Genomic DNA, 576,716 nt, shown 5'->3' with positions numbered 1-576,716 from the left:
TTGGTATAGAAAATCAGGAGGATTTCCAAACTGCTCTTGCAAATCCTGCCTCAGAAAACATGTGTATGTGTCTATTAAATCTATGTGTTTCAGAGTCTATGAAAGAAAGTAAAAATACTTAGTATCTATGTTTCCATGGGATTTCGTTAAACTAAAGCTTCAAAAACGAAAGTATACAATTCTTTTTGTGGAAACGTAGTAACTTTGTTAAGTAATGTTATTATCATTGATGCTGAGAAAATTTCTGGGTGATTAAAATTAAATGCCATATCCTAACTTGCTCTATGACAACACAAGAGAGACAATCATGGGTGAGAAAACGATATACATCTTTGTATTCCTTTAACGCTTGTTTCTTTTATATGACCCACTCCTAGTATTTGTTTCTTTATGCTTAGCTAAAAGAAATGGATCCATGAAAGTAGATTGTGTAGGTTGAAGGGGTGGGAGTCAGGAGCATATTTTGCATATTTTGCTGATACACTCATTTGTGTGTTCCACTCTCAAAGGCAGATATCACCATGCTTCAGAGGAGGGTCCTTGGTCATTTGTCAAATTGACCATCTCAGCAGATCAGTTTTGCATCTAGCTCTGTATTTCATTTTTGTTTTTTTCTTTTGGTGAGCAAGTATATCCAACTGTAAGCCTACACATCAAAATATGTATCGAGATTTTGCTGAAGAAATGTATCAGCAGAATGTATAAAGAAGATAGATCCTTAGAAATACATCCTCACAAATATTTAATAATTGCCAGCTTACATTTAGAGTAAAAAATAAAAATATTTTAATGTTATGATCCTACCATTGATACTGGGAACACTACAGAAAAATCTAAGCCCAACTTGCCTGTGTGCCTTTATCTTCTTGGTGCTATATGAAAGCACAGTACAACATATGGTTATCTTATCCAACTACCCTCTAAACCCAGAAACCCTGGTGATGTTACCCACCCCCAGGTGGCATTTAGAAGTGTTAATAATGCTGCAGCACAATTGGAGGCCAGATATTCTCATCTGTCCATAAATGTTGGCTGCTTTAGTGAATTAAAAATGTGTCCCCAGGAGTGTATAGTTTCACTCAATGTTGTGAGTCCCCAACAGGAGCATTTTAATGGTTTCACAACTGTGCCTTCCAGACTTGCATTTCAATTATTTTGCCATTGTAATTTCACTCATAATTGCATTCTTACAGAGTCTTTTTAGACAAGCATTTAAATTGTTTTGCCATTTTCATTTCATCAAATAATAGCTTTGTAATATAATTACCACACTAAGTCATAGCGATAGGATCAAAATGCAAGAAAGCAGGATGCATGAACCATGTTTGGTGGCATTTTGAGGATATAGATTTGCAAAATAACTTCACATTTGCTACCAAGCATTGTGTCATTTTCCTCAAGGAAGACCAGGAACAAAAATATGACCCAATTTATGTTTTAATTATTTGGGAGATTGAGTCCCTCTTTGTGTTTGCTAAAAGATTGACTTAAAGGTAGCTAAGGGCATACAGTGTGTGCATGTGTCTGTGTGTATGGTCTGTGTGTATATATAACATTGTTAATTGGGCCAGAAGAAGTTAGAGTAAATATTTAATTATCTAATGATGTGCTCTTTGGAAGAACAAGGGAAGTCACTTTAAGATAATCTGTTCTCTATTGCTAATGTCTATATATTAAGCACTTATTATGTGTAAAGCACAGTATTTTCACAGGATTAATAGGACAAAAAAAAAAGAGAGAGAGAGAGAGAGAGACAAGGTTTCTCTATCCAAGGAAGTTATAGTCTAATATGGAGAAATCACAAATGGGTAGATTGCCAGTGTAGACACCCAGTATCAGTGGCCGTAAGACAAGTGTAAATACAGAGACTTCGAGCAGGGAGAACGCGTTACAGGGTAAGGCCCTGCCTAAAGCGGTGGAGAGAAGGAATGGATTTCAGAGCTGCTCCAGAGGTAGAGTCAGCAAAGATTTGCTCACTGATCAGCTTGGAGTGGGGAGGATGGGACCAATCAATGAAATAATGGCAGTTCATTAAATTAAGGCAGAGTATAGATTTTAGCAGGAGAGAGAAAGATGAAAATGTCTGGTTTGACACCCTCTCATTCTGAGGTCCTTGGGGACAATCCTAGTGGAGTGCCAATGGGCTAGTCCCCACGTGAGCTGAAATGCCCAGAGATTTGGAAGCCATCTTGTTTAAGACAACACTGCCAATGACCTTAACCAGGGAGAGAGTGGTTTCCTGCTGAATACTATTTATGGAGCTGGGGGTGGAGGAGGAATCATTAGGAGGCAAAGGAGCAGCCAGAGAAAGAGGAGCAGTCAGAATAAAGGGAGGTCTGGAAGTTGCTGGAAGTAGGAAGGGATGTATAGCTTTCAGGTGCCGCAGTCTCGAAGTAGAGGCTGAAACCTCTCAGCCTCTCAGTCTCAGACCTGACAATTAAGAGTTATTGGCTGCTGCAAACAGCTCTTGAGATGAACGCAGTGAGCACAATAAACGCAATGAGCCAGACTAGGAAGGTTGTAAGCCTTTGTATTAAGTGAAGTGAAAATGTGTCCTCAGGATTCCCAGCCCCTGGTCACCAGGCAGGGTTTTCCAGGACATCAGGCATTCTTCCCTCCCATTTGCTGTGGCTTAGAGTGCATGCTGTGGAAGTGAGCCCTTTCTGGCCACAACTGACCTAGCTTTTTGTCCAACGGTTGTTGAGGGGGGCAGGGTTGGTTCTAAGATTACCCATAGGCAGGAAGGATGTCCAACCATTTTCAGCTCAGCCCTACTCTGACTCTAGCCTGTTAAAGCAGATCAAACAGCGTGCTGGCGTCTCTTCTCAAGGGTTGGCCTCTTGCTCACTGGCTTATTTCCTTCTAAGGCCCACCCAGTGAAGCCGAGAAATTAATAATTATTGGTTCAACTGCTTTATTGCTAAGGGTTGCAAAGATGAGTGATATTTAGGAACTAAAATATTATCACAGCTAGGTATTGACTAATACAAAATAGGTGAAAAGCAACATATACTAACCCAAAATGTACTTTAATAACTAAACCTGAACTAATTAATAGTGAAGTATCCCGTTTTTCTTTTATCCTTTTCAGAGCAAATATCAGCTGCTACCCCTAATTCCCATATGTGTTGGTAGTTTTCAGGACAGGAGTTTAAGTAGCATAAGCGAGACAGGGCCAGATTGCTTGGGAAGAAACGTGAATATTGAGAAAAGTGGAGATAGCAAGAACGTTTCATTCGCTAAGCGTTAATTGAGTACCAACTCTGAGGCAGGCATACAACAAGGTACATTAAGAGGATATTCTAATTAGTATGTTGTGATCTTTGTCAGGAACTTTTTTTTCTTTTTTTTTTTTTTACAATGTGACAAATACACTTGTGATAAATGTTAGTGCTTTATGTGGTTTTTTTTTTTTCCTATGACAGAGATATTGAATAAAATGCTGTAGGATTGCCAAGGAGGGAACGACTAAGTTTGCCTTTGGGAACTGATGAAAACCCATCTAGAAAGTGACATTTAAACAGGGCTTGAACCGTGGTACATGTATATCTATGTAACAAACCTGCACGTTCTGCACATGTATCTCAGAGCTTAAAGTTTAAAAATAAATAGTATAAACAGGGTTTTGAGAGCTGAATAAGAGTTTACCAGGCAGATTAGAGGAAGAATGGCACTTCAGGAAGCTGTTATAATTGCCCAGTAGCCTGGCTTGTTAGGCAATTATGCGAACTTATGTGTGGCAGAGGTAGAAGTGTTGGAGCTGACAAGTCACACTGTGGAAATATTGTGAAAGACCTTAATGCCAAGAGGGGGGTTGGATTTTTTCATTAAATCATTAGACCTGTGTTTTAGAAAACTACCTGTGGCAGCAGTATGGAGAGAGAATTAGGTGGGAGAGAGACTTAAAATGTCAAATGGACATGGACTTTAAGCCACTCATTTGTGTGACCATTTGCAAGGAATTTAAATTTCTCTGTGCCTCAGTTTTCATATCGGTACATTGGCAATAAGAATACCCAATTAGATTGGGAGGATTAAATGAGATAATGTATGTATAGTTCTTAGCAAAGCATTGACTATATAGAAAACACTAATAAGCGATAGCTGTTATAATAATTAATAGAAACGTAAATATCAGGAGGCCCAGGCAAAACATGACAAAATTCCGAACTGTATCAGTTAATAGGGTGAGAGGGGCATCAGAATTGGAAGCATTTCTGGAAGAGAAATGGAAACATTTTATGAATGAGAAAGATAAGTAGGTAGTTGAGGATGATAGCCACAGGATTAGGCAGGTACATGGGAGGCAGAGCAGATGGAGAGGCTAATGAAGTCTGTTTTGGAGGGTGTTCGTCTGCTAGGTAGACTGAAAAGGGAGGTTTAACCAGAGAACACAGCTAAGCAGGAGGCAGACAATGACTAATGAAGATATCAGGTAGCTTAGCAAGGGGTTAGAGGGTCTTCTGGCCCCAAAATAACTAACAACCAGAAGTAAATTCCTCTGTATGACACTTAGATTTTGTAATTTTAAAAAAAATATATTCTTAATACAGTCCTCTTTAAAGCTCCCCTTTCTCTGCGGAACCAGTGGACATATTTACAATTTGGTCTATATGCTCCTCCAGACATGCTAATTAGAGACGCTAGTTCTACAGAGTCCTCTTTGGAGCTGCAGTGGGAGTGGGGAGGAGGGGTGACGGACCCCTTCTGGCATCCCTTCCCTCTGCTTCATCAGAGCAGGCTCAGATTCACCATTTACGTGCGTAAAGGATTCCATAGCTAAACAACAAAATATTTTAACATCTTATCTGGAATATCAGCGACTTCAGCTGTCACACTGGTATTACAGGGTCAGTGTTTGATGAAGTAATGCTATGAAGTAGCCAGGATGTGTGGGGGCATGGCCCAAGGCGCCAAAAGAAAGCTTGAGCTGAAAAATGTTTGGATTCTATTACCAGGGGGAAACATGATATTTCCCAGCTGTTGATTCCTTAGTGACTCAGGCAAACCCTGTCATTTTAAAGATGAAGGTAGGAGACCTAGAGAGTTCAGTTGACTTGCTCAATCTGTAGCTGGGTATTAGCTGAGGCAGACTCTGGAACACATATACCAACTCTTAATCCTATGTTCCTTTCCAGTTCCATAACATTTTCAATTAAAGCCCTTTTAATGGGGATAACCCCGGGAAGAACAAGGCTCTCCATTCCTGGTGAAAATGTACCACCCTGGTATGTCAAGCAAGATAAAGGTGATCTGGAAATTCACTTTTTGCTTGTGAAGTCTGACTGAGTAGTCACCTGTTGAACTTGTACATTTTTCTCTGCTTTTTAAAAACCTTAACAGAAGATATCACCTGGTTTTTTTTTTTTTTTGTAATTATAAACTGTACATAATGGCAAATATATGGTCACAAATGAGAAATTTGGTTGCCTTGGAGAATTCACCTAAAAAATTAGCCCATAGTGCAAAGTCATCTTAAAGAGGCAGAGTAGCAGAAAAAATAAAGAAAGAGAATGTAAGCCTCACGGGAAGCAGGGATTTTGTCTGTTGTTCCCTACTGTATCCTCCTGCCCAGACCGGTGGGTGATACATAATAGGATCTCCACAAATGTTTGTTGAATGAATGAATAACAAGTCTCTGAGACATTTAACACTTTGAAAACTACCTGAAGATGTGAACGTATCTAAAGTAAGAATGTATTATTTTGAATTGAAACTCAGTAGAGGAAGAATACCAAAGAGAAAGTCATACGTGCAGATGTCAGCAGTGCCCTTCCAAATAATGCTCAGGGTTGAGGTGCCCTGACCTAAAGCTTTAGCCTATCTATTTTGGGGCCACATATATCCCTATTGTAGGGAAAGATGCATTAGGCATCCTTGGCCTGGAATTAGTGAAGAGATGGCTCCTGCAGCAAAGACCTCTCATTCTCATTCCGTGTTCCAAAGCAACTTGAGGATTTCAAATTCAGCTTTCTCTCGAGCTTGCCCGTCAGAAATATGCTGGCCAAGAATGCCAGTTTTCTCGGGAGTTCTGTTTTTTATTTTAATTGGCCAACTGGCATTCTGTTTTTTTCTATCAGTCGTGGTGAGGTTGGCCATTAGGAGTCTGCTTCTAAGAGAGATCTGTCCTTAGTGTGATGACATATTGGGTTTCTGAACATACAAGACCAGATCCAAACCAGTCTTGCATCCTGGGAGGCCTGCTTGGGTGTTCACCTAGGTTTCCTGGAAAAATATTCCATCTTCATAGATGCTATGAAGTTTATTTTTTCTGCTACTCTGCTTTTTTAAGATCACTTTGCACTATAGACTAATTTTATAGGTTAAAATAGATAGAGCATGTTTTCAACCTCTCTATAGTTTTTTGTTTGTTTGTTTTGAGATGGAGTCTCACTCTGTCACCCAGGCTGGAGTGCAGAGGCACAATCTTGGCCCACTGCAACCTCTGCCTCTTTGTTTCAAGTGATTCTCCTGCCTCAGCCTCCCAAGTAGCTGAGGCTACAGGCACACACCATCACACCTGGCTAATTTATTTATTTTTAGTAGAGATGGGGTTTCACTATGTTGGCCAGGCTGGTCTTGAACTCCTGACCTGAGGTGATCCACTCATCTTGGCCTCCCAAAGTGCTGGGATTACAGGTGTGAGCCACCGTACCTGGCCTCTAAAGTTTTTACGTGGATGCTAGAATTCCTTGAAATATACAGAATTAATTCCCCCATGCCCCTTTGCTTTGTTTGCCACTTCTAGAAAGGGTAGTTTCTTTGAGAGAAGACCTGGATAGTTATGACCTGCACCCTTATTCCTTTAGGGTTTAACAAAAGAAGAAATATTCTGTTGGGATTTCCTTTAAAACAACTGCAGTATTAGCTAGAGTTGGTTGGTATATTGAGTGAAAACAGAGATGGACCAATAACATCAAAGGATTAAAAAGACAATACTTTTACATACAACTGGAATTTTATTTTTTTCCATTTTTATAAACTCGTGAAAGTTTTAAAAATATTTCTAAATCATTCTAGAATAAATATAGATATTTACAAATTTGGGATATATTTCTGGATAGAAATGGAGTAGTGGTTTTTGTTTTACTTTGTTTTGCTATCAGCTGTACCAAATCAGACTACTTGGCATTCCTGTATCTTCTATTGGTAGCTGGAATGTCCACTCAGCCAAAATTTATTGAGTGTCTACTATGTGACAAGCACTGTTTAGACTCTAGAAATATAATAGTAAATAAAACAAAATATCTCTAGCAGACCTTGAGCATGTTTTCAACCTCTCTTTCTACAGTTTTTACTTGTATGCCAGAATTCCTTGAAATATACATAATTCATTCCCCCCATACTCCTTAGCTTTGTTTGACACTTCTGGAAAGGGTAGTTTCTTGAGAGAAGACCTGGATAGATAATGACCTGAACCCTTATTCCTTTAGGGATTAACAAAAGAAGAAATATTCTGTTAGGCTTTTTAGCCGCTTTATTGAGATATATCTGGGTCTGAAAACAACCAGCTTCAAGCTTCTGAGACTTCCCTTTGTTAGTTTCATCGACTGTTGTTTTCCACAAGACTGCAGGCAGAGTGCAGTGACTGGCTCACCGTGCATTGAACCCGTCTTTAGACTGTGTCTAAACCCTGCTTAGTGCTGCTGGGTAGACCAGCATATCCAAGCTGATGACAAAGAGTGACACAGAGTTTTTCCTCTTTTAACTTTATTCCAAATTTTTGGATGATGTGGCATCTGAATGTGGCCTAAATTTTAAGATGCATTAAGCTTTTTTCCCTAAAAGTGTACACTGCAGACTTCAGGATTGGCAGCTCTGTACCCTGCCCAGTCTCTTTGTCCTCAGCATCCATGTCCGTATTTCTCATGGAACTTTATTCTTTGTTGTGTACGCACCCTCTGGCTCTGTTTAGCCTCTCAGGCATCACAGTGATCCTAATTGGAATTAAAAAGTTATTGGCTCATGGAGCACATCCTGTCTACCAACACTAGCAAAATCTTATTTGGATTCATTACTGCAAAATTGGAAAAGAAGATTCAATAATTTATCGCCATTACGGTTCTGGATCTTATTTCCTCTTGCCTTTCAAATTCTCCTGGGAGGAGAGAGGCTTCTGACATCAAAGCAGAGTTGGACCAAGCAGCCTGAAAAGACTCCTTCATCCAAAGAGTCAGATTCACTTTCACAGGACAGGAAATGAACAAAAACGCCCTGTCTCATTCCTGAAACTTGCCAATAAGTAGCATTCTAGGACAGTGAGAGTTGGATAGGAAAATATCCTTCTGCCACCCTGAGGGTCATAGAGGGTTTTTCATAACACAGCTCTGAACCTGCAGGCAGATTTCTCTATTCCTGCACTCTGAATTTCTGTATCCCTACATCCTAGAACACTCTAGGATGAGGATTCTGATAGGAATCCTCACTAACACTGACACTGGCCTTACATGTATTTATCCAGTCTGGGATTCTACCTAAAGTCACTAGAGAACTTGCTGATGTATTTTCAGGTTGGAGAATTTGTTCATGTGGACTTCACTTTAAATAAGGCGATTGAAGCCTAGTATGGGGGCTCACACCTATAATCTCAGCACTTTGTGAGGCCAAGGCAGTCAGATCACTTGAGGTCAGGATTTCGAGACCAGCCTGGCCAACATAATGAAACCCCATCGCTACTAAAAATACAAAAATTATCCAGGCAAGGTGGTGTGTGCCTGTAGTCCCAGCTCCTCAGGAGGCTAAGGCAAGAGAATCACTTGAACCTGAGAGGTGGTGGTTGCAGTGAGCCAAGATTGTGCCACTGCACTCTAGCCTCGGTGACAATGTAAGAGTCCATCTCAGAAAAAAAAATATATACATATATATATATATGTATATATATATATATAACTAAAAAATAAATAAGGCAATTGAATTATTAAATCATCTAATAATTGGATCAAGTCAAATACAAATAATACAGACTCGTAGCTTTGATTTCAGATTATCAATATGCAATTCTACCCTTTCATGTGAAATCTAAGTATCCTCACATAAACAAGAGCAAGGGCCTTTAAATGGTCTGAGCTTCCTGCTGAACACTTGTGTGAGAAACTGTTCATCACACTCATCTCAGTGGATTTGTCTGATAAATAACTGATTAAGTTCTTCTAACAAACGTATTTGCAAACCAACATTTTTACCATAAATTTAGAAATTTGTTTTTGGCCTGTAAGATTGTGAGAGAAAAAGTAAAAGAAGTAAATGGGCGTAGTTCTTACCTTTAATTTCAAAATTGAGGTCTCTAATCAAATTGAAAACAATGAGGAAACAATGAGTTTTTCCAGTTAAAAATTTTTTTACTCTGAGGAATTTGCTTAAAAATAGAATTTAATGATCTCTAAATTATTTTCACATCTCTCTGTTTTGATCTTATTTAATGTACTTATAATCATAACTGCAATTATGTAAATACAGTTTAGTTCATCTTTACTCCATGTTATTTCACATAAAGATTTTGGAGAATCAATACAGTTAATTGTGGGCATTAGTGAGTGTATGGCCATTCATAATTCACTGTTACAGCACCTCGCTTATCCATCCTGTTACTCAGCATTTGGATGTATCCAGTTCTTTGCTTATTCTACGAAAATAATGCTCCAATTGATGTCATCATTAAAATTACTCTTCTGTTTGGGACATTTGGTTGGCATGTTTTTCCCAAAGCAGAAATGAAAGTTACTACGGAGTATATGATATTTTAATTTCTTTTTCGAAAACATTAACATAAGTAATAAAGAAGAAAATAATATGACAAATATTAAATGAAGTTGGAAATGCCAGACAGCACAGGCCCAAGGAATAGCCAAGGCTGAGTAGGAAGTCTTTTGCATATTCTCCAAATATGGTAACCCTTCAGCTTCTTCTTAAGGAAATTGGTTGCAGGGATGATAATGCAAAGACATTAGTGTGCCCTGGGGAAAACATTAGTGGTCAGATGAGGAGACACAGACAGAGGATAGAGGGTATCCCATCTTAGGTGCTTACCCTCCAAACAATGTAGTCCCTAATCCATTGCCCCAGAAATGAGCTCATTCTCCCATGTCCAACTCTAGGCCAGCATTTCTCAACAGCAGCCCTAGTGACCAGGACAGGTCTGTACTGTGTGACACTGTCCCACACATTGCAGGATGTTTACCAGCTGTGGCCTCTGGCCACCAAATGTGAGCAAAGCTTCCCAGGCATCGCTTAAAACATGTGCCTCACCACACTCCAGACAAGGCCTCTCTAATACAATTTCTACATGACCCCCAGGAAGCAATAGGGTCCAGGGCTCAGGATCTGGTGGTGACATTACCACAGCAGCAGTGGAGACTGGAGTTCAGTGTTGGGGAAACAGAAGAATTGTCTCTTGTGCTGGCTTTCTGCCCTCCCAGGAGTGATTCTGTATCTTTTAGGATTGCAGTTTTAATATCAAGGATCTTCTACCGATCTTGACAATGGTCTTGAATCTTTTCCTAACTAATGTGTACTGTATGGGAAAACCAAGGTGGTCATCAACTGAGCCGTTCTTGGAGTTGTAGAGCTTAGAGAGGAAAGGTGATTTAGTGCTCACAGAATCAAACACCCTGAATTTGAAGAAGAGAAAAACTGAAGTCAAGTAAGAAGGAAATAACTCACATAGAGGCACATGCCATTACCAGGGAAGTAGGAATGAAACCTTGGTGTGCCTGATTTTCAGACTGGGGTTTTCTTCATCCAAAAAGTGCACAATCTCAGATGATGGTGGTAGTTACACAACAATGTGAATGTACTTCACATCACATCACAGTAAGATGATAAATGTTGTATTCTGTATATTTTATACAATAGAAAATGCAGTGTTCCTATGCATTTGGGAATGAAGAGCTATTTCTCAATATTAAAATATTGCTTATTTCTGACATTAAATTTATTTTTTCACTGTCAAGACTGAGCCGGGAAACAGTGAAGCTGACAGCTGAGAAACTGCTGAAACCCTAATGAGAGCACTTTCCAGAGCCAACTTACACTGTGGGGCTGCCATGTACAATTGTGCTTGTGGAAGGGGTGTGTTTGGAATCCAGCCCTTTCACTCACCAAGCCATTCATCTTGGTTTAGGGCTGCTTCTACTTATCTTGAGGAAAGGGTGATCTTCACTAATTCCTCTCCCTTGAGGGAGCTCCTTTTCATAATTCATCCACCCAGATGAATCTGCCTTTTCCCAATCCACGTAGAAGTGTCTTCTGTCCCAGGAGGCTGTTACTTGATGATCAACTTTAGACAGTGGGGAACCTGAGGAGATATAAAAGGAGAAGGGAGATAAGAATCCATGACCTTACCCTTCCAAGAACTGATGGCAGATGCAGAATATTCAGAAGATGAGAACTGTTTAAAGGGAAGACGTGAATAAAGTGCAAATATAATTTGGTAAACATTCATATAAGCAATTACAGTTGTGGATATAAATACAGTCAGATTAATCTCAGGTTTTTATTTTTAGCAAATCATGGGTTTAATTTTCTTAAAATATTTGGGAAATGCTGAGAAATGAGAGAAATCTGAGTTTATAAGTGCCCTGCATGTTAATGACCCAGCATGATAGAATTGGAGAGAATGGACTGTCTTCTCTAGCTGAGCCCCAGGCCCATGAGAAGAGCTCACGCAGAGCAGAACTAAGCTACAGCCACCAGGGATTTTGTGGGGAAGATTACCTCCATGCTGGAAGGGGCCCATGCAGTTTGCCTCACCATAGCTCCCCTCTTCATGAGTACCTGGGAGAGCCATTCTGTTTAGGTACACAGCAGAGGAGCAAGCTCCTAGAACAAAAGTTAAAGGGGATACTTAATGTTCAGTGTGCACTTTGTGAGGTTAGGCAGGTAAGATGTTAAAGTCGGAAGCTGCTCTACTTAGTATGGGATGTCAATAAGATACTTCAAAGTAGGTACTAGAGCATATCTTTCTTCTAAGAGATCAAGATTTTGTTGTCGTTCAGAGAAACAAGCACATATGGAATATTTTTGTAGTATTTGAATGGCCAAAGATCAATACACAGAATAAATTACAGTCCTGATGGCTTTTAGTATTTACATTTAGATAATTATGATGTCCAAAGAGAAGAGAAAGAGATGCTTTAAGTCATTACCAAAAATATCTTAGTCCTTGAGAGGGATTTGCTGAACCAAAGCGAGAATGAAGTCTGTGTGTCCCCTTTTCTGCAAAGAAGCTGACACCACATGATGCAAAGGCCTGCCCTTAACCCAGTTAATATGAACATGGCATGGCACCAAGGAGGGGAGGGAATCGACAGGGAGAGTTCAAGTTTTCAGCTCCCAAGCAAGATCTTTGAGTGGAGGTGGGAGAGGTCCTTTTACCCTTTCCTAATGACTACATGAAACCAAATCTACCCAAGAGGCCCCTCCTCTCCTCCTGGGAGACGGTGGTGCCATTGTCCAGATAGGTGTGACACATTTGGGAGAGATTTTGAGAACACAGTTTCCCCTTCACATTTAAGAATCCAGTTTACTCCTGCGGCCTTGTTTGAACTCTCAACATCTAATAATAATAATTGTATGTTGCCATCCTTGCCTTCTGTAAGCTCATTTCAGTTGGTGTAGGAAAGATATTTCTACCACAAACACAACAATTCTTCTCTTAGGGGGTTCATGTGGAAATGAAAACACAATGTGTTCCACTCCACGTGAAAAGCAAGGCTGCTATTTCTGCAGCACAATGCTTCCTGACAAGGACGAAGCTGAAGTGTCATGAAGCTACTCACCTGGAGGTGGCATCGGCATCTCCTGCCTCTTAAGTCAAACAGGGCAAGAGCAGTCATGTGGGTGTTACAGGAAAGGTCCTGATCCAGACCCCTAGGGAGGGTTCTTGGATCTCACCCAAGTAAGAATTCAGGGCAACTCCACAGTCAAAGCAAGTTTATAAAGAAAGTGAAGGAATAAAAGAATAGCTACTCCATAGAGCAGCCCCGAGGGCTTCTGGTTGCCTATTTTTATGGTTATTTCTTGATGATATGCTAAACAAGGGGTGGATTATTCATGCCTACCCTTTCTAGACCATGTAGAGTAACTTCCTGACATTGCCATGGCGTTTGTAAACTGTCATGGCGCTGGTGGGAGTGTAGCAGCGAGGATGGCCAGAGGTCACTCTTGTCGCCATCTTGGTTTTGGTGAGTTTGGGCCAGTTTCTTTATTTACTACAACCTGTTTTATCAGCAAGGTCTTTATGACCTGTGTTTTGTGCCAACCTCCTATCTCATTCTGTGTCTTAAAATGCCTTATCCATCTGGGAATGCAGCCCAGTAGATCTCAGCCTCATTTTACCCAGCTCCTATTCGAGACTGAGTTGCTCTGGTTCAAACACCTCTGACATGGTGGCTAATGACATCAGAATTGGAAAGAAGGATAAAAAAGGAACCAGATAAAAGAAACAAAAGTGAAACAAAACAAAAATACCAAATGAAAAATAAACAAAAAAAAAACGTTTTAAAAAGGAAAAAATTAAGTGCTGACTAATGCCAAAATATGGATGAAAGTGGAAACATGGTATTAAGCTAAATGCGCCAGACACAAAGGGACAAACATTGTCTATGAATTATCTAGAATAGGTAACTCATGGAGGTGGAGAGTGGATTTGAATTAGCAGGGACTCTTATAGAATTACGCAGGGCTCCACCTAAGGGGAGGGGAATGGAAAGGTACAATGAGAACAGCTATAGGTTTAGGGTGATGAGAAAGTTTTGGACATAGATAATGGTGATGATTGACAACAGCGTGACTGCCACCAATACCATTGAATTGTACACTAAATATAATTAGAATGGAAAATTTTATATGCTACATAAATTTTAACACAATACAAAAAGAAAAACTTAGAAGTCCTTTTGGAGGTGAGTGGGTCCTCCTAGTCACACTCAGAGATAGGCAGGGCTCACTCTTTTCCTGTGTTTGAGGAGGTCCTGGGGCCGGCGGTGCATCCTGTGTGGATATGTAGAGGTACTTATGTCCTAACAGGGCAGCCTTCTCTACTCTGCGTCTTGAAGTTTCACAGGAGTCAGGATGTGTATGTGGCCCCAATTCTGTGTCCATGGCAGCTGTTCCTGTAGCTTTCTTCCTGACGGGTCCAGAGCATTTCAGCATGGAGTTTGCCATAACAGCCTCTCCCTTGTCTGGACTGCTGAATTTCTTTTGAGCTTCCTGGGGAATCTGAGAGTAGAGGTTGGGGCTTGGCTGTGGCTGAATTAGGCTACTTGGAAATGAGAGGGGAACAAGTATGCAACCTAAAACATTCTGTAGGTCATTTGTAGTTCACCTGCAGTCAGATAAAACAAACATTAGATTTAAAAATGGGACTTCATTTATGTACCTTTTTTGACAAGATATTTAGTTTAGGTAAATAAATTTACCTCTACAAGAGTCGCAGCTCTTTTTGCTTAAGCTTATTTTTTAAATGGAAATCAAACACATTGTGTATATTCTTTTTGAAATGTGTCATACATAATTTAAATGCATCCTGATGATTTGGGGTATCTATTTTTATTTTTCATGTAATACATTTTTTTTTCTATACACCTTTCTGTCATGCTGTTATTGCTGCCATTTTAACTGCCCCTAAGTCATTCCTTGATATTTCTGTGCTGTGGTTTAGGATGCTAAAGAGACTAGTTAATAATTATATATTAAATAAGAGCAAATAGCTATAAAGTCAGTGCTTGGCTTTACAACTGAACTTTGGGCCAGATACTCAGGGTGTCCAGTAGCCAAGTTCAAAGTTCTGGAAGAGTGGGCTAAGTACACTGGAAGTTTGGCTTTTGATATGTAACTATCATCTTTTTTTTTTTTTTTTTTCAAATTGCAAATAGCTCTCTGCAAATAAGGCCAGTGCACAAGTGTGCACCAGTTAGAAATGTCAAGTGGCTGGCTTAAATTATTTTTGTGTGTGTCTGGCCAGGGTATAAATAGTTTTAGAGTTTAGTAGTAATACAAAACAGATTTAAGATTTTAAAATTTTAACTCCCTTATTCTTTGTGACATGGTCACCAGCCATGACTATTCCTTTCATCCTCTGGGCTTTCCTTTTTTTTTTTTTTTTTTTTTTTCTTTTTTCTCTTTTTCTCTTTAGACACAGAATTTCACTCTGTTGCCCAGGCTGGAGTACAGTGTTGCAATCACTGCTCACTGGAGCCTCGACCTCCTGGGCTCTGCCTCCTGAGTAGCTGGGACAATAGGTGCACACCACCATGCCTGGCTAATTTCTTTTTACATTTTTTGTAGAGTCAGAGTCTCGTTCTGTTGCCCAGGCTGGTCTTGAACTCCTGGCCTCAAACGATCCTCCTACCTTGGCTTCCCAAAGTGTTGAGATTATAGGCATGAGGCACCGCGCCCAGGCCCTAACCTCCGTTTCTAATGGGTCTTGTCATAGAGACTTTTGGGCCCACTGCCAACTTGCAATTGTTGTTCTGACCATTCCTGGAAGAAAGAGGGTGGAGGATTTGGGTCACACCTAGTCTTGGCTAGTTAGTATATAGATTGATTTAAATGTCTTTGAATGACATTCAAAACTCTGCACAATTTGAGCCTATTTTTCCAGTCTTAATCTCACTCACTCTCCTCCCCAAGATGTTGCAATCTCAGGGGTAGTTAGGGTTGCTAGATGCTTATATTAAAAAATTATTTGTTGTTGATCTGAAATTCAAATGTAACTGGGCAACCCTACCACTAGCGTTGATGGCCATAGGAGGGAGGAGAGACGAGAGTTTGGTTCTTGCCTTCTGTATACCAGGCATGGTCATATCAGTCATATTAATTTCATTATCTCATTTAATCAGAATCACATCCAATCTCAGACCTTCTGAATCAGTGCTAGGCGTGGAACCTCAGAAACTATGTGTATGTCTTATGAGCACTCCAAGTGATTCCTATTCAAAGGGAGTTTCCGAAACACCGTGACCTAGACCAGTGCCCCTCAGGCATCAGTGTGCATGCAGGTCACCTGAGGTTAGAGTTGAAGTGTTGGTTTTGATAGTGCAGACCCGGAGTGGGGCCTCGGGTTCTGCATGCCGACCACCTCCCGTGAGACGCTGAGGCTGCTGGTTGCAAACCCCACTTGGAGTGGTGCCGTCCTGAGCCTCCCAGCCAAGAAGCAGCAGCTCCCCCAGCAGTTGTGATAATGAAGATTATAAATGATGTTATGTTTTTAAATAATCAGAAGCGGGATATATATGGAAGTATTTGTCTTATTCACCAAAATACAGTAACATCTATGTATGAAGGGTGAAGTTTTGTGTACCATTTTTGAGGAAACTTTTTTAAAAAGTAAATGTCTTATCCACAGCTGAAGGATGCACATTTTTTCTCTACTAGTGGATATTGGCTTATTTTTGCTGGTCTGTCTTTCTTATACACAGTGGGGGGACATCTGTCCCTAATCGCATTTACAGCTTCAAATTCCAGAATGGACTCCAGATGTGCAGGGCACAATGTGATTCCGCTTTGTGGAAATAGTTTCTTGGTGCCAGAGTCGTGGTGATAAAGTTATAATGTGACTCCTTCATTTTTCTTCCCCTCCTAGCTGCATGAAATTAAATGGTTTTACTGAGAGTAGTTTAGTTTACTCAGCAGAATCTAGTTAGATCAGAAATATGAAAGGTACAACTGTGTCAAAGAACTGATGGAAAATCGGAAGAGTTAACCAAACTGCTCACAGAAGCAAAAGGAAGTCCTGCTGCAGAATCACTTTAGCTGCAGAATCACTTTAGCCATAAACATGCACACCCAAATGGAGGCAGGTTATGTGGGTGACAGGTGGTCAGCTTCTCGGTGCCCTTTATCTGTTGACTTAATATCTATTTATTTTTCTAACCTCTAATGAGTAGAGGTTAGATTGGAGATGTCTTTGTGGAGTATCACCTTTCAAAATTCAACAGTTCTCACATAGAAAGCACACCAGCGGCAGCCCATCTGTTCATCTGTTAATTCATCCAATTTTTTTTTTTTTTGAGACCAGGTGTCACTCTGTTGCATAGGCTGGTATGCAGTGGCATAATCACAGCTCACTGCAGTTTTGACCTCCCAGGCTCAAGTGATCCTCCCACCTTAGCCTCCTGAGTAGCTGGGACTACAGACATGCGGCACTGCACCTGGCTAATTTTTTTATTTTTTGTGGAGATGGCAGCCTCCCTTTATTGCCCACATTGGTCTCAAACTCCTGGCCTCAGGCAATCCTCCCACCTCAGCCTCAAAAAGTAGTAGAATTACAGGCTTGGAACATGGTGCTCAGCCCATTCATCAAATTCTTACCAAGTCAGTGCAAGCTGCTGCAATCTGTTGTGTGGTAAATACAAAGATGAACCAGATATAAACTGTCTGCACAAGACACTTGTCATCAGAATCATACTGAAAGCAGAGGACTGAGACATTCATTCGGTTTGAGGGAGGAGTGGATTTTTAAAAAGGCTTTCAGGAGTCTGTGGTATTTGAGACAGGCTTCAAGTTACAGGTAGAATTTGGACTTGCAGAGATGGAGCTGGGGAAGTGATGTTTCTGAAAGACAGAACAAACTGAGCAAAGGCACAAAGGCATGGGAATCGTGGATGGAGCATTGTGACTAGATTACAGTTCCAGTTTGTTGAAGTGGAACATGCTTACAGGAAAGAAATTGGAAACATGGCTGGGACCTACCTGTTGTTGGAGAGCTTGAAATGAATTTATTTTGGTGCCAGTGGGGAGTGGTTGATGGGTGAGCAGCAGAAGAATGACATGGTGAAATGTCATTTGGAAGACTGCTGTGTGTGGAATGGATTGGACAGGTGCAAACTTGAGATGGAAATTAGCTGAGGCACATCTGAAATAGTCTGGCCTTCAGGTGAGAGGGCCTGGCTATGGGTAATGGAGAGGAGAAGGTGTTTGTGGGCAAATTCCTGAACCTAGACAGCCATGAGCTATTGGTGGAGTAGGGAGGACCATGTCATATGGTACTGGGACCTCCAGCCCAGACGTTATGCCTTAAGACAAGATTGGAGTTCGGAGGTTGGCAGGGAGGTCGGAGAGCCCACATGTATGAAGGAAGATGTGTTTGGTTATCCTGAACTGTAAGAGCAAGAATTGAGTGTGTCTTCTTCACACAGTGCCCTTAGCGGAGCCTGGGTGGCAAGTGGTGTCCAGTGAATTTTTGTTGAGGTTGAGATGCCAGCCAGGCTGCTAAGGAAGCTATCCAGGAAAGCAGTTGGAAGTGGCTCCTGGGACTTCATGGGGAACCTAGCCCTAGAGATGAACATTTGGGCGAACTTGGAATAGAGGTGCAACAGAGCCCTCAGGAAAGAGACGGAGCTACAGATGGATCTTTAGTGATGCCTTAGGGGGTGAGAGAAGTCCTAAAATAAATGGTTTGAATGGAGGGAAAGTCTTAGTTGCCTGGAGGCCAAGAGCAAAAAGGATTTCAGACAGGAGTAAGTAGGCATGACAGATGAGTGCTTCTGAGGGCTAGAGTGGGAGAAGGGCACGGTGGGGGTGTGGCAGTGGCCGTGAGTGCTTCTGAGGGGACGGGACTGAGAGAAGGACACAGGCAGTGGCAGTGAGAAGGCTGTTCTGGAGGTGGCAGCCACAGACGTCAGATGAATCACTGGATTTGGTTTAAATGTAGAATTTTAAAGGAAAGGAAGCAAATCAGTGTTTAAACATTGGCTACAAGGTACTTTGATATATTTTTTAGATAATACTTCCCATAACACAAGGGTACTATAAACTAGAGCAGCTGAAAAAAATATTAGTCATCTTCTGCAAGGGAAAATTTCCATCTTGGTAGCCATTTGGGTCATTAAGCGTCAGTAATCGCATCCAGGGTTTGTATCCGTAAGAGCTACGTTGGCGAGATAGGAGAGGACTATGTCAGCTGCTGCTATCTCATTTCATTTATTTTTCCAAATTGAAAACTGTGTCAGTTACAAGTACCTCTGGATTTAACAATAAAATGAACTTTGCTGAAATATTAACAGGCAGGTAGTCAAACAGCAATTATAAAGTGGTACAGAATCACCCAGGGCAGGGGTGTGTTGGGAAGGCAGCTACCAGCTGATCACTCCTTCTTTGGGTTTGAGCTGACCGAAGTCAGAGGATCCTCTAACACTGCACACTACAACTTTGCTATGTAGGTTTCTGCTGGATCAGTAAAGAATTCTCCTGTGCCCCAGCCCCTCCCAACACTGGACACACTAGCCTCGTAAGGTAGGGATGTAGGCAGTTTGTGGCTGATATGAATGTGGTGTTTACCCCTGTAGACTGGTAGTGCACATCACATGGCATGTGGGATCACAGATCATATTTTCTCCACCGAAAGGCAGTGAATTATTTCCCCAGAGATGCCATTATTTCCTCCTCAAAGAGAAATAAATTATATAGCTACTATATGGGAAAAATATACCCTGGATGGATCCCTCTGAGGCCTGAAGCCTGGGGAGAACCCAGGAAAGGCCAAATTCTCCCCAGCCTGGGAAGGTTGCTTCCTTCAAACTCTCCGGGGCGTCCTGAGCTACTCCTATTTGGTAGGGACCCCCAGCTCTTTCCCCAGCTAAGAGGCTGCAAGTAGTTCTTAGAAATGGCCTCTCTCCCTGAGCTTCCTCTCATCATACAGGACTGACTTGAGTCTACCGGGAGCTAAGTTGGTAGGCTGAGCGCAGTAAAACATTGACCACCCACCCTTCCTGACATTGTACCTACCTTGGCAGCTCAGCGTCATTTTGATGTCTCTCAGCATTCCTAATGTTCCTCCTGCAGTTTTCTCTCTGCCTCCTAAAGAGGGACTTCCCGAGTTGGCCCTTGGTGCTTTGTTGTCTCTCTGGGTTTTGTGACTCCAGTTGCCTTTCTTTACTTAGTCATCCAGCAAGCACTTATTTCATGTTTACCTCTGTACAGGTTTCAGACTAGGTGACGGAGTTGCAAAGCCATGATCCCTGCTCCTGAGAGCTTACAGGCCAAAGAGGGACACAGATGTTTAGCAAAGTAGGGCACCTAATTTCTACAGATGCTATACCGAGGAGATTCAAAAGAAGGGATGGCTAGTGCTCTCAGAGGGCAAAGGCAGGACTGGAAAGATTAGGTAGAGGCAACCTTAGAGTTTTCTGATGATTTCTAAGCTGGTGGCTTCAAATGTTTTGTGAGATATTTCCATTAGGTTGTGCAGAAAAGAAGCACAGAATGGACAAAGGCTTGGAGGCAGAGCTGGACTTGAATCCTAAATCTATCGGTTAAGAGTTTACAACTCTGGAACAAGGAAATAGATAGTATTCTTTATCTTGCAGAATAAAAAGTACTGTTATCATCATTTTTCCAGAGCATCTCATCCTTAGTCCCCAATCTAGGGGTGTCAGCATGCAGACAAGAAGCAAGGTAAAGATTGTGAGAGACCCCATCAGTGACCTGTTAGTAGTCGTGGACTACAAAGTAAAGGAAGGGTGAACTACAAAAATGGCCACCTTAGAGAGGTGCTGTCAGGGTTGGTGACAATGTATGGAAAACATCTAGTACTGGAACGGTACTAATCAGTACATCTCCCACTCATTGTCAACCTGCTTCCAGAGAGCCAAGTAACTCATCTTCCAAAACTGCACTGTTTCCTCCTTTTTCCTTCCATAGCTGTCAGTACTAACGGTGTCCTCAAGGATCACTCAGATTTAGTGTCTGGCTTCTCTGTTTTTTGCTCCCTTCATATTCCCTTGCCTTCTCTTTCTGTTAGTGTATGAAACCAGTGACGGCCTGATTTAATATAAGGGAATATGATGACCATGGGGGGCCACTGGGAGCCACAGATTTAAGAGCTCTTAGACATTCATTGTTTGAAATAGGATTTCCCTAGAGGAAATTTGTGCATTTTTTCAATGAGGATGGAATCACTAGGTAGTATCCAGCATCTGTCTCAAAGCTCATCATCCCGAGTGCTACCCTTCATCATACTCCAGACCACACAGAGCTGGAACCCTTAAGATTAGATGTGAATGTTAGGTGGACATTTTTGTAGTTCACCCTTCCTTTACTTTGTAGTCCACGACTACTAACGGGTCACTGATGGGGTCTCTCACAGTCTACCTTGCTTCCAGACACCTGGAACCCTTAAGATTAGATGTGAATGTTTCACTTTCACCATGATAGCATGAGTTCTGTGGACCTGCTCCACAGAAAAACTGAAAATTGATAAAGAACATGAAACTAACCACTTAAAGTATCTGGAAGTGGCCTGTAAACCAAAAAGTATCTAAGACAGGTCCTAGGACCAGGTGCGGTGGCTCAAGCCTGTAATCCCAGCACTTTGGGAGGCCAAGGCGGGTGGATGATGAGGTCAAGAGATCGAGACCATCCTGGTCAACATGGTGAAACCCCGTCTCTACTAAAAATACAAAACATTAGCTGGGCGTGGTGGCGTGTGCCTGTAATCCCAGCTACTCGGGAGGCTGAGGCAGGAGAATTGCTTGAACCCAGGAGGCGGAGGTTGTGGTGAGCCGAGATCGCGCCATTGCACTCCAGCCTGGGTAACAAGAGCAAAACTCCGTCTCCAAAAAAAAAAAAAAAAAAAAAAAAAAGACAGGTCCTAATCAATTTCGAGGTGTATTTGTCAAGGTTAAGGATGCACCCAGGAAAAAGGAACACAAAACCCCGGGAACAATCTGTGATCCATGCTTTTTTCCAAAGAGGGGTTTGGGACTTCTATATTTAAAGGGGAAAAGAGCAGGTAGTAGGGGAAAGAAGAAAGAGAAAAGTAAAAGAGGAGGGTAGATAAAAGAGGAGAGCTGTTGCACTCCTTTGAGTCTTTGATCAGCATTCACTGAATTCACATGTCACCTGTGAAAAGAAAGGGTACAAAAATAGTCATTATGCATTCATCTCACACACAGTACATCAGGACTCTACCTAAGATATAGTAAACATAGAGTGGCTATTTGTGGAGACATCTGGCCTTCTATCTAGCCTTCTGTCTTCTGAGTTATTTGCTTAGGAACAAAAGGGAAGGCAGCTTCTTACTTGACTCAGCTTCCAGCTTAACTTTTCCCTTGGCATAGTGAATTTGGGATGCCGAGATTTTATTTTCCTCTCACCAGCATATGGACATTCAGCAAATAAAGAAATATTTATTCAGGAAAATCTACTAAAACTGTAGTATTTGAAGCAAGACCTCTACTTTTCTTCCCCCACTCCAAACTCAGAGAGATGGAAATTTCACTCCAAACTGGTGCAACCAACAGCACAGAGCTCCTTCTACCCCAGCTCCTAATTGGACACCTGTTCTCTTGAGAGGGACAGTATGTCAGCCTTTCTCTTCTTGCCCTCAGCAACCTGTTTCTGAGATTAAGTTCCAGGTAAGTGCAGCTCAGAGTTGTGGGGTTCTTTCTTTCATCCAGCCTCCACTCATGGGACAGAGGCTCTTCCTTGAATGCGGCATACTGAGAATACTGAGACTTTCATTACCCTTCCCCTTGCCTTAAAGCTGTGGTTTCTCACAGGAAGACGCAAACAGAGAAGACCTAAGGTTACTGCCCCACTACCACTGAGAACTCAGCTACAAGAGTAGGAGTGTCACTTGGAGAGAAGCATACCATTGCAGCTCCAGAGCCCAAGCTCAGAGATTTGCCTGGTGGAGAAGTAGGTTGTAAAACAAAGACCTTTTAGTGTCTTACCAATGAACTGACTTTGTCTGCAACAAAGTGTGGAGAAGTTTATGCCCAAGGGTGCTCTCAAAAAAAAATGTTGGAGGTTGTAGTGAAAGGCAATTGGGAAGAGATTGGTAGATTCATTGGAGATATAAGCTAAATTGTAGATTGGCTAGTTTGCTGGGAACTAGGAAAGAGACAGCTGAGAGGAGCATTCCTAGAGTCAGAATGAATCTTAAACACCGACCTTGGAAACTATCTTTTGAAAGGAGCACAAATTTGATTGGCTCAATCTATGAAGCAACGTATACCCATAGCAATCAACCTGCAGTTAATTCAACGGCTAGGAATGGTCGGGGAAAGAGACAGTATAAGAGAACCTTGCCAAAACCTCTATTATCTCAGGGTAGCTGTGGACATACCCAAGGATACATCCCACTATTTTCTCTTGGGAAAAGGAAATAGACTTCAGTAAAATTATCCAACTAATCCCTAAAGAAATAAATCACAGTAGCAATCCCTGGAGATAGGGAGGAACTACCATCCTGATAGCTATAATATATTATGTAAAATGTCCAGTTTCCAACAACAACAAAAAAAAAACATGAAATATGCCAAAAAACAGAAAAGATATGACCTATACCAGGCATCTCCAAACTACGGCCTGTGGGCCGCATGCAGCCCCCTCAGGCCATTTATCCAGCCCCCCGCCGCACTTCAGGAAGGGGCACCTCTTTCATTGGTGGTCAGTGAGAAGAGCACAGTATGTGGTGGCCCTCCAACGGTCTGAGGGACAGTGAACTGGCCCCCTGTGTAAAATGTTTGGGGACGCCTGACCTATACACTAGGGGTGGGAGTCAGGGAAAATTAGGCAATAGATGCTGCCTGTGAGAGCAAACAGGTGTTGGATTTAAAAGAAAAAGATTTCAAAGTATCCATATTAAGTACATTCAAAGAACTAAAGGAAAACGCATGATTAAATACATAAAAGGAGGTATTATGGTAATGTCATATCAGGCGGAGAATATAAATGAGATACAAATTTTTAAAAAAAGAACCAAATGAACATTTTGGAATTGTAAAGTATAATAACTGAAATGAAAAATGAACCAAAGAGGATCAAGAGCAGATTTGAACTAATGAAAGAATTAATGAACTAGAAGAAAGATTGACAGAGATGATAGAAGCTGAAGAAAAGAGAGAAAAAAAATGAAAAGAAATGAACAGAGCCTTAGAGAATTGCAAGACACCACTGAGTGTGCCAACATATATGTAATGGGAATACTGGAAGTAGAGAAAAAAGAGAAAGGGGCAGAAAAAAATATTTGAAGAAATAATGGCTTTTTATTATTTCCAGACTTAACAAATTTATTGGTAAACTATTAATGTACATATCTAGAAAGCTCCACAAACTCCACGGAAGACTAGCAAACACAAAAAGGTAAAGGACATTATAGTACAAATGCTAAGAATCCAAAGGCAAGGAGAAAATCTTGAAAGCAGCAAGAGAAAAGTGACTTGCTGCTTATGTGGGAACCCAAAGAATGACCTGACTTCTCCTCAGAAGTAGTGGAGGCCAGAAAATAGTGACGCCCAGGTTCAAAATACATAAATACGTGTTAACTAAAACTCTTATGTCCAGCAAAGCTGTCTTTCATAATAAAAGCAAAATAATGATATCCCCAAGTGAACAGAAATAATTTGTTTCTAACAGATCTGTCATATAAGAAATGCTAAAGAAAGTTATTTAGTCTAAAAGCAAGTAACTTCCCACAATAATCTGAATCCTCAAGAAAATAACAATAAGCATATATATGTATAAAAGACAGTGTAAATGCATATATCATCTCCCGTTTTATACTCTGGTTTCTCTTCAGATCGTATAAATCTTTCACCTTTTAAACTGATTTTAAAAGCAATTGCATTAAACTATACACAAATAGACACACATACCCATATATATTATTGTTGAGCCTTTTTCACTTATTATTGCTAATAACAGCACAAAGGAGGTAGGCGAAGGCAATATTATACTGCGCTAAAAAACTGACTCTAGTGGTAACTTGAATTCACAAAAACAAATGAAGAGATTCACAAATGATAAAATTAACATAACAAAAGTTATGAATATATATATATATTTGTTCTCCCCTTTTAGTGTCCTTAAAAGACATAAAATTATATAATGTAATATTAATAAGAATGTAGTATTGGGCTTATAACATTTTAAATGTAATAGTATAGTTACATCACAAAAGTGGAGAAAAGGGAATAAAGCTATATAGGAGTAACATTTTTATATCCCACTGGAATAAAATTGGTGTAAATCTGAAGCTGATTCTGATAAGATGTATCTGATAAGGCTTAGAGCAACCACTAAGGAAAGATTTTTTTAAGTAGTAAAAAAATCCTGAAAGAAATTTAAATGCTGTATTAGAAAATATTCACTCAATTCAGAATAAAGCAATAAAGGTGGAATAGAAGACATGAGAAGCATAGAAAACAAAATGTAGAATGGTAGATGTAAATTTACTATATCAGTAATAACATTAAATACTTTTGAATTAAACAGTCCAACCAAAAGGCAGAGATTATAAACAATCTTTAGTTAAAAACAAAAAGAAAGACTGAACGATATATACTGTCTACAGAGCCACGGTTCATATTCAAAGATACAATAGACTGAAAGTAAAAAGAAAGGAAAAGATATACCATGTAAACAGCAACCTTATAAGACAACTAGAGTGACTATGTTAATATAAGACAAAATAGATGTTAAAACAAACAAAAAAAAAGTTACCAAATGTAAAGAGGGACATTTTATACTGATAAAAAAGACAGTCTATTAGGGCAATATAACAATTATAAACATATTTTCAGTAAACAAGAGAGTGCCAAAACGTGTGAAGTAAAAACTGACAACAATGAAGGAAGAAATAGATGGCCCAACAATGGTAGTTGAAGACTTTAATACCCAGTTTTCCAGAAGGATATAACAACTAGGCAGAAAACAATAAGAAAATAGAAGGCACGAACGACACTAAAAGCTAACAATACCTAGCAGACATTCACAGAACACTGTGAATAATTAATACCAACTCTTTACAAATTCTTCAAAAAATAAAAGATGAAGGGACACTTGCTATCTCCGTCTTTGAGGCCGGTATTACCCTAATACCAAAAGTGGTGAAAAACATCACATGGAAGGAAAACTACAAACCAATTTTTTTTTATTATGCATGGAAAAATGTTCTAACAAAATCCTAGCAAGCTAAATCCAGAAACGTATGAACAGGATTATACACTAGGGTGGGATTTATCTCAAGAATGCACTGTTGATGTAACATCCAAAAATCAATTAATGTAATATGTCATATCAATAGAATAAAAAACAAAACCTCATGATCATCTCGATACAGAGAAAAAATCATTTGATAAATATAACACCTTTTCATGGTAAAAACATTCAAAAAACTAGTAATAGGAAAATTGTCCAGTCTGATAAGACATGTACAAAAAACTCACAGGTAACATCATACTTGATTGGAACAGAGTGGATACTTTTCCTCTAAGATTAGGAACAAGACAAAGATGCCCACTCTTTCCATTTCTAGTCAACTCTTTCCATTTCTGTACTGGAGGGTCTAGCCAGGGCAATTAAGAGAGAAAAAGAAATAAAAGACATCCTGAGCGAAAGTAACTCTATTTGTAAATGACATAATGTTTTATATGGAAAATCCCAAGGACTCCACTAAAAAACCATTAAAACTAATAAACAAGTCCAGCAAGTACATTAGATTGCCGGGGTTGCCATAGCAAGGTGCCATGAACTAAGTAGCTTAACGCAACAGAAATCTGTTTTTCACAGTTACAGGGCTCGAAGTCCAAAATCAAGGTGTTGGGAGTCCCTTTGAGACTCTAAGTAGAATCCTTCCTTTGCTTTTCTTGTGTCTGGTATTTGTTTTCCTTTTCTAGTTTGTAAATGCATCACTCCAGGTTCTGCCGCCAACATCATTTGACTGTCTTCGTCCTTTATGTCTCTGTTCTCTTCTTGTAATTGCACCAGTCATATTAGCTTAAGGGGCCACCCTACTCTAGCATGACCTCACCCTAACTAATTACATCTGCAGTGACCTTACTTATAAGGTCACATTCTGAGGTAGTGGGAGTTAGAACTGCAATGTATCTTTTTGGGGGGGACACAATCCAAACCATACTAGCAGGGCTAAAAGAGACAAAATTAATTACTAAAATTAATTGTATATATACTAGTTTTGAACAATCTGAAAATGATATTAAGGAAATAATTCCATTTATAATAATATTAAACAATAAAATACTTAGGAATAATTTTAATAAATAAGTATAAAACTTATACTTTGAAAACTTAAAAAAAAACCATTGCTGAAAGAAATTTTAAGAACTAAATAAATGGAAAGATATTCATGTTCCTGGATTGAAAGACAAGGCTAAGTTGGAAATACTTCCCAACCTAATTTATAGATTTAATGCAATCACTATCAAAATCCCAGCTGGATTCTTTAGAGAAATTTATAGGCTATCATAGAACTTCAAAACTAACATGGGATTTCAACACATATGGAATTCAAAGGGACCCAAAATAGCCAAACAATCTCAAAAAAGAAGGACAAACTAGGAGGCACTTAACACTTCTCAATTCTAAAACTTACTACCAAGTAACTAATAAAGATTGTGTGGTACTGGCACAAAGTTAGACATACAGATCTGTGAAATGGAATTGAGAATCCAGAAATAAACCTCTGTGGTTAACTGATTTTCAATAGGAATACCAAGACCTTCCAATGCAGGACAACTAGTATCAGCAAATGAATCTTAGATGTAACACCAAAATGCAGCAAGTAAAGAAAAGTATAAATAAATTGGGCTTTAACAAAACTGAAACGTTTTGTGCTTCAGAGTACACTATCAAGAAACTGAAAAAGCCCACAGAATGGGAGAAAGTATTTCTAAATTATATATCTGATAAAAGGATTGTATCCAGAATATATAAAGAGCTCTTATAATTTAATAAAAAGACAAATAACACACTTAAAATGGCAAATAACTTGAATAGACATTTCTCTAAGAAATATTTTCAAATGGCAATAAGCGCATGAGAAGATTCTTGACATCATTAATCATCAAGAAATGCAAATTGAAACCAGATAAGATACCCCTTTATGACCCTAGGATCATGAAGTCAGATAATTATAAGTGTTGACAAGGATTTGGAGAAATTGAAACACTCACGCACTGCTGGTAGGAATGTAAAATGGTGTGACCACTTTGGAAAAAAGTCTGGCAGTTTCTCACAGGTAATCACAGAGTCATCATATGACCCAGCAATTCCACTTTTTAGGTGCATACACAAGAATAATGAAAACAAAAGCCATAGAAAAACAAAAATGTTTATAGCAATGTTATTCATAGTAACTAAAAGGTAAAAACAACCCGAATGTCCATAAACTAATGATTAGATAAATAAAATTTGGAATATGTACACAGATAGGCCATAGAAAGGAATGAAGTACAGATACATGCTACAACTTGGATGAACCTTGAAAATGTTATGCTAGGGGAAGGAAGCCAGCCACAAAAGACCACATACTATATCATTCCATTTATACAAAATGTGCAGGATATGTAAAGCTATACAGACAGAAAGTCGATTATTTGTTGCTTAGGGATGAGGGAGATGAGAGGATGGGGTGGGGCTGGGGGTGAGGTGGCAGCTACAAGGTACAGGGTTTCTTTTTTCTTCTCCCTCTGTCGCATAGGCTGGAGTGAAGTGTAGCTGGGACTACAGACATGCCACCTTGCCCAGCTAATTTTGTTGTTGTTATTGTTGAAATGGGGTTTCGTCATGTTTCCCAGGCTGGTCTTAAATTCCTGGGCTTTAGCGCTCCATCTGCTTCAGCTTCCCAAAATGATAGGATTACAGGTGTAAGCCACCACACTCAGCCTAAGTACAAGATTTATTCTGAGCTGATAAATGTTTTCCAAAATGGATTGTTGTAGCACTCACACATATCTGTGAATATACTAAAAACTCCTGAATTTTACCCTTTAAATAGATGAATTAGATTGTACATGAATTACATCTCAATAAAGCTGTTTTTTAAAAGAGAGAGTAGAATTATAAGGCTGCTTGGGAAATTGACTGCTTGTTTTATAAAGTTAGGCCAAGTATAACTGTATATGTTCCTTGTGAACAGTGCTATTTTAATGATATATAAAATCCAGGACAGAAAAAATAAAGTGGTGGGATCTTATCACCTAGTTCTCCACTTTGAAATTAAACCTGTTACTCAGTTCTATTAGCTTTAGCCTACATTTTCATGTCACTGATCATTACACGGGCTATTTATAGTCTTTAGACTGATGCTCTTGAATAAGTTTGGCTTAGAAGAAAAAAAAAAGCTATTTTCAGAGTAATAAGCTCTATGAGACAGTAGGTTAATAAGATTATAGCAACACCAAAGGTATATTTTTAAAAATCTCAGTGACATGGTGATGGGAGGGGATCCTGTCAGATAATGATATTCTTGAGGTTGAAGCAATGTTAACTCTTTAGCCCTAGCACACTTTTTTTCCCCTGAAATGTTCAATGAATGCTCCCAAAGAAATGGCAGAATGTTTTGTTATTGTTCTGACCTTTATGTTGTGATGTTACAAATATTATAACTTAATTTAGTGACTTAGTAATTGTTATGACACCCACAGAACACTGAAATGCTGTGTGGAGCATACAGAAGACAGGTATTTATTCATCCGGGCTATGCTCTGAGAATTGGGAGCCCAGGTTTCTTAAGAATTGAGTTACTGATTAGCTTCGTCCAAACTCGTCTGTTGAGTAGGAGAATTGTACCAGAAGCTTCCTAACAGTCTTATCAGCTCCAGCGTCTGTGATGCTGAATGCCTGTGAAAGATGAACTGTCTCTTTGTATTTTAGGCAGAAGAAAGTTAGTAAAAATACTACATACATTTCACACAAAATCCTTTCAGATAATTTGGTGGCAGTGACATTTCTGGCTTACACGAATTGGGCCCTGGAATGTTTCACGGGACATGAAAAACGACTTGCTTGATCCTGTCTTTGCACTACAGATATGCTCCCCTGCACTTCTTTTTCCACTTTGTAGTCCTGAGAGCAGGACTTTCCAAACGGGATCTTGTAAGGTAATAACGTTTTCTGGATGTCTTCAGTGCAGGACTTCTCAGTTATTAATATGCTCACTTGAGACAATCAATACAGCATTTCCAAAATGAATAGACTGTGATGAAGCCCTTTATGTAATGGAGCACATATTAATACTTCACTGAACCTGAGTCAGAGGAACCCAGTGTAGAGGCCTGCCTTGGACACCTCCAAATAGGTGTCAAAATTCACTGCCCCCAGAAAACCTGGGCCTGACCCCACCCCAGCTCTGCCTTGGTGTTCCATTAGCCCTACAGTCCCAGCCTCACTGGCGGATCCCCTTCTCCTTCAGGTCTTTTTCTTTTTCTCACAAAGATTAAACATTTTAAGAATTTTCGTAATAAAAACCAAATTAGACCTGTTCTGTGCTTGCACTGTGTTGATTCATCCTTGGGTCACCAGTGCCTGGCACACAGTTATGACTCAACAAATGTTTGTGGAATAATGATTGAATGAACAAATGAATGTGTACATGGGGGATGAAAGCCGGCTAATCTCTCTTCTAATCAATATTTGCACATTAAGCTTGCATAGTATAAATTATCTCTGCTTGTTAATGATTTTTCCCGTGAACCAGAGGTTCAGGTTTGAGGTCTGAAGGATATTGTCACACCAGCTAGTTTATAACCCTCTGTACTGGTGCCCTGTCCTTCACTAGTGGCGTTGGCCTGACCCTGCCCCAGCCCCACCTTGGTGTTCCGTTAGCCCTGCAGTTCCAGCCTCACTGACAGACCCCCTTCTCCTCTTTGAGGTCTTTTTCTTTTTGTCACACAGATTAAACATTTTAAGAATTTTCATAATGAAAACCAAATAAGACCTGTGATGCCCCATTATTATAAACATTCTACTCAAAGGCCAACATCTTCTTTGCACCCTTGAACTGGATACTTTCCTCCTGGTCCTCAGAAGGAGAAACTTTGATGTATTCTTTTTGAGTTTCTGTAAACTGATGCTCCGTGCAGATGGAAGGAACCTCTGCAAATGCAAAGATAAATGTCTCCTGAGCGCTTGGGTTAGGGACAGTAGGGCAACGCTGATGTTGGAGGTTCCTGGCTGGCATTTATGCCTCCTACCATCCTCAATAGATATGCCGTAAATACTTCCACCCTACTGTCTTCTGAAAATTGGAAGGATAGGTATTCACCCATATATGCTCTTCTTTCAACAGAAAAAGATAGGGATTGTTTATGCCTTAAGTCAATTGTCAAGTCCAAGCAAAAAACATCAACTACCTCATTTCTTAAAGTTCTTAAAACACTTAAGTCATATAAGAACAATTTTCTTAAGATGCCATGTTTCTTTTAAATAACCTTATTTAGAAGTATTAAAGGTTATTTTGATACCTCTGGCTCTTTTGATACCTTTCAGAAGCTTATAAATTGTTAGAGAATTATATTGTTCCTTTTCCAGATAGTCTCAAGATCATTTTTCATACAACAGTCATATATGTTAGGGACTGCTATTTGTGTCAGAAGGAAATTTACAGTCTATACAATAGGATAAGAACTATGTGGTAGAAAACAATTGCCAAAGGAAATGTCAGCTAGAATTGAGTGATGTGGCACGTTTAACTTCTGTTGTCTCCATTTTATATGCCCACAGTTTGAGTTCTGCCAGCTGAGGCTAAATTATGTGACTAAGCTGGTTTTTGGACTTTTGGTTTTCTTAATGCCAAGGCTTTTTCAGCTTGACACTAAATTCCATATAATGCTTTCACTAAGAATGCCATGCATTGGACTCTGCTTGTCACTTTTGTCCTTTCTTGTTACGTGCTACTGTTGGGGATGGGACTCAGGACCTTACGGGGCGTGTGTGTGTGTGTGTAATCCCTCAGTATCTGTGGGGGATTGGGGCACTGGTTCCAGGACCTTTGCAGGTAACAAAATCCACAGATCCTCAAGTCCTTTGTGTAAAATGGTATAATATTTGCAAGTAACCCACCTATATCTTCCTGCATGCTTTAAATCATCTCTAGATTACTTATAATATCTAATAAAATGTAAACGCTTTGCAAATAGTTGTTATACTGTATTGTTTGGGGAATAATGACAAGAAAAAAATCTGTACATATTGAGTACAAATGCAATAATCCTTTTTCAAAAATATATTTTTGATCTCCAGTTGGTTGAGTCCACAGATATGGAACTCACAGATATGCAAGGCTTGACTGTGTTTGTGTCTGTGTGTTTATGTGTGTGTATTTTTTTGAAACAATTTAGGACTCATAAGAAGTTGCAGCAATAATACAGCATTCCTGTCACCCTTTACCCAGCTTCCCCCAGTGATAATATCTTACATAACCTTAGTACATTGTCAACATCAGGAAATTGACATTGGTACAATACTGTTAACTCAAATATAGCCCTTACTTGAATTTCACCTTTTTTTTTTTTTTTACATCCACTGTTGTTTCTGTTTGTGTGTGTGTGGAGCAATGGTGTCATTCTAGGAAGTTTCATCACATGTATAGATTTATATAACCTCACCAGTACAATCAGGGTCCAGACTATTCCATCACCATAAAGAAACTCCCTCATGTTAATCCTTCACAGCCATACCCTGTCCTCAACCCTAATCCTTAGCAATGATTAATCTGTTCTCTATCTCTGTAATTTTTTTATTTTAAGAATGTTAGACATGGAATCATGTTATATGAAACCTTTCGAGACTGCTAAGTTAAAAAAAAAAATTTTTTTAACTTAGCATAATATCCTTGACATTCATCGGTTGTTATGTACATTAATTGTTTGTTCCTATTTACTGCTGAATAGTATGAGTAATATATACTGAGCTTGGATTTGTTTGTGTATTTGTTGTTAGGTTAAGACCAGATTTAGAAAGATCAAGTTAGTAGCTGAGTAGATTCAGGAACTGGAATCAAACGAGGCGAGGTTGGGGCCGGGAGAGAGGCAGCAATAGAGCAGAGTGGAAAGCGGGAACTGAATTGAGATTGAGAGTGAGACAGGTGAGGCCATGCTCTAAACCAGACCAGGAGAGTGAGAGCTCCAGCAGAGGCATGCCCAGAATCAGTTCCAGCCTGGAATGAGGGGTGCCCAGAAAGAAAGTTGAGAGAGGAGGTTAGAGAATAATAACCTAGTGTTCTCTCCACCTGTCCCTGGCTTACCCAGGCCTTGGGGGTCACTGTTCTCTTGTGATTTCCTGGTATTGTTTCTGCCCTGTAGTATCTTATGTTAATATTATGCCCAGAATAGAAATAAAGATACCCCCATGATCAAAAGTTTTATGCATTTTTTCAAAGTAAAGGAAATTCCTATGCATTGACCTAGCACATAATGACACAGTAGCTTCCACAACCCTGCAGTGTACAATCTGTGATCTAGCTCAAATTCCAAAGCTTTTTAATGGTGGGGAAGAAGGAAAGAGAAGTAGAAACTGGGTTTCTTAATTCCAAGTTTATAATTAGAACCATCAAACACCTATTTGGTAGCTAAATGTCTTTGCTTAGCCCAGATCCAATTGTAAAGGGATAGAAGGAATGGAACTTGCAACCAATTAAAATAAAAGCTACCTTTGTAGATGTCATCATTTGATATTATGGTGAGCAGTCCCACAAATATCTAGGAGCTAGGGATTAAAATAAAAGCTACCTTTGTAGAAGTCATAATTTGATATGGGGAGCAGTCCCACAAATATCTGGTAGTTAAGATCAAACTAGTAGACAGCGGCATCTATTAAGTGCTGCCTCAGAAAGCATTTTATTGAGAAATCTTCCCCTCCCCTTCCAGTTTCTGAATGCAGCTATGTGTAACCCATCATTTTTACTCCTTCCACAAAGCTTTACAGAAATAATTTGGATTACTTAGCCTAATACCAGAACACTTCTTTAAGCATCCACAAACCTCATTCAACACCACAGGCCAAGGTCTCAACAGCAGACATGTTTTTCCATTGATAGAATCCAGTGTTCAGGATCAAGTTTGCCAATGTAAAGTGTTCTTCTCTTCAGAAAGGATGCTTGGATGTGGGGTTTCATGAGGCAAGAGGTCTCCTCTCCACTTGACATGAGTGAAGAAGAATTAGAGCACTTGAAGTCAGGCCGTGCCAATTTTTATATATTGTGGTTTGCATCATGGTTGTGCCTCACTCTTAGCCAACCCTCACATAATTGTATAGTGATCTGCAGAGTTCAAGACATTTTCACATTCTGTCAGGCTGCTGGAAAGGAAAATAGACCAGGCTGATAATGAATAATGGTAGCACTGACCTAGCAGGCACCTGATTTTAATATGTGAATTACACCTTCAGACACTGGGAAATTCACTTTACTAAATTCTATTTCTTGTTCTATTAACAGATTAACTTTGGGATATAGCAAGTTTAAGTTTTAGTTTTCTCATCTGTAAAATGAGTAGTGTGACTCAGTTTCTCACATCCCTTCCAGCTCTGTATCTTCCTTGTTTTTGTGTCTCGATAGCCTTGAACATGATTGATTAGTATGAGGGGGAGAGCCCCAACCTGCCATGACTCAGCGTTGAGTGTGTGCATTCCTGTTATTTTTGTGACCTAGCAGTGGACAGCATTAGCTTGTCTGTACAAATGTGGAAAGCTGGAATAATAATAGTGGCAAATACTTATCTGGGTTTTACTGTGTACCAGATACAGTTCTAAGCACTTTATAAGAGTTAATTCATTTCATTTTCGTAAGAACCCTAGGAAGAAGGGACTGTTATTATCTTGATTTTACAAATGATTAAAATGATGTTCAGAGAGGTGAGTTGGTTCATCCAAGGTCTTATGGCCAGTAAGTGTCAGAGGCTGGATAGGAAGCCATGCAGTGTGGTTCCATTGAGTCTTCAGACCCAAGAACCTGAATCCAGATCTTTATCAGCTGAGTTATACTGAGGCTTCTTGTTTTTAATCCCAATCTAGAAGAGGCACATCTTACCCTTTTTAGTCCTAAAATAATACAAGAAAGTCAGGAGCTCAGTATGTGGGGCAGAGAAACAGCTTCTAATCTAGAAACAAAATCCATGGAATCCACATTCATCATTCATCGATGTAGCTTCTAATTGCTTTCTTCTTCCTTGCAATGAAATGCAATCGTTTGTAAATCCTGGTTAGGACATCTTGATAGAATGGTCCTTGAGTTTCCTGTATAAATACACACCCTCCAAACACCCTCAGGCTTCTTGACCCTCAACACAGGCTACTGACTTCTTGTTGATAGAGTCAAAGTCCGTGGCCCCGAGGTACCTACTCCAGCTCTGTCATATCTCCTCCCCAGTCCTGCATGGGGAGGGCGGGACTGTCTTTCGCTGCATGGTTCCTTCTGCCAGTGCAGCCCTCGCTGGCCTTCCCTGACCTCTGGGACTGCATCCTGTGCCCCATCTGATGCTCCCTACTTTAGATGACTCAACCCCGTGCTTGCCCAACTACAGTAGCTGCCTCCGCCCCTGCCCACCAGGATGACTCACCCTGGACCCTTCCTTACCTTGGATCCGGTCAGATAATAATATGTGGAACTCCTTTACCACCTTTAATCATGTTGGCCAAAAACAGAAGCAGAAAATGTACTCATAAAATTCTGAATCTCCTTTTGGAGATGATATCATGAAGGAGGGATGGTGATCTTTGGCCAAATGCCCCAAGACGTTGACTTCAGGCCTCACTGCATTTCTTATGTGACTTTGCTCTCTCTCCATTCATTTTGCTTTCACGATGCCCTGGGGTGAATATATCTTCCCTTTTTAGTCAGCCCTTATTTCTCTCTCTTAAATTACATTCTACTGTGTTCTCACCCGCTTTTCTCATAAAATAGAAAACCACCTCCCTTTTGAGAAAATATGTAGGCTGTGGAAGTTTCAGTAGTTCTGACATCCTGTTCCGAGGCAGTGCCAGCGACACTTTTAATCCCGAAGAGAAAATTCCTGCCCTGCCCTTGAGTTGCTCTCAAAGCCTGCCCTGTAGACGCCATTGCTTACTGATTCTTCTGGCATGACATGCATCCTGGGGAACTCATTTGGTGGTAAGGCAGCTGAAGTCAGTGTTCTAGTGGGCCTCCCTTGTTTTTCTTTTTTTTTTTTCAAATTAGAAGAAGAAATTTACACTCAGTGACATAGCTGTAAATTTCGTTTAAAGAAAATGACTGTATTTTTGTGATACTTACATGTTTCGGGTCTAAACATGTGATATTGGTATCATGGGTCCAAATAGTAGAGCATCTAGGCATCGGTGTTTGCTCAGGGAAGGGAGCAGGTAATGGGAAGAGGATAAGATTATAGAGAAGCAAGAGAACATTTGAGGGGATAAAGGATATACTCATGTTTGTGGTGATGGTTTCACATGCCTAATCTTCTTAAATTTTACATTTTAAGTATCTGTAGTTTATTGTCAATTTTAACCTCAGTACAACTTTTTAAAATTTCTTTTTATTTTTTATGTCAATAGGTCTTTGAGGAACAGGTAGTGTTAGGTTACATGGATAAGTCCCCCTGGGTGGTTTCCGATGTTTTGATGCACCTATAATCCAAGCAGTGGCACTACATCCAGGGTGTAGTCTTTTTTCCCTCACCCTGATCCAACCCATTCCCTTAAGTCCCCAGAGTCCGTCATATAATTCTAATGCCATTGCATCCTCATAGCTTAGCTCCCATTTACGAGTGAGAACATATGACGTTTGGTTTTCCATTCCTGAATTCTTTTTTTTCTTAAAGGAAAAAGAGAAAGAAAAGAAAAAAAAAAAGAATTAAAAAAATAGAATGAAGGAGAGGAAGAAAGAGGAAGAGGAAGAGGGAGAGAGAACAGGAGTGTTGCTTTATTGCCCAGGCTAGAATGAAATCTAAAAATGGGTGTTGAAAACCTCTTAATAATGGAGACAGGAAAAAAAATGAGGAAAGAAAATAACAAACAAGCAGCCAACCAATATTTCATTTAAACCTGTGAGTAGGTGTGATGTGGTGCTGATAAGAGTGTGTATTTTGTGTATTTGAAGTGGAGAGTTCTATAACTGTTTATTAAGTTTACTTGTTCCGGATCTGAGTTCAAATCCTGGATATCCTTGTTAATTTTCTATCTCGTTTATCTGTCTAATATTCATGTTAAAGACTCCCACTATTATTGTGTGGGAGTCTAAGTCTGTTTATAAGTCTTATGTATCTGGGTGCTCCTGTATTGGGTGGGTATATATTTAGGATCATTAGCTCTTCTTGTTGCATTGATCCTTTTACCATTATATAATGTCCTTCTTTGCCTCTTTTGATCTTTGTTGCTTTAAACTCTCTTTTATCAGAGGCGAGAATTGCAACTCCTGCTTTTTATTTATTTATTTATTTATTTATTTACTTTTGCTCTCCATTTGGTTGGAAAATGTTTCTCCATCCCTTTGTTTTGAGTCTTTGTGTATCCTTGCATGTGAGATGGGTCTGGATGCAGCATACCAATGGGTTTTGGCTGTGTCTTTTAATTGGGGGATTTAGTCGATTTAAATTTAGGATTAATAGTAATATATGTGAGTTTAATACTGCCATTCGATGTTAGCTGGCTGTTTGCCCATTAGTTGATTTAAATTCTTCATTATGTTGATGCTCGTTACTTTTTGGTATATTTTTGGAAAGGCTGATGCTGGTTGTTCCTTTCTATGTGCAGTGGTTCTTTCAGAAGCTCTTGTAAAGCAGGCCTGCTGGTGATGAAATCTCTGAGTACTTGCTTGTTCACAAAAGATTTTATTTTTCCTTCACTTGTGAAGCTTAGTTTGGCTGGATATGAAATTCTGGGTTGAAAGTTCTTTTCTTGAAGGATGTTGAATATTGGCCCCCATGTAGGGCATGTAGGGTTTCTGGCATGTAGGGTTTCTGCTGAGAGATCTGCTGTGAGTCTGATAGGCTTCCCTTTGTGGGTAACCTGACCTTTCTCTCTGGCTGCCCTTAGTATTTTCTCCTTCATTTCAATCCTGGTGAATCTGGCGATTATGTGCCTTGAGGTTGGTCTTCTTGAGGAATATCTTTGTGGTGTTCTCTGTATTACCTGGAATTGAATATTGTCCTGGCTTGCTAGGTTGGGAAAGCTTTCCTGAATAATATCCCGAAGAGTATTTTCCAGCTTGGATTCATTCTCTTCGTCACATTCAGGTACACCTATCAAACATAGATTACGTCTTTTTACATAGTCCCATATTTCTTGGAGACTTTACTCATTCCTTTTTATCCTTTTTTCTCTAATCTTGTCTTCTCATTTTATTTCATTAAGTTGGTCTTCACTATTAGTTAATGATTTTTTAATTAATTGTTTTTCACTTAAAAATTAATTAATTTTTGTTTTTAATGATTAATGTTTTTCACTATTAATTAATGAACTGTTATTTAAAGTATTGCTGACTTCTCTGGGCTCCTGAGTCAGGCAGTTCTACTGCTCTGGGCATGAAAGAAAAATAAAATGAAACAAAAGCGTAAAATACATTTTATTGAACAAAGTAGAAAAATGAACAACTGTCCCCTTAAGCACTTTGGAGGAAAGTTCTGAACATGTGCTGGAAATGAATAAATCCAGGAACGCAGGATGGTTAGCCGATAGAGCCGTTGGACACTCCATTTAGAAGCACTCCAATTTCCAGAATCACTGTGGCAATATGATGCCTGTCATTCCCATTTACTGATGTGACGAGATGGGCTCAGATCTGTATGACTAGTGTGTGCATAGTATCTAGACATGATGTAATATTCATAGGAACCCTCTTAGTTGTAGGGAGCAGGGTGGTGAAAAACTAGGAATTAAGCATATTACAAAGGCATAAGTAGGTATATTTTATCTCAGACTTGTCAGTTAGGATTTTGTTCTAAAGCCGATGGAACTACTGGATCAAAGAAGATAGCATAAAACTAATATGTGTCTCAGTAGCACCAGGGGAATCCACCAACTGCATCAAACCTTCCCCGATTAACAAAGGCTGGGGTAAATCCTGCGTCAGCCAAAGGCTGGCAGTCATAATGCCCTTAAGTAGTTTCTTCACATTGAATCCATTAAAGAAGCTCGCAGACAATGCTGATGGCTGCCTGGAAACCAGTCCCAGCAACACTAGCACATGGAATTTGAGGGACTTGAGAAAGGCAGCCCTCAAGGAATCAGCTTGCTAGGTAGCCAGATCATTTGGTTGGCTGTGGAAACGATGTTAGTGGAATACTGGTGTCAATTTGTGGAAAAAGATTGCATCTGGTAGTAGAAAAGTGGTTTCCTCAAAGAGGGTCAGAGATGTCTTCTAGAGGGCTGGGTGGCAGCTATTAGAAATCAAACTACACAAGAAAGACATTGGTCAAAAAAACCCTTTGTCCACAAAAATGTTGACAACCAGTCATCACCTCAACCCTATTTTATGAAATCCACCTAGCTCTGGTGTTTATGTTGGAGTGGGGCTTAATAATGAAAGAGCAAGATAATCTCGTAATGTACTTGTTCTCAACGGGCCTGCAATTTGTGTGTCTGATGGAGCAAGAGAGAAAGAGATCCTGAATCTTCTTTGCCATGGCATGCTCACTCCCCACTCAGGCCTTAAGCACAGAGGATGCTGTAGCCCAGGAATCACCAAGCTTGTCTATGAAGGCCCAGAGAGTGAATTCTTCAAACTTTTCAAGCCACCTGTGGTCTCTGTGACATTTTCTTCTTTGCTGTAGCCCTTTTTAAAACTGTGAAAAAGAATGCTTAGCTCATATGCTGCACGAAAGCAACATTTGTGGGCCCCTATATAGACCCTAGACCTGCACACTCTTTGTTAGTAGCTAAGAATATGTCTCCAAGTGTGGACGTAGTCTCCTATCCTGATAAGTGAGGGTCCTCTTGGTCAGCCCAGCACCGATGCTGGGGGCAGGCTTTGGCTCCTGCTTCATGCCCTCTTGGTCAGCACAAGTGCTAATACCCTTGTTACTGCTGTTGCTGTCAGTGTTAAAGTCTCAGAGCCAAGAATCTTCTGGCGCCTGCAAACCTGGTGGGCAAACTTACTAAATTTCAAGTAAGGTAAGATCTCAGACCCCTCACAGTTCTTGAGAGTGGCAGGAGAAGGAGGAGGGAAGGAAAGAGGGCATGGTGAGAGATGCCAAAGAAAACACTACATGGAAAAGAGATGACCCAAATGAAGAGGTCATTTCCCCACCCCTAAAGTTGGCCTGGTGTTTAAGTCTCCAGCTTCTAGTTGGCCTTCCCAGAATCAGAGCTCTTCTTAGTGCTGGGTGAAATGTGGGGGAGTCTTTGGCTCCCCCTGGAGGCTAGAGTTTGCCAAGACAGGTAGAACCTGAAACGATGTGAATTGCTCTTTACTCTAAAAGAAAAGGAAAACTGACCATGACTAGATTTTACTCAAATGACCCAGGGACTAGGTATAATTCAATTAAAAAGGGAATTTATCCTTTAAAGTAGGGAGATATATATAGTTTTAGCTAAAAGGGAAAACAGACACAGAATCTAACAGTGAATATTTAGATTTTAGTGACAGTCATCATTGTTGAAGTGCGGAGAGAAAACTGGATCTAACACAGAAGAGTGACATGGTGCTAAAATTTCCCCCATATCCTAGACAACTTCCTGTTTGCAGCCCAATGTGCTGATGAGATACTCTTAACACGAATCCTGACGGCACTGGACCTTAGAAAAATTATCATTTACAACTGTATGTTAAATTGCTAAGCAGTTAAGATGTAAGATCTAGAAAATCACATGCAGTTTATTTCCAACAACTGAAATGGGAACTTTCAAAACAAAAACTAAACATACAACCCAAGGGCTTAACGAGTCAGAGTCTGTTCAGGAAAGTGAGCATGTGCGTCCCCGAGAGCTGGATTGGAATCAGTAATCAAGGCAGGAGTCAAGCCCTGTCAGAGCTGTCTGACAGCCCCACTGCACCCTGTCAGCATCTCTCTGTGAGGAAGGGTCAGGTTGCAGATGGCGACAGCATCATCCCAACGTCTATGAGAAAGTGAAGGGAGCACAAAGCCCTGCGATCCCTACCCTCCGCACTGCTCTGCTTATCTGCACACACAGCTGTGAGGTTCCAGCTAGGCCCCCAGGAGCAATTCGTTATTTGTGACAACCTTGTGTGCATGGTGCTCTCCCTCATCCCCAACCCCAGCGCACACACAGGGAGCCAAAGTTCAGTCTGAGTTGGGCTTTGAGAGTTAAGTGTTCAGTATTTAAGTGATTACTGATGGGAAAAAATAGGAAGGGGCCTGGAGGTTCTCAGTTTGGGGGAGAATGGTTGTGCAAATAGAAATCCATGGTAGTGAATCTGCTACCCAGTTTTCTAAGAAGAGCTGCAGTTTTGTTTCATCCTGTCTCAGAGCGTTATTAATCAGCCACATTGTAGGTGACATGCTCCAGAACACACAGAATTTATATCCTTGTGATCTTCCCTCTAGGAGCTAATTAGTGTATTTTTATTGGGGAGAAAGTGTTCTCTACATATTTCTTCTCCTTGCATGATGATCAAGTTTCCCATCTTAAAACCAAACCACCCACTACCACCATGCATAAACACCCTCTGCCTCGATCCTGGTCCCCATTTACTTAATTCCTATTTTTCTCCTACTTTTAAAATCTATTCATTAAAACAAAACAAAAGGGAAAAACATCTTTCCTGGGATTGCCTGGAGAAGACTTGACAGGAGCAGGAGGGAAAACTTTCTAACCCCCACTCACTGTTTAGTTGATGGCTGGAATTATAGGGAAAAAGTGGAATGAGATGGCTTTTGATGATCTTTTGAAATGATTTGCAGTATTGAAAGAAACAGTGGCAATTAAACCATTTTGATCTTTAAAATTCAAAGTAGAGAAGGATATATAAATATATATATATATTTACACATGTATGCATATATGTGTGTAAATATATGATTCTTAATGCCGTATGTTCTATTTCTTATAGTCTGGGCATCCCAGTGAATGACATGTTTTCTGAAGTGTTTTGGGAAGCACAGTGGCCTATGCTTATATGTTCCAGGACCCCCTAGTGATGCCCAGAATCACAGATAGTACCAACCCCTATATGTAACATGTTTTTTCAGTATCTATATACCCATGATAAAGTTCAACTTACAAATTCAGCATAGTAGGATATCAGTAACAATAAGAGATAAAAAATAATAAACTAGAACAATTATAACATTATACTGTAATAAAAGTTATTTAAATGTGGTCTTTCTCTCTCTCAGAATATCTTAATATTTTTAGACCGGGTTGGCTATGAATAACTGAAACTATTGAAAGTGAAACCAAAGGTAATGGGGAACTACTGCATGCTATTCCAGATATGTGTTATTGTGCGCCAAACTACCCAAAATCTTAGCAGCTTTAAACAATAGCCATTTTATTGTATCTCACACTCCTGTGTGAATTTGGAACTTAGACAAGGCTTGACTAGGTGATTCTTCTGTTCTTAGTGGTTTAGTGGTGTTTTGCTGGAGGTTCTAAGATGACTGACAGCTGGGAAGGGATGACTGAAAGATTGTTTTCTTGTGCTGTTCCTCTAACGTAGCGGTTCCTCTTAGATTTTTATGCTTTGTTTGTTCATTGTGCTGATATAAAGGAGATTTCTCTGAAAAAAGAAAAAACCCTTTCATTGTTAGTAGTTATGATTAAACTTAAGAAGATTAATACATTTCTCATAAGTCTGTTTTTCATGCATTTTGGGCCCAGCTGGGACAGTCAGGGGGCCCACCTGTGACCTCTTCAGCATGTCAGTGTCAGGGTAGTCAGATGTACAGATGAGGGCTCCGGGCTCCGAAAGCAAGTGCTTTGGTAGACAAGGAGGAAGTTGTGTGGTCTCTTATTACCTAATCTTGGAAGTCACATAGCATCACTTCTGTCACACTATTCATTCAAGCAGTTACCCAGAATCAAGGAAAGGCGACATAGATTTCACCTTTTCATGGGAAATAGCTGTGTTGTATGGTCATCAAACATGCACACAGGAGACTTCTCCATGCTATGTTAGAATAAATTTTTTTCGTTCTCAGAATGTAGTATTTCCAAAATATTGTTCCCACCAGTCCCACCATTTGGAATTTTATAGCAGTGGCTCCCAGTCTTTTGAATTTTTAATTTTAACTTTAAAACAAAGAATGAGGTTGGGAGGCTGAGGTGGGTGGATCACCTGAGGTCAGGAGTTTGAGATCAGCCTGGCCAACCTGGAGAAACCCCGTCTCTACTAAAAATACAAAAATAAAATTAGCGGGGCGTGGTGGAGGGCACCTGTAATCACAGCTACTCGGGAGGCTGAGGCAGGAGAATCACTTGAACCCGGGAGGCAGAAGTTGCAGTGAACCAAGATGGTACCATTGCACTCTAGCCTGGGCAACAGAGCAAGACTCTATCTCAAAGAAAAATAAAAAGAAGAAGATTGGCAGAGGGAAGCCAATCTTTTATTTTACTAAGGAAGAACATTTAAAAATAATGATTACAATAACATGCACACTCTTTGTACTCACTATCATTTTATAAAACAGAAGGCATGTTCACATGAAAACAATAGGAAAGACATGTTCTTAAAGGACCTTTTTTAAATTGAATAAATTTATCTTTATGAAAAATACATATCAATTTCCTTGTTTTTCTCATTTAACTGTAGGCTGGTGGAAAGTTTCTCAGAGAGCCTGCCTGTTCTGTAGGTTACATTTGGGAATTATTCTTCTAGACAAAAGGTCTGAAGTATGCCACTTAACCTTTTTTGAGACACTCAAGACTTTATGGTCAGAATTTCATTTTTTAGTTAGTTCTGTCAATGTCCTAGCTTTATGTGAGGAGGACTGCAGTTTAAGTTCAACCTCCTGTATTACCGAGGTTTTACTGATTTGTAAAATGTGCCTAGAACAGTGTAGTCTCATGGAGTTTCAGAACAGGACTCCATAATACATAGTTCCTGCCAGGAGTCAAACTGAAAATTAATTATAGAGATAAGACTGATGTTTATGAAATGCTGACAAATAATGCAAGTTAGAATGTGGGTGAGAGTATATAGGAGTTACCCATGCCAGCTAGAGTAGTCAGGGTATCTTCACCAAGAATGTAAAGGTGAAGATTCAAGGTACAGGATTTGGATGAAAGGCAAGAGGAGCATGTCACTTGTATGATTAATTGAATAAGGGTTCATGGGTAAGAATGAATGAATGAATGTGATGTGCTTTGGGGCCATTTAGGGGTTCTGGGATGCATTGGTTTTTAACATGCCTTATCTTAGGTTTCAGAGCAGAAAACAAAATGGATTTAGCGTTGTTTTTTGCTTGTTTTTGAGCCACAGTATAATAATGAATTAAAATTCCTACTTTTTCCTTACTTTCAAAGTGCCCACATATTTCTCTAAGAAGCAGATGGCTGACTGCTCATTCTAGACATAAATCATTAATAGCCATAATAAAAAGAATCAGCTACTGAGTAACAGCTTCAGTACTCTGGGTCAGCACCTGAATATCTGGGTGACCTTTCCTAAAATGCCTAAGTGTGCTTCTGACAGTTTGGGATTGAGGAGCCCTCATGTAATGCCTCATCACTAATGACAAAATAAATCTCAAGTGTCAGGAAGTGCTGCCCTGAACTCACCTCGACTTTGCCAGCAGTAATGGATTAGGAGCAACATCCATTAGCGCAAGGTAGATCCCGGTATTTATTCACTCCCTGCTCTGGGCTGACAACTTAGGTGTCTGCTTGCTTTGGGAAACACAAGGTCACATAGGAGTATCAGTAATGGCCTGCTGGATTTTCTCTTTAGACATTTACTGCAATCTATTATGATCCAGTCTGATTGTTTTAATATCTGCCATCTGAACTTTAAAAACAACAACAGAAAAAAAAAAAAAAAACAAAAAAAAAACAAAAACAAAAACAAAAAACCCTTACTTTTTTTTTGAGATGAAGTTTTGCTCTGTCTCTCAGGCTGTTGTGCAATGGCGCAATCTCAGCTCACTGCAACCTCCACCTTCTAGATTCAAGTGATTCTCCTGCCTTAGCCTCCTGAGTAGCTGGGATTACAGGCATCTGCCACCATGCCCAGCTAATTTTTGTATTTTTTAGTAGAGATGGGGTTTGGATAAGAGAGGGATCTTGGAGGCCTTGTGTGATTATTTTCCTACTAATGTTGATCAAGCACTGTGTGATCTTTGAGTTCATTTTCAGACTTGTTTTCCTGCCATACGCAATCATGTTCCTGGCAACTGGAACTGCCCGGACTGAAGCAGCGAGTGTCCTAGCCCCTCTAGGCCTTTCTGTTGCTGTAAAATATCAGAAGATCTAATATGAACATAGATCAAAGATTGTTTTCTTGTTCTGTTCCTCTAAAATACCAGTTCCTTTTAGATTTTTATGCTTTGTTTATTCGCTGTGCTGATATTAATATAAAGGAGACTCTTCTGAAAAAAAAATCCTTTTATTGTAGTTATGCTTAAACTTGAGAAGATTAATATATTTCACATAAGTCTGTTTTTCATGCATTCTCTGACAAGACACATGATAGCACTTCTCTTCCAAAATAGCCCACTCTTCCAATAGCATAAGCCCTTTGCCATGGTCTGTTATGTCTGTGGCCCTGGTTGCAATCATGTCTGTATTAATATGCTTGATGCTTTTCTTCTGTCTTCACTGATATCCTGTGCTGAATCATTTGTTCCAGTTCCTTTCAGTCCAGTGACGTGGTGCCCTCTTGCTCCTCTGAGTTGCAGTCGTACTTTAGCTACGTCCCTGGCGTCTCTTCTCTCACTGCCCCCTCTACTGTCATCTCCTGTTCTCTGCCTTCGTCATTCCTCCTGGCCTGAGACTGCCCCTTCAACCCAGCCAGTGGCCTCTTCCAGGACGAGTCCAAAGGTCTTTCTTTCCCGAACTCCCATGCTGTGGTCACTGTTGAGCAGCCTTTCCTCTTCGGTTTTTCTTCTGAGGTCTTCTCTGCTCTATCGAGACCATTCTTATTTCCTTGTCCACACTTCCTGATATCTGACTTCTTTTCCTTCTTGCCCTCTAAATGTCACTATCCTCAAGGGTTGACTCTTTCACTTATTCTTAGTCATATCCTTTGAGCCTGGGTCATATCCTTTCACTTATTCTCACAGGGAAATCACGTTTCACAAGGCTCTCCACTGCCCTGCTGTGCTGCCACCTCCCAAGTATGTTTCTTCCCTTCCTCACCCCAGCCTGGGTGTGACGCTTTCCATTCCCTCTTAGCCATCCACACTACCTTTCGATTAAACCCATCCACCCTCAGGCAAATGCTTCCTCTAAAGCAGGGGCTCACAAACGACAGCCCACAGCCCAGGATGCCACCCTCTGCCTGATTTTGTAGATAAATGTTGGTATGAACACAGCCACACCCATCTGTTTCCATGTTGTCTGGAGCTGGTTCCATGCTGCAACAGTAGAGCTGACTCACTGCAGTGAGTCTGTGTGACCCACAGAGTCTGAGATATTTACTCCCTGGCCTTTTACAGAAGGTCTGCCAGTCCTGCTCTACCATGCCTTCGTCTTTTAACACTCAGGCTTTCTATTAGTCTGTTTTCACACTGCTATAAAGGACTACTGGAGACTGGGTAGTTTATGAAGAAAAGACGTTTAACTGACTCATAGTTTCGGGAAATTTACAGTCTTGGCGGAAGGTGAAGGGGAAGCATGTCTTACCATGGTGAGCCGGAGAGAGAGGGAAGGGGGGATTTTCCGCACCTTTAAACTATCAGATCCCGTGAGAACTCGATCAGGAGACCACACTAGGCGGATAGAGCTAAACCATTAGAAACCACCCCTGTGATCCAACCACTTCCCACCAGGCCCCACCTTCAAAATGTGGGGATTACAATTCAACATGAGATTTGGGTGGGGACACAGAGCCAAACCGTATCAGGCTTTGATTGCTTTCCTTCCTTACCCGGGAACCCATAAATGACTCCCCATTGTCTGTATAAGTAATTTAAATGGTTTTGCTTCTGTATTTAGGAGTCTTCTCTTATTCATCCAGCCTAATTCTACTTCTGCACACATGAAACCCAGTCACGCCCACCAGACACTTACCCTCCTGACCTTTCCAGCCTTCCCATGCCTTCTATTCATGCCTCCTACCTTAGACCTTCTCCAGGACTGTTGTGTAGTCCTAAAAGGAAGCAAAAATGCCATTCTGCTTATCCTCTCATTGTTCATATTCTCCTTGGTTTTTATTTTTTGAAGCTCGTGAAGCATTTCCTGATGGTCAGCTGTACTGATCGCTGCTTTTATTGATTTGCATGTGTTGCCTGCTCTGCCCTATCCTGCCTTGTTTGCCTAGAGCAGAATAGGGTTTCCAATGTGAACATCTTCCCCACTTATTTAAGACATGCCCCCGAGGCCTACCCTCCTCTTATATTTCCTTTCTTTATCAATTTTGTTATAACCTATCCCAAACTGGAATCCTTAATGTCGACTTCAGCTCTTCCTTGCCTCACCTGTCAGTTTACAACAGCTATGAACTCTGATAACTTAAAATACTTGCCGCCTTTTCTCTCTTCTCCAAGCCTGCTCTCTTTTCCCAGCCTTACCAGGTGGCCATCGTTTCTTCCCTGGCCTACTGGAATTATCTGCTCAGGGATGTTCCTTCAGCTGGTCTTTTTTCCAGGGTCAGGACTAGAGGAGCGCAAGGTGCCTGGGGTGCCAGATGAAAGAAAGCACTCACTCTCAGAGTTGTGCACATTCAGGGCCAGCACCTGAGAGTGAAGCCTCCTGAAATTCTGTGCTCCAGGCACTTCAGGAGACTCAGTGACCTCCCCTAGTTCTGCTAGCCCTTCTCCCTCCTTGTGCGAGGTTATTCTTGCCTTGCTGTATAGAAATACCCAAGAGCGAGTAATTTATGAAGAAAGGGTCAATTGCCTCTTGATGCTGCGGGCTGTGGAGAAAGCAGAATGGCATCTGTTTCTGAGGAGGCCTCAGGAAGCTTCTAATCTTGGTAGAAGGTGAGGTGGGGAGCAGGCATATCACATGGTGAAAACACGAGAGAGAGTGTAGGGGAAGGTGCCACATAAATGACCAGATCTCATGAGAACCTACAATCTTTTTTTTTTTTTTTTCCTGTCAAGACAGATTCTTGTTCTTGTTGCCCAGGTTGGAGTGCAGTGGTGTGATCTTGGCTCCCTGCAACCTTTGCCTCCCAGGTTTAATGGAGCCTCCTGAGTAGCTGGAATTACAGGGATCTGCCACCATGTCTGGCTAATTTTTTTTTTTTTTTGTATTTTTAGTAGAGATGGGGTTTCACCATGTAGGCCAGGCTGGTCTCAAACTCCTGACCTCAGGTGATCTGCCTGCCTCGGCCTCCCAAAGTGCTGGGATTACAGGTGTGAGCCACTGCACCCAGCAAGACAGCATCAAGCCATGAAGGATCCACCCCCATGATCCATACACCTCCCACCAGGCCCCACCTCCAGCACTGGGGTTTGTGTTCTCAAGGCCACCCAAATCTAGTATTAAATTGCAAGTAGCATGAGATTTGGGCAGGACAAATATCCAAAGCATATCACCCCCTCTACCCTCCCCATCTCTCCATCTTTCCTCCTTGCAGTTTATCCGCTACACCAGGCGTCCCCAAACTTTTTTTTTTTTTTTTTTTTTTTTTTTTTTTTTTTTTTATGAGAGGGAGTTTCGCTCTTGTTACCCAGGCTGGAATACAATGGCGCGATCTCGGCTCACCACAACCTCCGCCTCCTGGGTTCAGGCAATTCTCCTGTCTCAGCCTCCTGAGTAGCTGGGATTACAGGCACGCGCTACCATGCCCAGCTCATTTTTTGTATTTTTGGTAGAGACGGGGTTTCACCATGTTGACCAGGATGGTCTCGATCTCTTGACCTCGTGATCCACCCGCCTCGGCCTCCCAAAGTGCTGGGATTACAGGCTTGAGCCACCGCGCCCGGCCCCCAAACTTTTTACACAGGGGGCCCGTTCACTGTCCCTCAGACCGTTGGAGGGCCGCCACATACTGTGCTCCTCTCACTGACCACCAATGAAAGAGGTGCCCCTTCCTGAAGTGTGGCGGGGGGCCGGATAAATGGCCTCAGGGGGTCGCATGCGGCCCGCGGGCCATAGTTTGGGGACACCTGCCCTACACAGTTGCTAAAATGATATTTTCAGGTACAGATAATATCTGGTCTGTTTTTCAGTTGCCCAAAGGATAAATCCCAATTCCTCGGGTTGACTCCAATTTCTCCTCCAGGCTTCTCTCTTGCCACTCTCCCCACACCCATGAATTCCACATTTTGTCTATCCTGAACTACCTAGAGTCTTAGTGTGCTGTGCTCTGACACACCTCCAAACCTTTGAAGATGATATTCTTCCCTCCTTTGGAACTTTCTTCAGAGAGTGCCTTTTACTTGGAGGCCTCTTATTCATTATTCAAAACCCAGTACAACCATCACCCTCTATGTGAGGCTTTTCAGAATTCTCTAGAACTAATTAAGTAGTCTTTTCGTTTTTCCCCTTAAGCATAATGTACTGACCTTAATTATAGCACGTGTTTCATTTTGTGGTAATTACTTTTTGCATGTTTTTAATCTTCCAGGAAACCAAAGATTCAGAGCCCCAGCTTCATATTAGAATTGCTTGGAAAGCTTTTAAAAAATATTTTCATCTGAACCCTATGCCAGAACCTTGGTGTTAAGCTTCACATTGCCTCTTGGAGAGAGAAGAAATGGCAAATAATACATAAGGAACCTCTGGGTGTGGCCTGGCATCAGTGTTTTGTTTTTTCTAAAGCTCTTCAGATGGTTCTAATGAGCAGCCAGAATCTGAAACCTCGCTGCACTAAGCTGTGATCTGCTGGAGAGTGAAAGCCATGTCCTGTTTATGTTTATGGACCTCTCCTCCCTCCCTCCACTCATACCTTTCAAGATGCCTGGTTTATAGCAGGAGCTCAAGCAAAAGCTATGGAATTAATGATCACCTGCTTCATTTGCTGGGTCAGTGATTGGGATTATTGAAGATTGGGTTTAGTCTATTACAACTTGTATTAATCCCTTCTCACACTGCTATAAAGAAATACCTAACACTGAGTAATTTATAAAGAAAAGAGGTTTAATTGATTTATGGTTCTGCATAGCTGGGGAGGTCTCAAGAAACTTACAATCATGTCAGAAGGCACCTCTTCACAGGGCAGCAGGAGAGAAAATGAATGCTGAGCAAAGTGAGGAAGCTCCTCGTAAAACCATGAGATCTCATGAGAACTCACTCACCATTATGAGAACAGCATGAAGGAAACCACCCCCTTGATTGAGTTATTGCCACCTACTCCCACCTTTGACATGTGGGGACTATTACTATTTAAGGTGAGATTTGGGTGGTGACACAGAGCCAAAGTGTGTCATCCCATCCCAAGCCCCTCCCAAATCTCATGTCATCACATTTCAAAACACAATCATACCCTTCCAACAGTCCCCCCAAAGTCTTAACTCATTCCATCATTAACCCAAAGGTCCAAGTCCAAAGTCTCATCTGAGACAAGGCAAATCCCTTCTGTCTGTGAGCCTGTAAAATCAAAAACAAGTTAGTTACTTCCTGGATACAATGGAGGTATAGGCATTCGGTAAATACACACATTCCAAATGGGAGAAATTAGCCAAAACAAAGGGGCTACAGGCCCTATGTGAGTCCAAAATGCAATAAGGCAGTAGTTAAACTTTAATGCTCCAAAATGATTTTCTTTGATTCCATGTCTCACATCCAGGTCACACTGATACAAGAGGTGGGCTCCCATGGCCTTAGGCAGCTCTGTCTCTGTGGCTTCGCAGGTTCCAGCCCTCCTCCTGGCTGCTTTCATGGGCTGGCATTGAGTGTCTGCAGCTTTTCCCGGCACCTGGTGTAAGCTGTTGGTGGATCTACCATTCTGGGGGCTGGAGGATGGTGGTCCTCTTCTCACAGCTCTATTAGGCAGTACCACAGTGGAGACTCTGTGTGGGGGCTTGTATCCCACATTTCCCTTCCTCACTGCCCTAGCAGAGGTTCTCCATGAGAGCTTTGCTCCTGCAGCAAACTTCTGCCTGGACATTCAGGAGTTTCCATACATCCTCTGAAATCTAGGCAACCTCAATTCTTGACTTTTGTGCATCCCTAGGCCCAACACCACATGTAAGCCACCAAGGCTTAGGACTTGTGCCCTCTGAAGCAATAGCCTGATCTATATTCTGGCCTTTTTTAACGACAGCTGGAGCTGAAGCAGCTGGGATTCAGAGCATCATGTCCCCATCCTGCAGAGAGCAGGGGGGCCCTGGGCCCCCACACATGAAACAATTTTTCCCTCCTAGGCCTCCAGGCCTGTGATGGGAGGGGCTGCCATGAGGTTCTTTGACATGCCCTGGAGACATTTTCCCCATTGCCTTGGTGATTAACATTCAGCTCCTTGTTACTGAGGCAAATTTCTGCACTAGGCTTGAATTTCTCCCCAGAAAATGGGTTTTTCTTTTCTATCACATCATTAGGCTGCAAGTTTTTCAAACTTTTATACTCTGCTTCCTCTCAAACACTTTGTGGTGTAGAAACCTCTTCTACCAGATACCCTAAGTCATCTCTCTCAAGTTCAAAGCTGCACAGATCTCTAGGGAAGGGGGCAAAATGCCACCAGTCTCTTTGCATAGCAAGAGTGACCTTTACTCCAGTTCCCAAGAAGTTCTTCATCTTCATCTGAGACCACCTCAGCCTGGACTTCATTGTCCATATCACTATCAGCATTTTGATCAAAGCCATTTAACAAGCTCTAGGAAGTTCCAAACCTTCCTACATCTTCCTGTCTTCTTCTAAGCCTTCCAAACTGTTCCAGCCCCTGGCTGGTACCCAGTTCCAAAGTAGCTTCCACATTTTTTAGTATCTTTAGAGCTGTGCTTCATTGCCTAGTACCAATTTACTGTATTAGTCCATTCTTACATTGCTATGAAGAAATACCTGAGACTGAGTAATTTATAAGGAAAAGAGAGTGGCTGGGCTCAGTGGCTCATGCCTGTAATCCCAGCACTTTGGGAGGCTGAGGTGGGCCGATCACCTGAGGTCAGAAGTTTGAGACCAGCATGGCCAACATAGTGAAACCCCATCACTAAGGATACAAAAAGTAGCCGGGCATGGTGGCATATACCTGTGATCCCAGCTACTCAGGAAGCTGAGGCAAGAGAATGGCTTGAACCTGGGAGGTGGAGGTTGCAGTGAACCAAGGTTGTGCCACTGCACTCCAGCCTGGGCAACAAAGCAAGACCTTGTCTCAAAAAAAAAAAAAAAAAAAAAATCCTTTAATTGACTCACAGTTCCACAGGGCTGGGGAGGTCTCAGGAAACTAATAATCATGGTGGAAGGCACCTCTTCACAGGACAGGAGGAGAGAGAACAAGTGCTTAGTGAAGCAGGAAGCGCCTTATAAAACCATCAGATCTTGTGAGAACTCACTCACTATCACAAGAACAGGGATTCCGTTATCTCCACCTAACCCTGCTCTTGACACATGGGGATTATTACAATTCAAGGTAAGATTTGGGTTGAGACACAGAGCCAAAGCATATCACCACCATTCTCCCTCTGCAAAGAACTTGGAGTGGGAGAACATTGCAAGAGATGGGGATCCCATTGGTGTTGAACTGATACATGATGTCTATGGTACACCACAAAGTGACTCGCTTTAATGTTCTTGATCTCTAAGACTTTTTAAAAATAGTTTCAAATACCATGGGTGGAGGTGCTGCAGAGCCATACATGCACAAAACACTGTACTGTCTCTTCCCTTGTCCAATGGGCATGTTGTACAGCAGCCATTTGAGGAACGACATTAGAGAATGGATATTAGGACTCTTCTACAGTTTGCTCATTGGATTCAGGAAAAGTGCTGGAGTGAGCCCTCCAAACTGTTCCTGCCTGTGCTTTTTATTACTCAGGTGAACTTAGGTAACAAGGAGCACTATTGCTTGACATGGCATTATCTGTCCATGTTCAGTCTCTGCCTGGACCGGCAAACTTAAATGTCAGACTCTGAATGTAAAAGTCAGAGATGTCCTATAGACTGCATCTGATATTTACAGTTCTTTCTAGCTAAGATGAGCTGACTTCTGTTGTAAATATTCTCTCATGCAAATTAGAAAGGTTTTCCCCCACTTTGTACATATGCCTTTGACATTATTACTTTCTTTGCTTTTATTTGATTTTGTGAAAGCCCATAGATGCTTTTGAACACATAATGGCCCCTACCTCTGACTACTGAAAATAGTAATTGAACAAAGTGAGGGACCAGTTCTAGAAACCTATTAATTATGTATTTAAAGAGTTTCAAATTGCAAAAAAAAAAATGTCTTTGGGATTTAGAAAATTAGATTACTCTTTCAGTGCTGTTTCAGGTGTCTTCTTTTCAGAACTTAAGGAAGATCAAAAGTTGTCATTTCACTTTTTCTATCATTCCAGAGCCATCTTCTTTTTTTCCTGCTTTTTCTTTTCCATCGCTATTTTATTTCTTCACTTTCCTCTTTACCTGATGCCAATAGTAATATTAATAATTGTTGGTCAGGTGCAGTGACTCAGGTTTGTAATCCCAGCACTTTGGGAGCTAAGGGCAGGTGGATTGCTTGAACTAAGGAGTTAGAGACCAGGCCTGGACAACATAGTGAAACGCCATCTCTACCAAAAATACAAAAACAATTAGCTGGATGTGGTGGCACGCACCTGTAGTCCCAACTATTTGGGAGGCTGAGGTGGAAGGATCACTTGAGCCTGGGAGACAGAGGTTGCAGTGAGCCAAGATCACTGCACTCTAACCTAGGTGACAGAGTAAGACTCTGTCTCAAAAATAATGATAGTATTGCTTATTGAACAACTGTATATTTTACACAGTGCTAAGCACTATATCTCATTTAATCTCTCAAAAGCATGTAAAGTAGGTACTGTTATTAGCCCCACTATACGAGGAGAAAACTGAGACAGCACAAGGAAATTAAGTAACTCTAGATCACACAGCCAGGAACTGGTAGAGCAAGGGTTCAGATCTAAGCCATCTGTTTTAAGAGCCCAAGCTCTTGACTATTTGCTATCTGACCCAATGTTTACAGTGGTAAATGGTAGTAGAATGAAGATTAAGGATACTGCATTTGATTTACAAAAATAACGCCCCATCTCAACCCCCATTGCTTTAATAATGGGTTCACTTCTCAGCACTTTTAATGGAAGAATTTAATAGAACAAGTACTGAAGATTTCATGCTGTCATTTGTAATTCAGACACAGAATTTGCAACCAGTTATGATAAGAAATAGCAAATTGTGGATAACAAGGAGATGTTACAGCCTACTTAGCATCTTGGGTGGGGGCAGGGACAGCTGGAGAAAAACAGTGGCCCCTGGAGTCAGCCTTCTATGGACTCTGATGGAGTCTGGCCAAGGGAAGATCACACTCAGCCAACCATTTTGGGGTTCCAGGAGCAGGGACAACAGGGCAGCAGCTGTGAAAGCTTACACATCAGTAGGTGGATGAGGAGTGTCCATAAGAAGCCAACGAGGGAGAGAGACACCCCACTCCTACCCCCATGCAGACAGAAAGAAAAGACTGGGCCAGTTTTGCAGGACTAAGTGACCCAACATCTAACCTAAAGCAAGCATTTGACACAGGAGGAAGCTAGAAGACTGGCCTGAGATCTTAAGTCTAGTTAGAGGGAGATTAGAACTAGTCCAGGGCTCCTTGACCCTCACTCCAGGGATTTTTCTAATATAAAATGAAAAAAAAAAGACTCTTTCTTAGAGGAAATAGGAGAGAGGGGGACTGTGAGTGCTAGAATTGACTTTAAGAAGGTATCATTTTTAGTGTTGCCTTTAGTAATCAGAAAAACCAATTTTCAGTGACTATTCCAGTGGCTTATACAAACCTGATTTCTTTAAGCACAAAGCATATCTTTAGGGGTCTTCAGAGGCATGGTAGAAACCCCTTACCTGACTAAATTAGGTCTGGTAATTAGTTGGTTAGTAGAAAAGTTGGCAAAAACAGGAAAACATGCAAAATATAAATATGTATGTAAACGTGGGGGTTTAAATATAAGCGTACATTTGTTTGACCATCTTTGGATGCAGAGTTAGAAACTTTTCCTTTGAGATGGGCTCTTCAAATGAGTTCCCCGTTGTTTTCTTTGCATTACTAGTTATTCTGTGGCTTTGATTTTTAGTCTTAAGTTTCTTTAAAGTGGAATGAGACCTTAAAGACACCTGTGCCACAATCTGAGCATAAGATCCTCATCTTAATGATTTTTCTCAATCTTTTACAGTTGTATTGCTCAAATTGCAGTGATTTTCTTTTGCAAGTCATCTTCCCTAAGTCTTTCTTACATTCACTTTCATAGAAATAGCCCCATTTCCTTTCACACTCATTTTATTTTTATGTGATTTGTATTAAATTAAATACATAATTAATAACAAACAGAATTGGCATAAACAAGCTGAGTGCAAACATAGCCAACTCTTGCAAAGCATGAAGTGCTGCTCATGGAAGCAGAAGGAAGATGGGTGAGAGAAGGGAAAACACTTCAAGTGATGGTTCTTGATGTGGTTGTGGGAGGGTTGGTTACTTTACTGAGTTGATAAAATGAAAACTGGCCAAGGAATATTAGAGGGAAAATTATTGGTAATGGTTGTTAAAGCACAGTAAGGCAGACTTTATTCAGAACCATCACAACAGATGTAGGGACCACTGCAATAGGTTCTGCAGTAGAGAAGAGAGATCAGGCTCAACTCCTAATATGAAAAGGAAAGGTGTGAATTTAGAGTCAAGGATCAGGATGGGAGAGTTAATGGATAGAAAATTACCAAGAGGGGGTCTACAGCCAAACCACCCTGAACGTGCCCAATCTCATCAGCAAATGACCAAGAGGAAACATGGGGGTAAAGGAGATTTTGGGTAAACTGACCTAACTGGATTCTTGCTGAAGACAGACCAGGGTGATCAGACCTTGTCTCGGGGATGGGGGAGAATGGGGAATCTGGTCAGATGTTGAAGACAACCAGCTATCTAGAGTCAGGGGTTCAGGCTAAACTGACTTGGCAGGATTCTTGCTAAAATTGGGCAATGTAGAAATGAACATAAAAGTCCACACATCATAATCTAGTTCAGAAGAGAAGTCCAAAGACTAGAGTTTGGTCAAGGAGAGATTGTATATTAGTGGGCCTCTACTGTGGACGTACCTCAGATCTGTGGAAGAAATACTACCTTTGGGAAAATAAATGCACCTGCTTCTTGTGAAAGGAATAATAACGTCTAAAAAGATATAAAGCATAATTTGGGTAATAAAGCCTTATTTAATGTGACAGTCCATATTATTCTTTTCAGTGATTTCCAGAAATGTTCTTGTCATTCAACAAAAATCAATTTTTATTTTTCTTTGACTCAAAAATTTTGTTTTAGCCTAAGAAGGTCCCCATATAAAAAGTGATTGTGATTGTCACCTCATGGATATTACCAATTGTATGAGTCAATTCTTACGCTGCTGTAAAGAAATACCCTGGACAGACTAAATTATGAAGAAAGGAGGTTTACTTAGCTCACAGTTCTGCAGGCTATACAGGAAGCATGGCTGGGGAGGCCTCAGGAAACTTACAATCATGGTGCAAGGCAAAGGAGAAGTAGGCATGTCTTATATGTCTGGAACAGAAGGAATAGAGAGAACAGGGAGGTGCTACACAGTTTTAAACACCCAGGTCTCAAAAGAACTCACTGACTATCACAAGAACAGCAAAGGAGAAATCTTCCATGATCCAGTCACCTCCTACCAGGCCCCATCTGCAACATTAGTGATTATGATTTGACATGAGATCTGGGCAGGGACACAGACTCAAACCTTATTATTCTGCCTCTGGCACCTTTCAAATCCCATGTCCTTCTCACATTTCAAAATACAATTATGCCTTCTCGACAGTCTCCCAAAGTCTTAACTCATTCCAGCATTAACTCAAAAGTACAAAGTCTCATCTGAGACCAGGCTAATGCCTTCCACCTATGAGCCTATAAAACCAAAAACAAGTTAGTTACCTCCAAGATACATTGGGGGCAAAGACATTGGATAAACACTGTCATTCCAAAACCAAAAAAACCAACCAAAAGAAATGAGCTACATACCCCTGCAATTCCAAAACCCAGCAGGAGAGTCATTAAATTTTAAAGCTCCAAAATAATCTCCTTTGACTCCATGTTTCACATCCAGGTCACACTGATACAAGTGATGAGCTCCAAAGGCCTTGGGCAGCTCCACCCCTGTGGTTCTGCGGGGCTCAGCCCCCATAGCTGCTCTCAAGGGCTGGCATTGAGTGCCCATGGCTTTTCCAGGCACACAGTGCAAGCTGTCAGTGGATCTACCATTCTGGGGTCTGGAGAATGGTAGGTTTCTTCTCACAGCTCCACTAGGCAGTGGCCCAGTGGGGACTCTGTGTGGGGTCTCCAACCCCACATTTCCCCTTTGCACTGCCCTAGTAGAGGTTCTCAATGATGGTTCCACTTCTGCAGCAGACTTCTACCTGGACATCCAGGCTTTTCCACACATCTTCTGAAATCTAGGCAGAGGTTGCCAAGCCTCAACTCTTGCACTCTGCACACCCACAGGCTTAATAGCACATGGAAACTGCCAAGCCTTACAGCTTGCACCCTCTGAAGCACAGCCTGAGTACCTAGGACCCTTTGAGCCACAGATGGATGTGGCGCACCTAGGATGCAGGGAGCAGTGTCCTGAGGCTGCGCAGGGCAGCAAAGCCCTGGGCCTGGCACAGGCCCACAGAACCATTCTTCCCTCCTAGGCCTCCAGATCTCTGGTGGAAGGGGCCACCATGGAGATCCCTGAAATGCCTTTGAAGCCTTTTCCCCCATTGTCTTGGCTATTAGCAATCAACTCGTCTTATGTAAATTTCTGCAGCTTGCTTTAATTCCCACCCCTGAAAATGAGTTTTTCTTTGCTACAGTATAGCCAGGCTGCAAATTTTCTAAACTTTTATACTCTGCTTCCCTTTTAAATATAAATCCCAGTTTGGAGTCATTACTTTGCTCATTCATATAAATATAAGTGTGGTATATATATATTTGATGGAATACTACTCAGCCATAAAAAGGTACAATGGACTCTGGGGACTTATGGGGAAGAGTGAGAGCGGGGCGAGGGATAAAAGACTGTAAATGTGGTGCAGTGTATACTGCTCCAGTAATGGGTGCACCAAAAACTCAGGAATCACCACTAAAGCACTTACTCATGTAACAAAATACTCATGTACCCCAATAACCTGTGGGAAAATAAAAATTAAAAAAAAAAAAGCTGCCAGGCCACATCTTGAATGCTTTACGGCTTAGAAATTTCTTCCACCAGATATCCAAAATCATCTCTCTCAAGTTCAAAGTTCCACATATCCCTAGAGCAGAGGCATAATGCCACCAGTCTCTTTTCTAAAGCATAGCAAGAGTGACCCTTACTCCAGTTCCCAATAAGTTCCTCATTTCCATCTGAGACCCTCCTCAGCCCGGAACTCACTGTCCTTATTGCTATCAGACTTTTGGTCACAACCATTTGTAAAGCCTCTAGGAAGTTCCACACTTTCCCTCATCTCATCTTCTTCTGAGCCCTCCAAACTGTTCGAACCTCTGCCCATATCCAGTTCCAACACTGCTTCCCCATTTTCAGATGTCCTTATAGCAATCCTCCACTTTTTCGTACCAATTTTCTGTCCTAGTCCATTCTTGCGCTGCCATAAAGAAATGCCTGAGAATGAGTAATTTATAAAGAAAAGAGATTTAATTGGCTCACAGTTCTGCAGGCTGTACAGAAAGCATGGCTGAGGAGGCTTCAGGAAACTTACAGTCCTAATGGAAGACAGAGGGGAACCAGGCATGTCTTACATGTCTGGAACAGAAGGAGGAGAAAGAAGGGGAAGCAGGCTGTCTTACATGCCTGGAACAGAAAGAAGAGAGAGAAGAGGAAGGTGCTACACACTTATAAACAACCAGATCTTGTGAGAACTCATTCACTATCACAAGAAAAGCAAAAGGGAACTCTACACTCACGACATAATCACCTCCTGGGCCCCATCTCCAACACTGGGAATTACAGTTTGACATGAGATTTGGGCAGGAACACAGACCCAAGCTTTATCATCAATCAATTCAGAATACCAATATAGAATGTTTTTCATTGAAAATCAGTTTATAAATAAATGGTGCAAAGAATTCTAAAGTAATGCATTAGCCATGGATAACTGAAGTGCTTAAAACAATTTTTAAAAACCGATGGGCTAAAAGTTGCTATGAGAAAAACACTACATAGCATTTCCTAAAACTGTTCTGTTTTATTAGAATATGGTTTAAATGGTGTTAGTGGGGAAAGACGTGTCCCCTTAGGGACTGTCAGAAAGAATCAAAAGCAGCTTAGCAAAGAGACAGAAATGTAAATGTGATCTTTATCAGGGGAAATGAGGGTATGATTAAATAAAATGAAACCAGCCTTTATGTCAGAAAATAACTTAATGAGGAAGTCATCCGTGAGGTCTTTCTGTCATCTTCTGAAAGATTAAGAGGCTGGACTGGCCAGGAATGGCCTTCACCAAAACTGAGGTAGGAAGAGTAGGTTGAGTTTATTTCTCAGGTCAGGTTCAACCTCCTGAAAGTCCAGCTGAATTAAAGTCTTCATTAAATTCATGAAAGCATACAGGAATCACAGCCTGGCCTCTTTTAACATCGCTGTCCTGGAATTGAGTGCAAGGTCTGTCTCTAGTTCTAAGGAAGGCAGGTCCCGAGGAGGTGACAGCTTCTAAGTCCACAGCTCCTGCTTGCCCTTTTGAGAGCTCCAGCTTATCTAGCAGGTCTTACCTGTTTCACATCTTTGGAGATAAAATATTCTGTAGCCTTCGTCTCCTCCCCTCAAACATGCACTAAATAAATACAAACTTTAAGTTAAAAATGTATTAGAAAGACTGTCTGTTTTATTGGAAAGCACTCTCAGATTCTAAGATGGATACCGATCGCTTGGGGGTCTTGTTCAAATGCAGACTTTGAGTCAGTGAGTTTGGAGTGGAGCCTGAGAGTCTACGTTTCCAGTAAACTCCCTGGGGCAGGGGATGGGTGACTGGTGTCACTGGTTGAGGGGTCATACTTTGAGAAGTGAGGATCTAAAAGTTCTGGCTTCTGACAACCTTGGTTTTCTCACTTGTAAAATGAAAGGCTTTGGATGAAGATGCCTTTTAAGTCAACCCATCTGCAGCATCTCAAGGCGCAGACAGCAGAGAAGGCTGGCGATGGTCCACAACGTGATCTCTGCTCTGAGTTTTCAAGGACTCCCCGTTTTATAACACTGCGAAGCTAAATAGGAAAAGTGAATGCAAACAGGGAAGGAAATACAGTTTATATTCTGACAATCCCAGAGTGATTACAATTACTCACCTGATGCCTTTGCCAACATTCAAAGGTTTGGCTTTAATTAGATCACACAATCCACAATTGAAGATTCTAATTGTGCAGTGTTTGTCTCAAGCTATTGGGTTGGATTAATTCTTTCCATAGTATGCCCAATGGAACAGTTCAATTTTCAATACAAATTAAGTGTAGTCACAAAAGATTACTACCTTTAGATCTTAAAAATATTTTTAAACAGAGTGCAATTAAATATACAGTTTGACGTGACATTTTTTATGCTAACCATGTCAGTCTGGGAGGAATTTAATACCACCTTGAAATCTTTCTTACCCTTCGGATTCTCCACTGATGTTTTCTTGTTAGTGAAATCTTCCCAGAAACCACGAGTGGCCAACTCCCGCCCCTTGGCTCCCATTTACATTGCTGTTGGGGTACACACAACATAGCTAGGCTTGAGCTCATTTTGTTTTGTGTCTCTCTGTGCCCTTCTCTGACTTATGAACTCCTTAAGCCATCCTGACAGAGTAGGAAGCAATGACTTGGAGCACAGGTACATGAGTTTACATTTCTGCGTGGTTCTGTCCTGATCATATGATCCCAGGAGGCCATGAATGTTTCACTGCCTTAGTTTTTGATAAGCCACTTTCCCCAGACTATAAATCCTACCCTCTCATGAGTCTGAAAGTTCAAATGCCTTCAGGGACAGGGTGGTAGGAGGAATGCAGAAAGCAGTGGATGGTGATAGTCTAGGGAGCAGTAGGGATCTTGGTTAACCTGCATTGCCCCAGGATCTCAGATCTTTAAACACAGCAGGGTTGAGCTCAAGCAGAAACTAACACCCAGCTACAGACCTTGCTGCACAAGCCGGGTGCGGTGGCTCACGCCTGTAATCCTAGCACTTTGGGAGGCTGAGGTGGGTGGATCACCTGAGGTCAGGAGTTCAAGACCAGCCTGGCCATCATGGTGAAACCCCCATCTTAAAAAAAAAAAATGACCTTGCTTCACATCACCTGGTTCCTGGTTTGCACATAACAGGGGTTCCCAAGTTGAGCTTGGTAGAAAGAACAGTGGCAATATTCAAAATAATTAATAACAAGGATAGCCAGGATAGCCAGGGGATCAAAATAACATGTTTATAGCTCTAAGCATTACCCTGTATCATCAGGTTTTAACTCTTCAGTTGCTGGATCAAGTCCAGGATTTCCCATTGAATGGGACCAGGGCAGTTGAGCCTGGTGCAATGGAATATCAGCCCTGAGAAACACCTCCAAGTCAGAGAAACATCATTTCACAACCCTGGCTAGCCACTCAGTATCTGTTAGATCAAGTTGAATAATCTCTCTGAGCCTCAGTTTCCTCATCTGTAAAATGGATTAATAATAGTCACTTTTCAGGACTGTGATGAGGATTAAGTGAACCAACATATGGAATGCTCCTCAAAGAGTGCCTGGCACAAACAGATGCTCACTCAGTGAAAGTAGTAGCAGGGGCTGTTTACTATTACCATTAAAAGATCATACGTGGTTATTGATTGAATGCAGACAGCTTGTCTCCGTGTTGCCCATGCTTTCTGTAGTCAGATAATTCAGGTGGACCACATGAGGTCTTAGTTTACTGTTGCCATCATGGTGGCTTACCACAGGGCTCTGGGGCTAAGGGGACGGGGGGCGGAGCAGTTCTGAAGGATGTAAGAAGGGGATGGGGGAAGCTTTGTTCCCAGGGCTGGAGCTTTAAGAAAGGCTCCCAAGTCTTTAGATCACAGCAGCCACAGGCCACTCCTGATCTATAAAAGCTCACTTTCTGATTTGTAGGCATTTTGAAGTACATAGATATTCTTATAAAGAAGCTTAGCTAGTGGTTATCTTCTGAGAGGCATGAGTGACAAACTTGAGCCTCTGATGCTATAAATAAGAGATCTGCTACATAGGCATTTCCCTGGGTGAATCCTTCTGCTTTTGGAATCCCTCATGCCGCACCGATACATTCTCTAAATTGTCTCCTGGACACGCACTGGCTCTCATGATATGAGTAATCTCTATTGAGAAGGATGATCTGTGCATAGTCAGCACCATAGTAAAGAGAAAAATATACCCTCCACACCCAAGCAAAGGTTGACCACCCCATTCTCTGTAGTACCCCAGTCTAAATAAAGACAGCTTTTATTTTGTCTTCTTTTACAATTGCTCACAACATTCACCATTCACTGTAGCTGAGTGTACTCAGCTATCTGCAAAACAGCATCCCTGCATTATTGATGTGAGGGTCATGAAACCTTGCCAAGAGTTTTTTTTCCATATTGCTTCATTAACTGTGTGTTTACCAAACTAGTTTTAGGGTAAATGTTTAAGATAGTTCCCAAACTAATCTAAAGCAAAAAACAAACTAGTGGTTTTTTTACATTTTTACTTAAATGCTGCAGAGTATCTTGAATGTGCCTTTGAAAATGATTCTTGGGTAAAGCATCAGAAAAAGTAGAAATAGAAACAGACGAAGTAGCAGTTTCCTTAGTGCCACTTCCAGATACAAAAAAACCTTCGTTTGATGGCCGGGCACGATGGCTCAAGCCTGTAATCCCAGCACTTTGGGAGGCCAAGGTGGGTGGATCACGAGGTCAAGAGATTGAGACCATCCTGGCCAACATGGCGAAACCCCGTCTCTACTAAAAATACAAAAAATTAGCTGGGCATGGTGGCACGTGCCTGTAATCCCAGCTACTCAGGAGGCTGAGGCAGGAGAATTGCCTGAACCCAGGAGGTGGAGGTTGCGGTGAGCCGAGATCGCGCCGTTGCACTCCAACCTGGGTAACAAGAGTGCAACTCTGTCTCAAAAAAAAAAAACCTTAGTTTGTTATTTACACCATCTCCCCTAGACATTTTGCACCCTGGTACAAACCCTCTTGAACTAACATTTGCCACATGGAATATTATTCCATCCTGAGAAAGATTCTGGCAGGGCCTACGGCAGGTCTGCTTTTCTATTTTTTTGTTTTTATTCTTTTCACTTTTCCTTTTCCTCAGATAAAATGTGACCACATGGTTAATTCAGGTGAAAATTCTTAACCATCATTGGCGAAGGTCTGTTTTCTTTAGAAGAAAGTATATTAGAAAATTCAAGTATGTAATATATCAAGACAAGAGCAATATCTATCTGACTCTGGATTTTCCATTTGTTGCCCTTAGGGACCAAAGCCAACCATGATAAATTTATTATTTCCCATCATACTAAAGTCCTTTTCTTTCTTTCACCCCCTGACTCCAAGAAAGAGTCTTCTCTTACGGGCAAAGTTAGAAACTATTTTAAAATTAACTCGTGTAATCTCTAAATTCACCTTTCCTAACTCCCACAAAAGCAAGGGCTTCTAGGAGGGACCACGGAGTAAGAACCCATGGAGTCCTCTAGAGGGTTCTTGAGAGTCTGGCATTGGCCCAGGTCATTAGCTATAGGCACAGATTTGAAGCAGTCTGGAGGATCCACTGTGGCCTGGGAGCCCTTCACTTGGTCTCCCATCTTGGCCCTGTCATGGTGCTAGGCTGGTCATTTGGACCAAAGGTAACTTGACTGTGGGTCACATGCAAGGATGGCTCTGTATGGTGATTTCTCTTACCTGTCTGCTGTGTACCCATCCCCACAATAATGGACTGGAACGTGACCATTTGGTCTTCTTGTACATGCAATGGTAAAGGAAATGACTTCTCATCAGCCCATACAATTGGTCATGGCTGACGGTAGCCCACAGAGCTTACTCTTCAACTTGAAAGCAGATTACTGTGTCCTGAAGGTGATATTTTTAAAGGAAATTTTTCCCATGCAAAATGCTGAGTGTATTTTGTTCCTTGTTCTCTTGCTGTTACATGTGTCATTGACTCCCAATCTCTGATGTGTTTCTTTGTTTTCTGTGTGTTGCAGGCAGCATAGTGTACCTCGGGATGATGGTGGGGGCATTCTTCTGGGGAGGACTGGCAGACAAAGCGGGAAGGAAACAGTCTCTTCTGATTTGCATGTCTGTCAACGGATTCTTTGCCTTCCTTTCTTCATTTGTCCAAGGTTATGGCTTCTTTCTCTTCTGTCGCTTACTTTCTGGATTCGGGTAAGGTTTTCTCCTTCATATTTTATAGTAATGTGTTTATTCTTTGTAACTGAACACATTCTCCACTCTAGAGAACCTCATTAGCAGGAAATTATCCCTTCACATATCTCCTTCCATATCCTCATGTCAGCCCTAGAAGCCACAATGCCGGTTCTTAGAAATATAATTATCAACCTTTAAATCCAGGAGAGAAGGGAACGCACACCTGTATTTTCATAGCTGATTGTTTTAGTGTTTTCCTTCTAGAAGATGGGTATTGTTTTCAATGGAATGCCGTTTCTATGGTAGAACATATCCATACATATATGCTTCTGAAAATTTAACTTAAGCAGGAAATCGCTCTGGTCCTACCTGTTATGAATGAATTAAGGGTTTGAACCATTTGAGTGTGCTCTTACATTCAGGATTAGAGTGTCTCAAATAAATGCTGTTTTTTTATCTATGTTAAATTGGCATATTTAACTAGACAGAAAGCCTCCTTGAGACATAACTTTTAGTAAGTTCCTGACTTCTGTTGAATTAACAAAAGTTGTGCCATTACCCAGATGCAGTGGTATAGTGTAGCTGACGGTATAGTCATTTTCTTTAAAGCGCTTAAAACACTTATTACTATACTAATTGAATCCATAAGCATAGAAGAACCTAATAGCTCAATAAGGAATATATGAGAAACTTTGTTTCAATAAGAAAAACATTAGTAAAAATATAAGATTTTTGTAACAAATGGGTACTAGGCTTAATACCTGAGTGACAAAATAATCTGTACAACAAACCCCCATGACCCAAGTTTACCTATCTAACAAACCTGCACATGTACCCCTGAACTGAAAAGTTAAAAAAAAGAAAAAAATATATATGTATATATATATATATATAATTTTTGATTCATGATTGAGAACTTAGAGACATTTTTTGAAGATATCTAACATAAAATGAATCTGTACGAAAATATACAATTTTTAGAAATTAATGAAGAAAATGAGGAGAGCAGAGCTAGTTTATAAACTTTAAAAGCTATCAGCTGTGGTTGTTGGTGATACACCACCACAACCTACAAGGGAGAACACAGTTCTGTGAAAAGAGGTCAGAGGACTATAGCATGTCTTTCTTAATTATGTATAGTAGCATTTCCCATAGATCCTCATAGCTACATTCAGCACACAGTGAGCACTTAGCAATTACTGGACTAACTTGCACAAATTTTAGGAACTTTCCTTAGAGTGAAGACAGTGTATTTCAGTAAACCAAGATGGCTGGAGAGTTTGGAAAAGTATAAAGTATTTTGTTCTTGGAAAAAAATGTTCAGAATCAGTCATTTGCTTTGTAGCAACGGAGAAAGGGGAGAGGGGTTTTTTCTCCACAGGGAAGCCCCTTGGTGCTCAGTTCTTGTAAGACTGGATACATGAGCCACTGACTTGGATTTTGGATCATGTACTCACAGGGTTTCAGCAGACCTAAATGTTGAATGATTGAATGAATGAAGGAAGGAAGGACCAGATGTTATTTGGAGCTATTTGTTAAAGGACCTTCTCAGTGGGTAGGTTCATAGGATAAGACATTCTTGCTACCAAGAAAGGCCAGGCTTCCTTCTCCCTTTTATTATCGATGTAATACCACTAGCCTGTCAAGAGAAGACTAACAGCAGAGGTGCTGAATTTTCCAGTCCTTTCAGTTTGCAATCTTTTTTGGGAAATTTAAGCAATATCTAAAGACCCAAAAGTACCTGACTTTTGTCACATTATTGTGGCAATTTTAGTCACCAATCTGGGTTGTGACATGGTCATCCCAGCAGTCTGTAGAGAAAAGGTCCATTGTGGTGGCTTCAAAATATGCCAAACTAATGGACTGTCCAGAAGCGAATTTAAGGGCAACATAAAAGCAGAGACAACTTAGATATATTCTTGATACCCTCCTTATTCCTGCTGCAGACAAATCATTCTTCAACCAGCAGGTCAGGACTGCTGGGGGCTGGGAATCAAGAAGTCCAGGTGTGCCCTGCTCCTGCCCTTTATCATGGCATCTTGGGAAAGTCATGCAGGCTCTTCTGCCTGATTTTTCTTTTGTGAAAGATATTAGGACTTTGCATTCTTACCTTGGGGTGTGAAGGTCAAATGAGATGATGTTTTAAAAATACAAGGTAACAAAAGCCAAAATAGTCAAATGGGATCTAATTAAACTTAAGAACTTCGGCACAGCAAAAGAAACCATCATTAGAGTGAATTGGCAATCAACAGAATGGGAAAAAGTTTTTGCAATCTACCCATCTGACAAAGGGCTAATATCCAAAATCTACAAAGAACTAAAACAGATTTACAAGAAAAAAACCAACAAACCCATTCAAAAGTGGGCGAAGGATATGAACAGATACTTTTCAAAGGAAGACATATATGAGGCCAGCAAACATATGAAAAAATGCTCACCATCACTGGTCATTAGAGAAATGCAAATCAAAACTACATTAAGATACCATCTCACACCAGTTAGAATGGTAACCATTAAAAATTCTGGAGACAACAGATGCTGGAGAGGATGTGGAGAAATAGGAGCACTCTTACACTGTTGGTGGGAGTGTAAATTAGTTCAACTATTGTGGAAGATAGTGTGGTGATTCCTCAAGGACCTAGAAATAGAAATTCCATTTGATCCAGGAATTCCATTATTGGGTATATATCCAAAGGATTATAAATCATTCTGTTATAAAGACACATGCACACGTATGTTCATTGTAGCACTGTTTACAATAGCAAAGACCTGGAACCAACCCAGATGCCCATCGAGGATAGACTGGACAAGGAAAATGTGGCACATATACATCATGGAATACTATGCAGCCATAAAATGATGAGTTCGTGTCCTTTGTAGGGACATGGATGAATCTGGAAACCATCATTCTCAGCAAACTGACACAAGAGCAGAAAATCAAACACCACATGTTCTCATTCATAGGTGGGTGTTGAACAGTGAGAACACATGAACACAGGGAGGTGAACATCACACACTGGGGTCTGTTGTGGGGGACTAGGGGAGGGACAATGGGAGGTAAGGAGTTGGGGAGGGATAACATGGGGAGAAATGACAGTTATAGGTGATGGGGATGGAGGCAGCAAACCACATTGGCATGTATGTACCTATGCAACAATCCTGCATGTTCTGCATATGTGCCCCAGAACCTAAAGTGCAATTATATATATATGTATTTTTTTAAAAAAGGAAAAAAGTACAAGGTAGAGACGATAAATTAGGATAATGTTTAGAAACACTCACTCATAGTTTGGCATTTCTTATTTCCTTTATTTCTCCTCCTATATATTTAGCTAAGCTGTCCTGTGCTGACTGCCTCAGAGTGACAGCAGGGGAGGAGACAGAAAGGGACCCTGTTCTGGCTTTTAAATTTCAAATCTTGCCCATGCAAGAAACAGAAAGGCCTAAACAGGGACAAAAGATTTGGGAGAAAATATGGCAAGTAAAATGAAGCATAAGTCAAGTTAATCTCTGTAATAAGTGGTGAGTACCTGGGCTGGGGGCAGGGCTGAGAGGGAAGTCATGTGAGCTTAGTTACCTTAGTCCAGGTGGCAAAACCTCTACAGAGATTTGTGGGATCCAGTGGCTGAGAGGACTTGAGAAATGAAGTTATTAAGGAAAATGAGGGAAGAAATCTGTATTGGTCCGCATTCTCTAGAAAGACAGAACCAATGGGAAAGAATGGATAGATTAGATAGATAGGTAGATAGATAGGTAGGTAGATAGGAGAGGAGAGTAATTAAGGCAATGGCTCACACAATTATGGAGGCTGAAGAGTCCCATGGCAGGCTTTCCTGCAAGTTAGAAATGCTGAGATGCCAGTAGCATGGCTCAGTACAAGTTTGAAGGCCCCAGAACCAGAGAAGCTGATGATATAACTCTCATTCCAAGACTGAAGGCCTGAGAACTCAGGAGGCTGCCAGTGCAAGTCCCACAGTCCAAAGGCCAGAGACCCTGGAGATCTGTTGTCCAAGGACAGGAGAGGAAGGATGTCCCAGCTCCGAGAGAGAGAGAATTCGAATTTCCTCTGCCTTTTGTTCTCTGCAGGTTCCCAGCTGATTGGATGGTGCCCACCCACACTGAGGGCACACCTTCCCCACTCAGTTTACCAAATAGCATGCCAATCTCCTCTGGAAACACCCTCACACACACCCAAAAATAATGCTTTACTAGCTGCTAGACTTTGGGCGTTTGACCTTTCCAAATCTCAGGTTGATAGTTGATCCTTGGTGTTGGAGGTGGGGCCTGGTGGGAGGTTTTTAGTCATGGAGGTGGATCTATCATGAATAGATTAGTTCCCTGAGAACTGGTTGTTTAAAAGCAATCCTGGCACCTCCCAGCCCTGTCTTTTGCTTCCTCTCTCACTGCGTAATCTCTATACATGCCAGCTCCCCTTTGCCCTCTGCCCTGAGTGGAAGCCTCCTGAGGCCCTCACCAGATGCCCAATCTTCCAGCCAGCAGAACCATGGCAAAATAAACCGCTTTTCTTTATAAATTGCCCCACCTCAGGTATTCCTTTATAGTAACAAAATGGAGTAAGACACCAGCATCTAGGTATCCCTTAATCCAGCCAAGAACACATGAAATTGACCATTGCAGTTTCTCTTCACCAAAGTATACAGGCTATTTTACTGTTGCTTGCTTTGTGAAGTGCTACCTCCACAACCCAGGGTGTTTCTCAACAGCTCTAGAGTTTATCTGGGTACTCTGTCTCTGAATCTCTGAGGGGTCTCATCAAGTCTTTTTTCCTCCAATCCCATTTAACTCAAAAAACATTGTAATACTTACTCTGCCCACTGGAACCATGCAAGGCCTTTCATTCATATAGTGAAGTCCCACCTCAAGCTGCTTACAGTCTGTACAGACAGGTAGCTTCCAGTCCCCACCTTCCAAGAATTAGAGCCTGAAGTGAGGTCACAAGGGCTTGGGAATCTCACAGAGGAAGGAAAAAATAATAAAATTATGAATAAGAAAATTTCCATTTAAATCGTCTTGTTTTCAAAGGCATGTCATATTTAAACCCTTCGTTCCTATTACTTCTGAACTCAGCACAGAAGCAGCTGAAGTTTTAGATTTTCACTTTTTATTTAAACTTTCTTTATTAAAACTTAAGCCAGAGAATTAAGATTCTTATCCCGCAGACCTTAAATAAAACACCATGTTGTATCTACTTAGTTAAACAGTTCTCTCCAACCCTATCTGATCCAGTTTTTAAATTGAGAAAAACTAGATGAAATAACGTTCCAAAATGTTGGGAATGTTTCTTTTGTGGGCCACTGGTGCACGGAGCACCCCCACCCCCACCCCACAGACACACACAGTCCACGCGTTTCCTAGGAGTGCAGTACTTCCCATCCTTTCTGCTTTGAAGGTTCTTTCCACCAGGGTCCTCCCACTCACAGCTTCCCAGAGGCATTTCCTGAGACCACACACCCAGTGAGTCTGCCATAGTTTCCTGTTTGGTCTCCTTGGCAGCACTTACGATAGATGCCTGAAAATATTTACTTTTTAATGTGCTGCTTTCTCTCCTCAACCAGCATGTAAAATCCAAAGGGCTAGAAGGGTCCTGTTCCTCTACATGGCTTAATTGCCCATGGCAGGGTAGGCGTGGTTATTGTTAAAGACAGTGGAGTTCAAGCAGCTGCCAGCATAGTCTGACTTGCAGCCATTTGTGGCATTGGCTAGTTAATCATGAAGTGAAATAGATAGGAAGCTTTCTCAATTCTTAGCAGATTTGTGTAAGTAGAAAAGTTCTATGACAAGTGGATGAAAATCTAACTTGAGTCAAAAAGACAGAGTCATGGTCCTTCCATCATTCCCAGACTAGAGCTGGTTTACAGACCCAGAACCAACCGAATGAAGGGGAGGCTGGGCCTCCTTGGGGAAGGGTCTTGGTACACAGCTGTTTATATTGTTAGTCTTTCTCCCAGCTCCCCCAGAGGGACTGAAGGCCTTTACCAGAATGAGTGCACATGGAGAAAAGGAAATAATCAGACTTCTCAGGGCTTGTGGACACTGGCTCTAAACTGACACTAATTCCAAGAGACATAAAATGTCACTGTGGTCAAGCAGTCAAAGCAGGGGCTTATGGAGGGCAGGTAATCAATGGTGATTTAGCTCAGGTCTGTTTCACAGTGGGCCCAGTGAGTCAGGCACTCAATCCATCCCGTGCCTAATTCCACAGTTCTGGACTGCGTAATTCATACAGACCTCAGCAGCCGGCAGAATCCCCACATTGGTACAGGAACTGCCCATCAGCTCCATTTACTAGGAATTTTAGAACAAAGAGAAGTTCTAGGTCAGAGAGTATAGACCTTTCATTTTGCAGATTGAAGTGCAGTGGTGGAACCAGGAATAGCTCAGCTAGGACTTAAATTGCAACTAAAGTCATTTTAAACTTGTAACTCTATAAAGAAATAAACTGAACATTCTAAATCCAAGGTTTACCTGTCTTTGTGTTGATTTTATCAAAAATGCCACAGATTTCCAGTTACTGTGTCTTATTTCATTGCTGAAGCATCATTAGCAGCACTGTTTCTGCATTTAAAGGAGACTTTATTTTATTTTTTGTTTTATTTCATTTTTTGAGATGGGATCTTGCTCCATCACCCAGGCTGGAATGCAGTGATGTTATCGTGGCTCACTGCTGCCTTGACCTCTTGGGCTCCTGCCTCAGCATCTTGAGTAGCTGAGACCACAGATGCATGCCATGCCACCATACCCAGCTAATTTTTAAATTTTTCTTGTAGAAATGAGGTCTCCCTATATTGTACAGGTTGGTTTCAAACTCCTGGACTCCAGTGATCCTCCTGGTCTTGGCTTCCCAAAGTGTGGGGATTACAGGCATGAGCTGCTGCACCTGGCCAAGTTCTTGTTTTAAACTGAGATCTACTTGGGTTTATATTTTATTGTCTCCAAATGTGCTTTCCCCTTAATTCATCAAACCAAGTCACGAGTATATCTTTTTAGAAACACAAATATGTCCAGCTGACATATTATGTGTGACTTTAAATGTTTATTCAGTACAATGAAAAATTTTCCTGCCTGGGGACAATAGTATTTTGTGGGAAGGAGGATTAAGACATCACCAATTATTCATCTGTCCATCACTTTCCTAACTGAATCTCACACCAAGAAACAGATACTTTCCTCCCCTGTTTCGTTAGAGAAAATTAGAAAGAGAGGAAATGGAGTTGGCACCATTGATTCATTTTCATTTGACCCAGAATTAAATTATTTGTATCCAGTCACTGTTAATTATGGGAATGATAGTACTTTGGATGCCAGGCAATATGAGAGTCGGGAGCTTCTCACTGAGGGCCTGGCACTGCTAAGCAGGAAGGTCAGGAGAAAAATATAACAGCAACAGAAATTAAAATGAAATTTCAACGTGTCTGTATATTGTAAGTGAAAGCATAGTCATTTCTCCCTGTGAATAGAGCCTACCAAATGTGTACTTCGTAGCCATTTGCAATATCCATTCATTAACTATATTAAGTTATAGTAAGAATACCTTGGCTTTGTAGGAATGGTCACCATTAACCAGAATTCTTCAGAGTATTTTATGTGTAGCATCCCATTCATTTCCACTATTTATTTAAATTATTAGTCATGTAAACATAGTGTGCCTTTATTAGAAAATTGAGACACAGATTGTTACTTCCAAACATTCAGCAGACACCCAAGTCTTCTGAATTTTAGTCTGATTCTGAGCTATGAGGTTTTCCCTTCAAAGTAGTCATTCTCTTAAAAAACAATGTTGGAAAAATATAGTCATTTATAATTGTTTAAGATTTTTAAAATGTATTTTATCAGACACCTCTATTGTGCTTGCCCCATAAGAAATGCTGTGTTCAGCACTTTATATTAGTAAATATTGACTCATTTGAACTTTTTAGTGACCTGATGAGGAAGATGCTATTTATTATACATGTGTCTTAACTATATGTCATAAATGAGGAAGTTGAAGCACAGAGAGGTTAAGTTCCTATCCTGAGGTCACACAGTAAGTGATGTAATCAGGTTACATACCTAGGCAATCTGGCTCCAGAGCCTATACTCATAACCATCAGGCTGTGCTGTGCTTCAGACTCAACCAGAAATGTCTCTGATTTCTTATCGTACAATGTATACATCATAAGTGCTCATACATGTTTGAACAGATGAATCCCAAAATATCTGTGGCCGCAGAGCATCAAAATGAAAAGACCTTTCCCAAAATGTAAAATAAGGTAACAGTCAAGATTATCTTTAATCCAAAAATAATCTCAAACCCAAATTGTAAACAGTGGGTCAGTGTTTTCAAAGAGCTGTGTTGTCCGACACAGTAACTACTAGCTTCATGTAGCTACCAAGCATTTGAAATGTGACCAGTCCAAGTTGAGATGTAAGTGTAAAATACATAGCAGTGCATTTCAAAGACCTAGAACATATGAAAGAATGCAAAATATCGCAATAGTTTTATATTCATCACATGTTAACATAACATTTTGCGTATATTGGGTTAAATGAATATATTAACTTCATGTGATTTTTTTTGCCTTGTTTTAATATCTCTTCTAGAAAAAATTTAAACTATGTCTGTGGCTCAGCTCACATTTTCTACTGGAAAACACTGTCTTAGGCAATGCTTTTGACTTTCCAACAAAAAGGCTGACCTTTTGGACATGCTTGGTTTCCCAGTACACCCTTTGGCAAAGGTACCATTGATCACAAAGGAGAAGGACCAGAGCAAAAGATCTTCCAGACTCACAGTGTGTAATTGTGAAAAATTAGCCATATGTACCTTTAGAATTCACTCTGTGGAGCCCACAGCAGGAATCTGTGTGCTTCATGCCTGTGCCTCCAACAACTGGTGACGTGCCTGGTCCAGAGTTTGACTGGGTGAGGGGGTGGATAGAGGGATAAAGGGTCAATACTGGATAAATGAAGGGTGGGTGGGAGGATGAGTGCAGGAATGGATGAGTAAATATATACAGCAAGAGACTAGATGCATCTGCATGTTTTTATCATTTATTATAGAACATCATAATGGTCACTGTCGTCTTTATTCATGGCACCTTTAGATGCTATGGGAAGGCATTCTTCCAACTCTCTCAATAGCTAATTTTTTTCAGGACAGTATTAAAATCCTGATCCATGACTACACCACTTCCCTCAGTGGTACTAGGTCTGCTCCTGTGGATGCATACACCTCCACAGTTTTGGGCAGTTAGGCCACCAATCTGATAGCAAACCAGGAATTAGGGAATTGAATTGAAGCTGTTTGCTTAGCAATGCAGGTTTCCCCACAAATTATATACTTAAACATCAATATTTTTTAAATAACCAAATTTTCTTTTTTTCTTTTCTTTTTTTTTTTTTTTTTTTTTTTTTTTGAGACGGAGTTTCACTCTTGTTACCCAGGCTGGGGTGCAATGGCGCGATCTTGGCTCACCGCAACCTCCACTTCCTGGGTTCCGGCAATTCTCCTGCCTCAGCCTCCTGAGTAGCTGGGATTACAGGCATGCACCACCATGCCCAGCTGATTTTTTGTATTTTTAGTAGAGACGGGGTTTCACCATGTTGACCAGGATGGTCTCGATCTCTTGACCTTGTGATCCACCCACCTCGGCCTCCCAGAGTGCTGGGATTACAGGCGTGAGCCACCGTGCCCGGCAAATAACCAAATTTTCTAATTATTCTATTCATAGTTTACATAGTATTTAGAAAATGACAACTTCATATATCAAATAATAATTGAAGAATATTATTTTTCAAATTGTGGCTTTGGAGATTGAAGGACTAAAGCTACTCAGATCATCCATCCTTTGGCATTACCACTGGGCACAGGAAATTCTTGTTCTAGATTTGATGATGAGTTCAGTTAGCAGTATGTGTTTTTCTCCCATTTCTATCTTTATCGTTGATAGCAAACATGTGCCTTCTGATCTATACAGCAACCTTATTTTCTGTGCCAACCTAGCCTATTCAGAGAGTGTTGGGTGTGTGTTCTTTCAACTGAGCCTCTGAACAATCTCCCTAAGGTCTGTCATACTCTATTTACTTTCATAAAGTGGAAGAGACTGAAAGGTTCATCTATGGACTGCTGCTCTAATCCCTTATTTCTGGGTCCAATTTATAACATAATAAATTGGTTCTGAATTGCTTTGCAACTTGCCTGACAGTTCAGTGTCTTCTCTCCTTTTTGTTGATTCTGAGTAAGAATTAAAAGAATATTTTTCATGCAAGTTATTTGTAATCATGATTCCTGACAGAGGCCAGACCATTCACTATTCTTTATTTTATTTTATTTTTTTTTGAGATGGAGTTTCTCTCTTGTTACCCAGGCTGGAGTGCAATGGCGTGATCTCGGCTCACTGCAACCTCCGCCTCCTGGGTTCAGGCAATTCTCCTGCCTCAGCCTCCTGAGTAGCTGGGATTACAGGCACACGCCACCATGCCCAGCTAATGTTTTGTATTTTTAGTAGAGACGGGGTTTCACCATGTTGACCAGGATGGTCTGGATCTCTTGACCTCGTGATCCACCCGCCTCAGCTTCCCGAAGTGCTGGGATTACAGGCTTGAGCCACTGCGCCTGGCTTCACTATTCTTTTTATAATCCTATGATACTTGTCTTATAAAAGCTGCCTGAGTCAATTTTTCGTAGACTCTGCCCTCTGTTTATTATTGGTATTGAACATGTGACTTTGCAATGATTATTCAGCTTTCTCCTTAATTGTGTTCTTGCAGAATGCCCCATTTTCCAATGGCAATGGGAAATGGAAGATTGAGGTAAAGGACTGCTTGACAATTATATGGTGAAATAAGAGAATGAAATTATTCTTTGTTACATGCCAGCTAGAAAATTAAAGCAGAACGGAATTACTCAGTAGAATATTTTCTTAAGACAAAGATTCATCAAATATTCCATAATCTCTCCCCTAAAATGCCATACTTTAAGTCATTTTAAGTACAATTATTCTTTCTGTCTGTAACCTCCCTCTTTCATTGCAGAAAGCTGAACTCCTCCCATCTTTGCCTGAAACAGCCAGCATACATCAATGTGATGAAGCAGGGGAACAAACATAATCCCCACCGGGTTGCCATCTGAACTGGAGTAATGTGAGGCGTGGCTGTGAAATTCACAGGGTTAAGACAGTCAGGCTTCCCTGTTTCCCGGTGAGGTTTGTGCAGACAGGAAGGCTTGGCATATTCTGTCCTCCTGCTGTGCTAAACCAATTTAACTTGTGTGCCTCACATTTCCCAAGAGAGGAGAAATTTTGTCTGTAATGCTAACACATTCTTTGCCTTACACAATATACCACTTGTGAATTTGCCTTAGATTTTTTTGAGGAAAATAAATGAACATGTTTCATGATATTTACCAGAGACCTAGTATTGAGTGATATGCAGGGGTGTTATGTGATATTGCGGTTATATTGAGGTGTTACACATGTGTGTGTGAGTGTGTCTGTGTCTGTTTGCCTGTGCACTGGGGAGGTCCTGATTCATTCTAGGAATTGTTTGATACAGAATGTTTTAGTTTCTTTATATTTCTATAATTAAAGTTGCAAAAACCTGAAATTGATATTACTTAAGGAATAACCCCAACTCTGAAATTCTAAATATTAACATTCTATTTCATTTGTTTAGATTAAATTATTTTGAATCTGGCTAATCTCACACCTATATAGAGTGTGAATTTCAATTATTATTTTTTCGGTGCCTCCTATTACCAAGGATAATTAAGATTTTACATTTTTGATGCTACTAAAATAGACTTAATATCCAATACTGAGAAAAATTCTTCGTAAGCCACTCTGATCTCATTGCTTCATTTATGTCAACATTCCATTAAATATAACTTGAAAAAAAATGAACTTGAGCAGATTTCAACAGTAGCTAACTGATCATCGTATAACAAATGATAAGTCTCCATGTTAACTGGATTTAAGGATGTGTTACCCATCAGGTTATGTAAAAGATATTTCTGTGTCTTATATCTTGGATTTTTACATAAAACCAATTCTGTTTTCTACATTAGGCCCCCATAACAAAAGTCTCTCAATCCTAGCACTATTAATATTTTGGACTAGGTAGCTCTTTTTTGTAGGGAGATGTTCTGTGCATTGCAGGATGTTTAGCAGCATCCCTGACCTCTACCCACTAGATGCTAGCAGCACCCCCCAAGGTATGACAACTTAAAGGTCTCCAGACATTGCCACATATCTGCAGGGAACATAGAGGGGCAAACCCATCTTTACTTAAGACCCACTGATACATGGGAATTTAAGGGCTTTCATTTAAATTTTTTATTTCTTCATGTAGTCTCAGAAATTGTGTCTTAGTGTAATAAACAAAAAACAAACCAAGGAAATTTTTAACCCTTCACATATGATATTAAGATAGAATCATAATGGGAAACTTCTTTTTAATTTATAAGATTTGGGGGCTAGGAAGTGGCAGTTTTTTCTTATCTTCAAAACTTATCAGAGGAACCAAATTATGTTGTAAGACCTGAAAGCTCTTGCTTTATCTCTTGCCTAAATATTTTTATTGATGATAATTATAGCATCTGCAACCTCTTTCTGAAATGCTTCCAGGTGTTATAGAAGCTCCTGGGATGCCCATTGGGATTGTCCCGTGTCCTCTGAGCAGTTCCAGGAGCTCTCTCCATGACAAGGACCATCAGGTCATTGGATCAAGGAGTGACCATAGTAACTGAGAGATAGAGCAACTCATGAACTTTTTGGGGGCTCCATTGCTGTCAAAACTTTCAGTTCAGCACCCTCAACATCTGTTATGGTCATATTGGTTCAGAAAGTGAGGTGTATGTTTCTATTCACTGGAGATGTTTAAATCATCAGAACAAATTACTCCAGGAGACTTGGTATGCCAGCTACAACACTGAAGAGTCTGTGAATTCAGTTCTTCTGTGTGAACACTTAACACACATCCACTGGGCCTGGTAATGGGGACTCAAGAATGAATATGATACAGTTCCCACCTTCAAGGGATTTATGGGGTGTGAAACACTAATAATAGTAATAGTTTTTCTCTGCTTAAAGGATATCACAGTAGGACAAGGAGCAATATGTTCCCCAAAATAGATTATCAACCCACAACAAGAAATGTGAATGCTTAGATTGTTTTATATATCGCTGAGTCTAAGTAACTTTGCAAAGGATTTAAATAAAAACCTTCTCTAATTCTTCAGACTTATTTGTCCCTTAGTATTAGAGTTCCTTGCAGCCTGCTTTACAAACAAATATTGAGAGACACCCAGCCAAAATAACCACGTGAAAAAGAGGCATTGAATACAAACCAGCTAGATTGCCTAGAAGCCCCTATTTTCTTAGGTAACAATGATTTGTTTAAAACCAACAGGCAAATCTACAGTCTTCCACTTGAAATTATAGCCACACTGCAAAGAAAGAAACAGAGAGAGAAAGAAAGAAAGGAAGGAGGGAAGGAGGGAAGGAAGAAAGGGAGGGATGGAAAAGGAAGGAAGGAAGGAAGGAAGGAGGGAGGGAGGAAGGGAAGGGAGGAAGGGAAGGAAGGAAGGAAGGAAGGAAGGAAGGAAGGAAGGAAGGAAGGAAGGAAGGAAGGAAGGAAGGAAGGAAGGAAGGAAGGAGAAAAAAAGAAAAGAGAAGAAAGAGAAATTATAGCCGTACTGGAGTACATTTATCTTGGTCCAGAGGGGGCTGACATATCCTGACATATGACTGTGCCGTCACGAAGTGTGAGTTATAGCTATTAACAGAATGTCCAGAGTCCTGATGAAACATTAATCAGGATGTGAGAAGTCAGTAAAAACTAGGACTATTTTTATGCATTGAGAAGTGAAGCCACAGAGTAGGGAACTGAGATTTTATGGTGCAGAGAAATGGATTCTTCACATTAAATGAAAAAAAAAAAGGAGGAGCATTAAATGATTTGTGACACAGACATTTTATTTCACACTAGAATTGTGTGTTATAATGAAACCACTTAAAATCTGTTCACAATATTGTTGAGTTTTAAAATTCAAGTAGCCTACTGTACTAACAAGCATCACACATTTGGTTTTTTGTCATGATTAATATATTATCTTTGCTTTCAGGGCTTTTAATGATCACAGATAGCAAGCAAGCATGCAGCTTACCCCTTGAAAGGGTCTCACTCTTGTCACCCAGACTGGAGTGCAGTGACCCTCTAAGGCTCACTATAGCCTCAAACTGCTGGGCTCAATCTCCAGCCTCCCATTGCTCTTATGGACATCCTGATGGAGTCTCATGGCACAAAAGATTAATTAAATGATGTCTTCCAATTTTAATACATTTCTGCAATCCATCAAAAAATAAAAATAAAATTCAACTAGATATCCGTTGGATGAACTCCTCAAGAAGCCCAGGCAAGAGATGTGTATGAGTCTGATATGGTGCAATGTAGAGCCAGCTCTGAGCACCCACCACATGGATTTGTGTCTTGTTTGAGGGTTTGCTTATGGACTTGGACTTGGTTGGCTGCTTCTGTGTGTGATGGTGCTAAATCTGAACAGGCTGAGCCACATCTCTAGGGGTTTTAGGTAGAACCACCTCTGTCATAGCCCGGAGAAACAGATATAGATGCCTAAAGTTTGGGAATTTTAAACTCTTTGAAAAGGAACTCCCACTAAGAAACACACTGCAACCCATTTTACATTTTATACATGTATATTACACATTACAAATATAACACAAATGTCATAAAATGATACTTATGCTTATCCTTATTGCTTAGGTTGTACTTAAATATTTTTTAAATATTTTTTTAAATATTTTTATCACTATCTCATTTTTTTAAATGCTGTTTGCTGTTTATAGCTACTAAACTAAATTTTACAACTCATAGATTAAAAAGCACTGGCCTAAGTGGTCTTCCTGTGTCTGCTGATGGATAACTATGGCATCACTTTAAACGGAGGCAAATGCATGAAATGGTGCCATATTTTCACTTACCAGTTGATGCGGGACGGCATTCTAAATCCTGTGGTTTATTTGGTACATCTAGTTTGCTGCCAAAATGACCTTTCCCTAAATTGCATTTGTTTCCAATGCAATTTAGGGAAACTTCTTTATCATATCAAAGGCTCTAAGAAAATCAGTTATTGCTAAATAAATAATCATGCTTTACTCCTTAACATCAAATTTGCATGAAATGTCAATAGCAATTTACACAAATCTGAACATAAATGAATCAGTGTATACGTCTTAACTCTATTAGATTATGTGTTATCTCAACAATATACTTATGCTGTGTGTCTTTTTAAAAATACTTTCAAAATTTACATATTGCTTAGAGTGATAATAATATGTTTCTTTACTCCCTTACTTTTTGAGGCAGTGATTCCTGAGGTTTTAGGGCCAAGACCTATTTGAAATTCTGATGAAATCTATGGCCCATCTCCTTGAAATGAGCACTATTGTGATTCCATAGACCCACATTTGAGCCCCCTTACCCTGAGTAGAGGTCACTGTTTCTGTCATCTCCCCAGAGCTCAGCCAGCAGCTCATATAACTAGCCCCCACTGAAAGGAAGCATTATACTCCATTCTATTGATATCTAAACCACCAGCTCCTTATTTTATTCTACAGCTGTCCCTTTCATGTTTACTTATTTAGCATTAATATCTGCTGGATTGGGACCAGAGCTAACCTTGGAATTGACCCCATTGTTCCTGTGTTTGTCAATACATTAACCTAATTTAGTGCTGCTGTGGGGTAGCATTGGGTAAATACAGATTGCAGACAGCACCCTAGAGGTATTTGAAGCTGTTTCCAAAGTCCCCACATCATGAGTGGGACATAGCATAGCATCTCTTTTTAAAAACATGTTAATTAAAATATTCCCTTGACTATAGGAAATCATTGTAAGTTTTGATAAATACTACATAAAACATTCAACCGTGAGCTGAAAGCCTAAGGGAATCTCAAGTTAAGCTCAGCAAACCACCTGAGACAGGCACCACTGCCACCTTTTGGTAACATAGCTTAATTGCAGGTTCAAGTTTTTGGAGGGATAATAAAACTATATTTAAAAAAGACTATAATTTTTACATTGTAAAATGATAGAGAATATATGTCTGTTGATATGCTGGAATAGGGAGTAAGCATGTGTTGCTGGAGTTTGTGTTGACTCTGCCCTTTGCATCTCACATTAGCTGTCTTCACCCTGATTTCCTGTATTCTCTGTATTCGGCAGGATTGGAGGAGCCATACCCACTGTGTTCTCATACTTTGCTGAAGTCCTGGCTCGGGAGAAGCGGGGCGAACACCTGAGCTGGCTCTGCATGTTCTGGATGATCGGTGGCATCTACGCCTCTGCCATGGCCTGGGCCATCATCCCGCACTATGGTAAGAGGCTGGCCTTGCACCAGCTGGGCAGTCACTTCATTTTGCTTCAGGCTCCATTCCCATCTTCCTCTCTTCTAAGTTCCACTTTGAGAAAAACTACTCATCATCATGTTTCTTTTTTTTCATAGTGTCCAGGAGATACAGATCGCTCTGTAGAGATCTCTGTATAGAGATCTGTATAAAGTAAGACTGTGTCAAATGGCCTTCTGGTTATGTGAATGTAATGGGGGGCTGAAACTATTTTCCTCTATTATGCTCTCACAACACTTCTGGTCGCCAAAATGTGTGGGGTGTTTTCTCCCACCAACCAATTCTCCTCTGATAGCTGGATGTCCTACAATTTAACTCAAATCTGACACTATGTTACTTGGGGTTAGAGTCAAATGGCACAGATTAAGGGCTTAGTATCACAAGACTGCCCCTCACTTCAGAGGCCAATTATAAGTCCAGGCCTCTGAAACTTCTGACTAACCAGCTATAATCTGGTTATATAAATAGGGGGGTTCCCACACCTCCCACCCTCAGGTTTGATCATTTGCTAGAATGGCTCCCAGAACTCAGGGAAACAACTTTCATTCATCAGTTTATTATAAAGGATATGGCAAAGGATATAGATGTACAGCCAGGTGAAGAGAAACTCAGAGCAAGGTATGTGGGAAGAGGTGAGGGTCTTCCATGACTTCTCTGCCTCACCACCCTCCCAGTACCTCCACGTGTTCAATGGCCCAAAAGCTCTTGAAACCCCATAGTTCAGGAATTTTTATAGAGGTTTCTATAGGCATGATTGATTAGGTATGATTGATTATTAACTCAATCCCCAGCCCCTCTCCTCTTTCTGGAGGATGGGGGTGGGGCTGAAAGCTCCAAGCTTATGATCATGGCTTGGTCTTTCTGGTGACCCAGTCCTACCCAGGAGCCTACCAACAGTTGTCTCATTAGAACAAAAGATGCTCATATCACCCAGGAAATTCCCAGGAATTAGAAGCTCTGTGTCAGGAACCATGGACAATGACCAACACTTTGTTTCTTATTATACTCACAGCCTCATAGTGTACTATTGCATTTTACTGTTTTCAAAGTAATCTCTTTCATTGGTTTCCTCTGTGCTATCAACCCTGGGTATTCCTCTCCCTTCTGCTTCTCCTACCCTAAGTGGAAGTGGGAGGATACACAGATCATCAGCAGCATATAAGACAACATGATTTACAGTTGTTCTTGGGACTGCCATGCATATCAGACACATAGAAGTGCCTTTACTCAACTCCTGTGAGCTCAGTCCAAAGCTCAGCTCCACTTCAGCCCACCTCTTCTGGCAACTCAGAACTGCAATGGGAGCAGGAAAACTCTTGGTGTATGGTCTGTCGACCTGCAGACCTTTAGAGGCAACTCCACCTGTCCATGCTCCCAGATCCCCTCCTAAGTTTCTCCTAAGCTCTAACTGCTCCTGCTGCCTCAGAACACTTGCACAGGTTGCATGTTTCTGAGCAATACTCCCCCTCAGAAGCCAAAAGCTTCAAGTTGCTTCATCTACAAACAGTGAAATGCAGGGAAAGGTCAGTTGAATCCAGAAATCAAATTCAGTATATCAGGAAAGGGGAGAGAAGTGTTCTGGTTGTGTGTGTGTGTGCGTGTGTGTGTGCACGTGTATGTGTGTGCACGTGCGTGTGTGTACACACATGTACACATGTACATGTGCCCAAACAGGCTAAAATTTGCAAAATAGGAATATTGTATAAATTAATACCACATATGACTTCAGAAACTCACCCTCTGCTCTAATCTAAAAAAATAGATTTCAAAAACTCATTGTTCATTTTTTATTTCTCTGCTTTTGTTTTAGAACAGGGTAGTATTTCATTATAAAACACAGTTCTGTTAGGGAACAGCCTTGGTGAAGTTGACTCATTGCTAACATCAGACATAGATTTTAGTTTTTAGGTATATTATCATTTGTTTTTTAACTGAGTTTTAACATGCTGAGTTATAAAATCATGTCACATGCTTTCTTTTGATGAACCTGAAAAGTTACGTGAAAATTATATTTAACAACAACAAAAGCAAGGTATAAGGAATTGGTTACTTCACCTGAAGAGAACTTCTCTTTGCTGAACACAAGTAGGTTGAGTTTAGGGTGCCAAGCTCAAGTGATGGGTTTTTCATTATTCTTTTTTTAAAGCAAGTTTATTAAGGAAGGAAAGGAATAAAGAATGGCTACTCCATAGGCAGAGCAGCGGGTTTTTCATTTTTAAACTCTTTGGTCATTTCTGGGCCAGAGATGCCCTCATACAGGCAGGTCCCCATATCCACCATGAGGCTTGACTTCTGCCACCATCCAAGGAATTCAAGGAGATTTTTCTTTTTGATTTGAAATCTCAGGACCTCGGCCACCCTCAGAACCTTCCTCGGTAGAGCAGTGTCTAACTCATGCCCCACTCAGCTCACTGGTTCAAGTGGGAAAGCCACTCAGGAATTGTTTATAGGAACTATGTTTAAGGAGGTGAACAGCAAATGCAGAGCTTATGCAGAGTCCAGATTTACTCATCATGGCTCCAGACCCACTGCTAGTCTATCCATTCAAATAAGGGCTGCTCCAGGTAGGTAGCCAGAATTGCTGCCCCACTTAGCATCTCTGCCAGCTACTCCTGCAGGGCTCAACCTGGCAAATTTACACAGCAGCTGAAGTACTTCTTCTCTATCTTTCTGTTTGCCTTTCTTCTTTCGGATGCCTTCTTAGCCAGCCTTCGGGCCTGCTTCTTCTCTTTTCAGCCTTTGATGAGAGTATTGCTCCTTGGGTCTGGCCAAGCTTGCTCTCTAGAGCTCCCTGTCTCCCTGGTTTATGGCTGCCCCCTTTCTGGTCCTCCCTTTCCATCATATAGCTCAGAATTTCACCTGCTGGCCTTCTTAAACTCGTAACTCACACTGGCCTCTGCAGTCTGCCTGTGTCCACCAAGCCCAGGCATGACTGCTTTTATTTTTAGTTATTTTCTCACTAGGGATTCAGTTCCTCCAACTCTGCTTTTCACACATCCCTGCCCTTGAACTCTGGATGGTTCCAGGTTTTCTCTCCTGCCTTGCCACTGTCAATCAGTGACCAACCACAAAGAATAAGCATGATTTCCACCTTCCTTTTTCCAAAGTACACTTAAGATATTACTTATTTATAGCTACAAGGGCTAATTAATTCATGTATAACTGGAATGAGGGAAAGTTGGGAATCATAAACAATGCATGAAAAGTTACAAAAAACAATGCTGACACAACAAAATTAAATGTCAGAGGCTGACATCATCTTTTATGTTGACAACACCTTGAGAAATAACGACCTTGTTAGGAAATCAGTAATGTAAATATTAAAACCTTATTCCCATGCTTTACTAAAGGCTTTCCATGACCAGAAGTGTGGCCAAAAAAAAAAAAAATTCAATCAATTCTGTCTGCAAATTAAAATTAACAATGGAAAGCCTTAAAAATATCTTTGCTGAGGTCATGTTTATACTCTTGCAATTTGAAGAGTTTTAATTTTTGTTTTCAAGTTTAATTTTTAAAATCCTGGGCTGAGACTTCTGGAGTGCTAATAACATTCTATATCTTGAGCTGGGTGGAGTTTTTCAATGAATTTTTCAATTGTAAACTTAATTAAACTGGCTGCTTCAGATTTGTGCATGTTGCTATATGAATGATACACTTTCTCATAAACACTTTTTAGTAAGTTTACTACTTCCCTGATACCCTGAAAATACTCATGCTTAGATTTTACCCAAGAATGAGTATTTTATTTTGATTTTACATCAGTCAAATCAGATTCTCTGGACAAGGGACTCAGCATCGAGAGTTTTTATTCTTATTTTTTTCAGCTTTATTGAGGTATGATTGACAAAAATTGTATATATTTAATGTGAATAACTTGAAGTTTTGATATATGTGTATATTGTGAAATGATTGCCACAATCGAGCTAATTAACATCTTGTGTGTGTGTGTGTGTGTGTGTGTGTGTGTGTATGTGTGAATGAGAACACTTAATCTCAGCAAGTTTCAAGTATATAATACAGTACAATATTATTAACTATAGTTACCATGCTGAATAATATCTCCAGAATTTATTATCTTATAACCAAAAGTTCGTACTATTTGACCAACATCTCCCCCCATTCCCCAGCTCCTGGTAACCACTCTTAATTACTCTCTACTTCTATGAGTTCAACTTTTCAGATTTCACATATCAGTGAGATTGTGCAATATTTGTCTTTCTATGCCTGGCTTCTTTCACTTAACATAATGCCTTCCAAGTTTATTCATGTTGTTGCAAAGGGAAGGATTTCCTTCTTTTTTAAGGCTGAACAATATTTCAATATGTGTGTATATGTGTGTATGTATATATATGTGTATATGTACACACACACACACACATACATAGTTTTAAAGATTTTCTATTTTTACAGTTTTATAGTTCTAAAGTTACATTTAAGTCTTTAATCCATTTTAAGTTGATTTTTATCTATGGTGGAAGAGGAGGTTCCAATTTCATTCTTCTGCATATGGATAGACAGCTTTCCTAATACCATTTAGTGAAGAGACTATCCTTTCCTTAGGGGGTATTCTTGCTGCCTTATCAAAGATCAGTATATGCATGGGTTTATTTCTGGGCTCTCTATTCTTTTCCGTTGGTCTATGTATCTGTTTATGCCAATACTACACTATTTCAATTACTGTAGTTTTTAAATATAATTTGAAATCAGGAAGTCTCCAGGTTTGTTCTTCTTGCTCAAAATTGCTTTAGCTCTTCAGGGTCTTTTGTGGTTCCATACATATTTTAGGATTGTTTCTTTCATTTCTGTAAAAAATGGCATTGGAACTTTGATAGGGATTACGTTGACTCTATAGATCTGTTAGAGTAGCATTGACATTTTAGCAATATAATTCTTTCAATCCATGAACACAATATATCTGGCCATTTATTTGCCATCTTCAATTTCTTTCATCAGAGTTTCCTAGTTTTCAGCATACAGATCTTTTTCCACCTTTGCTAAATTTATTCCTATTTTATTATTTTTGATGCTATTGGAAGTGGGATTATTTTAATAATTTCTTTTTCAAATAGTTCATTATTAGTGTATAGAAACACAACTAATTTTTGTCTATTGATTTTATATGCTGTCACATTGCTGAACTCATGTATTCTAACAGTTTTTTGGTGGCATCTTTAGAATTTTCTATATATAAGATCATGTAATCTGCAGAGACATGCTCTTGTTTTACTTCTTTCTTTCTGATTTTGATTCTCTTTATTTCTTTTCTTGCCTAATTGCTCTGGCTAGGACTTCCAGTACTATCCTGAACAGAAATGACAAGAGTCTTCCTGGTCTTAGAGAGAATGCTTTTAGCTTTTTACCATTGAGTATGTTAGCTGGGAACTTGTCATGGATGGCCTTGATTATGTTGAGGTACATCGATGGTTTTTAAAGTCTCTGGGTGGTTCTAATGTGCAGCCAGGTTTGAGATTCTTCAGCTTCTGGTCCCTCCCAGTGGGTGATCTCAGAAGTCTGTTTTTCTGCTGGGCCCCTAGAACTTGATGGTATGTATTGGGTGGGAGTCGGGGGATGCTAATGGGAAGAAGGAGAACAGTGAGCCTGACCTGTTCAGTGTCTGAGTTTCCATACTGTTGGTTTCATCCACACAAAAACACTTTCCTGTCCACCTGGTTTAGAATCACACTTAAAAAGTAACTTGCACATCTAGCTATCTCTTCTTTTCAGTGATATGTCTTTTTAACTTTACCTAAAATAGACAAGGGGCTAAAAGTCTATCCACTTTCCCTGCAGCCTCTGAAAAAAACTAAAGGCTTCTATCTTCGCTCTGAAATCTGCATTGTATAAATGATGCCACGGTCCACAGAAACAAGAGCAAGTCTGCCCCTGCTGCTCTGACCTCTTTCACTGAGGAGGCCTTTGAGGGCACACTACTCCCTGTGCACTGAGTTTGCACCCTGCAGGGAAGGGACACAGGAGCATAATAAAGTGACTCAGAGCCAGGACCTCAGCCTTCTCATATTGGTAACAGGCTTTGCTTTGGAGAGGAGGAATGGATAATTGGCATCCACATTGCAAGCATACTTCAAATGATAAATAACACACAGGCTCGTGGACAGAGGTGTTCTTTGTTTCTGGGTGTCACCTTTTGGTAATTAGGGCAGAGCAGTCAGTGCCCAAAGCCTGAGGCTGATGCTGTAAGACTGGAATTCTGGCTCCTGAAAAGCCTCTAATGCAAAGTAGACTTTGAATGGGTCAGAGAGGATTCAAAGGAAATCTGGAAGGATTCTTATGAATTTAGACACTGGAATAGGGGATTGCATTTCTCTAAAACTAGTGAGTTAAGACATGGGCTGTGGCCAGGAGTTTTTGGAGGACAGTGGAGTCCACTCGGCCTGCTGAGACCTAGCTTTTGAACCTATGTGGAATAATGATGGTGTTTCTCTTCATATCACTGCTCCCAGAATTGAAATTTTCTCCAGAGACAGGCGGTTGCTAACATCTGAAGGTTCCCAACATGAATGGACCTCACCCAGCGCTGACAAGACCTTAGGAGGCAGAGCTCTTGGCTGCGGTCACACCAGCACCTTCCCTGCTGCCACCCTACTCAGGAATTTCTGAGCTGTCTGTGTCTCCCCGGTGGCAAAGAGCAGTCCACTAGAGCAAAGGAGGAGGAAGAGCAGCAAACCCAGAAGGAAATGCCTTTGCATCAAAAGTCAGGTGCCTGTCACAGCTGAAAGTAGGTTTTTAGAGTTGGCTTGGCCAGGTGCAATGCCCAAACCCAGTGCTTTGGGAGGCCGAGGTGGGAGGATTGCCCGAAGCCAGCAGTTTGAGAAAATTTGGCTCTGGTTGACCCGAAACCCATTCTCGAGCCTAGGCCTTCTGACCCATGGTGGGAACTGGGTACTGGTTCAGAAATGAATAAGCAGTATCTTCAAGAACAGGTAGGTCAGGTGTCAAGGGTCTCTCTCAGCCTTCCTGCCCATCCTTTCTCTCTCCACGCTCTGTAGTAATCAGGACACATCAGCGTTTAATGGAAGCCCCAGTGTCTCGGGGGAAATGGGAACAGAGAGCTGAATCACAGGCACTTTCCACGGTGGCTGAGAGCTTTCCTTAGGCCCAGGCTTTGGAGTTGCGTCCGGACTGCGGCACTGTCTGCTCCATTAAACCCTCTGTCATCATTTTCCCTTTTAAATTCGTGTGTGCATCAGATGAGGTGTTCTTCCCTGCTGTGTCCATTACAGTGTGTAGCAAAGACGTTCAATTAGCTAAATGGGAAAGTTCTCATTTTAGCATGAAAGGCCACAGCTCTGAAAGCCCACAGCACATCAGGTCTCATCTAGCCCCCAGAATAGCCCCATGGCCTCTATCTGGCTAGCCCTTCACTGCAGATGTTATAGGGCTGAGCTAGGGGCTCCCATAAGCTCCAGACTTACCCCTCCCTACCTCTCCAGCCATAATGAGATGTCCAGGCTTAAAAATACATGTATTCCCAAGGTTGTCCACATGACCAAAATGTCCCTACTTTCTTTGGAAAGGCAATAGCTGTCTAATTGAGGAAGGAAGCAGGGAAGGATTCCTGATTCCTCAACCAGACAGATATTCAACAGAAAGGAAGAAGAAAGACAGCTTCCTTCTTGTTCACAAGAAGGAACGCCCTGTGGCCAAGGGAAAGAGGTATAAAGTGAGAGGTATTCTGAGCCTCAGAACCGCTACTTCTGTGAGCTCTGTCAAAGCTTTTCAGTCTGACCCAGCCCACTCCTGGTCAGCACTGTGGAAGAATTAAGCAAAATAATCTTGTTAGAGCACCCAGTGCATATATGGTGCTCACAAATGGTAGCTACTGTTGCTGCCAGGTCATTCTGCACGAGGTACCCAGATTGTCAGAGCAGCCGGGATACGAGCTCAGAAGCTACATGAAAAAAAGAGGGAGACAGAACGAAAAAGCATAAACTCTGCCTAAAGTTTGAGATAGAGAAGTCAGAGGAAAGAAAAAAAAAAAAGGATAGAAGCTAAGATAAGGAGAGAGAACCAAGGTATTGAAACAACACTTAAAGTCTTGACGACTTTGTGCCCAATAACTCAGAATCCCCCATTTGTTTGATGGGTAATTCAATATTCAAAGGGCATGTACTCTATAAAGACCCATTTTCAAAGTCATGGTGTTACCATTCCCAGGTAGAAATAACAGGAGTCTGACAACCCTAACCTGCCAGCATCAACTACCTACCAGTTCTGTGGGTTACATGGGCAGCACCAGAGCCAAGCTCTATTGCAGCACCAAGATGTCAGAGATCCTGAAAACAGACAGTTGGCACAGTCATTAACAGCATGGGCTTAGAGGGAAGACCCTGCTTCCAAGCCACCTCTGCCCTCTCTAGCATTGCCATCTTTAGGACAGTTACAGATCTGAGGAACAATTTTCAACATTCTCATGTTGACCTTCAAGGTTTGTATCATGAACTGAGAGGAGCTGCCTCCCCTACTGTGAATTAAACCAATTATTGTGCTATGGAAGTCTGAACTCTTCCATTCAAGCTTACCAGAAAAGGAAAGGAAGTCAGGCATTTGCTGAGAGCTTTCTGTGTCTTAGGCATTGTACCAGATATGTTATCTTATGCACATGATTTTAAAGTAGAGAAATGGGCTTTAAAATATGGCAGTTTCCTGCTCTGGTGCTCATGTGAAAAACTGTATGTTCCTATGCTGATAGCACTGCAGGTGACTTTGTCAAGCTGGGGTTTGTGACCATCCGTTCCTCCGGTAAGTGGGTGAAGCCACAGACCTCTTCCCAAACTAATGTTTTTGTAGACATAAAGTGAAATCAATATGATATAAATGAAAACAATTGTTTCAAAATAGTATTATCAAAATATATTAGCATGTTAAGTAACCACATCTAGTGACAGAGCTAGTAGCTACCACAATTTTGAGGTAGATACAAGTATCGAAGCTGGAAATTAACCAGTGCCTTCTTCTGAACCCTAGGAAACCACTGGACCCCAGATTATCGCCAGAATCCATTTCTTCACTTTAGTTAGAATTGACAGCCGGATGTGGTAGCTCACGCCTGTAATCCCAGCACTTTGGGAAGCCAAGGTGGGTGGATCACTTGACCTCAGGAGTTTGAGGCCAGCCTGGGCAACATAGCAAAAACCCATCTCTACTAAAAATACAAAAATCAGCCAGGTGTGGTGTCAGGTGCCTATAATCCCAGCTGCTTGGGAGACAGAGGCATGAGAATTGCTTGAACCAGGAAGGCAGAGGTTGCAGTAAGCCGAGATTGCACCACTGCACTCCAGTCTGGGTGACAGAGTGCAACTCTGTCTCAAAAAAAAAAAAAAAAAAAAATTGACTAGATAGAAAGAAAAAGCCAAATTAACAAAGGCATACACTAGATATAAGTTTGTTTTATATCCCATGAAAGATGTCTGGATAGAGGCAGTCCAGGGCTGGTGTAGCAGCTCAGTGGTCATCATCAAAGGCCCCAGGTCCTTTTATCTCACTGCTCCTCCATTCTTAGCACATTCCAACTGTAAGGTTACATTCTAGGCAGCACAAAGTGGGAAGGATGCATAAGGATATGTGTGTACTCCCAGAAAGAATCTGCTTGGAAGTCCCACACAAATCCACTTGAATCTCATTGGCCAGAATTTCAAGACAAAGAACGTTTTGGAAATGTAGAGTGCCTGTTTATTCCCAGCAGCAAAGAGAATACAAATCAGGGTAGAGGGGATACAGGGAAGCAACTGGCCCTCTCTGCTGCACCGTTTCATTCTTACTCTGGAAAATCTTTTAGGAATGTTCCTGCATTTCATAATCCAATGTTTAAGTGTGGCCCTTCCATCCATTTTTGGATGCCCAGAACAGAAAGAAACTCTGGCTAGCTCAACAGGAATTTCTTGGAAGGATATTGGGTAGCTCAGAGAGTGGTCAGGAAGGCTGGAGACCCAGGCTCAGAAAACAGCAGAAGACAAGGAAATCCTTCCTTAGATGGCTTATGTGGCCTTTCAGAAAACTCAGAATTTCAGCACTCAGACCCAAAGAAAACACTAACAGTTTAACAAAAATTAGCCCAATTGATACAACTTCAGTTTTAGTGCACCAAAGGGCTTTTAATATTGTTAGATTTTCTTCCAAAGTCATGGGGAGTTGCTGTCTTTGCAAGATGCAATCTTTAGGAACACTGCCTGCTGTTAGTAAATCATAATTATCCAAGCATGATATTGTGGGCAAGTCACCCCAGTGCCCTCCTTCAGGTAAGTGCTGAGCACAAACTGATGTGTGTTGGGAGGAGAATCTGGGCCCACTTGAAGGTTCGGGCTACTGTGGCCTTTCTACTTAGTTTCAGGGAGTGTAGATGCAGGGCTCTCAAGACACTCAAGCCAGTGGGACTCCTCTGCAGTGTTTCAGGGTAGATCAGACTTTCCTGGTCCTCAGATCACAGTTGACACGACCCTGGGTCTTCCCCAAAGCAAATGTGAATCCGAGTCTGACCAGCAGACTAGATACCCCTCATATCCTGGATACTTTCTCCTACAGAAGAGACAAAGGCATCCATACCTATGGTGAATAAAAGTAGAAACGTTGGTTTTATTTACTGTAGATATAGGTGCCGACTCCAGGAGCTGTTGATGTTGGGGTTTGCCCTGAAAACAAATTGTGAATAAATTTTGAATATATTTTATAGTATTAAAAATTAGTTTAAAAAATTAATGGCAATACCAAATGCTGGAAAGGATACAGAGAAACAGCATCTCTCACACATTGCTGGTAGAAACGAAAAATAGTGATATAGACACTCTGGAAAGCAGTTTGACAGTTTCTTAAAAAGCCGAACACATACCACCTAACATAAAACCAAGTAATTGCACTCCTGGGCATTTATCCCAGAGAAATAAAAACTTGTATCCACACAAACGCTTGTGCATGATTATCCACACAACTTTATTTGTAATACCCCAAAGCTGAAAACAACCAAAATGTCCTGCAATACTACAAAGTGCTACTCAGCAATGAAAAGAAACAAGTGATTGCTATAACAGCATTAATGGACCTCAGGGGCATTTTGCTGAGTGGAAAAGCCAATCTCAAAAGGCATTTATGTAATATTCTAGAAATGAGAAACATAGAGGTGGGAGAACACATGAATTATTGACAGAGGTTTGGGATGGTCAGAAGAGGGATGCGAGTGTGACTATAAAGGAGTTGCATCTGGAAGAACTTTCCATTGATGTAATAGTGGGTGTCTTGGTTTCCAGTATGGTTATGTGAATCTTCACATGTGATAAAATCACGTAGAACTATATACACACATTGTACTAGCATCAGGTCCATGCTTTCGATATTGTCTCTAGTTATGTAAGATTAGCCATTGAGGGAAACTGGAGGAAGGGTATATGGGATCTCTCTGTACTGTCTTTGCAATTTTCTGTGAATCTGAGTAATACCTTTCAAAAGGACAGTCTTACATATATTATCTATTTGTTCTGATAATATTGAGGGGGCCCGACAGTAACTATTACTACCCTTTTTTGACTAGAGAACCTGTTGCATAGAAAGTTTCTCATTTCCCAAATTGACGCAGATAATGGAAGGTTAGACATTAGAAGCAATCATCTGATCCTTATTTCTTCAAAATGTTCTCTATACATGACAAAGCTAAGAAACTTCTCTAAAGAGTAACACAGAACTGGAATGACGTCCAGGACATTTTAACTGTCTCTACGGTGTGCATGTGTGGCCCAGATGCCAACCACCCCTTGTCTGTCCAGGTGATGCTCTCATAGCCCCTTGCGAAACATTCAGAGACCCAAGCCTTCATCACTTGCCATGACAAAAACCAGTCACATGCAGAATTCTTTGTTGTTTTTTAAATTATCTTAGGCTGAGGTGAGAGGATCACTTGAGATCAGGAGTTGGAGATGAGCCTGGTCAACATATATTCTATAAAAACAACATATTCTTAAAAAATTTTTAAATTAACTTAACATGGTATCACACACCTGTACTCCTAGCTACTTGGGAGGCTGAGGCAGAAGGATTGCTTGAACCTAGGAGTTTGAGGTTACAGTGGTCACGCCACTGCACTCCAGCCTAGGTGACAGAATAGACCCTGTCTCTTAAAAAATACATATCTCACTGTCTCTGCGAGGCTCCTGCCTCCCCATCCCCCTTCCCAGGGCTCCTAAAAAAAAATACATCTCTTACTGAAGATCTCATAAGAGACTGAAGAGATTTTTTACATCATGTGCTTTATAACCCACAATTGATAAATCCTGACTGGATACTTGTGTTTCCCTCAAAGACGACCCTACTTCTCCTCCCAACACAGCATGCAATTTCTCAAGCTCCTCTCTTCCTCCAGGAATTGACTCCACTGTCACCCCCAACTCATTATTATTCAGAGAAAGCAAGTTCTTCCAGCTTCTGGCTCCAAACTTGCACACCTATCTTAATCTGCTCAGGCTGACATCACAAGATACCACAGACTAGGTGGCTGAAACAGCAGAAATGTATTTCTCACAGTTCTGGATGCTCGAAGTTCAAGATGAACACGCTGGCTGAGTTGGCTTCTGCCACCTTCTTGTTGTGTCTGTACATGGTGGGAAGGGAAAAGTAGTTGGGGGGACAGGCATCTCCCTCTTCTCTTTTCATAAGGCCACGGTCCTGTCAGACTAGGGCCCCATCCTTATGAGCTCATTTAACCTTAATTACCACCCAAGGACCCTAACACTTTCAGGCATATCGGGGGTTAGAGCTTCCACAATGAATCTGAGAGACACAATTGAGTCCACAAAACCACCCATTGTGATCTTAGCAAGCAAAGGGCCCTCCAGCTACCAGAAGGGTCCTAACTTTCGAAGGCACTTGTTTTTTTGTTTTGTTTTGTTTTGTTCCTACTGTTGTATTGTTTTTATTGTTAGCTACCTACTGCAAGCCTAACTTGAAACACTGATACCTTTTCTCTCCAAAATAAGGTCTTATGATATCATTATGGTTCCCTAAGAACTCTCCATCTCATTTTTCTGCACATTTCTATGTTCTACACTAGACAAAATGTATATGTGTGTGTATTTCTCTGAAAATAACTGTTCTGAAAATACCTTGCTGGACTGAATTTATCATTAACCTAATTAGATCCTTTATAAAAGGCTTAGAATTAACACCATTACCAAGTCTTAGTAACTCACCGCTGTGTTTCCAAATTAACTTTCACCTGGAGGGACATAAAAATCACCATCATTTTCTAAAATGTTCCTTGTTTGAGTGTCATGATCATTCCCCAGATTTCTGTGAATAACGTTTAGGTGACTTTCTGGGCAAGAGATACTTCCAGTTTTGTGGAAAGGTAAGGAATGCTTCCCTCACATCGTCAAATAACCTCAAAATCCTTTTTCTATACTGTAATATGCAGAGTGGGGTCCCCAGAAGGAGTGCTCCCTTAATTTGCCCAGATTGTTAAAGTAAAAGATTGTAGAGCTACCCATCTGTTCTTCACAAGCATAGCATTCTTTCATTTGCAAGGACTAAGTAAGCCAAACTTTATTTTTTTTAAAATAACCTACTGTCAGAGGCATTGATGTTAAATTACCTACCAGTTCCCTATTCTCTTATGGGCTGATTTTGTGTTTCTATTTTATGCAGCTATCTCTGTCAAAATCAAGTTTAGATTTGGCCTGAGTTGTTTTGAGAAGGTTTCAAGGGAATCCAAGAGGACACCGGGTATGGCATCTTAGCCAGTGTGGCCATTCAGCACCACTGGGCCACACTGATGTTTCCTATGTGACTAATTTCCTGAGATGTACAATCAACTGCCTAGAGTGGAGCATTAGAAAAATAGATTGCTAAATGGGACAGAGTGTGAGGTTGAAAGCATGACAGGAAATCTAATTATGCAGTAAAGTAATTCCTAGGGATCCTTCTCAACCATGGAAGAGGCTTCTTCTTTAGGAGTTCCTGATCTTTTATAGAACACTGGGGCATGCTTCCAGTTGAGGATAGATTAAATTGCATGATCCACTTCTGCCTCATTCCCACGCTCAGCCCTCAAGGAGCTCTTCAGCTCTGCTGCCTGTCACAGCATGGAATGCACAAGACAGAAGGGAGTTACTTGGGGGCTTGGACAGAACACTTGCAAAAATGTTAGAAAACAATGAGCCTGAGAACTGGGTGGTGGGAGAGGGCAGTAGTCAGCCTTGAGATCTGGTAAAATCAAAGGAGGCAGAGTGTGACAAAAGGAAACAACATGGTTTAGAACAGAGTGACGTGGTTAGTGTAGACCTTAATCAAACAACAAAAAAAGTTCTATGTAATCTAGTGGTAGCAGAAGAGATGAGCCGTTTAAGCCATTTATGTATTCCATGCCCAGTCTTTTCAATGATTAGTAGCACATGTTAATGAGATGACCAGCATGGGTTAGGCAAGTAGTTGAGGGCCATGGAACAAATATATTTTCTCTGTCTAAATTATCCAACAAAGAAGTGGATTCAATGGCTTTGCCTCTATGACAGCTGAACAAACTGGGATTGAGCCTTCATTTACATTACTCGATGAGAGTCTAACACTACACTTTGGGTTTGGCAAACACTCATTGGATATCCTTGCATGCCTGGCCCATGCTGGAAGCCAGAGCTGCTTCTAGGCTAAGGTTGGACTGAGAAGAAATATCTTGTCTGGGTTAACAGCAAAGAGTTCCGAAGATGAAAAGCCTTGCTTCTCATTTGAACATACCCCTCCCTCAAATACTGTAATGGATCTGGGAGTTCAGCATTGCTAGAGCCACTTTGAACTCCACTCTGTTCTTTAATCTGCACTGGTCTTCCTAGTTAGATGGAAGGTACACATTAGCCTGAGGGGTGAGGTGGAGGGCTGAGGAGCAGTGGGGCAGAAGGAAAGATGAGTTGGGAAGAATCCCAGGAGTCTTGGCTTGACAATTTAAGACTAAGATGGACAACTTAAATATCCCAGGAACCAAGTAGGTGGCATGAATAAATGAAGCTGGTAGAAAAGGGAACAGAAGCAAATGAGAAAGCCCACGCCCTCTCTAGAGGATCAACAGCTACTGAGCTGCAGCAGATTCCAGCCATACAGATATTAAAGCCAAGTTTGGCCAAATCTGATTTCCAAAAAAAGGGCAAAATTCTGGATATTTATATGAAGTCTCTCCAATTTTTAATGCTCTAATTCTTATGTATTCTTATGGAGATACAATTTACATATATGGGAAGTAGAATAATGGCCTCCCAAAGATGTCCATTTGGTAAGTACATGTTTAGTTTGATGAGAAACTACTAAACTGTTTCTAAAGTTGCTCTCCCATAATCCTCCAATGTTTAAGAGTCAGCAGCTAATTCGCAAAGTTTCAAAGCAATGTATGGGCCTAACAGAACACACATGCAGGTCAGACGCCAGATGTGTCCCAGTGTTAACACAGGGAGGGCTATACTGGCATGGAGAGGAACACATGGGTAATGGGCCTGTGCTGTTGGAGAAAGATGTGTCTCTGGGAGCCTGAACAGGGGAAGATTCTCAGAATAAGGAGAAAGGCAGATGGGACTCCCATGATCATTGGCTGTACCTGGCAAGCAGTTGTGCCCTTAACCCAAAGGAAATTGAGCTGGGCCCCACAAGAAAAGAGTTCCAGGAACCAGAAAGAGAATGAGCTTGGTTGCAGACAGAGATTGGAAGTGACGACAGAAGGGGTCTGTTCAAGGAAAAGAAGGACCGCAGGGGCCTTCTGGAAGGGATAGCAAGACACCAAACATCTGATTGGCAGGTGATGACATCTTACACGAGAAGTACCCTTGGTGTTTTACAAAGATTTTCAGAAACATCATCTGATGTTGCAGATAAAAGCCAAATTGCATGACAGCCCGTACTGCACAGGGGCTGGCCAGGCAGAAGACCCCATAGTGAGCAAGCAGCTGGGCCAGCTCCATGGAGGAACGCCTTCCCTCTGCCGTGGGTGGTCTGTGCTCCAGAATGCTCTGGGTCAGGGTATGGTTTCTGTCTTGTGGTGGACAGAGGGTGGGGTTCCACAAAAGTGGAGAAAGAAAGGCTGTGGAAGGGGCATTTCCCCGTCTGGCTCAAAGGTGGTTTGATTCTGGAGGAATCATTAACTCAGGGCCTTCCTAGGGCGTCCCCCTACTACAACTTGTGTCTGATACACACCTCTATTTTACAGAATTTTTTAATAATTTCAGTAAAAGAATCAATAAGTTTCTTTAGAACTCTAGGCAATTTCTGGACTCTTTGAGACCAGAGATGAAGTCTTAGTCATCTTTATACCCTCCTTGGCAGTGAATACAATGCGTGAGCCGGGCGAGCCCACAGTGAGTGTTTTGCTGAACTGAGTCACAGAGCCCTGTAATCAATGGGCTACTCAGGGGTGTCAGTCCCCTCCACACACCTGGTTGAAACAGTTGTGCCCAGTTCTGATCAGTTTTATTAAATAAGTTTGTGCTGTTGGGGCTATCTTTGCCTTTGAGAATTGGCATGTCCAGAATGCATTACCACCCTGGCGATGGCCCTAACTGATGGGCTTGAAGGGGAGGCACTCATCTCATTCCATTGCTGCTCACTTAGCTGAGACCAGAGCTTACACACAGACCAGCAGAATCACAAGCAGTTCTCCCATCACCCGAGGTTTCATCAGTGCTAAAGCTACTGCAAGATTATTGTAATTGAAATGGTTCTCAGGCTTCTGGTGGTCTCTCTCTCTCTCTCTCTCTCTCTCTCTCTCTCTCTCTCTCTCTCTCCCCCTCCCTCCCTCTGTCATTTCTTTTTTTCTAGCCTGTGACTCACATTTTGATCCTAAAGCATTGTATCAGTGGCCTTTGCAAATTGCTCAAGAGATCAGATCCAGACTTTTGCATTTATCACGCATCAGGCATCCATTAATTACTGCACATCAGGGAGAATTTCCCTGCTATTAAGCACTGATGCCCGACAAATCAGATATAGCTGGGCGTTTCTCAAAGAGCAGCCTGTCAGCATGGTAATGGTTTGAACAGGGCTGAGCCACATGGTTGAAGTGTGATGGGGCAGAAGATGGGCTGCGGTGACCCCAGCGTTGGTCTGTGACTCACAGAGGAATCGCATAGTAGCAAGGCTTCAGAAAATCAGAAATCTGACTGTCATGGTTAGCAGTGTGAGCTGCCTGATGCTGTACTCTGGGAAGGCTCAGCAGGAGAGTGGGGAAGTTGGAAAAAAACAGAACTGAGTGGCTAGAAAATTAATGCAAGGAAACCGTAAGTCTGCCCTCCAGACTGCCGTGGTTTTATGTTTGAGACTCTCTCAGGGAAAATGAGAGGAACTGCGAGGTGAGAGGGGAGGAGGAGAAACACCCCTCACTCGCCCCTTGAATAAAAAAATGTGATGTCAGTACCATCCTGTACTAATGTTTATTGAGCATCTGTTATGCTCCATACTCCATTCCAAGCAGTGAAGATATATTCTTTAATTTTTACAACTATTCCATGAAGCAGGCACTAATATTATCTATGTTTTATAGGTGAGGAAACTGAGGCCAGGAAGTTAAATGGCTTGCCCAAGATCACCCAGTTAGTACGGAGGAGGAGCTAGGATTCAGGGCCATGCCACGCCTCCAGACACCACACCCTTAGTGGCTCCACTGTGTGGTTTTCCATTCTATTGGGCTGACACCCAAGAAGCCACGTGTACTCACCATGGCCCATGCTCAGCTTTCTGTCAAACACTCCTCAAGTTCAGGGCCAATACCGTTTTCCCTCCTCTGCTACCCGCAAAATGGGTTCTCCAAATGGCCCAGCCAAGAAAACAGGGAAGTTTCTAGAAATACTTGCATAAAGTTTGGCTGAAAGTAGAAACCCCACTGACACCCAGCCTCCCCACTCTGCTGCCTATGTCTGCCAGGCTGAGGATCCTCACCCTGCTGAGGGGCAGCCGTGTGGCCATTCAGAGCTCTTCCCACCCCCAGCCAATTTTGCAGTGCTGTTTTTTGTTGCTTCAGAGCCTGAGCCTCTCTGGACAGACAGGATTTGCTCTCAGCTTTCACATTCCTTCCGTCCTTCAGGCTGGACAATTAGAAATGGGTTGGAGGGTAGTAAAATGGACAAAATGAACTACTCCTTTTAGGCAGGCGGCCCAAGCTGTTGGCCCTCTCATTTCCATTTGGACTTGGAGCAAGTCCTTCAGTGGGGTTAGTTACCAGGAGCCAGGTCAGCTGACCCTCACTCCTTTAAGACTTTCCCACCTTCAACTGGGCACAGTGGGTCATGCCTGTAATCCCAGCACTTTGAGAGGCTGAGATGGGCAAATCACAAGGTCAGGAGATGGAGACCATCCTGGCTAACACAGTGAAACCCCATCTCTACTAAAAATAAAAAATAAAAATCAGCCTGGCTTGGTGGCATGCGCTTGTAGTCCCAGCTACTCGGGAGGCTGAGGCAGGAGAGTTGCTTGAACCCAGGAGGTGGAGGTTGCATGAGCCGAGATTGTGCCACTGCACTCCAGCCTGGAAACAGCAAGACTCAGTCTAAAAACAAAACAAACAAACAAAAAAACAAAAAACGACTATCCCACCTTCACATTCACCTGCACATGTCCTTTGTCACTTCCTGATGAAGTCTGAGCCTCCAAATTCCAAATCTAGTGTGTAGTTAGCCCCTACCTTTTGCTGTTTAGACAGGGCATCTTAGATGGCACCCAGCAGAGGAGAGAGAGGGGATATTTGGAGACAGTGCCCTTATCCCCTGGGGGTGGATAACAAGGACCAAAGCCCTCCCTCTTTCTCATAGTCAGGCTGAGACTGGGCATCAGTGACTGAGAATGAAAAGTGATGAGAAGTTTGAGGAGGTTGGGGAGAGGAGGCTTGAACTAAAATTCTTCTAAAGTACGTGGGATATTGTATGCTGAGGCAGTCATTCTGGAGAGGAATCCAATGATGCTTGTCAAAATATGTAAATATATACACACCAATCAAGCATACCCCCGTCTCTAGTATATACCCAGAGAAATTCACATGTAAGTCATGAGTAAGGATGTTGACAACATATTGTTTGTGAAAGGAGATAGTTAGAGAATCCGTCTGTCCCTCACTGGGGAATGGGTATGCCCAAGGCGGTGCAGTACTTTGCATCAATTAGAAACAATCATAGTAACTCAATACATCATAAAAGCAGCTGAGCGTAAAGTAAGAAAAATGTGAGGAGTGTATCATGTTGCCGTTATCATGTAAATGAACAGACACAAATTTATCTTGCAAGGATTTACTCAAATTCAAATCCACAATTAAAACACATTGGCTATGGTGGCAGTCATGGAAGAGAATGAAAGTAAAGAGTGTTCATAAAAGGGATAAACAACAATGTACATTATTTGCACAATGCTATATCAACAGCATCAGTGATGTGGTACCATGGTGCAGTTGTGGGGAGGGTAATGAACTCGATCCTCTGTACCCAAGGTTGAAAAGAAAATAAGATGTCAAAGATTTCATTGGAGTTCATTTTAATTATTCATGTATGAAATATTGCCTGAGCAAAAGATTTGTACAGAACAGAAATAGCATAGCATGGCTAGGTGTGGTAATTCCAGCACTTTGGAAGGCGGGGACAGGTGGATCACTTGAGGCCAGGAGTTGGAGACAAGCCTGGCCAACAGGGTGAAACCCCGTCTCTACTAAAAATACAAAAATTAGCTGGATGCGATGGCAGGCACCTGTAATCCCAGCTATTCGGGAGGCTGAGACAGGAGAATCACTTGAATCAAGGAGGCAGAGGTTGCAGTGAGTCGAGACTGCATCACTGTATTCCAGCCTGGGCAAGACTCTGTCTCAGAAAAAAAGAAAGGAAAGACAGACAGATGGATGGAATGAAGGAAGGAAGGAGGAAAGAAAAAAAAGAAAAGAAAAGAAAGAAAAGAAACGGCATAGTCCTGGACTAAGAAGGCTAAATTTTCTAACTTACACCTTTGCACCCTTGGGTTCTCGAAGCCTCAGTCCGAACACACAGTAACTAGAAAATGTTTATTTAATTCTAACATAACACTCCGAGTCCCTGTGTAAGAAATTTGCAAAAGCCAAGGAATGGATTAGGAACTCTCTGAATGAAACTTCTCTACCCACTGGAGGAACATGTAGGGTTAATTGATGCCTGTGAATACAGTATAGCCTCAGTCATTTTCAAGGCTGCAAAACACCCCCATCAGTTCAGTTGTTTTTCTTTGGCCTTCAAAGAAACTGTTATAGTCACCATTCTGTGCAATAGATCACTGAAGTTTATTCACGTCTTACTAAAATTTTTTACCTTTTAATAAATATGTGAGATGATGGATTTGTTAATTAGCTTGATTTAATCATTTTACAATGTAAACATTTGTTACAATATCCCATTGTACCCCATAAATATATAATATAGACAGTCATTATTTGTCAATTTACAAAAAGATCCAGAAATTAATGTACTGAGGCTTGCCGCAGCTCACGGCTGATTTTGTTTCTTCTGGTCTTGCGAAGTCATTTATTGAAATTGTTTTTTGTGTCACAGCAAGGAAACTGCACTAACTCACAACATGGAGGGACAAGCACTTTTCAGGAGACTTCTATGTACATAATTATTTTAAACAAATCTTATTCTATTTGTTTAAAGTGTCACACATTGTTATAAGCCAGGATGCATTTGACCATATCAGTTTAATTTATATAGTATATGATGTGGCATGTTGTTCAATAAATATTTAAATGTGAAGGAACTAGTGATTTAGAAGCACCAATGACATGTTCCTAGAACTGACTCACACAGCAATTTAATATTTCCTCTTTTTGCTCCAACAAAATTAACTGTATCAATTCACACTGAGCAATACAGTCACTATAATACCAGTCCCTGCATGTTTCTGAAGAAAATTATGACTCAAATGCTGAAGCACAATTTCTAAGTAACATGTCCTTTTTATCAAACTCAGCATGACATATTCCAGGTGTTCTTTCAATGATCTTATACAAAAGACCTGGCAAATTCTCAGAGGAAAGTTTTCTGGAGTTTCTACTCAGTAAGAATCAAAGGCCAACGTCTTTGGTACTGTGATTCCAGAATTGGAGGAATCCAAAGAGATGACCTTTTATTCTGATATGTTATTCCACTTCCTCATAACAACCTAATTTCAGGCTTCTGTTTCTACTGGTTGCCCACAGAATCACTGCCACCGTCCTGAAAAACAAGCATCTTGGCCCTCTGTAAGAGCGTTATAAATCATGGTTTCATTTTAGAGAAAAGGTTATTGATTTGCTTATTTCCCCCCACCTCCCTCTGGTGCAGACTTTAGTGGGAAATTGAAGTTTCCTTTATGAAGTATATCATAGCCAACCAAAAGGATGGCTTGTGCTTACCTGATTTATAATGAAAGGTGACGTGGGTGAGTGATTTCACCCTGCTCATCCTGCAGTGACTGTAATCAAGAGATAAAAGCTAGAGCAACTACACATGCTGGCCAGACTTCATCAGAATTATTGACTGCATTTGCTAAGACAGGGACATTTGATCGGTTTAGATGGAACAACTAACATAGTTAAAGGAGATGCATTTGTGTTTCATTTTGCTTTCAAAGCCAGCTAACATTCAGATTTTCCTATCGTAATTAATTTGACCTTTTAAGATTGTACCCCATTGTGATTTGCTTTAAGTGGTATTTTTTTTTTCACAAAAGGATCAGAAAAGAACACAAAGCGAGAGTTATCCGTGGAGAAAGGGCAAAAAAAAAAAAAGCAGTTAAAGTGGTGATGAGACATTTAACGATATTTTTGAAAAACACAAAGTCAAGGAATAAGTGAATATGCTTAGTAAAATGTAGAAATGCCATGAAATGTCTTGGCAACAAGGTAAATGAGGCCCCATTCAATTTTCTTTCTGGTTATGTTACAGATTTTTCAAAGGCATGATATACATTGGTTGGTAGTGCAAAACACAACAAAGCTTTCTTTATCAGTGCTGGAAGAAAACATGTCTGAAGCTGGGACATTTGCAGCATGATTTTAAGTATATTTATGGAGAGAGATTGAAATTACAAATAAAAATAATAAAAATCATATTAAAGTAAACTTTTACATGGAAAGAATACTGTAATGCAACTAAATGTTTGTAGTGTGGCCGAAGCTCAGAACGCAGAATCTTGTCATAGAGGTGTATTGTGAATGCTTATATTGAAAATCCCAGGCTATAAATTTCACAAGGCCTTTGCTTAGTGCAAACAAAGGAATTAAGGGTTTTTTTTTTAAGCATAATAAAATGTCTGTTGACCTATTTTCAGATCTAAAGAAAAACATCATGATTTCAAGAATTCATATTCTTTTATTTTCCATTTAGCTCACACTTAGTACATTTCATTAATTGTGTCTCCTGCAGCTGAGCATGACTCCTTTTGCATCTAAACTGATTAAAATAGAGAAGAAACAGTTGGTGATATGAGTTGTCTTCCCCCCACCAGTCCTATATGAAATTGAATAATGTATATATTTTAGAAGCCAGAGTGATCTTAACATAGAAATTTTATTCTACAGAGTTCAGTAGAGGCTCCCATGTTTTCTTACAAAGAAACTAATGTCTTGCCTTAGCTGAGCTGTTTCTTCTCTGAGATAAAATGAGATAACTTTTTTGGTAGCACATGTTCCACACACCCTGTTGGCTGCATGTCCAAAGACTTCTAAGACAACTCTTCAGTTATCAAACAAAACTGGCTCTGTGGCACAATGGATAGCACATAAAAGTTACTTCATAGCTTCAGAATACATTTTATCTTTTATAGTTAATATTGAAAATCAAAGTAACATGTCCATAACCCTATAAATCAAATACACTAGGCCGGGCGTGGTGGCTCCGGCCTTTAATCACAGCACTTTGCGAGGAAGGGAAATGGATCACCTGAGGTCAGGAGTTGGAGACCAGCCTGGACAACATGGTGAAACCCCATTTCTTCTAAAAATACAAAAATTAGCCAGGCATGATGGGGGTGCCTATAATCCCAGCTACTCGGGAGCTGAGGCAGGAGAATTGCTTGAACTCGGGAGACAGAGGTGTTGCAGTGAGCCAAGATGGTTCCAAGGCACGTCAGGCTGGGTGACAAAGTGAGATTCTGTATCCAAAAAAAAAAAAAAAAAAAAAAAAAATCAAATACGCTAACAGATTATAATGAAAAATAGCACTTCTCTGCCCTTCCCTTCCACCTCCAATTCTTTCTCAAGGGGCACAACTTTCAACTCTTAGAGTTGTTTCCTCTGTACTTGCCTTGTTTTTTCTAGATAATATAGATATATTGTTATTACCTTGATGTATCTATGTTAAACATTATCTGTTGTCTAGCATAGAAGTTGAGAATTAGTGCTCTTGTACCCCCTCACCACCCCAAAGTTCTCCTTATTCTGTCCTCTCAATACAGTTACATCACGATGTTGGGTTACATCAGTGTCTTAGTCCGTTTATGTTGCTGTACAGGAATACCTAAGGCTGGGCAATTTATAAAGAAAAGAGGTTTCTTTGGCGGTGCCTCTGCAAGCTGTGCTTGGCATCTGATTCTGATGAGGACCTCAGACTGCTTCCACTCATGGCAGAAAACAAAGCAAAGCTGGTGCGTATAGAGATTACTTGGGGAGAAAAGCAAGAGAGAGAGGAGGTAGCTGGGCATGGTGGCTCATGCCTGTAATCCCAGCTACTCAGGAGGCTTAGATGGGAGAATCACTTGCACCCAGGAGGCAGAGGTTGCAGTGAGCCAAGATCACACCACTGCAATCCAGCCTGGGCAACAGAGTAAGACCCTATCTCAAAACAAAAGAGAGAGAGAGAGAGAGAGAGAGAGAGAGAGAGAGAGAGAGGGAGAGAGAGAGAGAGGAGGAGGAGGATGCCAGGTTCTTTTTAACAGCCAGCTGTTGTGGGAACAGATAAAGTGAGAATTCGCTCATTTCCACTACTGCAGGGAAAGCATTAATCTATTCATGAGAGATCTACTCCCATGACCCAAACACTTCCCATTAGGCCCCACCTCCAACACTGGGGTCACATTTCAACATGAAACCGATTGATATGGTTTGACTCTGTGTCTCCACCCATATCTCACCTCAAATTGTAATCCCCATAATCCCCACATGGGACCAGGTGGAGGTAGTTGGATCATGGGGGTGGTTTCCCCATGCTGTTCTCATGAAAGTGAGATCTGACGGTTTTATAAGCATCTGGCATTTGCCCTGCTTGCACTCCCTCCATCCTGATGCCCTGTGAAGAAGGTGTCTCCTTCTCCTTTGCCTTCTGCCATGATTGTAAGTTTCCTGAGGCTTTCCCAGCAATGTGGAACTGTGAATCAATCAAACCTCTTTCCTTTATAAATTCCCCAGTCTTGAGTATTTCTTCATAGCAATGTGAGAACCGACTAACACATCAATCTATATTAATCAGTCATCAGAATTTACATTATTCTAACTTTTGCTGAGCCAAGTAGTATTTTGAGTATGATTACTTTCTCATATAACTTTTGTCTTTCCTGGAGTTAACAATTACATATGTTATAATATATAATTATATTATAACAGTATAATATATTGTGCTTTTATTTGCCTGGTTTTCTATTTGTGTTTCACAAATTCTTCCCATATCTACACCCTCATAAGGTAGGTTTTCAACAAAATGAAATGTATTGGGTGAACTATATCCCACAATTTTTTTACTGAAGACATTTCTGCTGGAGTTCTTGGTCCTTCTGTTTCTGAGGTCTGCTGCATATCTGTCATCCGGGACTTCTCTCCACTGCTCTCCTGAGTTGATCTCCTATTTCTAGAACCTCTAGACCTTTGGACTTATACCCTCTTTGGTGAAACAGAATCTCTGGCAATTTCTGTAGAAAAGTTAAACAGAAGTGGGTTGTTGTGGTGGTGGTGGTTGTTGTTGTTGTTGCTGTTGCTGCTGTTGTGTTTTGGTCCTTGCACAACTGACAGTGTCTTAATCATACCGTGTACTATATTGACAGTATGGCTGGACATAGAATTTTCGGTTGGAAATCATTCTGCCTCAGAATGTTTGAAGATATTGCCCACTATCATCTAGCATTCAGCATTGTTGATAAATCTGATGCCTTTATGATTCCCTTGGCCTTATACATGACCTGTATTTTCTGTGAGTTCTTATCTACTCTTTATCTGTGGTATTATCATCATAATCTTCACATGTGTCTGTTTCTTCTCTACACTTTATTGAGCCATTTTAATGTGAAGGCTTATGGCCCTAGTCCAGGGGACCATACACACACACACACACACACACACACACACACATGCACACACACAATCACACACACATGCCTCATCACCATTTTTTTTTGTTCTCACTTTCTGGAAAGTTAATCTAACAGGTGCTGAACTACCTGGACTGATTCTCCAATATTTTGATCTCCTCATTCCTACTGTCCATCTCTTTGTCTTTTTGTTCTACTTTCTAGGAGCTTCTTTAATTCTTCCAACCATTGTATGGAGTTTTTCCTTCTGTTATTACTATGTTTTTTATTTCTAAGGAGATATCTCTCTCTCTCTCTCTCTCTCTCTCTCTCTCTGTCTCTCTCTGTGTCTCTGTGTGTGTGTGTGTGTGTGTGTGTGTGTGTGTGTGTGTGTTTCTTTGCCCTTTTAATGCAACCTTTCATTGTTTCATGGCTGTATTATGTTCTCTTACATTGCTAAGGGATTGACTATGAGATTTTTGGGATGGGAGTAGCCTGCATTTTGTTCCCTGTTGTATCTGTCCTTCAGAGTTTCTTTTTTTCTGTCGTTTTGGTCTCTCTTTCACATTGGACACTCTGTTAGGTACCTGAAAATCTTCAGTTATCTATTCATATTTAAGAGTAAAGCATCAGAAATCTGACTGAAATCCAAATAAGAGGAGCTTGTCAGAGTCAGGTGTTCTGGCAGCAAGCAGCCTTTTCATCAAAAGATTCTCTAAGTGTTGGAATTCGTCTCTTTTTTTAAAGATTCTGTTTTCTGTGAAAATGAACAATTCATTTCCAGATTGGGGGAAGAAGCCTGACTTCTGGGGTTCTGAGAAGGATGTGGAGGGGAATGCCACACTATTTACACTGGTGGAAACTTTTACTTAAATCCTCTACTTTTAATCTCACACTTAATTCATTTTCTGATTGATTTACCCGAATCCAAACTATTGCAACGTGAGGGAAGGATTGTCCCCCTGATTGCTTGGCTGGGGAGAGGTCTGAAGGTCTGCCCACTCCATTCACAGAGTTTCAATGAATTTCATTATTTTCAGCTTCTGTCTTACTCCTACTCTCCTAGGTCTCTGGTGCCTTCAGCATCTGACCCTTCTGGGGTCCCAGGGAATACACAGTCTTCATCCCGCTTCTATATGTCCTGAAGCCAGTTTCCTTGGCTCCACTAAGCCAGTTACTCCTCCTCTCTCTGCTTGCTGTCTTCCAAAATCTTGTCAGGATCTCATCCCACATTATCTCCTCTCCAGTTTTCTTTGTTCTTGTGCTTCATTTCTTTACCCTCATTTAGTGGTATTTGAAAAGGCAGAATGCTATTTAGCCTGCTATGTTCATTGAGCAGCCAAGAATAAGTTCCCAAAGTGGAATCAAAGCAGATATTGGAGGAAATAAATGCTGTATTTGTTCTCTATTACTACATAACAAATCACTCCAAAACTCCGTGGCCTAAAACAATAACTATTTATTATTTCATAGCTTCTGTGGGCCAGGAATTTAGACAGCGTGCAAAGGAGATGGCTCGTCTTTGCTGCATGTTGCCTAGGGTCTTTGCTGGCAGTATTAGAGGATGGGGGCCTAGTATTATGTGAAGACTTGTCTAAGGCTGAAGGATCCACTTGCAAGGTGGCTCACTCACATGGCTACCAAGTTGGTCCTGGCAAGTTGGCTCACCTCCATATAAGCCTCTCCCCAAATGGGTCTCTCCACCCTGCTTGAGTGTCCTCACTATCAAAGGTTAGCAACCCCTAGCCCCAAACTAGTGATCAAAGAGTGACCAAGGCAAAAGTTGCAATGCCTTTCCTGACCTAGCCTGGGAAGTCACACACTGTCACTTCTGCAGCATTCTGTTGGTCACCCATGCCAGCCACAATTCATTAATTTATGAATCCCAGGTGATGAGGATTGCTGGGGGCATCTTGGAGGCTAACTGTCACAAATGCCCAACTCCCAGGAGGGATATCTGCTTCCCTTCTTTGCAACATGATTTTGTTTTGGATGGAAATTAGAAACAATATTTTCTTCCCTGTCTTAAGCTGAAATGTTGGCGTTTCTGTTCCTTTTTCCTTTCTTATGCCTTTTTTTCTGCACCATCCATCAAATATTGTGTCCTTTTTCTTCCACATCTTGGAAGATGAAGAATGTGAAAGCACAAGAGAGAAATCTACTGCCTACTATTTGTTTTGGTGGCACCCCTACAGCATAAAATTGTGGCATGTGTGAGGGAGAAAATACTGTGGGTTCAGTGCCAGCCAAGGGAGACTGCATTCCCACACCACCACCCTAAATGCAGCAAGTAATAATTAAGCAGCAATTGTGTGATGAATTCTGCTTGAAGCAGATGCTTTTTGTTCCCTGGGCCACATCACCTGTCCCCTGATACCAGTGCAGCTGTGTAAACAGTAGCATATACGTTACCAACTTTTTACCCCAATCATCCCCTTAGGGTCTCTGATTTTATGCCTCAGGGCTCTCTCTGAAGACCTCTCATCCCTACACAGATTCAGCCTTGAAGTGCAGGAGAAGTAACTACCTAGGAAGCAACCGTCAACTAAAAGACAACAGGAGGCAGTGGATAATTGTCCTCTGGAGGGACCATCTGTGACATATTCTACATGATTCTTTAGAGGGTCCCCAAGTGGGATTGAGTCCCTCTTGCCCCTGTCAGTAAGCAGTTTCATTATACACTCTTTACATGCTTTCCTCCTTCCTTCTCTCACTCTCTCTGGTCCTTCCCACCTGTGCTCTGGGCTCACCTCTCAAGTAAACCACCTGCATACAAGTTTCTGCCTCAGGCTCCATTTGGAGGAAACCAGATGGGGACACCACCACAAACATAGGATTTCACAAGGCTCCAAAGGCCTCAGAAAAGTAATGTAAATACAAAATGACCAATTTTTTTAAAGTATATTAATCCTAGTTATGACACTACAGGCAGATGCCAAATAAATATTTATCATTGATTATATCCACTGTTATTAAAAATACAAACTCCCAGATCCCACCCCAGTTTGTACTTCTGTTTTTTCTGAGATAGAGTCTCCCTCTGTCACCAGGTTGGAGTACAGTGGTATGATCTCGGCTCACTGCAACCTCTGCCTCCCGACTTCAAGCAATTCTCCTGCCTCAGCCTCCTGAGTAGCCAGGACTACAGATGCACACCACCACACCCAGCTAATTTTTGTATTTTTAGTAGAGACAAGGTTTCACCAAAACCATGTTGGCCGGGATGGTCTCAATCTCCTGACCTTGTGATTCACCCACCTCGGCCTCCCAAATTGCCAGGATTACAAGTGTGGGCCACTGCACCTGGCCCAGTTTGCACTTTTAATAAGAAACCCTGCTGATTCTTATGTAGGTGGTCTATGAACCACACTTCAAAAAACACTGGCCTCATGGCTTCAAGTAAGACATGTTTCATTTTATTGGTGCAGAAACAACATGCTCCAAAGTCACACAGATAGTGGGTACAGGCCAGAGTTAAAATCCAGGTGTGTCTGACTTGAAGCCGTTCTCTGCACTGACCATCTGTATAACCTTGGAGCATTTTGTTTCTTCATCAAGAAAATGAAGATGATGCCATGTGTGGTAGTTCATGCCTATAATCCCAGCACTTTGGGAGCCTGAGGTGGGAGGATTGATTGAGGCTAGGAGTTCAAGACTAGCCTGGGCAATATAGCAAGATGCCATCTCTACAAAACATCTTAAAAATTAGTAGTAGTCCCAGCCACTTGGAAGGCTGAGGTGAAAGGATCCCTTGAGCCTGGGAGTTCAAGGCTGCAGTGAGCTATGATCACACCACTGCACTCTAGCCTGTGCAACAGAACAAGACCCCATCTCAAAAAAAAAAAAAAGAAAAGAAACCGAAGGAAGAAAATGAAGATGGTGACATCTACTTGTTAGGTCATTGCTAGGATTAAACGAGATGAGTCATGTAAAAAGGTTGGTGCAGGGCAAGACACCATAGCAAGTACTAAGTAAATGGCTGCTATGCACACATAGAGCTATAATACCCTTGCACTACAGAAATGCATAGAATCAAAAAAAAAAATGCATGTTTTCTAAAAATAGAATTAGTCTGCCAGGGACTTACAAACCTTAAGTAAAGGATTCCACAAGAACCCTCTCAGATCAGTTCTACAGTCAATAAATGCTTATTGAAGGGACTTTATTTCCTAGTGTAGCTCAAAGACTTCCTCTGAGGATTTTTCAGCTGAGTCCAGGACAAGGGCTGGGAGCACAGAGACAGTCCTGCGTGAGCATCTTCTGGGCTTGCCGTAATGCTTTTGACTGGAAAGAATGTTTTTTTAAAAGATGGCTTTTCCTGGATCTTTTTCAATTTGTAGTAAAATACACAGCAGGATTCTGAACACATCTCATTTTATTTTCCTGCTCCATACACCCTTGGATGCTCAGTAAGTCACTGCTGACTTGTACTAAAGCCTCCCACCTGCTCTCTCTGATCCTGCTTCTGTTCCCTGCTGTCTATTCTCAACAAGACAGCCAGTGTGGTCCTTTAGAAATCTAGATCTCTTCTGCTGTCTTCTATTCTTGACTTCCTGTGTCTCCTCGTCACTCTTGAAAGTAAACCTCAAGGTCTGGTTAGGCCCTCCTTGGCCCTGCCTGATCAGGTCCCTTGCTTACCTCACATTTTCCTACCATAACTCACATGTGACTGTGACTCTGCAGCCACAGTGGCTTTTATCTGCTCTGAATATGCCAGAAACATTTCCCTCTCAGTGCATTTGAACATGTAGTCTGCCCTGTTTGAAATGTTCTTCTCTCTGACATCCACGGGGACTGCCCTCTCCCCGTGTTCAGTTCTCTGAGGTTTGGAGAAGCCATCCCTGCCTACCCTACCTAAAATAGCACACCCATTCTCAGCCCAAGCCCCTAGCTCCTTACACTGATTTATAACACACATTCAATATGGCGTCTCCAGTTAGAATGAAACTCCACATGGGCAGGACTTTGTCTCACTTACTGCCCATCCCCCAGGCCTGGAATAGAACCAAACATGGTAAGCTCTCGAAAAGTAGAATGAGATGTCAAATGAAATATTTCAGGTGTGGATTGGGGCTTGCCACATGTAAGATATCTTACTTAATTGACAAATAATTTATAGAGCCCCTGTTACACACAAAAGATGGTGCCAAGGTAAAAGATGAGTAAGACCACGTTCCTGCCTTCACAGAGTTTTGGTCTTGCCCACTGCTGTCCAATAGAAATGTAACATGAGCCACAAATGTAATTTAATTTTCTAGTAACCATATCAAACATTAAAAAGAAATATGTATCATTAGTTCTTATACATTATTTTAACCCAATAAATATCCAAAATATCATTTCAACATGTAATCAATATAAAAAATGAAATGTTTTATATCCTTTTTTGGTATTATTCAAATCTGGTATGTAGTTTACATTTGCAATGCATTTCAACTCAGATGGAAGTTTTTATTGGAAATATTTGCTCTATATTTAGACTCCATAAAGTTTGCAAAATGTCAGTTCACATTCAAGTTGATTCAGATATACTTAATGGTTTTTTAATAACTGAATCAAGTTAAATTCATAAAAATTAAAACAAGTCCTAATTCTGTTTCTCAGTCACACTAGCCATGTTTCAAGGGCTCAACACCACTAGCTAGCGGCTGCCATATTGGACTAGGCAGTCCAGGCCTAACGGATGAGGTGTATAAATGTGAGGAAGTGAATACATTCATGAAAAGATCGTAAAAAGAAGAGAGTCAAGTTCAGAACACTGCCTTTGTACACATCCTCTTCCTGACAGGAATTATGTCTTTCTTTAGGACTCAATTTATATATCTGCTTTTCCAAGAAATCTTCCATGATACCCCCAAATTGGGTTAATTCTCCTTAAGTGTAAGATCCCAGGGTACCCTGTATGTCTACCATCTTCAGTTTGCCCTGCTGCATTTCAATTGCTCTCTCCATATTTATATTTGTATTTCCCAGGGGTTTGTAAACTCCATGTGGCCAGGAGCTGTCACTGTTAATTCCTCAATGCCAGATTCTCAATAAATATTTGTGCAATGAATGAATGAATGAATTGAATGGCCAAGACTTGGAGGAAGAGGAAGAGGAAGGACTAGCCCTGCTAGAATGGAGAAGCAGGTTGTGAAAGGGGTTTCAGGATGGTGCAAGGACCAGAGACAAAGATAGAAGCTCGGTTCATGCAAAAGTCATCAGTGGCAAATGCTTCCAAAGACTCCAAGGAGATGTAAGCTAAGAGAATGCAATCAGACTTAATAAGCAGGAAGCCACTTTTATGAGAGCCTACAGGAGACAATCAGACCAATCTAAGTTCAATACTTTTTTTATAAGTTCAAAAATATATTGACATCCTTGGTTTAAGAGTTTTAGATATTTTAAATATTGTGAGTAGATTGGATTCTAAGGCCATGGCCCAGTTTTAATGTCTGGTCAGTTACTGCTGTCTCCACTAATGACAGCTGTTAAATCTGTATGGCAATTGAAATTGGGAGTGAATTGTAACTGGCTTGGGGCATTTTGTGTGATTTATGGGCATCTGATCTAAAGATACTTAAAGGATGGAATTATTGGAGCCAGGAGGAGAGATGTGATTAATCAAAGAAGACAATTTACTGAATGGTCCACTAAAACACTGCAGTAGAAACTAAAACAGGAACTCTAGTTCCATCTATTGAGGCAGGGGAGAGTGGGGTGTGTGTGTGTGTGTGTGTGTGTGTGTGTGTGTGTGTGTGATAAAAGGTATAAACAGGATATAAAAGGATTTTTTTTAGTATATGGAGATAGTGGTTGGGGGATTCTCAAGGACATATATTTATCTTTTAAGTTTGCTTACAATGTTACTCATCACCATCAGGTAATGTCAAGTTCCTAGCTCTATGATTTCATCCTGAGGACTCCTAGGAGTTAGGGAAATCACCATGTGGGAAAAAAAAGACAATACCTTTTATTCAAATTTTTAAGGTCCAGTGTGAGTTTTAGTCTTTCTACATTCCTGAGTACTCATTCACTTTTATCATAATGCCCATGGGTCTGGGGTTACCTTTGTCAAAATTACTGGCACTAGGAAGCCAGGATGCAAGTCAAAAATTCCCAGTATTTATCTAAATAGAAAAATAAGTGGCCACCAGTAACATATAAATGATTGTCTTGAATAACTGATGATTTGTGCCTTCAGAATTAATGTATACTTACATTTCTCCTGCCCAGTGGACTGTCTTATTTATTGCTGAAGACCTAACTCTGACAGGCACCTAGACATTTTTCAGTAGCTATGGACTATTAAAACAATTGGTCTGTTAAATTCTTTCAAGAGGAAAAGCTCTGACTTGTTCGTAACTGTGTGAATAGGCACCTTCTGGGTGCACACAGCGTAAATCCTAAACAGCAACACATACACACACAGACACACACTCACACATACACATACACACAGCAGAATAGAAATTCTTCTTAGAAAATCAGGTTAGAAAGGGAAGAAGGAAAAATTATAACCAGCAAAACAAGACGTATTGGTGCTGCTTTCCTCCTCATACACAATAAGACTCAGTAGCCCCACCTCTGTCACATTCCCCTAACCTACATATACACATACACCCATTAACATGCATACATGCTTGCATTTTCCACACTAATGCCCCCTTCCTGTGCCAACTCTATGGGGAAAAAAAATCTGGGGCTGAAGTTAATAGAGTACCCACAGAAATGGAAGCCATGGATGGATGGTACGGGTGGAAGCTACGAAGAGAGTCAAGTGGCATCTTTGTTTTTCCTCTGAAACTGTCAAAGAAATGATTAGGAAAGATATATGTGCTGCGAGATGTATTGATGACCTTTACAGAATGGAAATTGAAGAACCAGAGATTAAAGATTAGAAACTCAAAATGTTTATCCCTAGAGTGTCCTAGTTCCCTAACTAGTAAGACAGGGGCCAGTGAGGCTGACACATCTTGAAGAAGGATTAAGTAAGGATCACAGTGCTGTAGTGACCTTAGCAAATGCTAATGAGGAGAGGAAATAACAGAGCCAGAACAGTGATTGTGTCTTATGACCTGCCGTGTGCAACAGATGGGATGCTAAACACTTGCAGGTACTTTTAATTGAACAATGCTTTCCCATGGCCATATGCTGTGATTATGTGTATGTTTCCTGTTCATGCTTTATTCATCTGTAGTTGTCAGTTACTTAAAACCAACTTTCCCTTTCCACATCTAGAGATTGAAGTGGATACTGTGAAGTGTAAATGAGAAATAGAAAAAAAAAAATCGTTTACTGAGTACAGCTCATTTTCTTCTGTGATGTGATTATTTATTATCTGTGTGCTTATTTCAGATTATGAGTTATTATTGCTGGTAATGCCTGTTCTTTTTTCCAATTGTTGTGCATTGGCGCACAGAAGCTGGGAGGCAATACAACATCGGGGAACTAGGGCGAGTCTAATAATCTATTGGGAAGAAAGTCTGTGCACTTGAATTTTGAATTTAAGTCAAAATTTTTAAAAATTATGGAACAAAAAAAGTACTCTCTCTTTTTGTGTTAAAACAGAAAATAGTTGAATCGGCCAATGCCTCCACAATGCCGTATCATTAGCTTCTAAGATTAAATTTGACAATAGAAGACTACATGCATGCTGATATTTTATAAATAAATAGATAATAAGGCATGCAAAAGGCAGCTCTTGGCTATCCCTTCCTCACCTGGTAAGGTATTTGATGAAAGTGATTATTAGGTGCCTGAAAGAGAAGAAGCAAAGCCATAATGAAGGAAATAAATTAATTGCCCAAAACCTAGAGAGTTTTTGGTTCGGAGCTACAAATGATCACCTTATATACGTGTCCTATTTGCCCTTAAAATGCTGTGAACTGGAAATATTCTTAAGGGAAGACACATTATTGTGTACTTTGGCCTACCACACCCATCTTTTATCAAAAGATTGTTTAGAGCCCCTCAAATGCATAGCACACGTGTTCATAGGCAGCTGTGTTAGTTTGCTAGAGCTGCCGTAACAAAGTACCACAGACTGGGTAACTTCAACAGCAGAAATTAATTTTCTCTCAAGTATGGAAGCCAGAAATCTGAGATCAAGGGGTTGGCAGGTTTGGTTTCTCCTGAGGCCTCTTTCCTTGGCTTGCTAATGGTTGCCTTCTTGCTGTGTTCCCACATGGTCGTTTCTGGGTTTTCTGTGTCCTAATCTCCTCTTCTTGTAAGGACACCAGTCAGAATGTATTCAGACCCACCTTAATGAACCCATTTTAACTTAATCGCCTCTTTAAAAAGCCCTGTATCTCAATATAGATCTAAAGTACTGGGAGTTAGGGCTTCAATATATAAATTTGGAGAGGACAAAGTTCAGCCCATAATAGCAGCCATCTTTCCAACCCAGCGCTCTGCACATAGTAGGTGTTCAGTGATTGTTGTTTTTTTTGTTTTTTTGTTTTTTTTTTTTTGAGACAGTCTCTGTCGCCCATCCTGGGTGCAGTGGTGCAATCTTGGCTCACTACAACCTCCACCTCCCAGGTCCAAGCCATCCTCCCACCTCAGCCTCCAAAGTAGCTGGGATTACAAGTGTGCACCACCACACCCAGCTAATTTTTGTATTTTTAGTAGAGAGAGTGTTTCACCATGTTGGCCAGGCTGGTCTCGAACTCGTAACCTCAAGTGATCCTCCCACTTCGGTCTCCCAAAGTGCTGAGATTACACATGTGAGCCACGGTGCTTGGCCTCAGTGAATAATTTTTGAATAACTGAATGGAAAGAATTAGCAAGAAGTTCCTGTGCTGAGAGAAAAGAGTGAGTATTGTTAAAGAAGAGTGTGGTGATGCTGTGCTTCCAACTGGACCACTTGCAGAAAACAGCAATCAGTTTTTAAAAAGTGATTATATCATTAATAAACCTAGAAGAAAAGTAAAATTCTAGATTCCCTGTAAAAAGACAAGGAGAAAGGACTTGGATAGTCTCTTTGAGGGACAGAGTTGAAAGTATACACACAGGAGTTCTCCAAGGGCTGCTCCTATCACATCTTATGATTCAAAGCTGATTGCAAGCAATTAGCAGCTCTTCTGAGTTTATGAAAATGTTAAATGGTGGTTCTATAGTAGATTTTGTTTACTCTAGAGCCCATTGTTTATTTTAATGCATTCAAACAAGAAATGTCTGATGCTAGATGTAAAATGTTTATCAATTTTACATCTCCCCATAGTCACAAAGTTAAAAAAAAAAAAAGAAAAAAAGAAAAAGACCATAGGAAGTAAATTGGAAAGATGCATGATGCAGTCCCATTATCCATTAAATATTCAACATTGGCTTTGAAAAATATTGTAGCACTGTAATATAAAGCCAGTTTGGGTAGCATTTTAATAAGATTTGCGGCTTTTGAATAATTGTGTCAATACCAGCAGCTGCTTTTATTTGGTTAGTAAGATGACTAATTTTGTAATTAATATCTTTAACAAAAACATACTGAAAATATATTCATCTTCTCATTAAGATGTCCATTTGCACAGATTTCTCTTTAACATGAAAAGATAGTGTAAGGATATCTCTGCCTCCCTCTGCTATCATAAAAATGATAGCAGATAGGTGTGTGTGCTGATGTGCCTGGCTGTGCTTTTGTGCGGTGTCAGTGGTAGCACTGAGCGAGACACAATTGAAGACTCTGCAGAGCCGTGGGGTATATAAATCTTCAGAGTCTCCGAGTCAGTCAACCATACAGCAGCTCAATTTTGTGCCATAATCCTGGTAATGAGATTTTTCACTGGTATTGGCTTAATATTCACCCTCAATGGGAACATTTTATTCTGAACACTTGGTTTATGGAATTATCTTTCACTTCTCTCTCAGAGCCACTCCTCCACAACATAGAAATCAGGTGTGAAATTCAAATAATTGATTACTTTAATTCTTCATTGTGTACCCAAGTTTCGAGGGTTACTGCCTTGGTAGAGAAATGTTGGCAGATGCTCCATCTTTGCCTCACTCTCTTCTCTGTGTCATTATGGAAGTTCTTTCATTGCGGGACCTGCCTTTTGAAAAATGTGACAAAGAGAAGTTCACACATAACTGATAAATTAAATAAAATACCTAACATGCTATTATTTAAGTTGATTTTGGTTTCTTACATGAACTTTCAACACCAACAACAAAAATACTTTGTATTTTTTAAGATAGGGCATTAGGGCTCTCAGCAGTGCCCTGACCGGAATCTTGCTCCTCTCTTCTTGCACTGTGGTTTATTGTTATTGCTATCATTTCACATTGCTGTTGCGATCTCATTTGTACGAAATAAGCGTTCTATGGAAACAGCATCTGAATCAGCCCTTTCCACCTCTGTTCTAGATGCATTCAATGGGTTGAACTAGAGGAAAGGTGCTATATGTCCACTTGGAAAAACTGCTGCAGACATCCTTTCTCTATGAGGGGTAATGGATTGGGGTTCACCCTTGCACCACTGAGAGCAGCCCATTCTGCACTCGATTGAGGTTGTCTGAGAAAGGTCTCAGCACAGACTTGACCTCCTTGGTCAGCATTAGGAGTGTGGAGTAAAGGAGAAACAGGCTGCGCTGGCTACGCTGGCTCAGTACTGAGCAGAAAACAGTTATCATCGAGAGCAAAACCCAATTTGTTGTAGCCAGATGGGCATAGCGTAATTTTTCTTGAAATCTCAATAGATGTTTTTCTTTCTTGTGATTCTTTTCTTATAAAAAGAGAAGATTAAAAGGACTTCTTGCCCTTGCCTACAAGAAGAGCAGTCATCAGCTGGGTATTATGAGAGCTCTTAGTGACTTACGATCTGGAAACTCCCAGGTAGACCCCCTCCCTCCATTCCTGAGGTCCCGTTATTTCCCCCGACCCACTGCAGTTACTGCAGCATACACATCAGGAGCATTTTCCACATCTGGGGAAATGTAGTAGCATGTTGATTCAGAACTGATTGGCTTAAATGCTTCCTCTTATTTCTCCTGGCAGTCGCTATTCTGGGAAACATTGTTGGGTCCCCCACACATAAAATGAAGCATCACAACAGCCGTGTTTTCGGCCTTTGGCATGCAACAGAGTCACCTGTAGGTCTCATTAAAGCACAGGTTGTGGCCAGGCTTGGTGGCTCATGTCTATAATCCCAGCACTTTGGGAGACTGAGGCAGGAGGATCACTTGAGTCCAGGAGTTCAAGACCAGTCTGGGCAACATGGTAAGACCCCATCTCTAAAAACAAAGAAACAAACAAAGGCCAGGCACGGTGGCTCAAGCCTGTAATCTCAGCACTTTGGGAGGCCAAGGTGGGTGGATCACGAGGTCAAGAGATGGAGACCATCCTGTCAACATGGTGAAACCCTACCTCTACTGAAAATACAAATATGAGCCAGGTGTAGTGGCACATGCCTGTAGTCCCAGCTACTCGGGAGGCTGAGGCAGAAGAATCACTTGAACCTGGGAGGCAGAGGTTGCAGTGAACAGAGATTGTGCCACTGCGCTCCAGCCTGGCAACAGAGCAAGATTCCATCTCCAAAAAAAGAAAGAAGGAAAGAAATACTCAGTTACCTATAGTCCTAGCTTGAGTCTTGGAGTTTGAGGCTACAGTGAACTATGATTATGTCACTGCATCCAGCCTGGGCAACAGTATGAGACCCTGTCTCAAAAAAATAAAACAAAAAATTTAAACACACACAGAGGTTGCCAGATCTCATGCCACCATTTCTGATTCCAGTGGTCTGGATGGAGCCAGAGAATTTACATCTCTAACACAATCCTAGGTGATACTTACTCTGCTGATATAAGCGCCACACTTTAAGAACCAGGGCTATCCAGCGTCAGAGCTATTCATTCACCTATTCTTTATTTTATTGTTTGAAGTTCAGGAGACCAAGGTTTTGAGCTTGCTAACAAGGCCTCTTTAATCCAGGGACTGGCATGTACATGACCTCTTAATCATTAATTTAATCATTAAACTAGGATTGTTAGTATGAAAACTAGTAACGAAAACAACAGTACATAACCTGATACAGAATTTTAGTTTACAAAACACTTTTATTCCATTACCTCATTCAAGCCTCCAGGCAAGCCCAAATATTATTATTATTTCTATTCTGCAGATGAAAAAACTGAGGTTCAGAATTAGGAGCATTAACCAGACTAACTCCAAAGCTTTTTGGTCTTCAAACTAGGGTATACAAACTCACAATCCAAGGAGTATATATGCAGTGATACTTTTTTTTTTTTTTTTTTTTTTTTTGAAACAGAGTCTCACTCTGTTGCCCAGACTAGAGTGCAATGGCATGATCTCGGCTCACTGCAACCACTGCCTCCTAAGCTTAAGTGATTCTTCTGCCTCAATCTCCCAAGTAGCTGGGACTACAGGTGCCTGCCACCATGCCCACCTAATTGTTTGTATTTTTAGTAGAGATAGGGTTTTGCCATGTTGGCCAGGCTGGTCTCAAACTTCTGCCCTCAGGTGATTCTACTTGCTTTGACCTCCCAAAGTACTGAGATTACAGGCATGAACCATCACACCTGGCCGCAGTGATACATTTAAGAAAGTCGATTTTAAGAAACTCCACATCCATAAGCACTCTTTCCTTAAATTGATCTCCCTGAGAACACAACCTTCTACTACTCTATGAGAGAAAAAGTATAATTTTCACTAGCATCAGGCTAGTAACCTCTAGTCTCTGAACAAAGGGGCGATTCAAAATAGTAGTATAGGTAGTGAGAACATGAATTACTCTAAATAGGCAAGTAAATTCTTTTGCAGCTGGTGGTTTTGAGATTTTTTTCTTTTAACAACATTGAAAAAAATCAAATAAGCTGGTAGGTCATTAACAATTTTGATGATGGATAACTAAGTGAACTCAGAGTTTACAGAATTGAGTGATGTAGTAATTTAAGTGAAACTCCTTTCATTTATATTTATTTATATGAATAAGAATTAATGATAAACTCTGTCTCATTTTATCAATAAGTAATATTCACCCATGGATACATGAGCCAATTGGAGAAAAAAAAACCCTTCCATTTCATGTTATTAAAAGATACATATCCAATAAAACTTTATTTTTTAGTTCAAAAATTGTATAATACATGTTGTTACACTGATCAATTGTGTAATAATAATTGCAATAATGGCTCAATCAATACAATTTTATCACTTAAAAGACCTTGTGGTCACAGGACTGTCTTACATTTTAAATTTAGATACATGTGTTTGTTGCGGAGAAGTATAATAGGTTGATCAATAAAATCAGAAAAGCATGGTTCATGAATAAAAATATGTTGCATTAGGTTAGAATTCTGTACAGATAGTGGAATGGAAATTCAAGGTCAAAGAGAAAGAGGAAACATGTAAAATCTCCTTTTGTGAGTTGTTGAAGTTGTTTTGTTTTGTTTGAAGCAGAGTCTCACTCTGTCTCCCAGGCTGGAGTGCAGTGGCAAGATCTCGGCTCACTATGGCCTCAGTCTCCTGGGCACAAGCAAAAATCTCCTTCTGATCAAGAGCTTGTCTGTGGGGTTTTCAAGTGGCCAGTGACAGGTTCAAAATTGCTGTGGTACTTAGATTCCGTTGGCTACATTTTAAAGATTCATGTCACAGTTTTATGTAAAGATGTTGTTATTTGTAATATGCCAGAAATTTTACCCTACGGGATGAAAGGGAAATGGTTTCTCAAAATTATTTGGGATTATATGGGCGTAAAGTGTGGTTCCATATTACTCACCTCTAATTCCCTGACACCAAGTCAGGTGCAGGCATCACTCCCCAGGGAGTTAGGCATTTCTGGTACAGTTCTTTTTTTTTTTTTTTTTTTTTTTTTTTTAAGACTAATTCTCACTGTCATGCAGGTTGGAGGACAGTGGCACCATCTCAGCTCACTGCAGCCTCTGCCTCCCAGGTTCAATGCCTGCCTCAGCCTCCTGAGTAACTGGGATTACAGGCATGAGCCAACACACCCAGCTAATTTTTATGTTTTTAGTAGAAATGGGGTTTCACCGTCCCGGCAAGGCTGGTCTTGAACTCCCGACCTCAGGTAATCCACCCACCTCAGCCTCCCAAAGTGCTGGGATTACAGGCATGAACCACCACACCTGGCCATTTCTGCAACAGTTCCCCACCACCTCTCCTCCCTAACCCTTTTTTTTTTTTTTTTTTTTTTTTTTTTTTTTTTGAGGCACAGTCTCACTCTGTCGCCAAGCTGGAATGCAGTGGCACGATCTTGGCTCACTGCAGCCACTGCCTCGCGGGGAACAAGCAATTCTTCTGCCTTAGCCTCCCAAGTAGCTGGAACTACAGGCATGCGCCACCACGCCTAGCTAACTTTTTGTGTTTTTAGTAGAAACAGGGTTTCACCATGTTGGCCAGGATGGTCTCAATCTCTTGACCTTGTGATCCGCCCCCCTCGGCCTTCCAAAGTACTGGAATTACAGGTGCTGTGCCCAGCCACCTTCTGTGAAGATTTTATCTTTGTGAAATCAATGTTTCTTATTTAATATCACCAAGTCAGAAGCTTTTAGCTTTACCTATAGGTATAATTTAATTTAGAAACAATTATCTCCATGTATTACAAGAAGAAAAACTAATTCAACTTTCTCCCTATCAAAAGTTTTTTTAAAGTCTGCTTCAGACTATTCTCACTGATTTTTAAAAACTTGAACTGCTTCCCTCATTAGACTTGGCAGGAGGTAGAAATGTAATGCATCAGCTGGGCCAGGAGCTCACACCTGTAATCCCAGCACTTTCTGCCAAGGCAGAATCATTGCTTGAGGGCAGGAGTTTGAGACCAGCCTGGGCAACTTAAGGAGAAACCACCGCCCTGTCTCTATTATTAAATATATATCTTATATATAGGGAGAGAGAGATTAAAAAATAAAAAATAAATGTAATGCATCTACACATCTGGGCAGCCAACATGGTGCAGTAACAGCGTTCATTCGTGTCCCTCGTTTTTCATCTGTGCCTTGAGAGTGTCAGTGGAAGCAGTTCTGAAGGCCCCAGCCTGAGTAACGTGATCATTACTCAAACCTCCGTATTTAGCTTTATGATTGTCTCGCTCTCTTGATCTCAGTCTTTGGGACCTTATAAACTGCCTGTTTTCCGTGAAAATTTCCAGGCATGGAAGGTAACATCTGATGCAGATATGCCCAAACATTCAGTGTGAAATACACAGATTGCCTCTGATGTGAACCATAATTCAGATTTCAAAAATCTTAATGAATGAAGCTTCTACTTTCCCCAAGATTCTCACTAAATCTTCTGATGGCTTCATTAAATACTAATAATTGTACTAAATCCAAATCCAAAATGTTAATTATGTTTATCTCTGGATGATAAAGTGATTTTCTTTTTTCTTTCTTTCTTTCTTTTTTTTTTTTTTTTTTCGAGTTAGAGTCTCTCTTTGTCACCCAGGCTGGAGTGCAATGGCATGATCTTCAGTTCACTACGGCCTCCACCTCCTGGGTTAAAGCAATTCTCCTGCCTCAAACTCCTAAATAGCTGGGATTACATGTGCGCACCACCACGTCCAGCTAATTTTTGTATTTTTAGTAGAGACGGGGTTTCACCATATTGGCCAGGCTGGTCTTGAACTCCTGATCTCATGATCCACCTGCCTTGGCCTCCCAAAGTGCTGGGATTACAGGTGTGAGCCACCACATCCAGCCAATTTGCTTCTTTTAAGTTATTTTCTGTATTGCTTGCCACATACACATCTATTATTCTTGTAACCAAGAAACAATCACACTGCTATTTGAATGTAGAGGAAAATGATCAAAAGCATCTGAGACCAGCATATTGGCTAAAGTCCACCCCTCTTCTTGGTACAAATGAGACTCTAAGTGTTGATTTATATTTATTTTTTATAAATCCTCTCTCCACTCCAGCCCCAAATGGGTTTTACTTTGTCTGCATTTTTAAAAACTCACTGTCGGGAAATATTCTGTTAACCTAAGATTTTGAGCTTTTCCCTGTTATTCTGTCCTCTGGAAAGAAGAACAGCAATTCATGTAATACTAATGATCACTCTTAATATCATTAATAAGTTCTGTGGATCTCTCCAGTAATTTCTAATACATCAAGGTAGCCAAAGCTTGTTTTTCAGATAAAAGAAGGGTTCTTTCCTGCCAGGGATTTTTAAAACTAAAGCGTTATCAAAATCATAAAGCATATGTTCCTAGCTCACTCTTTTGAATCTGTTTTCCCAGACTGGGTTTCACACATGCACCTGGTTATAACGATAGCAAGTGCTTTGGAGACAGATCAGCTGGTCTGGAGACCTTCTTCCCATGTCACGCAGTCCTCCCATGCACAGGCCCTGTCCTCCTCCACCCCGGAATGACCATGGTTGTCCCTTTCCCTCATCCTTGGTTCCAGATTCCTTTTCTCACTAGTCCTTTAAGAATGTGGTCGTTTGGGCTCACCATCCTAGCTTGGATCTGTGTCTGTCTAGCCAGGCATCCCTTTCCTCTATTAGATTTTTCCTACCAAATCCCAGTCTGTGGGTTGGTGTCAAATAACCCTTGCATGTCAGCACCATGCCTGTTAAAGCCAAGTCCCTCACGTGGTGAAATTTTTACCAGAGTGGTCACGCCTGGCCACCTTATGCGCCCCCCTCACCCCTCAGATTCAGCTGAACCACTGGGCCACTGCAGGAGGGACTCCCTCACCTGAAACCCTCATTTCTGCCGCCACCTCCCACCAAATGCCCGTTTCTTCCTGCCTCTTCCTTCAACGTGGCTCCCATCTCAGCCCTTCTGGAGGAAGAGGGCTCAGATTCTCCTTAGAACCTCCACAGAAAGGAAATACAGTGTCAGGCCAGTTTGCCTGATGCCTTTTTAAAAATTGATAAAAGGGAGAGAGTGCAAAATATGTGCTAGGTTGTTTTTATGAAATGCTAGGCAAAAATTTCCTCATTAAAAATGTCTTTATCTGCAGTCCCTGCTCCCAAGGGCACATGCTTGACCCTTGGGTTCTTTTGACTTTCACCAGAGCCTCTTTGTGCTTTGCCTGCTCGGCCTGAGTCTCTGGCCCTCAGAGCTAGAGAGTGGAGGTGACCTTCCAGTGTGTATCTGTACCCTGGGAGAGTACCTTTCCAGGCTGAATTTAAGAATGGAGACTCATTGAGTGAATGTGAGCCCTGGAGGAAAGAAAAATGACAATCACTTCTGTGGCCCCCAGATTTGACACTTTCAGGGCAACCCCAGAGTCTGAATTGCTGGGAACATCCCCTCACACCTGCAAATGAAAGTCGTCAGGGAAGAGGCTTTTAATAGTGTGGCATCCATGTGTCTCTTGTGAACTCAGGGTGCCCTCAAGTGTTGGCTAGGGTTAATCACAGGCCACCATTTCTGAGAACACCCTAGAATGAAGCCACCCTTAAATGTTTTAGCTTTGTGACTCCTGTCCATCACTCTTAATTTTCTGCAGAAGCTTTTTCCTGCCTTTGTTACTTCTGGAAATTCACTCTATCACAGGGCTTCTGTGGTTGTTTTTAAAACTCATTTTGACTTGCCTTTGTGCAAATTGAACTCTGAAAGAGAGCAGTTTCCAGGGAAATTCATTTCCCAGCAAGAATCCTGCCTGCTACCAAATCATCTTTTAATCTACCTCTCCCTTTAAAATGTCATTGTATTTTTCTTTCGGAGAACTTCATAAAACTTACAAACGCTGTCTAGTTCACGTCTTCATTTTGCTCTTGCAAGACCAAAAAAAAAAAAAAAAACGCATAAAATAGACTTAACGAAGAAGTTCCTCTTCATGGGGCTTTAAGTTTCTAAAATTGCATTTGAACTTCTACCTGCCTCTAGCTGAATGAAAATTACCTCTAGATATCTGAAGGCTTTTTCTTTCTTTCGTTTTGCTTAATCTCTCTCTATATCAAAGCACGTTTCCATTTTGTTTAGGCCAGTTGTCAGACGCTAGGCGTTTTGCAGATTTGGGAAAGCTGCACAGGTGTTCTGATGAGTCCTAAACTTCCAGAGCCACTGAATTAAGCAAAGAAATTCCTTGATGTTCCTACTTACTAATCTTATTAATTAACATATGTCTTATATATTAATCTTTATACCTCTTGTCGTCACTGGGACTAAATAGTCTCTATAGCTCATGGTGGAGGGCTGTAGTGTGTGTGTGTGTGTGTGTGTGTGTGTGTGTGTGTGTGTAATGTGTGGTATGTTTGTATGCGGTGTGGTGGAGTGTAGGGTAGTGTGGTATGGTATGCATGTGGGTAATGTGCAGTATACAGGTGTGTGTAGTATGAGGGGATAGTGGTGTGTGCAGGTGTGTGTGTGTGTTGTGTGTGGGTGGGTGATATGTGGTGTGGTATATGAGTGTGTGGTGTGTGTGCTGTGTGTATGTGTGGTAGGATGTGGGTATGTGTGGTATGGAGTGTCTGTAGCATCAGCGGATGGTAATGTGTGTGGAAATAGTGTATGTGAAAGTGTGGTGTGTGTGTGGTGTCATGTGTGTGGTATGTGTAGGTGTGTGGGTAGGTGTATCTATACGTGTATGAATGTGTAGCGTGTTGGGTGTGGACACGTAGTGTGTGGTATATCTGTATATGCAGGATAGATGGTGTGTGAATGGTGTGTGATATATGGGTATATGTAGTATGGATGGTGTGTGTGGTATGTGTATGTGGTGTGTGTAGTGTGTGAGGTTTGAACATGTGTGGTGTGTGATATATGGGTGTGTGTGTGATGTGTATGTGTGTGGTGTGTGTGTAGTGTGTGAGGTTTGAACATGTGTGGTGTGTGATATATGGGTGTGTGTGTGATGTGTATGTGTGTGGTGTGTGTGTAGTGTGTGGGGTATAGACGTGTGGTGTGTGATATATAGCTGTATGTAGTATGGGGTGTAAGGTGTGTGTAGTGTGTGAGGTGTGGATTGTGTGGTGTATGGTATATGTGTTTATGTAGTACGGGGGTTGTGGTATGTGTTGTGTGGGTAGTGGGGTTGTGTAGTGTGTGTTTGTGTGTATGTGTGTGTAAGGAGTTTGTTGGAGGTGAAGTACTCTTTCAATCAGAAAGGTCAGAGCCTCCAGCACAGCAGCTTGAATGCTTAGAAACAGTAACTGCTGCCCCGCCTTTTGGTGGAGGAGGATGTTGTTTGTATTTGAGCCGCCCAGCTGGTCAACTACACAAGATTCTAAACAGAAGGACATTGCCTCAGGACATCTCCTTTGGGCCAGGAGAAATAACCCGAGTGTGTTAGTCCTCCAGGGCTGCAAATGTCCTACTTCAGGAGCTATCTTGGTGAGAGCTTGCTGATGGCCAGAGATGGCCAGAAGGGGCTTAACCTTTGGTCACCTCTACTGTAAACAGCAAGAGACTGTTCAGATGCAAACGAATCCTTACAACCAGTTGAAATAATGTGAAATCCACAGCAATGCCATTTTGAATGATTCCAAAGCAGATTAGTTTATGTCCATGTCTGGAGCTTTGGTATTTTTGGAGAACGTCATCTTGCTGCTGCTGCTGCTGCTGCTGCTGCTGCTGCTGCTGCTGCTGCTGCTGCTGCTGCTGCTGTTGTTGTTGTTGTTGTTGTTGTTGTTATCTCACCTCTCTTTAAGACTGAGGTTATTATTTACATTCAAAAAATGCAAGAATTTTAAGTGTACAAGTCAATAGATTTTGACAGTCGTATACATGCATGTAACCACCACCCAAATCAGGATACAGAACATTTCCATCACCTTTCTATCCAGCTTTTCAGTCACTATCTCTATTCCCCAGAGGCAACCACTGTTTAATTGTTGTAACAAAAAATTAGTTCTGCCCATTCTTGAACTTCATTTAAATAAAGTATGGAGCCTTCTGTCTTTTTTCACTCGGCATGTTTTTAAAATTCATCCTGGTGGTTGCATCTGCGGCTCCGTAGTTTGTTATGTTTGATATATAGACAGCATCCCACTGTAAAAAACATACCACAACTCATTCCTCTCTTCTCCTGTTGGGGGACATTTGGGTTGTTTCCAGTTTTTTGCAGGTTTTTTGTGGGGTTAGGGGAATGATTAATTTTTTTAAGGCTGCTCTCTGAACATTCTCCTATCTGTCTTTCGAGCAGCCTCACTTGTGCTTATGTTTTCATGTCTCTTGGATAAATACTCAGTATGGGGATTGCTGGGTCATAGAGTTGATGTATGTTTAACTTTATAAAAACCTGTCAGTTCTCCTGAGTTGTACCATTTTACACTTCCACCAGTAATATATGAAAATCCCATTTGCCCTTGCCAACCTTAGGCAGGCCTGGGAATGTGTTCTTGCCAACCTTAGGCAGGCCTGGGAAAACATCTCACTGTGGTTTTAATTTGCATTTCTCTGAAAACAAATGGTGTTGATCAATGATTATTCAATAATAAAACTGATTATTTTTTTTTTTACTTTAAGTTCTGGATTGCATGTGTTGAACGTGCAGGTTTATTGCATATGTATACATGTCCTAGGGTGGTTTGCTGCACCTATCAACTGGTCATCTGGGTTTTAAGCCCTGCATGCATTAGCTATTTGTCCCAATGTTCTCCCTCCCCTCACTCCCCACTCACAACAGACCCCGGTTGTGATGTCCCCCTCCCTGTGTTCATGTGTTCTCATTGTTCAGCTCCCACTTATGAGTGAGAACATGTGGTGTTTGGTTTTCTGTTCTTCTGTTAGTTTGCTGAAGACGATGGTTTCTAGCTTTTTCATGTCCCTCAGGGACATGAACTCATTTGTTATGGCTGCATAGTATTCCATGGTGTATATGTGCCACATTTTCTTTATCCAGTCTATCATAGATGGACATTTGGGTTGGTTCCAAGTCTTTGCTATTGTAAATAGTCTGCAATAAACATAGGTGTGCATGTATCTTTATAGTAGAAGGATTTATAATCCTTTGAATATATACCCAGTAATGGGATTGCTGGGTCAAATGGTATTTCTGGTTCTAGATCCTTGAGGAATCACTGTACTGTCTTACACAATGGTTGAACTAATTTACACCCCCAACAACAGTGTCAAAATTTTCCTGTTTCTTCACATCCTCACCAGCATCTGTTGTTTCCAGACTTTTTAATGATCACAATTCTAACTGGTATGAGATGGTATCTCAATGTGGTTTTTATTTCCATTTCTCAAATGACCAAGGATGATGAGCTTTTTTTCCCTATATTTGTTGGCCGCATAAATGTCTTCTTTTAAGAAGTGCCTGTTCATATCCTTCTCCCACTTTTTGATGGGGTTGTTTTTTGCTTAAAATTTGTTTAAGTTTCTTGTAGATTCTGGTTGTTAAACCTTTGTCAGATGGATAGTTGCAAAAGTTTTCTCCCATTCTGTAGGTTGCCTGTTCACTCTGATGATAATTTATTTTGCTGAGCAGACGCTCTTTAGTTTAATTGGATCCCACTGTCCCTTTTGTCTTTCAGTGCAGTTGCTTTGGTGCTTTAGTCATGAAGTCTTTGCCCATGCCTGTGTCCTGAATGGTATTGTGTAGGTTTTCTTCTAGGGATTTTAGGGTGTTAGGATGAGTTAATTTTTGTATAAGGTGTAAAGAAGAGGTCTCAGTTTTCTGTATATGGCTATCCAGTTTTCCCAGCACCATTTATTAAATAGGGAATCCTTTCCCCATTGCTTGTTTTTCTCAGGTTGGTCGAAGATCAGATGGTTGTAGTTGTGGGGTGTTATTTCTGAGGCCTCTGTTCTGTTCCACTGGTTTATGTATCTGTTTTCGTTACTGTAGCCTTGCAGTATAGTTTGAAGTCAGGTAGCATGATGCCTTCAGCTTTGTTCTTTTTGCTTAGGATTGTCTCGGTTATATGGGCTCTTTTTTGGTTCCATATGAAATTTAAAGACGTTTTTTTCTGGTTCTCTAAGAAACTCAATGGTAGCTTGATGGGAATAGCATTGAATCTATAAGTTTCTTTGTCCAGTATAGCCATTTCATGATATTGATTCTTTCTATCCATGAGCATGGAATTTTTTTTCCATTCGTTTGTGTCCTCTCTTACTTCCTTGAGCAGTAGTCTGTAATTCTCCTTGAAGAGGTCCTTCACATCCCTTGTTAGTTGTAGTTCTAGGTTTTTATTTTCTTTGTAGCAATTGTGAATGGGAGTTTACTCATGATTTGGCTCTCTGTCTGTCTATTACTGGTGTATGGAAATGCTTGTGATTTTTGCACATTGACTTTGTATTCTGAGACTTTGCTGAAGTTGTTTATCAGCTTAAGGAGTTCCGGAGCTGAGATGATGGGGTTTTCTAAATATACAGTCATGTTATCTGCAAACAGACGATTAGACTTTCTCCTTTTCTATTTGAACACCCTTTATTTCTTTCTCTTGCCTGATTGCTCTGGCCAGAACTTCCAATACTGTGTTGAAAGAGAGAGGGCATCCTTATCTTGTGCCAGTTTTCAAAGGGAGTGCTTCTAGCTTTTGCCCATTCAGTATAATACTCACTATGGGTTTGTCACAAATAGTTCTTATTATTTTAAGGTATGTTCCATCAATACCTAGTTTATTAAGAGTTTTTAGCATGAAGTGGTGTTGAATTTTGTCAAAGGCCTTCTCTGCATCTATTGAGATAATCATGTAGTTTTTGTCTTTGGTTCTGTTTATGTAATGGATTATGTTTATTGATTTGCATATGTTGAACCAGCCTTGCATCCCAGGAATGAAGCTGACTTGATCATGGTGAATAAGCTTTTTGATGTGCTGCTGGATTTGTTTTGCTGGATCTGCAAAAGAATGGAAATCATAACAAACAGCCTCTCAGACCACAGTGCAATCAGATTAGAACTCAGGATTAAGAAACTCACTCAAAAGTGAGTTTAATTACTGCTTCAATTTCAGAACTTGTCATTGATCTATTCAGGGATTTGTTTTCTTCCTGGTTTAGTCTTGGTAGGATGTATGTATCCAGGAATTTATCCCTTTCTTCCGGATTTTCTAGTTTATTTGCATAGAGGTGTTAATATTAACAGTGAGGTGTTAAAGTCTCCCACTATTATTATGTGGGAATCTAAGTCTTTATGTAGGTCTCTAAGAACTTGTTTTATGAATCTGGGTGTTCCTGTACTGGGCGTATATATATTTAGGATAGTTAGCTTTTCTTGTTGCTTTGATCCCATTACAGTTATGTAAATTTTGCCAGTATTTTATTGAGGATTTTCATATTGATGTTCATCAGGGATATTGGCCTGAAATTTTCTCTTATTGTTGTGTCTCTTCCAGGTTTTGGAATCAGGTTGATGCTGATCTCATAAAATGAGTTAGGGAGGAGTCCCTTTTTTTCTATTGTTTGGAAGAGTTTCAGAAGGAATGGTACCAGCTCCTCATTGTAACTCAGGTAGAATTTAGCTATAAATCCATCTACTCCTGGGCTTTTTTTGGTTGGTAAGCTATTAATTACTGCCTCAATTTCAGAACTTGTTTTTGGTCTATTCAGGGATTCAATTTCTTCCTGGTTTAGTCTTGGTAGGCTGTATGTGTCCAGGAATTTATCCATTTCTTCTGGATTTTCTAGTTTATTTGCATAGAGATGTTTATGATAGTCTCTGATGGTAGTTTGTATTTTTGTGGGATCGGTGGTGATATCCCCTTTATCATTTTTTATTGTATCTATTTGATTCTTCCCTCTTTCTTCTTAATTAGTCTGGCTAGCAGTCTATTTCGTTAATCTTTTCAGAAAACAAGTTCCTGGATTCATTGATTTTTTAAGGATTTTTTGTGTCTCTATCTTCTTCAGTTCTGCTCTGATCTTAGTTATTTCTTGTCTTCTGCAATCTCTACTTCTTTTAATTGTGATGTTAGGGTGTAGATTTTAGATCTTTCCTGCTTTCTCCTTTGGGCATTTAGTGCTATGAATTTCCCTGTAAACACTGCTTTAGCTGTGTTCCAGAGATTCTGGTAAATTGTCCCTTTGTTCTCACTAGTTTTAAAGGACTTTGTTATTTCTGCCATAATTTCGTTATTTACTCAATAGTCATAGGGAACAGGTTGTTCAGTTTCCATGTTTTTGTATGGTTTTGAGTGAGTTTCTTAATCCTGAGTTCTAATTTGATTGCATCGTGGTCTGAGAGGCTGTTTGTTATGATTTCCATTCTTTTTCATTTGCTAAGGAGTGTTTTACTTCCAGTTATGTGGTCGATTTTAGAATAAGTACAATGTGGTACTGAGAAGAATGTATACTCTTTTGATTTGGGATGGAGAGTTCTGTAGTTATCTATTAGTTCAGCTTGGTCCAGAGCTGAGTTCAAGTCCTGCACATCCTTGTTAATTTACTATCTCATTGATCTGTCTAATATTAACAGTGGGGTGTTAAAGTCTCCCACTATTATTGTGTGGGAATCTAAATCTCTATGTAGGTCTCTAAGAACTTGTTTTATGAATCTGGGTGCTCCCGTATTGGATGCATGTATATTTAGGATAGTTAGCTCTTCTTGTTGCATTGATCCTTTACCATTATGTAATGCCCTTCTTTGTCTTTTTTGATCATTGTTGGTTTAAAATCGGTTTTATCAGAGACTAGGATTGCAAACCCTGCATTTTTGTGTGTTTGTTTTCCATTTGGCAAATATTCCTCAATCCCTTTATTCTGAGCCTATGTGTATCTTTGCATCTGAGATGGGTCTCCTGAATACAGCACACTGATGGGTCTTGACTCTTTAACCAATTTGCCAGGCTGTGTCTTTTGGGACATTTAATCCATTTACATTTAAGGTTAATATTTTTCTGTGTGAATTTGACCCTGTAATTATGATGCTAGCTGGTTATTTTGCACATTAGTTGATGCAGTTTCTTCATAGTGTCATTGGTCTTCATATTTTGGTGTTTTTGCAGTGGCTAGTACCAGTTTGCTCTTTCCATATTTAGTGCTTCCTTCAGGAGCTCTTGTCAGGCAGGCTTGGTGGTGATGAAATCCCTCAGCATTTGCTTGTCTGTAAAGGATTTTATTTCTCTTTCACTTATGAAACTTAGCTTGGCTGGATACAAAATTCTGGGCTAAAAAAAAATTTTCTTTATGAATGTTGAATATTGGCCCCACTCTCTTCTGGCTGTTAGAGTTTCTGCAGAAAGATCCAATGTTAGTTTGATGGGCTTCCCTTTGTAGGTGACCTGACCTTTCTCTGTGGCTGCCCTTAACATTTTTTTCTTCGTTTGAACCTTGGAGAATCTGATGATTATGTGTCTTGGGATTGCTTTTCTCACAGAGTATCTTAGTGGTGTTCTCTGTATTTCCTGAATTTGAATGCTGCAGGTCTGCCGGAGTTTGCTGGAAGTCCACTCCAGCTCCTGTTTGCCTGGGTATCACGAGCAGAGGCTGCAGAACAGCAAAGATTACTGCCCAGAGGGGCTACTGGCCTGATGCCAGGGGGAGTTCTTGTGTATGAGGTGTCTGTCAACCCCTGTTGTGAGGTCTCTCCCAGTCAGGAGACATGGGAGTCAGGGACCCACTTGAGGAGGCAGTCAGTCCCTCAGTAGAGCTCAAGTGCTGTGCTAGGAGAACCCTCCTTGTCAGGATCCACTGCTGTCTTCAGAGCCAGCAGGCAGGAACGTTTAAGTCTGCTGAAGCTGCACCCACAGCCGTCCCTTCCCCTAGGTGCTCTGTCCCAGGGAGATGGGAGTTTTATCTATAAGCCCCTGACTCATGCTGCTGCCTTTCTTTCAGAGATGCCCCACCAGAGAGGAGGAATCTGGAGAGGCAGTCTGGCCACCGCCTCTTTGCCATGCTATGTTGAGTTCCGCCTAGTCCAAACTTCCAGGCCTGCTTAGTGCTGACAGAGGAAAACCACCTACTTAAGCCTCAATAATGGTAGACACTTCTTCCCTGACCAAGCTTGAGCGTCCCAGATCAGCTTCAGACTGCTGTGCTGGCAGTGAGAATTTCAAGCCAGTGGTTCTTAGCTTGCTGGGCTCCATGGGAACGGGACCTGCTGGGCAAGATGGCATGGCTCCCTGGCTTCAGCCCCCCTTCTAGGGGAGTGAGCGGTTCTGTCTCACTGGGGTTCCAGGTGCTACTGGGATATATATTTTTAAAAAACTCCTACAGGTAGCTTGCTGTCTGCCTGAACAGCTGCCCATCTTTGTGCTTGAAACCCAGGGCCCTGGTGGTATAGGCATCCGAGGGAGTCTCCTGGTCTGTGGATTGCAAAAACCACAGAAAAGCATAGTATCCAGGCTGAATAGTACAGTCCCTCATGGCTTCCCTTGGCTGGGAAAGGGAGCAGCCCCACCCTACTCCTTGCACTTCCTGGGTGAGACAACACTCCACCCTGCTTCCACTTGCCCTCCGTGGGCTGCACCCACTGCACAACCAGTCCCAGTGAGATGAGCAGGGTAACTCCGTTGGAAATGCAGAAATCACCTGCCTTCTGCATTGGTCTCACTGGGAGCTGCCGATTGGAGCTCTTCCTATTCAGCCATCCTGCCAGATGCCCTCAAGATTGATTTTTTAAATCATCACTTTTAAAATCTACAAAACGAGATATGGCAGGGGAGCCTGAACTGAGTGTGTTATCTGAGCATATCTGAAAGGCAGGTGGGGTGTACCCAGAAGGACTCTATCTGCAGAGGGTGGGAGAAGCCATTGGGAAGAGAAAGATCCTGAGAAAAGAAAGCCAAAGAGACAAACATGGCCAGTGGTCCAGTCAAAGAGAGGGACCACTGGAGATAGTGAAGTTTCTTTGCCAACAGATTTTAGTTTATCCTTTTTTATTTTATTTTTTTGAGGTGGAGTCTCTGTCACCCAGGCTGGAGTGCAGTGGAGTGATCTCACTCACTGCAGTCTCTACCTCCTGAGTTCAAGTGATTCTCCTGCCTCAGCCTCCCAAGTAGCTGGGATTACAGGTGTGTGCGACCACCATGCAAAGCTAATTTTTGTATTCCAAATTGGGCAGCGGCACCAGCTAGCAGGCATCTGTTGATCCTTGCTGGACATCAAAGGCATAAATATGTGGCAGAAGATTCCCCAAAAATAGAAACAAATGGCAACCACATGGTGATTGGGAGGGTGACATTCCTGCACACACAACATGTTTCTTGGTCATCTTCAGAAATAATATAATAGCAGAAGAGGCTAAACAGCTCATAGTAACAGGTAGGAATGAGTGACTAATGTGGTTATTCTAACTCAGTTTTTAAAATGAGCCTAGTATAGCCAGAGGCATAATAGTTACAAGAACAAGACTTTACAGATGTGTAGGTACCTGAAAAATTTTTTTTTTTAATTTACAATTAATGCATATATATGAGAGAATCTCTGAACGTATTCTGGTTCAGGAGGCTGCCTAAAAAGAAAGAAAATTTGTTTGTTTGTTTGTTTGTTTGTTTGTTTGTTTGTTTGTTGAGATGGAGTTTTGCTCTTGTTGCCCAGGCTGGAGTACAGTAGCGTGATCTCTGCTCACCGCCTCCTCTGCCTCCTGGGTTCAAGTGATTCTCCTGCCTCAGCCTTCCCAGAAGATGTGATTATAGACATGTGCTACCACGCCCAGCTAATTTTGTATTTTTAGTAGAGACAGGGTTTCTCCACGCTGGTCAGGCTGGTCTCGAACTCCCAACCTCAGGTGATCCACCCACCTTGGCCTCCCAAAGTGCTGGAATTACAGGCGTCAGCCACTGTGCCTGGCCAACAAAAGAAAATTTAATATTAAAAAAATACATATATATGAAGTCCAAGTACAATATGATGGTTTGTTTCATTACTTTATGGCCTGTACCTTTCATGCCTTTTTAACTGTGGAGGATACACCAAAATGTAAAGTTATTCTTTTGTTTATTCCATTCTACTTAAGATGATTCAACAGGTTAAATTTTCAGTCTCTGGAATGTAGTGAGATTTAGCAGAGTATGTATTTTAAACGAATATGTAGAATAGTTGATACGTGCTGGGAGAGTGGTTGTATACTGTAAATATACCAAATAGAAAGGCATTGATTTTGAGCATGGCTGTTGCAAGACACAAGTCAGGAGAAGCTCTAAAAGTGACATTTGATGTGACTTGCAGTCTATAGGAATTTTCCTGGCAGACAACAGGGGTGAGGAGGGGACATTTTAAGCAAAAGAAAGAGCCTGAGTTGAGACACAAGAGATGTCACATTGACAGCGGTTGCCAGCAAGAGAAAGGATGGCGTGGGACTCAAAGCTGTGTTTCTCAGTGTGCAGACCTGTGTAAGAACCACCTAGGGTGCTTGTTTGGATCCCAGACAAACAGATCCCTGGGTCCCAGCCCAGCCCTCCTAAGTGGGACATTTCTGGTAACAGAGGTGGAGAATGTGCATTTTCAAAAATATCCCCCTCGTGATTCTTTGCACACAAAAGTGCAGTGGAGAGGATCACTGAGCTGGACTGGGGAGCCCGTGGTTGGAAATGAGTGTGGAGAAGGAGGCTGGGGTGAGGTTGCAAAGGGTCTTGTCCCCTAGGCAGCTATATTTGGAAGGTAGACAGAAAGGAGGTAACCTGACAGTGGGCAGATTCTGAGAAAGGTGGGAGGGGAGAGGAAAATACAGCTGCAGTAAAGCAAGTTTTATTATTGAGAGGTGAGTTGTGATGGTGGATGTGTCCTGAGAGATGATGAACGCTGGTGATACTGGATTCACGGGGCTCCCTGAGGGATGAGAACTAAGTGGAGTCCAGGAGGCAGTTGCTGCGAGAGACCTGAAGAGAACACGGATTCCCAGCATTCTCACTGCGGGTCTTGTGGGACCCAGTGTAGACCCTTCCCGCTGCCTGACTGCAGCTTTATTGCGGTAAACTTACAGGGACATGTGGTGAGTGCCAGGGGACTTTTACTAAAGATGCTGTTTCCCTATTCCTGAGGGCTTACAGGAATTTGGAGAACCAACCTCTCCCATTTTTATGACACAGGAATACAAATGCTTTAGGAAATACATGGTTATTACTTTTTCGTGGTAATAACCATGTATAAGCTGTGGGTGTTCTCAGAAAGTATTTGATGGAGATTGCTGCACTCTCACCAAAGCCCCAGGGGGAATATCACTTCGTTACTGTTTTTGCTCTTTTATTGTGTGCCACCTTTACTTGTCAACTTCAGGGTGCATAAAGCTGCTTCCAGGTGCATAGAAAGTATGGGAAACCCCTATAGATTAATTTTATAGCAAAAAATATATTCAAAAGAGCTTATAATTGCATAGCAAAACTAACATAAACTTTCTCCTCCTAGGCACTGTTGACAGTTTGGGCAGGATACTTCTTGTTTGAAGGTGGTGGGGCTGTCCTGTGGATTATAAGATGTTTAGTAGCATCCGTGGCCTCCACCTACCAAATGCCAGTAGTGACCCTTTGTCCCAAGGTCATAACAATCAAAAATGCCTCCAGACATTACCAAATATCTCCTGGGATATAGTTCTCAGATTTAGCAAATAAAAGTACAAAACCCTTAGTTACATTTGAAGTCCAAATAATTGACAAACTTTTAGTTTTGTCAGTATTCCAGATATTGACAAAGTATGTCCCAAATATTGCATGGGGCATATTTCTACTAAGAACGAATTTCTATCAGATATAACTGCTGGCCTGTATTTTATCTGATTGCCCTACCTAGGCTGTCAACAAGATTGTTGATGTATGAAACAGGATGTGTGTGAGGTGGCTGGCACATGGTGGTGCATTATAAATATTCTAGGAATCTGCTGCATGCCTTTGAATCTACTCCACCTGTGTCCCTGCTGGAGTCTGCAGGTGGTACTCAAGCCTGCCTATCCTTTGCCAAAACTGTCATCAGAGTGGGTGTGCTCTTGTGAGGAGACAGGGAGCCCACATGTGAATCTGCAAGTTCTGGGAACGAGCGTTCTGGTCAAAGCTGGTTTTACATCCACCTCTGCTGGAGGGAGCATCAATCTGACTGTGCTCCAGCGCTGTGTCACTGTGGGCTCCCAGAGTTATTAGATCATTTCTGGTAAGTAGCATTCAGAGAAGTGATAGTGAATGAAAAACTGATGCATTAGTCCCAGACTGAGTCACTCTGCATTTGATTTTTCTGGCACCATAGCCCTAAAAAAAAATAAAATAAAATAAAAATACGTTCACCAGGATGCAGCAGGATGAACCATTTCCACATTCGGTTGCAGCTAGGAACTTAATGTCTGAGCCAAGATGAACGACCCAAGTAGTCAGCCTTTCCAGAGAGCAGAGGTGAAATTTAACTCTGGGTAGATGCCTGACATTTTGAGACAAAGGAGAAAGAGGTAAGGAATTAAGAGAAATAGTATTTGAATGTCTCCTGCAGGGTCATAAATCTGAATGGGCAAAAGTGAATTGCATCTCTGCCAACAATTTAATTAATTTGGGTTTCTTTTAACCTCTGATTCATACAATCTGAAAGAAGCATGCTTTAAAGCTGTGTTGTAGGAAGAGTCTCCTTTGAGTTACATATCAGTGTATTAACTCTTGAATGTTTTATTTTTCCAGAAGGAAGTCTAATTTGGGGCGGCGGGACGGAGCACTGGGTTTGTCATAAGAAAATGCATTCAATGCTCTAGGGCAAAGCCCCTTTCCTGTCTGACTGCAGTGAGATGAGTTATTAGAAATGGAATCACAGCCCAGGGGAGGAAAAACAAGAATAAAGGATTCTGACAGTTCCCAGCAGTGCCTGAGAGCGGGCTGGAGATGTGCTTTTGTTTATTCTTGTTGGTGAGCCTTTTTCGATCATCTCCAACTTATAAAAAGTTGCAAGTCTATGGGAAACTGTTTTGAAACAAGGTAATTAAAAAATGCCCGCTATGACACTACAGAATAGTTTGGGGAGTATCTCGCTGGGATGTGTATTGTGTTGGAGCTTAAATGAGCGAATATGAAGCATTTTATGGCTTTGTGCTACTCAACAGAAAGGTGTCTCATTTTTTAATCTCTGTAATTTGTTGAGACAGAGTCTCACTCTGTCACCCAGGCTAGAGTGCAGTGGCGCAATCTCAACTCACTGCAGTCTCCACCTCCCAGGTTCAAGCAATTCTCCTGCCTCAGCCTTCCTAATAGCTTACAGGTGACTGCCACTGCACCCAGCTAATTTTTGTATTTTTAGTAGGAACGAGGTTTCACCATGTTGGCCACGCTGGTCTCAAACTCCCAACCATGATTCACCCTCCTTGCCTGCCAAAGTGCTGGGATTACAGGTGTGAGCCATCACGCCTGGCCTAATCCCTATGATTTTTTAAAGTTAAATCATCAGGCAAGAAGAGATGTCAAAAGGGAAAAAAATAAAAAATGGAACAATTCCATTTTGTGTCTTCAGTGGTAATTCAAGTAATCATGGTTTTCTATGTTTCTTCCTCCTCAACCCACAGTGAGGGGCTCACCAACTCCTTAACAGAAGCTCTGCCAGACATTAGGGTGCCAAGAAGTATATTGGCAAAGGAATATAGATGTGTCTTGATTTTATAACAGGTATATTGTTCCATTTCCAGTAACATGATGGGCTGTTATTGGCACTAACTTCTCACCAAAAACAACAACAACTAAAAAGAATTTAACATGACAAATAGGAGGAAAAAATCAGGGAGTATATAGATGATTTGAACAACACAGTCAATAAACTTGGCCTAATAGATGTGTGTAGACACTGCACCCAGTGCCTGTAGCGTGTCCATTTGTTTGGAGCACACATGGAATATTTATAAAAATAGACCACATACTATGCTATAAAGCAAGTTCCAGTGTATTTCAAGAAAACTGCCAAGGATGTGCTCTTATTACAGTAAAGTTAAGCTAAGAAATCAGCATTTTGAAAATTAGGGAATATAAATATGTTTCTAAAAAGTCACTTTTGTATATAATAAGTAAACTCTTTGATGCTATAGGAATCCAAATAATTACTTACTTAATTATTGAGTAATTAAATAAATATTTGTTGAGTGACTACTCTTTGCCGAGTATTGTGCTAAAGAGAAATAAGAAATGGCCCCTGCCCTCAAGGAACCAACTTGCAGATACACACTTTCTCATGTGGTTTTTCTTTATGTCAGGCACCATGCTAAGTGCTGCAGAAAATTATAGGATACCAAGATAGCTCAGTAGGAAGAATGAACATCTTTTAATGTGTCTGGAAGAATATACAGAGAGATTTCTCTCATACTAAGTTAACAGAAGGCTGACGTTTAGGAGTTCTCTAAGTTGACAAGAGAGCAGGGGAAATATCAAAGATGTTACAAAGCAGATAACTTGACAATGAGCTCTGCCAGCCACTAGGACGGCAGAAAGTGTGCTGGCTGCCAAGCACAGTGGCTCACGCCTGTAATTCCAACACTTTGGGAGGCTGAGGTGGGTAGATCACAAGGTCAGGAGTTCAAGACCAGCATGGCCAATATGGTGAAACCCTGTCTCTACTAAAAATACGAAAATTAGCCAGGCATGGTGACACACTCCTGTAGTCCCAGCTGCTCAGGAGGCTGAGGCAGGAGAATCGGTCAAACCCAGGAGGTGGAGGGTGCAGTTAGCCAAGATCATACCACTGTGATGATCATACCTGGGCAATAGAGCGAGACTCTGTCTCAAAAAAAGGAGAAAAAGAAAGTGTCTTGGCAAAGGAATATAGCAAAGGTAGAAGTAGAGATGTGCGAGGGAGGAGGCTGGAGAAATTCGAAGGAGTCCAGTCTTAGAGGGCCTTGTGGCCCCATGAAAGAATTTGAACTCCACCGTGAAGGGCCAGTGGAGAAACACTGAAAGGTTTTATGCTAGAGAGTGATATAATCCATTTTTATTGTAGAAATATCTCTTGAAGTTACATGAAAGACGGAACAGACAGATTGGAATCTGGGGGTTCTACTAAAGAGAAATGAATCAAGTATGGGGGCTCATGCCTATAACCCCAGCACTTTGGGAGACTGAAGCAGGGGGATCTCTTGAGGCAAGAAGTTGGAGACCAGCCTGAGCAACATAATAAGACCCCATCCCTACAGAAAATAAAAGAATTAGCCAGGCATGATGGTGCATGCCTGTGGGCCCAGCTGCTAAGGAGGCTGAAACAGGAGGATCACTTGAACCCAAGAGTTCCAGGCCGCAGTATACACTAGGGAGGCACCACTGCACTACAGTCTGGGCAATAGAGTGAGACCTTGTCTCAAAAAAAGAAGAGAGGCATCGTATTAAAATTATTTAACAAAAGGGCATTGGCGAGTCAGAAGAAATAAAAGCTGAATCACTGGGGCCCTAAGGCCCCCTGCCAGGCCAGGTGTTATCCCTTCAGTTGCTGGATCACTGAGAGAGCTGTGACTCAGGGGACCAGGGCAATAACCACAGTGCGCATACTTCATTTTTCAGCAGTGGGCACAGCCATACAGATCCATGCCAACTGCGTACCAGCCCCATTAGGGCGACCCAGGCAAGGCATAAATAACAAGGGCCTCAACCAGAAGGGTGGAGAGAAAGGAACGGGGTTGGGAGAAACACTCAGAATGGAGTTGCATTTCTCAGTGATTGACTAGACAAAGGGAGGGAGCAGAGAAGAAGCTGACTCCACATGTCTGGTTGGAACGCTATGAGGACTGTCACCACTTGAGCAGGGGTCTTTGGGAAGGACCTGATGGCAGTAAACTTTAGGAACTTGAGATGATCTGAAGGACATTTTCTTGAGGGGATGGAGATAAATTGGATCCAAGTAAGTAATACCTAGCTGCAGAGCTAATGGTCCAGTCTTCTCCAGAATCACATTTTCATCCACTGTACTTGGAGGGAAGAGTATGAAGTCTTCTTGCTTGAGGAAGAATTTGAACTCCACCCTGAAGGGCAATGAGCTCTGCCAAGCACCAAGACATCAGAAAGTGTGTTGGCACCAGAAATGAGAGCTCCCAGGTCATTGCAGTTGCAGGCATTTCCCTACCCATTAGAAAGGAATTTCTTTGACATAAATAACAAAACTCTAAGGGTCATTTTGGGCCTGAGCCATGAGCTAAGCAGCTGTTTCAATTGTCAAGTGTTAAATGATTTGTTCTGGATCTGAGACTATAAGGCCAGAAATGGGGCTAGAAAAAAGAAACCGGTTAGAGAGGTCAACAGTTAGCAGAGGTATACAAGTGTGCCCTTCGGGCATCAGTAACAAAGAGCACCTGGGCTGACCTCTGCTGTCTTAACACTGGAGATATTATAGGCCCCTCTGTATCCTGCTCCCCTTCTCCCAGGAGAAAAATCTTTCACCTAATGGATTCCACTAGAATTTTTGTATTGTTATCACAAAAATCTTCTATGAATGAACAAAGAGCTTCTGTTGACAGTGAGCAAGGTCTTCCTGGGGCCATGTGCAAAGAGCAAAAAGAAAACTTGATCTGGAAGGGAATGAGAACCAGGCAGTTATTTAAAATAATGTTGTTGGGTTTTGGGGGTGTTTAATGGACAGCTACTTTGAAAAGCAGATAGACTAAGGTGCTAATATATGGAATAAGCACCATTATTTTGCTACAAGTCCTCTACCAACTTTTGGACACTTGTCTCAGAACTAATTGCATTTTATAAGGTGTTTTGTTTTTTGTTTTGAATGTATTCAGTTTCTTGCTGTAGATCTATACTTGAGGGAGACCTTCTTGTGGCCTTATCTGGTCAAGACACAAGGTCTTAGAATCAGAGAAAACTTTAGTTCTGGAATGAGTTTTAGAGGCTAGTATTCCAACTTTCTACCCAGTGTAAGAATTGCCAATATTGACTTCTGTTTGTTTTTCGGTCTCCTAAGACTGTATGTGTTCATAAAATCAGTATAATGGATTTGTTATTATTCATCCACAGACATCGGCTAATATAATAGTTTATATATAAATACAAAACTATACATTTCATTTTAAATAAACATATATGTGAGTAAAATAGAGAAGGAAACTTAATGTGTGCCTGTATGTGCTGTAAGATAATAACATGAATATACACAACGTGTATTATAGACTAATGAGCTAACTTAACATACATTTATGATATAAGCTTCAGTTGTAATTGATCAAAATTTGACTACAGGCTCTTGTAGTATAAATTTGCATTAAAATATTTTATAAAATATATATATTTGCATAAAAATATTTTACAAAAAGAATATATATATATACTTTTTTTTTTTTTTTTTTGCTAATCTCAAACCCTGGCTTCAAGGGATCTCCCCACCTCAACCTCCTGCATAGCTAGGACTTTAGGCTGATTGATCTGTACTACAATAACATTAATACTATATTGTTATCTATATACAAAAGAAAATTTCAAAGGACCTTTGCTTAAAATATGGACACACCTATATATACACATGCACATTTCATGCTGTCAGCTTTTGTCAAACTCTCAGACTTGTCATTTATCTCACTGTAGTTTGGGAAGCACCATGCTTGAGTGAGTCTTACACGCTGGCCCTAGGCACCCTTTCTGAAAAGATCCCCTCATTCACTCTGCATATGTGGAGAACTCACAGAAGATATTCCAGAAGAAAAAAAAAAAACCCTAAAAAAATAAGCTTACGAATTTGTGAGTTTCATAAGCCACCAGAAAATCTGCTTCTTTGAAAGCACGGTTAGGGTCGTAAGTCAAATTCAGGAAGTAGAGGCATAATGTGACTTCCTTCCTCTGCTGGCTGCTTTCTCTGTGCATTCCAAAGGGCAGGACCAGAGCTTGGAGACAGAAATAGAGAAGCTTGCAGGAAAGGCCGCTTGTTGCTTGGGTCTGCTCTTAAAGACAGATGATTATGGGAGTTAGTTGGAATTTAACCCCTGGACTCTCCCTGGGATGTATAATTGGCTCTCACTTCCTGAAGGCATGATTACGTGCTGCAGGCAGATCCCTGCCAATTATTTTGATTGTGATTGCTTTGTGCATCTCTGTTGGCAATAGTGTTCACAGGATTGCAGCTCAAGGAGAATGGTCGTAGCTTCAGGAATCCAAGATCAGAATATGACTTGGTTATAGGTCAAAAGATTAAAGGTCTGTGAATATTGTTCTGTTTTTCGCCCAGAGATACCAGGATAGTTTCTGGCACTTTTTCCTCGGTATCCATAAGTGTGAACTGTATTGTCATTGTTTAGATTTGTCACAACTAGAATTAACATTCATTTATTCAGAAAAATAAGTATTTAATAGTGGCACAATTATAATTTCTTTCTCCTCTTTCTTTTCCCATCAGGGCCTGTGTCTCAGAAAATGTAAAGGCTTGCAACTCTTTGAAAAGCCTTCTTTTTTCCTTTTTGGGCAAACAGTAATGCAAGATGCTCCAAAATTCAAATATTAAAGAAATGTCAAAAGTAAAAAATCTCCAGAATGGAGGACTGTAATTTTTTTCAAAAAGTAAAAGTCCTCATGAACTTCTATCCCCTACCCTAAGTACAACTTTAAATAGTTTAGCGCATTTTCCTCCTACTCATTTTCTAGATGTACTGATATGTTTTATGTATATATATAAATGAAATCACTATTATTTACAGTTTTTATGAAAGCTTTTTTTCACTGAGCAATGTCACTTGGATATTTTCCATGTCTGTTTAGAAAAATCAACCTCATTCTTTTCCAATAGTTACATGGTGTTCCATTGTAAGGCTATACCACAGTTTATTTAACTATCTCCCCTCCATGTGCCCCCCTTCTCCCACCACTTGGCCTTTTTCTTTTCTTTCTCTCTTTTTTTTTTCTTCTGTTTACAAATTAAGAAGGAGATGAAAAATCTCTGCCGTTATTAACAACAGGAACCATCCAGCTGCCTCTGGTTAAATCTTGCGGAGTCCCAGATGCATGACAACCTGAGTTTCCAGCCAACGATTAATGTTTCATGCAGATCACATAGTATTTATATTTTAAACCTGTGACATGTTGAGGGGATAAAATTTTACATCTGTAGGAGCAAAATCAGAAATTCATCTGATCATTGTCTCCTCGTAAGCTTGTTAGCCGCTTGAAAAAATGGATTTGGGGCCACTTTTCTAAAGAAAATTTTAGTTGGCCAGGTATCTTGTGAGTGAAGAAGACCATAGACAAATCAATACGGGTGATTTACTTCTTAGATTAAAAGTTCATCTTACATACGATATTTAATGTTTTCTTTTAGAACCTTGTATCTGTGTCTTGTACCTAAAATCTGCATTCCTACCAAAAACTATTTCAGTAATAGTATCACATAACTGTCAATCAAATATAGATCAGCAAAGTAGGTTTCAAGTCCCCAGGCAATCGGGGACAGAGCCCAGACAGGAACATGAAAGCCAGCATTCTTGTATGCGTGTCTCACACTTCTGCCTTGTCACCTTGAAAGGTTTCAAACAGTCAGGCATCTGGGGAGGCAGCTGTTTTCTGAGTCACAAAGCACACCAGCTTAAGACTGGTAAAAAGCTTCGATTATTATGCATGACATATAATATCTTTATTAACACCACACCGATTAGTGCCGTGCTGGAACTGCTTTCTGTAATACTCTAATCAAGGTCCTTCCTTGCATGGAACTTATAAAATTCCTCAGTATGACATTTGAATGAGTATTTTAACAAAGTCCAAAGGACAATTAGAAACATCACTCATAAGAAATATTTTTTTTAGACAAAAGGTGTGGTGCCAAAATAAAAGGTTCATTTAGAAGAATCCATTTTACTAACTGCAGGTAAGTATCCAAAAGCAACGACTCACTTTCCCGGGTGAATGTGGCTTGTTTTCCCATTCCTGTTCTTTATTCCACGTTGCTGTCTCTCCACTTTTTGATTTTGTAGTATAGGCTTTGTGTGGCACTCAAATTCAAACGTAAACCATCTTAAAAATGGAGCTCAGAAGTGGGTCCTAAGAATTCATGGCCGAGAAGTGATGGTGGTCGGTGTTTTACCCCTTCATTCTTGTATCTGTTTTTTAATTATTTTATTTTGTTTTACTTTTTGAGACGGAATCTCACTCTGTCAGCCAGGCTAGAGTGCAGTGGCACGATCTTGGCTCACTGCAACCTCTGATTCCCAGGTTCAAGCGATTCTCCTGCCTCAGCCTCCCGAGTAGCTGGGGTTACAGGCATGCACCACCATGCCCAGCTAATTTTTGTATTTTTAGTAAAGATGGGATTTCACCGTGTTGGCCAGGCTGATCTCAAACCCCTGACCTTGTAATCTGCCCACCTCTGCCTCCCAGAGTGCTGGGATTACAAGCATGAGCCACCATGCCTGGCTTCTTGTATCTATTTTTAATCCAGAGAATGGTATTGTAGTTTTACAAAGCACATGCAGGTTCATTTCTCAAGACCCTCATGGTGTCTATCTCTCATTCAAACCACAGGTTATCATCCATCAGCGTTTGACCCCGCCCCCCACCATGGGACATGCAACAAGGCAGGAGGAGCACCCAACACCCTTTCCAGAATTCCCTCTCAGGGCTCAAGTGATCTTCTGGCCTCCCAAGCAGCTGGAACTGTGGGCATGCACCACCATGCCCAGCTAACTTCCGTAATTTTTGTAGAGGCTGGATTTTGCCATGTTGCGCAGGCTGGTCTTGAACTCCTGAGCTCAAGTGATCCGCCTACTTCAGCCTCCCAAAGTTGCTGGAATTACAAGCATGAGCTACAGCACCTGGCCTTTTTTTTTTTTTTTTTTTTTTTTTGAGACAGCATCTCGCTCTGTCACCTAGTAGCTAGGACCACAGGTATGCACCACCACGTCGGGCACTGCAGGTGTGAGGCAACACATATGGCCTTGTCGGTTAACATATCTGCCTTTTTCAATGGACTCTAACCTCCTTCAGAGCAGGGAATCAGTCTCCATATCACAGCATTATGACGGGCACTTATAGGCACTAAAGTAGGAATGAATGAACAAAAATAAAATGAAGATATTACAAGGCATTAGGGAAACAAAAATTGAAATTGTGAGGAGATCCCACTAGATATCTATAAGCCTGTAATCCCAGCACTTTGGGAGGCCGAGGCAGGTGGATCACGAGGTCAAGAGATCGAGACCATCCTGGTCAACATGGTGAAACCCCATCTCTACTAAAAATGCAAAAAATTAGCTGGGCATGGTGGCGCGTGCCTGTAATCCCAGCTACTCAGGAGGCTGAGGCAGGAAAATTGCCTGAACCCAGGAGGCAGAGGTTGCGGTGAGCCGAGATTGTGCCATTGCACTCCAGCCTGGGTAACAAGAGCGAAACTCTGTCCCCCCCAAAAAAAAAAAAAAAAAAAAGAAGGGCTAAAATTTAAGAAAAGGAACCTAACAAGTGGAGGGAAAGATGTAAAGCAGCTAGAACTCTCATACACAACTGGTGGGAATTCAAAATGGTACAGCCAGTGTGCAGAATATTTTGGCAGTCTGTTATAAAGCTAAACATGAATCTATTATGTGATTCAACCATCCCACTCCTACATATTTACCCAAGAAGAATTGGGGAGTACCCAGAACCCTATATGAAATGTATATAGCAGCTTTATTCATAATCACCCCAATCTGGAAACAATCTAAGTGTCCTTCAGCTGGTGAGTGTATAAACTAACTGTGATATATTCACACCATGGAATACTACATCACAATGAAAAATAACAATTTTCAATTGTTTGTGCAATGATTTGCATAAATTTCGACTGTATAATGCAAAGTATAAGAACCAGATCAAGGCTGGGCATAGTGGCTCATGCCTGTAACCTCAGGATTTTGAGAGGCCGAGGCAAAAGGGTGGCTTGAGCCCTTGAGTTGGAGACCAGTCTGGGCAACATGGTGAAACTCTGTCTCTATAAAAAGTTAGCCAGGCATGGTGGCACTTGTCCATGATCCCAGCTGTTTGGGAGGCTGAGGCAGGAGAATCACCTGCGCTTGGGAAGCCAAGGCTGCAATGCTGAGATCCACCACTGTACTCCAGTCTGGGTGACAGAGGAGACTCTGTCTCAAAATAAAAAACCAGATTCAAAAAGCTATGTACAGTATGATTCCATTTACATGATATGATATTCTGGAAAAGACAATGCTTTAGGGACAGACAAGAGATCAGTAATCGCCAGGGGTTAGGGCTGGAGGAAGGGTGACTCTAAAGGGGCAGCAGGAGGGAATGTTTTGAGGTGATGCAACTGTTCTGTGTTCTGATAATGATGGTGGTTACATGACTCTGCTTTTGTCAAGCTCATAGAACTTAACATAAATAAAATTTTACTCTATGAAGATACAAACTTAATTTGAAAAAAATGAATCAAGCTTGTTTTTATTGTGGATTGAGAAAGAAAATAATCCAAAGAAAATCTGATGTAGTATTGTAGCCTGCATGATTTTGCCCATGATCGTGTACACATAGTGTGTGTGTGTGTGTGTGTGTGTCCACGAATGTGTGTGTGTGTTCATTCAACAAACATTAAAAGAACACTTCCTATGGACTAGCACTTGCTTAGGAGGTCTTAATGAGTAGGAAAAGCAGGGTTCCTTCTCTCTTGGTGGGAATGGGATGGATAATAAATATGTAAACAATGCATGAATATGACCACTTGAGATAGTGATAAGTGCTGTCAAGACAATAAAACAGGCCTACATGATAGAGAGTGGGATTTGGTGTGTGGGCCTCTCTGAGGAGACAACCTTAAGCTGAATCCTGGAAGGTACGAAGCAGGCAGCCATGCATGCAAATATTCAGGTAGAGCTGTCCAGACCAGGAAAACGTCCCATTCAGAGACTCTTAGGGAACAACATTGAAAACCCTCTCACCTCCAAACTCAGAAAGGCAGGCTAAGATGCAACAAACATCCTTTCTCAAGTATGACTGGGCTTCCAGGAAAAAAGGCTTAGCCCTACAATGGGATTAAGCTCTATGTTCAGAGAACTGAAAGCAGGTAGATGGGACTGGCTCAAGCCAGTTAATGGCCCAGCAGAAGATGAGCTCAAATACATGAAAAGGAAGCAGTTTACATAGGCCTTAGGGGCCATGGTAAGACATTTGAGTTTCATTCCAAATGTACTGGGAGCAGTGGGAGGCTCTCAAGTGACAAAGTGACCTTATTGACATTTTAAAAAGATAACTCTAGCTGCTCTAGGAAGAGTGTACTCTGGAGGACCAAGAGTGACAGGGAGACCAAACAGGAGGCTGTGCTGAAAGTCAGGGGAAGGTCCACATTGGCCGGAACCTGCACAGTGCCATGGAGATAGGGAGAAGTGAGTGGCTTTGAGATATATTTTAGAGCTGGATCTTGCTGATGGATTGAACATTGGGGGTTGTGAGGGAAAAGGAAGATGAGGATGAGGTCTCAATTTTTGACGTGTGTATCTGGTGTCTGGCAGTGCTGAAATAGGGAAGGTTGAGAGAGAAACAAGTTTTCCTTGGTAGCATGGCAGGAAATCCCAAGTTCTGTTTTAGACATGGTAACTTTGAGATACCCACTGGGCATCTCTGTGAAGATGTAAGTAGGCAGGTCGAGGTATGTTTCTGGAGCTCTTGGAAGGGAAAAGAATGTATTTGAGAGACAGTGGCATGCAGGTGGCACCTAGAGTTGTGGAGATAGATTAGTCCACCTAGAAAGGGCCTGTGGAGAGCGGAGATGACTAATGAGCAAGATTTGGAGTGTGCCAACCTTTGGGAGCCAGTCAGAGGAACCAGCTAAGGAAACGGAAGGAAAGCCAGTGAGGTGGGAATGAAACTAGCACATAGTGATGAGGAAGCCAAGGGAAACAAGTTTGACAAAAAACAGTGGAGTGGTCAGCTGTACAGAATGATTTAGATAGAGAGTTCGCTTAGAATGAAAACAGAGAAGCAACTGCTAACTATGACCGAGACTGGTGACCTTGGTTAGCGCCATTTCTGTGGAATTTGGGGACAGAGCCTGTTTGGGGTGAGAATACTGGGGGAAAATATGGAGACTGGCTACAGACCATTCATTCGAGATTTTACTGTAGAGGGGAACAGAGGGTTAGCAGTGCCGCTGGAGAAGCCCGTGGGAGTAGAGGAAGGGCCTCCTTCTCAGATGTCGCATAGAGATGTGCTGCTGGAGTGACCCATCACATAAAGTGAGAGAACATGCTGATGAGGGCTGGAGAGGAGTTCTGTCCTTGAGAGAGAGAGAGATGAGCTCCACTGTCCACGTGAGCAGGGTGACCTTAGCTAGGTACATGGACGGCTCATCTATTGTAACCAAAGGGAAGACAGAGAGACAGAAGAGGGGCAGGTGGATGAAGAAATTGAGGGATGAGAAGACAAAATGTATGTAGTTCTCTCTGTTTATTTCCTCTAAGAAATAGGAAGTAAGGTCAAGTGCTAGGAGTGGAGTTGGCTGCTGGAGATTTGAAGAGAAATGGAAAAAGGTATAAAATGGTTTTGGAGACTAGGAAAAAAAAAGCATATCACAAATAAATGGAGAGAGAAATGAGTGGGTAACACACCCTTTAGAGAGAGACACCGCCAGCATGTGTGTGTTCATATGTGTGTGTCACGTGTGCATGCGCGCGCACACACACACACACACACAGCAATGAGGGAGAGAAGGAGCTGAACAGCGGCAAGTAGGCTAAACTTCAGCTGTTGGATGGAAGATTCCACCTCTGAAGAAATGATTCTAAGCTGAGCAGGGCTAGACTCTGCATCAGTTAGTTCTCTTCCGGGTTTTGATTGTAGTTTAATTCCTTGAGAGGCTGAAAACCGCCCAACAGGAATCATGTTGCAATCAGTCTGTCCACCTGCTGATATGACATTCCAGAGCAGTAAGAGTAAACAGCAACGTTCCCAAGACCAGCTGTCAAGACGGAGCCTGGCGTCCTTGGAGAGGCTTCTGGAGAAGTGCGAGCAAAAGCAGGGTGCCTGCACAGCACTGCCCCGGTGACCTCGTGGCCGGTTCCGAGGCGGCCTTGCCGCTTTCCCCATCATGAGGGACACAGGAGGCCAGTGGTGGGGGGGCCACCACGAGAGGGACCTGCCCAGGAGTAGGAGTATGGGGTCCCCTGGCCCGGAGTGGCTCTTCCTGCCAGGCCTGGACCAAGCACAGCCTCAGCTTTTGGTGCCAGCAGTTGCAGCCAGGCCTAATTCAGTTTTTCTGGAATTCAGTTGTTCGGACCCAAGTTCAGCCGACAGGTCTCAAGGGCACAGCAGGGGTCGGAGGAGCACTGGCCCCGCCAGGAACAGGAGATCCTGGCAGTGTGGCCCAACAGGAAGCAAAGCACAGGGAAGCAGAGACGAGAAACAGCATCTTAGCCCAAGTTCTGGGTCAGTCGGCCCAGGCCAGGTGAAGTAACTTAGCACTTTTAAAGCCCAAAAAACTAAAGCAGTAGAGAATTATCTTACACAGATGGCAAGATACGGACAGCTAAATAAGAAGGCATCAGAACAAGGTCGAATAGAAATGCTTTAAAAGAGTAAGCCAACAAACAGAAAAACAACAGTGAAATTTAATAGAAGAAAAGTAATGGACTCTGATGAAGATGACGCTTATTGAATGAACTAAAAGTGTTCATAGACTAAGAACTTAATGGAGCAATTCTAGGACAGAAGTTAAGATCTGATTAAAAATTTACTTTGTTTATTGTCTATATACCTTTTTTTTTTTTTTTTTTTTTTGAGACGGATTTTCGCTCTTGTTACCCAGGCTGGAGTGCAATGGCGCGATCTCGGCTCACCGCAACCTCCGCCTCCTGGGTTCAGGCAATTCTCCTGCCTCAGCCTCCTGAGTAGCTGGGATTACAGGCACGCGCCACCACGCCCAGCTAATTTTTTTGTATTTTTAGTAGAGACGGGGTTTCACCATGTTGACCAGGATGGTCTCGATCTCTTGACCTCGTGATCCACCCACCTCGGCCTCCCAAAGTGCTGGGATTACAGGCTTGAGCCACCGCGCCCGGCCGTCTATATACCTTTTAAAAAGTAAACTTGTTATGGCAAAGTAAAAATAAAAAAAGGCAAGGAGCCTGAAGTTTTATAGAGAATGCTACAGTTCTTCAACCTAACGTCTGTAACCCGCGTTAGCAGTAGAGCCGTAACCGTAAGAAGGATATTGGTCTCTGTTGCTGCTATAACATATCACTGTGAGCATATTGGCTTTAAACAACACAAATTTGTTATCTGACGGTTCTGGAGATCAAAAGTTTGAATGGGTGTCTCCTTGTGGAGACCCTAGGGGAGATCATGTGTTCTTGTATTTTCCGGCTTCCAGCAGCCATGCGCATCCGCTAGTTTCTCACCCACTCCCCCATCTTCAAAGCCAGCAGTGAAGCATCTTCAAATCTCCCTCCAAACTGACCTCTGCTTCCTTCAACCCGTCTCCCTTTCTCAATCTGACTCTCTGACCTGCCTCTTTTCCTTCCAGGGACATTTGTACTTACATGGCGCCTAACCATATAATACAAGATAATCTCTTTATCTCAAGATCCTTAACCTAATAACACTTGCAAAGCCGCTTTGCATGTAAGGTAACATATTCAGATTAGGATGAGGACATCTTTAGGGGTGAGAGAATATTATTCTACCATAAGAAGCTTCCTGCTCTATCCGTTGGAATGATTTCTCTTTGGTTAAATAACTTTATCCTATTTGCCTTTGAAAACTTTACCTTCTGAACTAATTGATGTTTTGTGTGAGAAATTCTCGAGGGGAGAAGAAAAGGCACACACACAATACCTTTAAGGGTAAGCAAGCTTTATCCCACATAAATGGCAATCCAGATATAATAGGCAAATAATATAATAAGCAAATTGATATAATAACCAACTGATAAAATAAGCAAATTAATATAATAAGCAGATTGATATAAACAAATCGCAATGGGGAGGGGAGAAGGGAAAAGAGATTTGCATTCACCAGACGGTAGAGGATTCACCACCAGACTAGGAAGCTAGAGCCTGAGTTCCAGAGTCGGACACTGCACTCACCAGACTACGGAGGATTCACCAGCAGACCGGGAAGCAACAGCCTGGGTTCCATAGTTGGCCACTCGTCCGTGCACAGGCGAGGAGAGGTCTCGTGAAGCTTCGGTGTGGTCTGGGACCCTAGCTCCTTTTGTCACTCGTTGTTTGGCATGAGGCACAGTCACAAGGGCCCTTTGCGACTGGGCTCAAGGAACACAAAAGGTCAACTTGTTTTTGTGATTATCTGTTGTTTTTCAATGACCAACATATAGGAATAAATTGAAATTGAGATTTCTCCAAAACAGTGCTGGATGAATGCCTCAGGGGGCTCACACAACCTGTTCCGGGACTTGGTGACTGTTGTTTGTGTCCATGTTTAACTGAGTTCAAATTTAGTATTTAACTTTTCCTCCACAATTGATTAGAACAGTGGCATCAGAGGCTAGGCACAGTGGCTCATGCCTGTAATCCCAGCACTTTGGGAGGCTGAGGTGGATGGATCACTTGAGATCAGGAGTTCAAGACCAGTCTGATCAACATGGTAAAACCCTGTCTCTACTAAAAATACAAAAAACTAGCCAGGCATGGTGGCAGGCACCTGTGTTCTCAGCTACTCAGGAGGCTAAGTCATGAGAACCACTTGAACGCAGTAGGCAAAGGTTACAGCAGTGAACTGAGATCATGCCACTGCACTCCAGCCTGAGCGATAGAGTGAGAATGAGACTCCATCTCAAAACAAACAAACAAACAAAAAGGACAATGGTGCCAGAGACTTTCCCTCTTCTTGCCCTCCCTGTTTCCCCCTCTACATTATAAAATGTGCTGTGGCCTGAAATTTAAAACATTGCATTTGCTTAACTCAGCCACCGAAAGCTTTTATTTTTCTTTCAGCCACCTTAAAATAATAAGATTTAGAGCTTTTAAAAAGAAGTTCTTGGCTGAGTGTGGTGGCTCACGCATGCAATCCTGGCACTTTGGGAGGCTGAGGCAGGAGGATCATGAAGTCAGGAGTTCCAGACCATCCTGGCCAACATGGTGAAACCCCATCTCTACTAAAAATACAAAAATTAGCCAGGCATGGTGGTGCATGCCTGTAGACCCCGCTACTGGGGAGGCTGAGGCAGGAGAATTGCTTGAACCCAGGAGGTGGAGGTTGCAATGAGCTGAGACTGTGCCATTGCACTCCGGCCTGGGCAACAGAGCAAGATTCCATCTCAAAAAAAAAAAAAAAAAAAAAAAAAAAGATCTTTATATGAATCTCTGAGATCAAATGTGAATTGAGCAAATTGTTCTCTCTGTTCCATCGTAGGGTTTTTTCTGCATTTTGGATATGTGAGAGTTTTGAACTTCTGCTACCTAAAACATCATAGCAATCATACACCCTACAGCTTATGAAATAATTAATATGGTAATTCATGTAATCTTCATATATTAAATTATCAGAAAGATTCTATTAATCTAAGATTAGTATAGCATGTCATTGATGTTTACGTCATTCGTCAACAAATTCAGTGTTCAAGAATGAGGGAGCGTGCACACACATGAGGCTGTGTGCAGCTCTAAGATTCCGTCTCAAATCCTAGCAGGAAAGACTAATATGTAACTTTGGCTCTTAGCGTTGAGGAAGTTACATCACCTTCAGAATCTCCCTTGGCTCCCCAGTAAAGAGAGTAATTATACAGCTCTCCTGGAAATAGGATGTTTACTATCTGATTTTTGTTCACAAAAAGGCATATAAATACCAGCATTGCTATAAATTAAAATTTCACCTTACATGATTCATCTATGCCTTTATAAATCTCCTCTCTGTTTTCATTTAGATTTGGTATGCCTCATTACTTCTCATTTAGAACCAGCCATTTGAATGAATTTTATATTCATTTGAATGAATATAAAATGGTTTGCTTTCAACCATTTTATATTCATTCAAATATTAGCTTTCTTTTAGTTCTTAAAAGAATTTGTTTGTGCTTAATTTTATCATATAAGCATCTCATTATGCTTAATTTTATAATGTATAGAAGTTAAAATGTTCTATTTAGAAATGTAAATTTTCATGAGGTGTATGAGGAGACAGGCAACAACCATCAATTCCTAATAATCATCCTGGTCAGGGTACTGGCAGGAAGCCAATGACACCCTCAAAGCGGCCATGGAAAGGAGTTTAATGAAGGGACTCTCTGTGAAGATGTGGGAAGAGTTAAGAGAAAGCAGTAAGAAATAATAAAGCACTCTGGAGCCACCTATGCCTCAAAGAGCAACAGGAGGGAGTGGTGGCCAGACCCTGACAAGAGCTGTGGCTGCTGTGGGAGAAGGCCCAGGAAATGAGAGCACCCCCTACTGCCAGACCTGCAGCCATTCAGGGGGAGGGAGAAGGGAAGCAAGGGAAATAAATATCTCAGCCCTCCTCCACTCTCTGTTCTCTTGCCTTGCTTCCTTTATTGAGACTCAGCTACAAGCCAGTGGGGAAGGGAGCCGGTTGATGCAGTCCATAGAGGGCCATTCCCTAGCACGTAGCAGAGTGGGAAAGAGTGGAGAGTGATCTGGAAGAGCAAACAAAAGATAACTAGCACAGTAGTCTTTCAGAAAAAGCATCCCAAATTAATGTTGGCCTTTGGGGTTTGGTACATGCATACCTGCACCCCCATACTTACACCTTGACCCCTTTGGTTCCAAGCATCTTTCTTCTCAACTCTGTCATTGGGAGTCTTAAAGTTGAACTGGTCGCTATGGCTGATGCCCAGATCGGCTCACTGCTCTGTGGATAGTAAGACTTGACTAGTAAGTCCGTGGCGCGGGCATCCCGGGTGACTTTCCCAGGAGGCTGTCTGGGAGGAGCGCTCCCTCACTCTCCCTGTCTTCCTTTTCCAGGGTGGAGCTTCAGCATGGGATCAGCCTACCAGTTTCACAGCTGGCGTGTGTTTGTCATCGTCTGTGCACTCCCCTGTGTCTCCTCCGTGGTGGCCCTCACATTCATGCCTGAAAGCCCACGATTCTTGTTGGAGGTAACACTTATTATTGCAGTAACTCAGGTAGCCCACATCTACTGAAAAAAGTTCCTTGTTAATTAAAGTACATTTGCCTCTTTGGGAGGTACGTTTTCCCTTTGGAACGAAGGAGGGTTTGGTTTCATGGAGACATGCTTTCAACAACCAGCATGTAAAAAAGATGCCTCATAGCCAAAAAGCACTCATGTTCCTCCTTAAGCAAATAACTTGGCTCAATGAAGAAAACATTTTTACTGATTTATAACGAAATTTTACCATCCAGAGATACTATTGCTAGTTACACCCACATTATTTGAACTGCTCATGTATTCAGTGATATCCAAATAGTCTGTATGTTCCAATGGGATGTACCTAGATACATTTGCACAATACTCCATCTGGTCTGACAATGCAAGACGGCTACTGGAAAATCAGGGAGGGTAAGTGTGTCACTCCTAGAGCTCTGCTGTCCACTCTCATTTCTTAGGTTGGAAAACATGATGAAGCTTGGATGATTCTGAAGTTAATTCATGACACCAACATGAGAGCCCGGGGTCAGCCTGAGAAGGTCTTCACGGTGAGTCTGCTCCTCAGAGAATCCTCAACACCAGGGATTGGGACGTGTTTTCTGTCAAGGGCAAAACTATAAATATTTTAGACTTTGCAAGTCATATAGTCTTTGACACTAGTCTTTGACACAGCTACTCAACTCTGCCGTTGTAGTGCAAAAGCAGCCATAGGCAACGTTAAAACAAATGGGATGACTGTGTGTCAATAAAACTTTATTTACAGAGATAGGCAGAGGGCTGTTTTGGGCCCATAGGTTGCCAATCCTGCTTATGCCTATCTAGGAACTCGAGGGCTCTGTGGTTGGTTAGATGATAACACCAACCCAAGAGATGGGGTTAAGGTTGAAAGACTGCATTTTCATCACAGACTTACTCTCTGACTTCCAGGCTCGGTACCTGAGGATAAGAGATCCTTGGTGTAGGGACTGCCAGCAGATTCTCCTTGACCTGCTACAGGAGGAGAGCCAGCCTCTGTGGGGCCCTTTTCTCCACTCAGCCTTCTCTTTTTCTTTTCTTTTCTTTTTTTTTTTTTTCTTTGAGATGGAGACTTGCTCTGTTGTCAGTCTGGAGTGCAGTGGCACAATCTCTGCTTACTGCAATCTCCACCTCCCAGGTTTAAGGGATTCTCCTTCCTCAGCCTCCTGAATAGCTGGGATTACAGGCACACACCACCACATCCAGCTAATTTTTGTATTTTTAGTAGAGATGGGGTTTCACCATGTTGGCTAGGCTGGTCTCAAACTCCCAACCTCAGGTGATCCACCTGCCTTGGCCTCCCAAAGTGCTGGGATTACAGGTGTGAGCCACCTCGCCCAGCCAGGTCACACCTTTTCAAGTGACATTCAGCCCCCACAAAGGTGTACACCCACAGCAGCCCCATAACCTTTTCTCTAAGATGTCAGAGAGACATCTTAGAGATGTCCCCCTCTGTTAAGGCCACCTTGAGGCCTTTAACCTTGGAATACATAGTAAATTGTAAAATTATTTATTAAAAGCAAAAAAAAAAAAACCAGGATCTAGTAAGTGAGAAAACAATTACACTAAGGGCCAAAGCAGTATAAGTGAACATAAAACTAACCTCTGGGTTTCCTGATGTATTAGTCCATTTTCACCCTGCTAATAAAGACACACCCGAGACTGGGTAATTTATAAAGGAAAAAGGTTTAATTGACTCACAGTTCAGCATGGCTGGGGAGGCCTCAGGAAACTTCTGATCATGGCAGAAGGGGAAGCAAACACGTCCTTCTTCAAATGACAGCAACAGGAGAAACGCCGAGCAAAAGGGAGAAAAACCCCCTGTAAAACCATCAGATCTCGCCGGAACTCACTATCACGAGAACAGCAGCGTGGGGATGACTGTCCCCATGATTTAGTTACCTCCCACTGGGTCCCTCCCACAACACCTGGGAATTATAGGAACTACAATTCAAGCTGAGTTCTGGGTGGGGACACAGTCAAACCATATCACCTGACAACCAAAGCAAAGGATAAATGAAATGAATTACATCATTTATTATATCAAGTAAATGGTATTGTATTTGCTTTTCAGGAAAGGTCAATTTTATCTTGTTCTAATTTGTAAAAAGTTTATTCATAGGCCTTATTATAAGGGATATTTAACAATATAATGGACATTATTTTCAATAACACTTTTACATAAAGGCAGACATTTCACACATGGCCATTTCTTAGGTTAATAATTAATCAGAATTTAGTAAAAGAAGATAGCTATGTAGGAAGACAGAGAAAGGTAATCCAAGAATGTGGCTTTAGCTTGATATGGCTTGACATGAACATAAAGGTATAAAAGAATCAGAGATACAATTACAAAACTATATATATCATTTTATTATACATGCATGCACATGGGCACACACATACATAACACATGCCCCAGTTTCACATTGTAGAAGCTTCCCATTGCTCTCAGGATAAAGACAAAAACTCTCCCTCTGAACACTAAGGGCCTCCCAGACTCTTCCCTGCTTTCTAGTTCCTGTCTCTGCAGCTACACTCATCCCTCAGTGCCTCATACTCGCCATTTGACTTACTATGCAGCACTGCCACGCTGCTGCTCTTCGCTCCGCAAGGAACATTCCTTTATCTTTAGTTACAAAGCTGATTCCCCAAGGGGAAAGCCAGTCTAAATTAATTTAAATTGGTTGCATGAAATGTTTTGGAAGGAACAATGGTTTTAAATCTTTCAATATATACAATCATATCATGTTGGAAATGGATGCTCAGTGCCACAAAGAAAAATTAGCACTGGGACAAAGGATCTTTCAGCAATGTAATTTTTTATTTCCTGGACTGCAGGAAGGATATTCTGACTAGCCATCTTGCCACAAGAGTACAATGAATAAAGGAAAACAGACAAATTTATTCCTTACGCATTTGGGGTTGTCCTTACTGCTGTGTCTGATCTCCGTTGGCTGGAGCCAGACCCCATAATCTAAACTAAAACCCAACTGGCTAAAACTTAAAACTTTTCTAAACAGGTAAAAGCAACAGAGAGCTGGGGCATGCCTGTGAGCATGTCCAGCACAGATATCTTGGTTAAAGTACAAGGACATAGAATGTACTACGTGCCTGTAAGCATGGCATGTCTAACAGCTACCTAGGATAGGGCTTAACAAAGTTCTTAGCACACTTATTCTTTAACAAGAAAGGCAACTTTAAAAAGGAACTTTTCTACTTCCCACATATAATTAGACTAAAAATGTTTTGTCTACAATCGGTTGGAGGGACATACAGTAAGGTGTAAGTGGGAACCTACATAAAATCTTCAGTGGCTTATGCATAGTATCAATTACAGTTCTTAAAACACATGAAATCACTTCTGATTAAATAGTCACCCGCTATCTTATTTATTAATTTCATTTTATTTAGGAAATGAATTTTTCATAATGTAAAGATAGACGGCAATTTCGCCTCTACCCAAATTATCACAGATTCTTAATTAGCAGAATTTTCTCTGCAGTGTAATGGAGAAATGAAGATAAATAACAGATATCCTCAATTAAGGCCTGGAAGGCTTTGCTCTCTTCTTTTGAATAGATGTCCAATAGAAGGAAAAAATTTTAACTTAAAGGATCATAAGGCTGGAAGAATCTTGAGACATTATCTGGATATACAGTATCATTTAATTCTTCTTCTCAGCCAGATGAAGATAAACCCTCTGTTTACCAAAGAGCTTCTGAAAAGGTGTCTCTGTAGGGCTTCACTGCCCTACGTTACCTGCCTTTTCTTCCAAAAGGGTTGAGTTATCAAGTCCGTGAATGGTGATCTGTGTTCATTTGTTATATGAAGGTTAGAAGAGAATAAGATGGGTACACTCCAAAAGTGACTGATAATTTCCAAGTCGTTTATTTGTGACTTTCAAAGTTGTTACATGATTCTGCCATGAAAAATGTATCTTTTTATATTTTAAATCGATAGTACAGCAAAGTTGCATGCATTTTCCTAGGTCTCCTTTTTTATTTTTGAGACAGGGTCTCATTCTATTGTCCAGGCTGGAGTGCAATAGTGCAATCACAGCCCACTGCAGCTTCAGCCTCCCTGGTTCAGGTGATCCTCCTGCCTCAGCCTCCCTAGTAGCTGAGAATACAGGCATTAGCCACCATACCTGGCTAATTATTTGTAGATAATTAACAACGAGGGTCTCCCCTATGTTGTCCAGGCTGGTCTCAAACTCCTAGGTTTAAGTGATCCTTCAGCCTCAGCCTCCCAAAGGACTGAAATTACAGGTAGGAGTCACAGTGCCTGGCCCTCCTAAGGTCTCCTCTGAAGCTCTCCTTAGTGTGCCCTTGCCTTAAATATTGTTTTCCAATACTTCATTTTCAGCTAACTTCCATTTTAACTGTATACACTTAACTGATCTCAGCTATTTCCTGCATGTCTCGTAATGCACAAATCTCCTAAGATCCAGGCCTACAGGTTGAAGGGCTTGTGGACATCCTTCTAGATTGCATAGGCCCTTCAAAAATGGCATCTTTGGGCAGCAAGGTGTGGGGGGAAATGACATATTTAAATCTGAATTTATCACCTAACAAGTCCTCAAGCCTCATCATTGCCCTAAATTTCATCAGCAGTTGCCACCAACACCACCTAAACCCGAAAACTATCCAATTTCTTTCTTTCATCTTCAGTATAAGAAACCACTATGTTGTATTATTCCACCTCCTAAATATCACCACACCGCTGCTGATTTGGTGCAGTCCTCCTTATTCACTGCCCTCTGACCTCCTACTATCCTTCAGGAATCTTAAACTCTGCAGTTGCCCAGCACGCTATTTTCCCTCCTATCTCTGGATGTTTGTTTGCACATGGTATTTCTCTCACTTGGAATATCCTCCAAGCAGTTTACAGCATGGCAGATAGCATATTTCTCTATAAGCCTACAGTTCGTGAAGGCTTCTCTCTCACTTCCAGGTTAAATAGGTTGTCCTGAACGGTATTTCCCTCCCATCTTCTATAGATCTCCATTAGAATGCTTTTTTGTTTTGTATGGTAACTATTTGGAGCCACATGACGGCCTATGTTTGCATCCTGCTTGGGTGTCAATGAATAAATAAATAAACATCAATGACTGAAAAAGAGGAAGCCTCCCAAAAGTAGTATGTTGGATTAAGATTATCCCGTGATGTAAAATAAATAAATAAATAATTCCTACATGGATTATCTTGAGCTGACTGCAGTTGACTTGGAATTCCATAGTTAACTCAGAGATTGTTTTTGCTAAGTACAGACATCTTTGTTTACCTAGCCGGAAAGAAGCTACTGCCTACTTGGTATAATTTGAAAGATGCTGATGGTCTCCGAGCCACTTCTGTCCAAAACTGGCCTAGGTACCTACCTGCATTCTGCCAATAGAGTTGCCACTTTCGATGTTGGCAGGATGTCCAGAAAAACCTGTTCAAATCTCTGGCAAGGGTAATGTGTTTACATTTCCATGTCCTCTCAGATTTATCCAAAATAGGTAAATCTCGATTCGCAGGAGAAGGCAGGCCAGGTCCACAAAGCACCCATTCTTCCTTTTTTTCTGTTTTCACGATTCATTCTCTGTGCTTCTCCTCTTTTGTGGTTCTCTTCCTTAGCAAAAAAGAGGCTAACTTGAATTTTAGATGCAGCTTTTCGTGCTGAACCTCTATCGTTTATTTCCCTTACATGGCTGAGAAATTCACGTTGATGCTTGCAATCAAAACTCCTTGAATCATGACTCCCTGTGGGCATCTGCTGACTAGCCACTGTGAGTTAGGCTGTGGGAGAAGGAAGAAAGGACTGGCAGTGCTGCTCTGAGAATAAAAGTCTGATGGGACGCTTTACAGTTAGGGATCAAATTCATCAAATAAGTAGGTTTCAGAGAAAAATGCATACACTCATTTTAGTCCACACTAAATAATTCTTAATCCAAAATCTAACTTACCTTGATGTTTTGTCTGCTAATGTGTGTCTTTGTAGTAATGATTCAGGGAGGGCATTTTGATTGCATATTATTCTATTACTACTTGCTGTTCCCCCGCTTCTCTGTGGCTTTCCCGCTCACTCATTCCTTCTTCAGTTCTTCTAGGTACTGTTTGGATCTGTAATTTATGCCAATGGTCTCATGTATGTATGAAGTGATTACCAAATACTGCCTACTTCTTACTGGAGTCGGTTTTTGCTCCCATAAAAACAAATTGTGAGCCTACACTCAGCAACTTCGGAGACGGTAACTCAGCACTTTGCTCGGTTTCTCCCTACAGGTAAACAAAATAAAAACTCCGAAACAAATAGACGAGCTGATTGAAATTGAAAGTGACACAGGAACATGGTATAGGCGGTGTTTTGTTCGGATCCGCACCGAGCTGTACGGAGTAAGTAACAAGTCCCATGATGACCTGCGTGTCAGAGATTGCATTTGAGGTCAGTCAGAAGAGGGGTTTCCTGAATCTGTCCTGTGAGTGAGGTTCTTTCCTGTTGGTAATTGGATCCCTCTCTACCAGCATTTAGCCAAGACATTCCATCTGTGGGAAGGGAAAGCGTTAGGCCAGGAGTCTTGGCAGTGGCCAAGTGCCTTCAGGTCTTGAGTTACTTTACCCACTGGCCTCCGGGAAGCCAAAGAATGAAAATTCCAATTGCCTTTAGCTTTTACATTTTAAGGTGGAATGAATTCAACCCAGTGACAAGTCAGCTTTTTTTTATAATTTGGTGGAAGGGGTCAGGGAGTGGGGTTGACTAAGTAACTGCATGAGAAAACTAACTCTTTAATATTTCACAGATTTGGTTGACATTTATGAGATGTTTCAACTACCCCGTCAGGGATAATACAATAAAGCTGACGATTGTCTGGTTCACGCTGTCCTTTGGGTAAGTGATATTTAAATTCTTGGCGAGCAAAATCATTCAACGTCTGCATTGTAACTCCCAGCCATGCTGCTTTCTTTTCTTATACTGCTTGATGCTGTTAACCTGCTGAAAAAAAATTTTTTCAGCTTAGATTTGCTGAGAGTTACGGTTTTCATAAACCAGTTATTTTATTTGTTTTGTCATAAAGCCAAGGTAGCAAAACCAATTAATTGTATTTGCAGAATCCAGAAAGAGCCTGGATAATTTGCCCATGACTTCTCCTCTGTCCTCTCCTCCTTGACCCACCCCCAGCCATACCAGCCTCTCTGCTCTTCCTTGAACATTCTAGAACAGTTAGTTCCCATCTCAGGCCTTTGCAATGGTCCTCTGTCTGAGTTGCTCTTTCCAGACGTCTGTCCGGTTCATTCATTTCTTTACCCTCTTCAAGTCTTCCCGCAGGTATCACCTTCTCGGTGATGTCGTTCTCTCTTTTAAAACATTGCAGCCCTTTCACACTCCATATCCCCTTCTCAGCTCTGCTTTAACCCCACAGCACTTTCTGCCTTCTAATATGTAAAACACTCCTTTATTCTGAATAAAGAATAAAGCTCTGGCTTCCCTCTCTGGAAGCTCCATGAGGACAGGGGTTTTTAACTGCCTTGTTCAAAGCTGAGGGTGGTGCCATCCATCTGTATTCCACGCTACTCTGGAAGCTGAGATGGAGGATTGCTTGACTCCGGAAGTTAGAGGCTGCCGGGTCCTATAATCACACCTGTGAATAGCCACTGCCCTAGAGCCTGGACAACATATCAAGACCCCATCTCCAAAAAAATAAAGAGTTTTCTTATGTCTTGTTCACTGATGTATATTCCTGGCACACAATAGCAGCTCAATAAATAGTTGTTGCCAAAATGAATAAAACTGCCAATATGTGTTCTAGGATAAGAGGAATTATGGAGAAAATATCAAGATTTTATTTGCTAATCACTGACATAGTCACTTTAGAATGTGTGTATACAACTCTATTGTTGCCTAACTTGCTGTTTAGAAAAGAAACATTAGACAATACCCTACACTTTCAGGTCAGCAGAATCTCAGCACCTTATGGAGCCTAGCATTTATGTTGCAAGTTTCATCTCTTAGCATACCTAAATCAAACCAGGCAAAGATGACCGTTCTTTCTCAGTGCCAGAGGAGGTGGCATATGGAGAAAGAAGGAAGCTAGGGGTCAGGAGACCTAGCAGCCCATTCTGCTGGGTGACTTGGTTAGCTTGTGACTTGGGGACATTACTTCATCTCAGTTCCTCATTTCTAAAGAAAGAAGGTTGACTTAAAATACATAAAGTCAGTCCCACCCAAGTTCTAGAAAATCTATTAATCTCTGAAGGAAGGGAAGACTGAAAATTAACCTATATTAAGTGCTCACTCTGTACCTAAGCACAGTGTTAGGGACAGAGAAGACAAAGATAAGCAAGAAGGAAGTTCTGCTGTCATGGTGTAAAGAGGAATAATCATTATCTGGTTTATTTTGTTTACTAATTCGTTATTGATCAGTTTTTAAGCTTGATGATTTGTTTTACTGCTATGTCCCTGGAACCTCAGTAGTGCCTTGTATTTAGTGCCTGTTCAGTAAATGTTTGCTAAATAAATGAAAACTTAGCCAAAGTCCTCCACATCACTGTTGATGGACATTTCAGGGTAATGTGCCCCCTCATTATTGCCATTTTAAGGTCTGCGCCCCATGCGTGTGACTAGAGAACAATGCCATAGACGTTGTACCCCTAAGTCATTTCTTCCTCAGTAACCACCCTCACACCCCCACAGTTAATTCATGATCTATGAAGAAAAGGGGTGGGAATTCTAAGGCACAGATGTTTCTGGAATTCTAATTACAATGATGATAAGAACAACTTGGCTGGGCGCAATGGCTCATGCCTATAATCCCAGCACTTTGGAAGGCCGAGGTGAGCGGATCACCTGAGGTCAGGAGTTCAAGACCAGCCTGACCAACATGGAGAACTTATCTCTACTGATAGAAAAATTAGCCAGGTGTGGTGACACATGCCTGTAGCGAACCTCCAACTTGAAAATTAAAAAGACTCATACTGTCTTCTGAGCACTTTCCATGTGCTAAGTATTTAACATCCCGTTTAAACTGAGCAACCACCCAAGAAGGTAGACACTCCCATAATTCTGATAGTAGAGATGGGTGACTGAGGCTTAATTAAGTGGCCCAAATTTATGCAGGTACTAAGTGACAAGACCAGGATTCAGACCCAGCCTATCCTCCTGCAAAGGCTATGCCCAGACCCACTTGTTTTCCTGTGTAGCTAAGTATTACTAGGGATAGACCAGAGAAGTGGTTCTCAAACTTGAAAGTGCATCGGAAGAATCCCTGGAAGACTCCACCGCCAGACTTTTTAATCCATCAGATCCCACTGGAACCTGGGTTTGTGGGGGATGATGATCCTGCTGGTCCAGAAACCTTACCTTGTGAGGTACTACTTTAGAACAGCACTGTCCAATAGAGATATCATGTGAACCACAGATGTCGTTTCAGATTCTCTAGTAGCCGTATACACACACACGCAAAGTAAAAGGAAACAGATGAAATTAATTTTAATGCATTCTGTTTAATTCATTCTCTCTAAAATATAGTATCATTTCAACATATGAGCAGCATAAAAATTATTAGCAACTAATTTTACATTCTTTTTTTTTGTAAGTCTTCAAAATCCTGTGGTATTTTATATTTATAGTATATCTCAGTTTAAACTAGCCACATCTCAACTGCACATTATAGGCACATGTGGTTAGTAGCTTCTGTATTGAACATCACAGCAGCATGACACAGCTGTTAGAATAACACATCAGCAGTCAAGAGGCAGAAAGGGGAAATAACTTGGAATTTCTGAGAATAACATGAATGTCCTTTTCACAGCCTTGAACTGCCTTGGGAACTGGCACCCCACCCCCAGGTTAGCAGCATCACAGTGGTGTAGGAACCAAGAAAGATTCCCATTAGCAAAAGAAGTCATCCTTTAAGGGATCTCACCGTGCATGGATCCAGGAGCTTGCACCACCAGACTAGGACAGAGAGTTTCTCAGAGCAGCCTAGAATGATGAGAAAGATATTGGGGCCAGGATGCCAGGTGTCTTACTCCATTTCTGCCACTATAGCAAAATACCACACTGGGTAATTTGTAAACAATAGAAATTTTATTTTTCACAGTCCTGAAGGCTGAAAGTTCAAGATCAAGCTGCTGGCAGATTCATTGTACGGTAATGGCACAGTCTCTGCTTCCAAGATGGCAGCTTGTCGCTGAGTCCTCCAGAGGAGACAAATAGTGTGTCCTCATGTGGTAGAAGGGATGGAAGGGAAAAAGTGAGGGAAGCAGCACCCTCACACCTCTTTTTATGAGGTCATTAATCTCATTTATTGAGGTCTCTGCCCTCATAACTTAATCACCTCCTAAAGCCTCCACCTCTAATACTATTGTATTGGGCTTTAAGTTCCAACACATGAGTTTTGGGAGGACATGTTCAGACCAGGCACCATGTATAGGCATAGGATGGGTTGCTTTCTGCATGTCTCTTTCCAAAGGAGAAGCTTAAGCATTACATACCTGGGGTTCTTCAGCTGGATTCTCCAGCTAACTCTAGGCCGCCTCTCAAGCTTGATTTTCGCAGATTAATGGTGAGGGAGAGGGACACATGAATTGCTGTATGGTAATTTACTCATAATGTTCTAGGGACTCAGCCAACTATTACCACTCTGAAAACATCAGGGAGGTGCTCATTGCCTCTGGCATGCTAGCGCCTTTACAAACTCACATTTCTTTGTCTTTGCAGGTACTATGGATTATCTGTTTGGTTCCCTGATGTCATTAAACATCTGCAATCCGATGAATATGCATTGCTAACCAGAAATGTGCAGAGAGATAAATATGCAAATTTCAGTATTAACTTTACAATGGAAAATCAGATTCATACTGGAATGGAATACGACAATGGAAGGTCTAGAAACTTGAAATAATTTACTTTGCTGCCTATTCACAAAATCTAATTTCTTCTTAGCCTTCCCTGCATGGAAACATGCATAGTTTTTGTTTGTTTTAGTTTGTACATTTAGTCACTTTTATGGTGAATTTCAATACTTCCAAATGGTTTTTAAATAGAAGGTACAAGTATAATTGTTACTTAAAACTGTTTTTGCAACTGAGTTGCTTCAAATTTATTAAGTAGTGGTGTGGAAAGAAGATTTAGAGCAATGTTGGAGAGCAAAACAATAATTTAAGGAAGAGAAGAGTAAAGTGTATGGGAAAGTAAGACAGGCTGCGGGATTATTTAATTCACAGAAGAAATCTGAAATGTGATTATATGAGTCTTCTATTCCTGAGAAACAGAACCACTTTTCAGAATTCACCCTTCCCCACTATGTTGAATCCAGAATTGGGGTTAAATTGTATCAGGAAGAGTTTCATTAGAGAACAGGAATCATTTCCCAAAGTAAAGGACTTTGAAAATGAAAGGGTCTCCTTTACGGGATCTGAAATACTTCTTGGTGACAAGAGAGAACTGACTCAGGGAGGTGGTTCTGGGTCATTCTTTTAGAAAGGTAAAAGAATAGACCAAGTATTTATTTACATCCAAGCATTTGTGTTGCCAGAACAAATAATTGCCTGTATAAGTCCATGATGGTTTACATCATTCTTAGGAAATTAGCCCAATTTCAAAAGTGATAAAAGTAAAACTCTAAAATAATCAAAGTTGCCCAGGGCAAAAACCAGTTTAGAAAGATGAAAAAGAATTAAGTGAGATTCTTATGATCTGTGTAATGGAAAAGAGGGTTACTAACTAGGAGGTAATTGTTCAAATTAGCAATTCAGTGAAGGAACTAATCATAATCCATGCCAAATAGGATCACCTTCAGTCTCCCACGTAAAACACTGACTTGAATCTGCACTTACATTTCACAGAAAGCTTAGTGTCAAGTGCTCTGTGATGCCAGGGCGAAAATTGACTTTGAAAAGTATTGTTACTCCATTAGAAATTTCTAACATATGTTTGTGTCTCTGACAGTGATATTTTTAGTAATATTTGTTAAAGTTCTAAACTGGATATTCAGTCACTGCTTAGAACTTTTTTACATTAGCAACATAATGATTACTAATTTTAATAGTATTAAAATTTTTGTGAACCATATATGTTACACATTTATTTTAAAAGATGATAGAAACAATTTTTTGTCCTTTAGAAAAATTTGAAATACCATTAACAGACTCATTTTTTAAAAATACTTTTCCTATTCCCCATCAGAAAAATGGCAACTGTTTATGCACTGACATGGACTAACCTCCAAGGTAGACCAGAAGGAGATAAAGCAGGTCTACTTTATGCACAGAATGCTCCTGGAAGAGCACACAAGAAACTGACAGCAGTGGTTATTCAGGACAGAGGAACCTGTAGCCTGGGGATTGATGGGAGAAGACTCACTTTTTCCATCTTCAGCCTTTCAAATTGTGCACCATGTGTACTCTGTGTATATATTATCCATTCAAAAAATAAAACTGATTCCCTTTTCCAAATTCAGTTCCTTGAAAGAAAAACTGATAACTTTTTAAAGATGTGCCATTATTGGCCTCTTTTGGTGCATTTAGATGTTTTTACTCTGGGTCCCTGGGGTGGGGATTGGAACAAGATTATTATTATTATTTCCAGGTAATATAACATGAGAGTGATTTTTTTAAAGCTGATTGGTCTGTGAGGCCACAGTGCATTTTGAACGAACACATGTAATTGGGTATTAGGGAGAAAATAAATTTGAAGTACTCAATAGTTAGGAAATTACTTTTAAATCAGCCCATTTACTTAGAAGGATAAATCCTCTTCTGCCCCTATTAAGAGTGGTATTGACATAATAACTCCTTCCCCAAGAGAACAAACATTTTCCTCTCAGTGACCGGCTAAGTGTACATCATAGTCTCTTAATAAAATACCAAGATGCATTAATGAATATCTGTGTCTGCTGGGAGTCCTCATCAGTGCTGATAAGGTCTGAATCATGGATTCTTCTAAGATGTTATGATTATTATGACTATTATCATCTCTACCACATAGAATTCCCATTATAACACCCAAAAATGTACCTGAACAGATACCATGTTTCTAAAAATAAGCAGGGCTTTCATAATTCTATTTGGTTTGAGGACTATCTGTTGGCTGTAAGAAGAAAAATTATCCTGGAAATGAGTATCACCCGTGAGTTTCTTCAACCCCAAGTCAGTTATGCTTCACATAAATGAAACAGAATTCTCATGTCCTCTCTTCAGGATAACTGGAGGTCCCCACACTAGCATCAAGAAGAACTGGATTTTCAGCTAGGGAAAAATAATTTGATTAAAAGATCAGGTGCAAGGACAACCTTAAATTAGAGGTATTAACCCCAAATAGAGAATATTCAAATAAAGATATATGTGAAGAGACAAGACAATAGGATTAAAAAATGAAGAACAGCCCCAGGTAATCCCCAAACTATCTTCAGTTGCATATCCCACACAATTGTTACCAACATTGCAAAAAGCTGAGGGAGGTTAGGAGTGTCATCCCTTTTTCTGGTGAAAAATAATATTGGTAAGCAACAAAGAGCCAAAGGACAGCCTGGATGAGGAAAAAGGGAAAGAGCCGAAGGCTAAGAAAATCTAGAAGTCTGTGTTCTGTATAATTAAAACAGTCCACAGTGGAGCATTCCATCTCTAAAACTGTTTGACTTAGCTTTGAACTTTGATGGACCCAGTCATTGATTGATATGAATTTTTCTGTGTGTTGGACAGATTTGTAGGGGTCAAATTCAAATCTGTAACTTTCAAAGACTCCGTTTTTAAGTCCTGCACCTTTGAGGATGTGACTTCACTCAACACCTACTTCAAGAACTGCACATTTATTGATACTGTTTTTGACAACACAGGTAGGTGTTCTGCTTAGCACTGCCTCTACCTGAGGCCTCTTCAAAGGACCCACTGTGATGACCGTGTGATAGTGTGGGCAGAGGCTTGTCCAGGAAGTGGATATTAAAGAATAAATGGAACAAGTTCCTTAAATCAGGTCGGATCAAACATTGGCTTGTATCATTTGTCTTTGTCAGATTTAATGCAAATGGAGCTTGCCAAAGTTAAAAAGTTGACAACAACAACAACAAATCCTTTGATAAATACATTTTTTTTTTTTTTGAGATGGAGTTTTGGTCTTGTTGCCCAGGCTGGAGAGCAATGGCATGATCTCCGGTCACCACAACCTCCACCTTCTGGGTTCAAGGGATTCTCCTGCCTCAGCCTCCCAAATAGTTGGGATTACAGGCATGCGCCACTGCGCCTGGCTAATTTCTTTTATTTTTAGTAGAGACGGGGTTTCTCCATGTTGGTCAGGCTGATCTCAAACTCCTGAACTCAGGTGATCTACCCGCCTTGGCCTCCCAAAGTGCTGGGATTACAGGTGTGAGCCACAGTGCCCAGCCTTGATGAATACATTTTTAAAGCAAAGAGGTAACCTGTAGTTTATTTGTTTTGATAATCCTGAGTTCAAAATCTGGTGTTTGTTTAAGTGCCTCAACTCTATAGCCAACAGAGATAGACAACATGTGGCTATACTCAATCCATATAATGGGGTTTTTTTAATTCCCCAGGGGGCGGTGGGGAAGGAAGAGAAACAAGCATTGATTGAATACCTGTATACTGTTTTCTATTCCAGGTTATTAGACATTCATTATCTCATTTAGTTTTCACAGTAGCTGAGGCTTAGGAAGATTAAGTAATTTGTCCACAATTATAGAACTAGGAATAGCAGATGTTTGAACTCAGGTTTATCTGATATCAAAGCCTGTGCTTTCTGCTTTCCCACTCCCAAACATTGGTCTCTGTGCCCTGTAAAATTAACCTAGCATAAGGGCCTGGCATTGGCAGGAGCATTAACATTTGCCCTGTTGCCAAACCTGTCTTCTTGGTGCTCAGACAGGAGCCAGCTCTACCTGGCTCCAAAGGAGAAAGGGGTCAGGTGTCTTTCTGTTTCTTGTTTTTTAAGCAGTGCTATCTACCTGTCTTCTAACCCATTAAACCTCAGAAGACTAACATTTTGTCAGATCTTGATCAGCAAGGAAGATAGTTCTGATTCTCACAACATTTTAGCAAAAACCATCACCATCTGCAACTTTTTTTGGATGGTTTCAAATTCAAGAAAGATTAGCAATGAGTGCTGGTGATCTTCAGATGAGGCTGACTCTTGTTTCTCAGTAGATTCACACAATAGACTTTAAATTATAAATTCAGCCTCAGGAAAGACTTTTTCCTTCTCTGTGTCCTAGAGTCTCATAAAATGGCAATGGTAACGCTGACTCTTGCACTTTTTCTTCCTTTAGAGACCTGGTCTTGCTCTGTCATTCAGGCTGGAGTACAGTGGCGCAATCACAGCTCACTGCAGCCTCAAATAAAAAATTATTGTGTGCGTGCATGTGTGTGTGTGTGTGTGTGTGTGTGTGTGTGTGGAGATGGTGTCTCATTTTGTTGTCCAAGTTAGTCTTGAACTCCTGTTCAAGCAGCCCTCCCACCTCAGCCTCACAAAGCACTGGGATTACAGGTGTGAGCCACCACACCCAGCCCATGCACATTTTGCAACAAATTGCTTTTATAATTGTAGTATGGACACTATTAGTAGTATAATGATAGTCTTTATGTAACATGATAATTACAACGAAGTAATACTGTAAAGGAGTAAGCAAGTAATATAATTAGCAATGGCCAACCATAGGAAATCAGAAGATAACTGTACCCCTTAATTTAATTTATTCCTTTATTCAATAAAGGTATCTCATCATTCAGCTACTTTATAATGTGAAGACCCAGATTAGATCTTATGCTTCGGCCAAAAGACACAAAAAGTCAAGCCAGCACAGGCCTGAAAGCCCTCAAGGAATTTACAATACTGTGAATTCTCAGTCGGCTTTCTTACATTGGTGTATGCCTGGTAAGAGTTTGATGAATTGTCTTTGTTGTCGTTTCTACAGATTTTGAGCCATATAAATTCATTGACAGTGAATTTACAAACTGCTCATTTTTTCACAACAAGACGGGATGTCAGATTACCTTTGATGATGACTACAGTGCCTACTGGATTTATTTTGTCAACTTTCTGGGGACATTGGCAGTATTGCCAGGGAACATTGTGTCAGCTCTCCTGATGGACAGAATTGGGCGCTTAACAATGCTAGGTATATACCCAGTTTCATGTCAAATAAAATCCAGAGGGACCCTGTTTCTCACTGTACTCCCAGCCATTAGGGATTCGCATCCAGTGAAGAGAAATCCCTTAGATCTTACATTAAGACTAAATTATAGTGAAAATTATGTCTAATTACATTTCATTTGAGTGGTTTTCATGAGTTAACAGCTGAAAAACTAATTAGGTGAAACTAATGTGTATTTTCGCATTTACGTAGCTGAGTAATAGATGATATGCATTTCGTACTTTCTGTGTTCAGAGGCAGTTAGAGCCTTTCATTCAGGTGAATGCACCAGTTCTTCAGCTTTATGGAGCCCATTCTAAGCTTCCACTTAGAATTCAGCTTTCTCGAGTAACTCCAAGGACCCAAGGGTTCTTGCTTTACGAAGATGACGGGAAACATTCCAGCCTTTTGTCTGTATTGTTGGCAGGTGGCTCTATGGTGCTTTCGGGGATCAGCTGTTTCTTCCTTTGGTTCGGCACCAGTGAATCCATGATGATAGGCATGCTGTGTCTGTACAATGGATTGACCATCTCGGCCTGGAACTCTCTTGATGTGGTCACCGTGGAACTGTACCCCACAGATCGGAGGTATGTTGAAATGAGCTTCTAGTAAGAGGTGCTGCAAGCCCCATGGGACCACTGAAAAATTATTTTAAAATAAGCCAAACTGACTGGGTGCAGTGGCTCACACCTGTAATCCCAGCACTTTAGGAGGCCGAGGCAGATGGATCATCTGAGGTCGGGAGTTCAACACCAGCCTGGTCAACATGATGAAACCTCTTCTCTACTAAAAATATAAAAATTAGCCAGGTGTAGTGGCAGGCATCTGTAATCCCAGCTACTTGGGAGGCTGAGGCAGGAGAATCACTTAAAACCAGGAAGCAGAGGTTGTGGTGAGTGGAGATCATGGCACTGGGTGACAGCATGGGTGACAGAATGAGACTCCGTCTCAAACCAAAACAAAAAGCTAAACTCTCACTTCCTCAGGAAGGCAAAAATCCAAAAATATCTGAATTCACAAAGTTGCAGCTTCCACTCATATATTTTTAAAAGAAAATATAGGGGAATATAGGTGCCATCAGGAATTAATAGGGCAATGAAGCCAGTGAAGGAACTTCATTGTGTTCTTAACTGTTTGTAGGCTAATAATATGAGGAAGCTGTAATAAAGCAGTGAGGATTAGAATTTAATAGCCTATCTTGGCCCACATTTTAAATGGCTAACCAGTCCTTAGAGGGTCATTTCCTTAGATTTGCAGGTGTGTCTACATGAGCGCTGCATTAAGCAACCACAAAGAGGTCTCTAGAACAAATTTCCTGACCTTCCTGGTTTGTTGGAGAAAAGCTCAACACATTTCTAGTTATAAAAAACAATTGTGCCAGGTGCAGTGTCTCACACCTGTAATCCCAGCACTTTAGGAGGCTGAGGCAGGCAGATCACCTGAAGTCAGGAGTTCAAGACCAGCCTGGCCAATATGGTGAAACCCCGTCTCTACTAAAAATAGAAAAATATTAGCCAGATGTGGTGGCGGGAATTAAAAAAAATTAAACCCCGTCTCTACTAAAAATAGAAAAAAATTAACCAGATGTGGTGGTGGGAATTAAAAATTAAACCCCGTCTCTACTAAAAAAAAAAAAATTAAACCCCATCACTGCTAAAAATAGAAAAAAGTTAACCAGGTGTGGTGGTGGGAATTAAAAATTAGCCAGGTGTGGTGTCCAAGAATTGCTTGGACATGGGAGGTGGAGGTTGCAGTGAGATCATGCCACTGTACTCTAGCCTGGGTGACAAGAACAAAACTCCATTTCAAAACAACAACAACAATTGATTCCAATTTGGAAACACAGAGATTCTGTGTCTCATATCAGAGAAAGGGCTAGGGCTTTTGGGTAGAGCTTCAGCAGCTTGAATAGCTGACTTAAAGAAGCTCTGCTTTACCATAGGACATGAGCTAAGACAAATGACCTTTGCCTTCATGTACAACTCCTATGCTTTGTTGCTATAGAATTCCTTTGTGCTAGAGGATGGAGTCAGTATTACTTGGACTTTGAAATTTAGGAGGAAGGTTTTTTCCTAGAACTATGCCAGAACATTTGGGATATCAATTTGCAACTAATCTTGAGTCCTTCCTCTGGGCTCATTCCCTTTTTTTATTGGCCCCAAAGAGGCACATTCTCTGTGTGTCCTGACTCTAACTTACAGTTCTTCTTGAACAACATCTATTACTGAGCTTGCAGAACCCTATAGGTGCCCGTCCATCATCTCCGTGCAGAACATCTGACACTCAACTCTGAATGTCTGCTTATCAAATATTCTAGTTCAGACCTTCAGTGTCTCATATATTAAATATTTAGGCTCTGAAGGGAGCCATGCAATCTTCACATGGTGTCTCCATTCATTCAGCAAATGTTAATTCTCTGTCTTTGCAGGCGAGGCCCTGAGGTGGATGCCAGGGCTGGTGCTGCCAAAAGCAAGATTAAGACTCCACAGCTTTCATTGAGTTTTCCTTCATCAACTTCTCATTTTGCAAACAGGACTTAGATGTGGATTACACCATACATTTAAAATAAGCCCCTCAATTGCTTGAGCCCGGGAGGTAGAGGCTGTAGTGAGCTGTGATTGTGCCACTGTACTCCACCCTGGTCAACGGAGAGAACCTGTCTCAAAAAATAAATAAAATAATAAAATAAAATAACCCCCTCAATGTTAAAGCAAGGCTAGGTCATATCCTTCTTCCTTTTTCTTTTATAGTGTAAGAGTGTAATCAGCTGCTTATCCCTCTGCCATAAGGAATAGAATGATGAGCATTCACCTAGGGCAAAAGTCTGGCTAAAAAAACAACCCATCTAGGTGTAGTGGCTCACACCCGTAATCCCAGCACTTTGGGAGGCTGAGGTGGGCAGATCAACTGACTTTGGGAGTTTGAAACCAGCCTGACCAACATGGAGAAACCCCATCTCTACTAAAAGTATATTAGGCAGGCATGGTGGTGAATGCCTGTAAGCCCAGCTACTTGGGAGGCTGAGGCAGGAGAATCACTTAAACCCAGGAGGTGGAGGTTGCAGTGAGCCAAGATCATGCCATTGCACTCCAGCCTGGGCAACAAGATCGAAACTCTGTCTAAAAAAAAAAACCTGTCATAAATTGAAATAGATCAGATCCTTCCTATGAGAAGCAAGGACCTACAGTGTTTATATTGTCAGAAAGGTTAAATATCAATTGAAATAACAACAAAAGTTGTGTTTTTGTATTAGTTCAGGTCCTCCATGAAGCAGATTTCAGGATGGGATTAAACATGCAAAAATGTTATTAGAGGAAATGACTGTGTGAGAGGAGGTGGAGAGGGGGTGAAGTGTGGGAAAGCTGCAATGCAAGTCTAAGCACTGAATTTTGGAGGTGTGCAAATATTCAAACCACAGCACACTATAATTTTCATCAGAGAACGTAAGCACAGCCAACTTCCTGCCTACTTTCTAGAATCTGGCCTTAATGATCAGAGCGGGGCAATGAGTCCAGGCCCCTCTTGAGCCACTGAACAGCCAACTCCTACCAAAATCCCAGTCAAAATTCTTTGGGCAACATAATTTAAGGTATATTCAAAGTGCTATGAAAGTTATAACACTTGTAAGCCACATTTATCCACCAGACTTACACCTTTCATATTATACCTTTGATTTTACTAGAGATTTGTATTCGTTTTTGCATTGCTTTAAAGAAATACCCAAGACTGGGTAATTTATAAGACAAGAGGTTTAATTGGCTCATGGTTCTGCAGACCCTGCAGAAAGCATAGTGGCATCTGCTTCTGGGGAGGTTCCAGGAAGCTTCCAGTCATGGCAGAAGGCAAAGTGGGGGCAGGCACGTCACATGTAGAGAGCAGAAGCAAGAGAGTGCAAGGGGAGGTGCCGCACACTTCCAAATGACCAGATCTCATGAGAACTCACTCGCTATTGCGAGGACAGTACCAAAGGCACAGTGCTAAACCATTCCTGAGAAATCCACCCCCATGATGCAATCGTCTCCCACCAGGCCCCACCTCTGACATTGGGGATTACGTGTCAACATGAGATTTGGGTGGGGCACATATCCAATCTCTATCAGGATTACAACTGCAATGACTGTGAAAACACTGAGGAGGGCATTATTCATTATAGGACACATCTTCTTTTACTCAGAGTCCACCATGAAGACTGAACGTCTTGGGGCTGGGTCCTAGGAATCATACAAAAAATAATAATCTCATCACCCCCCTTACTATAGCCATACTAACACTAATAAACTTATATTTTTATATGCGCCTAACATACTCCATTTCAATAACAATATTCCCCACATCTAATAATACAAAAATTAATTGACAACTCAAATACAGAAAGTATTCCTCCATCCATGAGAAACTGTTATGTGTCCTCAATTCATATGATAAAAATTGTGTAATTCTTCACATTTCCTTCTGTGTTGTGCAATCAGGAACCAGAGAGCCTGTGCCTCTGCTAAACCTTCGTGGTCCAGATATTTGTTTTGCTCTTCCTTATCTTGCTTTGCCCTCTTGTATGCCCATTTTATTAATTTTGTGTCTTTTATAAGTCCTCCTACCTAGATCGTTTGGTAAAGAGGCAGGAAGTTTTGGAATTAAACCTAGATGTACTTATTGAATAGCACTCTTCGCTGCTGAAAAAAATATAACCACCATTTTTCCATTCTGCAAATGCCATCAACATCCTCCTTTCTTCAAAACTTCACTATCAAAAATGAGCACAACAATTGTAGTCTTAAAACAGATGCATGGTGACATCCTAGCTTTTTCTCCAAATTAGAGAGAACCTGCACAATGATTGGGACGTGACGATTTAAGGGGCACAAAAAAGGTTGGAAGGGGGACTGAAAATGCCATCCCTCTGGACGTATGGTTTGTTTTTCTGGAGACCTGCCCAATCCAGAAGCTATCTAAGATCCCCTCAGCCAAGAGTCATCTCATTTGCCTACAAAAGACACTCTTTTTTGGGGGTGAGGAGGGGAAAGGATGGGGTCTCCCTCTGTTGCCCAGAGGTACAATCTGCCCCCAGAGCTGAAATGCAGTAACTCAATCATAGCTCACTACAGCCTCGAATTCCTGGGTTCAAGTGATCTTCCCCATCAGCTTCCAAAGTAGCTGGGACTATAGATGTGTACCACCATGCCAGGCTATATATATATATATATATATATATATATATATATATATATATACACACAAAGAGATGGGGTCTCACTGTGTTTCCCAGGCTGGTCTCAAACTCCTGGCCTCAAGCAATCCTGCTGCCTCAGCCTCTGGGGTAACTGGTATTACAGGTGTGAGCCATTGTGCCAGGCTCCAAAAGACACTCTTATCCAAGGGTGCTCTATGCTGGGAACTGGGGAGGAAGACCAAATATTCATTCTTTATTTACATCATATATTTAATGCTGGAGATTATTACTGAAGTGTGATTTGTTATTCAATGGATTTAGCTATGCAAAACGTGGGAAATTGTACCCCTGGACAGCAAATCAAAAACAAATTTACATTCCCTAAAACCTTAGTTACTAGTTATAAGCATGACCTCAAAACCAGAAGCCATCAGGAAAAAGGTTAAAGAATTCTCTGGGTAAAACAAAATTTAAATTCTATACAGCAAGAAATACCATACGCACATTTAAATGATAAATTGAGGGCAAGGAGAGGGTTGAAACAGAAAGGAATTAATAACCTGAATATAACAATTGGAAATTCATAAATAAGCCAACATTTAAAAGATAGATAAGATATAGTGTGATCTGGGGCAAGTGAGGGGTTACTGCTCAGAGTCTGTTGTGGCAATTCTAAAAACAGGTACCACAATTGTAGAGGGGGATCTATAATCTAAGCGTTTTTTTCTCAATAGGTATAAACTATTGACTCCTCTGGTTGCTTTCCAGATATTTTTTCTTTGCCAAGCATGGATTTCTTTGGGTTTACTATGTTTGGGGTTTGCTCAGCTTCTCGAATCTGTAGGTTTACAGCTTTTGCCAAATTTGTGAGGTTTTCAGACATTATTTATTTGATCAAAAGACAAAATTACAACAAATATAGTGTAAAGATCTAGTTGACTTTTATTTGCTATTCTAGAAGCAGGCAACACCTCACTCTATAAAATAGGATGAGTGCTCTAATGAGCTGAGCAGAGGAAGCTGGCTTCATAGGCAGAAAAGGCTGAAGAGAGCAGATACAGAGAACAAAAAGCAGACAGTCCTTTCAAAGTCCCTTTCTGTAAAGGGTTAAAACAGAAGGGACTTTCCTATTATGCTCATTCCAGTTGACTAGAATCACCTGTTTTTTGGAAAACTGGCTCTTTTCAAAGTTCAATTTGATAAGGTGGCACTTAGCGCAAGTGACTGCATTCTGGTTAGGTCTGGTCTACTGTGGCCTCCAGCAGGAGACTAGGGCACAACAATGGCTTCCCGTAAACTTTCGCTATTTGAATACTTTTTCAGCCCCACCCTTTTTCTCTTCTGCCTGAACTCCAGCAACATAAATATTAGATCTTTTGTTGCAGTTCCACAGGTCCCTGATTTTCTGCTGTTTTTCAGTCGTTTCCTCTGTTCTTCACTTCAGTTTCCATTGTTCTGTCTCCCAGTTCACTGATTCTTTCCTTTGTCTTCATTCTGCTGTTGAACCCAACCAGTAAGCTTTTTATTTTGGTTATTATATTTTTCAGTTCTAAAATGTTCATTTAGTTCTTCTTTATCTCTTCTACTTCTTTGCTAGGGCTTTCTATATTTCTATTTTTTTCATGAGGCTTTCTAAATTTCATGTGTTTCAATTGTGTTCATAGTTGCTCACTGAAGCCTTATTATGACGGCTTTAAAATATTCATCAGATAATTCTGACATCTCTGTCATATCACTGTTGCCATCTATTGATTGTCTTTTTTCATTCTGTTGAAATCTTCCTGGTTATTTGTATGACAAGTGGGTTCTCATTGAAAGCAGTCATTTACATATTATTTTATGAGAATTTGGATTTTAAGCTTTTTGCTTGGGTTGATGGCAGGAGGGGGTTGAAACATAAAGAAATTAATAACCTGAATGTAACAACTGGAAATTCAAAAAGAAATGTCCGCAAACACTAAGCATACAAAAATGCTCAGCTTCACTAATAGTAAAAATTAATTATAAATTATAGCAACGATGACATTTAATTTTCTCCTATTATTCAGAGAAGCCAATTTTTAAAAGATAAATAAGATCCAGCGTTATCTGGGTCAAGTGAGGGATTACTGCTCTATTGTGGGAATTCTAAAACCAGGTACCACATTTGTAGATTGTAGATTGTAGAGTAGATTGTAGATCCTCCTCTACAAATAGAGAAGATTCTCTGTTTGTAGAGAAGAGTCTCTTCTCTGGCAAGAAAATGGGAGGCATTGCCTTATTATTACCAGATATAGGTAGAAGTCCAGGTACTCCACCTAACCTCCATTGACACCCAAGAGTGGGCATTCTCTTTACTGCTGGGAAGATTGGGAGCCCACACTCCCATCTTTATCATGGATACCATGGGAGAGAGGAAAGAAGGAGCTCATTACCAACCAGCAGGAATGAAAGTCCTAGCTCTTTTCTTACCCTTCTCTGACACCACCCCAATGGTGGTGTTGAGAGGGCCTTATAAGTTTCACAAGGGTGGAAGTCTAGGCTCCCACCATACTTTGCTGATGTAGCTGGCATTTGAGCTACAATTTTTTTCCTGGTGTTTGGTCTGAGGAGAGAGGTTATTATCCAAAAGGTTTCTATCTTGCTAGGCTGCCCTTTCCCTGGTCCTTGGGCTAGAGAGAGCAGGCTTTGGTTGGTGCTTTTCTTTGTCTGTGCCTATTGGCTTGGCATTTCTGGGTTGCCAGCTTGTTCAGTTCGAAGTCTGAGTTCTACGGAGTAGAAAGCAAACACAGCAAACTCATCCTCAAGCTCCCTAGAGGTTCTGCCTTTTATCTCTTATCTTTCAGAGTCTTCTTCTGTTTGTTTTATATATAATGTCCAAGGTATTTTGTTGTCAAGAAGAAAAAAGAAAAGTATATCTATTCCATGTCGATGTGAATTTTAATACTGTTCGTTTATTTACTCAACAACTATTTTTTTGAGCACCTCTGATACAACCATGAGTAAATCAGTGTGGTGTTTATCCTCTTAAGCACAAGTAAACTTCAGCTGCAATATAGTGTGGTCAGGGTTATTATGCGGAAAGTGCATGATGATCAGAGCATCAGAGGGTTTCTTGGAAGAAGTAACATTTAATTGAGACCTGGTAGGTGACAGCCAGTCAAAGAGATGGAAAGAACATTTCCATTGGGCAAATACCACCTAACAAGCTCTGGAAGGAAAAGAGTTACTCAAAGAACAAGTCATGAAGACTCTTTCACATTGCCTTCTTGTGTGGGAATGAGAGACTTTGAGGTGTCTTAGAGAGAAGGACAAGATCATTCTTGGCCATTGGAGAGCTCCCTCTAATGGACAGAAAGAAGGCAGGGAGGCTGGTGAAGACACTTAACGATGGTGATGTGGACTAGAAAAACGTAGGTGGGCAAGGGGAGAAGTCAACATTCAGCAGGTTCTCAGATATTTAGGGATAATAAAGTCAACAAAGCTTGGTGCTTGATTAGATGTTAGTGGGAAGAAAAGAAGTTGTCAAAGATGATTCCAGTTTCTGCGTGTGCAGGTGAGTGAATGGAAATGGCGGTTTTGTGTTTTTTAATTTTAAAACCACCTGCAGAAGCACGATGGGAATTTGAGGCTGGGACACAGGAGGGACAGTGGGTCTGGGCTGTGGTCAAGAAAGTAATAATATTTTGGACATGTTGAGTTTTCACGTCAAGTTGAGGCTGTCTGATCGGCATTTGAATATTTTTGTTTGGATGCCAAAAAGATGCCGGAGCTGAGGGTAGAGAGGTCATTCACTAGTTCATTTAAAAAAAAGATTATGGAATGCATATCATGTGGCAGGAACTATTCTAATTATTGGGAGACAGCATTGAACAAAACAGAAAGTTTTGCCTTGATAGAGCTTATATTCTTTAATAGTTTGGGAAAGCGTAAATAGATAAGTAGATGTATACTGGATGGTGCTAAGTGCTGTAGAGAAAAATAAAGCTACATGGGTCATAGAGAAGGCTGGAGTAAAGAGAGTTACAACTGTAAGTAGGATGGTCTAAGGGGATATGACTGTAAAGGTGACATTTGAGCAAAGACCCAGACAGATATTTGGAGAGAGTGCATTCACAGCAGAGGCAATAGCAGGTGCAAAGGCCTTGAGGTAGGAGTACAGGGGACAGCTGGAAGAGAGGCAAAGCTTGCCTGGCTGGAACAGAATGACCAAGGTGGAGGGTAAGAAGACATGGGGTCAGAGTGGACACTGAAAGGGCTTTGATCTCCTTGCTAAGTAAAATGAAATCCATTGGAGGGTTTGGGCCAGATGAGTGACATGAACTGACTTATGAAGGCCACTGCAAGAATTGTAGAAAGAGATAATGGTGCCAGTGGAGGTGGTGAAAAAGTGGTTAGGTTCTGAAAATATAAGAGAGAGGCCTGGAATAGTTCAAGTCAAAGGAAACAGAAAACAAAAGCCTCCTTAGAAATAACACATCTGAGAGGCAAGAGTTCAGGTACGGGAGTAAATCCATGAAGGTAAGAAAATCCAGAGTTACCACAGATCTGGACTAAGAAATAACAGACACCAGAGTTAGGATACCAGGCCAGGACAAGGGTTCATTGAGCTAGAAACTCAGGCTGGCAGAGTGGAATACAGAAAACTAGCCTGGAAGCAAGTGGTCAAAGTAATAAGATTTTGATCTTCAAAAATGGTGCATGATGCTGAGAGAAGGCTTTGCAAGTTGGAGTTTCCTGTAAACTCTGTGCTTAGGACAGTAGGGCAGTAATAGTTTGCAGCTGGTTCTCAATAACATTCATTGGACTGACTTGCCCAGGGCTAGAACTGGCTTCAGGTAGAGAGGCAAGGTGTCAGAACTGTCTGCAGTGGAAGTTGAAGGCACCTCTCTGCTTATGCATTCACCTAGGCCAATCACCTCTATCTTGATACCAACTCTATAGCAATAGCTTGAGATTCTTACCAAGGCCAACTTCCTGCCACGGTGCATCTGCCACAGTGATTAAGATGCAGTGGTCAGTGCTACTTCTCCCCAAGACTTTTAATTCTTAGGCATGGCCTTGAAGGAGCAAGGAATACTGGTACTTCCACAGGGATGAATGAGATGAAGTAGGAAGACAGAAAATGTAAATATTGCAGTCAGGAATGTGTCCTTGATTGTGAGGCTGGGAAGACAAGATGGTTTTGAGAAGCATGATGAGGACAGAAATGAAGAGCAGAGCAAAATGATAGACCTCTGAAGTTTGGGCCATTATTGAATCACACGTCATCGTATAGTCTTTTGACAATTTCTACATCAGCCCTTTCCTGTGTCAAAGATGTTATATGGAATGTAGATCACAGGCAACTGACATGTCATGAGATTCTTCTAGTACACATGAAATATGACTGTGGCATGAGCCAGAGATAGAGCGGATTTTCCAGCTTGCTGGAAATCCGAAAGGGAGCCCCAACCGTCTAACATATTGGTGCTGGGGAGTTTACCTTTTCCTTCATTTCTCTGTCCCCAGTCCCTGCCATCAGCAAAATTGCTTTCCACCCTCTTTGAGGTAGAATTGAGAACACCGACAGAAGATGCATCCATTTTTGGGTTTAGTCTGTGCTAGTCAGCTCCCACTAATACCCTAACTGGGAAAAATAAGTCCGTCTTCTCTTATCGCTTGAGATCCTCAAAAGGAAAGTAAATGTAATGACAGGTTAAAATGGATTTTTTTTCCACCCATCATGGTCCGTATTTTTCTCTCCCTCCTTTGTCAAAGTTGTAAACCTCTCAAAAGTCACAAATGTAGCTCACTCAGTGTGGGCCTTGTTCCAGCTTATTCCGGTTCTGTGTTGTCTTTTGTCTTTTTCTGTGTCCAGGTGTTAACTTTCTGCTGCCACCATGTGGCTATGGCCAAGCCCCTGCTCACACTTCCTGTGTGCTTATGGTTCAGAGGCCACTTTTTTTTTTTTTTTTTTTTTGAGACAGGGTCTCACTCTGTCTCCCAGGCTGGAGTACAGTGGTGCAATCTCAACTCACTGCAGTCTCTGCCTCCCAGATTCAAGTGATTCTCGTTCCTTAGCCTCCCGGGTCACTGGGATTGCAGGTGCCTGCCACCACACCCAGCTAATTTTTCTATTTTTAGTAGAGACAGGATTTTACCATATTGGCCAGGCTGGTCTCAAACTCCTGACCTCAAGTGATCTGCCTGCCTCAGCCTCCCAAAGTACCAGGATTACAGGCATGAGCCACTGTGTCCAGCCATCGGGGGCCATTTTTACGCCTCCTCCACAGAGCTCAGGGACAGGAGCACACACCTTGTGAGATGCAGCCCACACTCTCAGGGCCATCCTCCAACTCTGCACAGACTCCTGGAGCTGGGCAGGCCTGTCTCATGGTGTCCTTTGGCCGCATGTTCCTGCCTTTCTCTGCTTATCTTCCTCCCTCTTCTTATGAGTGCCCAGTTTCAGACAAGACCTCAGAAAGGATTGAAGGATCTGATTGTTCACACCTGCCATTCCCTGAGAGTCCTGGGAAGTTGCTGCTGTCACCCAGTGCAGTGGGATTGGTCTCTTCCTTGATGAGCTAAAATCAAAACATCTTCCCGGAATTAACTGACCCAAGCCCTCCCCTTAGGAGTGTCCTTGTTTTGACAGAGTTCTTTTGTTTCCTCCCCATGCTTCAGTCCCGAAGGTCTGCCATCTTGGATCTCTTACTGACCAGCTGTGTGACCTCAGGGAGACCACTCAGCATAACTGGGCCTGGATTGTTTGAGTTAAATGAGGAGAATGAAATAAACAGTATCTCAGGGCACTTCTAGCTCGAGAAGTCTCTTTACCATCATCATCTGGTATTCTATAATGGCAATTTCATTCATTCTATTTTGAATACATTCTACATCTGCTATAAAGATAAATATATCACTTATTTGTGAAGATTTTGGTACAGAGGAATCTTTCAACCATTGCAACTAACCAACCTATGTAATCCGCTCCACCTGTGGCCCTTTGCTCGGTTTGATTTTTCTTTGCATGCCTTATCATTATATATGTTTATACTTTGGCTATCCAGCAAATGTCAGATTCTTTTTGTCTCTGGCAGCTAGAAGTGGATGGTGAGGGGGTGGGAAATATATGATTACTGCTCCTGCAACCTTGCTGCCAGGCAATATATTACAATGGAAGAAAATCCTGCCAAATGTACAGGCACAAAAACAGTCATAAAGTCTGTTCTTGAGCTTCAAGGAAGTCCATCTCACTGTCCTTGGGTACTGAGCAAGCCCTTGCATGAAAAGGCCATGTGCTGATATGCTAACAGCAGGGTTACTAGGCTTGCGGGCCAGCCAGGGAATCCCTTTAATTGTGGGGTGCAGCACAAGGGGGCTCTAGAATCTGGAGTCTAGACCAGGTGTACCATTTCACCAATTTGAGGCTGTGGGGCTTGGAAGACACTGATATGTTCATTAGGCTAAGGGCAGACCACTCTTTCCAATCCATTGCTTATCCAGAACGACACTCACATCACTAGAGAAAAAGTCATCTCCCTGGTCATTAACAAACCTTTTCATGCAGATTTCTAAAATGATCTTTAAAGCCCTAAGTAACCATCCTGCTGATTCTTGATTCATGTGCTTTAAATTCTGTGGGTATACTTTAGAGACAATCTCTCTGTCATATTGTTTATACTGAAGTACTTAAAGTAAATTATCACCCAGATCTTATGATGATAAGATGTTACTTTGCATGTTTACTTGTTTAGCTCAGTAGAATGTTAGCTCCTTGAGGGCAGGACATTGTGTTCCTTATATTGCCATGAATCTAGGTGAATGAACGAATGAATGAAATATGCATTTGAAAATTAATTTGGCCATGGATGGTAGTTTTCCTCCCCGTATGGGGTCCAGCTTCCCCAATCTCCAGAGTGAGCATTTGGGCCAGTGTAAGGGAGGGAGTATTGGTCTTCAGTCCTCTCTCTGCTGCCCTTTAGATCCCTCTCCACTTCTTCCATTACAGCCTGAGACCTCCTGATCTTTCAGCTGTCAGCTCCCGCTTCTTCATAAAGCATTGCCTATTAGAGACTCACCTCCTCCTCTCCCTCTACTGCATCAACAGAGTGTAAGAAAAAGCACTAATCTGGGAAGTCACTGAATTCAGGTGCAGTCACTGCCAGAAAAATAGCTGGATAATTTGGAAAAGCCCTTTCACCCTTCTGAGCCTTGGTTTCCTTATCTGTGCCATGGAGGGTAGGTCAGGCACTATGCTGGGTATTTTAAATGATCTCAACTTAGTTCATTCTCATCCCAGCCCTGTAAGAGTAGGTATTCTTACCCCATTTTCAGGTGAGGAAAATGAGGCACAGAGAGGAGAAGTAACTTGTCCTGGATCATTTAGCCTCAAACCCAGATGTCTGAATCGAGGGTTAGACACAAACCCAGCACAGACATCTCTACCTCCCCTCCCGGTAGGTGTGGGAATTTATTTTTAAGCAGCTCACCTGTCTGTTGGGATGCACAGCCATGTTCATGACCTTGGTCATAGGTGAACTCCAAGGGGTGCTCAGTCTATCTGATAAGTTGTATCATTATTTACCCTGGCCTGGGCCCTCACTCCCTAGCTAGGTTAATCAGATAAACAAGACAAAAAGGCTCTTGTTATTACCTTCCCAGAATATTTGAGTTCCACAGGAATAAGCAGTCAAAAGCCCCTTGATGGTGGTGGAGATGGGAGGGAGATAAAGAGCCACTTGGGGTCCAAGGGTTTCTCTCAGCCCACGACTTGTATGTGAGTCCTTCTCTACTTGGGTGTAAGGAAGGCCCTGCTCGCAGGAGTGCAGGATGCCATCTGGCCCTTACGAAGGGGCATAACCAAGCCCACATACACAATACATACTTGGGTAAGACAGATTTTTCTTTCTTTGAAGATTAGAAAACAATTGAATTCAGTCTTTTCTAGCTTGAGTATAAAATTCATTTTTTTCTCTGAAAAAAAAAAAATGAGTCTGACACTAAGAAAACAAATATGACCCAACTAATTTCCACTAAAAAGTCTATTATAGGCCGGGTGCAGTGGCTTGCGCCTGTAATCCCAGCACTTTGGGAGGCCGAGGTGAGCGGATCACCTGAGGTCAGGAGTTCAAGACCAAACGGACTAAAATGGTGAAACCCCGTCTCTACAAAAAACAAAAAAAGTCTATTACAAAAATCTACTTCCAACATATTTGGAAGAGCTCAGGAAATTTCTTAGTTCAGCCTTTCATTTAGTAAGTATCATAGGCATCTGTTCCATTCCTGAGAAGAGATCATGTTGAGTAACTGCAAAGGCTACCTGGCTCCACTCCCCCAGAGTTGATCTGGACCTAAACAAGGCTAATTCTGGACAAGCAGATGCACAAGATTGGTATAAACCAGCCCTTGGAGGGGAGTGGGAAGGGTAGTGTGGAGGGAATCAAGTTGAGGCAACTGAGTGAGAGTTGGAAGAAGAGGTAATGATTCAGATCAGGTGAGAAGCTGCCTCTGGTGAAATGAATTAAGCTGTATGATGTGAGAAGCAGAGTAAACAAGGGAGCTTAACAACAGCCTAAGCAGGAAGGGAGAAGAAAAAAGGGATGGGAAGCCTTTGGGTTGGATCCCTCTCTCTCTCCTCTTTAGTGGGCAGAGCATACTTTGCTGGCCTCAGTGTCCTCTGCACCACGTTGCAAACACTTTCCCTTGGATGTTTTATCCCACCTGATATGCCCTAAGGAACACATACAAACGAAGCAGGTCACATATGTGAAGGTTAACACCTTAATTGCAGTATCATTTATGTACCCCAAATTTGGAAAGCTCCCATTAGCCAATGGTATGGTTACAGGAATAATGGTTCCATGCTAAATAAATCATTTCATTTTAAACAAAACATCAACATGAGAAAACAGTAATATGAATGAAAAAGAAGCAGAAAGCAAAATTTTCTAAATCGTCTGATATCCTATGATTTATATGATTGGAAGCACGCTAAAGGGAATCCAGAAATGAAAACCATTTGTCAGAAAGGTGGAGTGAATATTGCGCTTTCATAATTACCTTTGTATATGCAACCCACATCAATTGAAAGAACACAGACATCTCTGGGAAGACAGCAGCATTCTCAGCCTTGGATACACCTTCTTGTCACATGAAGCTTCTAAAAACTACCAATGCTTGGGCCCCAGTAGAGAAATAAATTGAGAATCTCTGTGCATGTGGCCCTAGGCATCTGTATTGAACACATCACTATGGTTTGAAAGCTCCTTGGGGTGATTCTGATGCCCCCAGGCATAAGCACCATTAGGTAAGGGCATGGTTGTATGTGTCCATGCACCTGGGTTCAGCCAGATTGCTGTCCTAATCCTAGATTGAAAACATCTGCTTGGGAGTAGGAAATTTGCTTAGGGACTGGAGGGAGGGGAGGTAAGCCATTTAGCCTTCAAGAAGCCATTAGGGATGTGTCTAAGGCAAACCCAAGTGGGCACCATGAGGGAAGTTAGGGAGATGTGGGAGTACTGGGAGAGGCAGAGAACACCCCCATCCAATGCCATCCTTCTCCCCTCAAGTTCCTACTATTCCTTTAAGCCCAAGCCTATTCTTATCCACCCACTCTGAGAAGCTTTCCTTCAACTGCCATTACCCCCATTATCACTTTCTATCCTCCTGCCCCCATGATACTTTGTGGGTATCTTCAACATTGCACTTAGCATGTATGTTACGATGATCTTGTCTTATCCATCTTAGTGCAAACAGAGGTTTCATCTTATTAATTCTGGGGTCTCTGGAGCTTAGTACAGTGCTTAACACTTAGCAGATATTTAATGAATTGGTATATGAATATGAAAAAATGCATAGAATATGTAAATTAGGAGTGTAATAGGGACAAATGTGCTTGTTAGCAACTATTTAAGAGTTTCTTGCACTCAGCATTGTAGTGCGATAGCTTAGATGGGTTCAGGGTTCCAAAAGTTCTTTTAGGCTAACCTGATGACTTAGCCATCATTTTTAAGGTTATTTCTCTGAGATAAATGAAATTCATTGTGTATTTCAAATAACCAGCTTCCAGATGAATCTTTAGTTCACAATGTCCTTTTGATTTAAGGACTGCCTGTACTTTTCAGCCCATGCTGAGTCTTACGTGTTCTTCTTGTAACTTCTACCAATTATTTGAGTGGTCCAGAAAAAGTTTCTTTCCAAAAATTTAGACTAGACAAAAAGAATACCCCGCATACACTTTTACCCTTTAGCAGGTAAATTCTATAAGCTAAGTCTGGATCTATACCATTTCAGGCATTTTCAAAATGTGGCACTTAAACCAGGCGCTATGGTTTACGCCTGTAATCGCACCACTTTGGGAGGCTGAGATGGGAGCTCTAGCTCAGGAGTTCAAAACCAGCCTGGGAAACATAGTGAGTACCCCACCTCTGCAAAAAATTAAAAAATTAGCTGAGCTTGGTGGCACATACCTGTGCTCTTAGCTACTCAGGAGGCTGAGAAGGAAGGATCACTTGAGCCTGGAGGGTCGAGGCTGCAGTGAGCTATGATTGCCCCACTGCACTCCAGCCTGGGCAACAGAGCAAGGCCCTTTCTCAGAAAAGTGGCACTTAATTGTTCTTTTCTAATAGTCTCATCAGTGGATGGGGTAGATATTCAGCCAGGGTTTAAACAATGGCTAATATTCACACAGTGCCTACCACATGCCAGGCACTGCCCTAAGTGCCACCATTTTTCAGTGTCCTTTTCTTCTTCCAAGGAGCCTCAAAAAAACCCATATCTGGCCCTGCACTAAAGACAGAAAAATCCACAAAGAGGCTGGATGTGAGGACAAAATTATCCTCATTTTATCCAGAATGAAGCCAGTAGTTTTCTCTTTTCCTCCACCAATTAAAACATAAAATGGGCCAGGCATGGTGGTACATGCCTATAATCCCAGCACTTTGGGAGGCCAAGGCAGGCAGATCACTTGAGATCAGGAGTTCGAGACCAGCCTGGCCAACATGGTGATACCCCATCTCTACTAAAACTACAAAAATTAGCTGGGCATGGTAGTGCGTGCCTGCAATCCCAGCTACTCAGGAAGCTGAGACAGGAGAATCACTTGAACCTGGGAGGCAGAGATTGCAGTGAGCCAAGATTGTGCCACTGCGCTCTAGCCTGGGCAATAGGGTGAGACTCCGTCTCAAAAAAAACAAAAACAAAAAAACAGCATAAAGCAATATAAATAAACTAGAACCCAATAAATTGTGAAGACCCCAGAGAAGGAGCCACCGTCCAGCTGCAGAGGTGGCCACATCCCCGTCAGCTGAGTCTAAGTGCTGCTGCAAACCAGCCCCGTATACCCACACATGTGTCTCAGATCAGGGGAGTTTATGATGCAGGGAGGAGAGCCGTCTTAATGGAATGAGCAACAGGGCAGCTGCAGTCACAGGGTACATTTTGGGGAAAGAATTTGCATTTTAAATTTTTAAATAAGTAGATTGAGTACAAATTGAGAAAGGCTTCTGACTGAAGAGATAAGGAGCAAAGGATGGAGCAGTCGAATGACACAAACTCATTTCATTCTTTCCCTTCAGTGCTTGTTGGTTAAGAGAAGGCAGGAAAACGTATTTGGTCTGAAAAATAGTGCATTCGTTCATTCTGCAGCTGACAGTCAGGGCTCTGCAACCTCTGAGCTCCACACCCTTAAAGGACTTTATGAGCACAGGATACCTCGTACTTTGTGTGTCTGCAGAAGCAATACCCTTTCCTTTAAGTAAGAACAGAGAGTAAATGAACTAAAAGCCTACTTATAAACAACCCAAAGGGAGAGTCACTTTGTGACTGGTTTTTCTAATACACCTGTGTATTCTAATTTTCTAGTACATGGTTATATTAGATGCATTGAAAAATCACACCCAGCGGGGCCTGGTGGCTCATGGCTGTAATCCCAGCCCTTTGGGAGGCTGAAGCGGGTGGATTGCTTGAGCCCAGAAGTTCGAAACTAGCTTGGGCAACGTGGTGAAACCCCCATCTCTACAAAAAATACAAAATAATTGCCCAGGTGTGGCCGTGCGAACTTTTAGCCCCAGCTACTCAAGAGGCTAAGGTGGGAAAATCACCTGAGCCCAGGAAGTCGAGGCTGCAGTGAGCCATGATCACACCACTGCACTCCAGCCTGGGTAACAGGAGTGAAACTTGTCTCAAAAAATAAAAAACAGCCAGGCACGGTGGTGCGTGCCTGTAGTTCCAGCTACTCAGGAGGCTGAGGTAGGTGGATTGCTTGAGCCCAGGAGTTCTGGGCTGTAGTGCACTATGCTGATCAGGTGTCTGCACTGTTTGGCATCAATATGGTGACCTCCCGGGAGCGGGTGAACCGCCCAGGTCAGAAACAGAGCAGGTCAAAACTCCTGTGCTGATCTGTAGTGGGATCACACCTGTGAATAGCCACTGCACTCCAGCCTGGGCTACATAGCAATACCCCATCTCTTAAAAAATAATAATAAAGGGCCGGGCGTGGTGGCTCACACCTGTAATCCAAGCACTTTGGAGGCCAAGGCGGGCAGATCACCTGAGGTCAAGAGATCGAGACCATCCTGGTCAACATGGTGAAACCCTGTCTCTACTAAAAATACAAAAAATTAGCTGGGCATGGTGGCGCGTGCCTGTAATCCCAGCTACTCAGGAGGCTGAGGCAGGAGAATTGCCTGAACCCAGGAGGCGGAGGTTGCGGTGAGCCAAGATCGCGCCATTGCACTCCAGCCTGAGTAACAAGAGCGAAACTCCGTCTCAAAATAATAATAATAATAATAATAATAATAATAATAAATAGGCCGGGCGCGGTGGCTCAAGCCTGTAATCCCAGCACTTTTGGAGGCCAAGGTAGGTGGATCACGAGGTCAAGAGATCGAGACCATCCTGGTCAACATGGTGAAACCCCGTCTCTACTAAAAATACAAAACATTAGCTGGGCATGGTGGCGCATGCCTGTAATCCCAGCTACTCAGGAGGTCGAGGCAGGAGAATTGCCTGAACCCAGGAGGCGGAGGTTGCGGTGAGCCGAGATCGCGCTATTGCACTCCAGCCTGGGTAACAAGAGTGAAACTCTGTCTCAAAATAATAATAATAATAAAAAACAAAAGAGAAATTACACCTGCAGCTGCACATATTTAAAAGAAAAATTTACTTATCCAAGGAAAGGGTAGTCATGTTTTCTTTAATGCCAACACTAATTTTTTTCCTCTTTTTATTTTCTTTCTTTATTTATTTTAGCGACAGGGGTTCACTATGTTGGCCAGGATGGTCTCAAACTCCTAACCTCATGATCCGCCTGCCTCAGCCTAAAGTGCTGGGATTACAGGTGTGAGCCACCGCACCCAGCCACCAACACTAATTTAAGGAGGCTGTGTGCCTTGCATCCATGCCAGATTTTCATCTAAAGAACTGCCTTTGTTTGGTAAATGAAAATGGAGATTCTTAAGAAAAAATGATTTGATTGTCTTTTTAAAAACCCTCAGGTACCAGATGCTCCTAACCCATCTGCCTTTAGTCTGCCCAGGAATCTCAGGAAGTCATCCATTCCCCAAGTAGAGTTTCAATGATACAAGGAGATAGCTGCCCACATTTTATACCCTACTCTGAGTTATACCAGAGGTTTGTTACTTGGGAAAATGCGGTTATTTTAACCTAGAGGTAAATCTTATCTGGGTCACTCTGCAGTTTCAGCACTGAAAGACTTCTTCATGACAGAATGTTTTCCTTATCAGCAACATACCCACAGGCCATTTCCCCCATAAGAATACAGCTTCTCTTACTACTATAAAATGTATCTGGTCATTTATGACTCTAGAATCTAGAAACTAAAATGTTAGTTTAACAAAATGAAAAGTTGGGCTTGGCGGCTCATGCCTATAATCCCAGCACTTTGGGAGGCTGAGGTGGGAGGATTGCTTGAGCCCAGGTGTTTGACACCAGCCTGGGCAACGTAGCAAGAGCCTTGTCTTCATTTTGTTTTTAAGTGAAAGAAGTCAGCCTTTAAAAAGCTGCATACTGGCTGGGTGCAGTCACGGTGGCTCACACCTATAATCCTAGCACTTTGGGAGGCCGAGGCAGGTGGATCACAAGGTCAAGAGATCGAGACCATCCTGGCCAACATGGTGAAACCGCGTCTCTCCTAAAAATTAAAAAAAAATATCGCTAGGCATGGTGGCAGGCGCCTGTAGTCCCAGCTACCCAGGAGGCTGAGGCTGGAGCATTGCTTGAACCCAGGAGGTGGAGGTTGCAGCGAGCTGAGATTGTGCCACTGCACTCCAGCCTGACAACAGAGCAAGACTCCATCACAATATATATACACATATATATACATACTGTAAGATATCAACTCTGTGACATTCTGGAAAAGGCAAAACTGTGGAAACAGTAAAAAGATCAGTGGTTGTTCAGGGTTGAGGGGAGAAAGGAATGAATAGATGGAACACAGGGGACTTTTAGGGCAGTAAAACTATTCTACATGATACCGTAATTACAGATACATGTCATCAAAATGTGTCAAAACCCACAGATTGTACAGCACCAAGAGTGAGCCCTAATGTAAATCGAACGTTAGATAATAACAATGTATCAATATTGGCTCATAGGTTGTAACAAATGTACCACACCAATGCAAGAAGTTAACAGGGAAACTGAGGGTATAAGAAAACTCTAGTTTTTGTTCACTTTTCTCTTGTAAACCTAAAGCTGCTCTAAAAACATCTATCCATTTTTCTAAAGAACAGCACAAAAGACAGTTTAGCCTCACGGCATATCCATGGAGGTGGGGGAGGTGGTGGTGGGGTCACTCTAGTATCCTTAAGTCTTCTTTGATATCCAACATGTAGGCTCAAGCAATTTCATTTGAAAGTAGTTATCAGTATATTAAATCTCCTTATCTTTTTAGTGGTTGTTGCCATTACTAGTCTCTTGCTTTAAAAAAGAAGAGGAAGAATACGAAATTAGTTTACCCTCTACTCAGGAAGTTTGTTTCTTTCAGTCAGAGATTCTGTCACACTCTTCCTACATTGCAAACAGTTGGCAACTTTGCCTCACTTCAGGAGCCTGTGTACTCTACTTTCTAGGTGTCAGCCAAAAACAAAATCAGTGCTTATTGCAATTTATTAGGTGTGATCTAACCCGCAAAATCACTGGCCATGCACTAACTCACAGACTAGATTTGTGCAGCTCAGGGAGGAGTGTTTATTCGTTTCCCATGGTGCAGAAAGGAGAATGGTTGCATAATAACCACAATAAATATCTCAGTTATGAGGAGTACACACATTGTGGGAACTATTATTAGGTACAGTACAAGTAGTGATGAGTAGTTATGGCTTGCCAAATAAAACCCACACTTATAAATTTACAAATCAATCAAAGAAAGATGTGCACTAAGTGCTACACTTTGCAGCTTATAAGATGCATTTCCCTCTTAAGAAAAAAAAAGGTATCTACAAATTGCCCTGTATTCAATCGGCCTTTAACTCAGTGATGGCCAAAAAACATTAAACTGGCATAAAGTCAGAAGGAAATGCATGTTTTCTCATGATGTCAGTGATATATGGAGGCTCATGAAGAAAATTAAGTTTCCTCTGGGCCTGGTGGCTCACACCTGTAATCCCAGCACTTTGGGAGGCCAAGGCAGGAGGATCACTTGAGTCCAGGAGTTTGAGACCATCCTGGGCAAATGGCAAAACCCCATCTCTACAAAATATACAAAAATTAGCTGGGCATGGTGGTGCAAGCCTGTAGTCCCAACTATTCCAGGGGCTGAGGTGGAAGGATCACCTGAGCCCAGTAGGTCGAAGCTGCAGTGAGCTGAGATCACACCACTGCACTCCAGACTGGGTGACAGAGCGAAACCCTCTCTCAAAAAAAAATTAAGTTTTATGCCCAGAAGATCACTTGTTACATGTGTACTAAAGATAATAAAATTTTTCTCTTTTAAAAAATGTCTTAAGAAGTGGGATGTTTTTTACATATACACCTACATATCTTAAAAGCCAGCAAAGAGCGTGAACAAGATCTTCCTAAGCCCACAATTTGATTCTCTTCTGTCATATTTTCTTGGACTTGATTTCCCAAATGTTACATTGGTTCATTGGTGTGCCTTCCATAGTACCTGAAAAATGAGGGATATAACTTCATCTTCCCTAATTTTCTTAGAAAATTCCATGGGCTCTTCTTATTTAAGACCTAGCATGTTAATTGAACTAATAAAAGAAAATAGGAACCTGATCAGCAACTTCGGCAAAGTCTCAGGATACAAAATCAACATGCAAAAATCACCAACATTCCTTTACACCAACAATAAACAAGTGAATGCCAAATCATGAGCGAACTCCCATTTAAAATTGCTACAGGGAGAATAAAATGCTTAGGAATACAACTTACAAGAGATGTGAAGGACCTCTTCAGGGAGAACTACAAACCACTGCTCAAGGAAATAAGAGAGGATGCGAACAAATGGGAAAAAAAATCCATCTTCATGGATAGGAAGAATCAATATCATGAAAATGACCATACTGCCCAAAGTAATTTATAGATTCAATGCAGTTCCCGTCAAACTGCTATTGACATTCTTCACAGAATTAGAAAAAGCTACTTTATATTTCATATGGAATCAAAGAAGACCCCATATGATAACCAAGACAATCCTAAGTAAAAAGCTGGCGGCATCACATTACCTGACTTCAAACTATACCACAAGGCTACAGTAACCAAAACAGCATGACACTGGTACCAAAACAGACATATAGACCAATGGAACAGAACAGGGACCTCAGAAATAACACCACACATCTACAACCATCTGATCTTTGACAAACCTTACAAAAACAAGCAATGGGGAAAAGCTCTCCTATTCAATAAATGGTGCTGCAAAAACTGGCTAGCCATATGCAGAAAACTGACACCGGACCCCTTCCTTATACTTTATGCAAAAATTAACTCAGAATGTATTAAATGTAAAACCCCAAACCATAAAAGCCCTAGAAGAAAACCTAGGCAATACCATTCAGGACAAAAGCATGGGCAAAGAGTTCATGCCAAAAATGTCAAAAGCAATTGCAACAAAAGCCAAAATTGACAAATGGGATCTAATTAAACTAAAGAGCTTCCGCACAGCAAGAGAAACTATCATCAGAGTGAACAGGCAGGTGTCCCAGCTTCCCCCACACTGAGCAGAGGGAACCTACAGAATGGAGGAAAAAATTTGCAATCTATTCATCTGACAAAGGTCTCATATCCAGAATTTACAAGGAACTTAAGCAAATTTACAAGAAAAAAGCAAACAACTTCATCAAAAAGTATACAAAGGATATGAACACATACTTCTCAAAAGAAGACATTTACATGGCCAACAAACATGAAAAAAAGCTCAACATCACTGATCATTAGAGAAATGCAAATCAAAACTACAGTGAGATACTATCTCATGCCAGTCAGAATGGCGATTATTAACAAGTCAAGAAACAATAGATGCTGGCGAGGCTGTGGAGAAATAGGAACGCTTCTACACTGTTGGTGGGAATGTAAATTAGTTCAACCATTGTGGAAGACAGTACGGCGATTCCTCAAGGATCTAGAACCAGAGATACCATTGGACCCATCAATCATATTACTGGCTATGTACCCAAAGGAATATAAATCATTCTGCCACAAAGACACATGCACATGTATGTTTGTTGCAGCACTATTTACAATACCAAAGACTTGCAACCAACCCAAATGTCCATCAGTGATAGACTGGATAAAGAAAATATGGTATATATACACCATGGAATGCTATGCAGCCGTAGAAAGGAATGAGATTATGTCCTTTGCAGGAACAGAAAACCAAACACCACATATTCTCACTCGTAAATGGGAGTTGAACAATGACAACACATGGACACAGGGAGGGGAACAACACACACCAGGACCTACTGGGGGTTGGGGTGTAAAGGGAGGGAACTTAGAGGATCGGTTAATAGGTGCGGTAAACCACCATGGCACACATATACCTGTGTAACAAACCTGCGTGTTCTGCACATGTATCCCAGAACCGAAAGTCAAATAGAAAATAAATCAATAAGAACACACTTAGCAGGAAAATAAATACAATAAAATAGGGAGTAAAACATGTAAATAAATATATTGTTGTACTTACAACAGTTTTTTCTTCTTTATTTTTTTTTTTAAGAGAGACAGGGTCTTGCTATGTTGCCCAGGCTGGTCACAAACTCCTGGGTTCAAGAAATCCTCCAAGCTCAGCCTGCCATACATTTTAACTTTGCAATGAAATTTAACTTTCCGTTTAAACATAGATGTTTCTGAAATGATGGGAATTTATGAAACAAAATAATAAGTCACTCTCATAAAGAGATGAGAAACTGGTCAATTTTTCTGTATCACCCTTGCCACCCTTTGCCTGGGATGAAAGGAGGTGTCCCAGCTTCTCCTGCACTGAGCAGAGGTGACCTGCCTCTCTCTAATGAACTGTGCTTTATGCCTGTTTCGTTTCTGAGAGAAGAGTTTGGATAGAGTAGGATTAAAGTTTGATTTAAGAGACCTATCCTGCAGGGCGCATTAGCTTATGTCTGTAATCCCAGCACTTTGGGAGGCTAAGTCAAGAGGACTGCTTAAGCCCAGGAGTTCGAGTCCAGCCAGGGTAATGTAGGGGGACCCTCCATCTCTACAAAAAAAATTAAAAATTAGTTGAACATGTCAGTGCACACTTGTAGTCCCAGGTAGCTACTCAGGAGGCTGAGGTAGGAGGATTGCTTGCACCTAGGAGGTGGAGGCTGCAGTGAGCTATCATTGTACCACCGTGCTCACCTGGGCAACATAGCAAGACCCTATGGCTACAAAAATAAAAATAACAATTAGCTGTGTATGGTGGCATGCACCTGTAGTCCTAGCTACTCAGGAGGCTGAGGTGGAAAGATTGCTTGAGCCCAGGAGTTCAAGGCTGCAATCAGCTACTGCTATGCCACTGCACTCCAGCCTGGGCAACAGAGCAAGACCTAGTCTCTAAAAAAATGAGAAAGAAAAAGACCCTTCCTTCCACCAGCATTAAACCACTAGAGATGTTTCATACTCCCTGCAATTTTCTCTCCCTTTCTGTTCACAATACACTTGGACTTACAGGCAGAGTAAGAGTCAATGGAAGCTATGATAAGAAAGTTAACGGGGCTAGAGGAACAATACGAGAACTCCAGATTTGCTAACAAGCATTGATTTGCTCCACTGATGTACAACCCAGTCTGAGTGAAGAGTATTGAAAATCTAGGAACTTTTTGTCTAAAGTTGGAATCATGGAAGACATTTTCTCAAACTTGTTCATGTCTCTTTCCTTTGCAGGGCAACAGGCTTCGGCTTCTTGAATGCGCTATGCAAGGCAGCAGCCGTCCTGGGAAACTTAATATTTGGCTCTCTGGTCAGCATCACCAAAGCAATCCCCATCCTGCTGGCTTCTACTGTGCTCGTGTGTGGAGGACTCGTGGGGCTACGCCTGCCTGACACACGAACCCAGGTTCTGATGTAATGGGGAAAAAAGCCATCCTTCCTGCGTTTCTTCCTCCCGCGCTGGGTCAATTCTGCTTCCTGACTCAAGGCTTCAGAGTTTTCCTATATAGAAAGGTGATCAAGTATCATAACATAAACACGTGCCGTGACTTAAAATTTAGAAGCATATCATCTTGTCCCTTTGTGATTTTGCACACTTTTTTTGGTTTTGTTTTTTTAACGCATTGTTATCTTTCTGACCTGTGATGCTACTGCCTCCCCCAGATCAGTGGAAGCATTTCTAGAATGCCATAGGCAGCCAGGCTTCCCTGGGGTTCTGTTCATAGAAAGCTTAGAAGCCAGAAGACTGGGCTGGTGTAAGGAATAGATCCTGCTCCTAATTTAACATTAACAGGAAATATAAGCCGGCACATTATTGCATTTGTGCTGAGGAGAGGGATTCTTTTTTTTTTTTTTTTTCCTAACAGAGTGATATTTCCTGTTTACTTAGAAAAGGATACCCAGTAATTCTTGCTGTTATAGCAGAGCCTTTCAAAGAAAACCACGTGGGACCAAACAGGGCTGGGTGGGGCCCTTTGGGGCAAGACAGTTAAGGTGACTCTGCTGACAAGAAAAATAAAAGCTCTGCAATTAGCAGCAAAAATCAGAGTGAGCTGCATAAGTAAGATCTCTGTCAGAAAGCCCAATTAAACCTCTGGAGAGGAAAAAGGACCATGACGGTGTCTGTGATTGCGGCAGTGGTTCAAAATGGTTGAAAATCAGAGATGAGAGCGAGAGCGTCTGCCTCCACTGACCACTCCCACCCCTCAGCCTGCCCTCGGTCTTGCCAGACCCCAGATTCAAAGAAAGAAAGCTGCTTCTTAAAAACTGTCTGCCTACTTGATTCTGCCACTTACCCACACTGTCTCTAGTCTAGAGATTGCCAGTGGATAGCTAAATTGTAAACTGCAAATTAGGAAGAAATTCACACCTAGAGCCATTTGGAAATACAAAATGGTACCTCTTTCTGGTAACTCTTTCCTGTGGGACTGGTCCCGCAGGACCCCCATCCCACCTGCCCCGCACTTGGCACTCAGCTTCCCAGCTGGCATCACCAAAGAGGGTCTGTCCCTCTAGCTTCCCCAGGGCTGACCCACTGCTCAGTGCACTCCTGGCTCCCTGTAAAATCACAGCCCGCCTGTACTCCTGAGGGGCCTCTCACAGACAGACCATCTCCCTGTGGTTGTTTGGCTGCTCATTTTACCTCTGGAATCTGCCTGGGCTTGGGAAAAGAGGTCAGTCAGGACATTCTCACGGGCCAGCTGTCAGCTACACGACCTTCTCGCCTCTCGGGCTCCCCTTCCCCCAGGCTTGTCCTTTTTACACATCTTCTTTGAAATCTGAAGCCTCCTTGTAGACTTGCAGCCAATGACCAGAAGCCAGGAATAAATCCCATATTTAAACAATATTCCTTTTTTAACTGCCTTGTTAGATGGGTATATCCTTGTTACTTATTATAGGCATTTTCAGAGGAGCCACAGCTGGGGTTGGGGGCAGCCTCCAGGAAGGGAAAGCTTTTGTTTCCACTAATCATTATATTCAGAGATGTCCTCACTCCCCTGAGGGCCCCCTGCCTCCCCCTCCCCTTCCTAATGATCCCTGTAGAGCTCAGACTAAGTGAAAAGCTTCTTTCATTAACATAAGCCATTAATCTACTTCCCCGTGAAGTAATTCAGGTCTGCAGAGGGGAACAGACTGGTGTTGGGGACAGTGGGAAGAGGGTGCTTCCCTGGGGACCTGTGATCAGGGCTAGAGCATCAGGAAAACCCAAACCCAAAAACTTCAAAGGTGGCAGGAAGAAGAAAAATCACTGAAGACTAGACAAGATGCATTTGAAAGATACCAGCAGTGCAGGGAAAGAAAAACCTTCTCTCACTTCTGCCTCCAGTCATTTTATTGGAGACCAAAGACAGCAGTCAAACAACCCAAGAAAGCACCCTGTATGTTTTCCTTCTGCCATATGTACTCATGTTCCCACCTATCTATCCCTGATTTGTCTTCTTAAAAAAGACATCTAGCATGCACCACCATGCCTGGCTAATTTTGCATTTTTAGTAGAGACGGGGTTTCTCTATGTTGGTCAGGCTGGTCTCGAACTCCCAACCTCAGAAGGCTGAGGCAGGGGAATCACTTGAACCCAGGAGGCGGAGGTTGCAGTGAGCCGAGATCATGCCATTGCACTTCAGCCTGGGCAACAAGAGCAAAACTCCGTCTCAAAAAAAGAAAAAAAAAAAAGATATTTGGGGACCTGGGCAGACCTTTTAGTTGAATGCAGCATGTGCAGAAATAACTGCAATACCAAGGAGTGCATCTCCATCAGCCCATCAAAAGATAATTAGAAATGTGTGTGAGTATCGCTGTCTCTAGTCCTCTGTGATCATTAACTTTGCTTACTAGACTACCTTTACTTTTTAAAATATCTCTAATGTCTGCTCTAGGGTCTAAATGCATAAAACATCTCCCAAGTTGCAAAGCACAGTTATTCAGAATTTTATTGGAACTCTGGGTTGGATCAGCATGGGATAAACCAGCAAAACCTTACTTCATCAGACCTGCCATCCGGTGTCCCCCACTCTAGGACCATTCTTGGCCTACTTGTTACCTAATCCAAGCATCCTTGGTGGCCTAAGAGGAATCTTTCCTAATCTCTTGGGCAGTCTGGTCACAAACCTTCTTGGTCACCACCTCTCCCACCTTTTGTGCACTCCTCCCTGCCTCCTTGAGATTGTTCATCACCTTGATTTTCAAAGAGAGCTCAAGTCATTTCCAAAGTATGTGGTGTGGCCTGTCTAGCTTGCTTTGGATTTAGCTAAAGATTAAGAAACAGCCAGGGCTTTAAATAGATAAACACTCAGCTGTATCAGTGTAGCAGGCCGCTGGCACCCAAATATGCAACTGGTATCTCATTTCATCTACAATAGAAGGAAAATGAAAATTTGTGCAAAAATGAAAACCTAGGAAATAGTCCACTTATTTCTACCTCCTTTTCTAACTAAAACTTTCCCTATTACTCTGGAATCAATCCAGAACACTCCTAAGTTCCATTATTATCACAGAATCTTCTCAGTAGGGAAAAACAACTGCTTCAGACTGTAAATTCTGTATGTACCACATTCTGTCCCATGTATTGGGTCTTAAGGCACCCAACTCACATTCAGTCCTTGCTGTCTGAATCATCTCACACCAGAGTACAGACCTGGGAGACATGATAGATGGGTCCTAGCCTGACCTTCACCGCTAAGCAGTACAGAGACGCAGATCTTGCTGGGGAGACTGAAAGTCATGGAACATCTCTGGTTCTCACTTTCTCCATGCACAAAGTAAAACATTGGGATTAGTCTGCTCTCCAGCATTCTAGAACACAGTAATGAAAATAGCTTCATCTTTTTTTTTTTTTTTTTTTTTTGATGGAGTTTTGCTCTGTCACCCAGGCTGGAGTGCAGTGGTACGATCTTGGCTTACTGCAACCTCCACCTCCTGGGTTCAAACAGTTCTCCCACCTCAGCTTCTCAAGTAGCTGGAACTACACTCACATGCCACCATGCCCAGCTAATTTATATATGTTTTAATAAAGATAGGGTTTCACCATGTTGGTCAGGCTGGTCTTGAACTCCTGACCTCAAGTGATCAGCCCGCCTCAGCCTCCCAAAGTGTTGGGATTACAGGCATGAGCCACTGGCAGCCTCAACTCATTTTTACAAGCACTAAATAGGTTTAATTTATAAACTGAAAAAATAGGAAATAAACAAGCATAAAAAGAGGTAGGAGGTTGTTTGGGAAGCCTGCATGGACCAGGCCAGAAAGCACAGTCCCTGCATTGTCTGTCCTGCCAGTATCTCAGCATCTTGTGTAATATCTCTGTTCACTGCAGGTTTGACAGTTACTATTGCCCATCCAGGAAAAGGCCACACCCTGACCAATAAACACACTTAGGTTAGAAGACTCTCTGATCGCAGTATTACCCTATAGCTCTCCTGACTGTTTATTCCATTATTTTCTTGAAACATGGCCTTAAGTATTATATGTAGGTTTTCAGAAACGATTTTTCAGTGATTTTACTTATATTGGCAAATAGACAAATCTCACCAAATCAGAGTTCATGTTTTCACCAAAAACTGCTTAGTTGTCTTTTCAAGATACCTTAAGAGATCAAAGGGGAGGTGGGAAAAGAAATGTAGTGACAGAAGGGAGAGTCCAAGATGCCATTGATAAGCTTCCAGCAAAGAGATGAGGGCACAGCTTTCTAAATGCTGGGATCACTTCCAAAGCAGTCCGGAGGAGTACTTTCTGATTGCCTCTGCCAATCAAAATAGAATATGATATTCTCCACTTTTGTTTCTGTTTGATGTCAAAATGGCCTTTACCTATTTCTTCAGTAAGACACCTTATCTGTTCATGTATTAAAGGCTCTGAAGCCAGGAATGTCTGAATTTGGCCTTCACCTGGTATCACAGAAAGGCAACTGGCATATTGTTGTTTGCATATGGCTGCATATTAGGTTTTCTTTAATCTCCACATCGTGCCAAACTGAGTCCGGTTACTAAACCTAAAAACACCAGTCATGTTGCAACAAGAGAAAGAAATCTGCACAGTGGGAAACTCTGAAGTGGACTATACGTTTCTTACAGTTTTTGTTTCTGCTCAGTAAAATATGTGTTTTAAGTAAAGCTTTTCTTGTAATCTGTAATGTAGACACACACAAAAAAGAAAACCTGTTACTATCTCCGGTATGTATGGTGTGTCCCTTCATTGTTTCAGGTATGGAATAACAGTTCATGTGACGTTCTTTTGCTCTAAATGTTGACCATTCCTCTTGTCACCTGTTTGTCGCCAACAGTCACAGGACCATTGCCAGGGCTCCCTTCAGTTTTTCTCAAACAATATCTAAATGCAGTTTAGTAATCCCAGGATTCTGAGTTAAAAGGATACAGCTCATGGGTCTGCTTCAGCTCTTACCTGAGGCTAGCAGGGTTGGGCAGGGAAAGAGCTGGGCAGAGCCTTCACTGATCTCTTGTCATTTCATATGATTATCCAGTAAATACTTATTGAGCACCTCCCATGTGTTAGGTAGTGAGGCACTGTGCTGTGTGCCATAATTAAGCCTTTGCAGGATTTAAATGAGAGCAAGGGAAACAGAATGAGAGAAAACACCCTCACACTGATTCCCACTACATATGAACCCTCCTCCCCGCCACAACCCCATAAATACAAAGTGTTATTTTTCCACGTTTAAAACAAATAACAGCCTTTAGCAGGCAGTGTAGGAACTACTCAGTCATTGGGATTACCTTTGATGAGAGGAGAAAGCTCCTTGATTACCTGGTTTTTGTTGGAGAGACTACTGACTAGTATTTGGAAAATGAGAAAAATGAAAGCATGCATAAGCTGTTTCCTTAAATGATCTCAGCAGGATGTTGCACTAGGATATTATTCAAAGAAAAGAGTCAGAGCAGAGATGGCCCCATCTTTCTAGAGCTTTTTTTTGTGGGGGGTGGGGTGCAGAGTCTTACTCTGTCACCCAGGCTGGAGTGCAGTGGTGCAATCTTGGCTCACTGCAACCTCCGCCTCCCAGATTCAAGCAATTCTGCCTCAGCCTCCCAAGTAGCTGGGATTACAGGTGCACACCACTATGTCTGGCTAATTATTTTGTATTTTTAGTAGAGACGGGGTTTCACTATGTTGGCCAGGCTGGTCTCAAACTCCAGACCTCAGGTGATCCACCCTCCTTGGTCTCCCAAAGTGCTGGGATTACAGGCGTGAGCCACTGTGCCCAGCCTAAAGTCTCGCTTTCTTCTGAGGTATTCTTTTCATGGCGTGAAACCAGCAACAGGAGCTGGGGAGTCTTTTCCCCAGCGACTAGCGCTGGAGTTTCCTCTTCAGAGCCAAGTCAGCAAAGCCTGCAGCTGCTGCCACTGCCCTGGCCTGTGCCTCCCAGGGTGTTTCCTTTCTGATTTTGAAGATTTATGAGTGAGTCAACTATCTTGACAGACATCCTAAAACACTTTCCCTCCTCTCTACCCTCAGGAGATAAGCCATCCAGAAAACAGGTTCTGTCAGCCAGTAACAGGGACATTTTGGGGTTTCAGTTTAAAACTGGTGCATGTTGTTGCAAGTGTCTTGAAGTTGCAAAGGACGTTTGGTGTTCTGGGGCCTGCAGGGGGGCAGAGCAGAAAGAGACTAGTTGTCAGTGACCCTGTACCCTCCTCTGAGAGCCCCATTGCTATTTTTCCCCTCCTGTTCTCGCCTCCTTACCTCCTCAGGGCAGTGGCCACTCATTTCCTTTCTTTCCCTTTTTTTTTTTTTTTTTCTTTCCTCCTCTGGTCGACAACCTCTTAATTCTAGCCGTGTACAAAAGCAAGGTCAAGCTTTCCTGGGGCACTGGGGATGAAAGGCCCATCCCTGTCTGTTGTGGAGGCACAGAGGATGGAGAACACGGAGAACAGGAGTGGGTGCAGAGGGAGTGTAAATGCAAGCCTGCTGGCTTTGGCACAGCTCCCTGCGGAGGGCTAGATTTCCAACTGCTTCTCAGTGCCTGTGCCCTGATAGGATGGACACAGCTGGCATGGAATCAGAGCAGCCCATCTCTGGAGCAAAAGGCTGAGGGCTCAGCATTTGACTCCTGAAAGACCAGGATGTTCCCACCTGGATTCTCGAGATTCATTGACTAGCAGAGGTCGATGATACTCTCCATGTCTGCAGAAAGTCCCACATGGTGTGGAAGGGAAGGTGCCTTCTGGTTAGGTCTGAATGCTAAAATTGCAGAGGTTGTCCACTCTGTGGCCACTCTACCACATCCATGCTGCCCTTAGATCCAAGAGCGCCCAGGACTAGGAACAGAAAGCAGCTTTCAACCCTTTGTTCAGACTCAGATGGGGTTTAACTCAAACTGGTAACCTACCCCAGCAGCAGAGATGCAAAGTCCAAAACAGTTTTGCGGTGCCTGGGGAGTGCCTAGGCAGCCTGCTCACAGGGGCTGGGGTCGTTTAGAGCTAGTGATGAGCTGGAACAGCTTTAAACCAGTCCATCAAAACTGATTGTTAACGTTTCAGGAATTTTGAGAGTCAGTTGAGAAACACAGCTATTACTAAAAATTAAGATTAGATCAATTATAGCTAAAAATGAAGGCAATATATTCAAAGCTCATCACTTTCTACTTATTTTACTACCTCTTACCATTATCTATGCCCATTATGTCTGTATAGTAGAAATACTATATAAGGGTATACGACTACACATATCTTCCCAAATGATAGTATATTTGTAGCTTGAAATCAGCTATGGTGGGAATATTTATACCATGGAAAGCAAAAAGCTATACAAATCAGACTCCTCCTAATCCCCAAGATAGTTGTTAAACATTAACCAGCATATCACTATCTAAAGCCCTAAAGAAGACTTGGCCTCCCAGTGCATAGACCCAAGCCACACCACCTTGAGTTTCATGTGTTTATGGGTCAGCATTGCCCTTAAGTCCAAGGAAGGGGAAAGACTTAGCAAACTCAACCTCATATAATTCACAAAGGGCTTCTTTCTGTATTTGCGTTGACTCAGACTAGGACCCAGTACAGAGAATCCACCATTTTCTATGGGTGTCATTCCTTCAGGGAGAATGTATGGTAAAATCAGCTATTTCACGCTATGCAAACAAAATGAAACTAGTTTGAAATTGTAAAGTGTCTCCCCTCTGGCTCCCATGTAGTCATCCAAGAAGGAAACTCCTTCCTTGCCTTGACATTTACCAGGCCTGCCTAGATAGAACCTGACAAATTGGCCTAATTTCATTTCCGCTGCAATTGTTATATATTTACTTTACTGAATCTATGTCCTGAGTCAGTCAGAAGAAAAAAGAAACGTCCTTTCTTGATACACACTTTCTTAGCATCCACGCAGTTATGTATCCTCACCCTGATCCAGGAACACACTGACTTTTGTTAATACCTAGATACACTAAATAACATCCTAGAAGAGTTTTCTCTTTCAGGTGAACTTCCATTTTGAACATGTGCTAAACGTACTATCCACTGTCTTTTTTAATGAGTTCTTGGCAATGATCCTGTCAGTTTTGGTGTTTGGGTTGTTTGGCTTTGTTTAATTTTTTTTTCTTTGTATTTTAATGCTGTTTAAGATCTCTTGCTATGAATGTCCCAGTTACCCCTATTGTACTGTATATATGTGTGCTGCATGTGTGAACCCCAGTAAATTCTGTTTCAGGTTTTGGAGTTTTCATCTTAAGTACAGCTGGTCCTCTTGTGAACTCATCTTTCTGGTATGCTCCTCTGTGTCTGATTTCCAATTGCCAAAATGTTTGACCAAGTGTGTTCTGACAAATATCCTGAGACAGCCATACGTATCCTTGTGAAAGGGCATGCTCCATGTGGGATGGCTCCTGTACAGCATAAATCTATCAAATGTGGAATTGTGTATACATGTATATGCCAGATAACTAACATTCATGTAACAGCTACAAAGATATTTAATGTATAGCAGATTAATAAAAGAGCATTTTTTTGCTCCGTTATATTCAAATAACGATTGCTGTGTGACTGACTTCCCTTCTAATTGAACCTTCAAAAAATAAGCACTTTTTTAATGTCCTGGGGTATAGAGAAAGCCTGTTTCTTAGATTTGGGCTTATTTGGATTGTTTCTGTGGGCTGGTTTCATAGATATTAATGTGTTGTTGATCTTACAAGAACACTTTCTAGTTATTAGCCAGGACCAGTGGGAAGAAAATGTCTGTGGGGGAGTTTGTGGCAAAGCAGATGCTTGTGTTCTTTTGCCCTAGAGCAGGAATAGCAAACAGATTTTTATTTAGCATATTAACTCCAGTTGATTGGTAGTCGCTGCTTGGAATAATGGTTTAAGAACAATGAGAAAAAGTGCTATACTTTATGGAATTCACATTGGAGGCAGAAACACAGTCAATGCCACCTATTAAGAGTCCCCATGACTGCATTTAACAGAAGACACAAGTGCCTTTACTAACAAAGGGGATGGGGCCATCCCAAGGTTGGTTCTGATGTGGCTTGGTAACATCACTGGAGACCCTGATTCTTTCCATCTTTTAGATCATCCTCAGCATGCTGGCTTTTGTCCTTCTGTGGGCATGAGATGGTGGCTGCGACTCTAAGCATCACATCTTCATACATCCAAGATCCAGAAGGAGGACTAGTCCCTCTTTTTAATCCCTTTTTAAGACAACATTCTTAGAATCCTCCAGCAGACTCCCCCTGTGTCTCATTGGCTGGATTTGCATCGTCTGCCTACTCCTAAACCAATCACGAGCAAGAGAAAAATAATTACCCTAACGGGCTTAGACTAATGAAGATTCGCCTCTCCTGTATCACTCTAAGGGGCCCGGTCTCTCCTGAAGTACATGGCTCCTGACTGCCTGAACAAAATGGGGGCGAGGGGTGGTGTGTAAGCAAAGAAAGAGGCAGGTAGCTGCTGGGGAGGCAAGCGACAGTGTGCTGTGTCTGAACTCTAGAACCATGCTGTCTAATATGATAGCCACATGTAGCTATTTCTATTTAAATTTAACTAAAACCAAGGATTCAGCTCCTTAGTCACACTTAGCCACATTTCAGGTGCTTGATTGCCACATGTGACCAGAGGCTACCATATCGGACATTGAAAATACAGAATATCCCATCATCACCCAAAGTGCTATTGACAAGTTGTGCATTCACTCCCCTCTGCCGGCTGTTCCTTCTCTTAGGACCAGCTCTCACTTCTTCCAGGTTCTTTTCCCCAGGCTAGATCCTCCTTCTTTGCTGTAGCAACTTCTTTCCCCCTTTTCGAATGCCCAGCCCATCACCCTATGTCCAGCTTCCCACTCCTCTAGATGTAGGCCCTATTCCTTATTTAAGAAAAGCTAGGCCGGGCGCGGTGGCTCAAGCCTGTAATGCCAGCACTTTGGGAGGCCGAGGCGGGTGGATCACAAGGTCGAGAGATTGAGACCATCCTGGTCAATATGGTGAAACCCCGTCTCTACTAAAAATACAAAAAATTAGCTGGGCATGGTGGCTCGTGCCTGTAATCCCAGCTACTCAGGAGGCTGAGGCAGGAGAATTGCCTGAACCCAGGAGGCGGAGGTTGCGGTGAGCCGAGATCGCGCCATTGCACTCCAGCCTGGGTAACAAGAGCGAAACTCCGTCTCAAAAAAAAAAAAAAAAGAAAGAAAAGAAAAGCTACAGTCACATATTTTCTTTCCTACTTCATGATCAGGCTCTTAAATGAGGGAGAAAAGAAACATCCACAGGCTTCCAAACTCCTAGCATATCAGGGATGATGGCAGGTACAGGAATTCACCGGAGGGTGCTGGGGTGCAGATAACTTTGGCAAAAGTCGTTTTAAGTTCTGAAGGAAACAACAAGGCCTGGCCTGGACCATTGGCTCCAAAGCCCCAAATGTGAAATGCCTAGCAATCAGTGTGTTAAAACAAGGCAACACAGGTTTTGAAGACCTGCCTTTTCCTGGCTATTGATATCGGATATAATGAAGTGACTATCATTATCTATATTGTTTTCTAGGGCTTCCGTAACAAAATAGCACAGACTGGATGGCTTAAGCAACCAGATTTCTTTTCTTACAGATCTGGAGACCAGAAGTCCGAGATCCAAGTGTCAGGCAGGGTTGGGTTCTTCTGAGGCCTCTCTCCTTGGCTGGTCCATGGTCATCTGCTCTCTGTGTCCTCAGATAGCCTTCCGTCTTTACATATCTGTGTCCTAGTTTCCTTTTCTTATAAGGACACCAGTCATGCCAGATGAAGAGGTAGTCCAACCCAATCCAGCTCCTATGCTAATGACCTCTTCAACTCAACTACCCCCTTGATGACCCTGTCCCCAAACTCAATCACATTCTGAGGCACTGGGGGTTAGGACTTCAACAGATGAATTTGGGGAGGAGACAATTCAGCCCATAGCATTATCCCAAATGCTACCTATTTGATGTGTATGTATCCTGTATACTGTGTATAGGATTTTGTTGTGTGTGTGTATTGTGTATAGGAGGTGATAGAAGGTGTCTGTCATCTGATGGGGGGTTAGCATGGGCTGTGTGTGTGCTGTTCATTCTGAGGGCATGATAAAGACAGAGGTTGAGGAACAAGGGTCGGGCACTCACAAGCCAGAAACGGATAATCCTGCAGGAGACGCCAGGGCAGACTGCCTAGGCTACTCTGAGAACTGTGATTATTTGCCTCCTTTTGTCTCTCTGTTGTTAGAATTCCAGATGAGAATGTGCTCTCTCTGTACAGTAATTTAAAAAAAAAAAAAAAAATCCTGGAGTCAATAGGCATGTCACTCCTCTCCCTACACCTCAGCCTCTGAACAAAGCAGTCTCCTCTGTGAGCCTGTTCCCAGGGGAAGCTTCCTTCAGGACAGGGATCAGCTTGAGCCCTGATGGCTTCAAGGGGAGCCAGGGGCAGCAGCATTCCTGGAGCTTGGATAAGACCATGCCACCTACTACTACTGCAATCCTTTTGTTCGGTGGGGAGAACAAATGCATCATCCTTTCCTGTAATTTGCAGTCCAGACACCAGGTGGAGAAATGAAAACCAAAAAGGAGACACATTCTCAAGGAAAGCCAGGCTCCTGCCCTGCAGCCACTGGAACTCCCTGGGGCCAGAATGAAGTATCTTGTGTAGTCTGGGTAACAGAGGACAGGGGAAGCTCCAACCTTGACTCCAAGTACACCAGCAGCCACCTGCCTTCAGCCATATTTCTGCCTCCTCTATTCAAGAGCCCTCAGGGAGGCTGAACAGACAGCATGTGAGGCAGCTCCACTTACTAGTACCTGCTTCCTCACTCCCAAAGTGGCACCAAAAATGCCCTTTGGACTGAGATTTCCAAGGAAACTGCATCAGCAAATTCAGGTTTGGGTGGGGCTGTAAGGAAAACCACCATACATTACAAAAGGCTGAGTGATCTATAAGTTGCCCCACTCCTCTTTTGCCCTTTGCAAACATTGGACATATCCCACCCCCGCTGCAGGCTGCTGCTAACCCTCTCTCAGGAGCTTTGCTGTGCCATTGCCCCCTCTTCAGCCTCCCACATTCAGCAGAGGATACCCACAGTACTTTCTTTTCTTTTTGTTTTTTGTTTGTTTGTTTGTTTTGAGACAGAATCTGACTCTGTTACCCAGGCTAGAGTGCAAAGGCATGATCTTGGCTCACTGCAACCTCCGCCTCCTGGGTTCAAGCGATTCTTCCACCGCAGCCTCTCAAGTATCTAGGATTATAGGCACCTGCCATTATGCCTGGCTCATTTTTGTATTTTTAGTACAGATGGGGTTTCACCATGTTGGCCAGGCTGGTCTTGAACTCCTGACCTCTGGTGATCCGACCGCTTCAGCCTCCCAAATTGCTGAGATTACAGGTGTGAGTCACCGTGCCCAGCTTACAGTAGTTTCTAAAGCACACTACAGCTTCTGCACACCTCACAGCCCCATTTCTCTTTCCAAACTGACTGGAAACTTCAGAGGCAGACACGGTCTCACCATTGCTAAGAGCATGAATTTGAGCAGGGTCACCTCCAGGTTTGGGAGGAGGAGTCCTCTTTAAGAAAAATAATACAAAATTGCAAACACAAAATTAATGTAAAAGTAACTAGAATGAGAAAAGAGAGGTCCTCACAACACATTTTTAAAAACTGATAAATTCACAAATTATAACAAAATCCAGAAAAGTAACAATCATTTTTATTAACTGCCTGATACATTTCTATAAATTATTTTTCTCTATTGTTTGAGTACATATGCTTCGATTGCCTCTTCAGATGGCAACAGTTTTGTGATATCGTTGCCTAAAGAGAGAATAGACAGATAAAAACCGGTTGTGATCAGTAATAGTTGTTTTTTGTTGTTGTTGTTTTTAAGATTTCTTATTTCTCCTCCACTTGCCACATACTGTCTATGCTGAAGACACAGACCACATTCAGTTTTGCAGTCCAGCATCTGGCTCCGTCAGAGGCGTTTGAACCAGAGCAACTCCACCTTGAATAGGGGTTGGATAAATGAGGCTGAGACCTACGGGGCTGCATTCTCAGGAGATTAGGCTTTCTGAGTCACAGGATGAGATAGGAGGTCAGCACAAGATACAGGTCATAAAGACCTTGCTGATAAAACAGCTTGCAGTAAAGAAGCCGGCCAAAACCCACCAAAACCAAGATGGCGATGAAAGTGACCTCTGATCATCCTCACTGCTCATTATACAACTAATTATAATTCATTAGCATGCTGAAAGACACTTTCTCCAGCGCCATGACAATTTACAAATACCATGTCAATATCAAGAAGTTACCCTATATGGTCTAAAAGGGGGAGGAACCTTCCGTTACAGGAATTGTCTACCCCTTTCCCAGAAAACTCATGATTAATCTACCACCTGTTTAGCATGTAATCAAGAAGTAACTGTAAGTGTCCTTTGTCCAGCAGCCCAAGCTGCTGCTCTTCCTGTGGAGGAGTCATTCTTTTATTCCTTTACTTTCCTAATAAATTTGCTTTCACTTTACTGCATGGACTCGCCCCACATTCTTTCTTGTGTGAGATCCAAGAACCCTCTCTCTCTCAGGGTCTGATTGGAACCTCTTTCTGGTAACAGTTCTGGACATCAAGTCAGGACACAGGCGTGTGGGCACAGTGGGCAGCAGAATGTTCCTGGAAGCCATCCTCCAGTCAGACAGCTAACAATAACTTAACAGTCTCAGAAGAGACTACAAACCACACTAACATATCCCACCATCAAACCGAAGATATACCAACTCAGATCCCTCTTAGCCCATCCCCGAAATGCCCAGCTGCACCCAACACTGGAGGAAAACAAGGCAGAGTAGAAAGCAACAGTAGTTTTAACTGAGTAAGGAAACAATCTACTAAGTTTGCAAATTTTTCTAGTTTTGCAAATTTTAAACAATTTTTACTTTATTATTATTTTTCATAGAGACGAGGTCTTGCTATGTTGCCCAGGCTGATCTCAAACTCCTAGGCTCCAACTATCCTCCTGCCTCAGCCTTCCAAAGTACTGGGATTACAATCATGAATCACCGCACCAGCCCAAGTTCACAAATTTTTTGAGAGGGAGTTTCGCTCTTGTTGCCTAGGCTGGAATGCAGTGGTGCAATCTCGGCTCACTGTAACCTCTGCCCACTGTAACCTCCACCTCCCGGGTGGAATCTCCTGCCTTAGCCTCCCAAGTAGCTGAGATTAGAAGCACCCGCCACTATGCCCGGCTAATTTTTCGTAGAGATAGGGTTTCGCCGTGTTGGCCAGACTGGTCTCAAACTCCTGACCTCAGGTGATCCACCCACCTCAGCCTCCCAAAGTGCCAGGATTACAGACATGAGACACCATGCTCGGCCACATATTTTTACAAAGCATATGACCTGCCACACATGGTGTCTCACACCTGTAATCCTAACACTTCAGGGGCCCAAAGGCAAGAGAATTGCTTGGACCCAGGGGTTCAAGACCAGTCTGGGCAGCATCCATCTCTACAAGAAATATGAAACAAAACAGCAACAAAAATGCATATGACCATCTGAACACATTGCTAGGATCCACTTAGCACCTGGGAAGGGAGTCATGTGAATGGGGGTCCCAGGGCTTAAGCCTCATTAGCTTCATGGTATCTGAGCTTTAGAGTCAGGCAATACGGGTTTGAATCCTGACTCAACCACTTAGCAGTGATGTGATGCATTGAGAAAGCAAAAATTCATTTTTCAAGCATTTATTTCTGCGACTGTGAATCAGAAATGATAGTTTGTATTTCACTGGGGTTTATAAGGATTGATAAAATGTATATAAAAGCTTTAGCAATGTGCCTAAAGCACAAATTCTCACTAAGTAATAGCCAAAGTGATTAGCGCTACTGGCTCAAGTCTGCTCCTGCAGGCAGGTCTGTCTCCTTTCACTATGAGGATGTTGAGATGCGGTGATCATGGGAGCCAGATCCCCTTGAGGTGCTGAAATGGGATGGTGTGGAGGGGGTGGAATCCTGGCTTTGCCTAACTCTCACAAGACTTCTTTCAGGACTGAATAATTCCTAGCTTCTATTATCATAGGCATGCATAGCAGGTACCTGGGCCCCTGGTGACCCTGGCAGCAACTCCAAGTGACTTACCCACATCCCCCAAACCCTGCTGTGATTCTGCTTCCCACAAAAGCAGCCTTGCACAGGGCCCTTCTGAGTGCACAGATGTCCAGCTCCACGGGAGGGCCTCTGGCAGCCAGAAAGAGGAGGAAGGAGATGAAGAAGGGGAAGTGGTCGGGCGCATGCTGGGGCCTTACCAACTCCCACAGGCCATGAGTACACAGTGCAGAGCCTGGCAGACCTGGCGCACCTCCTCAAGGCTGCCTTTTCCCTGCTACCCAAGGCTCTGCCATTCATCTTGCCAGATCAGAGAAGCTACAGACACGGAATGTTTGTCCAAGGCTCTGAGTCTTTTCCAGGTGCAGCCTCAGCAAATCACACCAGGAAAAGGAACCTGCTTCCTCAGGACTAAAAAGAGGACCAAAGAGCAACTGTTCACAGCAAGCCAAATTTACAAAACAGTGGTGGAGAAAATGAATAATTTATGAGGATGAACGCAGAGCCATATGAAGTGATCTCTTTACACACAAGAAGGTACAGCAGGAAGCCAATAGTGGCATGTCTGGAGCCCAGCACTGTGCCAGCCCCCTAGGGGCCACTCTGGATGTGGGAATGACAGAGCAGCACTGCCAGGAGTTGGGAGCTCAGTCTCTAGAGTCATGCAGACCTGAACTTACAGCTAAGTTCTCCGCTTTTAAGCTGTGTGCCTCAGGACAAGTTCGTTACCCTCTCTGGGCCTCAATGACTCATCTGTAAAACAAAGATGCTTATATTCTTCCTTGAAAGGATGGAATAATACAATCCAAGTGCTTAAAACACACACTAAGTCTTCTGTTGCATATATTTAATGTGTACAACATGGTGTGTTGGTATACATAGAACACATGAACACATTCTCTCTCTCTTTCTCTCTCTTCCGGTAGAGAAGGGGATCATGCTGTTTCCCAGGCTGGTCTTGAACTCCTGGCCCCAAGCGATCCTCCTGCCTCAGCCTCCCAAAATGCTGGGATTATAGGAGTGAGCCACCACATCCTACCCACATTCTCTTAATGATGTATTTTGATGCACAGAAGTTCCTGATTGTAATGTAGTCTGTTATCAACCTCCCCATTTAGGTCAGTGCTTTGATTTCTGTCTGCTTCAGGGCTAGGAAGACATTCTCCTCAACTAGCACCTTCATTGTTTTTCGTTTCACATTTAGATCTACATTCAGCTGAAATTCATTTTTGTATATCTTTAGTAGTCATCAGAAGATCAAAAGACATCATTAAAAGAGAAAAAGTCAAGCCTCAGAGTTAGAAAAGATATTGACAATTGGAATCACCAAGAAAAGTATTCTATTCAGACTAGATGAAGAATTCCTACAAATCAATACAAAAAAGGCATGCAACCAAATAGTAAAAGAGCAAAAACTTAAACAGAAACTTCACCAAAAAAACATCCAGAAGATTATGGCCATTTAACATATGAAAAGGTGCTCAATTTCATTAGTCATTAGGGAAATGCAAATAAAACTATGGTACAATACTACTAGAGACTCCGCCAAATGGCTAAAATTTAAAAGACTGATAATACCATGTGCTGGTAAGGAGCACTCTCCAAGGAACTCCCACCGCTGAGGAGGGGGACAGATTGGTCTGACCACATTGGAAACATGTTTGGAAATAGCTGCTAACTCTGCATAATTCATTTCCTTGGTATATACTCAGTAGAAAGGTTTGCATATCTGAACCAAAGACGTACAATAAGGTTTGCAGCAGCCAGTGCCAAATACAGGACGTCACAGAATAATGCCTTTCAGGTAGATTGCTTGAGCTCGGGAGTGCAAGGCCAGCGTAGGCAACATGGTGAAATCCCATCTCTACAAAAAATATGAAAATTAACTCCGTGTAGTGGCACATTCCTGTAATCCCAGCTACTCGAGATGCTGAGGTGGAAAGATTGATTGAGCCCTGGAGATTGAGGCTGCATTGAGCCATGATAATGTCACTGCACTCTAGCCTGCGTGACAAAGCAAGACCATCTCAAACAACATGCTGCCTTTATCAGATTACCCTAGACTCACCCGTTGTCATCCAAACCCTGCCCCCTGCCCATCTTCTGCCTGGCATTCACATATCTGCCTGGATTATGTATTCTTACTTCACCCTGTTACTACTCCTTTTAAAGTGTATTTTACTTCAGCTTCCTAAATAAGTATGATTTTAACTGCCAAGATTACTAAAGAAAATTCAGAAAAGGCAGCTTGCCCTTGGTTTGTTACAAAAGAAATACATCTCTATGGGAAAAAGACATTCTCTTTTTCCAGACTTCCTTATAATATAATGGTTACCATTGATTAAGCTCCATCTATGAGACTTGGTGTTTACAGACATTATTTGTATTAATTTATTTAAAAAAATTTTATAATATAGTTGTATTTTTAATAATTAAATTAAATTTAAAATAAACTATTTGCCTTTTTTTTTTTTGGAGACGGAGTTTCACCGTTGTTGCTCAGGCTGAAGTGCAGTGGCACAATCTCAGCTCACTGCAACCTCTACCTCCCAGGTTCAAGAGATTCTCCTGCCTCAGCCTCCTGAGTAGCTGGGATTACAGGCATGTGCCACCATGCCCAGTTAATTTTGTATTTTTAGGAGAGACAGGGTTTCTCCATGCTGATCAGGCTTGTCTCAAACTCCCCATCTCAGGTGATCCGCCCACCTCAGCCTCCCAAAGTGCTGGGATTACAGGCGTGAGCCACTGCACCCAGCCTTATTTGTTTCTTAAGTAATTTAGAATAAACTATTTTGTTATAGTTATTTTACAGCCATGTGGGTATATTATTATCCCCATTGCATAGATGAGGAAACTGAGACTCAGAGAAGTTAAGTGACTTGTCCCAAAATGCACAGCTAGTCAGTGACAAGCTCAATCAACCCTACGTTGTTCAATCTTATTCTAAGGTGCACAGTCTTAACTACCCACCTACAGTACTTCCATATTCAGGACTAACCCAGTGTGGATGTTACTTCCTCAATATTCTCTCTTTTGCCTTTTTAGGCAATAAGAAAAGGCAAGCTCTAAAAGCAGAAAGGAGAGTGTCAGCATTCTGGCATTTAGAATGAATTCATTCAAGGAATGAACAAGCTTACCACGTGCCAGTTCTCAGAACAGGCACCCACAAACAATGACTTAGAAAAACAGATCTAGTCCCTGCCCTCACTGAACTTCCCCCTAGAAGACTCTCCAAACTGGCAAATAGCATTCATTTAGGACACATATTCAATAATATTACTGATCAGTTGCCATGTGTCTGGCACTGTGCTGGGTGCTGGGGACAGGCAGGATGGAAAAGACAGACCCAGCTCCTCCTCTACCAGCTTACAGTCTAGCTGGAGAGACAGACAAGTAAACAGGCGAGGACAATATGACCTGTATTATTATGGCAGAAGTTCTGTCATTATCAGGGCTCCTCGAAGTAAGCCTCCGCAGGAGGGTTAGGGAAGGCTCCCTGGAGGAGGAACACCACCCTTCTCTGCTCATATTTGGACTGAGGCTGAGAGACTGCTGAGCTTTCTTGACTTGTCCAGGCTGCCAGGGTGATGTCCAAAGTACTCTTTCGTCTACTGGCCAGCTCAAAAGTAACAGCTAACAATTACGGAGTGTTTAATGTGAGCCAGGCACTATTCTATTGCTTTTCACATTTCTCATTTCATCCTCCCAGGAACCCTAGCTGGGAGCATTTCTGTTTACAGAAGAACCTGAAGAACAGTGAGAGTAAGTCACCTACCCTACATCACATAGCTAGTCAAGGAAAGAGCCTAGTTTGGCACCCAGGCAGAAGGCTCCGGCATCTGCACCCCTCCATCACCCTCAACTGCCTCTCTGTGTAGAAAGTCCCAAAATATGAAATGCATGAAACCACTGCTCAGAGCTATAGTTGCCCAAGGGTCATTTTTGTTCACAATAAGCAAAGGGATATAGCCAGACCTATGCTGATTAGTATTTAACAACCATCTCTCCAGATTTGTAGCATTTGCAGATTTCCTTGGCATAATTACTCCCACCATAGTTGATTTCAAGCTACCAGTGTGATGTCTCCGAATGTGGAGTTGGGAGGAGCAGTGCAATCCTATCATTCTGTGTTGTTTCCACCATACAGGTGCAGTAGCCTGAAGAGCACACATAATGGTATATGTAGGAAAATAATCAGGAAGCGATACGTTCTGAGGATCTGTTACCTTTGTTTTTAATATAATTTAATTTTAAGTTTATATAACTTAGCTTTTGACAACGGCTGTGTTTAACTAATTTGCAGCAAGAATTCCTGAAAATTTAGCAATCAGCTCCTGTGAGTCAGGACGACACCCTCCAGCATTTCACTGGATATAGTCCTAGATTCTCTGGCTTGATTCTTTAGGTGCCCTACAAAGTCACCACCAGGGAGAGAAGGGAGAAGGGAGAGGTCTTAGCAAGTACTTAGCACCTGCTGTGTGGCTGTCACTGTGGTCAATACTTCATGTTATTTCATTTTACACTCACTTTAATCTCATAGGAAAGAGATTAATACATGTATGTATTTTGTTTGCACTTTTTGCCATTATATTCCCAGGGGGTTGGACTATGCCTTACACATAGCAGACACACAATTCATGTTTGCCAAATGAATAAATGAATAAAAGAGGTGAGGATGAAACCTGACTCTTCAGCCTGCACACAAGGCCCTCTATGATCTGGCCCCTGCCTCCCGCTCCAGCGTCCCTTCCCACCTTGCCCAAGTGAATCCATCTCACCTGCACACAGCTTGCTGCTAGACACTGCCAAGACTACTTGGCTGGTGCTGTCCCCACTACCTAGAAGACCCTTCCACCATGCATCTTTCTTGGGCCAGATTTCCCCAGAAACAGACTCTGGGGAATCTGGAGAGAGATTTAAACACAGGAAGTATATTGATAGGAGCTCTTGGTAAGAACCCTCATAAGTAATTGAGAGAGAAAAACAAGAGGAGGGGAACAGAAGGGAGGAAAGCGGGATTGGGCAGGAGAAAGTTGAGCTGTGAGGCCTCAGCCAAATCCATGGGAGGCTCAGCATATGGGATGGATTGCAGAGTTGTGCCACACTGAAGCAAGGGGCAGGGCCTTTTTATCACATTTGTACCTCATCATTGAATGAGGGCCATCTGTGGATGGGGGATAACTTTGAGTGAAGCAGCTCCCTTTGCCAAAGGCATAGTCTGGAGAGGGACTAGGCTATGAGCCACCAGCAAACAAAACTCTGGGAAGCTGGGGAAAGAGCATCTCAATCCTAAAGGTGGACCTGGGCTGCACATTCCAGCATGTACCTTCTTATTTCTTACCTATGCCCAGCCATGTTTTGTTTTCTTGTTGTTGTTTTGTTTTGAGACAGAGTCTCTCTCTGTTGCCCAGGCTACAGTGCAGTGGTACAATCTGTACTCACTGCAACCTCCACCTCCCAGGTTTAAACAATTCTGGTGCCTCAGCCTCCAGAGCTGGGACTACAAGCATGCACCACAACACTGGCTAATTTTTGTATTTTTAGTAGAGGCAGGGTTTCACCATGTTGACCAGCCTGGTCTCGAACTCTTGACCTCAGGTGATCTGCCCACCTCAGCCTCCCAAAGTGCTGGGATTACAAGCATTAGCCACCATGCCTGACCCCAGCCATGTTATTTAATTGACTCTACAGTTTAGAATAGTTTTAGTTTCATAGTGAAATTGAGCAGAGGGTACAGAGAATTCCCAAATACCCCTGCCCTGACACACACACATCCTTTCCCATTATCAACACCCCTTACTAGAGTGGTAATTTATTACAATTGATGACTCTACTTTGACACATCATTTTCACCCAAAGTCCATAGTTTACTTTCGGGTTCTTTCTTGGTGTTGCACAGTCTATGGGTTTGGACAAAAGTATAATGACATCTATCTAGCATTGTAGAATCATACAGAATAGTTTCGCTGCCTTAAAGATCCTCTGTGCCCCACTGTTAGATCTGACATAAAGAAGAAAAACAAAACAAAACAAAAAAATCCTCTGTGCTCCACCTGTTCAGCCCTCCTTCAGCACCCCGGACCCCTGGCAACCACTGATCATTTACTGTCTTCATATTTTGCCTTTTCCAGAATATCATATAGTTAAAATCATGCAGTACGTAGCCTTCTCAGGTTGGCTTTTTTCAGTTAGTAATATGCATATAAGATTCCTCCATGCATATTACTCCATGTATATTCATGGCTTGATAGCACATTTCTTTTTAGCCCTGAATAGCTTTCCACTGTCGGGTTGTACAACAGTGCATCCGTTTATCTACTGACCTACTAAGAGACATCTTGGTTGCCTCCAAAGTTTGGCAGTTATAAGTAAAGCTGCTATAAACACCCATAGGCAGGTTTCTATATGGACATAAAAGTTTTCCTGGCCGGGTGCGGTGGCTTAAGCCTGTAATCCCAGCACTTTGGGAGGCCGAGGCGGGCGGATCACGGGGTCAAGAGATTGAGATCGTCCTGGTCAACATGGTGAAACCCCGTCTCTACTAAAAATACAAAAATTAGCTGGGTGTGGTGGCATGAATCTGAAGTCCCAGCTACTCGGGAGGCTGAGGCAGGAGAATTGCTTGAATCTGGGAGGCGGAGGTTACAGTGAGCTGAGATTGTGCCACTGCACTCCAGCCTGCAACAGAGTGGGACTCTGTCTCCAAAAAAAAAAAAAAAAAAAAGTTTTCCTTTGGGTAAATACCAAGGTACATGATTGCTGGATTATTCATAAGGATATGTTTTGCTTGCAAGAAACCACCAATCTGCCTTCCAAAGCGGTACCATTTTGCATTCTCACCAACAATGAATGAGTTCTGTTGCTCCACATCCATGTCAGCATTTGGTTTCACTGCTCAGTCACTTAATTCAGCAGCTAGCTGTAGCAGAGCAGGTCATACATGAGCAATGTGACTCTATATAATAAAGCTAAATATTTAGGGGCCACCAGTTCTAATTTAGGCAGTAGAGCAATAATGGTTAAGAACATGGATGCTAGAGCCACATTTTCTGGGTCCATTTCTGTGCTCTATCATGTCTAACTGATTGACCTTGGAAAGTTGCTTAACTGCTCTGTCCCTCGCTTGTTTCATCAATAAAATAGAAGAACAGTAGGCCGAGCACAGTGGCTCACACCTGTAATCCCAGCAATTTGGGAGGCCGAGTCAGGCAGATCACCTAAGTTCGGGAGTTTGAGACCAGCCTGACCAACACGGAGAAACCCCGTCTCTACTGAAAATACAAAATTAGCCAGGCATGGTGACACGTGCCTGTAATCCCAGCTACTCAGGAGGCTGAGGCAGAGGAATCACTTTAACCTGGGAGGCGGAGGTTGTGGTGAGCTGAGACCACACCATTAAACTCCAGCGTGGGCAACGAGAGAAAAACGCTGTCTCAAAAAAAAAAGAAGACGACAATTAGTACCTACCTCTTGTGGTTGTTGAGTTAATGTAAAACACTTGGAACAGTGTCAGGCACAGAGTAAGCCCTCAATAAATTTCAGTGATTAGGCCGAGCACAGTGGCGCACTCCTGTAATCCCAGCAATGTGGAAGGCTGGGGCAGAGAGATCACCTGAGGTCAGAAGTTCGAGACCAGCCTGGCCTACATGGCAAAATCCCTGTCTCTACTAAAAATACAAAAATTAGCCAGGCATCATGGCACACACCTATAATCCCAGCTACGTGGGAGGTTCAGGCAGGAGAATCGCTTGAACCCAGGAGGAAGATGTTGCAGTGAGTTGAGACGGCACCACTGCACTCCAGCCTGGGCACTACAGATGGAGCAAGACTCCATCTCAAAAAAAAAAAAAAAAAAAAAATTCAGTGATTATCACCAAAGACATGTATATTTTAAACAATTCAGTTTAGATTGTCAGAAAATGACTTACTAGAATAAATCCTTGAAAGTCTTGGCTCTCCACAAGAACACATAAAAAGAAATGGATTTTTATTCTTCATTTCAATGGCTACATTTCTTTTTTTCTTTTAGGCAAGGTCTCACTTTATCACCAGGCTGGAGTGCAGTGGCACAGTCATAGCTCACTGCAGCCTCAAACTCCTGACCTCAAGCAATCCTCCCACCGTGGCCTCCCAAAGTACTTGGAATTATAGGCAGGAGCCACCATGCTGGGCCATCAATGGCTACATTTTTAAAATCCTCACACAGTGAAGCAGTGTATCAGACATTCCAGAGTAATAACCCCAGGTATTCAGTTGAAGACTTGCTATAGCAAGTACAAGTGAGACAGTTCTTCCATGTCCACCCAACAGAAACCAACTTCATGTTGATAATGGCATTTCAAGAGCCTTAAGATGCTGTTCAGATGCTAGGTTCTGGTTTTCTGGACTCAGGGAGGCATGTTACATCCTTCATCTTGAGCTATTTTGTCCACTGTGTGTTTAAAATGACGCAAGAATTAAACAATCGCAAATCTGCATGTCCTAAGTGACCATTTCCTCCATCCCACCCTCCATACCTGTGATTTTCCTCTCTAGGGGCCTTATAGCTGCTAGAGAAAAATACAGGAGGTTTCCTGTCTGTCTGCTATGACTTACTTACCTTCTATCCCTCATTCCGCAGAGAAGCAAGGGCCAGGAAGAGAAAAGGAAGAAGTGGGGATATGGGAATATGGGGAACTCTCCAAAGAGAAGCAAGGCAGTGGCAGTCATCCTCTTTCTCCCGAGCATTTACCTGGGGCCCCAGGAAATGTGATGCTCCTGTTGAGATTCTAATGAGTGTAGCAGCCAGGTTTTTTTTGGTCTCATTTTTCAGTGGGAAATCCTTTGTACAGGGTGGCTTTAGCCATAACACCACAGAGGTCCAGAGACCTCAGATTGCTGATTGGTGCAAGTTTGTTTATTCAGTCACTAAAAATATATATACTAAGGAACTAAAATGAACCAGAAACATTCCTAGGCACCAGGGGGAATAATGTAGACGCGGTTCCTTCCCTCAAGGAGCCTACCTCAGAATGGGGAAAGACAGACAATAAACAAGTAAACAAATAGACCAATGAAATCTGTAAGATGGAAAGCAGGGTATGCAGAGCACAAAACAGGATGATGCATCCTGCATCACTGGGTTGCTGCAACTTCAGATTGGATGGCCAGCGAAGGCAGCTTTCTGAAGGTGGTCATTGACCTGAATGACAACCATATGTCTTAGGCCAGGTGAGATAGCTGACCCTGTAATCCCAGCACTTAGGGAGGCCGAGGTGGGAGAATCACTTGAGCTTAGGAGTTTGAGACCAGATTGGGCAACATAGTGAGACCTCATCTCTACAAAAGCAATCAAAAAATTAGCTGGCATCATGGTGCACACCTGTAGACTTAGCTACTCAGAAGGTTGAGGTGGGAGGATAGCTTGAGCCCAGAAGGTTAAAGCTGCAGTGAGCTGTGATCACACCACTGCACTCCAGCCTGAGTGACAGAGTGAGATCTAGTCTCAAAAAAAGTCTCAATGTTCAGTCTGGGCTAAATAGTGTTTTGCTTTGGAACCTTCTATGAGCTGGGGCATTCCTCTTCCCACAAAGAGACAAGCATGATATGGATGCCAGGCTACATCTAGAAGAGTATGGAAACTGTCTCAGCAGGGAATTGCCTCAGCTCTTCTACACCCTGCCACAATGGAAATGTGAGCTTCAGAGCTAGCTGCCTCCACTCGAGCTGCTGTTGGTCTTCTGTCCCAGTCAGCGTATCTGTTCTCTAGTGCTGATACTAAAACTACAGCAAAAGCACTTTGCTGTCCAATAGCTCCAGCTATAGCGCTAGCCAGATGGTGTCTCCTGTGGACCTGGTTTGCGAATTTCTCACCCTTGCACGGCAAGCTCAGTGCCTGCAAACAGCTCTGTCATTTACAGCATCATCATCATCAAGGGGTTGTACTTTATAGGAAATAAAACCTCACTTTTAAAAAATCTGCCATGTAATCCAACAAGAGGGAAAAAAAGTAAAGATTCATTATGAATGTAAGCAACTCCATCCAAAATGGAAGCTGTTTTGGTTTGAGTATGTCCCCCAAATTCATGTGTCGGAAACATAAGCCCCCAATGCAACAGTGTTAAGAAGTGGGGCCTTTAAGAGGTAATTAGGTCATGAGAGCACTGTCCTAATGAATGGAGGAATGTTATTTCAAGAGTGGGTTCATTATTGAGAGAATAGGTTTGTCATAAAAGCCAGTTCAGCCTCCTCTTGCTCTCTCTTGGGCTTTCTTGCTTTTCCTCTTTCCACCTTGAAATGATGAAGCAAGAAGGCCCTCACCAGATGCTGGTCCCTCCAACCTCTCAGTCTCCAGAACTGTAAGAAAAAAATATGTTCTTTATAAATGATCCAGTCTGTGGTATTCTGTTACAGTAACACAAAACAGACTAAGACAAAAGCTGGCTAGACAATAGATACTTCATATCCCTCCAAATTCTCTTTTGGTCTCTTTAATATGCATTGGTATGTTCCACAATTTTAATCAGCATAAATACACAGGTCTGTATCTTAGTTTTTTCTACTTTACATTTTTCATATAATACATTTCCATGTATTAGTATTGCTCCTATGTGTCATTTAAACTGCCTTATAGAATCTAAGCAAATTGAAAATCATGTTTTATTTTTATTTTATTTTATTTTATTTTGAGATGGAGTTACGCTCTGTTACCCATGCTGGAGTGCAATGGCACGATCTCAGCTCACCGCAACCTCCGCCTCCTGGGTAGGCAATTCTCCTGCCTCAGCCTCCTGAGTAGCTGGGATTACAGGCACGCGCCACCATGCCCAGCTAATCTTTTGTATTTTTAGTAGAGACGGGGTTTCACCATGTTGACCAGGATGGTCTCGATCTCTTGATCTCATGATCCACCTGCCTCGGCCTCCCAAAGTGCTGGGATTACAGGCATGAGCCACCGCGCCCGGCCCATGTTTTATTTTTACTTATTTCCTTTTTTTTTTTTTTTTTTTTCCTAAGATAAGGTCTTGCTCTGTTCCCCGGGCTAGAGTGCAATAGTGACATGATCATACCTCACCATAACCTTGAACTGAGCTCAAGTGATCCCCTTGTCTCCACCGCCCCAGAAGCCAGGACTACACGTGTGAGCCACCATGCCTAGCTAATTTTTTTATTTTTTGTAGACACAGAGTCTTGCCATGTTTCCCAGGCTGGTCTTGAACTCCTGGCCTCAAGTTATTCTCCTGCCTCAGATTCCCAAAGTGCTGGGATGACAGTCTTGAGCCACTGCACCTGGCTTTGTTTCCATTTTTGAGGGTTAAAATTGCTTGAAATTTTCCAAATGTAGTATACAAGTTCTTGCTAAGGACTTAGTAGATATCTTTATTGCTGTCTTTTTTCTCTCTTTTGCCTTGTAGAAATATCCCACAAAGTGAAGTAGCCAAATCAACAAGTGTGAACAATTGTATAGCTCTTGTTAAATTTACTAGACAGCTCTCAGGAAAGACAGAGCCAGTTTACAGCATGAGCCATTAGTGGGTGTGAACCTCTTTTCTAAGATCTTCTTCTAAACTTGGCTTTATCATTTAAAGAGATACAATTATTGCAAACAATTTGAAGGAATTCTTTGTCTTATAAAAAAAAAAACTCAGAACACCTCCCTGTGATCCCCGAGTAGGTATAGTTGACTTTGAACTCCACCAACAGACCACTTTACACATCTGCTTGGGGACCTTTGCTTTTGCTCTGAAATGCTCCCTCCTGGTGATTAAGTGGCTTGCTCCTTTACTTAGGTATCTGCTCAGGTAAAATCTTAACCAAGAGGCCTTTACTCTTCACCCTACCTCTGCCCCACCCTGAGACTCTTAACTTCCATGGTCCTCATCATCCACCTGACATAATATGTACTTCTTTGCTTTTATAGATATTATCTGTGTCCCACCACTAGAATGTTATTTGATGAGAATAGAAACTTTGCCTCGGCCAGGAGCAGTGGCTCAGGCCTGTAATCCCAGCACTTTGGGAGGCTGAGGTGGGCGAATCACCTGAGGTCGGGAGTTTGAGACCAACCTGACCAACATGGAGAAACCCCATTTCTACTAAAAATACAAGATTAGCCAGGCGTGCTGGTACATGCCTGTAATCCCAGCTACTTGGGAGGCTGAGGCAGGAGAATCACTTGAATCCTGGAGGCAGAGGTTGAGGTGAGCCAAGATTGCACCATTGCACTCCAGCCTGGGCAACAAGAGGGAAACTCTATCTCAAAATATATATATATATATTTTAAAAAATATTTTGTCTCTTTCATTTGTTTCTACATTCCCAGTGCCTCAAACATGCCTCATACATAGTACATGCTGACTAACTGTTATGGAATAAGCGAGTGAATGAACCAAGTGTCTGATTACATCATAATTAATTGCTTGGCTTTCTGGAGTTAGTGCTGAAAACCTGTGCAAGGCTAATTGATGGGGCTAAAAAGTTTGCTGATTGTGAGTTCCTTAAAACACTAATGGGGCCTGGCATGGTGGCTCACACTTGTAACCCAGCACTTTGGGAGATCGAGGCAGGCGTATCACATGAAGTCAGGAGTTTGAGACCAGCCAGACCAATGTGGTAAAACCCCTTCTCTACTAAAAACACAAAAATTAGCCAGGCATGGTGGCAGATGCCTGTAATCCCAGCTACTTGGGAGACTGAGGCAGGAGAATCGCTTGAACCTGGGAGGGGGAGGTTGTAGTGAGCCGAGATTGTGCAACTGCACTGCAGCCTGAGCCACAGAGCAAGACTCAGTCTAAAAAAAAAAAAAAAAAAAGATACTAATGGAACTTAGGAATGGTCTCTTCTCAAAAATGCATACTCACAAAGCTTAGCAGGTGATTTCAAGAGGCTGGGCCTGCTGAAGTTCTCAATGAGTCCAGAAATGTGTTTTAGAAGCATTGCTCTAGTAACTTTGTGGTTACTAGCAATTTTTTTTTTTTTTTTTTTTTTGAGACGGAGTTTCGCTCTTGTTACCCAGGCTGGAGTGCAATGGCGCGATCTCGGCTCACCGCAACCTCCGCCTCCTGGGCTCAGGCAATTCTCCTGCCTCAGCCTCCTAAGTAGCTGGGATTACAAGCACGCACCACCATGCCCAGCTAGTTTTTTTGTATTTTTAGTAGAGACAGGGTTTCACCATGTTGACCAGGATGGTCTCGATCTCTCGACCTCGTGATCCACCCGCCTCGGCCTCCCAAAGTGCTGGGACTACAGGCTGAGCCACCGCGCCCGGCCGGTTACTAGCAATCTTAAACAGTGGCCTGACAAACCACACTTGTTTTAGTTTGGCCCCTGCAGGAGTGCAAGGCACAGAGATTGTTTTTTAAGTTTTGAATTAGTTGCCCAAAATTTACACTTCAGAAGATTTCACATCGGAAAAGCAATCCATATTTCTAAATTCTGTTGAGAACTCAGAGGGTGTAGGAGCATTTGGCCCACCGTCCTAGCTACAGATAAGCTATGGCAGCCCCACCTGGAAGGTGTCCTCTTCCCTTTAGTCCCCACTGCTCTTTGTGACTCCCATGGATTTGAAGCAGAGCATTGGTGACCGTTTATTATTGGACTTGCACTGTTGTTTTTCTTCTCTTCTTCTTCTTCTTTTTTTTTTTTTTTTTTTTTTTTTTTTTGGAGATGGAGTTTCACTCTGCTATCCAAGCTAGAACGCAGTGGTGTGATCCTGGCTCACTGCAGCCTGCACCTCCTGGGTTCAAAAGATTATCCTGCCTCAGCCTCCCAAGCATCTGAGACTACAGGCACCCATCACCACACCTGGCTAAATTTTTGTGTTTTTAATAGAGATGGGGTTTCACCACATTGACCAGACTGGTCTTGAACTCCTGACATCAGGTCATCTGCCCACCTCAGCCTCCCAAAGTGCTGGGATTACAGATGTGAGACACAGCACCAAGCCACACGCTGTGGTCTTCTTAAGCCTGAGTTAGGGGGAAAGCAGAACAGACTCTGCCTCCTTTTTTCTGAAGTCAAGATCATTTCATTTATGTCACATGTCTGGCCACTGCAGACATTCGGCTTTAGACCCCTTGCCTAACTCAACTGTAAATCATAAGGCTGAGGAAACTAGGACCCAAAAGATTGAGACGCTCGTCCAGGTTTACACAGAGGCTGACTTGAACTCTGGTTTTCCTAACTGTGGTATGTATATTTGATCTTTGTCTCTGGTTCCTGGCACAAGGCTCCTAAAACCTCCTGGCATTTCCTTAGCCTGAGGTGGTGACTCTTGTCTGCAATCCTAGTATCTTGGGAGGTCGAGGCGGGTAGGATCATCTGAGGTCAAGAGTTCAAGACCATCCTGGCCAACATTGTGAAATCCCATCTCTACTAAAAATACAAAAAAATGGGCATGGTGGTAGGCTCCTGTAATCCCAGCTACTTGGGAGGCTGAGGCAGGAGAATCACTTCAACCTGGGAGGCAGAGGTTGTGGTGAGCCAAGAACGTGTCACTGCACTCCAGCCTGGGCAAAAAGAACAAAACTCCTTCTCAAAAAAAAAAAAAAAAAAAAAAAAAAAAAAAATTAGCCAGGCATGGAGGTGCATACCTGTAATCCCAGCTACTCAAGGGTTGAGGCTTGAATCAGGGAGGCGGAAGTTGCAATAAGCCGAGATCACACCACTGCATGCCAGCCTGGGCCATGAAGTGAGACTGCATCTTAAAAAAACAAACAAAAAACTCCTGGCATTTCCTAAGTATTAGGAGTGTCTTATTATTTGTGAGGAGTCACTTTTGATCACATCTGAGCTTATACTAATGAGTGACTGAGGGCAGAGCCCCTAGGTAGCCTCAGGATGGGGCTGGTCATCAAAAAGACCAAATGATTAGAGGGTTGAAACTATTAGCCTCACTTACTGACCTCCAGGAAGGGAAGGGCAGTGCTGGAGAGTAAACTCTATTTAAAAAAAACATAGGCCGGTGCGGTGGCTCACCCCAGTAATCCCAGCACTTTGGGAGGCCAAGGCAGGCAGGTCACTTGAGGTCAGGAGTTCGAGACCAGCCTGGCCAACATGGAGAAGCCCCATCTCCACTAAAAATACAAAATTAGCTGGGCATGGTGGCACATGCCTATAACCTCAGCTACTCAGGAGGCTGAGACAGGAGAATCACTTGAACCCAGGAGGCAGAGGTTGTGGTGAGCCAAGATCGCACCATTGCACTCCAGCCTGGGTAACAAGAGTGAAACTCCGTCTTAGAAAAAAAACAATAACTCTTGAGCAATGAGATCTGATGCTCTTCTGGGCTGGTGAATACACTGAGGTGCTAGGAGGGGGGTGTGTCTGGAGAGGGCATGGAAGCTTTCCCTGATCCCCATACCTCGTGCTATGCATCTCTTCCATTTGACTTCCTGAGTTGCAGCCTTTACAATAAACTGATAAACATAAGTAAGGTGTTCCCCTGAGTTCTGTGAGCCATTATATTAAATTATCGAACAGGAGGAGGAGATCATAGTAGCTCTTGATTTTACAGCAAGGACAGTCAGAAGTGCCGGAACCTGAGACTTGCAATTGATATGTGAAGTGGGAGAAGTCTTGTGGGTCTGAGTCCTTAACCTGTGGTGTCTATGCTCGTAACAGCTTTGAACAGCGAGAAATAAAAATAAAATCTTAAACTGCCCAATGGGTGAAACAGACCCTATCTTGGTGAAAGAGATCCCAGATTAACTTTGAAAACTGAGTTCTCTGTCATGGTGGGATAGGAGGTTAGACACACCTCATTATACCTTCTCCCTAGCTAACCACGATAAGGCTTTCTTTCCTAAGGGTTTAACAGAAACCAGCCCTTCCAAAAGGCTCTGATATCAACCAACCACCTGGGGCTTCCCCCATGATAAGAGACCACTGACCATGGAGTGGTTCTGGCCAATCTACAAAGAAGGTGCAGTAAGGGTTTCTGTGTCCTCTGCTTCGACTTTTGAGGTCAGAGGGCCAAAAACTCTACCCTCAGATCATGCTATCACCACCGGTTTTGTGCATAGGACCCATGAAGGGGCATGAAGCTCATGTTTCTCCTTTCCTAAATATTCATAACTCCAGCTCTAGCTTATTGAATATGTATATTCAGCCAGCCCACTCACTCCGCATAAATTCCTGAGCCCTTTGCCACTCCCTTGAAGCTGTTTGTGGCGTCCGACTGGCCAGCGCCTACACTTCCCAGCCTGTGAGAATGGCCAGTCTGCAGGCTGCAACCCTTTATGAGAAGGAAAGCTCTCCTTTCCACATGTATGGGCCTCGTCATTCTCAGTTGACAGTAGTTATCATCAGAATCAAATTGAATTTTAGGATATTCATTTAATGTCCACAGAGAACTGGTTGTTGGTCTTGGAAAACACCCCAGACTAACTCAATGTTCTTTCCATTACACTGCCTTCGCCGCAGAATAAAAGGCCAAGAAACTGACAGTTCACTAGAAACCATGGACAACTGTAAATCAATCAAAACTGATTTCAAAGGAATCAAGCTGCCAGGTGTTCTAATTCCAGAACTTTGGAAAGTTGAGGCAGGAGGATTGTTTGAGCCCAGAAATTCAACACCAGCCTGGGCAACATAGTGAGACCTCATCTCTCTTAAAAAAAAAAAAGAAAAAAGTAATAATTGGAAATAAAAGAATCAAACTTTTTTTTTTCTTTTTTTGTGACAGAGTCTTGCTCTATCACCAGGCTGGAGTGCAGTGGCCCAATCTCAGTTCACTGCAACTTCTGCCTCCCAAGTTCAAGTGATTCTCATGTCTTAGCCTCCCTGAGTGGCTTGAATTACAGGTGTCCACTTCCACACCTAGCTAATTTTTGTATTTTTAGTACAGACGGGATTTCGCCATGTTGGCCAGGCTGGTTTCGAACTCCTGACCTCAGGTTATCCACCTGCCTCGGCTTCCCAAAGTGCTGGGATTACAGGCATGAACCATCATGCCCAGCCAAGAATCAAGGCTTTTTAGGTCATCTCTGTACACCCATCAAGTGCTCAAAGACACCCAGTCAGCGCTTGACCTAGTAAATGAGCAAATACAATGAATAAATCCATTTCCAAATTATAGTTTAATCTGGGGAAAAGTAAGATTCATTTAAAAACCCCTTTTCACTAACAACTGAAGCTGTAATTTTATTTCTCACCCATTGTCCTTCTTTTTAGTGGAATCAACTCTATCTTATAAAATACATAGCTCTAGCCTACCCCCGAGGATGACGCACAGCAAATTCAGTAATTTTCTTACCCTAATGTGCTCACTTGGTCTAAAAACACTGCAGGCTCCTTCAAAAATATCCAGAGTTCAAGTTTCAAGTCATCAAAACTAATGATTTGTCCTGATTCCAAGAGATAAGAAACAGGTGATCTGAGCTGCTTGTGCTAGGAACCCCTGCTGCAGAGAAGGCTGTGTTTCTTCTGTCTGACCATTGACAGCAGCCAGTCAGACCAGAGCCCCTACTCTATTCTCAAATCCATTCCCCTCTGTCTCCTGCTAAGCATTGTTTCTCTGGGAAATTATTCACTCTGACCAGTGGCAATGTTATGCCCTAAAGTAACAAATGAGAGTCACTTCACCTTTTTGGGAAAGTCATTATCATTATTACAGTTTGATTTTGAAAAGGATTTCCTCCTGAATATATATATCATCCAAACCCTAAGGACACTAGCTGCCACTGCTAGTGGCCCCTGTATCTGTTTTCTTCTTTTTTAGTAATAGACTTCCTATTTCTAGCCAGAGACATAGCTACAGACAGAAGTAGCCATGTGCCTAAGTTCTAGCAAAGGAGAGGTAAGGAGAAGTGTCATGTAGAACCTCCAGAAAGCTCAGGCTGCCTAGAATGTGGACATGATAGCTAAATCTCAATCATTTTAGTCAATAAGGCTGAGAGCCACTTTTGATTAGTTGGCAGTAATTGCATTTGATTACAAATTTATGCGTGAAACCATTTTTCACTATTTCCACTGAAATACTCTCACTTCTGCACTGTGGATGGGTATGTGAAAATAATGTTCCTATTATTATTATTATTATTATTATTTGAGAAGGAGTTTTGCTCTTGTTGCCCAGGCTGGAGTGCAATGGCATGATCTCAACTCACTACAACCTCCTTATCCCAGGTTCAAGCGATTCTCCTGCCTCAACCTCCCGAGTAGCTGGGATTACAGGCCCCCGACAACACACCTGGCTAATTTTTGTATTTTTAGTCCAGATACGGTGTCACCATGTTGGTCAGGCTGGTCTCAAACTCCTGACCTCAGGTGATCCGCCTGCCTTAGCTTCCCAAAGTGCTGGGATTACAGGTGTGAGCCACCATACCTGACCTCCTCTTTTTTGTTGTTTATAGAAATAAATGCTTTTAAAAATTTCTAATAGTAATTTTATTTTCTGTGTCCCTACAGAAAATATTCACCTCTGGATCCTGTTCCATAAAGTGGTGTTTGGGTCCTGTCGGCATTCCTCATTGCCACGAGGGGAAAGTCAACGTTATGGCTATCTGGAGATGCGGCCTTGACGTTTTGCATGAATAATGGCTCTAAAAACATTCAGTACCAGGTGGAGGGAGAAAGGATATTAATTTCTTTCTTTCCTTCCTTCCTTTTCTCTTCCTTCCTCCCTCTTTCTTTTCTTTTCCTTTTATTTTTTCTTTTCTTTTCTTTTTTCTTTCCTCTTTTCTTTTCTTACTTGAGCAGGGTCTTATTCTGTTATCCAGGCTGGAAAACAGCGGTGCAATCATAGCTCACTGTAACCTCAAAGCCCTGAGGTCAAGTGATCCTCCTGGCTCAGCCTCCTGAGTAGCTAGAACTACAGGCAGGCACCACCATGCCCAGCTAGTAGTAATTTTAATATGTGACTAAAATATACATTTTTCATTCCCTTTCAAAAAAGAAAAGCCACCACTCTACTAAAATGATTTTGGAAGCAGGACAGTGGTAGAGTTTTATGTTTATGTTGTTTTTTTATTTTTTTTTGACGTGCTCTGGAGGTGATAGGGAACCACTGTTTCTACATCTGTGAGCTTTAAATACCCAAACTTACTTCATCTCTTGTGGTTACTGTGAACATATTAACCACACCCAGATATAATCTAGGGATTTTCATTGTTAATTCCAAGAGGGAAGGGTAGACCATGGTTAGACACATCTGTCACCACTAGGTAATATTCACACCACATTCTGAAGAGTTAGCTAAAACACATTGCTTTTCATTTTAAAGTGAATGGTTTTGAGGTACATTTCAACTCTTCCACCCTATTTCTGAATTACCCATTTCAATTATATTTGTGAATTATTAAAGCTAATAGAACTTCATAATATAATAATACAGATAATTAAAACATGTTAATACAAAAATAAAATATATTTAGCAGACTTCTAGGATCTTTGTGAAGCTACTGAATCGAAATGAAAATGTTTTCTTTCTTACTTGATTCTTCATAATTGCCTTCTGTAAGAGTTAGGATACAAACAAAATTGCTAAAACAAAGCAATTTGTCAAGCAATTCTTCAGTTTTCCCAAAACTGCAAAGACTTAAATAAGGTAGAACCCCTTAAGAGCAGTGTGTGTGTGTGTGTGTGTGTTTGTGTGTGTGTATTTATTTTTGTAGAGATGGGGTCTTGCTATATTGCCCAGGCTGGTCTTGAACTCCTGGTCTTAAGTGATCCTCCTGCCTTGACCCAAAGTGCTAGGATTACAGGCTTTAGCCACCACACCTGGCCCATAAATATATATTTAAATGGATGAAGGAGGCAGCACAATGTAGGAAAAATAATCAGGGAGATGAGAGAAAGACCTGGGTTTGGGTCTTGATTCTGTTTTCTACCAGCCATCAAATGAGATAAATTGCACCTCTCAGGGTGGTTCTAAGAACAACTGATATCCTTCCTGCACATAGTGCATACTCAGAAATATTAATTTCCTTTCTCCCTCCATCTGGTATGTGATTAGAGGGTACAGAGCCATTATTCATAAAAACATCAAGGCCATGGCTGGGTATGGTGGCTCACACCTGTAATCCTAGCACTTTGGGAGGCCAAGGTGGGTGGATCACCCGAGGTCAGGAGTTTGAGACCAGCCTGGCCAACAAGGTGAAACGCCATCTTAAAAATAAATAAATAAATAAATAAATAATAAAAATAAAACATCAAGGCCACATTTCCAGATAGCCCTAACACTGACTTCCCCACTCAGCAATGAGGAACTCTAATAGGACCCAAACACCACTTTACGGAGCAGGATCCAGAGGTGAATGAGGATCTCTGCAGGGACACATGGGGAAATAGGAAGATAAGAACCTCAACCCCACAGCCAGGCCTTAGGGGAATCCAGGGACAGCCAGGTCTCATGGCAATGGAACTGTACTTTGGGGACCTGAAGACCCTCAGTTGCACATTTTGGGGACTTCCTACTTAAAAGTTTTGCCAGTACATTGTCTTGGCGACTCTCTGCCTCTGTTTCTCTTGTTCCTGCTGCTACTGACTAACTGGCTTTGATGCTTCGTATTCAAATGCTCCAAGGGAGACATTCGATTGGTTTGTGGTCTAAGCTGCTCCTGTTTCACAAAGCTTCTGTAGCAAGCCGTTTTCTCAGGTCACTGACCAGCCTACAGACTGGCCTTTTCTGGGTCCGTGTCTTCTCTATACCTATTAGCTTAGCCAGGGTGACAGGCTACATAGTCAACTTTTACCTGGATGCACCGTGAACCTGGAAGACATTCACACCATGACATGTTGTTTGTATATTTGTTTCTAAACTTTTAAAAACATTTGTCACGTAGAGTTGGAGGAGAGAAGGTCATTTGTCTATGAAATGCCAAATTTCGGAGGATGTGAAGAGCAAAGAATTTTCTATTTACCCTCAAAATGTATTTGATGTCTCTCACTGATTCCACCTCCCTCTCCACACTTCAGCCACTCAGGACTTCTGTTTTCTTCAAACCTCTCCCTTGCTCTTCCTCTCTGTATTTCTCTGTTCGACCTACAAATATGCTGTGTTTTCTGTCTGGAGTACTCTCTCTACATCCACTCAGCCTAGCTGAAATGTCTGCCCCTCAAGGAAGTTTTCTCAGACTCCCACACTGCATCCAGTTTCCTCTGGTATAAGCTCCTTGCTATTACATCTTATACTTCCTCTTTCAAAATATTCTTTTTGTTTATAATTATTTGTTTAATATCTGTCTTTCCTGTTGACTGAAGCTCAATAAAAGCAAGAATTTCTCTCTTGTCCTTGCTGTTTCCTCAATATCTGGTCTAGCTCCTGACACTTAAGGAAACTTAATAAACATTTATGGAATGAGTGAGCTTTGTTATCACGCTATCTGGACAGAAAATTTTTCATCTACGAAGAATGAGAGGCCAGGTGCCATGGTTCATGCCGGTAATCCCAGCACTTTGGGAGGCAGAGGTGAGCGGATCACAAGGTTAAGAGATGGAGACCACCCTGGCCAACATGGTGAAACCCCGTCTCTACCAAAAATATAAAAATTAGCTGGGCGTGGTGTCATGTGCCTGTAGTCCCAGCTACTCAGGAGGTTGAGGTAGGAGAATAACTTGAACCCAGGAGGTAGAAGTTGCAGTGAGCCAAGATCGAACCACTGCACTCCAGGCTGGGTGACAGAGTGAGACTCCATCTCAAAAAAAAGCCGGGTGCAGTGGCTCACACCTGTAATCTCAGCACTTTCAGAGGCCAAGGCAGGCAGATGACAAGGTCAGGAGTTCGAGACCAGCCTGACCAACATGGCGAAACCTGTCCATACTAAAAATACAAAAATTAGCTGGCTGTGGTGGCACACACCTGTGGTCCCAGCTACTTGGGAGGCTGAGGCAGGAGAACCACTTGAACCCAGAAGGCGGAGGTTGCAGTGAGCTGAGACCATGCCATTGGCCTTGCTCTATTTCTCTTTTAGACCTACAGATCTGTGCTGTTTTCTGTCTGGAATACAACAAAAAACCAACAAACCAACACTCTGGGCAACAAACCAACACTCCGTCTCAAAACAAAAAAAAATGACCTCCAACAATCTCAGTGTTAGGCAGAATCAAAGTAAGATGTTTTGGAATTGCACTAGTGGTAGGAAAAACTCAAAATTTTTTCCTCTGCTGTCACACCACACAACAATAAACACAAAAAACTTCTGTGACGAAATGTGAGGGATTCTCCCCACCACAAGCAAGCAATCGATACTGCAGCAGCCAGCCGGGTGGCATCCAATTCAATTCTGACACTGTCAACCTGGAGATAGCATCAGATCCCACAGACCAAGGGCTCAGTGCCAAAAATTCACATCCCTCTTCAGAACCCAGTCACAAGTCCAGACATCCAGAACCTCTGACTGACCGGCTTCAAGCTGGGTTTCCATCAACCCGGTCCTTGGTTGCAATTTATTTGCTAGAGCATCTCACAGAACTCAAGGAAATAATTACTTACATTTACTGGTTTATTCCTAAGGATATTTTAATGGCTACAAATAAAAAACTGGAATGAAGAGATACACAGGGCAAGTTCTGAGTGCAGGCACTTGTGTCCTCATGGTGTTGGGATGGACCACTCTCCTGCTCTTGCATGAGTTCTCGTGAACCATTCACCCTCCTGGAAACATCCACCTTTTTGGCTTCCCAGAAGGGTTGTTTGTTTGTTTGTTTGTTTGTTATAGAGTCTGGCTTTGTCACCCAGCTTGGTGTGCAGTGTTACCATCTCGGCTCACTGCAATCTCTGCCTTGTGGGTTCAAGAGAGTTTCGTGCCTCAGCCTTCCAAGTAGCTGGGATTACAGGTGTGTGCCACCATAACTGGCTAATTTTTGTATTTTTAGTAGAGACAGAGTTTCACCACGTTGGCCAGGTGGGTCTTGAACTCCTGACCTAGGGTGATCTCCCTCCTCAGCCTCCCAAAGTGCTGGGACTACAGGTGTGAGCCACCATGCCCGACCTGATCCAGAAGTTCTTCAACCCTGTCTTCTGGTCCATTTTATGGGGATTACATTGGATAGGCACGATTGAAGTATGGATAATCTTGTTGAAATGTGATTGGATGGCCAGCTGCAGCGGCTGGCACTTGGAATCCCAAGACTTTGGGAGGCTGAGGCGGACAGATCACCTGAGTTCAGGAGTTGGAAACCAGCCTGCCCAATAGGGCTAAACCCTGTCTCTACTGAAAATACAAAAATTGCTGGGCGTGGTTGCACACACCTGTAATCCCAGCACTTTAGGAGGCCAAGGCGGGTGGATCACGAGGTCAAGAGATCGAGACCATCCTGGCCAACACAGTGAAACCCCGTCTCTTAAAAACAAACAAACAAACAAACAAAAATTAGCCGGTGCAGTGGTGGGCACCTGTAATTTCAGCTACTCAGGAGGCTTAGGCAGGAGAATCACTTGAACCTGGGAGGCAGATGTTGCAGTGAGCCGAGATCACACCACTGCACTCCAGCCTGGGCAACAGAGCAAAACTCCACCAAAAAAAAAAAAAAAAGAAGAAGAAGAAGAAGAAGAAGAAAGAAAGAAAGAAATGTGATTGAACAAAAAGGGTATGATCTAAACCCAGCAAGGCCTGTCTGTTCAGATTCTTCCTGGCTTCCCTGTACAACACTCTTACCTCTAGGGCATGGGGCAGGGCCCTCTCTGGAATGAGGGTCTCATGACTCACAATCAGATTAGGGTCTGGCTGTGGGGAGGTCAAAAGAGGGCAGGGAAAGATCAGAGAGAGAGAGAGAGATTCTTTTTACTATAATAAGGGATGCGGGAATTATGAGCCAGGAACCGTGGATGAAAACCAATATATGTGGCTGGGCACAGTGACTGACACCTGTCATCCCAGCACATTGGGAGACCAACATGGGAGGATTACTGGAGCCCAGGAGTTTGAGACTGGCCTGGGCAACATAGTGAGACCCCATCTCCACAAAAAAATAAAAAAATCAGTCAGGCATGGTGACATGCACCTATAGTTCCAGTTGTTTGAGAGGCAGAGGTGGGAGAATAGATTGAGCCCAGGAGTCTGAGGATGCAGTGAGCCCTGATTTGTGCCACTGCCCTTCAGCCTGGACAACATAGCGAGACTCTGTTTCAAAAACCAAAATGAAACCAACAAAGAAAAAAATCTATGTTTATAAATATAAAAGAAATATGTATACATGTATATATATACACATATATGTGTGTGTATACATATAATATCACAACTCGCATATTGAAAAGTTATATCTGGACAGGTGGGAAGCTTTCCAAGTATGTTCTTGGGAAATGAGTCAGGATAGTAAATGACTGACAGGCAGGTAGGAAGGGGGCCAGGCCCTGTGGTAGACCAAGTAACAAACAGGTCCCAGAGCAGGGAGGACAGGGGTGATGTTCCTCTCTCTGCACACGCTGCACCTACCCCCGGCAGCCTCAAAGGAGCCTCTCCAGGGCCACACTGGAACAGCAAACATGGGATTTTGTTTGCTGACTTGGCTTAGCAACAAGGCCTCACTCTGACCTTTTCTCTGCACAGCATTAAAGAGAACGGGTACATTGAAAATGGGATTGCACAGATTTCCCATGAGCACTGCCATGTTTTGAAGGAAAACTGCTGAGCTGAGCACTGCTGCCTGGAATGAGCAATGCCATCTGCCCTAGCCTGACCTGAGAACATCCACCCCTGTGTAGGTGCCTTCCCCACGGGAGGTGAGGGCCAGCCCAGTCCAGTCCCTGGGAGTCCCTGCCAGGCAAGGGCCATGCTGGTCCTTGGGCTCATGCTGTCAGGAACTTTGTTGAAGGGGCCAGAGACCCCTCAGTTTATTTTGGTGAATGGCAAGCTGTTTTTTGTTATTGTTGTTGTTTTGAAACAGAATGTTGCTTTGTCGCCACGCTGGAGTGCAGTGGACCGATCTCAGCTCACTGCAACCTCCGTATCCCTGATTCAAGCGATTCTCCTGCCTCAGTCCTGAGTAGCCAGGACTACAGGCGTGTGCCGCCATGCCCAGCTAATTTTTGTATTTTTGGTAGATATGGGGTTTCACAATATTGGCCAGGATGATCTCGATCTCTTGACCTCATGATCCACCCACCTTGGCCTCCCAAAGTGCTGGGATTACAGGCATGAGCCACCGCGCCCAGCCTGGCAAGCTGTTTTTAGGATATGCAGAGAAGTAAGAGCAAGCAAACCAGCCACAGGGCTGGGCTTTGTTGACATGCAGGACATCTTTTGAGATGTAAGAACAGCTCTAGTAAGCCTGAAGCAGCCCTCACATCACAACCACTGTTTCTGAGTCATTCTCTGGGATGATCAGGCTGGAGTTCTCTGTCATTAGGATGACTCACCTTTTTCTTTATCTCTGCTTACACTGCTTCTGTCCCTGCTGACTAAAGTCTCTGCTACCTGCCTTTGTATCGCAGCTTCTGCAGCCGGGCATGGTGGCTCACGCCGTAATCCCAGCACTTTGGGAGGCTGAGGCAAGTGGATCACCTGAAATCAGGAGTTCAAGACCAGCCTGGCCAACATGGCAAAGACTCGTCTCTACTAAAAATACAAAAATTAGTCAGGCGTAGTGTTGAGCACCTGTAATCCCAGCTACTCCAGAGGCTGAGGCAGGAGAATCCTTGAATTAGGGAGGCAAAGGTTTCAGTGAGCCGGGATTGGCCACTGCACTCCAGCCTGGGCAACAGAGAGAGACTGTCTCAAAAAAATAAGAATAAAATAGACAAAATGAAAAGTAGAATGTGGGCTTGATGCTGATTCATGTGATGGAGAAAAAGTCAGGCAGGGGTATAGAAAGTGCCAGGACCAGGGCTGTATATGTCAATTTTCAACAACAGGTTGGGAAGGCCCATATGAGAGAGTCTAGGACTGTCTAGGACCTCACAGATGAGACAGGCAGGCATGCCCATAGGCACACAGTGCAGCGTGTAACACTTGATTGAGTCAGAGAGCCAACGGAGCCACGGGGGATTTGAGGAAGGAAACAGAATGTAGGTACCACATTCTGTCCACACCTGTCCCTGCTATTCCAAAGCCCTACCACAGGAGCAGGGAGACTCCCATTAGGAATTATCAAATTCAGTGGAAATCAACCTTACTTTTCTCTTTTTGAGACAGGGTCTCACCCCATCACCCAGGCTGGAGTTCAATGGCACGATCATGGCTCACTGCACCTCAACCTCCTGGTTTCAAGTAACCTTCTCACCCTCTCAGTCAGTCTCCCAAGTAGCTGGGACTACAGATGAGCACCACCATGCCCAGATAATTTTTTGTATCTTTTGTAGACATGAGGTTTCTCTATGTTACCCAAGCTGGTCTTGAACACCTGAGCTCAAGCAATTCTCCCACCTCAGCCTCGCAAAGTGGTGGGATTACAGGCAGGAGCTACAGTGCCAAACCTGGGACTCAACCTCTAGGGCTCGTCAGAATCACGGTGAGGCCTTGTGAAACACGCAGTGCAGAACCCACTGCCAGCAATTCTGGTTCTGTAGGTCTGCAATGGAGGCCCACCATTTGCATCATTTACACTTTCCCCAGTAATGCAGCCGCTGTTGTTCCCGGTACCACACTTCAAGAATCACTGCTCTGATTTACATCGTGCCCTGCCAGCCCTTCTGACTTTTCCCTTGTTCCTTGCTCTGTCGAAAATCGTCTGCTCCTGGCTGGGTTCTGTGGCTCATGCTTTTAAACCCAGCACTTTGGAAGGCTAAGGTGCAAGGATCACTTAAGCCCAGGAGTTTGAGACCAGCCTAGGCCACAGTGAGACCTCGTCTCTACTAAAAATTAAAAAATGAGCCAGGCACGATGCTGCACACCTGTAGTCCCAGCTACTGGGGAGGCTGAGGTGGGAGGATCACACCACAGCACTCCAGCCTTTGCAACAGAGCAAGACCCTGTCTCAAAAAAAAAAAAAAAAAAAAAAAAAAAGCCTACTTTTAAGGCTGAACTCAGGAGTCCACTTCCTTCGGGAAAACTTCCTTGACTTTCCCAGGCAAAATCCTTCACACTCCCGCCTTTTCTGAGTATTTTCCCTTTTTATTTTCATCCCACCTCATTACTGCACTCACATCTAGCTGCCTTTCTGGATTGTAAGTATTTGAGCAATTTCTCAGTTCCTAGTATCTGATATGCATTCAAGAAAACTTTTTGAAATCCCCGCGATTTCTCCTGGTGTTTGTGAAAGGAAGGCCCCACTTCCAGCGTGTTTCTTCCTGAGCTTTCCTCATCACCTCAAACCGCAACTCAGCCTCAGCTCTCTGGCTCCCCTACACTCCCAACAAGTCCAGGCTCACTGTTGCACCACATCTGGCCATCAACGAAGTTGAAATTCTTTCTCTGACAAAGCAATGTGCAGGTTGAAGGTTTCGTTTCGTGTCGTGTTTTACAGACAGGGTCTCACTCTGTCACCCGGGCTGGAGTGCAGCGGCACAATTATAGCTCACTGTAGCCTTGACCTCCTGGGCTCAAGCAATCCTCCTGTCTCGGCCTCTGAGTAGCTGGAACCATAGGTGTATGCCACCATGGTTGGTTCGTTTTTAAAGTTTTTGTAGAGACGGTGGTCTCACTATGTTGTCCTGGTTGGTCTTGCACTCCTGGCCTTAAGCAGTCCTCCCACCTCCATCTCCCAAAGCGCTAGGATTACAGGTGTGAGCTACAGCATCCCACCCAGTTTGAAGTTTTAAGAGAGATGTTTTACTAACAGACTCCAATAAGCAAAATCAAGCACCAGAAATGCAAAACATGCATAGCTCAGCAGGAAAGTCAGAGAGAGACCCAGTGTTTCAACTCTGCCTCCACCCCCAGCTGAGTGGCCTTCAGCAAGTCACTGGCCCCTTCAAGTGTTCAAGGAACTGGACCTGAAGATTCTTTTTTTTTTGACTCAAAGATTCTAAGGTCCTTTCCAGCTCTCAAATTTCATAATTACTGAATCTGAATTTATCTAAATACTAAGCAAAGATACCCAAGCTTCTAGCATGTCAGTCCCAAGTCTGGTGGGAAATTTGTTCTTCTTCTAAGCTGTTTGCTGGTTTTTCTCTGCATGTGAAGTCATAGGCAGCTACCTAAAGATTCAACATGAGTCTTGTCGAAGCACCTGCAAAAGGAAACTGCAGACTTAAATTGTAGCCCAGAGAAAGGTGCATAGACAACATCTGAATCTTAGCATTGCTACTGCATGACTTTCAGTGAATTATTTAACTTCTCTGGGCCTCAGTTTTCTTGTCTTTAAAGTGGAAGCAAAAACAGAATCTACCTTAAGGGATTCCTATGAGGTATAAGAAAAAATAACAGCAACAGAGGCTAGCACAGCGCTGGCGTTCAGCAAGCATGAGTTAGCTCTCGGGGAGTCCCTCTGCACACTTTGATTCCACCTCTGCTGCTGGCCTGGCTCCTTAACGAGGAAGGTGTTTTCTATTTCTGAACCTCGAATCCTTCCGATGAGCTTCTGGCCACTCCTCACAGTCTTGCTGGGTCATTCATTCATTCACCTTATAGTTACTAAGGTTTTATCGAATGCCAGGTATGGTGAAAAGAATATGCACAGATAATTTAAACAAACTTAAAACAGTCCCCAACCTCAAGGAGCTAAAGCTTTGCTTTAGTTAAGATTAGACAAGTCAACAACCATACAGTGGTGAGATAAATGCTACCAGGGGAAGCACTGGGTCTACATGTATAGGAGAGGTTGAAAGAGACGTCCTAGGCCAGGTGACATCCAAATTGATGGCAGAAGGATAAGGAGGACTGGCCCAACTGGGTGGTGGCAGGGAAGAGAGTTCCTAGGGCCAGGAGGAAATGAGGCTAGAGAGCTGAGCAGGAATATGCTGCCAAAGGCAGAGGCACTGCAGGTGTGAAGCAGGAGAGTTTGTTTGTTTGTTTGTATTTTGTTTTGTATTTTTTTGTTTTGTTTTGTTTTGAGAAGGAATCCTGCTCTGTTGCCAGACTGGAGCGCAGTAGCGCGATCCTGGCTGACTAAGAGAAATCCTAGGGGTGGCTTTCTCTTTGTGAAATTGTCTGGGTGCTGTGCAGAGAATCCATGAATGGGAAGCAGGGGAGGCTGGCAAACCTGCTAGAGAGCGTGGTCCAGATGGCACTGGGCTGACCCCAGAGGGAAGGATGGTGGCTGAAGGCAAAGACAGTTGCGAAAAGGGGGAGAATTGTAGAGGTGTCTACAGGGTAGCATCTACAAGACTAGAGATGAATCAGATCTCTAGTGTCAGGAGGGAGGAATTGAGAATGATGCCTACATTTCTGGCTTAGGCATCCCGGTGGATGCTGATGTCGTTAACTGAGATTTGGAGTCAAGGAACAGATGAAATTAGTTTTAGGAGATATAAAGTATGTGAGGATGAGGGGTAGGGCTGTTAAAAGGTAGGAGGACTGTTCATCAATTACTGGGAAAGAACCAATCAAGGCAGATGTTAAGGACAGAGAAAAAAGGGGTCCAGGAATCTGTGACATGAAGCCTCTGCTAAAGATCAGAGGGCAGCCAGGTACTGTGGCTCATGCCTGCAATCCTAGCAGTTTGGGAGGCTGAGATGGGCATCTGAGATCAGGAGTTCGAGATCAGCCTGGACAACATGGCGAAACACCATCTCTACTAAACACAAAATTAGTGAGGCGTGATGGCAGGCTCTTGTAATCCCAGCTACTTGGGAGGCTGAGGTAGGAGAATCGCTTGAACCCGGGAGGTGGAGGTTGCAGTGAGCCGAGGTCATACCATTGCACTCCAGCCTGGGTAATGAGAGCAAAACTCCATCTCAAAAAAAAAAAAAAAAAAGTGCAGAGGGTATGTGGCTGGAACATGTGGAAAGATGAGCTCTAGACAGGAGGGAGGCCCCTCCTCAGCTCTTGGGATGGAAGGAAGGAGGCAGCCACAGGTGTGCAAGCATGATGGGTCTTTCTTGCTCTCAACCCTGGGAGTCCTGCCTTTCCCAGCATCTTCTGATCTCTGACCCATTCCGTTTGTCTGAACATCCCTCAGCCAGTCGGTGACTTTTCTTTCATTTATTGGGACCAGCAGTACTCACTGGCCACCTTGAACCAATAGTTGGCCTTGGACAAGTAACTGTGTGTCGGGTTCCTCATCTGCAAAATGGAGACAGAAAACCTCAAAGTTTCTCATGAGGCTAAGACGAAATTATGTACGGACATGCTTAGAATATTGCGAAGCATGGAGGAAACTCTTTGAAGTGCTAGCTAGGATTCTCATTCGACTCTGGATGTATGAGGACAAATGCTGTGTTTACCTGGAATGCTCCGGACCGTCCTCTTAGTCAGAAGCAGGCTTCCTGTTTCCACCCCTTTCAAAGCCATGGAGCTCCTTTTCTTAGCTGTCCATGAAATTCCTATTTCCAATTTGCTCCTCATTTTCAAATCAAAGATAATAAATAAGCTGTGTGATCTCAATCGGGAATTCCCCAAGCTGCCTAGGACAGAAAAACAACAACAAATCCCGGCCGCACCAATAACCAGAATCACTGGGATTTGGGACCATGCAGTCTGTACTTCTGACGCTGGTGTGATGAAACAGGCTCACAATTTATAGTGATGAAACTAGACTTTTGAACTGGCTCTGCATTTAACAGGGCAATTTTGGGCACCTCTCTGAGCATTTATTTCTCCTTCTGTAAAATAAGGAGAGTCAAATCTGTTCACAGAATTATTATAAAGATCTGATAAGATATCACAGGGCAAAGCCCTCTGCGAGTCATCCAATGCTATAGATGGTTCCAAGATATTTTTTATGGGTCTCTGAAATGTGAGCTGCTAGCCCAGGTTTTATTTGATCATTGAGTCCTCAGATGGTTTTCCAGAATTTCCCACCGTAACAGTTATACATCACCAAAAAGAATCTCATAACATATATTATTTTATTACATGCCATTCCCATCAAAGGAAGTGGGATGAGTGAAATCCATGTGCTCACCACCCCTTTTGTCAGAGTAATGTTTGTTTTTAATCTGCCTTCAACTGGCCTTTATTTTGTTTCAAAGGAAAATCCTCTCAATCTGGTATCTGCAGAACTTGAGTCCTGACCATTTAGGATTTCATCAACTGGGATTTCTTCACCCCTGACCTCAGCCACCCACACAGAGGCATCCTCATGAAGCAGCCTCCTCCCACCATAGAAGCCCACCCGGCCTCCTCCCTAGGGTGGCCTTTATGAAGTGGAGAGGGGAGGCTGCTTCTCCATGCCCCTTCAGGATGCTGGCATTTCAAGCCAGGAGCACAATGCCTGCTTTGGGTTTCACACACACTACCTGGCTGCGGCTCTGGGAGTCAGAGAGAAATTTATAGTCAAGGAAAATGGAGCTCTCGTGTGTTTCACAGTTCACTTAAGATCACCCCCAAAGGAGGTGTTGGGGGTGCCGCTTCAGCTCAGTCCCATTCTCCTTTCCCCCCATAGCATACCCATTGGAAGCCTCTTTCAGCTTGAATCTTGTCATTTATAGCCATGTTCATACTTTGCTCTTGACTCTCTTTTCCTCTCTAACCCTGGGTCTGAAGAACTAAAGCCTGTGGTTCCTTACAGATAAGCAAGATTCCATTCTGCCTGCAGTGAACTCTAATCGCTTTGGGTGTCTCACATATTTATCTCATTTTTGCTCCCTGAAACCTCTTTCAAACATCATGAGTACTAAGAAGGTGATTAATCACTGTTTAAATCAATTCAACTTTTAGGTTCGTACACTGCAGGCGTGGTGCTCCCTTTGTGTTTATTTTTGATTTTGAAAGGACAGTACCAGTCTTAGTTCTAAGGCTCCCCCTTAGAGGGGAGGGGAGGGGGGAGGGGAGGGGGGAGGGGAGGGGGGAGGGGAGGAAGGAAGGAAGAAAGAAAGAGAAATACATTCAGCAAACCCGAAGTGTGCTGTGGGCCAGGCACTGGCTAGGTGCTAGTTTATGCCAGGGTTTGAATTCCAGCTTTTTGACTATAAACCCTGGGCAACTGTCTAATCTCTTGGAGCCACAGGCTTTTCATCTGTAAAATGGGGCTAATCAAGTCCACTGTGATTTTTAATTTTGTGTCAATTTGGCCAGGCCACAGTACCCAGATATTTGATCAAACATTATTCTGGATGTTTCTGTGTTTTTAGATGAGATTAACATTTAAATTCGTGAACTTCAAGTGAAGAAGACTGTTGTCCATAATATGGACAGGCTTCATCCATTCAGTTGAAAGCTAAAACAGAACAAAAGATTATTCTCTCCACTTACCCCCAGGAAGAAGGCATTCTGCCAGTAGATGGGCCTTCACACTGGATGCCAGCGTCAATTCTTCCCTGGGTCTCTAGCCTGCTGTCCTGCTCTGCAAATTTTAGACTTGTCAGCCTCCACAATTGTGAGCCAATTCCTTAAAATAAATCTCTCTCTCTTTTTCTCTCTCCACAGACAGACATACACACACACACACACACATACGCACACATGCACCTTCTGTTAGTTTTCTCTGGAGAACTCAAAACTACTATGTCTACCTTACAGTGATGAGTCATTATTACTAATAATTGATGCTATTTATTGAGTGCTTGCAATTCCTGCCCATCTTGCATAGGGTTTACTACCTATTATTTCACTGAATCCTTATCACACCCTTATGAACTAGGTATTATCATTGTCCACTGTGAATAGTGAAGAAATAGATGCTTTGAGAGATTTAAATCACTCACAGCTAGCAAAGGGTAGAACTAGGATTTGAATTTTAATCACCATCCTCACTGCTTCAACTGACTGCCTAATTAAGAGATTTCCTCTTATCTAATAAATGTTCTATTCCACTCTCTCGCTGAATTGAAGCATATTCATTCATTTTATTCAAGTATCTGATTTGGAAACATACATATATGTTTGGACATATATGATTATATAATATATAACATGTCTATTTTATATGTGGAGATATATAAATCATATACAATCATCTGATTTTATGTGGTTCAGGAGTCATCAGGAGACCAGGGATAGGAGGTTCTGACTGCATTTCTCAGACCACCCCAGACTGGTGCTCCCGGAGGCTGAGTGTCTGCCTACCCAGCAGAGCCCCCTCAGCTTCCTGCCTCCATCTGCAGTGCCGGAAGGCAGCCCTGCCACTCAGGCCAGGGAGCTCCCTGGAAGCCAGCCCCTCTCGGTCCACTCCAATGAGCCATCTCATCTTGTGTTGCTGCAGAATTTCTAGGTGCCACTGACTTTGTCGGGAGCAAACTGGCTTGATGGTAGAGTTTGTGGAGGAGGAGACGCGTTCATGACCTTTGACCTGGACTTTGTACAGGTACCATTTTGAGCCTGTTCATTTCAGTCTCTTTTTACTGATAAGCTCATACACAAAAACAAGATGCTGGAGTGGCTGGCTTCCAGCATAGCAGAAGGTGGGGAGAACTGCACTTTGCGGGGTACTATGGCTTGTCATGCTGCTGCCAAAGAAATACTGCTGAAATTTACCACCAGGTTTAACCCTGCCTGCTCCGACGTCGTGGTGTGGTAAGGAGGCACTTGGCCTCTTGTGCAGAGGGAAGAGCCCTCGGTAAGAGGCTCCTAAGTGCTTCAGTAATGATTCTTCCGGCTCCCCTTCTTTATGAATGTTTTCCTAGAAAATTTCCTTTACTGGTGAACAAAATTTTTTTTAAGTTGGAAAGAGAAGGACCAAATAATTTTTTTTTTTAATTAAAAAGCCACTTAGGGCAGGTAAATGTGCACTTTTCTTTTATGCCAATTAGAATGAGTCGGAATTAGAGAACAGTTTTCATTTGTTATACCCCTCTTAGCACTTTGCTAAAAGCTTTGCCTGCATTATCTCCTTTGATGTTCCCACGACCCTGTCAAGTAGGTATTACTTTTGACAGATGATGGCACAATGGCTCAAAGGATGCGGGAGCCTGCCCAGGGTCACAGAGCTGTAAGTAGCAAAACTGCTACTCCAGATCTCCCCTGGCAGAGAAACATCTCCTAGAATGATGTCTTGGTGAATTGCAGGGTAGGGGGGTGCCGGCGGGAGGGGCGGCTTTTGACTTTCATAATCATTGGTTCTGCTGGGAATTGTGCCTAGAAGGAATGCCTTAAAATGGTGGAATCTATCTGCTTTCTTTACCAGAATTCATTCATTCACTCACTCATTCAACAAGTGTAAACTGAGTGTTTCTTCTATGTGTCAGGCTTGTTTTAGATGCTGGAAGTAAGATATAGTCCTGTCTGTCTGGCCAGACACTGGGTTGCCGTTATGCAGATGGAAAACATTTTAAACATCAAATTCAGCAAAACCTTCCCTGATGGATCTAACTTTCTCTTTGTTGTAAAAACTCACAGCACTGCTTTTTGCCAAGAAAAGTCCTTACTCCTGTAACTTTCTGACCTTGTTTGGCAGACATTTGTACTGTTATGAATCCTTTCCAAAACCCATGCCTCCTTAAACCAGTTAGACTATGAACTCCTTTAGAGCAGAGGCTGTACACATAGCAGTCACCCAACAAATACACTTTGACTTCATGAAAATCGTTTTTGATACTGAATAATTTCCATGTAGAATCAAATTGTTTACAGTTGGCCAGGCACAGCGGCTCACACCTGTAATCCTAGCACTTTGGGAGGCCAAGGTGGGTGGATTGCTTGACATCAGGAGCCCGAGACCAGCCTGGGAAACCCACTCTCTGCAAGAAATACAAAAATTAGCAGAGCATGGTGGCTCATGCCTGTAATTCCAGCAACTTAAGGGGTTGAGGTGGGAGGATCCCTTGAGCGGGGGAGGTGGGGGTTGCAGTGAGCTGAGATCACAACTCCACACCCCAGACTCTGTCTCAAAAAAAAAAGTTTCACCTAAGCAAATCAACCATTTGATTCTAAGCATTAAATGTATGTTCCTAATTTTCCTGTCATCTTTCCCCCAGGATCTAAATCTGGACTGTGAATCCATATACATAGGGTGGTAATATTTGGTGTGACTTGAAATTCAGTTCCTTGAGTCTCATGTTCCTGCAAACCAAGGGAAATAAGAAATGTTTGCCAGAGACACAAAAGCTCTATGGACTTATGTCCAAATTCTGTTCTTATTCTCTCTTTTCCTTCTCTTGTAGCCTCTCGGATCATAGTCAGATTTTTCTAAATTCAGACAGTATCTTCTGGGCTGTGAAGAAAAACTAGGAGACTCTGAGGAAGGTTGTTGAACTCTGCCTGGGGTTCCTTAAGGTTCTCAGGGTTCTCGTTTAAACATAAGTCTTGTTAAGCACTTTCAAAAGCAAGGCAGTTCTAGAAGTCTGGAGAAGGAAAAGGAAAAGCTATAGGAACAAAATCAGCTGCCCGGCTGATGATCACAGTGCAGAATGAATATACGGCCAGTTCTGGGGAGGAGGGATGGCACAGGGAAAATTAGAAGTAAACAGGTTTTCTCCCTTTCTGGGCTGCAGGATCTCATGCCAACATCCTGGCCTTGGCTGCCCTCCAGTCTTGTCTGACCTTGAAGCTGTACCTGCGAGGCGAGGGAGGAGCCACATCTTTCCCTAAGCAATGCCTGGCACTTTGCCGGAAGGCCTGGCACCCTGTTGGCATCAGGTGGCTGTGATGCACTTCTTTCTTTGCTCCAGTCCCAGTCACGGCTGACCTAGCCCCAGAAAGAGGCCCATGGGAGCCCCGGGCCCTCAGGGAAGTTCCTTGAGAGAAACCTCTGGAGGTGGATATGGGGGTAGGGAGATCTTTCTCTTTCTCTGGAATAGCTCTGGTGAGGGGTATAACTGCTCCACCAGCTTACCACCTAATTACAGGCTCAAATCTCTGGCTCAGCCCACTCTCAAGAGGGCTAGCACATCTCCCAGGCTGACAACAGGCAGATTCACCTATACCAAAATCTCTCTCCACCTTGCCTGTCTCTCGGTCTAAAATGTGCACTACCCTATTGCTGAGCAATGCGGAGTGTATGATAAAATTATATTGTTTGCTACAAAGAACCATGGCAAGGAAAACCTAGCCACCACCCCCACAAGTAGAAAACTGCTTTTGGCATTCTAAAGTAGCAAAACAGTATATGTCTATCATACACCGGTTAAAACAATTCTTTAAGCGTAAGCTATGCGGCCCTGCCCCCGTGACTCCCTCGTGGAGAACACTTTCTGGTTTGTCCTTGATCAGTGGTAAGCAGGCACCAGCTGCCTACCTAGTTTATCTTGGGTCTATGAGAAAACACAGAACACCTGTTTGTTAATAATAATCACCTGTTCAGAGAGAAAAAATGCATGGGTCAGAATCTGCTTGAGGCCCTCAGCCTGGAATGCTGTTAGCATCCTGAGGCTCTCAGCTGGGAAGGCTGTTGGTCCCAGAATAGTCCCACTTTGCTGTTGTATCTAGGTGTCTGCTTCTTAATGCCTTCAGTGCTGCCTGGGTGGGGGTCCCTACAGTCAAGTTGGTCTCGGTGCCATATGCTTTCCAGTAGATCCAGAAAACCCCTGTGAAAATGAACAAGTACCAACTAAGGGTGTAAGATTCCAGCACTGGCTTCATGGACCTATAAGACTGTCTAGTTTGCTGTATGCCACCTAGAAGAAAGCAGGAGTGCCAGACTCTGCAGAGGTAAGCTTGATAGCAGAGGTGCATTAGGAAACCCCGCAGCACTAGTGCTCCATAGGCTTTGGGTGGGAAAAGCGAGGCAGGAACAGGCAGGGCACAGGACCCGAGGCAGCAGGTCCTGGGGCTTTGACTGAGCTGGGGTTTGTGTCCCATTTAAAGCGGCAGTCACTGACCACTCTCAGCCCATTCCTGTTACATAGAATTGTGGGCCCCACCTGCCAGATTTTTGTTCTGTTTTGTTTTTTAAGAGAAAGTGAAAACCAATTTCTTTTCTTTCTTTTTTTTTTTTTAGATGTTGGTAACTAATTTAATTATTTTGAAATACTGCGTGGGCCTGAACAGTATAAGCTAAATGAAGTATGTGTGGGCCATGTTTGGCTTCTAGGGAATAGTGAAGGAGGATTTTGCCCAAGACCATAGCAGCTTTCAGGAGAAGCTGAAACACCACGCTTTCCAGCTCTAATGCATGACAAAACTATTTAACCAGCAGGAGGTTCTTCTTAATAATCAATCAAACTCATTCAAGGCAAAAGCCAAGTACAATATTGTCAACCTCTTTACACGTCAGGCCCTGAAAACACTTTAATTCTTTTTTTTTTGAGACAGTCTCACCCTATCTTACCCAGGCTGGAGGGCAGTGGCACAATCTTGGCTCACTGCAGCCTCTACCTCCTGGATTTAAGACATTATCTTGTCTCAGCCTCCTGAGTAGCTAGCACTACAGACATGTGCCACCACAGCTAGCTAATTTTATATTTTTAGTAGAGACAGGCTTTCACAACATTGGCCAGGGTGGCGTTGAACTCCTGACCTTAGGTGATCCACCCACTTTGGCCTCCCAAAATGCTGGGATTACAGGTGGGAGCCACCACACCTGGCCTAATTCATTATTTTCTCCTTTTCATCTTCCAGTTCAAAAAAAGAAAAAAGAAATACAAAGCTTCCCCAGGAAAGTTTCTTTGGAGAAGCAGCACTTAACTTTCTAGGAGAGACCTTTGCCTCCCAGGCATTAGGAATGTTCCAGGTGGATCCCCAAACCAGTAATGTTTTAAATTTAGATAAATGCCTTAAATGACCTTGTACAAGATACTTAGCCTGATTCCCTTCTTTTGCTCACTAAGAAAAACTGTCATGGGGGAAAAGCACAAAACCAAAAATGTCTGCTTATCCATCTTCCCTGGGTTTTTTTTTTCTTTCTTTCTTTTCTTTTTTTTTTTTTTTTGAGACTGAGTCTTGCTCTGTCAGCACCCAGGCTGGAGTGTAGTGGCGCAATCTCAGCTCATTGCAACCTCCACTTCCCAGGGTTCAAGCAATTCTCCCTGCCTCAGCCTCCTGGGTAGCTAGGATTACAGACACCCACCACCATGTCTGGCTAATTTTTGTATTTTTAGTAGAGACAGGGTTTTGACCTGTTGGCCAAGCTGGTCTCAAACTCCTGACCTCAAGTGATCCGCCAGCTTCAGCTTCCCAAAGTGCCATAATTACAGGCGTGAGTCACTGCCCAGCGGCTGTCATCTTCCCATCTTATGCCTTAGTTTCTTCCTTATAAAATTAGTGGGGCAGACCTAAGCCTCTGGGCTGAGGATCTCTAACAGCCTTCTACCTAGAGCACTGTCCTCTGCAGAACTCGGGAATGCCCTCTTGCAAAAGTGTGAAGTGGGTGATATTAAAATTCTTCGAACTCCATCCCATCTCTGATGACCTGATGCCCTCCAGCTGAATTCCAGATGCCCCCAAGACACTTAATTGAGTAAAAAGGTTGGTTATTTTACTAAGTGACAGCAAGATATGTGTATAATATACATGAAAAGATGCAGAATATTATATACAAACAAATGTCCCCTACCAAAAACTACATAATGGATTTGTGAACTTTTTTCCCTTAAAGGTTCAGAATGTACGAGCCCACTGATTGGAGGAATCACATCCAGGACTCTCATGCTGAATGCCAGTAAGTGTTTAGTGTTTGGAGCTATCTGCTCCTGACTCGGAAGCAAGTTTATTTATTCAGCATAAAAGGAAGTATTTGAACTCACTCACAGTTCTCTACAAGATTTAAAAGCAGTAAGACTGGACAGGCAACTTTTAGAACAATAAGACATATTTCTCCGTTGTAAATACCACCTTGATATCTTAACTAGAGAATTATAGGTATACCAAAGCTCAACAGTAAAAAGGACCTGAAATTTTTTAAAGATAGATAGTATATTTATATGATTTTTAAAAGAGCCTTTTTTTCTTCTCAAATTCCCTTCTATTACCTTCTTCATTCAGCTATTTCATTTTTGAATCACTTTTTTTGGTGTGTGAAACAAAACATGTAAATGGTGTTTTTATGAATAGTCACCACAAAATTGCCTAGGTGAATAGAATAACTTTCTCCATCCCATTCCTATTATTTGGCCTAGGTTATGTAGAACCTGCTGGCCTTCTGGATTCACAGATTTGCATAAAAAGTAGAGCAAAAGTCAAATGGAACCATAAGCTGCTATAGAGCACATCTCATAGTTAGTCTTTTTGTGTGTGTGTGACAGTCTCCCTCTGTCACCACGCTGGAGTGCAGTGGCTTGGTCTCAGCTCACTGCAACCTCCACCTCCCGGGTTGAAGCAGTTCTCCTGGCCTAGCCTCCTGAGTAGCTGGGGCTGCAGGCACACACCACCATGCCCAGCTATTCTTTGTATTGTTAGTAGAGACAGGGTTTCACCATGTTGGCTAGGATGGTCTCAATCTCTTGACCTTGTTATCTGCCTGCCTTGGCCTCCCAAAGTGTTGAGATTACTGTGCCCAGCAGTTAATCTTTCTTTTTAATCCTACTTAACACTTAGCATAGTATCCCATATAAAGGAGGTATCGGATAAATTGTCCAGTATGTGGAAGAACTGAACAACAGAAGTCCAGCAATTGCTTAAATACAGGATGCATGAGAATTCGAGTGAAACATTTGGAAGGCTAAGAGGCTGCCCGCACACTGAACCCCCAAGTATTCCAGCATCTGCTCTAGGCAAAGGGTACAGCAAGTCCTTCCATGCTTCACTCAAGTTTCACTTGCTGTATTGGAGCTGCTTTTCACACAGACTCTTTTCAGACCACAGTTTCACTATTGTTGCCAACTCATCTTTTCTCCGTAAGTAAGCGTTTAGCTCTCCTTGTTCCGTGCTAAGAAGCTGAATGATCCTCTCCAACCCCCTCGTGGCTGCTTCTCTTCTCCCAACAGGTCATCATTTTGATCACTCCCCTCTCAGAGCCTTGCCTTAATAATTCAGAAACCAGCTGGGCGGGATACAGCACTTTGAGAGGCCAAGGCGGGCCGATCACCTGAGGTCAGGAGTTCACGACCAGCCTGTTCAACATAGTGAAACCCCATCTCTACTAAAAATACAAAAATGATCGGGGCATGGCGGTGGGTGCCTGTAATCTCACCTACTTGGAAGGCTGGGGCAGGAGAATTGCTTGAACCTGGTAGGTGGAGGTTGTAGTGAGCCTGGATCTCGCCATTGCACTCCAGCCTGGGCAACAGGAACAAAACTGTCTCAAAAAATTCAGAAACTGCTAATAGTGGAATGACATGGCACAGTGAATTCCATCAAATCTCCCTTCTCAGTGAGTGAGTAGAAGCCAGCATTCAGCTGTGCCCTGTAGTGATGTTTTATTGAGCATCGACTCAGCTCAATGGCACTATGACCCTTGAGATTTTTCTTTTTCTATTCTTAGGAACCTGTCATTCTTCTCCCTTTATTTACGCAACTTGTGTTTTTCCTGACCATTCTCCTTCTCCTGAGTCCCTAGACAGTGGAGCTACTAGAACATGTTGACATAACTTTTGCCCCCTGTCGGAATTCCAGGAGCTGGGGCCACTGCAGTGTGACCTGCTGTTGCCACAGGGCTTTTCTCTAGCTGGACTCCTTCTCACCTCGGGAGCCTGTCCACAATGGGTGGCACCTAGGAAAGTTAAATTCACATCGTTTCATGCAACTCTTTCCTCTGGAATGAACATGCTTGCACTGAAAGCCTGCGAGTGAATTTCCAAGGGGTTACACAGGTTTTTCCTTCCCAGAGACATCAGAGTTGATTCTCTTGCCAGATTCCATGCTAATATTTTATATCCTCCTATGCTGCAGCTCTGTTCTTTCCTGGATGGGAGATACTGCACTGTCGGTACTCATTAATTCATATATAGGTCAGGTACCAAGGATTAGCTCTCTGTTGCAACCAGATGCTGTTTGGTCATTAGCCAAATATGGGAAATCATTGAACTTCTTTCTAACAGGGCTTGCTGGCATCAAAGAGCCTGAGAGGCAAGAAATCAATTTCAGTTGGAGGCAAGTGATAGAAGATAAACTAGTAAGTTAATTTTCAAGAGAATTGAGATTGGACTTAATCATTCATTGATTGGACAAATATTCACTGGGTGCCAACTATATGCAAGGCACTGGGTGTAGAGCCATGAATAAAACTGAAGAGCTGTGAAATCAGAACAACAGATGATTTATGAAGCGTTCCAAATCATGGAGACCTGAGAACTCTTCGGGGAAGAAATGAAAATTCCCTGGAAGTAGTCATTTTATAATATACCAGCCCAAGCTTGCATCTTTCCTTTTCTTTGTTACTTTTAAAAAATTTTCCTGAAATAGGACTCTTACATCTGAGGTGTCAATGAAGTCTGTTAGAGGCATCATAGGAGACAAAGCAGTGCCTCCCAGTGTAAGATTATTGGGAGGAGGAAAGGAGTATGACCTCTTTCTTTTGTGGTTCTTGGCCACTAGATTCTGGGGATTTTTTTAAGGGACTAAGCAACTAACACAAGGGAAGTAATTGCAAGTAGAATTCTAAAACCTAATTTTTAAAAAATATACAGAACAAAGCCTTAAATTGCTTTGTGTCAAGATCTGTCACAAGGTATAAGAAGACAGCAAAAACAAAACCATTGTTCCTGTTGTGGGTTATTTTGCTCAAGGAAGGAAGTGGGTTTCAAGGGACCATGCATTGGCTGTGCAGTGGCTCATGCCTGTAATCCCAGCACTTTGGGAGGCCGAGGTGGGTGGATCACAAGGTCAGGAGTTCAAGACCAGCCTGGCAAGTATGGTGAAACCCCGTCTCTACTAAAAATACAAAAAATTAGGTGGGCATGGTGGCAGGTGCCTGTAATCCTAGCTACTCGGGTAGCTGAGGCAGGAGAATCACTTGAACCTAGGAGGCAGAGTTTGCAGTAAGCTGAGATTGCACCACTGCACTCTAGCCTGGGCTACAGAACAAGATTCCATCTGAAAAACCAGAATAAAAACAAAACCTACTTTTTGAGGCCAGTTGCTCTAAAACTGACCAAGACCTTGAAACAGAGTGGATATTCAGTGTTAGCTGAATTCTGTTGGAAACTGTTACCACCAAGAAGCACTAACTTTAGAGGAATGAGAGAAAGTTCTAATAATGCTTAAAACTAAAGAATATAAAACCATGTAAGATTTAAAAGCATGATTTGTAATTTGTTTACAAGTAAGTTAATGTAAAAATTAGAAAATCAAAGGGAGGTGGATTTTCAGGGCCCATGGGAATGCCAGCTCAATCTTTGGTGAAACTGAAAAAGAATTGCAAACTAATTGGGACCAGATTTTGAAAATTTTGATGAAAGACTTCGTTGCTTATTGAAAGGGACCTCTCACCTGGTGCATGAATCCTTTCTATAGCATTTCCAGCAAAATAGTTTTTTTGTCTGTTTGTAAAGTACACCTCATACAGTTTCAATGAAGCTTTGTTTTAGGTCTCAAGTTTATACGAATTAACAGGTTGCCTGAGAAGATATAAACTCCAGACATTCAGAAGAGCTTAATATACCACATTTTAAAGGGCACCTAAAGTTAGCCTTACAGTTTGCAAAAGATAAATGACTAAATCTGTTCTATTTTGTTTAATTTTACCTCCCAGAATGTCTTCAGTTCTTTAAAGAAATTTTGGAATTCACTCTCAGAGTGAAAACATTTTAAATTTGTTTTAAAATAACTTAAAGCAACACTGCTAGACTGCATGTAGAACTCTGGGTGAAAAGAAGGGCTGAGGGTTCTGTGAAATCTGACAGTCAACATGAAGAGTTTAAAATGACAGAACATGAAGCAGGGTTTTTCTGGTGACTGTGGTGCCTCACCTCCCCCAAAGGGCCCTGTGGCTGATCAGCCGGCGGTTCCTGTCTTACATCTCAACACCACCACCCTTGTGCTGTATATGTGGTCTTTGTTCATATCAAATCCTCACAAAAATATCAAACATGTGACCTGATAAAATAAAACCTCTGACACACCAACATGCTTCGAATACAGACATCTTAGGAAAATGAAAAGACGCTTTCTCAAGCCAGTTGTTTTTATTTAACCCGGTTAGAAACTGCAGAGATCAAACGATAATCTCTATATGCAGTAGGCAGATACTTTTTGTTGATGTCATCACTTGTCAAGAGCCAAACAGATCTCTCTCTTTAGTGTCCAATCTTTGTTTAGCACCCGAAAGTTCAAATTCCAACTCCATGAGACCTCTCGATGTTTAGACTCTCAAAGTCTCTTAGAAGAAAATACTAGTTTAGAATTCTACTCACGGAAGTGAGAAAGAAAACTTTTTAATCTGAGGAAGGTGAGCCCCTTTAAATTATCAGGTCCAGAGAGGCATTTAAAAATGTAACGGGCCGGGAGCAGTGGTTCATGTCTGTAATCCCAGTACTTTGCAGGGGGTCAAGGCCAGTGGATCACTTGAGGCCAGGAGTTCGAGACCAGCATGGCCAATATGGAGAAATCCCATCTCTACTAATAGAAAAATTAGCCGGGCATGGTTGTATACACCTATAATCCCAACTACTCGGAAGACTGAGGCAGGAGGATCACTTGAACCTGGGAGGCAGAGGTTGCAGTGAGCCAAGCTCACACCACTGTACTCCAGCCTGGATGACAGAGTGAAACTGTCTTAAAAAATGTAATGGCAATCATGTCTCTCTCCTCCTTGAGCTACATAATATCTCTTGAACCAAATATGCTTTGTGGCCTCCAGACTAACTGACGCCAAGTAGCCATAAAAAAATGCCACACATCCTATAGTTCCACAATGTATTGCCAGTCACTAACCGATGTTAATTCTGTAAACCAATGAGAATTCTGAAAGAATGACTTTTATAATCACTCCCTTTCCTGATTCATCTTTTTCTTTAAAAACTTGAGCTTCTCTTTTGTTCTTTGGAGCGCTCCCCAAAGCAACTCGGAAGTGTGTCCCAAGCTGCAGTCCTCAATCTTGGCCCAAATAAACTATATTAATTTTGTCTCAGCTGCTTTCCTTCAGGCCAATAGAAAATCAGCAAGCTTTCAACAGCTATAACTTCCCGCACTGCTGTTTTGGACCCTTTGAGATTACTTGTTTTGTCTACTATTGTGGGAAATAAAAGCAAAATCTGGGAATTCCAGATGCTGACGTTTTCTTTTAAATCAAGGAAACAATAGAAATATAAATAGCAACCAAGGTAGTATTTGCTACTCAAAGTGTTACAGTAGGTAGTTAGAATGAGCAGGGCAGGAGAGGGTCCCCCACCCACAGCAGGAATGTCAGGTGATCATCAGGTGATGGTCAGGCAGTTGTTACACTGTCTCTCTAAAATAATAATCAGTTGCAGCCAAGGTAGTGTCCCAATAGATAGAAAAATCCTGAAACTGATGATCAGCACTGTCCCAATAAGATCTCGGGAGTTGGGCGAGGGGGCTCAAGCACGTGCACTAACAGGCAAAATGGCGGAGTTTAGCTGGTATATGACCTTTTAGGAACACTCAACTGGTAAGGGAAAAACGCCTCAAGTGAGCATGTCACAATTTCAGTAAACACTGTGCATGCAGCCCCTCCCAAATGCTGGCAGGCCACGGTGCATGTGGACGCCCAATCCCAGGGGAAGAATCATGAGAGAAAGAATGCAACCCCCTGAAAGCATGTCAATTTTTAAAACCCCAAGTCAAAGGTCACATCATGCACTTGAATTTCTCAAGGTGTCTTCTTGGCCTTCTTCCAAGTATCCTTTCCATCTTTCTGTTCCTGCTCTAAAATTTTTTAATAAACTTTCACTCCTGCTCTAAAACTTGCCTCGATCTCTCCCTCTGCCTTATACTACTCATTCTAATTCTTCCTTCTGAGGAGGCAAGAATTGAGATTGCTGCAATCCCATTCGAATTTGCCACTGCTAACAAAAGCAGAAAGAAGCTGGCCAGGCGCTGTGGCTCATGCCTGTAATTTCAGCACTTTGGGAGGTTGAGACAGGAGGATCACTTGAGCCCAGAAGTTTAAAACCAGCCTGGACAACATGGTGAAACCCCATCTCAGGCCGGGCGCAGTGGCTTACACCTGCAATCTCAGCACTTTGGGAGGCCCAGGTGGGTGGATCCTGAGGTCCGGAGTTCAAGATCAGCCTGGCCAACATGGTGAAACGCTGTCTCTCCTAAAAATACAACAAATTAGCCAGGTGTGGTGGTGCATACCTGTAATCCTAGCTACTTGAGAGACTGAGGCAGGAGAAGTGCTTGAATCTGGGAGGCACAGGTTGCAGTGAGCAGAGATCAAACCACTGCACTCTAGCCTGGGTGACAGAGCAAGACTCCATCTCAAAACAAAACAAAAAGAAACCCCATCTCTACAAAAAACTACAAAAAGAAATTAACCATGTGTGGTAGCACGCACCTGTAGTTCTAGCTACTCAGGAAGCTGAGGCAGGAGAATCACCTGAGTCTGGGAAGCCAAGGCTTGAGTGAGCCGTGATCATGCCATGGCAACAGAGTGAGACCATAACTCAAAAAGGGAGAAGCTGAGGCAGAAATAATGTAAGTAGAGAATTTATTTGGACCAAGCTTGAGGGTAACAACTTGGAAGCATAGATTCAAATTCCCCTGAATATTCACACCAATTAGCAGCAGTTACAGGTAGGCTTCTAAAGGAAAAGAAGAGACAGTTTCTAAATTGTTTACTAAGAATTACATTAAAATAAGCTATTGATTGGCTATATATTGTTCTTTGTATCATAAATTTCAGGAACATGAAAATAATGGGTAAAGCAGCTGTCAGGAATAAATTGACTATTTCTGTATTTATTTGTTTATTTTAAGACGGAGTTTCACTTTTGTTGCCCAGGATGGAGTACAATGGTGTGATCTCGTCTCACTGCAACCTCTGCCTCCCAGGTTCAAGCAATTCTCCTGCCTCAACCTCCTGAGTAGCTGGGATTACAGCCACCCACCACCACTTCCAGCTATTTTTTTGTATTTTTAGTAGAGACAGGGTTTCGCCATATTGGCCACGCTGGTCTCGAACTCCTGACCTCAGGTGATAACGCCTGCCTTGGCCTCCCAAAGTCTGGGATAACAGGTGTGAGCCACTATGCCTGGCCTTTAAAATGACTTTAAACAATTTCCCCCAAGCATGGAAGGGGGCATGAAGTCCCTTACTCATGTCTGTCTGGCCTGCATACCTCACAGAATTCAGACTGCTCTGAGCTATTTTTCTTTTCGCACAATAACACTGTATGGTATTTGATAGATGAATTCAGAGGAGGAAGCAAGCAAACTAAATTGCAAGAAGAAACAGTACAGAAATCACTCTTGCGACAATCCAGGTGTAAGATGGTGAGAGCTTGAATCAGAGTAGTGATGGGTGATGATGGAAGCCAAGAAGAAAGAAGAGACATCAGCAAAGGAGAGTGATATGAACAAAAAAATCACCAAGGATGAGGGACTAACTGGAAGCTAAGGAGTGATTCCAAAGGAATACAAAACGATTAAGGTTTTGAACCTAAGTGACTGAAAATGTATATATTAACAGGGTATGGAAATTAGAGGAAAGACATGTTTTAGTGGATGAAGAGCAAGGTGGAATTGAACGATTCTGGTTTGTTTGTGGAGTTTGAGGTGACAGTTTTATTTATGGTCTGACAAAATGCAGTCTTTGGTGATGTCTGCCTCCCTTGCCATGATATTCTTTGGTTCACTGTTGCCTTTTGCTCTTGGCCAGGGGCTGACCAGATCCAGATGTGAAGTTAACTCTTAACAAACAGTAACTGATCATTAGCAGCTGAGTAGCTACAGAAAGAAAGAAAGAAAGAAAGAAAGAAAGAAAGAAAGAAAGAAAGACCAGAAAGACTTGATTTTATTTTTATTAATATTTTTCCTTTTTCTTTACAGAATGGGGTCTTGCTATGTTGCCCAGGCTGGTCTCAAACTCTAGGCCTCAAGTGATCTTCCACCTTGGCCTCCCAAAGTCTGGGATTACAGGCATGTGCTACCATGCCTAGCCCAGAAAGACTTTATAATGAAGCAGGACCCACAAAAATAGGTAAGTAGTGCTTTATGACAGTGTGGCAATTTCTGCCTCGACAATAGGCCAGAGCTATGGTCAGCTCTTCATGAAGAGCTGTTCCTTGGTAAGTACGAACAGGAGGATAAGGAGTCACTAATCAATCCCAAAATGAAGATGCTGGTCATTAGCAGGTCTTAGCAGCCCCCTAGGAAGGAGCTGAGTTTTAGGGTAGAAGCTACAACTTTTTCAATAAATCAGAAACGCCTTCCTAGAAAGACTTATGTGTTTGCATATTCATATTGCCACCATCAACATCTCACTGGGGCCTTGTTTTGAAATAATATAGATTTGCCTGTATTGAGAAAACTTTAAACTTTAAAAAGTGGTAAACCAACAAACTAAGATATTATTTTTACTTTGAATATATTAACAGAATGCTTGTTCCTTAAAAAAAAATTGAAAAACATTCCAACAAAAGAAAGACATAGAGGATAAAACATTAAATACTTATGTACATATTCCTTGAATATAACAAATGTCATATTTTCTCTAGTTTTTAAAAAGGAAATTTAATGTTGTAGATATATTTGATATTCTTTGTCTATGTCCTTAGCTTCCATTCTCTTCCCTAATTTCTCAGAGGTTGTTTCTATTCTGAAATTGGCATGTTCTTCTTGTACATGTTTTTCATACTTTTACTATATGCATCTATCACAACAAATGTAATATTATTTCATGTGTTTATATTACGCATATATGGTATAACATTGTATTTATCATCCTCTTATTTTTATTTTATTTTATTTTATCTTATTGAGATGGAGTTTTGCTCTATCACCCAGGTGGGAGTGCAGTGGTGCAATCTTAACTCACTGCAACCTCCATCTCCAAGGTCCAAGTGATCCCCCCACCTCAGCCTCCCAAGTAACTGGGATTACAGGCACCCACCACTATGCCCAGCTAATTTTTGTATTTTTACTAGAGACAGGGTTTTACCATGCTGGCCAGGCTGGTCTTGGAATCCTGACCTCAAATGATCCACCCACCTTGGCCTCCCAAAGTGCTGGGATTACAGGTGTGAGCCACCGCACCCAGCCTTCTCTATCTTATTTTTATATACTCCAACGTCTCTCTATCCATTCTGCCACTACAGGCCATTTAGATTGTTCCATTTTTCTCTGGAATGAACATCCTCGTACATGTCTTCCTGTATGTGGAGGCTTTTCTAAAGCACCTTAATAGATGTGAAATTGCGGAGTTTCATGAAATGTACATATTTACTTTAACGAGAGATGATCAACTTATTCCTTGAAATGGTTGCTCAAAGTTACACCCCCGTTAACACTGTATGAAAGTTCCTGATTCCCCACACTTGTTAAACATTTAAACTTTGTCACCTAATGGTTGCTTTCATTTTTATTTCCTAATAAATTGTGAAGCTTCATTCAAAATATTCAAGGTCTCGTAGGTCACCTAGAAGTTTGTCTGTCATCAATCAATTAATACAGAATCTTCTAGAAGGGAATGTGTCAGGCAGGGAAGATTAAAGCTAGGACAATGAGCTACTGCCAAAGATAGATCAATTGAGATTAAGATAAAACATACTTGGAGTACAGTCAATGGGAAAGCATACGTGATTTCAAAACATTGTTTCAGAACAACTTTACAGGTATGTGGTAGAGAGCCCTTTAGTAAGTACCATTCATATTTTGTCTCATTCATGCATAGAAGACCAAGGAACTAAAAGGGATTAGCAGTAAAATTATAATCAGAATTATTGCCTGGATATCAAATGGTCCTCCAGGGTCCTAGTTCTTTGTCATGGCAAATAGATAATGGTGACTTGGGGTCCTTTGTAGTAGGTTCTTTAGTGTTCACCTGGGAAAAGACAACATGTATTTAGTAAAAGGTGAAAATGTTGAAACTCGTAGTTCAATTTACCAGTTTCTGTTGGGGAAATTGTGCGGACTCAGACAAACCCAGCTCTGCCATATACTACAGTCTCTATGAGTCTGTTGCTTTGCTGTTAAATAAGGATCACTCTATCTTCTTCCCAGAGTTGTTACCAGAATGAAAGTAACAAGTATTTCAAGTATATTGACTGGTGCGTATAATTTATCATAGTAAATTCATGATTGCAACAAAATAATTGAGCAGCTACTACATACCAGGCATTGCTACATATCCTGGACACACAGCAATGATAAATTAGACCAAGTTCCAGTTGTTAAGAAGCTTGAATTCCCCCTGGTATGGTGGTGGCTCATGTCTGTAATCCCAGTACTTTGGGAGACTGAGGCAGGAAGATTACTTGAGGTCAGGAGTTTTAGACCAGCCTGGTCAACATGGTGAAACCCCATCCCTACTAAAAATACAAAAATTAACCAGGCATGGTGGTGCATACCTGTAATCCCAGCTATTCTGGTGGCTGAAGCAGGAGGATTGCTTGAACCTGGGAGGTGGAGGCTGCAGTGAGCTGAGATTGCATGACTGCACTGCAGCTTGGGTGACAGAGTGAGATCTCATCTCAAAAAAATAAAAATAAGCAGCTCTCGTTCTAGAGAGGAATTACAAACAATAAACAATCTAATATACAATATGTCAGGTGATACATGCAATTGAGAAAATTAATGCAGTAATGCAGGATAAAGAAGATAAAGAATGGGGCTGAGCACAGTGGCTCACACCTGTAATCCCAGCACACTGGGAGGCGTGGGCAGGAGTTGAGACCAGCCTGACAACATAGTGGGACTCTTGCTGCAAAAAAAAATTTGTTATTATTATATTATTATTTTTAAAAGAAATGAAAGGGGACTACCTAAAAGTCAATGTTGCTTTCTCTTCCTGCTCTTTTACAGGCTACCCTGGGGATTGTCTTGACCTCACACCTTCTTAAACTGTGAAATGTGAAAAATAATAATGGAATTACATGTAGTGTATTTAATTGGCTAAAATTAAAGTCTAGACAGTGTTTCCAAACTTTGAATTGCTTAGAAAATGAAAAAAGAAAAAAGGCAAGATTGCTGACTTACTGATTTAACATTCATAAAATATTTGAAAATTGTCCCCAATTATAGGGTTTAGTGACATAAAAAGGATTTTCTTTTAAAAAGTATATATTGACAAAAATATGTACAGCAGAAAAACCAATGGGCAGAGACTCTCAGGAGGCCTGGAATGTCGTTTAGGTTCTATTTTTCCATGGCTGTGGAAATCATGCATCTCTCTCTACCTCAGTTTCCTTGGTTGTAAAATGATGCTAAGAAGCCATCATTCTATAGCGTTTCCTCTTCTAACACTACTACTCCCATTTTGTTTTTGAGAACTGAAACTAATTGTTTCATTCATTTCTGATTCTTTTAAATTTTTTTGTAAATTTCAGGTTGGACTGTAACAGTTTTCTTTTTAGACATAGGAGTCTCCTTTGCAATAAAGTGCGCTTTCTGTTTCTTTTCAGCATCTCTCTTTTTCTGGGAATGGGAACAAGTTACAAAACTTTAAAACCCAAGTACTCCCAGTACTTTGAAAACGGTTTGAATAATTTCTCTCCTATGATTTCCTCATTCCTCATTTCTGGTGACTGTCACTATTTTGTGTATACATGTTAAAATGATATTATTGGAAAATAACCAAATCATTTCAAAGCAAATAGAATATTAAAGTGTACTAAGATTTTTACTCAAACACACTTTTTCCCCCTTTTGATTCTCTTGATATAATCTGTTATTTTAAAAGTTGCATTTTCCCAAATACCTTTATTTTAACGTCTCAAAAGAAAACAGATGGGCCTTAAAAAACAATCAATTTTTTTTAAATAACATTGCTTAAAAATTGTTTTAGCATGTCTAGTCATTTATTAATGTTCTCTTTTGGTTTATATTAAAGAAGACAACCATCTTCTTGAAAAAGATTTTTTCACTAGATGGCCTTCATTTTTGTTTTTAATATTCCTGCAAGCACAATCAGATGAATCAGATGGCAAAGTAAGCTGACACATTGCCTTGTATCTGTTTGAATTATTCTCCAGTATCAAACCCGAAGAGAAAATAGTGCAGCATTCTGCAGGCAAGTTTCTCTTCTGAGATGCTGAGGTGAAGTGACTTGTGAGACGGTATTGTTACCCACTTGGTGCAGACCAAAATGCCCATTATTATTGTTATTTTTTAAGACAGAGTTTTGCTCTGTCACCAAGCCGGAGTGCAGTGGTGCAATCTCAGCTCATTGCAACTTCTGACTCCCGAGTTCCAGCGATTTTCCTGCCTCAGCCTCACACCCAGCTAATTTTTGTATTTTTAGTAGAGACAAGGTTTCACCATGTTGGCTAGAATGGTCTCCACCTCCTGACCTCATGATCCACCCACCTCAGCCTCCCAAAGTGCTGGGATTGCAGTAGTGAGCCACTGTGCCTGGCCCAAAATGCCCATGAATAATTTTAGCACTTGCAAAATAACAAGAGCACTTGCTTTTCCAATTTCCTCTTAGTCTTTAAGTTCTTCCTAAGATTACCCAGACAGAACCTTGACACCATCTCCGATCCTTTAAAGAGCTGACCAGCTAGAACATGAACTACTGCCCTCCCAATCACCTATCTATGCTTTAACCTTCACTTTCTAGTATTAACAGGTATTTACTTAATCTACTTCTTAGTGTGTGTGATATCTATACGTGTTGATGGCATCAACTTGTGTGTATCAAAACACCCCCTTCCTCTACCTTACTGATGTCAGGCTCATTGAGGCTCTTCCTCTCTCTCCAATCTCTGCCCAAACTCCTTCCATGGGGTGTCAACATCTCCAGGTTTGTCCCATCCCAACCTATCCTATAACCTGCTCCAATATTGACCTTCCGTAAACTTCCTTGCATTCTGCAGCGTCTGTACTCAAAACTTTTCAGAGTTCTTGAATGTTTCTACGATAATCTCCAGTCCTCTTAGCCAGACACTCAGGGCCCTTCACAACCTGACAACAGGGTCACTACTCCAATCCAGCCCAACCTTGGGCTCCACCCCATTGACTCTTTCCCTTGGATGCTCTCGATCCAGCTCTTTTTTTTTTTTTTTTTTTTTTTTTTTTTTTGAGACTGAGTCTTGCTCTGTCGCCCAGGCTGGAGTACAGTGGCGCAACCTCGGCTCACTGCAACCTCTGCCTCCTGAGTTCAAGCGATTCTTCTGCCTTAGCCTCTCGAGTAGCTGGGACCACAGGGGCGTGCCACCACACCTGGCTAATTTTTTTGTATTTTTAGTAGAGACGGGGTTTCACGGTGTTGGACGGGATCTCTTGACCTCGTGATCCGCCCGCCTCGGCCTCTCAAAGTGCTGGGATTACAGGCGTGAGCCACCGCACCGGGCCTACATCCAGCTCTTAACACACTTCCACCTCAACCACACTTTCAAACCCTATCACCTTCCTAAACCATTTTAGTTTACATCAATTTTCCCCCTATAAATATATAGACTACCCATTTATTTGGGCCCTAAATCATACACTCAAATGAAAATTGGTATATGTAAGAGCTTAATTGTTAATACTTGACAAATGGAACAACAGAGATGGAATGAACTTTAGATATCATTTAATTCAGCATCTCCTAACATGTAGGAAAATCCCCTTCCACATTTCTCTTCTGGGTGAATATTGATTGACAGGGTGCTGTGCCTCAAATGTGGCCATCTCACCTTTGAATTGTTCTTATAGTAAGAAGCGTCTGCTTTTTAAGAAAGGAAAACCCAGCTGGGCCCGGTGGTTCATGCCCGTAATCCCAGCAGTTTGGGAGGCTGAGGCAGGTAGAATACCTGAAGTCTGGAGTTCGAGACCAGCCTGATCAACATGGAGAAACCCTTCTCCACTAAAAATACAAAATTAGCCGAACGTGGCTGCGCATGCCTATAATTCCAGCTAAACAGGAGGCCGAGGCAGGAGAATCGCTAAAACCTGGAGGTGGAGGTTGTGGTGAGCCGAGATCACACCATTGCACTGTAGCCTGGGCAACAAGGACAAAACTTCTTGTGGGGGTGGGGGGTGGGAAGAAAGACAAAAGAAAAGAAAATTCCACTTATCCCATTCCAAACAGGTAAGAATCTAAAGGCATCAGGAAAAAAAATACTTCTCTTGCTATCTCGTGTGACTTGAAAGTTCCCTGTGTCCAGCTTGCGTCCCTGTGCGCATCTACTACTCACAGAGCCACTCTAAGCACGCTCTGCATATCAGCATCACCTGGCAGTTTGCTAGAAATTAGAAATGCAAATTCATGAGCCCCAGCCCAGACCCACTAAGTCGGAAATTCTGAGGGTGGAGCCCAAGAATCTGAGTTTCAACGTGTTTGAGAAGGACTGCATCGCCCATATGAAATGGAAAACAGCTGGTCATTTTCTGTATCCTTGCATAATAAAAAAAAAATGGTTAGTGTCACGGCGCCATCATTTCCTCAGAGAAATAATTTTAATTTTTTTAAAGACGGGGTCTTGCACTATCACCCAGGCTGGAGTGCAGGCGCAGTCACAACCCACTGCAGCTTCGTCCTCCCGGGCTCAGGCAATCAATCCTTCCACCTCGGTTTCCTGAGTAGCTGGGACTGCAGGCGCAGCCACCGCACCAGCTAATTTTAATATTTTTTTTGTAGAGACGGGGTCTCGCTATGCTGCTCCAGCTGGTCTGTACTCTTGGGCTCAAGGAATCCTTGTGCCTCGGCTTCACAAAGTGCTGGGATTACAGGCGTGAGCCGCCGCGCCCGGCTGTGAATAATTGCTTATCGCCCTCCCTCCGTTTGTTTTCCCCATCATCGGCATCCACCCACTCAATTGTCGAACAGGTGAGGGCACAGGTATAGAAGGGCCCCGCATTCCCTCCAGATTTTATCACGCTCAGGCACAAAGAGAAAAACAGCTCCTGGCGACCGCATGAAAACCCCGATTTCAAAACAGCCACATGCAGTTTAATTTCCTTAAAAGCTTGGCCGGAAAAGGTTTCTGCGGCTTGCGACCCCAGCTGGGCCGGAGCGACGGCTCTGCACTTCGGGGCGGGGGCGGGGGCGGGCACAAGGTGATCGGAGGGAGGGGGATGACTCGCGGTTGTGTTTTGAGTGGTTGCTTGGTTTATCTTTTTCCTCCAGCACACACACTCTCCCTGTATTTTGTAGACAAAAAGTGACAGAAGCAACTTTCGAAGCCAAAAAAAAAAACAAAAAAAACAAAAAAACAAAAAACGAAGAACAAAAGTCAACGTGCAGTCTCCCCAGAGGAAAAGGAACCGCGCTGTTTGTCCCTCAGTAACTGAGCAACACCCCGGACACCCAGGGCTGCCTGTGACTTCTGCGGTTTTCCTTGCACTTCTCCGCGTTGGTTCACTTCCACCCTCGAAACGCTCCAGAAGCGAGAAATCAGGCGGGGCGGCCGCCACCCCCAGGCCGCCAGCTGCGCGGAGGCCCCAGCCGCAGGGGGTCCCGGCCCCGCGTCCCTCTCGGCCCCTTCCCTCTCCCCCGGGGGAGAAGGGGCGGGTCCACGCGGCCTGGGCGCTGCGCCCGGCACGCGGTAGGGGTCGCTGCGTCTCGGCGCGCGCTCCCACCGCGGAGAATAACGGGGCCTGGCTGGAGGAGAAAGGAAACCTGCTGCGGGAGGCGGCGGCGGCCCGCCAGGGAGCGAGGGAGGAGAGTTCACTTTTACTCGAGTGTCAGCGCGCGGCGGCCGCGGCTGGCGCTGGCGAGAGAGCACCGAGGGAGCGGGTCGCCGATCTCGGGGCGGCCAGGGGAAAGCGGCGAGAGGCGGGATCCGAGCGCGCCGGCGGGGCGCAGAGCCCGCGAGCCTGGCCAGCGAGGGGAGCCGCGGGGGACGCGCCCCGGGCGGGCCCCCGGAAACTCGCAGGATGCCCCACGAAGAGCTGCCGTTGCTGCAGAGACCTCGCTATGGCTGTAAGTGCGCCGGGCGCGCGGGGCTCCCGCTGGCCTTGGGACCGCGTTGATGAAGCCGAGGGAGCCGGGTGCGCGGCTTGGCAAAGTTGGGAGCTGGAGTCGCAAAGGGCAGTGAACGGCGTTCCCCTTTCCCCCTCCCCCCAATTACTAATCTCCAGCTGGCAACTTGGACCCTCCACTCCGCATACGCCAACAGGGTGCGCGGGCAGTGTGGGGGCTGCGCTCCGGGACAGACCAGGTTGGGGTTTTAAGGGTATCAGGTGAGGAGTCTGCGGAGCTCCGGGCCGCCGCGGGCTGGGGCCAAGGGGTGGCGTAAGGAACCGGATTCTTCCAACCCAGAGGAGGTGGAAAGTTTGTTTGCTGTGGCTACAGGTGGGCACTCTGTAGTGCAAAGACGTCTTGACTGGAAGGGCGGGCGTCTCCTCCTGTCCCGCGCCCTCAGACTTCACCTGAGCCGCTAGAGCCGTTGGCCTCACGGCTGTTAGTCCCTCCCTGCAGAAAGCCCCCAACCCCTTTCCTCCTGGATCCTCTCGCGCCGGAGGATTGCTGTGTGGAGAGGTCGAGGCACTGGGCCCGGGGGAATCCCGTGGGAGCTCGGGTGACTTGAACGAGATGGTGTCGATTACCCAGCCAGGGGCTGCCCTCAGAAAGAGGTTGCTCTGGCCGACCGTGAGTGGATGGAGCCAGATTAGCACCAACCACGTGGCTTCATGTGCAGAGTTCAGAGTCCTAAACATGTGCCAGGAAGCATTTCCTTTAAAACAAATAGAAAGTTGGCCCGCTCTGTCTCTCCAAGGTGGCCCTGTCAGTGAACCCAAGGCCGAGGACCACAGGTTAATCTTTGCCCAGGCTGGCCTTGGTGGCAGAGGTACCAGGTTTGGATTAAGGTGGTGATACCTCCAGCAGGGTGTTTTGTTTGTGTGTGTGTGGTTTCTAGATGGTTCGTAAGGCCGCTGACTTGATTAACTGAAAAAGGGCTCCTCAGCTTGTGTATGCTCTTTCCCCTCCTCCCCCCGGGGGGTCGAAGATGAGAGGTTATCTTTCCTGTGTTACCCTTGCTGTGAGGCGGAGGCCTGAGGACTACAGCCTCTGTAGTCTAATGCACTCAGCAGTTGACTGAGACCCAGTTTTTTGCTCTTTGGTAAACCGCACAGACAGCAGAGCCCGTCGAGTTCTAGGAGGAACGCTGTGCTCATTCAGTGTGTGCAGTGCCAACTTCAGGTTGGTGGAAGTACTTTAACACTGTATTAACGTTTATTTCTAATTACAAGAAACAGAACATCAGTCCCTTATTTAAAACAACAACAACAACAACGCTATTGTTTATTTCTAATTACAAGAGGTGGAAGTACTTTAATGTGACAAGCTCTCAGAACATATGGTGGCTTCACTGTGTGAAATGATAAGATAACCACAAAGTTCTGTAAACGAGGTGAATCTATATGAGCAAATGGTTTCTTGTTACTACATGATTGATGTTGGCCCTCATTAGCAATACATAGTGCAAAATTTCCATGAATGTGGTACATTAATGCAGCATTTCTGTCAATCCTTGCATGTGTATCTGTGATGCTGCTTGATTTTCACCGAAGAAATCTGTGTTTTAAGTGCACTCCAGAAGCAGCTATTGAGGGAGTCCAGATCTGGCAAGCCTGAAGCCCACTCCACAGGGCTGCCTTCTTTGGAAATCTTCATCAGCTTTCCTCACCAAGATGGTATAAGGGGGTGGTGTTCCATCTCGTTGGAATCACTCCCAGTTACTTTCCCTCCGCTCATCAAGTGCTGGCATTCATTGGTCACTTAACACTGTCAAAAATGGAAAATATTTGGCAATGTTTCTTTCCAGACTTGTCACCCTGAAACATTAAGGCTTTAATATGACAGTTATGTCATTAAAATGAACACTTTTATAATTTTGGTTTGTGAATGGTGTGTGTTCAGTGTATTCATAACATGATATCTAGCAGAGTAGACTTTAGCGGTTAATAGGCATTACCTAACATTGCCTATTCAAGCAGAGGAGGGCTCTTTGGTGTGTTAGTATAATTTCTGGTTGTTGTTGGCTTTCTGAGCCTCCTGTCAACATGAGACTGGAAATAGTGCTGTGAGTTCTTCGTGGGAAGAGTAGGGAAGGATAACACAGGATTGTCCTTGCTCTGTTGTGTTCTAGGCCTGTGCTTTTTCTTGTTTATTGGTTTGGTAAGTAGCAGTTCAGTAAAACCCCAAATTATAACAAACAGGCTTTATCCCTAGCATTTAAAAACAAAGTGGCAATACATTGTTGTAATTTCAGTTCTAGTGCTGAACATTCTGAGTAAAAGATGTTTGAGACTGGGCTTTAAACACAACTTTTGGTAGTTTGAATTAGCTGTCTATTGCTTATTTTGGGTCTGGGCTTCTGTTCTGAAATCTCTCCTACCCACTTGAATTATCATTTAATTCAGTTTTGTTGTTGTTGTTTGTTTGTTTGTTTGTTTTTTAACTCAGCCAGCACTGTTAATGGTCTTTCTCCTCTGTACCAGGCTGAGCGTCTGTAAAAGGCCACATACTAAATTGCGCTTGAGGGATTTCTCCATGAGTTCTCCATGAGGGCTCAGACTCTTCCCAGGTTTCTGACAGATGCAAGATTGCTGAAGTCTCCCTGACTTGCACACAGGAGCACTGGATTGAAATTAAATAGACAGTTTTCGATTTAATTCCTGCTATTGTTGGCCACATCCTCCTGCAATCTGTGAAGTTGTTTTTGTGTAATGTTAATATTACAAACAAAGCTGAAACCATTCAGTAATGCAGTTCTGAAGGGAAGAGGTGGAAAAGGGAAGTGACAGTAGGTAGCCGTTTAAACTAATGCAGACATAAACATAGTATATACTATGTATTGTATATATAGTACGTTTCTGTACTCAACCAAATTCAGATGACTCTTATGCTTAGGTATAATTTCCAAATAACTTGTATTATTGTGATAAATTATGATGTATTTGCCAAATTAATTCCGAAAACACACTGCTGCCATGATCTGTCTTAACTTTTGTTCCAGTTACTTGAGAGTTAAAAACACCAGTGAGAGAAGAGGGGTTTGTGACTAGACAGATGACTTCACTTACCGCTGATAACCCAATCAACACTTAAGTGCCTACAGTTTGTCTCTAATGATTGCATAGGCAAGAGCTGTGGTTTTCTACTCTTTACAAGATTCAGAGCCTTCCTTCCCTGAGACACATTGTACAAAAAAATGGGGACTAATGTTTTACCGTTTGCTGCTTCGTTTTTTGTTGTTCTTTTTTTATTGCACTTTACGTTCTGGGGTACATGTGCAGAACACGGAGGCTTGTTGCATAGGTACATACATGGCAATGTGGTTTGCTGCCTCCATCCCCCCATCACCTACATCTGGCATTTCTCCCCATGTTATTCCTCCCCAACCTCCCCTGCTGGGCCGCTGTCCCTCCCTTGCCCCCACCAACAGACCCCAGTGTATGATGCTACCCTCCCTGTGTCCATGTGTTCTCATTTGTGTCCATGTGTTCTCATTGTTCAACACCCGCCTATGAATGAGAACATGCGGTGTTTGGGTGTTTGATTTTCTGTTCTTGTGTCAATTTGCTAAGAATGATGGTTTCCAGATTCATCTGTGTCCCTACAAAGGACACAAACTTATTGTTTTTTTGTGGCTGCATAGTATTCTATGGTGTATATGTGCCACATTTTCCTTGTCTAGTCTATCGTCGAGGGGCATTTGGGTTGGTTCCAGGTCTTTGCTATTGTAAACAGTGCCGTTATGAACATATATGTGCACGTGTTTTTATAATAGAATGATTTATAATCCTTTGGGTATATACCCAGTAATACTGTTCGCTTCTTTTTAAAAGTGCAGCCTAAATCCATAGGGGGTTCGGGGGAGAAGGGGGATTGAGAAAGATTCTGGTCGAGCTTTTTTTTTTTTTTTTGTGGCAGGATCTTGCTGTCTCTCCCAGGCTGGGGTACAGTGGTGCAGTCATGGTTCACTTGCAGCCTCAATCTCCCAGGCTCCAGCAATCCTCTTACCTGAGCCTCCTGAGTAGCTGGGACTACAGGTACACATCACCATACCCAGCTAACTTTTGTATTTTTTTTTTTTTTTTTTTTTTTTGTAGAGCTGGGGCTTTGCCATGTTGCCCAGGCTGATCTCCAGCTCCTGGGCTCAAGCAATCCTCCCTCTTTGGTCCCTCTAAAGTGCTGGGATTACAGATGTGAGCCACCATGCCTGACCTGATACTGTGAGCTTCTGAGTACTGCTCTCTGCTTTTTTCTGAGTGGTGAGGTTTCTAAATTACTTGGAAACTGGAGTTTTGGGATGGTTAGTGCAACTAAACGCTTATCCCTCTACAAGGACCAATCTGAGATGAAATTTAAGTTCTGAACTAGTTAAATCCAGTTGTGTAAAGGGGGATTGAATAAGTCTGTATTTAGCATAGCTCAGCTGTAATGTCCTATCAGTGCTTTCATTTGAATCACAGAAGGGTATATGCAGCCTTGTCTTTCGATACTGTCTTTGATAGACAAAAAGTCATGCCACTCCCTCATATGCTGGTGTTTTGGTTTTTTCAAAAGGATCTTTAAGGTCAACAGCTAAAGTGTTATTTTAGTATGCTTTTAACTTTAATTACACATGCTGTTAGCCAGAATGACTTGTTTGGGAGAGTTTAAGCTTGTAATACCGAGTTTGTTTTAGAATTTAGTGTTATTTGGGGTGTTAACCCCTTTTTCTCTAGGGAACCAATGACTTACTATTGCCCTTTGCCCTCCCACTCCACAAGCTTTTTAACAGCCCCTTCCATTTAAAATGCTGGGCATGGTGTCTTAACGCCTGTAATTCCTGCAGGTGAATTTTTTGGGAGGCTGAGGCAGGTGTGCATGAGGTCAGGAATTCAAGACCAGCCTAGCCAACATGGGGAAACCCTGTCTCTACTAAAAATACAAAAAAATTAGGCAGGGCACGGCAGCTCATGCCTGTAATCCCAGCAGTTTGAGAGAGTAAGGTGGGCAGATCAAGAGGTCAGGAGATCAAGACCATCCTAGTCAACATGGTGAAACCGCAACTCTACTAAAATACAAAAACTTAGCTGGGCGTGATGGTGTGCTCCTGTAGTCCCAGCTACTTGAGAGGCTGAGACAGGGGAATCGCTCGAACCCTGGAGGTGCAGAGAGCCGAGATCATGCATTTGTCTGGCAACAGAGCAAGACTCTGTCTCAAAAAAATAAAAATAAAAAATTAGCCAGATGTGGTAGTGCACGGCTATGATCCCAACTACCTGGGAGGCTGAGGCAGGGAATCCCCAAGTAGGGGAATCCCAAGCAGAGGGAATCTCTTGAACCGGAAGGCAGAGGTTACAGTAAGCTGAGATGGTGCCACTGCACTCCAGCCTGGGTGACAGAGCGAGACTGTCTCAAAAAAAAAAAAAAAAAGCGAGTATACAAACAGATCAATGTTTACCACATCTTCATGGTAACCAAAAGAGAAACAAAGGCTACTCAGCATCTGATTTGATAGGGTCAGGTTTGTCCTACAGGGCAGCCATTTTAATATGGAATATTAATATGGAATATGAAACGAAGGTTTGTGAATTTACCAAGGACTGGGTGCTTTTCGTGTGTTACTGCTTTCATCAGCTCATTATGACCTTTGAGAGGGCCAGTGGTTTTCTCACTTCACAAGGAAGCTGAAACCCCTGGTACTGTCTCAAAGCCACGCTGCTAGCTGGTGGCAGGGGAGCTTGGAAGTAGCACTGTCAGATCCTGGAGACTTTCCTCATTGGCAGTTGCCAGTTTGCTGCCCCTGAATCATGAATGTTCACCCCTTCTATGTCTTTCAGGTGTTTGTCATGATTCTCTTAAAATATAGAAACCTCTAGCTATTTATGCTGGATGTGGTGGTATACACCTGTAGTTACAGCTGCTTGGGAGGCCGAGGCAGGAGGATCAAGATTTCTAGGCTGTAGTGTGCAGTGATCACACCTGTGAATAGCCAGAGCTCTCCAGCCTGGACAACATAGTGAGATCCCCCTCTCCTCTCCTCTCCTCTTCTCTCTCTCTCTCTCTCTCTCTCTCTCTCTCTCTTTTTTTCCTTTGAGATGGAATTTCACTGTGTCACCCAGGCAGGAACGCCATGGTGAGATCTGGGCTTACTGCAACCTCCACCTCCTGGGTTCAAGCAATTCTCCCACCTTAGCCTCCCAAGTAGCTGGGACTACAGGAGTGCACCACCACATCCAGCTAATTTTTGTATGTTTTAGTAAAGATGGGGTGCACCTGGCGCGCACCACTATGCCAGGCTAATTTTTGTGGTTTTTTTTTGTAGGATGGGGTTTCATCATATTGGCCAGGCTGGTCTTGAACTCCTAGGCTCAAGTGATTTGCCTGCCTCAGCCTCCCAAATTGCTAGTATTACAGGCATGAGCCACCGCACCCAGCCTTACATGGGCTTTTTATAGAGTATATCTAAGCTTTATGAAAAGATTTAATATATATTCGGAGACATCCCATCTCTTACTGTGAGGTGCTGAAGTGAAAGAAAGGCTTTTCCATAATAATATAGTGACATGTGCCCCAATGATTGCAAACAGGATAATTTGTAAAACATACTTTATTGCATACACTGGCCATACCTTAAAGGCTAGGATTGTTGAGAAATGAAGTCAAAACTCGCAGTAGTATGGCCGACCCGCAAGCTGATACTTTGTCACCTTATTGCCCTATTTTATTTTTCCTCTCTTGAGAGGCAATATGGTAGTGATAAAATGGCAAAAGCTTTGGAGTTGAATAGACTTCCATTGCCTGCCTCAGTAGCCCTGAGATTTTCTCCAGTACCTTGAGAGGTGTGTGGAAATGATGTATCCATAGAGGTGGCTGCTGTGGTTCTTGGCACATGGTGCTAAACAAGTTGTAATTGTTTCAATTAATTGAGCACCTAATACTAGCAAAATATTGCAGTGAATGAAATGCCACTTAGCTGCTGACAGCTTACCAGAGAATCTGAGTGACAAGTAAAAATGCGTATACTTTTAGTGCCCTTCCGAGTTCTGTGGAAAAGAAGATAATGAGAATGTTGGATTTGGATGGAGACAATGGGAGGGCTTCATGAAAGCTGTGAATTTGAAATGACCTTGAGGAAGGTCAGAGGAAAACCTGAAAGGCATGCTAGTATACTTGTAGTGTGGGTAGTTTGGAGGGGTGGCCACTTAGGATGTGTGGATAGACTCTGGGGACGGGAGGTAAGGGACATACTGTGGAATCTTCTATTATGTAGGCAATAAGGGACAACTGGAGCTGTCCTGAGGAGAGGCACCTGATGCAACCCCACACTGATGTATCCTCTTGTTTTTTGAGATGCTTTCAAAAAACAACACCCCAAATTTTGCATTAGAGACATGGCTGAATGGCCCAGTGAAGTGAGTGATGGGGAGGCAGGTGTGGCAATACTTACGGATGGGAGCATTTGGTGCTCTCTCTCCCGGCTGCCCAGCAGCCCTTCACTGTGCTTCTGGGTTTGGCTGTGTCTTTTGGATGAACAGCTTTGCTGGATGGTTTTGCCCATGATTAGTGAATTCTCTAAAAACAGACAAAAAAAACAAAAAAACAAGTTGTACTTAGAGCAGGGCAAGGATCTTGACAACTGAATTCTCCAGGGGGTAGGGTTTCTCCCACCCCCTTTTTCCTTACTCTCTCCATCCACTGTGGCAACGTTTACCTTTCAGATTTCACTGATTTACTGTCCTGCAACGACCAGCATCCCAGTTTTGTTGAAGAATGACTTAGACTGTGTTTCCAACTCACTGGCAATTGCCTGAAGAACTTTCACTTAGACTTTGTGTGGGATTTTACTAAGCTCTAATTGGACTTTCCTTTAATTTTATAATCGTGTATTATGTATAACTTCTTCCTGTCAAGGTGCCTAAGAGGAGCTGACAGCTGTTTATTTAGTAAATGCAGTGGGTTTCAAAGCAGTTTCTGGAGCAGCAGCAGCAGCAGCAGCAGTGGAGCATTGCCTGAGAACTTGTAGAAGAGGCAGATGCCCAGGCCCCACTCAGACCTGCCAAATCAGAAACTCTGCAGCAGGGCCAGCAGTCTGAGTTCTAACAGGCCCTCCAGGTGATTCTGATGCACTAGAGCATCAGAAGGCTAAAGAGGCATTTCTGATATCATAGTTACTCTTCACAGTGCTTGTAAGTTTTTGTCAAGTAAGTGAAAACACATGGATATGTTATGGACCGCTTTATTTACAGTATCTCTTGAATGTTTGATTTGTAAACCACATACTAACCCAGGCCTTGATTACTTTACAGGTTCATGTTTATTTTATAGAATTCATTTTGGTATGGCTTTAAGTTTGCTTTTCTTCCTTGTGGGAAGCAAATGTGATTTGGAAGCGCTGTGGTTTGACTGTATTCCCCAAAGTTCATGTGTTGGAATACAATCCCCAATGCAATAGTGTTGGGAGGTGGACGGTAATGAGAGGCGATGAGGCCACCAGAGTTCTGCCCTCGTGACAGGTTAATGTTGTGAGAGTGGGTTCTGTAAAAGGATGAGTTTCACCTCCTTCTTTCTCTCTTTCAGCCATGTGATTCCTTTTACCATGTTAGGGTGCAGTGAGAAGGCCCTTACCAGATGCAGGCCCCTCAGTCTTGGACATGCTAGCCTCCAGAACTGTGAGGAACAAATTTCTTTTTCTTTTTTTTTAATAAAGACAGGGTTTCACCATGTTGGCCAGGATGGTCTCGATCTCTTAACCTCATGATGTGCCCACCTCGGCCTCCTAAAGTGCCGGGATTACAGGCATGAGCCACCACACCGGGCCCAAATTTCTTCTTTTGAGACAGAGTCTTGCTCTGTCGCCCAGGCTGGAGGGCAGTGGTGCGATCTTGGCTCACTGCAACCTCTGCCTCCCAGGTTCAAGCAATTCTTCTGCCTCAGCCTCCTGAGTAGTTGAGAATACAGGTATACACCACCACACCCAGCTAATTTCTGTATTTTTAGTAGAGATGGAGTTTCACCATATTAGTCAGACTGGTCTCAAACTTCTGACCTCGTGACCCACCCACCTCAATCTCCCAAAGTGCTGGGATTACAGGTGTGAGCCACCGTGCCCAATTCTAGCCCTATTTTCTCTTGAGAATGAGAAAATTCTTAAGTTATCTATATGGAAATAGTTACATCTATCAATTTGGGTGGGAACCAAATTAATCCTTGTCTATGTATACTTAAAAACCTAATATAGGCTGGGTGCGATGGCTCAAGCCTCTAATCCCAGCACTTTGGGAGGCCAAGGTGGATGGATCACAAGGTCAAGAGATCGAGACCATCCTGGCCAACCTGGTGAAACTCCTTGTCTCTACTAAAAGTACAACAATTAACTGGGTGTAGTGGCATGCTTCTGTAGTCCCAGCTACTGAGGAGGCTGAGGTAGGAGAATTGCGTGAACCCAGGAGGCAGAGGTTACAGTGAGCCTAGATCATGCCATTGTACTCCAGCCTGGTGACACAGTGATACTCCATCTCAAAAAAAAAAAAATAAAGAAAAATCTAACATGTTCTACTTTTTCCAGATATAGTTGGGGAGGGGAGAATATTTGGGTTTCTGTGTTGCATATTTGCCAACTTACAAGGGGGTCTTGGAGGTGCCACTCTGAAGTTACCAAGCATTCTCTTATTTCATTTAGGCTTCCAAGTTGAAGTTGGTCATTGCTGCTGCTGCTTGTCTAAAAGTCTGAGCATTTGTCATGCTATCTAGATGAGAAGAAACTACTTGAAATGTGTCTAAATCTTTCCACTTGCTTCAGAACGTAGAGTTTGACTTAGCTGTCAGGGTCAGCCAACTTTGCGGTCAACCCAGTCCTGTGGGAGTTTAGAAGGGAGATGAGGAAGAGGAAGTATACTTGGTACACTGGGTTCAGCTAACATCCCTCAGGCCTCACCGCCTCTACAAAGTTAATGGAGCTTTGTGTTCATAAGCTCAGTAAAGCTCAACTGAGAGGACTAACTGGAATGTTGGAGCATTAGGAATCGAAAACCTGGGCCGCAACTCATGTGCCCACTTTTTAAAAATTCTAATACATTTCATATAAATGTTTGCTAATAACCACTCTATTCCTCACCTCCCCCAAAAAGGACCATTGTAATCAGCCAGGCTTGGTCCTTGAGATTGTCGCTTTTCTGTTCTTTGCCCCAGTCCTAGATGAAGCAGGCCTCTTGGGGTGGGATGAGAAGCCTGGTAAGATAGTCCCCTAGACGGCCCCGTGAAATATGACTTTCCATTCGCCTACTCCCTCAACTGTGCTTGCTCATGCAAGATCTAGTAAGGCAGCCCACCACAGCCTTGCTGCATGCTGAACTCTTAAGAAATTGTCCAAGAACTGGTAGTTACAGAGCCAATACAAGCATGCTGTTGCTCTCCATTCTGTTCTTTACTGATGAGTTTTATTTTTCAAAGGAAACAGAGACACATTAATTTGTAAAGAATATATAAGGCTGGGCGTGGTGGCTCAAGCCTATAATTCTAGCAATTTGGGAGGCTAAGGCAGGAGGATTGCTTAAGGCCAGGAGTTCAAGACCACCCTGGACAACATAGCAAGAGCATGTTTATACAAAAATGAAATCAAGAAGAATATATAAAGATAATCTTTTTCTCCATGAGAGCCAGGGTCACCTGAGGCCCTTCCCTGCTTTGGCACTGATTCTGGCGACAGTCTCATAGCTTTCTTCCTCAGTTCTCCAGTCTAATCTTTGCTATTAGTTTGAATTGGCTAAAAGTTTGGAGGTTGTGCTTGCTTATTCCTCTTCAGTGTGGACTCTGCCTGTAACTTTTCATGTTGGATTAGGGGACCTCTGAGAAAGAAATAGAGCTTATAACGTGCTTCTGTGTTGCAGTTTTGATATCTCTGAAAATGTGTACCTTGCTCTGCTAAATAGGACAAATAAGACAAACCAAACAGGGAGAGACATCCTCAACCTGTGGACATGTGAATATTTCTAGATGGTTATGCAAATATCTTTTTAGAAGTTGCCTTTGGGAAGAGGGACTGAGGGCAGGAGTGGGAATATGGTCCAAAATAGTTTTTACTATCTGCTGTATTACTGTTTGAAAAAATAAAGTACATGTGTGTTTTTGAAAAATATGGTTCTACATTTATTATTCTGAGAATAATGTGGACAAAATAGAACAGCAGTAAAATCCACGAGGAATCGGGACTATATCTTTTGGTCAGTGCTGTGTCCCCACTGTCTGGTACATAAGCCAACAAGTCAGCAGTGATTCTGTGTAGGTAATGAGATATTTGGTGATCGATATTTTTTTCCTCTTCTTCAAATTTTTAGCTATACATGTTTTTATAGTTAGACTATAAAAGTTAAGTTAGAAAAATTGTAACAGTTACCGTTTGCTGCTCAAGATACAAAGATCCCTTCAGCTACAAATTCTGCCTTATGAAAATTACTGTGAAAGACAGATCTGTTATTGGAAGGATTCAATGGCAATATAATTTCTCAAGTGTGTATGTGTGTACATGCATAGATAGAGAATGAGGGACAGAAACGTTAAGAGGCCCAGGACTCTATAGTTGTGAAGCTGTTGCAGTTAATAATTTGTGAAAGGGGCTGGGCATGTTGACTCACACCTGTAGTTGCACCACTTTGGGAGGCGAAGGCAGGCAGATCACTGGAGGCCAGAAGTTGAAGAACAACCTGACCAATGTAGCGAAACCCTGTCTCTACTAAAAATACAAAAAAAAAAAAAAAAAAAAATTAGCCAGGCCTGGTGGCGTGCACGTGCAATCCCAGCTATTCCAGAGGCTAAGGCGAGAGAATCCCTTGAATCCAGGAGGCGGAGGTTGCAGTGAGCCGAGATCATGCCACTGCTCTCCAGCATGGGCAACAGGGTGACTGTCTCAAAAAAAAAAAAAAAAAAAAAAAAAAAAATTGTGAAAGGAAAGTGTGTAGGAAGCAGACCTGTAAAAGGTAGTAATGAGTCAGCTAGTGTCCATGGAGAAAATAAAGGTTGTGACATAAAAGTGGATTGTTCTCTTGACTCACAAAGTGAACTCTGAAAAGCCTGTGAAGAGGTGAACCACTCATGACCATTCCCTCATTCAACAGGAGTTGCTAGATGGCATTTATAAGATGGAATTGACATAGGGTTTATGACCAGATGCCTTCAGGGGTCAAATGTGACCACAGCTTTTTTAAGTAATAGGAAGCTTTGGGGTGTCTTTCAGCTGGAGAATGCATTTGCTACCTTAGTCACTCAAATTGGAAGGAAAACATTTGTGAGCAATGTATAGGCAATACAAGATAGATTAGTCTTGTTTGGCCTCTTGGAAGCTGCCACTGCCCTCAGCATCATGCTGTAAAACGGAGGTAGCTATGGAAGTAATGTCACCTAGACCAATGAGAGACAAGCGCTGTGATAGCAAGACTAGCATCTGATGACCTAGACTGAGGTGCCACTTACCGTGTGACATCGCATATAACTTCTTTGAGCTCTTTTTTATTTCTGGAGACAGGGATCTTGCTCTGTCACCCAGGCTGGAGTACAGTGGCATCATCACAGCTCACTGGAGCCTCAACCTCCTGGGATCAAGTGATCCTCCTGCTTCAGCCTCTTGAGTAGATGGGATGACAGGCATGCACCATCATGCCCAGCTAATTAAAAAAAAAAATTATTTTTTGTAGAGACAGTCTTGCTATGTTGCCCAGGCTGGTCTGAGCTGCTTTCTAAATTCGAAAAATAAGTTTATGTGTACCCTACCTCAAAAAGGGATGAGGTATGGGAGATTGCTCTGAAAATTGTTCAAGTATGTGTGTGTCTACATTGGGGAGGGATTTGCCACTTATTTGAGTAATCCTTTGATGTAGTTTTATTAGTGTTGAAAAGGGTTTATCATTTAATCATTACCTCAAAGGCAGTGCTACCTTAGCTTTGTGACATCTGCTTTAAAATTATTTATTTATTTATTTATTTTTGAGATGAAGTCTTGTTCTGTCACCCAGGCTTGTGGTGGTGGGATCTCGACTTACTGCAACCTCTACCTCCTGGGTTCAAGTGATTCTCCTACTTCAGTTTCCTAAGTAGCCGAGATTACAGGCCTTTGCTGCCATGCCCAGCTGATATTTGTATTTTTAGTAGAGACAAGATTTCCCCATGTTGGCCAGGCCAGTCTCAAATTCCTTACCCAAAGTGATCCACCCACCTCGGCCTCCCAAAGTGCTGGGATTACAGGCATGAGTCACCATGCCTGGCCTATTTATTTATTTTTTGAGACAGGGTCTGGCTCTGTCACCCAGGCTGGAGTGTAGTGGTGTGATCTTGGCTCACTGCAACTTCCACTTCCCGGGCTCAAGCCATTCTTCTACCTCAGTCTCCCAAATAGCTAGGATTACAGGTATGTGCCACCATCCCCAGCTCATTTTTGTATTTTTAGTAGGAGATGGGGTTTCACGATGTTGCCCAGGCTGATCTTGAACTCCTGAGCTCAAGTGATCTGCTTCCCTCAGTCTCCTAAAGTGCTGGGATTACAGGTATTTGCCATCATGTCTGGCTGATATGTGCTTTTTTTTTTTTTTGAAAGGATGTTTGAAATGAGATTTTCCCGGCCCGGTGCAGTGGCTCATGCCTGTAATCCCAGCACTTTGGGAGGCTGAGGCAGGTGGATCACGAGGTCAGGAGTTCGAGACCAGCCTGACCAACATGGTGAAAGCCTGTCTCTACTAAAAATACAAAACTTAGGCAGGTATGGTGGTGGGTGCCTGTAATCCCACCTATCCCAGAGGCTGAGGCAGGAAAATCACTTGAACCTGGGAGGCAGAGGTTGCAGTGAGCTGAGATTGTGCCACTGCACTCCAGCCTGGGTGACAGAGTGAGACTCCATCTCAAAAAAGAAAGAAAGAAAGAAAGAAAGAAAAAAATCAGATTTTCCTTTCTCTTGCAACTTGAAAGGCAACCTTTTGCATTTCGGTAGCAATATCTTTGAGATGTAACTTTTCTGAATACTAATACATGATTTCTAGCCAGATTCTTCCTTGTCCATTTTAGCATATCTTTTACTAGGAAGTGTGAATTTTGAAAACACAAGTTAATAGTAAGAATCTCTGGACTGAGGCTGGGCACAGTGGCTCACGCTTGTAATTCCAGCACTTTGGGAGGCAGATGGGAGGATTTCTTGGGAGGATTTCTTGAGCCAGGGAGTTTGAGGTCAACCTGGGCAATGTCAGGAGACTGTTTTTGTAAAAAAAAAAAAAAAAAAAAAAATTTAAAAATTAGCTGAGCATGGTGGCATGCGCCTCTGCTCTCAGCTACTCAGGAGGCTGATCCAGGAGGATTGCCTGAGCCCAGGAAGTCAAGGCTGCAGTGAGTTGTGATCGTGCCACTGCACTCCAGCCTGAGTGACAGAGTGAGACTCCTTCTCAAAAAGAAAAAAAAAAAAAATCTCTAAATTGAAAAGACTTTAAGGGTAGTTTCTTTGAGACCCATGGTGTAGGAGAATATTTCATCAAGGGAAACTACTATGCTAGGGAGGGGGCATCTGTATTTTTAATACTGGAGGATAAAGCTTGGGAAGGCAATTTCTGTTTCCTAATCTGATGACAGAGATCATTTCTTTATAAAGCTTATGGCTTATTCTTAGGAAAAGTAGGGGCGGGGGAGTGTGGAAGATAGTGTGGCTGGAGTCACTTAAGTCTTGAGAAGGTTTCCTCAAGGTTTCCTAGGGCTGCTGGGTGTCAACAGCAGGCCAGCTTCCTAGGTCAATTGCACGTCCTTGACTACTATCCATGCCAGCATAATATCCCATCTTGGATTAGATAGCATTTAATTAATAGTTGTCAACCTGGCTACTCCAGGAGAGCTTTACCAAGAAAATGCATGTTCCCTGGATATCATCACCATATCCTCTATTTATTTGGGGATAGAATTCTGGCAGAGATGTCTTCATTTCAATATTTGTTTGTTTATTTATTTATTTATTTGACAAGGTCTGGCTTTCTTTCCCAGGCTGGAGTACATTGGCATGATCTTAGCTCACTTTAGCCTTGAACTCCTGGGCTCAAGCTATGCTCCCAAGTAGCTAGGACTACAGGCATACACATCACACTTGGCTAATTACAAAAAAATTTTTTTGGTTGAGACAGGGTCTCAGTAAGGCTTTTTTGTTTTGTTTCATTTTGTTTGAGATGCAGACTCACCCTTGCTCAAGCTGGAGTATAGTAACATGATCTCAGCTCACTGTAACCTCTGCCTCCCAGGTTCAAGCGATTCTCCTGCCTCAGCCTCCCAAGTAACTGGGATTATAGGCACATGCCACCATGCTCAGCTAATTTTTTGTATTTTTGGTAAATACTGGGTTTCATCATGTTGGCCGGGCTGGTCACGAACTCCTGACCTCAAGTGATCTCCCCACCTCGGCCTCCTAAAGTGCTGGGATTACAGGTGTGAGCCACTGTGCCTGTCCTCACTCGGGTATTATTTTGCTTTGTTCTTCTCTTTTGTTTGCATTTTAATTTTCAAGCTCTCAAAACCTCAAAGAAGAAAGTTACAATGAACATCCATTCCCTTCACTTAGCTTTACCACCTGTTAACATCTTGCCACACCATTCCATCTACAGACAGACAGCTCACCCCTCATCCCCTTGGGATAGCTCACCCCTAAATCCTTCAGCACACGTCTCACATAATGAGAAGAAGGACATTCTTCTCTCCAGCCTCATCCTCAGTGTTGCCATTCCTCTGTGTTCAGTTCCGTTGTTCAATATAAATTCCATGCTATGATTTCCCCTGCTTTGCTTTCTAGTCGTGTTTTAGGATCCAGGTAAGTTTCTCCCATTGCCTTTGGCTGTTATGCCTCAAGGCCTTCCCCAGACTGGAACAGTGGTCCCACCGTCCTCTCAGTGCAGTGACCCTGAATCCCCTGAGGAGTCCAGGCCAGTTTCTGCCAGGTGCATCACATCAGGGGCCACAGTGTCCAGTGTCCAACCTCCCACTACTGGTGATGAATAGTTATTTTTAAAAACCTCCCTAGGAGATTCCAATATGCAGCCAGGTTTGGAAATTCATTGAATTAAGTAAATCTACTCTACTTTATTTCTATGTGTTTTGTTGTGATAAAATACACATAAAATTATTCTAACCATTTTTCAGTGGACAGTTCTGTGTCATTAAGTACATTCACACTGTTGTGTAACCATCACCATGATCCGACTCTGGAACTTTTTTATCTTCTCAAACTGAAACTCCATATACATTAAATAATAACTCCCGTTCTCTCTCCTCCCAGCACCAGGCGACCACCATTCTACTTTCCATTTCTATGAAATTGACTGCTCCAGGTACCTCATATAAAGGGAAATATCCCTGTATGTGTTCTTTGATATCTGGTTTATTTCACTTAGCATGTCTTCAGGGTTCAACCATGTTGTAACATGTGTCCGTACTTCTTTTTTAAGGCTAAATAATATCCCATTGTATGTACAGGCCACATTTTATTTATCCATTCATTCATTGATGGATACTTGGGTTATTTCCACCTTTTGGCTATCGTGAATGCTGCTACTGTGAACACAGGTGTACAAATATCTGTTTGAGCCTTTGCTTTAATTTTGGGTATATACACAGAAGTGGGATTCCTGGATCATGTGGTAATTCTGTTTAATTTTTTGAGGAATCATATCCCTATCACTTTTTAATGGAGTGAATTAAAGAACACTTCAAAGAATGAAATATGTGTGACTTGAAGGATGCCACACTTTAGGCTCCTGTTTGGATTAGCTCCTGGGAGTTCATGTGTAAATTCATCTATTCTTGACACGAGATAAAGAGCAATGGGTATAAAGCCTAACTGTGGTGGCTGGGTGCAATGGCTGATGCCTATAATCCCAGCACTTTGGGAGGCTGAGACAGGAGGATCGCTTGAGGCCAGGAGTTGGAGCAGCCTGGGCAACATGGCAAAACCCTGTCTCTACCAAAAAAATGCAAAAATAAGCTGGGTGTAGTAGTGCGTGCCTGTAGTCCCAGCTACTTGGGAGGCTGAGATGGAAGGATCACTTGAGCCCGGGAAGTTGAGGCTCCACTGAGCCATGATAGTGTCACTGCACTCCAGCCTGGGTAACAATGTGAGACCCTGTCTCAAAAAACAAAATCTAGCGTGGCAAAATTTACTTCTTAGTGACCTCAGGTGTGACCTCAGCTGTGCAGGACAAGGATTATAGTTTTTCATTTACATTAAACATAACTTTTTCGAGTTTTTAAGTTTTTGACTGGCGACTTAAATAGTGCACAGAAAACAAGTTGCCTTTGGCCTCTATAAATAGTATAAAATGAAGTAACAGGCTGCTTCTTGGAGCATATGAATTTTCAAAAAAGAATATTGTTTTGTTAACCTGGCTCATCCTAATGCTATCTGTGTGATCTTGAATAAGGTCTTAATTTCCCTAGCTCATGTTGTTTAGCTATAAAATGGAGATAATAATGGCAATCAGAATGGCATAAGCTAATCTATGTGCTTAGTGCCACATAGAAAGCATTCATTCAGTACAAGCTATTTATATGATATTTCCCATTGACTTTAAAGGTGGTTAGATAATTCCAATACACCAGAAGCTGGTATTTTTAGGTGAGTTATTACCCGTTTACAGGAGTTGGCATCTATTTGATTGTCTTGAGACAAAACTGGCCTGGGGCCTCTAGAATGTTGATTCTTAACTGGAGCAAAAGGTGGCAGGGGCATGTGAGAGCTCTAGAATAACTGTGGCCTTAAAGTAAGCAGAAACTGTGTATTTCCTAAGGTCTAGTGTTGGTAATTTTTATAGATTGCTGAGGCCATGGGATCCAGATTAAGCAAGTATGTTCCGAGGAGTCTGACTTCGTTGTGCTTCGACTGAGGTGGATCCAGGACTCGCAGGTGGCTGTTTCTGAAGGCTGACCGTTCTTCACTCCTTCATTGGAAATTAGCCAAGAATTATAAAAACAACAGTTTAACTCCATGTAACCAATGATTGTTACAACAGTTAACGCCATGTAACCAATGGTTGTCTCTTAATGATTAGTTTGGAGCTTGTGCTAAGTACTACATGTGGAGTTCCCAGGATTATTTAACATGAGAAAATGTTGAGAGCCTAGTAAATATTGAACTCAGACAATCCTACTTTGGTGGAAAATCCTGATCTTAACCCTGGGTCTCTGGTCTGTCTCTGGCTCCCTTGTGCAATCTGGCGGGGGCTGTGCTTCATGCCTGGTAGGAGAGGACAGGTCTATGAGAAGGAGGCATGTGCACACAGCTCTAAGAAGTGGGGTCTGGCTTCTACACTTTCAGCTTAATCTCAAATGGTGCAGATAATAACAAACGCATATAATGCTTCTATATGCCAGGTGCTGTTTTAAGCACTTTGTAGAATTTGTCCAATTTAATCCTTGTAACTAAACTCTGAGGTTGGTAATGTTATTCCCATTTTATAGATGGGAAAACAGGTACAGAAACATTAAGTAACTTGCCAAGGTACATTTAGTAAGTGGCAGAATTAACCAGGCAATGCTGTGCCAGGCTTTTGAATACAAGCTAGCAAGACAGCTTTTAGGTACCTGGTACTCCGTCTTCTGAGTAAAGAATTTATCCATTTTATTAGTTTGCTGTTTGTTCCTGCCATAAAAAATTAACAACTATCAACTCAATAATAGCCATTAAATATGGGAAAATGGAGAATTTTAGACATTCTAAATTTTTTGGTGCGGTAACTATCTAATCATGAACAGTGATGTATATTGCCAGGGAAGAAGCAATTAAGTGAGTTAGTGGGGTTGGCTGGTGCCTGCTATTAAAATGGTACTTGGTCAGCTGGGCTAAGTGGCTCACACCTATAATCCCAGCACTTTGGGAGGCCAAGGCAGGCAGATCACGAGGCCAGGAGTCCAAGACCAGCCTGGCCAAGATGGTAAAACCCTGTCTCTACTAAAAATACAAAAATTAGCCAGGCAAGGTGGCGGATGCATATAATCCCAGCTACTCAGGAGGCTGAGGCAGGAGAATTGCTGAACCCGGGAGGTGGATGTTGCATTGAGCCGAGATTGTGCCACTGCACTCTAGCCTGGACAATGGAGCAAGACACATCTTAAAAAAAAAATGGTGCTTGGTCATCATCAGAGCTGAGAAGTCATCACAAAAACAGATGAAAAAAGAAAGAGTGGAAAGAGTGCAGAAGAAGCAGATATGCAAGAGAGGATTTAGAAGCATCAAAAGACACATGAAGCCATGGCAGGCACCAGCCTAGTAAGAGAGGGCACAGTAAGAGTATCACTGTTTAGCAGAAAGTAACTCATGATGATAATTCGAATCAATCACATTAATTTGACTTAATCATTTGAAGTCACAGTCTGTCAGTGACTCAAGGTGTATTCACATTCTGAATAGGGAAACTGGAAAGTGGGGAATCCTTTATAGAGGATTCTATAGAGCAGTTTTCTACCAAGTTTATATTGTACCACCTGTAGGTTTAGCCAACATTTAAACAGAAAATAGGCTCATTTAGAAGCTGTTTAATCGGGCAGGATGGTGGAGACATATATTGTTCTTAACATAATTTCTATGGCAACAGGACTTTCTGAAATACATCCATAACTCAAGTATGAATATCCACTTTCTGTGTTTTGCCTTGGTTAATCAAAAACAGAGACCCAAATTTGAGACTGAACTGTAGAATTTGTAAGGGGCTGAACATTGTTTTCAGTGTGTTTATCCCGCCTCCCTTTATTGTACTTGTCTTATTTTCCCTTTACCCAATTTTTAAATTTCTTTGTATTTATAAACCTTTTTTCCCCGTAACAGATTGTTTTGTTGTTTCTTTTTATTTTTTATTTTTTTAAATTTTTCTTGTGATATTCTAGAATGAATGAATGTTTTTTTGATATGGTATTTCACTCGTTGCCCAGGCTGGAGTGCAATGGCACCATCTCGGCTCACTATGAACTCCTCCCTGGTTCAAGTGATTCTCCTGTCTCAGCCTCCCAAGTAGCTGGGATTACAGACATGCACCAACATACCTGGCTAATTTTGTATTTTTAGTAAAAGCAGGGTTTCTCCATGTTGGTCAGGCTGGTCTCGAACTCCTGACCTCAGGTGATCCACCCACCTCGGCCTCCGAAAGTGCTGGGATTACAAGCTTGAGCCACCGTGCCTGGCCCTAACAGATCTATTTTTGTAAACCCCTCAAATATTTTTAGGAAGGACATGAGATATAGTGTTTGCTGGATGAGTGAGTGGCTGGGCTGCTCTCTGCCCTCAGGGAGCTGCCCATAGGCGACATGGCACAGTGGCCCAGAGCTGGGCTCTGGCTCTGTCACTTGCTAATGCTTAGCTCTGATTTCATCTCCTGCAACCTGAAGTAATGAAATTATAGTACCTGTCTGACGGCATTATTGGGACAAAATGGAACAGCAAATATAAGCACCCTCACAGAGTGCCCAGTGAGAAGAGGAGGGAGTATTCTGTGAAGAGGAGCCAGGCACGGCCAGGCGTGGTGGCTCACGCCTGTAATCCCAGCACACTGGGAGGCCGAGGCAGGTGGATCATGAGGTCAGGAGTTCAAGACCAGCCTGGCCAAGATGGTGAAACGCTATTTCTACTAAAAATATAAATATTAGCCAGGCACGGTAGTAGGCACCTATAATCCCAGCTACTTGGGAGGCTGAGGCAGGAGAATTGCTTAAACCTGGGAGGCGGAGGTTGCAGTGAGCCAAGATCACCCCACTGCCCTCCAACCTGGCACCTCGCAACAGAGCGAGACTCTGTCTCAAAAAAAAAAAAAAAAAAAAAAAAAAGAGGACACAGACTGTGCCCAGGCCTGGCCTTAATGCATGCATGCATGCAGGATTGATTAGAGACAGGAAAGCACAGCATGTGGAGGGTTTCGACTGCCATGGGTGGCAAGGATTCTATAGGCACTGAGGGAGCACCCACAGTCCGACCTTTCCGGCTCCTGCCTCTTCAGCTTTCTTTATCTTCTTCGGGACACTAAGCCCATGCCTTTCTTGCTGTTTGTTTCCCTGCATTTGCTTAATCCATCTGCAGCCTATGCTCGCTCAGTGAAGTCGTGGCGGGGGTGGGGCGAGGGAAAGGAGGGGCAGGAGGTGGGGGTCTGCCCTCTCTAGTGGTTCCAGCAGAACTGAGGATATGAGTTCAACACTCATAACACTGGTAACCAAGACTATTCTGGGAGACAGATTCTTCATTAAAATTTTATTGCTTGGTTTCCTTCTTCTCCATCGTCTTTATTTACTACCTTCTGTAATACATAAACTTTTGAAGTCTGAATAACAAACAGCTGTTAATGTTGCCATTGGAGAACCATAGACACAACTTAAAATAAACCGATTGGTTTATAATGACACGGAGAAATGCTTATTCATGAAGCAAAAAAGCAAGATACACTGTAGGGAAGTTAGAACCTAAATATGGGGAAAGAACTGGAAGGAAATGTGTCAAATTGTTAACAGTTGTTTTAGATAGAATGATGTTTCCTGTTCTGTAGTCTTCATTTTTCCCAGAGAGACTTGTAAGTATTGTAAGCAAAAGAAAAAAAATACTTTAGTTTTTGTGGTTTTTTTTTTTTTTTTTTTTTTTTGAGACAGAGTTTTGCTCTTGTCACCCAGGTTGGAGTGCAGTGGTGTGATCATGGCTCACTGCAACCTCCACCTCCCAGGTTCAAGCGACTCTCCTGCCTCAGCTTCCAGAGTAGCTTGGATTACAGGCATGTGTCACCATGCCCAGCCGATTTTTCTATTATTAGTAGAGATAGGGTTTAACATGTTGGCCAGACTGGTCTCAAAGTGACTAGGTGATCCTCCCACCTCTGCCTCCCACTGGGATTACAGGTGTAAGCCACCACGCCTGGCCCACATTAGTTCTTACATTATTCATTCTGATTATGAGAGATGGAGTTTTCATCTGCTTGGATTTGACTGGTGTGAGCACTATTAGGGCAAATGGTACAGCAAATATAAGCACTCTCAAAGAGAGAGTGCCCAGTGAGAGGAGGAGGAGGTAAGGTCCCAGGTTGGCATTATTGATGGGATGAATTGCCAATGATCAGCTTGCTAGCCTTGCTTTTAGGTTACGTTTTACCTGAGCCTTTGAGCTCCATAATGCCACTTGTGCCTCATGGATCAGTGCGTGCGTACCACACAGAAATGTGAGTTGTTTGTGCATGCTGGAGCTAGAAACTGAAGGATAGACTCGGTTTGAAGTAGACATTCCTGGGTACTAACTTCATGGATCAGTTTCAGAGCAGGTTTTCCCATGGTCTGTGCCAATATCCTCACTCTTGACGCTCTCAAGTCAGCAGGATTAGAATGTGTTTGCGCAGTTCTGGATTTTTCTTCATCGGCATCCAGTCATTTTCAGTGAGCAGAATTTTGGTCAGCTGGCACATCACCAGCAAGGGCCAAATTAGACATAATTGCACATCAGTTTCACGTTAAGGTCTGTGGCTTAATGTGCTCTGCAAAAGCGTGCCAGCCCTGTAGCTTTGTTCTCCCTGGGAACAGCGTGCCCCAGAAGAAAGGTTACAGTATAAATCATCATCCAAACCTAGACACCTAGGAAAGAGGGATTCTATTAGTTTTTCCAAGGCAACCGTATAAATTGTGCCAGGACCATGGTCACCCTGCACATAAGAATGGGTCTGTGCAGTGAGATTCACTTTCCTAGACAGTCTTTTCAGCAACCTTTGGAGCAGAAGGGAAACCAAACAGTTGGAGAGGATGCCACAGCATTCCAGAAAAGGGGAAGTAAGGGTTCCTTTTCAGGAAAGTTGAGCTAAAAATAGAACATCAACATTCAGCAGTTGCTCTGGCTCTTCAAACACTGGGGCTTGTGTCATTGTTCTTTTTCTTTGCATTCCTTGTGAGTCCTGGCTCCTTTTTCTTTATGTTGTAAAGGAACTGGTCTATGTGCTGAGTCTGCTGGGAAGCAGCCCCTTTAATACACGAAGGGCTCAGGACGAGAGGATCACTAAGGTCCCTTCCAGCTCTCACAGCCCATGATTTTATAATAGGTAACCTAAGGCCTGTGCTGCATGGGTAATGAGGAAGGACAAGTAGGGGCCCTTCTTGATGAAAGGACAGGGCCCCTGCCCCTCCATCCCTGGCTGTCAGACACTCAATGGCTGGCTCTTCTCTGAGCCAAGCAGGGGAAAATCCATGGAGGGAGGGAGGGTGTGTGTGTGTGTGTGTGTGTGTGTGCGCGCGCGCGCACGTGCATGTGCATGTGTTTTACTGAAAAGCGAGTTGCATAGTGGAGTGATCAGTATGTAGTGGGTGGTGGGCACTGAGAGGGAAGTGAAAATAACATTAGAGGCAGGGTGTGGTGGCTCATGCCTGTAATCCCAGCACTTTGGGAGGCTGAGGTGGGCGGATCACAAGGTTAGGAGTTGGAGACTAGCCTGACCAACATGGTAAAACCCCACCTCTACTACAAATACAAAAATTAGCTGAGTGTGGTGGTGTGTACCTGTAATCCCAGCTACTTGTGAGGCTGAGGCAGGAGAATCACTTGAACCCAGGAGGTGGAGGTTGCAGTGAGCCGAGAGTGTGCCACTGCACTGCAGTCTGGGCGACAGAGTGAGACTCCATCACAAAAAAAAAAAGAAAAAAAAAGAAAGAAAAAAAAGGACAATAACATTAGAGCTAATCCTGTATACAGGTCAGGGTTTCTCAGCTTCAGCACTGCTAAATGCAGGACTGGACAGTTCTTGGGTGTGGGGTGCTGGCTTGTGCCTTGTAAGATGTTTAGCATTGTCCCTGGCACACTCAATTCCAGTTGCAGTCCCTTCACTTGTGACAGCACAACGCGTCTCCAGACATTGCCATATGTCCCTGGTTGAGAAACACTGTGATAGGTAAAGAAACAACGTTGTTTTCTGGACATTTCTTTTTGTGCAGCTGTGTGTTGCCTGGCCAAGCTCCGACCTTAAGCTTTTATAATACCATTTACTGGACCAATTAGTGTTTGTGACAGTGGGTGGTGATTTAAAATGAAATACCCACACTTTCATGCTCTTGGATTTGGCTTTGAAATAAAGTGAGCTGAGCTCTCCCCGCTCCCCTTGCAAGAGTGCATGAATAATGAGGTCTTTCTGCTGGGAATAGGATTATGCTGGTTCCCACAACTTAAAACTGTTTTTTCAACCTTTCTACTGTGACTAGCATCCTAGGTTTTATTCTGACAGAAATGTTCCATTTGAAATGAAGGTTCTCTGGAACAGTGTTTCCCACACTGGAATGTGTGTGTTTCATGTGAGGATTTGGTGAAATTGCAGACTCTGTTCCCACAGGTCTGGGCTGGGCCCTGAGACGCTGCCTGTGTAACAAGCTCCCATGTGATGCCGGACCTGCAGGCCTCCAGGCCACACTTAGTAGTGAGGCTCTGCTAAGGACCAGTTCTCAACAGCAAAAGAAAAATTGACACATATGTCCAGGAGGATGATGAAAGGCTCTGAGTGGGGGTAACGTAAGCTTTCAGCAATCTGTCGTGTGCAGGGCTGCTCACAGACCCTTCTGTGAGCTGGAGGTGACCACCTGAGTCCACCTGCAGCCTTGCAGGCTGTCAAGCAGTGGGAAGACAAATGCCTGCAGCACTGAGGGGAGAAGTTTAGCAGGATAGCCTGAGACAGATGGCTGCGCCCCCTGAATGGGCACTGAAGGGGTAAACCAGCCCCAGAGAGGCAGCAGATTGGACTGTTAGACTCTGAGCTGTTTGGTGGCTCCCTGGGTATAGTTTGAGCAGAGACTCACCGAGGAAAACCAGCCCCCAGAGGGCTTTGGCCGGCCTTTCTGCTTGCCCAGCTCTGCAGGGTGATGGGCAGCCAGATACCTTTTTTCCTAGCTCAGCGCTGCCCTTGTTACCCTGAAGCTTTGTTGCTGTGGGTCTGCTGGGTACCTGGGAAGGGAGAAGGAGTGGGGTGTGTTCTAATTTCAAAGAATTATGAATGGTACAAGTTTACTTTAACACGCTTCATCAAGGTGATGAGAATGTTAGCTAATTTTAACATATATTTTTAAAAAGAAAAAAAAGGAATAAAAACTAGAAAGAAAAATGTCTTAAGTACCGAAATTCACTTGGTGCCCGATGCTAATTTTTGTGTTTTGAGTAGAGACATGGTTTCACCAATCTATGAAAGTCTTTGTGGGAGAATTGAAGTTCAGAGATCCTGCCCAAACCTTAAATCCCAAGTTCACTGAGGATTTGCATTTGAGTATTTTTGCTCCAGCTGAATGAAAAGGACACACACACACGCGCGTGCACGCGCGCGCGCACACACACACACACACACACACACGACTGTTTCATTTGTATAGGATTTAGAACGTTTTTAAGTTTTCTCACAGCATTCCTCTAGGTAGAGAGAGTGGAAATCTCTAGCCTGTGGGTAGGGACAGGAGTTCCAGTGATTTAAAGACTGATTTGAGGTCCTAGTCCACTCCTCAGAGTCCTTGGACGTGTCTTTATAGCTGGAAGTAATAGGATTTGAGTTGTGAAAAATGTTACCTGCCTGAATTAGGCAGACAGACCTATATATGTGATTCCAGTTACATAGTGCTCTGTGGCAAATTACCTCAAAACTTAGTGTAAAGAAATCATCAGCATCTTATTTGCACACATTCTTTGGGTCAGGATTCCAGACAGGACACAGTAGGAATGACTTGTCTCTGCTCCATTTACTGGACCAATTAACAAGCTTCAGCTGGGAAGACTCAAACTGCTGGGGGCTGGAATCATCTGGAAACTTCTCCATCTGTATGACTGATACATGGGCTGGGATGACTTGAAGGCTAGACTCATCTGGGGCTGTTCACCAGAGCATCTGCAGGTTGACTTCATGGTGCTCGGGCTTCCTGCAGCACGGCAGCTGGCTTCCCAAGTCGGGGGGTTCCAAGAGTGAGCATCGCCACAGAGCAAATGTTCCAAGAGACTGCGTGGAAGCTCTGTGGATTTTTATAACTTAGCTTTGGAAGTCAGATAACAGCATTTCTGCCCCCTCTTTATTAGTAGAAGCTATTGCAAGTCTCCCCAGATTCAAGAAGAGAGGACACACCTCTTGATGGAAGGGATAAAAAAATTCACAACCACTTAAACAAAATAAGCACATAAGCCATTTCATACTACACACTGTGGCGCTAATTTGGTAGAAGATTAGCTTGAGTCGAAGTCAGCAAAGCCGTATCAAGAATGAGTTAACTGTAAATGGGGGAAAATATATGAACTGTGTACATTATGAAGAATTCATGAAAATAATTGTGGTGAGTAGAAAAATTCAAGTTAACCTAAATGCCTAGCAACTGGAGAGTGGTTCAAATAAATCATAAATAAAATATTAGGAATATGATGCAGACTTTTAAAAGAATGAGGTACCTCTATATGTAATTATTTAAGAGTATTGGCCGGGCGCGGTGGCTCAAGCTTGTAATCCCAGCACTTTGGGAGGCCGAGGCGGGTGGATCACAAGGTCGAGAGATCGAGACCATCCTGGTCAACATGGTGAAACCCCGTCTCTACTATAAATACAAAAAATTAGCTGGGCATGGTGGCACGTGCCTGTAATCCCAGCTACTCAGGAGGCTGAGGCAGGAGAATTGCCTGAACCCAGGAGGCGGAGGTTGCGGTGAGCCAAGATCGCGCCATTGCACTCCAGCCTGGGTAACAAGAGCGAAACTCTGTCTCAAAAAAAAAAAAAAAAAAAAAAAAAAAAGAGTATGTCCAAGATCTGTTAAGTGAGAAAATTATTTACAGAAAAATATATATGCAATGATGCGTGAATATTTTATCATAAAATGTGCATATATATGTAAAAATTTAGGAAATAGTCTTAAAAATGATATTAAACTGTTAGTGGGGATTTCTACTGTAGATGAGCATAGCATTTGGTTGGGTAATAGGAAGGAGAACTCACTTCTTACTCTATAGTTCTATGCTGTTTAAATTTTTTAATGTGTTACATTTTTCTATATTGTTCTTATGATATGAATTGCTACGTGATTTTTGTTTGCTTGTTTTGTTTTTTTGTTTTCTCTTTTTTGAGACAGAGTTTTGCTCTTGTTGCTCTGGAGTGCAATGTTGTGATCTCGGCTTACTGCAACCTCTGCCTCACTGCAACCTCCACCTCCCGGATTCAAGCAATTCTCCTGCCTCAGCCTCCCAAGTAGCTGGGATTACAGTGTCCACCACCACACCCAGCTAATTTTTTGTATTTTTAGTAGAGACAGGGTTTCACCGGGTTGACCATGCTGGTCTTGAACTCCTGACCTCAGGTAATGCACCCACCTCAGCCTCCCAAAGTGCTGGGATTACATGTGTGAGCCACCATGTCTGGTCCGCTATGTGAGATTTAACTTTTAAAATACATTAATTTGGTTACTTTATAAATATGAAACTATAAAATATGTTTCATAGTTCCCCCCCCCCCAAGTATGTTTCCTATTTTAACATAAAATATAAAGTTTAATTTGGTAAACATTTTTCTCCCTGGGAGTGTTACTGACCTTTACATTCCTTGTATTTTGCTGTATGAATTGGTACAGTAGGTGTGGCATGTGCACAGATAGGCGCTAGTCTGTTTGGCCTGCTTTGTTTGACATGCTTTGTAGTTGTGAGAGAAATTTAAGAATGCCAGTCTGGGCCAGCTGCAGTGGCTCACACCCGTAATCCCAGCACTTTGGGAGGTTGACCTAAGGTCAGGAGTTCGAGACCAGCCTGACCAACATAGCGAAACCCTGTCTCTACTAAAAATAGAAAAATTAGTTGGGCATGGTTGTGGGTGCCTGTAATCCCAGCTACTCAGGAGGCTCAGGCAAGAGAATTGCTTAAACCTGGGAAGTGGAGGTTGCAGTAAGCCAAGATCACACCATTGCACTCCAGCCTAAGCAACAAAAGTGAAACTCTGTCTCCAAAAAAAAAAAAAAAAAAAAAAAGGCCAGTCTTACTGTTTTCTTTTCTCTTATTGCTCGGGCAGTCTCCTCAGTGGCAGCAGTTCCTGGAATGTGTGGTGATTCCAAATAGTCTTTTTATAATGATTTTAGTGGAAATTAAGAGTAGACATACTCATGTTGGGTTGAGCCATTTAAACTTGTATTATCTCCCAAATAGAATTAACTATATTCATAATATAATTATTATAGATAATAACCAAATTAAGGAAATTCAATGACATTAGAAAAGATTTATGGCTTTAATTGAATTCAGACTGGTCAGTTTCTTTCTTTTTCTTTTTCATTTTTGAGATGGAGTCTTGCTCTGTTGCCCAGGCTGGAGTTCATTGGCACGATGTCGGCTCACTGCATCCTCTCCCTCCCTGGTTCAAGCGATTCTCATGCTTCAGCCTCCCTAGTAGTTGGGATTACAGGTGTTTCCACCACGCCTAGCTAATTTTTGTATTTTGAGTAGAGACATGGTTTCACCATGTTGGCCAGGCTGGTCTCGAACTCCTGACCTCAGGTGATCCACCTTCCTCAGCTTCTCAAAGTGCTAGGATTACAGGGGTGAGCCACCACTCTTGGCCCGGACTGGTCTATTTCTGAGCTAATCTTTTGGGGTGGGTTTTTTGGAGCATCACATACCCCTCAAGCTAATTGAACAAGGTAGAAGCTAAGATGGAGATCTAGAGCTGCGTTTTAAAGGCACCAGTCCTCTACTTATTTCCTGTGTTGCATAGTAACCTGATCATGCCTCATTTTTCAATTATATTATTATTTAACTTAGTATCATACAGTAAGTAGTAAGGGTAACTTACCTGGTGCCAGGGACTGAGCTGTGCTCTGGCTGGGCAATAAGTTAGTTGGTACTTCCTGCCTGGTTTAGTAGGATAGAGAGAAACATAAAATAAGTGATTATGAGAAGAAAGGGTCATCACAACTTTGAGAGATACACCTGGCTGGCTACTCTCTCTTTGCCCTTCCCAATCCACCATGCTCTGTGCCCTTGGAGGCAGACCATTATGCACATATGGGGCTCCTTGCCCTGTGGCTTTTGAGTATTTATTTCCCCTGCTCTTTCCTTCCCTCAACTTCTTTACATTTGTAAAATGGGATATTGTCTAACTAGTCAGGGTCCAGGCAGGAAAGAAATGGTACTCAGAACAGTCTAATTGCAAAGAGTTTAATGACAAATTTCACAAAGATGTGAACAAGGTAAGGGAAACTAGCAAGAATTGTGGGGTGCCTGGGAGGTACCTCAAATATTTGCAAATATTTTTCTTTCATTCTGTTTTTACTCTGTTGGTTATCTTTTCTGCTGTGTAGATGCTTTTTGGTTTAGTTAGGTTCCATTTATTTGTTTTTGGCACATTTACTTTTAGGGTCTTAGTCATAAATTCTTTGCCTAGGCCAGTATCCAGAATAATTTTTCCTGGATTTTCTTATAGAACCTTTATGGTTTTAGGTCTTGGATTTAAGTCTTTGATCCAAGACTTCAGGCTTTGGGTGGTTGGTGGTTATATGTTACTCTGCTGAAAGCCACAGCTTCCATAGGATGGCCCTCTCTTACAGCTGTTGTTGCAGTTAAATTCTTGCTGAATTCTGGCAATTAATCCTCCTCCTGGAAAACACTTAAACAAACAAACAAAAACGCACATAACTCTCCTACCCCTTTAGACCTAGGGAAGGTGATGGCTTTGCTATTTCTAGCCTCCCAAGTACCCAACAATTTTTGCAAGTTTCCTTACCTTCTCCATGTCTTTGTAAAATTTCTGTCATTAAACTCTTTGCAATTAGACTGTTTTGAGTACCATTTTTTTTCCTGCCTGAACCCTGACTGGTTTGATAATATCCCATTTTTACAAATGTGAGGAAGTTGAGGCATAGAGATCAATGCATATCAGAACTGGGATTCAAATTCAGAGTATTTTATGTCGTGGCTGATTCTTAACCTCAGTGTTTTCCTATTTGTCCCATCCCAGGAATTCTCATAGTCCTGTTTACATTGAGGGGAAACCTGAGGGAACATTTCTTACCTGTCAGATATAGCTATGAAGTTATGGGGCTATAAAACAAACTAGCTCTTAAACAGTTCAATAGACAACATCCTTCTAATCAATTCCTGTAGTTCAGAGGTTTTTGTTATTTCTTTTAGAATTGCCATCAGATTCATGTTATCAGCAAGGAAGGAAAAATAATCTAAAAGTAATCAAACCTTCAGTTTGCCACCGTATTCTCTAGGCTTGGTTCAGGTTGACTACTGGTTGTTTGCAAACACCTGATCCACTGAGGACCAAGTTTAAGGATATATATTTTTTAAAATATTAAAATTTCAGTAGCTTTTGGGGTACAAGGGTTTTTGGTATGTGGATGAATTGTATAGTGGTGATTTCTAGGATGTTTAGTGTGCTTGTCACCTGTGTAGTATACATTGTGCCCAATACATGGTTTTATATCCCTCTTCACCTTCCCACCCTCCTCTTTCTGAGTCTCCAAAGTCCATTATGCCACTCTGTATGCCTTTGTATACTCATATCTTAGCTCCTGCTCATAGGTGAGAATGTAGAGGTGTTTGATTTTCCATTCCTGAGTTGACCTCCAGCTCCATTCAAGTTGCTGCAAAAGACATTATTTCATTCTTTTTTTATGGCTGACTAGTATTCCATGGTATATATAGTCCACATTTTCTTGATTCACTTAATTGGTCAATGAGCACTTAGATTGGTTACATATCTTTGCAGTTGTGAATTGTGCTGCATTAAACATACACATGCAGGTCCCTTTTTGATCTAATGGCTTCTTTTCCTTTGGGTAGATACCCAGTATTGGGATTACTGGATTGAATGGTAGATCTACTTTTAGTTCTTTAAGAAATCTTCATACTGGTTTTCATAGAGGTTATACTAATTTACATTCTCACCCACAGTGTATAAGCATTCCCTTTCACCACATCCATGCCAATATCTATTGTTGTTTGACTTTTTATTAGTGGCCATTTTGGCTGGAGTAAGGTGGTATCTCATTGTGGTTTTAATTTGCATTTTTCTGATTAGTGATTTTGAGCATTTTTTCATGTGTTTGTTGGCCATTTGTATATTTTCTTTTGAGAAATGTCTACTCATGTCATTTGCTCACTTTTTGATGGGATTCTTCTTTTTTTTTTTTTTGCTGATTTTAGTTCCTTGTAGATTCTGGTTATTAGACCTTTGTTGTATGAATACTTTGCAAATATTTTCTCCCATTCTGTGGGTTATCTGTTTACTCCAATGGTTGTTTCTGTAACTAAAAAGCAGAAGCTTTTTAGTTAAGTCCCACTTATTTGTTTTTGTCGCATTTGCTTTTAGGATGTTAGTCATAAATTCTTTGCCTAGCCAATGTCCAGAAGAGTTTTTCCTGGGTTTTCTTCTATAATTTTTATGGTTTTAGGTCTTAGATGTAAGTCTTTGAGCCATTTTGAGTTAATTTTTGGATATGGTGAGAGGGATTCAGTTTCAATCTTCTGCATGTGACTCTTCCTGTTTTCTCAGCACCAATTATTAAATAGGATATCCTTTTCCCAATTTGTTTTTGTATGTTTTGTCAAAGATCACTTGGTTGTATTGGCTTTTTGTTTTTTATTTCTGTTCCATTGATCTGTGTATCTACTTTTATACTAGTACCATGCTATTTTGGTAACTATAGCCTTGCAGTATAATTTGAAGTCAGGTAATGTGATACCTCCAGATTTGTTCTTTTTGCTTAGGATTGCTTTGGCTTTCAGGCTGTTTTTTGGTTCCATATGAACTCTAGGATTTTTTTTCCTAGTCACATGAAAAATGATGTTGGTATTTTGCAAGGAATTTCATTGAATTTGTAGAGCTTTAGGCAGTATGGCCATTTTCACAATATTGATTCTTGCAATCCATAAGCACAGGATATGTTTACATTTCCTTGTATCATCTGTGATTTCTTTCAGTGGTGTTTTGTAGCTTTCCTTGTAGTGATCTATCCCCTCTTTAGTTAAATGTATTCCTGGGTTTTAGGTGGTTTTTTTTGTTTTGTTTTGTTTTGTTTTTTGCAACTGTTATGAAAAGGATTGAGCTCTTGATCTGATTCTCAGCTTCGTCATTGCTTATGTATAGCAGTGCTACTGATTTGTATACATTGATTTTGTGACCTGAGACTTTACTGAATTCATTTTTCAAATTTAGGAGTCTTTTGGAGGAGTCTTTAGAGTTTTCTAGATAAATGATTATATCATCAGCAAACAATGATAGTTTGACTTTGTCATTTCCAATCTGGATGCCCTTTATTTCTTTCTCTTGCCTGATTGCTCTGGCTAGAACTTTCAGTAGTATGTTGAATAGAAGTGGCGAAAGTGTGCATCCCTGTCTTGTGCCAATACTCAGGGGGAATAATTTCAACTTTTCTTTATTCAATATAATGTTGGCCTGTGGGTTTGTAATATATGACTTTTAGTACTTGGAGATATGTCCTTTCTGTGCCTGAGTTTTTGAGATTTTTTTTATCATAAAAGAATGCTGGGTTTTATTGAATGCTTTTTCTGCATCAATTGAGATGATCATATGTATTTTTTTTTTTTCTTTGAGACAGAGTCTTGCTCTGTTGTCAGGCTGGAGTACAGTGGCGCAATCTTGGCTCACTGTAACCTCTGCCTCCTGGGTTCAATTGATTCTCCTGCCTCGGCCTCACAAGTAGCTGGGACTACAGGTGCACGCCACCATGCCCAGCTAATTTTTGTATTTTTAATAGAGATGGGGTTTCACCATGTTGGCCAAGATGGTCTCGATCTCTTGACCTCATGATCTCCTTCCTTGACCTCTCAAAGTGCTGGGATAACTGCATTCGGCCAATCATGGTTTTTGTATTTAATTCTGTTTATGTGATGTATCACATTTATTGACTTATGTATGTTAAACCGTCTGTGAATTCCTGGGTTGAAAGCTTCTTGATTATGGTGGTGTATTATCTTTTCTTTTTTTTTGAGAGAGAAAGAGTCTCATTTCATCACCCAGGCTGGAGTGCAATACCATGATCTCGACTCACTGCAACCTCCACCTCCCAGATTCACGTGATTCCCATGCCTCAGCCTCCCGAGTAGCTGAGAGTACAGGCACCAGCCATCACGCCTGGCTAATTTTTTATATTTTTATTAGAGACAGAGTTTCACCACGTGGCCCAGGCTGGTCTCAAACTCCTGAGCTCAGGCAGTCCACCCACCTTGGCCTCCCAAAGTGTTAGGATTATAGGTGTGAGCCACCACCTGCAACCTATCTTTTTTTTAAAAAAATTTAAGTTCCAAGGTATATGTGTGGGATGTACAGGTTTATTACATAGGTAAAAGTGTGCCATGGTGGTTTGCCGTACCTGTCAACCCAACACCTAGGTATTAAGCCCTGCAGGCATTAGCTATTTATCCTGATAAATAGCTCCCTTCCCCCACTCCCTCCCCACAGGCCCCAGTGTGTGGTGTTCCCCTTCCTGTGTCCATGTGGTTTCATTGTTCAGCTCCCACTTACAGATGAGAATGTGCAGTGTTTTGTTTTCTCTTCCTGTGTTAGTTTACTGAGGATAATGGCCTCCAACTTCATCCATGTCCCGGCAAAGGACATGGTCTCATTCTTTTTTGTGGCTGCTTAGTATTCCATGATGTATATGTACCACATTTTCTTTATCCAGTCTATCGTGGATGGGCATTTGGGTTGATTCCATGTCTTTGCTATTGTAAATAGTGCTACAGTGAACATACATGTGCATGTATCTTTATAATAGAATGATTTATATTCCTTAGGGTATATACCCAGTAATGGGATTACTGGGTCAAACGGTATTATCATTTCGATGTGCTGTTGAATTTGGTTTGCTGGTATTTTGTTGAAGATTTTTGCATCTATATTCATCAGGTATATTGATCTGTAGTTTTCCTTCTTTCTTATGTCCTTTCCTGGCTTTGGTATCAGGGTGATACTAGCTTTCATAGAATGAGTTAGGGAGGATTCCCTCTTTCTCAATCTTTTGAAATAGTTTCAGTAGGATTAGTATCAGCTCTTATTTGAATGTCTGGTAGAGTTCAATTGTGGCTCATTTTCTCTTTGGCAGTTTTAAAATGATTGATTTAATCTCAGTGCTTGTTATTGGTCTCTTCAGGATTTCTGTTTCTTCCTCATTCAAGCTAGGAAGATTATATGTTTCCAGGAATTCATCCATTTCCTCTAGATTTTTTTAGTTTGTTTGTATAGAGGAGTTCCTAGTACTCTCAAATGATCTTTTGTATTTCTGTGGTGTTGGTTGTAATGGGCTTCATTTTCATTTCTTTCTTTTTTTTGAGATGGTGTCTCGCTGTGTTGTCCATGCTGAAGTGCCATGTCATGATCTTGGCTCACTGCAACCTCCGCCTCCCAGGTTCCTGCCTCAGCCTCCCAAGTAGCTGGGATTACAGGCATGTACCACCATACCCAGCTAATTTTTGTATTTTTAGCAGAGATGGCCTTTCACCATGCTGGCCAGGATGGTCTCGAACTCTTGACTTCAGGTGATGCACCCACCTCAGCCTTCCAAAGTGTTAGGATTACAGGTGTGAGCCACCACACCTGGACTTCATTTTCATTTCTAATTGAGTTTATTTGAATCATCCCTTTCATTTTCTTGGTTAATTATCAAATGGTTTATTGATTTTGTTTATCTTTTCAAAGAACTAACTTTGTTTCATTGATCTTTTGTATTTTTTGTTTAAAATTCATTTAGTTCTGCTCTGATCTTTACTTGTTTTCTTTTGCTAGTTTTAGATTTGATTTGTTCTTGTTTCTCTAGTTCTTTGAGGTGTTCAGTTATCAATTTGTGATCTTTCAGATTTTTTTAATATAGGCATTTAGTGCCGTAAACTTTCTTTTTCTTTTCTTTTTTTTTTTTTGAGATGGATTTCTGTTCTTGTTGCCCAGGCTGGAGTGCAACAGTGCAATCTCGGCTCACTGCAACCTCTGCCTCCTGGATTCAAGCGATTCTCCTGCCTCAGTAGCTGGAATTCCAGGCATGTGCCACCATACCTGGCTAAATTTTGTATTTTTAGTAGAGCCAAGGTTTCTCCATGTTGATCAGGCTGATCTCAAACTCCCAACCTCAGGTGATCTGCCTGCCTCGGCCTCCCAAAGTTACTGGAATTAAAGGCATGAGCCACCATGCCTAACCTAACTTTCATCTTAGCGCTGCTTTTGCTGTATCCCAGAGGTTTTGATAACTTGTGTCATTACTGTCATTCATTTCAAAGAATTTTAAAATTTCCATCTTGATTTCATTTTTAACCTAAAAATCACTCCAGAGCAGATTAATTTCCATGTATTTGTATAGTTTTGAAGATTCTTTTGGGAGTTGATTTCTAGTTTTATTCCACTGTGGTCTGAGAAGATACTTAATACAATTTTTAAAAAAAAATTGATTGGCCGGGCGCGGTAGCTCAAGCCTGTAATCCCAGCACTTTGGGAGGCCGAGGCAGGTGGATCACGAGGTCGAGAGATCGAGACCAACCTGGTCAACATGGTGAAAACCCGTCTCTACTAAAAATACAAAAAATTAGCTGGGCATGGTGGTGCGTGCCTATAATCCCAGCTACTCAGGAGGCTGAGGCAGGAGAATTGCCTGAACCCAGGAGGCGGAGGTTGCGGTGAGCCGAGATCGCGCCATTGCACTCCAGCCTGGGTAACAAGAGCAAAACTCCGTCTCAAAAAAAAAAAAAAAAAAAAATTGATTGAGACTGTGGACTATCAAATGGTCTCTCTTGGAGAATGTACCATGTGTTGAGAAGAATGTATATTCTGCAGTTCTTGGGTAGAAAGTTTTGTAAAATATCTGTTAGGTTCATTTGTTCTAGAGTGTAGTTTAAGTCCCGCGCTTTGTTGACTTTCTGCTTTGATGATCTGTCTAGCACTGTCAGTGGAGTATTGAAGTCCTGTACTATCATTGTGTTTCTGTCTATTTCTTTTCTTAGGTCCAGTAATAATTGTTTTATGAATCTGGGAGCTCCAAAGTTAAGTGCATATATATTTAGGGGGTATTATCTTCTTGTTGGACTTTCTTTTTTTTTTTTTTTTCTTTTTTTTTTTTATTGCATTTTAGGTTTTGGGGTACATGTGATGAACATGCAAGATTGTTGCATAGGTACACACATGGCAGTGTGCTTTGCTGCCTTCCGTCCCCTCACCTGTATCTGTCATTTCTCCCCATGCTATCTCTGTTCCTTGTATTTTATTTTCTTTTTTACTGTTGTTGCTTTAAAGTCTGTTCTTTCCTATATAAAAATACTGCTCTTTCTTTCTTTTGGTTTCCATTTGTGTGAAATACATTTTTTCACCCTTCACATTGAGTTTATTTGAATTCCTATATGTTAGATGAGTCTCTTGAAGAAAGCAGATATTTAGCTTGTCTTTTTTCAATCCATTTTGCCAATCTTTATCTTTTAAGTGGAGCATTTAGACTATGTTCAATGTTAATATTGAGATGTGAGGTACTTGTTCCAGCATCATGCTGATTGTTAACTAGATAATTGGTTTTCTTTGTTGTGTTATTTTCTTATGGGCCATGTGAGTTTTATGCTTTCAAGAGTTTCTATTCTGCTGCATTTTGACTTTTTGTTTCAAGATTTATAACTCTTAACTTTTAGCATTTCTTGTAGGGTTGGTCTGGTTGTGACAAATCCACTCAGCGTTTGCTTGTCTGGAAAAGATTTTATTTCTCATTTCATTTATGAAGCTTACTTTAGCTGATACCAAATTCTTAGCTGACAGTTACTCTGTTTGAATAACTCCTAACCTAAAGGTAGGACACCAGTCCCTTCTGGCTTGTAAGATTTCTGCTAAAGTTAAGCAGATATTGAATAGAAATACATTTTCTGCTCAGTGTGTTGACGCATGCCTGTAATCTTAGCAGTTTGGGAGGCTGAGGTGAGAGGATTACTAAGGCCAAGAGTTCAAGACCAAGCTGGCCAGAATAGTGAGAGCCTGTCTCTTTTTAAAAGAATTTTAATTTTTTATAATTATATATCTTTTAAAAATTAAAATTAAAAAAATAGATGAATTGAGTTGAAGGACATTCCAAGAGTCACCTAAAGATGTGCTCAGTAATCTCAGTAATGGCTGCCAAGTTGAAATGAATATAGAGCTTCTAGGGACTATTTTGAAAGCTGGGATATTTATTTCTCTGTGTGATCTCTTCACTTACAAATACCATAACTTACTCGGGTTACCTGTGTCTCAACTCAGTGCATCCTGGATGTGTATTCATTTCTTTGACCTGCAAAGGAACTCGAGGATGGCCAGGCTGACAGTGCTTGAGGGCACACAGCCCATTATTGCCATCTAAACAGAGATGCTTGAGTCAGCATAGCCTAGTAAATAGTTAAGAATAGGGCCCTGAGGTCAGACAGCATTGATGCCAGTCTAGGCCCTACAAATGACTGCTCAGTGTCCATGGGCTCTGTGTCTTGGCTGCCTCATTTAATGAGGGGAAATAATAGTACTTTCTTCACACAGGTTTTGTGAGGAGTAAATTAGTTAATTTGTGTAAAGGGCTTAGGAGAATGTCTAGCACAACTGTAAGTGCTTAGTAGTGTTAGCATGTTTTTTATTGCTGTAATTATCTTGACAGTCTGGGATGCCCATTGATTCATCTTGCCTTTGTGTAATCACATTCATCTATAAATCTTGTCTGTCACATTAACTCCCTAAAGTACCTGTTTTTGGAGAGGTTGTATCTCAGTTATGGGATATGAGAAAAAGAACCAAAAGAAAAAGAAGAAAGTAAGAGCCTGGGAGAAAGTGAGCGTGCTGGGAAGAGAAGGTACAACTGTCATGCTACTACTTCTTACAAAACCAGTGGTAGGATTCGTGAATCTCAGCTCTATGTTTGGGCTGATTTCCACTTCTGGTTCTGTTAAATAACCAAATACCCTTTCCCATTCAGGCACTACCTTTGATCTCCTATGCTGTTAACACCTGTTACTTTTCTACATTTTGGTTAACTTTGTGGCCTGAACTGTTGCGGACGAAGACCTCCTCTTGCATCAGCCATGTAAAAGATAATAAAATTAAATAAATTTTGTCTTCCTTAAGAAAGCAAGAATAAGAAATCCCCCTGTGCCATCCAGAAAGAGGGCATTCAAAGCCTTAGTGTTAAATAGGAGTTACAGCAGAATGGCACATGTGGAATGAAGTTCAGGCCTTTGAGGACTAGGAAAATGGCACTCAGCTCTTCTCACATTAATGCCTGGAGGCAGGAAGAGCTTTTCTACGCACAAAATGGGGGCCAGGGAGATCCTACCCATTAACTAGGGAATAGCCATGGGAAGAAGGAAAGGAACTGGTAAGAAAACAGGGACCCAAAGCCTGAGCCACTCATAGATGAGGTAACTGAATTCTTATCTATGTGATTTTATCACCACCACCACCCGCCCCTCAGATGAGACTTGAACACAGTATTGTCTGAGGCAGGTGGAGAGGGTAAGGGAGCTATGAAAAGGGATCGGGCTACAAGGCCTTTATTGATAATATATCTCCTCTGTTTCTCAATTTTTCTGTGGAGGACCTAATTCTCTTCTTCCTATCTTTCCAATTAAAATGAAAACCTATGGTATGATTTATTACAAAAAGCTTTTCTTAACTTCTAATCGTCTGATCTCATTTCCTTGGCTAGAAATGATATCACAGTAAAACTAGATTGTAACATGTGTAGGCTTTGTCATAATACAGACCTATGAATTGACTTAATCCACTATGTAGTTATGGAAGTGGATAACTAAGCTGTCTGTGTAATGGGGAGGGAAAGGAATGTGAATCCTTTATCACACAAAGTAAACCAACTACATAGTACAGTTTTAGAGCCACAGGGCAGGTATGAGAACACACCTGGTCACTCATGCTACCTTGCCTGGGGATGAAGAGTTTTTACCTTGAGTGCATGTAAACATCTCTCTTTGCTTACCTGATTATCTACTCAGCTGTAACTCCAGTTCTTTCTTATTTCTCCTGCATTTAAAATCACTTAACAGGCTGGGCACAGTGGCTTACGCCTGTAATCCCGGCACTTTGGGAGGCTGAGGTAGATGGATCACTTGAGATCAGGGGTTTGAGACCAGCCTGGCCAACATGGTGAAACCCCATCTCTACTAAAAAATATAAAAATTAGGCCGGGCACGGTGACTCACACCTGTAATCCCAGCACTTTGGGAGGCTGCAGAGGGATCTTGAGGTCAGGAGTTCAAGACTAGCCTGGCCATGGTGAAACCCTTTCTCTACTAAAAATACAAAAAGTAGCCAGGCATGATGGCATGTGCCTATAGTTCCAGCTACTCGGGAGGCCAAGTTGGGAGAATTACTTGAACCCAGAAGGCAGAGATTGCAGTGAGCCAAGATTATGCCACTGCACTCTAGCCTGGGCGACAGGGTAAAACTCCATCTCAAACAACAACAGCAACAACAACAACAAACTAGCCAGGCAGAGTGGCACCTACCTGTATCCCTGGCTACTTGGGAGGCTGAGGCACAAGAATCACTTGAACCTGGGAGGCAGAGGTTGCAGTGAGGAAAGATCATGCCACTGCATTCCAGCCTGGGTGATAGAGTGAAACTCAATCTAAAAAAACTAATAATAAATAAAATAAAATCACTTAATAATATGATACCTGGAATAAAGATCTGCTTGAATCTAAAGGAACATGCAGTGGAAGCTTAAATACATCACGTCATGGTTGAAAATTGTTTCAGGAAGGAGCTGGGCAATGAGGATGCTTATTGCCCTACGGAGGGAAACGTGTCAGGATTAATAGTGGGAAAATATATACAAGTAGTCTCCAGAGTTTTAAATCATCTGCTCATTACAGAACCTGATTTCAATATAATAGTTATCTGGTGTACGAAGTGGATGGAAGCAAAAGTTATGGTGAATTTATAAACTTCAACATTCAACAATGTCTCATTTTATATATATGAGAGAATGGCATGCATCCGTAGTTCCAGCTACCTGGGAGGATGAGACAGGGAGGTCGTTTGAGCCCAGGATTTCAAGTTCAGCCTGGCCAAGATAATGAGACCTCATCTCTAAAAACACCAAAAGTTTTTTTTTTTAATTAAAAAAAAATGTGAGGGGACAGAATGGCATATGAAGAAAGTATGAGTTTTCGAATCTGAACCCTGATTGGGGGCTGCTTGGCACCCAGTCCTTGGGAAGGTTCCCAGCTCTCTGAGCTGTTTTCTTCCTCTGAAAATAAGGCTGTCTCTCTAGCCAGGGTTGTTGGAAAGATCAGCTTACACGTCAGGCCAGTAGCACAGAGCCTAGTAAATTAACAATGGCAGCTGCTATGGGACATGACATTTCATGTCTGAAACATATCCAGGGTTTTATCAAAGAGCAAGTGTTCAGCTGTAGACTTTATGGGTGAAGTTTTAGCACATTTATTGGGCAAACTCTAGGTTCATGAGATACTTATATAAAATTTTAGTCCTTGGCACTTTTATCTATTTCATAGCCACATTGGTATATTTTTTGCTTATAATTTGACTAGAGGACGGGATTGAATACCAAATTCACAAGTCTAAACTAATAGAAATAAATGGGAAATGGGAGAGAAGCCTCTTCCTTACAATAATAAAAAGAATTATGGAGTTAGAAAATCAATAGGCTGGGCACAGTGGCTCATGCTTTTAATCCCATCACATTGGGAGGCCAAGGCAGGAGAATCACTTAAACTCACGAGTTCAAGACCAGCCTGGGCAACACAGTGAGAACTTGTCTCTGTTTAAAATAAATAAATAAATATAAAAATAAATAAATAAATAAATAAAATAAAAATAAATAAATAAAAGTACAACAATAGAAAAAGAAAATAGATGCTTACAAGTTTTGCTTTGTTTTGTTTTTTGAGATGTAGTTTTGCTCTTGTCACCCAGGCTGGGATGCAGTGGCATGATCTCAGCTTACTGGAACCTCTGCCTCCTGGAATAACACGAATCCCCTGCCTCAGCTTCCCAAGTATTTGGGATTACAAGTGCCCACCATCACACCTGGCCTATTTTTGTATTTTTAGTAGAGACAGGGATTCACCATGTTGGACAGGCTGGTCTCAAACTCCTGACCTTAGGGGATCCGCCAGCCTTGGCCTCCCGAAGTACTGTGATTACAGGTGTGAGCCACTGTGCCTGGCCAAGATTATTATTATTATTATTTTTTAACAACTTTCCAAGTGCTTGGTGTTACGGAAGCAGCATTTTAACTTTTTGAAAGTATTTCCCTATACATTAACCTAATCTTTTTTTTTTTCTTTCTTTCTTTTTTAAATTGCATTTTAGATTTTGGGGTACATGTGAAGAACATGCAAGATTGTTGCATAGGTACACACATGGCAGTGTGATTTGCTGCCTTCCTTCCCCTCACCTATATCTGTCATTTCTCCCCATGCTATCTCTCCCCACCTCTCCCCCCACATTTCCCCCATCACTCCCCCATTTCCCCACAACAGAACCCAGTGTGTAGTGCTCCCCTCCCCGTGTCCATGTGTTCTTATTGTTCAACACCCACCTATGAGTGAGAACATGCGGTGTTTGATTTCCTGCTCTTGTGTCAGTTTGCTGAGAATGATGGTTTCCAGGTTCATCCATGTCCCTACAAAGGACATGAACTCATCGTTTTTGATGGCTGCGTAATATTCCATGGTGTATATGTGCCACATTTTCCCTGTCCAGTCTATCATCAATGGGCATTTGGGTTGGTTCCAGGTCTTTGCTATTGTAAACAGTGCTGCAGTGAACATTTGTGTGCATGTGTCCTTATAGTAGAATGATTTATAATCCTTAACAGGAGTCCAACAAACATATGAAAAAATGCTCATCATCACTGGTCATTAGAGAAATGCAAATCAAAACTACACTGAGATACCATCTCACACCAGTTAGAATGGTGATCATTAAAAAATCTGGAGACAACAGGTGCTGGAGAGGATGTGGAGAAATAGGAACACTGTTACACTGTTGGTGGGAGTGTAAATTAGTTCAACCATTGTGGAAGACAGTGTGTCGATTCCTCAATGACCTAAAAATAGAAATCCCATTTGACATTAACCTAATCTTAAGCCACTAATACTGTTTAAGAGAAAATAGATGGAAAATTATCATGACAGTCGAACAAGTAAGATCCAGAAAAGATAAATGACTTGTTCAAGGTGGTTCCTGCCAGAGCTAGAACCTTCATCCAATGGCCTCCTGGGATTAGATTCTTTCATAGACTATGGGCTTAAGTACTTTTTGGAAATAAAAGAAAATGTAAATATATATAAGATAAGAAAGCAAACTTGTATCCCCTCTGGGGTAGTTTAGCAGTAGTTCTGTCTTAAAGAGTATTGCACCAGAGAGATACCATTCTAATTTGAAACTCTTTGGTTCTGTGAAATTGGTTAAAGAGGCTCAGTTTGATACAAGATGTCTCTACGTGGTGAGCCCTTTGAATATTCCTCAATACATCACGGTGGCCTGGTGTCTTTAGGACTCTTCCAATGGCATGTGAGCAATAACATCAGTTATTCTGTTTCTATTTGAAATGATTGGCCAATCCCACAGGTAGGGCTGTCTCACTCACGGAGAAGCAGCAGGACAGAAAGGTTAGGGAGAGGTGATGGAGCTGGATGCCAGCGTTTGTGTGTCTGCACTGGCCACTTGCCAGCTGAGTGACTCTGGACAAGGATAATAATGAAGATGACAATAGAACCTGCCTCATACGGCTGTTGTGAAGATTCAGCGAGTTAATACTTGCAAAGAATTGAGTGTAGAACCTGGCATATGGAAAGTGCCATACAAACATTTTTAAATTGTAGGAAAATTGATGTAAAATTGGCCATTTTAACCTTTTTTTTTTTTTTTTTTTTTTTTTTGAGATGGAGTTTTACTCTTGTTGCCCAGGCTGGAGTGCAATGGCATGGTCTCGGCTCCCTGCAAACTCCACCTCCTGGGTTCAAGCGATTTTGCTGCCTCAGCCTCCTGAGTAGCAATTACACATGCCCGACACCATATCCAGCTAATTTTTGTATTTTTGGTAGAAATGGGGTTTCACCATGTTGGCCAGGCTGGTCTCAAACTCCTAACTTCAGGTGATCCGTCTGCCTCAGCCTCCCAAAGTGCTGGGATTATAGGTGTGAGCCACTGCGCCCAACCTGTTTTAACCATTTTTAAGTGTACGGCTCTGTGGCATGAAGTACCTTCACATCGTTATGCAGCCAACATGAATGCTCTGTTCTCTGCTCCCCAGCAACCCCTGGTAACCTCTATTCTACTTTTTGTCACTATGAATTTGACTACTCTCAGTACCTCATATAGGTGGACTCATACACTGTTTCTTTTTGTGACCGGCTTATTTCACTTAGGATAATGTCCTCAAGGTTTATCCATGCTGTAGCATGTGTCCCTATTTCCTTCCTTTTTAAGGATGAATCATATTTCATTGTACATATATACCACACCGTGCTTATCTATTTGTTCGTGGACGCTTCGGTTGCTACTTTCTTTTGGCTATTGTGAATAGTGCTGCTGTGAGCTTAGGTACAAATATCTGCTTCTGTCCAAGCTTTTGCTTATTTGGGGTATATACCCAGAAGTGCGATTGTTGGATCATATGGTAATATTATGTCTTAACTTTTTAAGGACTTGCCATACTGCTTTCTACAGGAGCGGTGCCAGTTTATATTCCTACCAGCAATACACACAGGGTTCACTTTTTCCCACATCTGCACCACCACTTGTTTGATGCACATGTGGGAAAAAATGAAACCTGTGTGTATTGCTGGTAGGAATATACCCTTCACCTATTCTTGAGAAGCTCAATATGTAAGCATGTTTTGTATGTAAGAATATTGGAGGAATTCATTAACTAATAGTTAGATATCCAGTGTGGTTAACTTGTTGCCTTAGTCTTTTTTTTTGAGACAGAGTCTCGCGCTGTTGCCCAAGCTGGAGTGCGATGGCACAATGTCGGCTCACTGCAACTTCCACCTCCTGGGTTCAACTGATTTTCCTGTCTCAGCCTCCCGAGTAGCTGGGATTACAGGTGCCTGCCACCACGCTTGGCTAATTTTTTGTATTTTTACTAGAGAGAGGATTTTACCATGTTGGCCAGGCTGGTCTTGAACTCCTGACCTCAGGTGATCTACCCATCTCTGCCTCCCAAAGTGCTGGGATTATAGGTGTGAGCCACCGTGCCCAGTTGCCTTAGTCTTTTTAAAGAGGAATGAGTAAAATATTTTGATGAGGGAAGATTTGGGAAATCTTCTGGTTAATCAGATGCTAATCAATGTTTACCAGCAAAGCTCTCCCTCTGTGTTTCTAGAACCCTCTTTCTGTGTTTCATCTGACCTCTCCTTAATTTAACACTCCCACCCCATCCATTGCACTCTACTTTTTAAGGAGAAAGGCAAGTCATAGGTAATAAGCTCATGACAAGAATTTATTTAGAACCAAACGGTTTTTTGGTTTACGTGCTGCAGTGTGTAAAGAATGGGTTGGCTCAGTTTCATCTACCAAATTAGAATGATCCTACCCTCCAAGTGTATTGTAAAACTTGTATGAAACAGACTTAGCACATCCAGCATAAAAGTAGCCCATCTGTGGGGAAAAAAGCAGATGGAATGAGAAAGTTCTGGTTCCTCTCTGGCCTGTGTTTTTGCCTCTTGACGTGCTTCACTACTTTGCGAGCACAAGTTTCAGTGGGTGCCAGGGGTGCCAGTGCATTAAGAAGGTCATGTCTGTTTTTTAAGCAGTTTCCAGAAGGCTCTGCAGATCATAGAGATTGGGAGTAACATGGGCATAGCTAAGCCCATCGAGAGCTCCTGGAACCAGTGGGTCAAGTGCCTTGAATAAGATACTTCCCAGAAAGGATGCTTTCCAGCTGGGTTCCCTAAGCTGCCTGCACAGGTTTGGCCAAGTGTGAGCTAAGCTGGGGTCGGTGTCCGGTTGGTTAAACATGAAGTCACTTACATGGCTTGAGACCACTGCGCTGTTAAACCAGGAGCCGCTGGTATGCAGACCCATGCAGCTCGTGGGGCACACATGGCACATCTCGAAATGCTCATTTTACTAAGTTTGGGGCTGGGATCCCTTTCTATTTTAAATACTGAAACACAGATAAATTGTGGATTAAAACGAAAAATGGATGATTTTTTTTAAAAGGGTGAGACAGACATTATACTTTATGTTAATTGGGCTTTGAGCTATGCCCCTCAACTATTCCTTTTCACCCCTCGTTCATTCCATGTGTTTCCTCTTTTCTACATTTAGGATTATTTTTCTATGAAAAACCTTACTGTTGCACAATTTGGGAAGCCTGAGGGTGTATGGAGATCCAGAGAGAACTCAGAAAGGCTGATTTGCATCTCCTAAAGGTAGCGTGGCCAGGAAGAGTCAGATTGCTGCACAGCTGTGCTTGCCATGTGTCATCTGGACAAATGGTTGGGCTGTCTCAAGACTCTGTTTCCACTCTGTAAAGTGGGATTAGTACCAGTGTCGTAGGATTGTTGTGGGTTAAAGGCCATGCAATGAAGAGGGACTGGCACTGGCTTGGTCTGTGGCTGTGGAAGCGTGGATAAGTAGATGAAGCCTCACCTGCTGCTTCTGTTAGTGCTTCACCTGGCCTCCTATCCTTACTTATTCATGTAGCAAGGTGTCTACATGCTGGAATTCACAGCCGCCTTTTATTACTGGATCTCTTCTCTCTGCCCCTTGTCTCCCCCTAGATAACTCTAACTGCTCCAGACCTGATATCAAGATGGAAGGAAGGCTGGCTTGAGGAAGGGTCTGGAGTAGCTGAAGACTGCTCCAGGGGACTTTACTTACAAGGGCAGAAACCCATCTGGTGTGCTGCTCAGGGCTCTCCATAAGTGGAAGCATCCGGTGGCAGTGGATGGAGCACTAGGAGAGGAAATGGGGAAGCAAGAATTTTGAAGAGCAGACCAGAGCTGTTATCTTTAATCTCCACCCCCATTTTTATGGGTTCACCTCTAAACATGTTGCAAGAAAAAGCAAATCCATGTGGACTGTGAATACTAGTCACCTGGCAAAATAAACTTGGTTTGAGTATTTAATTAATAGTAATTATTATAATATCAGTGACCTAACAATTGATGCCCAGTGAACTGTACATGATTTTCTTGCAGGTAGGTATATTATTAGGTGCTCCAGGTTGGCTGCCTTGAAAGAACTTTTATCAGTAGAATGAACATCTGCCCACCTCCTTGATTTTGAGCTGTCACCTGGTCTTCTCACTGTCATTTCACCACCTGTACTCCTCTTCATCTACCCGGCTTAGAAACAGCTGTAAAATGACCTGGGGGGTCTCCCTTCACCTATTCTCAAGAAACTCAAAGACTTGGGAGGGTGGAGAGGAATGACCCTCTTAGTTGTGTGAGGAATTGGACAGAAGCGCATCTTGATGTGTGTGTACAATTTCTCTATTCTTGTGTTCACTTCTCCAGATGTGTTTTCCCAACCAGCTTCCTTTCTCTCCCTCCTTCCAACCTGACTTCAAACTCTTTTCATCTACTGGCTCTGATTGATCCCATCATTGAACAACATCTTTCCTCTCCCTCAGCTTTTCTGTTCTTTCTACTTTAATTAGTTTATATTTTTTCCAAAGGAGCTTCATGACTTTTCTCCAAATGTGTTAAATGTGTCTTCTCCTGGTAGATTGTAAACTGAGGTGCAGAGTCCTTCTACCACTCTATCCCTTCTCTCTACCCATGAAGTGCTCTGCAACTATTTAGACATTAAAGACTTTGCCACATACCAAAAGAAACACATTCTGTGTTGAATTTATTGGCTTTAATTATAAGGCACTTGGAATGCATTTTAGGATTCTGCATCTCCATAATTCTCTGCCAGCACTTTGCACCTAGTGGACTATTAGTAAGAATAATTTTCCATCCTTGCCTGGCTTCATAATTGTGGACACTTCTGTGCAAATGCTGGCAGGACTTTCATGACTTAATTTTGAAATTGTATTCTAGTGGCTGATACACAGAGAAGATTTGGCGATTTCCTCTGGTTTGCAGCTGACATGTGGCATGAGGGAATTTACATACAGCACCATGGTCCACTTCCCAGCCAAGAATTAAATGCCTGAAGGAGATCAGTTATTTAACTCTGAAGCAGAACAGCATGAATTATATTTAAGGTAGTTGCTGTTCTGGCTCTTGTATAAAGTTATTTCAGCCCTGGGCTAAAGAAGCATAGTATCTGAAAACCTTCATGTCTGTTGTATGTTTACGAGAAGATCCGTTTCTAAACTTGGGACCATGTACTTTATGAGAGCAGTGGTACTGTGTGTTAGAACAAAAAGCACACCACAACAAGCCAAAACCAAAATGTTTGCAGCTTTGTTGCCCTACTGGGGTAAATTCTTTCCCATGAGAGAGCTGTTCTTTGTGTATTTTATACACTTACCAAGTAGTTTACAAAATCATGGGTTGTATACAGTCTCTTCAGCCTGCAAACTCGGTGTGAGCCTCACCCACTCTTGCCAACCCAACTCCCTTCCCACATCAGCCATTCCATTTCCTCCTACTGCTCCCTGTGCTGTTGACCTAAAAGAATAAAAATGTTTGCACTAATATAATAGGGTACCTCCAAAACATAAAGGTCAGTGAAAACTAAACAAAAACCAAGCATAGTTTTAAATACACACCAGCTCTGTAGAGCAATCTGTTAACTCTAGGACCTTGAGTAAAGCACTCACCCCATTTGAGTCTAGTTAAGTGGAGGTAATAATACTTGTCCCATCTAGCTGAGAGCTGTTATAGTCATATGAGAGAATTTATGTGGTAGCACTTTAAAATATGTATGACTTCTATGAAACCAAAGAGCTCAGCATGTTTGGTTCAAGTCTTGCTGCTTGATGGTGGCACCATATGCAGTATCTTATGACTTCTCACGAGTCTGAGGTCTCCTTACAGACACTAAATGTGTGGGCCCACGCTGATTTTCATGTCTTACTTAAACCAGAGAAGCTTCTTGTGAATGAGAACTAGCCTAGGTGACTTTAGTCCAGAATCTCATCACATTGAAATATAGTCTTGATCCATGACTGTATTGTCAACATATCCCCATTTGCGTAGTATGATCCACTTGAGAACTGAGTTTTTGGCAACAGTTTTCAAATTGTCCTGAATCATGCGTTAATTCCCACTCACTAACCAACAGCATACACTTGCGTTAATAACACCCATCTGTTCAACATCATAGCCTTCTAATTGAGTCTGTTATATTAAACTTCTCTTCCAAATACAAGTTTTAATGTAAAGTCACCTCCTTCGCATATCCCTAGAACAGTGAGATGCCTTTATGTTTTGTCCTCTTAGTTGTACAAGCTTGTCTTTATGTAAACTGGCATACTGGGGTGACTTTCTGGTGCCAAGCCATGTCCTGTTTCCACCTCCACCATCTGAAGTCACAAAATCAGCTGACTGCTGCTTGTTGGCTTCCTTTTTCTTCCCCCGTACTGTGCTCCTCTTCATCTTGTTCTTTCTTTTGCCAGTCCTGCCCATGCAAAGCATCACCATGTTTTTATTTCTTATTATTATTTAGATTTGAAAGGTTTCATATCACACAGGCTTGCTGCAGCCTTCTCGTCACTCTCCAGGTTAGGTTCCCTCCATTCATTCTCTTTCACTCACTTCTTGCTCTACCTGTTTTCTCCTATTAGCCTGTCACATCCAATCTATCTCTTTAGGCCGTTGGGCCTTCTAATAGACTATCATGGCATTAGTCATCTGGTCACTTCCTCTCTGCTGCCTTTGAACTTTTGTGATTGTCAAAAATGGTGAAACCGACTAAATAGTCATTGTACGTTTTGAATGACCATGGTCCTTTTCTAGAAGTTCAAATAGATCAGTTAGATGTCTGAAAGTCATTCTTTCCAGTGGGCCTGGCATTAATGCTTATTCCTCATATTTTTTTTCTGTAACTGAACATGAAAACAAATTTAGGCTGGACACAGTGGCTTATGCCTGTAATCTCAGCAGTTTGGGAGGCCAAGGCAGGTAGATATCACTGGAGACCAGGAGTTTGAAACCAACTTGGCCAACATAATGAAACGCTGTCTCTACTAAAAATACAAAAAATTAGCCGGGCATGGTGGTATGTGCCTGTAATCTCAGCTACTGTACCCCCTACTGTGGAGGCTGAGGCATGAGAATCGCTTGAACTCGGGAGGTGGACATTGCAGTGAGCCAAGATCATGCCACTGCATTCCAGCCTGGACAACAGAGTGATACTGTGTCAAAAAAGAAAAAACAAATTTAATCTATTACTATTTCTGATATAGTAGTAATACAGGTCAATGGTATATGGTATAGAGTATTTGAAAAATGTATAAGAATTAAAAAAAAAAAAAAGGCAATGCCAGAGTTGTCCTTCTAGAAACATCCTTTTAACATTGTGGTATTTCTTTCCAGTTTTTTTCCTCTTAATCCTCTGTATGTAACATATTACATAATTACTGTAAGAGTATACACATATATGTTGAATAGGTTTATGTATGCAAAACTAAAATTGTGGTGCTTTTTTCAATTTTTTGTAGCTTCAAATACATTTAATTTGCAAATTATATAGGGGAGAGACACTAAAACCACTGAGTGGGGGAAAATTGCTTATAATCAATTATCCTTGAAGAACTAGCTGATAACATTTTATATATATATATATATATATATATATATATATATATCTGTTATTTACATTTTATAACTTGCTTAACACTGGCTATTAAAACTTAATTATTAAATAATTTAAGAAGTATGATTTTAAAACTATTATATATTTTTGAGATAGGATATTGCTTTGTTGCCCAGGCTGGAGTGCAGTGGTGCAATCTCGGCTCACTGCAACCTCCTCCTCCTGGGTCCAAGCAATTCTTGTGCTTCAGCCTCCCCAGCAGCTGGTATTGCAGGCATGCACCACCATGCCCAGCTAATTTTTCTATTTTTTAGTAGAGAAAGGGTTTTCCCATGTTGACCAGGCTGGCCTTGGACTCCTAATTTCAAGTGATCTGCCCACCTTGGCCTCCCAAAATGCTAAAATTACAGGCTGAGTCACCATGCCTGGCCGATTTTTGTTTTTTCTTTTTCTTTTATTTTTTGAGATGCAGTCTTATTTTATCACCTAGGCTGGAGTGCCGTGGTGCAATCTTGGCTCATCACAACCTCCGCCTTCGAGGTTCAAGCGATTCTCCAGCCTCAGCTTGCTAAGTAGCTGGGATTACAGGTACATGCCACTGCACCTGGCTAATTTTTGTATTTTTATTAGAGACAGGGTTTCACCATATTGGCCAGGCTGGTCTTGAAATCCTGACCTCAGGTGATCCACCCGCCTCAGCCTCTGTTGTTTTTTTATAAACACATCATAAAGAGTTTACATTGATTAGATAAATAAGACATGTACAGTATAACATACAGAAAAAAAAATCCACTTGTAACCAAAAGATGGTGGTGTTTTCTCGCATGTACCATTGAATCATATATGGTCTATTTTCTTTTTTTCCTAATAGTCAAGGGAAAATTAGGCCAAGGCTCACTGTTCTCTTGTCTTCTAAAACCTCCAGGTTTGTAGGAATGTCCCCTGATATTTTACTATTTAGGGCAGTTTTTATAAGGGTAGGGACATGGTGTTAGCAGTGACCTGCTACTCCTGGGGAACAGACTAGAGGACTCCTGTTACATGACCTGGTAAGTCTGCTTAACTGTTGTAAAATATTATTACTCCTATGGGATATGTATTAAAGTCTATGTAAATATCTGTGTCTTTAAACTATTCATTATCTATAGCCAATAGGGAGAATTACTTAAGGATTGGTTCTAAATAACTTGGGACATTTTTCCCTGACCAGCAGTTTAAGCATAAAAGGTTCATACCAAGTCATAGGGAGTTGGGCTTCTTTACCTCTTTTAAATACAGTAGAAGCTTATCCAAACTAAAGATTTTTAAATTACCTTCTGTTCCATCCTGGCTGACACAGTAAAATTTCTGTCTCTACTAAAAATACAAAAAAATTAGCCAGGCATGGTGGCACACACCTGTAGTCCCAACTACTTGGGAGGCTGAGGCAGGAGAATTGCTTCAACCCAGGAGGCGGAGGTTGCAGTGAGCCAAGATCGCACCACTGCACTATAGACTGGGCAACAGTGAGACTCTATTAAAAAAAAAAATTACCTTCTGATGTTGGAGTTAAATTTGTAAAATTGGTCTTGGAAACTTGACACTTCATTTTTTCTTACTGAGATCTGTATGGGGATGGGAGGACAGTGTATAGGAGCAGGCAGCGAGCAAGTGGAATTTTCTCTGTGCCTACTTGGTAATGTTAAGAGATGATTTGGTTTCCAAAATGTGTCTTGAAATTATAATTGTCGAAAAAATCCCAAATCTAGGAATCATTGCCTATAGTTCTTCCAAATTAAGCAGAATTCCAGGTATACCCCACCCACAAACCTGGTCTGCAGGCCAGCCCTCTGTGTATAGGTGTTAGCATCTCCGTGGGCTGCTTTGTGTTTCTAGATTATGAAAAAAGAAATTAGATATTCCTGTTCATATTTATACAGCAGACCAAATGAATTTTTGTCTTGTGTGAGATTTATAAATAACTCATCTATTCTGAAAAGATATGCTGGGTTTGGAGAGCCAGGCTTGGTTTAAAAACAAACGAAGAGGCTGAGAACAGTGGCTCACCCCTGTAATCCCAGTACTTAGGGAAGCTGAGGTAGGCGGATCACCCGAGGTCCGGAATTTAAGACCAGCTTGACCAACATGGTGAAACTCTGTCTCAACTAAAAATTTAAAATAAAAAAAAAAAAAGCCTGGCATGGTGGCACACACCTGTAGTCCCAGCTACTTGAGAGGCTGAGGCACAAGAATCGCTTGAACCCAGGAGGCAGAGGTTGCAGTGAGCCAAGATCATGGCTACTGCATTCCAGCGTGGGCAACAAGAACAAGACTCCATCTCAAAAGAAAAAAAACCCTCATCTCAAAAAAAAAGCAAAACAAACCAAAAATGAACAAACAAAAATACCAACACGTGTTAAGTAGATGTTTACAACAAGTATGAAAAAAGTGTGGGGACTTTTGTATGAAAGTGGGAGTCAGGAACCCTCTTTCTTGTGTAGATCCTGATGCCATGCACATTGAAAGCATATTTGCAGAAAAGGATAAATTATTTTCATAAAGCCTAAACTATCTCTCCATTTTCCTGTATAATAATGACAAGCTTCTTAACTATTCCGGGCCCCAGTGACCTGACTGCAACAAAGGGGATTGGCAGCCAATCAGGAACTCTTAATTCTTGCTGGTAAACTTGTATCATCAGTGTTGGTTACCCTTATTTTTCGGTCTGGGAAGTTCTTCTAATGCTAAACTTGAAGATTTGGGCTTTGTGTCATTATGGTAGGTGGTCATAGTCACTTACAGCCTTGTCTAACCTGAATATCCTCTAAGGTTGTGTGTTGACTTATGACTTTGAAAGGTTCTTTAGCAATGTGTCATGGGGGGAAAGTTCCAGGGAGGATGTGGAAGGCAGGCTTTCAATAAAGTTTCCCTTTGCTTAATATCTTGTGTGACTATTATGAGAGCAGCGGACATTGCAGGACTAAACTTGGAAGGACACAGCGTCTCTGCCTTGAAGCACAAAGTTGAGCACACCATTCAGCAGCAGTCTTTACTGAGCACCTGCTATTTCCTTTGCCCTTGGTAGGAATACAGAAATAGATGAGACTCGAGGGCCTATGCTCAGTGTCTTATAATTTTAGTGACTTGATGAAGCCATGTTTTTAACATGGGGGTGGCAGTCTCTCTCATCGTTTCAGATTCTTTATAGTGCCTGTGAATACATATCACGTTACTAAGAACTTCAGCCTTGGGTTTGCCTATTTTTCAAAAGAAAAAGGGAAGTCTGATTATGTGGTCCTTTAAAGCTTAAGATTAAGCAGCTGTGAAATACTTCTGGGAGCTGGTATGAAGCAGGAATATACCATGGGTCAAATTTACAGAGTGTATCAGCTTACTTGAAATCTTGGACTTCAGGTTCTTTCATCTTTGTATTCCATTCTCCCATTCCCAGTCCAGTGTTTGTGTCTTAGAATCAGTTCTCTTCTTCTAGTGTGTTCTTTGCTTTCATCTTTGTATTCCATTCTCCCATTCCCAGTCCAGTGTTTGTGTCTTAGAATCAGTTCTCTTCCTCTAGTGTGTTCTTTGATGTATAATGCCATCTCTGGTAACTATTCTTTAAGTTGTGAGGGGCAGATATCCTGTTAGGTATTTTCTTCCAGACAAAAGCAGTTCCCAACTTTTAGAAGACGGTTCAATGAACAATTGAAATGAATTATATATTCAAGGATACTAAGGATTCCTCGTAGAAATTTTGAGCCACACAGAATAACAATGTATATATAAAATGCAAGGCTGGGCACCGTGGCTCACTCTTGTAACCCCAGCACTTTGGGAAGTTTAAGCTGGAGCACTGTTTGAGCTCAGTGGTAGGTTTGAGACCAGTGTGGGTAACATAGTGAGACCTTGCCTCTACTGAAAATGAATAAAGGTTAAATTTTTAAAACTAACTTCCTCTCTCTCTCTCTCTCTCTCTCTCTCTCTCTCTCTCCCTCTCCCTCTCTCCTCTCTCTCCTCTCTCTCCTCTCTCTTCTCTCTCTCTTTCTTTCTACAGGGTCTTGCTTTGTTACCCAGGCTGGGATACAGTGGCACTATCACAGTTTGTTGCAGCCTCCACTTCATGGACTCAAGTGATCCTCCTGCCTCAGCCTTCTAAGTAGTTGGGACTATAGGCTTGCACCACCACACCCAGCCAATTTTTTGTATTTTTTATAGAGACAGGTTTTCACCATGTTGCCCATGCTGGTCTCAAACTCCATCTTAAGGGATCCACCCACCTTGGCCTCCGAAAGTGCTGGGATTATAGGTGTGAGCTACCCCAGCCAGGCATATTTCTATGAATCGATAATTCCTGGTTTTCTGCTTTTCCTTGAAGAGATATACCCTAAATAATACCCATTATAGAACAGATTCCAAGTCCTGGTTTTGGGGACTCTTGCCAACCCTTCCTTCAATATATCCCTGAAATCTAAGCATCTTGTAATTATGCTAAACTTTGAATTGTTCAACTCTAATATAAACTTTGAGAGCCTTTTGAGTCATATTCATCACTCTGTGTTCCACCTCCAGAACAGACTGGCACCAAGCAGCCAGTCAAATATTTGCTGAACAAATGAATGAATTTTAATACAAAAGGGATGGCGGCCTTGGTGTAGAGACACCAAGGTAGTGAAGGTAGTAGGTAGAGAATAGGGGAAATTAAATAGTGACTGTGTCAACTCATTATTGAATGAGGTAGATTTTGGGCTATTTTTACATTGGATTTTGTAGGTATTGTTTGGGAAATGGACTCCTAAAGGACTCTTTCATCTCTAACTTATACTTCTATTTCAAAATATTCTCTAACAGCTTGCTTTCATTCTGTTTCTTGAATCTGTGACTAAACTTTATTGTGTAATTTTCATAGAATGCAATTGCTTTGAACTGTCATCTGATGCCACAAGTAGTATTTTGTGAGTTGCTAATACATCAGAAAGCTGTGTTCTTCACAATGTCCTCATGTTTTTTGTGGTTCAGGGCAGCAAGTAAAGATGAACTGTGGAGGTTGCAGTTAATCAAGTTATTTTAAAACGAAAAGAATTTTGAAGCCACTTAAATGGCCTGCTCTTTGGACTTGCCAGTGACAAGTCCCTTCCTGGGCTCACTTAGATTTAGCAGCAGGAAGTACTGGGTCAAGAATTAGGGCTGCAATGTTGACAGACCTTAGTTCCAGCCCTGGCTTTGCCATTGACCCAGCAAATAACCATGGGCAGTCCCTTTCTCTTGCTTGACTTTGGTTTCCTCATTTATAGGAAAGAGTTAATGCCTATCCTTCAGGGTGATCATGAGAACCGCAGAACCACACAGTCACATTTGGAAGCGCCCTTTATAGGCAGTAAAGCCACGTATTAAGTGAATTATTTTATTAGCTCCATGATGGATCTTTAAATGACAGTGTTATTATCCATGCCAGTGGTTCTTATCAGAAGCCACCACTTAGTAAATATTGAGTAATGAGGAGATATTTGCAGGCAGTCTCTGTGGCCCAGAAAGATCTGCTTTTGCTGTTAAGATTTTCTCAAACTCTTAACTTTCCTAGACTTACAGTTTGACCGTAGATTATGAAAGGTCTTCTCTCCCACTCAAAGAAGGTGAGGCCGAAGTGTGTAGAGTTAGAAAGGCAGTGGGCCAGGCACACAGAGGATCAAAAGGCAAGTCCCATGAGGGCACACATATTTTATACTTAGTACCCTGTGTCTGGTGCTTTGACGCACGTGCGGCACGTAGAACCTAAGAATTGGACATTAGTTGAGTGAAGTCCACGGAATGGTGCTATCTTTGCTCCGTTAATGATCATACTCTTAATGGGTGTAAATAATCAAATAAAATTACCCACAGAGATATTTTGGAGCCCTTTTATTAGCCTTTCCTGATAAGAGATTTTCTTTGTTCATCATATATTTTTACAGAGCATGCAGCCTGTGCAGAGAGGTGTGCTGGGCACCATGAGGACACAAATATGTCTTCCAGGAGTTTACTGTTAACCAAGGCAGGATAGGGGGCATTCTGAGCTGAGACAATCAGGAAGACTGGGAAGAAAAGGGCTCCCTGGGTCAGGCCTGGAAGATAGATAGTATCCCACTAGATGGGGTCAATATGTTGCAGCTGCAATTTAAACCCTTGTGGTTGTGTGTTTTAATTCACACATTAAGTAAAATCTCTTATTTGGACAGGGTGGTAGCAGAGTTTGGAGCCCCTCAGCAGCTGTTCTGGGCTGGTAGAATCTTGCATGCTTTGTGGAGACAGTTGTGGGCAGAGGCTGAGGGACTGGGTTCTGCTGGGGCTTCTGTCTCCTGCTGGGGGGTTGGTTGAGGCTAGAAGGTATGCAGCAGCCTAAGGAAGATGGGGAGAGCACTGCCTTTTGAATATGACCCCAGCACCCACTCTTCCAAGTTGGCGGTGGTGTGCCAAGCACATGGGCTCCCACTAGAAGTTTTATTTTGAATCCAAGCCTTAGTGTTTCTGAAATACTAGAAAATGAAAATATCTTATCAGAAATGGGAAACAGTCTTTAACCTGAAATTAAAAAGAGAAGCTGGAAATCATGGGGTATCTTGGGGATTAACTGTTCAGAACAGCAGAGATGGAGGATTAGGTGATGGTATGTGAGCATGGCAGGTATCACTTAAGAAAACACAGGAAAATAAAATTATGATTTTTTTCTGAGACAGAGTCTCATCACTGTCACCTAGGCTGGAGTGCAGTGGTGCTATCTCAGCTCACTGCAGCCTCTGCCTCCTGGGTTGAAGCAGTTCTCTGCCTGAGCCTCCTGAGTAGCTGGGATTACAGGTGGGCACCACCATGCCTGGCTAATTTTTCATATTTTTAGTAGAGGTGGGATTTCGCCACGTTGGCCAGGCTGGACTTGAACTCCTGACTCAAGTGATCTGTCTGCTTCGGCCTCCCAAAGTGCTGAGATTACAGGTGTGAACCACCACGCCTGGCCTAAAAATTGTAATTTTTAAAGTCTATTCATTGTGCAGTAATGACGAGCTCACTTAGTAAGGATTCCCTGGAAGATAATTTTTCTGTACACATAGAGTGCTGTGTGCAAGGAGCCATGACAAATTCGAGGGAGACGTGAAGGTGATGAAAACCTTCCTCTAAGGATCCCCTAGTTTGCAGAGACAGGCATACTGATTTACAGTGGGGGCTTTTCTGATGAGGGATGTAATAAAAATGTGAACTAAAGTGCCAAGGAGAGCCGATGGATTCAGATGTAGAGATACATGGAATTTTCCTTGAGAGGATGTGAAAGTTGCAGAAGGTGGGAGAATGGCTTTCCAGGTAGAGAGGAGGATGCAGCAGAAGCACTCAGTGCTGGAGGGAGTTGCAAGGTCCTGGAACATGGTGCTGCCTGGAAGTGGTGGCTCAAGTGTAGGCTTCTTGGATGGGGGGGAGAGGCAAAGGCAAAGTGTTCTAGAACCTTGTTCTGTAGGAAATGGGGGAGCCATCAAAAGTTTTGAGAGGGGGAGTAATAAGGAAGATGTTTCTGTTGGCCGTGGGGAGAATGAGTGGAGGAGGGGATAGTGGCTGAGGGACTGGACCTGTTCCAAGAGTTTGTAGGAGAGACAGTAAGACCTGGACTTTCGCAGTGGAGGTGCAGAGGAAGATTGACAGCTTCTGTACTTTTCTGAAATGTGAGAGCTCATTTTTAAAGTTTAGATTGGATTGAGCTTATTAAAGAAAAAGAAAATGCTGGCGAGGTGCGGTGGCTCATGCCTGTAATCCCAGCACCTTGGGAGGCTGAGGTGGGCAGATCACAAGGTCAAGAGATCAAGCCCATCCTGGCTAACATGGTGAAACCCTGTCTCTACTAAAAATACAAAAATTAGCTGGGTGTGGTGGTGTGCACCTGTAGTTCTAGCTGCTTGGGAGGCTGAGGCAGGAATTGTTTGAACCCGGGAGGCAGGTTTCAGTGAGCCGAGATCAGGCTACTGCACTCCACTCTGGCGACAGAAAATACTTTTGACAGATGCCAATCTTTGCTGACACCCATTGGTATCAATGTTGTGGGGTGAGGTCTCCATGTTCAAGGAATGGGGCCACAGTGGTACGAAGGGATATGGACACAAGGATGAGGACATGTAAGGAAGCTCCTGCCCCTTTGCACACTGCTTGTTTTTGTTTTTGTTTTCTTTTTTCCTGAGACTTATTCTAACTCTATTGCCCAGGTTGGAGTGTAGTGGCTCAATCTTGGCTCACTACAACCTCCACGTCCCAGATTCAACCAATTCTCCTTATTCTCCTGCCTCAGCCTCCCAAGTAGCTGGGATTACAGGTGTCTGCCACCATGTCCAGCTAATTTTTGTATTTTTAGTGGAGATGGGGGTTTTGCCACGTTGGTCAGGCTGGTCTCAAACACCTGACTTCAAGTGATCCACCCGCCTTAGCCTCCCTAAGTGCTGGGATTACAGGTGTGAGTCACTGCTTCCGGCCTTGATTCACTTGTTAGAAATAATATTGTAAAAATACAAAAAACTAGCCAAGTGTGGTGGTGTGTGCCTATAGTCCCAGCTGCTCAGGAGGCTGAGGTGAGAAGATTGCTTGAGCCCAGGAGGTTGAGGTTGCAGTAAGCCATGATTTCACCACTGCACTCCAGCCTGGGTGACAGTGCCAGTTCCTGTCTCAAAAAAATAAAAATAAAGGAAAAGAAATAACATTGTAAAATCCAAAGGCAAATGTCTCTCTCTCTGCCTGGTGTTTCAGTACTCCTTTTCTGAATGCTAAATGTTCAGCTGCATATGAGTTTTTTTCTGGTTGATTGTCTCGGGTGTTTAATGAAGACTGCTCTTGTAAATCACATGTTGTTATCCTCTATTTCTAGCTATTGTGGACGATGAAAGGCTCTCTGCAGAAGAGATGGATGAGAGGAGGCGGCAGAACATTGCTTATGAATATCTGTGCCACTTAGAGGAAGCCAAAAGGTAAGATCCAGGCTTATTCTGTTTGTGCACCACCTCTTGGAGATAAGCTTTGCACTAAGGGTGTGGGATTGGATGACCAGAAGGTTCCTGAAGTGTTCCGCAATTCTAAAGAGTTGTCAGAGTTGCAGATGACCAGGGAGAGATTGTTGCGTGCACTCCGTGATTTAGATTTGGCCAAACCTCAATGCCAGGAGACCAGTGGGCTAGGGGTGACCCCTCCATACTCTGCTCCACCCCTCAGTCACAGCTCGGTGTACATCACACTCCTGTGCATATGCTACATCGTTCTAATAACTCATCTGCAGTCTTGTTGGCAGCAGGATAATGGGAGAAGCAGCATCTGTTTCTTGCAAATGGTTGGGCAGAATTGAGAAAAAGTTGATGCCACTGCCAAGGTTGAGGCACTGGGAGAAAGGCAACTATTCCTTTCCTTTCCTCAGAGCCTTCCAGGAAATGAGTGGGCCAACTGCAGATTGTTTCAAATTCTTCATCTCACTGGCATGGATGTAGAGGAGCAACAGTGATTTAAATCAACTTCCTTTTTCCCCAGAGCTTCCTTGGGTCTTTTCCCCACTCCCAGCCCAATGATGATAAATGCCCAGCAGGACAGTAGTCTATCAGACTGAAGTCCATCAGTCCCTAAGTAGGTTTATGACAGCAATCTCCTCTTTAAACCGTGGGTGTGTGTGGCCACTTAGGATATGTTGTCTCTAAAATCACATTGACTCTTTTAGACTTTTTAGATTAAATAAATGTTGGGTTCTCCAAGGAGAAAGGGAAGATAAAGAGTCCTAAGTGCAAATACTTTCTTCATGAGGGGAATCGAGAGAACTTTGTCCTTTGTGGGGCAAATACTACAGAGTTCATATACCATGAATTAGAGTTTGACTGAATGTTTTATGCCTTGATAGAGCAACAGTATTGTTCCCTGGACAAAGATATGTTCCAGCCCTCTTAGCTATATAGAAATAAATACTTGGTTAAATGGTCACTGGTGTTATCTCTGATCACTGATAAATGGCTATCTACAGAACTAGAATGATGAGGTTTTTAGTCAGTATTTTGCAGAACATTCAGTGACGCATGCCCTAATTTGACGTCAAAATTGCTTTCAAGTGGTTTCTCAGAGTTGTTTAATATTTTAATAGTGTCATGTAACTTTCTTCAGGCTCTAAAAACCAAGTTTTAAAGATTTAACATGTTTAAAAGATCTAACAAGATTAACATGTCTGTGAAGTCTACAGTTGGGTGGCAGGATGCTAAGGATTCACTGTCAGTCTAAGATCATTAAAAACATGCTTTTAGTCACATTGTTGCAAAAAAGTTAGATTAGGAGATTGATTCATAAGCATTGAAAAGAAATGGTTCTGTTGACTCCAGAGGCTAAGGTGGGAGAATCACTTGCTTGAGGCTGGGAGGTGGAGGTTGCAGTGAGCTGAGATTGGGCTGCCACACTCCAGCTTGGGTGGCAGAGTGAGACCTTGTCTCAAAAAAGAAAAGAAATGAAATGTACTTTCAGTGAATAAGTTCAAGGAGATAGTAGAGAAACTTCCTTTTTTGTTGATATTTCCTTTACATTCTGTTTTTGCCTCCGTTTTTTTAACAAGTGGGAAGTGGTATCATGTAGAGGAAAATGATATGTGATTGGGAGTTGGTTTCCTAACTTCCTGGTCCCAGCTCCAGCACTTACACAAGCAGTTTGACCCCTCACAGACCATTTAACCTGCAGGAATTTCAGTTTGTCCCTTCTGTAAAAGCGACGATAAAGATGATATTACTTATTGCCCTATTTGTTCATGGATTCAGGTTTATGGTGATAACATAAGCAGTTTTATCCTCAGTATATTGAAATGGTATAAATGTAGCTTAAAAGCTTGTCATCTTCTCTAGTATTTTTGAAATTCTATAGTTGAATTTTGTTTCAGAAAGTCAGCATAATGATTATTTCAGATTCTTTGGAATAGTTTCATGAAAATAATTATCAAAAATGTACAGTTTTTTCTCTAAGATGGCTTTTCATAAATTTATTTGATAAGAGTATATTAGATGTATTATATCTTTATAAAACTTTTAAGACACAAATCCTTTCCTTTTTCTTCCCCCCACTGCCCCCCGCACCCCAGCCCCGAGAAAGAGTCTGTCTTCCAGGCTGGAGTGCAGTGGTGCAATCTCAGCTCACTGCAACCTTCTCCTCCTGGGTTCAAGCAATTCTCCCACCTCAGCCTCCCAAGTAGCTGGGATTATAGGTGCCCACCACTACACCCAGCTAATTTTTGTATTTTTAGTAAAGATGGGGTTTCACCATGTTGGCCAGGCTGGTCTTGAACTTCTGACCTCAAGACCACCTCAGCCTCCCAAAGTGCTGGGATTACAGATGTAAGCCACCGCACCCAGCCAAGACACAGATGCTTTCAAAAAAGCTGATTTTTGGTCATGGATTATATAAAAATTATGCAGCTACTACTAGATATTTAGGTGTACTGATTTAAGAAAGCATAGTATACAGAAAACTCATGGTCTTGAACTCAAGAAACATAGGAAAGGGTGAATTAATCTTTCTTAAAAAGATTATTTGAGAGGACTTATTGCATGATTCTTTTAAAGTATTAGTACCTTTGGAACTTGTAATACTGGGTTTATTATAATGTACATACATGTGTTCATGTGAGTGGAGTTGGCTTAGAATATTGAGTTTCTACTAAATTGTATGCTTGTACTGTATATATTTGTCTATGAAGTGTTTCTTGTTTCTGATTTCAGTTGAAATGACTTTATTGCATTTTAATTAGAAATGTGTTAGTTCTCTCTTTGCATCTGTTTTTCTTTCTGGAGGTGAGAATTGGAAGGTATGTAGTTTGTATATCCTGTAACTTAGGATTTTTACAAATTGAGAATTATAATATTCCAGTATATATTCTATAATAAATCAGGCCATTTATAGTTTCTTTATTCAGAGGAGACATCACTATCCACATTACTGAAATACAAAGGATTATAAAGGAATACTATGAACAGTTATATGCCAATGAAAACTTAGAGGAAATGGATAAATTCCTAACTGACTCAATAATATTTTTTTAAATCTGAAAAATTAAAAAAGCAGAATGAGACTTATAATAAGTGAAGAGATTGACATAGAAATCAGAAAACTTCTCACAAACCCAGATAACTTCACAGTAGCATTCTGCCAAATGTTTAAAGAAGAATTAACAGCAGTCCTTGCAAATTCTTCCATAAATTACGAGAAGAGAGAACATTTTCTAATTCATTCTTCTGAGGCCTACATTACCCTAATACCAAAACCAGATAGCCATCTCAAGAAAACTAAAGACCAATATCTTTTATGAATACAAATGCAAAAATCCTTAACAAAATACTAGCAGAGCAAATTCAGCAACGTATAAAATGTATTTTATACCATCAAGTGAGATTTATCCTATGAAGCAAGCTTAGTTTAACATCTGAAAATCAACATCACAGACTATATTAATAGAAGAAAGGACAGAAGCCACATGATCATCTCAATATATGCAGGAGAAGCATTTGATAAAACACAGCCCCCTATCTTGATTTAAAACAGTCAACAAACTAGGAATAGAATTTCAACCTGGTAAAGGTTGATCCTACAAGTAATACCAGACTCAACGGTGAAATGCAGGAATAAGGATGTTTTTTTCTTATCACTTCTGTTCAACATTGTACTGGAGATTTTAGCCAGGGCAGTTAGGCAAGAAAAACAAAAGGTATCCAGATTAGAAAGGAAGAAGTGAAACTATTTCTAAGGGATGTTAATCTGGTTTATAGAAAATTCATAGGAATCTCCTAAAAAACAGAACAGAAGAAAACACTTAAAAAAAAAAAAAAACCCCACCAGGGACACAGTGGCTTACACCTGTAATCCCAGCACTTTGGGAGGCCAAGGCGAGTGGTTCACTGGAGGTCAGGAGTTGGTGACTAGCCTGACTAACATGAAGAAACCCTGTCGCTACTAAAAATACAAAAATTAGCCAGGCATGGTGGCACATGCCTGTTATCCCTGCTACTCAGGAGGCTGAGGCAGGAGAATCACTTGAACCCAGGAGGCAGAGGTTGCAGTGAGCCAAGACCGTGCCATCATTGCATTCCAGCCTGGGCAACAAGGGCAAAACTCTGTCAAAACAAAACAAAACAAACAAACAAAAAACACCAGTATGAGTCCATCATGTTGTAGGATACTAGGGGAGTGTGCAAAAATTGCATTTCTTGACACTAGTAATAAGCAATCTGAAAATGAAATGAAGAAAGCAATTGAATATATGATAGCATTAAAAACAATAAAATTCTTAGGATTAAAATTAGCAAAACAAGTACAAGACTTGAACACTGAGAACTACAAAACATTGTTGAAAATTTTTAAACTTTTAAATAGATGGAAAGACATCTCATGTTCATGGATTTGAAAACAGCATTAAGAAAACAATGATCCTAAATCGATCTATAGATTGAATACAGTTTCTCTAGAAATATCCCAGCTGCCTTTTTTTTTAATGGAATAATTGAAAGCCTATTCCAAAATGTATTTGGAGGCCAGGAGTGGTGGCTCACGCTTGTCTTCCAGCACTTTGGGAGGTTGGGACTGGAGGAATGCTTGAGGCCAGGAGTTTGAGACCACCCTGGGTAATGTAGTGAAATCCTATCTCTGCAAAAAAAAAAAAAAAAAAAAAAAAAATGTTTTTTTATTAGCTAGATATGGTGGCATATGCCAGTAGACCTAGCTACTCTGGAGGCTGAGGTGTGAAGATTACCCAGGAGGCTGAAGTTGCAGTGAGTTATGATCACACCACTGCACTCTAGCCTGGGTGACAGCGCACAACCTTATCTCAAAAACGAGAACAAAAATACGGTTTATATGTAAATGTAAGGAATGCAGAATAGTCAAAAATGTCTTTAAAAAGAAACACAAAGTTAAAGGCCAGAGAGGCATTTCTCATTTTCAATTTCAAAAAGTACTTGCAAAGCCACAATAATTGAGATGGTGTGATTCTGGCATAAGGATATACATATAGATCAATAGAGTAGATTTGAGAGTCTAGAAATAAACCCTAACCCTTCTGGTAAACTGATTTTCATCAGCAGAATAAAGGCAATTCACTGGGAATGGGAGAAGATGCCCTTTTCAACAAAGGATGCTGAGACTACTGAATGTCTACAGGCATAAAAATGCATTTGGACCTCTACCTCACACCATATACAAGCATTTTCTTAAAATGGATTATTAACCTAAATGTGAGAGCCACAACTGTAAATCTCTCAGAAGAAAACAGGAGTAAATCTTTGTGACCGTGGGTGTTAGGCATTGGTTTCTGAGCTATGACACCAAAGCACAAACAATAAAAGCAAAACAGATAAATTAGACATCATAAAACCTGAGACCTTTGTAAGGTTTTTATAAATTAGACATCATAAAAACTGAGTCAAGAGATATCATCAAGAAAGTGAAAAAACAAATCATGTATCTGATAAAGGATATATGTATTCAGAATATATAAAGAGTTCTTAGTCAGGTGAGGTGGCTCTCACCTGTAATCCCAGAATTTTGGGAGGCTGAGGCTAGCAGATCCCTTGAGCCCAGGAGTTCAAGACCAGCCTGGGCAACATGGTGAAACCCCATCTTTACAAAAAAAAATAGAAAAATTAGTTGGGTGTGGTGGCACATGTCTATAGTTCCAGCTACTCTGGAGGCAGAAGTGGGAGAATTGCTTGAGCCTAGGAGGTGGAAGTTGCAGTGAGCTGAGATCGCAGTCCACTCTACTCTAGCCTGAGTGATAGAGCAAGACTGTCTCCAAAAAAAAAACCTCTTAAATTCTACATATAAAGTTAATAGCCTAATTTTAAAATGGGGAAAAGTTCTGAATACATCTCTCCAAAGAAGATACACAAATGATCAATGAGCATGTGACAAGATAGTCAACATCATTAGTCATTAGGGAAATACAAATCAAAACCACAATGAGATGTTACTTCATACCCACTAGGGTAGCCATAATCAAGAGGACGATAACAAATGTTAGTGAAGATGCAGAGAAATCAAAAGTCATACATTGCTGGACAGATTGTAAAATGGTACCGCTACTTTAGAAAATAGTCTAGCAGCTCTTTAAAAGATTAAAATAGAGTTGCCATGTGACCCTCAATTCTCCTCCCAGGTATATATGTATGAAAATTGAAAATCTATGCCCACACAAAAACTTGTACTGAAGTGTTTGCAGAATCATTATTTATAATGGCAGAAAGCACAGACAATCCAAATGTCTACCCACTGAAAATGGTGATGTATTCAAACAATGAAATATTTTTCAGCTATAAAAAACAATGAAGTATTGATACATACTTCAATATGGATGAACCTTAAAAACATGTTGAGTGAAAGAAGCTAGACACAAAAGGCCACATATTATATAAAATGTCCAGAATAGGCAAATCCATAGAGACAAAGTAGATTAGTGATTGCTAGGGCCTAGGGGAAGAAGAGATTGCTGGGTAACTGCTACTGGGTATGGGATTTCTTTTTGGGGTTATAAAAATATTCTAAATTGATTGTGGTGATGATTACACAACTCTGAGTATACTAAAAACCACTGAGTTGTATACTTTAAAAGGGAGAATAGTATGGCATATAAGTTGTATCTCAATAAAACTTTATTAAAGATAATTTCCTTACACTGGCTTGGAGAAGCCCTTAGGAAGCTGTTACATCAGATCAGTTGGTATTAGCAGATACATTGCATACAGAAGGCACCCCTAAGATACATGAGGTGTCTATATACTGTGTTTGTTTTACAGATATTTACTGAGCATCCTCTGTGTGTAAACAAGCCTAGGCGGGTTGTTTTGGGAGATGGAGTTCAGGCATCTAAATAATGGTGTGCTGGGAAAACACCATTTGGTTGGACTTTTTACTCAAGAGTTTAAAGTTATTTTCCTTTAATGGTGTTTGCTCTGTTACTCTCTCTGTGTACGTGTATCATCTTCATAGCCAGCCATCATCCTCCTAAACAGCTCTCATATGTTCACCTCTTTATCCCACCACTGCTAGCCTGCCAAAGGATTCTGGCATCTCTTGCAAGACTACTGCAGTGGCCTTTAACTGGCTTCTTCGTGCCTCTCTGGCCTTCTTCAATCCATTACCTGTCTTATAGTCAGATAAATCTTTGCAAAACTCTGAGCAAACTCCTTTACAGGGCATCTTAGGCTCTGCATAGTCCAGTTCAGCCTCTTTAGTTTTACATTGTGCCACACTGCTCTATGCTTCAGCCACGTTGATCTGTTTCTATTCCCTGTTCCCTCCTGCAGAGGACCTCGGCATGTGCTGTTCCCTTTTCCTGTTCCTTTTTTCTAGTCACATTTACTTCCTCTCCATATTGCAGCTCACTTTTTCAGGGAGTCCTCTGACTTCCACATCCAGGTCAAACTCACCGATTAGAAGACCTTTTGACATCCTATCTATTGCATTTTTGAATGAATAACTTAATGCCCAATGTTGGATCAGTATCATTTGCTACTAATGAAGATTGGTTATGCTCTGTTTTCTGTACATTTTGGGTGTTGGAGGTAACAAGAAGGCTATGAATTAGACCAGGCGTCCCCAGACTTTTTACACAGGGGCCAGTTCACTGTCCCTCAGACCGTTGAAGGGCCGCCACATACTGTGCTCCTCTCACTGACCACCAATGAAAGAGGTGCCCCTTCCTGAAGTGCGGCGGGGGGCCAGATAAATGGCCTCAGGGGGCCACATGCTGCCCGCAGGCCATAGTTTGGGGACGCCTGAATTAGACTCATGGTAGACAGTTAGACTGCCAGCCTAGAGGTAATCTTTGTTTCAATGGAAAATTCTATATTGCAGTTAGCTGATGCAAGTCCTTCCTGATAGGTTTGTGACCCAATAGGTTATGAAGTTGGGAATTCCAGACAGCTTAATAAGCCATGATACCACAATGAACTAGAAAATATCCAGGAAAGGGTATAGAGTATTGCTCAATGAATGAATGAGCAATTCTCTATACCCTAATACAGAGGAATACTCTATTCCTCCTAATACAGAGGAAGCCTGTGTATTAGGAGGACTTCAGGCTGAAACTATTGCTCATACTTTGTAAAATCATGAAGTCTTTACATATAGGTGTTAAGTCTCAGAAAACTAGTTTTTATTTATTTATTTATTTATTTTTGAGACAGAGTGCCACCTGTCACCCAGGTACCCAGGTTGGAGTGCAGTGGTGTGGTCTCGGCTCACTACAACCTCCACCTCCTGTTCAAGCAATTCTTTTCCCTGCCTCAGCCTCCCAAGTAGCTGGGATTATAGGAGTGTGCCACCACACCCAGCTAATTTTTATATTTTTATAGAGATGGGGTCTCGCCATGTTGGCTAGGCTGGCCTCAAGTGATCTGCCTGCATTGACCTCCAAAAGTGCTGGGATAACAGGCATGAGCCACTGATCCTGGCCTCAGAAAACTAATATTAATGGCAATGAACAGAATATTAAACAGGCTTTTTTAGGATCAAAAAGAAGTAATCTGACTTTTCACTGAAATTACTTCACCCTACAGGCTGAAGGATTCAGATGATGTGGAGAGTAAATCAGTTCTGTTGGGAGGGAAAGGATGTTTTGTATATGTATTAGTTACCTAAGACTATATAACAAGTTATTCTAAAACTTAGCAGCTTAAGACAATAAACATTTATCTCAGAATGTTTGAGGGTCAGAAATTTGGCATTGCCTAACAGGGTCCTCTGGTTTTGGGTCTCACAAAGCTGCAGGGACTGTCATCTCACAGTTCATGTGGGACACACCCACTTTCAATCCACCCAGTGACATTGACAGGATTCAGTTTCTGATGGGTTTTTGGACAGGAGATCTCAGTTCCTTGCTGCTGTTGGCCAGACCCTCAGTTGCTCACTATTTGGGCCTCTTACACATGGCAACTTACACATGGCAACTGTCTTCCATCAGAGTGGGCAATTGAGAGAACAAGAAGGAAGCTACAGTCTTTTTGTAACCTATTCTCAGCAGTGACACCCATCCTTTTTGGCTGTATCCTATTCATTAGAATCGAGTTACTAAATCCAGGCCACACTCAAGGGAGGAGTTTTCCACAAGGGGATGAATTCAGAGGGATGAGGATGACTGGGAACCACCTTAGAAGCTGCCTTTCACAGGGCGTGTCCATAGGCTTTTGAAATTGACCCCAGGAGAATTTAAAAAACACATAGCTTTTTAAGTTGTTTGAAACAGATCTGCCTGTTACATTTTGTGCTCTTAACCAATTAAAGAAGCCAATGGCATTTTAGTTTTATATTGTGTTTTCCACTATTATATCCCTATTGATTTGTTTGTGCCTTTTATTAACTGCCATTTTCTAAAATTTTTTTCAATAAAAGGAAGGAAGATGTGGAAAAAAAAAAAAAAAAAAAAGAAAGAAAGAAATTGACCCCAGAAAGGGAAATTGAGGAGAAAATTATTTTTGTTACTCTCAGAAACTCAATCAGGAATTGGATCATTCCTGATCTGAATGCTTATGGTACTAAGCTTATTGCTCTCTTGAGTGGTTTTTGTTGTTTTTGTTTGTTTGTTTGTTTTTTATTTTAAGGTTCTTGCTGTGTTGTGTAGGCTGGATTCAAACTCTTAGGCTCAAGCAATCCTCCAGCTTCAACCTCCCAAGTAGCTGAGACTACAGGTGCTTGCCACCATGCCTGGAAACTGCCTTAATTTTTTTGAATTGCGAGCTGTTTTAAACTAAGCCTTTTCATTTCTTTGTCATTTAAAATAATACTAAATGGACTTTTAAGTTTCCTTTTCAAGTAGGCCCTCAAAGCTAACTTTATAGCTTTTTGCTGTGGGGCTTTTGCTGAAATGAGTCTGTACAGACAAGTCTGCTACTCATAGGGGCTTTCAAAGGTTCTCTCTGATGCCAGAAATCCCACTATTTACCTTAAATTAAAGGAGTAACTTTTCCAAAAGAATTAGTACTACTGAGTAGATTTTATATTAATCTACCTAAAATTTATTCAAATAATGAAAATGAATCTGTTTTAAGAAATTCAGTCTTGACTGGGTGGCGGTGGCTCAAGCCTGTAATCCCAGCACTTTGGGAGGCCGAGGCGGTTGGATCACGAGGTCAAGAGATCCAGACCATCCTGGTCAACATGGTGAAACCCTGTCTCTACTAAAAATACAAAAAAATTAGCTGGGCATGGTGGCACGTGCCTATAATCCCAGCTACTCAGGAGGCTGAGGCAGGAGAATTGCCTGAACCCAGGAGGCGGAGGTTGCGGTGAGCGGAGATTGCGCCATTGCACTCCAGCCTGGGTAACAAGAGTGAACTCCATCTCAAAAAAAAGAAAAAAATAAATAAAGAAATTCAGTCTTTTAGTTTTTAGGACAACTATGTAAAAATATAAGATGGAGAGTCCTTTTTGGATAAACTCTAGGTTGAGGAACTTAATCCAACCGGAGCTATCGTGAAGGTCAGAAACAGGAGAGGGAATCTTGACAAGGAATGGAGAGGGAGTTTGCAAATTGCAGCTTGAGTACATAGTTATGAATGGGGCTGCTATTGTGTCTCCAAAGGAAAGTTTCGTAATATTATATTCCTTTTTTAAGGAAAGAGAAAATGCACAAAAATTTTTTGCTGTGCTTCCTTTTTCTGTCCTGCCTCTGAAAATAAACTAAGCAAAAAGAAAAAAGAAAAAAGAAAAATCACTTCCCTTGTTGCTGGGCCTGTTTAGAAATATTATTTTCTAAGGGCTCTTTATATGAGCCAAGCTATTAGTTGTATTGGTGAGTCTGGGACAGTTTTGTATGTGCCCTGGAAAAAAAACAAAACACAGATGTGATTCCTTTTGTGTCAGTGTTTACAACTCAAGATACCAAAAGGACACCTTGTTGATTAAATCAGGTTTCAAGCTCTGGCCTTACTTAGTGGTGAGTTAGAGAATCAGATTTGAAAGGAGAAGTGCTTCAAATGTTTAAGCAAGTGAAAGCCATGAGTTGCTTAACACTGAATATTTATGATTAGTTAAAGAAAAAAAAAATCTTCTGACATGGGAATACTTTAGAGAATCCAATGGATTTCCTCTGCATGCTTGGACTTCACTGTCCTTATTCCTAGGACATGGATAAGCAACGCTAATAAGAAGTTGGAATTTCCAGGGAAATATTTTTCTTTGTTGCTCTACACAAAATAGTAATGAAATTTTAAATAAGTCTTAATTGCATTTTCAAAACATAAATAGTTTTCATGTTTCCACTGTAACTCTATATTTACCCCTTCTCTCTCTTGTTCTCTCCCTGGCTCTGACCTCACTTCTGCTGTCCATGGGGAGCAGGATAAAGTACTTGGTTGTTCCATGCAGCAGCTGGTGGGACAGAGGGTGCAGTGAGCTGAGAGCAGGACTCCTTTGCAAGTCTGGCACCTGCGTAAGGGTAGGGCCTGCTTGGGGCTGCTTTCCAATCAGCCTGCCCCAGGAGCCCTGTGCCAGCAAGCAGAGATCAGGGTCTGGCACATCCCGGTGTCAGGGAGAGAGTAATTTGCAAGGAGCCCAGACTTGTCCAAGCAGAGTTGGAGAGGTGGTCTTAACAGGGTGATCTTCTGCCAGCAAGGAGTACTTATAGTTGGTAGTTGGGGCCTCAAGGAGGTACTGAGGACCAGCTGGTGGTGACCAGGTATTATGCTGTGGAGCTAGAATGGAAGGAACACTTATTAAAGATATAAAGGAAAAAGCTACAGGATTTGGCAGGCATCTGGATTTGGGCAACAGAGGACACTGGGAGGTCAGATGCCTTGGGACAAATCAAGGCATTGCTTATCTGAATCAACAGGGCACATTTCATGTTCTCTATCAGCCAAGCCTAGGCTTAGGCATATAGTAGGTAGGAAAAGTTTTTTCGTTTGAGTTTCACATATTGTGTGTTCTAGTTTGGATATATGTTGGACAGATGCCAATCAGGTATGTTCTGACAGATGAAAGTGTAGCTCTTTAGAGTGCTGTTATTTTAAAATACAAATAATTGGTGTTAATCATCTCCAGCCAAAGAAAGTTTGAGCAACTGATATTTGATTCCAAAGTTTATATTTGTTTATATTTGTTTCTCAGGATCTTCAAAGTTGGAAACCTGGGAAAGGTTTGGAATTTTCCATGGTTGCAAATGTACTTTATTCACACGGATTATCACACTGGTGTCTACTCAGCAGGCACAGTGCTGTAAGCATTCAACCCACATGGTATCAATTCTCACAACCACCCTGTGGGAGGGAGCATTATCCCCATTTGATAGATGGAAAAACCAAGCCTTGGAAAAAGTTAAGTAATTTGTTCAATGTCACAACCTAGGTCTTTCTGACTTCAAAGTCTGTGCTTAAAAATTACAGCAAACTGTCCCATTTCTTTATTTCTTAATGTGTTTTGATCATGTCGTCCTTGTAAGTTCAAAACATGGTCTTGGGGTTTAGGTTCTATATGTGCTAGTTCTGGTTCTTGATCAATAAATTCTCACTTAAACTTTGGTGGAATTAGCACAGAATAGCCATCTATTGGCTATATATTATTCTCTTTTCCTTTCTCTTCTTTTTCCTGTGAATTGTTTCTATTTAACTGGTACTACTGGTACTACTATAGTTTGTTCTGGGAAGAATTTATCTTGTATTTACCTTCTGGTCTTCCTCTTTCTCTTTCTCTCTCCCTCTCCCTCTAGGCTAGCTCTTTCTTGATCTCTCTCTCTCTCTCTTTTTTTTTTTTTCTTTTGAGATGGAGTTTTGGTCTTGTTGCCCAGGCTGGAGTGCAATGGCACGATCTTGGCTCACTGCAACCTCCGCCTCCCAGGTTCAAGCAATTCTCCTGCCTTAGCCTCCTGAGTAGCTGGAATCACAGGCATGCCATACCACATCCTGCTAATTTTGTATTTTTAGTAGAGATGGGGTTTCACCATGTTGGCGAGGCTGGTCTTGAACTCCTGACCTCAGGTGATCCCCTTGCCTGGGCCTCCCAAAGTGCTGGGATTACAGGCATGAGCCACTGCACCATGAGGTCTGCCTTTTAACAAAGCACTCAAGTCCACTTTTACATACACTGATGTTTGAGATAGCGTCTATGGCTGATGCTGTCTCAGCTCTCAGCCTTCCCACCCCAGCTTAAGAAAAAGGAGTGGAGGATACCCCTTTCTCTGGGATGAGAGGGGAGAGAGGAAGGATACTAAGGGTCACCTTCTGCTGAGGTGAGGCGGGTGGAGGTGTGAAAAAGCAACAGTGCCTCAGCCAGGTTTGGATAAGAAAGCCTGAGAAGTTGTGAGGATGCAAAAGAGTTATAAATGTTCTTTTCAGAGCCAATGAGCATTTTCATGAGAATTTCTCCAACAAGATGAGAGAAAAGAATGGGGTAACCATGCCTAAGGATTGAACCATTGACTCTAAAAAGTGATGGATGTTGGGGCTCAGAAACGATGGCATTTTGATGTTCCAAACTGAAAAAGCCTCTAGGTATCTCTGACATTCTCACATCCCACCTTCTCTTTCAAAGCCTTTGTCTACCAAAGATCCAGACCCACGAGGGGAAAGAGTTGTTTTTCCTTCCCCTCTTGTAAGACCAGGAATGTGGCCACACCTGAACAGACCCTTTTACTGGTTAATCTCTGTTCCCCATCTATTTTCCTTGGTAATCCCAACAGAATTCCTTTTCTGCCCCCCTCCCATAGCCTGTTTTGCCGGGGGTAGTTAAGCTACTGAGTCATTTGAGGGATAGGTAAACACTGTCATTCTACTTGTGTACATGTTAATAAAACTTGTATGCCTTTTCTCCAATTGATTGGCTTTTGTGAGTTGATTTTTCAGCAAAACTTCAGATGGCAAAGGGGAAGATTTCCTTTGGCTTCTATGTAGGAAACGGGGATCCCAGGGTGTTCATGGGAGTATTGTTGAAATTGGGTTCTTGAGGTCCCATCTGGCTAAGGAGCCTATGAAGCGATGGGAAAGATGGAGTGGGGAGAAGTCAAGGAACCACCTATAATGAGGATAAAGGGCAGGATCTATAAGAATAAGGAAGTGGAGAAGTGAGTAAATAGAAAGGCTATAGTCCGAGATTTGGAAGCCTTGATCTTATAGGTGGAGTATTTCCAGCTAGTGATAATGTGCAGGGCGTGGTGCTTGCGTGTGGTTGGAATGTAGTAGAGGTGAAACCCTCACATTCAGAAGGAAGTCTCTGAGCTGTGCGTTTGGGTGTTACCAAGGTCATCCACCTTCTTCCTGAAGCCACCCAGCAGAGGCAGGCCTGGGAGGAATGCAGCAAATGTGGCAAGAAAGGAAAAGTCCTGGAGGTCAAGAGATGAATGGCAAGGTTAGGGGGTGAGATGGAAGAGTGAGGCCCTGAGAAGTGAGGTGATGGACAGGATGTGGCCTGGGACAACAGGTTATTTAGGAAAGTGATGACTTTCCTCTCTTTGTCCTGGGAGTCAAGGAAATTTGGGAAACAGCCACCCCTGGAGTGGGTTTATGAGAGGTGGGATTTTGAAGCAAAAGCCAGCTTTTCATTAGACAAGTAGGTGGAGAAAGTGTAAACAGAAAGTGATGATACAGGAGAATGACAATGGGTCAGGAGTTCAGAGGCTCACTGGAAGGAATGAGTAGGCTTGGGGTGTGTGTAAGTAGGGCTGGGTAGCAGGATGGAGACAGTATATGAGTTCTGGGAGTCAGGACTTTTACTGGAGTTTAGTAGGAGACCAAATCTACTGCAAAAACACGCATCGATTTATGTAACTGTGGTAGGGGCCCATTAGAGATCTTCTGTTACTAATTTATTACTAATTCATTAGCTGTGACATACACTTTCAACAAATGACTAAAAGTTTTATATCATGACCCTGATAACTGTGTGATGTACGTAATAAGTGGGTGGGTGTGTCTAACTGAAGATTCACCAAGCAACGCTTAACCTCTACTATAAGCAACACACTCTGATGTTTACTCTTCTGTTCTGTTCTAATTCATTTCCTGAGAAAATGCTGGTCTTGATCCACTGTGTTGATTTTGTGATCCATGAAAACATTATAGGCTGACTGTGGTGGCTATAATCCCAGCACTTTGGGAGGCCGAGGTGAGCAGATTGCATGAGCCCAGGAGTTTGAAACCAGCCTGGGCAACATGATGAAACCCTGCCTCTACATAGAATATAAAAACAATTAGCCAGGTATGGTGGTACATGCCTATAGTCTCAGCTACTTGGAAGGCTGAGGTAGGAGGATCACCTGAGCCTGGGAGGTAAAGGCTGCAGTGAGCTGTGATCACACCACTGTACTCCATCCTGTGTGTTAGAGCGATATCCTGTCTCAAATCAAAACAAAACAAAATATTACAGCCTGCAGTTGAATAAAATGCTTTACACTATCTTGAGCATGTTTTGGTAATAGTTAAGTTCCATGTAACAATATTTCCATCAATGACAGACCGAATATACGAGTCTTATACCCCATAAGATTATAATGGGGCTGAAATTATCATTGCCAAGTGATGTCATGGTTGTTGTAACATCCTAGTGCAATCAAGGCATTACTCACGTGTTTGTGGTGATGCTGGTATAAACCTACTGTGCTGCCAGTCACATGAAAGTATGGCACGTACAAATATGCACAGTATGTAATACTTCATAGTCATAATAATTATGTTACTGCTTTATGTATTTACTATGTTTTTAATAGTTATTTTAGAGTATATTTTCTCTTCTTACACACACACAAAAAAAGAAATAGCAAATTGTAAAAGCCCCAGGCAGGCCCTTCAGGAGGCATTGAAGGAGAAGGCATTATCATCATAGGACATAACAGTTCCCAGCATGATACTGCCCCTGCAGACCTTTCAGTGGGACAAGATGTGGGGGTGGAAGATGGTGATATTGATGATCCTGACTCATATAGGATCTAGCTAAAGTGTGTATTTGCAAAAAAATACACACTTTATAGCAAAAAACTTTAAAAATGAAAAAAAAAATGAAAAAGCTAAAAATAAAAATAGCTTATAGAATAAGGACATCAAGGAAAAACTATTTTTGTACAACTGTAAAATGTATTTGTGTTAAGCTAATGAGTCAAAAAGTTAAAATTCAAAAGTTTTTAAAGTAAAAAAGTTACAGTAAGCTAAGATTAATTTATTATTGAAGAAAGAATCTTTTCTTCTTTTTTTGAGACAGATTTTTGCTCTCATCGTCCAGGCTGGAGTGCAATGGTGTGGTCGGTCACACCTGTAATCCCAATACTTTGGGAGGCTGAGGCGGGTGGATCACCTGAGGCCAAGAGTTTGAGACCAGCCTGGCCAACATGGCAAAACCCTAGTCTCTACTAAAAACACAAAAATTAGCCAGCTGTTCTAGCGCACACCTGTAATCCCAGCTACTTGGGAGGCTGAGGAAGGAGAATCACTTGAACCCGGTAGGCAGAGGTTGCAGTGAGCCAAGATCGTGCCACTTCAGCATGGGAGACAGAGCGAGACTCTGCCCCCAAAAATAAAGAGGTAAATAAATAATTTAGCATATCCAAAGTGTAGAGTGTTTATATCTACAGCAGTATACAGTAACGTCCTAGGCCTTCACATTTAGTGTTCTCAAGGACAGGGACACAACTTCTGTCCTCAAGTGATCCACCCACCTTGGCCTCCCAAAGTGTTGGGATTACAGGCCTGAGCCACTCTGCCCAGCCCTCTTTTTATGTTTAGATACACAAATACTTACCATCATACTACAGTTGCCTATAGTACTGAGTACGGTCACATGTTTTATGGGTGTGTAGCCTAGGAGCAATAGGCCATATATCCTAGGTGTGTAGAAGCTGTACCATCTAGGTTTGCATAAATGTACTCTATGATGTTTGTGCAATGACCGGATCACCTAATGACATACTTCTCAGAACATATTTCCCTTATTAAGTGACGTAACTGCACTAGGTGCCGCTTCCTAGACATCTGTGGGAGGAAGAACATTAATTTTCTGTATCTAGTTCATACTTGGGGCTTACTGTATCATCTGGGAGAAACCAGGAGGTATTTGGTCAGTCCTTTCCCTGCTCTCAATCTTCATCGGCTTTATTTTCCCTGCGGGATCATGGAAGGGCACCTCTTGAGCTTGGCCCAGGAGCCCATGCTCACCCCTTTAACACTGCCCCCTGCCACCCCGTGGTTGATCGTTTTCTCCTCAGTTACACCTCAGGTCCCTGGACTGCCTCTACTGTGCACAGTATACTTTATGGTAACTTTCTCCGTGTGTTGCCCTCTCTTTATTTTTTAATTTTAATTTTTAATTTTATTTATTTTCTTTATAGAGACGGGTTTTCTCCATGTTGGTCAGGCTGGACTCGAACTCCCAACCTCAGGTTATCTGCCTGCCTTGGCCTCCTAAAGTGCTGGGATTACAGACGTGAGCCACTGCGCCCAGCCATGTTGTCCTCTCTTAGCAGTCAGGGAGCTCCCTGAGGAAGACATTCTCACTCTCTGTACCCGACTGCCGTGCACGGGGCCTGTGCAGAGTGGGTGCTAGCTTGCTTTGCCTGAGTGAGCATTGTGATCTCAGAAGTCCTGGCTTAGGTTCCTTGTCCCTGTGTTTTGGCTGAGAGAGGCTTTGTGAGGGACACTGATTCTGTTGGATAGCCTTTGACTGGATCTTGCTGATCACTGACGATTTTCATTCTCAATTGCATGGATCTCTTTGGGGAACACAGACCAGCTGGCTGTGCTTGGCAGCAAGGTGTTATATGGTGGAAATGGCTGAATTCCACATATCCTCTGTTACTCACAGACATTCAGGGGAGCACGTGCCATTCCTCTCACAGTTTTGAATACATAAGACCGGATGCTCCTCACCCTTCTATTTCAGTGGGATAGTTTGTCTAGCAGCTGCTCTGTGCTGATGACATTGTGAAATAGGGATTTTAAAGGACCTCTGTGAAAATGGAGCCCCTCAACCCCTGACAGTGTGTTCTGCTCAAATAGATTTAAGTAGGCTTTTTATGCATCAGAATTGCCTACATTTCGAAACATACCAACAAGACAGATTCAAGGTTGAATTAACAAAGGTTCAGCAAACTGAGATTATGCCCAGAAGGGGGATGCTCAGAAGTCTTGTGGCTAAGTCAGATTATAAAATAAACTCATGTGTGTGGTGTAGACCTGTGTGTGTGTGTGTGTTGTGTGTGTGTGTGTGTGTGTATTGGTTTTGGGAAAGTGATAGAAGTAGACTATTATTTTCTTATTCCTGGTGTGTGTGTGTGTGTCTGTGTGTGTGTGTGTGTTGGTTTTGGGAAACTGATAGCAGTAGACCGAGTATCCTCATGTGTCTCCCAGGCTGGATATTGACAAAGAACAAATAAGTTGTCAGGCGTAGTCAAGGAGAAGGGAGGAGCAATATGGTTTAAGTGTGGAGGAAGAGAATTGAAGGGACATTTGTGCCCCTTTGCACACCCACAGAGCTTTTTGTGTAGGTGGGGGCCGGGCAGGGAGTGTTGCCAGAGACATTGACTTCTCTGCCTCAGAACTTCACTCAGTGGGGTGTCTGTGTATCTCAAATCAATGTCAGCCTGCTGAGGGAGAAGCAAATATGTGTCCCTGGAGGGATAAGGCATATATTCTACATAGCCTCTGTTCTGGACGGAGCTGAGCTCAAGGGACTGGGTGGAGAGGGGGCCCTCTTCTCAAATAAAGCCCCTCTTTCTCGAAGTCATACTTTTGCTAATCCTCTCTCTCTAGAATAATATTCTCATTCCTTTTTTCCCTCACTCATTATTTTACCCTTTTAAAGTCTATCCGGTCTTCAAACATGAACCCAGAACTTTTCTTTTCTCTGCAGATTTCTTGGTCACCTAAATCATGGTAACTTTTCCTCTGAACACCCCTAGCACTTACTGTCCATACAACTTCTGTGTCATGTGTAGCAGAATAGCAGTTGGAGGAACTTCAGTGTTCTTGTGTCTGATACACGTAGGCAACTTCCATGTTATTGTTCTTTATATTTTCTTGTCACCCCAAATACAGGCCCAATGTGTCAGGTCTTACTGTGTCCCCTGCAGTTCCTAGGGTATTTTGCAGGGGGAAAGAAGTAAGTTGTCATGTAAGTGAAGTAGTGGTGTACTTTGACTGAGAATGTCAGAGAATTTATTGTGCATCCCTGGGCACACAGCTGTCTTAGTCTCTTGTGCCGCTATAACCAAGTACCTGAAACTGGGTAACTAAAAAGAACAGAAATGGATTTCTTGTAGTTCTGGAGGCTGAATGTCCAAGATCAAGGTGCTGTTGGGTTTGGTGTCTCATCCAGTCCAGTATCTGCCTCTCCCAAGATGGCACCTTGTCACTGCCTCCTCCACTGATGGAAGTAATAGAAGGAAGGTCAGTAAGGCCCTAGCTAGTTCCCTCCAACCCTTTTATAAGGTCACTAATCCCATTAATGAGAGCTTTGGCCTCATGACTTAATTACCTCCTAAAGGATCCACATCATAATGCTATCACACTGGTGATGAAGTTTCAACATATGAATTCTGGGCACACATTCAGGCCATAGCAGCTGCCTTATATGGGAACTAACAGTATGGTCTCTACTGGGGCTGTCCTCTGTATAGAAATATAACAGGAGCCACATATATGATCTGACCTTTTCTACTAGCCACATTAAAAAAGTAGAAAAACAGGTAAAATAATTTTAATGTATTTTATTTAACCTAATATATCCCAAATGCCATTTTCCTATATAATCCACGTACAAAAAAAAAAAAATTTTTTTTTTTGAGACAGAGTCTCACTCTGTCTCTCGGGCTGGAGTTCAGTGGCGCAACCTCTGCCTCCCAGGTTGAATCAATTCTCTGGCCTCGGTCTCCTGAGTAGCTGGGATTACAGGTGTGTGCCACCATACCCAGCTAATTTTTTTTTTTTTTTTTTTTTTTTTTAGTAGGGATGGAGCTTTGCCATTTTGGCCAGGCTGGTCTTGAACTCCTGACCTCAAGTGATCCGCCTGCCTCGGCCTCTCAAAGTGCTGGGGTTATAGGCAAGAACCACCACACCCAGTCCAGTGTACAAAAATATTAATGAATTATGCTATGTCCTTTATTACATACTAAGTCTTTACTAACTGGTGTGTATTTTACGCTTACAGAACACTGCAGCTCAGACTAACTGCACTTCAAGTGTTTAATACTTACATGGGGCTAGAAGCTGCCACATTGGAGAGAACAGGCCCTGCACTCTTGATCCTTTAGTCTAACAGGAGCCTCTTAGGGATCTTCTGATTATGCCAAGAAGAAACAAGAAAGGTTACAGGGTTGTGTTTCAGGTATTCAGAGGCAAATTAAAGCTTTAAGAGAATAGAAACAGAGAATTTATCAATGAGGTGCACTTAACTTTTTTCTCTTTCAGTTTTCTTCCCATATTCACATTTACAACAGAAAGGAGAAACTCACCAAAATACTTATGCGAATACAAGTAGCATGGGATGCATTCTTTTTCTTCTGTCCTGTGAACCTGCCTTACCAGGGTGAGTGGGTGATAGTGTGGCATCTTTGCAGGAAGAGTTTGTAGAGAAGAAATGGTGATACCAGCTACCTCATCCTCTGCCTCTGATAGCCTCTTGCTTTGTCCCTGAAGTTAAATAACCAAAATGGATGCTTATAAAGTAGTGATGAAAAATTACCTCTTAGTCAACAGGTATCTCTGATGGCAGCAAATCCATATTGCATTTGTCTTTTTCTCTTAATAAAGGACTTGATGGACTGTGACAAGATTGGTCACCTATTTTGGAGTCAGTGGAATTAAATTATAGACATGCCCACACTACCTAATTTCGTAAGAATGGTGCTGAAGGGAGAAGAGGATAATACATACAGAAGGAAGAGGGCAGCCCAGTATCAACATGTGAATACCCAGGTCTAGAAACAAAGTCTCTACTGTTACAATGGCCAGGAAGGATGTTCTCTTTCTACCCAGAAAAACATTGTCCAAATTTTATCCACAGGAAGATCAAGGCTCAATTATTCATTGTGTACAGCTGCAGAAACAATAGAAAATTTAGCCCCTTGGTTATCAGAGCAGCATTATACAAATAAAATTATCAGGCTCAGTGTAGCCTTGACTGAAATGTGTGGAGGTAACATGCTGATTTTGTTCTTCTCAAACAATGTATGAACCATAGTCGATTTATTTCTCCTAGTCCTGGTTCTGTTAGTGCCTGAGTGACCTTAAGAAAAGCACTGTCTCTATGCCTCAACATCTGTATTTATGAAATGGGTTCAGGAACACCTTTCACACCTCCATCCCAGCATTAGGATGTGAAAAGCAACCTAACAATTAAGCGCTACCTTGCTGTAAATTGTAAAGTGTGGAAACGGAACAAAATACCTCTTAAACTCCGTTGTTTGTTACAAAAAAAAAAAAAACATTTTCAGTAGAAGGAACAGCTGTGAATCAGGCAGCCCAACTTAATTAGAGTCAAAGAATGTGTGCCTTCAGCTGCTTTTTTATTGACACTGTTTGCACATTTACTTCCTGAATAGCATAAATAGAGGTGGAGTAGGTTTATGCAGGGAAGAATGAGTACATTGGAACAACCTAGAAGTGGAATCTTTCTTCTGTAAACAATATTTGCAATACCAGATACAGGCCCTTCTACTGTAGCACAGGGAGAGTAGGAGACCACTTATTACACCTAGAAATAATGCATGTAGTTAACTGTACCTTTACAAGGTAAAGCATCCATCAGGGAAATACTTGGAGCAATGTTGGCACAGCAAGTTCAGCTTTTAAATATAAGTCTGATTGGAACAATTAGCATCTCCTTCAGGAAGAAAAATAAGGTGGTTAAAATGTTGACTCTCTGACCTGCCAACTTGGACAGGGCTGGATGTTAAGTCAGTAGCTCTTACAGGTGATGTGGGCAGCACATAGACTGGGCATCTTCAGGTCAAGTGCATAAAAGGCTGCAGGTTTTCTCTTGGCCACTACAGTGCTATTGTAGGACAGCTCCTCTCCTGAAATAAAGCTCATTTAGTCTCACCTCAGCTCCCCCATGGGTTGGGCTATGTGTGCGTTCACTCTTGCTAAATCCCAGTCTTATCATTTTGTTCTTTTTGCTAGTCGTGCAGCCTCTTCTTCCCACCCCCACCCCATGCCAGCCAAGCAGAAAGGGGGGATGGGGAGAGGACTCTAAACAGACAGCTCCTTAGCCTCTCAGAGGCCCCTGGGAAGAGCTACAGAATAGGCAAGGGTCAAGGGAATAATAGCTTTCCCTTCTTCCAAGAAGCCTTCTAGAATTCCCCTGAAGAACTAGGGGATGCAGTGTGGATAGAACGGAGAAGACTTCCTGACTTCACGATGTTAGGGGTGCAAGTTTTTTGAGGACAGAGACTGTCTCATTGTTCATAGTTTTTTTTTACCCCCCCTGTCCTGCGAATGATACCTGGTTTCTCGTAGGTTCTCAGCAAAGGTGTGGTGGTTAAAGCAACTTCCAGCTCGGGCCTCAGGCATTTCTTTGGAAGAGTCTTGCTTTAAAACCTAAATTTAAGCTAAGCCCCATAGAGCAAATGAAAACTTCAAAGAACTCAAAATAGAGCATGTAATTTCATGTGTTGTGAAGGCTTACAAGGAGGGTGGCTTTAGTCAGGTGTCAACACCTTCTCCGGGTTATAGGAATCATCTAGTCCAGCTGCCATTGCAGATGTGGAGGTGCAGGTTGTGACAGGCAGCCCCGTCACAAGGTGGGGATGGATGTCATGTTTCTAGCTAGTCTCCATCTGCCTATTCTTCTTCCCACTTCTGAGCACGTGTTTATTCCTCCTTAATGGGGTGTTCCCCATCACATTTTTAAGCATCAGAATGTTGGGGGGAGGGTTCTCTTCTGCACCATCCTATAAAGCAGTCACTAAATACATCTGGCTATGAAGCACTTTTTCTTTTAAAAAAAAAAATTCTCTTTAGAAACGGGGTCTTGCTCTGTCACCAAGGCTGGAGTGTAGTGGCCCAATCACTGGTCACTGCAGCTGTGACCTCCTGGGCCCAAGCAGTCCTCTCACCTCAGCCTCCACAACCACTGGGATTACAGGTGACCTCATTTCTCTTTGTTGTTGTTGTTGTTGAGACAGGGTCACCCAGGTCTAACTGTGTCACCCAGGCTGGAGTGCAGTGGCACGGTCACGACTCATTGCAGACCTGACCTCCTGGACTCAAGAGGTCCTTCTGCCTCAGACTTCTGAGTAGCTGGGACTGCAAGTGTGTACCACCATGCCTGGCTATGCTTTTAATTTTTTTAAGAAGCAGAGTCCTCCTGTATTGCCTTGTCTGGTCTCAAGGTCCTAAGCAATCCTCCTGCCTTAGCCTCCCAAATTGCTGGGATTACAGGTATAAGCCATGGTATCTGACCTTCCTTTTTCAAAATCATTTTCATATCTGCTTTCCCTATAACACCTCGAGGTAGGGTGCATATGGGCAAAGAGGCAAGAGAGCTGAGCCCATTTCCAGAGCCCAGGCCAGAACCCAGTTCTCTGGATGACCATGTTTCTTAGGTATCTTGCTGTGGAATATTTGGAGCCCTTTTGACACATAAAGATTTATTAAATACATTCACATATGGCAAAATACTGTCTCTGATAGCTTCAGAATGCCTTTGCTTTAGTTATAGGTTCTGATTTGCTGTGGTGTAGTGAGGAGAGAATTTTTCTTTTGCTGTGTCTTAATTGCAAGACTGAGTAAACACACCTTTCCTCCCCGCTTGGTTAGACTTTTCCTTGGTCTCCTTGGAGTTTTCCTTGGTTACATTGAAAACAGCCCAGTATTTGCATTTGTATGGATTAGTTCTTAAAGTCCTAAGTGGGTCCTTGCGTTTGGAGGTTTTATAGAAATCACATCATTGTGGAGTACAGGACACACATGGGGAGTTGGATGTCCATGCGGTCATTGGAGAAGTGGCCAGAGTTGGGTGTCAGAGCTGCTGTTTGGACCCAGACAGATCCTGAGTGTGTCATCACTGGCCAGTCACTCGTTCTATACAACCCCTCGGGTGTGGCTCCAGAGAGAGCAGTAGGTGTTCACTGTCAGGTCTGTCCTGTTCTCTGTAGCTTCTGGGTGGGAGGAAGGGTGACCTTTTCCAGTTGTACTTTAGAATTTGGACGTATTTCAAGTACATTTTAACTTGAAGTCTTAATTTTGTTTTTTCCCCACAGCTTTAGTAAGAAGATTGTCAATGGCCGGGCACGGTGGCTCAAGCCTGTAATCCCAGCACTTTGGGAGGCCGAGGCGGGTGGATCACGAGGTCAAGAGATCAAGACCATCCTGGTCAACATGGTGAAACCCTGTCTCTACTAAAAATACAAAAAATTAGCTGGGCGTGGTGGCGCGTGCCTGTAATCCCAGCTACTCAGGAGGCTGAGGCAGGAGAATTGCCTGAACCCAGGAGGCGGAGGTTGCAGTGAGCCGAGATCACGCCATTGCACTCCAGCCTGGGTAACAAGAGCGAAACTCCCTCTCAAAAAAAAAAAAAAAAAAAAAAGAAGATTGTCAATGACTTCCTCAACATGTACACTTTTTCTGGTTTTAATTTTTGTAAAAACTTGATCCTTGATGTTTTGATTCACCTTTTTCTTCCCTTAAAAATCCAGACAGGGCCTTAATTTTTGTAAAAACTTGATCCTTGATGTTTTGATTCACCTTTTTCTCCCCTTAAAAATCCAGGCAGGGCCCAATTAAGGAGGGTTGTTATGGTAACTTCGGTGAAATTCAGAATGTTCCTAATGCAAAGAGCAATATCCTTGAACAGTAGATTTCATTTAAAATGTAGAGGAAGAATTCACTTTGTTATAAAGGTGTTCAGCTGAACCTTCGTGAAAAAAGTTGCCAAGGACTAAAACCACAGAAGGTTATAGCTTGAAGAGCTTATTGGGGCATTTTTAGCCATCTTTAAAATAAATAAATCTCATGTGGTTGCAGCATGTTTGCCCTATACACAAATGTTAGCTTAGATTTTGTTTGGGTCTACAAAACATGGATTTAAAATCCTGCTCAGTTTTATCTCCCCCCATCAAGTGATTTTACCATGCATTGGCTTATAATGTTAATGATGTTTCAGGCTTATATTAATATACTGCATTAAGTTGAAATAAACTCGTTTTCTTCCTCAGCACATAAATTTCATCAGTTTCAGACAGAGAGCACAGTTCTCACCCTGATAGATGCTTCTGTTTGACTTTGCTTAAATAGTACTGAAGGCCTGTCAGCCGACCAAGTGGAAATTTTTTTAAAACAAATTTAAGTTACTTTGCCAATTGAGTGATTTTTTTTTAAAACAAAGATTTCTTTCGTTAAATGAATGTTATCATGCTCTTAAAAGTGACAACACCCATGTAAAAGAAACTGATTGTATGTCTGAATATCATAAAAATATCACTGAATTTAAACTTCTTCAGAGTTTTTTGTTGTTTTTTTTTTCTTTTTTGCTGCCATAGCCACCGTTACAAGCTCAGTTATAAGTGATAAGTGAGTTGTTCCTCTTTTATTTTCATTTTTGTATCTGTCGTAGGAACTGGGAGCCTGGCCTCACATCTGGGGGTCACCCCTTGCCATTCATGTGCCCTTGAATGATCACTGAGCCTCTCATCTCTGGTTTTCCTGGGGAATAACACCTAAGTGATAGGACTGCTGTGAGCACTGGATGTAATCATGGATATAAAAAACTGTTTTAGCAATGAGCACAGTTTCCTTGGGACTTGGTAACTAAGTAGTCAGTTCCTAATCCTCATTTAAATTATTATCAATGTGAGGCGAAGGGAAGGAAGAATTCTTGTTAGTGAGAAATTAGCTTATTCTTTGGTATCAAAGTGTTTGTAACACTTGTCTGTGGTATCTGTTAATTAAGGTCTGTTAATCAAGCTAAGGTCAGATCCTTCTCCTATAGATTAAATATTCTTTTTAAAAAAAAATATTGGTTGGCTTTTTCTTGGTTTTCGATTCATAATAAATGCCTGTCTTTTAAGATTGACCTAGGGGAGCAGTGTAGGGTAAGATATCAAGCTCCCTGTGAAAGACCCTCTGCTTCTGAATAACAATAAATTACAAGGTCAACTTTCTAGAATAAATCTTCTGGTCTGAAAACACTGATTTGCGGAAAGGTCAGAGAAACTGAGATTCAATAATTCATCTTCTGAGGATCCATCTTGTTTATATACAAGTCATTTCTTTGAACAGTTTGATCAGGTTTTGCTTCAGTAAGGGAGGTATGAAGGTACAAGGTACATGCTGCTTCAAGGAGATAGGTTGTAGGTTTGCCCTTTCCCTGTAATTGCTGGACTAATCCGCCAGCTTATATTAGTAAGATTAGCCATCTGTTAGCTTCTAAAACAGAGGCAAAAGTTTCTGCTTTCAGATTCTCTTGGTGTGTGGGCTTGGGAAGGACAGATGGGAGCTAATAAATATCATACCTTGAAAGGCCAAGCACCGGCTAAGTTTTCCTACCCACTGTTAAATCCGGTCCCCATAGCAGTCCTGTGACGTAGATACTGCTCTTCCCTTCAGGTAGGAGGTTCAGTAATCATCCAAGGTCACACGACTGGAGAAGGGTGACCCCAGATGTGAAGCCAGGCTCCCAGCTCTTTGTTCTTCCACTGTGTTCTAAACTTTTCCCCAGATTGGGCCTCTACAGCTTTGTCCTCTCTCGCTCTGTGCCTGGCAGTGGCAGGGTTGCGTGGAACACGCAGGTGAACAGTTTGGCCTGTGAATGAGCCATTCTGGAGAGCCTGCCTGGTGGGAGCAGGTTGGTCCCTGCAGTCCAGGCACTGCAGGCAGTCATTGCAGTGAGTGTCTCTGGCGCCTGCATTTCCTGATTTAAACTCTACAGTTTTTTCTTGTAGACCTGACACCTTTGTTTTCTTTTATTTCTCAGGCCAAGAAGTAATATTTTTTTTTAGGAAAACCTCTTTGCCAGTAAAGATGTTTTTTCATCTCCCCTGACCCCCGCATCCCTGACCTCTTCCACATACCGGCTTTTCTGTTTTTCTGTTTGTTTATTTTTGAGATGGAGCCTCACTCTGTTACCCTGGCTGGAGTCAATGGAGCAATCTTGGCTCATTGCAAGCTCCACCTCCCAGGTTCAAGCAATTCTCATGCCTCGGCCTCCCAAGTAGCTGGGGCTACAGGTGCACGCCACCATGCCAGGCTTACTTTTTTGGAATTTTTTAGTAGAGATGGTGTTCTACCATTGTTGGCCAGGCTGGTCTCCAACTCCTAACGTCAGGTGATCCATCTGCCTTGGCCTCCCAAAGTGCTGGGATTACAGGTGTGAGCCACCATGCCCAGCCCACATACACTTTTTAAAATAATAGTTTATCTTGATAAAATCTGAATTAAGCTGTTGTTTTTTAATAAGGATTGTTTCTGACTCCTATTTCTCATTTCTCTTTTCACACCCCCCCATCAGACACATACACTCCATGTGCACACCACACGTATGTACACTGCAGACTTCACCACCCACATTCACTTTACTTTGTGTTAATCTGGTTGCAAGGAAATTTCTTAGCCCTTGACACAGTGTGTGAAGAGGGTTCTCTTGGCAGCTCACCATGGTATTTTAAATGTATGCCTCAAATTGAGAGTGCCAGTTGGAAATAACAATTCACTCTAAGCAGTGCTTTTCATTGAAATGTAAATTGCCTTATACCCGTTTTCATTCTTGTGGACTTCACAGGGGGAAGACAGGTTTTATGTTACAAGCATTGAAGAGAAAAAGTTTCTCCCGGTATCTCTTTTTTCATTGTGCAGCAAGATTGAGGATGATTCATTTAGGCAACTCTGCTCTACTCTAGGAGCTTGCATATCTAACAATATGCAATATTCTCAGGAATTTTACCAGTGTGGGATTGCTGGTACTTTGCGGGGAGAAAGATAACTTTGTATCTGGATTTAATTTCTGAATCAATAAACTACCATCACCCTGGAATGCCCATTTTTATTTGTTTCCTTATCCACTTATGACCCACCTTAAGGCATTTATCAAATAGTGACTTAAATCTAAAAATAAAATTAATGTCCTTTGTTTGGAATGCTTTTAGAGACCATTAGAATTTATGAGCAGTGAGGTGGATGTGGAGGGAATGAAAGATTCAACAATAACTACGTAAGACCCTGAGGTCCCACTCAAGTGGGGCAGCCTGGCGGAAATGTGGCTGAAAGCATAATAATGGCTATGAGAAAAAAGCTATTTTATTATCATTGTTACAATAGCCAGCAAGGAACTGTATAGGTTATAGGGCCTTTTAAAATTTTTCAGCTGGATACTACTTTATTTCTATTCTGACTTTCAAACATGAAAAAACCATTATGTTAAAAAAAATAATACTATGGAATCTGTGTGGCAGAATGTATTTAAGCTGAACAGATTAAGGCTGTGGACTGAAGGGCTGAACAACCTTGAGCATTTTTCTTTAACTATTCAAGTTTAAAGGCGTATCCCTTGGCACCCCTAAAAGGAATGTACAGTAAAATGAATGTCATTTATGTAGCAAACATAATACATAATTATGTAGCATACATAATATATAAATGTAGCATTGGAGATTTTCATCTTTTTTTTTTTTTTTTTTTTTGAGATCTTGGGTTTATCAGCTGGAAACTTCCATGGCATTGCATCTTTGCCTAGTAATAAATGTGTTCTGATTGACATGTGCTTTAAAATGCTCTCACTTCCTCTGCTCACTCCCTGGAAGATTGTTTCTGTCTTGCATGTTGTCCTTGCTGTGTTTTATGTCGTTTTTGTATAAACATGATGAAACTATTCATGTTCTTGTTGATGCTTCTCTGAATAGTTAGCACTGGCTCTCTGGGTGTGTTTTGTTTGCTAAACCTTGAAAAAGTCTTATTAGCTAGAATACAGTGGAAAGACTAGGAAGATGACTTTTTTCTTCATACTTCCTTCAGTTAAATAATGTGAAACAATACTGACTTAATAGGTGTTTCTGTGAGTTGTGCTAAATAGGATCGGTAACAGTGTTACAGTTTTATAGGGCTTTTTATCTGTTGGAGAGGTATGCAGGATTTCTTTCTTTCTTTTTTTTTTTTAATTTTTAATTTTTTGTAGAGATAAGATCTCACTATATTGCCCGGGCTGGTCTCAAATCCTGGGCTCAAGCAATTCTCCCACCTCTGCCTCCCAAAGTGCTGAGATTACAGACATGAGCTACCACACCTGGCCAGTATGCAGGATATATTTTTCTTTTTCTTACTTTTTTTTTTGAAATGGAGTTTCACTCCTGTTGCCCAGGCTGGAGTGCAATGGCACGGTCTTGGCTCATCACAACCTCTGCCTCCCAGATTCAAGCAATTCTCCTGGCTCAGCCTCCCAAGTAGCTGGGATTAAAGGCACATGCCATGACACCCCACTAATTTTGTATTTTTAGTAGAGACAGGGTTTCTCCATGTTGATCAGGCTGGTCTCGAACTCCCAACCTCAGGTGATCCACCTGCCTTGGCTTCCCAGAGTGCTGGGATTACAGGCATAAACCACCATACCCAGCCAGGATTTCTTGATGTTTCTCATCTCCCTATAACTTTTCTCTTTTCCGGACGTATGCTTTAGCCTCTGATAGCCATCAGCAAATACCTGGCCCCTGTTGGTTGTTCAGTTCTCTTTTTCGCTTCTCTCACATATCCACTGCTCTCCAGGCAAAGCAAGTTCTTTGTGGTTCTCTGCCTAATTCACATGTTCTCCCAACATGCTGTTCCCCTCACCCTGAATGCCCTGCAGAAATGACAAGCCCTTTAGGAACTTTGAGTTACACCTTTATCTCCAGAAGTTCTCCCTGGAGTTTTTTTCTGCACCTCCCATGTCTCTGCACACCCAGAATTACTGATTTGTCTCCTCTCAGTGCTCCTGGAACACCCAGTCCACCTTTCTTATCGTGTCCTGCACTGGGCAGTGACTGTTGGTTTGCTCACCTGCCATCTCCCGTGTCATAGCAAAGTCTGCAGTGAGACACAGCCCTGTTCATTACCTTAGTAATAACCTCATAAGCAGGTCATCGGTCAATGCTGATCAGCTGTGTGGATCTGTTGAGGTTATGAAAAGGGATTCAGAGAAGCTTGAGATGTGTTTGGCCCCAATAGTTCTTAACCTGAGGTGGGAAAATGAGGTATGTACCTGAGGAAGGTTGCTGTGCTGGTAAGCAGAGGAGCTATAAAGTCAAACAGAGCATAGCATGCACCTGTGGACTGCTTTCCGGCCCTGTTATCTGGACTGTGAGGTGCGAGGTGGCTCAGGCCTCCTGTCCCTGGAAGGCAGAGTGGGAGCAAGCATCTTGCTGGTAGTGGTCAGAGGCTGAAGGAAAAGGTAGCACTAGGATATTGCCTTGAGATGAAAAGGATTTTTATAAGCTGGGGTGAGGGAATGGGGAGGGCCACAAGGAAAAGATTAGCATTGAGAAGGAGCAAGGTTTTTGGGCAAAAGGTTGGAGCAGAGATTTCCTGTTCTGGAATTAGCAGTGGGAGGGAAGGCAGAAAGGAATCTCAGAAGCCAGTTATGGAGAGCCTTGATTGCTAGGCTAAAGGCATTTGGGTGTTATCCTGACACACAGAAGGGTGTTTGAAGGTTTTGTAACTTTGAAAAATGGAAGCAAACGGTACTAGTGATGACAGCGGAGGAAAACTGGGCAGAGGAGACTTTTGCAGTAACCTAGGCAGGAATCATCACAACCCAAGACACAGTCTGCTCTTCACTCATTCTACAGAGCGAGTCCCAGTGCCAGGCCATAGAGAGTCTATGATGTGTAGTGTCCCTTGATGAGAAAGGGGCATGAAAACAAAACCACCTCAGTTGTCGAGTTTATAGTGAGAAGATTCCAACCTGAAGGCAAATCTATAGGTGGTGGTGGGGTGCTGGTTAACTGATAAGAGTACCAGCAAAGTCACGGGATGTATAGATTGTGGATTGCAGATCTGAGGTTTGTTCACAGTGAAACAAGCAATACTGCCTGTGCTGCTTTAGTCACCTAACCAGACATCTTCCTGATGCTGTCAGCTTCAGTCCCTTTTAACGGGTCTCCTACTGCTTCCCTTGTCCCTACTTGCCCTGTTCTCAACGTGGCAGCCAGGGTGATCCATTTAAATCTTGAGCCAGATAGTGTCACTTCTCCTCTCCACACTCACAGTGGCTCCAGTCACACCCAGAGTTAAAAACAAAGTCCTTATGAGGATCCATGGGGCTCCTCCTGCCCCTCACCGCCCCTCTGGCCTCATCTCCTGCTCAGCTCAGCCACTCTAAGCACACTGCCTCCTTGCTGTTCCTTTCAACCTTGCAAAGCTCCCCGAGGCCCCTCCTTCCCTGTGTGTCTCCATGTCCGATTTCTCACCTCTTTGAAGTCTGCTGAAGTGTCACTACCTCCCTGGTTATACAGTTGTAACCTGTCCCCCAGCTCTAGCCCTTCTGACCTTCTGACCCTGTCCTACCTTTTATTGTCTTGACTGATTGCCTTCTGACATGATATGTCATTTACTGTAGTTTCTTGTCAGACCTTCCACACTGCTTCCCAACTCCAGAGGCAGGCTCTTTTTTTGGAATAAATTAATTTACTGATTTTTTTCCTTTTATTTGGTAGGCTGTTTAAGGCAGGAATCAGCTTCTGTTTTGTTTATTGATGGGTCTCAAATGTCTAGAACAGTGTGCCTGGTACAAAGAAGAAGCTCAGTCAATATTTGTTGAATGATTTATAATTTGTTTGTTCTTCCTGGGAGGGCCTAGTTAACTTTCCCCCTCTACCAACTGGATTTTGGTTGTGAGAAAGAAGAGTTGATCCTGTCATGGCCTAAATTCCAAATATAGTTGCCCCTTGGTATCCTCCAGGAATTTGTTCCTGGAGCCCCCACAGATGCTCCAGTCCCTGCTGTAAGATGATGTAGTATTTGCATATAACCTATGCACATCCTCCCATGCATGCTGGATCATCCGTAGAATATTTATAATATACAATGCAATGTAAATGTTATATAAATAATTTTTCTACTGCATTGTTCCTTAAATTTGTACTTTTTATTGTTGTCTTGTTATTTTTGATCTGTGGTTGGTTGAATCCACAGATGCAGAACCCACAGATACAAAGGGCCAGCTGTGTATTTTACCTGTTGTTTGTTTTCTTCAGATGACCTATTTTGTCTCTGAAATTCTTAGAGCAAAGTTCTATAAAATAGACACAATAATTAGAAAAGAAAATTTGAAGGCAGCTTTTCAAATAAAAGAAGCGTGGCAAAAGGGTTCAGTCACATGTTAGAAAGGATTTGTAATCTGCAAGGCTACAGTGAAGTATAAAAATGTTGTAACTGGAGGATAAGGTCCTCTGGTTCTCTGGCTTGCATGATCTGGGTACATTCCGGTTATTCCTCACAACAGTGACAAGCTCTCCATCATTACTGTCTTGGGGTTTCAGATACCCCCACAATTGTATGTGCCCTTAGCATTCCGTTACCTCTTAATTGGGGAACTAAACACACACAGCACAAAATGCTAAGTAACAAGCACGTGATAGAATATAAAATGAAAAAGAATAATTCAAAAAAAGGACCGCACCACGGAAGTGTTTAGTCCTCTGTTGTTAAAGGACTGCACCACAGAAGTGTTGAGTCTTCTGTTGTTGTTGTTGTTGCTGCTGTTGTTTTGGTCTTGTCACCTAGTCTGTTTTTCTCCTGTGCGCACATACATCATTGACACACACATATACGCTCACCCCTTCTTGTCCCTACCCCCTCCCCATTAAGGAAAGCTGTTGAAGAAAATTCAGGAAATCAGAATTGAGAATGTGGACATGTGCAAACCTTTGGATAACTTTTAATTAGCTAGCCTGCCATCTTATAAGTAACTTTCAAAAGTGAATTGGGACCTTTCTAAATTCCCAGTTCCATTTCTAAATGGAAACTTTCCCTAATGGAAAGTTCCATTTAGACTATAAGGGTGTTTTCTTTTCGTTGCATAACCCATTTGTCATTGGGGGCAGTATCTCCCTGCAGGAGGCAAACATTGGTTCTTGGAAGGCAAAAACATCAACAACAAAAAAACTTTTTTAAATGTATGAAGCACAGGTGTGTGTGTGTGTGTGTGTGTGTATGATGTACAATAGATAGATATACAGTATATCTATGGTATAAAAATACCCTCAGGGTAAGTACAGCAATGCAAATGGTTGAGAAACACTGGTTGAACCCACACTCAGAGGCACCAGCTTAGAGCACAGGTGGTCTGCTCTGCATGTTCATGCTTTTACATGGCATTTGATAGTTTAACAGTGAGCTGTATCCCAGGGCATGAGCCTGTTAGGTAGGACATGGACTTATGATCACTTTGGTCCATTAGGCTCTTTTTAGTTAGAGGGACAAAATTGCTCCGGTGACTCCATTCCTGGAGGGCAGAGGGAAGGCCTTGCTGGACTCCCAGGAACCAGCTGGCAGGAGCAGAGTTTGGAAAGGAGAACGGTGTTTGAAACATTCCCCGTAAATTATCTGCCCCAGAAACAGGAAGTTCTATACTCTTGGCTCTAGGCTTCTGCCATTAATGTGACTCCCTTTGATCTGTTTCTGATTTTGCTTTTGTTCCCTCATCTAACTCAGGGACCCTTTCGCTGTTTCCTGTTTCAAAGTCCTAGGAGAGAATGTTGACAACTAAGTCCTGCCAATTAGGATCTGAGCAGAGCTGAATGAAAATGGCCAATAAGGTAGACCTGTGGTCACCAAAGACAGGCTTCCCTGGGCCAGCTGCCATGCTGACCCCAGTTAGGGGTAGGAGGGGCCACCCAGGATTTGTACGTAGCTACATCTGTCTAAGAAATGTCCTGAGGCCACTTCCCAGAGGGTTGTGGTCAGGAATCCCTGCGAACAGAGCTTCTGAGGATGAGTTGGGCATCCTGAGGCCTCACTTACCTGGTGGGTGTTTGACGAAGGTAGCTGAAGACTTTCCATTGGAATTCCTTTCAGCAAACACTTGGGACAAAGAATCTTGAAGTTTTACTGAGACTTCTTAAATCAAGCTGTGTGATGCCTTAATATCAGCAAAGGAGAAGTTTACCTGGACTTTTTTGAGTATCTTACAGACAGCATGTACAGCTAATATGATCTCTCTCCTTAGGTTGTGAGAAGTTTGAACACAGGGACTCTATTATCTTCAGCTCTCTTTCTTCAGCACTTAGTGCAGTGTCTGACACGTGGAAAATTTCCAGTAAATTTTGTGACCTAACCATGATTCGGCAGGCTATGGAAAGCCCTTACTTTACACTTTAGTTTGGTGACTTAGTAGGTACTAGGTTTTAAAACTTTTTCATTAAAACTTTGAACATCAATTTTGAAAGAAAGAAGATAGAAGCGGGGGCAGTTGCAACATGTAAGACAAAGATTAATCTCCTGAATATATAGAGCCCTTTCAAATAAGGGGGAACACTCAGTTGAAGAATGTTTTTCCTACTTTAATAATAGATACGCCTGCATTACAAAAACAGTAACCACATGAAACATGCCAAACTCACTAAATCAAAGAAATGTCATGTATAAAAAACATTGTTTTACCTATCAAATTGGCAAGGATTAGAACATCGCCATTGTTAGGGTTAAGGAAAAAAGCATTCATACATTTCATGTGAAAATGGAAGTAACATATAATCTTTTGGGAGGATGATTTGGCAATAAATATTTTTTATGGCTCAGCAAATTCTTCCACAGGGATGTTTATTAACATATTATTTACAAAAGTGGAAATTCATAAGCAACCTTCATGTCTAGGTATAAGTGACTAGTTAATTAAATGATGTAAACACAAATATTCTATTTTTTTGCCATTAAAAATTAACTATGAAGTCTATTGATACTGTGTAACTGAAATAGAATCATACAGAATAATATCTAAAGTATGTTTTATGTAAGTTCATACAGATTTATGAATTTGCTTAATGTTAATTATGTTGTTAAAGAATTATAGTTCTTTTTGATACTTTTCAGCATTTTTTTTTTATTTTTATTTTTTTGACATGGAGTCTTGCCTTGTCACCAGGCTGGAGTGCAGTGGCGCAATCTCGACTCACTGCAACATCCACCTCCCAGGTTCAAGCAATTCTCCTGCCTCAGCCTCCCAAGTAGCTGGGAATGCAGGTGCATGCCACCATGCCCAGCTAATTTTTGTATTTTTAGTAGAGACGGAGTTTAATAGATCAAAGTTATTTCCATAAGCAGGAAAATTATTATAATAATGCCAAACTTAGCATATGAAGTGACATCAAGTCTTAATTACTTAAAAGGATACTCATCACTGTAATGCCTTACCGATGACTTTTCTTTTAACTGAGCTTTCCCAGTAGTTAAGAAAGGAAAAGTATTTGGATAAAATTCCCTTAATATTAATGTATACTGTTTTATAGGTTATTAAGACAGAGAAACAAGTAGAGACAGTGTGGACTAGTAGAAGAAGGGACTTCTCAGTCAGATAGTCCTGGATTGGAATCATGACTGTAGGTGTGGGACCTTGGCAGGTTATTTAAACCTCTTTGACCTGCAGTTTTCCTGTTTATGAAATGGGTATAATAATCATCCCTCTCCATGTGGGGGAGTATGTTAATCCATTCCTAAGTCACTGTAAAGAAATACCTGAGGCTGAGTAATTGATAAAGAAAAGAGGTTTAATGGGCTCATGGCTCTGCAGGCAATGCAGGAAGCATGTTGCTGGCATCTGCTTCTGGAGAGTCATGGCAGAAGGCAAAGGGGGAGCCTGTGTATCACATGGCAGGAGAGGGAGAGAGAAGGTGGAGGTCCCAGACTCAAGCAACCAAGTCTGGCGTGACCTACCTGGGTGAGAACTCACTTATCGCCAAGGGGATGGCACGAAGCCATTCTTGAGGGATCTGCCCCCATGATCCAATCACCTCCCACTAGGCCCCACCTCCAACATCGGGAATCACATTTCAGCATGAGATTTGGAAAGGACAAACATCCAAACCATATCAGGTAGTGTTGAGTTGTTGAGGTAGGTGCGTACAAAGCTCTTGGCACAGAGTGCAGCTCAGTGATCAAATGGCTCTTATGAAGAGCAGCCCTCAGCAGAGGCATGGCACTTCCTTCAAGAGAACCAAACTTGGAAACCGTGAATTAAAAAGTGTTTGCTCACTTTACAGAGAATGACTACGGTAATGATACATTCACTTTCTGTTATCTAAACTTAGCAGCTTAACATTCATCTAATGGTTTCTTTAGCTCAGAAACGTGGGCACGGCTTTACTGGGTCCTCTACTTAGGGTCTCTCAGGACTGCCATTAAAGTGTTGACTGGGACTGGGCTCTCATCTGTAGGCTCAGCTAGAAAGGCATCTGGTTCCCTGCTCGTGTGGTGGTCAGCAATGCTGTGTTTCCTAGGGTTGCAGGATTCATGGGAGCTTGCTCTTCAAAGCCAGCAAGAAAGGAGAGTGAGAAAGACAAGCACAAGTCTGCCAGTAAGACAGAGTCTCGTATGATGCAAGGTAATCACGAGAGTACAGTCTGTCCCCGTCGCCGTCTACTGCTGGATAGAGGCAAATCACAGGTTCTGTCCGTACTGAGGGAGAGGGGCCTACATGAAGGTGTGAACATTGTTGGGGAATCACGGAGGTGGAAGGAGTCTGTTTGCTACAAATCGTATTCATATTCGCATGTGTTTCCAAGGTAGTAAAGGCAAACATACCGAATCTTTTTTTCAGCAGAAGATTTGGTTGAGAAAAATATTGGCTTACGTTTTAATAATACTGAATGGAAAGCAAGATAAAGCCACTTTGTGTAGCCTAATATTAACTGTTAACAGCCAATAACGCTGCCTTCTGCAGTTTGGAGTTTATTGAGGACACAGCTCTCTTCCTTGAAAGCATGGCTATCTGACGTCTTCCAACCAAGGGAGCTTTTCAGGACCTCAAAATTTCTTACTTTGTAAGGAACAACTGAAATATCCTGGCAAAGGTGATTTAAAAAAAATCTTTACTAAAAAGTAAAGCTTTCTTTTATTATTTTTGCAGTGTTTATAATAAGTACTTGTTTCAGTGAAAATAACCAACGCTTTGTTTCACTTGGATTGATTGTCAAGCTTTAAAGTTTCATGGCCAGGCACGGTGGCTCACACCTGTAATCCCAGCACTTTGGGAGGGCAAGGCGGGTGGATCATGAGGTCAAGAGATTGAGACCATTCTGGTCAACATGGTGAAACCCCGTCTCTACTAAAAATGCAAAAATTAGCTGGGCGTGGTGGTGCACACCTGTAGTCCCGGCTACTCAGGAGGCTGAGGCAGGAGAATTGCTTGAACCCAGGAGGCGGAGGTTGCGGTGAGCCAAGATCGTGCCGCTGCACTTCAGCATGGGTAACAAGAGCAAAATTCCGTCTCAAAAAAAAAAAAAAAAAAAGAAACTTTCATTTGTTTTCTAAATTGAAAAAAGCCATTTTTGGATTGTTCTGAAGTTGGCATTCTCAAATGAGAAGTCTGTCACTTCACGTTCTCTGCTAGGCCCCCCTTCCTGCAGTAGCTCAGAGTTATGCTCAGTCAGCTCTGCTCTGTATGGGAGAATGTTGAGAAACAATGCTGAGAATTACATGGGTATTGCAAACGCCAAAGTGAGATGGCTGCTTGAGATGAGGATACCAAAATGCAAAACAATTTAATGATTTGGAGCTACATTTGTAAGACAACAAGGAAGGGTGATTGACCACACCCTTAACCACAGGTTAAGAAGCCCTGAAGAATATTTGGAAACTTTGTTTCTGCTGTACACAGGTATACTGGTCACCATCTATGGCCATTGCAGTTGAGAGAGGTTGGCACTTTGATGATTAGACTCTGAAATATTTTATGATTCTGTAGACCCAGCACATCCTAAGTTTCCAGCTCACTGACCAAACTTAGCAAGGCATTGTTAAGTTGTGGGTGGTCTTACAGTTTGGAACTCCTGAATGAGGAAAAACCAAACATCCCAACTGACTCATAATAGTAAGAGCAAAGACCCTATCCAGTCCCCACCATGGACATTGTGATTGTGCGTGATGTACATATTCAAATTAGAACAGGGCGATGCTTCAGCATTCTCTTGGGCCAATTGTTTTTCAGAATGCAGGGTTAGATGAAGAAGTATCTACATATTTCCACTCTTCCGAATACCCCATATTTGCATAATGCTTAGCTTTTCAGTGTTTTTGTAGATCTTCCTCATTGAATGCATCCAAACTATGGGAATGTGGCAGATGGTATTATGTCCATTTGACAGATCAGGAAACTGAGGCTCAAGAACTTGATTTGCCTGAGGTCATATCACATTTCTTTAGCAGAGACAGAAATAGAGCCAAGGCCTCCTCATTCCAAACCTCAGCCAGGAGCCATGGGGAAGAGCAGAGAGTCGGTTTGCATCCTGGCTCTTCCATATGCCAACTTCGTGACTGGGCTGTTACTGAACTTCAAAGCCTGTTTTCTCATGTGTGAAATAGGGAGATCCCCTTCTCTTAGGGTTGTTAGGGTTAAAGGAAAGTTTATAACAGTCCCTAATCCTTGCAAGCACTCAGTTAATGGCAGCTACTATTGTAGTTTATGTTGGGTTGGGCATAGTGCTATTTGCACAACTGGGTGTTAGTTGAGTTCACCTGGTGTATCTTCTTAAAGCCCATTGGATCTGGGTATCTGGCATTCTAGCCCCATAATTCAGAATCAGTGGAAGAGACAATGTTGGTGCATCTCTGAGGGTTGGTTACCTGGAAGCTGGCTTGATATCTGCGGTTCCAGATAGTGCCCCCAACAGGAGAGTTGTAATGTGGGATGAGGGACTTTGCAGATAAGAGGATGAAAAGAAAATAGTAGAAACAGGAGAGTGGCTTTTGGGCAAACTCTTGGATTTGCTGTTCAGACATATTAGCAATTCATTTAGAGAAGAACAGAACAGGGAGATGTGATGGGTTTCCATTACTGTGATATCAAATATCTGAATTCTGACCACCTGGCAGGGAATTTGGGTTCTAATTTGCCACCAGTGCAGATAGCACAATTATGATTATGATCACAATGGTGTGATCATGGCTTACTGCAACCTCAACCTCCCAGGCTCAAGCAATCCTCCCGCCTCAGCCTCCCAAGTAGTTGGGACTACAAGTGCATGCCACCACACCCAGTTAATTTTTGTCTTATTTTGGAGGGATGGGGTGTCACTATTGTTGCCCAGACTGGTCTTGAACTCCATTCCACCATTATGATAGCACATAATTCTTGTTCTCCCCTAACCTACTCTCAAAATCCATCACAGGTACTAACACTGACACAGATCTGCTGCGATAAACTTGGTTTCCTTTTTTGTGCTGGGGAGGGTTTCTTCTGAAATGTAAGCAGCTGGACTCTCCCTCCTGTCCCTCTCTGTCTTTGAATCAGAGAGCAGCTTTACCTCTTGGCCTCTTAGCAGATTTATTCTTAAGCAACATTAAAAGTATTGTTGCTTCTTGTTTGAATCTCCTGCTTTCCCCATTCAAAAATAAAACAGTTCCCTTAAAGGGGAGAGGTTCTGTCATCTCCCTACTTGAGGGCTGAGATATGTTGCAGAAAATAAAATTTCTCTGAGCCCTTTGGGCCAATTGTTTCTTAGATTTTAATACCTTAGCATGTTGTCTGTGCAGGTTTTAAAAGCATGGAATTGCACACATACTCAGCAGCATTTGATGATGAAAGCCTCCAATTTCAAGGTAAGATAGTAGCATCAAGTTGTGCAAAATGGTTAGTCAGCCTACTTACTAACTCAACTCTGGAGCAAGCTGCTTAACTATTCTAAGCTACCTGTAAAATAAGAATAAGAAAAGCTGCCTCACAAAATTGTTACCAAGAGAATAGGTTCACAGTAAGAACTCAATTGTTAATTTCGTTTAAAAAAAAAAACAACTTGGCTGGGGCTTGGTGGCTCATGCCTGTAATTGGCAGCACTTTAGGAGGCCGAAGTAAGAGGATTGCTGGATTCAGGAGTTCAAGGCCACCCTGGACAAACTCTTGGGCAATGTGGTGAAACCCCATCCCTACAAAAAAAGACAAAAATTAACTGGGTGTGGTGGCATGCACTTGTAGTCCCAACTACTTGGGAGGCTGAGGCGGGAGGATTGCTTGAGCCTGGGAAGTTGAGGTTGCAGTGAGCCATGATCACACCATTGTGCTCCAACCTAAGTGACAGAGAGAGAACCTGTCTCAACGAAATGAATGAACGAATAAATAAAAGCTATTGGAAGGAAATAAAAAACCTAGAATAACTATTTACTTTCTTCTGTTTCATGCTACCACTTCCTAAGAGAATAGACACTTTCAGTCTCCCAAGTAATTAAAAATGAATGAAGATGCTGGTTTAGAATGGTTGCATTTGTTCATTGGCAGAACTAGTGACCTAAGAAATGGAGAGGTTCTTTCCATAGCTTGACTGTGTGGCTAAGCATAGCATTGCCATGACTTAAAATTTTTTCTTATCCATTGTAGAGAGCTTAGAAAATACAGAAATGCATACGAAAGAAAATAAATTTCATTTACAACCTTACTCTATAGGAGTAAGACATTTTGGTGTCTTTGCTTTCTCTCTCTTTTTAACTTAGATTTGTGTGTAAAATGGACCATGACTACAAAAGTGCATGTAACATATATGTATGAATTAAGGAATACTAAATATATGGGTACCACTTTCCAATTTAAGAGCTAGCGCATTGCTAGCTTCTATGAGCCCCTTTGTGCCTGGCTCTTCCATCTGTTTTCTTTCTTTTTTTTTTTTTTCCTAGAATCAAGTGAATTCTGTTTATGTAGTTTCATATTGTGATTTTGTTCTTGCTGTATCATAAGCATTTTTCAATAATGTCATCATTTTCAGTTGCTTTCTTATCTTTGGAGCTTAAGGTAATTACAGATCATGGAATAGCCTTTCAGGTACCATGCCTTATATACTCATTTAATTTCGCAACACGGTGTGAACTGCAGTAGCTCCCCATTTTACGGATGTGAAACCTACTTTCAGAATGTTTAAGTAAATTGTCTTGGTGACAGAATATGCCAAAGAACTGAGATTAGAATCCAAGTCTATGTTTCCAAAATCCTTGCCATTTCCACCACTGACAGGCTGACTTTATGGGGCTGTATGTTGGAGGCACCATGTACATTTAAGGAATTGACCACCAAATGTGATGATGACATTGTGGGATAATCCTTATGATAAAGTAGGAACAAAAACACCGTCTGAAACTACTAAAACAGACATGTAATATTTCTGCCTAATTCTAAACAAGAGTAACACATGACTAGGGTCTAGTTTTTAAGTGGTAGTAGTGCCAGAAAAATCCAAATGAAGGCAGACTTCCACAAGAAATGTGGAAAAAGGAAAATAATTTCTTGGCTGGGTGCAGTGACTCATGCTTATAATCTTAGCTTTTTGGGAAGCTGGGGTGGGAGGATCACTTGAGCCCAGAAGTTCAAGATCAGCCTGGGCAACATAGTGAGACCCTCATCTCTATTTTTAATTTTAAAAGAATATTAACAATAATAAACTAAAAAGGAAAACAATTTTTTGATAATCTGAACAGTATTGCATGTATCTGCTTTTATTTAGAGAGTCTATAGTGTTGGGTTGTCTGGTCTTCCCCCTTATCCTCCCTTAATTCCCCACCTCCCTGCCACCCCCATGCCGCTGCGAAGTGAAGTCTGGGCTTTTATGTTCTAAGTAGCCTCCTGCTGCATTTTCTTTTTTATTTTTTTGAGACAGCGTTTCCCTCTTGTCACCCAGGCTGGAATGCCATGGCAAATCTCAGCTCAATGCAACCTTCACCTCCCAGGTTAAAGCGATTCTTCTGCCTCAGCCTCCCAAGTAGCTGGGATCACAGGCATATGCCACCATACCTGGCTAATTTTGTATTTTTAGTAGAGGTGGGGTTTCACCATGTTGGCCAGGCTGGTCTCGAACCCCTGACCCCAGGTAAGCCACCGCACCCGGCCCCTGCTGCATTTTCTACAGTTGTACAGTTGTGCATCTGTGATTGTGCTATAACTTGGGAGGAAGCCACACTCCTCCTTTGCTTTGCCCATGAAGACATGGCCCTGTTAGGTCTAGAAGAATAAAATGGTTGCTATAGTTGCTGTGGCAGCTACAATGCCAAGCTGAAAGCTGACTAGAAAGTCGCCTGCTTATCTGTGGAAAGAGAGGAGACTCCATTTGGCACAGATACAGTTGCTCATTATATTCTGCAGGTAAAGTCACTGTGGCATCCTTGGGCACATTCTGCAAACTCAAAAATGTGTAGAGAATTGGGAGGTGAATGAAAGGCTGTGAAAGGTGAATAAAAGGCTTTTAGGTGGAAGTATGGCTATTAGTAAGTTTAGTGAGATGGTAGTGGTTAACCTCATGAAAGTATTCATTAATATAAGCACCACCTTCAATTTTGCCAGTGTTTTTTGGGGAGTATGAAATTTACTGTCTGTAACCAGTGAATAGTAAAACACTACTGGGATTTTTTTCAAATGGCCGTTAAATGCCAATCGCGACCACCACTTGCTGAGGGACAATAAAAGGAGTGGAGGAAGGCAGTCACTCACTTTGGGTCTGTTTGAATTCTTACACTGTAGGTGTCCAACATAAATAATGCCGTCATTGGTTTTAGTTCAGTTAATCATGCCTGAATTAAAATAGATTTTTTAAAACTGTGATTGTGGGAATAGAGCAACATAAAATAGTTTTATATGGCCCTACTTCATGTCTAAAGTATAAAACAATTTGTATCCAAAGAAGAGAATTTAAAAGTATTTTATTTTTAATGCAGAGTCTTACTCTGTTGCCCATGCTGGAGTGCAGTGGTGCAATCATAGCTCACTGCAGGCTGGAATTCCTGGGCTCAAGTGACCCTCCCACCTCAGCCTCCCACGTAGCTAGGACTATAGGTGTGCACCACCACAGTTGGCTTTTTTTTTTTTTTTAAATTCTTGGTAGAGACAGAGGTTCACTTTATGTTGCCCAGGCTGGTCTTGAACTCCTGGACTCAAGTGATCCTCCTTGCCTCAGCTTCCCAAAGTGCTGGGATTACAGGCATGAGCCACCATGCTCGACCTCAAAACATTTTCTTATGATAGGTTACTCCTGAAAGCAATAAATCTAATGTAAAGTTCAGATTGACCTTTTAATTTCTTTATTTTAAAGTTTTGCTTTTTAATTTTCTAATTTATTTATTTCTATTGTGGTATAGATTGAGTTTTGATGCTATGCCTTGGTGTATGTATGTGTGTGTGTGTGTGTGTTTGTGGTCTTAGAAAGGAATTCTCAGGTTACTTTTCTTTCAAGCTAGACTGATACTCATTTGTGGAGTACAGGTATTCTTCTGTTGGTTCGTGCTGTTTGGCAGTGTCTACGTAGAACCTTGAGTCTCACAAGACTTGACCAGATTGTTGGGTACTTTTCAAACATCCTGCTAAAGCTTCTGAATCCCTGAGTGATCAAAGCTGGCACTGACTTTGGCAGTGGCCTTGACTTTTAGAGCATAGCGTGCTGACAGAGGAGCTTGCTCCCTCCAAACAGTAATAGGATAATGTTCAGGGATCAGTGAGTGTGTTCCTTTCACCCAGTACTCTGCACCTTCCATCTCTTTAGCCTTCTGCCACCTTCTCCTGTTCCACACCTCCTGTCCCGGTGGTGAGGAAGCAGTCAGAGTATTTGGATACAGCTCAGCTAAGTGCCTTCAAAGGCAGAACAGGGGAACTAGTAACTGGGGTTGTCTACTTGTAAGGATTTTCTGCCTTCCTTATTCCTCTACTTACTACTATTTTACTGCCACTCTCCCTCCATTTGTGTTACTCTGTATAATCAACATTGAAGTGCTAAAGTCCTGGGCTTGCTTCTTGTTAGTCTGTACTGTCTCTATATGGTGTAGATGGATGCAGGTGAGATTTCCTGACAACTCCCAAATGTGTAGCTCCAGCCCAGGCCACCTCTGTGAGCCCCAGATCTGTGTGTGTAATTGCAAACTCAATGTTCTCTGCTACTGTGTACTATTTCAAACTTTAAATGTTTAACTCTAAGCTCATTATTTTGTAATCCTCCCTCCTACCTGTATCTCTTCCCCCAATGACAAAATAACGTATTTGGTCTCCTTCATGTCCTCATCATGTAAAGGACACAGTTATCCACTTAACTTTGCAAACTGGGAGTTAATACCATAATCTCTTGCTCTCCCTCTGTGTTCAGTAGTCCCTACATTTTATCAGTTTAGATTCTGAAATCTCTGTCCTTAACGTGGCTCTGGAGGACCAGCATGATCTAGCCCTTTCTGCCCCGCTTAGGTGGGCCCTCGCCACCTTAGAGCCCTCGCATCAGCCCCCACTTGCTGAAATCCACCCCAGTGCCCAACATCCTCTGGTTTCATATTCAAAGGTCATGTGCTCAGGGGAGCCTTCTCTCGATGCTCAGATGAGGTCAGTGTCTAGAGAAGGGCCCTCATGAGGTCAGCATTTGACAGGTGTTTATCTAGTGAAGTAATGAATGTATGAATGAGTGAGGGAATGAATGTCAGGCACTGTGCCAAGCAATCTCTACACATCTCATTTAATCCAGGAAACCATTTAAATTGCAGGACACAGTTGGGGAGTCAACCCAGAGCTGAGTCAACACCCAAGCCCTGGCTCTCCCTGCTCCTGCCACTGGCTTCCTTGAGGGAGAGACAGTTGCTGCTGTTAGATTTTACTAATAAAAATCTGTGATGATACAGGGAGAAAGGAGCAGGACTTCTTCTAGTAGAGAAATTAGAGAGACATTGAAGAGACTTGCATTTTACTGATACTAACTTCTTTAGGGTCATTTCTTTAAGGAAGAAAAAAAAATCCTCTTAAGCAATAAGCTTGGGGAGCTGTAGAGCTGGCTGAGAGGTTTTGCTGCCAACCTCTAAGTGACATTCCAGGTCCACTTTCCACTGCTTCCGAGGAGGCCTGTCAGAGCTTTGCAGGTGTATTCCTCATCTCCTGGCTTGTAACTCTTAATTAAACTGCTTCAGCTCTTTTCCTCTCTACCATTTTGGTTCTTGTCTTTTTAGACCCTGTTTATTCATTCTGGAAACTTTTATTGAGCACCCATTATGTTTCAGGCACTAGGCTGGTTGCCCACCTTTATTCCTGTTCTTGGTAAGCATCTCCTTATCATTGCCCCTCTGCTCAACAGCCCCCACACTTCTACAGGAACTGTCATTCATTATGTAATAAGGTCTTGACTATAAACAGGTGCAGAACCTTGTGATTTTAGTTCAGCATTAATTGGACACTTTCTGTGTGGCAGATTCTGTGCTACGTTTGGAAGTTTAAGAAGAGACACACTCTGTGCCTTGAGACCTGTTTATACTACCATCAACCATACAAGAATGGGCAGATGAACTAGTGTGAAGTCAGAAAGTATCCGTAGTTTTCTGTGATCCATGAAAGCACTACAGGTTTTGAAGCTCCTGTCTAGCTCTGAGGCCTTGATCCATTCATAGGTCAAACATTGTACAGAAAGTAACCCAAGAGAGCTACCTGAGGGCGGGAGAAAGGGGCTGGGCTATTTCCTCTGTCTCTATCACCTTCTTCACCCTCATTCTTATAACCTATCTAAATACTAGTTTATTGCAAGTAAGCTTCTTTCTTCCAATGTGTGAAAACATTAGCATTTAGTGGACAATTCCTCAATACTACTGTCTTTTCCCTGAAAGCAGTGGCATGTATTTATCTCAGAGTTAAAGTTAATGGGAAAAATATTGATCAATAAGCACAAATCGATTCATCCTATTTAGGTTTGACCTAACAGTTAAGACAACTAGACTCCAAAACAGACAGTAACAGTGGTCTCCAGAATCAAAAGTGAAAATGATTAGAATATCTACTTTCCTAATTTATTGCCTCAGAAAAAAATTTTTTTTTTTGCTTTATACAAAAATGTAGACAACATTCTGGAACCAATAAGTGATTATACCAAGATTGCAGTGTAAAGATTAATACATAAGTAAATCACATTCCTATATATTAGCAATGAACAAGTAGAATTTGAAATGAAAATACAGCACATTTATATCGGCACCCCCAAAAATGAAATAGGTATAAGTCTAACAAAACATGTACAATATCTGTGTGAAGAAAACTGCAAAACTCCGAAAGAAAAAAGAGGAACTAAATACATGGAGAGAGATTTCATGTTCACAGGAAGGAACACTCCATGTTGTCACGATATCAGTTCTTCCCAACTTAATCTATAGGTCCAGGGCAGTACCAATCCCAGCAAATAACTGTGGATACTGACAAATGGATTCTAAAGTTTTTAGATAGAGGCAAAGACCCAGAATAGCTAATACGCTGTTGAAGGAGAAGAGCAGAGTTGGAGAACTGATACTATCTAATGTTAAGACTTAATATAAATCTACAGTAATAAAGACAGTGTGGCATTGGTGAAGGAATAGACAAATAGATCAATGGAAGGAAATAGGGAGCCCAGAAATAGACCTACATAAATATAGTCACCTCATCTTTGACGAAGGAACAAAGGTGATACAAAGGAGAAAAGATAGTTTTTTTCAACAAATGGTGCTAGCACAACTGGAATCCATATGCACAAAAATGAACCCAGACCAGACCTTACACCCATCACAAAAATTAACATAAAATGACAAGACCTGAAAGTAAAATGCAAAACTCTAAAACTCCTAGATGTTGTACATGTTTTGTTAGATTTATAATAGAAAATCTATTATACATGACTGTAGGTTTGGCATTGACTTTACATACATACCAAAGACATCATCTGCAAAAGAAAACATAAATAAGCTGGACTTAAATTAAAAATTTCTGTTCTGTGAAAAGCCATGTCAAGAGAATGAAAAGACAAGCCATAGACTGGGAGAAAATATTTTCAAAAAGACATGTCTGATAAAAGACTGTTATTCAAAATATACAAATAATTCTTAAAACTAAACAATAAGAAAACAATCTGATTAAAAATTGGGCCAAAGATGTGAATGGGGCTGGGTACAGTGGCTCACACCTGAAATCCCAGCACTTTGGGAGGCTGAGGTGGGCAGATCTCTTGAGTTCAGGAGTTAAAGAGGAGCCTGGGCAACATGGTGAAATCTCATCTCTATTAAATATATATAAAAATTACCTGGGCATGGAGGCACATGCCTATAATCCCAGCTACTTGGGAGGCTGAGGCATGAGAATCACTTGAACCAGGAGAGCCAAGATTGCACCACTGCACTCCAGCCTGGGTGACAGAGCCAAACTCCATCTCAAAAAAAAATACAGATGGTAAATAAGCATAGGAAAAGATGCTCAATATCATAGGCCATTAGGGAATTACAAATTAAAATGGCAGTGAGGTATCACTGTATACCTCTTAGAATGGCCTTTATGATAGACTGGTACAGAGGGTGGTTTCCAGAACCCCTCTGAAAACCAAAGACCAAGTATTAGAATTTAATAAAGATTAGGCCAGGCTTGGTGGCTCATACCCATAATCCCAGCACTTTGGGAGGCTGAGGCAGGAGAATTGCTGGAGCCCAGGAGTTTGAAACCAGCCTGGGCAGCATACTGTGACCCTGTCTCTGTTTAACAACAACAATCAAGTGAGAGGCATGCAAATTTATAGGAAAAATACCAAATCGTGGTCTAGTATTATGTGGCCAAAGAACAGGAGTAGCCAATTCACGCAAAAAAAGTAAAACTAAAAACTCCAGCTTGTTCAGTTCCACAAAATGACAAAACCATGCTGTGCCTTTTTTTAAAGTATTAATTTAGTAAATTCACAAACATGTACAGCCCCCACATGTACTCTCTCTTTTAAGTATCCTGATCCTCTTGGGGAACTAGGTGTACCATGCTGATGACAGTGTGCTCTGGGGGAACCCTTTTGGTAAATAGTTTGGCTGTGTGTGTGTGTGTGTGTGTGTGTGTGTGTGTATTTCATACTTAAATGTCTCTCTTTAAACTCTGCCTAAGAAAACTGTTTCAAGTTCACTAAATGCCACATGTTTATCATGGCACCACTTGGTATAGTGAAGAACTGGAAATCTTAATCTGGCCAGCCAATGGGAGTGTTAGGCTGGCCTAACAAATGATTTGTTAGACTTTACAAATGATGTGTAGAAAGACTGAATAATAACCCTGAACAGCGTTCATAATTGTATTGTTGAGTGAGAAAAGCAAGACACAATTGTACCTTATAAACTACCTCTATTATAGTACTTGCCAATTTGTTTGCAATTCCTTGTCCCTTTTTAACTGTCTTTATGGCTAGACTTGGGAGTACCCTGAGGGCAGAGATGGGTCATAGGACAGAACATGAGAAAAGTATCCATAGTACTTTGCCCACAGTAGGGAGTCACCCTCTTGGACCTAAGGGTGTACCTGGGGCAGAATGAATAATAAAACTTTCTTCCCACCCAGTATTTCCTAAGAGCTGCTAATAGTTTTCCATATCTTAAAATTATGAAAAACAGTATTTAAAGAGCTCCTTTTTCACATTGAATAGATTTAAATGATTGTCTTTTTTTTTTTTCTTTTTTTTTTGAGATGGAGTCCTGCTCTGTCACCCAGGCTGGAGTGCAGTGGCACTATCTCAGCTCACTGCAACCTCCGCCTCCTGAGTTCAAGCAATTCTCCTGCTTCAGCCTCCTGAGTAGCTGGGATTACAGGTGCCTACCACCATGCTCAGCTAATTTTTTTTGTATTTTTAATAGAGAAGGGGTTTCATCATATTGGCCAGACTGGTCTCAAACTCTTGACCTCATGATCCACCCGCCTCGGCCTCCCAAAGTGCTGGGATTACAGCCGGCCTTTTTTGTTTGTTTGTTTTTGAGACAGTCTCTCTCTGCCACCCAGGCTGGAGTACAATGGCTCAATGTTGGCTCACTGCAACCTCCTTCTCCCAGATTCAAGTGATTCTCCTGCCTCAGCCTCCTGAGTAGCTGGGATTACAGGCACCCACCACCATGCCCGGCTAATTTTTATATTTTTAGTAGAGAATGAGTTTCATCATGTTGTCTGGGCTGGTCTCAAACTCCTGTTGCCTTGGCCTCTGAAAGTGCTGGAATTACAGGTGGGAGCCACCATGCCCAGCCTAATTCTCATTTTTTCACTGCATTGAATGTTATTAGGTCATTAAGAAAGTTTTCCAATGCAGTATTAGCAGCCGCAGTAAAAACATGTCTTTCTTGGAGGATGTGGCCAAGATGGAGCTGCCTGTGGAGGAGCACTATGCAGGGCCTGTGCAGGTGGGGTGGTGGGGGGTGGGGCGGAACCTGAGGGTCCCAGGCCAGGCAGCAGCGCACAGCGCAGCAGAATCCACTCAGCCTGCATCTCCCATGGGGCTCATTTAGCCACTGCCATCTGTGCTGGACCCTGCCAAGGTGTAGAGCCTCATGGACACGCTCCAGAAGGACAGCGTGCCTCCCGTTGACGTCCTCTAAAGCAAAGGGGCCCAGGGAGGTGACTACTTCTACTCCTTTGGGGGCTGCCACTGCTAAACAGCCTACCAACAGCTGCAGCTAGAGATTGCCAAGCTTGTACAGTGCAGCCTCTTGGACCTAAGGGTATACCTGGGGAACCCATACCAGACTTGCAGTAGCCACCTCCTTGGCACCTGCCCCTACCTTCAAAAGCCCAGAAGACACACTTGGCCTCTAGCAGGCTGGGCCTTGCAGAAGGGATAGCAAGAATGCATTCTCCTTGCACCTGGGGAGAGGGTCTCACTCTGAGCACCCCTGTTGCCAGCTGTAAGGCCTTGGACTCATGCTAAACAGTGTGGGAGCCTCAGTTCCCACCTCTGTGACAGTATCATGGCCTTACCCATGAAGCATTTTTGAGAGCATGAAATGAGAACGGAGATGGGCTTGGAGAGCCACATGCTGCTGGCTCCAACTTCCCAGGGGCAAGGATCCTTCTGCATTTTTGTCTTTATGTAAATTATTATATGGACTACATTCAGCTGCAAGTAAAGGAAAATCTTGGTTGCAGTGTTTTAAACAAACAGAAGTTTGTTTTTCCACATAGCATTAATTCCAGAGATGGGTGGTTAATGGTATTCATTCAACAGCTCTGTGATGATAGAGGTCACATCTCTGAGATTCTTTTGCTTTGCTCTCTTTTGCTTGTTACTTCATGGTCACAAGGTGGCTGCCACATCTCCAACAATTATGTCTGTGTTCAAGGACAGAAGGACTGGGGGAAGAAGCAGGGCCAAGCTGGCTGGACCTGTCAACTTCTATCAGAAAGTAAAACCTCTGTCAGAAGCCTGTTTCCTACACTCTCCCCCTGCAGATTTTCACTTAGATGCCCTTGGCCTGAGCTAACTGTGACTGCACCCCTAGCTGTGAAGAAAGATAAGACAGTAGGGAATAGAGTCGTATTGGTTGAGTAGACCAGTAATGTTCCATCTGCTGAGACTGGTACACTGCCTCCTGATATAAAACTGAAATCCCATTTAAACAAAAAGAGGAAACATCTTTCCTTTTTTTTTTTTTTTTTTTTTTTTTTTTTTGAGACAGAGTCTCAGTCAATCACCAGACACCAGGCTGGAGTGCAGTGGTGCGACCTCGGCTCACTGCAACCTCCGCCTCCCAGGTTCAAGCAATTCGCCTGCCTCAACCTCCCAAGTAGCTGGGATTACAGGCGCACGCCACCACGCCCAGCTAATTTTTTTTTGTATTTTTAGTAGAGATGGGGTTCCACCATGTTAGCCAGGATGGTCTCAATCTCTTGACCTCGTGATGAAATGTCTTTGTTAAGTGAGTTTATACAGACAATTGGCATATAGCCCTTTCATCAAAATCCTTAGATCAAGATTATATTTCATTGCAGATAATCGCCAGGGTACTTTGGAGGTGGATTCTAATTCCTACTCTCATATTACATTAACAGGGAAATTGAGAGATAGGAGTGTGTCAGAGTTTGAAAGACAAACTATTTGAAGACAGAAAATTTAGTGGAACTTGATTATTAGCTAAAGTACAGAATTTGCTGTTAAAGAAGAGGGTCTAAAATCCTACCCCCAGAAGTTACTGGGGCATCCAAAAACAGAGATTGTAGGACAGATTGAAACTCAGACTTTGTATAAGGCTTTTGTATGTTGAAAGGGAAAATTTAAAGCCTTAGGAGTCTTGGGGGCTTAACGCATCCATGATCTTTCTCTGCACCAAGTTTACACATGCTAACCTTTCTGCTTTAGTAGCTAAACTTTTCATTCCTTGAAATCAAAACCTTTTAATTGCTTTCTTTATTGGTGACCTTTAGGAGATAACTTGGACTTATTGGTGTCAGTCTGTAAAGAAACCAAACTCTGAAGTGTGATATTATCTATTGAATTAGGCAGGGGAAAAGCTAATTAGTACCGCAATGAGGCTGGAGTGCTTCTCAGATGTTACCTAGTGGCAACTGAGAATGTGGAAGTTTACTAATTTTTAGACAGTCTATCAAATTACAATTTTCAGAAAACAGTACTTCCAATGACTGCAGTGTTTTGCCTCTAATAACTATACACTATGTATGAGTTTTTAGAAATGTTACTTTGAAACTTTCATGGCCTTGGCTAGTTTTAAATGCTTTTTCATTGGTAGAACTGTTTTTTCATTGGTAGAGGCATTTTCACTGCTTCCAGGTTCAAGCTGTTCTCCTGCCTTAGACTCCTAAGTAGATGGGACTACAGGCACCCATACAGAGATCATTACACATTAATAGTTATGATTTATTGTGTATTCCTTTTGTGCGAAGTGCTGTGCTAAATAATTGGCATATTATCACAGTTAGTCCTTACAGCACTCCTTTGAGGAACATGGCATTTTCCCCAAAATATATTTTTAAGAACCCCTGAGATTTCAAAGATGAAGATCAGAGCTGGAAGAGAAAGTTCTGGGTCTGAACTAAGTCTGTCTGTCACCCAGACAGCACTCTTAATAGGGGTGATGGTCTGGAACAGTGGTAAAATCTGGCATAATTCAAACACTTAAGCTAGTTAGCATATACGTATAAAATTCCTAGAATTCCTTATGACATTGGAGTTCAGTAACTTTCCATGTTTCACATAAGCCACAGAAATATTGATTTGCCACAGTGAAAAGTGGAAGCTTTTGTGCCATCCCAAGAAGCTAAGGCTAAAAAGGCTACATACAGTATGATTTCAAGTACATGACATTGTGGAAAAGGCAAAGCTACAGAGACAGTAAAAGGATCAGCCGTTATCAGGGAGTAAGGGGAGGGAGGGATGAATAGGTGGAGCATGGAGGATTTTTAGGGACATGAAACTACTCTGGATGATACTGTCATAGTGGATTGCACATTTGTCAAAATACAGAATGGGCAATGCCGTCAGTGACCCCTCACGTGAACTATGGGTTGTAATTATTAATAACATGGATATTGGCCTCATTGATTATAACTAATGCTCCACACTAATGCAAGACATTAATGGGTAGAGGTGAGGGGCTATATGAGAATCCTGTACTTTTTCTTTAATTTTGCTGTAAACCTAAAACTGCTCAAAAGTCTTTTGGTTGCCTTTTTTTTTTTTTTTTTTTTGAGACGGAGTCTTTCTCTGTCACCCGAATGCAGTGGCATGATGATCTCAGCTCACTGCAACCTCTGCCTCCTGGTTCAAGCAATTCTCCTACCTCAGACTCCTGAGTAGATAGGATTACAGGCGTCCACCACCACACCAGGCTAATTTTTGTATTTTTAATACAGACGGGGTTTCACCATGTTGGCCAGGCAGGTCTTGAACTCCTTCCTGACCTCAAGTGATCCATCCGCCTCAGCCTTCCAGACTGCTGGGATTACGGGCAGGATTCTCTTAATTTTTAAAATTACTGACCCTAGGCCCTAAGACATCAGTCATGTTAAAAGTGCCACTGCTCTTCATGGCACACTTGATTTTTTGCTAGCTCTGTGGATGAGCTTTTCCTTCTCTGTTTTCTCTCTCCCTTTCCAGTTGCCAGCATGCTAGCTGCTTACATTTGGTCTACCCACTCCCAGCCTGTCCTACCTCCTACCATCAGATTAATCTTCCTGAAATGTAGTCCTGATTCTATCATTCCCCTGGTGAAAAACCTTTGTTCATGCTACTCTCCTGCCTCGGTTTCTCCCCATCACCTGCATCATGTGGTCTGTCCTCTCTGAAATCTCGTTAGAAGGAGGCAGTGAAATCAGAAGAGACCTCTATCATAGTATGTTGTTTGTAACGTGTTGACATTTGTTCAGACACTCTTGTATTAAACATCACGTTGTGCTTGCCTCCCCCCACCCCCAATTGGACTGTAAGTTACCTCATGGTTAAGACTAAGACTGTTTTGTTTTCCCTCCACCTTGGTTTTTGAGTCACCTGGAGTGCTTTTAACATAGTGGGCCCTTGAAAAATGCATTCAGCTGAATTCAGTGTGTCTGTGTTCTCAGTCTATCCAGAGCTCTGCTATTAGGTGAAATGGAAGAGAAACTCACTGCCTATATGATTGTTATTGTGATGTACAGTGCAATAGCTGAGACGTTTCTGACATTAGAATGCTGTCATTTATTGGTATTTGATCACTGGCACATTATATTTGGGATTTGTAGCCCTACTTTGGCTGCTCTACTATGTCTTGGATGAAGAGTTTGGATTGGTATTAACATTTTATATGCATAAATTTTTTTTTCTAGTGCTGTGACTCGGATGGTATTAACATTTTTTAACCAGTATATTTAAACCAGTCAAACATCTGTACACATGCAAAAGAAGGGCATGTGCTTATCACGCTCATTCACATGCTTACTGAGCTTGTTACATGATAAAGGGTTGGCTTTACCTATTTTTCCTATTTTAAGGTTGAAAATATTTAAATGATGCTGTTGTTTTGATCACTGTTTTACATTCTTTGAAGATTGAGAAATATGGTGACTATTTTCTTAAGCAGTTTTCCTTCTGGAGTTTTCTTTTTTAACCTTTTGTGGCTTAATTCCAGTAAAAGATTTTCAAGTAAGTGAAAATGAGTTGCATATATCCTTTAGGTCTTTTTCTTTATCCTAAGTAAAAAGGGAGATGAAATAGAAATATTTAGTAGCTCAGTTATTGCCTCTGACATTTAAGAGTTCAGCTTGATGGAAAAGAGTTGACTTGAAAGAATATGGCGTAAGGACAGAGGTGAGGAGATAAAGAAGAGCATCCATTGGAACGTATTTGTTTCTTACTTGCTTTAAAAATTGTTTAAGTAAAGCACATTTCACCAAGTTGAATTTCAGCTTGAGAGATGTCCAGATGTGAAATGGCAGAACTCCAGATACTGACTATGCTGTGCTTTTAGAAAAAGAGAGTCATTTTTTGTTTTGTTTTCTTTTGTTTCTTTAAAAATGAAGGTCAAGAGAAATATCTGCAGGAAAGTCAGAAGTGAACTTAGAAATATAAATGCCCTCATTGAGGAACAAGGGGGTGATCTTTTGTTTTTCTTCTTTTTCTTTTTCTTTCTTTCTTTCTTTCTTTTTTTTTTTTTTTTTTTTTTTTGAGACAGAGTCTTATTCTGTGACCCAGGCTGGAGTACAGTGGTAAGATCACGGCTCACTGCAGCCTTGACCTCCCAGGCTCAAGCATTTGTCCCACTTCAGCCTCTTGAGCAGCTGGGACTACCCATGTGCCACCGTATCTGGCAAATTTATTTTTGTGTGTGTTTGTTTGTTTGGGTTTTGTTTTTTTGTGTTTCGTTTGTTTGTTTCGCAGAGATAGGGTTTTGCCATGTTGTCCAGGCTGTCTAGAACTCCTGGGCTTAAGCGATTCTCCTGCCTCAGTCTCCCAAAGTTCTGAGATTACAGGCATGAACTTCTACACACAGCCAGGGATAATCTTTTTAAAAGGAAGTATAGTTTAATAATAATATGCAGGGAACAGGCTTAAGATTTGAGTTGAGTATAAACTTAATATAAATCTATAATGCAATGTGGCTGCCTGAACCGTTCTTAAAATATTAGATTGTTTCAGTATGCTTTATTGTTTTGAAGAAAGCTAAGCATCCTATTAAGATTTCAGGTGACATACTTTTTAAGCTTTTGTATTTATTTCACTTATAAAAATCATAAAGCTATAACAAAACAAGTCAACTTGTGATGTTTGTCTTCCAACAATAACTGATGGCATATTTTTTCAGGTTCATACTGGATTATAGTTGAATTAAAAATTATTTCTTAATTCTCCAGGATAATAGAAACATTAATTAGTCAGAGAAACTCCGACTATAAGGAACTTTAGAGAAAATGTGCGTTTAAGTGTGTGTGTGTGTGTGTTGGGAGAGGGGGTTGCCAGAATATGTGATAGAAACTTGCTTAAAGAATTCCTAGTGCTTTAACTAGAGCAGAAAAGTAGAGCAGAAAATAGCCTCAGATGTTAACTGGTAATTGGACATGTGTGACTTGGATCTTTGAAAGCTTTTTTCTTTGCAAATGACGTGCTCTGCAGAGAAGAAAGGTTTATGTTCACTTTTGCATGTCTGCTTGTTTGCCCAAGAATAGTTGCTGTCTTAACTTGAAAAATTTTATTTTTCATGCCAGAAAACATCATATTTTAAAAATTGGTAAAGGTACTCCATTTGTAAATACTCGTTTTAAAATAATATATCTAGAAGGCAAGGTAGTGGCCCCTTTCCTGTCAGTATGGAGCTCCAAAGCAACTGAAGGTAGAAGTTAAAAGTTGGCAAGAGAGCTTGCGAAAGAAAACCAGCAGCCAGAAACCAACCACTGGTGGTCAGTAGGAATTCTCATGGTCTGGTCAATCTGCCAAGGAAGATAAAACACATTTTTTCCCCTGAGCTGGCTTAACACTTAAAGTATAAAAGAAAGTACATTCAGGATCTCATATGCCATAATTCAAAATATTTTTTCTTTATATATCATCAGATACACACATGCACACACATGCAAATATGAATCATCCATGGGATGTGATCTCAGGGAGGTAAGTACCAACTCATATGCTCCTTTTAAACCCGCTTACCATTGTCCCAATTTTTGTTCCTTCTAACTTCATTCAGCTCTTCAATTCATAATAATAAAGAATCATGCAAATAACAGCAATGGAATTTACCTAGTTTTACATTCTAATGTTCTATTTCTACAACTGCTGAAAATGTTAAGTGGTATGGAGGTGCTTGCCTGTAAGTCTCAGTTACTCATGAGTATGAATTGGGAGGATCGCTTGAGGTTGAGGCTGCAGTGACAAAGACAGACCCTGTCTCACAAGAAGAAAAACAAAGTGGGGGGAGGGAAGCATAGAAGGAAGATACTGTAAAGCAGAAGTTTTTCATTTCTTATGACTTCATTGGAGGAGTTGGGAATTGGGAAGAGAGTTGGGTAGCAACAGCTAGAAGTTAGATCCATCACATGCAAGTATGCAGTTGTTGAATTACATCCTTAGCCAGCAAATGAGCTGTTGTAAGGGTTAAATAAAAAACGTATCTAAAGCACCTATTTTAGAGTAGGAACTCACTACGATGATAGGGCTGCTACTCTTATAAGGGGACTGTATTAGTCCATTTTCACACTGCTGATAAAGACATACCCAAGACTAGGAAGTTTACAAAAGAAAGAGGTTTATTTTATTTTATTTTATTTTATTTATTTTTTGAGACAGAGTCTCGCTCTATCACCCAGGCTGGAATGCAGTGTTGTGATCTCAGCTCACTGCAACCTCCACCTCCTGGGTTCAAGATATCCTCCTGCCTCAGCCTCCCGACTAGCTGGGACCACAGGTACACACCACTATGCCCAGCTAATTTTTTTGTCTTTTTTAATAGAGACTAGATTTCACCATGTTGGCCAGGCTAGTCTTGAACTCCTGACCTTAGGTGATCCACCCAACTCAGTCTCCCAAAGTGCTGGATTTACGGGTGTGAGCCACCACACCTGGCCCAAGAAAGATGTTTAATTGGACTTATAATTCCATGTGGCTGGGGAAACCTCCCAATCATGGCAGAAGGCAAGGAGGAGCAAGTCACTTCTTACATTGATGGCAGCAGGCATAGACAGAGAGCTTGTGCCGGGGAACTCCTCCTTTTTTTTTTTTTTTTTTTTTTTTTTTTTGAGACGGAGTTTCGCTTTTGTTACCCAGGCTGGAGTGCAATGGTGCGATCTCGGCTCACCGCAACCTCCGCCTCCTGGGTTCAGGCAATTCTCCTGCCTCAGCCTCCTGAGTAGCTGGGATTACAGACACGTGCCACCATGCCCAGCTAATTTTTTGTATTTTTAGTAGAGACGGGGTTTCACCATGTTGACCAGGATGGTCTCGATCTCTTGACCTCGTGATCCACCCACCTCGGCCTCCCAAAGTGCTGGGATTGCAGGCTTGAGCTACCGCGCCCGGTGAACTCCTCCTTTTAAAACCATCAGATCTCATGAGACTTATTCATTATCGTAAGAACAGCACAGGAAACACTCGCCCCATGATTCAATTATCTCCCACTTCCTCTTCCCACAACACATGGGAATTCAAGATGAGCTTTTAGTGGGGACACAGCCAAACCGTATCGGGGACACAAATGGAAGAAAGGATATCAATAAAATTTAGGATTTCAACTTTGACATATGTAAATAATGACAGTTCTTCCGGCTTCTGCTTGGCAGTAATTGGACAGAGGTTATTTGCTCAAAGTTTCTTTGAATTTATCAGCTATTTGCCCAACACTATCGATGGAGTTGACAGGACCACAGAAAAGACTCACAACCTTTTCACTTGATTCCTAGTTTTCATAAGAAAAGTTAAAGTTCTGCCAAAGAACTTAATACATTTAAATGTTACATTTAAATATGGTTAATAAAAAGCAGCTTTTGAGTCCAGTGTTAAAGTTAGTAAATTAATGTGATTCAGTTTCAAGTTTTTGGCTTGTGCATGCTTAAAACTTTGTAAGCCAAGTAATTTCTATTATAAATGTATTATATTAAAAATAAGATCTGCTCCCACACCAGAGAAGATGGGATGAGTTTACCATCCTAACAAACCCAACACAAATATGTATCATATCTCTTTCCATCTCTTTTTTATTATTTTTTAAAGTTTACATACGTCAATTCATCTTTTGGTTTAAAATTCCACAAGTTTTAACTTACATATATGTTCCTGTTTATCACCACCACCACATTAAGAATACTAAACTGCTATGTCCTCCCTAAAATAGCCCTTGTGCTACTTCTTGGTAATCAAACACAACCCTCCTCTACCCCAAACCCTTCACAACTACTGATCTATAGTTTTGCTTTTTCCAGAATATCACATGAATGAAATCATAAAGCATGTAATCTTTTTTTTTTTTTTTTTTTGAGACATAGTCTCGCTCTGTCACCCAGGCTGGAGTGCAGTGGTACAATCTCAGCTCACTGTAACCTCCGCCTCCCAGATTCAAGCGATTCTCTTGCCTCAGCTCCTAAGTAACTAGGATTACAGGCGTATGACACCACGTGTGGCTAATTGTTGTATTATTAGTAGAGACGGGGATTTCATTATATTGGTCAGGCTGGTCTCAAACTCCTGGCCTCATGATCTGCCCACCTTGGCCTCTCAAAGTGCTGGGATTACAGGCATGAGCCACAGCATGTAATTTTTTAAGACTAGCGGACTTTATTCATTGTAGTGCCTTTGAGATTTATCCATGTTGTGTGTAATGATATGTTCCTTTTTATTGCTGGATAGTATTGCCTTGAGGGAGGTACCACAATTTGTTTGGAGGATATGTGGGATGTTTTCAGTTATTGGTGATTATTAATGGAGCTGTTACAGACATTCATATACAGAGTTTTGTGTAAATATAGTTTTTTATTTCTATGGGATAAGTATCTAGTAGTACTGAATCATATGGAAGATATATGGTTAACTTTATAATAAATAGACCATTTTCCAGGATGGCTGTGCCATTTTGCATTCCTGCCAGCAATATATGCAAGTTCAATTTTTTCTGCATTCTCCTTGCACTTAATATTAAGCTTTTCGTTTTAGCCATTCTAACGGGTATGTGGTAGTATTTCAGTGTGGTTTATTATTTTACCTTTTTCTAATGGTGATTATTTTAGCTATTTAAACCCTTTTGCCATTTCATATATAAGTTTTATTTGCTCATTTGGTAAACTGTCTGCTTAAGTCTTTTGTCCATTTTTAAAAATTCGGCTTTTTTATTATTGAGTTCTGTGAGTTCTTCATATATTTGGATACAAGTTCTTTGCTGGACATCTGAAAAGCAAGTATTTTCTTTTAGTCTGTGGCTTACCTTTTTACTCTTGTCAGGATCTTTCACAGAGCAAAAGTCTTTATTTCCAATAAAGTCCAATTTATCAATTTTTTTCTTCAAAGGTTCGTGCTTTTGGTGTCATATCTAAAAACTCTCCCTAATCCAAAGTCACAAAGATTCCCTTGGTGTTTTTTTCCAAAGAGTTTTATGTTTTACATTTATGACACATTTTGAGTTAGTTTTTATACAAGATGTAAGGTATAGGTTAAGAGTTGGTTTTTTGGTTGTTTTTTTGTTTTTTTTGCATGTGGATTTTTAATGATCTCAGCATCACTTATTGAAAAGACTACTCCTTCTCCATTGAGTTGCCTTTATACCTTTGTCAAAAATCAGTTGACCTTATTTGCATGGTTCTCTTTCTTAGCTGTCCTCCATTGGTCTATGTATCCGTCCTTATCCAAACACTATAGTAAGTCTTAAAACTGGGTAGTATGAGTACTCTAACTTTTGTTTTTTCAAAATCATAAATCATTTTAGCTGTTTAAACTCCTTTGCCATTTTCGTATAAAGTTTATTATTGGCTTGTCTGTACCTTGAAAAAATTCTGCTGGGATTTTGATTGGAATTGTGTTAAATCTATAGATCACTTTGAGGAAAAGTGACAACTGTGTTAAATCTTCAAGTCCATAAACAGAGTGGGTCTCCTTTTATCTAGGTTGTCTCTGACTTCTTTCATCAGTGTTTTGTAGTTTTTCTCTCTCTTTAAAGTTGAAGCATCCATTGATTCTGATGTTTGAGGCTTTTTTTTTTTAAACTTTCTTCCTAACAGAAATGTTTTCAGAATCTGATTTAAGTTTCTTTTACTGCAGTGGGTACACTAAAAAACATAATTATTTGTGCAGATCTCCATCTTATTTAGTGCTGGACCGAGGCTCTCGATGACAGACCCTTTATTAAGGCAGTGACTGCGTGTACCAATTCCATGGATCCAGCTACTTCTCAAATGACAGCAGACCAGAAAGCATACTCACGTCACTATTTCCTATTTCTCTTCTCTTTATTTTCAGTTACAGTTTCTGCCTTTGGGGAAAAGCAGGCAAAATCTAATTTGTAATGGATAGAACTAGCTGTCCACTTAAACAATAGAAAACTGAGTCATAAATTCTGTCTTTATAAAACTCCTCCATACTTTTGGAAAATGACTCACTTTTAGGCAGTGTCTGCCACAGATATTTGCCAGAAAGTGATCTAACTTGGATAAGCTTGATGCTTTGTACTAGTTTCAGAGCCCCTGTAGAGAAGGCTCCTAGGAACCAGAGACCATCGTGTGCCTGTCCATGTCCCAGGGCTTTCAGCCTGTCAACACACATCACTAGCATTTTGGAATGTTCTGGTTCAGTTGCTCTTAGATGTTAGCTACTTCAGAACCACCTGGAGGGCTTTTTAGAACACAGATGATTGTGTACCACTGCCAGAATCTCTGGTTCTATAGGTCTGGGGTGGGTCTGAGAATTTACATTTTGACTAAGTTCCAGGCATTACTGAGGCTGCTGGTTTGGAGCCTGCTTTGAGATCAGTTCCTCTAATTTCTGTGTTTGTATCATTTAAAAGGAACTGATAACTTAAAAAAAAATGGAACCAACGGAATCTCTATAATATCTTACATTTTTACAGTTAAGTCATTCTTACAAGTAATGAGATGGTATGGATTTGTTCTCAAGTTATTGGCTGCAAACAGGAACTTACCCACTAAGGAGCCCTGTCCATAGCTGATGTGAGAGAGAAAACAAAGCTGGCTTACATTGCTTTCTGCCTTCTTCTTTTATGTAAACAGGAGGGAGCATATCCCTATAATGTTTTTTTTAAGGTGGAGTGTTGGTCTGTTGCCCAGTCTGGAATACAGTGGCATGATCTCGGCTCACTGCAACCTCCGCCTCCCAAGTTCAAGCCATTCTCCTGTCTCAGCCTCCTGAGTAGCTGGGATTACAGACGCCTGCCATCACACCCGGCTAGTTTTTTTATTTTTAGTAGAGTTGGGGTTTTGCCATGTTGCCAGGCTGGTCTCGAACTCCAGACCTCCAGTGATCCACCCACCTTGGCCTCCCAAAGTGCTGGGATTAGTGGCATAAGCCACCGCACCTGGCCATTTAACAGCTTATTATATTCTCTTAAGATTGGGTCTCAAGTTCCATTCCTTACCTCAAGGAGATATAAGATGTTTATATGTAGTTCCTTCATTTAGACATGAAAATTTTGTATGTCGAGAGCAGACTTAACTTGAATGTAGAGAGAAGAATTCAGCAGCACTCAAAATGAATTTACAGCGTGACTGTGTATGATTCATTCTAAATGCTTACCATTGACTAAATGCTTTACTCCTATGTACCATGATAGAGCAGAGATAGTATGGTAGAGCAGAAAGATCAATCATTAACTGAGGAAATCTGTTCTGTGTGCCTTTGACACTCAATACAAGGGCCTTGAAAGTCACTTACTTTGAGTATCACTATAGTCAGGAAATTGAAGAGTTTTGTTCTTTTTTTTTTTTTTTTTTACTTCTCCCTCCTGTTGCTTGTATCTTTGCTGTCATCCAGTTCCCTCATCCATAAACTACAATTGGCTGGGTCATGGTGGCTCATGCCTATAATGCCAGCATTCTGGGACGCCAAGGTGGGAGGATCGTGAGGTCAGGAGTTTGAGACCAACCCGACCAAAATGATGAAACCCCGTCTCTACTAAAAATACAAAAATAAAAAATAAAAAAATAGCAGACTGTGGTGGTGCACACTTGTAATCTCAGCCACTCAGGAGGCTGAGGCAGGAGAATCTACTGAACTCAGAGGTGGAGGTTGCAGCGAGCCGAGACCATGCTGCTGCACTCCAGCCTGGCCGCCAGAGTGAGACTCTGTCTCAAAAACAGAGTCTTTTGAATGTATCTTTTTAAGCTTCTTTTTGGCCTTGAGATTTTATGTTTTAATTCATTTCGGCCTATGTAAATGATCCCTTTTTCTTTCTTACCATCATCCATCCTCTTTACAAATTAAATGTCTTTTTTGTAAAAGATCCTAATGTCAAAAGGTGAGGAAATGCAATTAGCAAACTCACAAATTTCCTTTCAGTCTTTTTTTTTTTTTTTTGAGACAAGGTCTTACTCTTTTGTTCCAGGCTGGAGTACAGTGGTGTGATAACAGCTCACTGCAGCCTCAACCTTCCAGGCTCAAGCAGTCCTCCTACTTCAGCCTCTCTAGTAGCTGGGACCAAAGGCATGTACAACTACATTCTGCTAATTTTTTTAAAAAAAACTTTATAATGGGGAGAGTCTCTCTATGTTGCCCGGGCTGTTCTTGAACTCCTAGGCTCAAGCGATCCTCCCTCTTTGGCTTCCCAAATTGCTGGGACTACAACCATGAACCATCACCCCAGCCTTAATTTTCAGTGGGAGAGGTCATTGAACCACACTGTATGCTGTGTTCATCAGGAATCTCGCCATAACAAACTTTTGCTACCTGTATTGAAACAGGGAATTTGCATGTCTTTCTAAAACGCATGCATTTTTGTCTGCAGATGTCAAATAGGCAAGGCACAGCTGAATAAGACATGGAAATGTAGCTTGTTACAAGTATAGTGTGTGGAGGAGTTTCTAATCTCTCTGTCCAATCAGCTGTGCAGTAAGAGCTCAGCTTTTATCCTCTAGCCCTGAATAGAATTGGGGAATCATCAGCAATCTATTCTGGAGTGTACATTTTTAAAGTGCTTTGAAGAGAAAAATTTTCATCAGTAAGTAGTGAAGAGCTCCTGATTAATAATTGCATTTCTTTTAATTGGTTTAAATTGAGATGATTAGGAGAAAACAAAGATGGGGGAAGATTCAGGATTTAGAGAGTTACTACATCCTGATTCAGGTGATTATCCATACTACCCCCCTTGGACACATTGTGAGCTTTATTTACATACATTTTGAGGCAGACAAGATTAGATAGATCCCAGGTGCCCATTACCCTGTGACCTTTACCTACACATGTAAGAAATCTTAAACTCAAGCAGGAACCGGTAGACAACCTATCTAAGAGTCTATAAAGCTGGGGCACATGCTCTGAAATGTGAGAGAACCTTCTTGAGTCACTCTTTGTTAGGAGAAGGCCCCCACATAAGGCAAAGAAGAATCCAACCTATTCCCAAATTTACCTGTGTGACAGAATTGGCTTTCGTCTTAATAATGCAAGGAATCAAACAGCCTTTGGTGTTGAATGAAATATGGTAATCCTTACCCAAAAGCCTCACTTCTGACCTGCGCCTGATTTCCTATGTATTGTGACTTGATTATTCATACATTTGACTTTTCAAGACTCTCTGAGGCTGCGCTAATTAGAGTAGCCTGGTAAAGTCATTTGAGAGTTTTTTAATGACAACTTCAGGACTGTGGCAGTTTCCTCAAACCTGTGTTTGAGAATCAGTTAATACTGATCCAGTGATATACAAGCAAAAACTCTGATTATGGGAAAACAGAAGAGAAGGCAGTGTTGGCTGTTCAAGCCACATATCTGGGCATAATGGAGAGGCCATGATTTCTCACTGCTTTTGACATGGAACCACAAAGAATTTCTTTGTTAAGAATCAAAAAACACAGAGTTGAACAAGCCAAAGGAAGAAATGATATCATGGCTCAGTTGAATCAACTAAGATATTTTTATGTTAAGGAAATTCTTTAACCTTATAACTAGGGCATTCACATTCTTGTGTATATTGAATGGAAGACTCATCTGAAAAGAAAGTTCACATCAATAGACTTTGAAAGATTTAGAGAATATTTTGCAGTGTGAGACTTGTTTTTCAAAATCTGAAATGTATTTTTCCTTCCTACAAATCTTCTATGTGTTTATAGTAACATCAAGACAATGACATCCTGCAATTGCACTAGAATGTATTACTTATGCATGCCTTGTGCCAATGTATTCAGCAAGGAAGCTATCTTTTCCTCTGTCTTATTTTCATTGAGGAAACCCATGCCTATGCATTATGCATGTGAGTCTGGTGTGGTGTTTAAGTACGCTCCCATGGGACTGCTGTGAGTCTGCTGTAAGTCTGGATTTTGGGGAGAGCTATGTCTTGGCATTTTCAAATATAAGAGAAGGATGTTACCTGATACTCAGAGAATCTTGGCTGAAGCTTAGCATCCCTCTCTGGATTAGGTTACTGTTGTTTTATGATACCATTTTTTGTTTTAACCAATTGTGCCATTGTTTGCTGATGGAAATTGTTTCAGGCTGGCCAGCAATTTTTAGGCAATGCTAGAATTTCTGATAAAAAGAATATTGGTGTCATTCTTCATATCAGCAAAATGTTAAGTTGGGCTTTTGCACATCATACTTAAAGCTAATTTAGGACTTAAAATCTGGAGCCATGCAAATGAGTACTGCTTCATAGGAGACAGTGCATTGGTTGAATTTTCAGTGAATTTTTTTTTTCTTAATTATTTGTAGGGAACCATTTTAAGATAATCTGGGAAAGAAGAAAACCAGGAAGGAAAATACAGTGTGAGGCAGGCTGGGTGGGGAAATGGAAAGAGAGGTAGGCTTTGGGATTAGGTAAGCCAGCAGTTCTTACACATTCTCTATGGCAAGAGCGCCTTTAGCAGGCTGAGAATTTCATGGAACCCCTCTCAGAACGTTTTTAAATGCATACAATAAGCGGGACTACAAAGAAAGTCGATGATATTGAAAAGTTATCAAAATATTTAAGAAAACACTTGTGGCATAGTAGTATGTGCTTCTTTACTAACGCACAAAATAACAAGCTCTAGCTGTGGGACCTCATGACTGCTATAATTTTTAAATGGTGATGGGCATAAACAGTATTTCATGACTGGCAACAACTGTGAAGGGATATGAAAATATGTATATTTCTGTTGAAGACAAGATCATAGATATGGCCACTACCTCGTGGGTGGTTCATACATTCATAATTGAAGGAACATGCTAAATTGTAGAGGTTAATGCAAAGTAAAATGGAATTATTTTTCTGTCCCAGTTCCCAGAACAGAGCTCGTAGATCTCAGATTAAGATGCCCTGCATTAGAAGTACTTGGCTAGAATATTAACATGGCCTTTTACTGGCTGTACCACCTTAGGCAAGTTAACCTCAAAAAGTCTATTTCCTCATCTATAAAAGCATTGATGAGATCCATTTTGTAGAGTTGTTGGAAGGTTTAGGAAGATCTTGCCTAGCCTAACTCCTTGCGTACACATGGTGACTTGAAGCACGTTAGGTATTCTGACCAGATTTCTTTCGGCAGTTATAGTACAAAATGACACTTGCTACACTTGCTGAGAGGCAGGCGCAGACTTTATGCTAGGTAGGGAGCTCAAAGACGATACTGAAATCAGAAAACTCCTTTACCTTTAGATTTTCTTAAGAATTGTTGACCCTTAAGGAGTGTCAGTAGTGGAGTATAATACGGAGAAAAGAGAAAGCATTATAAAATACATGGGAAGGTAGGAAATTTCCTCCTGACCTTGTTGATCCAAAGCCTTTAGTTGCAAAGAAACAGCTTTTTGCTCATTATAAAAGTTTTAACAATAAATAGAACTGGTGTTGACATCCAGCCCATTTGAGCATGAGCTTTTTTCTTACACTGGAGACACAGGTCCCAAGATGATTGACTGGCTGCAAAGTATGAACATGTCTTGGTTGTTTCTAGAAGAGGCAGGACCACGGCCTTCTTGGATCATAACTACTACACCTGCAGAGTCCTCAAAAGTCTGCCTAATCTATTAGATTAGGGTTTAACGTGTGATAATAGTCTAGTTTTATTACTTAGGGGAAAACTCAAAAATGTGGATACCTTTGTTTTGTCTGAATGTTTTATTAAGCACATGTACCTATAGGATGTAAGGATGTGTTCTTTTTCTGGCTGGCCACTGAGTGGGTCTGTGGATGGTGCTGAGCAGTTCTTCCTTTATCTGTGACATCTTTCAAAGGCAGGATACTGAGTGTTTGATCCATCATCTCAGTGTGGGTGTGAAATCAGTGAGGCAATGGAGCTTCAGGGTTTCCTTGTCCCTTGGGTCATGGCTAACACCCCATTTAATGTCTCTTCTTCATCAAAACCAGATTTGTCGTCTCACTTATTTCCCAGTGTCTGGCCAAGACAGTGCTCTTTATGAAAACAAACTGGAAGTAATGCAAGCCAGAAAAGATGGAAGAGCTTTGCCTCTGCAGAAGGAAGCTGTTAAGGGGAACAGATGGAGACAGGGTCTAAACAGAAGGTGTGCTTCTGTTTAGAAGGTGTGCTTGGTAGTCTCAAAGGCACTTCCTCTTCCTCCCCCACGAGCTGTTTAATCAGGAGCTGCTTAGGGACCTGAATGCCTTCTCCAACTCTGCCAGGGATCCTTCATTAGCCCAGCACTTCTGAGATCACTCAGTGCCCCCCGAAGACCTCTCCTGCTCTTCTTTTACACCTCTAAATGCAGAAGCAGGGGTGGGATATAAAGGGAAAATACAGTAAATTCCAACCTAGTGTGGCTCAAAAAAGAAGTTACAGTTTATAGAGAATTACCAAATATACCGTGATAGATCACTAATTTTCAACATATAATTTATAAAAACACTAAGGATGACGCCTATAATTGTCCTATTAATCTGTAAAAGTATCAGGACTTTACAAGGTTCCTGTGCCTTGGCCATTATTGTGATCATTTATGGTGACTAATCAATTTGATGACTAAGCAGCATATGAATGGTAAGCATTCTTGGCAAGCAAAGGGAAGAAATATCTTATCTCTGTGTTCACCAGATCTCATGTCTTGGCTGTTTGCAGTTATTTACCCCATTCTTCCATTAATCTAAACTTCCAAGACCCTAAGCTTACATTGTACTGTATATTAACTTGCTAACTAACCTCCTGGTTTTGTGGTTTTCTTTCTCTGATCTAATCAGTCCAATCAGAAGGAAGATTGCACTTACAGGTCACATGCTGATGTCATGACATTATCCTCTTATTTAAGGATCTTCCCTTTGCTTCCCTATCAAGTCTCAACTTCTCTGGCCATCTAGACCTCAGGTGAAGGTTCTTTTATCTTAGCGACCTTGTTCTTTGATTCACTGACATGGATCTTGGACGTCATTAAGACGGTTTACTTATTGTCAGATACCCTTTGTTCTTTTCTGTCCTTTCACTGAGGAATTTTTCTCTTAGCCAAATTCTATCCATTCTTGGCCCACACTGCCTTCCTAGCATTCTTGTATCCCTCTCTCACTGTCTTGCCTGCACAATTTGGTATATTTGGTTTTATACTGGTCTTCTGTTATTTCACATATTACTTGTTTTTCCAGCAAGTCAGAGTACCTTAATAGAAAGTATTCTGCTCTATTTATTTTATATATTGTAATTCTTAGCAAAGCACCAGCACACAGTAAGTGTTCAATAAATATTTAGAGGAAGCAGGTAAAGGTGTCATGAGTTAGATATTTGAAATAGGAGGAGATGGACCCTTGATGGGGTCAGCCAGCATCAAGTGTGCCTCTTTTACAAAACCAGAAACCCAGTTTTCTCCTTTATTCAGAGTTGATCCAGGCTTAGGGAATTCAGTTCATAAAAACCAAGCTAAGCCGGATGCAGTGGCTCACACCTGTAATTCCAGCACTTTGGGAAGCCTAGATGGGTGGATCACATGAGGTCAGGAGTTCGAGATCAGCCTGACCAACATAGTGAAACCCTGTCTCTACTAAAAATACAAAACTAGTCAGGTGTGGTGGCGCATGCCTGTAATCCCAGCTACTCGGAAGGTTGAGGCAGGAGGATCAGTTGAACTGGGGAGGCAGAGGCTGTGGTGAGCCAGGATCGCACCATTGCACTCCAGGCTGGGCAACGAGAGCGAAACTCCATCTCAAAAAAAACAAACAAACAAGCTCAAGGGAGTGAATGCTAATTCAATAACAATGAAAAGTCTAACCTCTAGATAACTGGAATATCTGTGTCAGCCATTCATTACATCCTTTTTCTTGTAGCAAGGCTTCCAGCAGGTTACTCTAGGATCATTGGTGGCCAACATGATTCATTTGCACCAGCTCTGAAGCCCTAGTGCATGCCATTTAGACTCTAGGGACATCTTGCAAAGTTCTTGCTTTTTAGTTTCACCCCTTCCTCATAGATGACTCTTTGCTTTTTAAAGGAATTGAAGGGCTATTCTATAGACAGAAGTAAAACCTATTCAGAGATGTTCTAAACACCAGATTTCGCTGGCTTGAGAAGCAAAGAGAAGATAATTTAGGCAAGGGCAAAAGTACCATGAGAAGACTTTGGAACAGTTTTGCCCAAGTTGTAACTGGAGACAAAGACTTGAGTTTTATGAATCAGGTAGATAGTGTTCATGAGCTGAAAAGAATGGGAAATGCAGTGCAAGGGAGATGAGTTTTGAAGGGGCAGGTGGCTGTGTTGAGTGATGCTGAGGGGAGGTCAGAATGTTGAAAGAGAAGTGTGACTGATAGCTGGTTAGTTTCTTTACTTTGTCTTTCCTCAAGATGCTTTCACCAATGATGTACATATGAAAAAGTTACCTTCAAACTTTTAGTAAGTTATGAATAAGTTACCTTCAAACTAAATTAACTGAAGTGTTTTTACACAGAGCTTCAGGATATCCAGAATCATATGTCTAGACATAAAAATGATTATTTTTAAAGTAATATTTAATGTAAAATTTATGACTCCAAATTAGTAGAAATTGGAAGGGATTAATTCCTGGGATAGTGATCATTGTCCTTTAACACAGATTAGTATTTTTGCCATCTTAGAATTATGTATTTATCAGGGGCTGCCTTTTCCTGTGGACAATGTCACGGGGTGTTTTGAAGTGGCTTGAGCCCCGGAAATCTGTTTGGATAAACACTAATTGACGGACTGATGTAGAACAGTTTATCATCTCTGAGCAACTGGTAATCACTTAAACATATATAAGAATCTCAATGGTTGCTTTTTGCACCTATCAATCATGATGGTTCTGCCATGCAAATAGGAGTAAAGAAGGTTGGATTTGTCTATAACAGCTGCTGGCACACTTTTTCTGTAAGGGGCCAGATGGTTTTGTGGACTGTGTGGACTCTGTCCTTACAGCTTAAAAGGAGCCATAGACCATAAACACATGTGTGCAGCAGAGTTTGAATAAAACTTTATAGAAAATGAAGTTTGATTTTCATATAAACTAATGTGTTATCCTATTCTTTTTTTTTTTGAAACTTTCCAGCCATTAAAAAGTATAAAAAATATCCTCTACCCGCAGCCTGCATGTGCCAATCCCTGGTACATACCATAGAATGGAATGAGTTTCTGGAAGAAATAGTACAAAATACAGGCTGCTATATGTTTGCAATAGTGTGAAAGAAAGTTTACCCAGCCTTTTCTTGACAACTAGGCTTCTTTTACCATCCTTTCAAAAGTCATTTCAAAACCATGAATTTCTTCACTAATTTCTTCAAACTGATTATATCAGCTTTCCTAAAATATTTGGTCTATAATCAAAGTACAGTTTTGTTGCTGGATTTCAAAGGCTGCAGTTTAGTCCTAGGTTTCTCCTGTTTCAAAACAAATTGCATTATGTACACAAATATGTATGTGCACATGCACACACAGGAGAGCTCTTTACCTTAACAATTTCAAGTTCTAATCTCCTTTTTGTTCACCACTATGTGATTCTTTATTCTCCATTTGTCAGCTTATTTCCACATGTCCATCTTAGTTTTCTTTTGGTAAAGTCCTGTTTCTTTCTTTCCTTGGTGATAGAGGAAATCACATACAGGATTTCTTAAAATTAAGAAAACGATGTCACTTCAGCTGTGAATCTTGTGTACTTTAAGAATTAGCGTGAGGTGTATAGTTGACATCCAAGCCCCAGATGCAGAATTCTCTTGAATGGGAACATGTTGCAGAGAAAGCTGAAAATGGCAGTCAGATTTTTACAAAACAGCCCAAAAGTGTGTTGTGTATGCTGACGATTAGAAATTTTGCTGATTCATGCTTAGTAATTAGGACTGACAGATGGGCTCTGTATTAGTACATTTTGTACTGCTATAACAAAATGCCCAAGACTGGGGAACTTATAAGGATCAGAAATTTATTTCTCACAGTTCTGGAAGTTGGGAGGTTCAAAATCAAAGTACCAGCAGGTCAGGACCCAGTCTCTCTGCTTCCATGATGGTGCCTTAAATGCTGTATCCTTTGGAGGAGAACACCATGTCCTCGGGTGGTAGAGGGACAGAGAGAGAGAACCTACTCCTGCAAGCTCGTCTTTCTGATTTTTCAGTCTTAATTTTTTTAGAGACAGGGTCTCTGCTCTGTTGCCCATGCTGGAGTGCAATGATATGATCATAGCTCACTGCAGCCTCAAACCCCTAGGCTGAAACAGTCTACATGAGAAGCTAAGACTACAAGTGTGTGCCACTATGCCCAGATATAATTTTTTTTTTCAGGGACAGGGTCTTGCTATGTTGGCCAGGCCAGCTTAAGCTCTTTTGATAGCAGCATTAATCTACTCATGAGGATAGCACCCTTATAACCTAAACATCTCCCATTAGGCTGCACCTCCCAACACTGTTGCATTGAGAATTAAGTTTCCAACATGCAAATTTGGGGGACCTATTCAGACCATAGAAGGCTCTGTTCCTGGGAACACTGTCCTTAAAAAAAAAATGCACCTAATTATTCAAGGAATACATGACTATATTTTTGTCTTTTAAAATAATGTGGATAAATTGAATTCTTCATTTGACCCTGCCTCTTCCACTCAATACTTCTTCCCTTCACAGAGATAATGTCTTAGTTTGTCCAGGCTATTATAATAAAATGTCATAAATTGGGTGGCTTAGAAACAACAGAAATTTATTTCTCACAATTCACAGGAGGCTGGGAAGTCCAAGACCAAGACCTTGGTAGATTTGGTATCTGATGAGGGACTACTTCCTCATAGATGGCTGTCTGCTCACGTAATCTCACCTGGTGGACGGAGCCAGGGATCTCTCTAGTGCCATTCATGAGGGCTCCGCCTTCATGGCCTGATGGCCTCCCAAAGGCCCTGTCTCCTAATACTGTCACGTTCTGGGTTAGGATTTCAACACAGGAATTTGAGGAGGACATAAACATTCAGTTCATTGTGGGGAACCATTTTTATCCATGTTTTGTCTTTCAAAATCATTTTCTGTGTGTTTGTGTGCATAAATGTTCATAAAATATGTTTCTTAATACAAACCATATGAAGCAAGGCATGGTGGTCCATGTCTGTAGTCCCAAATACTCAAGAGGCTGAATTGGGAGGATTGCTTTAGGCTAGGAGTTTGAGTCCAGCCTGGATAACGCAGCAAGACCTTATCACTATAAAAAGAAAGAAAAAACCCATATGGATTTTATATCATACAGGTTATAATGAAAATTGCTTTTTTTTTCTACTTGATCCATCTTGGAGAACACAGTTCTGCATTTTTCTTTTGCCATACTTTCCTGAGGTTAGGGAGGGAGAGGGGTAGAAGGTGACAGAAAACCCTTTTGCCTATGATATTGTGGTAAGACAGCCTCCTATTCTCTAGGTCTGGTCAAGGTTTAAAGCTGACTCTCTCATGGGGTACTCATGAGGGTTCTTCAAAGACTCTGTCATCCGTGTCAGTTTCTGGGAGTCCAGGGGCCCATCACCAGTCCTGCCACTGGGACATGTTGCCCTTTCAGACCTCCCTAGAGGACTGGACCTGAAAAAGCCCTGGACTGGCTCATTCTTGTTGGAGGGCCACCCCAACAACATCAGGCACTCTTTGCCCCCACACCCACAGCCCCTTAGAGGATATCCCAGACCCACTGCAGCAGTAATTTCCCTTTCACTCCCATGCCACCAGGACAGCTAGCCACACTGCCTCTCAAATTCCAGGTCCCCAGAGAAGGGGTCCCAGCAGCTCTCTCTGTCTCCTTAATGGTGAAGCACTGAAATCAGTCCCCTACCTGACCTCATGGAAATTCTGCTTGTGGAGTAAGAAGCTGATATTCCTACTCTTCCCCCAATGGGAAGAGGGTACTGAATGGGGATCTCAGTGCAGCTCTTTCCAAAGAAATCCTCCCTCACATCTTGCTCTTGACCCTCCCTGTGGGAGAGGGACTCAGGCCTGGTTCTTAGTTATCTTCTTTTGCAGGGCAGATAGTTTTTTAACTCACTTTGGTATCTGATATTGCTAGCATCGTGTGTTAGAGCCAACATTTTCAGTTTAGCAAACTCATTGCATGGATGAGTGCAAGTCTTTTTCTATACTAGAGACTTACCTGTGAAATTGTTGGATTATAGAGGAATAGTGCAATAGAAGGTTAAATTACTCACCAACAGGGTCTCAGGTACATGCCACACATTGCAAACACTTTATAAAATTGATCTTTAAATGTTTTTACTACACTTTTGAAGGAGAAAGACACATGTATCTCACCATTTTATTTTTCTTTACCAGGTAGCTCTTTATATGTTTATTGGGCATTTTAATTTTTCTTTTGGTGAATTGCTTGTTAATGTTCTTTGCCCAATTCTTTAAAAAAGTCTTCTCTTTATTGATTTGTAGTTCTTTATGTATTCTGAATACGAATCCTTTGTTGCATAGCAAATATTTTCTCCCAGCTTGGCCTTGTCTTTTAAGTTTGGGAAATTGGACTATATCAAAGGCACCATGAACTTTGTGTTGTGTCTGGCTTAAAAAGCCCATTCTTCTCCAGGGTTATAAACACCTTGTCCTATGTATTCTTCTCATGCTCTAATAGTTGACATTTTGCAGTGTTTTGAGGGTTAGTCCATCTGGGATATTTTCGTGAATAGTAAGACTCTAATTTAATTTTTTCCCACTTGGAGAGCTAGTTATCTCAGCATTCTTGTGGAAAGCCAGTGGCATGGTTTGAGGCCAATGGAATAAGGGTAGGTAAAGGGCTAAAGGGACGGGTGTAGGGAGAATGACAAATTATTGCCGAACATCCTACTGATCGAGGTAAGATGACTTCTCAGTGTAGAACGTACATAACCTTCTGAGAAAGCTCCTTGTAGGAGCTGACACCCAACATCCTTTGACCAGTTTTACTATCAGAGCATTTACATAGAGGCAGAACTGAAATCTGTGATAATCTGGATGAGAAAACGGTTGTAGGCAACTTACTTGTTTTTCTGAGCAAGAAAAATTTCTACATAATTATGTTCTATACGAATCTTTTATCAGCTTTAATAGTTAAGTCTCTTCAAAGGACATGAGATTTTTTTTTAAGTGATCCTATAATTTATTTTTCCTCATTAATACTTTGTTTTCCCCAAGCCCTTCCAAGCTGTTTGAAAATGTTGTGTTTCAGGGGTTAGTGAAGGTCATGAAGGTGCCTTTAAGGCCTGATTAACCTGATTTGAAAAACTAAAACTGACCTTCTCCACATTTCCCCATTATTGTCCTACATTTCACTGTCAGATCGAGGCTTACTATCCTTTCCATTGGGCAAGTATCCCAAATCATAGTGTGAGTGAAAAGCGTATTTACTAAGAAGCGTGAGTCTTTTAAACCCTCGTGTTTCTTTTAAGAAATTAAAGCCAATAATGACTATTAGTTGAATTCAAGTGTTCCACCTTGATTTCATCAAAATCCTGGGGCATACGTTAAAATATTTGTCTTTAGGTAGGTGCCAAGGCTATGAAGTGAGAGCCTGGCATGTTCTAGAAACAGAAGGAAAGCTGGTAAGGTACAGACACAGCAGGTAGGGAGTAGAGTGAGGCCAAGCCTCAAGCCAGGGCCAGACCTCAGGCAAAGGCACTGGGTGTGGTGCTGAGGGCAGTGGATACTGAGGGAGGATTTTAAACAGGTGACAAGATCAGACTTGAACTAGACAAGAACTTTGGCTGTGTAAAGACAGACTGACAGTAGCAAGAGTGAATCTAGAAAAAAATAATCTAGAAACCTGTTGCAGTGATACAGGTGAGGGATACTTTGCCTTTGTTGGATTTGAAAGTATAAAAAAATACGAACATCTGTTGTTGAGAGTAAAATCCCTGTAAGGTATGGTGTGAAATGAAACATCTTTCAAAACACCCATGTCACTAAAAAGAAAAAAATCAGGTCTGTTCGGGACTAGCTGCCTAATTTGCAGGGCCCTCACTGCTAAATGAAACTGTGGGACCCCTTGTTCAAAAATTAAGAATTTCAATATGGCAACAGCAGGGCATTCAACAAGCATGGGACCCTGTAGGATTGCTGTGCAGTACTCCCTGGGTCTGCTTGACAAAGTGGCTTCAATCAATCCCTGAGAAGCTTCTTGCCTGTTCCATAAAAAGGCTGATGATGATTCCTGTGGTCTAGGCAGAGAGGTAAAGATAAACCAAGCTTGTGTAGCTACTACAGTTATTTTGTTGTTTTTGTTTAGACTGCTCCTTACAGAGCAGGGCTACCCTATAGACAATGCACCCAGAGTAACCTGTTCTTTAACTCGAAGGCTTTGTTAACCTTAATACAGTGTAAATGACAGAGAACGTTGGAAACGAAACTGGCAATAAGTATTTATGACTAGAGGAGGTGACTAGGATGGTGATGGGAAATAAGAGAATCGTTTTTTGTTCTTATTGGCTGTGGTTGATGAAAACATAAACTAAGAGAAGGAAATAACATTAATGTTCAATCTGTTCCTTAGAACTATTTATTTCTTACTAGCATGTACCCACTTAGCTGGCTTTCCAGGAGCATATTTGTAAACAATTTGGAGGGACAGCGGTTTGGGCAAAAGGCTTTCTGTTAAATTGTGTGCTGCTTTTTCTTTTCTTTTTTGAAGAATTGGTAAGACATGACTTTTCATCTCAATATTAAGTGTTAGGATCCTTCTCCACTTCTTTTTTACCTGTGGAAAATGGTTCAGAAAATGGACAGGGGTTTGCACGAGAGGTGTAAACTGTAAACTTCCTTAACTCTGAAAAGTGAAAACAAAAATATATAAAATTTTGCCTGCTAGTATCACTGAGGGAAGAATAGTGACTGTGGGAATTTGGTAGTTTGGGATATTTGAAATTGGAGGCTGTCATTTTCATTTAAAGTAAGTTTACTTCACAAGCTCTGTACCAGAGCTATCTTGAGGGCAAAGTTTGCGAACACTTTTAAAGCACCGCTTACGTTTCTAGGAAAAAGATCTTATGCTTATTAAACCAAATTCCTTTCAGCAATCTTCAGTGACTCAGAGCCCTGATATTTGCATAGTGATTCAGCCAATAGAGGTTGACTGCTGCGATAATTTTGATTAAGATAAGTCTCCAGGTTTATGCTTTTAAAGGGTTAATAAAGGCCTGTCTGGAATTGTATAATGTGCAGTGGTTTCCAGGCACTTTTGATTATCTCATATGCCACCTATAGAGCTGTGTAGTAATAGAGATATTGAAGTATTATTTCAGAGGGACCCACAAAGCCAATTTTGGACACTTGACATTAAACACTTCAAAATTCCAAAGTGCATACAGCTTGGCAAGTTTGACTTCTGGTGCATTCTGTTCACAACTAGTTTCTTTCTTTCTTTTTTTTTTTTTTCAATAGTGCTTTTGTCTTTCTGTTAAAGGTCAGACTGAAGTTGTCGAGTACTGGTATTGTTCCTGAGTTATTAGGGAAGAGGGTGGAAGTATTGACTTAGTTTTTCTATTATAATATCCTATCACAATGCTGGATTTTAATGATTTTAAAATGTAAATAAAATTGTTGGCATTTTTAGACTACTTGTGAGCAGCTGCCAATTCTAAATCACATGGGTGTTTGTAGCTCTTTTCTGAGCTCATTTTACCCCTCTTTGATCTTCCATCGGCAGAGGTCTGTGTGATGGCGCGGAACCAGCATGTATTTTGTTTAGAGTCAGCCTTCGCTGGAGTCCTGGTCTCACTATTTGGAACCTCGGGCCAGCACCCAGATTAAGAACCCTCTGTAATATGGGGGTACCACTGCTACTTGGCAGAGCTGTTGGGTAAAGTAACACATATTGCCTGCTACAAAGTAGGTGTTATATTTGTGTGTAGAGGAGGGGTATATTTGCCCGTTCTCACACTGCTAATAAAGATATGCCTGAGACTGGATAATTTATAAAGCAAAAGAGGTTTACAGACTCAGTTCCACAGCACTCACAGTTCCACAGATGGGGAGGCCTCACAATCACAGCAGAGGATGAAGGAAGAGCAAAGGTACTTCTTGCATGGCAGCGGGCAAGAGAGGACTTTTGCCCAGGGGAGCTCCTCCTTATAAAACTATCGGATATCATGACACTTATTCGTTGTCAAAAGAACAGCACGGGAAAGACCCGCTTCCACGATCCAGTTACCTTCCACTGGGTCCTTCACGTGAATTGTGGAATCTATAATTCAAGATGAGATTTGGGTGGAGACACAGCCAAACCATTTCAAGGGGTAAGGTTTGTGTGTAGAGCCAGTGAGTCCAGGCTACTGCCGTACTCCTCCAGGGCAATGGAGGTGGTCTGAGTCTGCTCCATGGAGAGAGGCCACAAGGGACCCAGAGCTGACCTCTGCCTGCCTCAAGCCAGATTAAATTCTGTTGGACTGTTTTTCAACTGCACCCAGTTTATCTAGGGAGAGTTTGCTATTGATGTGTGTTTAGCCCTATGTCAGTGTCACTGGTTTCTTAAGGAGTCTCACTCAATTCATTGGGGCCAACAGCATGAAATGGGTTTAACTTTCTCTAGGCACCACTTACAACTGTGCTCTGTTAAATCCCCCTTTCCAGTCTCTGAATGATGGACTGGGCATATTCTATCATTCCTTCATCTTTCTAAATCTCCTCATCTTGTATCGAGTTCAACCTCTGTGCCTATCCTACTCTCTCTCCTGAGCTCTAGCTCCTCCAGGATGCTGGAGTGGAGAGGAGAGGATGAAAATGGGGAGCAAGTGACTGGTAGGTGTTTAACTCTCCAAGCAGACTTGGTGGTAAGAAAGTGCCTCTTGGAGTCTGCTGCTTTTGTGTGGTTTGTTCTGATGCTGGGGTGTCTGCTCAGGTGATGTGTGACTCTCTTAGGGCTGTGCTTGGCTTTACCTCAGCTTCATCTATGAGCAGACTGTGCAGAGGACAGCAATGTCCCCTTGTGGTATTGCTTGATGTTCATGCCCCATCAGGCCTCAACTCCTCCTTCGAATGAGTGTCCTGGTGCCTGGCCCATCAGCTGCCTGGCAGCCCAAGGGCTTCTGCCCCTCTGACTTCACACTCCTTCAAAAGGAACTGTGTGAGTTACTGCAGTCCTCTCTGTCTGTCCAGGGGTTGTACAGAACTGAAGTGGAGCAGGAATTTTCCAGTCTTCTTTCCTGGAACATACCCTTGAGGCTCTGCTTGCATGGGGCTACCCCAGTGGACCTGCAGGACACTCACTCAAAGGAGGAGTTGAAGCCTGATGGGGGCATGAGCACCCAGCAATACCAAAAGGAGACATCCCAAATCCCTGGCTCAAAAATGAGTACTCGTCTCAGGCTCATGGGTGTGCCCCCACTCCAGGGACTAGATGCCACATTCCCCCTGCTCCCTGATGTGCTCCATTCTGCTACAGTACCAGCCTGGATGGAAGCAGGGGACTGTGAAGTCTTCAGCTCAGCCAGCAGTCAGATTAGGAACAAGATGCTCATCTCCCCTTATTGCAGGTACCCTAGTCTCTCGTAGTAATTCTCTTGGAGGGCCCCCTACCCCTAACTGGTAGGGGAAGCAGTTAGTAACCTGCACTAGAAACTTGCCCTCCCCATAAAGCCAGCATCAACCCTTCTCCCTTTCCTTGCATGGGAAGAGGGGCTATGGTCAGATAGTAAGACTGGTCCTCTGACCTCCTGGGGATGCCATAGGGGCCAGTGTCTGTCCCTACTTGTTTATGGCTTTCTAAGTAGGGTACTTAGCCCTGTTGCCCTCAGCTTTTGTCTTGGCTATATTCTAAGAATAAGAGAAAAGGCCCACTTAACAATATCCTCTTTAAGTTGGTAATATTCTCTCTCTGTACCTACCCTCCATGTAGTGCCCAGGATGTTCTTCCTGTGCATCCTTTCCTGCAGTATCAGAGGGAGGGCAGGACCACGCTAATACTTACTGGCATCTGTGTCAGATTTGATCAGTAGGCTTAAAATGTATTTCACCTTGGAAAGGTGTGGTAGGGGTCTCCATGGATGTGTGTGTGTGTGTGTGTGTGTGTGTGTGTGTGTGTTTGAGACAGTGTCTTGTTCTATCACCCAGACTAGCATACAGTGGTGCAATCACAGCTCACTGAAACCTCACCCTCCTGGGCTGCAGCAATGCTCCCATCTCAGCCCTTTGCATAGGTGTGACTACAGGCAGGCAACACCACGCCCTTCTAACTGAAAAAAATCTCTTATAGAGATGGTGTCTCACTGCTGTGCTCAAGCAGTCCTCCTGCCTTGGCCTCCCAAAGTGTTGGGATTATAGTCATGAGCCACTGTGCCCAGCCACTATTTTTCAGTTAGTTGTGGGCATTTAAAAATCAGAAGAACTCATAAAAGATCTGAATCTTCTGCTTCTTAGGAAACCCCAAAGTCAGGCCCTTGCGGTCCACGCTTCCACAAGCAGCTGTGAGCTACAGCCAACTTGCTTAGAGCCCCCACCCAGCCAGCTTTGTTCCTTACCAGTACTGGCCTCCGCCCTGCAGGTATCTGTTTCTAAGCCCTGTTGGAGTAGATTTTCTGAGGCTAAAGTTAGTCTGGGTTTATTCCAGTTTATGTAAAATATTGAGGTGATTAGATATCGCTAATACTTCTATTCTACCTAGCTACTAAATACCTCCACTGACACTTTCTTTCCTCATAAAATCTGAAATCTCCTTACTTTATCCAGGCATTCCTTGAGCCCCTTGAGGCACAGGTCCTGTCAACAGATTGGTTTCTACTGGTTAAAAGTTGCTTTCCACTTGTTTCCTCATACCTGGAACAATTGGATATCATGCTCTGCATCTGCCCACTGGGTAGATACACCCTTTTAGCTCTGCCACTTTCTGACATAGAATGGCTCTTTTATTATTACCACCTGACCATAGGCCTCTGCTTGCTAGTGGTGTCCACTATTTATGTTATAGAGAAATCTTTTCACATAAGTAGGGACTTTACATCTCTGTGTGTGCCCATTCATTTCATAGTCTTTGTGCTAAAATTAAGGAGCAAGAAATAGAAATGTTTCATGTCTGTGGTCAGGAAATACAGTTAGCAATGGCTGTAGCTGTTTAGATTGTGAAGATGATAATTGGCCAGCTTCACATCCTGTGTCTTATAGATAATCGGTACTGGAAGGGGTAGGGTGAGACTGCCTCACAGCCATGAAATGGAGGCATTGTGAAACCCAAGCCGGCCCAGAACACCCTCGCGGCATGATTTGTTATTGCACAGAGCTGGCTGCATACTTCCTGAAACTTAAGAACGCCAGAGTGGAATTGAGTTCTCTTATAACCAGCTCCTGTTCCCTCATACCTTCGCGTGACACCCCTTGTGGTTTTCAGCCCGTCTCTCTGTGTGGTCGCTAATGACTTCATTAAAGGTGAAGCATTTCAGTGATCATGAACCAGTGCTTGGTGGTGGTCGGGGGACGGAAATGTGCAAGTGGGCCTCGGAGCTTTGGGCGGACCGGCCTCCTCGCCTCCGCTCTCAGGCGTCCCGTTCCTCCAGCCTGTTTCTCTGAGGAGCTCTTGATCATTTTCCCAGGCGATGGAGCTGGGAGCCTCCTTTTCACCCAGCCAGTCCCGATGATTCGTGCTTCCTGTCAGGGAAATCCGTGGTGTGTGTGTCTTCTGCTTCTTAGCCAGTTTCTTTTTGCATCCATCAGTCTCTTCTTATCTGTCTTCTTTTTCCTAAGAGGGCATAGTAGTCAGTTGTGAGTTTGAACTTGCATTTTCTTATTTTGTAACAGTTTGTTTTCTGGCTTTCTCTTGCCCCTCCCTCCTAAAAGTGCCACTTGTCTTTTATTTTCCCAAGGTATGTAAGACAAGGTGTTTTTTTCGTTTGTTTTTTATGGGTTTTTTTCTTTTTTTCTTTTTTTTTTTTTTTTGGTCATGTAGACTTACATTTCCCCCCATTAGGGTGTGCCACAGAAAGAAGTTTTCTCTATTTCTGATGTCTGTGCAATACAGAATAATAATGAAATTATAAGGCAAGTGACATGGTACTTAATTATCTGTCTGGAAACTCCTAGTTACCTCCAAGGCTTTCTGAGTGCGAATTCACTGTGGATAGCAGTTTAGATGACCCATTCCTGAGCATAATGTAGGAATGGGTCCCCACAGGCACCACTTTCTAGCCAGTCCAAAGCCATGCTCCCCTGGTGGCCCCTACCTCTCATCATCTTCCTGCTTCCACAGCCACAGCACCCCAAATGTTGCTGCTCTGACCAGAAAGCTGGCAGACGGTAAATAAACTGACTTCTAAGATGATTACCTTCATTTGAAACAATTTTTTTTTTTTTTTTTTTTTTTTGAGACGGAGTTTCGCCCTTGTTACCAAGGCTGGAGTGCAATGGCGCGATCTCGGCTCACCGCAACCTCCGCCTCCTGGGTTCAGGCAATTCTCCTTCCTCAGCCTCCTGAGTAGCTGGGATTACAGGAACGTGCCACCATGCCCAGCTAATTTTTTGCACTTTTAGTAGAGACGGGGTTTCACCATGTTGACCAGGATGGTCTCGATCTCTCGACCTCGTGATCCACCCGCCTCGGCCTCCCAAAGTGCTGGGATTACAGGCTTGAGCCACCGCGCCCGGCTAAAACAATTTTTAACATGCTTTCTTTGTCAAGGAGTAAAGACCCTGAATTCCCCAGGGGCTCCTGCAGCCCGCAATGGCTCACAAGAGCGTCTACACTCCTCAGAGCCAAGAAACACTGAGACACAAGGATGTGGCCCCTTGACACAGATAATAGTTCCCAGCTGACGTGGGTCCTAGGAAGATATTCTGGGTGGCAGGGCTCTAATTGATTATTAACCTACATATAAAATCAAGGACATACAGCCAAGCACGGCAGTAAATGCTGCCACCTTGTGAGCTGTCTGTGGTGGTGCTGGGTGGAAATGCATCTAGCTAAGGCAAATCAGGATGTCACTTAGAGAGAACCTGGTCATATTTTTACTGGTTCTTGTATAATGAACACTTTACTACTTTTTTGTTTTTTAGACAGAGTCTCACTCTGTTGCCAGGCTGGAGTACAGTGGCACAATCTCAGCTCACTACACTCTCTGCCTCCCGGGTTCAAGCAGTTCTCCTGCTCCATTCTCCCGAGTAGCTGGGACTACAGGCATGCACTACCACACTTGGTTTTTGCATTTTAGTAGAGGTGGCCAGAATGGTCTTAATCTCCTGACCTCATGATCTGCCTACCTCAGCCTCCCAAAGTGCTGGGATTACAGGCGTGAGCCACCGATCCCAGCCAGAACACTTTACTCGTTAAGCCTACTGTGTGATGTTATGTGTACAGAGTGAGTGGTTGTTTAATTAAGTGCTTTAATTTTATTTTGTTGTTCATATATACACATGGTACAAAAGGCTTAAAGGAAGGGACAGTGAAAATTGTATCTTCCTCCTACCCTGTTCCCCTTCCCAGAGGTAAACACTCTTGCCAGTTTCTTTTGTAGCCTAGTGGGAATAATTTCTGAATAGTTATCTATAGTTTATAGATAACTCTATAGAGAGAGGACTGTAGATACATATGTAGTTATAGAAGTATATATACGTACTCTATATAGTTGTCTCTACATATACATACATATATGCACAAAGCTATATATATAAAACTATACAATTGTTATACTGTTGTGTAACATGATATGTATACAATAGCAATATGATTAAATATTTCACATTAATGATGATTTCCTGCAGCCGTTTAATCTTATTAAACAGGGAAAATTAGAAACGGACCGAACAGAAGTGGCATCATAAAAGGCAGCTACTGTTTGGGAGCAAGGGACATGCCATGGAGAGGAAATGTCTGAAACTGGTGGTCTGAAATTGCACCAGTTTACACTACAATCTTAAAACCATGCCTAGGCTTGCTGAAGGACCTCAGGGGCAAAGGTCGAGCTGACCACACTCTTTAGGTCATAGTACACAGTATCTCTGGGCACATGGTGGGTGCTGGTTTGTGCTGGACCCCTGAAAGTTATTTCCTTTTATCCCTGTTTCCCTCCCTCCCGTAGGCAGCCATTCTGACTTATATATAAAGTTTCGTTTAGATTTGTATGCATTCTTGCAATGTATCTTGCTTTGTGTGTACTTTTAGTTTATGCAAATGATATGACTATCTCATTCTGTTCCTTAGTGTTTTTTTCACTAGGCCTTGGAGGCTCCATCCATTTTGCTAGGTGTGCATCCATTTCATTGCTACCTGTCTTTGTAGGGCCAAACTGAGATTTGGAAAATAGTTGAAGCAATCGTGGTGGCTTTTTCCCCAGGTTTTTTTCACATGTTGACACACATGACAAAAAGTGCTTGTGCTTTTGTTACTCTTTTACTCACTTTACTGTATCAGCTTTCCTCCATTTTGCTAAGTTGTCATCATAAATATTAATGCCTATATAGTATTTCACTTATATAAGGAGTTATTACTTCACACTCCCTCCTGTCATCAGACGTCTAAGTTTATTTTTTAATATCATAGTGGTTACATGCATATCGTTGGTCTTGGTTGATTTTATTAAGCCAGAATAGACGCCCAATAGGGGATTATGGAGCCATACCAAGACCAGCTTGGCCATAGAGACCCCCACCCAGGCGGCACTGAAGGCATTAAGAACAGCAAAGTGGGACTGTCTGGGGGTCAATAGCCTTCCGAGCTGAGAGCCTCATGGGCTGACAGCATTCCGGACTGAGGGCCTTGAGCAGATCCTGACCCACATAGTTATTCTCTCTGAACAGGTGATTATTATTAGCAAGCAAGTGTCCTGTGTTTTCTCATAGAACCAAGATAAACTAGGTAGGCAGCTGGTGCCTGCTTACCACTGATCACAGACAAACCAGAAAGTGTTCTCCACGAGGGAGCCACGGGGGCAGGGCCACATATCCTATGCTTAAAGAATTGTTTTAACCGGTATATGATAGACATATACTGTTTTGCTACTTTAGAATGCTGCGAGTAGTTTTCCACTTGGGGTGGGAGGTGGCAGCTAGGTTTTCCTTGCCATCGTTCTTAGCAAACAGTATAGTTTTATCATATACTCAGCATTTCTCAACAGAGCCAGAGAAATATTCTCCTATGGCCTGTGATGGAAGTGGCCACACTCTACCTCTTGCTTTATTCTCAGAAATGAACACAGGTGTCCATATCTATTTAATATATCCCTTTTTGGCCAGGTGTGGTGGCTCACACCTCTAATTCCAGCACTTTGGGAGGCTGGGGTGGGCAGATCACTTGAGGTCAGGAGTTCAAGAACGCCTGGTCAACATGGTGAAACCTCGTCTCTGCTAAAAACACAAAAATTGGCTGGGTATGGTGGTGCATGCCTGTAATCCCAGCTATTCGGGAGGATGAGGCTGGAGAATCCCTTGAACCTGGGAGGTGGAGGTTGCAGTAAACCAAGATCACACCACTGCACTCCAGCCTGAGCGACAGATTGAGACTCCATTTCAAAAAAAAATTTAAAAACCCTTTTTGTTTGTAGTGCATTAGACTTAGAGCTGTTGCCATAGGAATTGATCTATCAAGTGTCATGGTGGTCAGTGGACAAATAGGAAACTCCCGTTCTGTCGTCAGAATGAGTTGCAGAGTACCATCTGCTATCTGTATTGTGCATCTTTCTGTTCTTCTGTCCTGCCTGGCACAAGAGCAGCATTGGTTTAATCATCCGCAGCCCTTCTGCTCTCTGTGGTCGGGATTGGCAGTAACTTATTGGTGGGCAACCCTGCCTTGGTCTCGCTGTGTGCACTGTGACTACGGACACACATGTCAGGAAAGAATGGTGCTTGGGATGCTCCTCCTATCTGTGCCTCAAATGTTTTCACTCAAGAGATGTTAAAAAGTGGCTTACTGCTTATAAAGAGTGTGTGTCAGTGAAGAGGAAGAGGTGGGAGTGGAGAGTGGGAGGCATTTGCGAGAACATATGTTGGATTCTTTCTTTCTCTTCTTGGTGACAATGATTGATGGCATCTAGTGAGTCCCCGTTTGTCACTTCCTTGGTACAGCTGGTAGTGGAGGTGGGGGAAATCAATAAGGGCTGGGCAGAGGACGTAGCTAGAGGAAGAAAACACTGCAAATATGGTATTAACATGACATTCCTCACAGCTGAATTTTTCACTATGCTATTACTGCACACTACCTGCTGAGAGCTATTTTGATCCTTTAGGCTGTAGAGGAATCAGTCTGTACAACTCTCCCTCATTCACCACCTCCAAGAAAGGGTTAACTTTGGACATAGGACACCTGTAGTTTAAGCGGGGTGGCGGGGGAGAAAAAGAAGGAAGGAAACTCATACTGGATACAGCTTCTGCCTGTTATGTTTCTTATGTGTTGAAATACGGCCTAGCTTTAGCTATGGCATTCTCCTGGTATTCTGGAATGTCCATTATTTAACAATTCCATATTGAATACTTGCTTGGGGCTTAGAAGTCAAGTGTAGGAAGGAGTTGTGGCAATTTAAGTAAGTTTACAATGATCTTGTTATGCTTGTTGCTTTCATTTTGCTGCCTACGTTGGGGCAAAGACACGTTTAAAAGTGCAAGGACAGTGATTATTTTGCGGTTAGAACATGTGCACAGTGTAGACAAACCCAGGAAGGAGAATCTGCTTCATCAAGTCTTAAGTTATTTAGACCAAAATGTATGCGGAAGCCTCAGATGCGTGTAGATGTGCCAGGAAACTCCTCTGAGTGCTTTCGGTTCTTCTTGACTCTTCCTCTGCACCCCAGCTCATGGTTATCTTATAAAACTGAAGGTGCATTGCACTGCGAACAGACATGACAGCCTTCCCTGTAGCGAGTTCTAGGGAGGGCAGGTTGACAGAGTCCCGTTTTTGAGCTCAGTTCTCCAAGGCCCTTTGGTCAGCTTATTTTCCTACAGGGTGTCACATCCCACTGTAGTCTCCACCTAGAAGACTTTAGACCTCACATGTTCAGGTCAGTGTGGCCAGGCTGCTCTGAGGAGAACAGTGTGATGGACCCTTTGTAGCATTATGCTTTAAACTGATGCCCACCTGCCTAGCTCCTTTTCATTGCATTTCATTAACAATTGTTTCTTGAGGACCTGGTGCATGCTGGGTACTTTTTTCCTAGGTGCTTTCACACTTAGCATCTGTTTTCATTCTCATGACTTCTATGTGAGGTGGCGAGTATTATACCCAATTTTCTGGTAGAGGAAATTGTGGCCCAGAGAGATTGTTGTACCCCAAGGTAATCAAGATGAATACAGTGGCAGAACCAAGTTTGAAGCCAGATTTTTGGAGCTCCAAGGTCCAGTGAACACAGCTGTACCCCCACAGACACTTCTGAAAGTGACAGCAGCCTCTTCAGCCAGTCCGAGAGTATGTTCACCTTCTTCTTGTCTTAGCACAGGCACACCTGGCTTTGGGAAAGCATAGTTTATGAAGATCTGAATTGGCTCATTTTAGTTTTAGAAAAGGCTTCACTTAAGCCTTCTGCTTAAGAAAAGAACTTCCTAGGAAGTGAGCTTAAGCCCTATTCACCCTATTAATCTTAAATGATTTGTCAGAGCAGAGTAGAGTGGCAGAGAGGTGTCCTGTAGAGGTGACAACCTGAATTTAAATCACAGCTCAGCCACTTACTAGCTGTGTAATTGTGAGCAAGTTACTTAACTTTCTGAGCCTCTTCTTCCTTCTCTATTAAAGGGGAGTAATATCAATCTCAACAGGTTAGTGTGAGAATACATTCATCTAAGTACCTGCTAAGTTCTGGCCCATGTGCTAAGTAAATGTGAGCTGCCATTGTTTGCGATTGGCATTATCAGTAGAGTGGGAGTCTCATTATAGCAGAAACCTGGCTCTCCTGAACACATGTAAATATTGCGTATCCCCTACTAAATGCCATTTAAGACTGTATGTGGTGTAAGGCAATAGAATGTGTTTAGGGGGAGGAGTGGGTTGTTCAGGGGATGCGACAGCCTGGGACAAGAGAAGTCATGTTTGATTGTCAGAATGCTGGCATACTTCCTGCGCAAGGAAGTCTGTATGGCTAAACAAATAGTGCTGAAGGTCAGATGTGAACAGCGAATTTATTGGCAGTCAGACAGGGAGATGGTTTGGGATATGGTGGTAAGCAGTAAAAACTGCAGTAGCTACCATGTAAGGTACCTACTATATGCCAGGCACAGTTCTAGTGCTTTTTTCCCATTAACCCATAACAGCCCTTTGAAGCAGTTCTATTATTATCCCATTTTATGGATTAGAAAACAGACTCAGATTAATTCACTTGCCCAAGGGTCATGTAACTGGTAAGTGGCAGAGCTTTGGTTCAGTCTCAGGCATCGAGCTCTAGAGTGTGGGCTTTCAACCATTGCGGCAGATGCCTCTCAAGACAGTTAAGGTCCTTGCTATTGTAGAGTTCACAGTCTAATTGGGTGAGCCAGTCAAACAAATGAGTATTAATACCTAGTCTGCCAGGTAGTAATAAATGCAGTGAAGAGAACTAAAATTGGGTTAGGAATTTTAGAGGATGATGGGAGTTGATGTTTTAGCTAGTGTATTAGTTTGTTCAGGCTGCCGTAAACAAAATACCACCGATTGGGAGCCTTTACTTTCTCACAGTTCTGGAGGCTGGAAATCTGAGAGCAAGATGTCATGGTGTTTGGTTTCTTCTGAGGCCTCTCTCCTTGGCTTTGCAGATGGCTCTTTCACTATGTCCTCCTGTCTTCCCGCTATGAGTGTGCAGCCCTGGGAGCTGTCTGTGCCCTCATCACCTTTTCTTATAAGGACAGCAGCAGGCCTAATCACCTTGTTTTAACTTAACTATCTCTTTTAAAGGCCCTGTCTTCAAATGCAGTCTCATTTTGAAATATTCGGGGTGAGGACTTCAGCATATAAATTTGGGGAGGGGAACACAGTTCTGCTCATAACACTCTGCCCTCTGCACCCCCAAAATTCATGTCCTCCTCAGCGAAATTCACCTGCATTCAACAGCCTAAGGCTTAACCCATTCTAGCCTCAATTCTAAGTCCCAAATCTCATCTAAATATCATCTAAATCAAGGTGGGTGAGACTCAAGATACAGGATTCATCTTGAGGCAGAGATTCTTCTCCAACTGTGAACCTGTGAAACCAGACAAGTTATTTGCTTCCGAAATACAATGATAAGACAGGCTTAGGAAAGACATTCTCACTCCAAAACAGAGAACTTGGAAGGAAGAAAAAAGGGCCGTGGGTCCAAAGCAAGTTCAAAACCTAGCTGGGCAAATTCCATTCTATTTTAAGTCCTGAGAATAATTCTTTTCACATGATGCTCTGTCCTCCAGGCCCATTGGGCTGGCAGAATTTCTTCAAGGCCGCAGGTGGCAGCCTTGCTTTTGAAGCCTTAGACAAGGACAGCATGACCCAGTGACGCCGAGGCAGAGACAGCTGTACCCTTTGAAATGGAAGAGAGACTTCCTCGCCCCCTGGGCCTGAACACTTCTGGGTTGGGGTGAGATTGGCAGCTTTAGGGACCATTCTTCCTTTTTCTTGAAGGCTAATACATGCTCACAGCCAGAGCCAGAGAACTCTATTGTCCCATCCTGTAGCATCCCAGAAGCCTAGTGCTGTTGTGTCCTGTCTCGGTCCCCTTGAGTCCAAGCTAGCAGTGTTTTCTGCTGCTGGTAGAGCCCCATCTCTATTTCTGGCGTCTGTTGAGATGGCTGATGAGATCTGTGAGTCCCACTGTCACTCTTTAGGGAGTGGTTGTCTAGTCACACTGTTGGTGTCCTCTCCAGAACATGTTCTCATTTCTTTGCAATATGGATAAGCTGAGAATTTTCCAGATCTTTAAGTTCTGGTTTGTTTAGCCTAACAGTTTTTTCTTTAATTTCTCTCACTTCTCTTGCACTTTGCTGGAAGCAGTAAGGAGAAAGGAAAGTGGCAAGGAAAGCACAGCAGGCTTTCAACACTTGGCTTAGAAATCTCAGCGGAATATCCAAGGTTGTCACTTGCAAGCTCTACCTTCCACAAAGCACAAAAACGCAATTCAGCAACGTTCTCTGCCATTTTATAACAGGGATTTCCCTTTCGTCAGTGTCTAGTAACACGTTCCTCTTTTCTGTCTTAAAACCTCACTGGAATCACCTTTCACGTCCATATTTCTAGCAACAGTCTGTCTTAGCATCTGAGCCAGTGTTCTGTGGAACGCAGTTTGGGGAAGCTTGCCAAACTCAGCAGATTCTACCATATCATCTCCCCCCGAAAGAGAAGAATGAGACATAAGTCCTCCGAAGTCTGCTCCACTCCTATTAGATCTTGAAATCATGTACTGATTCTTTTCATGGTATTGTGTGCCTGTGTTTTAAAGAAAATAATTAGCATTCTTAAAGCAAAAATGTTACTAAAGAAGATAGCCTTTCTTGTCACTTTCTTAGAATGAATGAAATAAGTTTTGTATGAGAGAAGGATGGGTGCCCATCGATGCCCACCTCAGTTTGGCAGGGTGGGTTCCTACAGCCACGTTCCCCTGGGCTAAGAAGGCTAATGGAATCATGGTGGCAATTCTGTATTGGCCTCCAGCTGATGAAAAGTTTTGCCATGAGTACTTAACTTAGTCCTTCTGATGTTTTTACTGTCTGTTGACACAGAAGATGAAAAGTGACCAATCATGCTATACATAAAAACAAAGGCCAGATATTCTTATATTCTTTTAGAATATGTCTTATATGCTGATTTTTAAAATATTAGGGGAGAAATTGACTTGTGATACTTGAAAGTTCATAGAACAGGGCACTGCAGTAAAACAGGGCTTACACAGATAAAACACATTTTTCTGTTCTTAGCCAGCAGTTCTACCATTGGGATACTTATTCCATACAGCACTGTATGATAGAGACCAGGATTTATAGTTGGTGATTTCCTGGATAACAACTTGGATAGCAAATGCCTCCACAAAACAACTTTCATATGTTCTGCAAAGCACAAAGTAGTACCATAGAAAGGATTGTTTGTTCCAGGATTTTTGTAGGGTGACTTTTTTTTTTCTTTTTTAGCTCCCACAAGACAAAATTTTTCTTCTTGCCCTAAAATTTGAAAGATTTCTTCTCCTTTCTGTCTCCTTCTTTCATATCCCCACTTCCCATGACCCATTTCTTCTTCCACTGTCACTTGGATCAGCCCTGGTACATTTACACATATGTTGGCACTAGGGAAGCCACCTCAAATTCAAAACACACACACACACACACACACACACACACACACGTTGAAGAGAGACTGCTTGAATAATAAAAAGTAAATTCCTTTTACTTCCATTTTGTTTTTCTGTGCCTTGTAGATGATCCAAACTTTCCCTGCAGAGAGAATAGAAAACAAGCAATACTAATAAAAAAGTAGTCTCACCCTAAAAAAAGTAAGATGAAGTTCTTTAGCAACCCTTAAGATGCTCATAAGAAATAACTTCAACTTTTGCTTTGGAGCAAAACATTCACATATTGGGGTTCTGGGCTGATAAAAGTAATCAATGGAAGGGATGGAGAAGAAGCAGTGAATGCAAGAACAGTGTTGGGGGAAGGTGGAAAATTCTGGTTGTTATTTCTATGGATTTTTAGGCCAAATTTGAGGACAGGCTCTTGATGACACATAGAGTATCTCTAGCTTGGTTTTATGTATGCACACTGTATGTACCATCCGTACATAAGTCATAGACAGATCGCTGGACTAGAACTGAAAGGTCAGAAGTGAACACTTACTTACACAATCAGTTAATTTTCAATAAAGGTGCCCAGACAGTTCAACAGAGGTAGACTTTTCAGCAAATGGTGCTGGGACAACTGGGTAGCCACATGCAAAAGAATGAAGTTAGACTCTCGTCTCACACCATATACAAAAGGTAGTTCAAAATGGATCAAAGATCTAAACTAAGAGATAAAAGAGGAAAACATAGGTGTAAATATGTAACATATAGAACACCAAAAATATAAGCAACAAAAGAAGAATTAGATAAATGAGACTTCATCAAAATAAAAACATTTTTGCCTCAAATAACACCATTAAGAAAGTGAAAAGACAGCCCATAGAATGGAGGAAATATTTTTCAAATCATAGATCAAATAATCTTGTATACTGAATATGTAAGGAACTCTTATAACTCAAAAATAAAAAGACAAATAATTCAACTAAAACATGAGAGATAGATTTGAAAAACATTTCTCCAGAAGTACATAAAGGGGCTATACCCACATAAAAAGAAGCTGGATATCATTAGCCCTCGGGGAAATGAAAATCAAAACCGTAATGAGACGCCACTTTGCATCCACTAGGATGGCTGTAATCAAAAAGAAGAGTATTGGCAAGGATGTGAAGAAATTGAAACCCTCATACACTGCCGGTGGGAAGGGGAAATGGTGCAGCTGTTTTGGAAAACAGTCTCAAAGTTCTGAAAAGATTGAACGCATAGTTACCATGTGACCTAGCAATTCTACTCTTGGATATATACCCAAGAGAAATGAGAACATACCTCAGTGCAAAAACTAGTTCACAAGTGTTTATAGCAGCATCATTCACAAGGTCAAAAAGTTGGGAGGAAAAATAACATGTCCAAAAACTGATAAATAAATAAATAAGTAAATAAATAAATAAATAAATGTGATGTATTCGTACAATGAAGCATTATTTAAGAATGGGTCTCCCGGCAGAAAGGACTTGCTGGTAGCAAATGCCTTGAGTTTTATAGTTTGGTTTTAAGAGGCAGTGTCTTATTTACATAAGGCTCATAGATTGGTTCAATCAGATACGACATTTACCTAGTGCATGGGGAAGGCTGGTGGCCCCACCCTAATCTCCTTATGCAAATGGACTTTCCAGTTGATGGAGCCATCATGTCTGCTCCTTTACGGTACACATGGCTGGCAGAGAAGGGAAGATGGAGCCGTCATCTTGAACATGTCTAGTCCTTAGTTCCTGCCGACATTCACTTGTGCAAGCTCCCAGCCCGCAGGCTGCTCTGTTAGGATATGATTTGGGGCTGCTTTTCATAAAAAAGAAAAGCCTTACCAAGGACTCCCATACCCTTGCTATCTGCCTGAGTGATTTCTTCTTAACTCCCATATCAGTATCTGTGCTTGAATTTTGTTCCTTATACTTAAAAAATCAATACAAAGCCTAGTCAGCCCACATGATGATTGTGCACTAGTTTAGAAGTTTGCACACTGGCCGGGCACAGTGACTCATGCCTGTAATCCCAGCACTTTCGGAGGTTGAGGCGGGCAGATCACGAGGTCAGGAGTTGAAGACTAGCCTAGCCAACATGGTGAAACCCCATCTCTACTAAAAATATAAAAATTAGCTGGGTGTGGTGGCACACGCCTTAGTCCCAGCTACTTAGGGGGCTGAGGCAGGAGAATTGCTTGAACCCAAGAGACGAAGTTTGCATTGAGCCGAGATCATGCTACTGCACTCCAGCATATCATGGCTTCTGCTTCATTGTGAGGGATTTCAATACCTTTAGGGCAGTGTTAAGTACCCAGTCTGACTGGTTATCCTGTCAGCAGAGTGTGTCACCTGTCACAGAAGAATAGTTTTGTTTGTTGATCATATATGGACTGATGATTGTTACAAGTTTCTGAGTCGTATCTTATTGGAAGGGGCTTTGAGAGCTCTAGGCCTGTGAGCTTTCTTGAGGAGGTGACTACATTTGAATAGGCTCTAAGCTTCCTGTATCCCACCTCTGCCCTGCTACAGCATCACAAGGGGAAACCTGGACCATTTACAGTGCCTGTTGCAAGGTAGGTGACAAAGAGGGAGTTCTGAGAGAGCAAATGAAGCCCCAGGAATCTCCTCAACCCTGGCAGTGAATATTCTATCCTCTGACTTTATACTGAAACAGTGACAACATCTGTGTCTCCAAGCAGTGGAACTCTGACCACTACTCTGGAAATAGTCCTGGAGTATTTTGTTACCACTTTTTTTTTTTTTTTTTTTCACACTAGGCCTAGACTGGAGGATTCCGTTTGGTGAGTTGTGAGAAGCTAAAAGTTAGAATTAGAGGAGCAGAGACCCCTGGCAACTTTATTGAGCTGTGTGGCCTTAGCCTTTTCTGAGCTTTGAAAAACCTCAGACATCATGTCAGAAAGTCAACAGAATCTCAAAAGAAAAAAAAAAACAAGAAAAAAAAAAGAAAAAAAAATTTTAAAAAGAAAAAATCAACAGTATCTGAGAAAAACAGGGGAAAATCATCAGCAAATAGTGATCCTGATAGCACCTCTTTCTTATGGGTGGTCATGAGAAGGTTCAATAGTAATCCCTATAAGGTATCAAGTCCAGATTCTGGCACAAAATAGTGCTCAATAAGTACTACTTGTCATTGATAATAACATCATCTTTTGGCTTTCAAGACAGAGAAAAAGAGGTATCTCCGACGATGCCTAATGTTAAAAAAAAAAAGGAACATTTTGTAACTTTTTGGCAATATCTTAAAAGATTTTATGATGTAACTGCAGTGCTTGGGAAACATTTTCTTAGGCTGTCAGAATCTTTCATAACCATATGTTGGGTACTTGCTTTGCGTAAACAGGTTTCTAGTCACAAAGGAATTATAAAAAGAAAGAAGAAATCGCCTTTGCCTTTGAGCAGTTCCTAGTGTTATAAGAATTAATTAATCATGGCCTATATTTTAAATAGGGTAGCTAAGTTTTTGCTATCAGTGTTTTTCGTTGGTTTTTTTGTTTTTTGTTTTAATTTTGTTTGTGTTTGTTTGTTTGTTTTTGATTTTTGGGGGGACAGAGTCTCACTCTGTTGCCCAGGCTGGAGTGCAGTGATGCAATCTCGGCTCACTGCAACCTCTGCCTCCTGGGTTCAAGCAATTCTTCTGCCTCAGCCTCCCAAGTAGCTGGGACTGCAGGCACCCATTACCATGCCTGACTAATTTTTGTCTTTAGTAGAGATGGGTTTTCGCCACGTTGGCCAGGCTGGTCTCGAACTCCTGACCTCAAGTGATCTGCCCACTTTGGCCTCCCAAAGTGCTGGGATTATAGGCATGAGACACCATCCCCAGTCTGGTATCAGTGTTTTAATCCAACTGCACGTATATTTTAATATAGACAAAAATAACTGTGCTTAGCTGTTTTTAGAAACAAGCTCAACTCTGAAATAATCATACTTCAGAGTTTTTATTTTTGCATCCTGCCCTTTGCTCCCAGTCATCAACTTATCTCCTCTACTCTTGCTACCAATTGTCTGTTTACCCCCAACCCTGCCCCTCACACATATACCCCAACTACCAGGTTGTTAGAAAGCATTCATATATTTTTGTGTAAGAAACAATTTCTTGCATTTTCTCAAGATAATTATTTGAAAATGTAATTATTTGTAAACAGATATGTTTTATTGTGAAATCACCTAGTACTCAAATTAGTTTATTTAGCTTAGAAACTTGGTCTAGAGCAGCGGCTCTTAACTTGGCCGCAGTTTTTTAAGGCAGCATTATTATTGATTTCTTCTTTTCAAAATTTAGCAAATCCATGGTATTCTTACTTCAGTTTATTTGATGTGAGGCTCAAATGATATGTGAATGATATGCATGATATGTGAAAAGGAAGTTAATCAACATCGCATCCTACCTGTTCCTTGTTCTTCCTGTTTCACAGCCCTATAGAATGTTAGAGCTGGCAAGGACTTTATCACCAACTTCTTCTAATTAACAACACCCCTCCTTTAGCGGAGGAGAGAAACTGTGGCTTGGAGAAGTGAGGGGATTTGCTTGCAGTCACACCACCACCATGTGGCTGAGTCCAGTGCAGAACCCTCCCTTCGCCTCAGTGCCTCTCCCTGGCTGATCATCTTTGTCTGTTTTTTGACTCCCTTTTCTGAGCTGTCACCAGGTCCTCTTACTGTTTCCTGGAAATGTCTCTTGGTTGTCTTCCTTCCCGTTTCTTCCTGGCTGATCTTGTCGCTCAACACCTCACAATGGGAAAGGTCTGAGAGAGGACTCGGTCTCTGAGACATCCATTATACCAGCTCAATTCTCTCTGATTACCACTGTCAGCACCTCACTCCTTTTCTGCCAGGCTGCCAGGAGCTCCCTGCTTCTCGTGGTTATGACTATCAACGCTTGTCCTCATGTGCTAGACCCTCCAGAGCCTGGCATCACCGGGAAGGCCCAGCTTCATGGCTGTATTCCTGTGAGCCCCAAAGCCCACTGTCTTCTCTGGGCTTTCTTCATGAGTCAGCCATGTTTCTTTTATGCCTTTAGTTTTTGTTCTCCCCAGCTTCCGGTTCTCTCCCTGCTTCTCCAGCTACAGCAGGTCCTCCAATCACATAATTTCACTGGATGTTGTCTCCTCATAATGTTGGTAAGGAAGAAGAGACCACTGTGGAGTTCCTGTGGTCTCCCCAGGTCTGTGTGGGTTTTCTCTGGGCACTCCTGTTGTCTTCCACACCCCAAAGACGCACATGTTAGGTTAACTGATGTGCCTCATTGGCCCACCTGAGTGAGTGTGGCGGGGGTGTGAGCGTGTCTTCCAGTGGCAATGCATCCTGTCCAGGGTTGGTGCCCCCCACCCACAAGCTGCTGGGATAGGCTCTCGCCACCCAAGTCCCTGAACTGGAATAAGAGAGGGAAGAATTATCTTACTTTTTTTTTTTCTGAGCTCCTTCATTATACCAAAAGTTTATGTTAATCTTTCTTAATTGTATGTATAGCTCACATTTGTTTCAGTGTTTAACATAGAAGAGTTTTGGTCTTCATTTAGAAGTTTGGTGGTATTTTTGTGACCAGAAATAGGCAATAGGAACTTAATTCTTTTTAGAGGCAGGGTCTTGCACTGTTGCCTGGGCTGGAATGCTGTGGCCTGATGACAGCTTATTGCAGCCTCAAACTCAAGCAGTCCTCCCACCCTACCCCCAGAGTAACTGGGACCACAGTTGCACCCCACCATTCCCAGCTCACTTTTTTTTTAAGAGAGCCAGGGTCTGGCCGGGCACGGTGGCTCATGCCTGTAATCCCCACACTTTGGGGGGCCAAGGCAGGTGGAGCACGCAGTCAAGAGATCAAGACCATCCTAGCCAACATGGTGAAACCCTGTCTCTACTAAAAATAAAATGCAAAAATTAGCTGGGCATGGTGGTGTGCACCTGTAGTCCCAGCTACTTGGGAAGCTAAGGCAACAGAATTGCTTGAACCTGGGAGGCGGAGGTTGCAGTGAGCCGAGACTGCACCACTGCACTCCAGCCTGGCCCAAGCCTGGTGACAGAGCAAGACTCTGTCTCAAAAACAAACAAACAAACAAAAAAAAAAAAAAACAAGAGAACCAGGATCTCACTGCTGCCTAGGCTGATTCAAACTCCTGGCCTGAAGCTGTCCTCCCACCTCACCCTCCCAAAGTTCTGGAATTACAGGCATGAGCCATAGTGCCCAGTGTAACTTGTTTATAGAAATTAGCCTATGGTAAAATTGATTTTGTTACACATTATTTTGCTTAAATTCATAGTTTCCAAGAAGGTGAGGACTTACTGTAGTCCGTTCTTCAAGGCCAAGTCCAGGTTCTACCTCCTTTTTAATGTGTTTCTCGATTGCTGCAGTGATCGCCCAGTGATTCCCCTTTATTCCCAGACATTTTCTGATTATATGCTACCAGCATTGCACATCATAGCCTCTCATATGGTTGTCTGGCTTTTCCTTGTAATTGTGTTGCCTTCTCAATTATATTTAATGCTCTTTGAAGACAAGGCTTATGTTTATATTTTTCTCATATACACTATTACCCTCCCATCCGTGTTTGAAGACTCTCAGTGAACGCCTGAAACTGAAGATAGCACCAAACCCTGAATATACTGTTTTTTCATATAGATACATACCTATGTGAAGGTTCAGTTTATAAACTAGGCACAGAAAGAGATTAACAATAGTAACGATAATAAAACAGAACAATTAAACCAATATACCATGATAAAATTTCTGTGAATGTGGACTCTCTCTGTCTCACAATACCTTGTGCCGCGCTTACCCATCTTGCGATGAGGAAGGGATGGGAGCGGGACAGCATGAGATTTCATCATATTACTCGACATGGCATGCACTTTAAAACTTATGAGTTGTATATTCCTGGAACTTATATTTAATATTTTCAGACTAGTTGACCTCAGGTAACTAAAACTGCAGAAAGTGAAACCTTGGATAAGGGGGTACTACTAGATTCCAGTCTTATAGTGCCTAATAAGTGATCTGTCATAACCACTTATTAGGGGCGTCTTGAACTTATAAAGTTGTTATTCAGAGCTACAGGCGGTTCAGACACATTATAGTGTTGGCGGCTTGGGTCAGGATCAGTTGTTAATATTGCAGCATGGTGCTCTGCTGTGTTCCAGGTGTTGGCAGGATCAGTGGCTATTGTGTTAATGATCCTCTAGGTAGACTGTCTGTATAGATATGGTGCTCATGCTGATAGTTTGATTTGTAGATCAGTAGCTGGGTGACAGGGAGGCCGGGGGCTCCCTGCTGAGAGCTGCACACAAGCCTCTTGGGTCTTCTAGTAGGTAGTAGTTACTCGAGAAAGGAGTATTCTCATAACTCTGGCAGATCCTCAGCACACCATTGTGAAATGTGCACTGGCCTGTCTCCTCTCCCAGTTTAAGTCCTTGAGCCAGTAATTGACCTTGGTGTTCTCTTTTCTACAATACTGGCACAACATCTTAGGTTTAATCTGATCTTTGTCTAAAATATTTTTTTCAGAACCCATTAGGTACTGTATCTTCCTAAAAAAGATAAGTGTGTTGTAATAAGTTCCTGGTGTTAGAACAAGAAGTGTGTATTATTTAAAGAAACTTTGTCTATTTCTGAATTCCAGTGCCTCTTTTCCATGCCTTCCTACCTTTCCTGGTAGTCATTCCTGGACTGAGGTAACTGCAGATTTTATAGTACTTTGGACTATGCACTCCTTGAGGCACAGCCCCTGTAAGAATTGCCTCTGCCAATGGCTCATAAACTTGGAGTTATTTTTTCTTTAATGTCAGCAGGACTACTTTCACCCATACAAAATGGTTTGGCCTTTTTCTCCTTTGGCACAGAGGAGACTTAGCAGAGCCTCAGATAAAGGTGCAGTTGATAAGCTCCGGCATGAGAGTGAGTTCACTGCCTCTGGGCTTTCATTCCCCCTGTTCGTCTCATATTCAAAATCCTCATTCTACCCAGAAAGTCTTCTCTTCCCACCAGTGACACCTAAAGATGTCTCCTTTGTAGGGACATGGATGAACCTGGAAACCATCATTCTCAGCAAACTGACACAAGAGCAGAAAATCAAACACCACATGTTCTCACTCATAGGCGGGTGTTGAACAATGAGAACACATGGACACAGGGAGGGGAGCGCTACACACTGGTGTCTGTTGGGGGGAAATGGGGGAGGGATGGGAGGTGGGGAGGTGGGGAGAGACAGCATGGGGAGAAATGCCAGATATAGGTGAAGGGGAGGAAGGCAGCAAATCACATTGCCATGTGTGCACCTATGCAACAATCTTGCATGTTCTTCACATGTACCCCAAAACCTAAAATGCAATAAAAATAAATAAATAAGTAAATAAATAAATAAAAAGTCTTGTTTCAGATCCTGCTTTGTCTCCAACACACACAGCGAAATACTGCATGCCTTCGTTTTCAGAAAGTTACCCAACTGGAGTCATTTTAATATTTTTTTAATCCTTTAGGTGGATGGAAGTTTGCTTAGTTGAAGAATTGCCACCAACCACTGAACTGGAAGAAGGACTCCGGAATGGAGTTTACCTTGCAAAATTAGCCAAGTTCTTTGCCCCAAAAATGGTATCAGAGAAAAAGATCTATGATGTGGAACAAACACGTTATAAGGTAACCAAGATCTAATTGCTTTTGGCTTCCAGCTAAAAGTGAAAGTTTGGTATTTCATGTCCTCTCCCTTCTTTTACTCTTAGTGTTTCTGTAAAGATTTTGGGGAGTGGGGGATGTCTTTGGAGCCTGTTAATATCATTCCTGAGGCAGCAGCAGTTTTACAAAGCGAAGTGTTTCTATTTCTATCTGAAGTTGAGAGACCTCTGATTTGTACAGCTTGCTAATGCCTTGCCCCACTTCTGTGAATGACTTCATGGAAGTCATATTTGACTTTATTAGTGCCAATAGAGGTAAAAGTGGGAGCACACTGCCACTCCATTTTTCACCACTGACACAGTTATTACTCCTATCTTGGATACCCAAACTTGTGGCCCTAGAGAGTTGGGGCCAATGTCATAAAAAAGTAGGAAGGTTGAATGATTAGCCAATAATTCTTTTCCATTTGATGTTTAAAACAAAATATGACTGACCACTTTGTGTACAACTAGTTTTAAGAACTGTTTCAGGGCTAATTTGGGAAGCATCAGAAAATAAAAAGCTATTTTAACCCTTTTAGAAACATCATAACAGCTGGGTGTGGTAGCTCTTGCCCATAATCCCAACACTTTGTGAGATCAAGGTAGGAGGACTGCTTGAGCCCAGGAGTTTAAGGCTGCAGTGTGCTGTGATCATATCACTGCCCTCCAGCCTGGATAACAGAGTGAGAACCTGTCTCTAAAATAATAATAATAGGAAGAAGAAGAAGTAAGATCAACAATAAAAACTGCACTGTTATTTAAATTTAGAAGAAGCAGGGAGAAGAAAACAAAAAAAAACACCAATTTTATAATAATAAAAATTCCAATCTTTTAGAGATACATATCAAAGTATTTACAGATAAAATGATACATCTAGGATTTGTTTCAAAATAATTGAAGGAAAGGTAGATGATAAAAAGCTGGCTGTGAGTTCATAACTTTTTTGAATGATGGGTACACAGGAGTTCATTATGCTATTCAGTGTAGTTTTTTTACATTTGAAGTTTTATATTCAAAAGGAAAAGGAAAAAGCAAACACCAAACTAAAAGGCTTCTCCATTAGTGATGCATCTTCAGAACAGAATGTTTAAATGTCAAGTGTTCTACGCTGCAATATGTGACCTATTGTCTGCTGCAGGTCAAGGTTTCTAAAGCTTCTTTGAAACTTTATCTTTTTTTTTTTTTTAATGCATTTAGTTCTCTATATCAATATTTTTTATCTGCAGATTTTCAAGTATTCTGAACAGTTATTTCTCTTACAGCTGCAGGGAATGTGTTGAGTAAGTTGGAAAAGGAGTGATTTCCCATTTATTGCATGATTCATAGTACCCTTCAGTTCTTTAAGCAAAATATATTCTTTAAATGTGTATATTAAACACGGACAGAATGTTTGAATTATCTTTAAGGCTAACAGTAGACAAGATCACTTGTCAAATTTATTTTGAGTCTGTTTTTCTAGCCTAGTCAAAAAGGTAACCAAACAAAAGTTTTTGCCTTGAATAATGTTATAAATAAAAATGTTCACATTTATTAAAGTAAATTTGAGTTCATGAAGTTTCACTCCAGAGTTCCAGCTCATGTCAACCTTCCACAGGACTTTAATAAAACAATAACTTAGCCAGCTAAAATTAAAGTTCAGAAAATTTTTTTGAGAAATATTTTTAGAAATTCAGAGAAGCCCAGAAAAAGACCATCTGTATCATCTCTCCACAAAATAAATATTTGTCCACATTGTAGACTACAGCTTGTCTTCTTTTCATTGCTTTTATTCTGGCTATAATCAAGATCTAGGTCTGTCAGTACCAACACTTATATAGATTTGATGATAGAGTTTGGGGTAGGCTCCAGCTCAACTGAAAGGGAATTACAGGTTTTCTTTTGGCTTTCATGGACTGTGAGAATCACGCTAGGAAGACAGCCTTCATGGAAGTGAGCCTAAGAGCAGTGTGTGGGCTAGTTCTTTTCACTTCCTGGAACATTGTATACCTTGAATATAGGAGCGTCCCTCCAGATCAGCTCTTGGCCCTCAAGGCAGTTGCCTCGCCACAACTTAAACAGGTACCTTCTTCTCCTGGAATCAGAGATCCTATTATTTAAATGAATAGCAACCTCTCTTTGGAATGGGAACAAGGGAAATAATATTTGCAATTTCCGGTTATGGAATAAAATACTTGGGGGGTTAGGCAAGTGATGACATCCCTAAGTGAAACATCACAAGAGGGATGCCACCCTTTCCCCCATCAGATCCCTGGAAGGCAAGGTAGCACAGAGGTGATGCTGGAAGACGGGCAGCAAGGAGGGAGTCATGGCAGGAGGGAGGCCGTGGCCCACTGTGGTGTGGGAACCCCTCTTTGCTGAGCTAAAAGAAAAAACATAAGACAAACGGGAAGGACCCCAGGTGGCGGGTGGTGGGGGGAGGGTCCTTTCTCCACTGCAGAAAAGAGGTTTGTTTTTTTTCTTTATTAGATCCCTGAAAGTACCTAGTGTTCCTGATGGAAACTTTCAGTGATTTGCCATATAATTATAAAATTTTATTTTAGGGCCTTTTCATTTCTCATACAAAAGATGAAAGGAGACAAATATTAGCAAACAGGTAACTCAACTTCCTGATATTGTGTTGTTCAGGACTGAAGCATGTCACATAGCCCTTTGCAAGGAGAGCTAAATCACAGGGCTAAGGCAAAGATGTTGGAGCACAAGGGAACGCTGACTAACCCAGCCCTAGCCCCTCGTGCCATCTGGAAACCATGAATTCAGTGAACTCAGGGTCTCGCTGCAGGGTCTGCCTAGACTGCAGCCATAAAATATGTTGGCCTTGGCACCAGCAGCTTCGATGAGCATCAGTTAGGTAGACAGGAGCTTTTGTGCGACCCCATTGTCTTTGTCTGCCAGCTTACGTACAACCCTGGTTCCTCATTAATTTCGGGTTGGAAAGATGTCCTGAGGAGTAGAGTTCAACTTTCCAGTTATGAGTATTTTTTCCACGGCCACCTCCGCCCTCCACACCGGGTCTGAGTTACATGCCCACGCCATGTGCACTGCAGCTCCTGACACAGTCCCTCTTGCACATGCCGAAGTATATTGTAAAGGAGGCAGGCACCATGTGTGCCTCTATGCCCCATCCCCAGGCAATGGTGCAGGGTCTGATCCATAGTAGGTGCTTGGGGAATAGCTGTTGGATAAAGGATTCCATTCCTTTTCTTGTCTTCTGTGCTTTATTCAGTACGTACTCAATACACTGAGTGTGACACCCTTCCTCTAAGAATGGTGCGCAAGCCTCCTGCTGAACCACCTAATGGGAGTATGTAAAAATTGGATTATTGGGTCCCACCCCATACTACTAAGTCAGGCAGAATCTCTTGACCCAGGAAGCAGTACTCTTAATAAATCATCTGCAGGTGATTCTTTACTTCTGTGCTGCTAAGATTTGAGTTAAGAACCACTGCTCTTTATAGGTGAATAAACATTAATATCACAAATCGCAATACAGTTGTAGAGAAGGAAGATAAAGGCGCACCACTACAGAAATACATATAGGGTGGAATTCATTCATCCATACAACACTTATCAAGACCCATCGCATGCCAGGCACTGTTTTAGGCACTAATGGCAGGATAGTGAGCCAAGCAGACATGGGCCTGGTTTCGTGGTGGCAGGGAGGCAGACTAAGTGAATTTATAGCTGTGAATTGTAAGTATCTAAAGGAAGACACAAAAGGCAGTGTTATGGGTAAATAGCAACAACCAGGAAATGGGCTTCTCTGAGGAAGAGTTTACTCTGAGGATGGAATCAAAATACTGTAGAATCAAAATACTTCAGAGTCTAGCTTCACCATTGAGTTTAGCTCTCTGAGCCTCAGTTTCCTCACCTGTGAAGTGGGAATACAGATTGAGTATCCTTAATCAAAAATCCTAGGTGCTGCGAAATTCAAAATTTTTTTAATACTGATGAGACACTCAAAGGATATGCTCCTTGGAGCATTATGGATTTCGGATTTTTGGATTAGGGATGCTCAGTGAGTAGGTCTGATGCAAATATTCCAGAATTTGTAAAAATCAGAAGCTTGAAACACTTCTGATGCCAAACGTTTCAGATAAGGGATCCTCAACCAAATAACAACAGTATCTGCCTTTGTAGAGATATAGCGAGGTGCAGAATGATCCGTGCAAGGCACCTGGCACGGTGCCTGATAGACAAGAGCATCTGGTGAATATTGGAGGGAGTGTTTGTTCTAAGGCACTTGAGCAGTAAAATGAACATAATATTTGGACTTGAAGTAAGGGGTTCTGCAAGGGAGTCTTAACCTTGAGCCTAACAAGTTAGGTCAACTCAATTGTCTTACTTGTGCCCTCAGTTTTCCCATCTGTAAAATAAGCAAATTTGAATAATGTTACTGGTTTCTAATTTGAATAATGTTACTGGTTTCTAAACTGCCTCATGGTTTTAAAATGTTCTGATTCCAATACACAGGATGTTAGCATCCAGTAAGGACCACGTAATTCCTTATCTATGCAATTTACACTAGATGAACCATGTTTGCTGGTGTAATAGCTCAGCAGTGGAATGCTTCCTGGTCCAATACCTGAAAGAAATTAGGAGTATGGACAACAGCAACCCTTGGCTAAATCTTAATGTAGACCTGTCACCTCATCTAATAGTAATATACAGGGCTGGAGCAGGAAGAAAACACTAGTTAAAAATGATTATAATGGACTGATATTATTTCAAGCCTATTTAGAAGACCGTTTTTATTCCAACTGAAGCACACTCAGTAGATTGGTAATGTTATTGCTGCAAGTCAGTTGCCAAAGTGTGCTCTTTAAATATGCAAACATGAATCATAGGGTTCTGAAGTCAACATTCACAGGTAGTTTAAAAGGATGAAGAATTTGAAATCTTGTCATTTCATTTGTTGCAGAAAGATAAGCAAGATAACCACCCTTTTCTTCAGTGCCTCTTAACGTGAAGCACTGAACTTTTTTCTAACTTTAAAGGTAAATGAAAGTTCCAAGCCTAATCTTGTAGTATAATAATTATTATAGCTAATAGTTACTGCATTCTTAGGTGTACTTTGCAACTAAACACCTTCCATATATTCTCAGTTTAATCTCTGCAACTCAGAGAAGCATTTTGTGACTCAGGAACCAAGGTTCGGAGAGATTTGTATCTTTCCTGAGATTACTTCACTTTAAAAACCCACTAAATACGTGGGAGTCTTTGTTACATGATTTGGGATTGTTGGAGCCCACCACTTTTGGACACCAGAAACCCATCGTGGTCAAACAAGATTAGATCGATTTAACTCATTGGGCAAGAAAAATTCATACCCGTATTGCCACAGGGAAGAGAAGTGAGTAGATTTGGGCTTGTGCTGGGTGATTCTAGTAGGAATTTAGGGAAGCAAGAACCTATTTTCTTTTGGGTGTTGTCAGGAGGTAGGATCAATTTGGTGTCTTGGTAATTTTTATCCGGGAGGTGGGAAGATTGAATAGGCACTTAGATTGTCATCAGTAAAGAAAGCAGAGTAGCTCATATTAGTTGGAAGAGGGGGACCTTATTTTGTGGCACAGAGGGTTCTCATCTCTGTCTTGGTTCAGACTTGATTGTGGATTGTTTCTGTCTTGTTCCTCCATGGTCACAAAGTGGCCATGTCTGAAGATTATTTGTATTAAGCAAATTTTTGCTGAGTAACACTCAAACAGTATGACCTGACCTGTCAACTCTCTGGGCTCTCTTTATTCCTTTCCCTCCTTCCCTTCCTTCAACTTTCCCTTCCTCTACCTATTTCATAACTAGTTAATTTTTGCCTTCCAAAGAATAATCAAACAATCTAGGTCCTGCATTCTTCTCTGGGAGAGTGATAGCATAGGGAAGGTTTTCAGATCCAGAGAGACGTAGTCTTGAATCCCAGTTCAGCCACTTCACAGCTACTTGACTTTAGGGAAATCACTTCATCTTTTTGACCTATCTTTCCACATCATTAAAAAATAGGTATTTATGGCTGGGTGAGGTGGCTCACGCCTGTAATCCCAGCTCTTTGGGAGGCTAAGGCAGGCGGATCACAAGGTCAGGAGTTTGAGACCAGTCTGGCCAGCATGGTGAAACCCTGTCTCTTCTAAAAATACAAAAAAAAAAAAAAATTAGAAAAAAATAATTCATGGTGGCGCATGCCTATAGTCCAAGCTACTCAGGAGGCTGAGGCAGGAGAATTGCTTGAACCCAGGAGACGGAGGTTGCAGTGAGCCAAGATAGCACCACTGCACTCCAGCCTGGGGGGCAGAGCAAGACTCTTGTCTTAAAAAAAAAAAAAAAAGAAAGAAATTTCTTTCATTGTATGAATGCACCAGAGTTTGATCTTATTTACCCGCTAAAGGACATTTCCGTTATTCACAGTTCTGGTCTATTAAAATAAAGCTGTTATGAACACTGAACACTGGAAAAAAATAGGAATGATAATTACCTTTCAGGCTATTTTGAAAATTAGGGATAATTTACGTAAAGCGATTAGAACACATGGTTCAATCACGAATAGTGGCTATCATTAAAAAGGCAAAAACATTTGTCAAATGTTAATTTGCTTATAATTTATAATTTCTAAAAGCCATGAAAATACTTTTTATATAACAAACTTCTAGATGTAGAAGGTAACAGAAGGTGGGAAGAGCCAAACTTTCTGAAATGTGATTACTACTGAATGTTACTTATATGGTGAAACTTGCTATAGTTATTGTTTTGTACATTTGTTTAAAATTACAATGAACAGATAACATTGTGCTATGCATTTAATAAGTGAAAATCACAGGATCATTTTGAATTTCTTAATGGTTCATTCCTGATAAATTTTTATGTGATACAGGCAAGAATGCTATACTTACAGCTTACAGACTGTGCAGAAGAAATGACCTTCTGATAATGACTAAAAAAGAAATGGAAGATATACAAAAACTATTTTTATTGTAGGGACAGAAAAAGATATTGTTAAATATTTCTGGTGAAGGTTTGCTTCTTATACAAGGCTAAGATCAGAGTTAAAGTAGAAGAATCAATAATAAAATTAGCTCTGAATTATAGAATGTTTTTGTTTTTGTTTTTGTTTTCATGTTTGTATTTTGGCTACATTTATTCCAGGTTTTCTGCAGAAATATTACGTTCATGATTAAAACAACAAAAAAAAATGTAATCTTCTAAAACTCCTGCTTTTTTCTGAAGTTGCTAGGCCTCTCAGCCATGGTTGCCAAAATCTAGACGAAATGCATGTGTGTGTATGTGTCTACACATCCATGCCTGTGTACATGTGTCTCATAAAACATCCTTCAGCATTGCTAGACATTAAATGGTCTTGGAGATTCTAGTTCAGAATTTACCTCAAATGTATGAATTATGGAAATTCATGATTCATGACAGATGGTTGGGATGTTGCCAAGATACAGTCTAGTCTCCTTTAGCATGTCTCTGCTTGTGTGAACATTAATAACTCTGTTCCAAAAGAAGTACAATTGAAAAGCATCCTGTACATGTAAAAAGTTACTAAAAATGACTCACTTTTTGTGTGGTTCCTTCTCTCCTTTTTTCCCTCCTATCCTCATATTAGAAGTCCGGCCTTCATTTTCGACACACAGATAATACCGTCCAGTGGTTAAGAGCAATGGAGTCTATCGGTCTACCCAAGGTAAGCCTTCACACACTGGAACCTGAACTGGAAGGGCGAAGGGGTAGTGCACAAACAGCTCTTTATAAGCAATGACTTTGGAGACTGGGTTATGTTAAATGTAGAAATGAGAAATGTGAGTACTAAAAAGTATAGAAAGACCTATCCTAAGTAACATATGGCAAGAACTCAGACTGAGGGGTGTGCACAGATTGAGAGCAGCCAAGTAAAAGTGTGTACAAAATAAAGGCAGAACAAGCTATAGCTGGTAGGTAGTTGATCTGTCTAAAACAGCCAACTCCCTTTCTTGTGTTGCTATTTGCACATAAAGATTCTAAGTCTCAGCCAGGTGTGGTGACTTATGCCTGTAATCCTAGCATACTTTGGGAGGCTAAGGTGAGAGAATCACTTGAGGCCAGGAGTTTGAGACCAACCTGGGCAACATGACAAGACCCTGTCTCTATTTAAAATAAAACAAACCTCATTGTATCATTATCTATTTTATTACTATAAGTTATTGTAAATTTATTTTTTGTAAATTATTGTTTACAAAATTTTGTTTCAAGACAGAGTCTTGCTCTGTCACCCAGTCTGGAGTGCAGTGGCTGGATCTCAGCTCACTACCACTTCCACCTCCCATGTTAAGTGATTCTCCCACCTCAGCCTCCTGAGTAATTGGGACCACAGACAAGTAGCTGCCACCATGCCGAGCTAATCTTTGTATTTATTTTTGTAGAAACAGAGTTTTGCCATGTCGGCCAGGCTGGTCTCAGACTCCTGAGCTCAAGCGATCTGTCTTCCATGACATCCCAAAAACGCTGGGATTATAGGGATGAGCTACCACATTTGGCCTATAAATTATTATTATAACACATAATATCACTTGTAAAGGCTAGGGGGTTATAGCTCTTACTCTGAAAATAGACCTCCTAAATATAATTTACTCAGCAAACATTCAGTGCTTGTTAAATTCAAAGAGCAGGCATCCTAAAGTCTGTGAGAGAATTAGGCAAGTGGAGGAAATGAGGAAATAATTGCATTTGACAAAAATTGTAGAACTATTTTTTAAACTTGTTATTTTGAAATAATTATAGAATCACAGGAAGCTGTAAAAATAGTCTTTCTATGTGTATCCTTCATTCAGCTTTCCCCTAGTGGTGACATCTAACTGCAGTACATATTAAATTGACATCAGTATATTAATGTAAATGAGACTACAGACTTTCTTCTGTTTTCACCATTTCACATGCATTTGTATGGATATGCATGTGTGTGCATGTATGCATGATTCTATGCAGTTTTATCCCATTAATAGATTTGTGTAACTACTACCACAGTCAAGACACAGGCATACAAAAGAGTGGTCCTTCTGATTGCATCCCTCCCCAGCCCTGTTCCCTGGCAACCACTAATATGTTCTCCATCTCTGTAGTTTTGGCATTTTAAGCACAGTATATAAATGTAATCATATAGCAGGTAACCTTTGAGTCACATTCTTTTTGCTCTGCATGTGGTCCTTGAGACCCATTAGGGTCAATAGCTTGCTCCTATGTGTTGCTTAGCATATATAGCTTTTTTTTTTTTTTTTTTTTGAGGTAGAGTCTCACTCTGCCACCCATGCTGGAGTGCGGTGGCACAGTCTCAGCTTACTGCAACCTCCACCTCTCAGGTTCAAGTGATTCTCCTGCCTCAGCCTCCCAAGTAGGTGGGTTTACAGGTGTGCACCACCACACCTGGCTATTTTTTGTATTTTTGTTAGAGACGGGTTTTTTCCATGTTGGCCAAGCTGGTCTCAAACTCCTGACTTCAGGTGATCTGCCTGCCTCGGCCTCCCAAAGTATTGGGATTACAGGCATGAGCCTCCATACCTGGCCTATACAGCTATTTCTTAAAAATTATTTAGGAGAGGTCTCGCTGGAGGTCAAGAGGATAAGCTACTGAGTTATGAAGACCTGTGTTGTGCCAGGTTTGCAATGAAAAACATCCACCACCACAGAAACAGAAGATTCCTTAAATGTAATTTATGAATGCCTATTTTTAATATAATTGTGCCCATATCTGTTTTAGCTCAATCTCATTTTATCTTGAAATGATCAATATATAAATTTTGTTCTGCCATTTTTAATCAAACTATTTTCTCTTCTTCTAAAATGCCCAGAACGTTAGATGCTGTTTCCTTCTAGGAACTAGCTGTAATATATAATTCATATTTCTGGATTGTGATTTAGCAAGTATTAACTAGAGAATGGGTGGCAAACAGAATAATTAAAAAAAGAATGTAAACAGAATTGTTGTGTGTAAGGCAGCATCGAATTTGGATAATTAGATTTGATCGATTTGACGTAAACCTTTTCAAGTTGTGTTTATTTAGGGTCAAACAAGTGGTGGTATATAGCAGATTCTATTTTAACATTGGTTTTTATTATGAAGTCATTGATACATTGCATTGCAGGGGGCGAGAAACTGTGTACTGAATTGACTTTGATGTATTATATTTAACTGACATTCCTTCATTTATCAATATTAAGTGCCTACTCTGTGCTCAGTATCATGCTAGGTGCTGCAAATATAATGCTGAATAAAACGTTCTGGTGAACTATAAATTGATCTCATCTCCTTCCTAAAGGAAGACATTTATAATGGCTTTCCAGGAGAAATATAACAGGTTTTTGCTTAAAGAAAAGGGAAGAGACAGTTGTAGTTGTTCTCTCCTTACATAGAGAACTTTAAACCTGGTAATACTCTTTCTTTTGTTGTTTTTTGAGATGGAGTCTCACTCTGTCACCCAGGCTGGACTGCAGTGGTGCCATCTCAGCTCACTGCAATCTTGCCTCCTGAGTTCAAGTAATTCTCCTGCTTCAGTCTCCCAAGTAGCTGGGACTACAAGCGTGCTCCACCACGCCCAGCTATTTTTTTTTTTTTTTCAATTTTTGGTAGAGATGGAGTTTTACCATGTTGGTCAGGCTGGTCTTGAACTCCTGAACCTTAGGTGATCCGCCTGCCTGTGCCTTCCAAAGCGCCACTACACCCAGCTAATACTCTTCTGAATTTGGTGATCCTCTTCTCATTGGCACTTCAGTAGCAAATGTGTTCAAAGAAAGTTAGAAAGGCTTTTTAAACTTCCTAGGCTACTGCCATTTCTGTAAGTATTTAGTGATTAGCTCAAGAAATTTTGTTTCTTTCTTTTCTCAGCTCTTCTCAATGACCAATAGAAAATTGCACTTGAGTATCAAGTACTACCATATGATACATGATTTTAGTTTTTGAATTCATTTTTATAAAATATTTACTTAAAGCAAATAATGTCTAAATGATTATCTTAATTTTAAAAGCCTCAAGTTTAATTATTTTTTGTGTGTACTTAGAAACAGAGAAGTTTTGTGCCTCACTCTGAAATCTGTTTCTTCTGTTGATTCATTCGTTTGTTTATTTGTTTGTTTGTTTGTTTGTTTTGAGACGGAGTTTGCTCTTGTCACCCAGGTTGGAGTGCAGTGGCGCATGCTTGGCTTACTACGACCTCCACCTTCCAGGTTCAAGCAATTCTCCTGTCTCAGCCTCCCAAGTAGCTGGGATTACAGGCATGCACCACCACACCTGGCTAATTTTGTAGAGATGAGGTTTTATATGTTGGCAAGGCTGGTTTTGAACTCCTGACCTCAGGTGACCCACCCCACTCAGCCTCCCAAAGTGCTGGGATTACAGGCATGAGCCACTTCAACTGGCCTGAAAGCTGTTTCTTATCAGGCTGTTATTTTCAAGTTTAAGAAAAAGACTATGAAATAATACGTACAATAAACCCCTGTGACACACGTTAGCTGTGTAACAAACCTTCATATCCACCCCAAACTTAAAATAAAAAGTTTTTAAAAGGAAAAGAATGTCAAAGTGTGTTGAAAACCTTGATGTTCAGACCTTTCAGTTTAGTAATTTCATATTTAGATGACTATCCAAAATTATCTGATGCTCAGAAAATGCAGAAATAGGCCGGGTGCAGTGGCTCACGCCTGTAATCCCAGCATTTTGGGAGGCTGAGGCAGGCAGATCACCTGAGGTCAGGAATTTGAGACTGGCCTGACCAATATGGAGAAACCCCATCACTACTACTAAAAATACAAAATTAGCCGGGCGTGGTGGCACCTGCCTGTAATCCCACCTACTCAGGAGGCTGAGGCAGGAGAATTCCTTGAAACCAGGAGGTAGAGGTTGCGGTTAGCTGAGATTGCACCATTGCACTCCAGCCTGGGCAATGAGAACAAAACTCCATGTCAAAAAAAAAAAAAAAAAGAAAGAAGAAAATGCAGAAATAGTCATTGAAGTAGCTTAAAATAGGGAAAAAATTAGAAGCAAAACAAACCATCTTCAACCATGGGGAACTGGCTAAGCTATGGTTCAAAAATATAAAAGAATCATATAGATCTATTAAAAATCTTACAGAATAATGATAGGGATGGGAAATACTTGTGTTCTATTAAGTGTTTTAAACAGGTTTACACTAAGTACAATTTTGTTTCCACATGCACACATATCTATAAACCTAAAAAATCAGAGACATATAGAAAAAAAGACCAGAAGAAAAATAGGGACAAAATTGCTAACAGTGGCAATCTGGGAGGTAGGGTCATAGGTGTTTTTCCTTTATACCTTATATACTTTCCAGATTTTATTTGGTGAAAATGTATTACTTTAAGCAGACTTTTTAAAATTGTGTTTGTATTATATATGCATGTATACATGTGTACAGAACATATATGCCAGGTTTTTAACAATGAAATAAAGTAGTTATTAAAAGGACACCCTTCTCAGGCCCATGGGACCTCTGGGAAGTCACAGGAATTTGAAGGTTGCAGGAAGCAGAGCCCACGTGTGCTCATGCCCTGTGAAAGGAAATACTGCCTCCAGCACTGTGGACACAGCCTTCTTGGAGTAGCTGGCTGGAGCCCCCACCATCCCTTTGTAGACCACTAAGAGGCGTGCTGTCGGGCAGGGGTCCAGATACAGTGATTGGCCTATCTCCACTGCAGGATGAAGCAGTGCCAGAGAGGTTCCTCCATATTTACATAATTGTAGGATAGCAAGGACAATCAAAATAGGATCATTTCGGGGAGTTAAAATGAAGCAAAACATATAATAAAAGTATTGTTTATTTTGTTTTCCAGATATTTTATCCAGAAACAACAGATGTCTATGATCGGAAAAACATACCAAGAATGATATATTGCATTCACGCACTGAGGTAGGGGAAAAATGCAGCTAAGAAACATTCTAGGAAGTAGATTTAAATAAAACTAAAATTTCAATTTTAAAAGAGATTTTAAGTTACTTTAATAGTTTGAAGAACTTTTTATTAGATTCCACTGTTTTGGATTTGCTGGTACAAAATTAAAATAATGGTCACATATAAACAATCCTTAAACTTGAAAAATGTTTTTCTGATTTTTAAAAATCTAACTCAAAATAGAAAACCAGAAAATGAATGAAAACCATTAAGTATAATAAAGAGAGAATTGAAGTTGAAACTTTTAGATATCCAATTATAATGTACTACTATATCCTTGAATTATGACCTGGTTTACAAATATAATGCAAATATATCAAATGAGCAGCTTTTATAGTCATAATATTGGTTTAATACAGTTAAAATTATAATTTAATTTAAATCTTATCATGGATTAAGAGAATATAATGGTAAGAATGGTTTCTTTTGACCTTCTTTTCAACAGAATTTGTACCCTAAGGATAAAGAAGAAACATAATAGTTGGTATAAATGAGTCAAATCAAGACACATTCATTATTTTAAAGCAGTTGTTTGACAACTTAATTTTTGAAAAATGCTGAAATTCTGCTGGTTCACAGATTGCATTTTATCTTTTTAGGCTGGGAGAAATGTGATTTCTAGAAGGTAACAAAGATTATTCTAAAAATCCAGTTTGTGGCTGCTGTCTTGCGTGCACACAGATAATGGTTTTGGAAGCCTTCATGTCTGATTAAATTTGAAATTTCTTTTAGAACATCTGCCTTGTGTTTTTATCACTAGAAGTCATTCTCCTGGCAGAGTACTCTGCCTAGAGGTTTATGTCGACTTCTTCCTGGCTCTTTTCCTCTCTAAAGGAAAATGTTTCTACAATAATTCATGGTGGTGTTGGCTTTCCAGAGAAGAAATTTGATTATGTCATATAACTTGACGTTACCCCCCAGTCAGTACGTATGGGATTGCTTTGGAAGATGACAGTTGCTAGAAATACAGACCAAGTATAGGTGCCTTTGCTATGGTTTTTTTATTCTAACAACTTAGAACAACTGGTTAAAGAAAGAAAAACAACAATAAAAACAAACCTACTTCTATGCTGTCTCCTCATATGTAGCTAGAGTATAATTATGCCACAGGTTTTCTAAAAGCTGCATGTGTAAAAGTGCTTATGTTGAGGAATATTTTCAACTTGTATTGCCCAATATTCTTTATTAAATATTTTTCAGATCTTAGAATGATGACTTAACACTGTAGTTAGTACTAGGTCTGTAACCTGCTGAGCCAGCCACCACTGGTCAATGTCATTGCTATGTGTGTGCGTCATAGTGCTCATCTCTAGTTCTGTCACATGCTTATGCACTGTCTTGTGTAAGTTTCAGTTGATTTTCTGAGTGGACACCTTGGACATTCATGTTAAGCAGGTTTAAACAAATGGTATGCCAAGTTCCTTACTTGTGATATCACAGTTCTTCTAAAGGAGTTATATAGAACTTCACTTAGGCTTACGAATGTGTATTCGCCATGGTTTTAACAATGGCTTGAATAGCTTAGTAAACAAAGAAAAAACAACTTTTTGTTTATCATTGCCAATCGTATACAAATATTGATGTGATATTTTCCAGGACTGTGTTTTTCAGTTACTCATCATAAACATCTCCATTACTTTTACTCATCCTGGAGGGGATTCCTGTTGGGTCATGTCATTCACCAGACCTGATCTTAAGGAGGATATTTTATCTTCAAAAGCAATATTTATTTAGTAAATAACCATTGTCCTCATTTTTGTTTGTTCTGAATTATTGTATAGCTGCCTATCACTGTGGAGTCAGGAAGTCCCAAGTGTATCTGAAGCTTTTTCCACCAAACTTGTTCCTGCTGTGGTTTAAAATGTAGCCGGTCACTCAAAGGAGGCTGATATTCTGTTCTTTTGTACAACACACATTTGGAAGCTGAGGAGCAATCCTCTGATAAATACAATGGATTTAATAAATACTCTTGCTGCACAGTTAGAAGTGATTTTACATCCTGGCTGCAAATACAGCACTGCTGCTGTATTTGAGAGTTGTTATTACTTGGTAATTAGGCAGGTTAGAGATTCTGATTATATAGCTCAGAAGCCAGCAGGGAAGTTTCCTCTAGGAAGTTAAGCTTGCTAGGCGCTGCCTTCTTCCTGCCCCAGCCTGTGGGCCTGACTTGATGCACAAAGTTAGTTTTTAGCCCTGACCAAACTTGTCTCCTCTTCCCTGTCATCTTTATTTGGGCTTAATACCCTAAGACCTCTTGGGTACTTGCCTTTGTTTCCTGTTTGCGTCTGTTTCCCTTTTCCTGCCTGCCCCTCACCTTTTCGTTTTATTTCGGATCCCAGTCTCATGTCCTACACTCACCAATCCCTGTCTCCGTTTAGATTGGCGTTCTTAAGCCAGACTCCATGAACATTGCCACAGCAGCACCGGAGGAAATTCTCAAACTTCACCTAATGTAGACAAACTCACCTTAGCGGTGATGGCATCATTCTTTTTTTAAAGAAATGCATGTCTTTTTCTCTCTTTTTTTTTTTCCAAAAAACAAAAGTTATGCTCATTGTGGTTAGGAAAATTCAAGAAGAATATTAAAGAAAAAGCTAAACTACCCACTATCTCAACATCAAGTGAAAACTATTAACTATTTTGATATCTTTGGACTTAAAGCGCATACTGCATATGGCGTGTTTGCCTTTTGTGTCTTCTTTTGGAATGGTTGAAAGCCTCTGCAAGGAAAAGGAACCAGTCCAGAGTGATAGCCTTGCTAACTAGTTACTATACTAATTTTTTAAAAATCTCTGGAGGCCTTTTATGCATGGGTAAGAACACTTTTTTGGCATGCTCTTTAGTGCCCACCTTATTAAAGATTTATGATAAATGACGTTAAACCTCTGTTATTTGTTTGAACGGCCATAAAAGTGAATTCCTTGAAAGAATTGAAATAATTTAGTCAAACTAATATTTTGAGTACTCAGATGCCTTAAAGAGCAGGTGAAATGCCCAGGTACATTATTAGAAATTTACTACACTGAAAACTATTCTGTAAGACCCATACTGCAAGTTTCACTCATTTTGTTTAGTATTTATAGCTAATTTTGAGTTTTCCTAGGCTATTATATTATTTTGATACCAACCCAGAATCGTCGTAATCTTAGTGGCACCAGAAACAAAAGAATACCCCTTCAAACCTGCCGTGATTACAGATCTAGGTTTGTGATGGATCACTTGTGGGTCAGACCATGGCACAACTTTGGGTTATTCTCCCATGGTGAGTCAGACCCTGGCCACAGGCGTCAGGCTAAACTTTCCTTGTTTTTAAAAAAAAAAAAAAAAAATCAGACTGCACTTACTTTTAAGTACCTGGATTTCAGGTACGCTTTTATTTACAGTTTGGCCCCCACCCCTGCCCCCATTCCCTATCACCCATAATTTACTTTCTAAGTCTCACTTGACCAGCATTGTATAATCCATTGTCCTGTCATAATGATGTATTGGCCTGATCCGTTCACATTCTTAAAAGCTTATGAGTGCCTTTTAAGTTTTTTTTTTTTTTTTTTTTAATTAGCTGGGCTTTCTAGAGATTTCATCCCCTAGGAAACAAGGGATTGACTGTACCCAGTGATCTTTAGGCTTTTGGGCTTATGTATCATCTCAGATCATGTTTCTAGTCCTGCCTTCACTTAGTTACCAGATGTGACCACCAGTGCTGGACCCTCTTTCTCCCGGTGTTTCTGTCACCACCTATGCTCCTTGGTTCTTCCTTAACGTGGGGCACTTCCGTTTTCTGGGGCTATTTAGCTTACTCAAAGTTCTTGGTCTTTATTCTTTCATGTAGTATGTATCGTATAAAAATATACATATATAAAGAGATAGAGGCCAGGAGTGGTGACTCACATGGTGGCTCACGACAGCACTTTGAGAGATCGAGGCAGGCAGATTATTTGAGGTCAGGAGTTTATGATCAGCCTGGCCAAGATGGTGAAACCCCATCTCTACCAAAAATACAAAAATTAGGTGGGCATGGTGGCAGGCGCCTGTAATTACAGCTACTCAAGAGGCTGAGGCAGGAGAATCGTTTGAACCTGAGAGGCGGAGGTTGCAGTGAGCCAAGATTTTGCCACTGCACTCTAACCTGGGCAACAGAGCAAGACTCCATCTCAATTTGAAAAACAAAAACAAAAACACAGATAATAGAAGAAGCAGAGTATTTGTGTTTTAATAAAGTTCCCCAACTTGTTAAAGTAAATAGAAATACACATGCACTACTTATCTTTTTTTAAATTATAACTTCCTTTTTGGACACTGTATATTATTCTCTTGATTATTGTTTTGAACCCATGCCCTTTCTCATACTTGACCAAGATTAATATCTCTCTTTTTTTTTTTTTGATGAACCAGATTGTTTCAGCTTGGTCAGTCTGAGCTCTTTCTGGCCCACTTCCTTGTCCTTCTAGCACCGTCCCTGACATTCTTTGAAATATCCTTGCTTGTGGTCACAACAGGATTTACCAATCCTGTTCTGATTATTTCTGCTTTGAGATGTAGTACCAATGACTCTCTAGGGAGTTCTCTTAAAAGTCATGTGTTTATATTGATTTTTTCAAGTTTAGCCTTATTAGCATACTGAATTCTGCTTTTCTTACTGTCTAGTTTATTTAATCGTTGAGATTCTTCTACATGGACAGCCACAAACTGAAGCTATGTCTGCCTTTCCTCTATGAGAGGATTACTCTTCCTGCTGCCGCTTCTGTAGCTATGTCACAGCAGGCATGTTTTCAGGTGCAGTGGTGACACCATGGCTCTGGCAGACCCACTCCTGGTTCACCAGCTGCCCGAGTACCCTGGCAGCTTTGTGGAGGAGGGTTCGTCTCGCCAGCTCCCACACAGCCAGGTGGCTGTCTTGCTTACCAGGTTGCCTTTGAACCCACTCCTCAGGCATTAATGCCTAACTTTCCTCGTCTCAACACTCCATTCCCTTAGAACCCTTTCCTTCCCTAAGAAACCGATTGAACCCTTATATCAGATTGATTATATCTCTAACAGTGTACATATTTGCATTTATAAATAAGATTTCTGAAGACAGTTTCTTAGCCCAAAGGACAGACTCTAATCGTAACTTCTCAGGAGGGATATCTGGGGATGGCAGTATTTGGGAGTAAGGTGAGGGAGGCAACCGCACCTGCTTATTTCTTTTAAGTCCTTCCTTGTTCAGAATTCTCCCTGTGCTCTGAACCATTCCCTTCCCTTTCCTCCTGTTTCTGTCCTACATTATTATGGTAGTTACGCCTTTCTATCTTCCTAAATGCTGAGCTCTTAAGACACTATGAACCATGTCTTGTTACCTCACACAGCTTACACGCCATTGATTCCAACTTAAAGTCTCTGGAGTTTGTGTATTTAACTCTTCAGGAGGTTTAACTGAACTAATTTTGCAATGATAAGGCTGCCTCAGGACTCCTTTGGTTTGGGGCTGAACATTACATATAAAACCCTGGATTTTGATATGATATTGGCAGAGACATATGTGACTAAGATGGAAAAATTTAATTCAGTAGATAAAGCTGTTTCAAACATGGAGTCTGTGTGGCGAAATAGAGATTCTTGGCATTGGAAAAAGTAGGGAAAACACTTTGATAGGTTATTAATAAGTGTTTGTATACAAAGGACACTTTTATTTAACAAAGAATAATAAGAACAAAGGCTAACACAAATGGAGCTTTTAACTATGTATCTGGCACTGCACAAAATACTTAACTGCTATAATCTCATTTTATCTCCACAGCATACCTGTGGAGTGGTTACTATTATTAGTCCCATTTTATAACCAAGGCAGTTGAGGCACAGAGAGGCTGCCGAAGGTCACACAGTTGGTAGAAACCAGGCTGTCTGAGAACTGAACCTGTGCTGTTACGAAGCTATTCAGAAGAAGTCAATTATTTTCCCACTTCTAAGAAAATTAAAAGAATGGTGGTATCAAACTTGAACTTCAGCACCAGCCCCTCAGCTAGTATATTTAACATGTGTTAAATGAAGAATCATAGAACCGGAGAACTGGAATGGCCTTGGGAAGCTATTGTAGTCTAGATCATTCATTTCACAGATAAGGGAACTGAAAACTTGGGTTACGTGATTTGCTTATAGTCACACATCAAGGTTTTACCAGTTTTGGGGCTGGGATCCAGGGCTTCTGGATTCAAGTCCTGTGGTCTTTCTGCTCTACCATGAGGCTTTGATATGCATTCATCTCACATGTTATCGTGCAAAATGAGCTACACATAATGTGATCCAAGAAAGTTGAAATAAATTTAGTTCCTGCCTTTTAAGTTTGCATTTCATTACTGTAGTACCTTTTAGTGTATATCTTGAAAGTAGTAGAAAAAACTAATACCACTAGTTTTATCTCGAAAGTGGTAATGCCATATGATATTGGCAGTGATGTATGTGAGTAAGATAGAAAAATTTGGTTCAGTAGACGAAACAGCAGCTACTATTACTACTTTCGTGATACATCCTAAATGGTATTTTTTTAAACTTTATTGCTTTCTGGACTTTAAGTGATATTATTTTACAAATAGGGGCACATAGGTCAACAAGACCGTCACTACCTCTGGGCAGCCCCTCTGTTGCTGGCTTCGGCTGCACAGGTGTGCGGTAGCTTTTGGTGTGGTAAGAGCCTTGCTGCTTCACACAAAGTGGTCTCCTAGACATGAGAAGCGAAGGTGACATGAATTCCACGACTTCCTTTGGAATGCTCTCAGCCCTTTGACTTGGCTGTTAGGTACCAAATGGTGCTTAACAAATTCAGTGTTGAAGAGCTACACGAGAGTGGTGTTTTTTCTATTCAATGGACTTTTTTTTTTTTTTTTTTTAAGATTAAGACTTGATTTCCTGTATACTTCAGGTAATGAGCAGCTTCATTTGAATTTAAATGCTTGGGAAGGAGTAGTTTGCTATTGCTGATTCTTTTCAGCATGGGAATACTGGGTAAACAGTTTCCTGATAAACATTTGTCCATTTACGTAATCAGCTGGAAAGCACTTCCCACACGGAGATTAGGTGTAACAAGCCCACACCACGAAAACTGATCTTTTCAAACCTAACAGTTTAAGCCTCAACATCAATGATTATTTTTAAATGTTGAAAATTGAGGCCAAACAGAAAATATACAATTTTTTTTTATTTTTTAGTAAATGAGATTTTTTGATATGCAAATGAGATATTTACCTGATCAATATTAGCTTTAAAAAAATCAGACTTAAATTTAAAAAGCAAAGATCCTTCCATCTTCAGAGTGCTAACTTTTCAGCACCACCTTGTGGTGACTTTTACTTAAGCCAGGATGTTTGTTTATTGTGAGTTTTAACATTACGGTGTACAATGGAGAAATAAAAAGCATAATTGGAAATAGCTATCTAACTTCTTTATTATCAAAGGGGAAAAGTAACACTTTAGCATAAACATTTTAATTCATGTTACTATTAAACCTCTATTTTTTGGTAGCTCAACTACCTTTCTTTAGGGACAGCATGGTAGAGAAAATTTTTTTGTTTTACTTTGTTTTTTGAGATAGAGTCTCACTCTGTCGTTCAGGCTGGAGTGCAGTGGCACAATCTTGGCTCACTGCAACCTCTGTCTCCCAGGTTCAAGCAGTTCTCCAGCCTCAGCCTCTCCCAAGTGGCTGGGATTACTGGCATGTGCCATCGTGCCCAGCTACTTTTTGTGTTTTTAGTAAAGACGAGATTTCACTATGTTGACAAGCCCCGTCTTGAACTCCTGACCGCAAATGATTGGCCTGCCTTGGCGTCCCAAAGTGAGCCACCATGTCCAGCCAAGAAAAATATTTTTATATAGGAGCTATCCTATAAATAGTAATTAAATGAATGAATGGATAAACAGAACATAATATGAAAACAGTTGCATCAAGATCATTGAACACAGCTGTCTTACCCTCTTTCCAAAACTGATGTGACATTAACTGCAGTAATAACCTTTGAAAAATACATTTGCAATAACAAATGCCATCTACTGACCAGAAACTTGAACAACTTTTAATATAAATTGAACAGACAGGATTCGGTTGACTGAGAAACAAAGTGGGAGAAGACCACAGCCCACAAAATGCTGGGGGGTGCAGCAGAGCTAGGAGCTGTCTTGAGGCTCACTCCAAGCAAAGAGGACAGCAAGAAAAACAAGAGCCTCAAAGTGAGCAATCATCAGGCTGGGACCAGCAGAACTGTACAGCCCTTCCCTAAAGTAGCAGGTGTCGATGCTGATGGCAGGATAGCATGCTGGTACCCAAGACAGCTAATGACCTCAAGAAGGGACAGAGAGTCCCCAGCCTGAGAAGGAAAGACACCGGTATCCTTCTGGCATCAGTTCCTTTGCTCTCTATGGCTTCTTAATGCTGGCTCCTGACATGCAGATCTGCAGTCAGAGACCAACAAACAGCAAGCCTCAAACACCAAGATGAGTCCCGGATCAGAAGATGCCAGATATTCAAAGGAAACTGACACTGAAAGAGACATTAGATTCACCAAACAGAACCAAGACCCACAGAACAAATGAGTATGTTAAAATATGTGCAATTGATGATTCATTCCATTTATGTTTAACAAACATTTATTGAGTACTTAACATTTATACACGGAAGAACCAAAGATAAAACTCTAAGAAGGAAAATTTGGTATAGATGAAATCAGAAAAGCAACTAATAAAGTTTATCAATGTCTAAATTATTGGTGGATATAATAAAAAAATGAAAGCATGAATCTAAAATTCTGAATTATCTCAACATTCCATAGGTTGGTAAGTTAGAGATGGAAGTATATGAAGAATAGTAGATACCAATTAACTTAGCCTTTGATAGAAAAATGTCAAAGTATGTTAAAACTTCAGCAGGATATTAATATAGGTATTGCATATTAAAGATTCAGCACATTAAGTACTTGAAATAGATATAAAATTTGTTGCTCAAAGACACTTTATGGATGTCTACTTTTACTGTCACATTTCTAGATTTCATTGATTTTTTTATAGTTTTCTCTGTAAATTAGTTTAGGTATATTTTTGAATTTGTGAAAAGAAGAGGAAAATGCAAATCAGGTGCCATGAAAGAAACTGAAGTGACACAATTGTACATTTTTGGTTATTTGTTCATCTATTCTCATTTCTTAGATGATGGCTTGATTTCCACTACCCCGAATTCTTTTGCAGTTTATCTTGCCTGTTAAATCCTGTGTGATTTTGTAGTTCACATTAACTAGAAAGGAGCAAGTGAAGAGGTTGGCATTTCATTGTTCTAAGTGATATGACCACCCTTTTAACTGGAATGTTTTTCCGTTGTAATAATGAGTTGAGAATTGGTTCATAAAATATTATGGTTTTGAAAATGTCAGCATGGTATCTTAATCATCTAGCTTTAATTATAATGACTTGTTGGCATTAACCTTTGGTAGTAAAGTCTTCAGAGGCTGTGTAAAGTAAGCAGTTTCACATACGTGATAATCTCTAAAGACCTAGAACGTCAACTAAAGAATGTATCCTGTCTTACTAGTTTGGGATTATGAATACATAATGGCTATTTCACTTTGAAGAATGTTCAAAGTCTAATATAAAAACTTTTCCTCTGTGGATAAGATATAAATATATTGAAATTTAGTATTAAAACTAATGTTATACATATGGTTTAAAAAATTGTTCTTTGTCCTTTGCTATGGTTTTAAAGGAAAAGCATAAAAATGAGAGGCAAATTCCACCCCTAAATATTCTTTAAAATTCAAAAATTCGTCAGTAGACATTTCCTGGAAGACATATGAATGGCCAATGCATGAATGAAAAAATGTTTACTCTCACAACTACCTTAAGGAAATACAGATTTAAATAACATCTTGTTGCTATCAGTTGCCAGTCCCTTGAAATATTTTATTGATTATATCCTGTGATGATAAGAGGACACAGAAAATGACATTCACATGTGCTGGTGGTAGAGAGGGCCATGCCCATCAGGGGGTTTTTAGGTTCAGCTAAATACTCAGATTCACCCACCTGTCATTAGCCACATCTGGCGCTTGTTGCTCAGGAGAGAAGTAGCTGTCAAAGCCAGCATGCTGGCAGGTGTTTGCTCTTCAGTGGGAACCTTCGTGACACTCCACATACTTGTCCATACAGCCATCTGGAAGCCACTGTTCTTCTCTTTGGTACCCCAGGTTACAACTTTGCTGCTAAGGAGTGGGTTTTTGAGCACTCCTGGCTTGGAAGCCTCATGCCCCCGGAAGCCAACATCTATAGTAACAACTCTGCTGCATAGCTTTCCAGTTCTCTGCAAAGTCCATACCAGTTATAAGAGTCATTGAACCCAGGAAGGCCCACAGATATGATGCCTGTTAGGTATTTCTGGTTCCTTCTTGTTGAGATACAGTTTATCAGTTGGGTTATTTATTCCTAAGCCATGATGCTTTTATAACACAGTTGACAGTATAGGTTCCTAGGAGAACAGAGCTAGAAAGTTAACGAAAGGTCAAATTCTCATGTGAAAGAAAAAAGGAGAATAAATGAATATAATCTCTTTTTAGGATCACATTTGGGCCGGGCGGGGCAGCTCATGCCTGTAATCCCAGCACTTTGGGAGGCTGAGGTGGGAGGATCATAAGGTCAGGAAATCGAGACCATCCTGGCGAACATGGTGTAATCTCGTCTCTACTAAAATACAAAAAATTAGCCGGGCGTGGTGGTGCACCCATGTGGTCCCAGCTACTCGGGAGGCTGAGACAGGGGAATCGCTTGAACCCAGGAGGCAGAGGTTGCAGTGAGCTGAGATTGTGCCACTGCACTCCAGCCTGGTGACAGAGGAAGACTCTGTTTCAAAAAAAAAAAAAAGAGAGAGAGAGAGAGATCAGATTTGCACAATATACATTGAAAACTTCTATTGTGGGTGTACCCTTTCAAGTCGACAATTTTGTTTTCATGACTTTATTGTAATAAGAAATATGCACAAAGATGTGTGCGTGTGTATGTAAGTGGGTTTACTAAAGCATTATTTGCCATAGCTATTAATTAGTAACAATCTAAATGCTCAGTAATTGCTTAAGAAAATTATGGTACATTCATATTCTAGAATAATATATATGTTTATAAAATAGATATGTTCAGAAACAACTTTAAAAGTATATCAAAATATTTAGTGTGTAACTGGTGATTTTCTATGTAATTTTTTAAACCATAAGTCACTAATTTTTAACTTTGATTATTTATTACTTTTCTAAAGATTTACTTTTCATAAAAATTACCAGAAAATTGGCCAGGCACAGTGTCTTACGCCTGTAATGCCATCACTTTGGGAGGCCAAGGCGGGTGGATCACCTGAGGTCAGGAGTTCGAGACCAGCCTGGCCAACATGATGAAACCGTCTCTACTAAAGAAATACAGAAATTAGCCAGGCATGGTGGCATATGCCTGTAACCCCAGATACTTGGGAGGCTGAGGCAGAAGAATTGCTTGAACCCAGAAGGCAGAGAGGTTGCAGTGAGCTGAGATAACGCCATTGTACTCCAGCCTGGGTGACAGAGTGAGACTTCTCAAAAAGAAAAAAGAAAAGAAAGAAAATTATCAGAAAATCATTGTCAGTTTTAATGCAAGCTACTTACGTTAAATGACTGATCATGCATTTCAAGAGTTTGTTTTAATACCATTAAAAAAGGCTTGATCTTGAACTTCCTTAATGCATTTAATGAAATTCTATGTTCTATAAACTGTGGAGCTCCATCTCACATCAACATCTTTAGTGATAATTTTGAAATATCTCAAGCCATAAAAATCATTCATTTCATTTACTTTCTCATATATACTATTACATATATTTTTGATAGAATTTAGATGCCTGTTCTCAAGTTCTTTTCTCAGATTATGGGTGGGCTAATGGATGCCATCATTATTACCTTCTGGATTTTTTTAAAATACATTCAATTTATTCTTCATCTTCCCCTGGGGTAATGTACACACATCATAGTTTAACATCACCTCATCGACTGATAGTCTTGTCACTCTATTTATTGATTTAGAAAATATAAAACAAATATTTCCTCAAGGGTATGTGGTACTTGGAGGAATATTAAAAAGCAAAATGTAATTCATGCTGTATCTTCAATAAAATAAGAATTATGTGAGGAATATTCAAAGAAATGTTTCTTGCATTTGTTTCCTGCTGTTTTGTATTAGCTCTGTTTCTTGTTCTCCATACAAATGATTGATGCAGAGTTAGCTGGCTCTGTAGAAGTGCTGTGGATTACAGAAGACCAGTCTTTGGGACACAAATTAGAATTCTGATCCTGGCCTCCGCAAGGACTCTGTTACTTAGGGATTCAGTTTTCTCATCTATAAAATGAATAGACTAGAGATCTCTTAGGTCTTTTTCAACTGAAAATACTATTAAGATTTATGTAATTTATCACATTAAGATTTATGATGATGAAATTTCTGATAATTTTATGTTTTTTCTTCTAGTTTATATCTGTTCAAACTAGGAATAGCACCCCAGATCCAGGATTTGTTGGGCAAAGTAGACTTCACAGGTATTACTCTTTATTTTTGTAGTTTTTTACAATCTAGTTACAAAAAGAGTCCCAATACATTTTTTCCCCATTTTGATATTACTGATTTCCCTTATTCCTGTATATTGATGAGAAGAGAAAACGGACCTATCTTGTTCGTTCTTGACTTAGTTCTCCCTCCCCATGTTTGTGAAATGAGAAACTTGGGCTGGGTTCTTCCTAAGGCTCTTGTTAGAAACAACCCCTCTTCCTGATGAAGACATTTCTTGATATGATTGTATTTGTTCCTATGTCCATCTCTGTAGCTTTCTCTGATAATGATGATTATTATCTGGTTCTTTGTTAGAGGAGGAAATCAGTAATATGAGAAAAGAACTTGAAAAATATGGAATACAGATGCCATCTTTCAGCAAAATAGGTGGTATTCTGGCCAATGAACTGTCCGTGGATGAAGCTGCATGTAAGTCAGTTTAAAATCCAAACTTGCCATTGACGTGGGACTTACCTGTACTTTACTTATTGATTTTGATTACTCTAAACAGAATATTTAGAAGATACTTTAAGCAGCCTAAAAGTTTTTGTTTTATAGATGATTAATTTGAGGATGTCAGGATATAACCAATCATTGATTTGGTTTTTAGACTTCTACTTGTGCAACATGAATTCAGGTTCCAGAAATATCTTCATTGTCCATCGTTCTCTATTTTCTGTGTCTGTAGATTTTAGTGGTAGAGTACATTGTTACAGGTCTTTTAGTATTGTAAGCTAAATTGCAAGTATCTCTTGGAACTAACATGTTACTTTAAAATTATCCATGTCGCCCAGACCAGAGGGTAAGGATTGACTTACCTTCTAACCCCTGAAGTTGACGTAGGTCTCAGTTCATTTTAGCCATTCAATGACTTATAAATGAGTCAGAATTACTTAACAGATGCTGAGATCACAACCAAAGACAGCCATGTGGAGAGGCTGTCAGGTGCCATAATATGTCTGAGTTCTCTTTTTGACCTATTTACTGGAAGCCACAAAAGAAAGTAAAACGGCTTGGGTTTACGCAGGGTCGATGCAACTTTCCATGTTGTCTTTTGCTGATAAAACCTTTTTCTCTCTCTCTTTACTTTTTAGTACATGCTGCAGTTATAGCCATTAATGAAGCTGTTGAAAAAGGAATCGCAGAGCAGACCGTTGTGACACTAAGAAACCCTAATGCAGTTTTAACCTTAGTGGATGACAACCTTGCACCTGAATATCAGAAAGAACTCTGGGATGCCAAAAAGAAAAAAGAGGAAAATGCAAGACTGAAGGTACTTAGATTCTGAGTAATAGGAACAATAATGAATGTGCTTATGAGTTACTAGTTTGAAAAGCCGTACTGTTAAAAGCAATACTTTAAAATCAATTGGCTATGTTCTCTATAGCCATAGACAATTTATTTGAATGAAATGTAGCATAAAAGAGGACTATACACTATATAAGGCAATTAGATTATATGCCTGTATAAGGCATAAAAAGGAATTTTATAGGCCAGGCATGATGGCTCATGCCTGTAATCCCAACACTTTGGGAGGCCACAACAGGAGGATTCCTTGAGTCTAGGAGTTCAAGATGAGCCTGAGCACCACAGTGAGATCCTGTCTCTAAGAAAATAAAAGGAAAAATAAAAAATTAGCCGGGCATGCTGGTTCAAGCCTGCAGTCCCAATTACTCAGGAGGCTAAGGTGTTAGAGAATAATCTGAGTCTGGGAGGCTGAGGCTGCAGTGAACTGTGACTGTGCCACTGCACTCCAGCCTATGCAACAGACTGAGACCCTCAATTTTTAAAAAGAGAATTTTGTGTGAATGTTATAGATTGAAAGAATTAAAAGTCATGTGTGCAAACTTGCTACTGTCCCCAGAAAGTGTACAAGTAGCAACTCATCATCATCCCTTGTTAGGCATCGGCAGCAGACCTTACATTAGAAAAGATTCTTTTACATTTGGTAGTAGAGGTTAATAATTCAGTGTGGTGAGGTTCAGAGAGTATGTTTTTCAATCTACGGTCCTCATATTTTCCCAGTAGTCAATCCTTTACATTTGAGGATGTCCTTCCTGTGCGAGACAGCCTGCTCCTAATCCTAACTCCATTCGTAACCACCTTTCTGTCTAGTCCATTGTTGAAAACTTGGTCTACACTGAGAGCTTCTACTCCCTCACCAGCTCTTTTCTCATTAAGCTCTTGCCATGTCAGTTTCAGCTCCATGAGTAAAAGTAACCACTTTAGGTTTTGGCGTTTTTCTCCACTGGTGGCTTCCACCAGCATCTGGTTGAGTTGGCCCCCTGCCTTGAGATTCTCTGCTCCCCCAGCTTATGCACCTCCTTGCTGCTATGGTTCTTCTCTGTGCCTCTTTCTCCTCTTCCTCCTCCCTCTCAGTATGGGGATTCTTCAAGGTCCAGCACTGAATCCCTTCTCTGTTCTTCCTCGGTAGAGCTCATCCACTTGTTGAAGAAATCAGCCGTCAGCTTTATCCCAGCCCTTCCCAAATTGGTCTCTCTCCTCTCCTCCAGATACCTTCCACTCTGACCCTGGGGCTTTGTACCCCATTATATTAGAAGAGCTCCGCTTGCTGACTTCCCTGGTTCAGAATGATTGCTGCCTTTGTCTCAGAACTCATGCCCCCAGTGTCCCATCCATTGCTAGATTCTGCTGCCTACTCTTGTTAGAGTTGAATCTGTCACCAACCTTTTAGTCTCACCAGTCTTGCCTCAGTCCTGCCTTTGCTGTCCTCATTGCTTGACTCTTGTATCAAGCACCTTCCTCGTGGGTCTCTCTGCCTACGAGATTGGCAGCTATTCTCCAAGCCAATCCCCCCTTAGAGCTAGAGGTTACAAAATTGATCTTTAACTACAAATCTGATTTCAACTCACCAGAAACATCCCCTGATTCTCTGTTGCCTACTGAATATTCAACACCAAATCTTAGCCTTCAGTTGACCCCCTCATCTTTTTGGCTCACCCTGGACACACACTCCAAGTTGTAGCCCAGCGTGCTAAGCTTTCCATCTGTGTAACCAAATTCTGCTATCTGCATCCTATTCTTGACATTATTCTGTCGTTCAAAGCCCTCATTGATTATAATCTCTTTGAAAACTTTTCTTCCCAACGATGAATATTTTCAAAAAAAAATGCTTATAGTACTTCTCTTATAGAATCTATTCTGTTCTTCTAGGCATATTCATTATTTGTGTTCTTGATTTTATTAGATCGAATCAAATGAAATCGGTGCTATTCAACTGTTTTTGATCTACAAAAATGGCAAAACAAAGGGGTCCAAACTGATGTTTTCCACATTTGAAAATTAGCCCTTTTCAAAGAGTCACTGGGTGTGTCATTCATCTTTGTAATCTTTGCCAGGCATTCTCCTCCAGTGCCCTGCACAGAGCAGGCACCCCACAAATGCTTTCAATGAATTTAAATAATTAGAGAATGGTTTTTATCACTCTTCATGTTTTTCCATTTGAGTTTCGAGTTTTGGAAATATTTTATTTAACCTCAGGAATCAGTGAAGACTTTGTTTTGCAGAATAGCTGTATTTCAGAAGAAGAAAGAGATGCTTATGAAGAACTACTGACACAAGCAGAAATCCAAGGCAATATTAATACAGTCAACAGTAAGTAATGGATTATAGGAAGGAAATTGATATTTCCATAAGATACAGACCTTCCTTGCCAGAATCCCAGCATAACTCTCAATTTGTATACTTGGAAAACTGCCTCATACAATGAAAAATCTACTCAGTGTCAATGTTGCTCTAACTTATGGAGCAGTATTTGGCAGTTTTCCCTTGTGCTTTTCTGGTGATGTCAGTCCACACAAAGTATCCTGAAGCTAGCTTGATTCTACCTTCCTGTTTGATTACGTTCTGCATTTTGAATCTGTCACTTTTGGGGCTAATACTGAAGGTAATTTAGTAAAAGATTGTAACTTACAAAGAGTAGTTGCTTGCCCACGATTCTGTAATGGTATTCTGTTGGAACTGTAAAAGGTGCTATTGACACCACTGATTTCTGTGACTTCCCAGCCATTCCCCTAGTCTGTAGTTTGAAAGATTTTTCTTACACTTGTGTAACTTTGGTGCCAGCGAATGCGACTATGGACAGGCCAGACGAAATTTCATGCTGGCAGCTTTGAGTCCCATACCCCTGAGCCTCTGTGGACTCAAGCAGATCAGTTCCTCTTAGTACCTGGTTCAGGTGTGTGACTATAAAGAACAGCAGACTTATGTAATTAAAATAAGCATATACACGTTTAGATACATCAATTTTTTTATTGGTCTTTTCTCCCCTCTAGCTAAGAGTATTTTTAGTTGAGCATCAGAAGAGTCAATAAGGAATGTCATTTGATGTTTATTTTGCTTTGGTCAATCTAAATAATCCATATATACCCAAAAACTTAATACATGAAAGACCATTTAACCCACTTTAAGTGTGTGAACCCCCTGCCAAATTAAAACTTGGGAGTGTCCACTAGCCTTCCTTTTAACATCCTAGTTGAGTTGCAAAGACATGTACAGCCACAGGTGTTACTCAGAAGTTTGCTCCTAAGTTACTGGAGAGAAATATCCTAAGCGGCTCAGACAATAATTAAGGAAAGCCCCAGAGGGTGAATGTAAATGTCTAGGAGTTAACAACTCAATGTGTTTGAGAATTTGGCTCACATACACACAACTGGGCTGAAAACTCTCAATTGCTTTTTTTTTTTTTTTAAATGTAACACCTTCACATTTTAGGATGCATGTGCCTGTTCTTTTATTCTTGTGAAATCTTAAACATGTGGCTGATGATACATGAAGTACAATTTGAAGTTTGTCTTTTTGTTCTATGTGAAAGCTGAGAATTGCATTACGCTTGACAGAAATGAATTACAGGAGGGAAATTAATGTTGCCGGTGAGACATCTGAGGTCCATAAGCTTAGAGAGGAAATGGCTCCATAGTCTTTAACCATCCTTTATTTTTGAGATATTTATAACCATGAAAACAGTTTTCTTTTTCATGTTAAATAAAATGCTTTATAAAAATGTTTTAGTTCTTCACTCAGTGCCATAACTTCCTGACTACAAATTTAATGCCAAATTGGCTATTCTTTTTTTTTTTCCTATTTGTAAGTAAATGGCATTGGATGATTTGTACTAATGGCATAACCAGCTGAAAATATGAAGGACATTGCAAGGTTTGATGGCTTTAAATGTATAGAATATGATTATTCTGAATCTTTTTGTCTCTCCTCATCTTAAAATTTATAGTTCAGTAGAACCGAAAGTAACCTTAGGAAGAGAAGCCTCATTTTGGTGGCATGACAATGAGACAATTGTACACTTTAAACTATGTAAGAATTGTTACTTTGACAAGCTTTTTCCCAGCCATGTAGGTTATTATATTAAAGTGTTAAGGCATCTACATTCATAGCAACCATAGTAATGGCAGCAGTGACAACATTGGTTGTTGACAGATCTGTTGTCAGAGACCTCAGCTTTGTTCACATTGCAATCGTTTAACTTTCATGTTCTGCACCTGCTTTCCATTCACTGTGTGATATATTCTGTTAAGATCAGAGCTGGACATTTTGCATTTCTTTGGTTGTTGTTGTTGTTGCTGCTGTTGTTGTTTTTGACAGGGTCTCACTGTATTGCCCTGTCTGGTGTTGAACTCTTGGGCTCAAGTGATCCTCATCACCTTAGCCTCCCAAAATGCTGGGATTATAGACAAGAGCTACTGTGCCCTGCCTGGACACTTTGTTAAATGCAGAGTGTAAAAGAGTGGTTGATCTCACCTTATTTTTTAGAAGAGATGGTTTATTTAGTAGTGTTTTTCAGGCTAGGTGTACTGGCTCATGCCTGTAATCCACCACTTAGGGTGGCTGAGGTGGGAGGATGACTTGAGGCCAGGAGTTCAAGACCAGCCTGGGCAGTAAAGAGAGACTGAGTCTCTACAAAAAAAAAATTTAAAGATTAGCTGGGCTTGATGGCACACAATAGCCCCAGCTACTCTAGAGGCTGAGGTGGAGGGATCTCCTAAGCCCAGGAGGTGGAGGCTGAAGTAAGCCAAGATTGCACCACTGTACTCCAGCCTCAGCAACAGAGCAAGGCTATCTCAAAAAAAAAAAAAAAGAAAGAAAGAAAAAAGAAAAATAAACAGCAGTGTTTTAAGGGTATGATTTTCTGATATGTGATATCCAGCTGTACAAGCCCATATAATAAATTATCAAAGGTGAAACAAAATCCCACCTAGAGTAATCCAAGATGCAGCTGAAAGGCCTTGGATTATCTTTAGCAGAACAGCAAATACCACAAACAATCACTAGCCTTCCTTTCTGAAATTTTTTGGTTTGTCACATTAAATTTAAAAATAGAAAAGAAGTTGTAAGGTTCTCAGGGTCCTTTAGGTTAAGTGTGAGTTTTCTGGAGGATGACTTGAAGGATTCCATTCGTCGTAAGTATTTCCTGCTATTGAGTTACATATCTTAGTAAAAGATTGAGGGAAGATCCTTGTGAATGTATTTAGAGAAGATATGTTGTCATCTTGTCAAAAAGGGTTAGAATGATCTTAGCTGCAGTTAGTCATGAATTAGACAGACAGGCTAACCCTTGAAAGGCTCTAGAAATTTATGGGTGTGTGTTATTTCTACTACCTAGATGCCTTCTCTATAAGGCAAAACTCTGCAGTTTCTGGTTTGCTCTTTCCTGGTGGCAGAGTTCATCATTCATTCTCCCATTGAGTCAGCAATTTCATTTTTGTACTCTGAAAACTGTGCTGAATCTACTGTTCCAAGCATGTCAGTTTGGTTACCAAAATTCAGGTCTTTATAATCTGCACCTTACAACTGGTTAAGAGATCATGGAGTGTATTAGTCCGTTCTCACACTGCTATAAAGAACTACCTGGGTAATTTATGAAGAAAAGAGGTTTAATTGACTCACAGTTCTGCATGTCTGGGGAGCCCTCAGGAAACTTACAATCATGGCAGAATGTAATGGTGAAGCCAGTCACATCTTCACATGGCCAAAGCAGGAGGAAGAGAGAGAAGGGGGAATTGCTACACACTTAAACAACCATATCTCATGAGAACTCACTCACTATCAGCAAGGGGAAAATCCACCCTCGTGTTATAATCACCTTCCACCAAATCCCTCCTCCAACATTGAGGATTACAATTCAACATGAGATTTGGGTGGGGACACAGAGCCAAACAATATCACAGAGTTTATGGTTGTATCAGATTTTGCAGTAATGTGTCGGAGTGCTTGCGGTGGGCTTACCACAGTACTTATGCATTAGGAAGATACAGCGGTAGGGCAAGGCTTGCTTCTGCTCTTCATGTAGCTTGAAGTCTGCTTGGGGAGGCAGTACTAATACACAAGGAGCATTGGGGAACATGCCTGCTGGAACTACATGGCCCAGCTTGAAATAACTATGGTGTTCACAAGGTTAGAAATCCTTAAGGATCTGAGCAATCTGAAGGCTTCATGGAAGAATTGAAACCAGAGCCAGTCCTAAAATGAAAGATTTTGGAAGGAAGTCATGCTGCTCAGGAATGATCTCATAATCTAAGCTCCATCAATGCTGAGGTTCTTCTAGGCCTCCAAGGATTCGATTGGTTTGAATTACTGAGATAACATTTTCAAGGCTTTACCTACCCTCTGCCTGTAGCTTTTCAGAGCTCATGAAAAGTAAATGCTTAGGTTCAAATTCTTGGGAAGAAGGGCAGGTTGGGTGAGGCAGCAGTGGAAAGAGCAGCCATTCTGACAGAATGTGAACCCCCACAGGGCAGGCTGCAGTGGAGCATATCAATGCTGTCATTCCGGAAGGTGACCCCGAGAATACGCTGCTTGCCCTGAAGAAACCAGAGGCCCAGCTGCCTGCTGTTTATCCCTTTGCTGCTGCCATGTATCAAAACGAACTTTTCAACCTCCAGAAACAGAATGCCATGGTAAGTCAGAGAAGACTCCAGCTGTGGGGATAGTAACCCTGAGTGCCATGGCGCACTAGGGAAGCCTAGTTAGAAAAAAAGGATTAGGGGTCTGGGGATCTCTAATCTGTACCAATCCTGGTCTCATTGGCCCATCCATACCAATTCCATGGCCTCCTTCCTGGTTAACTCTTGCTTTTAGTCTACATAAAGAATCTAAGAGTGTAGTTAGGAGATCCCAGCAGTGGTCTACACATATACATGTGAAAATAGGTTGTTCTTAGTCCTTGTGTGATATTTGAAAAACCTTGGATAATTTTTTAGCTGTATCGATGTGTATTTTTTTATATAATATATAATGTTTTTTATATAGAAAATAAGCTCAATCTGCAATTTTAGAAACTGCGAATAAGAGCATTAGCACAATAGCTTTGAGTTTTGTAAATTTGTGCTCCTTAATATGACAACAGCATTCAACAATAATTTCATATAAGGTCACAGTAATTAAGAACATGTTTACTAACACTCCTGTAAGACAAACAATGAAACAAAATGAAAACTACTGAAAGCAGAGCCAACAATTCAGTATACGACAAAGCTCGTCCTTCAAGAAGGTGAGGAAAGGATTATTTAATCAATGATGTCCTTGTGAGTGTTTAAGCTTTGTTAAGAAAACATTAACTCACTACACATATATCAGAATAAATTCTCAACATAAAATGTTAAATATAAAAAATAATTTAAAAATTAAAGTTCTGAGGAAACACATAGGACAGTCATTGGATCTTTAACATCACAATCAGCACTTGTTCACATACAACAAACAGGCCAAGAACATGAGCCAGCAATTCATAAAACAAGAAATATACAAATTACAAACAAGAAAAAAGTTCAAACTCAATCAGAAGTAAATAAATATAAATTAAAACACAGTACACTTATTATTTAAAATTAGATTGGTAGAGATTAGAAAGATTTAACCCAGTGTAGGTATAAATATGGGGCACAAACATCTTCTACACAGCCGCTGAGTGTGTGAACTATACAGCCTTTCTGCAGGGTGGTCTTAGCAATATAGATTAAAAGCCTGTGACGCTGACAGTTACATTCTAGAAAATGAGCCTAAAGGACATGAACCAAAGAGCTTTAGCCACAGAGATGTTTCACAGCATTGTTTATAATATTGAAAAACAGGAAACAAATGGCTACTTAATTAATCACAGATTGCCTAATTTATGGTGCTTATATATGCTAGAAACATGTGCAGCTAGCAAAAATGACAATGTAAAGAATAATGACTGGAAAAGATATCCATATGAATATTAAGTAGAAAAAAATGAGATTGAGATATATAGCATTATCTTGTTTTTTGCAATAAGAAAATAAAGTCAGTTATAAAGATAAAACCTCTGCAAATGTATGCATGAATCTGAAATACATAAAAGGATATACACAAAAGAGCTTAGGTGATAGCATTTGTCATTCTTGCTTATTAAGACTTCTGTATCGGCTGACTATGGTAGCACCTACCTTTAATCTCAGCACTTTGGAAGGCTGAGGCAGGAGGATCACTTGAGGCCAGGAGTTCAAGACCCACCTAGGCAACATAGTGAAGCCCCATTTTACCAAAAAAAAAAAAAAAAAAATTTAAGAAGACTTTCTATGTTTTCTAAATAGATATATAATATTTGTAATAAAAGAAAAATAGCTTATTTTCTTAATTTCACTTAGGTTCTCTCATTAATATTTTCTTCCACTTCTCTGGCTCTGAAACGCAAGGCTTACTTATGCCTGAGGACACTTATTCATCCTCAAATGGCCACGGTTAACCTGTGGCTGTCCAGCTCCATTTCTTCTTCCTTTCTCCTATTCCTTTTTGCCATATACCAATTTAGGTATCCACGGACAGGTCACTGAAAGAGGTAGAGGAGGTGAATTATAAATGATTGCCTTCTGCTCTTATAATTTGATGCCTTATATGTTAAATGTGTATTTCATGTAAGATATTTGAATAAAATTTACTTACATGCTCTCTATGGTAACCCCTTCTTCCCATTTGCTTTGGAAGATTAAACTATCCTTTCTTATTCTGAAATCAGAATTTTGGAATTAGAATCAATAGTCTTGGTTTGAAGACCTTGCTTTGTGTTTCAGATTATAACTTGTAGGTGAAATTTTCCCAACCTTCCCTTAACCCTTATTTCAAACTGGAAATCATTAGCTGTGCTAAAATCTTATCTGGCACTCTCAGTCAGTGACAACGTTATCTAGTCCTTTGCTTAATTATCTGGCTGAACTGAGCCTTTAAGCAGCCAATATAGCTGGGATTAGGGATCAGTAATGGGAATGCAGATATTTGTGGAATCATAACTTTCCATTGTGATCAATTAAGTCTCAAAAATGATCATCCAAGGAAAACCCAGGAACCATATACCTGTTCTTAAAGCCAGTGGAAAGCAAGTGGCCAGCAACTCCTCTTTCTGCTGAGCTGTCAAGTTCTTGACTTTTCATTGTTTGGTGAAATGTGCATTGTAAACCTCCATTATGCATATGAGGTGTGTTTTGTGGAGAGCTTATGTTGCCATATGTTTTCCAACAGAACTACTTGGCCCATGAGGAGCTTTTGATTGCTGTGGAAATGTTGTCTGCTGTTGCTTTACTAAACCAGGCCTTGGAAAGCAACGATCTTGTGTCTGTGCAGAATCAACTCAGAAGTCCCACAATAGGCTTAAACAATCTGGACAAGGCATATGTGGAACGGTAAGGAACGTTTTCCAAACCTTCTTTCAATGCGGAAATGATAGTTGGCAGATCTTACAAGTGAGGAATTTGTCTGTTGGTGGAGAAAATCCGTATACCATGCTCATATTTCTTGAAAACCAGTCTGTTTTAAGAGTCCTTCTCATTAGTATTCTTGTTTACAGTATTCCTTCTGGGGAAACAAGAATCAGAAAGTGATCATCCTGTGGAAATTAATGAATGACTTTGTCATTGGCAGAGATTATTTGAAAATGAACTATTGGAAACATACCTTTCCTTGTGTGTCTTTTGGAAACAGCAGTAGGATGTAGAATAATAACTTTAATAATCATCCAGTTCATATCTTTTATTTTACTGATGCAGAAACAGAATCTAGAGTTATGGAACTAAAGTTGGGCAGTTGGGCCCCAAACTACACTCTTCTGATTATTAAGCCAAAGAAATCCTGAGGCCACAGTGGGTCATGGCAGTGGGTAATAACATCCATTTAGTATCTTTCATTTCATGTTTCTGAAGTATCCTACCAAATAGTACAACTATTTTAAAGCATTATTTACAAGGATTATTATAAAACACCACAGAGGATCTGGAGGGAAAATCAAATGGCCAGAATCGGGAGCCAGATGACAGTTAAAAGCCCCAGTTAAAATGAGTGAATCTTAGGCCGGGCACGGTGGCTCAAGCCTGTAATCCCAGCACTTTGGGAGGCCGAGGCGGGTGGATCACGAGGTCGAGAGATCGAGACCATCCTAGTCAACATGGTGAAACCCCGTCTCTACTAAAAATAAAAAAATCAGCTGGGCATGGTAGCACGTGCCTGTAATCCCAGCTACTCAGGAGGCTGAGGCAGGAGAATTGCCTGAAACCAGGAGGTGGAGGTTGCGGTGAGCCGAGATCGCGCCATTGCACTCCAGCCTGGGTAACAAGAGCGAAACTCTGTCTCAAAAAAAAAAAAAAAAAAAAAGAGTGCATCTTGGATTCTTGTAACCACCAGGGGGAGATGTCTGCACAGATCTTGACAAAAGCTCTTTTCAGCTACTGATTTTGGAACTGCTCTATTAGGCAAGTTGGCTAATTCTCTTGGGTCATGTACGGTCGCACAGGGAAAAAAAACAGTGATTTCTTAGGTTAAACAAATGGCATTTGACCACTTGCCTACATAGAGAATGGCCAAGAAGTAATGGAAGGATGGTGGGTTTTCCTTGTTTTCAGTCTTTTTGTGGAAACTTAATTCTCTTGTTCTACTTAAATTTGGCTATGTGGTTCAAATGACTCCTTAGAGTGTTTCCAGTGTAATTTATATCTATCTCCACTGTTTCTGTCAATGGCACCATCCTCTCCTGCAAGCTGAGAAACTACAAGCTCAGTTTGGGTTTCCCTCTGCCCTCAGCTGGGCACCCCTGTGCACTGAAGAGCCTGCTGTCAGTGGCCAATCTGTGTGCCTTATACCTCTGCAAGATGTTTCCGTTTCCCTGCAGCCACCCTCTTTACTTCGCACTTTGGCTTCTGTAGTAACCCCTAAACTGGTCATCCTACTTCTTTTCTCTCCCCATTCATTCATCATTCCTGCCTAACCAGGCTTTGCCATACTTTCTTAGTGCTGGAATCGAAGAGCTGGTCAATCCCTTTTGAAGCCTACAGGCTAATGGGGCATCTTGGTGAGATAACTGTCAAGACTGTCCCACATAGTTAGCACACCTGGCAACTGCCCTCTACATGACAGTAGCCTCCGACTCACCCATTCTGATTATCAAAAGTGCCCACTTCCTCATTTACAAATACCCTTAAAGAAGTAGTCCTGTTCTATTTTTGTGGAAAACAAAAAGAAATTGTTTTTCTGTGGAAATTGGAAGGTGGGAAAATTGATTATTGAGAAGTAAAAGTTTCTTAATGTATCAGTACTACTAAGTTTTTCCCTGAAATGTCCCCAGACAAGAAAAAAATAATTGGAGTGTTTGAATAAATCGTGTCATCCAGAGGGCTGTGCACAGTGAGAAGGGTCGTGGGTCATAAATGACGGGTGAGAGGACCATTTTTTATTTTAACTTTTTTTTATGGAGACGAGGTGTCTCTATGTTGCCCAAGCTGGTCTCGAACTCCTGTGCTCAAGCGATCCTCTCACTTAGCTTCCCATATTGCTAGGATTACAGGTGTGAGCCACCACACCAGGCCTAAGAGAGATTTTTGAGTATTGGCTAGGAGCCTTTGGAGAAATGGGCAGGTGAAAAGGAATTGCAGTATATCCTGGTTTAACCCATGTGCCACCTCTTCAGGACAACATACAGTAAAGATTGTATTACTTAGCAAGGTTTCTGGCACTACATTTGCATGTTATCTGATACCTCAGTGGCATATCTGGCCTCAAGGTGGCTCAGCTATATGAGGGTTAGAGTAGAAAAGGTCTTTTAAAACTTAGATTTTTGAAGGAACACGAGAAATAATGACTTCTCTTGATGATAGAAAGATTGAGAGCCATGGTAACTGAATTTTTTCCTATAACAATCATCTGAAGACTGAGCAGAACCAAGACATACAAAGGGGAGAAAAATTAGTAACTGGAGAAAAGTAATTTCACAGACTTGACAGCTTCTGGCTTTGCTTGAGTTAGGTACAAGTTTAGATTTTGAAGAGCTTTCATTAAACAGAATTTGTTTATAAAAATAAGAAAACACTGTTAGTACAAGTAAGCTTGGTGTATGTTGACAGAGCTACACAAGACAATTTTATTTGCCTTTCTACTCTTTGTCTAACTGCATAACAACTACATTTGACCACGTGTCATATTTGAGAAATATAACATGAACAAAGAATGAATGTCTCTGATTAATATCAAGATTTTTTTCTCTTCCACAGTTATGCAAACACACTACTCTCTGTTAAACTAGAAGTTTTATCCCAAGGACAAGATAACTTAAGCTGGAATGAAATTCAGAATTGTATTGATATGGTTAATGCTCAAATTCAAGAAGAAAATGACCGTAAGTATAAGACACTTTGCTTCTCTAGCGTAGTGGGAGAAGATGGGATCTGGACAACTAAGTTTTCTAGATTAAAACTTTAAGTTTTTGCTCAGGAACTCTGAGAGCACACTCCGCTAATATGCATACCTTTGTTTATGTATAGATTTTATGCCTATTCCACTGACTTTACCAATATGTTATAAACATTACAAAGTGTATACAAGAATACATAATAGAGTAAAAATACACAAGTAGAAGGCCTGGTATTTTCTGGTTATTTGTACTTCAGAGACAGCTCAATAACTTTTTTTTTTTTTTTTTTTTTGAGATGGAGTCTCACTCTGTCACCCAGGCTGGAGTGCGGTGGCACAATCTCGGCTCACTGCAACCTCCACCTCCTGGGTTCAAGCAATTCTCCTGCCCCAGCCTCTTGAGTAGCTGGGATTACAGGAATGCACCACCACACCTGACTAATTTTTGTATTTTTAGTAGAAATGAGGTTTCACCATGTTGGTCAGGCTGGTCTCAAACTCCTGACCTCGTGATCTGCCTGCCTGGACCTCCCAAAGTGCTGGGATTACAGGCATGAGCCACCACACCTGGCCAATAACTCATATTTTTAAGCACCCAATTTTATTTTGACCTTTTATTTGGGTATCTTTTTTCTGAAATATGACACGATTTTCTGCCCCACAAATGGAGAAGTTGGAAGACAAATCTAGCTGTTGCTTAATGATCACAAAACATGCTGATTTGCTGTTTTTGAGTAAATTATGAGCTACCAGCATAAAAGCATACTGACCTCAAGATACGCCCTGAAACTTGCTTTCTTGAATATCAGCTTGCTGCTTTATCATTTGCTTCTTGCTTATAACAAGAGTGAAGCATGAGGAGCTATGTAGCTTCTGCAATATATACACTCACTGCTTTTCTGTAGTATGCATTACCAAATTCAAGCTTCAAACTGTGTTTTCCATCATGAAAACAAACTAACACCATATTCTGTGGCTTATGAGCTTTTGACTTGTCAGCAAGAGTGGATGAGCATTGCTAAAATCATTGATCTCTCCTCCACCCTCCAGCTTTGACTTTTCTAACTCATTTGCTCCAAGCTTGTGGATGGAGTGGGCAGATACTTCTCTCACAATTTATTATGTTTTATTATAGTGTGTTTGGGTAAGGTCTTAGGTCTGGTCTTCTAATGCTGTATTTAACTTAGGAATACTAAGATCACTCTTGAAATAAAACATAGGACTTTGTTAATTAACTGTATTTACAAAGTTTTCTTCTTTTCTTTGCTATTTCCTGTGAATACTGGCCAAAAATCAAGGCCTCTAGATTTGGTTTTTGTTTTGTAACCCTATTCTCACTTTAAGCCCCTACTATAAAAGAGGATCCAGGTGTGCTACCCTGATATAAAGTACCACGGATGTCCCACTATTATACTGATGCCTGGACACTTTCATTTTTGTCCTTTCCAAGTTGTGCGCAAGTCTAAATCTCTTTTGGGATGTCACAGCTTCCTGTTGCCTCGGCATTTCCTTTCAGTGAAGCATTTAAAAATCTCTGCAATCAGACAGCTTGCTCACAGCCCACTTAGCTCTTTTCTGACACTTAGCTTGGGAGTTTAGGGTTCTGGGCAGACATTAGTCAAGATGCAAGCCACTAATTTGAGCAGATGTTCAACATCATCAGGCGGGGGTTGGGGGACCACCACTGCTCCTAGCGTCCCGCTACAGAGCTCAGTCCCCGAGGCTTTTTTCTCCACAACTTCCGCCTTAATGCTCTGAATCTCCTTCCACAGTGGTTTGGTTGCTATGGCAACTGCCACCCAAGAAGTAGGATTTCTTTCTTTCGGTAGGCAAAACAAAGACTCACGTCCCATCTTTGCTTTCTAACTTTTTTCCCAATTCTTGGCAATACCCATGCTTCAGTTCTGCTTTGATTATTTCTCCATGTGTCACTTACACAAATGAATGTTAGTTCTCAGTGCTGAACGATTGTAGACTTAACGCTGACTAAAAGGGGGGAAATGCCATTTTTCTTCCCGGCTATCAAACAGAGCCTTTCGTTTACTAGGGGGAAAAAAACAAGTAATATTTGTATACCTTAGAAAATAGTCTTTTGTAAGTGATATTATTTTTAAGCAAAAATGTTACTTGATTGCTGTGGCTTTTATCTATCAAGGTAACAGCACTACTGAGTTATTCACCCTAGGACATTTCACACGCCACTATAACACTTCTTTTGAATATCTTTTCGTAAAGGACATATGCCATAACCATAGAAGATATTTCAAACACTAGTATTTCCTGTCTAGAATTTGGGAACTTTAATACAGAGTAATTTATCTGTGTTTTGGTTTTGTTTTTTTCTTCTGTCAAAATGAGTATTGGGTTTGATAGCATGTTTAGGCAATTGCTCAAAAATCTAAAATTTCTAAAATACATCATTGTAAACAGGCAGGAATGCTTAGTATGCTAATTAAGTCCTGAGGAGCTGAGAATTTTTCACGGATGTTTTGAAGGTGCATGACTCTTGCCTCTCCACCTTACTCTTGTTACATGCTCTGAGGCCTAATTCCATGTCCGCGTTGTGATGTGAGGTAAGCAGCTAATGGAAAATGAGAAATACAGAAGGTGAATTTAATGGAGAAGCTAGCTGCTAAACGCATTTCCTCAGGCTCTGTTGATTTCTTACTGAAAAGTTTACTTTTTCCAGTAGAGCCATAGAGGAGTATTATTTTAACCATATAGCCTAGATTAGGAAGTTTTCTTCCTTTGAGTTTTTGCTCTTTAAATTTGGTAGGTACCATTCTTTGTAGGTACCATTCTTTGTAGGTTACCTCATCTGCTGCCTCAAATACATGAACTCTAAGAGAACAGCCACTCTCTCATGGACTAGAATGTTGTAGTAACTCGTGTTGATATAAAGAAGTGGACCATGGGCTGAGTGAAGCTCACCAGTCTTTGTTTGAACAGGATTTCCCTTTTATTTATAAACACAGGAAGTGATGCACATGTTCCCAGGGGGCTTGTGGGTAGATCTTTCAGCTCCTATGATGTCATTCACTATGGCGTCAGCAGCCTGTGTTCTTAGAAACACACCAAACAACAACTTTACCAGGTGATTTCAATCAAGTCAGCTGAAATGCACTCACTTCCAGGTGATCGGCCATTGGTTCTGTTAAGACCATTTTTGGATGGGGTGTTTTAAAGGTATTTAGAACAGCTTACCCAAGAGGGGGAGACCAGAGAATGGCACTAAATATTCCATGCACTCCAGTTTATAAATCCTACAGGGTGAAATGACAGTGCCTTGTATATAGATAATACTTAGACTTTCCAGAGTTCTCTCAGTGTGTACAGATAATATAACTTGTTCATTAGAGAAATAGTTTTGCTTTTTCTTCAAACATATTTTGAAACCATTTAAACTGGAGTTTTAGATGGTTTCTTTCTTCTTAACAGGTAAATCTTTTCATTCTTAACAAGGTGGTGGTTATGGGCTCATCTATTCAGAAAATATTTAGCTAAATATTTTACCTTTACTTGAATATCAAGATGGAGACACTTTTTAAAAAAATGAGTGGTACTCATTCTATTTCGTGGCATATCAGATTTGGGAAGTGACTGGTGATCATTTTAGATGAAATCTAATAAAAAATAAATATTAAGTCTGGCCTTAAAAATGCTTATATTCTAAGCTTATTGCTCATTAATGCCTAGTTTCTTCAACAGTTCTCGTCCATCAGTACTAACCTAGGAAGCAAAAGCCCCTTGGCAGTGTGTGTATATATATGTTATGTATATATGTATGTATATGTCTGTCTAAATGCATATGTATCTTTTTATGAATGGATGTTAGTTTATTTTTTAATAATAAGGAATTGAAAAGTAACCTCCAGATAGATCCATTTCGTTAGAATTGCAAAAACTTTTCAGGTTTCATAGTTTGACTTCTATGCTTTTCATTTGTGAATCCTATAGTCTGTACATGTATATATATACATTTTGTTGAGATGGAGTCTTACTCTGTCACCCAGGCTAGAGTGCAGTGGCGCGATTTTGGCTCACTGCAACCTCCACCTCCTGGATTAAAGCGATTCTCCTGCCTCAGCCTCCCAAGTAGCTAGGATTACAGGTGTGTACCACCATGCCTGGCTTTTTTTTTTTTTCTTTTTAGATGGAGTTTTGCTCTTGTCGCCCAGGCTGTAGTGCAGTGGCGCAATCTCGGCTCCCTGCAACCTCCACATCCCAGATTCAAGCAATTCTCTGGCCTTGAACTCCTGACCTCAAGTGACCCACCCACCTCAGCCTCCCAAAGTGCTGGGATTACAGGCATGAGCCACTTTATCTGGCCTAATTTTTGTATTTTTAGTAGAGACAGAGCTTCACCATGTTGACCAGTCTGGTCTCGAACTCCTGGCCCCAACTGATCTGCCCACATTGGCCTTTCAAAGTCCTGGGATTATAGGCATGAGTCACTGTGCCTGGCCCCATAGTCTATATTCTAAGATCCTTTGGTGTATTAGAGATGGTATAAAATTAAATTAGAGGATGCACTTATTCATTCTTTGGTACATCCATGAATGTTTTGCCATCTGGTATTATATAAACAATATATGGAATTAATTACCCATATTTGAACCACGAAAGTATCCCAGATCACGCCTGACTTTATTTCCATGGAACCTACCTACATTTCCTAGCCACATGTGGCTATTTAAATTTAAATTAATTAGAACTAAATTTAAAAATCAGTTTTTCAGTTATACTAGCCACATTTTAAGTGCTCAAATGTGTGACTAATGGCTACCATATTGAACAGCACAGGTACAGAATATTTCCATCATCATGGAAAGTTCCATTGGATAGTACTGGGCTACATTGACCTTGAAACTTACTCTTCATTAACACTGTAGGGAATTGCTTACTTTTGAACCATCTCTGTTTTGACATCCTTTACAAAGTGGTGAAGTAGAGTTACCGCAAAAATAAATGTTTATCTAAATCTCTCTACTTTGGTTTATTTTCAGTATATCTCTGCATTAAATTCTTCAAGCTCTGGTATTCTATGATTCCATCACCAAATATCTTGGCATTACTGTCTAATATCTAAGTGAGGGTTACACTAGAAATCAGCATCCCTGCTCCTGCCTCTGCACAAGGTTTTGCCCCCTTTTTAATAATTAGCTTTATTAGCCGGCATGGTGGCTCACATCTGTAATCCTAGCACTTTGGGAGGCTGAGGCGGGCGGATCACGAGGTCAAGAGATTGAGACCATCCTGGCCAGCATGGTGAAACCCCTTGTCTACAAAAAATACAAAAATTATCTGGGCATGGTGGTGTGCGCCTATAGTCCCAGCTACTCGGGAGGCTGAGGCAGGAGAATTGCTTGAATCCGGGAGGTAGAGGTTGCAGTGAGCCAAGATCACGCCATTGCACTCCAGCCTGGCACCTGGTGACAGAGTGAGACTCTGTCTCAAAAAAAAAAAAAATTAGCTTTATTGAGATATAATTTATATAACATAAAATTCACCCTTTTAAACTGTACAGTTCAGTGATTTTTATCTATTCAAAAAGGTGTACAACCATCATCAAAATGTTCTAAACTCAGCACATTTTCATTAGTCCAAAAGAAATTACATTCCCATTAGCAGTCACTGCCTCTCCCCCTCCTCCCGTGCCCTAGCTACCACTAATGTACTTTGTTTCAATGGATTTGCCTATTTCAGATACTTCATATAAATGAAATTCTGTAATATGTGGTCTTCTGTGTTTGGCTTTTTTTACTTAATGTTTTCAAGGTTCTTCCACATGTGTCACGTGTTGATACACTTTGGATTCCTTTCTAGGTAGAGAATATTTCAGTCTATGGATTTACTTTTTATTTATCCAGTGATCAGTTGAACATGAGAAGAATTGCTGGATTCACATAACTTATATTCAAATTATTAAACATAATTCTATGCTTAATATTTTAAGGTACTATCAAACTATTTTCCAAGGTGATTACATCAGTTTCATTGCCACCAGCAGTGTATGAGGTCTCAGTTTCTCTATACTCTGACCAATACTGTTACTGTCTTTTTTATTGCAGCCATCCTAGTGGGTGTGAAGTGGTATCATACTGTGGTTTGCATTTGCATTTTTCTAGTGACTAATGATTTTAAGCATCTTTTCATGTGTCTATTTTCCCTTCATACATCTTCTTTAAAGAAATGTCTATTCAAGTCTTTTGCCAATTTTAAATTGGGTTATTTATCTTGTTGAGTTGTAACCGTTCTTTATATATTCACATACATGTCCTTTTATTAGATATAGAATTTTTAAATATTTTCTTTTATTTCTTACGTTATCTTTTCCCTTTTTTTATGGTGTCCTTTGAAGCACAAAAAGTTTAATTTTGACAAAGTCCCATTTACATTTTTGTTGTTGTTGTTTTATGCTTTTGGCAGCACAGCTAAAAAATAAATTACCTAACCCAAGGTCACAAAGATTTACTCCTAAGTTTTCTTCTAAAAGATATATGGTTTTAGCTTTTACATTTAGGTCTGTGATCCATTTTGAGTTAATTTTTGGTGTAGTATGAAGTAGGAGTTGAACTTTATTCATCTGGATGTCCTGTCATCCTGGCACCATTTATTATAAAGACTGTTATACTTTACCCATTGAATTGCGTTGACACTCTTGTCAGAAATCAATTGACCATAAATGTAAGGGTTTTATTCTACACTCTCAATTTCTATTCCATTGACCTATATGTTTATCCTTAGTATTGATCACTGTAGCCTTTTTAGTAACTTTTGAAACTGGGAAAAGTCCTTTAACTTTGTTCTTTCTTCAAGATCGGATTATTGGTTATTCTTGGTTCCTTGCATTTCCATATGAGATTTAGAATCAGCTTGTCCATTTCTGTTTTTAAAAAACAGCAGCTGGGGCTGGGCATGGTGGCTCACACCTGTAATCCAGCATTGTGGGAGGCTGAGATGGGTGGATCACTTGAGGCCAGGAGTTCGAGACCAGCCTGGCCAATATGATGAAGGCCTGACTCTACTAAAAATACAAAAATTACCCATGGCTGGCACAGTGGCTCATGCCTGTAATTCCAGTACTTAGGGAGGCTGAAGTGGGTGGATCACCTGAGGTCGGGAGTTTGAGACCAGCCTGGCCAACATGGTGAAACCCCGTCTCTACTAAAAGTACAACAATTAACTGGGTATGGTGGTTGGGCCCCTGTAATCCCAGCTACTCATGAAGCTGAGGCTGCAGAAACACTTAAACCTGGGAGGCAGAGATTGCAGTGAGCCAAGATCTCACCATTGCACTCCAACATGGGCAACAAGAGTGAAACTTCATCTCAAAAAAGAAAAAAAATTAGCTGGTCATGGTGGCACTGCCTGTAGTCCCAGCTACTCAGGAGGGCTAAGGCACAAGAATGCTTGAACACAGGAGGTGGAGGTTGCAGTGAGACAAGTTCATGCCACTGCATTCCAGCCTGGGAAACAGAGCGAAACACTTTCTTAAAAACAAACAAACAAAACCAGCAGCTGGGACCTTGATAGAAGTTGCATTGAATCTGTAGATCAGTTTAAGGAGTATTACCATCTTAACAATATTAAATATTCCAATTCATGAATATGGGCTCTCTTCATTTATTTGTCTTTAAGTTTTTTTCCCATGGTGTTTTATAGTTTTCAGTGTACATGTCTTGTGTTTCTTTCATTAAATTATATCTAAATATTTATTCTGTTTATACTTATAATGTATTTGTAGTTGCACTCTATTATGAATTGAATGTGTTCTTAATTTTATTTTCAGATTGCTTATTATAAGTATATAAAAACATAATTGGTTTTGTTCCTGGATCTTGTGTCCTACAGCTTTTCTCTACTGATTTATTAGCCTTTTGCAATAAGTGATACTAGAAAAGTTATAATGTACCGTGACTTAAAAGGAAAACTTGTTCTTCATTTTCTAGGAATGGTAGCTGTAGGATACATCAATGAAGCTATTGATGAAGGTAATCCTTCAAGGACTTTAGAAACTTTGCTGTTACCTACTGCAAATATTAGTGATGTGGATCCAGCCCATGCCCAGCACTACCAGGATGTTTTATACCATGCTAAATCACAGAAACTCGGGGTAAGTTTTAGTATATCTGTTTCTTTTAAATTTTGCAGGCTGGGTGGCAGGGGTGGGGAAGGAGGGAGGATTTGACCCATTTACCTTAAATCTCATGAGCTTCTTGTCCCAACAAGTACCCATGAATCAGAATGGAAATAATAGAGCTGTTATTTTGCTGGTACCAAACATTAGGGGGAAACTAGCTCCAGAGCTATTTATTGCTTCAATTCTTCGACTAAAAACTCAGTTGTAGGTGAATTCTTGTTCAGAGTTCAATTCACTGGCTATTTCTTGAGTAGATACTATGCGCACAGTTCAGTCCATAGCTTCTGGTAGAGAAGATGGGATGGGGATACAGAGGAACACATAATACCATTTGAATATTCTCTGACCTTATCTTCAAAATGCTTAGAAAGAATGAGGTAGTGGGCATTGTCACATGGAACAGTTAAGTGATAGTAAAGATAAGGATGTGCAAAGTGTCCAAATGAGAGATACTCAGAGTGATTCATAGATGTTTGAGATTGTGGGGGACTAGAAGCCTAAGAGAAGGTGTGGAGGTAGAGCAGGAGCTGTCCTCTTGAAGGGTGGTAGCTTTCTCTGAGAACAGAGCTTATACCGCTATTATAAGGAGCCCCACAAAGACTGGCCTCTGTGATAAAGCAAGTGGGCTGAGTAGTGAGGCTGACATGATCTTTCACCTAAGAGTGGAAGTGATGCCACCTGGACCTAGCCACTTACGGCTGCCATGTCTTCAGGTGCAAACCCAACTGAAAGGTGGTTATCTCCTCTGTCTAGGTCTTTAGAACCTAGGAACTGCCTCATTCCAAACAAGAAAAACATCCTTGGTTAATGCAAACATTTATTGAGAACCTACTATTTGCCAGGCATGATATGAGATACTCATGTGTATCATCTCATTTGATCATCACAATAATTCATAACAGCCTTCTGAACCATTTCACCATCATTATTGCCATCTTACACATGATGAAACCAAGATTAAGTAACTTGTTGAAAGCTATCTAAGACATGGCCAGGCACAGTAGCTTATGCCTGTAATCCCAGCACTTTGGGAGGCCAAGGCAGGCAGATCACTTCAGGCCAGGAGTTTGAGACCAGCGTGGCAAACATGGCAAAACCCCATCTCTACTTAAAAAAAAAAAAAAAAAAAAATTAGCCAGTTGTGATGGTGCACACCTATAATCCCAGCTACTTGGGAGGTTGAGGCACAAGAGTCTCTTGAATCAAGGAGGTAGAGGTTGCAGCAAGCAGAGATCACACCATTGCACTCCTAGCCTGGGCAACATAGCAAGGGTCTGTCTCAAAAATAAATAAATAAAATAAAATAAGATAAAAGCTTTCTAAAAGGTAATTAGTCCTGAGACTACAGCTCAGGTCTGTCTGATTCAGAAACATTATAATTATGTGTTAAAGCAGATGGGAAAAGATGTTTATTGCAGCTTTGTTTGCAATAACAAAACACCAAAAACAACTTAAATGTTGTTAAGCAAAAGAATCACGCTGTGATGTGGATATAAATGTAGTACAGACTTGTATATGTGTTGTGGGGAGGGGCACATACACTCTTATATGTGTCTAAAGTATTTCTGGAGGGAGGATACCTTCTGGAAGGTGAACTAGAAGGCTAGTATAGATGGGTGATTTCTTTTTCACTCTGTTTTTATACCGCTTGGATTTTTAAATTTTTTAAGGAGTGTATGTATTACATAATTACTGTTGCTAAACTTTTTTTTTTTTTTTTTTTTGAGACGGAGTTTTGCTCTTGTTACCCAGGCTGGAGTGCAATGGTGCAATCTCGGCTCAATGCAACCTCCGCCTCCTGGGTTCAGGCAATTCTCCTGCCTCAGCCTCCTGAGTGGCTGGGATTACAGGCACGCGCCACCATGCCCAGCTAATTTTTTGTATTTTTAGTAGAGATGGGGTTTCACCATGTTGACCAGGATGGTCTCGATCTCTTGAACTCGTGATCCACCCGCCTCAGCCTCCCAAAGTGCTGGGATTACAGGCTTGAGCCACCGCGCCCGGCTGCTAAACTTTTAAAAGTTTAGCAGTGTAATCTTGCTTAAAAAGCAATGTAAATCCAGTCCTCACTACTCTACTGCCTCACTGAAGGTAGAGGAAGGTATCATCCAAGGTGGTGCCCTCTGCACTGCCAGCTTTCTGACCGGAAGGGTGGTGGCATTGCCTGACCCTCTGAACTTTGCCAAGTGCCCCCAGTCAAATCAGTCTTTCTCATTTAAGCCTCATACCAGCTGTGGAATGGGTGCTATCTCATCCAATGTGAATGACCCTGAGGCTTGGGGTGAATGCCTGGCCAAGGTATAGCCAGTGGGGGGTAGAGTGAAGACTCATACGCAAGTCTGGTGTCCGCACATCCCAGGAGGAGGAAAGTGGGCTTCCACCTTGCTGTTTCCACTGAGATGGCTATGACCATGGCGCTTGGTAAACTGAAAAGCAAAACAAAGTTATTTGCTTTGAAGACAGACATCATTCAAATCCTGGCTTTGCCACAGATTAGTTATACAACCTTGGTCAAGTCACCAAATCTCTCTATCCTTATTTTTCCATGTGTAAAATTGGAATAATAGTACCTGTCTTAAAGAATTATGGTAAGGGTTCAATGCAAATATACAATATGTAAATATACATCAATATATAACTGTATGTACTATTAATTAAGACCATGTGCACATGTGTGTAGGTATAGCATTTAGCATGGAGCCTGGCACCAAAAAAAGGACTTAAATAATGTAGCTAGTATTATTATGGGAACCTATGGCTGCCTCCCAAGTAAGAGGTGAGTGATGTCAATATCTCAAGGATCTTTTTTTTTTTTTTTTTTGAGATGGAGTCTTGGTCAGTTGCCCAGGGTGGAGTGCAATGGTGCCATCTCAGCTCACTGCAACCTCTGCCTCCCAGGTTCAGCTGATTATCCTGTCTCAGCCTCCTGAGTAGCAGGGATTACAGGCACATGCCCTCATGCTCAACTAATTTTTGTGTTTTTGTAGAGGCAGGGTTTCACCATGTTGGCCGGGCTGGTCTTACTCCTGACCTCAGGTGATCCACCTGCCTCGGCCTCCCAAAGTGCTGGGATTACAGGTGTGAGCCAGGGCACCCAGCCTCAAGGTTCTTACTAGACATAGGGTCTGCTCTGTTCACTCATTAAAGTCGGGGTCTTCTGAGGACAAACAGAGACAGATCTATGTCCCTGTTTGCCCACAGCCACATGGGGATTTGTCTTTGAGGTGAGCCTGACTCCACAAACCCAAGGCCTTTCATAGGCAGGCAGTATAGGTCTCCTCTAGACTGGGCATTCCAATCTATATCGAGATGGAACTCCACAGGAGTCCTTTGAAAGAAGCCTTTGAGTGCCCACACCATGCCAGCTCTGTGTCAGGCATCCTTTCTAGGTGTGGAAGCAGTAGCTTTCATGGTGTGATGAGAGCATTAATATGTAGCCTAGGGATCTGGGTTCTAGTTCAGGCATTAAACCACTTTTAGCCTATATAATTAGGGGTTTTGAAATATACTGACAATTGCTAACAGATTTAAAACACTGCACATCCATGCAATAAATCATATTTGGTTAAATTCCTACTTTTAAGCACAGTTTTCTTTCTCTGTTCCTTGATTTCTCAGCCTGTTCTTTTCCTCTGGAAAAATCGAATTCTATTGTTCGGCAGTGTCTTTATGTTTGTTTTTTAACCTCTGCTTCTTTTTTTGGAGATGGGATCTTGCTATGTTGCCCAGATTGGTCTCAAACTTCTGGGCTCAAGTGATCCTCCCACCTCAGCCTCTCAAATAGCTGGAATTATAGGCACAAGCCACCACATTCGGCATCCTCTACTATTTTTATTCCTGGAAGTTTCCAGTTGTATGTTTATGACGATATTTCTGTTCCTTGGCCTTCCCAAAGTCTGGCCTTGGAAAATAAGAGAAGAAAATTATATTGCTTGTATTATCAGTATAAGTAAAATTTGTGCCAAAGCATATAGCTATTAAAGGTCACAACGGGTAACATCTTCATAGAATGGATGCTCAGTTTTATCAAAGACTGAGGACGGTGATGGAAGTCAGTGAGGATTCTTGGTCCTCTTTAGCAGTATTTCAAGTATAACTTTGTGTAGCCTTCAAATTCCTTTTGCCTCTTAGAAGGAGACTTGAATAATGGTCGTGTTGACTTCAACTTAGCAGAGTAGAACACTTTTTCTATGTCTGTTCACTGGGTTGTGTGCTATTTTACAATTGAAGGCTTTGCTTGTGAACGTAAGAATTATACTCCACCAAAAAGTTCTGTTTTGCTCCCCGTATATACCATAAAAATTGTGTGCTTTTAACAAGTATTGCTGTATTTTTTTCCCTAGGTAAAACTGTATTGTAATTGATGACTTAATTTTCAGAAGTCAGTTTTTTTCACTGAAGTTTTTATCATCTTGAAACTTACTTTAGATTTGTTTTTCATTCTCACTTTAGTGTTTACCTGATTTTTGCTCTTTGCATAACAACACACATAAAGGGTCCTCATGTGGACCCTTCTTACCTAAGTCCAATGAAATAGAAAACTGCACATTTAAAAATATGCATTTAAAATTGTTTTTTATTGTTTTGTTGGTCATTACAAAATGTACACTCAAGGCAGATTCCTACAGATAAATTGTAAATTCATCACAGTAATCCTTTATGCTTAAAGTTTCCTCAACCCCATTTATATTCACTACTACCATTCATTTGTCACCACTAGTATCGTCCCTCTTGTCTAATCACTGAGTTAAGGGAAAAATAGTAATTTACTTACAGTAATATAATGGGTTTTAATAACAAAATTCCATTTTCCCATTAAAAGCTATGCTTAAGAAGAAAAAATAGTGGAGGCATTATTTTAAACTTCTAAATGGCCTTGTAAGTATAGTCTTAGTTTTTAGCTTCCTTATTTTTTTGTATACCCAACCTGAAATGACATCATCCCATTCCATCACAGTATGTTGCTTTTTCAGTATGAAGTTAATGGGCTTTTTAGCTGCTTTGAGATTTTAAAAATTCATTCAGCCACACAGAATGCAAAGCATAGAGCTGGGCCCCACAGAGACTTGGGCCTGGCATCACCCAGAAGTTCAAGGAAGGGAGAGGATGAGCACCTTCTCCATTATACATGGTGTTTGATTGTTCATGGAATTTAAAAATTTAAATATAATTGAACTACATATAGATGCCATAATAAAAAGTGTACGAAAGTGCTTTGGAAGTACAGTTAAGAAAAATGACAATGCTAGCCTGAGAATCAGGGAAGAATGGTTCTTTGAGGACTTCAGAAATGGACAGAATTAAGGCAAAGACGTCAGGACTAGCTTTTCAGTCTGAGGCAGCATGGAGAAACAGCAGAGCAAGAGGTTTGGTTGGTGTCTACATCACAAGCAAGGTTTAACCAGAAGTTAGATTAGCAAGTTAGCCTTGAATGCCAGGCTAAAAATTTATGATTTATTTTAGAAGCAGTGGAGTTCGTAGAGATGTTTTAGAGATGTAGCCTAACTGATATCCAAGGAAGATAATCTGGCGGGACCTGTGAAATGGAGGATAGGCTGGCAGTGGAGAGAATGGTTAGAAGGCAGAGGTGGGCTGGGCATAGTGGCTCATGTCTGTAGTCCCAGCACTTTGAGAGGCTGAGATGGGAAGATCGCTTGAGACCAGAAGTTCAAGACCAGCCTGGGAAACAATGAGACCCCATCTCTGCAAAAGATAAAAAATAAAATTCACTGGATATGGTGGTGCATGCCTGTAGTCCTAGATACTTGGGAGGCTGAGACAGGAAGATTGCTTGAGCCCCCGAGTTGGAGGCTGAAGTAAGCTATGATCAGGTCACTGCACTTCAGCCAGGTAACAAAGCAAGACCCTGTCTCTATTTAAAAAGAAAAAGAAAGAAAGAAAAAAGAAAGTAAAGGTGGAACTAGATAAAGGATCCTGGTGAGGGACCCTGCAAAGATACAGCCAGTTGATGAGGCAGCCATCAGCATGAGACTCAAAAGAGATCAAAGAATAAAAAATGATGTCAGATTTCAAGGATGGCAATACCACTCACAGAAACAGGGAAGATGGAGAATGAAAGAGCCTGAAGTTGCAATAAGGCAAATGGAAATGTCATTTTCCATAAAGAGTTGTGATATCTTTTCTCCTGTATTAACATTTAAAAAATACTGATAAAGTGTTTTTAAAAATAATACTGGTCAGCGTGGTGGTTCACACCTCTAATCCCAGCACTTTGGGAGGCCAAGGCAGGCGGATCACTTGAGGTCAGGAGTTTGAGAGCAGCCTGGCCAACATGATGACACCCTGTCTCTAATAAAAATACAAAAATTAGCTGGGCATGTATGTCTGTAATCCCAGCTACTTGGGAGGCTGACCCAGGAGGCAGAGATTGCCATGAGCCAAGATAGTACCACTGCACTTAGTCTGGGCAATAGAGGAGACTCAGTCTAAAAAAAAAAAAAAAAATTACTGATGCTTTTGTAATGTTTGATCCTTGAAGCATATTTCTTAGGAGCTCAGAAATGGAGCTCCTTGCACTATGCATATGTTGTCCATGAAAACAGATGTCTGTGAAAACAGACATTCTCTGTGATGGCTGTCCTTGTTCTCTAAGATGGTTTCAGCATTTTGTACGGTAAGCAGTGGAGTGATTTCTGATTTTTGACATGAGAAAATAAAGGAATGGATCTAAGCAACTATTCAGGCTGCCCAGGCACAAAGCTATGAGATATATAAAATAGAAGCCATCAGTATTGTTGTTGTAGTAGTTGGCATGGTGAATAATAAGCATAATATTGCTTGGAGCAAAACAAATGGTAAAAATCGCAAGGATGAGGAGAGTCACCTTAACATACCACAGCCATCTATGATCGTATGCATTGAGTGTCCGGATGATGGCTGTGTAGCAGTAGATGATAACCACAAATGGAATTAAGAATCCAAAGAACGCCAAGGAGTTGAAGTAGTAGAGTTGGAAGGGAGACGAGGACTCGCATGTGTTGTGAACATCATGGCAGGTGGTGATGTCTGGCTGAACAAGATAATATTCCTGCTTCAGGATGAAAAATGGCAACATATATAAGAAAACTATTGCCCACACCAGTCCACATGTTAGCAAGGCATAGGTGTGCTTGGGCAGGCCCCGGTAGGTGAAAGGATGGACAATGGCCAGATAGCGGCTGATGCTGATACAGGCAAGGAGCAGAATGGAGCAGTACATGTTGCCGTAGAAGATGACCGTGGTGGCCCGGCACAGGACCTCTCCAAATATCCAGTTGTTCCCATTAAGATGGTAAGCTATCTTAAAGGGCAATGTGATACAAAAAAGAAAATCTGCAATGGCCAGGTTGGTGTAGAATACAGTCATACAGATGGATCTGGTCCTGAAGAAAAGCATCCACAGGGTCACAGCATTGGCTGGCACACCAACTACAAACACCAGGAGGTAGACAGCAGGTATCAGTTTGGTACTTAAGGAGCTGGTGAGGTACCCCATAGTAGCATTTTTCACATGGAGATGTGAAGCACTTTCTTCAGGGCACTTAATTCTTACAGTAATGGTGGGTCCAGTCCAGCCTTCTAAGGCAGAAGAAGGGAACTCTTCAAAAGAATCTGGGGGAGCTCCACGAAAGGTCTTAACAGATAAGATAGGCTTTGCCAAGTTGTTTGTATCATTTTCCATGCCTGTAATTGAAAGGAAGTATTCACATATATTTATGGTTCAAGAGAAAAGAAAACAATGTGTTTTATGCTACATAATTTCTGTGATTGTAGAATTTAAGATCATTTTTATTTTTAAAAATTATAGATTAGGCACTCAACAAGTATATACTCAATACATATCATCTGCCCCAGAACAACACTATCTCATGCAGAAACAAAAACTAAATAATCACTCATTGTGTGTAAGGTGTTTATAATACTACTGGAAGAAACAAAAATAGCACATCAGAACATTATAGGCATGTTGACTATAAACTGTATAGGCATTCAGAAAATACTTAATAGATTCAGGTGTTTGAGCAAAATGTCAAGGAAAAGATGAATTTGGGCAAAGACAAGCAAGATTCATAAAAAGATGGAATTTAATGAGTAAGATTCTGCTGATGATGAATGGGCAGCAGCATAGTGTGGGCTATCATAAGATCTGGGAATGCCAGATAAGTTGATTTAGCAAATTGTTATTGTACACTTACATGTCAGTGGTATAAAGCTTTAAATAAACTCCGTTTCTATCTGTAAGTAACTCTACTAGTGGAGAAGATGTATAAAAATGCATTGTCTCATGCTAAAAGGTACAGCTTAGAAAGGAAATTGAAAGAGTGGGTGACAGCTAAATTACTGGAGGGTCTCTAAACTGTCCTAAGAAATCATGCCTGTTCATAGATGCTAGGGTTGCACACACAATTTTGAACAGAGGAGTGACCATTGTGTTAGGCAGAATAACAACTCCCCAAAGATTCTACCTGCAAATTCCTGAAACCTACAAGTATGTTCCTTTACCTAGCAAAAGGGACTTTGCAAATGTAATTTAGATAAGGATCTTAAATTGAGGTTTTCCTGGATTGCCTAGGTGGGCCCAGTATAATCATAAGAGTCCATGTAAGGGGAAGATAAGAGGCTTAAAGTCAGAGATTTGAAGATACTATGCTGCTGGCTTTGAAGACGGAAAAAAGGGTAATAAGCCAAGGAGTGCAGGCAGCTTCTAGAAGCTGAAAAAAGCAAGATAGCAGATTCTCTCCTAGAGCCTCCAGAATGAACACAACCCCACCAACAGCCTTGATTTTGACCTCTGATCTCCAGAAATACAAGATAATCTGTTGTTTTAAGCCACTCAATTTGTGGTAATTTGATACAGCAGCAATAGGAAACTAATACAGCCATGATTTTGACTTGTTTTTAAGATGACTTAGGTGACAGCATAGAGAATAGATTGAAAAGGTAAGAAATTAGAGGCAAGGGGACCTGATGTGGAGGCTACTGTCATCCATAGCTTAGTGAGTTGCTGAGCTAGAGCATTGGTCATAGAAAGGGAACAGCAAACACCTGAGACTCTGATGGTTGCTCAGAGGGACTTGGTGTCTGATTGGCTTTGGGGTACAGTGAGGGAGGGGCAGGAGGCAATAACGACTCAGGTTTCCCTCTAGATGACTTGGAGGGAGAGGATACCATTAACTGAGTCCGAGGAAGAGACAAGGGGGCAGGATGGAGGAGAAGCTACAATCTTTTTAGTCTGACTGAGGATGAATTACTTGTAGAATATTAGTATGTAAAATGTCCAGCAACTGGTTAGAAGACTGTATGTGGGTCCAAAATTCCAGGAGCCCAAATTAGAGGCATGGTTTATTGGAGTCTGCGTGGAGGCTCTAGTTTAATTTAGTGGGAGTGATTGAGAAGGCCTAGGGAGAGTTCCGAGAAAAAAAGAATCCAAAGGTGAATTTTAGGGGAAATGACAGATTTTAAGGGAAGAGGAAACAAAGGGGGGAAAATCAGAAGGTGAAATCAGCATGAGGACCTAAGAAGTTGGAAATAAGTTTTTTAAAAGATAGAAACACATCAACTATCTGCTATCATTATTTGGTGTTACTTGGCATGTTGATGTTAATAATCCTAATTTCTGCAATTTCAAAAACAAAATCTTAAAGCTCAAACCTGCACATTTATTATTATGTAACTTTTTTGTAAATCTTTCACATGTATAGAAAATAGACTCAGATTTCTGATGTTACCTTTAAGATGGACTTTTATGCCAAATTTATATTGGCATATTATATTTTATGCCAAATATATTATATTTAAATTTATATCCAGTACTGTGCCTGTTGCGCTTTGCCCCAAGGCCTTAGAATTCCTCCTCATCGAATACTTGAAGTTAGTGTTTAGTAACACGTTTTTCATTCAGAGCCCGTTCCTCTTTCTGCTTTAATCTCTAGCAGTTAGCTCCAGGATGAAATGGAAACCTCCCACATAATCCTGAGATTGCACAAGCTGAATTCACTGTGTACAACAGAGGTGTGGCCTGATAACTTCGGGTATGAAGGTGATCAGGTGTCATTTAAGAAAAGATAGATTAAAGAAAAGAAAAATGTGGGAGGCAGCATTCTTCGGTGCCTATATTTAGAGGTGATCTTTGAAGGTATGTTGTGTGATACTTGAGTTTAGTCACACAGACCCTTCTCACTTTAGCATTTTAGACAAGTTCTCGCATTTGACATCACCCAAAGAGAAGTACCTTTAAAGACAGGCACAAAGCTGGAGACTGATGGCTGAAGAGAATGCTGTACAAGTTACTCACCTGCAGGATCTGATTTTAAGAAGCTGTTAAAACCAAGTGTCTGTCAGTTTTCAGAAAATTTCTGGGATTGAGCAAGACATTATGTCTCCAGACATGCCAAACAGTGCCTGCGTTTTGTGGAAAAATGGATATGATTCCATTTTCCACAAGAATGCCAGATCTGATTTTACTTAAGTAAGTCTTTATTCCTCAGAGACTGGTTTTCCTTACAAATAGTACTCATTGTTAATTTTTCTTTCATGTATTTGAATTCTTTATAAAGGTTTCCATTGGGCATAATATTTCCGAAATGTTTTTCAATCTGGGAAAAGGCCTGGAAGAACTAATCCAAAGGGCAAGAACTCCAGTCTCCCAGGGGTGTCCAAGGGAAAGAATATAGTCATGGATTCATAGCTTGTTTCTGGTTGAGCCAGTAAAGCCCCTTCCTCATCCCTCTTTTCTGTTTATCACTAAAGACAGGAAGTAAAAGCCATGGCATCAGGCTGCTAAAAGCCTGAAACAAACAAAACAAAACCACAAAACAGCAAGAGAAGTCAGGTTGAACAAGCTTGCTTGATTCTTGCTTCTCATTTCTCCCCACTCCTGTGGAAGAAAGCAAATGCACTGCCTCTTTGTTTGTTTCAGAGGCCCCCATTTTCACCTCTATCAGACCCTACTAGTGTCTTGAAGGAACCACCCCCTGAAAACCTTGTTTCTTTTGCAATTCTGCTGCTCACCATAACGGCCTGTCTTCTCCCAGGAAGAGCTTGCACTTACTGTATTCATAAATCCCACATGCACTTAACTGCTAATCACCACAAAATCTCTTAGAGCTCTCTGTAAAAACTCAGGGATTCCAACTGTTAATTTAAGCAATACTCCTTTAGAAAGTGTTGGTTTTGGTTTTCGTTTCCCTTGCTGTGTCCGGTCTTTGCCTCTCCCACTCCTAACAATGTTGACTGGAGTGTGTGACCTAGTAGTCAAAGAGTGACAGGTACAGACCTATCTCAAATTTGTTATTTTGGGGAAAAGCAGGCGGTTTCAAGCTGACATTGTGATAGGTAAATGGAAAGTACATTCAAGGTTGAATAATAGTACTTGGGAGACCTTATTTCTAAAATTAAAAAAATCATATATGAGGATGGGAAGAACTCCCCACTGAAAGTCAAAAATGGTCATTCATTTTGGAAATACTGTCTTATTAACATTGCCAGCTATTGAAAGCAGATGATTTTCTCTTTCTGGCAATATTCTTGTTTCTCCCATTTATATCTCACCAAGAGGTATAAACACAGGATATATTTTTTAATCCCTTGAAATAGTGCTATCTTTGCTTAACCAGAAGAAATTCTTAAAAACACCAAAACGTCTCTCAAAGAAAATTGCTTCCTGATTTAATTGTAGACTTCTAATGTCTTGAATATGCCACACATTTTTAAACAACAGGAAAGAACACTTAGTCTTCGACCGGGTTTGCATAGAGTGAACGAACTATAGATGTTCATTTCCATGATTCTACCTTTTAATAACAAAGATCAAACTGCCTTTGGGGCTTGCAGTTTGTGTGAGATACAAAGAAAACTAGGTTCAGTTGACTCTTCATTTGTAACCCAAACCCTAATCTCCACCCTACCCCCTGAGAAATCGCTTACCACTCTGACAAGTGGGCAACAGAAGCAGGAGGCCAGCAGCTGCAAAGATGAAGGCTTTCATTTTGATGACCTGAGTCCCGTTTCTTGAACTTTATGAAATGTGTAAAATCATGGAGCAGTTTCACCTCAGTTCCATGTGTCCGCAGCAAATGGAAGCCTTCTTCTGTCTGTAGTTTGCTTTCCTGTGCACTGCAGGCAAGAAACTTGCCTTGATCCTCCGTAGGAAAAGGATGTTTCAATAAGCATGACTCAGGGGAGCCTCTGAGCATGTTACATTATCCCTGGAGGAAGGCATTTAACTCTTACCCACCCCTAATAGTCCATTCTGAATAAGTGCTGTAATTCTCCACCAGTATGTTGCATTTAAAGAATGGCTGAAATTACGCAGGACTTTACAGAACTATCCCAAAAACAGATGCTGAGCAGCAGTAAGTTTTGAATCTGTCCCGTATTTCATTTCTTATCCATTTTAAAAATGCAGTTCCAGAGTGTAATTTCCACTTAGTAAATTATCCTTTGCTGGATCTTCCCAAAACACCTTACATAAATTACAAATTATATTAATCATGGAAAGCAAACATTTTTTAAGAAATTAAAATTGGGTGCTCAATTACTTTGAACATTTTCCATCGATGTCATATTGATTTGACTTTGTCATCAGTGCCTGGCCAGAAGTTGGCTTTTCAGTGGTGGACCTTTTTCTTTGAAACATGAGGATAGGGTTTGTTCTGGCTTTTTTTTTTTTTTTTTTTTTTTTTTTTGCCTTATTTTGATGTGTTTTTAGCCATTCAATACCTCTTAGGGTCAGATAACTGGGGAGACCTCCCAAGCAGCATTGTTCAATTAAACTAAAATCATAGCACATCATTAAAATGAGGAGGACTCCCTTTATTCCATGAGTGCTGGTGAAGAAGTCTACAATAAGATTTTTTAAATAGTGGTAAAATATGCATAATATAAAATATACTGTCTTAACAGTATTACGTGTACAGTCCAGTAATACTATGTCACATTGTTGTACAACATACAAGCTTTTATGAATTGTTATATTCTGTAGAGTATGACTTAATATACACTAATGAAAAAAACTGTATTATTAGTTAATAAAACTTAAACTTGAAGTCTAACAGCCCAATAGCCTGCTCCTTGCAAAATGCAGCAAGAATTAGAAAATACAAATTTCACATGAGACCTAAAGGCTAGGTAGGGATAAGCTAGGAAGAAATTGATCTGTGGAAACCTCTCACATCTTGATTAAATTACATCAAATTAGGATTTTTAGGGTCCAAGGTCAGTGTTTAATACTGGAACTAAATAATTTATGGTCATACAAACTGAGATAGAATGCTATTATATTGCAGAAATAAAAACTATAAAATATTGACAAAGGGTTTTTTTTGTTGTTGTTTAATTAGAGCTTTTCTGGGAGTTATCTAAATTCAGGAATTTATGACTTGATTTGCACATGGTGGCTGTCCCGTAAACATACTACTATTTTCAGTGTTCTGATGAACTATTGAAAAAGCAGACTTGGCCAGGCGTGGTGGCTCACTCCTGTAATCCCAGCACTTAGGGAGGCTGAGGGGGGAGGATCACTTGAGGAAAGGAGTTTGAGACCAGACTGACCAACATGATGAAACCCAATCTCTACTAAAAATACAAAAATTAGCCAAGCATGGTGGCAGGTACCTGTAATCCCAGCTACTTGGGAGGCTGAGGCAGGATAATTGCTTGAACCCAGGAGGCAGAGGTTGCAGTGATCCAGCCTAGGTGACAGAGCAAGGCTCCATCTCAAAAATAAAATAAATAAGAGAAAGCAGACTTCACATTGATAGGATTCAGTTTTTACTCTTGGTTTTACATTTAACTCTAGCAGCCTTTAGTTTAATGTGTCATAATTTAAACAGTTGACTTAAATTTATTTGATTTGTAACTTCTCTCTTCAGTTTGGCTTATAAGACTAATACTTTAAGCTTTGAAGTAAGATTGTTACTGCCTTCTCATCTGGGTAAAAATTTGTGTGGTGCATCTTCTACAGTGATAGGTTATAAAGGAAGGTAAATACCCTTCAAAAGAACTGAGACACATAAATGAACACATAGAGCTTAGTTTTTAGGCTATGCCTGGGGAATGTTGGGTTTTCTTAGATGTTGTGAATAGAGAAAAATTAGTTCCTACTTCCCTCTCTTTTTGCCTCCTCTAGTCTTCCCCTTTCCATCCTGCTTCCTGTTTGAGCCTCCCCCATTCGTTCTTGAAAATAATGGAAAATCTTGCTGATGCTTCCCTTGTAGTCTGCCACATAGCCAGAGGTGATGGCGGAAGCAGGCGCCAAGCCTTCCCCAGAGGCCTTCTTTAGCCCAGATGTTGCAGGATGAAATTACAGATATTTTATCTCATTTTCAGAGCCCTTTCCCATGCATTATCTCACATTAGCCTCTGAGGAAAATAGTGTTAAAAGCCTGCCAGAGGAACCAGTGACCATTCCTCCCCTTCCTGCCCCCATCCATCTTAAATCCTAAGTGACGAAGTCGGTGCCGAATCCATCACCTTTCGTTCATCACAGTTGACTTAGGGTTTAGAACACAACGCTTATTCCTACACATAGGTAAAATGTTCCCATTTGTTAAACGTCACGCCTTTCCTGAAAATATCTCTGCTGATAAAAATTTACTTGCGATCTCAGACAGGATTTTATAAAACACAGTTTTTACCTGGAAGTCCCACTTAGTGTCTGCCAGGGCTGCATTTGTAGCAGGACCATCAGAATCAACCCAAAGTTAAATAGGAATATTTACCTATAATGGGAATCATGCAACACATTTTCATTGCTGCTATTGCTTCCTTTCTAAAGCTATATTTCACTACTTAGTCTTTGCTCCCCCTGCAACTCAACACCTTTACCATAGGTTAACCCTTTCCTGCCTATTTCTAGATCATGTGTCTGCAGCATATATTGCCTTGATCACATTGTATTATAATTATTTTTCTTTCTTTCTTTCTTTCTTTCCTTCTTTCTTTCTTTCTTTTTTTAATGTGAGGCAGAGTCTCACTCTGTCACCCAGACTGGAGTTTAGTGGCCTGACCTCGGCTCACTGCAACCTCCACCTCCCAGGTTCAAGCAATTCTGCCATCTTCCAAGTAGGTAGAACTACAGGCATGCACCACTATGCTTGGCTAAATTTTGTATTTTTAGTAAAGATGGGGTTTCACCATGTTGGCCAAGCTGGTCTCAAACTCCTGACCTCAAGTGATCCTCCCCCCTCAGCCTCCCAAAGTGCTGAGATTACAGGCAGGAGACATGGTGCCCAGCTATATGTCTTGACATATCTGTCTCTTACACTACATTGTTAGCTCCTTAAGGACAATCACCATGTTGTTGTTTCTTTTTCATTTTTGTCTCTCTGGTAAATATTGACAATCCCTGTGTTTCTCTCAAATTAGAAATATCCCATGGTAACCTGGGGCACCTTGACATAAAGTTTGGGAACCACATTAATTGAGTGATTGAGGGAGAGAGTATTTGACTAGGGTAGCCCAGGAAGACTTTTTGGAGTAGGTAGCATTTGAGTTGAGACCTGAATGGTAAGAAAAAGCCAGCAGCCACACAGTGAGGATAGAGTATTGTGGTCTGAAGGAGACTCCTGTGAAGCTCTAGAACAGGAACAGGGAGGTATAGGGGTGTGAGGTGCAGCCAGAGAGGCAGTAGGCAGGGCCATGCAGATAGAACCCCACTGTCCCTGAGCAGGCAGTTTGTGTTTCCTTCTAACAGCTGGGGAAGCCTTTGGGGAGGGTTTAAGCAGAGGATGGTGCACTGAATATCTATTTTAAAGAGATCCTCTGGGCTCTCTGTAGAGGGCCACAGTGGTGAGGGCAAGCTTTGATGTAGCAGAACCCACTAGGGGGCCAGAGCAGCTGTCCAGATGGGAGAGGATGGAGGGCCGGACTAAAGAGTGGCAGGGAAGAAGGGAGAAGTGGTCAGGTTTCGGGTCAGCTTCATCAGGAGTGTGTACAGTATATGGCAGAGCTGGGTGGTTGCTGATTGAGAATTTGTGGGAATTATGATTAAATGGCTCCTCAAAAGCAGTTACTAATTCTGTTTCCTCATTATTCACTGTTGTTTATTTTTATTCTGTGGCATTGTTCCCAGGACTCTGAGAGTGTTTCCAAAGTGCTTTGGCTGGATGAGATACAGCAAGCCGTGGACGAGGCCAATGTGGATGAGGACAGAGCGAAGCAATGTAAGCCCTCGCCTTCTTTGCTTTTGAAACTTGCCTTTTTGGATTTGGTGATGTGCCTGAAGTCATGCGATCTATAATTTCTGGAAGATTTGGATTCCTACCAAGTTTTAGTTCTTGGACACGTAATTATACAAAAATTAGTTGGTTTCCCTATGGTCAGTGATTACGCTCTGTCTCCAACAAAATTTATCAATGTTGCTGAACAAAATCCAGAAGGTAAAAGATAGTTTTTAAGCTCTCAAATTTTATAATTGAATTGGATCCTTTTGTCCTCTGGATTCTTAGAGAACTAGACCATTTCTACTTAATACCTTTTTTCTCCTTCCCATGCCCCTTATTGTTACCAGCATTTTCCATAGAAACAGAACCAACAGGAGACCTCTGGAGTGGCCAGCTGATCATGGGGCGACTAGCAATGAAACAGACTGGCAGTCTACTCAATTCTTACTTAATCTGTACAACTGGAAGAGTTCTGGGTCAAGCAAACGGAAGACTACCTTGAGCCATAAAACTAGTCACAGACCCTCAATCATTTCCCAGAATGAGGCCAGTTTACAAACCCAGAACCCCTCAAATGAAGGGAAGGCCAGGTGCCTTGAGGAGGAACTCAGCCACACTACCAAAAATTTATGCTGTTGGTCTTTCTTCCAGCCTTCCCCAAAGGGACATATGGCCTTTTACCAGGGTGACTGTACTTAAGAGAAAGGACATCATCAGACTTTTGGAAATTAGTGGACACTGGCTCTGAATGGACGCTAATTCCAGGAGACCCAAAACATCACTGTGGTCCACCAGTCAATGTAGGGGTTATGGACATCAGGTGATCAACAGAATATTAGCTCAGATCCATCTCATAGGAGGTCACCAAACCCCTTCTGTGTTACTTCCCCAGTTCTGGGGTACATAATTGGAATAGGCATAATCAGCAACTGGCAGGATCTCCACATTGGTTCAAATGATAAAATTGCTTAACCCTCTGTTTTTGAGGAGGAGTAATATGAAAATTCACATGATAGTCTGAAATAGCTTCTAAATTGATACACTAACATCATCCTATATGAATTAAAATACGATTCCTAAAATTATAATTCATTAACCTGCCAACTCATGGCATAATTAGAATCTATTCTGTTGTATCAGGTCACAGACGGTTCTTAAGATAATTTTGTCCTGCTCCACAGGTGGGCTTTTTAACCTTGGAAGTGTCTGTGAGAAACATCTGGGCTTTATTTCCTTCGCTTAGAAAAATATGTGTATTTTTCTAACCTGAGCTTTTATTCCCTACGGAACTTTGACGTCTTTCCTTTCTAGCATGCCTTAAGAAGAAAATAATAAAGCGGAGGGGTGTAATAAGAGATTTCAACTTAAATATAAAACTGAAGGAAGCCATAGTCCTAAGAGACACTTTTGAGAAATTAGATTGTAATTTAGGCATTCAAATGGCCTAAAATGGTTATGATTTATCTCTTAGAAATCAAACCAATTTAGAAGGTTTTTGTTTCTTGTATTCATTGTTGTTCTTACATTTAATCTGCAAATGTTGATTCTGTTTTTCACATTGAGATTGATGGTTCGATTGACTATAAAAGTAAGAGGTTTCCTCAATTGTATGATTTTGTACTCTGTACTTACACATCTAAAAATCCTGTCATTTCCCTCTGTCCCGTCCCTCAGAAGAGCTAATATACTTTATTTTACTATATATAACAACAAAAAAGATTTTCCAAAGTTAAAACTACCTATGAGAAATTTCCAATTTTCAACAAGAATTTAACCTTTTAAAACGTTCTTCACTCTTTGCATGAAAACTTGAAACAGAATGTGGTCATGCACTATAAGCATCAAACACGCTCTCAGATAATGTGATAAAAGAAAATGTGTTGGCCCATTTATGTTACCACCAGCAAGATTTTAAAGGGCAGAGTAACTCAAGCCTCTTTCATTTTGGCCCAGTGTTGACATTCACTGGAGTATCTTGCTTGCTTAAAGTAGATTTGCCTCTACTTTTGATTCCTTAGGGCAGTCTTTCTCTACCTTTTTCTCATTATGGCACCCTAAGGAATCTTTTTAGACAATTTTTTCTCTAATCCTTACCATGAAATTTTAATGCCACAGATGTATTGTATACCTGTTTACATGCCGTATGTAGATCTGTACTTTATACATAAAGAGGTTTTTTTCACTCCCTCCCCACAGGAACCCATTTTTGCCTCATTGGGGGTTATATCAATCACCTCCACTGTGAATGTGTGCCTTAAGAGAACCTGCTAGTATATGGCTCAAGATGTAAAGCAAATGTTTTTTGGAACTCTTAGGAGATTTATGGGAGGTTTCTTAATTTGTTCCTTAGCAGAAACATACCTGACTTTCTGAGGTGAAAGTCATCTATCTGATACCTTTAACTATCTGGAACTTAGCCACAAACCACAGATTAAGAAAAAAGCAATCAAAATAGATATCTCAACACAAGCATTGAAGTTAATCCATTTTATTCACTGACGACCCCTCCGATAGACACTTTGAGCCTGTTAATTTTTTGCTTAAGCAGAACTCCATTATCTTTGGTAGTTTCTTTTCCTGGTTGTTTCTAACTCAGAGCACATCAGAAGCCACAAATCACAAGGCAGTAAAGTGCTTAAACTGCCATAGACAGGCACGCTGATGTCAGTAAAAAGTGACAGCTGACTGTGACGGAAGAAGGAAAAACTAAGAAGCATAGGAGTTAGAGGCCAGTTCGTGTAGGAGCCAATAAGCTCAAACACTTCCACAGTCCTTGAAAATAGCACTCACTGTATTACAGCACAGCACAATTTTAATGACACAAAGGACTCTTCTGGAAGCTCTCAGCAGACATTAAGCACCTACTTTATACCAGAGACTTTGGATAAAATAAGGAGCGATAGTGACTGTCCTGTTAGGATTTTCTCTAAGGCATGTTTTAGAATTTCATTGAAAATGGTTCTGTGAAGATGAGAGTTGGTCCATAAAGGAATTAGCTTTAGTTATCTGGAAATTGACCTGTGAACCAGCTCATCAATACTCAGTGATAATATATGCAAGAAATGTGTGCCTTTTGTCATATCATCTTTCAAGGACAATTGCATTTTATTGGGTTAGATGACGCTATCACATGTAGTTCTTGTGAGTATTTTTGTCATTTTTTGTTCCCTGGGCTTCTCTCAGACCACAGACTTCTCAATTGCCAGTACTCTATTTTCTCTCTCCTACAAAGCTTTCCTGGAGAAGAGGAAAGGGCGATGTCCACCCATTTCCCATTAGCCTCTGTAAGCATAAGAACATACTGCCATAGGCTTTGTTCAGCAACCACGGGAGTTTGCTAGAGAAGTTCTCCCTTAGTCTCTATGTGCTCCTCCAGATTTTCTTTAACCTTCGTGGTGCTGGGCACATGTGAACATAATTTGATGACAACAAATTGTAATTTAACACTCGTAGAGTTTGATGTACCTTTAAGAAAAAAAAGAAAAAGTATCCATGTCTCCCTTCTCTTTTCATCACAGTGTTTTTCATGTAGTAAGTATTTTAACTTGGCTTCTTTCATTTTTCTGGTTCTACTTTTCTAACTCAGTGCATTTACTGGTTGTGAAAACTCTAGTCCTATTGACAGGACATTCTTACCTGAAATTAAAGTGGGAAATAATTCACCAAGTTAACTTTCCTTAGACTACCAAGAGTTTCATATGGTTTTGTTAATGAGGAGAGGTGGAAATTTGCAATGGGATGAAATACTTGTTAGGTCTAAATTGGTTCGAGAATTAAGTTTTAGGACTCCGTTCCACCTATCCACCAGCTCTGCCTTTCTAAAACACTTGTTTAGGTTGTTTATGACAATTTTGCTAAATGTATTAGCACTATACAAGAGAACACCGGGATTTCCATAACTTAAAAAGCATTTCACGGCAAGAGTTGAGGGTCTCAGACACCGTTTCTCATTTTCATCACATAGACAGAACAGCCGTGCTGCAAAGATGGTCAACGTACCTGAAACCTAAAGAACCTTCTGTAAGAAGTGTGGCAAGCATTGGCCTCACAAAGTGACACCATATTAAGAAGGGCAAGGATTCCTTGCCTGCCCAGGGAAAGGGGTGGTATGATCAGAGCCAGAGTGGCTATGGTGGGAAGACAAAGCCAATTTTTCAGAAGAAGGCTAAGACCACAAAGAAGATTGTGCTAAGGCTGGAATGTGTTGAGCCTAACTGCAGATCCAAAGGGATGCTGGCCATTAAGAGATGCAAGCATTTTGGACTGGGAGGAGATAAGAAGAGAAAGGGCCAAGTAATCCAGTTCTAAACTTTGGAATATTTTTAACTTCGAAGAGAAAATGTTGAAGCTATAGAAAAATTACCTGTAGGAAAATAAATACCGTGATATTCTTATGCAAAAAAAAAGAAGTTTTGCTTATCCTAAAGTAAACAAATGTGTTTGTAAAACTAGTTCTTAAATATGTGTTAATGGCCTAGGTTAGAACTATGTATCTACTGGGGTGTGTATTCACCCCATTTCATAGACTACTACAGCAAACTAGGGCCTCTATGCCACATATGAGTAACCAGAAAAGACTGTTGTTTTTAATAAACCGTGCTCCTGTGTTACCTAATTCTTCTATGGACTAAACTGGTAGGTGAATTTGTGATTGTCTTGGACATATGTGGTACATATTCTCAAAGGGTGAAAACCTTTAATACTAATGCATTCCTAAGAAGTTGAATTATGTATTTGCATGCCTTGAAGTAAGTGGAAGATAACCATTAACAAGAAACTTTTTTTTTTTTTCAATTACAAAGGGGTTACTCTGGTAGTTGATGTTAATCAGTGTTTGGAAAGAAAAAAATCAAGTGATATTTTGTCTACACTGAAGTCTTCCACTTGCAATGCAAATGACATAATCCCAGAATGTGCTGATAGATACTATGATGCCCTTGTGAAGGCAAAAGAGCTCAAATCTGAAACAGGTAAGTTTGTTTGTTATTTAGCACAATCTAAGTATTTTTAAAAATTCTCTGTTATTGTATTTTCTTAATTTTAAGACCAGTATTGCTTTCTTTTTTAATACCTTAGGATTTTTTTTATTATACTTTAAGTTCTGGGGTACATGTACAGAATGTGCAGGTTTGTTACATACGTATACACGTGCCATGATGGTTGGCTACTTCTGTCCCCGCTTCATCTACATTAGATATTTCTCCTAATGCTATCCCTCCCCAATCTCCCTATCCCCTGCTATCCCTCCCCTAGCCTTCCACCCCCTGACAGGCCCCAGTGTGTGATATTTCCTGCCCTATGCCCGTGTGTTCTAATTGTTGAACACCCACTAATGAGTGAGAACATGCAGTGTTTGGTTTTCTGTTCTTGTGTCAGTTTGCTGAGAATGCTGGTTTCCAGCTTCATCCAAGTCCCTGCAAAAGACATGAACTCATCCTTTTCTATGGCTGCATAGTGTTCCATGGTGTATATGTGCCACATTTTCTTTATCCAGTCTGTCATTGATGAGCATTTGGGTTGGTTCGGAGTCTTTACTATTGTAAACAGTGCCGCAATAAACATATGTGTGCATGTGTCTTTACAATAGAATGATTTATAATCCTTTAGGTATATACCCAGTAATGGGATTGCTGTGTCAAATGGTATTTCTATTTCTAGATCCTTGAGGAATCGCCACACTGTCTTCCACAATTTATACTCCCACCAGTGTAAAAGCATTCCCATTTCTCCACATTCTTTTCAGCATTTGTTGTCTCCAGATTTTTAATGATAGCCATTCTAACTGGTGTGAGATGGTATCTCAATGTGGTTTTGATTTGCATCTTTCAAAACCAGTGATTATGAGCTTTTTTAAATGTTTCTTGGCTGCATAAATGCCTTCTTTTGAGAAGTGGTCTGTTCATATCCTTTGCCCACTTTTTAATGAGTTTGTTGTTTTTTTTTCATGTAAATTTGTTTAAGTTCTTTGTAGATTCTGGATATTAAACCTTTGTCAGATGGGTAAATTGCAAAATTTTTTTCCCATTCTGTTGGTTGCCAGTTTACTCTAATGTTAGTTTCTTTTGCTGTGCAGAAGCTCTTAAGTTTAATTAGATCCCATTTGTCTATTTTGGCCTTTGTTGCCATTGCTTTTGGTGTTTTCATCATGAAGTCCTTTCCTATACCTATGTCCCGAATGGTATTGCCTAGGTTTCCTTCTAGAGTTTTAATGGTGCGAGGTCTTATGTTTAGATTTTTAATCCATTTGGAATTAATTTTTGTTTAAGGTGTAAGGAAGGGATCCAGTTTCAGCTTTCTGCATACAGGTAGGCAGTTTTCCCAACACCATTTATCAAATATGGAATCCATCCCCCATTGCTTGTTTTTGTCAGGTTTGTCAAAGATCAGATGATTGTAGATGTGTAACATTATTTCTGAGGCCTCTGTTCTGTTCCATTGGTCTATATCTCTGTTTTGGTACCAGTACCATGCTGTTTTGATCATGGCAGCCTCGTAGCATAGTTTGAAGTCAGGTAGTGTGATGCCTCCAGCTTTGTTTGTTGTTGTTGTTGTTGTTGTTGTTGTTGTTGTTGTTGTTTTATTGCTTAAGATTGTCTTGGCTATGTGGGCTCTTTTTTGGTTGCATATGAGGTTTAAGGTGGTTTTTTCCCAATTGTGTGAAGAAAGTCAATGGTAGCTTAATGGGGATAGCATTTAATTTATAAATTACTTTGGGCAGTATGGCCATTTTCATGATACTGATTCTTCCTAACCATCAGCATGGAATGTTATTCCATCTGTTTGTGTCCTCTTTTATTTCCTTGAGCAGTGGTTTGTAGTTCTCCTTAAAGAGGTCCTTCATGTATCTTGTTAGTTGTATTCCTATGTATTTTATTCTCTTTGTAGCAATTGTGAATGGGAATTCACTCATGATTTGGCTCTGTGTCTGTTATTGGTGTATACGAATGATTATGATTTATGCACATTGATTTTGTATCCTGATACTTTGCTGAAGTTGCTTATCATCTTGAGACTTTGGGCTAGACAATAGAGTCTTCTAAATATACAATCATATCATCTGCAAATACAGACAATTTGACTTCCTCTTTTCCTAACTGAGTACCCTTTATTTCTTTTTCTTGCCTGATTGCCCTGACCAGAATTTCTAATACTACGTGAATAGGAGTGGTGAGAGAGGGCACCCTTGGCTTGTGTCAGTTTTCAGAGGGAATGCTTCCAGTTTTTGCCCATTCGGTATGATACTGGTTGTGGGTTTGTCATAAATAGCTCTTATTATTTTGAGATATATTCCATCAATACATAGTTTATTGAGAGTTTTTAGCATAAAGGGCTGTTGAATTTTTTATAAAGCCTTCTCTGCATCTATTGAGAAAATCGGGTGGTTTTTGTCTTTGATTCTGTTTATATGAAGGATTACGTTTATAGATTTGCATATGTTGAACCAGCCTTGCTTCCCAGGAATGAAGCTGACTTGATCATGATGGATAAGCTTTTTGATGTGCTGTTGGATTCAGTTTGCCAGTATTTTATTGAGGATTTTCAAATCAATGTTCATCAAGGACATTGGCCTGAAATTTTCTTTTTTAGTTGTATTTCTGTCAGCTTTTGGTATCACAGTGATGTTGGTCTCATAAAATGAGTTAGGAAGGATTCCCTCTTTTTGTACTGTTTGGAATAGTTTCAGAAGAAATGGTACCAGCTCCTCTTTGGTACCTCTGGTAGAATTTGGCTGTGAACCCATCTGGTCATGGACTTTTTTTGGTTGGTAGGCTATTAATTGCTGCCTCAATTTCAGACCTTGTTATTGGTCTATTCAGGAATTCAACTTCTTCCTGGTTTAGTCTTGGGAGGGTGTAAGTGTCCAGGAATATATCCATTTCTTCTAGATTTACTGGTTTATGTGCATAGAGGTGTTGGTAGTAATCTCTGATGGTAGTTTGTATTTCTGTGGGATTGGTGGTGATATCCCCTTTATCATTTTTTATTGCATCTATTCAATTCTTCTCTCTTTTCTTTTTTATTAGTCTGGCCAGCAGTCTGTTTTGTTGATCTTTTCAAAAAAACAGCTCCTGGATTTACTGATTTTTTTTGAAGGATTTTTTGTGTCTCTATCTCCTTCTGTTCTGTTCTAATCTTAATTATTTCTTGCCGCCTTCTAGCTTTTGAATTTGTTTATCTTGCTCCTCTAGATCTTTTAATTGTGATGATAAGGTATCGATTTTAGACCTTTCCTCACTTCTCTTGTGGGCATTTAGTGCTATAAATTTCCCACATTAATTTATGTATGGTCTATTGGCTGCTTTCCTGCTGCAGTGGTAGTGCTGACTGGTTGTTTCAGAGACCCATAGCCTGCAAAACTGAAAATATTGGCTTTCTCTCTTTTTTTGGTGGGGGGTGTTTTGTTTTGTTTTTTTAAATGAAATCTTGCTCTGTCACCCAGGCTGGAGTGCAGCGGGGCAATCTCAGCTCACTGCAACCTCTGCCTCCTGGGTTCCAGCAATTCTCCTGCCTCAGCCTCCTGAGTTGCTGGGATTACAGGCACATGCCACTGTGCCTGGATCATTTTTGTATTTTTTGTAGAGACAGGGTTTCACCATGTTGGCCTCGAACTCTGACCTCAAGTGATCCACCTGCCTCAGCCTCCCAAAGTGCTGGGATTACAGGTGTGAGCCAATGCACCAGGCCCCTACTCTCTGACTCTACAGAAAATGTTTGCCAACCCTCATTTTAGAAAGAAGAGCTTTCCAAGCAATTAAAGACTGATTTTCACCTCCAGATAGAGCTATGAGCATTGTTTTCAGGCATGCATATGATGATTTATTCTTATCTCTCTCCCCTCTGGGGAGAGAAATGTCTATCTTTTCCCAAATTGAAACATTCACCATTTGGTGAATGGATTGCTCAGCCTTATAAGTCAGTTTAACGTTTCTGTATATTAGTGTATAATTTTGTCTGGAAGGCATCTAAAAAGTATGCCTTCCTTTAAAATGTTCATGACCTCTTAACTAACTGTAATCAGTCTTTTTTCTAAGTAGCACACCAACTATATTTCTTAGGAAAACTATTTGGAGCCCGTGCTGGAAAGCAGCTCTCCTCAGTCTTTGACCTAACTGTACATTCAAACTAGATGTGAAAAAGATAGGAATTCTTCTTTCCTGTTACCTGTTGACCTCCCAACCCAAGTAAAGCCTCTAATGCCATTCAGGTCTCTTCATCAGGAATTACTGTAATGTCCCCTGCCTCATCCTTCATTGGGAGAGAATCAGATAATTGTATTAATGAGCTATCCTCATTTCAAATTCATCCTGGAAAAAACTTAGTTTATCTCCTCTCTCTAAAACTTGCCTACTTCTTTTCCCATGTGCCATATTTGGGTGAGAGCTAAAAACAGAAAAATATAAGAAGTTCTAACATAGACTAAGCTAAGTCAGCTACTGTCAAGTGAGCATTAGACTCATTGGCTTCACAGGTAAATCACAGTTCAAGTGAATTGACCATTGATAATTGGCTTTTAACCAACTAAAAAATTTTTTACTTCTCAGTTCAAGTGATGGGAGAAACATTTTCGCCAGCTTTGCTTCCCTTCTTTTCTTCCCACTGAGAGAGTTGCCTTAAGAATGGTGATTATTCTTCTGAAAACATTTATGAATCTGACAACTATTGGTAATTGAAAATAACATAGTTGGCTGTGCATAGTGGTTCATTCCTATAATCCCAGCACTTTGGGAGACTGAGGCAAGCGGATTGCTTGAGCCCAGGAGTTTGAGACCAGCCTGGACAACATGGCAAAACCCATCTCTACAAAAAATTCACCAGGTGTTGCATGTTCCTGTGGTCCCAGCTATTCTGGAGGCTTATCTGAGCCTGGAGTTCAGGCTGCAGTGAGCCTTGTCATGCCACTATTCTCCAGGCTGAGTGACAGAGGGAGAACCTATCTCGAAGGCAGGAAAAGAAAGAAGGGAGCAGCAGGGGGAAGGGAGGGAAGGGAAGGAAGAAAGAATAACAATTACTTGTAAACATCCTAACTTGACCGTACAATGTATTTTCTGGTAGACCAATGTTTCTGAGCAGATGAACAGGGTGTCTGACTGCTCATTGAAAAGAAAGACATCTTTCTTCCTGGGTATTGACAAACAGAAAGAACAAGTGAGGGGCATTTAAAACCAAATGAAGAATCAACACATATTAAAGAGCCTTAGTCCAGGCGTGGTGGCTCACACCTGTAATCCCAGCACTTTGGAATGCAGAGGCGGGCAGATTACCTGAGGTGTGGAGTTCAAGACCTGCCTGACCAACACGAAGAAACCCCATCGCTACTAAAAACATGAAATTAGCCAGGCATTATGGCACACGCCTATAGTCCCAGCTACTTTGGAAGCTGAGGCAGGAGAATTGCTTGAACCCACTAGGTGGAGGTTACAGTGAGCCAAGATTGTGCCATTGCACTCCAGCCTGGGCAACAAGAGTCAAACTCTGTCTCAAAAAAAAGGGGGGGGTGGGGGGAAGAGCCTTAAGTTACCCCTATTTAGTTATTTCAGTGCACTTCAATATTCTGTGAAGAAATTCACTTGAACTTTGATTTACCTGTAAAGGCAATGAGTCAAGGCTCACTTGGTACAGTTGACTTAGCTTAGTCTAAGTTAGAACTTCTTATGTTTTTCTGCTGTGGTTAGCTCTCAGTCCTGGGACCAGAATCATTCAACAAAATAAATAGATGTCTAATGAAGTGTAGCCCATGGATTCATGAGGAGGAGACATTCCTGATCAACTTAAGTCATGATTACCATAGGTTTATCTACTATCCCTCCCCCAAAATTAGTTATTTCAAAAAAAACTTTTTCTCATTTTCTGTGGTTGTGTAGCACAAAATGAGTCAGGGGAACAGGAATTTTCTTTCTCCCTGCTTCAGTTGACCTTTGTGTTATGCATATGCCATTTTGTACTTTGAATAACGCTGTTTCCAAAGGTTCTACTTTGGTTTAATGCAGATCATTGGCCCTCCTTAAATAAGGGCCACAGTCCACCGTCCTTGTGCATCTCTTTATTGGAGAAGTTGTAGGGAAACGTTGCAAGCAAAGAGGATCTTGCCGATTGGCCTCCCTTGTCTACATGTGTTGTTGTTTGCATCTACCTGGGACTTACAATTATTGTTTGCTTTTCTGTCTCTTTGGCTATTTTTGGCCAAACTTTTATATATATATGGAGTCTAGCTCTGTTGCCAAGCTGAGAGAGCAACAGTGATATCTCGGCTCACTGCAATCTCCGCCTCCCAGGTTCAAGTGATTCCCCTGCCTCAGTTTCCTGTGTAGCTAGGACTACAGGTGTGTGCCACCATGCCTGGCTAATTTTTTTGTATTTTGCTGTTTGATAAAGACAGGGTTTCACCATGTTGGCCAGGATGGTCTCAATCTCCTGACCTCATGATCCGCCTGTCTCAGCCTCCCAAAGTGCTGGGATTACAGGCATGAGCCACCATGCCCGGCCCAGCTAAACATGTTTTTATCATCCTCAGGAAAGATTTGAGTTCTAGAGCTAGCCTTAGACATTTGTGTCTCTTCCTTTTCTTTGGCTTAGCAGGGATCTGCCATTAAATATGTTAAATTCATTCCATGTTAGTGGGTCATTTCTGATGCCGTTGACTTAGACTGTCTAAATGTTTGGTGAAAAACAGATTCAATTACTTTACATATTGAAGAAACTACCCTGATATTTAAGGGTTCACTGTCTCTCTGTAGAATTTAACAAACTTTTTTCTTTAGTGTCTAGTGAAGGTTCATGGCTCAAACTCAACCTGCACGAAAAATATGACTACTATTACAACACGGATTCAAAAGAGAGTTCCTGGGTCACACCTGGATCATGCTTGTATAAAGAATCATGGCTCATGGGACAAGAAATTGAGGTAGGAAGTTGCTGTTTGGTGGATAATTGTACTGTATAAAGTTAAATGTGACTGGCTTTCTATTTCTGTATCATGGAAGTGCTGAGAGGAGCTAACTGACTTATCTGAAGCCTGAATATGTGATAAAGTCTTCATGAACTACAGTTGAATGTGGCTGCATTGTTACTAATTTGCAGATTTTTTTCCACATGGGCTTGACAAAACCAAATACAGCAGGGAGAAGAAATATTTTACTATTTATTTGGGATGGTACATTATCCCAATAAATCAATCTTGATTTTCCTTGACTTAATTAAGCTCAATTAATGATCATTTATTGGTTGTCAATATTTAAAAGGTATTTCTTTCCCCCCCATCTCAGCCTGCAACTCAACCTTGTACCTTTCAAACCAAAATGTCATTTTTTTCTATAAAGTGCTGGAGAGGGCATCTCTGCCACACATGGCCTCAGCCATCTCCAGGACGGCTTCAGAAGCAAAGAACAGAGTTGGGCAAAGAGCAGGATGGTAAACATTAAATGTTTACTTCTTCTGAGATGGTCATCTTAGCATGTTTTCATTGCTTAACATTCTAGAGCTCTGGATGTACCCTTGTCCAAATGTAAGTGCAAACAACACAGTCGAGTGTATCTTATACTTGGCTTTCGATTAACTGACGTAAAAGTTATCCATGTGTCCATGTATTGTACTAACCAAGAGCTAAACATGATACATCAAATTGAAATTTGTATTTAACTACTAAACGTCCCTTTTAACTAATCCTTGACTCATATTTGAAAGCTTTCTGCTACCAGATTTTTCTTATTGAAAGCAATTTATCCCTCCTCTCATCTCTTTTAACCAAACTATATAAATAGTACCTATCTGAGCTTCTCGTTAGGAGTAAAGAAACAGTGCCTTAGTGAGCATCATTATTGTCTATTAGGACATTTGTTATTTTCTGTTTTTTCTCGTTTGGGGGAATATTTGTTATTTTAAATACAGAAAGAAGAAACCCATATAGAAAAATCTACCTTAGGTGAAACCCCATCTCTATGAAAAATACAAAAATTAGCTGGATGTGGTGGCCGGGACCTGTAATCCTAGCTACTTGGGAGGCTGAGGCAGGAGAATTGCCTGAACCCAGGAGGCAGAGGTTGCAGTGAGCCAAGATCGTGCCATTGCACTCCAGCCTGGGTGACAAGAACTAGACTCTGTCTCAGAAAAAAACAAACAAACAAACAAACAAAAACTCAGAAAAGTCTGCGATAGAATAATCTCAGATGCTTTCTCTCATTATTAACAAAACTGGCTGGAGTCTCTGGGGTCCTCCTGATCTCCCCATGTGCCTTGTCCATTATTCCCTTCCAAATATTCAGCAGTTTTTATATGTACAGGAGCCCAAGGCCGAAGTATTTACAAAAAAAGATAAGAGTAAAGCTGTGAGAAAAAGTACAGCCAAAAGAACTCTTTTTTGTTTCAGTTCTAGGTCACCGAATTTCATTCATTTTTTAGTTGCCCCTCCCCACATAGAGGAGTGAGAGGAGCACTTTGACAATAGGTTATCTGTATGATCATGGCTTTGTTAGATCTGAATATTTTCTTCCAATATGGAAATAAGGAACTAAATGCTCTGTGGGGATTCCTGAAACAAAAGACTTAGCTATAAACAAGTAGCGAGGTAGATCTTGCTGAATGGCCTTCTTTCTTCTTGCTTTGTCTGAGGCTAGTGGAAGGCCCTGAAGAAACAGGAGGAAATAAAGTCAGAGGAATGTGAAATTGGAATCAACCCTTGTAGAAAGGTGTCTGAAACAAGTTATGGCAGAAAGTAGCCTTTCTGACTGATGTGCCTACAAATACCCAAAGAATGTATGAAACTGCTCATATAAGGTCTTCTGAAACCATTAGCATAGCCAGGTACCCCTCCTTTGTATACAGTTTCACTTTCCAATGTACTTTCGCATCACTTTGATCCCTAAATTATCCTCTAAGTAGAGACAAAGCAAATATTCACATCTTCTATTTTTCTAAGTGAGGAAACTGAGGCACAGATAGGTGAACCAGCTTGTACTAATTGTGCAGTTTGTATAGATTTTGTCAATAAACAGTGATTTATTTCCAGTGCTTCCAACTTCTACTCTAGTATCTTTTCCACTTTTTGCCTTGTTTTTGACACAGTCACCAGTATCTCTGAGTGGTTATATCGTGTGTCCATTGCTCTGGAATTAATAACACAAGTTGGCGGCTTAAGAAATACACAGGTACTTAAGTCAGTAATGCTTCCCAGGAGGAATACTCTTGAAGGAATATTCACCAAGATTGATGTGGATTTAAGACCAAAAGTTGGACCCAAAGATATGAAAATTTCTGATGATGGATCCATGCATCATAATATGTTTACAAAGAAATACTGATGATAATTAAAAACAAGAACACACATCTTACAGTATCGTTCAAAGTCAACGTCAAAGATATCGCAGCGAAGCAGTATTGTAGACAGAATCATCAATGAAGTATTTACTAAAATTTTGAGGAAAAATAATATGATCTGAGTCTGATCGTTGCTACCAAAAATGCTTAGTGACAAGAAGATAGTGAAGAACATAATTTATTGACTAATTTCAGATGTTCAGAGTTCGTACAGATTTTAGAAAAATTACATTGTAGCAATGGATTATTAGTGCCGATTTTGAAAAAAAGAAATTACAGACATGCTAAAAACATATGCCATGGTTGAAAAGATGTATCAAACTATAAAGAAGTAGCATCGAAGATTTAAAATTTAGAATCAAAAATTGCTCATGTGGCATCCCAAGATATGCCCCAGATATAGCTTTTCCTTATATCTAGCATCAGTCTGTTAAGATTATTACCCAGTGGAAGGTCTAACACTGTTTAAAAAATTTGTGTTTCCTCCAAACAACCTGAAGTTACTGGTTTTATTCAATGAATGCATACATATGTCTCCTCTTAAAGATATGTATGCATCTTTCATATGATTTCACTTTTAGCTCTTTAACCAACCATCGATTCCAGTTGTACAAGATAAGAAAGTTTTATGTGGGGTATGAAGTGGGTTTACTTTTATGCTCAATGAGAGATGCAAAGAAAGACTGGACTTTCACTTCTAGAGTTATCAGCTGTCGAAGTGACAGTCCAGTCTTTCTTTGCATCTCTCATTGAGCATAAAAGTAAATCCAGTTCATACCCCACATAAAACTTTCTTCTAATCTCCTTCTTCCTTTGTTCTCATTCTTCTAGATTTCCCCCATCTGTCCTTAATAGCGCTTGTCTTGCTTCTCCCACCTCTTTTTCTTTAGCCCCAGAGCATCATTTTGAGTTTTGCCCCAGCTCATTACAGAGATCTGCCTCCTCTGGCCTGGGGAAGAAATGGAAAAGAAGTCTGAGATCCTCATGGTCATTGCAGTCTTTTCCTTGGGAGCCCAAGGGAGGTGGAAGGTGATGCATGTTTTTGCAGAAAGCAGCCTTGTCCCTTTACATTCTTCGGAGCTCAGGCCTCACGCCTGGTCCTTGCCAGCATCATCTGTACATCTCCACCTCCAGATCCTGAGATCATTGAGCCACATTCTCATGCCACCTCAGCACCAAGTCAGAGATGCCAAAATCATATTGCTAGAAAGAAGATAAGCCAGTTTCATCCCTCAGCTCCGCTTACATTTGTTTTTAAACCAAGCCAAAAGGAGATATCCATATTACTTTCTAAAAGATAAACTATCAGAAGCTATTCTATGTATGCCTTTCAAATGATGTGTGAAGTGTAACAATAAGAAATATCTCTTGCCAGGACATTATTGAGGAAGTCACAGTAGGTTACATTCGTGAGAATATATGGTCTGCTTCAGAAGAGTTGCTTCTTCGCTTTCAAGCCACAAGCTCAGGACCCATCCTTAGGGAAGAGTTTGAAGCTAGAAAATCATTTTTGCATGAACAAGAAGAGAATGTGGTCAAAATACAGGTATGTGGATCACCCACCACTTTTTACAGCAAACTGTCATATCACCTGAAAATGTTTTATTTTATAATTGGCTAGTCAGTTACCAGCATTCTAATAAACAAATCTGATTGCATGTTTTTACATAATCAGTGCCACTAGTCTACTTCACTAAGGCTTTAGAATGGGAAGCATATTGATGATGAATGGCTTAACCTATGGTCTTCTAGGGCGAATTTAGGAGCACTGCAGATTTGCACAGGTCCACCTGCTGCCACCCTAGTTGGACCCAAAAGGACATGCCTTGGATCCGAGTTGAAATCACATCTGACTCAGGAACTTTACAATTTGGCTTCTGTGGTTAGTGGATGCTGAGTGGCATCTTAGTTTCTGTGCTCTTCTAGGCTGAAAGAACAGGAGAACTAATCAAATAAACAGATTTAGCATCTCTAAGAATGTCTTCCACCTTCTGCAATCTGTCACTCTTATTTAGGCCTGCGGGAGAAACTTTCATTCCTAAATTGTTTGCCATAAGTTGTTCTGAAGCTTGCATGACTTGTCCAAACTTTCTGGTTGGCAGGAGAAGAATTTGCCAGGCTTAGATGTTCCTCTTCTGTATTCCCGTAGCGCCGTCTATGAATCACCACACTGATTTCTGAAAGGCTGTGAGTTTGTTCTTTTTCTTGTGAGTTCAAAGGGACATTGTTAGCAACTGGCAAAGTCTGATGTGTTTTTACTTTTGAGTTTCCTAAATCGGAAGTTTTTCTGTTGAAGAGGTTCTTTTTTGTGTGGTCACTGGTGAACTCATCTGCTTTTCCCACCTAACTGTAATGTCCAAGGCAGAAAATGAATTTTACAAACATTTGTCTTCTTGTATCTTACACATGATAGGTGCTTGCATGTTTAAATTTGCTTGGAGCTTAAGATATTATTAGCAAAGCAGAAACAATCAACTTTATAAAAGAAATTCCTACTATAAATCTAACACTTAACGGATTTTTCTAGGTGGGCCAATGAGTTTTCAATTTATTCATTCTTTAAACAAGTAGTAGGCAAAACACACAGGAAATGAACAAAAGCCTAAAACTAGTTACCTACACTAATGAGGCTCCAATTTTGCACAAAATTCACGTCAGCCAATATAAAATTTGGACCCCACACTCTCCAGTCTCAGGGCACATAGCAGAGTTACAGTTGGAAGATGTACCACAGAACCCACCAGTATAGAATCCCTCTGTATTAGAAACCAGGGCTGAAGGATGAGAGAAATGGGGAAAGAATGGGAACAATCATCTGGAGCCTTTTTTCTCCACATCAGCAGAGGCAAAAGAATTGAAGAGGCAGCCATCAAACCGTGAAGTCACCTCACCATGCCTTTTTTTTTCAGTCTTCTGACAATTTTCCAAAGCAGAGGGCATGAAGTCTAAAGGTAAGCCTACTTCACAGATGGGGACCAGAAGTAAATATGCATCGATAGGAACCTGCTGGCCCATAAAACCAAGAGACCATGAACCAAAGGGTGTCATGCTAATCTCATTTCTCACCAAAGTGGCCAGTTCACCTTCAAGTAGGAAAATGTTCTGATATCTAAGAAGTTCCCCTACATAAAACACTGTGAGCTTCCTAGCTGGCTGAACTGCCCCCAGACACCACAGTCTTAACAAATTTGGAGAGAAATGCAAAGGCAAAGCTCCTAGGCCAAAGCCAGCTATACCCCAGCTACACCACCCTCCCTGCCCTCGGTGGTCTGCCAAGGAACTGAGTAGTGGTACAGAGAATGTGCGTGATCAGCATCCAGTCCTCTGTCTCAAATGCTTGGAGAGTTAACTGGGAGGTGCTCAGGTCAATACAGAGAGAAGTCAAAGAGAATCTACATAACTATATTATTCCTGAGCAGCTAGAAGTCCCTGATAAAATTTCTTGAGTGAACCAGAAAAAAAAAAAAATCTGCTCATAAACAAAAAAGATCTTATATCAAAAGCAGAAAAAGGAATATAACTTGCAAAATATAAATGGAGTAGACATCTAGAGTTACTCTTCCAGAAGACAGGAGAAAATTTTATACTGAAACTGCTTTATACTGTCAAGGAATTTGATACGACGTGGACTTCATGAAATTAAGAAGACAACAGAATAATAAAATGAAAAGACAGCTGACAGCTAAGGAGAGGAAGGGAAATAATGACATCATAGATAGTAAATGAATTTATAACTGCAGAATGCAGAATAGTCACTGAACATAGTTGCAGCAGACACAGAAAGCTTAAGAAAAATCCAGCAAAGCTGAGGGAAAGAATAGATGATTAAAAACAGTTTTTCATGGGAATAGTGTAATGATGCCCGTTTTATTGCAGGGTGGTGACAACTGACTGGAGCAATTCACATAACAGATGGCTCCTAGTTTGTGCTTAAGTGCTTGATAAACTTTAGAAATGGCAAGGTGATAGAGATAATGACTCAGAGGACAGATAATGGGGAGCCAATATTGATATTGTTGGTGTGTCAGAGGAAGACATCAGAAAAAATGAAATGGGATAGAAAAGGTAACTATAAGACGAAGTTTTTCTCTTGAACTGAAGAAAGCTAGTATACTACTTTTTTTTTTTTTTTTTTTTTTTTTTTTTTTTTTTTAATTTTTTTTTTTTTTTTAGTATACTACTTTTTAGGAAAGGACATAATAGTGCAAACACCAAAACGTAGCCCTGAGAATTAATGAATTATTCAACTTCAGCTTCGGGAGTGTGACCAGCATCCTGGTGAAGAAAAACAGGCGACTCTGAAGGAACTTCACAACTCCAGGAGCAGCGGCAGAGTCTGTGGGCCAGGAGGAAGGGGATGACCTGGGAGAGTCGGGCCTCAGTTGTTTTAATGTAAATGACTACTCCTATAGATTGCTGGATTTTTTTTACCTTTGAGGAAAGGGAAAAGAGGTTCATGTTGAGGGCTTTCTTGGCTAACTGAGATCACTCAAGTATTTTGTGCATCAGAAGTTGGCATTGGTGATTTGAATAGATCTGTACTCAGGGTCCAGTTTTCACGCATAGCAGCCAGTGTATCAAGCCATATTTCCCAGAGAGTAATAGTTAAGGTCTATAAGACAGAGCAGTGACCTCTGAGGTCTAAGTGTTTTGGAAGACTTTTTTATAGAGATGTTCTGCACAGAAATATGTTATAGTACTAGAAAACAAAACAAATAAGATGACTATTATAAATTTTCCCACAAGTTTCCATACCAGACAGGAGAATGAGATTGCCATTTTTGTAAATCCTTTTTTTTTTTTTTTTAAATTCTGAGACAGTGTCTTGCTCTGTCGCCCAGGCTGGAATGCAGTGGCACCATCCCAGCTCACTGCAACCTCCACCTCCTGGGTTCAAGCAGTTCTCATGCCTCAGCCTCCCAAGCAGGTGGGATTACAGGCATGTGCCACCACATCCAGCTTATTTCTGTATTTTTTATAGAGACAAGAGTTTCACCATGTTGGCCAGGTTGGTCTTGAACTCCTAGCCTCAAGTGATCTGCCCACCTCGGCCCCCACAAAGTGCTGGGGTTATAGGCATGAGCCACTGCACCCGGCCTGTAAATCCTTTCTGCCTATAACTTTCCAAGTTTCTTTATATCAACTTTATACCCATATTTGCTTATAAGCAGCCTCTAATTAGAGAAGAGCTTGCAGTATTATGACTATGCACAAGAGTTCTGTTGTTAGCACAGAATAAAAGCTCATCTCAATAGAACTAAACAGACTAAAAAAAGAAAAACAGTTTTTTGGCAAATGAAATATGAGGCATGTAGTATTCTGCTTCCGTGGAGCAAAAAAAAATTTTTTTATTATTGTACTTTAAGTTCTGGGATACATGTGCAGAACGTGCAGGTTTGTTACATAGGTATACACATGCTATGGCAGTTTGCTGCACCCATCACCCCATCATCTGCATTAGGTATTTCTCCTAATTCTCTCTCTCCCCTAGCCCCACACTACCCAGCAGGCCCCAGTGTGTGATGTTCCCCTCCCTGTGTCCGTGTTTTCTCATTGTTCAACTCCCACTTATGAGTGAGAACATGGGGTGCTTGGTTTTCTGTTCCTGTGTTAGTTTGCTGAGAGTGATGGTTTCCAGCTTTGTCCATGTCCCTGCAAAGGACATGAACTCATCCTTTTTTATGGCTGCATAGTGTTCCATCATGTATATGCACCACATTTTATTTATCCAGTCTATCACTGATAGGCATTTGGGTTGGTTCCAAGTCTTTGCTATTGTGAACACTGCCGCAGTAAATGTAAGTGTGCATGTGTCTTTATAGTAGAGTGATTATAATCTTTTGGGTATATATCCAATAATGGGGTTGCTGGCTCAAATGGTATTTCTGGTTCTAGATCCTTGAGGAATCACCACACTGTCTTCCGCAATGGTTGAACTAATTTACACTCCCACCAACAGTGTAAAAGCGTTCCTATTTCCCATTTCTCCACAGCATCTCCAACATCTATTGTCTCCTGACTTTTCATGATCACCATTCTAAGTGACATGAAATGGTATCTCAATGTGGTTTTGATTTGCATTTTCCTAATGACTAGTGATGGGCTTTTTTTCATATGTTTTTTGGCCACATGTCTTCTTTTGAGAAGTGTCTGTTCATGTCCAGAAGCAAAATAATTCTATTCCCAGCCAATCTGTTCTTGTTTAGAAAGGTAACAATACTCATATATAGAAGAATACCAGAAAAATTTACATAAATAATAATAAGATGAAACATAATAATGAACTCTCAAGGTAAATCCTGGTGGCACACTTACTTAAGCCTTAGTACATTAAAAGAAAAAAAAACAGAATGGACAAATGGGGTCATTTTGACAATGCAGGAATGATTCAATATTAAATCATCTGTTATTATGACACACAACTTATTCAGAATGTTTGCAAATCTCAGGTAATTGAGATTAACAGTGTTTTTGAAGTTTAGATAATTCCAGAAGAGGAGAATGGGAACTTGAACTAATTCCAGTTATCTTGTTTAGCCTTCAGTATGGACTAAGGAAGGAGCGGGATTTGTAATATACATTCAAACAATTGCAATTCTGTGCTTTAAACCAATGTTAACCACCAAAATATACAAACTGTTAAGATCCATCACAACACTGTGTGTGTGTGTGTGTGTGTGAGAGAGAGAGAGAGAGAGAGAGACAGAGAGACAGAGAGAGAGACAGAGACAGAGACAGTCTTGCTCTGTTGCCGAGGCTAGAGTGCAGTGGTGCAGTCTGCACTGACTGCAGCCTCCACCTTCCAGGTTCAAGTGATTCTCCTGCCTCAGCCTCCTGAGTAGCTGGGACTACAGGTGCATGCCACCACACCAGGCTAATTTTTGTATATTTAGTAGACAATATGGTTTTCGCCATATTGGCCAAGCTGGTCTTGAACTCCTGACCTGGTGATCCGCTGCCTTGGTCTCCCAAAGTGCTGGGATTACAGGAATAAGCCACCCCGCCTGACCCACAACACATTTTTTACTGGTTGGCCTGCCATGGAGTCCCAGTGACCCATGATTAGGGTCCACTTCCCCTAGTCTCTGTTGTGCTATTGGGCCACTTTTGTGAACAACTGTTGGTGACATCAGAGAATTTTGCCCATCTCAGAAGTGTCACACTGGCAAATCCCATGGTAGCATTTTCTACCTGGATAATCAATTTTAAATCCTTTATTTTGATTATTTACACTTTTATCATTTAATGTGTGGACCACATATCCAATGCTGTCTTTTCCTGGAAGATTGGTAAAAGTACACAATCTCAAGCCTTCCCCAAGGCCTACTGAATCCTAACCTGCATTCTGGCAAGATCCTCGGATGATTTTATATTCACATTAAAGTTTGAGAAGTACTGTTAAGATCATTCCAGTTTCAAAACTCCAGGTAATTCATCTTTCTGTATAGTTCTTTATCACCATAAGAGCTTAAGGGAGAAAAACCCTATGTGCTCATTTCAATAGCTACTGAAAAAGCATTTGATAAAATTCAACCCATTCCTCTGTTTTTAAATGATTGCATTGAAGTTTAAGGTTTTTTTGAGGCAATTGCCATCCTTATAATCAACTTTACCATTCAGACATTAATCTTTTTCCATTTATTAATCTGTTCCAAAGTATACCTTATAATTTTATTCTTTTGTATTTGTTAAGTTTACTCCTCTGTATCTTTTTCTGCTATTGTGAATAACATCTTTATTCTATTATATTCTTTATTCTTGACATGTAGAAAATTTATCAATTTTATATTCATTTTATAACTAGTCACCAGGATGAACTCTTAGTGCTAATAAATTTTTAGTTGATCCTTTTGGGTCATAACTGCTGCTGACACTTCTGATTTTTTTTTTCTACATCTCAAATTTTGTCAAGGAGTAGATTCATACAGGCTTAATAATATAGAAAATTATAAACTTTAAGGACTTAAAAATTATTTGGGCTTGGCTTCCACTTCTAGGGAAATGGAATGCATGTTCTCTCCCTGTTCATAAATACAACTAAAAGCCCCCAATATTATATATAAACAAACATAACACTCTTAAAGATGAAGAGAAAAAAGTCAGACTAATTAGCAAACCCTAGAACCCAAAGAATGACATAGTGATGAGTTCTTTGAGTTTTCTTTTTGATTATATTTTTCTTACCTAGAGCTGAAGAGGCTGGCAACCCAGAAATGCCAGTGGGTACAGGCTCTTACATGGGTTGGTTCTGTGTCACCACCTGAATCTCATCTTTAATTGTACTTCCATAATTCCCACGTGTTGTGGGAAGGACCTGGTGTGAGATCATTGAATCATGGGGGCAGTTTCCCCTATACTATTCTTGTGGTAGTGAGTAAGTCTCTCGAGATCTGATGGTTTTATAAGGAGTTTCTGCTTTTGCTTCTTTCTCATTCTCTCTTGCCGCCGCCATGTAAGAAGTGCCTTTTGCCTTCTGCCATGACTGTGAAGCCTCCTCAGCCATGTGGAACTGTGAGTCCATTAAACCTATGTTTCTTCCCAGTCTCAGATATGTCTGTTTCAGCAGCGTGAAAACAGACTAATGCAGGCTCCAATGAAAGCCTGCTCTCTGTAGCCAAAGGGCCAAGACAGAAACAGTCTAGCAAGACAGAAATTATTTCAGGTAGTAGCTACTCTACTCTAGCCAAACACCACACACAGAAAAAAAACTGTAATGCTTCCACCCAGGGCAGCAAAGCCTGAGTGGGGAGCCTGGACTTCCATCCCCCTGGACTATAACAAGGCACACAGACACTTGTAGAATCTGGATCTCATGCCCTCTGAGCAGTAATGTGGCAGCCCTTCCTCTCCCTGCTAGAGTGGTATAAGAGGAGCCATGGTGGAGAGGTAGGACCTTCGCACCATCCAGTGGTAATGAGATCTTTTCCCCTCAGTTGGTCAATGGAGGCCACATGGGAAGTAATAAGAAGCCACTCCTACCTTCCCAGCCAGAGAGAGATCAACAGAGAGCCAGTGGGTTGCTGGACCCCTTCCCAGCAGTAATGAGGAGGCCTTCCCCACCTTGGTGTTCAGGTTCTTTGGGTCCCAAGATTCACTAGCCTGGCTGTTTTCTCCTCACCTTTAAGAGGGTTATGTTTGTTTATATAGACAGAAACCAAATGGAAAACCTAACCTTCTCCTCCCACCTCCTGGTAATGAGGCAGTGCCTCCCGACCTTTTCCTTGCCAAAACAATGTCAGGAAAAGCCACCTAATACAATAGGATTAAATAAGATCCAGCACCCCGTGATACCCACATTGTCTAAGGTTCAGTCCCTTGGACTGTTTGGATATTGCAATCACAACAATCACATATGTCAAGAACTAAGACAATCATAACTTCAGTTTAAAATAACAACTACTAAGTGCCCACACAGAGATGACAGATGTTAGAATTATCTGACAAAGATTTTTAAAGCAGCTATCATAAAAATGTCACAATAAGCAATTAGCAATTACTAACACTTGAAGCAAAAGAAAGAACATCTCAGGGGAAAAAGCTAAAGCCTCAGCAAATAATTCAAAGTATATAAACCACACAGTAACTTTTAGAACTGAAAAATATAGTAACAGAGGTGGAAACCCAATGAATAGTGTTAACAGCAGAATGGAAGGACAGAGGAATGAATCAGTGACCTAGAGATTATCACAATAGAAATGTCCAGTTCTGAACAACAGAGAAAACAGACTGAAAAAATAATGAATAGAGCCTCCGGGATCAGCAGGATTGTAACAGAACATTTGACATTTATATCATCTGATTCCCAGAGGAGAGGAGAAAGAGGCAGTACTGACAAAGTGCTTGAAATAAAAGTAGAAGCATTCCAAAAACACAGATTCAAGAAGCTGAGCAAACTCCAAACAGGATAAAGTGAAGAAAATTCACACAAAGATATATCATAGTCAAACTTCTGAAAATAAAAGACAAAGAAAATATTTTGAAAAGCAGTGAGATAGAAATAACTTACCTATGAGAGGAAGACAGTTCTAATGACAGGATTTTTCATAACCTAAGAAGGCCAGAAGGAAGTGCAAGATTTTTCAGGGAAGCAAAGGCTGAGTGGGAAGTCCAGACTTCCACCCTCCTGTAACAAGGCACCCAGACACTTGTAGAACCTGGAGAGAAAATAGCTGTCAGGCCGGGCGCGGTGGCTCAAGCCTGTAATCCCAGCACTTTGGGAGGCCGAGGCGGGTGGATCACGAGGTCGAGAGATCGAGACCATCCTGGTCAACATGGTGAAACCCCGTCTCTACTAAAAATACAAAAAATTAGCTGGGCATGGTGGCGCGTGCCTGTAATCCCAGCTACTCAGGAGGCTGAGGCAGGAGAATTGCCTGAACCCAGGAGGTGGAGGTTGCAGTGAGCCGAGATCACGTCATTGCACTCCAACCTGGGTAAGAAGAGCGGAACTCCGTCTCAAAAAAAAAAAAAAAAAAAAAAAAAGAAAAAGAAAATAGCTGTCAACATAGAATTTTGTATATCCAGCAAAAATACCCTTTAGGAATGAAGGAGAAACTAAGAGCGCTTGTTACCAGCAAACCTTCCCTCATAGACCTATAGATAGCTCTCTAAACAAAAAGGAAATGATGAAAGAAGAAATTTCAGAATGTCAGAAAGAAAGAAAAGATAGCTAGAAGAATAAAAATATGAGTAAATACATTTTCCTACTCCTTTTGAGTTTTTTAAATTGTTTGGCAATTGAAGTGCTGAAGTGCTAATGAATGTTTGAAGGGCTCATTCGCCATGGCTGCTGTCAATGGCTGATGTTGAATGTGTGTGGCTTTTCCAGGCACAGGGTGCAAGCTGTCAATGGATCTACCATTCTAGGGTCCGAATGATGGTGGCCCTCTGCCCACAGCTCTACTAGGCAATCCCGCAGTAGGAACTCTGTGTAGGAGCTCCAACCCCACGTTTCTCCTCCACTGCCCTAGCAGAGATTTTTCATGATAGTTCTGTTCCTGCAGCAGGCTTCTGCCTGGACACCCAGGCTTTTCCAAGTATCCTCTGAAATCTAGGCAGAGGCTCCCAAGCCTTGACTCTTGCACTCTATGCACTCACAGGCCTAACATGACATGGAAGCCACTAAGGCTTATGGTTTCACCCTCTGAGCTGTACCTGGGCCCCTTTTAGCCATGGCTAGATCTGGAGTGGCTAGGATACAGGAATTAGAGTCCGGAGGCTGTGCAGGGCAGCAAGGCCCTGGGCCTGGCCCATAAAACCATTCTTCCCTCCTAGGCCTCCCAGCCTGTGATGGCAGGGGCTGCTGTGAAGGTCTCTAAAACATCAGGGATTACAATTCGACATGAGATTTGGGTGGGGATGGAAATCCAAACCATATCAAGGCATGAGCCACCATGCCCAGTTCACATCTTTATGTCAGTTTGTATTTGTGTACACGATGATGGAGTATGTATGTTTACACATTTGCATATTTCAGAGGATACCTAATTAAAAGGCCAGGCAAAGTGGCTCACGCCTGTCATCCCAGGACTTTGGGACACCAAGGTGGGCAGATCACCTGAGGTCAGGAGTTTGAGACCAGCCTGTCTGATATGGTTAAACTCCATCTCTACTAAAAAATACAAAAATTAGCGGGGCAGGGTGGCACATGCCTGTAGTCCCAGCTACTCAAGAGACTGAGGCAGGAGAATTGCTTGAACTTAGGAGGCGGAGGTTACAGTGAGCCAGGATCGCACCACTGCACTCCAGCCTGGGCAACAGAGTAAGACTCCATCTCAAAAAATAAAAGTTAGATAGTCATTCCCTTTATAGAGTAGTTAGGTGGAAGTAGAGATAGCTACACAGGTACATATACCCTTTCTCTTTGTTCACTGTGTATTTTTATAGATCTTCTAGGCATTGAGGTACAAATTGTTTGCTTAGAAATATGTATAATTATTTTGTGAGTTTTCTCTTAACGTGGTATAATATGTGTGGTAAGCTAAAATTTCCTTTTTATATTAGCAATATGTCTTGGAGGTAGTCTTATTCTCCAAGATACAGAGCATTGCCGTAGTCAGTATATATGACCTTTATTAACTGGTGTGGAACATCCCACAGTGGGACTGCAGTTGCAGTGTCTCTAGCTGTACCCCCATTTGTGAACATTTTACTGGATGCACATTTTTGGTATTACAAACGATGCTGACAAAAATACTTATATATGGGGCTTTTCTACACAGGTGCTTTTATTTTCCTGGGCTAGATATATTGAAAACTAGAAATATTAGGTGAAAGGTTAAATAATTTTAAATTTGATACTGCTAAATTTCCTCCCCAAAACTCTACCCTTTTGTAGTTTCCTGCAGCTCACACTTCACCATTCCTGCCTTTTTTTGTCGACCAATTGACAAATGGATAAGGCAAGAATTTTCTCAAAATTACCCTGACTGCCTCAACCTTAAAGCCATACCAAAGATGTTTTGACATTTTTCTGGAAATTTGTCTTGCCTTTTCCTCTTTCAGTTCAGTTCTAGTTGTTTTCTGTTTTCTAGGAACCCTCATGATTTTTATCTCTATGCCTTCTTTTTTTCTAGCACTATTATAGATTGCTTTAAAAGTATGTTGGGGCCAGGCATGGCTCATGCCTGTAATCTCAACACTTTTAGGAGGCCAAGGTGGGTTGAATTGCTTGAGTCCAGGAGTTCAAGACCAGCCTGGGCAACATAGAAAAACTCTGTCTCTATGAAAAATAGAAAAATTAGCCAGGCATGGTGGTGCACACCTGAGTCCCAGCTATTCAGGAGGCTGAGGCAGGAGAATCCATTGAGCCCAGGAGGTGGAGGCTGCAGTGAGCCATGACTGAGCCACTGGATACTAGCTGGATGACAAAATGAGACCCTGTCTCAAAAAATAATAAAAGTACATTCGTATAATGTTACCACTGGGGGAATCTGTGTAAAGGGGCACATGGAATGTATTATGTAACTTTTTATCCTTTCCTGTGAGTCAGTGATTCTTTCCAAATTAAAAGGTTTTTTTAAAAAGCATATTTATACCTTCTAGGGATTTGGACTGGGAGGACGTCTGGAACAAGTACCCAGTTCACCATTTTGATTCCATCCTGACTGCATTGTGTTGACTCATTACAAAGATGTTATTTTTGAAATAACAAAATTTCATGTACCCTTTTTAAAAAGGATAAAGTAAATATATACAGACATGAAAAGAAATTTATAAAAATAATTTGATTTTTGGCCGGGCGTGGTGGCTTACACCTGTAATCTCAGCACTTTGGGAGGCTAGGGCAGGCGGATCACCTGAGGTTGGGAGTTTGAGACCAGCCTGACCAACATGAAGAAACTGTGTCTCTATTAAAACTACAAAATTAGCCTGGTATAGTGGTGCATGCCTGTCATCCCAGCTACTCAGGAGTCTGAGGCAGGAGAATCGCTTGAACCTGAGAGACAGAGGTTGCAGTGAACTGAGATTGCACCATTGCACTCCAGCCTGGGCAACAAGAGCGAAACTCCATCTCAAATAATAATAATAATAATAATTTTATTTTTTATATTTGCCCTTTTTAACAAGGAACTTTATTTCCATTCTGATTTGAAAAACAGTATCAGATTTGGGGTGAGTTATAAATATTTTTCAATAAAAAGGTGCTCATAAATGAATTGGAATAAACTGATAACAGTTAGGAATTTAATTCTTCTAAAGATACTAGTTTGTGTCCAGTTTTTGTAAGCGTTTCCTGTAAAAATTCTTCATGGTGATAATCAGGTAAAGCTATGTTGATGAAGCATTGTTTAACTTAATGTGGGAACAGATGAAATGATGGTCGGTTGCAGCACCAGTATTCTCAGGGATTCTGGGCCACAAGTTGGTGGAGCATCCTTCTTTCCAGTCGGGGCCACAGTGGGTCACCTGCTGCGGTAAAGATACTTAATACTAGGCATTATTTTCAAGCATTTTTTTGTTGTTATCAAATACCGCTAGCACCTAGTTAATACTGTTTGTAGGTTTTGGAGAAATTCCATGTTACTATTCCTTCTTGTCACCCAGGGACTTCATAAAGTTCAGCTTTCCAGCAGGAACTATGCTTCTCCGTGTAATTTATCACTGTTGCTCTGCTGTCCTAAGCTTAAGACAAGTCTCTGCTGTGAGTTGATTTACTCTGCCATGGTTAACTGGCTACCCCCAGAGACGGTGTCCAGATGAGATTTGAAGGGAGAGTCCCTGACAATGCTCCTGCTCCTTGCAACCTGAGATGTCCTCTGCTCTTTCACTCCCTAGATAAACTGGGAAACTTGCTGGTAAATAATTTTATAACCCATTCTTTTCCTTAGGCTTTTTGGAAAGGATATAAACAACAGAAGGAGTATATGCACAGGCGGCAAACGTTCATAGATAATACTGATTCTATTGTGAAGGTAAATACCCTTTCCTACCATACTAAGTGCTTAGCTTAAACATTTCCCCCCTCTTCATGTTTATATGAAAGACAGCTATAGAAAGGGAGGGTATGTGTGAGCCTTGAAGTCCGAAGGCAGTACTGAGTTTGAATCCCAGCTCTACTGCTCACTTACCTAATCATTTTTCATGCAGGTCAGTTAAACCACTATAAAACCTCAAGTCCTTTATGTGTGGTTATGAGAATCACATGTGAAAGTGTTCTGTAACCAATAAACGTTCTTTGTCGAGAAAGTCCAAATTGATTATTTAAACTCTAGGCAGAACTCAGCTTTATTTCATGTTTCTCTTTCCACATTTGCTTAAGCATACTTAGAATGCTCAGACATAACAGAACAAAACCAATGATAAGAGGAAGTAGAGCTAATTTAGAGCCTATATTTGGGAGTTGAATTTGTTGAACCCAGCCTTTCACCCAGGTGGATAGCTCTGAGTGAGAAGGAAAGGGCACTGTGGTGTCCACTGTCATGGATCTGAAAACCAAAGGACTGGACCAAAATGAACTTGGAAATCTACAACTTAGAGATCTACTTGGAAATCCAGATCAGTGTTGAAGTAATGGAGCTGGAAAGTAGAATCAGATTAATTAAAGATCCTTTAGGCCAGGCTTAGTGGCTCACATCTGTAATCCTAGCACTTTGGGAGGCCAAGGTAGGAGGATCGCTTGAGCCCAGGCGTTCAAGACTAGCCTGGCTAATGTAGGGGGACCTCATTTCTATATTTTAAAAAATTAATAATAAATAAAAACAAATTTTAAACAACCTTTTAAACTGTGAAGGCAGATAATAACATGACCCACATCCATTGTATAGTAGCTCCTTGATGAAGTAGCATCCTATGGAACATTTGCCTATTCTGTCAAAAAATGTTGTTAGCAGTTGGTCCCTCGTGACACCTGTTAGATGTTTTCCTGTAAAAACTTAAAGAATATTAGATGCATTTAAAGGGATGATAGAAGAAACCCTGGACATAGTTTACTTGATTTCCTTCCTGACTCATTGCAACTCTCAGCAAAATGCCTTACCCTTCTGGCTTTTATTTAGTGAGATTAAGGTGAAATCGTACAAAGTTAAATTATCCTCTCCACCTCTCTCGTATTAAGGTGGTGAAATTAAGGGTAACATGTAAAGTGTTTTGAAAGCCTTAAGAAACATTAGTGAAAGATGAAAAGTAGGCTTTAGAGATTGGTTATTTAGTGGGCTACTTTTTTTCTTTATCAAATATCATTGTTTTTAGAAGAACTACACAAAACTGTATTACGGGTTGTTTGGCGATTACCTTGACTTTTCTATTACTTTTTTGTTGTTCTTTTCTATTTTTTAAAACTTTTTAGATTCAGTCCTGGTTCCGAATGGCAACCGCAAGAAAGAGCTACCTTTCAAGACTACAGTATTTCAGAGATCATGTAAGAAAAATGCATGCGGGTTTTTATCTGGGTTGAGAATGAACTAAATGAGTGCTTTATTAAATGTTTGCATTGAATGATTTTTATTGAATGGTGGAAATGAACACTTAGGAAAGAATGGATCTTAGAACTTAACATGAACATATTTGGAGCCTTACTGTTTTCATTCAGAAATCATGTTGAGAGTTAGACTTCACCAGTCAGGACTGGATAGAAAATGGGTTGGGGAGAACTGTGAGAGTAATACCAAAGAGAGAATACTCTAGAAAAGTATTTTCCAGCATTGCATATACAGTTTTTCTAACTGTTAACCGCTTACTTTAAATAGAAGCCCACGGGAGGGATTTTTTTCCTCAATCTTTCAAGAAGAGATATGAGAACATAGTCTGCATCATCTAAGTTCTGTGCTAAAATTATTTTCCCTTTTTAGATCTCTTGGTCTAAGCAGTTCCCCTGCAGTCTTGTTTGTACTTTTAGCTAATGTAACTGACCTATTCTTCAAAGAAAATGGAAAAATAAACATTGAATACAACACATTGAAATGCTGTCAGTTCTACGTAGTGTCAGTTCTTAAATGCTGCCAGTTCTTAGATGTTCTAAATTCAAAAAGAGTGGAGTAGATGGGACTGTGGGAAATCAAGATGTGTCTCTGTCTTTTGCAGAATAATGAAATTGTGAAAATACAGTCACTGTTGAGAGCAAACAAAGCTAGAGATGACTACAAAACATTGGGTAAGTGAGAACTTTCTGAAACAATGCAAGGATTTTTTATAAGCCAAGCAAGGATGTATTGGTCCACATTGGTCACTTCAGAGGTTGCTCGAAGAACAGAGAATACCCATTGTTTCCAGTAAATTTTGATCGTCTCAGACCCCAGGTTCTAAACCAGTACATAGAGGAACCCATGGTGACAGGAAATGGGCCTTCCTCTTAAGTGGGAGGATAAGTCACGTGGTATCATTTCTTCTTCAGAAAGAATGGAGTAGGCTTAAATGTGGAATTTTCTTTAATCTAAGCCAGAGTCAAAAATCTAATGCAAAAGAATTAGCCAGAAGATAAGGTTACATTTCAATTGTTTAATTTGTTAGACGTCTCCTCTCCCAAAAGGGACAACTGCAAACATCTTCCTGCAACTTCATTCTGAACTTTTCACAGAATATTTTTTAAATTTTTTTATAATACTAGCATAGCATATGCCATTGGTAGAAAGTTTGAAAATAGCAAAATAAAATTCACCCAGAAATAACAGTCACATTTTGTGCTATCTCCTTACAGTCCCACGTTTGCCTATGTTTGTTATTTTGCTTTTTTTACAGATCATACGTTGATTCTAAATTTTGAATCAAGTTGAAATCTAAAAATATACTAAATTTTTAACATTCTAATTATCACAGGAACATGCACAGTCAAGAAGAGCTTGCTGATAAATTTATTAGTACTTAACAGTGCTTAGTGTTTAGCCAGCACCTTTTACCTTTTTTTTCTTCCTCCTTTTTTTGAGATGGCATCTCCCTCTTGTCACCCAGGCTGGAGTGCAGTGGCGCAATCTTGGCTCACTGCAACCTCTGCCTCCCGAGTTCAAGCAATTCTGCCTCAACCTCCTGAGTAGCTGGGATTACAAGCACCCACCACCACGCCTGGCTAATTTTTGTACTTTTTTAGTAGAGACAGGGTTTCATCATGTTGGCCAGGCTAGTCTCAAACTCCTGACCTCAGGTGATCCGCCCACCTCTATCTCCCAAAGTGCTGGGATTACAGGTATGAGCCACTGCGCCCGGCCAGCCAGGACCTTTTATTGTCTAACATTTGTCTGAATTAAGGGATGAAATATATGGCTCAAGAAAGGTCTTCCCTGGTACTTAGGAAGGAAAATCCTAGGGTCCCTTGAAGTCCCTCACTCTGCCTCCAGCCTGCAGAATCTACTGAATAATGTCTCATTCCACTAGATTACAGAATGTACTATGCAAGCTGAGGAAGAAAAGGTCAGCCAGTCTTTTCAATTGCCACAACTTCTCAATTTTTGAATTAATGGGGCTCGCCTCTCAGCTGGTAGATATGTTGTGTTGTGTTTTGTTTTGTTTTGTTTTGTTTTCAAGAAGGCTGAAGAGGATTTTTTTTTTTCTGAGCCCAAACACTAAAATAGGTTTGCTGTTGCTTTTATATGTGAAAGATGACTGAAGAATAAATTTTCCAAATGAACGCTGGCTAATTTTCATTTTATTCAAGGTAACATGTTTTTGTAAGCAGTTGCAGTAATGTCTTTTATTTGTTTACTTTTTTTATTACAAAGACAGATTCCAATTTTAAAATCTACACAACTTTGTCTTGGGGCATAAAAAGTAGATAGGCAAATTATCTTGGTGAGTGAGTAAGATCTAAGCTTCCGTGGGCTTTAGCAAATTGGGTGGTTTTATGGTAACCAAAACGTACATTTTCATTTCTTTCTTAGTTCAACATCTTTAGAAAACTAAGACTTTGGGTTTTTCTAATTTGAAAAAGGAGAACTTTTCTAAGTTTATCATCTGTTCTCACCCTTTTTCTCTGGAATGGCACTGAACGTATTCAAGCTTGGAAGTCGTTGGAACTAAGACGTGGTCACTCGTAGATGGAGACTCTAAAGTGGTTTCATTTCCTGAAGTTAAAATGCCTGTACCACAAAGTGATTCTCAGATGAAGATGACAAAAGCCTAGTATTGACAGAGGAAATACTAGATTTGAGCCATACAGTTAGTAAAGCTAAAATACTAGTTTAGTTGTTTCTAAAGGGCCTCTTAGTACATATGAAGAGACACAACCCTTAGCGGGTAGGAGAGGCAGCCATCAACTCTGGCCGCAGTGGCAGGGCCCATGTTCTCCTAACCTGGCTGCGTGGGTGAGCCGTGGTGCATTGCTCAGGCCTTCCCTGAAGTGGTCCTGTCAGTGGCAGCTGCTTTGCTGGGAATGGAAGAAAAATGATGTCCCATGATCCAAGGAAAATTCTCCAATAAAGGCCGTCAGCAGTGGCAAAATAATAACATAGGTGACTATAGATTTGGGTGCTCGTGCTGGGTTTATGCAGTTGTTTGTGCTGTTGGTTTTCTTCTCCTTTAGTGTTGAAACACCACAGAACTAAGGTAGAAGTACAAGGAAGGCTGGCAGGAGCTAGGTGTAAAGGAGGGCAGCTATTGAGATGGCCATGGCTGGACTGGTTCTTTCAGGTCATCTTCGTATGACTGGGTCTAATCGTTCGTCCTCGACAGGCCAGATGATTTATCCTTATAGATTGCCCAGAATTGATCTCCCTTAAACATGTTAAAAATGTTTTACCAAGAGTCAGAGTGCCAGGAAATTAAAGCCTAAAGTTCCAGGTACTAAGGGAAAATGAGAATGTCCCTTTCAATGACAAGTGCTGGCCCCGAGATTCTGAGTACCCTCCCTTGGCCAATACTGAAAGGACAAGGGCCAAGTTTCAATTTCTAAAATATTTTTATTTCTACTGAGTAGAACATTTGTTCCATTTATTATTCTGTTGGTTCCTGTTTGGCTTTTACAATCCTCCCTTCCTGGCTCTTTTCTAATTCAGCTTTCACCTACTTCCAGCCCCTTCCCAAAGATCCTTTGGGCTGGGAGAACCCACTTTCTGCTTCCTGCAGCAAGGATGTAAGTCACTTATCTAGCTCAAGCACAAGGTCTTACGGTCGAGGTAACTTATGTTAACTTTCTTTCCCAGATTCCTCAGGAATGAGGCACAGATAGGACTATCTTCTTAGTGCATGAGTCCAGGAAACTGTGAGAGACAGAGCTGATAAAAGGGGAGTTGATAACTAGGAAAGAGTGGGACCAGATATCCGTTTTGTACGTTTATTTATTGATCAGTTTCCTTGTCCAGATTTTAAATTGCATGGGGTTGGGTAGAATGATTCTCACCCTAGACCAAGTACTTTCATTGGTATATTTTTCTAGTAATTACTTAATGACCTTGTTTCTTTCCTGTTGATAATCATTCCAAGCTTTCCTAATTAAAGTATATCTGTTCCTGTCACTGCAGTTGGCTCTGAAAACCCACCATTAACAGTGATTCGCAAATTTGTATACCTATTGGACCAAAGTGATTTGGATTTCCAGGAGGAACTAGAGGTTGCACGATTAAGGGAAGAAGTAGTGACCAAGATCAGGGCCAATCAACAGCTGGAAAAAGATCTGAACCTGATGGACATCAAGATTGGACTCCTGGTGAAAAACAGGATCACCCTAGAGGTCAGTGGGGACTGTCAGCTCCCAGAAGAGGGAACATGCCCACATACAATCAAGAGTCACTTAATGACAGGGATACATTCTAAGAAATGTGGCATTATGTGATTTTGTGTCGATGCAAACATCACAGAGCACTTGCCCAAACCTAAATGGTAGAATCTACTACACACCTCAGCTCTATGATAAAGCCCATTTCTCCTAGGTTACACTCCTTTACAGCATGTGACTCTGCTGAATACTGCAGGCAGTTGCAACACAATGGTAAGTATTTGTGGATCTAAACATAGCTCAACATAGAAAACATACAGTAAAAATACCATACTATAATCTTGTAGGACTGATGTCTTATATGAGGTCCATTATTGATTGAAGCATTGTGCTGTGTGTGGTTATATATGTCCATGACACTTTGGTCTAGCTAAGTTCATTTGGAATCTAGAATAAGTTTTTGTTTAACATTTTTATCATAAATTAGTGGTTTTCCAGTCTGTAAAATTTTATACCCCTCTTTTATAACATTTTGTAAGGCTTCTTTATCGTTCTGAAATGAAATCTACATATGATAAAAAATGTAACTGACATATATACCTTCAGAATAAGGCTAGGCTCTTTATATGAATCCAAAAGAGAAATTTAAAGAATAATTGATAATAAAAGCACACATTTTAATGAGAAAACATGTATGCCTGATGTCATTGGAAGACGTGATAAAGTTACCAGGGATGTGGACCTCTTCACAGAACAGCTGCAGAGTGTGAGGGCTGCAGTGGTAACTGATGTGGGGGGTGGTAGAACTGGCAGGACCTCATTTTCCACAATGGGAAACAGCTCTTTTTAAAGTTCAGCATTAGCCAAGTGTCATCTCTACCCAGTTTACGCAATTGCAAGCCTAGAAAATCCTAGATTTTGTGTGGGGAAAATGTATTATGCATCTACGTAAAACAATTAGATTCTAGGCTCAGATAACTACAAACAGAATCTTGAGCTATGTAAATGACCAGTAAGACGTTCAAAAGTTCTGTCACGCAAGGCACGGGCAGTTATTTATACAGCGTTATCCCACAAATGGCCAGATCGCAGAGCACCTCTCATCCCCAACCCCTGCTCACTAGAAACCATGAATGCCCTTCAATTGTTAAAATATCAAAAGTACCCCTATGTACTTCCAAAATGTGGCTCCTACAGCGTCACACTGCTCTCGTTGATAGCTTCTAAATAAATCACGGTGTGATTTCACATCTGTGTAAAACCTGCCAGCATCAAGGCTTAAAAGAAGCATCGTTTTTACCCAAGAACAGATGCCTAGGATGCCTCCATGTCGTCCCTGTTCCCTTCCTATGTGCCACATCAGTTTCAGAAAACTAATAGGTCAAAGTGGGCAAGTGACTTTCTGGAAGCTCTGAGAAGGCTGCAGTGGGTCGTAAGTGGAGCGCCAGCTGCCAGTAACTAAGCGAGTGTTCTGGACAAATGGGAGATTAACAGGCCGAGACGGCTGCCAGTTACAAGGCCATGTGAATGCCCCAGGCAGGTCCTCCAGACGTCACAAAGACACCAGGGCAATTGCGAAGGAGAAAATACAAAAAAACAGCATTTTATAAACAGAAATGATCATCTCTTCCAAATAATCAGGAATAAAACTACAGTTTAAATGTTCTGTACTTCACTCTAATTTTATTGTTTTATCTAGAAAAAAAAGTACTTTTTAAAAAAAATAATATATTTGTATTGTTTGACACACATGAGAACTTTTAAAGTGTAATTTATTCCAGAAGGTTCTTCAGAGAATGCTTTTTATAGCCTTAAACTGGTGTTTGATCCTATCCCCAAAAAGTCATAAACAGGAAATGTCTTGCCTTTTAAAATAAAGGCTTAGTTACAAATCAGTAAATAGTTTAAATAACATGTATCTTTTGGAAATACAATCATGGCAAGTTATCAGATCTTCATGAATGCTTGAGGTTTTTTGGTTTTTAAAAGTCATTTATTACAAATAGATAGCATTGTGAAATTTCTCAACACATTTTCAAACACAAATATGTATCCAGCATTTTTTTAGTGGTTAAACTCATGATTATTAAATATGTAGCCATTAGCCTTATTGACAGAGCATTTGTAGTGATAACAAGAACAGAGCAGCAGAAGCTTTATTTATAGCAGTGAAAAAGTGGGAAACAACCTAAAGGTCAAAACAATACACAGAGGACAACAAAATTAGTTTAATATGGATGTCGTACGGCCACTAAAAATAACGCTTTTTGAGACTATTTAAAACGGGGAAAGGTTTACAATATCATAGAGAAGCAACTAGTGCCTAAGGTAGTATGACTTCTTCTTATCAAAAAACAATAATACTATGCCAGAAGAAGAAAGAAGTTAAGTGAATTTCTTTGGTGATAGAATTAAGTTGATCTTCTCTTCTCCCCATCCTCACACACCTTTTTATTCTTAACAATGAGTGTGTGTTCAGTGAGGAAAAGAGAGATTGTAAAGGGAAATGGCTTTGTGCTTATTGAACAATGTGACTTTTGCTAGTAACCTTAACATTTTTACGGTTCTTTTAAAATCAGCATTCCTCCTAAATACCTCAAAATCTGTAGCTTAGTGAAGTGACTAACATTGGTTTTAGGCAAAAAGAATGGTTTGGAGAAAGAAGACAAAGCAACTGAAATAGAGGTTTCTTGGAGGCACACGAGCCAAAAAAAAGCAGAGGTCAGCCTAGCTAGAAGGAAACCCTAAATAGAAACTAATCTAAAACTAGTGCTAAATAGAAGTAAGCTAATCTAAACTACAATTCCCGTTCATGAGTGTGATGTATCATGTAAGAGCCCGGATTTGTAGGCCAGTACTACCTGAAACCCAGGTTTGAGATTTTTAACTGTTTATACTTAATTATACTACTTCACTGCGCGCATATATATGTATTTATTTATTTGAGATAGAGTCTTACACTGTCACAGGCTGGAGGGCAATGACTCAATCTCAGCTCACTGCAACATCTGCCTCTTGGGTTCAGGCAATTCTCCTGCCTCAGCCTCCCAAGTAGCTGGTATTACAGGCACCCACCACCACTTATGGCCAACTTTTTGTATTTTTAGTAGAGGTGGGGTTTCACTATGTCGGCCAGGCTGGTCTCGAACTCCTGACCTCATGATCCGCCCATCTCAGCTTCCCAAAGTGCTGGGATTATAGACATGAGCCACCGCGCCTGGTCTCACTGCTTATATTAACAAGTGACCTTGAGCATGTTTCTTACCCTTTCTCTGAGTGTGTTTTCTTCCTTAGAAAATGTTCTAGGTGATTTACATATATTTTTACTCTTCACAGCAACTCAGTAAGATTGCTGTTATTACGCTCACTTTACAGGTGAGGAAACTGAAACTTAGGTTAACCTGTGCAAGTTTACCAAGCTAATTATGCTCTGCACATACCCATATCGTTATAACTCCAAAGCCCAAGCCCAAGCCCTTCAAACGAGCCCACACTTTCTACAAAAATGTGTATATCATAGCATAATACCTGCATACAGCTCTCCCCTTATCAGGCCCAGGGTAAAGGTGGTGGCAAAAGGGCAGCATTGAGATGTGGGGTTACCATGAACAAACCAAATACGGTTGCTCTTCCAAACCATGGTATTCCTCTGATGTCCAATCTTTATTGAGAATCAGGAAAAGTGAGTTTTGATGAATAGAAAGTATCCACCCATGTTTGTTATCCCTGTCTGGGTTGCCTTTTGTCCCCATCTTCAAGCTTCCCAAAGCAAACCTCCATTCACATGAGCGCATTTGTGAGCAAGTCAGAGCCTCACAGGGAGAAGGAAGGGGAGCTCTCTCCATTGTGGTGCTGGCTCTACCCCTGGAGCTCCAGCAGACAGGCCCTCCCTGTTCCATCAGCACAGCCAAAGAGGAAGAAAGGTCTTCCCCTTTCGGGGTTCAGCATTGCCTCTGCGGCTTTCCTCCCTCCATTCCTCTCCCTGTCCTGCCTTAACCAACTCTCTCTGTTTCTAATGCAGAGGAATTTAGATCTGCCCCAGATCTTCCTCACCACCCTTACCCTCTCATCTGTATACAGCAAAAACCATTACCCAGAAGATGAAGTCTGCAACAAAACAAAAAGCCCCCAGTTTCCAGAGTAACCTCCACTGAAAACACTTGGGAGGGAAAGGGGGGGATTATAAGAAACAAGGCTTTTTTCACTGCCATATATTTAAAATCAAGGTAATAGATTTATTCTGTGTAATTGAGGGAGTTGCATGGTTTACATGTCACCAGCTATCTGAAGAGGAAGAACGTGGATTAACTGGCACTGTAAGCCACACTTACTCTAGTGATGTCTTAGGACTTCTCATAGATAAGGATTATCAGACAGCAGCTTGCCTAGGTTCCTCTTTGACCTCTGTCTGGGTGATAACTGCACTTCCTTTGTACTGAATACATTTTATAGATTGATAAAACAAGGGGGCAATGTTGCTTTTTTTTAAATGTTAAATCAGCTGGGCGCGGTGGCTCACGCCTGTAATCCCAGCACTTTGGGAGGCGGAGGCCGGGGGATCATGAGGTCAAGAGATCGAGACCATCCTAGTCAACTTGGTGAAACCCCGTCTCTACTAAAAATACAAAAAACTAGCTGGGTGTGGTGGCACGTGCCTGTAATCCCAGCTACTCAGGAGGCTGAGGCAGGAGAATTGCCTGAACCCAGGAGGTGGAGGTTGCGGTGAGCTGAGATGGCGCCATTGCACTCCAGCCTGAGTAACAAGAGCAAAACTCCATCTCAAAAAAAAAAAAAAATGTTAAATCAACTCCCCTCCCCACTTTCCCTATAAAAGCAATTGGGGTGACAGAAATAAGTAGGTAAGTCAAGGCTGCCTCTCTCTGAGCTAAGAATGAGAAAGAACAAAATTATGGACCTGAAAGGCCATGGAACCACATGGAACTGTCTTACTCCAGGGCTCCCTTGAGCCTGGACCCCAGCTCTCAATGGGCTGACCACAGCTATGGGAGAATGGGGTGCCAGGAAGTAAACATTTAGAACTTGCCCCTTAGGCAAAACCTGAGGGTGGTTTTCATCCCCAGGGGCAATTGGAAATGGGGGCGGGCACATGTCCACTTGTGAAAATGACTAGGGGCCCCTGTTGGTATTTGGTGGGATGGGGCCAGGGTGATGGATGGCCAGTAGTGCATGCACAGCGAAACTCTGTGCTGAACACACTGCCCATAGTGCCCCTCTGAGGACACTGGGCCAGCCTTCCTAATGTGCAAATAAGAGTCCTCATGTGGAGGTCCAGCTAAGAGCTCAGTCAAAAATCCCGAAGAAGTTTTGGGAAAAGCAACTTTCTTGCCACTTACTCTGGCACAGTGAACTAATGGTAAGTGGCAGGGGAGGTGTTCTAGAACAGAGACTTTAAATTATGAGTCATGTGCCATTAGGGTCATGAAATCAATTTAATGTGTCACAATGAGCAATCTTTTTTTTATTATTATTATTATACTTTAAGTTCTGGGATACATGTACAGAGTGTGCTGGTTTGTTAGATAGGTATGCATGTGCCATGAGGGTTTGCTGCACCCATCAACCCGTCATCTACAGCTGGTATTTCTCCTAATGCTATCCCTCCCCTACTCCCTAATCCCCGACAGACCCCAGTGTGTGATGTTCCGCTCCCTGTGTCCATCTGTTCACATTGTTCAACTCCCACTTATGAGTGAGAACATGCAGAGAGCAATCTTTAAAAGTGGAATTAAATAAAAGCAAATAGAAAATATCAGCATGTATCATTAATGAAAGAGAGGGTGTATGTGTGTTCACCAATAAAAGATGGAAACTGTATTTCTTACAGCAGGCCTCCGACTTCTGAGTAGCTAGTACCACAGGCAGAAGCCACCTGGCTTTTTTTTTTTTTTTTTTTTTTTTTTTTTTTTTGAGACGGAGTTTCGCTCTTGTTACCCAGGCTGGAGTGCAATGGCGCAATCTCGGCTCACCGCAACCTCTGCCTCCTGGGCTCAGGCAATTCTCCTGCCTCAGCCTCCTGAGTAGCTGGGATTACAGGCACACGCCACCATGCCCAGCTAATTTTTTTTGCACCTTTAGTAGAGACGGGGTTTCACCATGTTGACCAGGATGGTCTCGATCTCTCGACCTCGTGATCCACCCACCTCGGCCTCCCAAAGTACCTGGCTTATTTTTTAAATGTGTTTGTAGAGATGGGCTCTTGCTGTGTTGCCAAGGCTGATCTCAAATTCCTGGCCTCAAGGCATCCTCCCAGCTTGGCCTCCCAAAATGCTGGGATCACAGGCATGAGCCCCCATACTTGGCCTGCTTCCAACTTTACTTCTGAAGCTTCCTAGCTTCTCTAAGGCCTCATAAAATTGAAGAAAGTTAGGGCCTTGCCATCAGTGATAGACTGGATAAAGAAAATGTGGCACATATACACCATGGAATACTATGCAGCCGTAAAAAAAAGGATAAGTTCATGTCCTTTGCAGGGACATAGATGACTCTGGAAACCATCATTCTCAGCAAGCTGATGCAAGAACAAGAAAACCAAACACCACATGTTCTCTCTCACTCACAGGCAGGTGTTGAACAATGAGAACACATGGACACAGGGAGGGGAGCATCACACAATGGGGTCTGTTGGGGGTGGGGGACTAGGGGAGGGATAGTGGGGTATGGGGAGATTGGGGAGGGACAGCATTGGGAGAAATAATTAATGTAAGGGACAGGGGTTGGAGGCAGCAAACCACCATGGCAAGTGTATACCTATATAACAATCCTGTAAGATCTGCACATGTATCCCAGAAATTAAAGTATAATAAAAATAAATAAAAAGAAAGAAAGTTAGGGCCTTGCTTTGGATTAGGCCTTGGCTTAAAGGAATATTTTGCTGGTTTAATCTTCTATCCATACCAATCAAACTTTCTCTGCATCAGCAGTAAGTCACGTTGTTTTCTTAATCATTTGTGTGTTCACTGGAGTAGCATTTTTAATTTCTCTCAAGAAATTTTTCTTTGCATTCACAACTTGGCTGTTTGGTGCAAGAGGCCTAGCTTTAGGCCTGTCCTAGCTTTTGATATGCTAAGCTTAATCATTTCTAGCTTTTGATTTAAAGTGAAAGATGTGTAACTTTTACTTGAACACTTTGAGGCCATCATATGATTATTTTATTTATTTATTTACTTTGTGTGAGACGGAGTCTTACTCTGTCACCAGGCTGGAGTGCAATGGTGCGATCTCAGCTTACTGCAAACCTCTGCCTTCTGGGTTCAAGTGATTCTCCTGCCTCAGCCTCCTGAGTAGCTGGGATTACAGGCATATTGCCACCACACCCAGCTAATTTTTGTATTTTTAGTAGAGACAGGGTTTCACCGTGTTGACCAGAATGGTCTCAATCCCCTGACCTCATGATCTGCCCGCCTCAGCCTCCCAAATGCTGGGATTACAGGCGCTCACGCCTGGCCCATCGTATGGTTATTAACCTAATTTCAGTATCGTTGTGTCTCAGGGAATAGGGGGCATTAAGGAGGGAAGAGAAAAAGGAAAGTTGGTGAAGCAGTCAGAACTGACACATTTATTGATTAAGTTATATGGGCATGGTTTGTGGCACCTCAAAACAATTACAATACTAACATCAAAGATCACTGGTAGGTGGGACACAGTGGCTCACGTCTGTAATCCCAGCAGTTTGGGAGGCCGAGGCAGATGGGTCAAGAGGGCCGGAGATCAAGACCAGCCTGGTCAACATGGTGAAACCCAGTCTCTACTAAAAATACAAAAATTAGCTGGTGTGGTGGCAGGCATCTGTAGTTCCAGCTACTTGGGAGGCTGAGGCAGGAGAATTTCTTGAACCCGGGAGGCAGAGGTTGCAGTGAGCTGAAATTATACCACTGCACTCTAGCCTGGGTGACAGAATGAGACTCCATTTCAAAGAAAGAAAAAAAGATCAGAGCCCCGTAACTGATAGTATAATAATGAAAAAGTTATACATGTTGAAAGAATTATCAAAATGTGACACAGAAACACAAAGTAAGCACATGCTATTGGAAAAAATGGTGACAATAGGCATGTTCAGTGCAGGATTGCACAAGCCTTTAGTTTGTGTAAAAAGAAAAGAAGGCAGTATCTGTGAAGCATAGTAAAGCAATGCACAATACAGTAAGGTATGCCTGTACTTCCAATTAGGTGTGTTTCAATCCTGTATGTGAACAGAGGAGGTAAAGAGTACAAGAATTAAAAAGTAGTAATCTGATAATTTTTTTTACAGGATGTAATTTCACACAGTAAAAAGCTGAATAAGAAAAAAGGAGGAGAAATGGAAATATTGAATAACACTGACAACCAGGGAATAAAAAGTTTGAGTAAGGAGAGGAGAAAAACACTAGAAACGTATCAGCAGCTGTTTTACCTTTTACAGGTGAGAACAATTTCTCTTTCATTCTGAGTTTGGGAATAATAAATACATTTGTGGCTTGCAGGGAATCTTTTCCCATGCTTCAGCTATAATAGCATAAGCATTTTGAGCATCTACCAAGGACCAAGTGCTACTGTTAGTGCCTTACGTACATGATCTCATTTAATTCCTACCATAACCCTGGGAGCCATGAGAGAATGAGTGCTGTTGTTGTTCCTGCATTACAGATGAGGAAACTGAGACAGAGCCAGTAAATGATAAAGTAGGAATTTTGAAATGCAGGTGGTTTGACTTCAGAGCTCATGTTCTTCACAATGATATACTAATGGTTACGTACAGAAACAGTATAAATCTGATAATAACAAAACAAAAACAGGTGCTGTCATTCATGAAAAAAATAACTGTATGTGGAAAAAAAAAACTGTATGTGTATATTTACCAGAACCAGCCTCCCTTTCTGTGGAGGAAAGAGCCAGAGGGTTTGGGATTTCAAAATAGTACTTTCTTTTTTCTTTTATTATTTTCATGGCATTACTCTGATCTAAACAAATAGTAATTTTCCATTGCTTCCTGAGTAATGGTGAGAACTAGTAAGTTGGACTGGTTATGATTGGACTTTGATGAATCACTTACTGTTTTGTTTGACAATTAATTCAGCCTGTTAGCCCTGCTGGCACATACAGTTCATCACAGAGGAAACTGCATGATAGCAATAGATAGAAACAAGCATCCTCTTCAGCAGGAAAAGTTTCCCGAGACAGGTGGATCTACAGTTCTCCCTTGTAAGAGTCAGATGTCCCTCAGAGTGGGGCCACTGTCAGGATTCCTTTAAAGCACGGAGTTGTTTGGATCTTTGTTAGAGGATGTCACTGGCAGTAGATGTATGGAGAGCACATTACACTAACCATAAATAGAGGAGAAACACAATGTTAATTTTGGTAGATTTGAAAATTCTCTACTTGGAATAAGATACTGACTGGAGAACATCTTCAAACATATGAACATCTTCACACAAGTGGCCACCACGTGGCGGCACAGAAGGAAAAGGTTAACAGTGCTTTGTCTGTGGAACCCACTGCTTCATACCAGCAAACCTTCTAGAAAGAAAGGGGGCTCACTTTAAGTAGGAAAGGGCTTTGCTCAGCCTGATTTAATAGCCAACCACCAGTTTGAAATTTAATCTTAGGCACTTATCTTTTTTTACATCCATGAAATTGCAAGCATATTGAAGATTCTTTAGAATTTAGTTTTCTCAATTTGACAGAATTTATCATAAGTCAAAATCTAGTCGTTGGCCTATAGCTTGTATTGTTTATTATGTAATGGAGGCGCATTAATGGGAAGAAGAAAAAGCACAGGAGCATGTTTAAAATAATTCCACCAAACTTTATCCTCAAACAATCCAAAATGTACAACCAAAGGGTGCAACCATTCAGTTGTGTCAAGTGAAGTCTCTCTTGAAGTCATATTTCTCTTTTCCTTCTCCTCTTTTGAGACATTAGCCCAATATCACTGAAGAAATTATAGGAAAGAAAATGGCCTGGATTCCTTTGACCTGCAGGTTACACTTTAGCAAGACTTTTTCTTTTTATTGTTGTTCGTTTTTTGTTTTTGAGACAGAGTCTCGGCGTGTTGCCCAGGCTGGACTATAATGGTGTGATCTCGGCTCATTGTAACCTCTGCCTCCTGAGTTCAAACAGTGCTCCTGCTTTAGCCACCCAAGTAGCTGGGATTATAGGTACCCGCCATCATGCCTGGCTAATTTTTGTATTTTTTGTAGAGACAGGGTTTCACCATGTTGGCCAGGCTGGTCTCGAACTCTGACCTTGTGATCTGCCCACCTCGGCCACCTCGGCCAGCCAACTTTTTCTTTCTTTGTAGTGACAAAGTCTCACTCTCTTGCCCAGAATGCCCAGAAACCACAGCTCAGTGCAGCCTTCATCTCCTGGGCTCAAGCACCCCTCCCACCTTGGCCTCTTGAGTAGCTGGGACTGCAGACACATCCCACAATGCCCGGCTAATTTTTTCATGTCTTTTGTAGAGGCAGGGTTTTGCCATATTGCCCAGGCTGATCTAAAACCCCTGAGCTCAAGTGATCCACCCACCTCGGTGTCCTAAAGCACTAGAATTCTAGGCATGAGACATCACACCCAACGCAGCAAAAATTCTTATCCAAAGCCACAGGTCAGCTAGTATAAGTTTTTGGGGGGTTGTCTCTTCAGTATGAACCTAAATTTAAAGTTTTTAGGTAACCTTAGTAGGAATGGTGAGTAGGCATCTTTCTTTAGTTCTTGAGTAAGTTTCCTTTCTCCTAATTCCTATATACTTCACATTGAAAAAGAATCACTACAGAGCTATCAAGAAAAAGGCCTGATCTGCTTATTTATAAAATTTCAACCAACCGTTATGAACTTAAAAGTAAATCTAAGTAGTAAAGTAAACCAGAATTTGAGATTTCTTAAAAACTACACAAACGGCTTGAGTATATTAGATGAATACTAGTTTTCAAATAGGGAAAAAAAAATTTTTCTCTTGTCAGAAGGGAGATGAAGATTAGGAGTATTAATTTTCCTTTTGTACGTAATTTCCTCTATAACCTGAATACTGTTGTTTTCTTTGAACATCTGCCTGGTAGGTGTGGCTGCTGGAGAAAAGCCAGTGCATCGTGAAGGCTGGTTCTGTGTCCAGAGGGTCCATCCTCATCAGAGCCCGCAGGGTTCCACGTCCATTTTCAGCCCTTTGTTTTTTGCTCATGGTCTTCTGGCGCTTCCCTTATCTGCTGTCGTACCTTCACCCCCTCTTCAGCCTCCCTGCCTTACTCCCCCTTCTCACTTTGTGTAGAATATTGTGGCCATTTGCTGTCTCCACATTGTAAATGTTTTCTCTTCCTGTTCTTTCCAGTCTGACAAGATAGTATGCATTTCCTTCTATTCATCCATCAATCCTTCTAGACCAGTCTATGTAGCAGGATCCTTAGTCTACTTTTTTGTTTTTGTTTTGTTTTGTTTGTTTGTTTTAGATACACAGTCTGTGTTGCCTAGGCTGAAATACAGTGGCATGATCATGGCTCACTGCCACCTCAAAATACTGGGCTCAAGTGATCCTGCCAGCCTCAGCCTCTGGAGCAGCAGGGACTGCATGCTCACACTACCATGCCCGGCTAATTTTTTTTTTTTTTCTAGATACAGGGCTGTTCATGCTGCCCAGGCATGTCTCCAACTCCTGGGCTCAAGCTATACTTCTGCCTCGGTCTCCCAAAGTGCTGGAATTATAGGTGTAAGCCACCGTGCACAAGCTTTGCCAGTGTCTTTGGATACCAGATTCTATTGGCCCCCACCCCTACAATAAATATGAACATGTGGCTCAGAAAGGACAATAGTAAAAAGTAGATATAATAAGTAAAGTGTATCATATCGTGTGCATCATTTAAATCCTATCATAATTTTCTACTCTAGCTTTCTATAGTATGATATTAATATTAAGTAATATTTTATGGTAATATTGTAAAATATTGATATGCCATAGGAAGCTAAAGTAGAAAATTATATAATATCAGTCTATAGGAAGCAATAGTAGAAAGTTATACTATATACTAAAAGCATAGAGATGAGTACCTGGCACATAAAAATTATTTTATATACCTATCTGTATGCTTTTTGTGACATATTAAGTCATTGAAGAGCAGGGAATCAGATACTGCTGTGTGCTTTAATTATGTATTAACCTATTGTTTCGTGGGATTTTTTGTTTTCTTCCTTCTTTCTTTCCAGACCAACCCTTTATACTTGGCTAAACTGATTTTCCAGATGCCACAGAACAAGTCCACTAAATTTATGGATACTGTTATTTTCACACTATATAATTATGCTTCTAACCAGCGAGAAGAATATCTACTTCTCAAGCTTTTTAAAACTGCTCTGGAGGAAGAAATAAAGTAGGTATACAAATACGTATGTAAAAATACCAATGAATAGATACTTTTGTTAGTGGAGGCTGTCTTTGATTTACTAAAATTATTTTAAAATTCTTATAAGGTTTTCTCACATATTAAAATATATCAAGTTTCTTGAGAATATTTCTATGTCATTAGAACTATATTCAAGTGCCATTTTCTCCCACCAGTGATACTTTCTCTAGTGTTAAATTAACTTTTGATTTTGTATGTTTGTAACAACTGAAAATCAATAGCTTCTTGAAAACCAGTGAGAACACTTAACTTAATTAAAATTCTGAGTAGGAAAGCCATTTAACGGGTTGGAATGCAGAGTGCAATCTTTGCCTGAATCGTCTTCCCTTCTTACTGGAACTTAAACTACCTTTGCTAATTTACTTTCTGACTCAGTTAATGTAAAAATTGTCTAGGTAGCTATAATGAGTGGGCTGAGAAATACGCATGAGAAATGTCCTTAGCTCAAGTGGCCTTTCTGACTTGTGGAAACCTTAAGTTATGCTAGCTCCTACTGGTTTTGGGAGCATGGGAGCCAGGCACCTCTGCCCTCCAGGTGTCTATAAGCCCGTGAGAAATGTGATTCAGGAGAAAGAGGAATGCTATACTGTGGAATGTGGTAAGTACTAAATGAAGGATGTGTCTAAATGAAGGATACGTACAATGTATCAGGTTAGAGGATAGGAGGAAAGATTCCAACTAGGTTCACTAGTAAAGATTTTATAGAAGAGGAGGTGCTTGACCCAAAACCTTGAGGAATAGCTACAATTTTTATAAGAAGAGATAGAAAAGGGAAATAAGGCACAATGGTGGTGGAAACAGCATGGGCGTAGGTGCAAGACGGAAAGTAGTTTAGTCTACCCAGAATGTGACTCAATTACTAACTACCGGGAGATGAATCATGAAAGATAGGGTATGGCCAGGTCATGGGAGACGCTGAGTAAAGGCCTGGCTGTTAAGACTCTATTTGATTTTTGGGGATCTGTGAAATCTTTTTTTTTTTTTTTCTTGGAGACAAACTCTCGCTCTGTCGGTCAGGCTGCAATACAGTGGCATGATCTCAGCTCACTACAACTTCTGCCTCCTGAGTTCAAGTGATTCTCCTGCCTCAGCCTCCCGAGTAGCTAGGCCTACAGGCACCCACCACCACGCCTGGCTAATTTTTATATTTTTAGTGGAGATGAGTTTCACCATGTTGGCCAGACTGGTCTCAAACTCCTGACCTCAGAGGGATAGGTCCCAGAGAGATGACGGGTCAAGCTGTGCCTGTGTGTGAGGTTTGGTTGGGCTCTGGTAGACCAGTTATTCTTTTGTTTGGACTTTGATTTACCCTCATTCGCCTTACAAGCAGCTACAATTAGTCCAAAAGTCAACAAAAATAGCATTTAAAAGTGGAAAGAGGAGCCAGCAAAGGAAATAAAAAAGAATGACTGGATAAGAAAAGGACCAGACACTGTCAAGCTCTAAAGGGAAGGAGGTGGAAGAGGGAGAGAGAGTGGTCAAGAGGGGGAAAGGGAGAAAGGGGAGGAAGAGAGGGGAGAGGCCCTGAGAGTCAGCACCGTAAATCAAGACGCGCTCCATCGGCCATTCGATATGGCTAGAAGCTGTATCGCAGCTTTAAGTGGGATTTGAAAAAGTGAAACAGTTTATTCAGTCAAGAAAGTTGTTTTTGAAATTGGATAACTACAGAGGAGTGATACTTGTACAGTGTTACCCAGTATTGTTAGTCCTGGTCTATTTTCAGCTTATACCTGCCTCATAGGTTGAAATTGAGGCTGTGACTTTGTTTTTAGATCCTCAAATTGCTCATCTAAGAAACATACACCTTAGAGACTGGGAGTGGTAGCTCATGCCTCTTATCCCAGCACTTTGGGAGGCTAAGGTGAGTGGATCATTTGAGGTCAGGAGTTGGGACCAGCCTGGCCAACATGGTGAAACCCATCTCTCGGAAAATACAAAAATTAGTTGGGCATGGTGACACGTCCCTGTGATCCCAGCCGCTCAAGAGGCTGAGACAGGAGAATTGCTTGAACCCTGGAGGCGGAGGTTGCGGTGAGCCACTGCACTCCAGCCTGCGCAATAGTGAGACTGTTTCAAAAAGAAAAAAAAAAGAAATATACACCTTATAAATGATTGCTTGTTTTTAAAGCACACTAACTTTGATTTTCATAGAAAAAAAGTGTAATTCCATGAAGTCCTTGCCTGCCAGAGAGGGGATACATTGTTTAAAACTGTATTCAGTCCCAGCACCATGGCTCATGACTATAATCCGAGCACTTTGGGAGGTTGAGGTGGGTGGATCACCTGAGGTTAAGAGTTCGAGACCAGCCTGGCCAACATGGTGAAACCTCGTCTCTACTAAAAATACAGAAATTAGCCCTGGACATGTGGTGGCATATACCAGTAGTCCCAGCTACTCGGGAGGCCGAAGCAAGAGAATCACTTGCATCCAGGAAGCAGAGGCTGCAGTGAGCCAAGATCACACCATTGCACTTCAGCCTGGGTGACAGAGCAGGACTCTGTCCAAAAAAAAAAAGAAAGAAAGAAAAAAAAACTGTATCTATAGAAGCAATCCATTTTCTTTTGTCTTGGGCTTTTTTAGATCAAAAGTGGACCAGGTACAGGACATAGTTACTGGTAACCCTACAGTCATCAAGATGGTCGTCAGCTTCAACAGAGGTGCCCGAGGACAGAACACCCTGCGCCAACTCCTGGCTCCAGTGGTGAAAGAGATCATCGACGACAAGTCGCTGATTATCAACACAAACCCTGTAGAGGTGTACAAGGCTTGGGTGAACCAACTGGAAACACAGACTGGAGAGGCCAGGTAACAAAGTCAGGAAGGTGTTCGTCTTCAGTTACGTTTTACGATCATTTTTACATGTGTATTTATTTAAACCATTAAGCTTCGTTAAGCAAACTGTACAAAGCCAGTTGTCAATCCAAAATATTACCTCCCTTTAACATATGCATGCAAATCACATTCTTAGACTCTTGGTCATCTTGATGCTAAATGGTATTTTCAAATTTCAGAGCCAGGTGATCCCCAATGCCACAACTTTCATAATTCTCTCCCTTTTTTATTTTCTTTGTATGTTTCTAAACCTAGACCTAGAGATGGTGCACACTCTCTCCTTACCTGATAATACGTACTTTTTTTACAGTTACCAAACAAGTAACTTTAATGTGTAAGGTTTAACAATCCAGGTAGGATTGGCTTATTCTGAGTGGTTGTTTGTAGATTTAAGCAATCCTAGTTTCTTGTTTCCTGCACAAGGATGTCTGTGAAATAAAGTGTACACAGAGAATTGTATGATTACGTGAGTGGTTGTCACATTCCTGTTTGTAATAACAAAAAGTCAGGGAAAGTCAAAATATTTAGCTTTGAGGGATTTATTAAGTAAATGCTTGTATAGCACATAATGAAATAAGTATTTGGAATGGTGGTATACATACACATTTGTTGGCACAGAAAAAAATGTTCATGGTATATTTTCCAGTTGGAGTTCAGTACAGTAACCCATTTTTCTGGGGAAAGAATGCTCACGTACATACACACACACAGGATCTGTATAGAATGTCTATATACACAAATTGCATTATACCCATCAATATTGTGAGGCCCACAGACATACATGCACAAAGGAGACTTGGACAGTTATGCACTAAGGTGTGAAAATTGGTTGTCTGCTTTGGTATTGTTTTAGATTGTATGTGATTTTATTTTTCTGTAATGAACGTTTGCTTGCTTGCTTGCTTTCTTTTTTTTTTTTTTTTTTTTTGGAGATGGAGTCTCACTCTGCCGCCTAGGCTGGAGTACAATGCTGCTATCTCAGCACACTGCAATCTTCACCTCCCACATTCTAGGAATTCTCCTGCCTCAGCCTCTCAAGTAGCTGGTACTAAAGGCGCAAGCCACCAGGCCCAGCTAATTTTTTTTGTATTTTAGTAGAGACAGGGTTTCAGGGTGGTTTTAAACTCCTGAGCTCAGGCAAACCACCCACCTCGGCCTCCCAAAGTGCTAGGATTACAGGCATGAGCCACTGTGCCCGGCCGAACATTTGCTTTTTATAATTAAAAGAAATTTAGCCGGGCGCGGTGGCTCAAGCCTGTAATCCCAGCACTTTGGGAGGCCGAGGCGGGTGGATCACGAGGTCAAGAGATCGAGACCATCCTGGTCAACATGGTGAAACCCCGTCTCTACTAAAATACAAAAAATTAGCTGGGCATGGTGGCGCGTGCCTGTAATCCCAGCTACTCAGGAGGTTGAGGCAGGAGAATTGCCTGAACCCAGGAGGCAGAGGTTGCGGTGAGCCGAGATCGCGCCATTGCACTCCAGCCTGGGTAACAAGAGCGAAATTCCGTCTCAAAAAAAAAAAAAAAAAAAAAGAAATTTAGCTGAGTCTAAATTACCTGGGTCTGCCTATGATTTTGCCAGAAGAGCCCAGAGGGACGGCCTCAAGTCCTTCCTGCTCCAAGTTGCAGAAGGGCCCTCTGTGAGGATGGAGTCTCCCCTCACTTAGTAAACATTTTGTTACCGGAGTCAGTGGGCAAAGTCTTATTCACTATACAAAGCTTTACTATAGAACAAACTTGGCAGGAAAATCCATGCTTGTACCTAAGCCTCCAGTTAATTTAAAGCCTTTGTGTTTTCAGCAAGTTGCCTTATGATGTGACCACAGAACAAGCACTAACATACCCAGAAGTGAAAAATAAACTGGAGGCTTCCATTGAGAACCTGAGAAGGGTCACCGACAAAGTCCTGAATTCTATTATTTCTTCCCTTGATCTACTTCCGTAAGTTGTACTTGTAGTGAGTTTAACATTCTTTCCTGGAAGTTCTTGGAATATGATGTAAAAATAAGCCCCTGTAGGGAAGACAGGAGTTTTCCCTTATATGATGTTTACTATTTTAAAAGATGGCCTACATTTACCTTATAAATTCCAAACTGGTTCTCTAAAGAAGGGGCAGTAGTTCAGTAGCAAACACAGCTCAGTTATTATCATCAGTGGAAGTCCTGTGAGTCCATTACCATCTCATCTTATGTTTAATTTTTAGAAAAACTGCTCAGCTGAAGTTGACTGGAACAATTGCTCTGTGTTTTTTCCTCACTCAGCCTTTTTTCCATTATTTTCTTTTGTCATCTGTTTTATATGTAGTTATGGATTGAGGTATATAGCCAAAGTACTGAAGAATTCGATCCATGAGAAATTCCCTGATGCAACAGAAGATGAGCTATTAAAGGTAGATTTTCAAGGGTAATCTCACCAGAGCTTCTCCCTGGGGGTATGAATCAAAATCACCAACATATAACTTTGTAAGATGATTCCCCATGTATGGTTATTTGTAATAAGCTGCAGGTCTTGTTTCTAATGACTCTCAAGATAATTGATTAAGCTGAGATTAATTTGGAGATCCTAAATGTTATTGAAATTCTTCGTATTAGAGCATTTTGGGGGCAGTGAGCATTTTTCATCAAAAACAACTTTGTAAATTATGCTATTAAATATGTGTGATTATATTCATTGCCTTTACTTAACTCCTGATTAGGATTAAATCAGAAAATGATCTGCTTTCTCTTGGGAAATGTAAAAGAATATGTATCTTTTTTTTTTTTTAACCCTACAATTCTTGAGTTTTCTCTCTTAAAAATGGTTTTGCACTTCTGCATCGTTCCAGATTGTTGGAAACCTCCTGTACTATCGGTACATGAATCCAGCCATTGTAGCTCCAGATGGCTTTGATATCATCGACATGACAGCTGGAGGTCAGATAAATTCCGACCAAAGGAGAAACTTAGGATCAGTGGCCAAGGTTCTTCAGCACGCAGCTTCCAACAAGCTCTTTGAAGGAGAAAATGAGCATCTCTCATCTATGAACAATTATTTATCAGAGACCTATCAGGAATTCAGGTGAGAGGGGCCATTTGTTTTAGAGAAACATGCAAAAATGGTAGGCAAGAATACTATGTGTTCTGTGCCCAGAGCTAGAGTGGAGCATGGAGGACAAGAACCCCAGATGGTTACCAGCATTTCTTCTACCAGCCACTGGGGGAAAGACAGAGGGAAGTACAAGCAAGATTGCCTCTGTCTGGCAATCCTGTCCCGCCCCCACCGCAGCACTCCTGCTGCACGGAGTCTTTTCCATATTATTTCTGCTGCTCACAAAAAGGAATACTTGTTCTTCCTTGTATGCTACAGGCATCTAGTACTTAGAATTTAAAAATCAAGGGAGGCCGAGGCGGGTGGATCACAAGGTCAGGAGTTCAAGACCAGCCTGGCCAAGATGGTGAAACCCTGTCTCCACTAAAAACTTAAAAATTAGCAGGGCATGGTGGCAGGCGCCTGTAATCCCAGCTACTCGGGAGGCTGAAGCAGGTAATTGCTTGAACCCAGGAGGCAGAGGTTGCAGTGAGCTAAGATTGTACCACTGCACTCCAGCCTGGACAACAGAGTGAGACTTCTGTCTCAATTTAAAAAAAAAAAAATCAAAATACCAGATTTCTGCTTTTTCCAACCTAAGAAGAGAGGAATCATTTTTAAAAAGTTTTCCTATGAGGAAGAATTTCCCTTATCTACATCAAATACCTTTGACCCTTGATTAACACAGGTTTGAACTGCTCAGGTTTATTTATACATAGACTTTTTCAACCAAAGACAGATAAAATACAGTATTCATGGGATGGAAAACTCACATATACAGACAGATGGCTTTTCACATACGTGGGTTCCACAAAGCCAATTTTGAACTTGAGTATGTACAAATTTTGGTGCATATGGGGGTCCCGGAACCAATCCCCCAAACATACCAAGGGCTAACTGTAGTAGGAAATGGAATACTCAATTTTGAAGGGTTGGAAAAACCCAGATTTTATGTTTGTTGATGATTGTGTATGTGTATATGTTCTGCTCTATTCTCAAGCCTTTCTTCATGACACATGTAAGAAGATTTAATTGTATTGATTTTGTGTTTCCAAATTATATCGCTAATCATTCACAAGAAAGGCATGAGTCGGGTAGTCAGATTCACTTCTCCTGAAGCTCTGAGGAAACAGGTCACGTTTGTTCTGATGTCTGCCATTTAATCAACAGGCCATAGAAGTAATACATAAATTTGGCCTCTTTTAATCCTCACTTGGAAACTAATTTCCCATTCCTCAGTTTCCCTCTGGGTGAGTGACTTATCTGAAAACAAAGGTAGTTCATGATTATTCATTTCTATTTAGAATTCCTTGCCTTTTGTGAGAAAATTACCCCAAATCCTCTTACTACAGAAAGTTTTGATTTTTCAGGCTGTTAATTTTTCATTCTTCTCATTGACTAAAAAAGTAATATCCAGGCTGGGCAACATAGGGAGATCTCATCTCTATAAAAAATTTTAAAAATTATCTGGACATGGTGGCTCGCACCTGTAGTCCCAGCTACTTAGAAAGCTGAGGCAGGGGCCGGGCGTGGTGGCTCAAGCCTGTAATCCCAGCACTGTGGGAGGCTGAGGCGGGTGGATCACGAGGTCAAGAGATCGAGACCATCCAGGTCAACATGGTGAAACCCCGTCTCTACTAAAAATACAAAAAATTAGCTGGGCATGGTGGTGAGTGCCTGTCATCCCACCTACTCGGGAGGCTGAGGCAGGAGAATTGCCTGAACCCAGGAGGCAGAGGTTGCAGTGAGCCGAGATCGCGCCATCGCACTCCAGCCTTGGTAACAAGAGCAAAACTCCATCTCAAAAAAAAAAGAAAAAAGAAAGCTGAGGCAGGAGGATCACTTGAGCCCAGGAGATCGAGGCTGCAGTGAGCCATGTTTGTGCCACTGTACTCCAGCCTAGGTGACAGGGTGAGACCCTGACACACACACACACACACACACACACACACACACACACAAAGTAACATCCATTTCCTACATTTCTCATGAACTTTTAACTTCTGTTATTCCTATCAGTTATGTTCCCAGCTACTCTGTAAGAAGAAACAAGACCGAAGAAGTGAGCCTCTTCCAAATTAGTCCTTTTTTCCACTCATATTTATCCTTTGTGTTTCTCAGAAATCTATAAAAAATTATAACCAAAGCAGCATAGGAAACCCGATTGTCACATGGAAACATGCTCCCTGTAACAGGGCTGCCTGCTGTTTAACCACCCCAGCCTCTGGCTGGGAAAGCAGAAGTACATAGGACTCGGGTCCCGAGACACCAAGGATGATTTCAGGCATATAAAAAAAACATTTAAAACTTTATAGAATAAAATATATAGTCTATCTGCACAAGTATTGTTTAGGCAAAAAATACATGGAACTACTAAATTGTGATCACAGCATGTCTCACTTTTCTTGATCTCCGCCAAAACTTGCTAGAGTTTAAAATAGACTTTTTAGGGCTTGAGTACTGAGATGTTATGTATTTGGGTGTCTAACCTTAAGTCTTTCCATTGGCCAGCAGATATTTGCAGCAACGAAGAAGCATAGACTTAATCTCATTTTTGTCAGACTGATAACAGAAGCTATGAAGGGTGATAAGGGTGATACAGGCCCAGGAGCTTGTGCCGTTTACAGCAGCAAATTTGATTAATTGCTTTTTCGATTGTATTCATCACACAGATTTGATTCTTAGATCAAGAATTATCATTTTTGACTTTTTAAGTTTCAGGGGCCATTTTTAAAATAACATTTTTAAGATGACCTGCCCATAGTTTGATATCACTAAGTTACAAACAGGGCATGAGGCCCTTACCACTCTCTCCAATCCTGTTTGAGGAGCTGGGTCCAATATCCAGAACCATGGATGCTGCTCCAACAGACAGAAGCCAGCCTGGAAGAAGCCATAGCACGTCCTCTCGAGGTTTGAAATGGCAACAAAGTACATGTCATCATTCAGAATTTCCTAGCTATTTTGATGAAACTGTTTAATGCACAAATTTGAGTCTATCTTAAGACTTTTTCCCCCCTTTATTAGGAAATATTTCAAAGAAGCATGTAATGTCCCTGAGCCAGAAGAGAAGTTTAATATGGACAAATACACAGACCTGGTGACAGTCAGCAAACCAGTCATTTATATTTCAATTGAAGAAATCATCAGCACACACTCGGTAAGTGGGACTGGGGAGGCGTCTTAGCAATGAACCCATGGTTTAGATGTCTGTTATCTAGAAAGTGCGTAATCTCCACAGGACTTATGGTACATATATACTAATACTTGTACTCTTCACCCTAAAAATCCCTCAATTATTTATTTCTTGACTCTTATACATTAATAAAATTCCTGCTCCAAAACAAGAAAATTCTATTTTTACATGATACATTTATTCCCTTACTTCTCCCCAAAAAAGAAAGTGTACTTTCGGCATAATTCATTTACAAAGCCAGATTGTGACCAGGATGGTGGCTTACGCCAGCAATCCCAACACTGTGGGAGACTGAGGCAGGAGGATCACTTCAGCCCACAGATTTGAGACTAGCCAAGGCAACATAGTGAGACACCCATCTCTACTAATTTTTTTTTTTTTAAATTAGCCAGGTTTGGTATTATGTGCCTATAGTCACAGCTACTCAAGAGGCTGAGATGGGAGGAGCACTTGAGATCAGGAGTTAGAGGCTGCAGTGAGCTATGATCATACTGTTGCACTCCAGCCTGGGCAACAGAGCGAGACTGTGCCTCAAAAGAATAAATACCTAATAAAAATAAAGCCAGATTGTAAATATGCTGTTTAAGCTCTGGGCAGGGACAGGCCACGGTGTTCTCCCGTCCACCAAAGCCATGCTGTCTAGACCCACACCCTGTCTCTTCCCTCTTCCAGGAACCCTCTCAGCTTTTCCAGTAATTTTCTGAAGGAAATGAGAATATTATTTTTATTCTAATGTTTTAACATAGAGAGGTAGTAAACAGGCTACGGAAAGAAAACAAGAAACTACCACCAAATAGTAGCCTCCTGCAAATAATCACTTTCATTGTTCTGGAAACCCCCATTTCTTGGAAGCAGGCAGTTTTCCACATCATGTGCTGTGTTACAACATCTACATCCGGTTTGCATGCAGACCTCGCTGCTCTCAGCCATTGCGTGTATTAAGTATCTTTTGGGCGCAGGGCACTGTGCTCAGTGGCATGCGGAAGGAATTGGGAGGATTTAGACGGTTTTGCAATCATTTAAAGTTAAAAAAAAAAAAACAGCTAAGCATTGAAGGGCTTCTTGTTTTTAAGATCAATTGGAACGTATTTCCTGAAAAGTCTTGGTTGTTAAAAGGTAACCTTTTCAAGAATAGTTTCAGACTTCGTGAATTAAAGCAAGGTCCTGGGGACATTTTAGCAATCACCCTGGACCTCCCAAATTAGAACTTGCATTCTAACAAGATCCCAGGGGATTCAGTTGCACATCCAAGTTCTAGATGCTTCAGTTATGGATGCATCCGACTTTAGATTATACAGACAGCTAAGGGGAAAGCATAACAAATATACATTCTCAAAGGTTGTGCTCCAGCCCCCATCAAACCAGACATACTAACAATTAGTAGATTAGCTGCTTAAAATTTCAGACTATGATCAAGCTCATCTAAGAAACTAAAGTTTGAATGTAGGTTTGAAGGAACGATTGAATCTACTATTGATTTTCTTCTTTAAGGGTTGGAACAGGGAACTTCCCTGACATTTACATCAATCTCTCAATAAGTACTGATGGCATGAATAGGCTATCCTTCTTTTCTCTGTATATAAACACCCTAGATTACAAGGAAAACCGTCCAGCAATCTAGCAATGCATTACTTACAAAATAATTATCTACTGGACAGACTCGCTTATATTTGAGCAATGACCCACTTATCTATTTTTATGGTACATTATTTGTCTCTAAAAAATGTGTACATATTTGCTGCACATTTGCTGAATGTAATATCCATATGCAGGAAATAAAATGGTGGGGAGGACTTTTTTAGAGTGAGAGATTTTTTCCCAAGGGTAGCAGAGAGAAAATGTTGCTGTGTTAATTTAGAAGTCTGTAAGGAGAAATAGTCTGTTCTTTTGTTAACAATAATTGAAAACAGAATTAAATCCTGGGAAAGACAGCTTGTGACCGATTTGGAATTCCTTCCTGTGTTAGGTTGGAAGCAGACATAACGTGGGGAAATTGTGTAATTTCATAGGAAGACTGTGCTGTTTACTGTCTGCCTTCTGCGTGGAGGTGTCTGTGTGCAGACACAAGCACAGCAGTAGCAGGACTTGCCAAGCCTGTGGCCATGTGCTTGCCCTTTTCTCTAAGGAAGATGTAAGAACTTCAAAATAAGCTCTTCAGGAAATTTTGTCAGAATGAAGCGTAGGAGCTGGCCACCTAAACCGTCATTTCCAAAGACAACAGCCAAATCAATTGCCCTATCTCATCAGAGAACAAGAACATAAATTTATCCATCTTGCAATTTTGTTCTTGTCTTTTAATTTTCCTCCAAAATATATGTACCATCTTTCCAGATTTTGTCCGATCTTTGTATCACCTCTATTATTTATTTAATGCCTTTCTTTGAATCCACTCACCTTTTTAAGAACAACAGGTAATGTTTTTGCTTTTAAACAAAGTACCTCTATAATAGTGAAAAACTAGCATGCTTTTCCATACACAGAAACTTGAGAGGAAAATAAGTGTAATGAAAACAAAATAGTTGGATACAGTCACTTCCTAGCCTTGAAGTTATGCATCTGAGATGTGTTCTCTCTCTGTTAACAACCCAATTAGCATGTGTCAGGGAAATACTAAGAAAAATTTAGCATTAAACAGATAGTCTCTGTCCTTCACTGATCTTAAAGATTAAAAGAGAACAGAAAAATAAGTATTCAAGACTCTGCTATGCTGGCATAAGGATAGACATAAAGACCAATGAGATGGAATTCAGAGTCTAGAAAGTGGCCCTCAAATTTATGGTCAATTCATTTTGACAAGGGACTAAGACAGTTCATTGGGAAAATAGCATCTCCACATGGTGCTGGGACATCTTTACATGCCATAGAATGTAGCTGGGCTCCTTCCTTCCACTCTGTACATAAAGTGAACTCAAAATGGGTCATGGACATAAATGTAAGAGCTAAAACTATAAAACTCTTTGAAATAAGATACAGGAGTAAATCTTGTGACCTTGAATTAGGCAGGAGTTTCTTAGATACAACACGAAACACACAATCAGCAAAGGAAGGAAATAAAATAGACTTCATCAAAACTGAAAACTTTTGAGCTATAAACATTAATATCAAGAAATTGAGGCTAGGCATGGTGGCTCATGCTTGTAATCTTAGTACTTAGGGAGGCCAAGGCGGGAGGGTTGCTTGAGACCAGGAGTTCAAGACCAGCCTGGGGAACATAGCCTCATCTCTACAAAAAAGCGGAAAAAGCTGGGTGTACTGGTGCATGCCTGTAGTCCTAACTACTCGAGAGGCTGAGACAGGAGGATCCTTTAAACCCGGGAGTTCAAGGCTGCAGTGAGCCATGATCATGCCATTGTACCCTAGCCTGGGTAACAGGGTGAGACCTTGTCTCATTAAAAAAGAGAAGAAAAAACAAAGTCAGCCAGACACAGTGGCTCACACCTGTAATCCTGGCACTTTGGAAGGCTGAGGCAGGTGGACCACTTGAGGCCAGAAGTTCAAGACCACCCTGGCCAACATGGATCAAACTTGTCTCTACTAAAAAATACAAAAATTAGCTAGGTGTGGTGGTGCATTCCTGTAATCCCAGCTACTCTGGAGGCTGAGGCACGAGAATGGCTTGAGCCTGGGAGATGGAAGTTGCAGTGAATCACTCCAGCCTGGGCAACAGAGCGAGAATTTGTCTCCGAAAAAGAAAAAAAATATGAGAAGACAACCAAGAGAATGAAAGAAAATAGTTGTAAATAATGTATCTGATTGGGGACTCGTATCTAGAATATATAAAGAAATCTTACAACTCAATGATAGAAACAGTCCAATTTAAAAATTGGACAATTACACATCAAAGGACACAATCAACTGAGTGAAAAGATAACCTGTGGAATGGGAGTATTTGCAAATCATATGTCTGGTAAAGGGTTAACACCTAGAATATATAGAGCATTCCTACAAATCAACAACAAAACAACCCAATTATAACATGAACAAAGGACTTGAATGGATGTGTTTCCAGAGAAGTATACAGATGGTCAACATCACTAACAATTAGAGAAATCAAAATTGAAACTGCAGTGAGATGCCACTCCCACCCATTAGAATGATTAATATCAAAAACAAAAACAAAAAACAAAAAACAGAAAATAAGTGTTGAGAAGGATGTGAAGAAAATGCAATCCTTGCACCCCGTTGGTGGGAATGTCAAATGGTGCAGCTGCTATGGAAACAGTATGGGGGTTACTCAAAAATTTAAACATAGAGGCTGGAATATGGTGGCATGATCAATTTAAAAATATTAAACATAATTACCTCATAATCTAACAGTGCCACTTCTGGATGTATACCTACAAAAAATTGAAAGCAGAGTCAAAGAGTTTTTTGTTTACTCATTTCATAGCAGCATTATTCACAACAGCCAAGTGTCTATCACTAGATGAGTGGATAAAATGTGTTATAGTCCTACAATGCAATATTATTCAGCTTTAAAAAGAAGGAAATTCTGATACATGTTACAACATGGAGGAATCTTGAGGACATTATGCTAATTGAAATGAGCCGGTCATAAAAAGACAAATACTGTGTTACGCTAAGTGAAATAAGCCAGTCACAAAAAGACAAATACCACTTATGTAAGATACCTAGAGTAGTCAAATTCATACGGAGTATATTTGTGGTTTCCAGGGGATAGAAGGAAGAGATAATGGAGAGTGACTGCCAATGGATACACAGTTTCTTTCAGGGTAGTGAAACCATTCTACAGTCAGAGAGAGTGGTAATGGCTGCACAACTCTGTGAATACACTAAAAGCCATTGTACCATGCATTTTCAGTTAGTAGATCTGATGTATATGAGTTCTATTTTGGTAAAGCTGTTGGGAGAAAAATTGAAAATGGAAAAGGAGCTAGCTTTATCATTATGATGCAGAGTTTTATAAAATAGTTGCTCAGAACAACAAATTATATCTTTTATCTCCAGGATTGCTAGTTTCATACTTTGGAAATGTTGTTCCAATCTAATTAGAAGTGCAAACAAAAACAGATGTGTTGCTGTTCATGTATAAGGTCATAATAATTAAACTGACTCCATTAAAATTTGTTTAAATTATGCTCTTTTTTTTTTTTTTTTTTTTTTTTTTGGTCTTTTTGTTTTTTTCCTTTATGTGGAGAACAAGGTCTTGCTATATTGCCCAGGCAGGTCTCGAACTCCTGGGCTCAAGCTGTCCTCTTGCCTCTGCCTCCCTGAGAGCTGGGATTACAGGCATGAGCCACAGTGCCGGGTCAAATTTGTTTAAATTTAGAAAACAAAAAAACAAAAACATAGATGTGTTGTCCTTCATGGTTTCCCCCCGAGTGCTGCCACTCTTCGGGAGTTTCCTCTGAGACCTGGCAAGACCCCAGCAGACGTTACTCAACTTTGGGCCTTCTTAGAATCAGGAAAGGAGAAACCACTCAAGACATCTAATCTCTTACACCCTTAACCCATGAGAGATCTTCAATGAAAGACAGATTGAAACAGCTAAAATAGTGATTAAGAAGAAGATAACTATAGTGTTTGTTTACTGAATAATTTATCTGCATAGAGATGCAAATGCCCTTCCAGTTTGCTACTGAGGTTAGCTGAAAGACCTGCCTCACTCTGGACTCTTTCCCCCAGTTTTGACTTTTTCTATAGAGGTATAGTGAAGCATAAAGATAAGGTGGTAGAAGGCTGCCCCTTGGCAGACCTTGCTGAAAAAGGGTTTATATTTCTTGCTACAGTTTCTTGAAGTAAAGTAGGTGCTTCCCTCTGAGATACAATAAAAACTGTATCTATGTCTCTAATTTTTATAAATGTCATACTTGTATTTAAGATTTAAATGGTATCAGGAGGAAATTATGGAAAATTTGATATAAATATGGTACAGTTGAGAATTTACTCTTATCTTTGTGTGTGTGTGTGTTGCTTTCTACATAAAGCTCCTGTTGGAACACCAGGATGCAATTGCCCCTGAAAAAAATGACTTACTAAGTGAATTGCTGGGGTCTCTGGGAGAGGTGCCAACCGTGGAATCTTTTCTTGGTAAGAGCTTGTTCTTTCTACTTATCACTTGGTTTTTGTTTAATTGGGTTGGTTGGTTGGTTGATTTTCCTATCCTAGATAAAACAATTTCTTCTGGAATTTAACGCTTAAGCATAAATAACAACTACACTTGCCCCTTCCTACAGTAAGAGTTCAGTAATTGATAGCATCCAAGATTGTAAAATAATTCAATATTCTTGAAGGTAAGCTCCAGATATGTCAAAAAGGAATTGTCAACCTGTATTATACAGAAAGAAAGCATCATTAAAGAACCAAATTTATTAGAAAATGAGAAATACTTTTATTAAGCTATCCCTTTTAGTAATTTGTTTGTATTTGGAATATCTGTGTCTCATGTCATTTTAATTTTTCAATAAAATATTTTTGAAAGCCACTTTAGCTATAGTAGAATGTGGGTTTTATGAAGACCATGATCTCCCATTTAATTACTGGGCCTTTCCCACAGAACCTTTGTCTTACATTGCTGGTGTCGTCATCACAATGAGTAAACTGGAAAAAATAATGCTACTTTTTTTTCCCCTACAGGGGAGGGAGCAGTTGACCCCAATGACCCTAACAAGGCAAATACACTAAGTCAGCTTTCAAAGACCGAGATTTCTCTTGTCTTGACAAGCAAATATGACATAGAGGACGGTGAGGCTATAGACAGTCGAAGCCTCATGATAAAGTAAGTTTGGGGGTCAAAGGGCGCATGTCTCAAAATGCACATCTTAAACTATGCAAATTCAAAGAAGGCTAAATCCAAACTAATTTATTTACAAGTATGTGAACATTTAAATGTATTATGTATATCCGTCAAACATCTAACCAAAGGATAATAGACTCTTTAGGAAGGAATTAAATGTTGTAATAGTTTACAACACCTTCCTTGGTTTTTAGTTTTCCATGTAATCGTTTGATTGCTTTCCTTTGAGAAGTGGTTAACTCAGCTTATGGAAGTTCTTTGAAAACTGAAGGGAAATATATATTACAGAGTGGCCAGATGATAAGTGAAGAAATTCAGTTAAACAACATTAATTTCCAGTATAAAACAATAACGTAAAAAGGCTTACCTGTAATAAGACATTATAATAGCATCTGATTAATGGCCTTCCTTCCTGTTAAACTGAGCCTGGATATGTTTACCAGCTTTGACTTTATTTGTACCCTACTTCCTGCCACCAAAGATTTCAAGTGAAGTATTCACACTTCAATAATACTATCTTTTCTCCGTCAAAGCATCAATGATATTCCACACAGAGTAGGAAAGAGAATGAGATTCATGATACAACACCATAAATCAATAACACACGCTGAAAGCAATGCAGTTTTCAATTTATACAAACCCGAGAATGCGTATCGGTACATTAGAACGATTATATGTTGGGGTGAGACGCAGACTAGAAGTGGAAAAATTAGGACAAAAGGGAACAAGTACGTGTTGAAACAACACTTCACATATTACTTCCAAGCTAGCTGTCCTGAGTTCGGAGGTTGTTTTTATTTGTGGCAAGAGCTTTCTCTCCTGCCACTGATGTGCTAAAGTGTGCTTGAAGTGTGAATGAAAACACATTCATTTCCACTTGATTTTTTTTTTAACATTCAATCATCTATGAAAACAACAGGAAGAGGTTCTTCCGTGTGCTGTGTTGATATGTTCTTCTATTAGGCTTGTTGATTTTGTCCTCAGATCATCTGAGCCTCCATTTGGTCATGCAGCAAATGCGTGAGTACCTACTCTGTGTTCATGCACTGGACTTGAGGCTGGGGATACAGGAGTAGACAAGCCGGTAACAGCCCCTGCCCTACAGGGGTGGAAGGCACAGCTCGACAGTAGGACAGCAACCAGGCTGCAGGACTAGGACTCACCCTTGACCTCACAAGAGTTGAGTTTGACTACAGGTTACCAAAGCAGATCATACTTTCAAGGAGACAGTTCAGGGCAGGGCAAGAGAGAAGAGCGGGGAAAGTCTACTCCCTGGGTTTCTCTGAACAAGTGCCAGTTATAAAGATCACTGGAAATACAGATTGTGTGGCTTTGTCATGTAAATGAAATTAGGCCAAGTATCCAATGATCTCATAAGCTTTGTCCTTTAAAAGTCATGGGAAGAAATTTTTTCTTAATTAGTTTTGTCTGCTATTTGAACATTATTTTCTTTGCAGTCAACTCAAATGTCTGCATGATGCCTGGGAATCACAATTTGGGTAGTTCAAAATTCAAATAATCTGAATATCATATGTATTTATACTTATTCCTAAACACCGGTGTCCGTGATACCACAAATTCTAGGAAATCACATTTTAAAGATAAAACCATCAAAGTCAGGCATATCTGGAAGCAATGTGTCTTAGCCTGGGAAACCTGGGACATTGTCCTGTTTGCCTTACCCGCTAACCAGCCTCTGCCCTTGTGGGGCTCTCTCCCAGTACCCAGAGTTGAAAACAAACACTCACCTACTACTTTAATCACCACACTATGTAGAGCCAGCAGAGGGTTTATTTTTTATTGTGGTAAAATACACATAAAACTTAACATTTTAAAGTGTACATGCATTTAGTACATTCGCAGTGTGCAACCATCACTGTTGTCTAGTTCCAGAATATTTTTATCAGACGTGAACCCTGTTCCCGTTAAGTAGTCACTCCCCATTTCCCACTGCTACCCAGGCCCTAGCAACTATTAGTCTACGCTCTTATCTCTTTGAACTTTTACCTATCTTAGATATTTCATATAAATTGAATCATAATTTGTGATCTTTTGTGTCTGGCTTCTTTTACTTGGTATAAGGTTCAAGATTCATCCCTGTTGTAGCATCTATCTGTACTTCGTTTCTTTTTACAGCTGAATATAATATTCCATTCTCTGGATATATGACATTTTGTTTATTCATTCATTAGCTGGACCTTTGGGCTGTTTCCACCTTTTGGCTATTGTAAATAGTGCTGCTGTGTAAATTTGTGTACAGGATTTTTTGTTTGTTTCATTGTTTTTTGTTTTGTTTTTGAGACAGAGTCTCGCTCTTGTTGCCCAGGATGGAGTGCAATGGCGTGATCTCAGCTCACCACAACCTCCGCCTCTTGGGTTCAAGAGCTTCTCCTGTCTCAGCCTCCCGAGTAGCTGGGATTACAGGCGTGTACCACCACACTCAGCTAATTCTGTATTTTTAGTAGAGATGGGGTTTTTCCATGTTGGTCAGTCTGTTTTCAAACTCCCAACCTCAGGTGATCTGCCCATCTCTGCCTCCCAAGGGGCTGGGATTACAGGCATGAGCCACTGCGCCAGGCCACAGCATTTTGTTTGAACACCTGTTTTCAGTTCTTTTGGGTATATACCTGGGAGGAGAATTGCTGAGTCATATGGTAATTCAGTGTTTTTGAGGAACTGTCAAACTCTTTTCCACAGTGGCTGTACCATTTTACGTTCCCTCAACAAGGTATGAGATTACCAATTTTCCCACATCCTTGCCAACATTTTTTTCTATTTATATATGTATGTATGTACATGTGAATGAATGAATGACAGGGTCTCACTCTGTCACCCAGGCTGGAGTGCAGTGGTAAGTCATAGCTCACTGCAGCCTTGATTTCCCAGGTTCAAGGGATCCTCTTACCTTAACTTCCCCAGTAGCTGGGACTACAGGAACCTACCATGACACTTGGCTATTTATTTTAAATAGAGATGAGGTCTCAACAGGTCACCCAAGCTGGTCTCAAACTCCTGAGCTCAAGTAATCTTCCTGTCTTAGTCACCCAAAGTGCTGGGATTACAGGCGTGAGCCACTGTGCCCAGAACCTGCCCCGACTTTTTTTTTTTTAAATAATAGCCATCCTAGTGTGTATGAAGTAATATCTCACTGTGGTTCTGCTTTGTACTTTTCCAATGACCAGTGACATTGCAGATCCTTCCATGTTTGTCACCCCCTTGTCTATATATGTATTTGTTTTTTTTGAGAAATGTCTATTTAAATCCTTTGCCCATTTTAAAATTGTGGTTTTGTTCCTCAGTTTAAAGAGTTGTTTATATACTCTGGACACTGAACCCTTATCAAATATTTTGATATGTAAAATGATTTGTAAATATTTTTGCCCCTTCTGTGGGTTATCTTTTTACTTTCTTGATAATGTCCTTTTCTGCAACAATTTTTTTTATTTTGATGAAGTCCGATTTATCTGTTCTTGTTGTTGTTACTTGTGAGATTTACTCCAGTGTTTTCTTCCAAGGGTCTGTAGTTTTAGCTTTTACAGTTAGAGCTATCAACCCTTTTTAATTGTTGTGTGTGATGTGAGACAGGTGTCCACCTTCATTCTTTTGCATATGGATGTCCAGTTGTCCTAGAACCATTTGTTGAAGAGACTATTCTTTCTCCATGGAATAGTCTAGGCACCCTTGTCAAAAACCAATTGACCCATGTGTATGGCTTTATTCTGGATTTTCAATTCCACCTCATTCACTTACATGTCTGTCATTGTACTAGTGTCATACCGTATTGATCACTGTAGCTTTGTAGTGAGTTTTGAAATAGGGAAGTCCTCCAACTTCTTTCTTCTTTTGCAAGATTGTTTTGGTCTTGCGGTTGAATGGGTCTCTTGCAGTTATATGTGAATTTTAGGATCAACTTTTCTATGTATGTAAAAAAAAAGCTTAATGCCAGTGTTTTAATAGAGGACCTAAGTCTTCTATGCTCAAAGGCCTTCCTCTGGGCATACCATGAGATCTTACTATTGGCCGACTACTTTACTAAGCAGTTCAGTGATCCATGTAGGTTAACAATTTGAAATCAATACCGACTAGCTAGCCATCCCCAAAAGTGAAATTTGGGTTTTGCTCAAAAGATTCAATAGACTTAGCTCTATGATTTTTAGACAAGCCCTACTTCTAAATATATTTCCTTTAAAATACATATTTGAAAAATCTTGATACTAACAGGTAATTACAAAGTACAGAATTGACAGGAAACTTGAAAACTGAGTCGTCGTCTTTGAGGCAAGGAAACTAAAGTCTAAAAGTACCAGTATCAGTCCTTGGCCTGTTAGGAACCAGGCTGCATAGCAGGAGGGGAGCAGGTGAAGCTCATCAGTGTTTACAGCTGTTCTCCATTGTTGGCATTAACACCTGAGCTCCGCCTCCTGTCAGATCAGTGGCAGCATTAGGTTCTCATAGGAGTGTGAGCCCTGTTGTGAACTGCACGTGCGAGGGTTCCAGGTTGCACGTTCCTTATGAGAATCTAATGCCTGATGATCTGTCGCTGTCTCCCGTCACCGTCAGATCAGACTGTCTAGTTGTAGAAAAACAAGCTCAGGACTCCCACTTATTCTGTATTATGGTGAGTTATATAATTACTTCATTATATATTACAATGCAATAATAATAGAAATAAAGTACACAATACATGTAATGCACCTGAATCATCCTCCTGAGACCATCTCCTACCCCCGGTACATGGAAAAATTGACTTCCACAAAACCAGTCCCTGGTGCCAAAAAGGCTGGGGATCACTCCTTTAAAATACTGATTTGAACCCTCTGCTGAGGATGATTCTTTTCCAAGCTAATAAACCAAATGTGTACCTCAAGCATAAGATATAGTTCTTGAGATTAATTAGAGAACCAAATCTCACTAAAATCAGACAGTGACTTTTATAAGTTATGAAGTGGACAGGAAATGCAGAGCAATTGAGACGAAAATACCTAGCTTTTCTCTGTCTAAAAAACTATTCTGCTTGTTTGTTAAACAGGTTGTGTTCTTTCAGAAATGCCCTTATGTTGAATTACAGTGTCACTAGCTTTCCAGTCATGAGTAACTCATCTTCATTGGGGCCCCCACAGTAGCAGAATTTGAGGCATTGTTAATCATTATGCTTGTAAATTTAATTCCGTGCTAGTCTCATAATTCTTACTTACTAGATGAGAATGAAGATAATAATAGCAAACACCTATGTAGTGCTTACCATGGACCAGGGACAGTTTTTATATACTCTGTGTGTGTGTGTGTGTGTTTGTGTGTGTGTGTGCATGTGCACATGTGCATACACAATACCAAATACAAAGCACTCCAAAATTCCAAACCTTTTGAGAACTGACAGTGCTCAAAGGAAATGCTTGTTGGAGTGTTTTGAATTTTCAGATTTAGGAAGCTGAACCAGTAAGTATATGATACAAATATTCCAAAATCTGAAACACTTTTGGGCCCAAACATTTTGAAAAAGGGACATACAATCTGTAAAGAGAGAAAAAGAATAATGTGTGCATATATATGTATATATATATACATATGTATATAAAATACTTAGGTAATATTCTCAGCAACCCCAAAAGAGTGGAGGTTTTTATCAATATTTTACAGATGAGGAAACTAGGCACAGAACAGATGTAAACCTTTTCCTGGGTAATGCAGTTACTAAGTGGAGCAGAGATTCAAACCCAGATGGTTTTAAACTCCAGGGCCTACACCCTTGAGCATAAAGATTTACAACTTGTAGAGGGCTAGGTCATTGTTCTTTGCATTCTTAGGAATCCTAGAATAAATAATGAGATTATAGCCAAGTAGGTACTGAGTAACGGAGGCTGGAGCATCTTTCCAGGCCAAAGAGGAGGGACAAAGGGCACATATTGAAGTCGGAAGAAACATTTATTTCTCTTTCCCTTGTGTATGTTTATGGAATAGAGAACCTCAGTTTGGGCTATTGCTGTTTTTCTAATACTACCAAGCACAGGGATATTGGGAAAAAAAAAAAAAAAAAAAAGCCTGGTAAAGGAGTCCTAAAGCCTAGTCGAGGAGCCTTGGGATGAAATAGGGTTATAGCCTCAATCTATTGCTTATTAGCCACGGAGCGCAGCAAGTTGCCTAGCCATCGGTTTTCTCCTGTGTAATGTAGGAGAGAAGGGAAAGGAAGGGCTATGATGATCACATGAAATTATGATTAATACCATCTAAATTATTTAGAACAATGCAATTGTAAACCTTTCATTTTAACTTATGATTCAATTTAAAATATGTGATCCTTATGGCCTTTATTAAGCTTGGTTTCCCACAAAAGTATGCGTGTTTAAGTAGAAGGCAATATTTGTGGTTTTTAATCATACTTAGCTGCTTGAGTGCTTAAGTTGTCATCTCTTAAGAATTTCCTATCACATGATTAAGTTTAGGTATCCATGATCCCAGCTGAAAGATTTTCTTGGTTTTTGGTCCAAACTAGCAAGAGCACTAAACAGCTAAGTTGGTATTTGAGGTCTGGAGCTAATAATGTAAATTATGCTGTTAAAAATTTAAATATTGAAAATATTCCTTCACTTCCACAAACACTAATTCCTTTTCAACCTCGGCCACACTATAAGCAGATGACAGAGAGGGAGCCTCAGGAATGCTGCTGGTAATAATAGCTGCCATGTGAATGGAGTGCCCAAACCCAAGGGGCCACACCAGCTTACAGGGGCCATATGGGCTCATTTATCTACAGTGGGGTTTGAGCAGTTATGATGAATAAACTCCCTGGTGTATTTCTTCTTTTTTTCCTTCATCCTTTTTCAAAATTAGATACCTCCTCATTCGGAAGGGTAAGACCTGTGGTTTGCATCAACCTATCTTACATATTGTTGGAAGAGCCCTGGCGCCAATGCTCTAAGCAGTTGATTATGCTGGTCAGACCGTATCCAGAATGTTGTATTTGGACTGGGGTGGGAAAGGGGGATGCATATTAAGGTCATTGGCAACTGGAATGTGAGCAGGACTGTGAGCTCTCTGCAGATGCCATTGTGAGGAGCTTTAAGGGACTGAGGGGTTCCAGTTGGGAAAAGGAAAGATGGTAGAAGAGAGGATAGAAGGACACAGTCTTAACTTTTCTGTGTAGGTTTTTGAGGGGCTGCTGATGTGGAAAGGAAATTGGACCTGTTTCTGCAGCTCTAGTCTCTTAGGTCTTAGTTGCCACATTTGTTCAATCAAGGATTGGATTGTTTTTCAAAGGTCTCCCTCCAGGCCACAGTCCTATGACTAACCAGACACCATGACTAGGTGTCCCTGGAAGGCAGGCCTCTCAGAGTGAGGTCCTGTTTGTGAATGGAATGCACCAATATTATACTTCCCAAAAGAAATGTAATATGAGCTACATGTAATTTTAGGTTTTCTAGAAGGCTTATTTTAAAAGAAATAGATGAAATTAATTCTAGTCATATATTTTATTTAACCCAATATATCCCAAAATATTTCAATATGTAATAAATTTTAAAAATGGATGAGATATTATATATTCTTTGTTTCATAGAACATCCTCAAACTCCAGTGTGTGTCTCACACTCACAGCACATCTCAGCTTGTACTAGCCATATCTCAAGTGCTTAAGTGCCACCTGTGGCCAGTGGCTGCCATCGTGGCCAGCACAGCTTTAATGGCCACGTGAGTGCTTACCATGTGCCAGACCTCACAGAACGCTTTAGATCTTTTCATCCAATCCTTGCGTCAGTCCTGAGACATTCCTGTTTTGTAAATGAAAAAAAAAACAAACCTACAGGGATTATATAACTTTCACAAATCCACACAGCTAATATGCAACAAGAGCCCAAGCCAAGATAGATTTGGCTTTAAATCTGTCCTTACCCATTGTCCTTAAGCACCAGACACACTCTAATGGGAGGGAGGTGAGTTCCCTTTCATGGCACCAGATGGTTACTTATGTCTGAGGTAGAACTTTGGCAATGAACTCCACAGGCCCGGTAGGAGGTAGAAGCCCAAGAGAAGTAGGTGTACAAGCAGTTTGTCCTCCAGCAACTCCGGAGCAAATAAACATTCTTTGTCTTTGGTGGGCATGTTTTAGTGACCAGTCATTTGGTTATTACACAGCTCCTCTAAAGAACCAGACGTTCCCTATAATTGTATATCACAATCAGTTCTGAGAATATTATTTCAAATAAGAAAGTTACTATATTTACATTTTTTAATCATCTAAAGCTTTTATTTTTAGCTCAGTGTTCCTGTTTACATTGATGATGATGGCTGGAGGAAGGAGGTGTGTAGGAAGGAAAGGATATATGGCTTTCTCAGCCACAGCCGCTTTAGGAACTGTGCCATCCCCCACGTGTCTGTAATTAGTGCATTCCCAGACAGCCTGTAAATCCCCAGCAGCAAAGGGTCATGGGGCCAGAGGAAATGGTCCTCCAAAGGCTAGGGGAAGGGAGGAAAGGAAGACATATTGTGATTATTCTTTTCCCACAGACTTCTGATAAATAGGAAATGAGAAAAATGATGTTTACAAATGGTTTATTGGATGTTACCCTATTTTCAAAAGTAATATATTTGTAATTAATTTGGAGGGTTTCCTCTGTCATTTGGGAGTAGTTGCCCATATGCTTCAAAATGTGAAAATTTGGCCAGGCATGGTGGTTCACACCTGTAATCCCAGCACTTTGGGAGGCTGAGACGGGCGGATCACTTGAGGTCAGGAGTTCAAAACCCATGGTGAAACCCCATCTCAACATGGTGAAACCCCATCTCTATCACTTGAGGTCAGGAGTTCAAGACCAGCCTGGCCAACATGGTGAAACCCCATCTTTGTATGGTGAAAAATACAAAAATTAGCCTGGTGTGGTGGTATGTGCCTATAATCCCAGCTACTTAGGAGGCTGAGGCAGGAGAGTTGTTTGAACCCGGGAGTCAGAGGTTGCAATGAGCCAAGTTCACGCCACTACATTCCAGCCTGGGCAACAGAGAGAGACTCCATCAAAAAAAAAAAAATTGAAAATTTTATGTTATGTGAACATTTCCTGCTAGAGTTTAGGAAGAAAAATTAGTCATTGAGTGATAACATGCAATGACTTTGAAAGAACTAAAGTTAAATGCAGTAATGGGACTACAGTAAAACTGAAACTTCAGGCATTGATTAGACCAGTGTGTGTATAATTTAAACAACGTTTTGTCTGCATTTTATTTTTTCTTTTCTATTTATTTATTTATGAGACGGAGTCTTACTCTGTCCCCCAGGCTGGAGTGCAGTGGCAAGATTTCAGCTTACTGCAACTTCTGCCTCCCAGGTTTTAGGAATTCTCACACCTCAGCCTCCTGAGCAGCTGGAATTACAGGCACGTGTCACCATGCCCAGCTAATTTTTGTATTCGTAGTAGAGACGGGGTTTCACCATGTTGGCCAGGCTGCTGTGGAACTCCAGACCTCAGGTGATCCACCCGCCTCAGCCTCCCAAAGTTCTGGGATTACAGGAGTGAGCCATTGCACCTGGCCCATTTTTTCTTTTTAGAAAGAAAGCCATTTCCAATAATACTGTTTCCACCTTATGTAAAAGTGAGCAAACGTGACCATTTAGCTTTCATGTGAAAACCTTTTTACATAAGTACATAACCTGATCCCTCACTAGGAAGGGGTGGCCAATTGCCATAAAGAACGCCTATGAAAAAACATATGGTATTCATACTTTCAGAAGAATTTTCCAGCTCTTTACTATTTACTGAGAAGCTCTTCTATTCTCTTTAACCTGAAGGTGAGGACCTAACCCTATTTGTAAGTTGCTCAGGCCCTTGAACACCATCTTCCAAGCTGCTATGTCAGCTAACAGCCCAAGCCTCCAACAGCCCACCGTGGATTTTTGCTCCCACTGGTCTTCAGACTCTTTATAACTTTCTGATAGCAGGAAGGGTAACAGTTGGTCTGGCTCCTAAAAGCTTATGAGGTATGAAACTGGCTCAGAAGTCTGAGTCCTGTTAAAGTCAGGAAGGGAGAATATTAGATATCATTCCTGCACTCTGCAATGGCAGGCCACATCCACAGCGCATGTTCCTCCTGCCCACCAAAAAGTCGTCTCCGTCTAAAAAAGAAGGAAAAGGATTTAAAGAAGAAATCTTGTGACACACCTGTGCCCATGATACTGACAGTATAATCCTGCAGCATCAAGCACATACAGCCCAGATGGTGATTATCAAGCATTCATAAACTTTCAGGAGCCTTACAGCAGACCTGCTGAATATCTGCAAGAATGTTTTATTGTAAGATACTGTCCCTGAAGCTTCAGTATTGTATGTGTTTGTGCGCTCCCTTAGGGGAAGCAGATTTTTGTGCAGAAGGACTGCTGTCTGAAAGTCTGTCTCTTTCTCTGTTTTGTTAAGGACCAAAAAACTGATAATTGATGTGATCCGGAACCAGCCTGGGAACACACTGGCAGAAATCTTAGAGACACCAGCAACTGCACAACAGGTAATTTGTCTTTATGTGTAAAATAATAATAGACAAGAGTTGGTTTCCTTAACAAATCTTTATGCCAAATGTTTATTATCTCAGAGAAACTGTATCTGACATGGTCCAGAAGTAAAGAATTTTATCTATCACTGTAGTGGGCTGAGTTCAGCCATATATAAACCTGTATAAAGTATCAATGGGAATGAAAAAGAAAATATGGCACCAAATTAATGCCAAATATACTTTTGCCTTTAACTAGGAAGATAGTTCTGGATTTTTCAAAGCCTGGAAATGTTCATCATAAACTTTATCACATAGTAGATGGGCAAATAAGTCAGTTTAGAGAGTTCTAGCTGAAGTATGTTGAAAAATACCTTTCACTTTTTTTCTTTTTTTTTAGTGCTGTTACAAGGGCATTTAGTTTCTTCTCATCAGTATCACTGATATTCTCATGGTTCACATTTGCCAATGCTGTTCCTCTCCTTACAGTAGTTAAATGTGCCATCTCACTTGGGGGCCCAGGGAGGAGTAAGGGCTCAGCCCAGGGTAGGGAGGGCATTGGCACTTCACATGGACAAGGTGGGCAGCCTGTTCTGTGTGAAAGAGGTGTGGGTTAGTGGGCAGCCAGGGAAGGGGAGTTGGCAGGGGAGGACCCCACAGTCATTCTTCTCTGGTGGTCAGTGATTCTCCATTCAGATTCCTTCCTGGCTTCCCGGGGCGGGAGAACCATGCAGCTCAGGGCAGGGCAGGGGAGGAAGAGAAAGAAAAAGCAGCAGGCCACTCAAGGGGAGGGGTGGGGATGAATGGCAAGGCAAGTGGGGGACAGAGGTGGCTCCTGGGGTAAAATACAATCCTGTCTTTGGCTCTCCTGGTGAGGAGTTTCCTCCCCTGCACCCCCTTCCTGGCCCTTCTCCCTCCCCCCACCCCCAGACCCACAAACAGTCCAGGGAGCCAGGGGACACCTCCTGGGGTCCCCGAAGCAAGTGGACTCTGCCACCCAAGCCAGTGCCACAGGGGCTCAAGGAGGGACAGCTGAAAAAAAGGCAGGGGCCTACCCAGGACAAGGGGGTAGGGCAGAGAAGACCCCAGGCCCAGGAGCTGCCCCCACCACCACCACCCCAACTAAGGTTTGGAAGTGGGAGCACCTGCTTCCTTTTGGGGGATCTGGCTAGAGCCCTGGCCCGCCCCTCAGTCTCCACTGGGCCCAGCTGATTGCCAAGTGACCAGGGCATTATGCTTTGGGCTCAATGCTGGGGTGGGGACCTTTCACATTTTATGTATTTACTAACTGGAAATGAAGAAGCATCTCACACGTTAAAGATGTTTTCCAAATGCTTCAGAAGCACATGTCGAGTCCACTGAAGCACACAGCATCTTTTTGTTAGTGTAAGTAAGGTTTCACAACCATCTTGCCTTTAGCTTTTTATTAGCATCTTTGAAAATGTGTCGTTCATCGTAAAATATATTCAAGGTTGCTAATTTTAGTACCAATAATTGCCACTCCTGAAACAAAAGTTAATTATTTAATTAATTACTTATTAGCAGAGCTACACAGAATTTTCCTGGATCATTCTTAATTTAATTGATTGCGAAGGAATCCTTTTAATGGTTTTTAATATAAAAAAGTCTGGGCACGGTGGCTCACACCTGTAATCCCAGCACTTTGGGAGGCTGAGGTGGGCAGATCATGAGGTCAAGAGATCAAGACCATCCTGGCCAACATGGTGAAATCCCATATCTACTGAAAATAGAAAACTTAGCTGGGCGTGGTGGTGTGCACCTGCAGTCCCAGCTACTCAGTAGGCTGAGGCAGGAGAATTGGTTGAACCCAGGCTGCGGAGGTTGCAGTGAGCCAAGATCGCACCACTCCACTCCAGCCTGGCACCTGGCAACAGAGTGAGACTCTGTCTCAAAAAAAAAAAAAAAAAAAAAAAAAAAAAAAAAAAATATATATATATATATATATATATATATATATATATATATACACATATAAAAAAGGCTGGGCATGGTGGCTCACATCTGTAATCCCAGTACTTTGGGACTTTGGGAGGCTGAGATGTATAGATCACTTGAGCCCAAGGGTTTTAATAAAAAATGTAAAAACTTCAAATCACATGCTTGTTAATGTGTGAATATGTTTTAAACAATGTGGGTAGAATATTATACTAGGTTAGTGTAAAAGACTTTTACTGCTATTTTTCATTTTTCCCTAAATGTGTCATGTATAAGTGACCAAGAACACAGACTTCTGAGATCAAGTATACGTCTACACCTCATGGGTGTGCAACTCTGGGCACTTAGAAACATTTCTGTGCCACAGTTTTCTCAACTGTAACATGGGAATAGCCATAGTACCCAGTTTACAGGCAGGATTAAGTGAGTTAAAACATGTTAAGTGGATACATTCGTATCTGCGCACATTCCGTGCTCAACAATGCTGGATGCTGCTTTTGTTATTTACTGCTAACCTGGTAATAATATTCCTGTGCCCATTGTGTTGACCTGTACGTCCTATGTCTAACATTGCTGTGCTAACTAATGGTCATTTCCTTACTTTGACTTCATCTATTGGGTCAGTCAATTGTCTAGTATGATAAAATGGGAAGATCAATATTCTCTTTTTATTACTGTTTCCTTGAACCAGCTATTCAAATAATACTCTATTCATTCATTCATTCATTTTCTCGTTGTTTGGAAACTTACAATGTGCTAGAATATTCTTATTCCTTTTGACTCAAAGAAACTTCGCAGGTTTTTCAGAGTTGCTGGTTTGTGATTGCCTTATAAGAATAAAGCTTTATGACTGCCTTACTGTTGGTTTCGTTTAGGATTCTCCGTAAACATAGCTGATGCGTGGGAATATAGTTGGTGTTCTGAACATTCAGGGTTCTCATAGCCACATTTCAATAGATAATCTAGTTTATTTTCCTCAGATAGACTGTCCAGGAATTGAAATCCTTTTATCTGGGGAATTACAACCCATTCAAATATGTGCATTATTATGGTGATTTGTCACCCTGGCAACAAAGTAGCTATTTATAATTTCTCCCAAAATAAGGCTTGCTATCAAAAAGATGAAGTAATTCCTTTCAAAGACCTACTTCAAAACTCAGGAAGAACATGTTCTGGTTCTAGTCATGGAACTTTGGCTGGAGGACTTCTTTCATTTTGACATTAACTTGCATTGTGCAGCTTCTGAAATGTGAGCTTAGGGGATCAGAGAAAAATCAGCATCTTGATATTCTCTTTTCAGGAGGTAGATCATGCCTCGGACATGGTGAGCCGTGCAAAGATAGATTCCAGGACTCCAGAAGAAATGAAGCATAGCCAGTCTATGATTGAAGATGCACAGCTACCTCTTGAGCAGAAGAAGAGGAAAATCCAAAGGAATCTTCGGACATTGGAACAGACTGGACATGTGTCATCCAAAAATAAATACCAAGACATTCTCAATGAGATTGCCAAGGTTTTTGGAAACAGTATTCTTTCTTCCTCAATTAGCAGACATTTGCTAATCATCAGTCAAGTGCTGGGCACTCTGTGAGGTGGCATGAGGGATTCATAGTTGCATATGCTGTGGTTCATGCAGTCTTCAATGTTACAGATTTTTAAAGTTTCAAAGCAGTTGATGACTTTTAAGAGAGAATAATCACAACACTTTGAAATCATTAAGAGGGTTGAAACCAATCAGAAATACTCAAAAATGTACTTGACAAGTTTGGTCTGTACCTTTAAGCTAGTTTTTAAAATAACTCTTGGAAGAGTTTTCACCTGAGATATTAGTTGTCATATAGCTCAGTTGCTCTTAGAACCTGCCATTGAGATGGAATTCTGTGTCCCTGAGAATTTGTCTTTAAGCAGTTTAGCCTAAATGCCATTCAAGCGATTCTCTGTTCAAGGTTCTGTTTTCTTAACCCATATTTTTACACTTGAGAAACTTCCTGAGCAAAGGATCTCAACTTAGTGCAATGAAACATCACAGGATGTGGCTGAGATCTGTTTGTCAAGGATAAGGAAGTATATATTTGGGTTAGAAGGCTATTTCATTCTTTTTATTCAAACATGCAAATTAATACAGATCCAGAGGTTAAAGGCAGTTAAATGACCAGAAAAGAAATAAATTTTCTCACCTTCTGGGAGGGAAATGCACTCAGCTTTGTTACTCTATAGAAAGTTATATTCAATTCTAGCAGTAGGCTTATTCCTTCTAGCCCAAGTGAGTCAAGGGAAATAGCATGTCTTTAGGTTTGGGGTAGAAGTATTTCTCTTTGGGAATATGGGGTAGAGAAATATATGCTTTTGCTTTAAAAAAGAAAAAGGCTATCATGAAGGCATGATATTCTATTTAATGAAGATTATATGAAGAATTTCTATTTAATGAAGAATTCTATTTAACAAAGAATATTCTATTCTAAATATTCTATTTAATGAAGAATTTTTACTTAAAGGCATGGGAAAGTTGTGGGGGGAGTGTATGTGTATGTGAGTATTTCTTTGAATTCCTAGGGGAATGATTTTTAATTTGTCTACAAAAGCGAAATAATATTAAACAGGCACCATTTTCTTGAGTCAAACATTTTAATAACTTACCAATTAGAACTGCCAAAAAAACTTATCTGCAAGTTTAAATTTAGCATAGTTCTTGTAAGCTATAAGCAGCTTATGCAACTTAATGTTCTAGGAATTCTATTTAAATCCAAGTAATAGTTATCAATGTTGAATCTTTTCACTCCATCTTGACAGCCCAGTGTTGTTTTTTTCAAACCTTGAGAAATATTTGTCAGATGAAAAAGTTTGTTCATTTCTTATTTCAAAAATGAATTCAACAATTATGTGTAAACCTTTTCAGTTTAAAGTACTATTCAAAGAGGAATATTCAAAATAGTCTGAAGAGGTTGGGTACAATGGCTCATCCCTGTAATCCCAGCACTTTGGGAGGCCAAGGCAGTGGGATCACTTGAGGTCAGGAGTTCAAGACCAGCTTGGCCAATATGGTGAGACCCCATCTCGACTAAAAATACAAAAATTAGCCAGGCATGGTGGCACAGGCCTGCAGCCCCAGATACTCAGGAGGCTGAGGCAGGAGAATCGCTTGAGCCTGGAAACAAAGGTTGCAGAGATCAGACCACTGTATTCCAGCCTGGGTAACAGAATGAGACTCTGTCTCAAAAAACAAAACAAAAGTCTGAAGAAATTGCATTTCTGCTGCTTTGTGCCCCTTTTAAAAAACACAATTTTTCACCGGGCACAGTGGCTCACGCCTGTAATCCTAGCACTTTGGGAGGCCAAGGCAGGCGGATAACCTGAGGTCAGGAGTTCGAGACCAGCCTGACCAACATGGAGAAACCCCGTTTCTACTGAAAATACAAAAATTAGCTGGGTGTGGGTGACACATGCCTGTAATTCCAATTACTTGGGAGGGCTGAGGCAGGAGAATCGCTTGAACCCAGGAGGTGGACGTTGTGGTGAGCTGAGATCATGCCATTGCACTCCAGCTGGGGCAACAAGAGCGAAACTCTGTCTCAAAACACACACACACACACACACACACACACACACACACACACACTTTTTCCTTAAACTAAATGTGTGATTATTCTAAAATAACTTTTTTACTTTTCCATCAAGAGAAAAATTAGCTAACAAGTCTCTTAACATGAAATATGTACACTTTTCAATTCTGAAGTAAAAAAAAAAAAGATGGGAACCCTGTGGTGTTGAGAGTAAAATGAAGTACCTGAGATAAGCTACCAGTTAAGTTACAAATAGCAACTTACTATACTTGATATTCTTCTTGTCCCAAACTGGCAAAATCATAAAGCAAACTTCTGCTTAAATATGATAGCCCTTACTTCTTGTTGTAGGATATTCGAAATCAAAGAATCTATCGTAAGCTTCGAAAAGCTGAATTGGCAAAACTTCAGCAGACCCTGAATGCACTGAACAAGAAGGCAGCATTTTATGAAGAGCAAATCAATTATTATGACACCTACATAAAGACTTGTTTAGACAACTTAAAGAGAAAGTAAGTTAAAATCACGTCATGTTCCTTTGTCATGTCATGATTTATATGAGATGTCAGTTCTACATTTCTAGTCTGTTGAGTTGGGTTTGGAAGAAAATTTTTTTCTGTCTTATAACCAAAAACTAGTGTCAGTTTTATTATTTGTCACTTCGAACTAAGAAGTCAGGAGTAGGGCCGGGCGCGGTGGCTCAAGCCTGTAATCCCAGCACTTTGGGAGGCTGAGGCGGGTGGATCACGAGGTCAAGAGACCGTCTCTACTAAAAATACAAGCTGGGCATGGTGGGCGTGGTGATGCATGCCTGTAATCCCAGCTACTCAGGAGGCTGAGGCAGGAGAATTGCCTGAACCCAGGAGGCGGAGGTTGTGGTGCGCCAAGATCACACCATTGCACTCCAGCCTGGGTAACGAGAGCGAAACTCCGTCTCAAAATAAAATAAAATAAAATAAAATAAAATAAATAAAAAAGAAGTCAGGAGTAAACGGAAGCTTTTCAGTTCCCCACCAGCACTAGAATTAAAGTGGCTTACCTGTTGTATATTAAGCAAATAGCATTAGTAGTTGGGGAAGCACTTTTCATTATTTCTTTTGGTTTTTTTAGTCAAGATTTTTTTAAATGGTATTATTTTTAAAATATCTTTTTTTTGGAATGTATTTTGTATAATTGATAATGCCAGATATTTACTAATTGTACAGAACAGCTGAATGTTTTTAAATTGTTTAATGGTTTTACAAAATTATTATTGACACAACTGTCAAAATTTGGCAGCTATTATCCATTAGCATAAGTATTATAGGTTTTTATATATGGTACAAACATTTTTAATGAATATCCTTTGCTTAGTAATCATTCTTACTACTAGACTATGATCAACGCTAGTTAAATTTTGATTACCTATTTAAATATGCAACAATATTTTTATATAATCCTTATCAAATTGGCAGGAGGAAATGGTGCCATATGGAAAAATCTGTTGCATTAATCATAGATCTTTTAAATTGTATTGCAAATTGACTATAATTTTATGTATTCATGAGGTACAAGGTGATGTTATCATTTATTATTACAATGTGGAATAATTAATTAACATATTCATCACCTCAACTACTTAGTTTTTGTGATGAGAACACCTAAAATTTACTCCTAGCAGTTTTCAAATGTACAATACACTATTACTAGCTATATTGACCACACTGTGCAATAGATTCCAAAAAAACACCAGATTCCTCCTAAGATTTTGTGTTCTTTGACCATCCTCTCCCAATTTCCCCCACCCTCCAGCCTCTGTAACCACCATTCTATTCTGCTTCTATAAGTTCAACTTTTTTAGATTCTACAAATAAGTGAGAACATGCAGTATTTGCCTTTCTGTGCCTGACCTATTTTACTTACTATAATGTCCTCCAATTCTATCCACATTGCCCCAGTGACAGAATTTCTTTCTTTTAAGGCTGAATAGTATTCCTCTGTGTGTGTGTGTGTGTGTGTGTGTGTGTGTGTGTGTGTGTGTATGAATATGACATTTTCTTTACCCATTCATCTGTTAGTAGATTCTTGGTTTGACTTTATAACTTCACTATTGTGTGAGTAGTGCTGCAGTGAACATTGGAGTGCAAACATTTCTTTGACAAACTGGTTTCACATCTTGGACAAAACACCTAGTTGGATTGCTGAAATCACAGAAGATTTGATAAAGGGATGTAACCACATTTAATTTGCTTCGGGCCTCTCTCTCTACACACACACACACACACACACACACACACACACACATATGTATATATATATATATACACACTATATAATGTGCACATACATTTACAATTATACAATATGCTAAATATATACATTAGTATATAGTGTATATATACTATACACTAAATACATACATTAGTATATAGTATATATATACTATACACTAAATACATATAAATAGGAAGGAATAAAAAACATATACACTATATATTTATATAGTGTATATATTTTATATAAATGTATATATAATTTATATATTTTTACATAATTTATTAATTTAAATATATATTTGTATATAATTTATATATTTATATGGTGTATATATTCTTCCTTCTGCAAGGAAGAAGTTGGTCAAGCTTATCTTCAGTAGAAATGAGGTGGTTAGGGATTTACTTTAAGGCACTGTACACAAGATCCACAGTTGGTCGATTTGGATTTGGGTTCTCATTCTCTCTTATACTGTGTAATGTTCAGCCCAGTTCAGTGAACTGTGAGCCTCAGTTTTCTCATCGTTAAGGTGGAATTAAGAGTACCAGCCTTGCCAGCTTGGCTGACATGGTGAAACTCCTTCTCTACTAAAAATACAAAAATTAGCCAGGTGTAGTGGCATGTGCCTGTAATCCCAGCTAGAGTTGAGGCAGGAGAATCACTTGAATCCGGGAGGTGGAGGTTGCAGCCAGGATCATGCCACTGCACTCAAGACTGGGCAACAGAGCAAGACTCTGTTTCAAAAAAAATATCTCCCCCATGAAAAACAAACAGTACCAGACTCACAAGTATGGTTATGAGAGCTACATGATATAGTATATAGTTAAAGCATTTATTAATTTCAAAGCACTATGGAAATGTGAATTTTGGAAATGTGAGGTAATACTTATAAGGCACTTAGAACAATGCTGGCCACATAGTGTTTGTTAAATAGATTAAAACAGTCCTAGTAATATCTTTACGTAGGAATACATAGTTCATGTTATTGCACCAAAGCTACTTCTGAAATGACTAAAGATAGCCACTTAGTTCAATATGCCTGAGAATATCGAATAAGTTTTATTAAAAATGTGACTCTGTAATGCAAACTTCCGTCACTTGGGAAATCCCTTTCCCCTCAAACAGTTTAGTAGTGAAGTTTTACTCTATGGACAAAATTACCTACTATCACAAAATAAAAAGGTGCACATTCAGTGCTCTGAGGCCCAGGTATGGGCCTCATGACAAGAGCAGTGTCACTCTGGGTATGGTAATTGCGCTTCCAGAGGCATCTGCATTTGCCATCCTAACGTCTGGTCTTTTCTTATTCTGTCAGAAATGCTCGGAGATCAATTAAACTAGATGGAAAAGGAGAACCCAAAGGGGCGAAGAGAGCGAAGCCAGTGAAGTACACTGCAGCAAAACTGCACGAGAAGGGTGTCCTGCTCGGGATAGATGATCTTCAAACAAACCAGTAAGTGTGACCTGCCATCTGCACAGAACACACACGCCATTTGATTTCTTGTGCCCTTGGAGAGAGCTCCATTTGGTCAAGCAAGGCTTAACCTTGATTACTGATGGGTGACAAGGGAAGAATACACAAATTCTCATGGCTCCTCTTCCCTTGGCCTCAGCATCTGGTGCTGTCGATCATATGTAGTGTTGATCAGTGGTTGTCTTTTCCGTGGCTTGTCCAGTGTGTTTGGATTTGTGAACCTCCAGAACTGAGTCACAGCAATGAGAATAAAAGGCTGTCCTTTGGTCTTGATGGATGAATTACCTACCATCACAAAACGGCACCTCTCCAATTTAAAATAGGCTGTGCCAACCCCTGGGTCAGAGCCATTTCCAAAGCATGCTGTGAGTGTGCATATTCAATGTGGTGGAGAAAACAAACCACCTTCACGGCCCCACATCAGGCACCATGTGCTGCCTCATTTTAAAGGGATCATAAGCCCAGTGCTCCATCACTCCCTTGTTCTAAAATCTCAAGGGAAGCCAGACTCACTGGCATTTACCTCCTCTTTAACTCTTGCCTTCCTTTGAAGCCTGGCTTCTCTTTATCTCCTGAAACCTCTTGACAACACCAATTCAGAAGAAAGTGCTTCTTCCTCTTTTGAAGTTTCTTTTTTTTTTTTCAATTGGAGGTGGAGTCTCGCTCTGTCACCCAGGCTGGAATGCAGCTGGCATGACCTCAGCTCACTGTAACCTTTGCCTCCCGGGTTCAAGCAACCTCCTGCCTAAGCCTCCCGAGTAGCTGGGATTACACGGCACCTGCCACCATGCCTGGCTAATTTTTGTATTTTTAGTAGAATCGGAGTTTCACCATGTGGCCAAGCTGGTCTCAAACTCCTGACCTCAAGTGATCCACCTGCCTCAGCCTCCCAAAGTGCTGGTATTATAGGCATGAGCCACCATGCCTGGCCTGAAGTTTCTATGAAAGTTACCATTTGAAATACTCATTTGGCTATAGATCAATAACATTCATGTTCTGTGACTCACATATTTTCAACTATCTTATGCTCCTTAAGAGAAGGACCATATCTTCTATTTCTTTTGTCATAAAGCACCTATGTCAGAATTTGTGAGCTACAGATCTCAATAACAGCCATCAAACCTAGTGCTTGGAGAGCAGAATTGGGGGAAAGATGACGTGAGGTTTTTGGTGACTGCCTTAGGATTTTCTTAACTAGCCATTCACTAAAAATGATTATTTGGGATTCCATTAATTTGTTGCAGCGTTAAGCACATCTGTATTTGTAATTTCACATATATGAATGTTCCTTTCTTCACAGGTTTAAGAATGTTACATTTGATATTATAGCTACTGAAGATGTAGGCATTTTCGATGTAAGATCAAAATTCCTTGGTGTTGAGATGGAAAAGGTGCAACTCAATATTCAGGTAAGCTGCTGGGATTTCTTTATCCACATTGATGATAAATTTTATATATGGATCATACATTGCTATCCTGGCTCTCCCTCTTCATGACAACAATAAAGTTCAACAGAAGACGAGTGCCAGCCTTATTTGCCAGTATTTGTTAAGTGTTGATGATGTTTAAAAGCTGTGACTTCTCAAATGATTGCAAATTAACATGCTTCTAGCTGGCAAACCATAGTAGTCAGTTTCTCTAAGCCATGTTTCCTGTTTAAAGCTTAGACCAAAGAGTATAAGTATCCAGAGCTATTAAATACATGCTATAAATTTTCCTTTTATTGGAAACTTGTGTTTCTAAGACTATGTATGCCAAAGACTGCAATTTTCATGATCTCATTTCTCCCTCTTTCCTAGAATGGGTTTTCTTTTTTGTGGAGGAAGGGTGTAGGAGTGGGGCATTGAGACAACTCTGTCGCCCAGGCTGGAATGCAGTGGCACGGTCATGGTTCACTGCAGCAGCCTCAACCTCCTGGGCTCAAGCGATCCTTCTGCTTCAGTCTCTCAAGTAGCTGGGACTACAGGCATGCACCACCATATCTAGCTAATTTTCGTATTTTTTGTAGAGACACAGTTTCACCGTGTTGCCCAGGATGGTCTTAGATTCCTGGGCTCAAGTGATCTGCCTGCCTCAGCCTCCAAAAGTGCTGGGATTACAGGTATTAGCCACCACACCTGGCCCCTAGAATAGTTTTTACATCAGTTTATTAAATCTATTTGTTAAATGTTTGTGATCACAGGAATGAAAGGCATTATGCAAAACAGGTATCTATAAATTTTTAAAAAATTATGTTTGCAATATGAATTATCATTATTTTCTCATAAGAGCCACATTTAAGCCAAGTACACATAAATGAAAACTGAGAAATCCAGTTTCTGTGAAAAAAGAAAAAAAAAAAGAGGGCAGTGCAAACAAATGTTCATCTACCCCCAACATCTTTATCTTTAGCACAAAATCAAATTAAAGAAGTAATTGGGCCGGGCACAGTGGCTCACGCCTGTAATCCCAGCACTTTGGGAGGCCGAGGCGGGTGAATCACGAGGTCGAGAGATCGAGACCATTCTGGTCAACATGGTGAAACCCCGTCTCTACTAAAAATACAAAAAATTAGCTGGGCATGGTGGCACGTGCCTGTAATCCCAGCTACTCAGAAGGCTGAGGCAGGAGAATTGCCTGAACCCGGGAGGCGGAGGTTGCAGTGAGCCGAGATCGCGCCATTGCACTCCAGCCTGGGTAACAAGAGCAAAACTCCGTCTCAAAAAAAAAAAAAAAAAGTAATTGAATTTTTCTTCCTTGATGTAACACTTTTTAAATGGAAATAACATCTATTTACCTGGGCCCCAGGCTACTTATAAAATGGTTTCCAGGTATTCTGCCTATGTTTACATGAATCATCTCAGGAAGATCCTGAAAGTGATATGAATTCTGGCCTCACTGTCTGCTCAGCCCATGGCTCCAGGCACTGGAATTACCTCCCCGTCATGGGAGCATGCCAGAGCCCTTCTTTTCTGGCAGCCCTTGTAATTTTAAAAAGAAAAATGGAGCTGAATGGGTTTGATAAGAACATTGAGATAATGGAGTAAATTAGAATTTCAAGATAAGATGAAAGCTGTTATGTACTTATGGAAAGCATAATTAAGTAAACAGTATTGTTTTCTAACTTACTTTAAATGTCACTAAATGTATCCATTTAACAATTTAGCTAATTAGGGTCTTCAGTTACCTTGAGTAACAGATAAATAAAGGAAGAGAAAAGAAAGTGCTTGTGGTGATACCTTCTAATTAGTGATTCCTCTGTAGAAATAGTAAAAGACATATTATGCATTGCCAAGAAGGAAATGATACAGGGCCAGTCAATATCAACTGGACCAATGAGTCACAGACGACCAGGAGACACCTTATATTATGTTTAGAGAGAAAGCAGGAATTCCATAAGACTTCATACTGGGACAAAAACCAAGCTTCACTTGTTCCTCTGTTAAGGATTTGGTATACAGTAAGATTAGCTGTTCATACCATTCATTTATACACATAATGGATTGTGAAATGTTAATCCTTAGCTATATGCAGGTGACTAATATATCTTGGATTGTTCAAGTCAGTAGCACATAATCAGAACTGGCTACATCATTAGCAGGGATCAGAGCAAAATAAAAATGTAGCATCCTGTTTCTAAATTATTAGGGATTTTAGGATGATGACAGAAGAGAATAAAACCACAGGAGTGGGACCCTGTGCAGCTGCACAGATTGCACGCCCACGGAGCCAGCCCTGCATTTGATAGCTGTCAGATGTAAAGGCAGACTTCTGTTTCGATAGGCAGCTTTCAGTCAACTGCATGAATGTGTAAATTGCCAAGGAGAAATGTGATGGCGAAGCTTTTACTGTGAGTAAAGGACCGGGAACAGGACTAAAGTTTGAAAGGACTAAGGAAAGTCCCTTCTAACATTACAGCTCTATGTCTCTTGGTTGTCTTCTGCCCATTCTCCCTTCATTTCCTAAAGAAAACTGTGGGATAGAATTATATCCTGTAACTATAGGTCTTATATGTAACAGGAAGGTATGACTTATGTGATACATGTTCTGCTTATAAAAACAATGTCAGGTATTTATCAGGTGCTGCAGGGTGGGCCTTCTTCCTCTCCTAGAAGAAGAACTGAGGTTCAAGAGAGCTGATTATGAAAGAGGCAGCTGGGATCCAAGTGCTTCATCACTCTAGTCCACTTCCTGTCTCAAAGGATTCCAGTAGAACCTGCAAGACAAGAGTAGCTTACAAAGGGTTTGCATATATTTTAATCTCACGTCTCATTCCCAGTAGCATCCCAGTGCAATTGGCAGTATTATCCCCAATTTACACACAAGGAAACAGAACTTCAGAGAAGTTATGTCATGTTGCAAGGTCTTAAGATAGCAAACGGCAGAGCTAAAACTAAGGTCTGCTTTTCAAATTATGAGTGCAGCCATGTTTTCTCTGCTCCCTACTTTGGGGACCCAGCTACTTCCCCTACATATGCCATTCCTTTTCAATCTAACTCTATTGGTTTAATTCTTTTCCAAGAGACTTTGTTTAACAGATGTTGCATTTCCCAGAGGAAAGTGAATCTCCTCTACACTCTAAATAGCTAAAAGCTTTATTGATGAAAGGACTTCAATTCCCTATAGAATTTTAGTTCTAGAAGCATATCTGAGTCATGTAGGGATTTATTTGAGCGGAGTTAGAGGTAATTGAGGAAGTGGAGGAGGAAGCTGTCAATAGTCAAAGTTCTCTCAAAGATGACTTCTATAGCTGACTTGCGAGAAACAAAAAAATGAGACCTAGATATTGTGCCAGGACAGTTCAAGAATGCTATCTTCCATTAGGAAAGGCTTCCTGTACTTGTATTACTATGAAATGTTACAGCTTAGTTTCGTGTATATGGCAGTGTGACCCAGTTACTTATTTCTAAAAGAGAGTTGATTTCCTTTGTTTATAAGCTGGCAGTTAAAAACAGAATGATAGTCCAAGTTAAGAATGAGGGTGTGTTCTCAGTACAGAAACAGAAGTAGTGTAGATCAAGAAGTACAAACCACTGCTTAGTACAATGGTCCCCAAACTTTGGTCACACAACTTCATCAGGAAATAGTATGAGCACTTTTCTCCCTATATACATACTTATTTGTAAAGTATACATGCTTCTGCTGTTGTACTCTAAAATGTGCTTTATAAAATATATACAAAAATTAAATGTCCAAAAAGCGAGAAAAAAAATAAATAGGAGTTCTAATATTCTTTTTGCCTCTCCAGGGAATTTTCTTGCTCATTTCACTTTAGAAAACACTGCTTTTTATGTTTATTTTTTTGGATTATTTATTTATTTATTTATTTATTTTTGAGACAGTCTTTCTCAATTGCCAAGGCTAGAGTGCAGTGACGCAATCTTGGCTCACTGCAACCTCCACGTCCCAGGTTCCAGCAAGCCTCCTGAATAGCTGGGATTATAGTGTGCACCACCACACCCAACTAATGTTTGTGTTTTTAGCAGAGATATCGTTTCGTCATGTTGGCCAGGCTAGTCTCACTCTCTTGACCTCAAAGTGATCTGCCCATCTCAGCCTCTCGAACTCCTGGGATTACAGGAATGAGCCATCACATGCATCCAGAAAACACTGCTTTCTAAAGAATATGCATCTAGGCCAGGTGCAGTGGTTCACGCCTGTAATCCCAGCACTTTGGGAGGCCAAGGCACGTGGATCATGAGGTCAGGAGTTTGAGACCAGCCTGGCCAAAATTGTGAAACCCTGTCTCTACTAAAAATACAAAGATTAGCTGGGCTCGGTGGTGGACGCCTGTAATCCCAGCTACCTGGGAGGCTGAGGCAGGAGCATCACTTGAATCTGGGAGGCAGAGGTTGCAGTGAGCTGTGATCGGGCCACTGCACTCTATCCTGGGTAACAGAGCAAGACTCAGTCTCAAAAAAAAAAAAAAAAAAAAAAAAAAATATATATATATATATATATATACATGCATCTAGCCAGAACTTTGTGTTTTGAAATTTTCAATTAAAAATTGAAGTTATAATTATATATCTAACATTAACTTAATGACCATCATTTTCTTTCATGCAGCCCTTATCAATTCCTTTTTTTTTTTTTTTTTTTTTTTTTTTGAGACGGAGTTTCGCTCTTGTTACCCAGGCTGGAGTGCAATGGCGCGATCTCAGCTCACTGCAACCTCCGCCTCCTGGGTTCAGGCAATTCTCCTGCCTCAGCCTCCTGAGTAGCTGGGATTACAGGCACGTGCCACCATGCCCAGCTAATTTTTTGTATTTTTAGTAGAGACGGGGTTTCACCATGTTGACCAGGATGGTCTCGATCTCTTGACCTTGTGATCCACCCGCCTCGGCCTCCCAAAGTGCTGGGATTACAGGCTTGAGCCACTGCGCCCAGCCCAGTCCTTATCAATTTTAAAAAGCTATTTTCTTTCATCAAAGTCACAATCACTTGGGAATTTATTAAAATGCAAACTAATGGGTCCCACCAGAGAGCTACAAAATCAGAAATTCCTGGGAGAGGAGCCCAGGCAGCCTTTATTTTAACTAGACTGCGTTTTAAACCAGATGATTCTGATGTACACTAAAGTTTTAGAACCCCCATATATGGCATGGTGCCAAGGCATGTGCCTGTAGTCCTGGCTACTCAGGATGCTGAGGAGGAAAGATCAATTAAGCCAGGAGTTTGAGGCCAACCTGGGCAACATAGTTAGACCCCATCTAGGTGATTAGGTCAATTGAAGCTGCCTTTTGTCAACAGATTCTTCTAATATATTTTTAAATACACAAAATGCCAAAGCTAAGATTTAATGATGCTTTTTACAATTTCAGGATTTACTTCAGATGCAGTATGAAGGAGTAGCTGTAATGAAAATGTTTGATAAGGTTAAAGTGAATGTAAACCTTCTCATATACCTGCTGAACAAGAAATTCTATGGAAAGTGAAGTGCCTGCAGAAGTGTCATGGATTCTGTATCATCTGGATTAGGAAATGAATTTGTTTAGTATTTTTGTTTTTAAACATGATTGAAATCACTACTTATAAATGTGTGATTTTTTAAAATGGTCAAAACTGTTCTGAAGAATGTACCCATGTGCCTTTTTGATAATTTGATACTATAATAGATTCATACATAAATGAATTAATGTAAACACATCCACACTGTACTGTGGTATAGGTACTCTGATTTAAAACTTTGGACATCCTGTGATCTGTTTTAAAGTTGGCCGGGTGGTGATGGGGATTTAGCTGACTAGGGACAAACATGTAAACCTATTTTCCTATGAAAAAATTTTAAATGTCCCACTTGAGTAATGTAATTCTTCATAGATTTTTTTTTAATCTGTGGATAAAAGGAAACCTAATTATTTGTAATGAATTATTTAGACAGATAGTTCTAAGCCCTGTCTTCCGGGAGTTATCAATTTTAAGGAGAACTTTTGTGCAATTCAAATGAAGTTTTTATAAGTAATTGAAAATGACAACACAATAACACTTTCTGTATAAAAGTATATATTTTATGTGATTTATTCCTACTAAATAAAGTGCACTACTGCCTCATGTAAAGACTCTTGCACGCGGAGCCTTTAAGTGACTAAGGAACAACACGGAGAGTGAGCATAGTCCCCGCCTCCACCCCTCACAATTTATTTGAATACTTCAATTGTGCCTCTCAATTTTTTGTAATGCTAAAAAATCAGTATCTAGATGGTTTTTAAATGTATTCTCTGGAAATTGTTTTATGTAAAATAAATGTTAATTACATTAATTTGGCTTTTAAGTTGTCTTAATAAATCAAAGTCATTTAGTGGGTAGGGGAAGATTCTTGGTGGGGTTTCTCAGGAAATAATACACCTCTTGCTGTACTGGTTAGGATATAGAGCAAGCTGCTTTAAAGAAAAGATATGAAACCCTGGTGGCTAAAACAAGGGGTACAGGTTTGTTTTTCTCAAATTCAGCTCAAAGGTGAGCAGATCCACAAGGTAAAGAGTTA

At 41.3% G+C, this 576,716-nt stretch overlaps 3 protein-coding genes and 1 pseudogene across 4 annotated transcripts in view; 2 read left to right on the top strand and 2 right to left on the bottom strand.

The window, feature by feature from the left end:
* SV2C (synaptic vesicle glycoprotein 2C) overlaps positions 1–223,454 on the top strand; it is a 274,628-nt gene extending 51,174 nt beyond the window's left edge. The window contains exons 3-13 of one of the 2 annotated variants that reach the window (XM_010341067.3): positions 64,076–64,256; positions 80,481–80,632; positions 154,445–154,578; positions 155,048–155,137; positions 160,874–160,984; positions 161,389–161,477; positions 165,309–165,473; positions 168,290–168,423; positions 170,512–170,715; positions 171,158–171,317; positions 222,658–223,454. In XM_010341067.3, coding sequence (XP_010339369.1) covers positions 64,076–64,256; positions 80,481–80,632; positions 154,445–154,578; positions 155,048–155,137; positions 160,874–160,984; positions 161,389–161,477; positions 165,309–165,473; positions 168,290–168,423; positions 170,512–170,715; positions 171,158–171,317; positions 222,658–222,694 — 1,457 coding nt within the window. In that variant the 3' untranslated portion in view covers positions 222,695–223,454. Of the gene's footprint in view, positions 1–64,075; positions 64,257–80,480; positions 80,633–154,444; positions 154,579–155,047; positions 155,138–160,873; positions 160,985–161,388; positions 161,478–165,308; positions 165,474–168,289; positions 168,424–170,511; positions 170,716–171,157; positions 171,318–196,210; positions 204,527–222,657 lie in introns of those variants that run through there. The other variant, XM_010341060.3, reaches the window with a different exon arrangement.
* On the bottom strand, positions 63,178–63,240 carry LOC120365706 (small nucleolar RNA SNORD36; annotated as a pseudogene).
* A 42,339-nt stretch (positions 223,455–265,793) lies between the features above and the next one.
* IQGAP2 (IQ motif containing GTPase activating protein 2) lies at positions 265,794–576,491 on the top strand. Its single transcript, XM_039477508.2, has 36 exons — positions 265,794–266,179; positions 324,689–324,788; positions 422,779–422,935; positions 430,544–430,621; positions 435,757–435,833; positions 448,368–448,435; positions 448,761–448,874; positions 449,540–449,718; positions 451,973–452,060; positions 456,213–456,376; positions 458,955–459,115; positions 461,969–462,093; positions 470,060–470,223; positions 486,323–486,413; positions 491,216–491,383; positions 498,173–498,315; positions 502,099–502,269; positions 515,054–515,137; positions 516,511–516,582; positions 517,245–517,314; positions 520,610–520,818; positions 529,073–529,222; positions 532,990–533,153; positions 535,768–535,992; positions 537,822–537,962; positions 538,326–538,410; positions 538,846–539,078; positions 542,115–542,247; positions 548,232–548,334; positions 548,881–549,022; positions 559,438–559,525; positions 562,764–562,976; positions 565,375–565,535; positions 568,592–568,729; positions 570,051–570,159; positions 575,554–576,491. The coding sequence occupies exons 1-36, from the start codon at positions 266,134–266,136 to the stop codon at positions 575,665–575,667; spliced, it is 4,728 nt and encodes a 1,575-aa protein (XP_039333442.2). The 5' UTR covers positions 265,794–266,133; the 3' UTR covers positions 575,668–576,491.
* F2RL2 (coagulation factor II thrombin receptor like 2) lies at positions 474,809–482,413 on the bottom strand. Its single transcript, XM_003920832.4, has 2 exons — positions 482,176–482,413; positions 474,809–477,933 (listed from the first exon to the last, which is right to left on the bottom strand). The coding sequence occupies exons 1-2, from the start codon at positions 482,234–482,236 to the stop codon at positions 476,870–476,872; spliced, it is 1,125 nt and encodes a 374-aa protein (XP_003920881.3). The 5' UTR covers positions 482,237–482,413; the 3' UTR covers positions 474,809–476,869.
* Positions 576,492–576,716: the final 225 nt, after the last annotated feature.

Source organism: Saimiri boliviensis, chromosome 1 (genome assembly GCF_048565385.1).
Source record: "Saimiri boliviensis isolate mSaiBol1 chromosome 1, mSaiBol1.pri, whole genome shotgun sequence".
Taxonomy (NCBI): domain Eukaryota; kingdom Metazoa; phylum Chordata; class Mammalia; order Primates; family Cebidae; genus Saimiri; species Saimiri boliviensis.
The sequence above is the reverse complement of the archived record's forward strand: the minus strand, read 5'-3'. Positions and strand labels throughout refer to the sequence as shown.

Coding starts and splice junctions, on each gene's coding strand:
- IQGAP2 (XM_039477508.2), top strand. CDS start 266,134: ATGCCCCACGAAGAGCTGCCGTTGCTGCAGAGACCTCGCTATGGCT. Junction 549,023..559,437: donor AGTCGAAGCCTCATGATAAA/GTAAGTTTGGGG, acceptor TGTTTTGTTAAG/GACCAAAAAACTGATAATTG. Junction 568,730..570,050: donor GATGATCTTCAAACAAACCA/GTAAGTGTGACC, acceptor CTTTCTTCACAG/GTTTAAGAATGTTACATTTG.
- F2RL2 (XM_003920832.4), bottom strand. CDS start 482,236: ATGAAAGCCTTCATCTTTGCAGCTGCTGGCCTCCTGCTTCTGTTGCCC. Junction 477,934..482,175: donor GTTGCCCACTTGTCAGAGTG/GTAAGCGATTTC, acceptor TTTCAATTACAG/GCATGGAAAATGATACAAAC.